At 44.0% G+C, this 576,716-nt stretch overlaps 6 protein-coding genes, 4 long non-coding RNA genes and 4 other non-coding genes across 22 annotated transcripts; 11 read left to right on the plus strand and 3 right to left on the minus strand.

Moving 5' to 3' along the window:
- The first annotated feature begins 34,206 nt into the window (after window positions 1–34,206).
- Window positions 34,207–54,056, plus strand: LOC142741482 (adenine phosphoribosyltransferase-like). 2 transcript variants are annotated; one of them, XM_075850853.1, is made up of 6 exons: window positions 34,208–34,379; window positions 37,398–37,543; window positions 47,362–47,455; window positions 51,005–51,151; window positions 52,874–52,969; window positions 53,482–54,056. In XM_075850853.1, the coding sequence occupies exons 1-6, from the start codon at window positions 34,373–34,375 to the stop codon at window positions 53,637–53,639; spliced, it is 648 nt and encodes a 215-aa protein (XP_075706968.1). In that variant the 5' UTR covers window positions 34,208–34,372; the 3' UTR covers window positions 53,640–54,056. The 2 variants fall into 2 exon arrangements, with proteins under 2 accessions (XP_075706969.1, XP_075706968.1); XM_075850854.1 differs by lacking the exon at window positions 52,874–52,969 and having other exon boundaries at window positions 34,207–34,379.
- A 1,275-nt stretch (window positions 54,057–55,331) lies between these two features.
- Window positions 55,332–96,606, minus strand: RAB34 (RAB34, member RAS oncogene family). 2 transcript variants are annotated; one of them, XM_075850856.1, is made up of 11 exons: window positions 96,452–96,606; window positions 90,871–90,967; window positions 79,299–79,390; window positions 71,905–71,970; window positions 70,950–71,051; window positions 70,400–70,464; window positions 68,951–69,002; window positions 68,762–68,843; window positions 65,109–65,199; window positions 60,731–60,838; window positions 55,332–56,887 (listed from the first exon to the last, which is right to left on the minus strand). In XM_075850856.1, the coding sequence occupies exons 2-11, from the start codon at window positions 90,922–90,924 to the stop codon at window positions 56,820–56,822; spliced, it is 780 nt and encodes a 259-aa protein (XP_075706971.1). In that variant the 5' UTR covers window positions 90,925–90,967; window positions 96,452–96,606; the 3' UTR covers window positions 55,332–56,819. The 2 variants fall into 2 exon arrangements, with proteins under 2 accessions (XP_075706971.1, XP_075706970.1); XM_075850855.1 differs by having other exon boundaries at window positions 71,905–71,973.
- Window positions 96,607–118,416: 21,810 nt separating this feature from the next.
- Window positions 118,417–124,198, plus strand: RPL23A (ribosomal protein L23a). The gene is made up of 5 exons (XM_075854285.1): window positions 118,417–118,523; window positions 120,109–120,289; window positions 122,858–123,034; window positions 123,218–123,287; window positions 124,138–124,198. The coding sequence occupies exons 1-5, from the start codon at window positions 118,499–118,501 to the stop codon at window positions 124,150–124,152; spliced, it is 468 nt and encodes a 155-aa protein (XP_075710400.1). The 5' UTR covers window positions 118,417–118,498; the 3' UTR covers window positions 124,153–124,198.
- Window positions 118,775–118,842, plus strand: LOC142747810 (small nucleolar RNA Z17). The gene has a single exon (XR_012882047.1). It is a non-coding gene; the product is annotated as a small nucleolar RNA Z17 (small nucleolar RNA).
- Window positions 120,932–121,003, plus strand: LOC142747808 (small nucleolar RNA Z17). The gene has a single exon (XR_012882046.1). It is a non-coding gene; the product is annotated as a small nucleolar RNA Z17 (small nucleolar RNA).
- On the plus strand, window positions 123,078–123,143 carry LOC142747801 (small nucleolar RNA SNORD42). Its single transcript, XR_012882040.1, has one exon. It is a non-coding gene; the product is annotated as a small nucleolar RNA SNORD42 (small nucleolar RNA).
- On the plus strand, window positions 123,946–124,010 carry LOC142747800 (small nucleolar RNA SNORD42). Its single transcript, XR_012882039.1, has one exon. It is a non-coding gene; the product is annotated as a small nucleolar RNA SNORD42 (small nucleolar RNA).
- A 2,252-nt stretch (window positions 124,199–126,450) lies between the features above and the next one.
- On the plus strand, window positions 126,451–131,941 carry LOC142743487 (uncharacterized). The gene is made up of 2 exons (XR_012881572.1): window positions 126,451–127,343; window positions 131,152–131,941. It is a non-coding gene; the product is annotated as an uncharacterized LOC142743487 (long non-coding RNA).
- LOC142743488 (uncharacterized) lies at window positions 128,680–166,553 on the minus strand. 2 transcript variants are annotated; one of them, XR_012881574.1, is made up of 5 exons: window positions 166,376–166,553; window positions 163,598–163,741; window positions 158,982–159,101; window positions 148,527–148,640; window positions 128,680–132,647 (listed from the first exon to the last, which is right to left on the minus strand). It is a non-coding gene; the product is annotated as an uncharacterized LOC142743488 (long non-coding RNA). The 2 variants fall into 2 exon arrangements; XR_012881573.1 differs by lacking the exon at window positions 128,680–132,647 and having other exon boundaries at window positions 148,429–148,640.
- On the plus strand, window positions 145,143–147,424 carry LOC142741484 (uncharacterized). Its single transcript, XR_012881161.1, has 2 exons — window positions 145,143–145,279; window positions 146,559–147,424. It is a non-coding gene; the product is annotated as an uncharacterized LOC142741484 (long non-coding RNA).
- Window positions 166,446–400,807, plus strand: NEK8 (NIMA related kinase 8). Of its 6 annotated transcripts, none has more exons than XR_012881570.1 (16): window positions 166,447–166,558; window positions 169,429–169,634; window positions 174,788–175,020; window positions 184,058–184,189; window positions 192,459–192,664; window positions 196,968–197,047; window positions 198,233–198,420; window positions 199,988–200,135; window positions 200,288–200,364; window positions 211,102–211,219; window positions 216,263–216,413; window positions 218,983–219,146; window positions 219,856–220,014; window positions 232,105–232,263; window positions 233,601–233,805; window positions 400,756–400,807. XR_012881570.1 is itself a non-coding variant. In XM_075854281.1 (15 exons), exons 1-14 carry the CDS (start codon window positions 166,512–166,514, stop codon window positions 221,289–221,291), a joined length of 1,962 nt encoding a protein of 653 aa, XP_075710396.1. In that variant the 5' UTR covers window positions 166,446–166,511; the 3' UTR covers window positions 221,292–221,331; window positions 232,105–232,186. The 6 variants fall into 6 exon arrangements, 4 of the variants coding, with proteins under 4 accessions (XP_075710396.1, XP_075710395.1, XP_075710397.1 ...); XR_012881571.1 differs by lacking the exon at window positions 400,756–400,807 and adding an exon at window positions 271,871–272,178; XM_075854281.1 differs by lacking the exons at window positions 233,601–233,805; window positions 400,756–400,807 and adding an exon at window positions 221,239–221,331 and having other exon boundaries at window positions 166,446–166,558; window positions 232,105–232,186.
- On the minus strand, window positions 360,539–423,896 carry LOC142743489 (uncharacterized). Its single transcript, XR_012881575.1, has 3 exons — window positions 423,850–423,896; window positions 422,903–423,040; window positions 360,539–363,280 (listed from the first exon to the last, which is right to left on the minus strand). It is a non-coding gene; the product is annotated as an uncharacterized LOC142743489 (long non-coding RNA).
- Window positions 371,405–410,289, plus strand: TRAF4 (TNF receptor associated factor 4). The gene is made up of 7 exons (XM_075854283.1): window positions 371,405–371,823; window positions 400,756–400,807; window positions 402,603–402,707; window positions 403,692–403,853; window positions 404,858–405,019; window positions 406,714–406,869; window positions 407,018–410,289. Exons 1-7 carry the CDS (start codon window positions 371,681–371,683, stop codon window positions 407,648–407,650), a joined length of 1,413 nt encoding a protein of 470 aa, XP_075710398.1. The 5' UTR covers window positions 371,405–371,680; the 3' UTR covers window positions 407,651–410,289.
- Window positions 423,897–546,963: 123,067 nt separating the features above from the next.
- LOC142741486 (uncharacterized) lies at window positions 546,964–548,698 on the plus strand. Its single transcript, XM_075850857.1, has 2 exons — window positions 546,964–547,826; window positions 547,942–548,698. The coding sequence occupies exons 1-2, from the start codon at window positions 547,726–547,728 to the stop codon at window positions 548,603–548,605; spliced, it is 765 nt and encodes a 254-aa protein (XP_075706972.1). The 5' UTR covers window positions 546,964–547,725; the 3' UTR covers window positions 548,606–548,698.
- Window positions 548,699–576,716: the final 28,018 nt, after the last annotated feature.

The raw sequence follows: 576,716 nt of genomic DNA on the forward strand, positions 1-576,716 counted from the left end.
GATGCTCTGATGCATTACGCCAATATGCAAGACTACAAAATAAGTTATATGACAAACTTTCAGCCATATTCCAGAGAACATGAGCTAAGACAGATCAGGGATTCTCCTTTTAGACTTAGGAGGAAGTATTCCAAGGTATGAATTACTGTGGTGCCAATATATTCTGTAATAACAAGTAAAATGACAAGTAATACAAAAAAACAAAAACATAAGCTATAAGGAGAGAAGTCCCTGCCCAAAAGAGCTTACAATCTAAATCCGATACGCGTTTCACGTCGGCTTCATCATGGGTTGAAGAAGTCGTAATGAAATGTGCATCGGGTCCGTGGTGGAGTATCCTGGACTTGGTCCTCTCTGGTTTTGTTACTCCTGTGGTATTCTGTGTATGTATTCATGTATTTTGGGGGTCTGCCTACTATATAGGGGGTAAATATTGTTACATACACCTGTGCCCTATCTGTGACCAATTTACTATTACGATCTAGGCTGTGTTTTCTCAGTGTTTCCTCATTGATTTATACCTTTGTTCAAAGGCAGTGGTTTCAGACGTAATTCGGGCCGTTTACGCCTCGAATTACGCCTGAAAAAAACGGCACCATTACGCCTCCAAACATCTGCCCATTGCTTGCAATGGGCTTTACGGTGTTCTGTTCCCACGAGACTTAATTTTACGCGTCGCTGTCAAAATACGGCGCGTAAAAAGACGGCCGCGAAAAATAAGTGCAGGACACTTCTTGGGAGATTTCTGGAGCAGTTTTTCATTGACTACATTGAAAAACAGCTCCAATAACAGCCGTAAAATATGCAGCGAAAAAAGCGAGTGGTTACAAAAACGTCTAAAAATCAGGAGCTGTTTTCGCTTTAAAACAGCTCCGTATTTTCAGACGTTTTTTGCTAAGCGTGTGAACATAGCCTTACTCGCTCTTTGCAGACCATCTTGAGTCCTTGACACGGTCTGTATATCCAGGTTACCAACCATATGTTTCTTAGGGTATGTGCATACGATAGCAGGCATTTACGTCTGAAAAGACAGACTGTTTTCAGGAGAAAATAGCTGCCTAGTTTCAGACGTAAATGCTGCTCCTCGCATTTTGCGAGGCTTCTCTGACAGCCGTAAATTTTGAGCTGCTCTTCATTGAGTTCAATAAAGAACGGCTCAAATTACGTCTGAAAGAAGTGTCCTGCACTTCTTTTGACGAGGCTGTATTTTTACACGTCGTCGTTTGACAGCTGTCAAACGACGACGCGTAAATGACAGGTCGTCTGCACAGTACGTCGGCAAACCCATTCAAATGAATGGGCAGATGTTTGCCGACGTATTGCAGCCCTATTTTCAGACTTAAAACGAGGCATAATACGCCTCGCTTACGTCTGAAAATAGGTCGTGTGAACCCAGCCTTACTCTTTCTTTGTAAAGATTGTGGATTTACTCCAATATTTATTTATGTGTTTATTGTATGATTAAATACATTTTTACATTTGATTTTTTGCAATTATTTTGGTCGTGTTGTTTATATAGATTCTGGTTATTAAAATGCGGCAATATGAGGAGAATGATCTGACAAGCTGGATCTTGTCCAGGGTCACCTAAGGCCAGGGCGGGTTTTACTCTTGAGCGACAGTAGCAGTCCACATTCAATTGGACTGCAGCTGTAGCTCAATAGATAAAATTACTCAGTAGCAATACAAAAAGTCTAGGTGTAGCCCTGGCTGAAGACACCATATCACACAGTCAACTTAGACTTAGATGTTGTGTAGTTTGCTGACCATGGACGCCAGCAATGAAAATCATTCAGTAGTCACCATGGCCCAATTGTAGTCACTTGTGCACCTATATACAAATTGGGACCTTCAGACGTGAGATACTAAATGCCCACTGATCTATTATGTTTACTGAAGTAGAGCAGAAGATGCTATTATAAAATTAATATGAATATATTTCTAATTAAGAAAAGTGTTATTTAAGTCTCTAAAGATATGTTCACATGTGGCAGATTTGTAGCAGAAATTTCCGTGACTGAAAACTGCTCCTATTTATGTGAATGGGTTGTTTCTGCAGCATGTGCATAGGTTTCTGCCAGCCCCATTCAGATAAATGGGATAGTAGCAGAAATTTCTGCAACAAATCTGCCACGTGTGAATATATCCTCTGGCAGGAGAGGCGTTTGGCAACATTATTGGAAGTACCCTTTAACAATAATTACTTAATACACACTGGACTTTAGTAAATAAATGTAGTGCCTGTCTACATCTTCTTTGGATGCTCCATTAGGGGCCTCCGTTGCAGATCCGGTAGGGATTATTGGAAACAATAGCGCAGCACGCTGCGCTATTGTTTCCTGTAAAACCTCGGACACTACAGAAAGACGACGGAACTCATTATAGTCAATGGATTCCGTCGCCCTGCCAATTCGTGTTGCAATGGAACCGTTGCGTCCGACATTCCCTTGTTCTGCTCCTGTGACAGAGCAAAACACTAGAATGCCCCCGACACAGATGTGAACAGGGCCCAACTCTTTCTGCAAGTAGCCAAAGAGAAAAATGAAGGTTATTTGCTATTGGGATACTTTAATTAACATTCACTGCTATTTATGACATGGAAAGAGAAATATAGATCAATTTATTATAATTAAATAGTGTTTTTCTTCCTTTAGACACCTAGGCTTGAGACCATAATAGAACACCCTGATGAGAATGAAGCTGATCCAGTATTTCCAGAGAATTCATGGATATCAGTATCAGGTCCACATAAACCCACAAATAAACCTCTATTAGCTGATGTGACAAAAAAAGATTCCATCAAGAAGCCAACGTGGGGCAGAACAGCGATGAATGCTGCAGCTCTTCCTGTTAAAGGGTGAAATCTTAGACCTGGACCGGTATCAAAGCAGGAGAAAAGTGTAACATTAATAAATCTCTTAGGTCTCATATTCTGTGTGCAGAATTAATTGTACATTGGAGATCACTGTACATTGGCGATAAGGGCTGCTACCGTGTCTGTCAGCTGCTCCTTTCCTTCCTTTCCCATGTTCTGTATAGTGTCCAAATACTTCTACACGGAGCTGTAATGATGAAAGACCTCAGTTCTGTACAGTATTAAAGAGGGGACGAGGAGCGGCCAAAAAACGCGCCTACATGCGACTACAAATGCTTGTTAATATTTCAATGTTTTTTACAGGAAAAATGATGTTTATTTGCAAAAACTGTGTGGACAAACAAGCATTTGAAAACCGCGCCTATGTACTAAAACCACGAAGTGTCTTAGATTAGACCTTACATGTTATTCGTACCCTCTAATGCAGTGGTCGGCAAACATTCGTCACTCTAGCTTTCGTTAAAAAAAAAACTACGATTCCCAGCTTTGGCTGGAATAATAAAGCCTTTGGCTGTCAGGGCATGCTGGGAGTTGTAGTTTCACAACAGCTGGAGCACTGAATAGTGTATTGAAACATTCCAAGAGATTGAGAAACTAAGGCTGCCCATACACGTAGGGATTGTGTCCCGTGCTTCCAATAAGGCCGGGTTCACACGAGCATGTTCGGTCCGTAAAATACAGACCGTATGTCAGCCGCATTTCCCGGACCGAACACACTTCAGGGAACCGGGCTCCTAGCATCATAGTTATGTATGACGCTAGGAGTCCCTGTCTCGCTGCGGGAAAACTGTCCCGTACTGTAATTATGTCAAGGGGGCACTCCCTCCGTCTGGAGAAAAAAAGGTTCAATCTGCAGAGGCGACAAGCCTTCTTTACTGTGAGAACTGTGAATCTATGGAATAGTCACCGCAGGAGCTGGCCACAGTAGCTACAGTAGATGGCTTTAAAAAAGGCTTAGATAATTTCATAGAACGAAAAAACATCAGCTCCTATGTCAACGTGTAGAAATTTTTCCCTTCCCCTTTTCCCATTCCTTGGTTGAACTTGATGGACATGTGTCTTTTTTCAACCGTACTATGTAACTATGACATTGCAGGCTATGTGACGCTGCAGCCTGTGATTGGCTGCAGCGGTCACATGGGATGCAATGTCATCCCAGGAGGCCGGACTGGAGTAAGAAGCAGAGAGTTCTGGGTAAGTATAATTTTTTTTTTTGCTGAGTTGCGATTTTTGCTGCCGAATCGCTGCGAATTTGCCACAAAAGTCGCAACATATGGCTTTCTTTTGCATTCAATGGGGAAAACCCACAACAGAAAAGCAACGAAAACGCTGCATACATTGACATGCTACAGATTTAAATTCTGCACTGCAGGTCAATTTATTAATGTTTACGCTGCGGTTTTTTTCTGCTGCGTGGGCATGAGATTTTCTTAATCTCATCCACTTTGATGCTACTGTAAATGCTGCGGAATTTCCGCACAGAATTCTGATGCGGAAATTCTGCAGCGTTTACGCTATGTGGGAACCCGGCCTTCCAGTACACTGGGCCAATATAACCCCCGACATACAGCTCGCATTTTACACAAAGCCTAAAACCTCCCAGCACACAGAATCCTCTCATCCCTCAGCCCACTAAGGTTTGTTCTGGCGCTGTATTTATGTATTGTGCTTTGTTCTGGTGCTGTATATATGTACTGAGCTTTGTTCTGGTGCTGTATATATGTACTGAGCTTTGTTCTGGTGCTGCATTTACGTACCAAGCTTTGTTCTGGTGCTGTATATATGTACTGAGCTTTGTTCTGGTGCTGTATTTATGTACTGATTTTGGTTCTGATGCTGTATTTATGTACTGAGCTTTGTTCTGGTGCTGTATATATGTACCAAGCTTTGTTCTGGTGCTGTATATATGTACTGGGCTTTGTTCTGGTGCTGTATTTATATACTGAGCTTAGTTCTGGTGCTGTATATATGTGCTGAGTGTAGCGTCCACGGCCGCAGACCGCTGTTACTACTCACCCCTCGGCGGCCTCGGCTATGGATCTGTGAGTGCTGCCCGTCATCTCCTTCCTAGGAAATGCCAGCACTCTCTTCCGCTCCTCTTGGCTGTGTCCCGTAGGGTGCGCATGCATGCCCGTGCCCGACCTTAAAGGGCCAGCCCGCGCACATTAATTATATCACAAATTAGCCCTAATCACTCTGGACTATAAAAGGGGCCCTGCCCTTTCACAGCCTGCCTGAGCGTTGTTCATATTCCTCTGTTAGTCTTGCAAATGGTCCCTTATTATCCTGTTTCCGTTGTCCCCGTGCCATGCTACCTGTATCATGTTTCCCGTGTTGTAGTTGTTCCTGTGCCTGCTATAGTATTGGAGACGAGTTCTGCCATCGGCCATGTCTGCTGTGTTACACCACGTCTGATGTCATCTGTCTCATCTGCATTACCTGCCATCAAGATCCCATTTGTGCCTGCCGTTGCTACTGTCTGGACTATCACAGGTACCCTTGTGCTTGGACTATATAGATATTGACTGTCATGTAGGGTTTGTGGACCCACTGGGCCGTACTGCCTTAGCGGTATGGCAGCTGGCCAACAGGGCGCAGGTCACAGTCTATAGTTCGTATAGGGTACCTGTGGCAGCTCGGACAGTAGTAAGACAGACTCGACTGGGACTAGGCAGCAGGTGGACGTCAGGCGTGGAGTAGCAGCACAGGCGTGGAATACAGCACAGCATGACTACAGCACAGCATGGCACTTGACCAGGATAGCACGGGATACAGGATACAGAGAATGACCGAGGCAGAGGAGGCCGAGCCGAACTAATCTGCACCACGCAACGGCTGTGACACTCGGGCCCCCACTGGAGAACCTCTCCAGAGTTCCAGTCCAGGACTGGGGCATGTAGTTGGAGCCAAGGCAGGCCCAGCAACATGGGGTTAACGGCCTTGGATAGGACATAGAATGATAGAGGCTCGGAGTGGAGAGCCCATACTTGGAGCCTCAGCGGCTTGGTCACAGCTATAACTGGGTCTGGCAGAGGTAGTCCATTTACCGATGCAACCATCAATGGCCTCTTAAGAGGGGTAGTGGGTAATTGAAGAAGGTCCACCAGGTCTCTACAAATGAAATTAGCAGCGGATCCAGTCCAGATATGCAGAGACCTGATGCGTTTTCTCACCGGACACTATGGTCACGGTATGGACAATTTAGACGGAAGTCCTTTTTTGCCCAAGGTTGTCTCTCCTACCAACCCTAGGCTTTGGGGCTTTTGGGGACAAAGACGCACAAGATGGCCTCCGAGGCCGCAATAAATACAGAGTCCCGATGTGCGTCTGCGTTGTCTCTCCTGGGTAGATAGCTTACATTGGTCCTTCCTCACATACTCTTTAGAAGGATCGGCATCTGAGGACAGCAGGGGTTGCTGCAAGGTAGAGACCGGACTAGGAAGACCTCCCTCCCGACAGACCTCTTGGAGCCGTTCTCGGAGCCTTCTATCAATCCGGGCGGCCAGAAGGATGAGGTCATCCAGGGTAGACGGCAGATCTCGAGCGACAAGTTTGTCCTTAATTTTAGGGGACAGTGCATGCCAGAATTGAGCCACCAGGGCCTCATTGTTCCACAACAGTTCTCCCGCCAGGGTGCGGAAGTGGATGGCGTACTCGCCCACGGAGATGTCTCCTTGGCGTAGATTCAGTGAGGAAGCCATGGCAGAGGAAACTCGTCCAGGCTCCTCAAACACTGTGCGAAATGTCCGGAGGAACCCCTGGAAGTCATGGGTCTCTGGTCCTTGTCTTTCCCAGATAGGGTTCGCCCATGCAAGGGCCTTGCCAGTGAGTAGACAGATGATGAAAGCGACCCTTGCGCCATCAGACGAAAATGCCCTTGAATACAGGCTGAAGTGGATCTGGCACTGGTTCAAAAATCCACGACAGGTACCTGCGTCTCCATCATAGCAGTCAGGAAGTGGCAAAGAAAAACGAGGATCAACACTGCCAGGAGGTGTAGTCTGAGGATCAGTACTGCCTAGAGGTGTAGTAGGAGGAACGGCAGCTTGTGCCTCGTGCCGACGTGCGAGAATGTTCAAGGCCTGGAGGAGTTGGTCCTGTCGAGACCGGTGGTCAAGCATATCTGCCCGCATCTCTTGTGACGTCGTCATGGTCTTGGATTGACCAGCGGGGTCCATGGCCTGAGCGTACTGTCACGTAGGGTTCGTGGACCCACTGGGCCGTACCACCTTGGCGGCATGGCAGCTGGCCAACAGGGCGCAGGCACAGTCTATAGTTCGTATAGGGTACCTTTGGCAGCTCAGACAGTAGCAAGGCAAGCTCGGCTGGGACTAGGCAGCAGGTAGACGTCAGGCGTGGAGTAGCAGAACAGGCGTAGAATACAGAACAGCACGACAACAGCACACCACGGCACTTGACCAGGATAGCACGGGATACAGGAACAGGGAACACTGGGAACTGGAAAACACTAGGAGACCATTTGGTTAGACAAACTAGGATACAACAAACTACGCTCAGGCAAGGATCAGAAGGGCAGAGGCCTTCGTATAGTCCAGGAAATCATGTGAGTTGATGATGATGATTGTTTTCATATGCACGTGCTGGCCCTTTAAGAGCGGGCACGAGCATGCTCACGCACCCTATGGGACACAGCGGACTGGACAGGAAGTGAGCGCTGGCGTCTCCTAGGAAGGAGATGGGGAACAGCTCTCACAGATCCATGGCTGCGGGCATTGGGAGGTAAGTAAAGCGAACATCCCGCGGCCATGGACGCTACATCCCCCTTTACCACCAAAGTATGGAGAAGGCGCCATCAACATCTGCAGGTGTCTGGAGGAGTTGGAAGCACCCGTACCATCTAGAGATAAATGAGGCGCCCTTACCATCAGGAGGAGGAGTCATTTGTCTCATATGAGGGAGGAGGAGGTCCCCCTTTACCATCAAAATAAGGAGAAGGCTCCCTTAACTTCTGCAGGAGTCTGGAGAAGGAAGAGGTACCAATACCATCTAGAGACAAATGAGGCGCCCTTAACATCAGGAGGAGGAGTCATTTGTCTTATATGGGAGAGGAGGAGGCCCTCCTTTACCATCAAAGTAAGTAGAAGATTCACTTAACATCTGCAGGAGTCTGGAGGAGGAGGCGCCCGTACCATCTAGCGACAAATGAGGCGCCCTTACCATCAGTAGGAGGAGTTTCTTGTCTTATATGGGGGAGGAGGAGGCCCCCCATTACCATCAAAGTAAGGAGAAGGCTCCCTCAACATCTGAAAGAGTCTGGAGGAGCCCGTACCATTTAGAGTTAAATGCGGCACCTCTACCATCAGGAAGAGGAGTCTTTTGTCTCATATGTGGGAGGAGGAGGCCCCCATTTACCATCAAAGTAAGGAGAAGGCTCCCTTGACATCTGTAGGAGTCTGGAGAAGGAGGAGGCGCCCGTACCATCTAGAGACAAATGAGGCGCCCTTACCATCAGAAGGGGTCATTTGTCTCATATGGGGGAGAAGGAGGCCCCCCTTTACCACCCAAATATGGAGAAGGCTCCCTTAACATCTGAAGGAGTCTGGAGGAGTTGGAGGCGCCCGTACCATCTAGAGACAAATAAGGTGCCCTTACCATCAGGAGAAGGAGTCATTTGTTTTATATGGGAGAGGAGGAGGACCCCCATTACCACCAAAGTATGGAGAAGGCTCTCTTAACATCTGCAGGAGTCTGAAGGAGGAGGCGCCCTTACCATAAGGAGGAGGAGTCCGTTTGTCTTATATCGGGTGGAGGAGGCCCCCCCTTACCATCAAAGTAAGGAGAAGGCTCCCTTGACATCTGTAGGAGTCTGGAGAAGGAGGAGGCGCCTGTACCATCTAGAGACAAATGAGGCAGTGAGGGTTGTATGTGGCGCAGTTGCATGTTAGGGGGCTATGTGTGTGTGTACACACTACACACAGTTCTGCTGCACGGCCGCACACACAGCTCTGCTGCGCGGCCGCACTCACAGCGCTGCTACACACCCACATACAGCTCTGCTACATACACACAGACAGCTCTGCTGCACGGCCGCACACACAGCTCAGCTACACACACACAGCACTGCTACACACACACCTCTTCTACACACACAGAGCTCTGCTACACAAACACACAGCTCTGCTACACACACAGTTCTGCTACACACACACAGCTCTGCTAAAAACACATACACACACAGCACTGATACACAAACATACACACATGTTAGATGAAACTAAAATGTGGACACCACAACACTACTCTGGTTTTCTTTATAAATCTTCGCTTAAAGAAGCTCTGTCACCAGATTATAAAATCCCTATCTCCTATTGAATGTGATCGGCGCTGCAATGTAGATAACAGTAAAGTTTAGTTTTTTTTTAAAAACGATCATTTTTGCCCAAGTTATGAGCAATTTTAGATTTATGCAAATGAGCTTTTCAATAGACAACTGGGCGTGTTTTCTCGTTTTACCAACTGGGCATGTATTGTGTTTTTACCAACTGTGCATGTTTACTCGTTTTACCAACTGGGCGTTGTGAATAGAAGTGTATGACGCTAACCAATCAGCGTCATACACTTCTTATCGTTCCCACCCAGCTTCTTCCACTGTACAGACACACAGCATGACGTCACCCACAGGTCCTTCAACATCCCGTCGGACGAGAGAAGATACATCGGCTCCAGGCGTCCGAGAGGGTAATATGCTCGTCCCTAGGGAGTTCACTATGCTTACCTGCACACAGTGATGCTGCTGCAGATTCAACTGTACCCTCTCGGACGCCTGGAGCCGATGTGTCTTCTCTCGTGCGGTGAAGGACCTGTGGGAGGAAGTGACGTCACAGCGTGATCTCGCGAGAACACGCTGTGTGTCTGTGCAGTGGAAGAAGCTGGGTGGGAACGATGAGAAGTGTATGACGCTTATTGGTCAGCGTCATACACTTCTATTCACAATGCCCAGTTGGTAAAACGAGTAAACACGCCCAGTTGGTAAAAACATAATACACGCCCAGTTGGTAAAACGAGAAAACTCGCCCAGTTGTCCATTGAAAATCTAATTTGCATGAATCTAAAATTTCTCATAACTTGGGCAAAAATTATCGTTTTAAAAAAAAACCAACTTTACTGTTATCTACATTGCAGCGTCGATCACATTTAATAGGAGATAGAGATTTTATAATCTGGTGACAGAGCCTCTTTAATCAATAACCGTATAAACAGATGAAATCAGCAACAGTATAAGTTCAACAGTCTATTTATCTTTCAATGGCTCCGCCAGATATCCATCTCTGTCCTTTATGCGTCTCCGGACGCTACAGGGTAATAGCGGCAGGTCTGGCAGGGGTTCTGTAATTGGCTGACGGCTCACCTTGGCAGTATGCGCGGTGTCCAGTTAGTCCACTCTTTGGATCGTTGAGCCAAGGGTGCTTCTCTTGTGTAATGGCCGCAGCCTGGTCACCGTTGCTCCCAGTCTCTCACTCAGGGTACCAGATAGCAGTCTGCTCGATAGGACTCCTGACTGAAAACTGGTCCTATTTATGTGAATGGGTTGTTTCTGCAGCATGTGCATAGGTTTCTGCCAGCCCCATTCAGATAAATGGGATAGTAGCAGAAATTTCTGCAACAAATCTGCCACGTGTGAATATATCCTCTGGCAGGAGAGGCGTTTGGCAATATTATTGGAAGTACCCTTTAACAATAATTACTTAATACACACTGGACTTTAGTAAATAAATGTAGTGCCTGTCTACATCTTCTTTGGATGCTCCATTAGGGGCCTCCGTTGCAGATCCGGTAGGGATTATTGGAAACAATAGCGCAGCACGCTGCGCTATTGTTTCCTGTAAAACCTCGGACACTCTACAGAAAGACGACGGAACTCATTATAGTCAATGGATTCCGTCGCCCTGCCAATTCGTGTTGCAATGGAACCGTTGCGTCCGACATTCCCTTGTTCTGCTCCTGTGACAGAGCAAAACACTAGAATGCCCCCGACACAGATGTGAACAGGGCCCAACTCTTTCTGCAAGTAGCCAAAGAGAAAAATGAAGGTTATTTGCTATTGGGATACTTTAATTAACATTCACTGCTATTTATGACATGGAAAGAGAAATATAGATCAATTTATTATAATTAAATAGTGTTTTTCTTCCTTTAGACACCTAGGCTTGAGACCATAATAGAACACCCTGATGAGAATGAAGATGATCCAGTATTTCCAGAGAATTCATGGATATCAGTATCAGGTCCACATAAACCCACAAATAAACCTCTATTAGCTGATGTGACAAAAAAAGATTCCATCAAGAAGCCAACGTGGGGCAGAACAGCGATGAATGCTGCAGCTCTTCCTGTTAAAGGGTGAAATCTTAGACCTGGACCTGTATCAAAGCAGGAGAAAAGTGTAACATTAATAAATCTCTTAGGTCTCATATTCTGTGTGCAGAATTAATTGTACATTGGAGATCACTGTACATTGGCGATAAGGGCTGCTACCGTGTCTGTCAGCTGCTCCTTTCCTTCCTTTCCCATGTTCTGTATAGTGTCCAAATACTTCTACACGGAGCTGTAATGATGAAAGACCTCCGTTCTGTACAGTATTAAAGAGGGGACGAGGAGCGGCCAAAAAACGCGCCTACATGCGACTACAAATGCTTGTTAATATTTCAATGTTTTTTACAGGAAAAATGATGTTTATTTGCAAAAACTGTGTGGACAAACAAGCATTTGAAAACCGCGCCTATGTACTAAAACCACGAAGTGTCTTAGATTAGACCTTACATGTTATTCGTACCCTCTAATGCAGTGGTCGGCAAACATTCGTCACTCTAGCTTTCGTTAAAAAAAAACTACGATTCCCAGCTTTGGCTGGAATAATAAAGCCTTTGGCTGTCAGGGCATGCTGGGAGTTGTAGTTTCACAACAGCTGGAGCACTGAATAGTGTATTGAAACATTCCAAGAGATTGAGAAACTAAGGCTGCCCATACACGTAGGGATTGTGTCCCGTGCTTCCAATAAGGCCGGGTTCACACGAGCATGTTCGGTCCGTAAAATACAGACCGTATGTCAGCCGCATTTCCCGGACCGAACACACTTCAGGGAGCCGGGCTCCTAGCATCATAGTTATGTATGACGCTAGGAGTCCCTGTCTCGCTGCGGGAAAACTGTCCCGTACTGTAATTATGTCAAGGGGGCACTCCCTCCGTCTGGAGAAAAAAAGGTTCAATCTGCAGAGGCGACAAGCCTTCTTTACTGTGAGAACTGTGAATCTATGGAATAGTCACCGCAGGAGCTGGCCACAGTAGCTACAGTAGATGGCTTTAAAAAAGGCTTAGATAATTTCATAGAACGAAAAAACATCAGCTCCTATGTCAACGTGTAGAAATTTTTCCCTTCCCCTTTTCCCATTCCTTGGTTGAACTTGATGGACATGTGTCTTTTTTCAACCGTACTATGTAACTATGACATTGCAGGCTATGTGACGCTGCAGCCTGTGATTGGCTGCAGCGGTCACATGGGATGCAATGTCATCCCAGGAGGCCGGACTGGAGTAAGAAGCAGAGAGTTCTGGGTAAGTATAATTTTTTTTTTTGCTGAGTTGCGATTTTTGCTGCCGAATCGCTGCGAATTTGCCACAAAAGTCGCAACATATGGCTTTCTTTTGCATTCAATGGGGAAAACCCACAACAGAAAAGCAACGAAAACGCTGCATACATTGACATGCTACAGATTTAAATTCTGCACTGCAGGTCAATTTATTAATGTTTACGCTGCGGTTTTTTTCTGCTGCGTGGGCATGAGATTTTCTTAATCTCATCCACTTTGATGCTACTGTAAATGCTGCGGAATTTCCGCACAGAATTCTGATGCGGAAATTCTGCAGCGTTTACGCTATGTGGGAACCCGGCCTTCCAGTACACTGGGCCAATATAACCCCCCACATACAGCTCGCATTTTACACAAAGCCTAAAACCTCCCAGCACACAGAATCCTCTCATCCCTCAGCCCACTAAGGTTTGTTCTGGCGCTGTATTTATGTATTGTGCTTTGTTCTGGTGCTGTATATATGTACTGAGCTTTGTTCTGGTGCTGTATATATGTACTGAGCTTTGTTCTGGTGCTGCATTTACGTACCAAGCTTTGTTCTGGTGCTGTATATATGTACTGAGCTTTGTTCTGGTGCTGTATTTATGTACTGATTTTGGTTCTGATGCTGTATTTATGTACTGAGCTTTGTTCTGGTGCTGTATATAAGTACCAAGCTTTGTTCTGGTGCTGTATATATGTACTGGGCTTTGTTCTGGTGCTGTATTTATATACTGAGCTTAGTTCTGGTGCTGTATATATGTGCTGAGTGTAGCGTCCACGGCCGCAGACCGCTGTTACTACTCACCCCTCGGCGGCCTCGGCTATGGATCTGTGAGTGCTGCCCGTCATCTCCTTCCTAGGAAATGCCAGCACTCTCTTCCGCTCCTCTTGGCTGTGTCCCGTAGGGTGCGCATGCATGCCCGTGCCCGACCTTAAAGGGCCAGCCCGCGCACATTAATTATATCACAAATTAGCCCTAATCACTCTGGACTATAAAAGGGGCCCTGCCCTTTCACAGCCTGCCTGAGCGTTGTTCATATTCCTCTGTTAGTCTTGCAAATGGTCCCTTATTATCCTGTTTCCGTTGTCCCCGTGCCATGCTACCTGTATCATGTTTCCCGTGTTGTAGTTGTTCCTGTGCCTGCTATAGTATTGGAGACGAGTTCTGCCATCGGCCATGTCTGCTGTGTTACACCACGTCTGGTGTCATCTGTCTCATCTGCATTACCTGCCATCAAGATCCCATTTGTGCCTGCCGTTGCTACTGTCTGGACTATCACAGGTACCCTTGTGCTTGGACTATATAGATATTGACTATCATGTAGGGTTTGTGGACCCACTGGGCCGTACTGCCTTAGCGGTATGGCAGCTGGCCAACAGGGCGCAGGTCACAGTCTATAGTTCGTATAGGGTACCTGTGGCAGCTCGGACAGTAGTAAGACAGGCTCGACTGGGACTAGGCAGCAGGTGGACGTCAGGCGTGGAGTAGCAGCACAGGCGTGGAATACAGCACAGCATGACTACAGCACAGCATGGCACTTGACCAGGATAGCACGGGATACAGGATACAGAGAATGACCGAGGCAGAGGAGGCCGAGCCGAACTAATCTGCACCACGCAACGGCTGTGACACTCGGGCCCCCACTGGAGAACCTCTCCAGAGTTCCAGTCCAGGACTGGGGCATGTAGTTGGAGCCAAGGCAGGCCCAGCAACATGGGGTTAACGGCCTTGGATAGGACATAGAATGATAGAGGCTCGGAGTGGAGAGCCCATACTTGGAGCCTCAGCGGCTTGGTCACAGCTATAACTGGGTCTGGCAGAGGTAGTCCATTTACCGATGCAACCATCAATGGCCTCTTAAGAGGGGTAGTGGGTAATTGAAGAAGGTCCACCAGGTCTCTACAAATGAAATTAGCAGCGGATCCAGTCCAGATACGCAGAGACCTGATGCGTTTTCTCACCGGACACTATGGTCACGGTATGGACAATTTAGACGGAAGTCCTTTTTTGCCCAAGGTTGTCTCTCCTACCAACCCTAGGCTTTGGGGCTTTTGGGGACAAAGACGCACAAGATGGCCTCCGAGGCCGCAATAAATACAGAGTCCCGATGTGCGTCTGCGTTGTCTCTCCTGGGTAGATAGCTTACATTGGTCCTTCCTCACATACTCTTTAGAAGGATCGGCATCTGAGGACAGCAGGGGTTGCTGCAAGGTAGAGACCGGACTAGGAAGACCTCCCTCCCGACAGACCTCTTGGAGCCGTTCTCGGAGCCTTCTATCAATCCGGGCGGCCAGAAGGATGAGGTCATCCAGGGTAGACGGCAGATCTCGAGCGGCAAGTTTGTCCTTAATTTTAGGGGACAGTCCATGCCAGAATTGAGCCACCAGGGCCTCATTGTTCCACAACAGTTCTCCCGCCAGGGTGCGGAAGTGGATGGCGTACTCGCCCACGGAGATGTCTCCTTGGCGTAGATTCAGTGAGGAAGCCATGGCAGAGGAAACTCGTCCAGGCTCCTCAAACACTGTGCAAAATGTCCGGAGGAACCCCTGGAAGTCATGGGTCTCTGGTCCTTGTCTTTCCCAGATAGGGTTCGCCCATGCAAGGGCCTTGCCAGTGAGTAGACAGATGATGAAAGCGACCCTTGCGCCATCAGACGAAAATGCCCTTGAATACAGGCTGAAGTGGATCTGGCACTGGTTCAAAAATCCACGACAGGTACCTGCGTCTCCATCATAGCAGTCAGGAAGTGGCAAAGAAAAACGAGGATCAACACTGCCAGGAGGTGTAGTCTGAGGATCAGTACTGCCTAGAGGTGTAGTAGGAGGAACGGCAGCTTGTGCCTCGTGCCGACGTGCGAGAATGTTCAAGGCCTGGAGGAGTTGGTCCTGTCGAGACCGGTGGTCAAGCATATCTGCCCGCATCTCTTGTGACGTCGTCATGGTCTTGGATCGACCAGCGGGGTCCATGGCCTGAGCGTACTGTCACGTAGGGTTCGTGGACCCACTGGGCCGTACCACCTTGGCGGCATGGCAGCTGGCCAACAGGGCGCAGGCACAGTCTATAGTTCGTATAGGGTACCTTTGGCAGCTCAGACAGTAGCAAGGCAAGCTCGGCTGGGACTAGGCAGCAGGTAGACGTCAGGCGTGGAGTAGCAGAACAGGCGTAGAATACAGAACAGCACGACAACAGCACACCACGGCACTTGACCAGGATAGCACGGGATACAGGAACAGGGAACACTGGGAACTGGAAAACACTAGGAGACCATTTGGTTAGACAAACTAGGATACAACAAACTACGCTCAGGCAAGGATCAGAAGGGCAGAGGCCTTCGTATAGTCCAGGAAATCATGTGAGTTGATGATGATGATTGTTTTCATATGCACGTGCTGGCCCTTTAAGAGCGGGCACGAGCATGCTCACGCACCCTATGGGACACAGCGGACTGGACAGGAAGTGAGCGCTGGCGTCTCCTAGGAAGGAGATGGGGACCAGCTCTCACAGATCCATGGCTGCGGGCATTGGGAGGTAAGTAAAGCGAACATCCCGCGGCCATGGACGCTACATCCCCCTTTACCACCAAAGTATGGAGAAGGCGCCATCAACATCTGCAGGTGTCTGGAGGAGTTGGAAGCACCCGTACCATCTAGAGATAAATGAGGCGCCCTTACCATCAGGAGGAGGAGTCATTTGTCTCATATGAGGGAGGAGGAGGTCCCCCTTTACCATCAAAATAAGGAGAAGGCTCCCTTAACTTCTGCAGGAGTCTGGAGAAGGAAGAGGTACCAATACCATCTAGAGACAAATGAGGCGCCCTTAACATCAGGAGGAGGAGTCATTTGTCTTATATGGGAGAGGAGGAGGCCCTCCTTTACCATCAAAGCAAGTAGAAGATTCACTTAACATCTGCAGGAGTCTGGAGGAGGAGGCGCCCGTACCATCTAGCGACAAATGAGGCGCCCTTACCATCAGTAGGAGGAGTTTCTTGTCTTATATGGGGGAGGAGGAGGCCCCCCATTACCATCAAAGTAAGGAGAAGGCTCCCTCAACATCTGAAAGAGTCTGGAGGAGCCCGTACCATTTAGAGTTAAATGCGGCACCTCTACCATCAGGAAGAGGAGTCTTTTGTCTCATATGTGGGAGGAGGAGGCCCCCATTTACCATCAAAGTAAGGAGAAGGCTCCCTTGACATCTGTAGGAGTCTGGAGAAGGAGGAGGCGCCCGTACCATCTAGAGACAAATGAGGCGCCCTTACCATCAGAAGGGGTCATTTGTCTCATATGGGGGAGAAGGAGGCCCCCCTTTACCACCCAAATATGGAGAAGGCTCCCTTAACATCTGAAGGAGTCTGGAGGAGTTGGAGGCGCCCGTACCATCTAGAGACAAATAAGGTGCCCTTACCATCAGGAGAAGGAGTCATTTGTTTTATATGGGAGAGAAGGAGGACCCCCATTACCACCAAAGTATGGAGAAGGCTCTCTTAACATCTGCAGGAGTCTGAAGGAGGAGGCGCCCTTACCATAAGGAGGAGGAGTCCGTTTGTCTTATATCGGGTGGAGGAGGCCCCCCCTTACCATCAAAGTAAGGAGAAGGCTCCCTTGACATCTGTAGGAGTCTGGAGAAGGAGGAGGCGCCTGTACCATCTAGAGACAAATGAGGCAGTGAGGGTTGTATGTGGCGCAGTTGCATGTTAGGGGGGTATGTGTGTGTGTACACACTACACACAGTTCTGCTGCACGGCCGCACACACAGCTCTGCTGCGCGGCCGCACTCACAGCGCTGCTACACACCCACATACAGCTCTGCTACATACACACAGACAGCTCTGCTGCACGGCCGCACACACAGCTCAGCTACACACACACAGCACTGCTACACACACACCTCTTCTACACACACAGAGCTCTGCTACACAAACACACAGCTCTGCTACACACACAGTTCTGCTACACACACACAGCTCTGCTAAAAACACACACACACAGCACTGATACACAAACATACACACGTTAGATGAAACTAAAATGTGGACACCACAACACTACTCTGGTTTTCTTTATAAATCTTCGCTTAAAGAAGCTCTGTCACCAGATTATAAAATCCCTATCTCCTATTGAATGTGATCGGCGCTGCAATGTAGATAACAGTAAAGTTTAGTTTTTTTTTAAAAACGATCATTTTTGCCCAAGTTATGAGCAATTTTAGATTTATGCAAATGAGCTTTTCAATAGACAACTGGGCGTGTTTTCTCGTTTTACCAACTGGGCATGTATTGTGTTTTTACCAACTGTGCATGTTTACTCGTTTTACCAACTGGGCGTTGTGAATAGAAGTGTATGACGCTAACCAATCAGCGTCATACACTTCTTATCGTTCCCACCCAGCTTCTTCCACTGTACAGACACACAGCATGACGTCACCCACAGGTCCTTCAACATCCCGTCGGACAAGAGAAGATACATCGGCTTCAGGCGTCCGAGAGGGTAATATGCTCGTCCCTAGGGAGTTCACTATGCTTACCTGCACACAGTGATGCTGCTGCAGATTCAACTGTACCCTCTCGGACGCCTGGAGCCGATGTGTCTTCTCTCGTGCGGTGAAGGACCTGTGGGAGGAAGTGACGTCACAGCGTGATCTCGCGAGAACACGCTGTGTGTCTGTGCAGTGGAAGAAGCTGGGTGGGAACGATGAGAAGTGTATGACGCTTATTGGTCAGCGTCATACACTTCTATTCACAATGCCCAGTTGGTAAAACGAGTAAACACGCCCAGTTGGTAAAAACATAATACACGCCCAGTTGGTAAAACGAGAAAACTCGCCCAGTTGTCCATTGAAAATCTAATTTGCATGAATCTAAAATTTCTCATAACTTGGGCAAAAATTATCGTTTTAAAAAAAAAACAACTTTACTGTTATCTACATTGCAGCGTCGATCACATTTAATAGGAGATAGAGATTTTATAATCTGGTGACAGAGCCTCTTTAATCAATAACCGTATAAACAGATGAAATCAGCAACAGTATAAGTTCAACAGTCTATTTATCTTTCAATGGCTCCGCCAGATATCCATCTCTGTCCTTTATGCGTCTCCGGACGCTACAGGGTAATAGCGGCAGGTCTGGCAGGGGTTCTGTAATTGGCTGACGGCTCACCTTGGCAGTATGCGCGGTGTCCAGTTAGTCCACTCTTTGGATCGTTGAGCCAAGGGTGCTTCTCTTGTGTAATGGCCGCAGCCTGGTCACCGTTGCTCCCAGTCTCTCACTCAGGGTACCAGATAGCAGTCTGCTCGATAGGACTCCTGACTGAAAACTGGTCCTATTTATGTGAATGGGTTGTTTCTGCAGCATGTGCATAGGTTTCTGCCAGCCCCATTCAGATAAATGGGATAGTAGCAGAAATTTCTGCAACAAATCTGCCACGTGTGAATATATCCTCTGGCAGGAGAGGCGTTTGGCAATATTATTGGAAGTACCCTTTAACAATAATTACTTAATACACACTGGACTTTAGTAAATAAATGTAGTGCCTGTCTACATCTTCTTTGGATGCTCCATTAGGGGCCTCCGTTGCAGATCCGGTAGGGATTATTGGAAACAATAGCGCAGCACGCTGCGCTATTGTTTCCTGTAAAACCTCGGACACTCTACAGAAAGACGACGGAACTCATTATAGTCAATGGATTCCGTCGCCCTGCCAATTCGTGTTGCAATGGAACCGTTGCGTCCGACATTCCCTTGTTCTGCTCCTGTGACAGAGCAAAACACTAGAATGCCCCCGACACAGATGTGAACAGGGCCCAACTCTTTCTGCAAGTAGCCAAAGAGAAAAATGAAGGTTATTTGCTATTGGGATACTTTAATTAACATTCACTGCTATTTATGACATGGAAAGAGAAATATAGATCAATTTATTATAATTAAATAGTGTTTTTCTTCCTTTAGACACCTAGGCTTGAGACCATAATAGAACACCCTGATGAGAATGAAGATGATCCAGTATTTCCAGAGAATTCATGGATATCAGTATCAGGTCCACATAAACCCACAAATAAACCTCTATTAGCTGATGTGACAAAAAAAGATTCCATCAAGAAGCCAACGTGGGGCAGAACAGCGATGAATGCTGCAGCTCTTCCTGTTAAAGGGTGAAATCTTAGACCTGGACCTGTATCAAAGCAGGAGAAAAGTGTAACATTAATAAATCTCTTAGGTCTCATATTCTGTGTGCAGAATTAATTGTACATTGGAGATCACTGTACATTGGCGATAAGGGCTGCTACCGTGTCTGTCAGCTGCTCCTTTCCTTCCTTTCCCATGTTCTGTATAGTGTCCAAATACTTCTACACGGAGCTGTAATGATGAAAGACCTCCGTTCTGTACAGTATTAAAGAGGGGACGAGGAGCGGCCAAAAAACGCGCCTACATGCGACTACAAATGCTTGTTAATATTTCAATGTTTTTTACAGGAAAAATGATGTTTATTTGCAAAAACTGTGTGGACAAACAAGCATTTGAAAACCGCGCCTATGTACTAAAACCACGAAGTGTCTTAGATTAGACCTTACATGTTATTCGTACCCTCTAATGCAGTGGTCGGCAAACATTCGTCACTCTAGCTTTCGTTAAAAAAAAACTACGATTCCCAGCTTTGGCTGGAATAATAAAGCCTTTGGCTGTCAGGGCATGCTGGGAGTTGTAGTTTCACAACAGCTGGAGCACTGAATAGTGTATTGAAACATTCCAAGAGATTGAGAAACTAAGGCTGCCCATACACGTAGGGATTGTGTCCCGTGCTTCCAATAAGGCCGGGTTCACACGAGCATGTTCGGTCCGTAAAATACAGACCGTATGTCAGCCGCATTTCCCGGACCGAACACACTTCAGGGAGCCGGGCTCCTAGCATCATAGTTATGTATGACGCTAGGAGTCCCTGTCTCGCTGCGGGAAAACTGTCCCGTACTGTAATTATGTCAAGGGGGCACTCCCTCCGTCTGGAGAAAAAAAGGTTCAATCTGCAGAGGCGACAAGCCTTCTTTACTGTGAGAACTGTGAATCTATGGAATAGTCACCGCAGGAGCTGGCCACAGTAGCTACAGTAGATGGCTTTAAAAAAGGCTTAGATAATTTCATAGAACGAAAAAACATCAGCTCCTATGTCAACGTGTAGAAATTTTTCCCTTCCCCTTTTCCCATTCCTTGGTTGAACTTGATGGACATGTGTCTTTTTTCAACCGTACTATGTAACTATGACATTGCAGGCTATGTGACGCTGCAGCCTGTGATTGGCTGCAGCGGTCACATGGGATGCAATGTCATGCCAGGAGGCCGGACTGGAGTAAGAAGCAGAGAGTTCTGGGTAAGTATAATTTTTTTTTTTGCTGAGTTGCGATTTTTGCTGCCGAATCGCTGCGAATTTGCCACAAAAGTCGCAACATATGGCTTTCTTTTGCATTCAATGGGGAAAACCCACAACAGAAAAGCAACGAAAACACTGCATACATTGACATGCTACAGATTTAAATTCTGCACTGCAGGTCAATTTATTAATGTTTACGCTGCGGTTTTTTTCTGCTGCGTGGGCATGAGATTTTCTTAATCTCATCCACTTTGATGCTACTGTAAATGCTGCGGAATTTCCGCACAGAATTCTGATGCGGAAATTCTGCAGCGTTTACGCTATGTGGGAACCCGGCCTTCCAGTACACTGGGCCAATATAACCCCCCACATACAGCTCGCATTTTACACAAAGCCTAAAACCTCCCAGCACACAGAATCCTCTCATCCCTCAGCCCACTAAGGTTTGTTCTGGCGCTGTATTTATGTATTGTGCTTTGTTCTGGTGCTGTATATATGTACTGAGCTTTGTTCTGGTGCTGTATATATGTACTGAGCTTTGTTCTGGTGCTGCATTTACGTACCAAGCTTTGTTCTGGTGCTGTATATATGTACTGAGCTTTGTTCTGGTGCTGTATTTATGTACTGATTTTGGTTCTGATGCTGTATTTATGTACTGAGCTTTGTTCTGGTGCTGTATATATGTACCAAGCTTTGTTCTGGTGCTGTATATATGTACTGGGCTTTGTTCTGGTGCTGTATTTATATACTGAGCTTAGTTCTGGTGCTGTATATATGTGCTGAGTGTAGCGTCCACGGCCGCAGACCGCTGTTACTACTCACCCCTCGGCGGCCTCGGCTATGGATCTGTGAGTGCTGCCCGTCATCTCCTTCCTAGGAAATGCCAGCACTCTCTTCCGCTCCTCTTGGCTGTGTCCCGTAGGGTGCGCATGCATGCCCATGCCCGACCTTAAAGGGCCAGCCCGCGCACATTAATTATATCACAAATTAGCCCTAATCACTCTGGACTATAAAAGGGGCCCTGCCCTTTCACAGCCTGCCTGAGCGTTGTTCATATTCCTCTGTTAGTCTTGCAAATGGTCCCCTATTATCCTGTTTCCGTTGTCCCCGTGCCATGCTACCTGTATCATGTTTCCCGTGTTGTAGTTGTTCCTGTGCCTGCTATAGTATTGGAGACGAGTTCTGCCATCGGCCATGTCTGCTGTGTTACACCACGTCTGGTGTCATCTGTCTCATCTGCATTACCTGCCATCAAGATCCCATTTGTGCCTGCCGTTGCTACTGTCTGGACTATCACAGGTACCCTTGTGCTTGGACTATATAGATATTGACTGTCATGTAGGGTTTGTGGACCCACTGGGCCGTACTGCCTTAGCGGTATGGCAGCTGGCCAACAGGGCGCAGGTCACAGTCTATAGTTCGTATAGGGTACCTGTGGCAGCTCGGACAGTAGTAAGACAGGCTCGACTGGGACTAGGCAGCAGGTGGACGTCAGGCGTGGAGTAGCAGCACAGGCGTGGAATACAGCACAGCATGACTACAGCACAGCATGGCACTTGACCAGGATAGCACGGGATACAGGATACAGAGAATGACCGAGGCAGAGGAGGCCGAGCCGAACTAATCTGCACCACGCAACGGCTGTGACACTCGGGCCCCCACTGGAGAACCTCTCCAGAGTTCCAGTCCAGGACTAGGGCATGTAGTTGGAGCCAAGGCAGGCCCAGCAACATGGGGTTAACGGCCTTGGATAGGACATAGAATGATAGAGGCTCGGAGTGGAGAGCCCATACTTGGAGCCTCAGCGGCTTGGTCACAGCTATAACTGGGTCTGGCAGAGGTAGTCCATTTACCGATGCAACCATCAATGGCCTCTTAAGAGGGGTAGTGGGTAATTGAAGAAGGTCCACCAGGTCTCTACAAATGAAATTAGCAGCGGATCCAGTCCAGATACGCAGAGACCTGATGCGTTTTCTCACCGGACACTATGGTCACGGTATGGACAATTTAGACGGAAGTCCTTTTTTGCCCATGGTTGTCTCTCCTACCAACCCTAGGCTTTGGGGCTTTTGGGGACAAAGACGCACAAGATGGCCTCCGAGGCCGCAATAAATACAGAGTCCCGATGTGCGTCTGCGTTGTCTCTCCTGGGTAGATAGCTTACATTGGTCCTTCCTCACATACTCTTTAGAAGGATCGGCATCTGAGGACAGCAGGGGTTGCTGCAAGGTAGAGACCGGACTAGGAAGACCTCCCTCCCGACAGACCTCTTGGAGCCGTTCTCGGAGCCTTCTATCAATCCGGGCGGCCAGAAGGATGAGGTCATCCAGGGTAGACGGCAGATCTCGAGCGGCAAGTTTGTCCTTAATTTTAGGGGACAGTCCATGCCAGAATTGAGCCACCAGGGCCTCATTGTTCCACAACAGTTCTCCCGCCAGGGTGCGGAAGTGGATGGCGTACTCGCCCACGGAGATGTCTCCTTGGCGTAGATTCAGTGAGGAAGCCATGGCAGAGGAAACTCGTCCAGGCTCCTCAAACACTGTGCGAAATGTCCGGAGGAACCCCTGGAAGTCATGGGTCTCTGGTCCTTGTCTTTCCCAGATAGGGTTCGCCCATGCAAGGGCCTTGCCAGTGAGTAGACAGATGATGAAAGCGACCCTTGCGCCATCAGACGAAAATGCCCTTGAATACAGGCTGAAGTGGATCTGGCACTGGTTCAAAAATCCACGACAGGTACCTGCGTCTCCATCATAGCAGTCAGGAAGTGGCAAAGAAAAACGAGGATCAACACTGCCAGGAGGTGTAGTCTGAGGATCAGTACTGCCTAGAGGTGTAGTAGGAGGAACGGCAGCTTGTGCCTCGTGCCGACGTGCGAGAATGTTCAAGGCCTGGAGGAGTTGGTCCTGTCGAGACCGGTGGTCAAGCATATCTGCCCGCATCTCTTGTGACGTCGTCATGGTCTTGGATCGACCAGCGGGGTCCATGGACTGAGCGTACTGTCACGTAGGGTTCGTGGACCCACTGGGCCGTACCACCTTGGCGGCATGGCAGCTGGCCAACAGGGCGCAGGCACAGTCTATAGTTCGTATAGGGTACCTTTGGCAGCTCAGACAGTAGCAAGGCAAGCTCGGCTGGGACTAGGCAGCAGGTAGACGTCAGGCGTGGAGTAGCAGAACAGGCGTAGAATACAGAACAGCACACCACGGCACTTGACCAGGATAGCACGGGATACAGGAACAGGGAACACTGGGAACTGGAAAACACTAGGAGACCATTTGGTTAGACAAACTAGGATACAACAAACTACGCTCAGGCAAGGATCAGAAGGGCAGAGGCCTTCGTATAGTCCAGGAAATGATGTGAGTTGATGATGATGATTGTTTTCATATGCACGTGCTGGCCCTTTAAGAGCGGGCACGAGCATGCTCACGCACCCTATGGGACACAGCGGACTGGACAGGAAGTGAGCGCTGGCGTCTCCTAGGAAGGAGATGGGGACCAGCTCTCACAGATCCATGGCTGCGGGCATTGGGAGGTAAGTAAAGCGAACATCCCGCGGCCATGGACGCTACATCCCCCTTTACCACCAAAGTATGGAGAAGGCGCCATCAACTTCTGCAGGAGTCTGGAGAAGGAAGAGGTACCAATACCATCTAGAGACAAATGAGGCGCCCTTAACATCAGGAGGAGGAGTCATTTGTCTTATATGGGAGAGGAGGAGGCCCTCCTTTACCATCAAAGTAAGTAGAAGATTCACTTAACATCTGCAGGAGTCTGGAGGAGGAGGCGCCCGTACCATCTAGCGACAAATGAGGCGCCCTTACCATCAGTAGGAGGAGTTTCTTGTCTTATATGGGGGAGGAGGAGGCCCCCCATTACCATCAAAGTAAGGAGAAGGCTCCCTCAACATCTGAAAGAGTCTGGAGGAGCCCGTACCATTTAGAGTTAAATGCGGCACCTCTACCATCAGGAAGAGGAGTCTTTTGTCTCATATGTGGGAGGAGGAGGCCCCCATTTACCATCAAAGTAAGGAGAAGGCTCCCTTGACATCTGTAGGAGTCTGGAGAAGGAGGAGGCGCCCGTACCATCTAGAGACAAATGAGGCGCCCTTACCATCAGAAGGGGTCATTTGTCTCATAAGGGGGAGAAGGAGGCCCCCCTTTACCACCCAAATATGGAGAAGGCTCCCTTAACATCTGAAGGAGTCTGGAGGAGTTGGAGGCGCCCGTACCATCTAGAGACAAATAAGGTGCCCTTACCATCAGGAGAAGGAGTCATTTGTTTTATATGGGAGAGGAGGAGGACCCCCATTACCACCAAAGTATGGAGAAGGCTCTCTTAACATCTGCAGGAGTCTGAAGGAGGAGGCGCCCTTACCATAAGGAGGAGGAGTCCGTTTGTCTTATATCGGGTGGAGGAGGCCCCCCCTTACCATCAAAGTAAGGAGAAGGCTCCCTTGACATCTGTAGGAGTCTGGAGAAGGAGGAGGCGCCTGTACCATCTAGAGACAAATGAGGCAGTGAGGGTTGTATGTGGCGCAGTTGCATGTTATGGGGGTATGTGTGTGTGTACACACTACACACAGTTCTGCTGCACGGCCGCACACACAGCTCTGCTGCGCGGCCGCACACACAGCGCTGCTACACACCCACATACAGCTCTGCTACATACACACAGACAGCTCTGCTGCACGGCCGCACACACAGCTCAGCTACACACACACAGCACTGCTGCACACACACCTCTTCTACACACACAGAGCTCTGCTACACAAACACACAGCTCTGCTACACACACAGTTCTGCTACACACACACAGCTCTGCTAAAAACACATACACACACAGCACTGCTACACAAACATACACACATGTTAGATGAAACTAAAATGTGGACACCACAACACTACTCTGGTTTTCTTTATAAATCTTCGCTTAAAGAAGCTCTGTCACCAGATTATAAAATCCCTATCTCCTATTGAATGTGATCGGCGCTGCAATGTAGATAACAGTAAAGTTTAGTTTTTTTTTAAAAACGATCATTTTTGCCCAAGTTATGAGCAATTTTAGATTTATGCAAATGAGCTTTTCAATAGACAACTGGGCGTGTTTTCTCGTTTTACCAACTGGGCATGTATTGTGTTTTTACCAACTGTGCATGTTTACTCGTTTTACCAACTGGGCGTTGTGAATAGAAGTGTATGACGCTAACCAATCAGCGTCATACACTTCTTATCGTTCCCACCCAGCTTCTTCCACTGTACAGACACACAGCATGACGTCACCCACAGGTCCTTCAACATCCCGTCGGACGAGAGAAGATACATCGGCTCCAGGCGTCCGAGAGGGTAATATGCTCGTCCCTAGGGAGTTCACTATGCTTACCTGCACACAGTGATGCTGCTGCAGATTCAACTGTACCCTCTCGGACGCCTGGAGCCGATGTGTCTTCTCTCGTGCGGTGAAGGACCTGTGGGAGGAAGTGACGTCACAGCGTGATCTCGCGAGAACACGCTGTGTGTCTGTGCAGTGGAAGAAGCTGGGTGGGAACGATGAGAAGTGTATGACGCTTATTGGTCAGCGTCATACACTTCTATTCACAATGCCCAGTTGGTAAAACGAGTAAACACGCCCAGTTGGTAAAAACATAATACACGCCCAGTTGGTAAAACGAGAAAACTCGCCCAGTTGTCCATTGAAAATCTAATTTGCATGAATCTAAAATTTCTCATAACTTGGGCAAAAATTATCGTTTTAAAAAAAAACCAACTTTACTGTTATCTACATTGCAGCGTCGATCACATTTAATAGGAGATAGAGATTTTATAATCTGGTGACAGAGCCTCTTTAATCAATAACCGTATAAACAGATGAAATCAGCAACAGTATAAGTTCAACAGTCTATTTATCTTTCAATGGCTCCGCCAGATATCCATCTCTGTCCTTTATGCGTCTCCGGACGCTACAGGGTAATAGCGGCAGGTCTGGCAGGGGTTCTGTAATTGGCTGACGGCTCACCTTGGCAGTATGCGCGGTGTCCAGTTAGTCCACTCTTTGGATCGTTGAGCCAAGGGTGCTTCTCTTGTGTAATGGCCGCAGCCTGGTCACCGTTGCTCCCAGTCTCTCACTCAGGGTACCAGATAGCAGTCTGCTCGATAGGACTCCTAGGTTCTTCTTTTCCTCACACCAGTCTGGAGCTCCTTATCCTGCTGCTCTCTCTTTCTTGCTGTTTACTTTAACTTCCAATATCTCTTCCCTGAGCTCATATCTCATGCTCCTTCTCTCTCTCTTTCAACATGGCTGCCCCCTCTCCACTTGCTCATCCCCCCTGTTCCGTTTTTAGCTCCCCCACCTTTAACCCCACGTTTTCATGTCCAGTGTAATCTGTCCAGCAACTCACTACAACTGCTCTACCACCATCTAGTGGTCACTAACGATATAACAGGCATTATACAATAATAAGTAACAAACAATGCTTCAACCTCCTACACAAATAGGAGGAAGGGGGGGGGGGGGAGTAGACAGACACCCAAGGCCTGACAAAAGGGTGGAAACAGAACGGGGCTGGGACCCCTGTGAACGACGTTGGGAAGGGGGCTAATCCTCCTATCGTACAAGGGGGATGGGACCACTATGATATCGTGGGTACGGAGAGGGCTGATACCCCTATCACCCAAGTGGGCTGAAACCCCCATAACCGGTCCGGTAAATGTGGGGAGTGGGACCCCTTCCACAGCATGGGGGCTTGAACCCCTCCTACACACACACACACACACACACACACAGACACAGCAAGTGTGCAAGGGAATCGCGGGGGGTGGTCGCGAGGGGGGCCGCGAGGGTAGGGGTCGTGAAAGGGGGCTGCGAGCGGAGGGTCGCGGGGTGGCCGCGAGGTGGGGTCGCAGGGGGTGGCCACGAGAGACACACACACACACCTTACATGCAGTGTGGCCGGTCTTGAAAATGGCGCCGGCTTTCCCCCTACAAACCAGCTTCTATGCTGGGTCGCTCTGGACTGCGCCTGCGCAGTACAGAGTGACATACCAGAGGCAGAGGACACAATGAATGGGAGACGTTCATTATGTCCTATGCACTGTGGCTGCCGTATTTCATCTGTGTATGTGTCGTTAGGAGACACATACACAGATTAAATAAAACATGGCAGCCCCCAGTAAAGTAAGAAAGTGTTAGAAAAAAAACCATTGTGTGTGAAAATGTAAATGAAGCCAATATAATATGTTATTAAATAAAAAAAATAAAAATTCATGACACCTTTCCTTTAACATCTGAAGGAGTCTGGTAGAGTTGGAGGAGCCTGTATCATCTTTAGACAAATGAGGCACTCTTAACATCAGAAGGAGGTCATTTGTCACTTAAGGGGAAGGAAAAGGCCCCCCTTTACCATCAAAGTAAGGAAAAAGCTCCCTTAACATCTGAAGTAGTCTGGAGTAGTTGGAGGCGCTCATACCATCTACAGACAAATGAGGCGCCCTTACCATCAGATGAAGCAGGTTTTTTTTACTTATATGGGGGAGGATGGGGCCCCCCATTACCACCAAAGTAAGGACAAGTCTCCCTTAACATCTGAAGGAGTCTGGAGGAGTTGGAGGCACCCGTACCATCTAGAGACAAATAAGGCACCCTTACCATCAGGAGAAGGAGTCATTTGTTTTATATAGGAGGGGAGGAGGACCCCCATTACCACCAAAGTATGGAGAAGTCTCCCTTAACATCTGATGGAGTCTGGAGGAGTTGGAGGCGCCCATACCATCTAGAGATAAATGAGGCGCACTTACCATCAGGAGGAGGAGTCATTTGTCTCATATGGTGAACAGGAGGTTGCCCTTTACCATCAAAGTAAAGACAAGGCTCCCTTAACATCGGAAGTGGTCTGGAGGAGTTGGAGGCACGCGTAACATCTAGAGACAAATGAGGCGCCCTTACCATCAGGAGGAGGTAATTTGTCACATCTGGGGAAGGAAAGGTCCCCCTTTACGATCAAAATAAGGAGGAGATTCCCTTAATGTCTGAAGGAGTTTGAAAGAGTTGGAGGCGCCCGTACCATCAAAAGACAAATGAGGCGCCCTTACCATCAGGAGGAGTAATTTCTCTCATATGGTGGAGGAGAAGGCCCCTCTTTACAACCAAAGTATAATGAAGGCTACCTTAATATCTGAAGTAGTCTGGAGAAGGAGGAGGTGCCCGTACAATCTACAGACAAATGAGGTGCCATTACCATCAGAAGGAGGAGTCATTTGTCACAAATGGGGGAGGAGAAGGCCCCCCTTTATCATCAAAGTAAGAAGAAGGCTCCCTTAACATCTGCAGGAGTCTGGAGAAGGAGGAAGTACCAAAACCATCTAGAGACAAATAAGGCGACCTTACCATCAGGAGGAGGAGTCATTAGTCTTATATGGGGAAGGAGGGGGCCCCCCTTTACCATCAAAGTAAGTAGAAGGTTCACTTAACATCTGCAGGAGTCTGGAGAAGGAGGAGGCGTCCGTACCATCTAGAGACAAATGAGGCGCCCTTACCATCAGTAGGAGGAGATTTTTGTCTTATATGGGGGAGGAGGAGGCCCCCCATTACCACCATAGTATGGGGAAGTCTCCCTTAACATCTGAAGGAGTCTGGAGGAGTTGGTAATTTTCCTCATATGGGGGAGGATGAGGTCCCTCTTTACTATCAAAGTAAGGAGAAGGCTCCCTTAACTTCTGCAGGAGTCTGGAGAAGGAGGAGGCGCCTGTACCATCTAGAGACAAATGAGGCGCCCTTACCATCAGGAGGAGGATTCATTTGTCTTATATGGGGGAGGGCCCCTTTACTACGAAAGTGTGGCCCTGCATGTCTATTATGGACAATAAAAACATATTAAAAAAAAATAATAATTGCTTTTATGTTGCAAAAATAGAATGTTTAAATCTGGTATCGCTGTAATTCCATATTAAAGTCAACACCTTAAATATAAAGCATGGTGAATGCAAAAATAAAGTTGCAGAATTGTTGTCGTTTTTTCTCTCCCCCCCCCCCCCCCCCCCACTCCCTACCCAAAAAAAGTGTGTGGCGCTATCTACAGGGGAGCTTTGTGTGGAGCTATCTGCAGGGGGTCTGTGTGTGGAGCTATCTACAGGGGGGCTGTGTCTGTCGCTATGTGCAGGGGGCTGTGTGTGGAGCAATCTAAAGGGGGGCTGTGTGTGGAGCTATCTACAGGGAGGCTGTATCTGGAGCTATCTACAGGAGGGCTGTGTCTGGCGCTACGTACAGGGGGGCTGTGTGTGGAGCAATCTACAGGGGGCTCTGGTGGATGATTTTTCCATTGACCGGTAGCAGAGTTACACAACTGGAAAAAAAAAATCCACATCATGTAACTCTGCTACCTGTCAATTGAAAAGTCATCAACCACAGGGTCTCCCTCTTGACTTTCATTGTTCTCAGCCTTTTGCTTTGTCCTGCAGCTGCTGCCATGATGAGCAAATGTTATACCCAAGTTAGGAAAAGTAGCATAAAGAGGACATAACCGGATCCATAATATCTGTGATATCCAGACAGTCTAGAAATCCGCAGTGAGAATGTGCGCTTGTTATTTGCAGAAGGATCTGGCCGTGATTTGATGTGTTTATGCGGGATATTGGGTGTGGTTAGGCTTAAAAATTCCTCTCTTTTCCAAATTCAAAAGTTGGGAGGTATGCTGTTACAGTGTAGTATGTACACAGTGGCGGATTATCATATGGGCGGTTCAGGCGGCCGCCCGTAGCCCACGGCTCCCAGGGCTCCCCGAACTGCACATCATATTTTTAAAAAAACACGTTGTAGCGTGCTAGCGCAACTAATGGGGAGGAGGGGCGAGCTGAGAGGGAATAGGGCCGCACCGTCCGCCCTGCTGCCTCTCTGAGGGGGCGACGGCGCAACTGAAACCAACCGCCGCCACCCCCTCCTGCACTAATTGTGCCTGCGTCTATAGAACACAGGTACAATTACATGCATAAGCGCTGAATGGCCGGGTACGTTCCGTGCCCGACCATTCAGCGCCTTACAATGACACTGATTGGCCGGGCAGAATGAGTTGTCCCGCCAATCTGCGCCTTTCAACATGTTGAAAGGCTCTGATTGGCGGGGGAAGTCATTCTGCCCTGCCAATCAACGATGGTAGCGACGCGATGACGTCATCGCACAGCTTCCATTGTTGAAGGGCACTGCTGATTGACGGGGCATGTTATTCTGCCCTGCCAGTCAGTGCCTTTCAACGGCGCGATGGCGTCGCTCAGCCCCAGCAGACCTGCTCAGAAGAGAGCAGGCCTGCATTGACACAGCACAGCGTGGGAAAGGGATGACGGTGAGTATATAAATTTTGTTGTTTCCAACTAAAAAGCGTGGGTGGCATTATCTATAGGAGGGGGGGCTATATGTGGGACACAATCTACAGGGGAGGCTTTATGTGGGACACAATCTACAGTTGGACTATATGTAGCGTGCTATATGTAGAGCGCCATCTACAGGGGACTATATGTGGGGAACAATCCACAGGGGGAGTATATGAAGGGCACTATATACAGGGTGTGCTATATGTAGAGCGGAATCTACAGGGGGCTATATGTGGGGCACAATCTACAGGGGAGGCTTTATGTGGGGCACAATCTACAGGGGGACTATATGTAGGGTACTATATACAGAGTGCGCTATATGTAGAGCACAATCTACAGGGGGCTATATGTGGGGCACAATCTACAGGGGAGGCTTTATGTGGGGCACAATCTACAGGGGGGACTATATGTAGGGTACTATATACAGGGTGCGCTATATGTAGAGCGCAATCTACAGGGGGCTATATGTGGGGTACAATCTACAGGGGAGGCTTTATGTGGGACACAATCTATAGGGGGACTATATGTAGGGCACTATATACAGGGGGAGCTATATCTAGAGCGCTATCTTCAGGGGGCTATATGTAGAGCGCTATCAACAGGGAGGCTATATGTGGGGCACTATCTACAGGGGGCTCTATGGGGGCACTATCTATGGGAGCACTATCTACAGGGGGCACTATCTACAGGGGGCACTATGTGTGTTACACAGAGTATGGTGCTATTATAATCAGGGACAGTATATGGCGCTATTATAATTAGAGGTGCAGTGTATGGTACTATTATATATAGGGACGTATTGTCGGGCACCATGTTAACTTTATCCTTGTTTATAGATGCAGAAATGTTTGAAGAGTGAGAAGCCCAAGACATTGAGCTGAAAACTACAGAAATGGGTTGTGGCCGGGAGAAGTCATAGAGGTCTGGACCGGATGGAGAAGAAAAGAGAAAAAGAAGAACTAGAATCTGAGACGTCACCGGTGAGTCACTTAATGTAAATGTATATTCTGCCTCTAATCAGTACTGTAGTCACTGTATGATCTGCAGCGAGATGATGGGTGGTATGATATTTTTTTTGGGGGGAAACAGCAACTCCCAGCATATCCTTACCATTGTTCGGGCCATGCTGGGAGCTGTAGCTTTACGCCGTACAAACCTATACAGCAGGGGTTGCACTAAATTGAGCTGTATTTGTGCTGGTGCTGTATATATGTACTGAGCTTGGTTCTGATGCTGTATTTATGTACTGAGCTTGGTTCTGGGGCTATATTTATATACTGAGCTTGGTTCTAGGGCTGTATTTATGTACTGAGCTTGGTTCTGGTGTTGTATGTATCTAGTGAGCTTTGTTCTAGTGCCGTATTTATGTACTGAGGTTGGTTCTGGTGTTGTATTTATGTGCTGAGCTTGGTTCTGGTGGTGTATATATGTAGTGAGCGTTGTTCTAGTACTGTGTATATGTACTGAGCTTGGTTGTGGTACTGTATGTATGTACTAAGCTTGGTTCTGGTACACTGTTTCCGTAAGTTCCATAGAACTGAATGGTAGTTACGGACACAGCGTAGCTCGCATGCTACGCTGCTTCCGTAACTGCCATTCACTACTATGAGTTACGGAAAGTCCATGGCCAGGAAGTGGCCGAGAGGCAGCGATAGCAGAAAGAGGTAGAAAAGGGTTTAGGGGGCCCGGTTCTAGAGATAGATGTGAGTCCCACCTCTGGGAACTGCACCTATCTGACAGGATCCACAGGATATGTCATAAATTTCCCTCACGGGTGTCACGATGCGAGGTGTGGACCCACTGGGCCGTACCGCGTAGCGGGATGGCAGCTGGCCAAACAGGCAAGTATACAGCTCAATTAGTTCAGCGAAGGTACCTGAGGCAATTGTAGGCAGTAGCGAGGCAGGCACGTCCAGGACCAGGCGGCGGGAAGTCGTCAGGTGAGGCGTAGCAGATCAGCGTAAGCTGTAGCACAGCATGGCAAATAGCATAGTACGGTAATAGCACTAGGTAGCATGGAAACAGGATACGGGATAGATTGCAGAGTTACTGCAAAAAATGCGCGCACTGGCCCTTTAAGGCCGTGCACGCGCAGGCGCGCCCGCCGGAGGCACTCAGAATCCGGAAGTGAGTGCCGGCGCCTGACAGGGGGACGACGCTGCAATGAGGTAAGCTGTCCATGGCCACGGCCGTCGAGGTTAACGACCGAACGACGGACCGTGGCCATAGACGTTACAACGGGAAAACTCCTTTAAAGTGTAACTAAACTTCTAAAAAACTTCTGACATGTCATAGTGAAATGTCAGAAGTTTTGATCGGTGGGGGTCCGAGCACTGGGACCCCCATGGATCGCTAAAACAAAGTGGCAGAAATGCTCAGGTGACCGCTGTGTCGCTTCGTTTCTGATCTGCTTTTCTCGGAAAGCCGAGCAAGTGCACCACTCCGAGGAATGCCGATCAGAAACGAAGCGGCGCAGCATTCAATTGTGCGCTTCTGCCGCTTCACTTTACCGATCGGTGGAGGTCTCAGTGCTTGAACCCCCCTCCGATTAAAAGTTCTGACATATCACTATAACATGTTAAAAGTTTAGTAACAATTTAAAGATAGGTGTTATAATTTTTTAAAATTTATTATTATTTTTTTTTCTTTAATAAAACAGTCTATCAGTGCATTTGTTGCTACTTTCTAAATACTTTTTATTAAAAATTATTTTAACTTTTTGAGACACAGCTGCTTTATATCCTGAATACAGAGCTGCTGTATCTAGCGCTAAAACCTGTATCCGTCAGGTCAGTGGCACTGACGGGTACAGTGTCAGTGGGTTGGGGGGGTTGAATTGCGTGTGTTGTGTGTCAACAGCCCAGGGCCCATGGTACGCTTAATCCGCCACTGTATGTACAGCTTTATTGCTTTGCCTTTCTTCTTTTTTCTCCCTATTTAAAATGCAGAACAAGTTCCGTTTACAATATTGTTTTCTGCTCTGTCCTCTCCCAGCATGCTATGGTCAGTCCAAAGACCACTTAGTAGGCGTTCACCATTCACCCTCCTGTCACAAGAATATCGACAGAGTTAGTGTTTCCCTGTTACAGCAGTGGATGAATTTAGCCTGCGATTGAGTTACATAATTGGGAGAGGAACAAGCACCATAACAAGCAGCAGAGTTTGTGTCTGCCCAAACTTCTGATAGTTTAAAATGCCAGGTAAGATAAAAAAAAACCTGTGTTGTGTGCAGAAAGTGTGTGCCCTGCAGTGGCTTCATGTAATCAGTGGCCTTAGACATTGAAATATATGCAACATAAACACAACAGTACCCAGCAGAGCTGCACCCAGCTGTCAAACACCCCCTTGTGTACATATGCTCTCCAAGTGAGGGGTTTACAGGCAGTCGAGAGACACTTGCCATCTGCTGCCTGCTTTTTCCACCACATGATGTGATCACTACAATAATTTATGTTTTGTGTGAATGAAGTCTGTAAACCCCAATGCCAATAGAGACCGACGTGAGTGTTTCCAATTTGTGTACAGTGCTATGGAATATACTGGTGCTATATATATATATATATATATATATATATATATATATATATATATATATATATATATATATATAAAATAATAAATGAATATAAGTGCAGTGTCCCCTGAATGCTTCAATTGTATGGGGAATGCAAGAAATTTATGTGTGTGGTTACATGAAATAATTTGGATAAATTATTCATAAGCTGTTGGAAACTTCATATAGCTGTTACTGCATAGAAGTATTACTAGCTGCTGTGAAAGCAGCAGACACTGGAATCTAACCAGGCCGTATAAGGAAGCAGACACCCCACTTTCATGTGATGGGATGTAGAGGAGCAGTCAGGAACCTCACTTCTCCCAATCACTGATTGAAGCTTTTATGTGAGTTCCCCTCACCGTCCAGCCTCTGTGCCCAGATTCACAGCTGTGGGTCATATAAACATGCTGATAGTTCATGCACTGGAAGAAAAAGGAGACGTCAAGGAGCTGTAGCGTCTTACATTGCTGTATGCCCCCAAGTAGGTATAGGGCGAGGAGACTGACTTTTTGGCTTATTAAGGACCACATGTTGATTTTGCTATTACATCCTCCTCCTTCAGTAACGGATGCTGACCTACAAGTCTAATAGGACTTATAGAAAGGGTTGTCCAAATGGGACAACCCATCTAATGCAGATTCCACTATAAGGGCTTATTCAGACGAACGGGATATACGTCCGTGCAACACGCGTGATTTTCACGCGCGTTGCACGGGCCTATATTAGTCTATGGGGCCGTGCAGACAGTTCCGTGATTTTTACGTAGCGTGAGTCCGCTGCGTAAAACACACGACATGTCCGTTCTTTGTGCGTATTTCGCGCATCATGCACCCATTGAAGTCAATGGGTGCGTGAAAATCACGTGCACCACACGAAAGCACTTCCGTGGGACGCGCGTGATTCGCGCAACAGCAGTGAAAAGTATGAATGAAAACAGAAAAGCACCACGTGCTTTTCTGTTTACAAATATACAGAGTGTCATAATGATGGCGCACCAAATGATGCTGCCACACAGAGCTGTCAAGTGCCTTTTGCGCGCGCAAAACGCACACGCTCGTGTGAATCCGGCCTAAGTCAAACTATATAGATTACTAACCATCTTTTTAATACTAAAATAGGGGCTGGCACTTCAATGGAGCTTAAAGTGTATATATATATATATATATATATACATATATATATATATATATATATATATATATACATACAGAAAAGGATAGGCCAGAGAAGATAGATTTTTAGAATGATCATAAACCATAACAACATAAAATTGTGAATTAAAACATCCCGAAGCAAATCGGCTCCGGAAACCAGCTATTTAGCTAGATGCTGGAACCATCTATGTAACCTTTACCTTCTGCTCTATGCGGGTTGATCTGGTCCACCAGAGTACCAGTAGAGTGAAACCTTCTGGTGGACCTAGGTTCTGACCCCTTAAGAGTTAACTTACAAATACCTATTGGAATTTACTATATGAACAGTATGCGCAATGATTACTACATAGCTTAGGAAGCAGTTAAAAGCGGACTTGAATGTGTTCTGTATATATTGGTGGTAGGCTATTAGGATCATTTCCTCTTGTGGGCGCAAGGTACCCTAGTTCAACACTGGCTCTAAGTCTGCCAGACGAAATGCCCAAACATGATGTGCCATATCTGATGTTCAGGGGTATATTCAATGTCAGATGAGCACAAATACCACCATCGAATGCTTATATAATAGTGGCAAACGGTGAGCAATATATAGCACTATAGGGTAAAAATTTAGAGCAGAGTTTATATGGCAGGGACAGGCTTGTGGATGCCCCTAAAGTGTGGAGGACCCAAAGCAACTGACTCTTTTGCGCATGGTCTAATCCTGCACTGTATGCTAATGAGAAAACCAATCCATAACGAGCAAACGCTCGTTCATCGGCTGATCGTATTGTTTATGCAGCAGAAAATATTATCGCTGTCGGCAGCACATCTTCCTGTGTAAACAGGGAGATGTACTGCCGACATGATAGAAATATATGGGGACGAACGATTGTAGTAACGATCGCTCGCCACCGTACATAACCAAGCATTGTTCCTTATGAAAGGAGCAGATGAGTGACGATCAACGAGCTGATCGGCGCTCGTTTTCATGGCCTGTGTCGGGCCTTGTAATAGGATCTTAACTTATTTTCAATAAAAAAATATTTGATGATATGATAATATACATAGGTCTAAGAGAAAAACTATAAGGGTATGTTCACACGGCGGGGGTCCGTAACGGCTGAAATTACGGGGATGTTTCAGCCTGAAAACATCCCCGTAATTTCAGCCGTACCGGCATGTGCAGGCGCTTGAACGCCGCGTCAATTACGGCCGTAATTAGCGCTGCTATTCATTGGAGTCAATGAATAGCGGCTCCAATTACGGCCAAAGAAGTGACAGGTCACTTCTTCTACGCGGGCGTCTATTTACGCGCCGTCGTTTGACAGCGGCGCGTAAATATACGCCTCGTGTGAACAGACAAACGTCTGCCCATTGCTTTCAATGGGCAGATGTTTGTCAGCGCTATTGAGGCGCTATTTTCGGGCGTAATTCGGGGCAAAAACGCCCGATTTACGTCCGTAAATAGGCCGTGTGAACATACCCTAATAATTTGCAAACTAAAATACATTTTATATTAATTGAAGGTTGCAACTCATCACTTGTCCACTTGGACCTGCACAAAAGTCCAGAGAAGAGAACCCGTGGCTGGTACCTATCATTAATGGCTCCTAATGAAAAAGGTCCAAGCTATGCATGGCTGGACCCATCAAGACTTTACTGCCACAAACTGGTAAGATTTTATACATTTATTTCTCCCATTTAAATTCTATATTATAGTGTCTTTCCCCTGTGACTTCTTATTTTCTTGGATATCCAATAATCTTTTGTTTTTTTCTGGTTCTTAGAGTTATGGTTTTGGCCATAGCATAATGTACAGCTATCACAGGACTCAGCTAAGAAGCATAAGGGTCCAGTCAAGACATATGCCTTAAAGGGGTTGTCTGGTTTAGAAAACTCCTTTTAAAATACCATATCAGGGAACTTTGAGGTAATAAAAGGGTGTCACCCATTTAGGATTTGATTCTATTAGCCAGAGTGGAGAGTGGCTATAAAGAGCATCTTTTCTTCAGGAGATCCAGCACGTCCTTGAATTACATGGATAGCAAGGTGAATTCAATGGGCACATTGTTATGCTTTATTTCCCAGTGGCGGTGTGGCAGGAAAATTGAATACTTGTTGTTGGGTTCCCCAACAGATGGCTGAGGGTCCCAGCAATGACATAACATGGAAACAGGCTCATGAGTTACGCCGCTCCATACTCAGTAGGTGTCAGTTGTCACATACAGACAATATCTGCACCTCATTTAAACACTTAGATGCCACAGTCATCTGGGACCACCTTTAGAAAGAGGAGGAGGGCCCCCTCCGACAGTCTGTTTGCCTTCCGCGACCAGATAGCAGTGTGCCGATAGTTGTTATGGCAACCTAGGAGCCTAATGAAGGCCCCCAGGTCTGCCATGTTCGTGCTCCTATTGAGGGGACGGGACACAAATACATAAAACTGCAATACAATAGTATTGCAGTATATTGTGCAAACGATCCAACGATCGCTTTTTCAAGTCCCCTAGGAGGAAAAGTTAGAAAGTTTACGCTTTTGTTTTTTTTTAATGTACAAAGATGATAAAATATATAAAAAGGACATTCTTTTTCTCAAAAAGTGATATAAAAAAAATTAACATAAGTGGTATTGCTGTGTCCATAAAAGTCTGAACTATTCTAATATAACATTATTTAGCGAGCACAGTGAACACCGAAGGATAAAAAGAAATTCACATAATTTCTGGTTTTTGGTATTCTCGCTTCCCCAAAAAAAATGTAATAAAAAGTGATCAAAAAGTTGCATGTACCCCAAAATGGTACCAATAAAAACTACAGCTCGCCCCACAAAAATAAGCCCTGACTCCGCTTTATTAGCAGAAAAATAAAAAAGTTATGGCTTTCAAAATATGGCAAAATGAAACAAATACTTTCTAACAAATAGATTTTTCTTTGTAAAAGTTGTACATCATGAAAAAAAACTATATAAATTTGTTATCGCCATAATTGTATTGACCCGCAGAGTAAAGTTAACAAGTAATTTTTACTGCAAGTGAACACAGTGAAAAGCAAACCCAAAAAACAATGGTGGAATCGCTGTTTTTTTCCCATCTTACCACACAAACAATTTTTTTTTTCAGTTTCCCAGTACATTATATTGTACATTAAATAGTACCATTAAAAACTACAACTCGTCCAACAAAAAAATAAGTCCTTATGTAGAAGGAAAGATAAAAACATTTTGGCTTTTGGAATGCAACAATGGAAAAACTAAATTACGAAAATTGGCTGTGGTTAATATGATTGCACCTATTATTACTGCAGGAGGTTTAGTGGGTTGCCTCCCAATTTTGTAATGGTACCTTGTATGACTATTTACAATATACAGTCATCAGATTAACTTTGAAAAGGGTTTTTCCGATCTTTAAAAACAGTGTACAGATGGTTACATGCAGTAAGATTAGTCACTTACTAATATGCTGTCTGTAGCTGAAATGCCTCTGTTAGTCAGTTTCACATGCAGTCACATGACCATGCTCCTGGTTTTTATCTCCTGCTTGTGTGATGTTCCATACACTGAACACATGGTTATTTCCCCTCCCTGTAGCATTAAACTACACATAACACATCTCCACTGTTGTTCCCTCTCCCTTGCCCTGTCTCTGGAGGGATTGTGTTTCACATGCTAGGAAGTAGATCATGCAAAGTATAGCTTCAAAGCAGCAGAGCTGTGTCTCAGTAGCAGACAGTGAGTAATTACAGCACTACCTTACAAATTGTATTAGGGGCCAGTAGGCATTATAGGTGATGTCTGTGAGCGGGGAGAGGAATCATGGAAACTGTAGCCCTTTACATGCTAATCATGCCCATAGAAAGCTCAAAACAAAGTTGCTTTAGAGAGATTGGCAAGAAAATAAAAATGAAAAATAACTATTTCTTAAAGGCTATGTAAACCTTTTTAAATTTTTACTTTTTGAGATACAGCTGCTCTGTATTCTCTATACAGAGCAGCCAGATCTAGCACTAAATCCGGTTCCCGTCAGGTCCGCAGGACTGATAGGTTCAGTGAAAGCGGATCCTGCGTGTCTATGAGAAGCAGGATCCACCTGTAATCTATCACATTTAAGTTCATAACTTAGATGTGATAGATTACAGGTGGATCCTACGTGTCAGAGACACGCCGGACCCGCTGACACTGAACACTTTAGGTCTGCGTGACTGATGGATTCAGGTCATAGAGAGCGATACAGCTGCTCTATATAGAGAATACAGAGCAGCTGTATCTCAAAAAGTCCAAATAAGTTTTAATAAAAATGAATTATAAAGTTGCACCAAGTACACTGATTGACCTTTTTATTAAAAAATTTAAAATTGCCTTTCAAATGTACATAGCCTTTAAAGAGGCTCTGTCACCACATTATAAGTGCTCTATATCTCTTATAGTGTGATAGGCACTGTAATGTTGATCACAGCAGTGGTTTTTATTTAGAAAAGGATCAATTTTGATGGCGTTATGACCTATTTGAGATTTATGCTAATGACTTTCTTAATAGACAACTTTGCGTGTTTTTACTTTTTGACCAAGTGGGTGTTGTAAAGAAGTGTATGACGCTGACCAATCAGTGTCATACACTTCTCTCCATTCATGTACTCACACACAGCGTGATCTCGCGAGATCATGCTGTGCTGTCACGTACTCACACATTAACGTTACTGAAGTGTCTTGAGAGTGAATAGACATCGCTTCCAGCCAGGACGCGATGTTTATTCACAATCCCGACACTTCAGTAACGTTTGTGTGGGATTTACAGCGAGATCTCGCAAGATCACGCTTGCTGTCATTAAGTACCTGTCACGAAGGGTCTGTGGACCCACTGGGCCGTACCGCATTGGCGGTAAGGCAGCTGGCCAACAGGGCGCAGGTGGATGTCTATAGTTCGTATAGGTACCTGTGGCAGCTCATACAGCAGCAGGGCAGGCTCGGCTAGAACTAGGTAGCAGGTAGACGTCAGGCGAGGTGAAGCAGATCAGACGTGGAATACAGCACGACACGACTTTGGCACAGCACAGTGCTCGACCAGGATGGTATGGAATGCAAGGAACAGGAACAGGAACTGGAACAGGTACAGGAACAGGAAACACAGTAGGACAAACTAGGAAACATCAACAAGGCTCAGGCATAGAAGTAGGGGGCTGGACCCCTCTTATAGTCCAGGATAATCACGGGTTCAAAGTTCAACGGAAGTCCGCTCGCGTCCACGCACCTCAGCCGGATCCTGTAGGGTGCGCGCGCATGCTCGTACCTGCTCTTAAAGGGGCAGTGCGCACGCACCCCATGGGATCCGGCTGAGGTGAGTGGACGCAAGCGCTGGCGTCTCCTGAGGAGGAGGCTGGGGCCAGCGCTTGCCAACTCGCGGCTGTCAGGGGGAGATAGGAGCTGACGGCCCGCAGCCACGGACATTACAGTCCCACACAAAGGTTACCGAAGTGTCGGGATTGTGAATAAACATCGCGTCCTGGCTGGAAGCGATGTCTACTCACTCTCAAGACACTTCAGTAACGTTAATGTGTGAGTAAGTGACAGCAAGCATGATCTCATGAGATCACGCTGTGTGTGAGTACATGAATGGAGAGAAGTGTATGACTCTGATTGGTCAGCGTCATACACTTCTTTACAACGCCCACTTGGTCAAAAAGTAAAAACACGCCCAGTTGTCTATTAAGAAAGTCATTAGCATAATTCTCAATTAGGTCATAACTCCATCAAAATTGATCTTTTTTCGAAATAAAAACCACTGCTGTGATCAACATTACAGCGCCTGTCACATTATGTAAGAGATAGGGCACTGATAATGTGTTGACAGATCCTCTTTAAAGAGGCTCTGTGACCAGTTTATAAGTGCCCTATCTCCTACCTAATCTAGTCACTGTAATGTAGATAACAACAGTTTGTTTTTTTCAGCCGTAAACACCCCGAAAAACGGCCAAAAATGCGGGGGCTGAATGCCTCCAAACATCTGATTTCAATGGGAAAAATGGCGTTCCGTTTTTTACGCGGCCGTTTTTAAAAAGAAGTGCATGTCACTTTTGAGATGTTTTTGGAACCGTTTTTCATTGACTCAATACAAAAACAGCTCCAAAAACGGCTGTAAAAAATGGCACAAAAAACCCAAGTTTCTTAAAAAACGGCTGAAAATCAAGGGCTGGTTTCGCTTGAAAACAGCTTCATATTTTCAGCTGTTTTTTGTAAAGCGTGTGAACATAGCCTTATCACTATTTTTAGTTTTATGCTAATTTCTTCTAAATGCTTTTTACTTTTTAGCAAGTGGGCATTGTAAAGAGAAGTGTATGACGCTGACCAATCAACCCCACTTGCTCAAAAGTAAAAAAAAAAAACGACCAGTTAGAAGAAATTAGCATCAAACGAAAAATAGTCATAACTCTGTCAAAAATTTGCATTTAAAAAAAAAACAAAAAAAACCTGTTGTTATCTACATTACAGCGACTATTAGATTAGGTAGAAGATAAGGCACTTATAAACTGGTGACAGAGCCTCCTTAACCCCTTCCCGACATTTGCCGTATGGATACGCCATGGAAAGCTAGTGCTTCCCGCATTTTGCCGTATCCATATGACAAATTGAAAGGGTTCCGGTGGCTGCAATGGCAGCCGTAGGCCTAATACTGGCCTCCCGGTCTGACTAGCACGGAAGTCTTCCAGGCCCGGGCCGGAGGCAGAGCCTGAAAGGCTCTTGTAGTGGACGGCAAGATTGCACCAGTTCAGGAGCTGAGCCGGCTTCATCAGCGGTGGATGTCAGCTGTATGTTACAGCTGACATCCACCTGTAATGGCAGGAACCGGAGCTAGCTCCGATTCCTGCCATTAACCCCTTAGATGCAGCGATCGCTTTCGATCGCTGCATCTTAGAGGTTGCTAGCAGGTCAGCAGCCCTGCAATGCAATCAGGGGTGCCAACTGCTGCTATGGCAACAGAAGGCCTAACAATGGCCTCCTGCTCTGCCATTACGGAAGCCGATTAGGCCCCGTCGTTAGGCGAAGCCTTTTCGGCTTGCTGTGAGTGAATCACTGACCGATCTAATACATTGCACTACATAGGTAGTGCAATGTATTAGAAAAAAAAATCAGACAGTTGGACCTTGAAGTCCAAGTAGTGGGATTTGAAAAAAAGTGTAAAAAAAAAAGGTATAAAAAAGTGTAAAATCACCCTTTTCCCTTATCAAGTCCTTTATTATTGAAAAAAAATAAAATAAACCATACATATTTGGTGTCGCCGCGACTGTAACGGCCTAAACTATAAAAATACAATGTTATTTATTCCACGTGGTGAATGGCGTAAAAAAAACCGTAAAAAACTATACCAGAATTTCTGTTTTTTGGTCACTTTGCCCTACAAATATTGGAATAAAAAGTGAACAAAAAGTCGCATGTATCCAAAAATGGTACCTATATAAACTATATCTCTTCTCGCAAAAAAACAAGCCCCGTCGACTAAAAAATGAAAACGTTATGGTTCTCACAACTTGGCGACAGAAAAAATGCATTCTTTTTACAAAAGTCATTTTATTGTGCAAAAAGTTGTAAAACATGAAAAAGTACTATAAATTAGGTATCGCCGGAATCGGACTGACCCGCAGAATAAAGTTAACGTGTTGTTTTTAACGCATGGTGAATGCTGTATAAAAAGAACAAAAAAAACTATGCCAGAATTGCAGTTTTTTGGTCACCTTGCCTCCCAAAAAATAGGATAAAAAGTGATCAAAATGTTGCATGTACCCCAAAATGGTGCCAATAAAAACTGTAGCTCGTCCCGCAAAAAAACAGCCCTCATACCACTACGTCTATAAAAAAATAAAATTAGTTAAGGCTCCAAAAAGCCAGGAAAGAAAAAACTATGCAGTTGTGCAGGCCCGAGGGGAAAATGTCTTCTGTTTCAAGAGGCAAATTATCAAGGCCCTAAAATGAGGGAACCAGGAAGAGGAGGGCCCAAACATATCTGCTGGAAGCGAGGGCACCCGTATTATACCGGGACAAAACTTCCCAGCAAAATTCCCCAAACTGCAAAGGTGCGGAGTGTGGACCAAAAGGGGGATAAAGAAGGACATTTATCAGTGTGACACTAGCCTGTGCAGAAAGGATTCTGTCACAGCGTAACACACATTTATGGATTATTTTACTGGTGCTTTTAACCCAATTATTATACCACCTGACTATGCCCCTGATGTACTCTGCCCAGCTTACATATGCCCCCACATTATAATCAGAAACACCAGCAATACTCAAACAAAACTACTACCAAGCAAATCCACGCTCCAAAAGCCAAATGGTGCTCCCTCCCCTCTGAACCCTACAGCGTGCCCAAACAGCAGTTTACTTCTACATATATGGCATCGCCATACCCGGGAGAACCCTTTTAACAATTTTTGGGGTGTGTCTCTCCAGTGGCATAAGCTGGGCACGACATATCTGCCACTGAAATAGCATATCTACTTTGCACCATCCGCAGCGCAATCATTTATGGAAAAGTCCTGTAGAGTGAAAATGCTCACTACACCCCTTAATAAATGCCTTGAGCTGTGCAGTTTCCAAAATGGGGTCACTTCTCAGGGGTTTCTTTTATTATTTCACATCAGAGCCTCTGCAATTGTGAACCAATACTTTGTAAATCACCAAATTAGGCCGCAATTTTACATGGTACACTTTCACTCCTGAGCCCTGTGAAATGTCCAGGCAAAAGATTAGGGCCACATGTAGGGTTTTTCTAAAACCGGGAAACACAGCATAATAATTAGAGAGCTGTCTTGTTATGGTGGCACCACATATTGACATATCTATGGAAAAAATCCCATTTTCACTCTGCAACATCGAGAGGACACTGATTTCTGCAAAACACCTGCAGGGTTAACATGCTCTCTACACCCCTAGGTGAATACCTTGAGGGGTGCAGTTTCCAAAATGTGGTCACTTCTGAGGGGTTTCCACTGTTTTGTTCCCACAGGGGCTTTGCAAATGCTACATAGCGACCAGAAACCAATCCAGCAAAATCTGCACTCCAAAAGCAAAATGGCGCACCTTCCCTTCTGAGCCCTGCCGTGTGCCCAAATAGCAGTTTATGACCACATATGGGGTATTGCCGTACTCAGGAGAAATTGCTTTACAAATGTTTGGTTCTTTTCTTCTTTTATTTGTTGAGAAAATGTAAAATTTTGAGCTAAAGCTACATCTTATTGAAGAAAAGGGATTGTTTTTATTTTCACTGCCCAATTCAAAATGCTCACTACACCCCTAGATGAATTCCCCAACGGGTGTAGTTTCCTAAATGGAGTCACTTTTTGGACGTTTTCATGGTTTTGTCCCCTCAACAAATGCAAATGTGACATGGCCTCTGCAAACCATTCCTGCTAAATGTGATCTCCAAAAGCCAAATAGCACTCTTTCCCTTCTAAGCCCTGCGGTGTATCCAAACAGCTGTTTATGACCACATGTGGCTATTATTTTACTTGGGAGAAATTGATTTACAAATTTTGTGGTGCTTTTTCCCCTTTAGTGGAAATGAAAAAAAATGTGCTAAACCTACATTTTCTTTGAAAAAATGTAGATTTTCATTTTCACGGTCTAATTTCAATAATTTCTGCAAAAAACCTGTGCAGTCAAAATGCTCACTATACCCCTAGATAATTTCCTCAATGGGTGTAATTTCTAAAATGGGGTCACCTGTGGGGGTTTCCACTGTTTTGTCCCCTCAGGGGCTTTGCAAATGTGACATGGCCTCCGTAAAGCATTCCTGCTAAATTTAAGATACAAAAGTCAAATGGCGCTCTTTCCCTTCTAAGCCCTGCCGTGTGTCCAAACAGCCGTTTATGACCACATGCGGGGTATTGTTTTACCCAGGAGAAATTGCTTTACAAATTTTGTGGTGGTTTTTCTCCTTTAGTCCTTGTGGAAATTAGAAAAAATTAGCTAAACCTACATTTTCTTTGAAAAAATTTTGATTTTAATTTTCACGGCATACTTCCAATAATTTTTGAAAAAAAACCTGTGGGGTTAAAATGCTCACTATACCTCTATATAATTTCCTCAATCGGTGTAGTTTCCAAAATGGGGTCACTTGTGGGGGGTTTCCACTGTTTTGTTCCCTCAGGGGCTTTGCAAATACGACATGGCCTCCGCAAACCATTCCTGCTAAATTTGAGCTCCAAAAGCTAAATGGCGCTCTTTCCATTCTAACCACTTGTGGTGTTTTTTCCCCTTTAGTCCTTGTGGAAATTAAAAATAATTAGCTAAACCTAAATTTTCTTAGAAAAAATGTAGATTTTAATTTTCACGGCCTACTTCCAATAATTTATGCAAAAAACCTGTGGGGTCAAAATGCTCACTATAGCCCTAGATAATTTCCTTGAGGTGTGTAGTTTCCCTTATGGGGTCACTTTTGGGGGATTTCCACTGTTTTGGCACCGCAAGTGCTCTTCAAGCCTGACATGGTGCTTAAAATATATTCTAATAAAAAGAAGGCCCCAAAATCCTTTAGGTGCTCCTTTGCTTCCGAGAGCCTGTTCTTCAGTACATTACCACACTAGGGCCACATGTGGTGTATTTCCTAAATCTGCAGAACCTGCGCAATAAATATTGAGTTGCATTTCTCTGGTAAAACTTTCTGTTACAAAAAAAATTGATTAAAAATTAATTCCTGCAAAAAAAAATGTCTAAAGGGTTAAGAAACTTTCTAAATGCTGTTTTGAATACTTTGAGGGGTGAAGTTTTTAAAATGGGCGACTTAATGGAGGTTTCTAATATATAAGGCCACTTCAAAGCCACTTCACAACTGAACAGGTCCCTGAAAAAATAGCCTTTTGAAATTTTCTTTAAAATGTGAGAAATTTCTAAATTTCTAAGCCTTGTAACGTCCTAGAAAAATAAAAGGATGTTAAAAAAAACTATGCCAAACTAATGTAGACATATGGGGGATGTTAATAAGCAACAATGTTGTGTGGTGTAACTGCCTGTCTTACAAGCAGATACATAAAAAAAAATGCAAACATTTTTGGTGTTTTTCACAATTAAATACTGAATGTATCGAGCACATTTTGCCAGTAACATAAAGTCCAATGTGTCAAGAGAAAACAATCTCAGAATCGCTTGGATAGGTAAAAGCATTCCGAAATTATTACCACATAAAGTGAAACATTTCAGATTTGAAAAATGAGGCTCTTACAGGAAGGTCAAAAGTGGCCAAAGAGGGAAGGGGGTTAATGTAGCATCACCTAGTCTGCATTCAGACACAAACTGTATAGGTACTTTGCTGTGTTTTTGTTTGTTTGTTTTTTTGGAAGCTCAGAATACACCTTTTATATACAAATTTGCATATTTAGTTATCTGCATAACAAGCAAATTTATGGCATATACTGGGATTTTTTTTCTTGCATTGTTTTTTTAATGAATGTAGTGGGGAATGCATCTGTATATTAGTGATTGTAGGCTTCATTCTTTTTATATAGGCCTTGCAGGATTGCATTGAAGATCTTCTGCATCCCTTTCAAAATGACAAGATAGATCTTGTTGCTGGGATTGATGCCATGGGATTCATTCTAGGTAAACCTCAGACTATAAATAGGAAATATATAAATATTGTTTTTATTTTGCCAATATAATTTTAAAAAACTTGACAAGTAATTGCTAATGATAATACTACCGATTGCTAGAACGAGCACAGCTCTCAACTGGGTCTGTCACTCCCATAGAGTTGAATGGCCCCCTTGACCAGGTATGGTTCCCTGGAACCCATGGACTCTAATAATTAGCCTTAAAGGGGTTGTGTGGGAATACATTTTATTTCAATTTTAACTTAATTAGTCATATTTAATAACATTTCTAATATAGTGTCTGCTTACCTGTGCCAGCGTTCCCATGTTCTGATCTGCTGTCAAGTGACCGCACCTAAGGTAAATTTTTCATTTCCTGTGAGGTACCGTGTCTTTGCTCAGCCAGCACTTCTGGATGAGAAAGGCATGGCGCGTCATCAACTACATTTACAGGCAGTGGGCCGGGCGGATGTTTCATGAGCTCTTCAGAGCTCCGCCTCCTCTTGTCCCGCCGCCTGTAGATGTAGTTGATGACGCACAGCAGTCTTTACGCAGCAGGAAGTGCTGGCCGAGCAAAGACACGGAGCGTCATCAATCTTAGTACACGCCCCCTCCTTCTATCTCGTCGTCCACGCCTCCTCAGCCCTCTTCACACTCGTAGTTCCCGCACTGCCTGGCCGTCTTGTCTCTTTCCTAACATGCCCCATCCTCCTTTTATCTTGTCCTCCACGCTCCCTCCTCCTCCTCTATTGTCCTCCTATCGCTAATGGCCCTTTTTTAAAAATCTATAAGGCCCCATTTACACGACAGGGTTTCCCGGCCGTGTGACGGCCGTTCAAAAACGGCCATCACACGGCCACAGTAGGAACAATAGACCCCAAATGGGGCTATTCACATGACTGATTTTTTAACGGCTCGGGAAACCTGGCCGTCAAAAAAAGGGACATGCCCTATTTTTGGCCGTTTACCCAGCCACCCGGCTCCCATAGAAGTCTATGGGGCCGGGTAATACACGGCCATCACCGGAATGTGTCCCGAGTGATGGCCGTGTATTCCGTCGCTTGCGCTCTCTCTCCTCTTCCTCCTCACAGTGCAGAGTGCATGTGAGGAGGAGGAGGGTATTTTTTCTCCCTGTAGGAGTCGGAATCCCCAATCCCCGGCCGGGGATTGGGGATTCCGCTACGGGAGAAGTGGAGTGACTATACTGGAGTGACTACACTGTCCACATATGGACACAGCGACGTAACTCACTTCTGAAGCGGAATCCCCGACCCTGTGGCTGGGGATTCCTCTCCAGGAGAAGTTAGTGACTACACCGTCCATATATGGTCTTTGAAGTCAGTGACTTCTCCTGGAAGGGGGGGGCGGGGGTGCAACCTACAGGGGGCTGTGTGGCATTACCTACAGGGGACTGGGTGGCATTACATACAGGGGGGCTGGGTGGCATTACATACACGGGGCTGGGTGGCATTACATACAGGGGGCTGGGTGGCATTACCTGTAGGGAGCTGGGTGGAATTACCTGCAGGGGGCTGGGTGGCATTATATACAGGGGGCTGGGTGGCATTACATACAGGGGGCTGGGTGGCATTGCATACAGGGGGCTGGGTGGCATTACCTGCAGGTGGCTGGGTGGCATTACATACAGGGGGCTGGGTGGCATTACCTGCCGGGGGCTATTACATACAGGGGGCTGGGTGGCATTACCTGCAGGGGGCTGGGTGGCATTACCTGCAGGGGCTGGGTGGCATTGCATACAGTGGGCTGGGTGGCATTACCTGCAGGAGGCTGGGTGGCATTACCTGCAGGGGGCTGGGTAGCATTAAATACAGGGGGCTGTGTGGCATTACCTGCAGGGGGCTGTGTGGCATTACCTGCAGGGGGCTGGGTGGCATTACATACAGGGGGCTGGGTGGCATTACCTGCCGGGGGTTATTACATACAGGGTGCTGGGTGGCATTACCTGCAGGGGGCTGTGTGTCATTGCTTATAGGGGGCTGTGTGGCATTGCTGACAGGGGGGCTGTGTGGCATTACCTACAGGGGGCTGTGTGGCACTACCTACAAGGGGGGCTGTGTGGCACTACCTACAAGGGGGGCTGTGTGGCACTACCTACAAGAGGGGCTGTGTGGCACTACCTACAAGGGGGGCTGTGGCAGTATCTATAGAAGGTAGTGTGTAGCATTATCTACAGAGGGCAGTGTGTGGCAGAAAATTTACAAATGAAATTCATCAGTTTTTAAAACGGATGCAAAACGGTTAAAAACGGAAACACGGCCCGGAACGGAAACGGATGCAAAACGGCCGAGAAATACTGACCGGACTCGGTCATGTGAAAAGAGCCTAGGTAGTTGATGACACTACAGTTGTATCTCTACACAGTCAGAATTGCTGTCTTAGGCCTCATTCACACGACAGGGTCCGAGTGTCGGCCGATAAAAACGGCCGCTTTGGGCCATTTTGGGCCGTTTTTCCCGGCCGGTTTGCATCCGTTTTGCATCCGTTCCGATTCCGTTCCGGGCCTTGTTGCCGTTTTTAACGGCCGATTTTGACCGGTTTTGCATCCGTTGTTTCCCTGTCCATTTTAAAATCGGATTAATTTCATTTAAATTTGTTGCCACGCACAGCCCTCTGTAGATAATGCCACAGCCCCCTGGTAGGTAATGCCCCCCAGCCCCCTGCAGGTAATGCCACCCAGCGCCCTGCAGGTAATGCCACCCAGCCCCCTGTATGCAATGCCACCCAGCCCTATGCAGGTAATGCCACCCAGCAAATTGCCTCAAAAACGCCACAAACCAAAACGCAGTTGTGTATAGTGCATTTGATATTTTACTATAGACTTTAATGTAACATCTACCTGCACTTAAAACAGCATGAAAAAACGCTGCAAAAACGCCTTTACTATATTACAGATTAACAGCATCATTTAATCTAGGGATTTTGTTCTGCTTTCCTACGGCTGTATTTTTTTAAAGAATCCGCATTTCTAATCACACAGTTTTTTTATTGATAAAGTTTTGATAGAGCTTGTTGAACATGCAAAATCCATATTTTACAGCTATATTACATCTACATATGATCCATATTTTCAATATCACAGACAATATGGATGGCAAAGTTGAAGCAATTTTTTCTTATGAATTATAGGGCATATCTACATAGGTTGAAACTTAAGCAGGAGATTTCGAACTCTGTGTCAGAAAAACAGACCTTTGATTTCTATAAACTTCCTTAGATTACATAAAATTTAATTATCGGTACCTTCATGATCCCAAATGAACAGGAATATTAGCCATTAATTCCTAAACCACACTCAGGAATATTGGGTCTTACCCCCTAATGTGCCTATTTAAAGGTGTGTAATTTCTATAATGCTAGAAAATGAGTATAGGCGGAGGTTGTCTACACTGTGGGCACCAACATTCTTAGAAATCCCCTTCAAAATCCCGAGTTTGCTCCTAAAACTAAGCGCTTTAGTATTTATAGCTTATATGTTGTGGGATATTCTCCATGGTCCCAGATGTGTCAATAATTTCTGTAACCTTTTCTTCCCAAACAGGAGCTGCCATAGCCTCACATTTAGGAAAAGGGTTTTTAGCTATCAGGAAAGCTGGTCACCTATGTGTTAAGACATATAGCCAGTCATATGTTGACTACTCTGCGAAGGAAAAAAACATGGAGATCCGGACTGATGCCATTAAACCAGGTGAGTGATCATCAGGAGAATAAAGGCAGCTGTAAAGGATTTGCCAGACACAGCTTCTGTGTCGACGCCCGTGGGCAATCAGTCTGCACCTGCTCCCATGTCTGTGAGACTGACTCCATCTTCCACCACTCAGGATGGCAGGCTTAGGAGTGGGAGAGCCTATAACAGCCTGGCCAGACGGAGCTAGCTCCCGCCCACTGTCTATTTATACCTGCCTTTCCTGTTCCTCTTTTGCCTGTGATTCTTCTATGCTTGTTTCCTGGCTTGCTGCTGCTGCTTGTACTACTCATCCTCTGCTTGTTATTGACCTTGGCTTTCTGACCACTCTCCTGCTCAGCGTTTTGTACCTCGTTCTCTCCTGGTTTGACTCGGCTCGTTCACTACTCTTGTTAACTCACGGTGTCTCCGAGGGCAGCTGCCCCGTTTCCCTAGCTTCTGTGTACCCTTGTCTGTTTGTCTGTCTTGCACTTACTGAGCATAGGGACCGTCGCCCAGTTGTACCCCGTCGCTTAGGACGGGTCGTTGCAAGTAGGCAGGGACTGAGTGGCAGGTAGATTAGGGCTCACCTGTCTGTCTCCCTACCCTGTCATTACAGCAGCAGTACACATAGCTTGCTGTCACACTGAGATGGTCAGGTCGAGATCTTCTAACATGATATCACTCCATGCAACAACCAGCTTCTAATGAAGGAAAAGAAGAAACTGCATAGGGTGGTTGTGTTTCTAAGGCCACTTTTACACAGCATTATTGTGGTCAGTATTTGGAGTGGAACCTACAGAGGAACTCATTTTTTAATAGAAAGATTTGTACCTGTTCTGTTTTATGGACCCACTCCTGGTTTCGACTTACAAATACTGAAGCAAGATACTGCAAAGGATCCAACTAGTTCTCCAACATATCTACTTGTGAGCACTAGTCTCCTTATTTTGTAGCCTATAGAAACAGCTTTGAAACTAAGCATGAATCTTATAACAGTGACCAATGATCCCTTCTGAAACTTTCTGTTCACATAGACCGCAACGTAACATACTTTGACAGAAGCTGATCCACTTTCAGACTAAGAAGGCAACATTGTTAGGGGAATTAATGGTCCAGTTGGACAATCCCTTTTTTTTATTAGAAGACCCCTAAGAAATTAAGCTGATCACAAGGGGTCGGCTGCTTGGACCCCCGTGATCAGCTGTAATCTATGGGGGAAACCGGCAGTAACTGTTACATTTCCCAGCAGCGCCACTAGAAGGGAAATAAAGCATTACAAGGCCGTGTCCTCCAGAAAGAAAGACGTTCTTAGTAGCTGGTCCAGCTCACTGATGGATGTTTTTGGATGCCTTCTATTAACGAACTCAGAATGCCCTAATCTTGTATTTTCTAGATCAGACAACCTCTTAAAAATCTGTATTTTGAACATCTTAGGCCACTTTCACAGTATTTTGCATCAGTGTTGTTAAGCTAAAATTAGGAATGGGTCCAAAACACAGAAGAGGTGCAAATCTTTCCATTTTATTTTCTCTGTTTAGGTCCACTCCTGGTTTTGGCTTCCAAATACTGATGCAAAATACTCTCATTTGAAAGAGGCCTTAGAAGTATTTTATCTAGTGTGAGTTTAATATAAACTATATGTAACTCTGAATGGTTTTACAGATAATCCTAAATAGTAAAACTTATCTCCGAGACATGAAGTTTAGAAAATAGATGTTTCATGTCCAGGACATGTGTTTCTAGGTGTGAACATCTTGTTAGTGGATCAGTGGATTGAGACAGGAGGAACTATGAGAGCTGCTATTAAACTGGTGGAAGATCAAGGTGGGGTTATTGCAGGTAAGAACCAAAATGTGTAAGGGGCAAGGTTTTTGGGGGTATTTTTCTTGCAGAGGGTAAGGAGCTCGCATTAAACACATTTGTGCTTCAGTGCAAAAGTCCAGAAATATATCTGCTGTATATTTTATTTATTAGATGCTACAATAACCTATAATAGCAGTATAGGCAGGCTACTCAGTGATGGTATATAGAGGAAGGTGGGGGGAGGGAACATACACAAGTAAGGCTATGTTCACACCTGCATTGCGCCATTCCCTTGCTCTGCTCATCAGAGGAGCAGAACAAGGGAATAATGGAAGCAACAGTTCCGTCGGTTTTCCATCCGGTTGTCCGTGGTTTCCAGAGACAATAGCGCAGAATGCTGCGCTATTGTCTTTGGTAATCTTGGTCGGATCTGCGACGGGGGCCTCTAACGGAGCCTCCAATGCAGATGTGAACAAGGCCTTACTGGATTAATCATTGTATTTTATATTTTTAAAGTTTTGGTTGTTTTTTCTTATTGCTTCATATAGGGGTTGCTACAATATGTATTGAGGACAGTGATGGAGGCAAATGGGTGAGAGAAAACTACAAATGTTCTGACTGCGTTCCTGATGACATGAGGAGTCAGTTTAATGGACACTTCTTGGAAAGCTTTCAATACTACCATAGCCAGCAGGACAACTACTGACCTTCTCCTTGATACCTTGTAAAACCTTGTATTTGGGTTTGATCTATTAATTCAGGTGAATGCAGAGTAGAGAAAAAATGTCCACTTAGTAGTTCAATCTCTATTACAATAACTTCTTGTTTGTTATAGGCCTGAGTATCAGTAGTTACTATACCGCAGCGTTATAATGTGTAAACTGCGAAGTTACTGCTCCAGAAATTGTAATCTCGATCCGCATCGCACCGTGTCCTGTCTTAATTTCCAGCTGCTTTTCACAACAGTACAACATTGCAAGTAGGGTAAAGAAATGAGATTGGGCAAGTATTATTCCTTTATTTTATCACTGTTACAGAATTATAAAATGTGTAAAGTTTAATCGGTCTGGAAAATGGATTCTATTCACCTGCCTGATACTGTAATAAAGCAAAGACCTGTCAACCGGGTGTCAGTGTATATTTTGTGCAAACTGTATTTCTTTATCACTGGATAATATTCAAATTTTTCTTCAAATAAACAAATGTGGGTTTTCTTTTATGGGATCTGCAGACAATATAATGTATATGGTGGACTGGCAGACCCTTGGCTGAGAACTGCTATTGGGGGAAGCAAGGATCAAATAGTATAGATTTTTTTCTGGTTCTTTTGCGTATCTTTAAAATGTGGTGCCAAAAGTGTCTGTAAGGCACTTATCTCCACATGAATATAATTCACCCTTTAGACTAGTATTCTTACCACACCTCGGTGTACACCACCCAAAAGTTGAATTTAGCTAAAGAAGGGGAGGGAAAGGGTGCACCAGGGAGAAGCCGGTTATGCCAGTGAAAGATTCTTCTAGGCCAGGATCACACAGAGTTTTTGGCTCTGTTTTTTTTAGCGAGACACAGGAGTGGACACAATAGAAAGGAGAAGCATCAGTCTTTTCTTTATACCTTTCCTTCCTTTTGAATCCACTTTTGGCTTTGGCCCAAAAAAAACTGAGCCAAAAACTCCATCAAAACGGTGTGTGTGATCCTGGCCTTAACCTAAACCAGTCCGCTAGCTTGGTGGAGGCCCATTCTCCAGTTAGATCTCTGACGCAATGCCTAATGAGCAATATACAACTCACTAAATGTTCTTTACACAAGAAGAAAGGCATAGCACTGCACATTGCCCTGTAAGCACTGATTGGACGTTGTCAGTCTGTGTAGGGACACCCCCCAACTAGTGCCACCCAGTTGTCAATTTGTTTATATAATTTCTAGGAGGAATAACAGAGGAGCTGCACAATGTAGCGTTCTAAGAAAAGATGTTCTAAAATTGTTATTTCATGAGAAATACAGGTATTTACTAAAAGTTAGAAGAGGTGAGAGGTACTTTTTAAGGGGGTGCTGTACAGAAAAGTGCCTTCTCTAAAGAAAGCTGCCTTGGCGATCAGCTGTTATTGCAGAGAGAAGCTGTGGCCAGCCATATGTTTCCACTACAGAGGAAATGTATTATTACATGGCGGCCATTCAAATTAATGGCTAACCATATAATATATGAATGTGCCGTGGTCAACCAGAGCAGGCTCAGAGAATGGAGTCTCGGACTCCCTCAATGATGTCCATATGATGATTTTACATTTTTATATACTGTATATATTGCGACAACTGGATGAACCCAAATAACCAGACATAATACAGCAAAGCCAGTTTTTCATACTGAGAATGTAAAATGTTTATTTTAAAGCATAATCCTTTGTTGTTTCCATAAAAATATAATTGTTTTTACAAAAAGACATCTTATTGCAATTGTGCCCAACGATTTCATGTTTCAAAGACATGTTTTGCATTGCTTCTCTCTGTTAAATATCACAAAATATTGGTTTTAATCTACTTAAATGTGTGTATACACACAGGGTAAGGGTAAGTTCACACGGCTTATTTTCGTCTGTTTTCGGGCTGTAAACGGCCGAAAAACAGCCGATAAATCGGAAGCAGAACGCCTACAAACATCTGCCCATTGATTTCAATGGGAAAAACGGCGTTCTGTTCCAACGGGCCGTTTTTTTTTGCAGCCGTTTCGAAAAACGGCCGCATAAAAAAAACGGCCGTGAAAAAGAAGTGCATGTCACTTCTTGAGACGTTTTTGGACCCGTTTTTCATTGACTAGAAAAACAGCTCCAAAAACGCAGTGAAAAACGCGAGTTTGCTTAAAAAACGGCGGAAAATCAGGAGCTGTTTTCCCTTGAAAACAGCTCCGTATTTTCAGACGTTTTTGATTTTGTGTGTGCACATACCCTTAGGCTTCATGAACAACATTACTATGAAAAAGCACTTTTAAATTACAGTTTACTGCTGGCTTCTAACCAGGTTCACCAGTCCCAGAGAGAGCCTTGTTGAAACTGACCTCCAAAAGGAGGAACCATATGTACGACTGGCTATATTGGAATGTAATGTCATTGTTTGGAGGAACTGGGTGGGTGGGTGTGGGAAACCAAATGCAATCCTTTAAATAGGATTTGTCAGCTCTCCTGACATGTTGTTTTTGTTTTATTTTTTTTTAGTAAATACTTCATACAATAACTTACCTAGAATTTACCCAGAACTGTGTTGTGCAGGTCCTCTGTTACTACTCCTGGAAATGTATGAATTGGTAACTATACATTACCATTCCCCTCGTCAATAATGTGTCTCCACACAGTCTGACACTGTGAGCACTGACTGGACAGTATACAACTGTGTAGCGACACACATTATTGACAAGGGGAATGGTATTATTTAGTTGTCAGTATCCAGGAGGAATAAGACCAGCACTCTGAGTTCTAAGACAAAGTACTCCAGAAGTGTTATTTTATGGGGAATGGAAGCATTTACTAAAGCAGGTCTGGTAGGAGAGCAGGTAGGTCCTCTTTTATTCTCCCTTTTATCATAATAATTATCCATAAACTAAGAAAATATGGAAAATTTCAGCATATCATATTTTTTTACAAACTAAATCATCTTAGAAAATGAATAATAGCACTTTGCTCTGCAATGTACAACAGATCATCCTCTGGCAGCATGGAATTAAAATGTACCTGTGATATCCAACAATATTATAAGAGGGGCCCTGAATTACCTCCTAGAACAGAGCAGGGCACCAGGAGTTTACATTTATACGTAGTAATAACTTTCTTCTTCCATGTCTGTGCAACACTTTGGTTCTTTGCAGTGCAATGATTAGGTGAAGTCCAGTTTTTGGTCACTGACAACACTTAGACTTGTTTTTCTTTGTGCTTTGGTACAAGTTTCTGTCATTACTGCTAATTCCTAAAACAAATAGAGAATTGTCAAAAAAAAAAACTAACAGTTTCATCAGAGACATGACATATAATTAATTACTTGTCAGCATCATTTCTTTTCAGAGCTTGGTTAAGTCCTGGTAGACCCGTTATGTGAAGTGGAGGAGGAAAAATGGGGATTGTCGCGCTGCTTACAAAAATCTGAGGTTCTTGGAATTTTTATATAATAATACTTTATTTTGGTGCTGACAGTACGGTTAGTGTGAGCACCAAAATAAAGTATTATTATATAAAAATTCCAAGGATCTCGTATTTCTGCTAGAAGAACCGGCGACAACTCCCCATTTTTCCCCCTCCACATCACGTTTACTTGCCCAACAGCACAACACAAGTTGGTGAGAGTAATTCTTCACCCACCCAGCAAATCTTCAAATCCTGTGTTACCCTATGAAGCTCCATCTCTCGCTTTTATTTCCATGTATTTGGTAAAACCTGGTAGACCCTTTGTTACTTCAGGTCTCCATTTAAAATGAAGTAGTATTTGTCCAAATAGCCATAAATGGGTTTCTAATATATCAACAATTGCGGTTGTGATATAGATCAAAGGTACTCAACTTCTTCCTCATCTCATTTTTAGGACCAAAATGATGTGCTGAGTAATTGCTTAAAATATTTTTATAGGAATTTGGCCTCCATTTATCTCAAAATTCTCCTCATAAACATAGATTTAAATATAACATGCTGGCTGGCTTTCTGCAGCCGCCACTAGAGGAATCTTTAGAGATTACTGTATTGAACTTAATGATAAAACCTTATGTAGTAAGCCAAAATGTTATCTCTTCAATTTAGGTCTGTGCAGGGGATTTAGAGCTTTGTATCAGAATAACAAGGCTCCAACTGGTCCAAAAGTATATTAAAAAAATTACCAGCACCTCATTTTGAAACAGAAAAATGGTATTCAAAAGGTGGACATTTACGTTAATTGTGCCATTTTTCTGGAACCTTAAATATCAGAAATATATTATTTTGGAATCCTGGACATCCCATTGTTCTGGACCCCAAGTGTTGAAGCACATTGTTAAAGGGGTTGTCCCAAGATCAAAATTTATCTTCTATCCACAGGACTCGACTGTTTCTGTCAGCTCCATAGACATTAAATGGAGCGCCATGGCGCATGCTCGTCCTCCGGTCCACTCAAGCTCCCACACACTGTGATTAAGCAGGGAGGAGAAACTGGGGGGTTCGGGATGCCAGTTCTAGTGATCAGTGGGCTCCCCTCTTGTAGATAGGTGTTAGGCTATGTTCACACGGGGTATTTCGCCGAGTTTTTTGACGCGGAAACCGCGTCGCAAAACTCTGCAAAAACGGCCCGAGAACGCCTCCCATTGATTTCAATGGGAGGCGTCGGTGTCTTTTTCCCGCGAGCAGTAAAACTGCCTCGCGGGAAAAAGAAGCGACATTCCCTATCTTTGGGCGCTTCCGCCTCTGACCTCCCATTGACTTCAATGGGAGGCAGGAGAAAGCGTATTTCTCGCTGTTTTATGCCCGCGGCGCTCAATGGCCGCGGGCGAAAAACGGCGCGAAAATCGGCGTGCAGGGAGAGGAATATCTGCCTCAAAGTTCCAAACGGAATTTTGAGGCAGATATTCCTCCCCCAAAATACTCCGTGTGAACATAGCCTTAATCTTTGGACGACTCCATTGTACCATTGATTAAGAATACCAAGTCTTAGTGTTCCTAACATACAAATATGTTCATATGAAAGATATGTAGCTGTTAAAACGCTAAGTAAAATTACAGAACTCTGTAATTACTATGTAATGTTGATCACATCTTTTTTTAGACACATTGGCCTGGAATTTCAGACGTAATTGCTCGTACTCGCGTTTTGCGAGGCGTCAATTACGGACATAATTTGGAGCTGTTCTTCATTGATTTCAATGAAAAACGGCTCCAATTACGTCCCAAGAAGTGTCCTGCACTTCTTTGACGAGGCTGTTATTTTACGCGCCGTCTTTTGACAGCGACGAGTAAAATTACAGCTCGTCGGCACAGTACATCGGAGACCCATTGAAATGAATGGGCAGATTTTTGCCGACGTATTGGAGCCGTGTTTTCAGGCGTAAATCGAGGCATAAAACGCCTCGTTTACGCCTGAAAATAGGTCGTGTGAACCCAGCCTTAGGGTAAATACTCTGCCCATGAAATAGATGATGAAAGTGTTAATGAATAACAGTTTGTGTAATACCTAACTAAAATTTGCTATATCTAGAAGAATATTTGGCTTTCAAAATGAAAATGCTCTACCCGTAATAATAGATTACAGAAAACCTCCTCATTAAAGGTGGCCCGTCATTTTTTAGATACAAACAAAACAAAACACTTTTTAACCCCTTCCCCCTGCTGGCATTCTGGGCCCTAATGTCCAAGCCATTTTTTAGATTTTTCCATTGTCACATTCGAAGAGCTGTAACTTTTTTATTTTTGCGTCGGCATAGCTGTATAAGGTCTTGTTTTTTGCGGGACGACTTGCAGTTTTTATTGGTACCATTTGAGAGTAGATGCGACTTTTTGATCACTTTCTATCACATTTTTTTTAAGTCAGGATTAACAGAAAACAGCAATTTTTCCATTGTTTTTTATTTTATTTTTTACGGCGTTCACAGTGCGGGTTAAATAATGTAACAGCTTTATAGTCGGGGTCGTTACGGACGCGGCGATACCAAATATGTGTAACTTTTTTGCTTTATTGTAGTTTTTTTTAATAGTAAAGCATTTTGTAAGGGGAAAAGCTGGGTTTTTCATATTTTTTTTTTCACTTTTTTTTAAAATTAACTTTATTAAACTTTTTTTACTTTTTTACTAGTCCCACTAGGGGACTTCACTATCCTCCGATCGCTATTATAATACACTGCAATACTTTTGTATTGCAGTGTATTACTGCCTGTCCGTTTAAAACGGACAGGCATCTGCTAGGTCATGCCTGCGGCATGATCTAGCAGGCATTCGCTGCAGGCAGACCTGGGGGTCTTTATTAGACCCCCGGCTGCCATAGAAGACACAGACACTCGGCGATTTTATCGCCGGGTGTCAGTGAGATGAGAGGGAGCTCCCTCCCTCTCTCCAAAACCACTCAGATGCGGTGCTCGCTATTGTGCACCGCATCTGAAGGGTTAAACAGGTGAGATCGATACTAATATCGATCTCACCCGGCAGAGCAGGGACGCCCCCAGCCCTCAGCTGCTTCTGGCAGCTGAGAGCAGGGAGATTTCACGGCTCCCTGCTCTGTTTACTTTATTCTACAGCAGCGACGTAGTTTGGCGGCGCTCTAGAATAAAGCCCACTAATGACCGCCGTAAAAAGCCGTATCGGCGGTCATTAAGGGGTTAAATCACAGCAGATGCTGAGGGAGGAACAGATTGTCATCCATGTAGAATCCAATTACTTAGATGTCAACATTTAGGCGTTATGCACACGGCTGTATGGCAGCACACACAGTTCCTACTGCGCCATACTGCGGAGCCATAAGCACTCTGTATGCCGCCATATTGTGCTCCGTATAAAGTCGTATTGCAAAATGAATTTCCCGTGAAACAACTAAATATGGCATGATTTTTTTCAGTTGGGTTTATAAGGTATCTGACAAAGAATACCCTGTATGAAATCAGAGGCATATCGAGGTACAGTAAGGTCCCATAGACTGCTATGGGCACTGTAATACAGCTCTGTACAAGTCAAGGGTTGTATAGAGCTGTAATCCGGCCTGAAGACACTGATGAAACGTCAACAACTACCCTTAGATAAAGTATAAGCCATGAATCTGCTTTTCAATGTATGATGAGGTGAGCACCAGCTGAATATTTATACTTACTCACTACATCACCTATCCTTCGAGCATTAGTTTTCTCCAACTCAGCTAGTACACTGGACTCAAATGTTAGGGAAGCCACTCGGAAAAAGAATTCCTTCACGTTTTCTCCTGAAAGAACAAAAAATGTCTTTAGATAAATTATAATTTAGCAGATTCTTCAGTAAAAAATTTTTTGAAGTAATGTTAGCAAAATAAGGCGGACGTTACCATCTATGTAATTAAGGATGAGTTCATATGCAGTTTTCCAACTGATTGCAGTGTGCTAGACTCCTTCCCCAAGCCGAGTCCTCATATTAACAACGATGTGTGTTAATGTGTGTGTGTGTGTTGTATGTATGCATGTTTGTGTGTTTGTATGTTACTTGTATGTGAGTGGGCACCCATTCCACAGTTCTGTATAAAGAGATGAATGTACAATTGCCACCACTGTGATTTTCAGCAGGTGTAATTCCTCTGAAGCTGACCAAAGATACAATAATAATTTTCTTGTGCTGCTCCCTTTAGAGCACGGCTTCTCAATTTTTTTTCTACTGGAGTCACAAAACCCAGAACTTATTGATGTCTGGGTCTCACCACTGGTCGTAGTCCATGCCAAAATTTTCTCAAATTACCTAAATTTATCTTAAAATGTGTCTCCTAAATCCAGAACATCACAATAAGCACAAAAAGAATCAGTTATGTTGCTAAACCAAAGATTGGCGCAGTCAGAGAAAGGCCTGTGCAGAATATAATCACTTCTGTCAAAGCTACCTAGCTTCACTTTAACCAAAATCTGGGGGACCCCTTACCAGTGATGCCCGTCCCATGGTTTGAGTAGCACAGCTCCAGAGCAAACTCTAACACAATGCTTCTGAAATTGTCAGTTGCCCCCAGTTGTTGGCGAGGCACGGCTAGGTTGACAGTTTTGAGAGAAGTTATCATATGCTGCACAGGCCTTTTGCTAAGTGGACCAATCTCCGGTTTAGCGACATAACTGCCTGTTTTTTTGTGCTTATTTTAATGTTATTCTGGGTTCAGTAGATAAATGAAAAATACATTTTTAAATGTTGGCATAGACCATGCTCTGACGGGTTTGACTGCAGTAGAAAAAGGTTTAGTAATGATATAGAGGATGATGTATGCCTAATCCTTAGTCAAATTATTAACTTCCTGTGGATGATCATGAGTCACATAATCTTTCCCAATGTAAATTATTAACAATCTGAATGGTAAAATGCACCTTGTGCTAGATTTAGCATTTTGTTTACCACATGAAGTGCAAGTTTTCAGAAATCACATTTCCCAAAAAGATCCTGAATTGGGCTAGGTTCACATGCTGCAGAACTAGCCTGTAAATATTTGCTACAAAATTTGCTGCATGTGTTAAATGTTTGTAGATGGAGCAAGTGAAGACGCAATTGTAGTTTTCATAATGGTTTATTTGTAACATACTATATAACACTTTCTGGCTGGGCAGCTTTCTGAGGCTGAGCACCTCTGCGGGCAATGGTGGTAGCGAACCACTACCCAACGCCTATACAAAGGCGGGAGCTATGACCTCAAAAACTGGGCATGCTGCAAGTCCTTGATGAGTACGGCCAAACCACCATGGATCCTCACCACTAACTTTTGTGGGTACTGGTCTTGTCCTCAATAGATTAACCCATCAAGTTTGGGAGCACCACACAATTCACCTCACGGTATAAAGGTATTATAGCAGCGGGAAAATGCTACTCCTTGGTTATAGGTTAGAGTCCAAGACCTTGTACCGTCTATTTAAATCAGACCCAGGCAGGATATTACACTTACACAAATTAACAGCAGGAACATAATATACATCTGTGCATGAGTAACACAGTAAAATTCTTCTTCAAAAACACCCCTCAACAATACACAATAGTTTGCTCATATGCCCCTCATTTTACCTTTTGGTATTCTCTCAATGGCAAGATTAAGGACCCTGAACCCTCCTCAATAATTAAATCACCTGATTCTCTGTTGATCTGGACACAACAGTAGAGATGGGTGGACTATCCTGCCCCTAGATTCAGTGGCTAACTATTAGGGTATGTTCACACGCAGTGACCAGAAACGTCTGAAAATACGGAGCAGGCGAAATCAGCCTGATTTTCAGACGTTTTTTTAACAACTCGCGTTTTTCACTGCGTTTTTTACGGCCGTTTTTGGAGCTGTTTTTCAATGGAGTCAATGAAAAACGGCTCCAAAAACGTCCCAAGAAGTGTCCTGCACTTCTTTTGGTGAGCCGTCATTTTATGCGCCGTATTTTGACAGAATAAAAACTCGTAGGAACAGAACATCGTAATTCCCATTGAAAGCAATGGGCAGATGTTTGTAGGCGTATTAGGGGCATTTTTTCAGGCATAATTCGAGGCGTAAAACGCCAGACTTACGTCTGAAACCACTGCGTGTGAACGTACCCTCACCCTATGAGGCAGATCTCTGTGGCGTTAGAATAAAATTTTTCTGTTCCGTCAATAGGAGCAGACAAATGGAATTCAAGCTGTGATGGATCCGGCACATCATGGACACCAACGACGCCCGACGGAACCCATTGACTGGTTCTGTTGTGGTGTCGTTTTGACAGAAAGCATAGCATGGCATGCTGCGCTATACTTCCAGTAAAGTATGACAGAATCTGCAACGGAGGCTCCTGCTGGAGCCTCTAACGCAGATGTGAACAGGCCCTTCACCAGTTGCTTTACTCTTCTCAATGTAGCACTGAGCCTCTGCTCGATGCCACCTCCCATCCACTCCTGTTTCTGCTTTCTTCCTCCTTTTCTCAGACTGCCTCCACAACATCCTATTAGACGCTGTTGCAGCCGCTCCCTCTCCTGCCCCACTGCATGGCGGACATACGCCCGCCTCGCAGTGACAAAGATGCTAACTTAGCAGTAATGGTGATGCCCTTGCCGCAGAGGACAGGAAATTTCTAGCTTTGGTCGCTACCCATTGCCACCAATAAATAACATACAAGCTGGGGAAGGTGCACTCACCTACACTTCCTCCTTACATGTTTTGTTTGTTTTGCTGCAGATTTTGCCGCAGAATTCACATTTTGCATTTCAATATGTTAATTCCGCAGCTAGGACATGCTGAGGATTTGAACATCCACAGCACGCAACCAATCTACTATGACTTTTTTACACAGCATATAAATGGGTGTTTGTAAAACCCCATTTACTTGAATTGAACTGTGTTTTGTTGCAAATTTTCAGTGTTAATTCTGCAACAAAAATCCACAACTAATACTCAATGGGACAGATTTACTAAGACTGACAGTCTTAGGGTACGTTCACACGTACAATAAAAAAAACGGCTGAAAATTACGGAGCTGTTTTCAAAGGACAACAGCCTCTGATTTCCGGACGATTTTATTAGCTGAATATGGATTTCAAGCGTTTTTTTGAGGCATTTTTCATAGTATCAATGGAAAAACAGCTCCAAAAATTCCTCAAGAGGTGACATACTCCTTTTTACGCAGCGTCTTTTTATTTGCCGTTTTTTAAAACAGCGGCGTAAAAATATGCCTCGTATCTCCCATTGATTTCAATGGGAAGCTGTTTGAAAGCGTTTTGCTAGTGTTTTTAAAGGCGCATTTCAGGCGTTTATGCTCCAAAATACGCTTGACAACACTGCGTGTGAATATACCCTCAATATGAAGCTTACAAGTGACTTGCGGCTAATTTACAAAAAGGCACATGCCTCTTAGTAAATTTGTTGCATCTTATAATGACCGTGCGTCAGGAAGGCAAATCTACGATCGCTACAAGCTTGCGTAGATTTTCCCTATAATTTATATTCGATTCAGAATTATAGTGAGTGTGTTGGGCCCTGTAGCTCCTTCTTATTAGTGCCCACGCCTTCTGCCTACCCCTGCGTACTTTTGCTAATGTGCCTGTTAACCTAGTAAATGCATCACAAATCCCATTTTTTTCTTGTGCAAATTGCATCTTTTGATACATTTGCGACTTCTCTACGCCAGAAAACTGGCATAGAACATTTGATAAATTCCCCTCAATGTGTGAACCCAGGGTCCAATTACAATCCAACAGGTGATGGATTACAGCAATAATTGTTAATAAAAATTAACAATCCACTGTTTTATCAGACAGAACATTCACCTGATCTGCTTAAAAAGTTTTTCTCTGCCAATCTCCATTATCACTGTAATAAAATGTTGAAAGCAGAGTTCCCCTTTAATAACATACTCTGTGTGTAAATGGTCAGCCCAAACTCACCACACTAATATTGATCTGTTTGGGGGCCAAACTTTAAAGTGTAACCCTGGCCTTATATTGGTCTACATTAAAAATCACATGTATCAATAACGTCTCTATACGATGGTCTTAACATAATACACCTGGCAGTATATACATACCTGTTAATGAGGACATTGACCAGTATTCCGCCTGCATTTCTTTAGCCACCTTCAAGGCGTCTTGTTCCATGAGAGCATACTGAGAGGGTGACTGCAGGGAGGAAAACAAGCATCAAACGTTACATCTCAGTCAGAATCAAAAATATGAACATAAAAGCTATGCTCGTGCTAAGTTGATAATTCTCTTAAGAAACATCCCCACTTTAAACGACTGGTAGAGAATATCTAAAGGCAGATTCCCATATAATATCTACGATTAGTTTTTTTGCACGGGGGGGGGGGGGGGGGGTGGCAGAAACACTTCTATCATCAGCTACCACTGATACTTAGACAGGTTCCTGTCACACAGGTATAATGTAGAAGAATATAGTGCAGCCTCCCTGTCGGTATACTTATGGTTTCTAAGCTTATTTAGGAGAATATAGAGAGAATGATAATACCAGTGTCCCCCAGCATGCAGAAATGGTATGGTCTTCAGCTGGTCATGTAATGCTGTGCTGACGCATCATGGGATTGATAGCAAGGCAGAAAGGAAGAGAAAGCTGGGGAAATCTAAGAATCAAGATGGAGGCTTTTTCAAAGCACAGACAAGGCAGCAGTTCAAAAAGTAAGCACAGAATACATAAAATAAGTGTAGAGTGTGGTATACAGTCCGGTGGGAATGCAGACATGGAAAATTGTGTTTCCGCCGGGGGTCTTCTTTAAATCATCTTTTTATTACTTTGATGGGAAGTTGAATGGCTGGGGAGAGGCTGAATGGTATAACTAACCCAGAAATACCAGAAAAAGATCTGCCCTTACTTTATATCACATATGTCTAGATGAAAGAACCTCCACACGTATTTACATACATAATCTCTATTTTATGTTAAGTAAATCACTATTTCTCTATAATCTCTATTTTATGTTTCTCCTCTAATCTGTATGACCATCTCTGTTTACATCTGCACTATGAATTCACATGATGGACACCAACGGCACCCAACTTTAGTGGGGTCCATTGGGTTTCCGTCATGGTGTCCATAATTTTACCGGAAAAAAATAGTGCAGCATGCTGTGCTGTTTTGACCTGGCATTTTTTATAGAATCTGCGACGGAGGCTCCAAGCCTCCAATGCAGATGTCAACCCAGCCTTAAAGCTGTTGTTTTATACTATAGAATATAAGTATTTCTTAAAATCTTACTACAGAGGTGGAAAGCAGTATATTTAAATATGTTAGTAATTCTAGAACAAGGAGGTTCACATGGTCTCGGGAAAGCTGAATAGTAACATCACACATCAAAATGAGTCAAAATGAGTCATGATGAGAAATTATTTTACTTTAAATGTAAAACCGTGATGCAGGAAATTCAGTATCCTATTGGTTCAAAATTTTTTAAATCTTGGGATTCCTAACGCCTGAATGCAAATCCCTACATTCCGCTAATTCTGATTTTAATTGGTCATCACCACAAATCAAATATCTGGGGATCAAACTGAGTAATAACTGCAAGGATTTATTCTCCATTAACTTCACTCCACTTTTATCTACCTTCCCTGATATGCTTTGTAAACTAGACTTGCCCTATTTGTCTTGGTTCGGTAGGAAAAATCTGGTTATGTCATATGTAGTACCTAAACGCACTTATCTATTGCAGAATCTGCCTATCCCTATACCTAGATCATACTTTCTAAATATGAACAAGCTATTCTCACATTTATTTGGAAGGGGAAGAGAGCTTGTATCTCATGATCTATATTGTCTCACCAAAAACCTCATGGAGGCATTGGGTTACCTGATCCAGAATTGTATTACCATGCTATCCACCTCGCCCGAGTTATAGATTGGATACATGCTCCACGACGCAGGCTATGGGTAGCTTTTGAAAATGATATGTCCAAAGTCCCTCTCTAAACCCTCATTTTGCTTGATAAAACCCATCTTTCCTATGATGCTCGCTTTAACCCTTTAACTGGAGCAACGTTTTCTGTATGGAAAAGATTCCTAAACGGACAAGATATGCAGTCTTTGCCCTCACCGCTGATACAGCTCAGAGACATAATTGGAGCAGCGCCTACAGCTTTACGTGATAGCATCACTGAGACTGATCCCCGATACCCCTAAATCGACTCCTAGATGAAAATGTCTGTCTAGTTGCTCACTCCACTTTATTATCTACCTTGGACATTCCGAACAGCCACATTCCCCTGATAGCGTATGTCAAAACCGCTGTTCTGTCGTGATGCAGGTCCCCCTCCTTTCACAGACCCATCCGTTGGTTTGAAGGCCTGTTGTCTCAGAGCTAAACCCCACTCAAGCCAATTTCTATGCTCTATAAAGGACTGTCCACACCCGACCGCTCTCACCCACCCATACTTTATAAGACTGTGGGAACGTGATCTGGGGAAAAAATTATCTGAAGTTGAGATATTCAGGATCATGATTGCTCCCCATAAAGTGTCTAGATGCATTAAAATTCAGGAGAATGGCTATAAGATAATGTCTCGGTGGTATAAAACACCTGATAAAACTAGTATGTTTTCCTCTACTCATTCTGATATCTGCTGGAGATGTAGGGGGAGAGAGGCACTTTCTTTCATATATATTGCTCCTGCAGCGCGATAGCGTGGTGGTGGGATGAAATTTTTAAACGTTGTAATGACATTTGCAAGAGCTCCATCCCAACATCCCCTGAAATGGCCTTGCTCTCTATTCCCTCCTCCCCTTCCCAGACAACCCCTTCTGCATTATTTAAGCTGTTATTGGTCGCTGCCCGCCTACTTGTCCCTCTCAACTGGCTTTCGGATTCGATTCCCTCTTTAAACCATTGGATAGCTAAAGTAGACCAAATATATAGATTTGAAGAGATGTCCCATTGGGATTCCCGCTCAAGTAAAGCCTTCCTTAAGATCTGGCACCCTTGGAGGGTCTTACGGAAATTAGCTTGAGGGGAGTTGCGGTTAGGGTTATATGCTAATACTCATGATATTCCTGATACTGATTTACTGATTTATTGTTCCATGTCTCTATGGTTGTTTATTATTCGTTTCCTCAATATTATACTGTTAATATCCACTTTATACTCACCTTCCAGAACCGGATGATTGTCGATTATATGTTTAATTCGGGTGCTGGCGTTCTCTTGGGAGTGTCACTGCTCACATGTTTACCTATGTATGCCAGTAGATCTTTTCTACCTTGTACTATGTCACAGAATTTTGATGAAGAAATGTAGTATTTTTTTATGAATATGTTTTTATGTACGATATGTTCCTGATAAGGCTTACTTTTATTTATCCCCTTTCAATTCTTTATTCTTTCTTTTTAATTGGCAAAGTGTTTGATATGAAGTGTAATATTGTTCGCTTTGTCTGTTTTTTCCTTATATGTTCGTAAACAAAAATCTAATAAAAAACTTTATAAGTAATAAAAAAAGTAATAAAAAAAAATCTTGTGATTCCTGAACCTTGATATAAAAAATCCTGAAATGTGTCAGAATTTTCTGAAATTCAGGTCAGGTTTTGATGATTGCCTTAAAATAACATATTCATTTTTCTATATATGTAACTACCATAGGTATTTTACAAATGTGAAACCCTCAGAACATGTCCCAGGGTTCCTTAAGGACTGATTTGAGAAATGCCACACTAAAGATTTGCTGACATTACTTACAGTGAGATCTTTCTTGGACCCAACTAGGAATAACAGCGCAGATGAAGGGTCATTTTCCTTCAGAGCATCTTGAAGCCACTGCCTGTCAGTAAAGTAAAATTTGGTATAAACAATTCCAAAGAAGCAGTCTTATATGTTACATATGTCGCCAGACAGCAGTGACGTACAGACCAGTGAGAATTCACTTACTTAGTATGTTCTAATGATGAAATATCTGTCAGATCAAAAGCTATAACTATGGCTGAAAAAAATAAAATCTGATGTTAGCATATGGTTAAGAAGAAATAATCTTTTGAATATTGGTAATAAATCAATTGGTCATATTTACTAATGCTGTACCGCCTAGTAGTATGTCGTTATTTAATAACAGTGTGGCGTGTACAGTATGCCTTAAGACAGCGCACGTAAATTGAGAATCACAGCGTAGTAACTGCTTGTACTAGGAAAATAGCGGAAAACTTTTGTAAATAACTTGCAAACAGTATAACCCCCCAAAAAAGCCAGAAAACTAGAGTAATTGCATTAATAAATTTGCCCCAATGTCTTCCCACTGTGAACACAATGATTCCCGTACATCCTTCCAGGGAACAATAATGTGGTAATTCTGCTCCTGTGTACTGATAGGACCAATGGGATTTTTAACTACATGAATAGGTTAATCAGAACAAATGCCGTCTATCCCCTCCCACCATGTATTTTTTCTTCTGTGCTGTGGACTGGAACAGACAGTGTTTTTGTGTGTGGCGGTATATGTATTTTATTGGGAGCCCATTCTACTAGGGCAGTTTCCACCTTGGGTAGAATAGAGTTTAATCTCTTTGTATCTGATCTTTCGTGCAGGTTCTTGGAGCTCACATCACATTTTTATATTATTATAGGTTGTTTTTTTGGGATTCAGAGAAGATGGCCGTATGGCAGTCTTTTCTGGCTTTCGTTGTACAAGAAGGCCCTCCATATGGGATTACCTCTTGTTAAATTCCCATAATAGTGCTATGAGTAGAATATATGGAAAGCATTGATTTCTAATGTTCATCTGTTTTCCCTTAGTCCTAAAAGCAACGCACACTACCTAGTTAGTCAGATTATTTTTAATAAACACACAAACATACAAAAGTATAAGTTAGGCCCCTTACACACTGCGTTTTTTCCTTCTGTGGGAGGTATATGTCGGGAGGACCTCCGACGGAAGGCTGTGACGTATTCCACTGTATAGACATACAGTGGGATACGTCACCCGAACTGCCCGGGCACAGCGCTACCTGAAGCGCAGTGCCTGGGGAAGCTCCTGCAATCACACTCCATATAGGGACAGTGAAGTTAGGAGTTTTGCAATGCCAGAGTTCAACGACCATAGTGTCGGAAGCACATGGCTATCTCTATATCCCCTGCGAGCGCAAGAACTTTAAAGCAGCCTACTATTCAATCATTGTTAAAAAAAAAAAGGTATCCTGATTTATACCAGCCCCACGGAGGCCAAAAAGTCACTCTTTTGGTCTCTGTCAGGCTAATGTAGCCCTATGGACACATGTAAACACTTGTATGTTTTCCGAACGTAGACGTTAAAAGTAGGTCTAAACGCGGTGTAAAGGGGCCTTATATAACAAAGCAGTCAGTTAATAAACATAGTGATAAACATACCCTGTGCCCCTCTGTAGTACGTGGAAGCAATACATTTAAACCTTTCTTGTCCGGCTGTATCCCATCTAGTTATAAAAAATAAAATAAAACAATTAAAAAGTGAAAACTATATATGTAGAGAATGAAAATCTACCTTTTTATATATTTTTTGTATACTTTTATAACCCTCACTGCATTCCATAACAGTCATTGGTGCTGTGGGCTGTTGAGGTGAGGACAGTCTGTAACAATATTTTCTGAGGGATGAATATTTGCAGTGAAATCAATTTTCCACCTTGGAAAAAATTCCCATTGCTAAAAATAGTTTACAATATATGCCCAGAGTAGGGGCATGATCGAACATGAGTTATGTATAGAGCTGGCCTAGCATCAGAACTGAAAATGATCTGCTAAGACATTTTCTAACCCAATGACAGTTATTGATACAATTGATAGGAAACCCCTATTTTGGAGAAATACAGAAATTTTACAGTATTTTGCCACAATTTTTCCTCACTTATTAGGATATGGGTCTGATTAAAGTATTCCTCTAACAGGTTACTGTACTTACAGTTGCAAGCTAAAAGGAACTCCCAGCATCTCAAACCTCTCCATCTCAAAGTCCACCCCAATTGTCGCCTTATAGTTTTTATCAAAGGCATCTTTGCAAAACCTTAAAAAAAAAACAAAAAAAAAAAAAACATCAGTAATCTTAAGAACTTTCCCGCAGCGAGGCAGGGATTCCTTGGGTCTTAGATAACTATGACGATAGGGGCCCGGCTCCCTGCAGTGTGTTTGGTCCGGGAAATACTGCCAACATACGGTCCGTATATATCACGGACCCAACACACTCGTGTGAATCCGTCCTTATACAGTCTTCTAAAACGTGCTTGTTTTACATGTAAATGTGATAGAGATATTAGGCTATATATATCACGGAAGCAAATACTGTTATTAAATACATTTTAACTGAATAAGAAAACATGGATATTAATAACAATAAATAAAATAATTACATTTATTATGACTTTACAAAGGGCTGTGAAGTATAGTGGGCACGGAATAAAAAATAAACCAGCTAGTGGGCACGGAATGAAAAATAAACCAGCTACCCATTTTTTTGGGCTATGTTCACACGTAGCGTAATATATGTGATTTTTTTTTTGGTACAGAATTCCCCAAAACAAAAAACTGCAACACTGCACAGTACAATGCAAGTGAATGGGGTTTTAAAATATGAATTTAAAAATTCATTTAAAAATCCGTAGGATGCTCTATATGTGGCGGATTAGCCATAGACTTTGCCGTACAGAAAAATGCCACTGCATGTAGACTTAGCTGTATATGACAATAAGGATTCTGCTCTGCAGGTATAAGCTTTTGTAGGTTGATAACCTTAAAACAATGGTTTACCGATGGACAGTTACTGCTGGAGACCAGTAAAAAACACCACCTAAGACCTTGTTGAAGGATTTCTAGACTTGCTCTAGCTACTTTTGAGGAGCAAAGCATGTGAATCATCTTACCTATTTATCATACACGTTTTGCCCACTGAAAGGTCTCCGACCACAATAACTTTGGAAATCTTAAATCTGCTGGTAAATAAGAGAAATGTAAATACAAAAAAATCTATGTGAATAACGATACATTAAAAAATGAAATGATAAAAATGTGTCATGAGTCAAAGGAGACGGACACAGCACAGGTCAATATAATGGGACTACTCTGGTAATGGCACTATACGTAGTGTTTACAAACAGTGGTAATTAGCATTAGTATAGCGGTCACAGTCTTTAGTTGGTACAAAGCTTGGCAGTTTCAAATGGTGGCACACAGCTTGGTGATTACAGTCTGTTATGGGCACTTAGCTTGGCAGTTGCAATCACCGGTGAGCACTTAAAGGGTAACTAAACGGTCGACAAACTTCTGACATGTCATAGTGACATATCAGAAGTTTTGATTGGTGGGGGTCCAAGAACTGAGACTCCCACCAATCGCTAAAACGAAGCAGAAGAAGCACTCATGTGAGCACTAAGCTGCTTTGTTTCTGTTCAGCTTTTTCCGGAAGTCAATGTAACAGAGTATGGGCTCAATAGAAAGTCTATGAGCCCATACTCTGATACATCGGCTTTCCGGAAAAAGCCAATCAGAAACTAAGAGTCTGAGCGCTCACACAAGCGCTTCTGCTACTTAGTTTTAGCGATTGGTAGGGGTCTCGGTGCTCGGACCCCCACCAATCAAAACTTCTGACGTCATTATGACATGTCAGAAGTTTGTCAAACGTTTATTTACCCTTTAACTTGGCGATCACCGTTTCTGGTCTTTGGTCACAATCGCAGGCAGGAGAAACTACACTCCCTCATCGTTTCTCAGTACAGCAAGATACAAACTGGAAGAGGTCCGTGACTACTTGCAGGATCACTCTCCCCGGTGGACCCAACTCATACAGCAGCGCGCTTAGGGTCAAGACGGTGGAATCGGTCTGGAACTGCTCAGAAGGACACACAGGGTTTACCTTTGCAGCGACGAACACTGGCAGTACCCAATTCTTCTCACAGACCCCCTCAGGCTTTCAGCCACTGTGTCAATACCGTGCGCTTCTAGTCTCGCCCCTGACAGTCTCTCGCTGTACACTCTCCAATATACACTCAACACTTGGAAACGCGCCAAAAACACCTCCAATATAATCTAGCGCCACCCTACTGCATTCACAGACATAACCAGATACCTTGCTAGCCCATCATGCCCTCTTGAAAACAATGTAAACACAACAACATGGGACAGTGTCTGGGAATAAAATCAGGCTTGCAACATTTTGGTATAAAGCATGACACAAGTTTGTGCAGTTAACTTCACTGAGGTATCAAATCTTCACGTTCACTCCTGGCCGGACTTCTCCGAACAATAAATGGGTATACCTGGGTTCCACTGGTTTCTGCCAGTTCTGAGCTAATGGCATGGCTGGACAGCTTCCCATTTCGAAGGGAAGTAAGCATGATTTGTCTTTGATCTGTTGCACTAAGTTTCCTTGGCCGACCACTGCGGCTACAGCCCTCAAAGTTGCCCATTTGTTTGTGCTTCTTCAAAAGAGCTTGAACAGCACAGACCTTTCTGATGCCTTGTGTCTTGTTGCTGTGCCCAGTTTTGTCATGGTGGACTTGTGACGTGAAACTGTCTTCCACGAGCTCACCTTTGTAGCAGAGTTTGGCTGTTCCTCACCCAGTTTTAACAATCCTACACAGCAGTTTCTGTTAGAATTAATGACTGTGTTTCAACCTACATATGAAAATAATAATCACTATCACCTGTTTGGTATAATTGGTTAATCATACACCTGACTGTAATCCTACAAAATCCATGACTTTATGCAAGTGTACCTAGAAGAATTGATGCTATTTTGAAGGCAAAGAGTGGTCACACCAAATATTGATTTGATTTTGATTTCTCTTCTGTTCAATCACTTTGCATTTTGTTAATTGATAACAAAAAACTATTAACACTTCTATTTTTGAAAACACTCTTACTTTGCACCTTTTTTCCCACAACTGCCTAAAACTTTTGCACAGTACTGTATTATATATATATTAATTGTAACTAAATAATTTAAAAAGTGTTTCCCCTTCGATCCTTGTAAATTTGTGTTGTATGTTGTGCAATGTTAAATACTTTTGTGTCAAAAAATACAAACGTATAGTAGGTATGATACCTTTATTGGCTAACCATAAAAATTATAAATGCAAGCTTACAGAGCACAAAGGCCCCTTCTTCAGGCAAGTTTACAAATGAATGACTTAGAAAAAAGCACAACATTTAAGATGTTGCACAAAGACAATTACTACAATATATGCAATATAGTACCTACTATACTTTTGTCTTTTTTGAAACAAAAATGTTTAACATTGCATATTGTTTCTGGCTAACACGGTACTACACTATTTTTTACTGTTGTATGTTGTAAATCCTAACAACCATTTAATCAAAACTATTGAAATACAAAAAGTATTTCCCCATGAGACAAAAGCAATACTAGGAAATGTAGGTCCAACTGCTGAGTGACAACAAAGATTGCCAAAATGACAGCTCCTATAAGGCCTCATGCACACGACCGTAGCCATGTGCACAGCCGTGATTTTCAGGTCGGAATAAGACATGTCCGTTCCTTCTGCTGTCCAGGCTCCTGGACCATGCGCGGACCGTGGAAACCACGGTCGTGAGCATGGGCCCATAGAAATGAATGGGGCCGCAATACACCCGCAGCCGCAAAAGCACGTTCGTGTGCATGGGGCCTAAGGGTTGTCAAACATCTTTTCTTATCACTGTATAACTAAGCAGCTCTAGGCTGTAACGGGAGCCATATTGGTTGTAACCCAGCTTTCTGGAAACAGATATAACTGAGAAACACCACTACATTTTTAGCAATAGCAGAATTTTTTTAAAAGGTTAGAAAATGTACATTTGTGTAATTTACATGACAAAAAGATATACAATGTATGTAACTAAATGAGTACAGTCATATGTCTTATGTTGGCTTTAAAGACCTGTGTAATAATTTGACACTTGTCCTTGATGAGTTTGTATACTACTCTTTAAATACTGAATATACTGCATTTATTATTAGTAGTAACTATGTGGCCACTCTATAGGAACTGCTTGGCATTTAACTGGTTAAGTATACTGCTAGTGACTGGAAGCAAATCCGATCCAAAGGTAGCATCAAGTAGGCTGTAACTATAGTATAGATGATACTATTATGCTCATGCAATAACAAAAAATACTCTGAACGTCAGGAAAAATATATGCAACACGCAGCACGCCCAGAAGGAAGATAATTGGCAGAGTCAGGGTGGAATGGAATGAACTCGGAGGAATGGGAATGTTCTTGTGAGCAGACCATAAACCAAGCCTTGTAACTGACCTCTACAAGGAGGAAAGAAACGTCACACTTATATTAGTTACCACATAAACATCAGCTTCATAGCTTGAGCCCTGAAGAAACAGTATACACATCTACTGAAAGACACTATACAAACTACATAAAGAACATGAGCTGTTCAGCCGACTAAAATAAAACTAAACTAATACCTGGAAATATAAGCTCTGAGTTGTCCTCTTGTGTGAAGTCTATTAATATTGTGTTCAGCCGTTTTAAAATGGTTTTCTGCACGAGTAGTAGATACTGGGTGACAACCACTAACGGCAGCCATTACAGCACCATTAAAGGTTATCACTCAGTTTGGTACAGACTGCACGCAAAGCACTCTGTGTGCCACTGCATGGTGCCTCCATCTGACATCATTATTACTTCAAGGGGGAGAAAAACTGAGTAAGGTTATGTTCACACGTAGAGTCAAAAACGTCTCAAAATACGGAGCTGTTTTCAAGGGAAACCAGCCCCTGATTTTCAGACGTTTTTTGAGCAACTCACGTTTTTCGCGGCCATTTTCACGGCCTTTTCGCAGCGTTTTTTACGGCCGTTTATGGAGCTGTTTTCATTGGAGTCTATGAGAAAATGGCTCCAAAAACGTCCCAAGAAGTGTCCTGCACTTCTTTTGACGAGGCTGTAATTTTACGAGCTGTCTTTTGACAGCGACGCGTAAAATGACAGCTCGTCGGCACAGTACATCGGCAAACCCATTGAAATGAATGGGCAGATGTTTGCCGACGTATTGGAGGCGATTTTTCAGACGTACTTCGAGGCGTAAAACGCCTCCAATACGTCTGAAAATAGGTCGTGTGAACCCAGCCTAATACAGCATGTGTTGGAGCATGGCACAAAGGTTTATTTTGTGCATTCACATTAAAAAAAAAACCTTCCATATGACTCCATATAGAATTACAGGCACATGGAGATACAGTATAAGCCTATGGCTGGCTATGGGCATTGTGTGTATCACTGATCTGTGCAACACAGATCCGTAACACAGCCATGTGCATGAGGCCTAAATTTGTTACCAATCTCTTTGCTCCTTCCCTTCTACTATCTGTGTAAGGCCTGGTATACACATGGTTTTTTGTGGCGTGTGAAAACGTATGTCAAAAGCAGTTGCAGTTTGAAGTATTTTTAGTGACGGTTTTTAAATCATGTCTCTTAGGAATGAGCTTTTTTTTTTCAGGCATTTTTGAAGGTATATTAAAAAGCCTATGAGGAAAAACACCTGAAATAAACATCGTAACTATAGATTTCAAAATTTTGATAAAAACACCACTAACCCCAAAAACGATACTAAAATGTCACAAAGAAAAACATTGGGTGTAGACATACATTTCTCTATTTTGCTATAAACTCCCCACAAATATCTGCCCACAGTGTTCTACTTCCCCCCAAAAAGACATTTAAAAAAAAACACTAAACCCTGTGCATGAAAGCGCCCTAAGGTCAGGTTCCCACGTAATGATAAAAACGCTGGGGAATTTCCGCAACGGAATTCTGTGCAGAAATTCTGCAGCATTTACATTAGCAGCCAAGTAAATGAGATTTAGAAAATCTCATGCAAACGCTGCTGAAAAAAACTCAGAAAAGTTGTGCGGAAAGTGTTCTGAGGTGCAACTTTCAATTCTGCAGAATGTCAACTTATGCTGCAGGTTCTGTGCGGAGATGTTGCATGTTTGGCCTATAGACTTCAATGGGGAGTATAAACTCTGCAACAGATTTGTTTTGTTTCGGTTTTTACAGCATTTACAAAAGTGGAAACTCAGTAAAAACTGCTGAAAATCCGCATGTGCGCGTATACTTTGCTATAATCAATGTTTAACACTAAGGCTGGGTTCACACGTGGCGGAATTTCACTTGAATTCCGCTGCGGACACTCCGCAGCGTTAATCCGCAGCGGAGCCGTTTCTCCATTGACTTCCACTTTAATTTAGAAGTGTTCGTTTAGACGATGCGTAAAATTCCGCTGCGGAGCATAGGCTGCGGAGCGGAATTTGGTGTCCGCAGCATGCTCTGTCTGTTGCGGAGCAGTGGCGGACTGGTTGCGGACTCATGGCGGAATTTCTCCATTGACTTCAATGGAGATTCTAAATTCCGCAATGAAGTCCGCAGCTGTCATGCACATGTTATGTGTGCTGCGGATGCGTCTTGCTTTTTTGCCATGACATTTCTTCATTCTGGCTGGACCTATGTATTTCTAGGTCTACAGCCAGACTGAGGAAGTCAATGGGGCTCCCGGAATTACGGGAGCGTTGCTAGGAGACGTCAGTAAATAGTCACTGTCCAGGGTGCTGAAAGAGTTAAGCGATCGGCAGTAACTGTTTCTGCACCCTGGACAGTGACTACCGATCCCAATATACAGCAACCTGTCAAAAAAATAGAAGTTCATACTTACCGAGAACTCCCTGCTTCTGTCTCCAGTCCGGCTTCCCAGAATGACGTTTCAGTCTTAGTGACGGCTGCAGCCAATCATAGGCTGCAGCGGTCACATGGACTGCCGCGTCATCCAGGGAGGTCGGGCTGGATGCCGAAAGAGGGACGCGTCACCAAGACAACGGCCGGTAAGTATGAAATTTGTTTACCTTCACTAGGGAAAGTGCTGTCCCTTCTCTCTATCCTGCACTGATAATAGAGAGAAGGTAAGCACTTTTACCGCAGTCCGCAGCAGCTAGTCCGCATCAATTTACTGCACATTTTGGGCAGATCCGCAGCCGTAATCCGCAACCCGGATTAGGTGCGGCATTGATGCGGACAGTTGCGGAGGAATTCCGCCACGTGGGGGCATGCCCTAAATCTACAGGTAAAACTGCAGTGGAAAAATCCACAGCGATTCCGCAGCAATATGCGCACTACTTGGTGCAGATTTCTGTCACATATTTACCAGCGTTTTTTTGAGAATCTGCTGCAGATTTTCTGTTGCAGAAAATCTGCAGCGTATCGTGTGTGTGGGAAGATACCCTCAAATATATATTTACATGCTACATTTTTGTGTGTAATCTGATTTGTTTATAACATTTCTAAGCACTTAAAAAGGCATAAAAAACTTTTTACTACCTCTATAAATTATAACTTTTAATGGCAGCTAACTAATAAATAGCAAAACAAAAATGTGTATATTAATGAAATACTATTGAAGGGTGAATTAAAAACACTTCAAGTACTGTGTAGTAGAGTTATTTAAAAACTGGTGACGTGTACCCCCATACATAGTGGATGTGGGGGAGCAGTTTGTTGCTAATGTTTATGGAGTAATTAATGGTGGTGTTAATGGAAGCACTCTAGCTGCCATCATGGGTTGGGGGCATTAGGCTGGGTTCATACGAGCATGTTACGTCCGTAATGGACGGAACGTATTTCGGCCGCAAGTCCCGGACCGAACACACTGCAGGGAGCCGGGCTCCTAGCATCATAGTTATGTACGATGCTAGGAGTCCCTGCCTCGCTGCAGGACAACTGTCCCGTACTGTAATCATGTTTTCAGTACGGGACAGTAGTTCCACGGAGAGGCAGGGACTCCTAGCATCGTACATAACTATGATGCTAGGAGCCCGGCTCCCTGCAGTGTGTTCGGTCCGGGACTTGCGGCCGAAATACGTTCCGTCCATCACGGACGTAACGTGCTCGTGTGAACCCAGCCTTACTTAGGAGCAGGGCTTAAATACAAAAGATAATTTCCACATCTCAGGCTGAACTGCAAGTGTGAATAAAAATAAAGAAAAAGAGATATATCCTACTAGGCTCAAGTCATACAGTACGTTCTTGTACATGCATTAAACAAGTGATATACAATTTTTTTGCCCCCATGTGTAGGCTGTACGGCCTTGATGTCCAGCAGAAGGCAGCTGGAAAGGGTACAGTGCTTTTTAATGAACAGGCAGGGGTACTCGTGTATACTGAGCGCTCTAGAGAACAGAGGAACAGTTATGATTCTCTTCAGAAATTTGGGTTATTCAGCTGAATCAATATATGTTCTATTTAGACTTTGCTTACCCCACAGTCCCAGTTCGCTGCTGCTTGCAGGCGCTGATGACTTTGGAATGAAAGGAGTCTCTGGTGTGAAGACATGCCTCTTTTTTGAAACACTAAAAAAAAAAAAGGAACACACAAGTCAATTAAATTACTATATAAGTATAATAGTATAATATAAGTAAAGATTATTAATTACAGAGCGACATTTACATTTCTCTCCAAGGGTATGTCCATTTATTTATAAGTCATTAAATATGCACAATACTTACCTGCAATTTTCTGCCATTTCTTTAGTGCTGGCTGCTTGGCAGAATGTTTTATTCTACTCCATTAGGGCACACCTATGATCAGTTGCCGCAACTTAGCAATCTAATGGGGTCTGAGGTTGTTTAAAATGCCTTATACTGTAGCTCTACACAGGGAAGTAGCTAGGGGTGGCAGGCGGGGCATGTGACCCGGGCGCAACTAGGAGAGATGGTACGGGGGCACCGGGCCTGGCCAAGATACAATTGAGGAGAGGAACAGTCCCGGATTCAGCAGGGCAGTCCCGGATTCCGGCCGGGGTATGTCCCACTGTCAACTGTATCTGCGTCCTCAGGATGCATGGGGGTAGCTATGGGGGCATTATGCTGTATGGGGGAATTTGTTTGGGCATTATACTGCATTGGAGAATCTGTGTGGGCTTTATACTGTATGGGGGCATCTGTGTGGTCTTTATACTGTATGGGTGAATCTATGGGGGCATTATACTGTATGGTGGCAGCTATTTGGCATTATACTGTATGGTGGCAGCTATTTGGCATTATACTGTGTGGGGGCAGCTATTTGGCATTATACTGTGTGGTAGGCACTATAGGAGCATGATACTGTGTGGGTGCATCTATGGGGGCATTATACTGTATGGTGGCAGCTATTTGGCATTATACTGTATGGTGGCAGCTATTTGGCATTATATTGTGTGGGGGCAGCTATTTGGCATTATACTGTGTGGTAGGCACTATAGTAGCATGATACTGTGTGGGTTGAACCGGTGTGTATGGGCGGGGATTGGGTGGGATTAGAGGTGTGGCTTAAAAGAAAAAACTTCTACACACTCCGCATCGGTTGTCCCTCTGTAGTACTTGGAAGTTGGGAGGTATGGAGGAATCCCCGGCCATCGATGCCGACGCTCTTCCCGGGGATTCCACTCCTGGAGAAGCACCTGACGTGCTATCCATATATGGACAGTGACGTCGGGGGCTCCTCTAGGGAGCCCCAATGGTAATGTCTACAGGAGGGTGTGTGTTGCACTATCTACAAGAGGAGGCTGTTCATTATCTCACCATATAATCTCATAAGCCTCAGTTATACAATCTGTGTTAGTCAGGCACTGACCACTTTCATTTATTTTCTTTACTTTATTGTTATGTTAACTCCCTTATATAACTATATCGCTTGTAAAATGTACAAATTGTTTTATGCTCAAGTTACATTAAAAAAAAGGTGAAAATAAAAAGCAGTTGGAGGTTGGAGTCAGCCATTTACAGATGGGGTATCCAGTGTACAGACTCCAGAATAAAGAAAGAAAGCAGAGTATTTACCATCAACCAATAGACTTTATCACAGTGAGTGGTATGTGTACTGTGCCCCTCTGTGTCTCCCTCAAATAAACACGCTGTTTTAACTGTTAAACTATTTTCTGCGTCCGTCTGGACTATTTCACCCACAACGGCGATACCAAACACCCGATATCACCACAGGTGCCATACTGAATCTTTACCCCGGGTGCTGTAGAACCTAGCTATGCTTCTACATATTCAGATTGGCTGTGGTGCATAAGTAGCAGCCAACCCAACCACAAGCTCACCAGGATGTCAGTGTATGGAGAGATATAGTATGTTTATTCTAGTGAGCATGGAAGGATTATAAATTATAAGCAACTAAACCATTACTAAGAAAAAGATTTTAAGGAAACAAACATACATATTCTGACGGAAATAAACTTCATTGAAGTGCAATCCTGAAGATCTCCTGAGATCACTGGTTTTCAATTTGGTCCCTAAGAGCAGATATGGGGAGCCACAGCTACACGAACAATACATTTTAGGTATACAGTGAAACCTCTACAAAATACCTCCTCTTTTAGAAGACCACGCACCTATCCAGACCAGATTTCCTGTTACAGATTTCATATGCATAATGGCCATCTTCTTTGAGGACCACCCTTCCAGTAGACCATATTTCAATGCAATATTGGATGATTGTCTCTAAGGAGTTTCGCTGTACTTACCTAAAAGTACTGAAAAACATATGACAAACCTTTAGTTTGTTATGTGCTAAGTTAAAATACCTTTATGCCACCTGAAGATCCCTATTTTGCTGCCATATGGTGCTCTGTAATAAAGTGTCCATAATACAGTGTCTGGTGCAGCATACAACAATTTTTTTCTTTCTGTCGGACTCATACAAAATTTCACAGACAAAAATTTCTTTATGTCTCCATATGAAATAGAAGAAATATTGAGGTACAGCTGGGCCCCAGAGAAGTCTACGGGTGCCATATTACAGCTACATGCAACTTGGAGGTTGTAAGGAGCCGCAATGGGAATACAGACTGGGAAGCTGTGGAACTACAACATCCCATCCCTTCTGACTACAGACAGTCCATAGTTGGAAGCCCATTAGCCAGCTAATCGGGGATGGGCATCTGAAGGATCACTGCTTTTTTAAATCGGAAAGACTCACAGTCTGTAAATTCTCTCCATGAGATGTGGGCTGAGATGTTGGTGTTGTCTGAGCTCCAAGCATGAGTTCTGCAGCTGAGATAAGCTGTACTGTAATTTCCTGTCTGGCATCACTTATTAGACAGTTTATTTTCTTGCTCATCCTACTCGAATAGACATGAAAACGTGAAGGCACATGCTCAACATTGGGACCACACAGGGTGAAATCGCTGGAGGTTCAGCAAGGAGAGAGGGTGTCACGTTACACAGCGGTGTGTTGGAAAAGAGACTGGAAATAAAGATCTCACACATAAGTGTATAACTTTCCAACAATACAACTGACGTGTCCTATTTTGTTTTATGCAAACACTTTAGCAAAAGCTACATGTTATCTCTGTTATTATGTGGCATGTATAACACAAATTATCATTCCCGTGCATGGTATGCTCTCCCCGTACAGTGGCAAATGGAGAATTTTTAATGGGTGCTTTCCATGATGGAGAAGGCATGTTCTTCCTCTCCACCATGCACATATTTTACATGAACTACATCACACATCCCAAATTTCACCTGCTGTACTGAAATTGACTTGGTCATTTTGTGCAATATGAATAAAATATTTGGCACTAATTAAAAAAAAAAATATTAGGAATTTTTCAGCCTTTCTTATACATATGTTGCATGGTCAATACATATGGGCTCCATTTTAACAAACATCCAGAAGTGAATTTTTAATACATGTCCTCTAATGTATTCTTGTCCTTATTTTTTTTTTAGTAGTGGAGGAATAATATGGATTTTATAGGCTCTGGTTTTCAGCCAACTGTGCCTGTCCTATCCAAATATTCCACTATGGCCTACTATTTGTCACATACATAGTAAACTACCATTACATCTCTCCAGTTTTTAGATACTTTGCTAAAAAAAATTAGGAAATTGTATTATCATAATTCCGTAATATATTACTGCGTGCTAGCAATCCAAACACAGAACGGTCCTGTAGCAAGATACCTGCTGTAACGTCCGTGGTCGCTGACCACAAACTCCTCCCATCCGGTCGACGCCCTTCTCTCCAGAGATGTCTGTACATGCGGCCGTTCTGTTCCGCAGTGACCACCAGGGTGTGCTCGCGAGCTCAGCCCAGCCTTAAGGAGCCAGAGTGCACACATGTGTGAGATTAAGCTGATTGCTCCCAGATCACCCTGGACTATAAAAAGGGCTCTGCCCCTCCCTGCATTGCCTGAGAGTTGTTGTCGTTACCTAAATTTGTCTCTGCAAATGGTCCCCTAAGTGTCTCCAGTTCCGTTCCTGCTACCTGCAACCTGTATCCCGTGTTATCCTGGTCCAAGTGCCGTATTCAGTTGGAGTCGTGCTGCACTGAGTACTACGCCTGTCCTGCTTCACCACGCCTGGTGCCTGCCTACTACCTAGTCCCATCTGAGCCTGTCTTGCTACCGTCTGAAGCTACCACAGGTACACCTATACGAACTATAGACTTTGACCTGTGTCCTGTTGGCCAGCTGCCATAACGTTAAGGCGGTATGGCCCAGTGGGTGTTAGGGATCTGCCAGGTACTTCATCTAGGTATACTCCTGGGATTAATCAATCCACACCTGAGGCCAGACCTGTTCGACTGACACCATCTCCCACCAACCAGGGTGGCAGGCTCAGGAGTGGGAGAGCCTATCGCGGCCTGGTCTGTCGGAGTTAGCTCCGCCCCCTGTCCTTTATTACCTGCCCTGTTCTCTCCCTCAGTGCTTGTAATTCTTTTGGATTCCTCGCCCCACTGCTGCTTGCTCCAGCCTGCTTCTGCCGTGCTTCTGCCTTTCTGCAGTTCTGCTTGACCTGCCTTGCTTTGCCCCTGGCTTGCTTCTGTCTCCTTGCCCGCTTGGGTGTACTCACTTCGTCCTGGTCCTGACTGTCCGTTCGCCGCTCCGTTTCCTCGTGGCGTTCCGTGGCTACTGCCCCTTCCCTTGCATGTTCCCTGTTTGTTTTCCTGTGCACTTAGACAGCGTAGGGACCGCCGCCCAGTTGTACCTCGTCGCCTAGGGCGGGTCGTTGCAAGTAGGCAGGGACAGGGCGGTGGGTAGATTAGGGCTCACTTTCCCTTCACCTCCCTCCGGCCATTACATAATTACAAGCCCTTACCTAGTCTACCATTTCTCCTACGCTGACGCTATCATGGACCCCCTTGAGACCCTGGCCCAGCAGATGCAGGGCCTCTCCCTACAGGTCCAGGCCCTGGCCCAAAGGGTCAATCAGGGTGACGCTGCTTTAGTAGTACCCCTCACCTCACCTCTAGAACCCGACCTCAAGTTACCTGACCGGTTCTCAGGGGACCGTAAGACGTTTCTCTCCTTCCGGGAGAGTTGCAGACTATATTTCCGCCTAAAGCCCCACTCCTCAGGTTCCGAGAACCAGCGGGTGGGTATCATCATATCCCGACTCCAGGAAGGGCCCCAAGAGTGGGCCTTCTCCTTGGCTCCTGACGCCCCTGAACTTTCCTCTGTTGATCGTTTTTTCTCTGCCCTCGGACTCATTTACGACGAGACTGACAGGACTGCCTTAGCCGAGAGTCAGCTGGTGACCTTACGTCAGGGTAGGAGACCGGTTGAGGAATACTGTTCTGATTTTAGGAAGTGGTGCGTAGCTTCTCAGTGGAACGATCCGGCCCTAAGGTGCCAGTTTAGGTTAGGATTATCTGACGCCCTGAAGGATCTGCTGGTTAGCTACCCCTCGTCTGACTCCCTTGACCAGGTTATGGCCCTAGCAGTACGACTTGACCGACGTCTCAGGGAACGTCAGCTAGAACGCTTCAGTGTGCTCCCCTCTGACTTTTCTGCGATCCCCCCCGAGGTCCCGTCTCCTCGCCCCTCCACGGAGGACTCGGAGGTACCTATGCAACTCGGGGCCTCCATGTCCCCTCGACAACGTAGGGAGTTTCGCAGAATGAATGGTCTCTGCTTCTACTGTGGGGACGACAAGCATCTACTGAACACCTGTCCCAGGCGCAAGAATAAGAAGCCGGAAAACTTCCGCGCCTAAGTGATCATCGGGGAGGTCACTTGGGCGCACAGGTATTTCCCGTTAATGTGAAACGCAATAAAATTTTGCTTCCCTTTCAGGTCTCGTTTGCTGGCCGGGCTGCCACGGGCAGTGCTTTCGTGGATTCAGGGTCATCTGCTAATATCATGTCTGCGGAATTTGCTATGTCTCTAAAGATGCCTTGTATTGATTTACCTTATCCTATCCCTGTAGTAGGAATCGACTCAACTCCCCTTGCTAATGGTTATTTTACTCAGCATACTCCTGTTTTTGAACTCCTTGTGGGCTCCATGCATTTGGAGCAGTGCTCTGTACTGGTGATGCAGGGATTATCGTCTGATCTGGTTTTAGGCCTTCCCTGGTTGCAGTTGCATAATCCCACGTTTGATTGGAATACTGGGGATCTCACCAAATGGGGTAATGAATGTCTTATGTCATGTCTTTCTGTTAACTCTATTTCTCCCCGGGAGGAGGTAAACACGCTTCCTGAGTTTGTTCAGGACTTCGCCGATGTGTTTTCTAAGGAGGCCTCCGAGGTGTTGCCCCCCCATAGAGATTACGATTGCGCTATCGATTTGGTGCCTGGTGCCAAGCTTCCTAAGGGTAGGATATTTAATCTTTCATGTCCTGAACGTGAAGCCATGAGGGTGTATATCCAAGAATGCCTGGCCAAGGGTTTCATTCGCCCCTCGACTTCTCCTGTAGGTGCTGGCTTCTTCTTCGTGGGGAAGAAGGATGGTGGTCTTAGGCCGTGCATTGATTATCGTAACCTGAATAAGGTCACCGTAAGGAACCAGTACCCACTTCCTTTGATTCCGGATCTTTTTAATCAGGTTCAGGGAGCCCAATGGTTTTCTAAGTTCGATCTACGGGGGGCATATAACCTTATCCGCATCAAAGAGGGGGATGAGTGGAAAACTGCGTTCAACACACCCGAGGGTCATTTCGAATACCTGGTCATGCCCTTTGGGTTGTGTAATGCCCCTGCTGTCTTCCAGAATTTTATTAATGAAATCCTGAGAGAGTACCTGGGTAATTTTCTTGTTGTGTACCTTGATGACATACTGGTGTTTTCCAAGGACTGGTCCTCCCACGTGGAGCATGTCAGGAAGGTGCTCCAGGTCCTTCGGGAGAATAATCTGTTTGCTAAGACTGAAAAATGTGTCTTTGGGGTACAGGAGATACCATTTTTAGGGCAAATCCTCACTCCTCATGAATTCCGCATGGACCCTGCCAAGGTTCAGGCTGTGGCGGAATGGGTCCAACCTGCCTCCCTTAAGGCGTTACAGTGTTTTTTAGGGTTCGCCAACTATTACAGGAGATTTATTGCCAACTTCTCGGTCGTCGCTAAGCCTCTTACGGACCTTACCCGCAAGGGTGCTGATGTCCTCCATTGGCCCCCTGAGGCCGTCCAGGCCTTTGAGACCCTCAAGAAGTGCTTTATCTCGGCCCCCGTGCTGATTCAGCCCAACCAAGAGGAGCCATTTATTGTGGAGGTTGACGCTTCCGAGGTGGGAGTGGGGGCCGTCTTGTCCCAGGGTACCAGCTCCCTCACCCATCTCCGCCCCTGTGCTTACTTCTCTAGGAAGTTTTCGCCCACGGAGAGTAACTATGATATTGGCAACCGCGAACTTCTAGCCATTAAATGGGCTTTTGAGGAGTGGCGGCACTTCCTGGAGGGGGCCAGACACCAGGTAACGGTCCTTACGGATCACAAGAATCTGGTTTTCCTAGAATCGGCCCGGAGGCTTAATCCTAGACAAGCTCGGTGGGCACTATTCTTTACCAGATTTAATTTCTTGGTTACCTATAGGGCTGGGTCCAAGAATATTAAGGCTGATGCTCTGTCACGTAGTTTCATGGCCAATCCTCCTTCTGAGAAGGATCCTGCTTGTATTTTACCCCCTGGTATAATCGTCTCTGCCACGGATTCTGATTTAGCTTCTGATATCGCGGCTGATCAGGGTGCAGCTCCCGGGAACGTCCCTGGGGACAAACTGTTTGTTCCCCTGCAATACCGGCTGAGGGTACTCAGGGAAAACCATGACTCCGCTCTATCTGGTCATCCTGGCATCTTGGGCACCAAACACCTCATTACCAGAAACTATTGGTGGCCTGGGTTGCCTAAAGACGTTAGGGCTTACGTCGCCGCTTGTGAGGTTTGCGCTAGGTCCAAAACCCCTAGGTCCCGACCTGCGGGCCTACTACTTTCCTTGCCCATTCCCCAGAGACCTTGGACCCATATCTCCATGGATTTTATCACCGATTTGCCTCCATCTCAGGGCAAGTCGGTGGTGTGGGTGGTAGTCGACCGCTTCAGCAAGATGTGCCACTTTGTGCCCCTTAAGAAGCTACCTAACGCCAAGACGTTAGCTTCTTTGTTTGTGAAACACATCCTGCGTCTCCATGGGGCCCCAGTCAATATCGTTTCTGACAGAGGGGTACAATTTGTTTCCTTATTTTGGAGAGCTTTTTGTAAAAAGTTGGAGATTGATCTGTCCTTCTCCTCCGCCTTCCATCCCGAAACTAATGGCCAAACGGAAAGGACCAACCAATCCCTGGAACAATATTTAAGATGTTTCATCTCTGACTGTCAATTCGATTGGGTCTCATTCCTTCCCCTTGCTGAATTTTCCTTGAATAACCGGGTCAGTAACTCGTCAGGGGTCTCCCCGTTTTTCTGTAATTTCGGGTTTAACCCAAGATTCTCCTCCGTCTCCCCTGGTTGTTCCAATAATCCTGAGGTAGAGGATGTTCATCGGGAACTGTGCACTGTCTGGGCCCAGGTTCAGAAGAACCTAGAGGCGTCCCAGAGCGCACAAAAGATTCAGGCGGATAGTAGACGTTCTGCTAACCCCCGGTTTGTCGTCGGGGATTTGGTCTGGTTGTCGTCCAGGAACTTGCGCCTTAAGGTCCCGTCCAGGAAGTTTGCTCCCCGATTTATTGGACCTTATAAGATCATTGAAGTCCTCAACCCTGTATCCTTCCGTCTGGAGCTCCCCCCATCATTTCGCATACATGACGTCTTCCATGCCTCCCTCCTTAAACGCTGCTCCCCGTCCTGGTCCCCCTCGAGGATACCTCCTGTTCCCGTTCTCACCCCTGAGGGGGTGGAATTCGAGGTGGCCAAGATTATGGACAGTAGGATGGTCCAGGGCTCCCTCCAGTACCTGGTCCATTGGAGAGGATACGGGCCGGAGGAGAGGACTTGGGTACCTGCCCGTGATGTTCACGCTGGGGTATTGATCAGGAGGTTCCACCTTCTCTTCCCCACTAAACCGGGTCCCCTTAGTAAGGGTCCGGTGGCCCCTCATAAAAGGGGGAGTACTGTTAGGGATCTGCCAGGTACTTCATCTAGGTATACTCCTGGGATTAATCAATCCACACCTGAGGCCAGACCTGTTCGACTGACACCATCTCCCACCAACCAGGGTGGCAGGCTCAGGAGTGGGAGAGCCTATCGCGGCCTGGTCTGTCGGAGTTAGCTCCGCCCCCTGTCCTTTATTACCTGCCCTGTTCTCTCCCTCAGTGCTTGTAATTCTTTTGGATTCCTCGCCCCACTGCTGCTTGCTCCAGCCTGCTTCTGCCGTGCTTCTGCCTTGCTGCAGTTCTGCTTGACCTGCCTTGCTTTGCCCCTGGCTTGCTTCTGTCTCCTTGCCCGCTTGGGTGTACTCACTTCGTCCTGGTCCTGACTGTCCGTTCGCCGCTCCGTTTCCTCGTGGCGTTCCGTGGCTACTGCCCCTTCCCTTGCATGTTCCCTGTTTGTTTTCCTGTGCACTTAGACAGCGTAGGGACCGCCGCCCAGTTGTACCTCGTCGCCTAGGGCGGGTCGTTGCAAGTAGGCAGGGACAGGGCGGTGGGTAGATTAGGGCTCACTTTCCCTTCACCTCCCTCCGGCCATTACAGTGGGTCCACGCACCCTTCGTGACACCTTCACCACCTGCGCAGCATGGCATGGCCACTACTCATCTGTAGAAAGAGCTGCTTCATGCAATATCTAGTAAATGGAGTACTATTTTTTATACAGATGACTATGTTTATGTACATTGCAGGCACTAAGATTGATACTATTGAGGAAGAAGACATATAGTACCCCAAGATATTTACATAGCAGGATTGTGTGAGGTTGAAGATCAACACTTACCCTCGGTAAAACAGTCTTTGCCTCCATGCAGGAATCGAAATATGCCACAACGCACACCTATGGCACTTTCACATGGTAGTGTTTTGGTCAGAATTTTACATCAGTATTTATATGCCAAATCCAGGAGTGGAAAAATAATAAGAAAAAGTATAATAGAAAGATTTACATCTCTTCCGTGTTTTGGACTCCTGGTTTTGGCTTACCAGGATAGGTGATGTGTCTGATCTCTCGGACCCCCACCGATCACTAGAATGGTCTAGTGTGTAGGAGTCCCAGCTATCCGACACTTATCACCTATCCAGTGGGCAGGTAATAAATGATTCTTTGAAGACCCCTTTATAGTTGCTTGTAAATTTCAAAGACGGAAAATAATTAAAGGATAAAGCTGGGAATAGACATGAGACAACAGCTATCTTCCCCAACTCTTACCATAAACATGCCTATTTGAGTTGGTTAATCTGACATGTTGGCGAGCATGGCATAAGTGTCCACCAGATATCACGGACACTGCTGTTCTTGGAAGAACAACAGGATTGTGCAGGTTGTTACTAAACCTGACTAATTCCTCTTTCTCCTCTTGCTAGAATTTGAGGGACAGTCCTCCAGTTACCATAGACATGAGATTGTTGTATGATCTGATAGAATTGCCAATTTAAGTGAAGGCAGGAGCCAGCAGGCATCCAATGCAAATCCGGCTATTAGGGTGCTAAGAACCATGTAACAAGTAAGGCCTCATGCACACGAACGTAAAAACGCCCGTAATTACGAGGCGTAATTACAGCCCGTAATTACGGCCCGTAATTACGGGACCATAGACTCCTATTGGCCACGGGTACCTTCCTGTATGCTTACGGGAAGGTGCCCGTGACGTTGAAAAATATAGAACATGTCCTATTTCAGGCCGTAATAACGGCACGGGCAGGCCCATAGAAGTCTATGGGGCTCCCGTAATTACGGGTGGCTACGTGTGTGCACCATAATTACGGGAGCGTTGCTAGGCGACGTCAGGGGATAGTCACTGTCCAGAGTGCTGAAAGAGATAACTGATCGGCAGTAACTCTTTCAGCACCCGGGACAGTGACTACCGCTGGAGTTAATAGTATTAAAAGTTAACTTACCCAGAACTCCCTGCTTCTTCCTCCAGTCCGGCCTCCCGGGATGACGTTTCATCCCATGTGACCGCTGCAGCCAATCACAGGCCAATCACAGGCTGCAGCGGTCACATGGACTGCCGTGTCATCCAGGGAGGTCGGACTGGATGTCAAAAGAGGGACGCGTCACCAAGACAACAGTACGTATGAACTTCTTTTACTTTCAATCGCTGCAGAAACTCTGCCCGAAAGGGCTGCCCCTTCTCTCTTTCCAGCAATGATAGAGAGAAGGGGCTGCCGATTAGTGCAGAGAAAACAGGTCTGTAAATACGAGTGGAATACTGGTGACACCGGACCCGTATTTACGGACACGGGTCCATAAATACTGGTGGAATACGGGTCGAATACGTGTGACAAAGGACCCGTATTTATGCCAGTATTTACGGGAGGAATAAAATACGTTCGTGTGCATGAGGCCTAAGTGTGCTATAACGCCAGTGCTGCAGAAACTGTTGAAGTGGAACATTTATCTGTTAAATTATAATTTAATACAATTTCCTGGAAACAGAATGGAAATATTTAGAATATAAACTAGTAACATCTGTTCTTACCTGGGGGAGCTCTGCCACAATCCGATCTCGACGCACTGGGGGTAAGACGCTCATCCTTAACAACTGTCAAGTCTCCAGACTATGGGAACAAAGCTTCCTATTATAAATAAAAGAAGTAATGTGTTTTATGTTTCTGACAAAGAACAAAACACAACTATTTGTCTCCCAAGTGAACCTCTCTTTTTTTGCATTTTGCATTTCAATTTAAAGAGCAATTACCCATAAAATGCAAAATGTTGTGTTTTCCTTGTTAGCATGTCTTTGTCTGAGAAACCATTCAATGACTCAGTTACTCTTTGTTATTTCCCAGTTTACATTTACATTCCTGCAAACCTGCACATCGATCCCAGACAATTTTAACATTACCTATGAGCAGGGACACAATTTTTATTTTTTTTATTTCTTGTTGTACATAAGTTATATTTACAATAAGAAAGTAATGAGGGAACTAAATCATATCTACAAAACAAGTTAACACAATTAAAAAAGATAACCACCAGTATTGTTTAGAAGATCTGTATATTCCACTATGTTTATCTCAAAGGAAAAAGTGGTAACGTATCCTACAGAAAGAGTTGCATTAAAGTTTTGTAACCTAAAAGGCTTGTCAAATGCACTATTAGGGTGCACCATAAGTAGCATATGGTGACCACTTCTAAGCAGTGCATAGAATCGTTTGGGGCACCTTTCAGCCATTGCAATAACACCCTGCTGAATGACATCATAAAAATCATCTTATAGGAACTAATTATTAAAGGGGTTATTCTGGTAGGAGATTCTCTTTAAAGGGGTATTCCAAACGAAGACATTTATGGCATAGCCGCAAGATATGCCATAAATGTCTGATAGATGTCGATCCCAGCTCTGGGACCTACACCTATATTGAGAACGGGGGTCACTCGCTGGCTGTAGATTACAGGCGGGGGCTAGCGGTGAGGGGGCATGCGCAGCTCTCTCCAATCTGTTCTACGGGAGATATGGAAACAGCTGAGTAGCACCTCCTCGGCTGTTTCCACAACTCCTGTAGAGTAGAAAGGAGAGCGCGGTCCCCTCACTAGTAGCTCCTGCCTGGAATCTAGGGCCTGTGGCTGCACCACTCAGTGAAATGCTTTGAATAAAAAGAAGTGACATGTCACTTCTTGAAGCTTTGTACAAGCTGATTTTTTTCATTGAAGGCTTTCCCATTGACGTTTCCAAAAATGCTCCAAAAATATGCTTTAATATGAAAATACGTCACAATACGTGCTTTCCAAAATTGAAAAACGCTTTTAAAATACGCTAGTAAATGCCTGGATTTCAGAGGATGATTTCTCTTGAAATCAGCCTCGTATTTTTCAGCCTGTAAAATATGCTGTGTGAATTTAGCCTACATGCTGATCTTGAGATCTTCAGATTATAATGGATGGCATATACTCATTACTCCATGTGGACATACATATGTATCAATACTTATCTTGACTCTGATAACTTGCTGCAGCGTTATAACTTATCACTTAAGTATTTGAAAACCATTAAAAAAGTCAAATTGAAGTTTCTTGCCACTGTGTATTTAACACGTTAAAAATTAAAGTTAAAGATTGCTACATCTGTATCCATAAGAAAATAAATAATTCTTCATCTAATTTCCTGAGGTCAACAGTGAAGGATTGGCTTTTAACTCAGTGTGAGTTTGACCAGTGTTCTTCTGGCGAAACTCAAAAGGGTTTTTCCTTTAGTTTGAGGATGCAGATTTGTTTTGAACCCTCAATAAAGACGACTCCATAGACATTTCCTCGATAGTAGTAACATACTTAGATAAATACATATCCCCTTCCCATGAGCACCAGATCTTTATAACAAAGTGTCTCTTATACACCTAAATACAATTAAATACTAATATTGAACCCCAAAGATTTAACCTCATATTTTCTTCCTAAACTATCCCTCTCCTCTTTAGATATTGCTTATAAAACTCTACCATCTAAGGCCCCATGCACACAACCGTAAAATCACCCGTAATTGCGGACTGTATTTACGGTCCATAATTATGGGCCCATTCATTTCTATGGCCGGCGGACACCTTCCCGTATGTCTATGGGAGGGTGTCCGTGACGTAGAAACCGGCCCAAAAAAATAGGACATGTCCTATTTTCTTATTTTAAGGACCGTGCTCCTATACTTTATAATGGGAAAACGGCCCGTAAAAACGGCCAGCTGCCCGCGGCCGTCCTCTGCCGGCCGTGCCCGTAATTACGGGTTGTAATTACGGGCACGGTTGTGTGCATAGGGCCTAAGGAAGAATACATTTAAGATTCCTAACATTCGCACAGTCAAGATCTCAGTTTTGTTTTTTTAATCAATTGCTTTAAGCCTTCAACTACCCAAACTACTGAGGGAGAAGCTTCTATTATATAATGTCTTAAAATATTTATTTTCACTACTGACAGAACCATATGAACAATGTCTGGAATCTTACCCCTCCTACAACCTCTTCAACACGTTGTCCACAGTGAAATAAATAACTTAAATTCAGAAAACCCCCATTTGCCCTAAAAGATTATATACCTTGTTCTAGAATAGGGGCTATCTCATCGGAGCTCTAAGTTTTACCTATAATGTTTACACTTAGAGCATTCCTATTTGTAGTCCCTTATATCGTTTTCTAACGGTAGATTATATCCAATATAAGCATGGTTATATAACATAAAACAGATCTCTCTCCATTTTTCTGACTTACTAACCTTATTAATCGTACGAAAACATTTTAACAGCCTCCTCTCAACCACTTGTAGCAAAGACTTTGCCATTTTTTTCCCATTTCTCTATATTAGTACCTATTTCCCCTACATCCTTACTATCACCAAGAATCTTGTATCCCTGAAATAATGTAATTCTTTTAAAATTGCTAAAATTATCAAAATCTAGTTACCCTTACCTTAGCTAAGGTAAAATGGAGGAGTAGAACTATATAACTTAAAAATATGAGTTTCTGGAAGATCAATATTTTTCTGCAAGCCCATTGGTGAACCAGCCTCCTGACGAAAAATGTCTGTTACAAACGTTAACCCTCATCTTTTCAATAGTCCCAGATCTTAGGCCTATGAGACCTCTTATATTGGGATGCTCATTTACTCATAAATAACTAGACACAGAGAGTGACAAGCCAAACTGTTTTCTTATAACTGAACAAGCTTTTCTCGTATCTCCTAAGATCAACATAGACAATTTGTCTCGTATTATGGTAGACCTAGTTTGTAACAAACCCATTAAAGAAAAAGGCAAAACCAATTCAATCTCTAGTAGTATATTACTCACAATTATCCCATATACAGGCAATTCTTAAAAAAATTGAGTAATACTCACCAAATTATACTTCTTAGAGGGCTTCTAAACATTTAAAAAACTTTTGTCATGTCATAGCGACATGTCAGAAGTTCCTGTTCATTTCCGTTCTGTAAGGTTTCCGTTTTTTTTGGCGGAAACAATAGTGCAGTCGACTACAGTATTGTTTTTGTAATTGGAATTGGAAACAATTTGCAATGGAAGCATTACCATTGAAATCAATGGTAATGCAAACGAAAGCTATGGTTCCATTTGTCTTTCCGTTGATGGGTTCCTCTATCGGAAAGGTCTAGCGGAACCCATCAACGGAAGGGTGGCGCTGATGTGAACACTCCCTAAAGGGATACTGGCCCTCATTCCTGTTTTTTATGTCCTTCATGTTCTCATGAGGTTATCCTGCAAGTGTGTCCAGCTTCCACACAATCATAAAATTGCACACACTTGCATAATTGTACATTTTTTTGTTTTTACACAAGCAATTACTGATATGACAGAGCCATTATAATCTGTTTTTTCTCTAACAGATCCCATAAACTTGTAAGGGGGTCCATCAGGTGTGTGTGAACAGATCCTAAGCCTTTCATGTGTCTAGAAAAACCACAGGCGCAACATTTCCTGCTCAATAAACATCAACCTGTCTTACGTGTAGCTTGGGGCAACTTACATTGAAATATTAAGGAACAAAAACAACACTTGAACACTAGTGTCCTCTTGGCTTAGCGCACATATTTTTTTGTTTGGAAGCAGCATGAAAGAATCAATACGTGTGCGAAGAACAAAAGCCAAGAGAAGCCTGAAAATATTTTCCGAAAGTTAATAAAAAAACATCTTACCTCACTCATAAAACATCTCAGAGAAAGATTTTACATAAAGCCCAGTGTGTGCTAGAGAGCCATTGCTAGATCATCCCATAACAATGCTGCACAAAGCCTGACTGGGGTGAAATCTGCAGAATTGTGGCAGTAACATGAGAGCAGGAAATACCAAGAGATCTGAACCGCATCTAACACAGGCAGAAGTAATATACCCTGGGAGAAGTGAGAATAACCAGGAACATTGTGCAACTAGCACAGGCATGGCAACGGCTTCTAACAACACAAGGGGCATCTCAACAATGACCAGGACAATGTGCAGATAGCAGCTAACTAATCTATACGACATTAATGCACATACAACTCCACATATGTCTTCCTTCCTCACTTGCATTCATCCATACTGACTTTAGATTGTAAGCATTAAAGGGGTTTTCCGAGTTATTAAAAAAAGTGGCAGGGCTAGGAGGCTTGCGGAACAAAATCCTCGATGTTCAAGCGACACCGCTCTGGTCCTCAACGCTGCTGTTTACTGAGATGGCGGCAACCATGACTTGCTTGTATACCCACTTCATCATTGCAGCCAGTCACTGGAATCCGTGGGTATACGGCACAGGTATGAGGCCAGTGATTGGCTGAAGAGATCAGGTGAGTATACGGGTAAGTCATCTCTGCAGCTATGTCACTAAACAGCGGCGGGGTGGACCAGAATCTCTGAGGTGAGTAATGTTTTTTTTTTTTTTAATGCATCTCTCCTATCCCTGTCAGTTTTTTTTTTTAATAATTCAGAAAACCCCTTTAATGGGCAGGATTTTATTTATTTATTTCAGTTACTTATATAGCGCCAACATATTACGCAGCGCTGTACAGAGGTCTTATTTTTTTACTGTCCCCATTGGGGCTCACAATCGTAATTCCCTATCGGCATGTTTTTGGGGTGTGGGAGGAAATTGGAGTACCCGGAGGAAACCCACGCAAACACGGGGAGAACATATGATCTGTAACAAAAAAAAAACTGTGTCTTTGTACAATGTCTTTGGAGTAACATCTCTTAAATGTTGTACTCTTCTTTCAGTCATTCATTTGTAAACTGATAAAGGGGTCCCTGCTCTCCGAAAGCTATAATATAAATATAATTTTTCTGGTTAGCCAATAAAGGTATCACTCCTATAATACTGTTATCCTTCGCGACACAAAGGTATTTAACATCACATAGATTTTTCTGTCTAACACAGTACCACAATATTTTGTGCTGTACATAGTAGATACTATTAGTAGTAGTGGTATTATAACTTGTGGCATATTCTTCATAGCAAAAGTTATATTAACAGGTTTCCCCACAGTATTATCGCAATGTTTCCATGAAGACGGGGCATGTAATCTAGCTCCAGACACCATCTGTTGTGCCAGGCAGTATTAACTAATACATGTTCAGGATGTCAGCTTACCTGGCATATGAAATCTGCACCAGCGGGAACGGTATCACGTTGTTCCCCACTTCACAACAGCCTAGGCAACAATGAGGGAGACAGAAGAGGCGGCCCAGCTGCCTGCAGCTGCTTCTTATTACTGTGACTCAAATAACTCTGCCGCCTGGTTATTATTCCCAGCCCTGATTCCTCCCCTGCTGCTGCTGACTCTTGTGTTCCACCCTGAAGTCTGATGGGGGTGACTAAGCCCCTATGATGTTGCTTATTTAGCCTCAGGAAGTTCTTGTGTGCCCCATGCTGAGAGGAGAATCCAGAGAAGTGTCAAAGATGGAGAATTAGCATTGATTTAAATAACCTCCCCCCTCCAATTACTTACCACTTCATTGGACTTGTTACATCCGTTTTCATATAACATTATGACCCAGGTTAGAAACTGAGGGAAGTCGCCAGCTGCTAAGAAAACCTAAATAAGTATGGTAGTTCCATATAATATTCTGTATACAAAAGTCACGGATGTGATCCAGCCAGAGATTCTGGCTCCCGTTAAGAGTTCATTTTATTATCAGTAAAATTTACCATGTTAAACACTAACTAACTGTCGTCCGACATAAACTTATGTTCCAGGTCTAAATCTGTTTTTTGTTCCCAGGCAGATTGACAATAATCTGGTTTCCCAGGCATAGAGCTTTAGCTTGCAGCTCCTGGGTCCCAATGCAAAATGTGTAACAGGGCCCCTCACCTAAATGTGCCATTTATAATACTGGTGTTTTCTTATGTGGGACAGGGGCCTTTCGGCAAGTGCCCAGGTGCCACTGCTACCTCGGCAGCCCCTATAGCAATGCCCCTGCCCAGACTGTTGCCTTTAGCCTTTTGGATTCATCACACAGACACGACACTTTATATGAGGCATTCAGTCAACCAGACTGACTCTTAAAAATTGTCAGTAGAGTAAAAAGTAAACTAATTTATTATCAGCTTCAGATAGGGCACCACTATGATCACTCAAGAGTCATGGCACCCATCGTTTAACCACTAAAACCCCTTCCTAGTGCCCAACCATTGAATCAGACCTGTAGCCTCCCCAGAAGGGACTGACATATTATTTCAATATATTGTAGGCCCATTTGTCAATAGCTATTGGGGCAGGGACGGCAGAGCATGTATATGTGTTTTTAAGTTTGAGGTTTTCCTAGGCTGGTTTTATGGAGAATGTAGAATCATACAGATATTTGCTAATTGGATATGGTCATAATGATGAGATCATCTGTCCTACATAAAATGTCCTTAATTCAACTACTGTGATCACTATGCCCGTTGCACACGACCGAGTGGCACTCCGGACGATTTTCACGTCATCCGAGTGGCACGCGATAGTTGTCACGGACCTATTTACTTTAGCGGGTGAATCGTGTCTGGGAAAACGGACCCGACTTTCCGTTCCGTGGAAAGATAGGACATGTCCTACCTTTTCACGGATCACTGACGGGACCCGGCCAGCACACACGGTCGTGTGCATGAGACAGTGGAGTGTAAATGATGATTTAAAGGGAAATCCCATTATGCATAACTCTGTATGTAAAGGGCTTTTTACACTGACCAATATGGGCTGTGAAAACGAGCGCCAATCAACGAGAATGCTCATTGATCGGAACTTGTTTGCACCTTTCACAAGGAGCAAAGATTGGTTATGTATGGGGAATAGCGATCGTTACTACAATCGTTTGTCCCCATACATTTCTATCAAGTCGGCAGCACATCTCCTTTTTACACAGGAATATGTGCTGCCAACAAGGATAATATTTATTGCTGCATAAGCGATACGATCAGCCGATGAATGGGCACTTGGTCATTCATCGGCTGATCATTGCCCTGCTTACACAGAGCAATGATTGGGAACAATCGCTCATATGAACGCTCGTTTTCCCGATCATTGGCCCGTGTACAAGGGCCTTTAGAGTGAATATCAGACAGACTTGATAGTAATGCAGACATTAATTTGTTTAAAGCATCAGAAAATGTAAACCCATCATTAGAGAGGATAGGCGTGTGCTGTGGTTCTCTACTTAAAAGTGTACCCCCTGGCAGACATCTTTTCGATAGCAACGCATTCTGGACATAAGGATAGATATGTAATAATTTGCATCAAAAAAGTGTGTGATCGAACAATGACAAACCAGAAGTACATCTGATCCATGAAGAGGACAGCAGAAGAGAATTTACAGCAATTATGAAGTTATTGAAATTCTGTAAATACTAACCATTGTTACTTATTAACAAAGTGAGCCATCCAGCATATCCTAGTGACAGATATGCAAATCATTTTGATCAAGGAAATTGTAAAGGCCCTTTTACACGGGCGAATAATTGGGCAAATGAGCGTTCATAGAATGCTCGCTCCCGATCATTGCCCTGTGTAAACAGGGCAGCGATCAGCCAATGAACGGCTCGTTCATTGGCTGATCCTATCGTTTATGCAGCAGGAAATATTATCGGTGTCAGCAGCACATCTCCCTGTGTAAACAGAGAGATGTGCTGCCGACATGATGGAAATGTATGGGGAGGAACGATCGTAGTAACGATCGCTCGTCCCTATATATTACTGATCATAGCTCCTTGTGAAAGGAGCAAACAAGCACCGCTCAACAAGCTGTCTCGTTGATAGGTGGCCATTCTTACGGCCAAAATTGGCCGTTGTAAAAGGACCCTAAAGGTAACTACTAGCCACAATAAACAACATCTTGGAGTTCAGTGGAGAGGCTGCTTAGTAAGGGTATGTTCACACGGCCATTTTTCGGGCCGTAAACGCCTGAAAAACGGCAGAAAAATCGGAAGCGGAATGCCTCCAAGCATCTGCCCATTGATTTAAATGGGAAAACGACGTTCAATTCCGACGGAGCGTTTTTCGCTGCGTTTTTTTGCGCGTAAAAAAACGGCTGCGAAAAAGAAGTGCATGTCACTTCTTGGGACGTTTTTGGAGCCGTTATCCATAGACTCTATTGAAAAAAGCTCCAAAAACGGCCGTAAAAAACGCTGTGAAAATCGCGAGTAGCACAAAAAACATCTGAAAATCAGGAGCTGTTTTCTCCTGAAAACAGCTTCGTATTTTGAGACGTTTTTGACTCTGCGTGTGAACATACCCTTAGTGAGGTTTATAATAGCCTAGTTTTGCAGTTATTAAATGCTCTTATGTATTGCAAATGTCCTCAGATTATAATCTGGTATCTGATTAGTTTTTGGGGCTATATGTATAGAAACATCAGCTGCCCAATATTGTATGTAACCTGTCTAAAGGCAATGTCTATCTTGGCAACCAAATTTCTTTTAATTGCTCCAATGCAACTAAAATAAAAAAGTAAAAAACTTTGGAATAGGTCGTCATTAAAAGTTTTCCGGCATTTTCTTTCTACAGCTCCTATGCAAACCTATATGGTTCCATGGTAACAGACAGCAAACTCTGGATACTCTGATCCTGGAGTCATACTTCCATCTGTCCTCTACTACATTATAGGTTCACAATAGGTAGTGGACAGATAAAAGGGAGTATTACTGCAGGTGCATGATCAGTTACCATGGAAAGCAGATCATCTTCATGTTATCATTTTCCCTTACCAACCAGAGAGGATATGTGCTCTCATTGTCACATTTAGGAGGGTCTTTTATTTACTACTACAGGGGTGAGAAAATTAAAGGTTACAGATCTGATCACCCCCTGTGCCTAATCCATATCTCCCAACTTTCAAGTATCAGAAAGAGGGACCATCGGTGCGACAGCGTACATTTTTCTTTTAAGCCACGCCTCTAATCCCACCCAATCCCCGCCCATACACACCCAGTTCAGCCCACACAGTATAATGCCAAATAGCTGCCCCCACACAGTATAATACACTCAAGCTGCCACTATACAGTATAATGCCCCCATAGATGCACCCATACAGTATAACACCAACACAGGTGCCCCCATGCAGTATAATGTCCGCACAAATTCCCCCATACAGCATAAAGCCCCATAGCTGCCCCCATTCAGCATAATGCCCCATAGCTGCCCCCATACAGCTTAATGCCTCCATACAGCATAATGTCCCCATAACTGCCCCATACAGTATAATGCCCCCATAGCTGCCCCATACAGTATAATGCCCCATTAGCTGCCCCTAGTGCCAGTGCCCACATATAAAGTGCCAGTGCCCTTGTATAGTGCCACAGTGCTCATGTAGATAGTGCCCATGTAGAAAGGTCCCATGTAGATAGTGCCCTTATATAGTGCCACTGTGTTCATGTTGATAGTGCCACACCCCCCTTGAAGATAGAGCCACCCCCTCTGTAGATAGCGCTACCCGTCTGTAGTTAGCGCGATTGCATAGGCCGGGGATTCTGCTCCTAGAGGAAAGCCCTGATGTCACTGTACATATATGTACAGTGACGTCAATGGCTACTTCTTGAGCGGAATCCCCGTTGCCGAGTCTAGCCGGGGATTCCGCTCCTGGAGGAGCACCTGAGGTCAATGTCCATATATGGCCAGTGACCTCAGGGGTTTCGTCTATGAGCGGAATCCCCTGCCACTGTGCTCGTGCCGTAACTGTAGCCTAATGACTAGTGCAGGGTTCCAGGCTAAAAAAATCACATGGCAAAAAACTTAGCAGCCAAATTACATTTCCGTCGCCATACAGAGCCCTGCAGGGTGCCATGAAATATAGCAGAATACTTGTCCGGTGTAATGTACGTGGCTGCGGGCTGTCAGCTCCTACCTCCCACTGACAGCCACAGCCACGAGTCGGCAAGCGCTGGCCCCAGCCTCCTCCTCAGGAGACGCCAGCACTCGCGTACACTCACCTCTGCCGGATCCCGTAGGGTGCGCGCGCACGCTCGTGCCCGCTCTTAAAGGGGCAGCGCGCGCACCGGACCTCATGGACGAACTTTGGCCCTAGTTCTATGCCTGAGCGTTGTTGTGTTCCCTATAGTTTGTCTATGTGATGGCCTCCTAGTGTGTTTCATGTTCCAGTCCCTGTCCCTGTACGTATACTTGTTTCCAGTTCCTGTTCCTAGCAATCCATACCTTCCTGGTCTAGCACGGAGCTGTGCCAAACTTGTGCTGCGCTACATCCACGTCTGACCTGCTTCACCTCGCCTGACGTCCGCCTGCTACCTAAGTCCCAGCCGAGCCTGCCCTGGTACTGTCTGAGCTGCCACGGGTACCTATAGAACTATAGACATTCACCTGCTCCCTGTTGGCCAGCCACCTTACCGCCAAGGCAGTATGGTCCAGTGGGTCCACAGACACTTTGTGACAGTACGCTCATCCATGGACCCCGCTGGTCGATCCAAGACTATGATGACGTCACAGGAGATGCGAGCAGATATGCTGGACCTCCGGTCTCGACAGGACCAACTCCTCCAGGCGTTGAACATTCTTGCACGTCGGCAGGAGGCACAAGCTGCCGTTCCTCCTACTACACCTCCTGGCAATGTGGATCCTCAGTCTACACCTCTTGGCAGTATTGACCCACGTGTTTCTTTGCCACTTCCTGACCGCTATGATGGAGAAGCAAGTACCTGTTGTGGTTTTTTTTAATCTATGCCAGATCCATTTCAGCTGTATGCTAGGACTTTTTCGTCTGAGGGTGCCAGGGTCGCTTTCAGAATTTCTCTCCTCACCAGCAAGGCTCTTGCATGGGCGAACCCTATCTGGGAGAGACAAGGACCAGAGACCCGTGACTTCTCTGCCTTCCTCCGGACTTTTCGCATGGTGTTTGAGGAGCCTGGATAGGTCTCATCTGCAGCGGCCGCTTTGATTAACCTGCGCCAAGGAGACACCTCCGTGAGTGAGTACGCCATCCACTTCCGCACCCTGGCGGGAGAGCTCTTATGGAACAATGAGGCTCTGGTGGCTGCATTCTGGCATGGACTATCTTCCAGAATTAAAGACGAACTTGCCGCCCAGGATCTGCCGTCTACCCTGGATGACCTCATCCTTCTATCTGCCCGGATTGATATACAGATCTGTGAACACCTCCAAGAGGTTCAATGGGACAGAGCCCTTCCTAGTCTGGTTCCTACTTTGCAGCAACCCCTGCTGTTCCCCGATGTCGATCCTCATAAGAAGTCGGTAATAACGGACCAGTGTAAGTTATCTACTCAAGAGAGACAACGCAGACGCACATCTATCTTTATTGCGGTCTCGATGGTCATCTTGTGCGCCTGTGCCCCCAAAGATCCCAAAACCTAGGGTTGCTTGGAGTGACGACCTTGGGTAAAGATGGACTTCCGTCTAAATTGTACATACCTGTGACCATAGTGTCCGGCAAGAAGACGCATCAGGTCTCTGCGTATCTGGACTCTGGATCCGCTGCTAATTTCATCTGCAGAGATATGGTGGACCTTCTGCAATTGCCTACCACCCCTCTGGAGAGCCCGTTGACAGTTGCTTCAGTAAATGGACTACCTCTGCCAGACCCAGTTATAGCTGTGACCAAGCCACTGAGGCTCCAAGTGGGAGCCCTTCACTCCGAACTTCTGTCGTTCTATGTCCTGCCCTAAGCTGTTAACCCTGTGTTGCTGGACTTGCCCTGGCTCCGACTGCATGCCCCAGTTCTGGACTGGAATTTTGGAGAGGTTCTCCAGTGGGGCCCTGAGTGTCAAGGTCGATGCCTGGTGCGGATTCGTTCGGCTCAGCCTTCTCTGCCTCGGACATTGGCAGGATTGCCGGGTCATTATGCTGCCTTTTCGAGCGTCTTCAGCAAGAGGGAGGCGGAGACATTGCCCCCACATCGGGCGTATGACTGCCCTATTGAACTGATCCCTGGTGCATCCCTTCCCCATGGTAGGGTGTATCCTCTCTCCTTGCCAGAGACTCTGTCCATGTCCTCCTATGTGAAAGAGAACTTAGAAAGGGGCTTCATATGAAAGTCTTCCTCCCCGGGTTATTCTTCGTCAAAAAGAAGGATGGCTCTCTTCGTCCTTGCATCGACTACCGGGGTCTCAACCAGATCACGGTGAAGAATAAGTATCCATTGCCACTGATCTCCGAACTGTTTGATCGCATACGTGGTGCAAATTTTTTTTCTAAATTAGACCTGCATGGGACTTACAACCTAGTCCGGATTCGCCAGGGTGATGAATGGAAGACTGCATTTAACACCCGTGATGGACACTATGAGTATTTAGTAATGCCCTTTGGCCTGTGTAATGCTCCCGCGGTCTTCCAGGAGTTTGTGAATGACATTTCCCAGACCTCTTCTATGTTTGTGTTGTAGTCTACCTTGATGACATCTTGATTTTCTCCCCAGATCCTATGACGCACCAGAGACATGTCCGTCAGGTTCTGCTACGGTTAAGGGACAATCGTCTGTACGCCAAGTTGGAGAAGTGCGTATTTGACAAGGATGCTCTACCCTTCCTGGGCTACATCGTCTCAAATTGTGGTCTCGAGATGGACCCTGAGAAGGTAAAGTCTATCCTGGAGTCTCCACGCCCTCAAGGCTTGAGGGCCATACAGCGTTTTTTGGGATTTGCTAATTTTTACAGGCAGTTTATTCCGAACTTCCCCTCACTGACTTTTCCCATCTCTAACCTTACTAAGAAGGATATGAACGCCAAGGTGTGGACTCCCGAGGCAGAGTCCGCATTCAATAGCCTGAAGAGTGCCTTCACGTCAGCATCTATCCTCCTTCATCCGGATGTGTCTCTGCAGTTCTCGTTAGAGGTGGACGCATCCTCTGTCGGTGCTGGTGCACTGCTGTTCCAGAGAGGTCCCAAGGGCAACTCAAGGGTATTTGGATACTTTTCCAAGCTCTTCTCTTCCACAGAACGCAACTACTCGATTGGGGATCGGGAGTTACTGGCCATAAAATTGGCTCTTGAGGAGTGGATACATCTACTAGAGGGCGCAGCTCATCCGATCTTGATTTCTACAGACCACAAGAATCTGACCTACCCACAGACGGCCCAACGGCTGAACCCTCATCAGGCCAGGTGGTCACTGTTCTTTGCAAGGTTCCAGTTTGAGCTTCATTATCGCCCGGCCGACAAGAATGTGAGGGCCGATGCCTTGTCCAGGTCTTTTGAGACAGAAGACACCATTGAGAGTCAACAGAACATTATCGATCCATCTTGCATTGTCTCGGTCAATCCCCTACAAATTGGGGATATTCCTCCAGGGAGGACTTTTGTGCGCCTGGCTGATCTAGGAAGAATCCTCCGCTGGGGTCACTCCTCTAGACTGGCAGGTCACGCGGGGTTACGTAAGACCCGGGATTTGATTGCTCGTCATTTCTGGTGGCCCACTCTGCCCAAGGATATTGTGGACTTCGTTTCTTCCTGTGCTGTATGTGCAGCCAACAAGGCCACCCACTCCAGACCTGCTGGTCTGCTCCAGCCATTGCCTGTGCCCAATACTCCCTGGCAGGATATAGCGATGGACTTCATCACGGACCTGCCTCTCTCTGCTGGATGCAGTGCTGTCTGGGTGGTGGTGGACCGATTTTCGAAGATGGCCCACTTCGTTCCTCTGACCGGTCTTCCTTCTGCTCCTCAGTTGGCCAAGTTATTTATCCAACACATCTTCCGCCTGCACGGCTTGCCGCAGCATATTGTGTCTGATCGGGGGGGGGGGTTCAGTTCACCTCAAGGTTCTGGAGAGCCCCCTGCGGACTTCTTGGCATGAAGTTGGACTTTTCGTCTGCCTACCATCCTCAGTCTAATGGTCAGGTCGAGAGGATCAACCAGATTTTGGAGAACTACCTACGCCACTTCATCTCCAAGCAGCATGATGACTGGGTGAAGCTGCTCCCGTGGGCGGAGTTCTCCTACAATAATCACACCAGCGAGTCTACTAGGAATACACCGTTCTGCATTGTCTACGGCCAGCACCCACGAATTCCTCACCCGGTGCCTGATACTTCCGAGGTACCTGCAGCTGACTCCACGTTTAGAGACTTTTTGAAGATCTGGCAGCAGACTCGATCCTCCATCCTAATGGCAGTGGACCGCATGAAACAGAAGTCTGACACAAGGAGAAGAGATCCTCCTCGGTTTCTTCCTGACACTAAGGTCTGGCTGTTGTCCAGGAATATCCGACTGAGGGTGCCGTCATGTAAATTTGCCCCCAGGTTCCTCGGACCATTCAAGGTTCTGCAGCAGATCAATCCTGTCGCCTACAAGCTTCGGCTGCCTCCTACCCTCAGGTTTCCCAACTCCTTCCATGTCTCCCTCCTGAAACCTGTGATCCTGAAGCGCTATTCCAAGACTCCCAGCCCTGCGGTTGCCTCCAGCGGCCCCACAGACATCTTCGAGGTCAAGGAGATCTTGGACACGAAGAGAGTGAGAGGAAAGACTTTTTATTTGGTGGATTGGAGGGGGTTTGGTCCTGAAGAGAGGTCCTGGGAGCCAAAGGAGAACCTCAATGCCCCTATTCTTCTGAAGAAGTTTCTCTCTCGCTCTGGACCCAAGAAGAGGGGGCGTAAGAGTGGGGATACTGTAATGTCTGTGGCTGCGGGCTGTCAGCTCCAACCTCCCCCTGACAGCCCCAGCCATGAGACGGAAAGCGCTGGCCCCAGCCTCCTCCTCAGTAGACGCCAGTGCTCGCGTCCACTCACCTCTGCCGGATCCCGTAGGGTGCGCGCGCAGCACGCGCACCGGACCTCATGGACGAACTTTGACCTGTGAGTACCCTGGACTATAAGAGGGGTCCAGCCCCCTAGTTCTATGCCTGAGCGTTGTTGTGTTCCCTATAGTTTGTCTATGTGATGGCCTCCTAGTGTGTTTCATGTTCCAGTCCCTGTCCCTGTACCTATGCTTGTTTCCAGTTCCTGTTCCTAGCAATCCATACCTTCCTGGTCTAGCACGGAGCTGTGCCAAAGTTGTGCTGCGCTACATCCACGTCTGACCTGCTTCACCTCGCCTGACGTCCGCCTGCTACCTAAGTCCCAGCCGAGCCTGCCCTGCTGCTGTCTGAGCTGCCACAGGTACCTATAAAACTATAGACATTCACCTGCTCCCTGTTGGCCAGCTGCCTTACCGCCAAGGCGGTATGGTTCAGTGGGTCCACAGACCCTTCGTGACATCCGGTCAGAAGCAAATTGTACAATGTACGACCAGCTCTACTGGGGGTCTGACATTTTTAAATGTTTACCGAATAGCAAAAACCTTTATGAAATAGGAAAATACAAATCTGAAATTCTATCCTCCAGGCCGTCTCCAGTCATTTTTGGGCCTCCATATATAACTGGCCTCAATGATATTGCGCCCTAAGTGAAGTGTTATTCTAAATCATTATTTCAAGAGACACAGGAAAAGGTTAATTAACATATAGGTTTCTATAAAAATATCAGATTCATTTTCCCGCCTCATGGCAATATGTTATGATGGCACTAGTAATTATATGGCTGGGTATACAAAAAACATTACCTTGCACATATAACAACGTACAACAAGTTTTTACAGGTATTCAGGAGACAGCTCTGAGTAACTATTAGTGCACACCTATAGAACTGGAAGATAATAAAATAATCAGATTAAAAGACAGTTATTTAATCCACACAGAATCATGTCCCTATAGCATTTCCCTCTGCAGTATAATGCCCCCATAGTGCTCCCACACAGTATAATGCATTTATAGTGCCTCAGCACACAGTGTAATGCCCCCATAGTGCTTCCTCACACAGTATCATGCCCCCATAGTGCCTCCCCACACAGTATCATGCCCCCATAATGCCTCCCAACACAGTATCATGCCCCCATAGTGCGTCCCCACACAGTATCATGCCCCTATAGTGCCCCCACACAGTATAATTCCATCATAGTGCCTCAGCACACAGTGTAATGCCCCCATAGTGCTTCCCCACACAGTATCATGCCACCATAGTGCCTCCCCACACAGTATCATGCCCCCAAAGTACCATACCTCCCAACTTTCAAGAATCACAAAGAGGGACAACCGATGCAGCGCACGCAGCGCGTCGCAACAATTTTTTTATTTTAAGCCACGCCTCTAATCCCACCCAATCCCAGCCCATACACACGCGATTCAGCCCACACAGCATCATGCTCCCATAGTGCTCCCACACAGTATAATGCATTTATAGTGCCTCAGCACACAGTGTAATGCCCCCATAGTGCTTCCTCACACAGTATCATGCCCCCATAGTGCCTCCCCACAGTATCATGCCCCCATAATGCCTCCCAACACAGTATCATGCCCCCATAGTGCGTCCCCACACAGTATCATGCCCCTATAGTGCCCCCACACAGTATAATTCCATCATAGTGCCTCAGCACACAGTGTAATGCCCCCATAGTGCTTCCCCACACAGTATCATGCCACCATAGTGCCTCCCCACACAGTATCATGCCCCCAAAGTACCATACCTCCCAACTTTCAAGAATCACAAAGAGGGACAACCGATGCAGCGCACGCAGCGCGTCGCAACAATTTTTTTATTTTAAGCCACGCCTCTAATCCCACCCAATCCCAGCCCATACACACGCGATTCAGCCCACACAGCATCATGCTCCCATAGTGCTCCCACACAGTATAATGCATTTATAGTGCCTCAGCACACAGTGTAATGCCCCCATAGTGCTTCCCCACACAGTATCATGCCGCCATAGTGCCTCCCCACACAGTATCATGCCCCCATAGTACCATACCATAGTCATTAGGCTACAGTTACGGCACGAGCACAGTGGCATCACTAGTGAGTGTCGTCGTAAACTACATATGGCATATGGACCCCATAGAGGGGTCCCTTGCTTGAGTCCCCGCTATATGAGCCAGAACGGAGAGCGGTTCTGGTTGGCTGCCATGTAATACTATGTTTCCCCTGTACCACTGCAGTAGTAATATCTGGCTTGCCTTGGCAAAATCTGCTATTGCGGCTCTAATATGAAAAACGTCCTCCTTTAAGGGGTTAAAGGAGCATTCACTAAAATATAACTGCAACAATAGGAATTAATTGCTATTTCGAGACTTTTTTTATGTGCATTCTTGCACATGCATTTTTTTGTGCCGTATCCTATTTTAGTAACAAGTACTATTCTGACCTGTAGAACAAATGTCCATCCATGGAACTAATGATTTTAGTAACATACACATAATGATAATTGTTAGCAATCTTCTTTTGGGTTCTATTGTTAACAATTATATTCATGGATTAGGCCCCATGTACACGAACGTATTTTTGTGGCCGCAATTCACCCGCAAATCTTCAGGTGAATTGCGGCCCCATTAATTTCAATGGGCCCATGCACACGACCGTGGTTTCCACGGTCCGTGCATTGCCCAGGAGCCTGGACCGCAAAAAGATAGGACGTCTTATTACGGCCGTATAATTTCCTTAGGCTCATAGAATTGAATGCACACGGCCATGTGCATGGCCCGCGATTTGCGGGCGGCACGCGGGTGACACTCCGGCCGTCCGAGCCGCAAATCACGGTGGTGTACACCACTACAGTCGTGTGCATGAGGCCTAAGGCTACCTGTACCAGTTCAGGAGCACATCTCTAAACGCTACCAAGCAGTTATGAATAACATCAGTAGATGGCGATGAAACACTGGATAGATAAGTCTAGATCAGAGGATCTCAACAACCTTTAGTAAAGGTCCATTCACATGGGTCTGCCCAGTGGCGTAGCTATAGGGGTCGCAGCGGTCGCAGTTGCGACCGGGCCCCTAAGCCTGGGGGGCCCACGGGCCCCCGTTGCCATACAGCATGTTTTCTAACTAAATCTTCTGTGCCGTGAAGCCGGCACTTCCGGGTTACGGTCACATGGTACACTTAGTGTACCATGTGACCGTGTTGTCACGTGACACGGCTTCCAGACAGAGCTGAAGAGTCGGTGCGGAGGACTCCAGGTAAGCTGCAGTGTAATGTAATGTATTGTGTTGTAACGTTATGTATTGTAATGTAATGTATGTGATGCCTTGTAATGTATTGTGTTGTATGCGGAGGAGAGGGGGGAGCGTTAAATCACAGCCCCCCTCTCCTCCACCGCAAACTGCACAATACAGTATAATACACATGAGTGTATGAGAGCGGGGCTGCGGCTGTGTAATACAGTCACTGCCCCGCTCCTGAGTCCTGACATGTGCGCGCCGTCAGGATGATGTGATGCGGCCGGCGCTGCACTAATGAGCGTCGGCACTGAAGACAGAACATGGTGGGCGCGCTACAAAACACCCCCATGTTCTGTCCTCAATGCCTGAACCGCCGCTCATTAGTGCAGCGCCGGCCGCACCTCCTCATGCTGACCGCGCGCGCACTTATATCAGGAGCGAGCAATGGCTGTATTACACAGCTGCAGCCCCGCTCTATAACGGCGGAGATCAGAGAAACCGCTCATCTCCGCCGCTATTCTCCGGAATGCTGCGATCACTGCGGACTGCAGCATTCAGGGGAAAATGAGAAGGGGGGATGCCCCTGGATCGCGTCACAGGGAATTCCTGTGACGCGATTAAGGGACATACCATATATGGGCAGACAGCCCAGGGTCTGTTGAAGGACCCCAGGGCTGTCCTACCATATTTCCTGTTGTTAGGGCATACTGAGGTATGTCCTAACAACTGCCTGTGTACTATCCGTACACAGGCTAATGTACTGGCATATAGCTATAGGCCAGTACATTGAAGTTTAAAAATAAAATAAAAACAAAGTAATGTTAAATAAAAAAAATACACATACACCTTTTTTATAATAAACTTTAAAATAAGTCTCAATACATAAAACATACACATAATCGGTATTGGCGCGCCCGTAATAACCTGCACAACAATTTTTTTGCATCATGTATGATGTGTAAAGAAATAAAATAAAAATTGCTTTCTATCACTTAGGCCCCATTCACACGACCGTGCCCGCAATCAGGGCCCGCGATTGCGGGCACGGCCGGTCGCCGACTGCCACCCGCAATTTCGGGCCGTGGTCCCATACAAAGTATGGGAGAACGGCCCGCAAAATGCAAAAGGATGGACATGTTCCATAATTTTCGGAACATTTCTACGGCACGGACACCCATCCGTAGCGCTACGGAAATGTGTCCGCGCTCAATGAAAGTGAATGGAGGTTATTTACGGTCGTGTGCATGGGGCCTAATTGTGAGGCACAAGGTGCGATGAAGAATTTAACCTCCATGTGCCTCACATTAATAGTAATTAACCCCATCATGTACCTTACACATTAACCCATTATGACTGAGAAACATGATGAGGTTAATTACTATTAATGTGAGGCACATTCAAAATTCATCACACCTCACGCCTCACATCAGAAAATGGAAGAACTTTTTATTTTATTACTGTTGGCAAAGTAAACGAAGTATCGGTATCGAAGTCCAAGTTTTGGTATCGTGACATCCCTACACTGTGGGTCGCGTCCCCCTGGGGGTTCGTGAGTCACTCACCGAGGTCCCGGTTCCAATCAATGCTGGAGCAAGGAGCTGACATCTCCTTGATCCAGCATTCCCTGTGCCTTGAGCGGCTCGACGCAGGCAGGCGGGATGTAGCGACATCATCGCGCCTTCCTGCGCTGAGTCACTCATAGTACACACCGGAGGAGGCGAAGGATCCTCCACTCGACGTGGGAACGTGGATAGGTAAGTAATTATGCACATATGGGGGCATTATACTGTATGGGGGGGCTGATATTGTGGGGGGGGCATTATACTGTATGGGGGGCTGATATGGGGAGCATTATACGGTATGGGGCTATTATGGGGGGGCAGTATACGGTATGGGGCTATTATGGGGGGGCAGTATACGTTATGGGGCATTATACTGTGTGGGGGCAGCTATGGGAGCATTAACTGTGTGGGGGCAGCTATGGGAGCATTAACTGTGTGGGGGCATTATACTATGGGGGCTGTTGGGCAGGGGTCTGATGATGATGGTGGTGCTGGGGAGGGGTAGGGGGGCCCAAGCTGAATTCTTGCACCCGGGCCCATGAGCCTTTAGCTACGCCCCTGGGTCTGCCGTCAGATGAAGGTCCAAACTGAACACCGAGAGTAAAACTATATTCACAAGGTTCAGATTTGCCATAGGCAAATCCAACTCATGAATCCAGAACAGAAATCTGAGGTTTATCTGACCCCTGTAGATAGTGCCACACAGTGACCCTGTAGAAAGTGCCAGTACAAATTCACCTGTCCCTGTTTCCACGCTGTTATCCTGCAACGCAGGTCTGGCCACCACTGCAATGGCCTACTGCAGAGAAATGATACAAGCAGCGTGATGACATCATCACTCGCCTGCATCACAGGAAAAGCCCCAAATGGTGAAGTAGAGAACTGATGTCTCCCTTGCACCTACCAACGCTAAGTGAGGCAGTTTAATTGTATCTGTATCTGTGTCCTAGGGCCGTGGACACAATTGAGTGCACAGGTCCGGACAGCTAGCAACGGAGGTACGTATCTACGGTCCACCAATTGAGTTCCCCTGGTCTGGATATTCTCTTCCAAATGTGATTATGTGTGAGTTCAGCGTATGTGCCGTGAAATTCTCCTGTGCATAAGCTGAACGTGTCCATAGACCACTAAAGACCCGCCGGATGCCAAAAGGGTGTCCTTTTGGCATCCACTAAGCAGGTCTATGTTAGTATTGTAAAGGATCTGCCAGGCACAACTTCTGTGTATACTCCCATAGGTAATCAGTCTGCACCTGAGTCTATGTCTCTGAGACTGACTACATCTTCCACCACTCAGGATGGCAGGCTTAGGAGTGGGAGAGCCTATCGCAGCCTGGCCAGACGGAGCTAGCTCCCGCCCTCTGTCTATTTATACCTGCCTTTCCTGTTCCTCCTTTGCTTGTGATTCTTCTCGTGTGGTTTCCTGGCCCAGCTACAGCTTCTAACTATTTGATCCTGCTCCATACTGACCCCGGCTTACTGACTACTCTCCTGCTCTGCGTTTGGTACCTCCTGGTTTGACTCGGCTCGTTCACCACTCTTGTTGCTCACGGTGTTGCCGTGGGCAACTGCCCCTTTCCCTTGATTTGTGTTCCCTTGTCTGTTTGTCTCGTGCACTTACTGAGCATAGGGACCGCCGCCCAGTTGTACCCCGTCGCCTAGGGCGGGTCGTTGCAAGTAGGCAGGGACAGAGTGGCGGGTAGATTAGGGCTCACTTGTCCGTTTCCCTACCCCCGTCATTACAAGTATACCCTTTCTTTTAAGTATACTGTGTGATATATGTTTTTTTTTAACATGGCAGCCTATGCATGATGTATGCTACTGTATGGCACACAGTTGCGTACATTGTGGGTTTGCGTTCTGTGCATACATCGGGAGATTTTCCCGGTGTATGTGCCAAACATTAGGGTATGTGCACACGTAGAGTTTTCAGCCGTTTTTCGGGCCATAAACGTCCCAAAAAATGGCTGAAAAATCGGAAGTAGGATGCCTACAAACATCTGCCCATTAATTTCAATGTGAAATACGGCGTTCTGTTCTGATGGGGATGTTTTTATACGCCTCGTTTTCCAAAAACGGTACGTAAAAAGATGCCCGCGAAAAATAAGTGCATGTCACTTCTTGGGCCGTTTTTGGAGCCGTTTTTCATTGACTCTATAAAAAAAGAGCTCCAAAAACGGCCGTAAAAAAATGCTAGTTGCTAAAAAAAAGTCTGAAAATCAGTAGCTGTTTTCCCTTGAAAACAGCTCCATGTTTTCAGACGTTTTTTGGTTAAGTGTGTGAACATACCCTAAGTACTTAACATGATGTAAATAGAGCCCAACTCACCCGTTATTTCTCCTATAATGATGGTTACTGGTGTATTTGAAAGGGGCCACAGGCAGAGACTGGCAGAAGTCTTTAATGGGGTTTTCAAGCCTTCAAGGGTAAGTTCACACGTAGCGTAAATACTGAAGATTTTTCGCAACATATTTTGTTGTGGAAAATCTGCAGCATAATTCAGTAGCAGCAGAGTGGATGAGATTTGAACAAATCTCATCCAGACGCTGCGTAAATGATAAGTGGGAAAAAAACGCTACGAAATTGCATTTTTTTTTAATACACATCATGTCAATTGTATTTGAGGAATCGCTGTTCTTTTGTTGCAGGTTTTCCCCACTGAATTCAATGGGGAGGTAAAACCCGCAAGAAATAGCAAATGTTGCGAAAAAAATAAAATCTTATACTTACCTAGAATTCCATGCTTCTTCGTCGAGGCAGGCCTCCTGGGAAGACGTTTCATCCCATGTGACCGCTGCAACCAATCTGCAGGATGTCAGAGGGTAAGTATGGGCTATTTTTTTTTTTTTTTTTTCTGTTTTCCGCAGTGGACATTGCGGCTGAAAAACTGCACTACAATTTGGTGCGTTTTTTCAGTCGGAATTCGCTGCGGCCACCAGGGCGGCTACGCTGTGTTCCTTTACACAGCGTATCCACCCTGTGTGAACATACCATTAAAGTACTTTTTCACACATCTTCCTTCTGCCAGGTTTGCGTGGAATTACAGCGGACACATTTGTTTTCTGTCCTTCACCAAACTACAGAAGACAATCAGAGCAGGCTGGGTTGGACCAAGGTCTAAGCCCTTATTCACACGACAGGGTTTCCCGGCCGGGTGACGGCCGTTCATAAATCGTCCGTCACCAGGCTGCATTAGGAACAATAGACCCCTAATGAGGCTATTCACACGACCGATTTTTTGACGGCCCGGGAAACCTGGCTGTCAAAAAATGGGACATTCCCTATTTTCAGCCGTTTACCCGGGTAATACACGGCCATCACCGGAATGTGTCCCGAGTGATGGCCATGCATTCCATTGCTTGCGCTCTCTCTCCTCCTCACAGTGCAGAGTGCATGGGAGGAGGAGGAGGGTCTTTTTTTGCTCCCTGTAGAAGTCGGAATCTCCAATCCCCGGCCAGGGATTGGGGATTCCGCTACAGGAGAAGTGAGTGACTATGCTGCCCATATATGGACACAGCGACGTCACTCACTTCTGAAGCGGAATCCCCGACACCTTTGCCGGGTATTCCGCTACAGGAGAAGTGGGTGACTATGCTGTCCATATATGGACACAGCGACGTCACTCACTTCTGAAGCGGAATCCACGACCCCGTGGCCGGGGATTGCGCTACAGGAGAAGTGAGTGACTACACAGTCCATATATGGACACAGTGATGTCACTCACTTCAGAAGCGGAATACTCGACCCTGTGGCCGGGGATTCCTCTCCAGGAGAAGTCAGTGACTAAACTGTCCATATATGGACATTGAAGTCAGTGACTTCTCCTGGAAGGGGGGGGGGATGGGTGCAACCTACAGGGGGCTGTGTGACATTACCTACAGGGGGCAGGGTGGCATTACCTACAGGGGGCTGGGTGACATTACCTACAGGGGGCAGGGTGGCATTACCTACAGGGGGTAGGGTGGCATTGCCAACAGGGGGCTGGGTGGCATTACCAACAGGGGGCTGGGTGGCATTACCTACAGGGGACTGGGTGACATTACCTACAGGGGGCAGGGTGGCATTACCTACAGGGGGGCAGGGTGGCATTACCTACAGAGGGCAGGGTGGCATTGCCAACAGGGGGCTGGGTGGTATTACCAACAGGGGGCTGTGTGGCATTACCTACAGGGGACTGGGAGACATTACCTACAGGGGGCCGGGTGGCATTACCTACAGGGGCAGGGTGGCATTACCTACAGGTGGCAGGGTGGCATTGCCCACAGGGGGCTGGGTGGAATTACCAACAGGGCGCTGTGTTGCATTACCTACAGGGGGCAGGGTGGCATTGGCAACAGGGGGCTGGGTGGAATTACCAATAGGGGGCTGTGTGGCATTACCTACAGGGGGCTGTGTGGCATTACCTACAGGGGACTTGGTGGCATTACCTACAGGGGACTTGGTGGCATTACATACAGGGAGCTGGGTGGCATTACCTACAAGGGGCAGGGTGGCATTACCTGCAGGGGGCTAGGTGGCATTACCTGCAGGGGGCTGGGTGGCATTACCTGCAGGGGGCTGGGTGGCATTACCAACAGGGGGCTGTGTGGCATTACCTACAGGGGACTGGGTGACATTACCTACAGGGGGAAGGGTGGCATTACCTACAGGGGGCAGGGTGGCATTACCTACAGGGGGCAGGGTGGCATTGCCAACAGGGGGCTGGGTGGAATTACCAACAGGGGGCTGTGTGGCATTACCTACAGGGGGCTGTGTGGCATTTTCTAAAGGGGGCAGGGTGGCATTACCTACAGGGGGCTGGGTGACATTACCTACAGGGGGCAGGGTGGCATTACGTACAGGGGGCAGGATGGCATTACCTAAAGGGGGCAGGGTGGCATTGCCAACAGGGGGCTGGGTGGCATTACTAACAGGGGGCTGTGTGGCATTACCTACAGGGGGCTGTGTGGCATTACCTACAGGGGGCTGTGTGGCATTACCAACAGGGGGCTGGGTGGCATTACCAACAGGGGGCTGGGTGGAATTACCAACAGGGGGCTGTGTGGCATTACCTACAGGGGGCTGTGTGGCATTACCTACAGGGGACTTGGTGGCATTACCTACAAGGGACTTGGTGGCATTACATACAGGGAGCTGGGTGGCATTACCTACAAGGGGCAGGGTGGCATTACCTGCAGGGGGCTGGGTGGCATTACCTGCAGGGGGCTGGGTGGCATTACCAACAGGGGGCTGTGTGGCATTACCTACAGGGGACTGGGTGACATTACCTACAGGGGGAAGGGTGGCATTACCTACAGGGGGCAGGGTGGCATTGCCAACAGGGGGCTGGGCGGAATTACCAACAGGGGGCTGTGTGGCATTACCTACAGGGGGCTGTGTGGCATTTTCTAAAGGGGGCAGGGTGGCATTACCTACAGGGGGCTGGGTGACATTACCTACAGGGGGCAGGGTGGCATTACGTACAGGGGGCAGGATGGCATTACCTAAAGGGGGCAGGGTGGCATTGCCAACAGGGGGCTGGGTGGCATTACTAACAGGGGGCTGTGTGGCATTACCTACAGGGGGCTGTGTGGCATTACCTACAGGGGGCTGTGTGGCATTACCTACAGGGGGCAGGGTGGCATTGGCAACAGGGGGCTGGGTGGAATTACCAACAGGGGCTGTGTGGCATTACCTACAGGGGGCTGTGTGGCATTACCTACAGGGGATTTGGTGGCATTACCTACAGGGGACTTGGTGGCATTACATACAGGGAGCTGGGTGGCATTACCTACAAGGGGCAGGGTGGCATTACCTGCAGGGGGCTGGGTGGCATTACCTGCAGGGGGCTGGGTGGCATTACCAACAGGGGGCTGTGTGGCATTACCTACAGGGGACTGGGTGACATTACCTACAGGGGGAAGGGTGGCATTACCTACAGGAGGCAGGGTGAAATTACCTACAGGGGGCAGGGTGGCATTGCCAACAGGGGGCTGGGTGGAATTACCAACAGGGGGCTGTGTGGCATTACCTACAGGGGGCTGTGTGGCATTTCCTAAAGGGGGCAGGGTGGCATTACCTACAGGGGGCTGGGTGACATTACCTACAGGGGGCAGGGTGGCATTACCTACAGGGGGCAGGATGGCATTACCTAAAGGGGGCAGGGTGGCATTGCCAACAGGGGGCTGGGTGGCATTACCAACAGGGGGCTGTGTGGCATTACCTACAGGGGGCTGTGTGGCATTACCTACAGGGGACTGGGTGACATTACCTACAGGGGGCAGGGTGGCATTACCTACAGGGGGCAGGGTGGCATTACCTACAGGGGGCAGGGTGGCATTACCAACAGGGGGCTGGGTGGCATTACCAACAGGGGGCTGTGTGGCATTACCTACAGGGGGCAGAGTGGCATTACCTACAGGGGACTTGGTGGCATTACATACAGGGAGCTGGGTGGCATTACCTACAAGGGGCAGGGTGGCATTAATTACAGGGGGCAGGGTGGCATTACCTGCAGGGGGCTGGGTGGCAGTGGAAAACAATGGAAAAATTGCTGTTTTCTGTTAATCCTGACTGTGCTAAAATGTGCTAAAAAGTGATCAAAAAGTCGCATCTACTCTAAAATGATACCAATAAAAACTACAAGTCGCCCGCAAAAAAAAAAAAAACCCTCATACAACTGCATCGGCGGAACAATAAAAAAAGTTATGGCTCTTCAAATATGGAGACACAAAGACAAATCATTTTTTTTAAAAAGCGTTTTTTCTGTGTAAAAGTAGTAAAACATACAAAATCTATACAAATTTGGTATCGTTGCAATCGTAACAACCCGTTGAATAAAGTTATTGTGTTATTTATACCACACGGTAAACATAGATTTAGGACGCAAAAAGTGTGGCAAAATTTCAGGTTTTCTTCTACCCCCCCCCCCCCAAAAAAAGTTAATAAAAGTTAATGAATAAATTCTATGTACCCCAAAATGGTGCTATTAAAAAGTACAACTTGTCGCACAAAAAAACAAGACCTTATACAGCTATGTCGACGCAAAAATAAAAAAGTTATAAAAAAGTTATAGCTCTTCGAATGTGACGATGGAAAAACGTAAAAAATGGCTTGGTCATTAGGGCCCAGAATGCTAGCGGGGGGAAGGGGTTAAACTGGAAGATATTTATCAATACTAGTGCAGAGGAAAACATTTTAATGTTGCCTACAGCAACCTATCAGGTCGCTGCTTTCGTTTTCCTAAGCTCCTCTGAAAACTGAGAGAAGGAATCTTAATGGTTGCTATAGACAACTGATCCCCTTGCATTAGTTTTGATAAATGTATCTGCGTGTAATGAAGGACACGCACTACAAAACTCAAGGTAGACGTCGAGCTCGGGATGGCCGCTGTGTGGTCTGCGTCTTGCACCCAGGAGTAAGAGAGCAGGAAGTGGAGTCACAGTGAGGTGATAGAATACAATTTGGAAGAGTAACATTTTATACTGTATAACAATTAAGACTCGGCGAAGTAAAGATAAACAAATTAAACGAACAATACGAGCCACTAGAGACTACATATCCCATGATGCACTGCCGCGATGTGACACGTTCTGTCGCGAGATTTCCCCTTTCAGCCCGTTCTGTCGCGAGATTTTCTCTTTTAGCCCGTGCTAATATTGCCTGAGAAACCCCTCTCCCTTCCTTTTCCCCCAAGATGGCACCGAAAGCGAAGAAGGAAGGTGAGAGCTGCGGGATGTGTTGGCGTGTTTCACGGGGGATGACGTGCTGATACCTGGTTTTCCAGCCTCGTAAAGTGTAGCTATCCCGGGCAGGGGCTACAGTGGGGAGGTATACGGAGGTGCGAGCCTGCATCCGGATTCTATGCGGTTTTCCTGAGTGAGGCCTGGTAGTTGCCGCATGTGCTGGTCCCGGCATCCGAGCCGACGGCCGCTGCTCCGCTCTAGTATCGGGTGTACGGCGGCTGGGTCCCGGTGCACGTGATGTTCTAAGCGATCAAAGTATGATGACTGTGATTCCAGCACTAAGCACTGATGTACCGGCCCGGCCGCTGCCTGCAGCCACATGCGGCCTCCAGAGAGGGGGCGGCGGGGTACTAGTCACCCGTGTGTTACTAGTAGTTCTATTGTATCCCTCCTGTATATGGTTCTGTATACCACTACTATTTATGTATGTCAGCTCCACCAGTGATGCCTATGAGGTGTTCTCTGGCTGCACCCTATAGGACGGGGCATTATGCGCTCATTGAAAGTTTTGCAACTCTTGTGAAGTTCTCCAGCCCCTGTGATGTGACTTCATGTGTCTGCTCTTTTATGACAGATTTTTGTAACCCCCTTTTGAGGTGTCCCGACTACTGTCCACATCTGCCTGCGATTCACTAGGTCTACCCACCCTCCCTAGTTTTACTAGCCTACTCCGTACCCATCCTGAGACCCCCTCAATCTTCTCGCAGGCCTTATCTGAAGCCTGTGCTAGAGGTCTTTTTGAGTGACTGGCATTATTGGATGCAGGAACCTGTACAGGACATAACTAGGCAGAAATGAATCATTGTTGTCCAGCAGGAAACTGGCTTAGGATTTTGAAGCATTTTTAGGTAAAACTCATTCAGATGTCTGCATTGTACCAGTGTTTATCGTTCTATGCGTCTGGTTGTTACATACGGTATGTCACATGATGGCGCTGCATTGTTGATTCCGTTTATAAAGCTGATGTAGAGCCTTGTGTATAACATCTGTTACAGATCCTGATACCAGCGGTGGCCCCCTTGGCTTACAGTGGGGTCGGTCAGTTGGGTTCTGCCAAGTTGGCGCTGCATGCAAAGCTTTTTTCCCTGTCAAATTTAATGGAATCTCACAGGAGCCAACGTGGATGAGAGCAAAGCCTAATATGTCTGTCTGTCTGTGTGAGGCCCAAAGATTATAATCATACCGAGCACTGAGACCCCCACCAATCGCTAGAACGAAGCAGCTGTCTGCCTTTTTCTGGAAATAAATGTATCGATGTACGGACTCAATAGAAAGTCTATGAGCCCGTACTCCGATACATCTGCTTTCCGGAAAAAGCCGAACAGAAACGAAGCGGCTGAGCACTCGCAGGAGCGCTTAAGCTGCTTCATTCTAGCGAAATGGGGGGTCTCCGTGCTCAGACCCCCACCAATCCAAACTTCTGACATGTCAGATGTTTGACAAACGTTTAGCTACACTTTATAAATACTGGGTTCATCTTATTACATTTGTGTTTTCTAAACATTAGATTTAATGTTCATGTTTTTAGACTTACTTAATGTGATGTAATTTTATTGCCCAGCTGTCCCTGCCAAGACTGAAGCAAAGTCTAAGGCTCTTAAAGCCAAGAAGGCTGTATTAAAAGGAGTACACAGTCACAAGAAGAAGAAAATCAGGACCACCCCTACATTCAGGAGGCCGAAGACCCTGAGACTGAGGAGGCAACCCAAGTACCCCAGGAAAAGTGCTCCCACAAGGAACAAGTATGTTGTCTTATTATAAACTGCCTACCAGTGAGGTGTCTGTCCACCCTAAGGGTATGTTTACACCAAGGTTTTTGCAGGCTAAAAATTCTGCCTCAAAATTCCATCTGGAATTTTGGGGCAGATTTTGGTAAGCCGTTTGCGGCATTTTTCCGCCTGCGCCCATTGAGCGCTGTGGGCAAAAACGCAGCGAAAAAGCTTTCTCTACCTCCCATTGTCAATGGGAGATCAGAGGTGTAAACTCCCAAAGACGGGGCATGTCGCTGCTTTTTCGCGCAGGCCGGTTTTACCGCTCGCTGGGAAAAAAAACTCAGCCTCCCATTGTAATCAATCGGAGAAGTTTTTGGTGCGTTTTCCGACGTTTCCATGTCAAAACTCGGTTTGAACAGGGCCTAAGACTAGACACCTCAAATAATACATGGGATGAGATGTATGCAAACAAGTGTAAAGGAGAACAATTTACCACCGCAACCAATCAGCACAGCTCTCGTTTTTATAAGGTACATGGGAAGTTGAAAGCAGCGTGCTGACTGGATGCCTTGGTGGATTGCTCTGTTTTCTTTGCTGCAGTTTTTATAAATCTTCCTCATGGACAAATGGCTCTTATGCAGTCACATGTGCTATAGCATCAGGGATATTGGTGGCACAAATGATGTATTTTATAGCGATCAAAGCCTGAATATCTATGATTGCACTTATTTTTTCTGATGTGCCACTAATGTCTCACTAATATTTTTTAGTCTTTGGGGTGTGATAATTTTCTGAATGTCCTTTAACTTGACTTCATCTTCGCTTTGAAGGTCTGATTCTCAGTACTTCTCCGTCTCTGTCTAAAGCAGTGGTTCCCATACTTTCTGACGCCGGGACCCACTTATAGACGAGACTTTTGTTTGGGACCCTCACTACTGTAATTAGCCCTATTCGTAAAATAAGTCCCTTCAACATGACAAACCATGATAATTGTAGTAAAAACCAGAGCATACCATCAAAAGAACGCGTTCTCCCGCTATTCTGCTTTTCAGCTGTATATTTCCTCTATTCAGCTTTATACGGTAACTGTATTCTGCCTCCATCCTCCCGTATTCTGCTTTTCAGCTCTATTTGTCCTCTATTCTGCCATTCGGCCTCTATCCTCCTGTGTTTTGCCGCTATTCAGCTGTATTGAACCTCTAATTTAGCTTTTTTTATTGTATTCTGCCCCTATACTCCCTCTATTCTGCGATCGATCCTCTGCTACTTTGGAAGTTATTCGTGATACTACAGTCCACACCGTTAATGGTGGTGACGCAGAAGAGGGGGTGAGGTTACATGAAGAGCAAGAGCCAAGTTTATTGGCTCTTGTACACTGGACGGCAGGAGGGACCTGTCATTGGCCAAAGCATGCGCCGGCTTCTTTCATTAGCGCTCATCCAGCGCTTAGTGATTGATGCATAGGTGGGCTCAAGGTATCCTGCTGCTGCTTTTAGTTGCTGACGGTGAGTCATGTGACCCGACCCGTTCATCAGCGGCCATATCTGGACTGTAGCATATCGGTGAGTGGCTCACGACCCCCCTGGAAGTCTTGGGAAACACTGGTCTAAAGGGTGCATGCGCCTGGGGGGGGTTCTTGCATATGCAGTAGGTTACTGCACTGGCCAGATGTTACATTTTTAATGGGATTTTATCTAATTCTATTGTTGCAGTGTATTGAAAAAACATATATTTTTGGGGCACGTTTTGCGATATATAAGCTGTTAGGCTCAATGCACACGATTTGTATTACGTGCGGTTTTGCCGTGCGGATTTGCATGTGGCAATTACGCAGCGTAATACAGTACCAGCATAGTGAATGAGATTCCAGGAAATATCATGTACACGCTGTAGTATTTTTCGGGACAGAAATTGACCTGCGGTGCGTCTTTTAGAATCCGCAGCGTGTAAACTTATTTTGCGTTTCCGCAAGCGAATTGTATTTGCTGTGGAAAATCACATCAAACCCCCCCCCAGCATGAAAAACGGATTGAAAGAAGCACGATTAGGTGTCGTTTTTACCTGCAAATTTCCTGCGTATTGCTGTGGTTTTGGTGCGTATTTTCCGCCGCAAAATACGCAAAGTGTGCATGTAGCCTTAACGCTACATGCACATGTTTGTGAGGCTGACTGTCACCACCACGTCCCCATGTGCATGCACCCTAAATCTTGCAGACATTGGGGTGGCTTACTAGCTCTGGTTGATCCAAGGGGTTACCCTTGAACCTTTCTATGTATCCCTCTTATTTAACGGCTTCCAACATTTCCTATATAATTGTGGACCAGCGATGCTCTTTTCATAGTGATTCTTGGACTATAGAAGTTTGCTGTTCCAACCAGTCGTGAGAATGCTTGATTGTTTGGTCAAATGGCTGTTACAGTAGTTTCTTTGATATGCAGCTCTCCTGAATGCATTATCAATATTTAAAGGGAGCAGACTCTTTAAATTTGGGGTGTTTATCAGGTGTCTTCATGGCAAGTGGGCTTGATAGCACCCATCAAATGCCCCCTTTAATAAGTTTTTTGTTTTATTGATTCGTTTTTCATGTTCTCTTTTAGGCTTGACCATTATGCCATCATCAAGTTCCCTCTGACCACTGAGTCAGCCATGAAGAAGATTGAAGACAATAACACTCTGGTTTTTATTGTTGACGTCAAAGCGAACAAGCACCAGATCAAGCAGGCAGTGAAGAAACTGTACGACATTGATGTGGCCAAAGTGAACACCCTCATTAGGTGAGCAGCGAACGCTATAAACTTGTACAGTCTTCTCATACATATGCACATGATGGAAATTTTATTCTGGCTGATCACGTTGATGTTTTCAAAGGAACCACTGATGCAGAAGTAGATATGTGAAGTCATATATATATCTGACTTTAATAAGACTTCTAATATAAAATTACTGTATTTGTTTAGGCCTGACGGTGAGAAGAAGGCATATGTCCGCCTTGCTCCAGACTATGATGCCCTTGATGTTGCAAACAAGGTAAAATCCCCCTTTGTCCATAAACTACTGCCTCATTCGCACGGCTGTATTTGGGATTCATGTCACATAAATCCTAATACAGAATTCTATAGGCCCATACTGTACTTCCATATGCCTTTTGACTTCAAAAGGGGTAATTCTCACTGAGGGGGGAAAAAGTAGTGGCATGCTTTTATGGGAGACTATAGTGCCTCATTGAGACAGTGTACAATATGGGTTCACAGGGGACAGAACTTGAATTCTCAATTACTCAGGCCCCATGCACACTACCATAGACTTCGTCCATGTTTACGGACCTGTTCATGTCTATGGCCGATGGACACTGTCCCGTATATTTATGGGAAGGCGTCCGTGTCGTAGAAAGCCTCCGTCAAAGATAGGACATGTCCTACCTTCTTGCTTTTTACGGACCGTGCTCCCATACTTTATACTCCGCGGCCGTCTGTGATTACGGGCACAGTTGTCTTAAATGTAGGTTTAAGGGTCCTTCAGCGCCCTCTGATAGCCAGCTATAGCTAGTGGATCCATGCATTACATGGATGCGCCATTGGTTTCTGGCACAGTGTAACAGATCATAATTTGATCAGTCGAGCTTTTCTCATGAAGAGTTTGGCTTAATCTGTCAAGCCATTTTATCTTCTAGGGTTTCTTTAACTATGTGCATATGATGGAAACTTACCCTGTCTGAATACATTGATGTTTTCAAAGGAACCACTGATGCACCGTAGTTCTAGTGAGGAGCGAGTACATTTTACATTGTGGCTCCAACTTTGCTCTAAAAATTCTTATTCTGTGTCGTGTGAAATTTTTGTTTGTGTTCTTAATGATTTTTTTTATTTTTACTTTACAGATTGGCATCATCTAAACGAAACGCCACATCTTCTGTACAGAAATAAATCAAATAAACAAAACTTTCTTTTTCTGTGTTTTGTGAATGGTAATTTACAGTATGTAAAATACAGAAGGCGTGCTCCTGTCGTGACTCAATGACAATTACATGTTCACCATAAACATCTTCATTCTGAAGCAGTCATTTAAAGTCCAGATACAGCTGCTATGCAATGCTGGGGTGATGCTGCTACAGCAAACAAACTGCAATCTCATAGGTGCTGTCTTTCTGGTGTGCGCAGCGTGCTGTATATGTGGTCATGTAGTGATGGGTGTCTGTCTTGCGCTAGGTGCAGTCACAAATGTTTGGATATAATGGCATTTGTCTTCATGTTCCTACATGGTATAACATGCCTTTTTATATATGGCAATTAATAATAAATAAAGCGTGCCCACTTCAATCCATATTTGCTTTTCTCTGGCTGTAAGTGGCATTTGTTTTGCAAAACAAAAAACGAGTGACTGTTCCCTACATCTGAATGGAGTTTGTAACCATTGATGCGCATGCTGCAGAAACCACTCCATAACAACCAAGATAAGTCCTAACCAAGCAGCGCAAGGCATCAGTCTTCTCTACAGCTATGGTGGTGTGGAGCTACACTTTGTCCACCCACAATAACTCGCTGAGAAACAAAATGGGCTAAGGGGGGCTGGTGCACACTGGAAAGTCCAGTGAATGGAGCCGAGTAGGCTCTGAGATATTCTGGTGTTACATTTAGAAAACTGCTGTTGTCGCAGTGTCACCCTGGCTGTATCGCAGTAATGAAAGTGAATGTACAGGGTGGGCCATTTATATGGATACACCTAAATAAAATGGGAATGGTTGGTGATATTAACATCCTGTTTGTGGCACATTAGTACATGGGAGGGGGGAAACTTTTCAAGCTGGGTGTTGACCATGGTGGCCATTTTGAAGTTGGCCATTTTGTATCCAACTTTAGTTTTTTCAATGGGAAGACGGTCATGTGACACATCAAACTTATCGAGAATTTCACAAGAAAAACAATGGTGTGCTTGGTTTTAACGTTACTTTATTCTTTCATGAGTTATTTACAAGTTTCTGACTACTTACAAAATGTGTTCAAAGTGCTGCCCATTGTGTTGGATTGTCAATGCAACCCTCTTCTCCCACTCTTCACACACTGATAGCAACACCGCAGCAGAAATGCTAGCACAGGCTTCCAGTATCTGTAGTTTCAGTTGCTGCACATCTCGTATCTTCACAGCATAGACAATTGCCTTCAGATGACCCCAAAGATAAAAGTCTAAGGGCGTCAGATCGGGAGACCTAGGGGGCCATTCAACTGGCCCACGATGACCAATCCACTTTCCAGGAAACTGTTCATCTAGGAATGCTCGGACCTGACACCCATAATGTGGTGGTGCACCATCTTGCTGGAAAAACTCCGGGAACGTGCCAGCTTCAGTGCATAAAGAGGGAAACACATCATCATGTAGCAATTTCAGATATCCCGTGGCCTTGAGGTTTCCATTGATGAAGAATGGCCCCACTATCTTTGTACCCCATATACCACACCATACCATCAATTTTTGTGTTCCAACAGTCTTGGAGGGATCTATCCAATGTGGGTTAGTGTCAGACCAATAGCGGTGGTTTTGTTTGTTAACTTCACCATTCACATAAAAGTTTGCTTAATCACTGAACAAAATGCTGTGAAGATATGAGATGTGCAGCAACTGAAACTACGGATACTGGAAGCCTGTGCTAGCATTTCTTCTGCGGTGTTGCCATCAGTGTGTGAAGAGTGGGAGAAGAGGGTTGCATTGACAATCCAACACAATGGGCAGCACTTTGAACACATTTTGTAAGTAGTCAGAAACTTGTAAATAACTCATGAAAGAATAAAGTAACGTTAAAACCAAGCACACCATTGTTTTTCTTGTTAAATTCTCAATAAGTTTGATGTGTCACATGACCCTCTTCCCATTGAAAAAACTGAAGTTGGATACAAAATGGCTGAATTCAAAATGGCCGCCATGCTCAACACCCAGCTTGAAAAGTTTCCCTCCTCCCATGTACTAATGTGCCACAAACAGGAAGTTAATATCACCAACCATTCCCCTTTTATTTAGGTGTATCCATATACATGGCCCACCCTGTACATTACCTCCAGCCAGGAATGTGATGTGTATTCAGAATCCTGTCACTTCTGTAGCGTCTGTGATATTTACAGCAAGGCAAGCGTAATCTCGTGAGAGTACGATGTAACATGTAATTTCAAACGAGATTACTCTTGCCTTGCTGTAAACCTCACAGAGACGCTACAGAAGTGTCAGGATTCTGAATAGACATCATGTCCTGGCTGGAGGTAATGTATATTCATTGTCAGGACACTACAGTAATGTAGAGTGTTTATGTGGCTGCACATAGCGATATTGCAATATCGCTATCTGGTGTAAATGAATGGGGAGAAGTGTATGACGCTGATTGGTCACTGATTGGTCAGCGTCATACACTCCTCTGTACAACACCCACTTGGCCAAAAAGTAAAACACGCCCAGTTCATTAAGAAATTCATTAGCATAAAGCTAATATAGGTCAAAACTCTGTCAAAAATTATCTTTTTTAAAAAAAATAAAAACCACTGCTGTAATCTACATTACAGCGCTAATCCCATCGTGTACAATATAGGCCACTTATAATGTGGTGACAGAGCCCCTTTAATATCCAATCGATAGTGACTTTTTTTGGTATTATTAATACTTGCTTTGCTACTGTCAAGCGCTTACCTGTCAACCCGCCATTTGGTGTTTACCTATCGGTGGATAATTTCATGTACAATAAAAATAGTTTGTGATTTTCCTTTAACTCTTAGACATTGGGGGAGATGTCTGAAAACTGAAGGAAAAGAAAAGTAAAGTATTTGACCATGGCAACCAATCAGGCTGCTGCTTTTTCTTTTCCAAACAGCCCCTGAAAAGTTAGTGGTGCAGCAGCTCCACTTTTCCTTTGCACCAGTTTTGATACATCACCCCCATAGATTCTAGAATGCTGATGAGCTGCTTAATAATGTCATTGTGATGCAATGTGTTGCGGCTTCTTAAATAGAAAAGCCAGGGTCATCTTTGCTAAAGATGACATCTCAGGCTGTTCTGGCGATGGAAGAAAATTAGAGAAGATTTAAAAAAAAAAAAAGTCTGCTGGAGGTAAAAATAGCAAATGAGGTTAGGAATACATAGTAGGTTTTTGTATGCCTCATGTTAGTGTTATTTCTTTTTATTTATTTTTTTACCAGGAAGAAATATAACTTGTATGTCATATTATATTCACTATAATTATCAGTGACCACATATGAACAGCCCGCTTTCTGAAGGGGAATGGGCACCTCCTGATCACATTCAATCAATTTGCCTTAAACGTCTACAGTGTAGAGATCCCCTATAAGCTACTGTCATGATTTTAGACAAACTGAGCCAATATTGCTGCAGACACATGCCCTTATTTTCAGTACATAGTTTTTCTAGGCTTACAACTCTGAACCAACAGTTTTCTACAGGGTCAAAGATCCTTCCGCTATTGAATTCCCTAATTCAATATCTGGCCAAAAGTATGTGGACACCTGACCGCCACACCTATATGAGCTTGTTGGACAACCCATTCCAAAATCATGAACGTTAATATGCAGCTATAACAGCCTTCCCTCTTCTGGGAAGACTTTAAAGGCAATGTGTTGCCAGAAAAACATGTTTTGTTTTTTTAATTAAACATTTAGTGTGTAGGTGATTAAACATTGTTCACATTTTTTTTATTTTTTTCATGAGTCAGGAAATATTATAAATTAATTCTAATTTATAATATTTCCCATTGCTGGTCACTAGATGGAGCTATTTCCAAAATTGCAGCATTGTATGTGGTAAAGCAACCACATTGCTTTATGCTGCAAAATTGGGTAAAAAGCCCTCGCTCTAGTGAGCTCTCGGCATCCCCCCCCTTTATCCTGGCTAGTGACGGGATAAACGAGGGGTTTGAACGGTCTAACCTCCTACACTGTGTGTCGCCATTTTTTGAGCTAACACACAGTGTAGTAGGTTTACATACAGTAGTAAACGTACACAAACACGAACATACATATAAATCTCTTACCTGCTCCTGCCGCCACGGCTCCCTCTGGCCCGTCTGCTGCCGCTGGTCCAAGTGCACAAGTCCGGAAGCCGCGACCGGAAGTAGTAATCTTACTGTCCGGGCGCGACTTCCGGTCCACCCGAAAATGGCGCCGGACGGTGCGCATTTCAAATTGGACTGTGTGGGAGCGGCGCATGCGCAGTTCCCACACAGACGGCGTACATTGAAGTGGATGGGACGGGAGCCGTTCGCAGTCCCTATGGGACTGTGGCTGCCGTATTCCATGTCTGTATGTGTCGTTAATCGACACATACAGAAATGGAAAAAAAAATGGCAGCCCCCATAGGGAAGAAAAAGTGTAAAAATAAGAAAAAGTAAAACACAAACACAAATAAATATAAACATTTTTAATAAAGCACTAACATCGTTAACATATAAAAAAAATAATTGTGATGACACTGTTCCTTTAAACAAGATTTTGGAGTTTCTGTGAGAACTTGTGCACATTCAGCCAAAGACACTGATGTGAGAAGGTTTAGCTCACAATTGGTGTTCTAATTCAATGGGGTTGAGGTCAGGGCACTGTGCAGCCATTCAAGATCCTCCACAGCAAACTAGTCACCCCATCTTTAGAGATCTTGATTTGTTTACAGGGACAAAGTCATGCCGGAACAGGAAAGGGCCTTCCCCAAACTGGTTCCACTGTTGGAAGCTATAATTGTGTCAACTAACTTTTTGGGCTATGACATTAACATTACCATTCACTAGAAATAAAGGGCCTAGCCCAATCCCTGAAAAACAGCCCCAGACAGTTATCCCTCCGCCATAAAATTTTACAGTAGGCATTACACATTCTGGCAAGTAAAGTTGTTGAGACTTTTGTTGTAGGAATGTTGTCCAGGTTGGGGGCTGTTTTTTATACTGATGACATATCCACAGAAGAGGTCATTAGTATATGATTGGTGGGGGTCCAAAACCCGGACTCCAAATGAAACCGCTGTTTCGGCTGCCACTGGGCGCGCCGACCACTCTATAGCAGCCGTGCAGCAGTACTGCAGCTCTGCTCCTATTCAAGTAAATAGAAGCAGGGCTGCAGTAACCCAGCATGGCCACTATACATTGGTCGGAGCCTTCTGCTTCTGGCACTGACCCCTTTATAGCTTACAGCGCCCGGAGGCAGTCAGAACAGCTGATCGGTGGGGGTCCAGGTGTCAGGCCCCCACCGACCATATACTAATGACCTATTCTGTGTTTAGGCCAGCTGTATAAAAAACACTCCCCAACCCGGATAATGCCTTTAACTCTCCCCCACTGTGGTCTACCGTTTCGTGGGTGAGCTGTTGTTACTCCTAGAGGCTTCCACTTCACGATAATAGCATTCACAGGTGACCGGCAAAGCTGGCAGATGATAAATGTCACTAAGTGACTTGAGGCAAACATCTTGTGTAATGTGTAATGTCCCTGAACTCTTCAATACTACCAAACATACATATGTGTGTCTAGTGAAATTGCATGACTGTGTGCTTGATTTTATGTACCTGTTTGCATTGGGTGTGGCTGAGTCACTCCAAGCAGGAATGATTCGATAATAGCACAGGGCAGCAAATTGCGGCTACTAAAAAGAAGGCTGATTTTTTTAGTCTGTTTGGCACCATGAGCAAAATACAGGCCACTTAAAAAGACATAATTACTGGTCAGTGGTGTGTAGTATGAGTTTCCTGCCACTGTCCTCAACTCTTATTAGAACTTCTCCCACTTATGAATGGAAAAAATATAATAGAAGTTTTTGCTGTTTATTAAATTTTCTAATATATTGTTCTTTACCGAAAAAACAATACCTATATGGTTGAATATTTACTATCCTTTCGTCTGCATGGTATTTCACTTGTTGAAGCAGCAGTTTGTGCTCCAGAGCTGCTCTTCCTACTTGTACCTAGTGGAGGTTTAAGCCATGAACAGCCATTGTAAGCGCTTAGAAGAACTATTTTGAGTTGCAAAGAAGCTCAATGGGTATACTTAAAAACATTGCTTGCAATACTCCATCTCTTGTCTAATCTAAGTTACGTTCATAACACCTCCTATGCATCAAAGAGAAGTGAAATGTACATTTACCCTGAGGCAGTAATTCCCACATGGCAGCCCACATCTACGCGGGAGAATAGAAATGGAAACTCCTCTTAGGTTTTTATTTTCATATCTGCAACAGTCAGAATGAAAACAGCTATCTGTAGAGCTTGCATATGGAAAGAAATACAATATTTTAATAAAAATATAGTTTTTTTTAGAAGTGTACCCAGAAGCAGTTTTAAAATCGAATAAAAAAATCCATCAGTTTGCATCTAGTTTTTCTGGCACGTCAAAGCTATTTGTCGGAGGTATTTCCTGACATTTGCCTTCGGCGTATGCTACTGTTTGGCATACATCTCCTATTGATTTTCATTGTAAAAAAAAAACCCCATATACCTCACAGTATATAAATTATTTTTTTTTTACTGTATCCCATTGCATAGAAAAGCTTGGTAGACCATGCTTTTCTATAGAGAAAAGATAAAAAGGTATGCCAATGCATACCGGCCCAGAGTATGCCAAAAGGACACTTTTTTGCCATATGCTAGGTGCAAAGGGGGCTCCGGCACATCGGATTATACATGAGGGAATTTCTGAGGGCTTATATGGTTTACGTGCCTGAAAACAAGATGTGAACTGATCCTTACACGTAGCTTACCCAGAAGTAAAGGTTTTAAGGTGGGTGTTTGACTTTAGAAAAAGGATCTGCTTATGTCTTCCCAGTATATTTTTGATTGATCTGTTTTTAATGAATCCACTTACAAATTCCACTTTAAAAAAAAAATTGTTTCATAGCGTCTTATTTCACTTATTTTGTTTTTACAGAGATGATCATTCCAACACCTCCACGACAACCTTTCAATCATTAATACCAGTCATCTTCTGTCCTGCATATCCAGGAAACTTGTAGCTGTAGCTCCATCCCAGTACAGAACCTGCGACAAAATGCCGATCCCCATCTATGACAAGGGCACTCAACTTAGCATCAGCAGAGACACCAAGCAGAACTCTAACAAAGACTGCCATTCACATATCACCTGTAAACCCAAATGCTCCCACTTCCAGTGTATTTATGCCTGCCGCACACCTGAGGGGCATAAGACTATTATCCAAGAGACAATTCAAAGCGTGACCACCATCTGTTCTCCATCTCACTCCCAGCATTGTTATCTAGCTAACAATTATTCGGGTCCAAGTAGTAGTCATCAGAAAAGTAAATGCTCTGGGATCTACGTGTGCCCGTACAGAAGTACCGAAAAAGCCTCAGTACTGGAGTCACCTCCAGAGCCTGCAAAGGAAGCCTACTCTATGTGTAAGAGTATAAAAAGTGATGGCATAGTGGGCAAGGACTTGTCCCCGCAAGGTCATCAAGTGCATCATCAAAAACCCTTTTGTACGTGTGGCAATGGCACTCCTACAGATACAACTTGGATTAAGCAATATTAAATGGCTTGTATTCTGTAAGAAGACATACTAGCCGTCTAATTCCAGTCAGCTTTTCCTAGGCCACAGCATGCTACATCTACCTTCTCAAGGGCATTGATTCCCAATTACATACTTTCTAAGTGAAGAATAAGGTGTAGGACATTTCTGATCTCATTAAACGGTTTGCGCACTTGGTGTGGTATAACAGTTCTTCATGCGGAGTACCTATGGTACCTTTGTGTGTAATCATATAAGTGTTCATCTTGAGAGCTACACATCAGTCCAAGAAGGAAGAAAAAAATAACAAGTCATCTATATGTGTCCTAGTTTCTTTGATACTTGCGTATTTCGGTCAGTATTTTCCGTCAGTATTTGCCAAACCAGAAGTGGAAGATTAACACAGAAAAAGTATATTGGAAAGATTTGCATTTCTTCTGTGTTTTGGATCCACTTTTGGTTTTGGCTTACAAATACTGATGCAAAATACTGCTGTGTGAAAGTGGCCTACTATTGAAAATGTTTGTTTGCTGCGGTCCGTAGGCAGCACAGTAATGGGTTAAGTTTACTTCATCCCTAATTTGATAGATTAACATAATTAGCAATCATGTATAAAACAATTAACTGCGTGCTCCCTATAAAAGCTGGACACAATAATCAACACATGATCCAACCGGAGCATCCATAGTGAGGACTGTTTTGGGAAGAGAAAGAGATCTCTCCTGAAAATTGTTTGGGTAAGGCCACCACTTCAGATCTTGCTGTGTGCTGTAAGAGATCACTATTAACTCCTCTAGATCCTGAACGGAACTGGACCACCTGGGAAGATAGTTGGATTGTGCCTTCTTGCATCGATGGACGAGGTTTGAATTTCTAGGACCTTCATGGCAGCTGGACATCTAAAGAGTAAAAAGACACACGGGCATAGTGTATAGTAAAAAGCAATAGGAGCACTGAACAGTGTCCTAAAATACTCTTATAGCACCAAAAAAGAGCTGTTGCCTAGGTAAGGTGAGCCTAGCAATTGAATGCTCCCAGGAAATAGCCCCCAGGAAGAGGTGAGACAAGGAAATCTTGCATCTGCGCACATAACCTACACTACTACGCATGCACCAACCAGAATCACGGCGCAGGTGCAGACAGAGAACCACCCCCATGAATATGCCAGATCCTGGCGCATGCGCCAACCTGCACAGGGTAGATGCACTTATCCCAGACGGAACAGGAAGTGTCAAGCCACAGGCAACAGGCATGCTCCCAAATATACAGATGGAGCAAACAAAAAAAAACTAATACAAGGACCACTGCAAAAGTAGGACTCCCACAGGGGGGAGAAGGGCATAGTACTCACCTCACAAAAGTCAAAAGACAACACTATATTCTGAGCCACCTCAGAGCTAGTGAAAATGCAGGTTGAGACTGAAGGGGGAGAGCACTCAATGCTTTGGTAATACCAGGAGAAAAATACAGATATCACTACCTCAACAGAGCCATCACATTACTCAAACTAGTATTATGAGCCCCACGTGTACAATATGACCGCAGCAAGGGGCTACAGAGGTTGAAGTTGCATCCTGGCCCTTTTACCTGAGTAAGGATCCTATTATATGGCACAATATGGGCCATGAAAACGAGCATCCATCAATGAGACAGCTCGTTGATCGGCACTCGTTGCTCCTTTCACAAGGAGCAGTGAATACTTATGTATGGGGACGGGTGCGTGGTACTACGATCGCTCGTCCCCATACATTTTCATCATGTCATCAGCACATCTCCCTGTTTACACAGGAAAATGTGTTCTGCCGACAACGATAGTATTTAATGCTGCGTAAACGAGCAGATCAGCCGATAAACTAGCGTTTGTTCGTTCATTGGCTGATCATTGCCCTGTTTACACAGGGCAGTTATCAGGAACGAGCATACATCTGAACGCTTATTTGCCCAATCATTGACCCCTCCAAAAGGGCCTTTAGACCAGTGGCCCCTCTGCCACACAAGAATACACCAGAATTATAAATGACACATGGTAGTTGAGGGCCCTGTGACAAATTTTGCATCAGGGCCAGTTATGCCTCTAGATCACAGTTATAAAGGTCAAGAGCTTCGGTACAAAGGGAAATCTATTTTGCCACTTAAAGAGGCTCTGTCACCAGATTTTGCAACCCCTATCTGCTATTGCAGCAGATCGGCGCTGCAATGTAGATTACAGTAACGTTTTTATTTTTAAAAAACGAGCATTTTTGGCCAAGTTATGACCATTTTTGTAGTTATGCAAATGAGGCTTGCAAAAGTCCAAGTGGGTGTGTTTAAAAGTAAAAGTCCAAGTGGGCGTGTATTATGTGCGTACATCGGGGCGTTTTTAATACTTTTACTAGCTGGGCGTTCTGATGAGAAGTATCATCCACTTCTTTTCAGAACGCCCAGCTTCTGCCAGATCACGCTGTGACGTCACTCACAGGTCCTGCATCGTGTCAGACGAGCGAGGACACATCGGCACCAGAGGCTACAGTTGATTCTGCAGCAACATCAGCGTTTGCAGGTAAGTAGCTACATCTCCTGCTGGAGACAGGGCTTAATAGGAGCACAAAGATGGTGGACCTGGGGGCCTTCATTAGGCCCCCAGGCAGCCATAGCGACCATCGCCCCCCCGCGATTGCATTGCGGGGGGCGCGATGAGCTGTTAGAGGGGGTTGCCCCCTCTTTCTAACGATTGAAATGCTGCGGTCGGTATTGACCGCAGAATTTAACGAGTTAAACGAGCGGGATCGCACTCGAGCGCGATGCCGCTCGTTACTCTGAAGTGTCGACACCGGCATCGTATGGAGCGGGTTCACTCCGTGAGCCCGTTCCATACTTCCCCTACCCGACTTTGGCGTATGGATACGTCAAATGTTGGGAAGGGGATAAAGGAAAGGTGTCATGATTTTACCTCTCAGAAAGGATATGTAGTCTCTGATTGTCACATTTCAGGGGTCTTTATTTTATACTGATGAGACGAGAAAATTAGTATTTGCACATCTTATCACCCTCTGAGCCTAATCAGGACATTTGTAGATAAAGCTTTGCATAAATTACGGTAGACTCAATTAAATTCACGCCATTGTTTTTCATACATGTGGCATACATGGACTTCTATGGGGCAGTGTCTCCTTTTGGCATGCGTCCATAGTTACTACCACCTACGAGAAAGGGGTTGTACTAGCCCCAAAAAGGAAAACAGGTGTTGTCCAAATATTAAATACCTCCTACTAAATGACAGCAACACACACACACACACACACACACACACACACACACACACACACACACACACACACACACACACACACACTAGTTATAAATTCAATGAAAACTTTATTGTTACCTATAAATAGATAAAAATACATGAAAATTTAAACATGAAGTGTTAAACCCAAGGTCTATAATCAGATACAGTACATCTAAAAATTGGGAAGTGCAAATGCTACAATCAATGTAAGCCGCATACATATATTAGGCCTGGAATTAAGTACAAATGCATACAATAAGGCAATCAAATACCTAGATACAGGAAAAGTGGAACATACAGACCAAAGGGTAACACACCCTGACATGTGTTTCGCCCTGCTTCTTCTGGGGGTCTCCATAGCTGCCAACATTTAAAAATGTTTTCCAGGGACACTTTGGTAATCCAGACAAATTGAGGTATGTCCGACCAATGGGCGTGTCCTAACAAGTGACGTGTCCTACCAAGGAGACGTGGCTTTCTCCCATGACTTTTTGCATACAAAAAAAGAATGTTGGAAAAGTGACTATTTAGAATATGCTGCTTAGTGAGATCTAAACGATTAATATAAAATGACAGGTAAGGGTCCCACAACCCACCAAATCTGAGAATGAGGAGGCCACAGCACTGTATAAGAACTGTGGCCACTTTTAGGCTGGGTTCACACACCCTATTTACGGACGTAATTCGGGCGTTTTAGCCTCGAATTACGTCCAAAAATACGGCTCCAAAGCGTCTGCCCATTCATTTGAATGGGGTTACGATGTTCTGTGCCGACGGTCATTTTTTTTACGCGCCGCTTTCAAAAGACGGCGCATAAAAAAGACGGCCGCGTCAAAGAAGTGCATGTCACTTCTTGAGACGTAATTGGAGCCGTTTTCCATTGACTCCATGGAAAAACAGCTCCAATTACGTCCGTAATGGACGCTGCGAAAAACGCCTGCACATGCCATTACGTCTGAAATTCCGGAGCTGTTTTCTCCTGAAAACAGCTCCGTAATTTCAGCCGTAACGGAGGCTGCCGTGGCACTCCCAGCTAACTGCAGCACAGCCTTATTCACTTGCCAGGATCCTCACAAATGAGAAAGTAATAAAAACTGTACGGTATGAAGTTTTTGAATTTCTATAACACATAGGGTAAGGGAATAAGGAAAACATTCCCAAATTGATGAGATTAAAGGGAACGTGTCAGCAGTTTTGATGCCTCAGAACTGCTGACAGAACCATATAATGGAGGGCATTTCAACATACCTTTTTTGCATGACCGACCTTAGTTTCCCAATCAGGTGACAGCTAGTGCCGTCACGCAGAGAAGAGGATCGGGGCTTGCAGAGCGCAACGCAGGAGCACTTGCACATTAAGTTCCCCCTTAGTGGCACTTGCGATCGGCACACCAGGGGAATTAAACATTGTTTTCTTAGTCATGCAACGATTTAACTTTATTCTGTGTCTCAATACGATTACGGCAATACCAAATTTGTATAGTTTTGTTTTATATTTTACTACTTTTACAAAGAAAAAACTAGTTGTTAAAAAAAAAATTGTTTTGTTTCACCACATCCTGAGAACCATAACTATTTTACTTTTTAGTCGATTTTTAAAGAGCTACGGTGACAAAAAAAAGAAGTGATTCTGGTGTTTCAAAATAGTAGATTACAAATGGATCCTGCGTGTCAGAGACCCACTGACACTGAACCCATCAGGTCCGCGTGACTGACGGATTCAGGTCTTAGCGAACGATACAGCTGCTCTGTATAGAGAATATAGAACAGCTGTATCTCGAAAAGCAAAACTAATTTTTAATAAAAACTAATTTTAAAGTTGCACCAATAACACTGATTGACCTTTTTATAAAAAAAATGCCTTTCGAAGGTGTACATAGCCTTTAGGGTATGTTCACACATAGTGTTTTCAGCCGTTTTTCAGGCCGTAAACGTCCCGAAAAACCGGAAGCAGAACACCTACAAACATCTGCCCATTGATTTCAATAGGAAATACGGCGTTCTGTTTCGACGGGGCGTTTTTTTACGGCTCGTTTTCCGAAAACGGCGCGTAAAAAGACGCCCGCGAAAAAGAAGTGCATGTCACTTCTTGAGACGTTTTTGGAGCCGTTTTTCTTTCATGCTATTGAAAAACAGCTCCAAAAACGGCCGTAAAAAACGCAGCGAAAAACGCGAGTTGCTCAAAAAACTTCTGAAAATCAGGAACTGTTTTCCTTTGAAAACAGCTCCATATTTTCAGACGTCTTTGAGTTTGCGTGTGAACATACCCTTAACCCCTTAGTGACCAGCCCATTTTAGGCCCTAATGACCAAGCTATTTTATTCGTTTTTCTATAGTCGCATTCAAAGAGCTATAACTTTTTTATTTTTTCGTCTACATAGCTGTATGAGGACTTGTTTTTTGCGGGATTAGTTGTGCTTTTTAATAGCACCATTTTTGGGTACATATAATTTTTATATTAACTTTTATTAACCTTTTTAGGGGGGATTATAAAAAAAACCTGAAATTCAGCCATTGTTCTATGCGTTTTTAAATTGACGCCATTCACTATGCGACGTAAATAACATGTTACCTTTATTCTATGGGTCGGTACGATTACGGCGATACCACATATGTAGAGGTTTTTTTATGTTTTACGACTTTTGCACAATAAAAACACTTTTTAACTAAAATTATTTGTTTTTGCATCGTCGCTTTCCAAGAGCTGTAATTTTTTTATTTTTCCATCAATGTAGTGATTTTTTGGGCTTGTTTTCTGCGGGACAAGACGTAGTTTTGGATGGTACTGTTTTGGGGTGCATAGGACTTATTGATTCATTTTTATTATGACTTTTTTGGGGGGCAATGGAAAAAAATTGCAATTTCGCCATGGTTTTTTGCGTTTTTTTTTTACGGTGTTCACTTTGCAGTTTAAATTACATATTAACTTTATTAATGGAGTCATTACGGTCGCGGCGATACCACATATGTGTACTTTTTTTTTTTTTTTTTACACTTTTACTAAATAAAACCACTTTTTATGGAAAAAAATGGTTTTATTTATTTTTTTACTGTACTTTTTATTAATAATCTTTATTTCACTTTGATGGCTTATTTTATTAGTCCCACTAGGGGACTTTACTGTGCGATTTTCCGATCGCTGCTATAATGCTCTGGTATACTTCGTATACCAGAGCATTATTGCCTGTCAGTGTAAATCTGACAGGCAATCTGTTAGGACGTGCCTCCGGCGCGTCCTAACAGGCATATGTCATGGGCAGACCTGGCGGCTTTTACCGTATCAGGCCCCCGGCTGCCATGACACCCCATCGGAGACCCGCGATTGCATTCGCGGGCCGCCGATGGGTGACAGAGGGAGCGCACTCCCTCTGTAAACAAAGTTAAATGCCGCGGTCGCTATTGACGGCGGCATTTAACGGGTTAAACGGCCGCGATCGAAGTAAACTTCGATCGCGGGCGTTGGAGCAGGAGCTCAGCTGTCATCAGACAGCAGAGCCCCGGCTCCAGCTTGCACGGGAGACCCGTGCAGGACTTAGACTAGGCTGACGTGAAAAGGCGTCAGCCTAGACTAAAGCCCATTAGTGACCGACGTAAAAAGGCGTATTGGTGGTCACTAAGGGGTTAAGGTATATATATATATATATATATATATATATATATATATATATATATATATATATTTTTTTTTTTTTTAAAGGGAAATCAATCTCATACGTTGTATCCAAATGTAATTGTATACTTTTGCACAGTTGGGATACGAACACACACAGCGTAAACACTGCGGATTTTCCGCAACGGATTAATTGCGGAAAATCTGCAGTGTATTACAGTAGAAGCAGTGTAGGTGAGATTTCAACAAATCTCGTCCCCACACTGCGGAAAAATGCAGCCGAAAAAAACACACTTAAATTATCCTGCGGTGCGGTTTCTTCAACTGCAGCATGTCAACCGAAACTCTTCTGTTGCGGGTTTTCCCATTGAATTAAATGGGGTGCTTAAACCCGCAACAAAGTGGTGTGTGTTGCGACATTTGCGGCGGAATCACAGCGCTGCAAAAATCATTCTGCTGCAAAAATCGCAAGTAAGAAAAAAAATAAAACATTTATACTTGCCCAGAGTTCACTGCTTCTTCTCCAGTCCGGCCTCATGGGATGACATTTCATCACATCTGACTGCTGCAGCCAATCACAGGCTGCAGTGGTCACATGACCTGCAACGTCATCCCAGGAGGCCGAACTGCTACCAGAGAAGAGGGAGAGGGTAAGTATGAAAGTTTTATTTTTATCTTTCCAGTGCTGCTTTATGCAGCAGAAATTCCGCCAGAAAAACGCACCTCATTCGACGCGATGTTCAGTGCGGATATGCTGCGCAGCTTGATGCAGCGTAACCGCCCTGAACACGCCGTGTGTGTTCGTACCCTAAAAAAGAGAAAATGGATCCATCAAACAGAGAGAAACTACACCGTGTTCCAAATTATTATGCACATTGGATTAAAGTGTCATAAACATTTAATTATTAGTTTTTCTATTAAACTCATGGATGGTATTGTGTCTTAGGGCTCTTTGGATCATTGTAATCAATCTCAGACACCTGTGATAATTAGTTTGCCAGGTGTGCCCCATCAAAGGAAAACTACTTAAGAAGGACGTTCCACATTATTAAGCAGGCCACAGGTTTCAAGCAATATGGGAAAGAAAAAGGATCTCTCTGCTGCCGAAAAGCATGAAATAGTGCAATACCTTGGACAAGGTATGAAAACATTGGATATTTCAAGAAAACTTAAGCGTAATCATCGTACTGTGAAAGATTTGTGGCTGATTCAAAGCACAGACGGGTTCGTTCAGATAAAGGCATAATGAAGAAGGTTTCTGCCAGACAAATTAATAGGATTAGGAGAGCAGCTGCTAAAATGCCATTGCAAAGCAGCAAACAGGTATTTGAAGCCGCTGGTGCCTCTGGAGTCCCGCGAAACTCAAGGTGTAGGATCCTCCAGAGGTTTGCAAATGTGCATAAAGCTATTATTCGGCCACCCCTAAACAATGTTCACAAACAGAAACGGTTGCAGTGGTGTAATGATGGGGGTAAGGAAACAGACAAGTGAGCCCTAATCTACCCGCCACTCAGTCCCTGCCTACTTGCAACGACCCGCCCTAGGCGACGGGGTACAACTGGGCGACGGTCCCTACGCTCAATAAGTGCACGACAGACAAACAGACAAGGGTACACAGAAGCAAGGGAAAAGGGGCAGTTGCCCACGGCAACACCGTGAGCAACAAGAGTGGTGAACGAGCCGAGTCAAACCAGGAGTGTACGAGGTACCAAACGCAGAGCAGGAGAGTAGTGAACAAGCCGTGTCAAACCAGGAGTGTACGAGGTACCAAACGCAGAGCAGGAGAGTAGTCAGTAAGCCAGGGTCAATATGAAGCAGGGTCAAATAGTTCAAGAAGCTGCAGCAGGGCCAGGAAACCAAACGAGAAGAATCACAAGCAAGGAGGAACAGGAAAGGCAGGTATAAATAGACAGAGGGCGGGAGATAGCTCCATCTGGCCAGGCTGTGATACGCTCTCCCACTCCTAAGCCTGCCATCCTGAGTGGTGGAAGATGGAGTCAGTCTCACAGACATAGAAGCAGGTGCAGACTGATTAGCTATGGGCGTAGACACAGAAGCTGTGCCTGGCAGATCCTTAACAAGTGGGCTCAGAAATACATGAAGACTAATTTTCAAACCGTGTTGTTTACTGATGAGTGCCGTGCAACCCTGGATGGTCCAGATGGATGGAGTAGTGAATGGTTGGTAAATGGCCAGCATGTCCCAACAAGGCTGCGACGTCAGTAAGGAGGTGGCAGAGTAATGTTTTGGGCTGGAATCATGGGGCGAGAGCTGGTAGGCCCCTTTAGGGTCCCTGACGGTGTGAAAATGACCTCTGCAAAGTACGTCGAGTTTATGACTGACCACTTTCTTCCGTGGTACAAAAAGAAGAACCGTGCCTTCCGTAGCAAAATTATTCATGCATGACAATGCACCATCTCATGCTGCAAAGAATACCTCTGTGTCATTGGCTGCTATGGGCATAAAAGGAGAGAAACTCATGGTGTGGCCCCCATGTTCCCCTGACCTCAACCCTATTGAGAACCTTTGGAGCATCCTTGTAATGAATCGGGGTAGGGAGACGGACAGGTGAGCCCTAATCTACCCGCAACTCAGTCCCTGCCTAATTGCACGGCCCGTCCTAGGTGACGGCGTACAACTGGGTGACGGTCCCTACGCTCAATAAGTGCTAGACAAACAACACAAGACAAGGGCACACAGAAGCAAAGGGGGAAGCTGGGGCAGTTGCCCACGGAAACACCGTGAGCAACAGGAGAGGTGAACGAGCCGAGTCAAACCAGGAGAGTACGTAGTAGCAAAATCAGAGCAGGAGAATAGTCAGTCAAGCCAGGGTCAAAGTAACAGCGGTCAATCAGGTAAATAGCAGGAATCACAGAGCCAGGAAACCAGACAATCACAGGCAAGGAACATGCTGCAAGTGAGGGTATAAATAGACCAAGGGCGGGAGCTATAATCGTCAGGCCAGGCTGTGATAGGTTCTCCCTCTCAGCCAGCCTGAGTGGTAACAGATTGCGTCACTCTAGCAGACCTTGGAGCTGATGAAGGCTGATTAACCCCGGGCGTCGACACAGAACCTGTGTCTGGCAAACACTTTACAGTACCCCCCCTTTTATGAGGGGCCACTGGGCCCTTCCTAGGTGGACCTGGCTTGTTGGGGAACCGAAGATGGAACTTCCTGAGCAATATACCGCGTGAACATCCTGGGCGGGTACCCAAGTCCTCTCCTCAGGCCCATAGCCTCTCCAATGGACCAGGTACTGGAGGGAGCCTTGGACCATCCTGCTGTCCACAATCTTGGCTACCTCGAATTCTACCCCATACGGAGTGAGAACAATGACCGGAGGTTTCCTTGATGTAGCCAAGGACGGGGAGCAGCTTTTCAAGAGGGAGGCATGGAACACGTTGTGTATCTGAAAATACGGGGGTAACTCCAGCCGGAAGGAGACAGGGTTGAGGACTTCAATGATTTTGTACGGCCCTATATACCGGGGAGCAAATTTCTTGGACGGCACTTTAAGGCGCAAATGTTATGGCAGGAAGGAGGTGAAGGGAACAAGTGAGCCCTAATCTACCCACCGCCCTGTCCCTGCCTACTTGCAACGACCCGCCCTAGGCGACGGGGTACAACTTGGCGGCGGTCCCTACGCTGACTAAGTGCAAGGGGATACAAACAGGGAACAAGCAAGGGAAGGGGCAGTAGCCCACGGAACACCGTGAGGAAACGGAGTGGTGAACGAGCCAGTCAGGATCAGGATGTAGTGGAGTATACAAACGCAGAGCACGGAGCAGGAAGCAAGCCAGGGGCAGAGCGAAGCAGGATAAGCGGGAACTGAAGCAAGGCAGAAGCAGGCTGGAGCAAGGCAGCAGTGGGGCCAGGAATCCAAGAAGAATAACAAGCAATGAGGAAGAGAAAACGGCAGGTATAAATGGACAGGGGGCGGAGCTAACTCCGACTGACGAGGCCGCGATAGGCTCTCCCACTCCTGAGCCTGCCGCCCTGATTGGTGGGAGCCGGTGTCAGTCTAAGAGGTCTGGCCTCAGGTGTCGACTGATTAACCCTGGGAGTATCCACAGACGTAGCGCCTGGCAGATCCTTTACAGCAAATTTTTAGAAGACAGCCACACCAGATCCCCGACCACAAACAGGGGGTTAGTTGAACGTCTTTTATCTGCCTGAGTCTTTTGGATGCTCTGGGACGCCTCAAGGTTCTTCTGAACCTGGGCCCAGACTGTGCACAGTTCCTGATGAACTACATTTACCTCGGGATTGTTGGAACCACCAGGTGAAATGGAGGAGAACCGTGGATTAAACCCAAAATTACAGAAGACGGGGGAGACCCCCGACGAGTTACTGACCCGGTTATTAAGGGAAAATTCAGCGAGGGGAATGAAGGAGACCCAATCATCTTGACAGTCAGAGATAAAACACCTTAAATATTGTTCTAGAGACTGATTAGTCATCTCAGTTTGGCCATTAGTTTCAGGATGGAAGACCGAGGAAAAGGACAGATCAATCTCCAGCTTCTTACAGAAAGCTCTCCAAAACAATGAAACAAATTGTACCCCTCTGTCAGAAACAATATTGACCGGAACCCCATGGAGACGCAGGATGTGTTTGACAAACAAGGTAGCCAACGTCTTGGCATTGGGTAGTTTCTTGAGGGGTACAAAGTGGCACATCTTACTGAAGCGGTCTACTACAACCCACACCACCGACTTGCCTTGGGATGGAGGCAGAACGGTGATAAAATCCATGGAGATATGGGTCCAAGGTCTCTGGGGAATGGGCAAAGAACATAGTAAACCCGCAGGTCGGGACCTGGGAGTCTTGGACCTAGCACAAATTTCACAAGCGGTGATGTAGGCCTTAACGTCTTTAAGCAACCCAGGCCACCAATAGGTTCTAGAAATGAGGTGCTTGGTACCCAGGATGCCTGGATGGCCAGATAGTGGGGAGTCATGATCCCTGAGCAACCTTAGCCGGAATTGCAGGGGAACAAACAGCTTGTTCTCAGGAAGGTTCTCGGGAGCAGAACCTTGATCAGCCGCAATTTCGGAGACTAAGTCTGAATCCACAGGGGATGTGATTATACCTGGGGGCAAAATACAAGCGGGATCCTCCACAGGAGGAGGGCTGGCCATGAAGCTACGCGACAGAGTATCAGCTTTAATATTTTTAGACCCAGCCCTATAGGTAACCACAAAGTTGAATCTCGTAAAAAACAACGTCAATCGAGCTTGTCTCGGGTTTAGCCTCTGGGCAGATTCTAGGAAAACCAGATTTTTGTGGTCAGTAAGGACCGTTACCTGATGCCTAGCCCCCTCCAGGAAGTGGCGCCACTCTTCAAATGCCCATTTAATGGCTAAGAGTTTGCGGTTGCCAACGTCATAGTTTCCCTCAGTGGAGGAGAACTTCCTGGAGAAGTAGGCACAGGGACGGAGATGGGTGAGAGACCTAGTACCCTGGGACAAGACAGCACCCACTCCCACCTCGGAGGCGTCGACCTCCACGATGAATGGCTCCATTTGGTTACTCTAACTCTAACAGACCTTGGAGCTGATGAAGGCTGATGAACCCCGTGCGTCGACACAGAACCTGTGTCTGGCAAACCCTTTACAATCCTCAAGCAAAATATCTATGAGGGTGCGAGGCAGTTCACATCAAAACAGAAGCTCTGGGAGGTTATTCTGACATCCTGCAAAGATATTCAAGCAGAAACTGTCCAAATACTCACAAATTCAATGGATGCAAGAATTGTGAAGGTGATATCAGAGAAGGGGTCCTATGTTAACATGTAACTTGGCCTGTTAAGTTTTTTTTGATTGAAAGAGCGTTTGATTTCTGTAAATATGACCTCCTGATGCTGCAAATTCAACAAATTACCATTTTCGTTCTCTTTACAACCTTTAAAATGTTTTGATCTCTGTTGTGCATAATAATTTGAAACAGTGCATTTTGAGTTTTTTACTTCTAAAAAAAAATCTGTTATCATTAGGAGATTTTTTCAATAAAATTTGCATTATACTCCAACGGTTGATGGCTTGAAGATTATACTGACTGTCATTTGCATCGACTATTTAGGAAAATCAGCGAAAAATAACATTTGCATAATAATTTGGAATGCGGTGTATATGTCAACTCAATACCTTATCCATTCCACAGATCTGTAAAAATAAATTCTACAGCTAGCATACAGTTGCATCCCTTTTTGGCAGTATACTTTTGTATAGTTATTATTTTAAGTATATCTTTTTTCAAAGTTATGTCTGAAAAAGATGTGGGGTGAACACATACATGTGGGGTGAACCCATCCTTACTAAATGTTCAGATTACACTGACAATTACAGGATTTAATTACACACATCCAACCTTTATGGACATTTGGACATTTATATTATTACGTACCAGCTGTCATATTTAGCGAACTTAAAACAAAACACAATATATATTTATATAAAATATAAACTTGCAAAAAACACATGTGATTGGTGACACTATAGTCTGTGGTGCCATTGACAGGTCACAATGATGATGATGCTGTCATAGAATGTTACGGTGATTTACCGTTAGTCCACCACAACATCCTGAAAACATCAGAGCAGGTGGCGCTAATATGAAGTCTGAGGAGACAACATACTGAAAGGGCAAATGAGGTAAAATAAATCTAAAGCATTTAGATCTGTTCCGCTCAACAACATAGCTCCGATAACTGAGCTTCATAGAGAAGTGTCTTGTTCAATATAGAGATCATTGCTGGTGGCACTGGTGACTATGGTGACAATTTACCACCGGCAAAGTCAAGAATTATATTAAACGCTAGTAATCTTAATATTACAGTAGTTGTATGAAATTAGAAACAAAAGGGTCTGCTTTTTTTTTCTCCCAGAAAAAAGGCCGCACCTATCCATGGGCTGTGTCTGGTATTGCAGCTCATCCTCATAAGGATGCAGTCACACGTGGCGTTTTGTCTTACCGCAGCGGAAAACTTTACAATGTCTGCCTATTGGAAAAATACTCTGCAAAGAAAGAACTAGAGAAATCTGTCTGGGTTGCGGAATATTTATCTCATAGGATTACATTGTAGTTTTCCGCAGAGTATTATTACGCTCCACAAATATAACGCAAATACGCCCCGTGTGACCGCACCGTTAGAGGTAGGTTGCTGATGGGCTCTAAGGGCAACCACATAGAATTCCAAATAGTTGCACCAGTTACAGTGGGAGCAATTTGACAAATAAAAATATATTCTGACATTGTTCATAACGTAAGGCTACATTCAAACGTGAAAAACGTGCGTGAATCGGGTCCGTGTGTGTTGCGTTATGCATCAGTGTGCTTTGCGAGTGACATGCGTTTTTCACGCACTCGCAATGCACATCATTTGGCTGGGGTACGACTCCCGGCAGGCCCACCGATCAGCTGTTTTGAAGGGGCCGCAGTGCTCGTACAAGCGCTGCTTCCCCTTCATTTGTACTTTTCAGACTGTGAATCGCTGACATACATCAAAGAATATGCCATAAGTGACTGATCGATGCGGATCTCAGCTCTGGAACCCGGCACCTACGTTTAGCCTGGTGAGGCAGTCGCTGTCTGCCGATCCAAGGCTGGGACTAAGTGGAGAGAGGCCCTCTATCAATTATGTTCTATGGGAGTTATGAAAACAGCCGAGCAGCGCTTGTCATAAATATCTGCGTTGGGAATAACCCTTTAACACTAAACCCTCACAAAAAGACCACCTCTTTGAGAAGTCCAGCCCTGATGTAGACCAGTTTTTTCTGTGATGAGTATTCAATTGCCTTATCTCCTATGTATATTGGGCACTATTCTTTAAATAGTTGTCTTAAAGTTTTACTGTATTTGTATAGCTTCTTGAAATCTGATGTGCCATGTTAATCACTTTCTATATTTTTTCTTTATATTTTGCACTTGAAGGAACATTCTTAAAACAGACTTTTTATGACTCTCCATCTGACTTTACTTAATGCCGTTATCCTCCATGACTAAATACTGTGAATTATGTGAAGTCCACCAGAAATCTTGCAGTGCATGCCAAACACAAGCTTTGAATACAACCAAAATGTCTTTCTCTAACAACGAGCAATGCACGCTTGGTGCCGACAGCAAGAAGATGCCGAGCTGTATAAAGACCTGCCAATCTCAAACCAAATGTGACCACCACCAACCTTTACATCTCCACTGCGCTCACTGCAACGGGATCATTCAGGATCTTTCTCGCTTGTCCTGTCAAGATGTTAAGAAGATCAGCTCACACTCACCCGAGTGCTCTTCATATAAAGACGTATCATACAAGCATGAAAAATCTCCTCATAAACACAGCCATAAATGCTACAATGCGCCTCAACACCCAAGCAAGAGTTCTTCTTGTGGCATACAGATAACATCAGCTCATGGGAAACACTGCAACATGCCTACACTGTCTTTAATGATAAATTGCAGCAAATGTAAGAATCTAAGCAAGACTTTCCACAGCAAAGACTCATCTCTGCAGGTACATGACCCAATCTACAAAGAAAGAGTCTTCTGTAAATGCAGCATTCCGGTCAACCCTGCCTACGGAGGTAGACTCATCTGAACATATGCAGATTGACAATCTCTGCAAAGCCAAAAAGTGATCTCTTAACGTAGTAAACTGAAACTCCTGGAACCTATTACCGGTTATCTTTAGTTATGTCCATCTCCGAAATGAACTGTACATCTGAGAAGAGCTAAGTCAGGTCTATGCATGGTGCCAACATGGTGTCCTCTCAGCGTGTATTCCAATAAACATCTTGCATGCCCTCTCTGTGTTCTTAATAAAGGTTTATATAAGTATCCTGACAAACAACAGCAAGATACTAACATTAACGCGGCACACTTAGGCCACTTTCACACATTCTGGTCAGTATATTGCATCAGTATTTGGAAGCCAAAACCAGTAGTAGGACCTACACAGAGAAAGTGTATTGGAAAGATTTGCATCACTTCCGTGTTTTGGACCCACCCTTGGTTTTGGCTTACAGATACGGTTACCAAATGCTGACCAAAGTACTGCCATGTGAAAGAGGCCTGAGGCTATATTCACATGTGGCAGATTTGTTCCAGAAAATTCTGCAACTGAAATAATCTAAACCATTCATCAAAATGAGGTATGTAAAAACACATGCACACGCGTAGAAATAGCCCCAAAAGCATAAAACAGATTTTTTTTCGTTGCAAAAATTTCTGTAAACTTAACTGCCATCTGTGAACATACCCCAAATGTACTCCAGAGGCCAAGGTCACATGGAAAAATGAAAGACAAATCTTGGCATAGCTCTGGACCAAGCAAACACAATTCTTACAGCGTAACTGGGATATTTTAGGTGGTCAGAAGGTATCAGGGTACATGAAAGGTAACACCTCCATTAGAAAACTTTAGGCTACATTCAGACGAGTGTAGCTAACCTTGGACGTGAAAAACTGCAGTTTTTCACATCCGAGGTGCACCCGTGCGGGACGCGTTGTCACGGATCCCCCATAGACTAGTCTATGGAGGGATGCGCGACATGCAGGAAAAGAGGACATCTATTTTTTCACGGATCCTTCACACGCTCCGTTGAAACAACAGTAGTGTGAACGGCCCCATTGCAATACTTGAGTCCGTGTGACGTCCATTGTTTTAACGACCGTTACACCGACGAGATACACGCTCGTTTGAATGAGCCCTGGGATTGCACAATTGGTGTTGGACAAAGCTTACCTCATCCCTTTCCCTGCAGTGACCTCAGCACGTCACAGAGAATGACGAAAACACTCCCTCATAGAAGTCAATGGCCCACATTTATTTAAAGTGGCGTCAAAGTTAACCCCTTCCCGTCGTAAACAACTTTCAGATTTTAATTTTCGTTTTTTCCTCCCCACCTTCCAAAAGCCATATCTTCTTTATTTTTCCGTCGATATAGTATTATGAGGGCTTGATTTTTGCGGGACGAGTTGTAGTTTTTCGTATCATCATTTATTGTGCCATATAATTTACTAGGAAAGAGGAAGAAAATTATTTGTGGGGTAGAAAATGAAAAAAACAGCGATTCCTCCATAGTTTTTACAGAATTTACTGTGCAATTAAAACAACATGTTAACTTTATTCTGCGGGTCAATACGATTACAGCGATACCAAATATTGTTTTTTTTCTATAATTGACTACTTTTACAAGTAAAAAAACGAAGTGTAAAATGCTTTATTTATTTTGTGTCGCCAAATTCTGAGAGCCATAAGTTTTTATTTTTCCGTTGATTAAGTGGTATGGGGGCTTTTTTTTTTGCGGGATAAGCTGTAGTTTTTAATGATACCATTTTGGGGTTCATGCGATGTTTTGATCACTTTTTATTCCATTTTTTTGTGGGAGATGACCACAAAAATAGGGTTTTTGGCGTTTACAATATCTTTTTTTACGGCGTACACCGTGCGGGTTAAATAATGATATACTGTAATAATTCAGACTTTTACGGATGCGGCGATACCAATTATGTTTATTTATAATTTTTTTTACTATGCTCTAGGGGGGAAATCGGAAATGTTTTGTTTTTTTTTAACTTTTATTTTTTTTAACATTAAAAAAACAACAACTTTATTTTACAATTTTTTTATTAGTCCAGTATATCGATTTTTCTGACAGGCTTCTATTAAGCCCTGCCAGAGGCAGCGCTTAGTAGGAACACAAAGATGGCGGACCAGGGGGCCCTCATTAGGCCCTCAGGCAGTCATAGCAACCATCGCCACCCCGTGATTGCATTGCTGGGGGGTGTGATGAGCTGCTAGAGGGGGTCGCCCCCTCTTTCTAACGATTTAACCCGTTAGTGACCGCCAATACGCCTTTTTACGGCGGCCACTAACGGGCTTTATTCTGATGCATATGCCTTTTTACGGCGCTGCATCAGGATAAAGTAAACAGAGCAGAGAGCTGTCAAATCTCCCTGCTCTCAGCTGCCAGAGGCAGCTGAGGGTTGGGGGCGTCCCTGCTCTGCCGTGTGAGATCGATATAAGTATCGATCTCACCCGTTTAACCCCTCAGATGCGGTGCTCAATAGCGTGCGCCGCATCTGAGTGGTTTTGGAGAGAGGGAGGGAGCTCCCTCTCTCTCCCACCGACACCCAGCGATACGATCGCCGAGTGTCTGTGTCTCCAATGGCAGCCGGGGGCCTAATAAAGGCCCTCAGGTCTGCATGGAGCGATTGCCTGCTAGGTCATGCCGGACAGGCAGTAATACACTGCAATACAAAATTATTGCAGTGTATTATAATAGCGATCGGAGAATCGCATATTAAAGTCCCCTAGTGGGACTAGTAAAAAAGTAAAAAAAAGTTTAATAAAGTTACGTAACGACCCAGACTATAAATCTATTACATTACTTAACCCGCACGGTGAACGCCGTAAAAAATTTAATAAAAAACTATGGGAAAATTGCTGTTTTCTGTGAATCCTGACTTAAAAAAAATGTGATAAAAAGTGATCAAAAAGTCGCATTAAGTGACAGCCAGCACGGTTTTACTAAGGACAGAAGTTGTCAAACTAACCTAATCTGTTTTTATGAAGAGGTGAGCAGAAGTCTAGACAGAGGGGCCGCTGTGGATATAGTGTTTTTGGACTTTGCAAAGGCATTTGACACTGTCCCCCATAGACGCTTAATGGGTAAATTAAGGACTATAGGTTTAGAAAATATAGTTTGTAATTGGATTGAGAATTGGCTCAAGGACCGTATCCAGAGAGTTGTGGTCAATGATTCCTACTCTGAATGGTCCCCGGTAATAAGTGGTGTACCCCAGGGTTCAGTGCTGGGACCACTATTATTCAACTTGTTTATTAATGATATAGAAGATGGGATTAATAGCACGATTTCTATTTTTGCAGATGACACCAAGCTATGTAATATAGTTCAGACTATGGAAGATGTTCGTGAATTGCAGGCAGATTTAAACAAACTAAGTGTTTGGGCGTCCACTTGGCAGATGAAGTTTAATGTAGATAAATGTAAAGTTATGCATCTGGGTACCAACAACCTGCATGCATCATATGTCCTAGGGGGAGCTGCACTGGCGGATTCACTTGTTGAGAAGGATCTGGGTGTACTTGTAAATCATAAACTCAATAACAGCATGCAGTGTCAATCAGCTGCTTCAAAGGCCAGCAGGATATTGTCGTGTATTAACAGAGGCATGGACTCGCGGGACAGGGATGTAATATTACCACTTTACAAAGCATTAGTGAGGCCTCATCTAGAATATGCAGTTCAGTTCTGGGCTCCAGTTCATAGAAAGGATGCCCTGGAGTTGGAAAAAATACAAAGAAGAGCAACGAAGCTAATAAGGGGCATGCAGAATATAAGTTATGAGGAAAGATTAAAAGAATTAAACCTATTTAGCCTTGAAAAAAGACGACTAAGGGGGGAAATGATTAACTTATATAAATATATTAATGGCACATACAAAAAATATGGTGAAATCCTGTTCCTTGTAAAACCCCCTCAAAAAACAAGGGGGCACTCCCTCCGTCTGGAGAAAAAAAGGTTCAATCTGCAGAGGCGACAAGCCTTCTTTATCGTGAGAACTGTGAATCTATGGAATAGTCACCGCAGGAGCCGTCACAGCAGGGACAGTAGATGGCTTTAAAAAAGGGTTAGATAATTTCCTAGAACAAAAAAGTATCAGCTCCTATGTGTAGAAATTTTTCCTTCCCTTTTCCCGTCCCTTGGTTGAACTTGATGGACATGTGTCTTTTTTCAGCCGTAGTAACTATGTAACTATGTAACTATGCATCTACTCGAAAATGGTACCAATAAAAACTACAAGTCTTCCCGCAAAAAAAAAGCCCTCATACGACCGCATCAGCGGAACAATAAACAAGTTATGGCTCTTCAAATATGGAGACACAAAAACAAATAATTTTGAAAAAAAAGCGTTTTTACTGTGTAAAAGTAGTAAAACATACAAAAACTATACAAATTTGGTATCGTTGCAACAGCTGAATAAAGTTATTGTGTTATTTATATCACACAGTAAAAGGCGTATATTTAAGACGCGAAAAAGAGTGGCAAAATTTTCAGTTTTTTTTCTATTCCCCCCCCAAAAAAAAGTTAATAAAAGTTAATCAATAAATAATATGTACCTCAAAATGGTGCTATTAAAAAATACAACTTGTCCCGCAAAAAACAAGACCTTATACAGCTATGTCGACGCAAAAATAAAAAGGTTATAGCTCTTGGAATGCGACGATGGAAAAACGTAAAAAATGGCTTGCTCATTAAGGTCTAAAATAGGCTGGTCATTAAGGGGTTAAATGCCGCGTTCGCTACTGACCATGTCATTTAACGGGTTAAACGAGCGGGATCGCGCTTGAGCGCGATCCCGCTCGTTACTGTGAAGTGTCGGCTGTAACATACAGCCGACACCCGCATTCTATGGAGCGGGTTCACTCCGTGAGCCTGTTCCATACCTTCCCTACCCGGCTATCACGTATGGATACGTCAAATGTCGGGAAGGGGTTAAAGCTCGCCTACTTTATTGACATATGGTGTGTCAAATTTATCACAGCATTTGCCACCGTTGATAAATCTGTCACAATAGACATCACTGCCATTAAGGGTATGTTCACACGCTTAACAAAAAACGTCTGAAAATACGGAGCTGGTTTCAAGGAAAAACAGTTGCTGATTTTCAGATGTTTTTTGAGCGTTTTTCGCTGTGTTTTTTACAGCCGTTTTTGGAGCTGTTTTCAATAGAGTCTATGAAAAACGGCTCCAAAAATGTCCCAAGAAGTGTCCTGCACTTCTTTTGACGAGCCATCATTTTACGCACCGTATTTTGACAGCGACACGAAAAATTAAGGCTCGTGGGAACAGAACATCGTAATTCCCATTGAAAGCAATGTGCAGATGTTTGTAGGCGTAAAAGGGGCGTTTTTTCAGGCGTAATTCGAGGCGTAAAACGCCCGAATTACGTCTGAAACCACTGCGTGTGAACATACCCTTACATTCACACTAGCTAAAATGATGCCATTTTCTCCGTCAGGGTCTGTGTGGAGTAGAGATGTGACTTTTTAATTCACATTTAATAAATTTGTTTCCATTCTGACCAAGTACTTAGCCACATCAACTTTTCAATCCACCTTTAAATGTGCATGGGGCAAATGGCACTAAATTCTGATGGTTAATAGATAAGTCACACAGCAAATAAGTAAAATGCGCCCCAAAAAATGGAGGTTTCTTATGTCCTGGTGCCTGCTGTAAAGAAATAAGGCAATACATTCCCTTCAAAGCATGCCCCATAGTTATTACTACTAATAAAACATGCTGTGCTATTTTGTCCATGAAAATCAACGGATTCAGTGTCGGAGCCTCCGATGCAAATGTTAACAGGGCCTAACAGGACTCTAGAATGCTAAGATTTTGGGAGTCTTGTCACTGGTGGTTTTCTTTTTCAAAATATTTAGTGACTCCACAGGGTCAAGGAGTCAAAACTAACTTTTGTTTAACCCTGTGGACCCGTTATGCTTTTTTTGTAAAGAAAAAATTATCACCGGTGACCACAGTATCATCTTGTTGTTGCAGGAGGCAATAGGGACAGCTAAAGCTTCTCTACAGAGTGAGGCCTCATTTACACGAGCGTGTGCGTTTTGCGCGCGCAAAAAACGCTGCGTTTTGCGCGCGCAAAAGGCACTTGGCAGCTCCGTGTGTCATCCGTGTATGATGCGCGGCTGCGTGATTTTCGCGCAGCCGCCATCATAGAGATGAGGCTAGTCGACGCCCGTCACTGTCCAAGGTGCTGAAAGAGCTAACTGATCGGCAGTAACTCTTTCAGCACCCTCGACAGTGAATGCCGATCACAATATACACCAACCTGTGAATAAAAAAAGATGTTCAAACTTACCATGAACTGCCTGCTTCCTCCAGTCCGGTCTCCCGGCCGTTGCCTTGGTGACGCGTCCCTCTCTCGTCATCCGGCCCCACCTCCCAGGATGACGCCGCAGTCCATGAGACCGCTGCAGCCTGTGATTGGCTGCAGCCTGTGCTTGGCCTGTGATTGGCTGCAGCCTGTGCTTGGCCTGTGATTGGCTGCAGCTGTCACTTGGACTTAACTGTCATCCCGGGAGGTCGGACCGGAGTTATCGGTAAGTCAGAACGTCTTTTTTTTTTTACAGGTTCATGGATTTTCGGAGCGGAAGTCACTGTCCATGGTGCTGAACCAGTTTAACGCTTTCAGCACCGTGGACAGAGACTGTCTCCTGACGTCGCGTACCCGAACATTTTTTACCGGTTTCGGTCAAAACGAGTTTTGCCGAACCCGGTGAAGTTCGGTGCGCTCATCTCTAATTTGACACTCCGTTTGGATGTTTGTAACCAGAAAAGCACGTGGTGCTTTTCTGTTTACATTCAGGAGTTTGACAGCTCTTGCGTGATTTTCGCGCATGCAACGCAGGACCGTCAGTGTGGCATGCGTTGTTTTCACGCACCCATTGAAGTCAATGGGTGCGTGTTGCGTGAAAAACGCAAGAATATAGAACATGTCGTGAGTTTTACGCAACGCACTCACACTGCGCAAAATTCACGCATCGTCTAAACAGCCCCATAGACTATTATAGGTGCGTACGACACGCGTGAAAAGCACGCGCGTCGCACGCGCGTATAATACGCTCGTGTAAATGAGGCCTGAGAGTCCATATCTTAACTTCCCGGACCCTCTTGGGTACGACATGGGAGAAGAGGGGATATAGGGGTTAAGTACAATCATACCTGAACTTTTAGGTTTTTTAATAAACTTCATATGGATGCAATGGAAGATAAGCGGGTACTAGACACGTCTGGTGCCGCTTATATTGAAAATGTTTATTATTTGCCATTAGGCTTAATAAAAGTAAAAGTAATTCTGGCTCCATAAAACGTCCTACATGTCATAGAGACACTAGATCGAGGGCTCCTAGGCAGGTTTTCGAGCATAATGTCTAGATTTTGACAGGCTAACCATAGGAAATATGAGACCAAAATGCCCATGACCATCACATTGCCATTGAATGTCAGAAGATTTATCAAATAAATGCTGCACCTTAGACTTACACCTTATTTACTAAAAATTTTTCCATTCCATCTAGGTTTCTGGTACATTTGACGTTAAGAACAGCGTAGTTGGCAGAGCTATTCTTGACGTCAAAAATACCAAAACCCGACAGAAACCGGAAGAACCACATTATACGTCAGTGGGATCCATCAGGATTTGTTGAAATCCATTTGCCATAAACGGAAGCCATAACACTAGTGTAAACAGCCATCTTGGATAAGTAGTGACACACTAGATCAGGGTTCAACCACCTTCGGCACTCCAGCTGTTGGGAAACTACAACTCCCAGAATGCCCTGACAGCCTAAATCTTTATTATTCCAACCAAAGGCTGTCAGGGCATGCTGGAAATTGTAGTTTCACAATAGCCGGAGTGCCGAAGGTTGCGGACCCCTGCTGCACTAGATATCGGTGTCTGATTTTGTGCTTTATATATATATATATATATATATATATATATATATATATATATATATATATATATATATATACCCACAGGAATTTACAGTCAGTTCTTCTGATAACCACTAGATGATGCCCCAGGATCAATGGCCATGTTGCTTCTCCAATATGCATTTGCTGTAGCTCCTTTATTTATCAGCACAAAATATATTTACAGGATGATTTAACCCTTTAGTGACCACCCTAATTTAAACCTCAATGGCGGAGCGATTTTCTCCATTTTTTTATTGTTGTATTTCAAAAGCCATAACTTTTTTAGTTACATAGCCGTGTGAGTTGTATTTTTTAAAGGCACCACTTTGGGGTACATATAATTTATTGATTAAAGGCTATGTAAACCCCTGAAAGTGATTTATATATATATATATATATATATATATATATATATATATATATATATATATATATATATATATAAATGTCAGTTAGTGTGTTTGTTGCAACTTTCTAATTAACTTTTATTGAAAGTTATTTTTACTTTTTGAGATACAGCTGCTCTGTATTCTCTATACAGAGCAGCTGTATTGTTCTCTGAATCCTTCAGGTCTCTGGACCCTTCAGGTCTACGGGACTGACGGGGTCAGTGAAAGCGGGTCCTGCGTGTCTCTGAACCACAGTGTTCTTGGCCTCTGGACAACATTTAGGGTATGTTCACACAGCTTATTTTCGGTCGTTTTTCGGGCCGCAAACGGCTGAAAAATCGGAAGCAGAATGCCTCCAAACATCTGCCCGTTGATTTCAATGGGAAAAACGGTGTTCTGTTCCGACGGGGCGCTTTTTTACACGGCCGTTCTGAAGAACGGCTGCGTAAAAAATCGGCCGCAAAAAAGAAGTGCATGACACTTCTTGAGCTGTTTTTCATTGACTCTATAGAAAAACATCTTCAAAAACGGCCGTAAAAAACGCTGCGAAAAACACGAGTTTGCTTAAAAAACTTCTGAAAATCAGGAGCTGTTTTCCTTTGAGAACAGCTCCGTATGTTCAGACGTTTTTTGCTAAGCGTGTGAACATACCCTTAGGGTATGTTCACAGACAGCAGATTAGTTTTCAGGAATTTTTGTAACTAAAAAAATCTGTTTTATGCTTTTGCGGCTATTTCTACGCATGTGCATGTGTTTTTACATGCCTCATTTAGATCTTAGGGATAGATTTTTTCAGTTGCAGAATTTTCTGCAACAAATCTGCCACATGTGAATATAGCCTCAGGCCTCTTTCACATGGCAGTACTTTGGTCAATATTTGGTAACAGTATTTGTAAGCCAAAACCAGGAGTGGGTCCAAGAGGTGCAAATATATCCAATACACTTTCTCCATGTAGATTCTACTCCTGGTTATGGCTTTCAAATACTGATGCAATATAACTTAGATGTGATCGATTACAGGTGGATCCTGCGTCTCAGGCTGACACTGAAACCCGCAGGTCCGCGGGACTGACGGATTCAGGTCTTAGCGAAAGATACAAGTGCTCTGTACGGTATACAGAGCAGTTGTATCTCAAAAAGTTCAAAGAATTTTTAATAAAAACAAATTAGAAAGTTGCACCAATCACACTAATTGACCTCTTTATCATTATTTTAAAAAATAAATAAATAAATGCCTTTCAAAGGTTTACATATCCTTTGACATATACATTTATTTTGAAAAGTTCTGCAGCCCACATTTTTTCAATACCGTCAAGAAAAGGTATGCAGTCTTATAAACCTGCCAGATGTACATACTGGCCAAGTGCCCCAAATTTACCGGGACAATCCTGGCAAATTTTTGTCGTGGGCATGACCCAGTAACTCTGACCCTGTAATGTAAAACTCCGCCCGCAGTTGCCCCCACTTGCTGAAGTAACATGGTAAGGGCTTATTCAGACGAACGTATAATACGTCCGTGCAACGTGCGCGATTTTCACGCGAGTCGCACGGACCTATGTTAGTCAATGGGGCCGTTCAGACTGTCCGTGATTTTCACGCAGCGTATGTCCGCTGCGTAAAACTCAAGACATGTCCTATATTTGCCCGTTTTTCGCGCATCACGCACCCATTGAAGTCAATGGGTGAGTGAAAACCGCGCATGGCACACGGACGCACTTCCGTGTGCCGCGCGTGATGCGCGCTACAGCAGTCAAAACTATGAATGAAAACAGAAAAGCACCAAGTGCTTTTCTGTTTACAAACATAAAAACAGAGTGTCATAATCATGGCGGCTGCGCGAAAATTATGCAGCCACGCATTATATGATGCTGACACACGGAGCTTTTATGGACCTTTTGCACGCGCAAAACGCTGCGTTTTTTGCGCGTGCAAAACGCACGCACTCATGTGAATCCGGCCTAATGGAAATAAACCTTACATTTTGCCATTCTTTTTTGCGTCTTAAATTTACACCATTTGCTGTGTGGTATAAATAACATAACCTTATTTTGAGGGTCGTTACGATTGTGGCGATATCAAATGTATATAGTTTTTTTTTGTTTTACTCTTTATACACAATAAAAACACTTTTTCTGTCAATGTATTTGTTTTTGTGTCGCCATATTCTAAGAGCCGTAACTTTTTTATTTTTCCACCGACATAGCTGTATGAGAGCTTATTTTTTGCAGGACGACTTGTAGTTTTTATTGATATGTACGCCTTTTTGATCACTTTTTGTTGCATTTTTTGGAAGGCAAGATGGACAGAAAACAGCACTTGTTTTTTTATTACATTTTTTACGCCATTCATTGTGCGGGTTAAATAACAATAGTTTTATAGTTTGGGTCATTATGGATGCGGCAATACCAATTGTGTGTAGCTTTTTTTATTTTACTTTTTTTCATAATAAAGCATTTTGTAAGTGGAAAAAGTGGGTGTTTCTTTTTTTTTTACTTGGGATTTTTCATTTATTTATTATAAACTTTATAAAACTATTTTTTACTTTTTTTTTTAGTACCGCTAGGGGACTTTACTATGCGATCATTTGATTGCTTTTATAGTACACTACAATACTTCTGTATTCCAGTGTATCATGCTTGTGAGTGTAAAACTGACAGGCATCTATTAGACACTACATCTGGCAGGGCCTGATAGGCAAACACTGATGGCAGACCTGGGGGCTTTTGTTAGGCCCCCGTCTGCCATGGAATCCATTCGCAACTCGCAATAGTGTCGGTAGGGTGCTGATGGGGTTACAGTGGGATCCCCCTCCCTCTAAAACCATCATCAACCTTTGACCGCAGCATCTAAGGGGTCAAACAGGCAGGTTTGTCACAGCCCTATGAACAGGCGGCGCTGTGGCAAAAGTACCCTTAATGACCGCCGTGAAAACACATATTGGCGGTCATTAAGGGGTTAAACCTGGCACAAGTCAAGAGTCGCATAAATTAAAAAACTTTATTAAAAAAAAAGTAGTCAGCCTCTCTGCCCTGTGTGCCCTGAATGTATTCTGTACTGTACTCACACAGGCATTAGTGATAGTGGATCAGAACAGCCGGTGTCTGCAGTTTTATTGACAGGATACAGGCTGCTGTAAACTGCTCAAGACAGCACATGAGGAACTACACTGCGAATGTGGATTTCCCAGAAGTGATATTTTCTCATAATTTCATATATATATATATATATATATATATATATATATGTGTAATTCTAGTAATAACATTATATTAATGAATTATTAACTATGTAATGTAATCCCCTAATAAAATCATTAAAGTTGCTCCATACTACGCCATTCCAAGTTCTTGCACTTATATCTGATTATTACCATGACCAAAGTTCATCTTACATATGTCCAGCCACTAGGTGGCAGTAGAATAGTCTTCTTGTGTAGTCTTGATTACCTGTTCTTCTTACATAAATACTCCTGTCAATCTTTAAGGATCAGCTGATCAGGATTGCATTGTAGACAGTTATGTGTGGAATGTTTACAAGTTTCATGGGTACTGGAGCCATGGACACTGCTAGGTAGAAAGATACACAGCGTGACTCATTATTGAAGATGATAAGGAGGTGCCAGGTTTTATGTGGACAAAGTACCTTTGTTATCAGTGCCTTCAAATTAAACCATTCACATGTTTGTCCCTTAGGCATCATTTACATGACCGTGATATACGACCGTGATATACGTCCGTGCGACGCGCGTGCTTTTCACACGGGTCGCACGGACCTATACAAGTCTATGGGCCAGTGCAGACAGTCCGTGAGTTTTGCGCAGCGTGAGTCCGCTGCGTAAAACTCACGACATGTTCTATATTTTCCCATTTTTCGCGCATCACGCACCCATTGAAGTCAATGGGTGCGTGAAAACCACGCAGGTCGCACGGAAGCACTTCCGTGCGAACTGCGTGGTTCGCGCAACAGCTGTCATTCTCTGAATGTAAACAGAAAAGCACCACGTGCTTTTCTGTTTACAACCATCCAAACGGAGTGTCAAAATGATGGCGGCTGCGAGAAAATCTCGCAGCCGCGCATCATACACTGATGACACACGCAGCTGTTAAGTGCCTTTTGCGCACGCAAAACGCCGCGTTTTTTTCTGTGCTTCTTCATCCAGGCCAACCTTCTGGGATGACATTTCATCCTATGTGACTGCTGCAGCCAATCACAGGCTGCAGCGATCACATGGGATGAAACGTCATCCAAGGAGACCGGCCCGCAGGATGTCAGAGGGACGTGTTGCCATGGCTACAGAAGTATGAAACTTTTTTTTTTATGTGTAGTTTTCCGCAGCAGACATTCTGGCCGAAAAACTGCACCACAATTTGGTATGGTTTTTTCTTTGGAATTCCCAGTGGTGCCCAGGGCGAATACGCTGTGTGATTTTACGCAGCGTGTCTGCCCCGTGTGAACATAGCTTTACAAATGGGACTAGGTCTGAACAGGTTTTGAATGAAAACATTTATTAATAATGGCATATTTATTTGCACAATTGAAATATGAGGGGACCGTATGGCTCTCCTAATAAATCTGGTGTATTTAAAATTGTCTCTTTGAATTTCTTGTTTAGACCTGCTATTTCAAACATTTCAGATGCGTTTCTTTTGAAAATACAAGAAAAATACTTAAAGAGGCTCTGTCACCAGATTTTGCAGCCCCTATCTGCTATTGCAGCAGATAGGCGCTGCAATGTAGATTACAGTAACGTTTTTATTTTTAAAAAACGAGCATTTTTGGCCAAGTTATGACCATTTTTGTAGTTATGCAAATGAGGCTTGCAAAAGTCCAAGTGGGCGTGTTTAAAAGTAAAAGTCCAACTGGGCGTGTATTAGGTGCGTACATTGGGGCGTTTTTAATACTTTTACTAGCTGGGCGTTCTGACGAGAAGTATCATCCACTCATTCAAAAATGCTCGTTTTTTAAAAATAAAAACGTTACTGTAATCTACATTGCAGCGCCGATCTGCTGCAATAGCAGATAGGGGCTGCAAAATCTGGTGACAGAGCCTCTTTAAAGAGTGTTTGCTCATTCATCTGCTGATCACTGCCCTGTTTACAAAGGGCAATTATCGGCAAAGAGTGTTCTGTGAACGCTTGTCTGCCTGATAATTGGCCAGTGTAAAAGGGCCTTTAGACTTCGTTCACACTGCGTTCGGTCTTTCTGTTGTACTGCTCCGTCAATAGAGCAGAACAATGAAAATCACAGAAGTGCCAGAACCAGTGCATGACGGTCACCAATGGCGCCGGACAGAAATCATTGACTTTAATGGGTTCAGTCAGATTCCCGTTGTGGTCTCCGTCTTTTCACCAGAAAACATAACCCAGCATGCTACGATATTTTGTCTGCCATTTTTGTCCTGATCTGATCCTATTGGTGCCTCCAATTCAGATGTGAACAACGCCTGAAACACTTTGTAAAAATGCATAAATATTTAAAAACGCATACGTTTCTCCATAAGCATTTAATGGACATATTGGGAAGGTCTGACCAAGTCACTTGTCACTGCGCAGTGGGTTAATTATTGTGTTGCCAACACAAATGTCACAGTAAGGCCTCATTTACACGAGCGTATTATACGCGCGTGCGACGCGCGTGCTTTTCACGCGTGTCGTACGCACCTATAATAGTCTATGGGGCTGTTTAGACGATGCGTGAATTTTGCGCAGCGTGAGTGCGTTGCGTAAAACTCACGACATGTTCTATATTCTTGCGTTTTTCACGCAACACGCACCCATTGACTTCAATGGGTGCGTGAAAACAACGCATGCCACACTGACGGTCCTGCGTTGCATGCGCGAAAATCACGCAAGAGCTGTCAAACTCCTGAATGTAAACAGAAAAGCACCACGTGCTTTTCTGGTTACAAACATCCAAACGGAGTGTCAAATTAGAGATGAGCGCACCGAACTTCACCGGGTTCGGCAAAACTCGTTTTCACCGAAACCGGTAAAAAATGTTCGGGTACGCGACGTCAGGAGACAGTCTCTGTCCACGGTGCTGAAAGCGTTAAACTGGTTCAGCACCATGGACAGTGACTTCCGCTCCGAAAATCCATGAACCTGTAAAAAAAAAAAGACGTTCTGACTTACCGATAACTCCGGTCCGACCTCCCGGGATGACAGTTAAGTCCAAGTGACAGCTGCAGCCAATCACAGGCCAAGCACAGGCTGCAGCCAATCACAGGCTGCAGCGGTCTCATGGACTGCGGCGTCATCCTGGGAGGTGGGGCCGGATGACGAGAGAGGGACGCGTCACCAAGGCAACGGCCGGGACACCGGACTGGAGGAAGCAGGCAGTTCATGGTAAGTTTGAACATCTTTTTTTATTCACAGGTTGGTGTATATTGTGATCGGCATTCACTGTCGAGGGTGCTGAAAGAGTTACTGCCGATCAGTTAGCTCTTTCAGCACCTTGGACAGTGACGGGCGTCGACTAGCCTCATCTCTATGATGGCGGCTGCGCGAAAATCACGCAGCCGCGCATCATACACGGATGACACACGGAGCTGCCAAGTGCCTTTTGCGCGCGCAAAACGCAGCGTTTTTTGCGCGCGCAAAACGCACACGCTCGTGTAAATGAGGCCTAACAGTCATTCGGCCCCATACATTACCGACGAATATTCCTTGTTAATGGAGCTAACGAGCGCCAATCGACGTGCTGTATCGTTGTTCGCCTCTCGTTTTCACGGCAAATATCTGCTCGTCTAAAAGAAGCTTTAGGCTATGTTCACACAGGGCGGATACGCTGCGTAAAAGCACACAGCGTATCCGCCCTGGGCGCAGCAGGGAATTCCAGCCGAAAAACCGCACCAAATTGTGGTGCAGTTTTTTCGGACGGAATGTCCGCTGCGGAAAACGGCACATAAAACTAAAAGTTTCATACTTACGTAGCCATGGCGATGCGTCCCTCTGCCGTCCTGCAGGCCGGCCTCCTGGGATGATGTTTTATCCCATAAGACCACTGTAGCCTGTGACTGGCTGCTGTGGTCACATAGGATGAAGAAAAACAAAATTCTGGGTAAGTATAAGATTCCTTGTGAGTTGTGATTTTTGTAGCAGAATCACAGCTTTTCCGCTGCAAAAATCGCAACATCTGCTATTTGTTGCGGGTTTTGATTTGCTGCTACTGTATTATCTAGCGGATTTTACACAACAAAATCTGTTGCAAAAAATCCACCGTATTTACGCCACGTGTGAGCTTACCCTTAAGCTGCTTTTACATGGTCCGATACTGGCCGGAAAAAATGAATGCTGATCAACTAAATAGCACCTCAATCGGCGTTCGTTAGCTCCATTCACAAAGAGCAAGGATCAATAATGTATGGGACGAAAAATCAATACTACGATCATTCGTCCCCATGCATTTGCATCATGTCGGGAGCAGCACATCTCCTTGTCTACATAGGGAGATGGGCTACCGACAAGCAACCAGTTTTTTTGCCACATAAAAGCGATCAGCCGATGAACAAGCATTTGCTGGTTCATCGGCTGATCGTTGCCGTTTCCAAATGACAAGATCAGGAACAAGCGTTCGTAGCTACGTTCCTTTTTCCAATCATTGACCCGTGTAAAAGGGCCTTCACAATTTGATGTCCTCAGATGACCTGTGCACTGTCCTGTGTTCATTTTAAAAGGAGTTGACATGTGACATGTCCTATTAAATTATAGAATGACACCATTTACTTATCTTATTGTGTTCATACATCCACATATTGTATGTATGAAGAGACTGCCGTTTTCCACAATCTGGGTGGTGTTTTTATAATAACATATTTGGGTTCTGCCAAGCCAAATATTTTGTGCGATATTTCGTTCATGTGAAACAAGCTCCTCGGAGTATTGTGATCTTGGTAAGGTTAACTAAGGCTACAATATAATGATTCATAGGAGTCGGAATTACCCTCCAGTAATACTAATATAAATACCATTATCCTTTGGTAAGAATTGGGCACTATCTACTAGATCCATAAGATGTTCATCAGAGATCATGTGGGAGGTCAGGACAGAGTGGTGATTAATACCTTATTACTGCTTTGATGATGTGATGGAATGAAGGGTGACTACTTAGCTTCTGCCCACCGGCCAGGGCCGGTGGCTCCTGTTTGAAGTGAAGGTCTCCAGCAGGCTAACCGGCTCTGTGTATGGAATCAGGCGTCAAGCAGCGCCTGTTAAAAGTACAAAGGGACACTTTTTGTATTGTGTATAAAACTCAGTGCTGCCCCTCCCCCCTCAGGGCACACACACGTATTGTAAATGTCTGTAAATACCCTGGTGGCAGGAGCTAATTACTAAAAACTAGTCAAGGCAATTAAAAAGTAGCCGCATGTCGTCACACTGTGCAACCGTTCACGGGTAATAAAACTGGTATTTAACTAGTTCAGGAATGAATAGATAAGGATTCAGCATTGTGATCTGGTTTGCTCAACTTACCCCCTCCATGGAAATTCTTGTGGAAATCCTGCCTTTCACAATCACTATTTTATAATGCCTGGTGCCCACAGTCCAGCTTATCCCCAAATCCTATCATCACTTAATTGGCAAAGCCATATAATGAAGAAATAGTCCAGCAATAGTCCTAGTGACGACAGAGTTCAGGATAAGACATGACATCAAGAAACAGGAATGGATTCCATTCGTCTTTCCCCCCGGTATTAGTTTCTGAGAATTGTAGACCCAGTCATTCAGACCACCGAAGCAATCCAATTATTCTTGATAAGCAGTGGCCAAAATATACTCTTAGGCCATTGCAAAGCGATAGGTGCCACTGCTAGTGGGTGATATTGTCATATCTTTGCTTTCTGGTGGTGATCCAGTGACGTCACCCACCAGCTGGGTAAAGGCTTTAGTGCATTGTGATATGGGCCGCCAAGGCATCTGGATACTGGAGGGCAAGAGAGGGGTGCTACTACATATCCTTACATTATAATTCCCTGCCGCTGTCCTATTTTGCTTCAGATCAGAAGTTATGCCCATAAACTTTCTATTTACTATAAGGGTTTCCAAAGTTTTATCTTTTTAGAATTGAACATTTTTACATAAACAGCTATTCAACATCCCGGTGATATTTAAACATCATTTGACAGTTTCTATTTATTTTCAGTTCCTGGGCTTGCAACTGATGATGAATGACAATTCATGAAAATTAGGATGTGTATATTTCTACATAACTTCCCTGCCACTACTTGAGTATATGTATTGTGCATAGAATGGCAATGCAATGGTATTAATCAGGGAGGAGGAGGTCAGATTATAGCATGAGCAAAAGGGCAATGGTCCCCCGAGCCTACGCTATTTTGGGTCTTTCCCCAAAATCATCCCTACAACTGTAAACTTCCTCTCTGACAGGCTTGATCTCATGCTACCAGCTATGGTATTATTTGTGTATGTTGGTGTTATTTTAGCCCTATAGCACTGTTTTTCCCACAGAAGTCAATAAAAGAAAACTGTGGCAGGTAGGACATAATGTTTAAAAAAAAAAAGTTGAGAGGTAGTCCTGAATAGGAAAGGGGGATTTGGGTGCCCAGGAGAGAGTGTAGGAGAATAGGAGACAGAGGTTCCCAGGAGAAAGGGTGGGAGCAAACGGAGAGAATAGGAGAGATAGGTACCCAGGAGTATGGGTGGGAACAAATAGGAAGAATAGGGGAGAGGTGCCCAGAAGAAAGGGTGGGAACAAATGTGAAGAATAGGAGAAAGAGGTGCCCAGAAGAAAGGGTGGGAGCAAACGGGTAAAATAGGAGAGAGAGGTGCCCAGGAGAAAGAGTTGGAACAAATGGGAAGAATAGGAGAGAGAGGTGCCCAGGAGAAAGGGTGGGAACACATGGGAAGACTAGGAGAGAGAGGTGCCCAGGAGAAAGGGTGGGAACACATGGGAAGACTAGGAGAGGTGCCCAGGAGAAAGGGTGGGAGCACATGGGAAGACTAGGAGAGAGGTGTCCAGGAGAAAGGGTGGGAGCACATGGGAAGACTAGGAGAGAGAGGTGCCCAGGAGAAAGGGTGGGAGCACATGGGAAGACTAGGAGAGAGAGGTGCCCAGGAGAAAGGGTGGGAGCACATGGGAAGACTAGGAGAGGTGCCCAGGAGAAAGGGTGGGAGCAAACAGACAGAATAGGAAAGAGGTGCCGTGGAGAAAGGGCAAGGACAAAAGGGGAGACAAGGAGAAAGAGGTGCCCATGAGAAAGTGTGTGAGCAAACAGGGAGAATATGAGAGAAAGGTGCCCAGGATACAGAGTGAGAGCAAAAGGAGAAAATAAGAGAGATAAGTGCCCAAGAGAAAGGGTGGAGCAATCAGGGAGTCATTGCCATGGGGCACATTATAAGGTGGAAAGGGGATCGCAACTTGAAGTGGGGCAACATAGGAGTAGTGAGAGGGTAGTCGCTTAGTGTTCTTCATGTGGGTGAAGCTGATTATCCATCTATCATGCCCCAATCATCCTCTCCCTTACTGCCCATTATCCACATCACATAGTCCATATTGTCCCCATCTTGTCCGTAGGACTTCACGCCTTCAATAGTTCCAAGCTCATCTTCCAAACAGCCTGCACCACTGCTAAACTGACCCAGTCCCATAATGGTTCATTACCAGACAGATTGTCCATTCAGGACTATAAAGAAACAGGGTGACAGTTCCTATGAAAACTGTTATATAGAGGCCACATTGGTTGGCACCCGGCTGTCAAGAAAGAGGAGAAAGCTATTAGCTGGGTGTAGGGGAAGCCTTCTACAGTAGATCATTGCTATGTGGACATACAATACACAGTGTAACACAGCACAATACACAGTACAGGCAGCCTCACGCGTACACTGTCCTCATAGTTCCATCCACATCAGACGGACAATCGCGTTACTATTTTTAGTTTGTCCCCCACAAGCTTCCGTACGGTTATCCGGAAGTGTAACCATGGAGACGGTGGGAAGTTTGTGCCGGGGGGCTTCAAGATGGAGAAATACAAGAAAATCCGGGTGGTCGGCAGAGGAGCCTTCGGGTGAGATTCCTAGGATGCTGAAGGGATTATGATCTATTCCCAGTAATGCGGGCGCACTGCTCATTTACATGTGACAGGGACACGGATTGGCCGCTACTACGTGACGTGTACAGGACCCGTTGTCTGCTGCTCTGCCGCAGAGTGATGAGCTCATGACTTTTTATTTTTTTAATCGGAAGGAGGAGGGGGGTTGTCATGAACGATATTTATCCAGTGTAGAAGTCTCTTTTATGTACACATCGCACTTTATGACCTTTTCACAACCTCCACAAATAGTAGCAGGTCGTTATAATGTGTCATTGACACGACTACACGATTTTATTGTTAGAATGCATCTAAAACAAAAAATGAAGCAAATTTGCAAGAAGTCTTGATTAAAAACTTTTGCTATCGTTTTGTGTCTGCAGCTCCTATGCAGATCTATGCATCTCCATGTTAGCAGAAAAAAACAAACCCTGTGTAGTCTGATCCTGCAGTAATGCATACTTTCATCTGCTCCCCTACAATGTATATTGGCAAAAAGTAGGGGACAAATAAAAGAAAGTATTATTGCAGGTTCAGACTACACAGGGTTTTTTTGTCGTTTGTTACCATGGAGATGCATAGATCTGCATAAGAGCTGTAGACACAAAATTGTAGGGAATTTGTAATCAAGTTCATATGCAGAGTTCCTTCATTTTTAAATTGACATGTATTTGGACAATACATTCTAAACCTCCTCCCCGACGACAGAAATGATGTCATGCTACCAGCCATGGCCGGTAGGAGGGGCCAGCCACACTGAGGGGACGCAATTTTCCAATGACCTCTTCCATCAGTGATGGAGGCACTCATTGGCACAGAAGGCCCGGTCCTCTTCTGCACTCAGCGTCCAGATGCTGTCGCACTCTACATACTGACGGTGGAAGGCGTCAGAATCCAGAGCAATGGTGCCCGGAGCACACTACAAGGACCCAGGGCAGTGGAGAACGTAGGTGTCTGGAGTCACTATCTACAGGGGGCACTGTGTGTGACACTGTCTACAAGGGGCACTGTGTGGCACTATCTACAGGGGGCACTGTGTGTGACACTAAAGCGGGCACTGCATGTGACACTGTCTACAAGAGGCACTGTGTGGCACTAACTACAGGGGGCGCTGTGTGACTGTCTACAGAGGGTAGTGTGTGACACTACAGGGGGCACTGTGTGTGACACTAGCTACAAGGGTCACTGTGTGGCACTATCGATAGGTCACATTGTGTGTGACATTATCTACAGTGAGCACTGCATGTGACACCATCTACATGGGGCACTGTGTGTGACACTATCTACAGGTAGCAGTGTGGCACTATCTACAAGAGGAACTGTGTAGCACTTTCTACAGGGTGCACTCTGACATCTTCTACAGTGGGCACTGTGTGGCATTTTCTTCAGAGACCGCTGTGTGGCATTTTCTACAGGGGACACTGTGTGGCATTTTCTACAGGGGCACAATGTATGACACTATCTACAGGGACACAGTGTGCCACTATCTACACGGGGGGGACTGTGTGACACTATTTACAGGGGCCCTGTATGACACTATTTTCAGGGGGAAGTGTGGCACTATTTACAGGAGGTACAGGGTCATGTTCTTCAGGGAGTACTGTAACTTTTTACAGAGGGCACAGTGTGCCACTTTTTACAGGGGCATTGTGATACACTATCTACAAGGGGCACTGTGTGTAGTACTATTTACAGGGGGTACCGTGTGTCACTTTCTACAGCGGGCCTTGGGTGGCACTATTTACAGGGAGCACTCTGTGACACTGTCTACACGGGTCACAGCGTGTGGCACTCCCTACAGGGGGCACAGTGTGTGTGTGGCTTTATTTGTATGAGGCACAGCGTGTGTCTGCGGGAAGTAGGAACACACCCCTGTCTCAGGTTACCTCTATGTCCTTCCTCCATGCTTTGCACTACAGCTCTGATTGATCAGATTGGCGGTTGTGTATAATAACAAGCACACCAGTAAGTCAGTGCATGGATATTTCATTTATATTCCATTATTACAATGAAAAAAAAAAAACATGTCGAAGATTTTTATTAAGATACATTAACTTTTATTTACCCCAAAATAATGCTGAAATAATACTGCTCATCTGTAAGAAAAAAAAAAGACCCCATACAGCCACATCAACGATAAAAAAAGTTAAGGCTGTCATAATGCAGAGCAAAATAACAATTTATTTGCGTTCTTTGCTAAAATGTGAAAATATGTACTAAAGGGGTTAATAAATAAAGAGTTCCACCATAAATGTTAAGGTTTACCTTAACCAGCGTTGTGATACTTTTCAGGTTCTAGTCTCTGGCTATCAAAGGGCATACATTGGAAGATATCTGCAGTTATGGGAATGTTTTTCCAGTGTTAGGTTATGTTCACACTAAATAAATATTGCGGCGGAATCTGCCTCAAAATTCTGCCTCCCATTCGTTTCCGGTTCTTTTTTCCGCTAGCTGTTTTTTTCAGCTAGCCTGAAAAAGAAGCGTCCTGCTTGATCTTCGGGTGGATTCTGCCTTTTTGGTCAGACATCAATGGGAGGGAGGAATCTTCCTGCAGGAATAGTTCCGCGGCACATATTGCCCAATAGTTGTGCCTTTCGGACACATTACCATTGGTTGGAAATAATCATTTTGAGACCATAGACCTAATCATTTTTGATAATGGCCATCATGGATTTTAAGACCGAATTACTTTAGAATCAGGCCTACCGTGTTGCCAACCACTCTTCTGAAAACGGTAACCTCAATTTTAGTTTGCTGCCATAGGTTTTAAAATATTGGGAAACATTTTTACAGGTACGTCTCCATGATTGAGCGTCAGTATATGATTTGTTCTTGTTTGTCCACAGGATTGTGCACTTGTGCCTGAGAAAAGCAGACCAAAAATTAGTGATCATCAAGCAAATCCCTGTGGAGCAGATGACTAAAGATGAGCGCCTAGCAGCACAAAATGAATGTCAAGTACTAAAACTGTTGAATCATCCAAACATCATTGAATACTACGAGAATTTTCTGGAAGACAAGGCCCTTATGATTGCAATGGAGTATGCTCCAGGTAAGTACTTGTCACTTGCGGCGCTATTTTTACCATCAAAACGACAGACACCACGATGGAACTCTACGGCCCCTCTTGTAAGCAATGTTCCCTCTAAGTCTTGGCAGCTCCTGAGCGGGGCAGTTAGGGAGCAGGGCAAGTCTCCATCACTGGTGGGCGATCTGATGACCAAAAGTAATACCCCAGTAAACGCTAATATAGCGACTAAATAAGAGAATAAGAAAACTTATTTTAAATGAGTTTTAATTACTTTTTAAAATACTATAATATTACAAGTCCAGCAGAAAAATAGACAGTTATAAACACCAATTATAGGCATCAATGGCAATAAATCCTGGACGGACCGCGCACTGTCACCCGCATTTGCTGACCGTGTTCAAATGATAAAATATGGGAGCACGGTCCGTAAATGCAAAAAATAGTACATGTCCTATTACTTGCAGGTCATTTCTAAAGCCCGGACACACATCCGTAAATATTCGGGAAGGTGTCTCTAGCCCATAGAAATGAATGGATCAGTATTTTTATCTGCAATTACAGATCCGTAATTGTGGATAAAAATGACGCTCGTGTGCATGAGGCCTAAAGTAACACTTTTTTATAAGTGATCACATGAGTGGGATAGTAAAGATGAGAAGGGCACAACTCAGGTTGAATTAAAAAACAATTAAAGTAATACAATTGAGATATTCCTGCCTGGGTTTGAACCAGAGACCTTTCACATGTAAGGCTAACATACTAACCACTACACAACAGAAACTGTGATATTTAAAGAGGCTCTGTCACCAGATTTTGCAGCCCCTATCTGCTATTTCAGCAGATCGGCGCTGCAATGTAGATTACAGTAACGTTTTTATTTTTAAAAAACGAGCATTTTTGGCCAAGTTATGACCATTTTTGTAGTTATGCAAATGAGGCTTGCAAAAGTCCAAGTGGGCGTGTTTAAAAGTAAAAGTCCAAGTGGGCGTGTATTATGTGCGTACATCGGGGCGTTTTTAATACTTTTACTAGCTGGGCGTTCTGATGAGAAGTATCATCCACATTACCATTAGCAGGTAAGTCAATTTAGCTACTTACCTGCAAACGCTGATGCTGCCGCAGAAACAACTGTAGCCTCTGGTGCCGATGTGTCCTCGCTCGTCTGACACGATGCAGGACCTGTGAGTGACGTCACAGCGTGATCTGGCAGAAGCTGGGCGTTCTGAAGAGAAGTGGATGATACTTCTCATCAGAACGCCCAGCTAGTAAAAGTAGTAAAAACGCCCCGATGTACGCACATAATACACGCCCACTTGGACTTTTACTTTTAAACACGCCCACTTGGACTTTTGCAAGCCTCATTTGCATAACTACAAAAATGGTCATAACTTGGCCAAAAATGCTCGTTTTTTAAAAATAAAAACGTTACTGTAATCTACATTGCAGCGCCGATCTGCTGCAATAGCAGATAGGGGTTGCAAAATCTGGTGACAGAGCCTCTTTAAAGCTCCTTTACAGTGTTGTATAAACTTTTCAACCAGTACAAGTCAGTGAACACTCAGCCCCATTACATAAAGTAAACTTGCCAAGAAGTGGTAGTTTGGGATCAGTTTTATTACGGCCGGCACTGTCTGTCTCTCCTGAGGTCTGTCTGCTGCGTGGGGGTGGTAACTGGTCAGAGAGAGACTCAAGTCAGACTGGCTGCCGCTGCATGCACTATATACTGGGAGTGACTGTAAGACTCACCAATCCCAGCCCCACTTGTTGCTTTCACATGCTGGTCTGAGCCAAGGTTGTGACGTCAGGACCAGGTAACTCACTGGTCCAGGGACCGACCCAATGATGGTCTGTCACTTGACTGAGGTCACCTCAGTCAGTGACAGTCGCAGACCGTCATACGCTCCGCCTCCTCACTGTCCACAGCGACTCCAAGTCCTCCTCTCTACCGGCTACCCTTCTTGTTTGCACTGCGTCTGCGCATGTAAATTTTGGCGCATGCGCAGTGCAAATCATATGTGGGAAAAGAAGAAATCCCGGACAGTGCTTTTTTCTGCCGGACGGCAGAAAAAAACAATGCGCATGCTTTAAAGTTTAGTGAGCGGGGGGACCGTAGAAGGTGCGCAACCGCGCACCTTATAGGGAACAGTGCTTGTAAGTTAATAGGGTTTGTTGGGCATTGTTGGTGTCCGATATACGACGGATCAGGCAATGCGCCGTGGTTTCCAATCTAAATGCAACTGTAAACATATCCATAAAATGCCTTCAGTATAATAGTATCTCACAGTAATAATGAGTATTGCTGACCAACCTAAAAAGATGAAGGCATTTGTGTGGGGTGCAAAAGTTTCAGTATTGAAGGGTGGGTGAGATGGTTTCCCATTTTTGTTGTATGTCAATATTTCTCAATGTTTTTAAGCCAATCACTACTCAAATACCCCCAAGGCTATGATCATACACTGTGCTGGACCTTTCAAAAGCACTGAATGACAACAGTCTGTGTACCCCCTAGACACATGGCATGTACCCCTTACGCTACACGTACCAAAGGTTCAGAACCAAGGCCGTAGACAACACTCAGTGGTGTGATACAATTTTGTATGACATATGATACATCACAGTAGTTTATAGTTTGTAAGTTATATTTTTCTAATGTGATGAAGGCCTCAAAATGTAGCATTTTTCTCTTTTTTTTGCCTTTCACAAATCAGATTTTAAATCTGTAAGTGCTAGTTCTTGGGATGTATCGATTACTAGTAGTGCCATCTAGTAGCTGGTTTATACCTATTATTAGAATAAGCAGGATTTGCTGACTAAACACAAATGTATATGGTCAGATTTAGGCCCATATGACACAGCGTTTTGTGGCGCTGATTTTGACGCGAAAACTGCGTTGGAATCGTTGCCAAAAATGCCTCAAATCTCCCTCAATTGATTTCAATGGAAGGCAGAGACGTTTTTTTTCTCCCGGGCGTTTTTTGTTCGATCGTGGAGAAAAAGGCATCATACCCTATCATGAAGGGGTTTCATGCGTTTGGAGCGTCTTTTAGCGCAGTTTTTGCATTTGCCTAATTAAGAAAATGATTAAGGCCTAAACAGCATGCGGTAAGCTTATAAACTCCCTCTAGTAGTGGCTGTTGGCACTCTATCTGTGCAAGGGATTTTGAGCTCTGACTGAAATAAAATAAAAATAATATTAAGAAATTAATCAGCTTAATGTTGGACCTAAGAATAACATGGTGATAAAAATGGACATTCACTTGAAGCCTCTAGTTCTAAGTGATGCAGGGGCTGCGGTTGCATCGGGGCCCTGCTGTTTAATCAGGCCCAAATGCCCCTCTGTCACATCATCGGACAGCATGATTACTATAAACGACAAGTGACAGTCTAAGGGCCCTGATCCAGATTCTATATATCCAGGCCTACGAGGTTCCCCCCAAGCCTCTACTTACTTTCAACCCTTTCAGGCGTTACACCTTTTATGCGAGCAGATAGCATTCTGCTTCTTCCAATTTTCTGTGGTTATTGCATTGTAATCTGATAAAAGGACCGAAACCAGTTGCTTATGTAAATTCAGGTCAGAAACCAGAATGACTCATATTGTTGACATAAGGCAGGTCATTGTTTTGGAGGTAGATGTCAGAGTAATGACAGGAATGTGGCGGCTTCTAGTCTTGTAATTACAGCTCGGTATAAATGATGTTCTTGCCACATACACTTGTTACTGTAACCAATAAAAGCCTAAAATTTTACTGACTGGATTATAACTTCAATTTCCACCAATGTTTAATTAAGAAAGTGTATTTAATGGAAACACAATAGGAAAAACTTCCTAGCACTGTAATGATCCTAACTATCTGGCCCACCACATTGCCAGTTGAAGTCATATGTCGTCACTTCACTATTGTAATGGGAGACCCAGGAACCAAGGTGTGGCAAAACTGCTGCTGATTGGAGTCGGCATTCGAGATGAACAAAATAAAATTAGTCGATACAATTGGAATAATTTGTTTCAGCTGATAAATATCCAATATCTATGCCCACTTTATGACAGCAGGAGGCGATGGAGGATCCCGGTGATCGGCGGGACAAGAGTGGTGCCAAATTTTAAACATAAGTATATTAGAAAGATTTTTGCATTGGAACGTTTTGTGCCTATAGAAAGTGATTGATTTTTATGGGTCAGAAAGAAACACCATTTAAGCTGGTCATAGACTTTAAAAACATTTTGGTGAGGTCTGTCTGCGATCTAAAGTGTAAGGGGACAATCCGACTGTACTTCAAGATGTCAGAGGCATGTTGGATTTTTAAACATGCACGATCCTCTCCTCTCCTGACAGAGATGTCTGGAAATGACGTATACTACTCTTCATATGCCAGTTAAGATGCATACTCTTCTAGTCTGTCATATGTATATGTTAAATTATCAACATATTCTACCAAAATGTATCTGACCCTGCCGACAAATATTTTTCTTCAACCCCTGGATAGTACTGACTCGGACAATTTGATATTGAACTAAAACAAAAAGAAAAAGACACGGCGCCACATAGTGCAGACAAGTGGGGTAATGTGGGAGAGCAAGAAGCAATTCGTGCTCACCTTGTAAATGTGAATACTGGCAGGTATTACACTTGTAATATGGAGGCACACTGTGTCACAAGGAAAAAAGCTGCTGCCCAGTCCCATACGCAACGACCATAAGGAGTTGCCGATAATGATTGGGGAAATAAAGGGAAAGGAGGGACCACAATGGCGCTGCTAATGATATAATGAACCAAGGTTCATGTTTAATGAAAGATAAAATTGATATGAAAGTGCTACGCGTTTCATCGCCGGATCGGCATCTTCATCAGGCTTGCCTTTTTTTCCCCAATTTGATATTGAAGGTGAGAGAAGGACCGACGTGGTTATATGTTGTCATATCAAAATGGTGACACTACTTGAAATAAATTAAAAGACTAAAAACAAAAAACTTACTTTGTCCAATCTAAAAATACAAAAAGTGGATAGTCCAAAGTATGTTTAAAGCAGAGATTCCTGACAATGAGGCTATTAATAAGAAATATCAGTATCCCGTCCAGTTTTGTAGGTCAGTGTAGTCATGTTTTTTTTCTGATGGTTTTGAGGTTATGTTTTGGCATATTGAGCATTTATGATTGTTCTTTTTTATGTAGGTGGCACATTAGCTGAATACATCCAGAAGCGCTGTAATTCACTGTTGGATGAAGATACTATTTTACATTTCTTTGTCCAAATCCTCCTTGCGCTGCATCATGTGCACAACAAACTCATCCTTCACCGAGACTTGAAAACACAAAACATCTTACTGGACAAACATCAGATGATTGTAAAGATTGGCGACTTTGGAATCTCAAAAATTCTCAGTAGTAAGAGTAAAGCCTACACCGTGAGTAGACAAAAGACTACTGTGAATCATCCAGTTTATTGTCAAGCAAAGGCAAACCAACAATGTAAATATTCAATAGTATAAGTACTGTAAAATGATAACAATCTGGCCACCAAATAATATAAGGTAGAAAGGTCCTGCAAGTATATGAATGAAGAAAATACTGAAGAACACCCACGCCTTTTATGCTCTGTCTTCTCCCTGCCTCACCAAGAGAATCGCGGTTAACTGGCTGGACCTGTGACAGGAAGATAGTGGACACCCATTGTGCTCCCCAAAATCAGTGCCATAATTTCCTGGCAATCCAGCATCGGGAGTATATTCGTCCAATGCTGTATTACCAGGAATTCACAACCAGCTCAGGTACTCGGCCAGGCTACATCATCTGCATATTTCTAGTGCATAGTGTTTGAAAAGGCAGTTTTTATTAACTTGGCTTTAAAGGGATTTTCGAACCCCTTAAAATAGCCCACAACATCCTCCAAATGGGTAAAATTAGAAACAGTAATATACTATTTGTATTTCTGCGCTGCTTTTACATCTTCAGCGCAACGATGTGTCATATACAACATGTGACTGCAGCAGCCAATCACTGTCAGCAGCGGTGACCTATGGTCCATAGTGACGTGTACATTCTCAGCGCAATGGGGTTTCGTACACAATATGTGACTGCAGCAGCCCATTGCTGGCTACAGTGGTGACGGGCCGTCCATATTGATGTCACTGCTGCAGCCGGCAATTGGCGGCCACAGTCACAATATATGTATCACATGTCATCATGCGATATTGGGAACAGTGCAGGATGAAAACAATAAGGGCTCATTCAGACGAGCGTTGTTAAAACTCGTCAGAGTTGAGTCAGTGAATACCTAACAATTTTGCATCAGTGTACGTCAATGTTTTCTGCGATTGCCTTCAGTTTGTCAGTTTTTTTATGTCCAGGGGGCATCAGTGTGTGCCATCCGTTTTTCACATTAGTGAAAAATGTCCTCAATTGTTCGAACTCGCTGAAAACACCCCCCTTGATGATCACATGACAGCCGAAACGCTATTTTCTATTGCTTATAGCACTGAGCGCATTGTGAGATTTTTCTTGTGCATATTTTTGGCTTCTGACCATGTCTTATATTCAGGACCACACTGCTCTAGCTCCGCTTTCTGGTTTCACTTCTCAAGTTCTCCAGGCAACCATTTGTGAAAAACGTGAAGTAATGGATGGCATCCGTGTGGCGTCAGTTTTTCACACAGACCCATTGACTTTTATGTGCCATTACTGCATGAAAATCAGACAAAGATAGAGCATGTTGCAATTTTCTCATTACGAGTGGATGGTCAGTGATAGAAACTGTTGCCTAAATTGAGTTAAGTATAATAGGTCATTGTTTAGTCTGGGTGCTGTCCGTTCTACACTCGGCAATACCCAGACATGGAAATTGTTAGTCAGAATGAGCCCTAAGTATGTAACTTATTGATATTGTATTCTTTGTAGGCGGTTCACACGTTGCGGACAATTTCATTTTTGTGCTACAATTTTCATGAAAATTTCAGTAAAGAAACACAAACTGACCACAACTTGTGAACACAGAGCTTTAATATATGTAGCTTCTAAAACAAGCTGCTAATATCACCAACACCAGTGGCGTAACTACCGCGGTAGCAGCAGTAGCGGCTGCTACAGGGCCCGGGGCTTGAGGGGGCCCGTGCCGACAGCCGACACGCCCTCCCAAATGCCCGGTGGCGCCGCTAGCAGCCGTTATGGCTGCTACAGGGGTAGCACCGCTACTGTGGGGCCCGCGCCACCGAGCCTTACACAGGCACTCTCATGCCTGTAGGTGTCGCTAGCACCGGAGGGGGCCCCGGTGCTAGCGGCAGCCAAATACATGTATTAGCACTGAATGGCCGGGCATGTTCCGTGCCTGACCATCCAGTGCCTTACAATGACACTGATTGGCTAGCGGCGCGATGACATCATCGCGCCGCTTCTATGCTTGGAAGGTGCTGATTGGCGGGGCAAGTCATTCTGCCCCGCCAATCAGCGTCATTGAAGGACGCTCATTCAGCTCCTGCAGACATGCTCAGAAGAGAGCATGTCTGCATCGCCAGTGAACATCGTGGGAACCGGAGAATGTGAGTATGTCAACTTTATATATTTTTTTCCTCATAAAAATGTGAATGGCATTATCTATAGTGGGGGGGGTCGTCTTTATGTGGGCTATTATATATAGGGGGGTCTATATGTGGGGCAGTAGCTACAGGGGGGTCTATATGTGGGGCAGTAGCTACAGGGGGGTCTATATGTGGGGGTGTGGGCCACTATATACAGGGGGGTCTATATGTGGGCCACTATATACAGGGGGGGGTCTATATGTGGGGCACTAGCTACAGGGGAGGTCTGTATGTGGGGATGTGGGCCACTATCTACAGGGGGGTCTATATGTGGGGCAGTATATGTGAGACACTATACAGGGGTGGGCTATATGTAGAGCACTATCTATAGGGGAGCTATTTTTTAGGGTACTTTCTATAGGGGTGGGCTATGTGTGGGACACTATATACAGGGGTGGGTTACCTGTGGGGCACTAGCAACAGGGTGGCTATATGTAGTGCACAATCTACAGGGGTGGGCTATATGTGGGACAATATCTACAGAGGTGGGCTATACGTGGAGCACTAACTATAGGGGAAGCTATATGTAGGGCAGCACGGTGGCTCAGTGGTTAGCACTATTGCCTTGCAGCTCTGGAGTCCATATGTGGGCACTATCTACAGGGGCTTCTATGTAGGTCACTATCTACAGGGGGCACTATCTACAGGGGGCACGGTGTGTGTGTGTGTGTGTGTGTGTGTGACAGTTATATTTAGAGGTGTTGAGAATTTTAACTTTGTTTATAGGTGCAGAAATGTTTTAAAAGTGAGAAGCTGAAGACATCTAAACGGAAAACTGCAGAAATGGGTCATGGCCGGGAGAAATCCATCATAGATGTCTGGACCGGAGGGAGAAGAAAAGAACTAGAATCTGAGACGTCACCGGTGAGTCACTTAATGTAAATGTTTATTCTGCCTCTAATCAGTATTGTAGTCACTGTATGATCTGCAGCGAGATGATGGGTGGTATGATTTTTTTTTGTGAAACCGCATCTCCCAGCATATCCTTATCATTGTTTCGGCCATGCTGGGAGCTGTAGTTTTACGCCGTACAAACCTATGCGCAGTGGCGTAACTACCGCTATAGCAGCCGTAGCGACTTCTACGGGGCCTGCAGCATGAGGGGGCCCGTGCCACCCGCCGGCACGGCCCCTCCCATGGCCGCAGGCTCCGCTAGCAGCCGCTATGGCTGCTACAGCGCGACGCCACTGAAGGGGTTGTTCCTACAAAAGACATGCATCCCCTAACCACAGGATAGGGGATACATGTGGGATCGCTGGGACGCCCAGCGATGAGGAGAACGGGGGACCGAAAGTCCCCCCTAAGTTCTCCATGACAAACCTCGGACTTCCGTAGTCTGTCTGCAGCTCCATGGAAATGACTTGCGCACCGGTCGTGCTTGTGCGCATGCGTGACCAGCGCTCCTTTCATTTTTATTGAACTGCGCAGACGCCGGAAGTCCGAGGTTAGTCATGGAGAACTTCGGGGGACTTTCGGTCCCCCGTTCTCCTTATCGCTGCCAGCGATCACACATGTATCCCCTATCCTGTGGATAGGGGATGCATGTCTTTTGTAGGACAAACTATAGGCCATTTTTTTTTTTGGGGGGGGTCTGTATGGCAGAGGGGGCTGTATGGCGTTATCTACAGAGGGGGTCTGTATTGCGTAATCTACAGAGGGGGCTGTATGGCGTTATCTACAGAGGGGGTCTGTATGGCGTTATCTACAGAGGGGGCTGTATGGCGTTATCTACAGGGGGCTGTGTATGGTGCTATCTATAGGGGGGCGCTGTGTGGTGGAATCTAGGGAGGCACTATCTACAAGGGGGGGGGGGTTGTGTGATACCCAGCAGAGGGGGGGGGGCCCAGTCAAAAGTTTGCTATGGGGCCCAGTCTTTCCTAGTTACGCCCCTGACCAACACATACTGTATCTTAATGTTTCTGAAGGTTCTCAGATATTTGAGATAAAGTAGTGATCAGAGCAACTCTTTATCTGTCCTTCTATTCCGATCCTGCAATTGCTCATAACAGGGAGCAATAGCATAATCACATATAGCAGCACAGATTATATCGCCACCAGCACATGCATCAATAGTTCCAAATTATCTATCATTTGTAGATTCAATAGCCCTTAAATGAATTAACTTGAACTTGGCTTTTCTTTTGTAGTTTTTTGTTTTTTTTAGGATTTTTTTTTAAGAGACCTCAAAGGTAATTTACTACCAGCTGACCATGGAGGATCACGGGGAACTTCACTTTCAACAACCTTTCTTTTTGCCGGCCTTGCACATTCATGTATAGATGCCCACATTACCACATTTGGAATGAATGTAGATTGGGGCTCCATGCCCAGATTGGAAGGTTAAAAACATTGCATAAAATATCATTATGGTGTCAATTTAGGCATCACATTCTAAATATAGAATTTTTCTTTTTCCACTAAAATTTGCTGAGTCCTCTTTTTGCGCTATATTAATCTGACCATTCATGTGCAGTACTGAAACATAAGCGCCAAGCAGCTGCTCTAAAGTCCAGTTTTACTGCACATTAAAATAATTTTCTGACTAAATACTCTTTTTGAATATATCCAGAACAAACAGATTCTGGTCCCGTCTTTAGTTGATAGGAAATTATGCATTGGTGTTCTACCAACACTGAAAGGATTATGACACCTCACATAGTCTCTCTCTGGACTTCGATCCCATTGATTTCAGTGGATAGCGAAACTGAATAGAATGTTCGAACTATTACATAAAAAACAGCTGCAATTTTATTAAGTTCTTAGCATTTTTTTTATGTTGTTTCTACATCTGTGTCTAGTGATTTTTTCATTAATGTCCTTTTGTGCAGGCGGTTTTTTCCAGCCATTTTTGAAGGTATATTGAAAAGCCTATTAAAGTTTATGGAGAAAATTGGGAGAAAAAACACCCATATCTTCAGCATGTTGTGTTGTATGAGATTAGTGCCACAGTGCCACACCGATCCGCGGGTTAGGTTCAGTATTGCAGTTCACCCTTATTCTCAGACACGGGCCATGAACAATACGGGTGTTATTTCTTCCGCCATATTTTAATCTGATAAAACGTGTCGATCCTTTGATCACTGGGACACAGGCTGCTGCTAGAGGTGTCTGACAGTAAAATAACCATGCACACTTGCCCAACTTCATTTCCTAAGAAACTATCACCTTTTCACTCTTGTTTTTACAACTTTGAAGATACTAATAAAAATATTTCTTAAAAGATTCATTCCCAGATCACTTAACTTGGGGTGTATATTTTAAAGCAGGTAGGACTGATTGTTTGCAAATGTGTATCCAGAATAAATGTTCTTAGTCTTCTTGCTAAAAAAATATCCCCTACACCCCTCCATCAGCCACATTTCCATAGTTTTGGTCCAGAATGTGTAACATGTTTTAGCATGGAGTATGTTAGGAATTTTATAGGGATTTGGAGCACTCCGTGTGGTCATTTATAGAACTATTCATATTCATTTATAGGGCCCATTTTATTAATATTAATATTGTAGATCCTGCTGTGGCGTCTACAACTTCCGTGTTGAGTAGTGGAGGTGAATAGGTTTGTTGGCTCAGCCTGGAATGTAGCGTGAGTGACATGAAATGTATCTCCACCTGCAAGATATACCTAGACATTGTCTTCATATGTCATGTCAGACTGCGGTATACTGTATACCGCTCCTTTACTGGTAACTTGATACGTACCTTCTCCTTGACATCAGTTTCCTTTTATACCATTTAGCTTGTTATTTCTAAACATGCTGCATATTTTTAGTATGATTTGTCTCTCTACAACTCTTAAATATCCATTTCTGGAATTTTTCATGGTTTCACCCAATACTGAAGAAAAGTAATACTGCTGGGATGCATGATTGTCAGTTGCAAACTTAAAGGCTATGTAAACCTTTGCACACACTTTATTTTTATTTTTTAAATAAAACAATGTATCTTGGTAATTTATACAACTTTTTAATTGGTTTTTATTAAAACTATTTTTCACTTTTTCAGATACAGCCTCTATGTAGTATCATGGATACAGGGCAGCTGTATCTTGCGCTTAAAGCCGAATCCGTCAGATCAATGGGACTGACGGCTTCTGAAACCCACAGGGTCCAACTGTTATCGATCTCACCTAAGTTCATGAAGACAGATACTATTTACCAGCAGTGCAGGAGAGCACAGCCTCTGTCGTCTTCTATGCATATTGATACAATGATGCACTGCAATGATTTTGTGAATGTGGTCATAAAAAAATTGTGACAACCTGTGAAGTAATGGTAATCGATTACTTATTTTCTTCAGTGTAGGCTGCTTGGCCATCTGTTTCTTCAGGGGCTGAGGCTGCCCTTCTGTCCCCCATGCTTCGCACTACAGCTCCGCTTGCATGGCCGTTGTGTATAAGCACCAGGAAGTCCATATACTGAGTGCTAATTTCCATTAAAGCTATAAACTGCAAAAGCTAACCCATTAGTAAGAAAAAAGATCAGGTAACATAAAGACGGAATCCCAGAGATCCAGTTTATTATTACCAAATTAATATTTTACTGTCTAAATTTAAAGAATCATCAAAGACGGAACCGATGTCATGATTGACCTCGCTTGATGTAATTTGTGTGGTTTATGTATGGCTGTGTTTCTCCTGCTATTACTGTCATTTGTCATTAATAGGTCACTGTATATAGAGCAAGTCTGCTATATTTATCTGCCCACTATTCTGAATCCGTAGTGTTTTTCGTACCTTGCTCCCGAAGTCAGAAGCTGTCCAAAACTCCACACTGATAAATACAGATGCAGATGCTTCTTTATAAATGTTCACAGTTGTGAGTGGGACACAATTTACAGATTAATATAAAGATTCTTCAGGGCTAGAAAATTCCCCTGCCTGGTGACCTAGTGGTTATAAAATGAAAAATAAAGGAGGTGATTTATTAACTTTCCTATGTTCGTTTTCTGGCGTAGAAAAGTCACAAACGGCACAAAAGACGCAATTTGCAGCAAAAAGTACCTTTCTAAAAAATTGGCAGAGCTTAGTAGAAGTGGAGAGTCACAAATTTAATATAAGTTACACCAGAAGGTGGGAAAAATTACAGCGCAAATCTACACCTGCTCATAGCTAGTGTAGATTTGACTCCCTGGCGCACAGACGGCCAGAGATGCGCCTCTTAATAAATTTGGCACATTTTACTCCAGTGATCTGCCTATTAAAGTATAACTAAACTTTCCAAAAACTTCTGACATGTCATAGTGAGATGTCAGAAGTTTTGATCGGTGGGGGTCCGAGCATACAACAGCCCCATAGACTTTCTATTGAGCCCATACACCACTTGATTGGCTTTCCGAGAAAAGCTGATCAGAAACCAAGCGGCTCAGTGCTCACTCGAGCGCTTCTGTTGCTTCATTTTAGCGATCGGTGGGGGTCTCAGTGCTCGGACCCCCACCGATCAAAACTCATGTCACTATGACATGTCAGAAGTTTTTCGAAAGTTTAGTTACCCTTTTAAGACCTGCGTATGAAATTCCAGTTTTAATAAATCTCCCCCAAAATGTTTTGTGCAAAGACAATTTAGCATAAACATGTGGCCTCTGGTGACGTATAGATCAGTGCGACGTAATGTACATCGATCATGTGACCACTACACCAGAGCTGACGCTATGAGCAGTACTATAAATATTGTATGATCAGGAGCGGATTGGAAAGGTTGTGGTCACATTTGAAAACACTTGTCGTGGTAGTCTGTGCCACATGTACCTGTCTCTTTCCTATTTCGATTTGGGCGGGGGCCTCAAGAGTACTGTTCATCAAAGTCGGTAAAATGACCATGATGCTAAAACTAAGAGTGTATCTCAGGCCTATGCTAAGAGAAGTAGTCTTAAAAATTGTAAGCGTTCACTACCATGAGAACTATAACTAAGCTTCGCTGTAGGGGATTTTTATATACAAATATTTTGGGTACTGCAAATATGGATGTAATGATCTTAGTTTTTAATATTTTTGCTAGAACTACCTTTTCGTGTTTTCCAATCATCTGTTTTTGCCATCAAATACTGAATAATACTATTGGACTGTGGGAGAATAGGGAGAGGCAAAATATTGAGGCACATGACATGAGTGACCCTGCCGTGCTATGGGACAGTCATCTGTGGGATGATTTGGAATGTCAACTACAACCCGATAGTTTCCCCATGTCACTACCGGGAGAGATTGGGATGTATTGATTTTACAACAGTTCCTTCTGTACACAGACACATGGCAGAAGCGGAAGAGCCTTATTACAAAAGCCTATGGCTAGAGCTTCACGGCCATTGCACAATTTTGGGGGAAAAAGTCATGCAAAAATAGCAAGAATTAGAGACTTTTTTTCCCCATAGGAAAACATTGAGGTTGTGCGATCAAAAATCATGCCCTAGCGTAAAGTAATGGTGAGAAGGCTTGGACATTTCTGGTATTCTTATAGCATTAGTTAGGCAGAGCAGGCAGGGGGGGGGGACATGCTTAAACTGGGGGCGGAGCTATGACAACTTTTCCTTAATTTTCATATTACTTTAAATTAGAGTTCTAGTTCTTTAAATAATGGTTTAAATAGCTTCTTGGTATATACCATAATGAATTAGGTTGTGTGGATAGTCAAACTCTACCTGTCAGTTGTATTGACAATTCAGTCCTAGTTAGTCCTTTTTATTACATTAACAAAGCTGCTTATGTCATTATTTCATTTATCGTTCCAATTGAAATATGTTCTGCAATGATAGAACTGTCTATTGTCTAATATTTGAAGATTATACATAGGATCCATTGATACGTCTTCTGTGGTGATAGTGAGAATTTTTATTGTTTTTGTATGGGGAAATAATCCTATTTATTGTGTGTATTTCCCAGGTTGTCGGAACCCCCTGTTATATCTCTCCAGAACTGTGTGAAGGAAAACCCTATAACCAGAAAAGTGACATTTGGGCTCTTGGCTGTGTCCTCTACGAACTTGCCAGCCTTAAGAGGGCATTTGAAGCTGCGGTAAGAATTACATTGACTAATAATGCAGAACCCTTGAATTCCGCCTTCATGAAATTCTCGCAACTAAAAGGATCAATGGCGTATGTATGAGTAGTGAATTGCCATTTCAATAAATTCTATTTATTTCAGCACGGATTCTCCAAATATGGATATTCTCCAGATAGTACATGCTTGATGCCTGGCTTTTAACTTTATTTTTAATACAGTGAAATTCCTTTCACTTGACATCTGATAATAATAATCCATCACAGACACACAACTCAGAAACTCAATATAATGTGGAATTTTTCATGACCAGGAGCAGAAGATTAATCAAAGAGAGGAGAACCATTTAGGAAATTCCTCTGATTAAAAATAAAGTTTTATGTAACCATTTTTGGCATTTTATGTTGGCCTTATAGTTGGGTTTAATAGACAATTCTATGACCATCCAATAGTCCAGAGTGTTTGATAATCTGGCACCTATCCCATTCATGATGGATAAAAGGAATCGTGGTATTAGAGAACAACTTTTATAGCAATATCCTCATTTACATGCATTAGCGGATATGCTCTATTTGCCTGTACTGGGCCAGTAGCTACATTATTCCGAAATCCCAGATCTGCCAGTCCACATAGACTAATATCTTCATTCTAATTTTACTGCCTGACTACATGCTGACATAGACGGCTGCTGGGGGTTAGTGGCCATGTTAATCTTTAAAACGAAGGAACTTGTACTGTAGTGCCGTAAAGCGCACTGGCCCCACACTTTGTATCTGCACAATGACATGAAAATCCACAACTTAAGCCCATTAACTTGAATAGAATAGGCCAAATTGGATTTCTCCATGCTCCATTTGTTCGAGGGATAGGTTCACATCTGCGCCAGGGCTCCGTTCCAACGTAACGTCAGAGCTTTCCGTCGGAATGGAGCCCTGACTGACACAAACGGAAACCATAGGTTTCCGTTTCCATCAACATTGATTTTCAATGGTGACGGATCCGGTGCTAACGGTTTCCGTTTCTCCCAGTTGTGCTGGGGTTTCGTTGTTTTCCCGGAATCAATAGCATAGTTACGCTATTGATTCCTTCAAAACGACGGAACCCCTGCACAACTGAGAGAAACGGAAACCGTTAGTACCGGATCTGTCACCATTGAAATCAATGGTGATGAAAACGGAAATCTTTGCTTTCCGTTTGTGTCAGTCAGGGTCCCAATCCGACGGAAAGCTCCGACAGAACTTCGGAACGCGACCCTGGTGCAGATGTGAACGAAGCCTTAGTCGGCCCCCTATGATCAAGTCATTGAATTTCTTAGAGATATGTCATCACTTTTTATAGTGGGAAACCCCTTTAATCCCTGAAACTGCCAGTTCAGTCAGGTCTGAAAGCTGATCTGTCACTATTTTATTAATTCCTTATCTCCTAACTAATCTAATAGGCGCTATGATGCTGATAACTACAGTGTGATTTAAAAAAAATATATATATATCAAATTATTATTTGCAAAGTTATTAGCATTTTTCTAAATATGCTAATTTGGCTCTAATAGCCAAATAGCAGGTGACTCTTTCTTTTCACTCTGGGTGGTGTAATGTTTTCTATATGACGTTGTCCAATCAGCATACAGCTTCTCCCCCTTCCCTGCCCAGCAAAACAACGTGATTACAGCTTCCATTCCCGATTGTGTATTCAACTGGTGATATCTCAGGTTGTTTCACAGCTAGAACTGCGATCCTGGTGTCATATGAAAGACTAGAATCTCATCTTTCATATGCCACCAGAAGCACTATGTAGTCAACAGCCCGAGATGTGGCTATTTTAAGGGATCCCCTTCCCTCCAGCCTTAGTCTCTAACACTGTGTGAAACAGCTTTGTCACGATCTGTGGGTATGTGGACCCACTGGGCCATACCGCCGTAGCGGTATAGCAGCTGGCCAAACAGGGTAAAAAGTCAATGTCTATTGTTCGGATAAAGGTACCTGTGGCAATTCAGACAGTAGCGATGGTTTAGGCTCGGATAGAAATCGGGCAGCAGGCAGACAACAGGTGCGGAGAAACATCACGGGTGTATTAGGCGACACAACACGACTCCAACTCCGTATAGCACGGTAGCACGGGAAACAGGATACAGGTAGCAGGAACGGGAACATTGGAACTGGAAAACACTCAAGGAACCATTAGCAAGACAGACACGGGTAGATACAAACACGCTCAGGCAATGCAGGGAGGGGCAGAGCCCTTCTTATAGTCCAGGGTGATCTGGCCGCATGTGCAGACATCTCTGGAGAGAAGGGCGTCAGGATGGGAGGAGTTTGTGGTCAGTGACCACGGACGTTACAAGCTTCATGCTGATCGGACAGTCTCAGAGGCTGTGATGTAGCTCCACTTCAGGAGAATCGCTGCTGTTACCTCCCAGTTGTCTAATAAAGGCTCATTTGCATATTTAGAAAAAAAGCTCATCACTTCTAAAATAATAAAAGTTTTGGGACACAATTTTCCCTAGCATTATCAGTTTGACAGCGCCTATTAGATTAGCTAGAAGATAAGGCATTACTAAACTAGTGACAGATCCTCTTTAAACAAAACTTATCTGTTAAAACACTGTTAGTGCCTGTTCACATCAGCGTTGGGTTTCCGTTCAGGGGTTCCGTCGGAGGTTTCCGTCGTGGAACCCCGCAACGGAAAGTGAAACGGAAACCTTAGCTTCCGTTTGCATCACCATTGATATCAATGGTGACGGAAACATTGCTAATGGTTTCCGTTTGTCACCGTTCCGGCAGGTTTCCGTTTTTTTTAACGGAACCAATAGCGCAGTCGACGCTACCAACGGAACCCCTGAACGGAAAGCAAACGCTGATGTGATACGGCCCTAAGTATATCATGATATTGGTATTACAGCATTTTCCTAATGTTAAATGAAAAAGTGGTGTAACACTTTAAATGTACTGGAGAAGATGAAGAAGATTCCAGCTTTTTTTGTTTTCTCATTTCTCATTTGGTTCTTAGGAGGCAACTTCACTACACCAGTTTTGATAAACCCCCTACAAAATGTGTTTTTTTTTAATGTTGGATATTTTAATAAAACAATTGTATAGAAAATTAAGAAACAGCCTGACACCACACTGCGGCTTTGTGGTTTGGTCACAATTCCTGATTTAGATCTATTTGAACTCTCAAACCTTACTCTGATTTATTTTATTTTTTTTGCATCTTACATGAAACTAAAACTACAAGGATTGTGTGATAGTTTCATGTTAATGTAGCCAAACAACCCTGTGGCATAATTGTTTTTAAACACAGGAAATGCCTTACCTGGGAACAGCCACATACCTGATGTCTGAGCCTTTTCCCCCAAATAATTATTTTTTTTTTATTAGAGAAATGGTATCATTTAACTTTTCAGAATGTTTATTTTTGTGTTTTTTGTCATGTCCGACTAATTATGTTTGGCTAATCTAGTAATTGTAATTGCTCCTTCTTAATATATTGTAAAAAACATATTTTTTAAATAAAGAAAAATGTTACATATATATAAAAGAGCTAGGAGAACATAAATACTACTATGCTAAGCCAAGCAATTGCCATGACGTCACCATTAGGGTATGTTCACACGGCAGCGTCCGTAACGGCTGAAATTACGGGGCTGTTTTCAGGAGAAATCAGCTCCGTAATTTCAGCCGTCATGGCATGTTGAGGTGCATATTCGCTGCGTCCATTACGGACGTAAATGGAGCTGTTTTTCCATGGAGTCCATGGAAAACGGCTCCATTTACGTCTGAAGAAGTGACAGGCACTTCTTTGACGCAGGCGTATTTTTTACGCACCGCCTTTTGACAGCGGGGCGTAAAAAAAATTAGCGTGTGCACAGAACATCGTAAGACCCATTCTAATGAATGGGCAGATGTTTGCCAACGCTATCGACCCGCATTTTCGGACGTAAATCGAGGTGTAAAACGCCCGAATTACGTCCGTAAATAAGCCGTGTGAACATACCCTTAGCATGGACACAAGTTAGTAAACCATTTTTGTTGGGATGCAGACTTGTACATGCATATTATAGTGTGCCTGATTATTTTCAACGACAGGTTATTATACTGGACATTTATTATATAAGGCTATCAAATCCATTAAAAAATGCTCATGGTGGGCTCATGGGCCCATCAACAAATTGGTAGTGTCCAGGATGTGGGCTTTTCTAGTCGCTGTTCTACCCAAGTGCTACCTTTTGGATGATCTCCTTTACTTGTGGTTGCTACTAGTCCCTGTTGACAGCCATTGTTCTCCATGAATGAGCTGTTGTTCACATGAAGATTAGTGCCACAATGCACACTAATACAGCCAATCTGTGCATTAGGGTTTCTAAGCAACCTGCCCAGGATCTTTAATTATTTATATATATATATATATATATATATATATATATATACACTGCTCAACATTGAATTTGCAACACCAACAAGGAAAAGCTCTGGAATTGTGGAAATCACAGGATCAAGAGACATGTTAATGATATGTGAATGCAATTTTTTTTTTTTTTTTTTAAAACACTCCTAACAACGCGCAGAAATACACACACTTAGGCCTCATGCACACGAACATATTTTTTTTCCTCCCGTAAATACGGGTCCTTTGTCACACGTATTCGACCCATATTCCACCAGTATTTACGGACCCGTGCCCGTAAATACGGGTCCGGTGTCACCAGTATTCCACCCGTATTTACGAACCCGTGCCCATAAATACGGGTCCGGTGTCACCAGTATTCCACCCGTATTTACGAACCCGTTTTCTCTGCACTAATCGGCAGCCCCTTCTTTCTATCAGTGCTGGAAAGAGAGAAGGGGCAGCCCTTTCGGGCAGAGTTTCCTCAGCAATTGTAAGTAAAAGAAGTTCATACGTACCGTTGTCTTGGTGACGCGTCCCTCTTTTGACATCCAGTCCGACCTCCCTGGATGACACAGCAGTCCATGTGACCGCTGCAGCCTGTGTTTGGCCTGTGATTGGCTGCAGCGGTCACATGGGATGAAACGTCATCCCGGGAGGCCAGACTGGAGGAAGAAGCAGGTAAGTTAACTTTTAATACTATTAACTCCAACGGTAGTCACTGTCCCGGGTGCTGAAAGAGTTACTGCCGATCAGTTAACTCTTTCAGCACCCTGGACAGTGATTATCCCCTGACGTCGCCTAGCAACGCTCCCGTAATTATGGGTGCACACACATAGCCACCCGTAATTACGGGAGCCCCATAGACTTCTATGGGCCTGCCCGTGCCTTTATTACGGCCTGAAATAGGACATGTTCCATATTTTTCAACGGTACGGGCACCTTCCCGTAAGCATAAGGGAAGGTACCCGTGGCCAATAGAAGTGTATGGGCCCGTAATTACGGGCTGTAATTACGGCTCGTAATTACGGGCGTTTTTACGTTCGTGTGCATGAGGCCTTACTGCTATCTTGGAATGCTATCAATGAAGTTACTAATGCTTGTTTGAAAAATGTTATGTCACGCTAAATTCACTTGGGCACGCAAATCATCAAGATTGGCTGCTGGCAGCTCTCTTTGCAATTGCCTACCATTGCCGTCACAGATGTGTTAGATGGGAGACAAGTCTGGAGAGACTGCAGGCCTTGGTAACACATTTAGGCCACGTAGGCTGCTCACAGTAGCACAAGCAACATGCGGCCTGGCATTGTCCTGTTAAAAAAGTGCTTCTGGGACACTTTGGAGGGAATGGCCTTACCACTGGTTCCACGACCAAATCAATGTAACACCGAACTGTTAGTGTACCTGAAATGAAGACTAGAGGGGTCCAGCTACCATACATTATGCCACCCTACACCATAATCCCGGAAGTAGGACCAGTGTGACGTTCCCTTGTGAAGGATTCTTCATGGCGTTGCCCACGTGGTCTCCAGACAAATCTCTGGCTATCATTGTGTCCGAGACAAAAGCAGGACTCATCTCTAAAGAGGATAGAGCTCCATTCCGGCCTCCATTGCCATCTTGATGTTCACCATGATAGCCTTTGAGAGCGGTGGCTTGTGGTCAATGGAACACCTGTAGCTGGACGTCTGGCTCGTAGCCCAATGTCGTGCAAACGCCTTCTGATGGTTTGTGTCAACTCTGATTGCCGTCCTAGGCTTGGGATGTCATATCCAATTTGCAGTACACAATGGATCACTACACTACTTCCAATCGGATGATCCTTCCGTGCAGAGGTTCGCCTCCACGCACCTTTTGCTGTCATTCCCGTTCCTTTTTGTTCTCCCAACCTCTGGGACATGCAACGTTGAACATTACTGACATCTCGGCCTAGTAGTGTAGCGATCTGCCGGAGTGATAAACCAAGGTATCTCAGTTCAAGGATTCTGTCCCACTCAGTTTGCGACAAGTGGTGATAACTGGCACGTAGACAAATAGGAGGCATCTCATAATCATCCCACATCGCTTGATACGATTTTTGAGGTTTCCTGTGGCTAAAAAACGTTGCTTTCAATCTGGTTTTTATGTAACTCCCACATGCCGCAGATTGGAGCTGTGTGCTTGAAAATGTTATCATTTGCAGATCTTAGCGACACTTGCTTCCTCGATTTGCATAACCTTACGGCTTGCCATTCTTGGTGTTGCAATTTCAATGTTGAGGAGTATATGTACAGTGGTGCTTTAAAGTTTGTGAAACCTTCCGAATTTTCAATATTTCTGCATAAATATCTCTCACAGGTGCAATTTAACTTTATAAGAAAATTCTATCAATGAGATAAAAAGTCCCCCACCCCATTTCCCCCAGCTATTTCCAAAACTGCACGTAAAAATGATAGGAAAAATAAATACAAATACTTGCCAAGAAATACAGCCACCAACTTCTTCTTCCTTGTATCTGTGAACGGAAGTGCTGGTGCCATCTATGAACATGCAGTAAGGCCTCATGCACACGAACGTATTTTTTTCCTTCCGTAAATACTGGCGTAAATACGGGTCCTTGGTCACACGTATTCGACCCGTATTGCACCAGTATTTACATACCCGTGCCCATAAATACGGTGCCCGGGCACCTTCCCGTAAGCATACGGTGAGGTACCCGTGGCCAATAGAAGTCTATGGGCCCATAATTACGGGCCGTAATTACGGGCGTTTTTACGTTCGTGTGCATGGGGCCTAAGTGACAATGCTGGATCTACACAAAAGCATTGTTATCCGGAGTGTCACCTGTGTCACCTGTTACTAAGCAACAGGCTGAAGATATTTGGGCTGCTAGTAATCAAAGTATCAAACAGAGCAGTTGAAAATATATTAATTGGGGAGTTTGAGTTTCCTTTTGTACCATTGAATTAACTATTGAGTTGCCGAGGTTTAAAATGGCTGTTTAGTGACTGGTTAGACTACAGTGTTTGACTGGATCATTTAGGGCTTGTCCACACATAACGGAATTGCTGCAGAAAATTTCTGCAGCAATTCCGCGGAAACTAACAGGATTTCCGCCGCGGAAAAAACGCACCATTTCCTGTGTTTATTACTGCAGAAAATGGTGCGGATTTTGCTGCGTTTTTCTCAATATTGGGAGATGGTGATCTCTTTTCTGAAAAATGCAGCAATTCAGTCCACTTTCCGCAGCAGGAATTTACATGCTGCGGTACGAAAAATGCGCACCGCAGGTCAATTTCAGGTCGGAAATTTTACGCAGCGTGTGGATGGGATTTGTTAAATCTCACCCACTTTACTGCTACTGTATTCTGCTGCATATTTTCCGTCCACAATTCCGGACGGAAAATATGCAGCAATTCCGCTACGTATGGACAAGCCCTTTATAATTCATCTTATATAAAATAATGGAAGACACCATCTTTTATATTGTAGTATATCCAAACTGTTGATAGTAGGAAGTTCTAATAGAATTGCTGCAAAAGGTACCCATTCAGGATAGGTCCATTCCAACATCTAGAATATATTTAGAAGTATTGTATAACTAAAATGCCTCTTGGTCTTGGGTTCAAATCCAACCAAGGACCGTTTTTGCTTGGGTTTCCTCCTGGCACTCCAAAAACATACAGATAAGGAATTTAGATTGTGAGCCCCACTGGGGACAGTGAGTGAGGACAACTTCTGTACAGTGCTGTGAAATATGTTGGCGCTATGTAAGTAACAGAAATAAATACATTTTAAGTTCTCAATTTTTAATCCACTGAATTGGACTTGAGTTGGTTGCTTTAGATGCCTCCACCTTTTTTCTTTGTAAATGTTTTCTAATGTGTTTTCTAATGTTTTATAAATTACTCTGTGTGCACAGAATTTGCCTGCTTTGGTGCTGAAGATCATGAGTGGGACATTTGCTCCAATATCAGACCGGTATAGTCCTGAGCTTCGACAACTCATTGTTAGCATGCTCAACTTGGACCCTTCCAAAAGACCACAGCTGAATGAGATCATGGCTCATCCTATCTGTATACCCGCACTTCTCAACCTGTACAGTGACATTGGCTGTGTCAAAATGAGGTTAGTATAGTATACAGCTATTCAGCCGGGCACTTCAAATAATATTACCAGTGAAAACAAAATTTTCATTAGTTCTTTAGCTACAGTCATTTTTGTTGCCTTTCATATCCCTACGTGAGACGCCACTGGAGACATTTCAACTAAAGCACTCATAGAAACATTTTTATGGTATGTTCAGTATGGTCTTGATGAGATGGCATCTTTTCAGACTGAATTTTTTAGAAAACTGTGATAACAGCCGATATGAAAGATTCAAGATATGGCTGGCCACACATTTTCATTCAAATGAATAGTTGTCTTTTTAAGACATGGATGTGCTGGGACTGCCAAAGCGAGAGCAGCTCATTGTTATTGGCTCTCTGCTCTGGTAAAAAGGCTGGTTACACGGGCAAATTTTTACCAATAACAAGCGTCAATAAACAATATGTAGATAACTGGTTTTTATTTTGAAAAACGATCATTTTTGAGCAAGTTACGAGCAATTTTAGATTTATGCTAATTCGTTTCTTAATAGACAACTGGGCGTGTTTTTACTTTTTACCAACTGGGTGTTGTGAAGAGAAGTGTATGACGCTGACCAATCAGTGACCAATCAGTGACCAATCAGTGACCGATCAGCTTCATCCACTTCTCATTGTTCCAGCCCAGCTTCTTTCACTGCAGAATCACACTGTAACAATGGGCTGGAACAATGAGAAGTGTATGACGCTGATTGGTCACTGATTGGTCAGCGTCATACACTCCTCTGTACAACGCCCAGTTGGTAAAAAGTAAAAACACGCCCAGTTGTCTATTAAGAAACTAATTAGCATAAATCTAAAATTGCTCATAAGTTGCTAAAAATGATCGTTTTTCAAAATAAAAACCACTGTTATCTACATTACAGCGCCGATCAGATTATGTAGGAGATAGGGCACTTATAATCTGGTGACAGAGCCTCTTTAAGCACTCCATTACAATGTGATCAATAGGGGTGCTCAATTCCAGCTTCCGTTTTTAACTGAGATGTGGTCATATATATACACAGCAACTTTCTTTTGAAATGAACGGGAGATAAAGAAACAGTCAAGGCTTTGTGTTTGGTGAAGGTCACAATGATCAGACCTGCACAATTTGTCTAATTAAATTGTAGAATATGTTAATGCCTCAGGCTGGGGCTAGACCTAGACTTTTTAACACTCACTAAAAAATAACGGCTGTCCATAGGAATCTCTTCAAAATCGCTCCAGTCAAGACATTTGCTAGTGATTTTTTAAAAATCATTACATGCTGGGATTTCAAAGCTACACGCTTGCCGGGAGCGATTTTGAAGAGATTTTCACTCTACTCAATATATTCCTATGGACAGCGATTTATCACAGCGATATTACAGTGATTTTTTTTAATAGATAGCCCTAGCCTAATGCATTCCTATGAACAGTGATTTATCACAGCGTTTTTTTTGTAGTGAAATAAATACTCTGTGTGTAGCTATAACCTAATGCATTCTAACCGGTTTTTTTGTAGTGAGTGATAAAAAGCCTAGGTGTAGCTCCAGCCTTATAGGGGGTTTTCCGGTTTTATGTTAAAGGGTGACTAAACTTTAAAAAAAACTTCTGACATGTCAGAAGTTTTGATTGGTGGGGACCTGAGCACTGAGACCCCGATCGATCGCTAAAACGAAGCGCTCGGGTAAGCGCTGAGCCGCTTGGTTTCTGATGGTTTTTTCTTGGAAAGCAGAGCAATTGGTGTACAGGCTCAATAGAAAGTCTATGAGCCCGTACACCACTTGCTTGGCTTTCTGAGAAAAGCTGATCAGAAACGGAGCAGCTCAGTGCTCACCCGAGCACTTCTGTTGCTTCATGTTAGCCATCGGTGGGGGTCTCAGTGCTCGGACCCCCCACCGATCAAAAGTTCTAACATGTCACTGTGACATGTCAGAAGTTTTTCAAAAGCTTAGTTAGTCTTTAATAAAGCCTAATCAGTGTATAAATAAAATAAAAACTTTCTAATATATTTTGTGTTTCAATTTCTCATCATTTTTAAGATACTAGTTTGCTGTCAGTGAATGAGAACACTTGTTTATATTCAGAGACTACAAACCTGTACATAGCTAGTCCTGCTCTCAGCTGAGAAGTGGATACAATTGTCTCCAGTCTCGACAATGCTGGTTGAACTAACACATTATCAGCAGCGGCATTATTACCACTGATATTTTGCTACAATGGATAAAGTTCCTCTTACACCGGCCAATTTTTAACTGGTGCAACGAGCGCCGATCAAAGAGACAGCTCGTTGATCGGCGCTCGTTTGCTCCAGTCACAAGGAGCTATGGATGGGGACGAGTGCTCGTTACTCCACACGCTCATCCCCATACATTATCATCATGTGGGCAGCGCGTCTCCTTGTTTACACAGGGAGATGTGCTGCCGACAACGATAATATTTTCATTTTTTAAAATGATATGATCAGTAGATAAACGAGTGTTTACTCGTTCATCTGCTGATTGCTGCCCTGTTTACACAGGACAATTATCCGTAAAGAGCGTGTGCACGATAATTGACCCGTCTAAAAGGGCCTTTAGTCCTGGTTATTTACCTCACAGAGGATTGTCTAGACGATACATTTGCATCCACTTCTCATCTGAGACCAGGACTAGGTATGTACCTGAGTTTGCAGCCTCTGAATGTAAACAACAGTATTTTCTTTCACTGACGGCAAACTTATTACTTGAAAATTGCAACGGAATTGAAGTTGTTTTCCCATAAATGATGTTTATCACCTATTGACAGGATAGGTGATAAATGGTTGACTGGGGGGGGGGGGGGGGTCAGATCGCTGGGACCCTCACCGATCACCAGAACGAACGTCCCTGAGTCACATATGTGAGCTTTATTTATATAGATTTTCGGCATCACGGTGGCTCAGTGGTTGTCACTATTACCTTGGGTTCAAATACAAACAAAGACAACATCTGCATGGAGTTTGTATGATCTCCACAAGTTTGGGTGGGTTTCCTCCAGGTACTCAAGCTTTGGCCCACACTCAAAATCATAGATAAGTCAAAATCTGAGATAAGAAAATGAGATTAGAAACAGTGAGTGATTTGAATGGTGACAACCTCTGTATAGCACTGCAAAATATGTTAGTAAATTAATGCGTACATCGGGGCGTGTTTACTACTTTTACTAGCTGGGCGTTGTGTATAGAAGTGTCATCCACTTCTCTTCACAACGCCCAGCTTCTGGCAGTGCAGCACTGTGACGTCACTCACAGGTCCTGCATCGTGTCGGCACCAGAGGCTACAGATGATTCTGCAGCAGCATCGGCGTTTGCAGGTAAGTCGATGTAGCTACTTACCTGCAAATGCTGATGCTGCTGCAGAATCAAGTGTAGCCTCTGGTGCCGACACGATGCAGGACCTGTGAGTGACGTCACAGATCTGCACTGCCAGAAGCTGGGCGTTGTGAAGAGAAGTGGATGATACTTCTATACACAACGCCCAGCTAGTAAAAGTAGTAAACACGCCCCGATGTACGCACATAATACACGCCCAGTTGTACTTTTACTTTTCAACACGCCCAGTTGTACTTTTGCAAGCCTCATTTGCATAAATACGAAAATGGTCATAACTTGGCCAAAAATGCTCGTTTTTAAAAAATAAAAACGTTACTGTAATCTACATTGCAGCGCCGATCTGCTGCAATAGCAGATAGGGGCTGCAAAATCTGGTGACAGAGCCTCTTTAATTCTTGTACTAAACACTCCGGTGGTTACTGAATTCATTCATCTTCACCTTCTTACACCTCACAGTGATCTGATGTCCTCAATATCCGAAAGAATACGAGTGATCAGAATAATAATTGCCCAATGTAATTGCAAAAATTATGAGCAATAAACAATTAAAATATAGTTGTCCTGAGTGAAAATTGATCTTTCATACATAAAACTAATTTGCACAATATTATAGAGTTGTACCACGTAGATTTGTTACCACTGTTCTTTATTACCATTACTATCAAATAAACAACCGCAATCTTTCCCAGTATGATAATTATACCTGTTATCGGTATTCGCTGATATGAAATTATTGCTACGTATCAATGGGTTTACTGAGATAATTTAGTGCTAGGGATGTAGAGCAGCAGTCGTCTAGTTCTCTCTCTGGATGACACATCCATATCTGTACAAGAAAGTGGAGATCCGGATGTGTCACCTGTTTTTGTGGCCTATGTTACCCAGCACAAACATTCAATTGCTTGAAGGTCAAATAATTATTCATTAGGGAGTCTAAGGAGTTCCCCTTTATTGTTTTTCTCTGTAGAGTGGAGAAGCCTCTGGCAGCAATGCCTGCAGTAACCCGTGGACGGCCAGCTGGCCGGATCCCCAGTGCCAGATCCCACGGTGAGGATTTACTTACCAATGTTATGTTGTAAAAATTATATGTAAATAGGTTTGTAATTTGGTAACAAAAAAGTTCAACTAGACAGCTCTACTGTGGATTTTAGATAGAGAGATCACAATGGTTGAGCGTAAAAGAGTTATCCATGTCACACAAAGTGATGGCATATTGCTAGGATCACTTTGTGATAGGTAATGGTCTGACTGCGGGGCCCCCAGCGATCATGAGATTGAAGGTGCTGTAGGGATGGTTTATCGCTACGTCTCCTCCTCAGTTTTTATCTGCACAGTGACGCTCCCAGCTACCGGCTTTGCAGGAAACTGCAGCGCGGCCCCATTCATTTCAATAGAGCAGTGTTGCAGTTCCTTGCACAGTGGGTGGCCGATGTGCAGTTAAAAACAGTGAAGAAGCCATAGCACTAGAGCAGCACTACGGCACCTGCTATCTCAGGATTGGTGGCGGTCGGTGGCATGTCCTAGCGATATGCCATCACTTTCTGTGATAGGAATAACAATTTAACCATTCTACCCAAAAGCTAATTAATGACATGGCATCTTTCCTTTGTCATCATGTGGTCTAGATAGTATGAATGACCATATTCATAGAGACCAAATTCATCTCCCAACTACATTAACCAGCACTTTATTAGCTAAAAAGCCTAAAAAAGATTTTGCCAAAATGACGTTATAAATTTCTTCAGAAATGATCATTAATTATGTTAAAAATAAATTTTCTAGGTGATGTCCACACATTATAGAGTTTCTATATGAAATGACTCTGGCCACGTGAGGTTACTGGTTCTATGTGCTTTTACAGGGGAGGATTTATTCATATTATACTCCGTCCCAGCACTGGAATAGAACTATCTGGGTTCTCATAATTCAGTCCTATTCCAGCCTGGGCTTGTTTCTTGTCATGTTCTGAATTGATGTCATATTTCCTGGAAGCTACATAGATATCATTTATCCTGCATGCGAACATCCCATCAGCACTTCTGAAATGCTTCTCCATATTGGTCACTAATTTATTTAACCTGACAGGTGCCTATTACGGAGCCAACGGCAGAATTGTGCGGCACATTCCATTATTTCCTATTATCACCAGTTTTTGCCATGACATGTTGTGCTGGAGCAGAATATTCGGAAGTTCAGTTTGAAGTCATGCTTGTATTGATTTGTTATGATCAGGTGGTCGTGTGGGATATTCTGCGGCAAAGCCTGGCATTCCTCCCCCTCTGTCCTCTGTGTACACCTGGGGAAGTGGGATCACCAGTCCTCTCCGGCTGCCAATGCTGAATACAGAGGTGGTCCAGGTGTCAGCAGGTAGAACTCAGAAAGCAGGAGTCACCAAGTCTGGGAGGATTATCATGTGGGAGGTGAGTATCCGTCAACTCTGACCCATGTTACAAAGAAGAGGCTTGGACCTGTCTTGTAGTAATAATGCACTATAGAATACGTAGGAAAGTGGAAAGGGAGATTTAGATGGAAGGATTCATCAGACAGACATGTTTATGTTCCGGAAGTATAAGAATGAGCATTGTTTTATACTAAATGAGTTAAATTACTCCCAGGATTTACAGTAGGGTATAATTTATTTCTTATCTATTGCTCCAATGTATCAAAAATGAAAAAAAGGAAGAAACTATCCTACCGTTTTGTGTACACAGCTCCTATGTCCCTCTTTTTTACCAACCTACAGATGGTTAGATAAAAGAGGGTGCAGATGAAAAGCACTAACACATGACTGCAGTTTAAGGCCCCATGCATACGACCGTGCCAGCAATCACGGCCCGTGATTGCGGGCACGGCCGGTCGCCGACTGACAGCCGCATTTTCGGGCCGTGCTCTCATACAAAGTATGGGAGCACGGCCCGCAAAGTGCAAAAGAACGGACATGTTCCATAATTCCCGGAACATTTCCACGGCACGGACACCCTTCCGTAGTGCTACGGAAAGGTGTCAGCGTTCAATGAAAGTGAATGGCTCTGTTTTTGCGGACCTCAATTGCGGTCCGCAAAAACGGAGGTTCTTTACGGTCGTGTGCATGGGGCCTAAGGCCTTATTCACACAAACGTGTTTCTCATCTGTGTTTGTTTTAACAACGGACAGCACACTGACCCATGCAATTCAATGGGGTTATTCACACATCCGTGTTTTTTTCACAGAACGTGTGTGCGCTGCGAGAAACTGCAAATCCTATTTTGGTCTGTTTTTGCAGACCAGACTCATCCAAGTGTTTGGGTGCGTGAAAAAACAGACATCACACGGACGACATCTATGGGATGTCCGTTTTTCACGCATTAGGCTCTGTTCACATCTGCGTTGGGGTCCCGTTCTGACGTTCCATCGGAGGTTTCCGTCAGAGCGGGACCCTGAGCGGACACAAACTGACACCGACGGAAACCAGAGGTTTCCGTTTCCATCACCATTGATTTGAATGGTGACAGAGCCGGTGCCCGTGTTTTTCGTTTGTGTCGAAGACTACCCACAGGGTTTGTTTTGAGTCTGCACCTATGGACACATACATTTGCATAGGGGCTGTATACACAAATTCATGGGATAATGCGAAAAGTAGGCTTCATCCCTATTTTGGAGTGGTATTGATTATTGAATTCCAGTAAAATCGATCATGTTATCATTAATTCCATGGAGAAGTGTTATTAATTGCAGCACTTGGTTTTTAATAATACAGATTATACAATTAACGCGTCATAGGAATGTTGTGAGTTTCAGTAAAGGAAAAAAAGCATAGACCTCAAGACTCCTCTTCAGCAATAATAACAGGGCAGCGATGTCTCTTATTTATACGCTTTTCTGATCCAGCTTTTTGTCTTTGTATCGTTCTGCCTCTATACAGCCCCACTGTCATGTCTTTTATCTATCGCAGCTTGCATTTTAGTTTTACATACACTTTCTAATCATTTGTCAACTTTTTTATTTTAGGCACCTCCAATCGGTGCTGGAGCTCCTTCTCTTCCTGGCTCCATAGAGCATGCGCAGCCTCAATTCATCTCCCGCTTCCTGGAGGGCCAGTCTGGAGTTACCATAGAGCATGTGTCCTGCGGTGACCTCTTTACTGCGTGTTTGACAGGTGTGAACAAATATATAATGTAAACCTTATGGAGTCCTTTAGATCCATGATTACTAATGGTCTTCATATCATAGACATAGTACAGTGGTTGACATTCAGTCATGATTCTAGAAACCAGAATGATTGCTAATGAGGCTTTCATCTTCCTCCAGACAGGGGTATCATCATGACATTTGGCAGTGGGAGCAATGGTTGTTTAGGACATACCAATTTGAATGATGTCACTCAGGTAAGGTTTATTAACTGTAATGCCTGAACTTTATTATATTGATCATTTAGATAGATAAAATAAAGGTCACTTTGGTGCCATCGCCACGTACTTCTCATCATCCTCCTTAGAAGAGACAGTGGCTTGTAGAAATCTTATAATGTGCCACATAAAAACTCTGTCAGGGGAATACATAGAGGGAGATTTATCAGATCTAGTGCAAGGGAAAATCTAAGCTGGTGCCCAGATCAACCAAAAACATTCCACCTCTCATCTTGCAGACACCTTGGAATATAAAAGCAGCAAACCCAATGGGCAACTTTTTACTTGGCAACAGTTTTGAAAAATTGTCCACAGTGTCCCCTGCTCCATATCGCACTAGTAAAAAAAGAAATAAAGCTAAATTGTAATTCAATTCAGCCGTTGTGTATGGGGACCGCCACCAATTCTATGTTATGTGAGGGACAACAAGCGGTGCTGTCATCCACAGGCTTTTAGTTGGGCATTTGATGGCACAGATAGTACTGCTTCTCTGTCTCTTCCTGTTCTCCAAGACAGCAAGAATAAACATGGCTGCTGAGCTAAAAAATTAAAAGATGAATATAAGTGGATTTTATAAGAAATATGAACAGCCAATTGTTTGTCAAAACCGAACTATTAACCCTTTAATGACCAGGCCTGAAAAGGCCTTAATGACCATCTAATTTTTTCCCTCTCTGACTTTCAGCAGCCATAACTTTTTAATGTTTTCATTGACATGGCTATGCGAAGCCTTGTTTTATGCGGCAGAAATTATTTTTTTTGTTCTGCGCAGTTTGGGGGGTACAAAGCATTTACTGTGTGATTTATTTTTATGGCATAATTTTAGAAATAAATTTTGTCAATTTTTTTTGTTTTTGTTTATTTTTTATGCTGGTCACATTTTACACTAAATAAGCTGTTAAATTGATTCTTCAGGTTATTACGGTCATGTAGATACTTAATATGTGTAGTTTTTTTGTTTTTATGTAATGTATGGGCAATAAAATATATTTTATACTAAATAATGACTTCTGGGGTGGGGGCATTTCTTTATTATTATTTATCTTTGTAAAAAAAAAAAAATTCAATCCCATGAAGGTATAACTTTTGAACATCTTTTTTTTAATGCTTTGAATGTATTAGAATACTCCTGTATGCTACTACATTATACTGTGTCATTATGACACAAGCTACTGTTAGGGCAACACATAGTGTGCCCTGACTGCAGGCATACAGAACAGACCTTTCTAGGTTCCCAGGGCTGACTGCAGAGGGTTCCCCCAGTCTCCAATCGCATCACCGGGTTCGAAGAGGAGAGTCTCCTTTGATCATGCTGCGTTCACGGACCTCGGTGATCAAAGTGTTAAACATCTGGGGTCGTAGTTTCCTCCCATCCCAGCTGTATTCAGCAGGCCTCTCTTAGTACAGGAGCTGTTAGTAATAGCTCCTGGTTAGAGAGTTGAGCGCTCATTGAAGCGTACAGAAGCCTTTTCTACCAAAAGACGTTGCTGTAGACTCCAGACCTGCACCGCCTGCCGTCAAAAGTCAGTGGGCGATCAGAAATGGGTTAAAGGAACACTTTGGGCAAAATGAATATACTGTGTTATGCCTAATGCTTGGTTATGGAGGTTGTGTATGACACAGGAATTCTCTCTTTGGTGTTCTTAGGATCCCTATCTCATGCACCACCCTGTCAAGCCTTAGTAGAATTAAAGGGAAGAAGGAATTTTTTCCTCCATTAGGCAATGTTGGCCAGTTCAGCATCAAACAGTTAATTCTGAGAAAGGTTAAACTTGGTGGATATGTGTTTTTTTGTCAACCTAAGTAAAGGCAGATCTATTTGGCGCTGTATGGTGCCTCCATATGGCACCATATTACAGAGATATTCTCCCCTAGATGCAGTGCTACTAGGTGAGAATCTTACAGAAAAAAAACCCTCTATATGCCTCCATATGATATCGGACACCTATGAAGGTACAATATGGCCCTATAGAAGGCTATAGGCTTTGTATTATGGCTCTGTACAACATGGGGGTTGTAACAGTATACTTAGTCAAAGACTAAGGCCCTGTTCACACTGAGTTTTTTTGGAGGCAGGAAAAATCTGCCTCAGAATTCCATCAGGAATTTTGAGGCAGATTTTAAACTGTGCGCTTTTTTCGCAGGTTTTTTCTGCGTCCCATTGAGTTCACCGGGAGGTCAGAGGCAGAAGCTGCGGCAAGAAAGGACATGCCACTTTGTTTTTCCACGAGTGGCTAAAAACTGCCCGGGGAAAAAAAACTGCTCCGCCTTCCATTGAAATCAATTTGGGGCAATTTCGGCCGCTTTTTGGCACGGGTTCCGACAAGGTTTCTGTGTCAAAATCAGTGCCAATAAACTCTGTGTGAACAGGGCTTAAAAACTGTATTTCTGTGTATGTGCTTGGCAAGCCCCATATTGCTTGTAGAACAGCATATGCTACAGATTGCAAAATAAGGACAGGAATGTGTGCAAAGCCGTTACAACTAAGTCATAAAAAACGTTTCTCTTGGAGCAGATGCACGATGACAGCTTGTGTAGGCGAATGATAACTGCACAATCACATATTGCTACTTTTACATGCAATATTTTACTAAGCTTGCCAATAGATTTTCTTGCTTCATTGCTTTCTGATGAACATTAACTAAAAACTTTAACATTCAGAGTTGATACTCCTGTCATTCTGGTAATGAAATGTTACGGACAGTACATGCCAGTTATGTAGTTACGTTATCCTAAATCACATAGGTTAAGCAGTTAGGAAACTGGGGAATCCTAGGACCTAATCCTTCATTGAGCAAGAGGAAAGGGTGTGGATGAACTGTAGTCAAAAATGATACATCAGTTGAAAAATACAAAGGTTATATTGTTGGTGACTTTTTTTTAACTTGGCTTTTTTCTTGGCGTAAGTAATTTGTCGTCATTGCAGGGTGTGTGGCCGGCATAACAGAGGAATCCAGTATACAGCCATAATAATACTTGAGTGCCCTTACAAAGAACCCCAACCCAGTAGTGAGCTTTCTAAGACGGACTTTCGATAACCATAGTGCTAGAAAATATTGTTTGAAGATCATTGTTTCTGCCTTGTATCATGCAATCCCACTAAAGGCCCTATTAGACCGAGCGATCATTGTGCGAATGTTTTTTGAATCGTTTGAATATAGGAGATATTTGCCACGTGTAATAGCGTGCAATGATCGTAAAAGATCAGCCACATCTACCTGAATGAAAGATTATCGTTCATCGCCGCCACATCCCTTTGTCTAATTGGAAAACTTCCAGTCGCTAGCAGTTCAGAGATGAAGTGTGGGCGAACGAGCAACGATCGCAGTAACGTATGAGCAGTAAAAATCTTAAAAACCATCTTTTGAACGTAAATGACTTGTTAAATCACTCGTAGCTCGTTCATGAAAGAATATGTGGCCGTCTAAAAGGACTCTAAAACCATGCTCATACTTTCCATTTTCCGTTTTTTTCATATTTTTATTTTTTTTAGTAGAAAAAATGACCTTGATGCAAATCTGTGGTCGCATGATAGGTTTAGATACACTACCTCAACACATTCCCTGGATATTATTTATAATTAAATGCAGCATTGTCAGACCTGTAATCTGTTCCCATAAATGTTTGTACCGGCAAAAGAAAGCTTTGCAGTGCTTCATTGTTGTCTAGTATGCAATCTATGATGTTACAGCTTGAGATATTTAGATTTGTAATGTGTATTTTGGTGCTCAAACTCCTTGTGCAAGCTTTAATCTTTTCTTTATGTGGGATGCAGGGCCAGCATTAACAGACATGGGCCAATCAGAGGAGATCCAAGGGATGATGGGCCTAAGAAAGCTGCCTGTAGAGCAGAAGCACTTTCCACTACATTATCTTCCTTTAGTAATCCGCTAGTAAAATAGCCTGGTCTGACCACCTGATGGATGGGCAGAAAAGGCCCTTTTACCTTGGCCGAAGATCAGAGGAAAGGAATGCTCGTTCCCGAGCATCGGCCCATGTAAAAGTGTCCACCGATCAGCTGACAACCGGCTGATCACATTTTTTATGCGGCCTTAAAAAAGATCATCATTGTAGGCAGCACATTTCCTTGTGTAAACACGATGTGCCGGTCGACAATAATTCACCCATTCAGTTCAATGATGGCTCCATGTAAATGGAGTTGAAAGAACCCCCTTCGACGTGCTACATTGTCAATCTGCGCTAGTTTAGATGCATGCAACTGCCAGCTTAAAGGGCCCTTAAAGTCTTTGTACACCTTTGAAATCTATTTTTTTTCTTTTTCTTTATAAAAATGTATATCAGTGTGATTGGTGCAGTTTTCAAAATCCTTTTTTTTTTTTTTAAATAGTTTTTGCTTTTTAAGATACAGCTGCTTTGTATCCTGTATACCGATCAGCTGTATCTAGCACTGGAACCGGTATCTGTCAGGTCCGCGGCAGGCCAAGCTGCTATCGATCACGTCTAAGTTCATAACTTAGATGTGATCTATTACAGGTCGATCCTAACGGGTTCAGGTCTTAGCGCACGATATTAAAAAAAAAATAAATAATTATTTCAAAGGTGTACATAGCTTTGAAGGTCCTTTTACACGGGCCAATAATCGGGCAAACGAACGTTCATGTGACAAGGCAACGATCAGCCAATGAACGAGCAAACGCTCATTCATCCCTGGTCGTATCTTTTATGCAGCATGAAATATTAACATTGTCAGGAGCGCATCTTCCTGTGTAAACAGGGCGATGTGCTGCCGACATGATAGAAATTTATAGGAATGAGCGATTGTAGTAACGTTTCATCGTCCCCATGCATCGCTACTTGTGAAAGGAGCAAATGAGCGCTGATCAATGAGCTGTCTTGTTGATCGGCGCTCGTTTACACGGCCCATATCGGGCCGTGTAAGAGGACCCTTAAGGTCCTATTACATGACCCAACGAGGGCCATGTAAACGAGTTCCGATCAGGAGAGACAGCTTGTTGATCGGCGCTCGTTTGCTCCTTTCACAGGAAGCTATTGTCCGTAATGTATGGGGACAAGCGCTCCACATACATGTCGGCAGCGCATCTCCCTGTTTACACAAAGACATGTGTTGCCAACAATAATAATATTTTAGGCTGCGTAAACGATGAACAGCCATTATTGAAAAGCTCAAGACGTATATATTTAACGGATGCCTGTGAAGGAAGCCATACAGTGGCATACGTCACCGATAGGCTCCCAATTTTAAAAAAAGTATATGATTTGATGTTCCTAGCACCACAATCGCATGTGCCATGGAGACGGACTCATCATGTTTAGTGCTGAAGTCTCTCTGCAATGAACGCTGCCAGACGCTATCCTTTACTCTGAGTGACAGCTCTAGCATTCAATCAGGCAACCACTAGAGCCGTTACTCAGAGCAGAGAGCGACATTTGCGACTGCCGCAACGAGGACAATAAAATGGTGATTTTTTTTGGGGGTCATGCAACGTGCATGACAAACAACATTAGTATCCTTTTGCTTCTCTCCCCACCATTTATATAGTGCTGTAAGCCGTTTTAAGGACTTGCCTTTCTAGACGAAGGAAAGTGCACCGAAACGCGTGTTAGGGTGGACGCCAATCTGTTGCTCTGTCTGTGTACCACATTATGGGTCAGTATGGTTGTTTTGTTTCATGATTGTATCATGAGCTACCTATTTTTATTGTAATACTATCTATACTGTCAAAATACCGCTTATTATTAGCTTTACTATATATATTTTTTATAACATTTATAATTGGTGACTCACCATGTTAATATTTTACACCATACCTATGCTTACTATATAATTTTTATCAGAGCATATGACTAGGCTGTCCTCTTATTAGTGTGTCTGTGGAACTTTTTAAATATAAAAGTTCCAAGTAATAAAATAAAAAAATCGCCCCTTTTCCCTTATGAATATTTTATTATTGAAAAAAAATGAAAACATTTAATAAGCTATACATAATTGAAATGGTGGCGTCTGTAACAGCCTGAACTATAAAAAATATTATGAACACCGTAAAAAAAACAAAACCTAAAGAACAATGTCAGTATTTTAGTTTTTTGATCACCTTGCCTTAAAATATGACTAAAAAGTCGTATGTATCCACAAATGGAACCAATAAAAACTGCAGCTCGTCTTGCAAAAAGTTGTAAAACATAAAAAAACAATATAAATTTAGTAGCGGCGGAAATGTACTAACCTACAGAATAAAGTTAAAGAGACTCCCGTGGAATGTCTATTCACTGTCTAAACACTTCAGTATCGGTAATGTGTTAGTATAAGACAGCACATAGCGCTCTATGCGCTGTCTAAATGAATGGAGAGGTGTGCATGACGCTGATTGGTCAGAGTCATACACACCTCTGTACAACGCCCACTTGGTCTAAAGTAAAACACGCCCACTTGGCCTTTAAGCAACTCATTAGAATAAATCTAAAATCGCTAATAAAGTGGTGAATATCAGATCGTTTTTTTAAATAAAAAGCTCTGCTGTCACCTACATTATAGCACCGATCTCCTTATGTAGGAGATAGGACACTTATAATGTGGTGACAGAGTCTCTTTAACATGTCATTTATAATGCAGTCAATGCTGTATAAAAAAAAAACAATATCAAAATTGCTGTATTTTGGTCACCTTTAGCCTCCCAAAAAATAGGTTAAAAAGTGATCAAAAACTCACATGTACTCCAAAATGGTAACAATAAAAACTACAGCTCATCCCGCAAAAAAACAGCAGTCATACCACTACATCTATGAAAAAATAAAAAAAGTTATGGCCCCCATAAGTCAAGAAAGAAAAAATGTGCAGTTTCAAGAGGCCCTAATATTAGGGAACCAGGAAGTGGAGGGCTCAAACATATCTGCTGGAAGCAAGGGTGCCCGTATTATACCAGGACAACACTTTCCCAGGATATTTCCCCAAACTTCAAAGGTGCAAAGTTTATACCAAAAAGGGGATAAGAAAGGACACCATTTATCAGTGCAACACTGGCCTGTGCAGAAAGGATTGCTTCAAAGTGTAACAAACGTCGTTTTTTTTTGTTTTTTTTTACGCCATTATTATACCATCATGTCCTGATGTACTCCACACAGCTTACATATGCCCCCACATTATAAACTGAAATACCAGTAAACCTCCAAATAAAACTACTACTAAGCAATATCTGCGCTCCAAAAGTCAAATGGTGCTCCCTCCCTTCTGAGCCCTACACTGTGCCCAAACAGCAGTTTAGTTCCACATATATAGCATCGCCACACCTTGGTGTGTGTCTCCTGTGGCACAACCTGGGCACAAATATTTGCCACAGAAATGGCATATTTGGAGAAAAATTTCAATTTTTCTTTGCACCACCCACAGCGCATTCATTTATGGAAAAGACCTGTGTGGTATTTTAGTAGTTTCTAGGAGTTTCTGAAATCGGGGCACTTTTGGGGAGTTTCCACTGTACTGTTACCTTAGGGGCTTTGAAAAGTGAATTAGTACCGAGAAACCAATCCAGAAAAATCTGCCCTCCAAAAGCCAAATGGCGCTCCTATAGAAGTTTATGACCACATGTGGCGTATTTCCGTACTCTGGAGGAGTTGCTATACAAATGTTGGGGGGGGGGGGGGCATTTTCTTCTTTATCCCTTGTGGAAATTATTATTTTTTTAGCTAAAACCACAAAATTTAAATTTTTCATGTCCAAATTTGGGGGGGGGGGGCTTTTTCTTCTTTATTCCTTGTGGAAATTATAATTTTTTTTAATCTAAAACGATAACATTTTATTTTTTCATTTTTATATCCAAATTTTATTAAGATCCATGAAACACCTATGGGGTCATTTCAATACATACATACATACATATAAATGTAGAAATATGCTAATTTTTGCACATTTTCTCTAAGTGTTGGTATTTTTCACAAATAAACGCTGAATCTATCGACCAAATGTTACCTCTGACATAAAGTACAATATGTCACGAGAAAAAAATAATCTCACAATTGCTCGGATAGGTAAAGGCATTCCAAAGTTATTACCACATAAAGTGACACATGTCAGATTTGAAAAACGAGGCTCTGTCAGGAAGGTCAAAAGTAGCTACAGCGAGAAAGAGTTAGGGCTTATTCAGACGAACGTATAATATGTCCGTGCAGCGCGCGTGATTTTCACGCGCCTCGCACGGACCTATGTTAGTCAATGGGGCCGTTCAGACTGTACGTGATTTTCACGCGCCTCGCACGGACCTATGTTAGTCAATGGGGCCGTTCAGACTGTACGTGATTTTCACGCAGTGGACATGTCCTATATTTGCCTGTTTTTCGCGCATTACACACCCATTGAAGTCAATGGGTGCGTGAAAACCACGCACGGCACACAGAAGCACTTCCGTGTGATGCGCGCTACAGTAGTCAAAACTATGAATGAAAACAGAAAAGCACCACGTGCTTTTCTGTTTACTAACATACAAACAGAGTGTCATAATGATGGCGGATGCGCGAAAATCACGCAGCCGCACATCCATGCTGATGCCACACGGAGTTGTTATGGACCTTTTGCGTGCGCAAAACGCACACGCTCGTGTGAATCCGGCCTTAGGCTGTAAAATGGAGTGTCAAGGTAAACTTGTGCTTCTACTGCAGTTTTACCTTTATTGGTGCCAGGGAAATAACTAATTGTTCTTGGCGCTGTAAATTACCAGATCAGGACATGTTTGGCTAACTGATTAGAGTTCGGCTATGTTCTCTGTGTCGGGGGTTTCCGTTCTTCTGCTCAGTCAGACGAACGGCACAAGGGAAAACAAAGCGACTGTACCGTTGCACCACGGATACCATTGGCGGCCGACGGTACTCATTGAGTTTAATGGATTCCGTTGGGGTGTCTGTGGTTTTACAGGAAACAATAGTGCAGCACGCTGCACTATTGTTTCCGGTAATAGCCTAATCTGCGATGGAGATCTCCAATGCAGATGTAAACGAGGCCTTATCCAGATTTAAGATGAAAGTCCTCATTCATATACTGATCAATAAATAAAACAATTTATACTAATAGTAATATTATCTAACAGCAAAACTAAAACCTTCGTACTACTCTCTAAACTTGTTGATATTCTTTATGTGCCTAAATGATTCAGTCATCTTCTTTCTCTTTTTTCCACAAAGCTTCACACTTTAATCTTCTTGGGTATTTCATGGTAAGCTTGTTTCTTAGACGTCATGCTAATTGGTTATCCAAATGTGGACCATTTTATTACTATGGTGAAAAGTTGACGTGTTGCTTGGCACAACCAATCATATTCCAGTTGTCATTTTCTGTTGTATATTGGACCAAAACAAACAGATGCCTGGTTGATAGACGTGTATGGCTCTTTTTACACTTCGTTTCGAGTCTACATGGGAGGTATATGTCAGGAGTATTTCCCAACTTATACCTCCAATGGAGGCCTGTGATACTCTTTTGGCATCCATCGGATGAATGGGGCCTTGTGGATACGTTTGGCATATTCATCGGGCGCTATCCTGGTGCATACGGCGAACATGCACTGCATACAGAGTGATAAGACCCTAACTCCACTTTTTATGCAGTAGTATTTATGAATGAAAACCCATGTTAAATACAATTGCTTGCAAAGAGTTATCAAGAATAATCAGAACATAGTGGAACTTGGCTGCGTACTTTGACTGCCGACACATATGAGTTTGTCTTAAATGCCAGCTGCTTTTTTTAAATTGTTTTTTCTTGCACAAAATTCTAGTCATGGTAAAGAAAATCAACTGCTTTAGCACCACCAAGAAGGTGACAATTGTTAACGAGCAATCTCATACAATGACTTTTAGTTATTGTTTATCTTACCAGTTTACAAACAGTGGATAAACTCTGCAAACTAAGAGCTCATGCCCGTTTTGTACAGAACAGTGAGGGTATGTTCACACGATAGACTAAAAACGTCTGAAAATACGGAGCTGTTTTCAAAGGAAAACAGCGCCTGATTTTCAGACGTTTTTTAAGCCACTCGCGATTTTCACATCGTTTTTTACGCCCATTTTTGGTGCTGATTTCTATAGATTCTATGAAAAACGGCTCCAAAAACGTCCCAAGAAGTGACCTGCACTTCTTTTTCACGGCCGTTTTTTTACACGGCCGTAAAAAAACGGCCCATCGGAACAGAATGCCGTTTTTCCTATTGAAATCAATGGGCAGATGTTTGGAGGCGTTCTGCTTGAAAAATAGGCCGTGTGAGCATACCCTAATAGGTCTTCCATAGAAGGTGCATATTTCCATTCATATATCACCCTACATATAGAGCCTGTATGGCAGCACACAAAGGGCGTACAGCTGCGTACTAAGGAGCCGTATGCCCTCCATGCAGTGCCATGTGCATGAGCCATTACTAATTAATCAGATGTTAAACAAAAAAAAACTATTTTTAACTATATTTGCAATATTTATCAAACATCCTTACAATTATTGCAAATATATTTTCGTTTATGCCCCTTTAATGACCAAGGTTTTCAAAAGAGGCAAATATTAATGTCTATGGCCAGCGTAGATTTAAAATCCAATAAATGAATATAACTTAATCAATGGTGAAACTCTCAGGGGATTGTGCATGAGAAAACGATGGCTATGGATTTATAATAAGAGGGTCTACAGTAGTCCTAATGCAAGTTAAAAGTTGGCTTTTTGATAAGATCCTTATGCTGGACTTCTTCTGCTTTCTCCCACAGCCCAAGATAGTAGAAGCTCTCCTGGGTTATGAGATAGTTCACGTGTCCTGCGGGGCTTCACATGTTCTTGCTGTTTCAAATGAGAAAGATGTGTTTTCCTGGGGCCGTGGAGACAATGGTAAGGCTTGTTCTGACCTCTCTCTACATAAATCTGTGTAAATAGCTTATTTGACAGTCTGACACTGTCATTACATATGGGTCTTGTTCTTAGACAGTTTTACTGTCCTGAGTGCTGAAACTGTAACCTTTGTACAGGTAGAACAAGAATGTCTTGGTTTGGTTCACACAAGGGACCATAAGTTCTTGTCATAGGGGCTAATGATGCTAATTGGTTCTTACGGCAGTCGTGCACCTTACAAGTCACTAGAGTCTTTTCCGACAACAGCTGAGACCTTGCAATGTGTCAGATCTTATATTTGCTAACATTTGGAAAAAAATAATCAGTGCTGCAAAGCTAACTCCGCAAAATCACTCTATGCTGCAGTTTTATTGCTATATGTTCCAGTGTACCACTGGTGTATATACTTCAGTATTGCAACATCCATTTTTTTTTTTTTATTATCAACTCATTCCTAATAATTTTCTTCTCACAGGTTTCTAACTGGCTTTAAAGCGGTTGTGTCATAAAGCCAACCCCTTTCCATATGCCCTATTAGGTTACGGACCCCCTCTCTTTGTGCTCTGGCGGACCCGGCCCAGCCTCGTCATACATGGTCGCCAATTTAGTTGAATGGTGGCCATGTAAGACTTCATGTCCCCTGCAATAACGACTGCTCACCAGGGGCTAAAGAAGCTGGACCTGATCGCCGAACTGCCTTCTGTTAGGAAAGGGGTCGTCAACCCTGTTAATTCGAATTATTACATTTTCTCCAAAAGAATTGACAATTTGTAACGCCGGCGGCGGGCCCCATATCTGCCAGTGGTCCCCTCCACCGGGTCTTGTGCCTCTTTCGGTGCTCTCAGTCTTCTGCGGCTCACGATCACCAGATCACTAGTGAGAGCGCGCTCTGGCCATCTCTTAAAGGGCCATTGCGCGCAAAATTCTAAAAGTTTCTCAATCACCCCTGCTGTTTCCCAGGACTATTTAAGGCACCTGTCCTCTATCTCCTAAGTGCCTGAGCAATGTTGTTGCTAACCCAGTGTTAGTCTGCAAAGGTTCCATAACCTTTTCCTGAAAACTGTGTTAGTGACTATCCAGTGTACGGGTCAAGTCCAGTGTCTGATGACTTTATCTCTCGCCACTATTGGTGGCCTACATTGCCCAAAAATGTTATGGACTGTCTCCTCTTGTACCAAGTGTGCTCAAAATACAATTACTCACTCAAGGCCTGCAGGACTACTCCAGCCATTGCCAGTTCCGAACAGCCCTTGGCAACAAATAGCCATGGACTTCATTACAGATTTTCCTCTCTCTGATGGATGCTCCACTACTTGGGGTGTTGTGGACCATTTTTCCAAGATGGCACATTTTGTTCCTCTGTCTGGTCTTCCTTCAGCACCTCGTCTGGCAAGTCTATTTGTTCAACATGTTTTTCGTATGCACGGTTTGCCCCTCATGTCGTGTCTGATAGGGGTGTGCAATTCACATCCAAATTCTGGACAGCCCTGTGCAAACTTTTAGATGTGAAATTGGACTTTTCGTCTGCATACCACCCGCAATCAAACGGCCAAGTTGAAAGAATTAACCAAGGGCTTTAAAAGTCTCTTCGCCATTTTGTATCTGCTCAACACGAAAACTGGGTATATCTCCTTCCATGCGTCGAATCCTCTTATAATAAGCACACGTTTGAATCTACTGCTACATATCCATTTTTTATTGTTTAAAGCCAACATCCGTGTGTCCTTCCTCCTGTACCTACTACATCTCAAGTGCCTGCATCTAATGTTTCTTTTGGAAGTTTTCTCTAGATCTGGCAGCAAACCAAGTCTACAATCCTGCAGGCGGTGGATCGCATGAAAAAGAATGCTGATAAGAAAAGAAGACCACCTCCTCAGTTCCTTCCCGGAGTTAAGGTGTGGTTATCTTATAAGAATATACGCCAGAAAATTCCCTCCTACAAATTGGGTTTCTCGGTCCCTTTGAAGTCTTGCAACAGATTAATCCGGTATCCTACAAGTTACGTTTAGCTCCTACCCTCAAGATTCCCAATTCCTTCCACATATCTCTCCTGAAACCTGTGATCCTCAACCGGTACAGCAAGTCCTCCAATTCTACTGCCCCCAGGGGTTTAGCTGATGTCTTTGAAGTCAGGGAGGTTCTGGACCACACAGGCTTGGAGGAAAGACTTTTTATCTTGTGGACTGGAAGGGCTTTGCTCCTGAGGAGAGATCTTGGTAGCCTGAAGAGAACACTGATCCCCCAGCTCTCAGTCAGAAGTTCCTCCTGCACTATGGATCTAAGACGAGGGGGCGTAAGAGGGGTGTACTGTAACGCCGGCGGCGGGCCACGCATCTGCCAGCGGTCCCTGTCACCGGGTCTCATGCCTCTCTCGGTGCTCTCAGTCTTCTTCGGCTCACGGCCACCGAAATCCCTAGTGCGCGCGCTCTGGCCCCCTCTTAAAGGAACAGTGTGCGCGAAATTCTAGAAGTTTCCCAATCACCCCTGCTGTTTCCCAGGACTGTTTAAAGAGGCTCTGCCACCAGTTTAATACTTCCCGATCTCCTACTTAATCTAATAGGCTCTGTGTTGTAGATAACTACTGTGTTGTTGTTTTTTCTTTTTTAAACGTTTATTAGTGACAAAGTTATGAGCATTTTAACATTTATGCTAATTTTTAGTAAAAGCCCAACGGGGCGTTTTTTTTTTAGTTTAACCAACTGAGCGTTGTAAAGAAAAGTGTATGACCCTGACCAATCAGCGTCATACACTTCTCTTCATTCATGTCCAGCTTTAGTCACAGCACAGCGTGATCTCACGATTTTCTAAGCAAACCAACTGACCTACCTATGTTTGTATGTTGCATTCGACACCAAGTAAAATACTGCATCCAATCATCATTTCTATTTTTGGAAACCATCCAACAACTTTTTGGTAACCAGAAGACTGAGATTTTAAAAGCTACTAAGCGGATTTGAGGAGTTGATCACATGGGACACAGTGAATTATCCTATTGAATGGCCATGTACAGATTATCCGGTAACCAATCATGTATTTAACTATATTTAATACATTAAATCAATGCCCCCAAATGGTTCTTGTGATCTCTCGAGATAACGCTGTGCTGTGACTAAAGCTGGACATGAATGAAGAGAAGTGTATGATGCTGATTGGTCAGCGTCATACACTTTTCTTTACAATGCCCACTTGGTTAAAGTAAAAAAAACACCCAGTTGGGCTTTTACACAAAATTGCCAGATCATCTTCCCAGGTACTCTACCCCAGAGACTGTTACTGACTGTTGTTTTGGCCAGCTGCTACTTCGCTACGGCGGAGCGGCCTAGTGGGTCCACATACCCCACAGGCGTGACAAAGCCATCTTCCGGTAATCCAGCACAAGCCAGCTTCCGATAATCCAGCACGAATCAGCTTCCAGCTATTCGGCACCAGCCTGACATCCAGGTACCATCGACTGTTCTTTATTTGTTTGGCCAGCTGCTACTCAATTACAGCGGAGTGGCCCAGTAGGTCCACAACAACGGTGGACATTACACAATTTCTCAACAATTCGGATCTCATTCACTATCTGTATATCCTATATGTCTTGTGCATCTCTGATTTTTCAATTGGAAATACTATTCATGTGTGCCAACATTATATGTTTTTGTTGTTTTGGGTATAAATTTATGGGGTCCGGATTTGGTTTTGTTTTAAAAGAAACCTAACTTGTTTCCGAAGCTTGCCTTCTCAACCTAATTTAGTTTTACACCCTGATGACGACCATTGATGATCTCAAGCATTCATTTTTTTTTCGTAGCAAAAAATTACTTAATGGCATCTATTCTTTAGGATTTGTTATGCATTAAAGATGGCATACTACAATGCATCAAATAAATAAAATTGACATTTTGGCAGTCCACAAAATGTAAGCTTTTACTCACAAGAACCATTTGGCGGCATTGATTTAATGTATTAAATATAGTTTATTTCATAATATTTTACTACTGATTGTTTCTGGATAATCTGTACATGGCCATTCAAGAGGATAATTCACTGTGTCCCACGAGAGCAACTCCTCATATCCGCTAAGTAGCTTTTAAAATCTCAGTCTTCTGATTACCAACAAGTTGTTGGATGGTTTCCAAACATAGAAATGATGATTGGATGCAGTGGCGTAACTACCGCCGCAGCGGCTGCTACGGGGCCCGCGGCATGAGGGGGCCCGTGTCGCCCGCCGGCACAGGTCCCCACCATGGCCGGAGGCTCCGCTAGCAGGCGCTATGGCTGCTACAGCACGACGCCACTGAACACTACGGCAGAGCAGGGAGGTATCTCCCCGCTCTGCCATTAAACAAATATCCACAGGATAGGGGATACATGTGTGATCGCTGGCAGGGATAGGGAGGTCTGTATGGCGTTATCTACAGGGGGGGCTGTATGGCGTTATCTACAGGGGGGGCTGTATGGCGTTATCTACAGGGGGGCTGTATGGCGTTATCTACAGGGGGGGCTGTATGGCGTTATCTACAGGGGGCAGTATGGCGTTATCTACAGGGGGGGCTGTATGGCGTTATCTACAGGGGGCTGTATGGCGTTATCTACAGAGGGGGCTGTATGGCGTTATTTACAGGGGGATGTATGGCGCTATCTACAGAGGGGGCTGTATGGAGTTATCTACAGGGGGGCTGTATGGCGTTATCTACAGGGGGGGCTGTAAAAAAGGCACTATCTACAAGGGGGGGTTGTGTGACACCCAGGGGAGGGGGGGCCCCAGTCAAAAGTTTGCTATGGGGCCCAGTCTTTCCTAATTACGCCCCTGATTGGATGCAGTATTTTACTTGGTGTTGAATGCAACATACAAACATAGGTAGGTTAGTTGGTTTCCTTAGAAAATGTCCCTAGTGTGTGTCTGAGGGAAATTGTGAACCAACTAGGGACAAGTACTGATGTAAGTTTATTCTGTATGCAGCGCTGTGGAACATGTACGAAAAAGAAATAGTTAAAATAACAGAATCTTTTGATACATCTTTCTCTCCGTTAAAATTCTTACTTTTCTTCCCGCAGGACGACTTGGCCTTGGGAACCAGGAATCTCACAACTCTCCTCAGCAGGTAGCAATCCCACAGGAATATGAACCGCAAAAAGTCGTGTGTGGCATTGACAGTTCCATGATTCTAACAGTGGGCAATCAGATCTTGTCCTGTGGCAGTAACAGGTAGGTAAACTTTAGGCTGATATTGGTGTAATTTGCCTGAAAATATTTGTCTTTCTATTAGACTCACACAAACAAAAGCTGGCCATAAACCATTACAAATCTTGTTCTGCCAGCTGACCCTTTCCACCATTAACATTTACGTTTGGTTGTGCATGTTATTTCTATGACAAGACGGTATGGACTGTGCCTGAGGGAATCTCCAGGTTGCACTTTACAGAATAGTTTCCAATAGTAACCGTTAACCAGATCACAGGCTAGAATATCAGAAACACAGTATAGATCAGGCAGCATCATAGGTGAACAAAGCAGAAGGCTGAGGCAGGTGCCCCCTGTAGAAAGGGACACACAGTGCCCCCTGTAGATACTGTCACACACAGTGCCCCTTGTATATAATGCCACACAATGCCCCCTGTATATAGTGCCACACAATACCTTCCATAAATAGTGCAACACAGTGCCCCCAGTAACCAGTGCCACACAGTGCCCCTTAGGATACTGTCATATACAATTCCCCCTATAGAAAATGCCACACAGTGCCCCCTGTAGAAAGTGGCACATAGTGCCCCTTGTAGATAGTGCCACACAGTGCTGCCGGTAGATAGTGTCACTCACAGTGCCCCCTCTACAAAGTGACACCGTGCGCCCTGTAAAGTGTCACAAACTGCCCCCTATAAATAGTGCCACACAGTGCCCCCTTTAGATTCTGTCATACACAATTCTCCCTGTAGAAAATGCCATACAGTGCCCCTGTAGAAAGTGCCACATAGTATCCATTGTAGAAAAAAGCAACGGATTGGAGCAGCACTGTGAGCAAATGCCTGACTAGGCTGGTGCAGAGCTTCAAAGATAAAGGAGTGACCTCTCCTTATGTGTTGGATATCCAAAAAAGAGAACGTGAAGCGGCACTCAAATAAAGTGAATTTATTCATCGAACATGGAACCACTTGTAGATAGTACCGCCTGTAGATAGTGTCACACAGAGTGCCCGGTTTAGGAAGTAATACAGAGCCCCCTGTAGATAGTGCCACACAGTACCCCCTGTAAATAGTGCCATACAGTGCCACCTGTAGATAGTGCCACACAAAATGGCCCCCTGTATAAAGTGCCACACAGTGCCCACTGTAGATTCTGTCATACACAATTCCCCCTGTAGAAAATGCCACACAGTGCCCCTGTAGAAATTGCCACATAGTGTCCCTTGTAGATAGTGCCACACAGTGCCGCCTGTAGGTAGTGTCACACAGTGTCCCCTGTAGTATGTGCCACACAGTGCCCCCTGTAGAAAATGCCACACAGTGTCCCCTGTAGAAAGTGCCCCCTGTAAATAGCGCCACACAGGGCCCCCTGTAAAGCGTGCCACAAAGTGCCCACTGTAGATACTGTCACACACAATTCCCACTGTAGAAAATGCCACACAGTGCCCCTGTAGAGAATGCCACATAGTGTCCCTTGTAGATAGTGCCACACAGTCCTGCCTGTAGATAGTGTCACACACCGTGCCCCCTGTAGAAAGTGACACAGTGCCCCTGTAAACCGTGCCACACAGTGCCCCTGTAAATAGTTCCACACAAAGTGTCCCCTGCATAAAGTACCACACAAAGTGTCCCCTGTAGATAGCGGCATATACAATTCCACCTGTAGGAAATGCAACTGTAGGAAATGCCCCTGTAGAAAGTGCCACATAGTGTCCATTGTAGATAGTGACACACAGTGCCGCCTGTAGATGGTGTCACACAGTGTCCCCTGTAGAAAGTGTGTGTCCCCTATGATTAGTGCCACACAGTGCTCCCTGTAAATAGTTCCACACAGTGCCCCTGTAAATAGTGCAACACAGTGCCCCCTGTAAATAGTGCCACACAGTACCTCCAGTAAATAGTGCCACACAGTACCCCCTGTCGACAGTGCCATACACAGTGCCTCCTGTAGTGTCACACACAGTGCCACCTATAGATAGCGCCACACAAAGTGAACCCTGTATAAAGTGCCTCACAGTGCCCCTTGTAGATACTGTCATACACAATTCCCCCTGTAAAATTGCCACACAGTGCCCCCTGCAGAAAGTGCCTTATAGAGTCCCTCATAGATAATGCCATAGCGTGCCGCCTGTAGATGGTATCACACACAGTCCCCCCTGTAGATAGTATAAAACAGTGCCCCCTGTAGATATTGTCACACACAGTGCTTCACAAATGTTGTACGGATGATGTTTGTTCAATGATGGATATCAGGCAGAGGACTGCAAGGTCAGGAAAAACATCTGATACCAAACAACCAAACTTATTGCTCAAGAACCAAACTTGTGTCCTGAGCCAGAATATTTAGGGGAACGCATAAAAACCAATCACATCAATATCTCACATATGCTGACCCTTTAGATCTACTGGAAAATGCATGTGCGTGCTGAGTAATCGAACATCGTCATGAGCTAGGGTAAGAGGAGCCCTGCTGCCTCACAGACCCGACACAGGGACAGGGTCAGGGAGCAGGTACAGGGAGACAGCGGACAAGTTGGACACTGTGACTGGTGGGTTGTTACAATACATTCACATGAAATACTTGATTTTGTCAGATTTAACAAGCTGGGTATAGATCAGATCTCTTCTGTTAATGAGCCCTCTTCAGAGAATCTCGTGGAAGAGGCCTACAACTTCACTCCTGCACAATCGGCACCTCTGAACCAAGAAGCCATCCTGTATTCTGATGTGGGCACTTCCCACTCTGCCGTAGTAACCGGTGAGTAAAATTTACATTGAGGGCTCATTCAGACAAGCGTAATACTTGTCCATGTGCTGTGCGTTTAAATCACTCACAGCACACGGACCCATGCAACTCAATGGGACCATTCACATATGCATTGTTTTTCACGTAGTGTGTGTCCGTTGCGTGAAACTCACTGCATTTCCTATATTGGTGCGTTTAAACATACCTAGTCGCCCATTGAAGTCTGTGGGCGCGTGAAAAACCCACGGAAAGCACACGGACGATATCCGTGTGCTCTCCGTGTTTCACTCATCAAATACATTGAAAAGCAGAGAAATATTTTTTTTTTTTAAATTAAGTGCTTGCACAGACGTGAAAAACACATGCCACACGCAAAGCACACTGATGCCAATACGCAACGCAGACGGACAAGAAATGTAGGAAAAATGCGGCGGTTTTTACGCACACAAATCGTACACGCTCGTCTGAATGTGCCTTAGGAGTGTGTAGGAAAAGTGAGAGTGAACCATGTTTACAATGGGATTTAGCATTTGTATTCGCTCAAATGACCGACACTTGTCTTCTTTTGTGAATGGCAAGGAAAGTTTCTTCAGTGTGTCTTTCTAGAGCTAACATTAGTGTTGACTTACTATTGTATGTGCAAACACACAGAGACATGTGAGATGAGTGGGTGAACTTTGAGAGTATCCCTTTTATTTAACTTTTTTTTCCTGTCTTTCAGCCTTGGGTCAGTGTTACACTTTTGGTAGCAATCAGCATGGACAGCTGGGCACTAACACGTACCGACATAGTAGAGTGCCCTTTCTTGTGAGTACACCACAAGGAATAAAGGTCACAATGGTGGCATGCGGTGATGCCTTCACTGTGGCTGTTTGTACAGGTGAGGCCATTAGTTTATATATTATGTCCATTAAATTTACAGCATACTGATTGCCTTTATTTATGGCACCAGACATGTGAAAAGCCAAATTGTAAACTTGTATAATCAGGCAATGCTTTATAAATATTTAACACATTCTTGTAATGTATTTTCTGAACTTTGCATTTCTTAATGGGGTTTTATAGCACATCGATTTAATATGCCATAAATGTCTGATAAGTGAGAGCTCAGCTGTTTCTCCCCTCCCCCACCTGTCCTAAAAACACATTATCGGAGATATGAAAACGAAATGAATAAGCATGATTGGTTGTTTCTGTATTTCCCAAAGAGTTCAGTGCAAACTAAACACGCATGCACAGGCATACCATTGGTCACATATTTATGGCGTATCCAATTAATATGCCATAAATGGGTTGTCCAGTCATAAGAAATTGATGGCTTTTCTTTAGGATAGGCCATCAACATCTTATCGGTGTTCGTCCAACATCCGGCACCCCCGCCATTTAGCTTTTTTGAAAGGGCCATGACGCTCATTACTGTCACTGCTCGTATTGTGAATCACCAACACACTTGTAGTGGCAGTGCACAGTATTACAGCCTTCTCATATTCACTTGAATGGGAGAAGTCTGTAATACCCTGAACTGCCACTACAAGTGTTTCGGCAATTCACAGTACGAGCAGGTAAGGAATGAAGGGAGTCGGACCCCCACCAATCAGATATTAATGGCCTATCCTGAGGATAGGCCATAATTTTCTTATGACTGATAACCCCTTTAATTGTGGGAAAACTCAATCAAACAATCCCCCCCACCCCCCCCCCGCCTAACCTTCTCTCATTATTTTAGTTATTTTCATTGGTAGGCCATGCTAGTAGTAGTGGACTATAGACCTCTGTATCTCATGTCCATGACACAAATATTCCGATAGCCCTTCTCTTGATATAGTTGTTGATGATGCACCCCAAGCAGAGCACATGACATGGTTTAGCTTGCCATGTACAGTCCTCCCTGCTCGCTTGTCCCTTATGTAGCATTAGCCAACCATTATGCAGCAGGAGCGAAGTGCTTGTTTCGGGAACTGCCGGTCCTGTATGGTGCTTCTCGTAGGCAGAGCTTAGTTAGAGCATACCCATTAGAGCAATAATTAATCGTCTTTCTTTTGAAACCTTGTAGTACGAGAGCAAGTCACAGTATGTGAGTGGAAAATATCCTGTTACATTACAGATTCTATAGGGTTTTCTAGGGTTAGGAAGCAAGCTGACCTTCCCACAGGCTGAAAAAAGCTGCTGACCATGTCTCCAGAAAAGGGCCGAAAAGGTAAATGAATACACTCATTTAGGTATGTCATCACCAATAATGGATGAAGCTGGCTATACACATTAGATCAAAGTCGTCCGAACCTGCTGATTTCAGAAGGATCAGCTACCAATCCAATGTCTATGGGAGCAGCACAACAGTGCAACGATGGCAGATGTCTTGGGAAATAAGTTTTTTAACATGCTTGTTCCTCTTTCCCTATTAAAATAAACATGCACGCTCGGCGTTTAGACTTGGATTCGCACATACCGTCCATTTTTTGCAGCGTTTTTAGCAGATTTTTTTGTGGGTGTTTGTTCTTTGCTAAATGTTTGCGGCCAGATGTTTGCCTTTAGTCAATAGAAAAAGTTCTCAGCGTATATAGTATTTTGGTTTGTAGCATTTCTTTGGTGTTCTTTTTATATCGCTGGCCGGGATTTATCATTACAAGCCAGCAGTGCCTGTGCAGTGAAGCGAGGTGTGCTGACTTCAGCTTGCTCCGGATGCCATCAGAGCTGAATTGTAATGATGAATCCTGGCTTGTGGGACGTCAGTTATACCAGGACTGCATGACCCTTCAGGAGACTGGGACCGCCCACATGACTCTTGTAGGGATAATTTACATGCAGCATGCACTACTTTATAACTTAATTTACACTTTATGCTGCTTGGGACAGTTTTGACAGGGGCATCTTTAGAAACCTTTAGATTATTGCCGGGTATAATGCCAAAGTGGCATTGTAGAGGCAGAAAATGTGGTTACAGCCACCCTTTAAATGCACAAAATTAATGGAGGCAACATGGAAGTGATGAGGGCTTTCATTTCCATGAAACTGTTTACTCGAGAATACCATTGCCAATCGAGGCAGGTTCTGGATTCAACCATAGCTGGACTAGAGGTGGCTGAATAAAATAGTATTATTATGTTATGTAGCTATTTGTGTCCTGAGATCATAAAGTTTGGGTTACAGTTCACAAGAGCAGATACGTCATAGTCCGTCATATGAATGTTTAGACTAGTGCTACACAAACAACAGTTTTTACACCTGCAGTTGTTTACCATTGTAGCAATAGGTTTGGATGGGTAAGCAGCAAACATCAGAGCATCCAGCCCAAAAACAATGTCCTGTCACTACACCAACATCTCAAACCACTGGTGTTGTTGTAGTGCTAATCCTTGGCTTCATCTAGCAAACTCTGTTAATTCGTATTTTTTGTATTGTAGGTTTCAGGAAAAAAGTGGAACACCGAGATTGTAAAACAATTTAAATCTCATGACCTTGAAATCCTATGGAAACATTAGTACGGAGTAGTAGTAGTTTTTCCAAGCTCTGTGGTACTTACAATAAATAAACACAATTATTCCACTTCAGATGCAGACGTATAGAATTGACATTGTGGGTAGGGTGTATCTGATGAGGAACACCACTGTGTACCAACATACTCACATTACTCATTGTGGGAAGCTCTGTACAGAAGAATAACATATTACCTTACCTGCTTGTTGACCATCCTTCCATCAGAAAATCATGGTAGAGTTTACTGTAAATTTGGAATATACTCCTACATCAGTTTATTACAGGGTGTTCTAAACTGAAATATGTTTTCGATGTCTCCAAGAATTTACTATTTGTTTGTATATTTTTGTTACAAAAACTTTTACATGTAGAAACATCCTTTTTATTTTAAAGGGGCTGTCGGGTTTAGAATATGTATTTTTAAATACCCCATTAAAGAATTCTCCCATCTTGCATCCATGACCCTCATCTATTATCCAAAGTTGAGATTGAATATCTTATTCTGGAGGACTAGGCACACCCATGCATTACATAAACAACCTATTAATTTCAAATGGCACGGTGTAATGCTTAATTTCCCCTGTGGTGGCGCTGCAGGGAAATTGAACACTTACTGCTGTGTTTCTCCACAGTTTACAGCTGATCACTAGAGGTCTCAGCAGTGGTCGATGCTATGATCTATGATCAGCTTATTGTTGGGGGAGCCTTCTAACAAAAAGAAATTGTCCAGAGTGGACATACACTTTAAGGTCTAGGTTTAGATGAATATGGACCTAGGGATTGTTAGATTCTTACCAACACTCTATCATGTCCACACTATTATTATTTACCTAATTGTGTTGATCGAGAGCAGTGTTCACCAACCTGTGGCTCTCCAGCTGTTGCAAAACTACAACTCCCAGCTCACCCTAATAGCCGGTGGCTGGACAGCTGGAGAGCCACAGGTTGGGGAACACTGATCTAGAGGATGGGAAACTAAAACCAAGTCTGGAATAGTTGCTAAGTTGTCCTTATAGCCGAAGAAAAGGTTCCTCTCTGACTCTCATGACATTCCTGAGTAGGCTGCTATAAAGAGATCTTATTCACTTTAAAGAAGAAACCATGAACCTACTTTTAGGCATGTGGCACTCATGTATTTATTATAATGCTGATCTGACAACCTAAGGCCATTATCATAAGCAGTTACATAATCTTATTATTTAATTGGAATATTCCCAGGTCAGCCAGGCTCATCAAGGTTGACAATGTCATAGCTATTTTTTTTTTGAAACAAAAGTTTTTTATTGAGAAAATAAGAAAACATCTGATGTACATACATTCCACTTTACCAGAGTATATCGGGACATCCCCCGCTGACAGTCATATATGAAGATCATACTTATAAAAGTCAAGGATGTTCAAAGCATACTTAAATATACATCTTAGGCCCATATAAAGTTGTAACATGAACAGTCAATGATATATAAAGGACTAAGAACATATGTACTCCTTTAGTAATATATTTGTTTTACTCGGATTTTGATACTAAATAAAATAATAAATAAATAAAAAAAAAAAAAAAAAAAAAAAGAAAACAGAAACCATCTAGGTCAAACTAAACAGAATTAACTAAAAACAGAACCAAAAAAATAACACTAAACCTTACTCACAGGATCATACATTTGTAAGGAGAAATGTTTTATGTGTGAAGAGCATCAACAAAGTAACGAGAATCAGTCCATTTATCCCAATGAAGACACTGGGTCCCTAGGGTTCTCTGCTGATAAATCGAACGTTCCATAATACAATTTAAATTGACACATTGAATCACCTCCCTCATCGTAGGAGTGGAGGTCTTCTTCCAATACCTAGCAATTAATATTCTTGCTGAGCACAACACATGAAAGATTACGGTCTTATCATGTGTATGAAAGTCGCCTAATCCCACATTAAGTAATGCCAACTCCGGAGTACATTCTAGCGGAAAATGTAGGACATTGGTTAATAGTTTATCTATTTTCTTCCAAAACGTCCTAAGAGCTGAACAAAACCAAAAAATATGCTTAAGAGTACCAATTTCCTTACAACACCTCCAGCACATATTAGAGGAGTTGGGGTAAATGAGAGATAGGCGGTGAGGTGTCAAATACCACCTGTATAATACCTTCCTAGAGGCTTCTAAATGGTGAGTGGAGTTGGATAGTTGAGAGGCCAGGGAGAAAGTAGCTTCCCAGTCTACACTACCCGTGGGCAATGCAAGATCCGTTTCCCATTTATCAACGAATAGAAGGTTAGATTTGTTCAACACTTCCAAAATGGCCTGATAGGCTTTGGACACCCCTTTTGCTCTTCTATCCGGCTGGTGAAAGTATATTTCGTAAGGTGTTTTAAGGGGAGAAGGAGTATCACTCATTCCCAACAAAAAGTGACGAACTCTAACGTATTTGTAAAATTCTGTAATTGGCAAATGATACTTAGTAGATAGCTCCGCAAAGGTAAGAAGTAGACCTTCACTCCACACGTCTCCCACCCTCTCAATGCCCTCCAATTCCCACATTGACAGGTTCATATCAGGTAACAAGTATGAGAGATTCTTAATGGATAACTCTGCTACCCTTAGTGGAACTAGGCCTCTTTTTACTACCATCATTTTCCATGAAGCAAAAGCAGCCTTGGTAGTTAACATAGTTGGGGTGGGAGTGGACTGTTTAAGTGCCATAGCCCATAGGTATGAATCTAAGGAGCTAACATTTTCCCATTCTTTTTCTATGAGAACCCAATGCAAGGACTGTGTAGGGTGCATCCATTGTCTAACCTGATCTAAAATGCAGGCGTGATAGTACGCTGTAATATGAGGGAAGCCTAAACCGCCTTGAGCGATTGGTAGGTAAAGAACCTGAGCCGCGACTCTGGCCCTTTGTTTTTTCCATACATATTTCACCAGTAAATTTTGTAATTTATGTAAATATGAGGTAGGGATCCAGATGGGCAAATTCCTAAACAGGTAGAGAATTTTAGGTAAAATCATCATTTTCAGTGCTGCAATACGCCCTACCCACGAAACCTCAAATTTAAGGAATTCCTCTAGCTCGCTGGATAACTGGCTCAGTAGCGGGGGGTAGTTAAGAGCATACATCTGAGAGGCTGGGAAAGATAATTTAATCCCTAAATAATTCAGCCCTCGAGTCGACCATTGAAAGGAGTACAAAGATTGCAAATTCTGAACCACCGAATCTGATAAGCCCATGTTCATAATTTGGGACTTATTTTCATTTAGTTTGTAATAAGAGACAGCACTGAACGTGCTTAGACTATTCATAATGTGTGGAAGGGAGGTGCAGGGGTCTGTCAGAATCATAAGAACATCATCAGCGAATAGACCTATTTTGTGTTCTGTTCGCCCTGCTTTTACCCCTCTGATTTCTGTGTTTGATCTTATGACCTCCGCCAAAGGCTCCATCACCAGAGTAAAAATCAGCGGGGAAAGCGGACACCCCTGACGCGTGCCATTAGTGATAAGAAATGGGGAAGATTGATACCCCGAGGCCAACACCGTAGCGGAAGGATGAGTGTATAGAGCCATAATGATGTCTCGAGCTTTCCCCACTATGCCAAATTTGGTAAGAACAGCCTCCAGGTAACCCCAGTGCACCCGATCAAACGCCTTCTCCGCATCCAAAGATAAAAGCAGAGAAGGCGTCCGACTTCTCCCCACCCAGTCGATGAGGTCTACAAACCTTCTCGTCCCATCTACCGAAGATCTCTGCCTAATAAATCCGACCTGATCTTGATGTATCAATTGAGGAAGTATCAAAGCCAATCTCGTGGCTAAGATTTTGGAGTACAACTTTAAATCTGTATTAAGTAGGCTAATGGGACGAAAGTTCTGCGGCCTGTCCACAGTCTTGCCCGGTTTAGGTAATGTTATAACTGTAGCTCGGAGCATTTCTGGAGGCATTTGACCCGTTGTGTGAATATGCGTGAATAAAGATAAAAGCTGGGGGCCTAGAATAGCTCGGAATTTTTTAAAATAGTCATTAGTAAGCCCATCAGGCCCTGGAGATTTTTGGGACTTCAGGGAACTTATAGCATCTCCAATTTCTGTCAGTTGGAAAGGTTGGGATAAGGTTTCCAGCTGGTCTGGCGTGACACACGGTAGCGCTACAGAGTCTAAAAATCCTGTAATGCCCAACGAGGAAGGTTGGGGAACCCCTGGATCCTGTTTTAAATTATAGAGAGAGGAGTAATATTGTGCGATAGAGTTCGCAATATCCTGTGGATTAAATAAAATCTCGTTTTGTTGGTTGTAAAGGAAGGGAATTCTAGATTTACAGTCTTGACGTTTTAGTTGTTGCGCTAAAAGAGTTCCCGCCCTATTACTGTGCCTGTAATACTTGACTTTCAGTCGTCTTAAAGCTTTATCGTATTTGTATAAGTCTAATTGGTGCAATTGTGTATGGAGATGTCCAATCTCTCGGGCTCTTCCTGTATCAAATGTCCCTTTATTTACCTGCGTAAGTCGGATAATATCTTCTAATAATTGAATTCTTTTAGCTTCCCTAATCTTTTTGTCCCTAGCTGCTAAACTAAGGAAGTGCCCTCTCATATAGGCTTTATGGGCACACCAAACCATTGTGGGAGATACCTCCGGGGATACATTAAATTGAAAAAACTCTTCTAGGTTAGTTACATGAGCGTCTTGGTATTTAGGGGAATTTAAGATAAAGTGATTAATCCGCCAGGGGAATGAAGGGGGTTTATTAAAATTTTCAGAGATTGAAATCGAAATAGGGGCGTGATCAGACCACGTAATGGGTCCAATTTGAGAGGAAGAGACCTTGTCAAACAAATACCTATCCACAAATACCATATCGATTCTCGAATATGTGCCATGAGGGTGTGAAAAGAATGTGAAATCCTTCTCATTTAAATGTTGCAAGCGCCAAACATCCACCAGACCCTCCTCTGACATAGTTTTGAATAATTCCGAGGGAGAATGCACCGCTCCCAGTGTTGTAGTGTCTAAAGACGGCCACATAACTTTATTGTAGTCTCCTACTATTATAAGATGCCCTTTTTGAATCTGATGAATCTTTCTAAAAAGTCTATTAAGGAATCGGATCTGATGAGTGTTTGGCGCATATACATTGACAATAGTATACTGTACATTATTCAAATGGCACACTAGAATGATATACCGGCCTCCAGGATCAATATGGATATGATCCTGTACAAATGCAACTGCGTGATTAATTATAATAGCCACACCTCTTTTCTTTGCAACTGCCGGGGCTGTACATATGTGGGGAAAATGCTTGTGCTTTAAACGAAATGTGTCTGCCTGATTTAAGTGTGTCTCTTGTACACATAACACCGATGCCTGCAATTTCTTAGCTTCAGCCCATAACATGGAGCGTTTGAAAGGGCTATTTAACCCTTTCGTGTTCAGGGAGGAAAATTTAAGTACCATATTGACGGTTAAAATGTACTTGCGTAAAGGCCCCTTTCACACGGTGTAACAACCCCATCTGTAATTTCAAACTAGCTATGAGATCTAGTATCTTATGACCTGTGAGTGTGAGTATGAGTAACTGAACCACCGGATCCAACCCGCGGATCCTTAAACAAACAACTAAACATAGCAATCCAGGTCCTATCTGACAAGCAGATAGTACAACCCCAGAAGGGAGGGAAATCTGCATCAACACTAGCAGACATGACCCTACCCTAGGCCATATCAACGAGCTCATCCCCTCAAAACAAAAAGCATAAAGCTTAAAACTCATCCAATACTGGCATAGAATAACTGCCTCCACAGAGGCTACTTATACATGAACAATGCATTCCAGCAGTGTAAGCAATAACAGAGGATTTAAATGGGAACCCCCACTGGAGGTTAAGATAAAGAAGACCGACGATGGCGCACTTCGCGCCATTCCTCCTCAAGGCGGTGAAACTTTGTAGCTGGGTTGACAGCTCGGAGCCGTGGAGAAGATCCCCCTTTTGGTAGTCCCCCAGATTCTAAATTCCACTTGGTGATGAGTGCCGCGGCTTTAGCCGGAGTGTCCGCAACATGCCTTGAATCTTTGTATGAGATAACCAATTTAACAGGAAACCCCCATTTATAGGGTATCTGGCAGTCTCGTAAGACACGTGTTGTGGGGCCAAATTCTTTCCTGCGAAGTAGTGTAGCTGCTGAAAGATCAGCAAATAGCTGTATATTTTTAAATCTCTCAGGTAGAGAGGTTGAGTTTCTCGCTGCCAGGAGAAGCTTATCTTTGAAATGGTAAAAGTGTATCCGGGCAATCACATCTCTTGGTGTCGATGCCGGCAGGGATTTAGGTTTAGGGATACGATGCGCCCTATCCACCAGCAAATCTCCCTGCGGCGTCTCCGGCAACAGGGCCACAAATAGATCCATTAGATATTCCATCAGTTGAGCATTTGTTATATCTTCAGGAATACCCCTAAAGCGCACATTATTTCGACGTGACCTGTCCTCCAAATCCGCAATTTTACACGACAATGCTTCCACTTGTTCTTCCAAACAGATATTAGAGTCCACCAAATCATTATGGGCCACAGAGTATTCTGATAACTTAGTTTCAATGTGAGAGGTTCTATCCCCCAAGGCCATGAAATCTTTTTGTAAATCATGGAATGCATGCTGAATGGACTGCTGTATAGAAGCATGAAAATCGTGCAGCATGAGTTTAAGTGCAGATTCAGTCACTGGTTTATCAGCCCCTGTGCTGTGTAACATCTCAGACGCCATGTTTAGCACATGGTCTGAAGGAGATTTATCAGTACTCACTGTTGGGGAAGATGGCGGCCTGGAGGAGAACAGTCCAGCTTGAGGCCCGGTATGCAGCAATGCAGGGTCCGAAGATCGAGGAAAGCAGGGTGAGGAGACTGCGAGGCCTGCGCCTCTAGCAGCCCCAGAAGATCTGCGGTCAGCTACATGCTCCTCTGACCTCTCTGAAGACGGCGATCCGGCGCCATTTTGGGACCTCGCCGCCGGGAAGAACTCCGTCATCTTTGCAGCGGCCGGTTTCTTGCGAATCCTTCCCATCTTGACAAGGTAAGTATCCTTACGGTGTCCGGTTAACGGTGCTGTTATTTAAAATCACGGATGAGCCCTGTGAGAGCCGATGTTAGCCGATTATAGCCTAGGAGCTAGGGAGCTGGAACAACACACGTCCTACTCCATGCGCTTGCGGCCACGCCCCCATGTCATAGCTATTTTAATCATTTATAATGCTGCCTGCTTTTTTTGAGTTCCTACTCCCCCCCCCCCCCTCTTAATCATATTCATTATTATATACTCTGGTTTGTGAATATAAAGTTTGTAACATAAGTAGTAAATATCCTCAATTTAATACAATGTTGTTTTTAGATCAAGCATTCTGTGCTAATTATAATTTTGTTGTCACACAGCTCCAAATCCACTGTATAAAAATAGATAAATACCAGAAAACAATAATAATCTGTCTGCCTACAGCCACCACTAGGGGGAGCTACATAGTTTTAATTATTTAATTCAATACTGTATACAGTAATATAACGGTATGCTGTAATTTCCTAAGCTGCTTTTAGTGGTGTACCTCTGACCACTATAAAGATACAGCATATTAGGAAATGAATCAGAACAGAATGATGGACCTATTTAGAAAAAAAACAAAATAACGTCATATTCAATGGTGTACAATCACTTTAAGGTCCTTCTCTAATCAATTAGTGAGGTTTTTATACAGCTTATTACAGGGTTCTATACCATATCTGGATACAGTCACCTTTGTACTGAATTTGAACCTGTTGTATTTGTACATCTGCATTGATCTCAGGGTATCCGCAACATGTGCATATACCTTCCCCAGCCTTAAAGTGTACCTCCACTTTTACTGAAAAGCAATTATAGGGCAGGAGTGTGCACTATAATCAGTTTTATAAGCTATCTTGCATCTAGCAGCAGCACAGACCGTCTATAGTCCGTGCTGCCGGCTGCTCATAACTCTGCAGTAAAAGACAGAGAATCCAGCTCTTCTCCATGGCTCCTGTAACCAGAACGGCTGTTAGCGCTTTAGAATACTATAGCGCTGACGGCCGTTCTACATACGGGAGCCATGGAGAAGAGCAGGATTCTCTGTCTCTTAGGCTACCTTCAGACGAGCGTAGCTAACCTTGGGGTAACCTCGGACGTGAAAAATGAACTAGAGTCTATGGAGGGATGCGTGACACGCAGTAAAATAGGACATGTCCTATTTTTTCACTGACCTTTCACACGCTCCATTGAAACAACGGTTTTGTGCACGGCCCCATTGAAATACATGAGTCCGTGTGACGGCCGTTATTTTAACGACCATCACAAAGACGTGATACACTCTCGTCTGAATGAGCCCTTACTGCAGAGTTATGAGCAGCCGGCAGCACGAAGCAAAATCGGTAATATAAGCGATTTTGAAAAACTATTATAGTGCACACTCCTGCCCTATAATCGTTTTTCCGTGAAAGTGGAGGTACACTTTAAGGCTGGGGGCAGGAAAATGCACAGGTTGCTGATACCCTGAGATCCATGCAGAAGTACAACTAGAACATAGACGTGTCTTTTATTTGATGTATTAACGGCATATCCTCATTAAATGGGTTGTCCCACAAATTAGATTTATCACCTATTCACAGGATAGGTGATAAATGTCTGATTGCTGGAAGGGCCCACCGTTGAATGAAGTAGCCAGGCACATGACTGAACACCGCTCCACTCGAACTCGTCCTCACTGCAGTCATGTAGAGAGGGGAAAGGGAGGGCCCTTGGGGCCCCCTATTCTAGTTATAAGTGGGACCTCTAGCGATCAGATATTTATCACCTACCCTGTTTTTCCCTGCACTGCGGCGCTCCCAGTCACTGGCTGTACAGGGTACTTCAGTACAGCTCCATTCACTTTATTGGGGCAGTCAGAGCTCCACCAATCAGAAAGTGATGTCATATCCTTTAAACCTTTAATTTATGACATTTGTATGACAACCTAGCAAAGCTAAACTAGCAAATACAATGACACCCTGTAAATGGTCCTCAAGGGACAACTCCTTAGAAAGTGGATTCTTCTATTTTTTTTTAGAGGAGCCTGAGCTGCAGGAGAGTGTGTCATGTGATCTGTCTCGGCACTGCTGAATGGCTAGAAGGTCTCATGGAGAGGAGTGGCAGATACAGCAAGCTTTTATGAACCCACTGATTGGCATTTTGAGAGGCTGTTTAAATGGCACGATTGTATTCACTAGTTCAGGAATTGTACACATGCCCACATGTACAGGAGAGCTTTTCTGCTGTCAGTATGCCTTTAAGAATATTCTCCGCTGTTATGCGTTTATACGGTGTGATAATTACCTATATAATTAACATACTCCAAATCAGTGTAAGTCCTTTAATAGCAGGCAGAAGATGTGGGATGCATCTTGTATACTAATAATGTCCTCATAGTGTCTACTAACAGAATAACAATATCAGATGCTGTCTCTGCAGATGGCCAAGTCTTCAGCTGGGGAAAGGGAGCCAGAGGACGATTGGGACGCAGAGATGAGGGAATCGGGGGACCCAAAATGGTCCAACTCGAAGAGAGTCACCCTTATATCGTGACATCGGTGGCCTGTTGTCATGGCAACACTCTTTTAGCTGTGAAACGTAAGTATGCCACAAGTGTTTAAGCTTATATCAGTATGCATGGGCTTGGTCCTGCAGGGACATCTCGGCTATGCCAAGCTTCTTGTCAGTGATGATGATTGCAATAAGCCCTGAAAACCATTATATATGTCTCCTTCCTCAAATCCTGTAATCATAATCCGCTGCCATTCTCTGAGTAAGAAGCGACAGTGAATAAAACTGCTGGCAAAAGTCCAAGTGAGGATGTCAAAAACTATGTGAAGAATGGAGGGCTTTTACACTGACATTTCAGATATTTGAGCTCTCGCCTCTGGTAGAAGCGTATACCTTTGGGTATTTTAAACTCTGTGAGAGATCTGTACACTGCTCTTTAACAAGGACCTCTCTTGCTGTGATTGATATTCCCTGTTTGAGCGTTGAAAGGTGCATTGATTCCCACAAGTCATGCCAATTTAACACATATGTCCAAGACCTTATGTTTAAACAGGGTTGTGTTCCCATAGCCGCCCTCTCCAGACCCTGTGTTTTTCATTTGATTTTATTGACCTGTTTCCATGGTTAATTGTGAACATACCAACAGCTCATTGCGTTTTTACAGTTTGTCTATCTTCAGACAACCATTTTTAGGCAGAAACAATACAAACAGTATGCAGTTTATCAATTCACTAGCGACCAACACGAACCGAGGCATGAGGCACATCGTCCCTCTTCTATTCTATTGAGTTCCTAGTTCTGGTTTCACTTCTATGAGAGTTACAGAAACAGCATAGCACAGCGAGCTCAGCTGTTTCTGTAATCCAAGCCACCTCTCTACTGAGTCTCCCTCCGTCTAAATGCAACGGCCACCTTACTGGACAGGGTCGGGGGATCCCCATTCTCAAGATAGGGACTGGCATTTATCAGACATTTATGGCGTATCCACAGGATGTCTAAGATAGCAATAATCCCTTTAAGAGAATTCTCATGACAAGAGATTACATTTTTACAATCCAAACATAGTTTTTTTTTAAATAAAATGTAAATGAAATTTATCATAGTACAAGTGCAATTTTTTATTTTTACAAATAAAATATAAAGTAAATGCATAGCCTTCACTATATTATTATATGGAGGCGATATACTAATACATCTAAGAACGGAATATATGAATAATTTCCTCCTTTTGCTGTGATTTGCAATTGAGACTTTAAATAATCCATCGTGAAAAGAATCATTGCCGGATTGTCACTCCCAGACACGGGGTGGATACAGGGAATCATCTACCTTTCAGTCTTCTTGTTAGTGATATCTGTATACCATTACCTCCTCCACGTACACTGTACTCCTGAAGTAACGGCTTGTTTCTATTACACTTACAGCCGGCATTGAAGATGTTTCTATGTGAGAGAAGAACGTGAAGAGAGATCAGTCCACTTGTCCATGAGCCATAAGTCCTGACAGACCCCAGACAAAAGTATCCGACTCATATTCTCGCAGTACTTTGTATTCTTCCCCTGCCAAATAGCAGTTTGTTACAAGAAGATTCAGCCAAAGCCGATGGCAGCCACAATAAGTTAGATTAAGGTAAAGTAAAAACTGTAAATTTCCATAAAATAACCGGCGGTTAAGAGCTTCATTGCTATGGGTTCTTTAATGTACTGGATAAGCTTTTCTACCAACTTTTACAACACAAGTCATTTCTAATACGTGAGACGGTAAGACTTCCCCGGCTGTGAGATATGTAGATTAATATAATATGTAATATATAACGGCAGTATGTTGATTGAAAATTGTAGCCGTCTGTTAGGCAATAAAATCTTAACACTATCTAGTTATCTTTTGTATCTATCTGTCTATGCTATCTGGCCGAAAGTATGTGGACACTTGACCATCCCACCTATATGAGCTTGTTGGACATCTCATTCCAATACTACAGGCGTTTACATAGAGTTTGCCCCCCCCCCCTCCTTTTGCAGCTATAACACCCTCCACTTTTCTATCAAGGATTTCCAAAAGATTTTGGAGAGTCTGTGGGAATTTTTGCCCATTCAGCCAAAAGAGCATTTGAGAGGTCATCTACTGATGTTGGAGGCAAAAAGCCTGGCTCACAATCACAGTTCCAATTCATCCCAAATGTTTTCAATGGGGTTGAGGTCAGGGCTCTGTGCAGCCACTCAAGTTCTTCCACACCAAACTTGTCACGCCATGTCTTTATGGACCTTGCTTTGTGCACAGGGCACAGTCATGTTGGAACAGGAAAGGGCCTTCACCAAACTGTTGCCACAAAGTTAGACAATTGCATGCTTTTAAAATGTCTTTGTATGCCGTAGCTTTAACATTACCCTTCCCTGGAACCAAGGGGCCTAGGCCAACACCTGAAATACAGCCCCAGGCCATTATTCCCCATCCTCCAAATTTTACAGTTTGCACTATGATACTATGGTAGGGTGCATTCTCCTGGCATCCGCCAAACCCAGCTTCATCCATCAGACTGCCAGATAGTGAAACGCAAATTAGCATTCCAGAGAACACATTTCCACTGCTCCAGAGTCCAGTGGCGGCGTGCCTTACATCTCTCTATCCGAAGCTTGGCATAGTGTATGATGTTCTATCTTAGGCTTGTGTGCCACTGTTTGACCATGGAAACCCATTTCATTAGAGGGGTTGTCCGAGACCAAATGAAAATTGGCTAAAGGTAGGGTATGTGATAAAATACTAATATAATCATCACTCACTTGGTATATCCCCCACCGCTCCAGCAGTTCCGCCAGTTTTTGTTAGCTGTCCTGCAATGATGCCGACTACCAACACGTGACCACTGCATTACCGCTGAGGCTAGTAATTGCCTATAGTGGTCATCACTGCTGGACAGCTAAAGAAAATCGGCGGGGCCGCTGGAAAGGCGGGGCTGGAGTGGCGGAAGATATACCAGATGAGTAGTGTTTCCTTTGTTATTTTATCACATGCCCTGCCTTTATCCAATTTTTTGCAGTCTTAGAACAGCCCTTTCAGCTACCGACGCAAAGTTCTTGTGCTAATTTCAATTCCAAAGACAATTTTCAACTCTGTAGTAAGTGATGGAACAGAGGATAGGCAATTTTTATGCACTATGGGTTTCTGGACTCTGCAACCCTGCTCTGTGAGTTTGCATGGTCTACTACATGTTAAACTATTGTTACTCTTAAGGCCCTTTTACACTGGCCAATTATCGGGCAAACGATCGTTCACAGAACGCTTGTTCCCAATAATTGCCATGTGTAAACGGGGCAACGATCAGCCGATAATCGAGCAAACACTCGTTCATCAGCTGATCGTATCGTTTTAAATACTGAAAATATTATCGTTGTCGGCAGCACATCTCCCCTACACAGGGAGACGTGCTGCCGACATGATAAAAATGTATGGCGACGAGCGATCAGAGTAACGAGGTTGGGCCGTGTAAAAGTACCTTTAGACGTTTCCACTTCACAATAATAGCACTTACAGGTGCTGTAAATGCTATTGTCTATGGAGATTGCATGGCTAAGTGCTTGATTATATGTACCTGTTTGCAATGAGTGCAGCTGAAACACCTGAACTGGATAAGTAGGTCCACATATTTTGGGCCATATAGTGTATCTGTAGCTGTGTACTTGTCTGTCTCCCTACATCTATTTGAAAAATATTTTTGGATTGGGGCTGATATCTATCGAGAGAACTATTGATTGGCACACAGATCTTTTTGCCATATAGTATATTAGGGGACTGTGCATGCCTTTGGTAATATATTTCGTGCCGGACGCCTGCTGCACACTGGCAATAACTTGCATGAGCTAGAGCCACGCGCTCTGTCTGCTAGACTTCTGTGCTGATCTGAAGCTTCGCTCTCTGCTAGGGGCTTAGAGCCTGAGTCCTGAGTGGGAAAGTGTATGTAGGAGATAGCTTCTCACCAGATTTCTGGCAGTTATTGCTGACATGCAGCACGGGTGTTCCTGATAAAGTAAAAAGCCTTCAATGAGTAGCTACTAACACATATTAAAATGCATTGATAGCTGGAGGGGCACTTTTAAGAGTTTATATATTGTGTGATTGATCTCATTGAATAACACATATATAAGACGAGACCATTATAACATGAAGATTAGTAAATGGAGGGAAGATTCTATGTATATGCACCTAACTATTCCCATGTTGGATCTAGATTAAGTGGGGTCATTTTATATAATATCTTGAATTTTATGTTGTACGCTGGGGCAGAGTTAGTTTTTTTTCTTACACGCATAGAGATTAAGAAGTAAAATTAATTTTTATAAATTAATGTTAATGCATTTTCTGCAATACACTTCCACTTCTTAATAATTTTTATAAACTCATATCCTGTCTTGGAATCAACACTATTATTTTATTGTAAATACTTGTATTTATTTTATGAAGAAAATAAATGTTTATATCATGCTTGGTAATTCATTATATATTGCCTTGGTTGACCTTGCTCTTGCTTAGCTTCCTGGGATGCTTCTATGGAGTCCTGGTAGCTCATTCACTTCGTAAAACCATTAGAAAAAAAAATTAAAAATGAACTTAAATTTCAGTGGGAACCAGGTGTCAAGCCATGAAGTGGAAGAAAACTAAAATAAGTCGTCTGTTAGTAATGGTGGGTGCAAAATGTACTCGCATCACAGCTGAGATCTCTGCATCATGAGATGTGTGACTTTTTTTATAGGTTAGTATTATATAATGCATATTTCAGAAAAAAATGTTTCAGATCACACTGCAAATTAGAACCAACAACTAGTATTGTAGACAGTTCATACAGTTATGTGTTACAGAGCTCCCCAGATACTGGACCCTCCAGCCGTTCGACCGGGTTGGCATTAATTAACCAGGGTGCAGAGTCTCTGGGTCAATTAAATTCTTAACCCCATTAGGGGGGAGTTCACACTGAGTTTTTTGACAAGTTTTTTTTACGTGGAAACCGCGCCGCAAAACTCACCAGAAAACGGCCGAAAATGCCTCCCATTGATTTCAATGGGAGGCGGAGGCGTTTTTTTCCCGCAAGCAGAAAAACCGGCTCGCGTGAAAAAGAAAGGACATGCCCTATCTTCAGGCGTTTACGCCTCTGACCTCCCATTGACATCAATGGGAGGCAGAGAAAGCATATTTTTCTGCGTTTTATGTCCACGGCGCTCAATGGGCGCGAAAAATGCAGCGAAAATCGGCGTGCAGGCAGAGGAAAATCTGCCTCCAAATTCCAAACGGAATTTTGAGGCAGATTTTTCTCCTGCAAATAACTCAGTTTGAACCCAGCCTTATAGAGGTATGGACTTTCTTGGTCAGAACCCTAGCCCGCGGCCACGAGTAGTCACTGATTGGTGACAGGTCTGCTGCCAGGAGTGGCGATGATACAGGTAGGAAGGTCAGGATAGCCAAAGGTTAATACCAGAAAACAAGTATAGTCAGGCAGAAGTACCAGGGGTCATTAGAGATGGAATGAGGTCCAGACCAGGCGTAAATTTGAGGGAGCATGGCAGGAGCCTTGGGTGAAAATTCAGGATCAGGAAAAAACAATACAGGAGATGATGCAGTCAGTGACATTAATCAGAGGATCAGGTAAGGTTTAGAGGGCAAGGCACATACATATAGCCTGCCTGTAGTGATGTCATCGGGCTGCTCTGGTTGCGTGACTTTGAGTCGTAAACAGAAAGGTTGCATCTGGGAGCAGGATAGTGGCACTGGAGCGGAGTAACAAAATGTTATGTGTCACAAGGTGACTGCAGGCAAAACTTAAAGCACCATGCTTAAGTGTGGTCAGAGAAATTTGACAGTCATCAATTGAAAGATCTTTTGGCCCTCCTTTAATGGTGCCTCATTACCTCCCATGTTATTTTTCATCTTAAAGAGACACTCCAGCAAATTTTTTTTATTGTGGTCCCCGTTTGCACAGTACACCTGGTAAAAGGTAGGGCAGGCCATCCTCTTACTGGGCGCTTTGTTGCAGAAATATCCCGGCCGCAATTATGTCACATTGAGCGTCTCATAGCAATGTATAGTAAAAGAGACTTCCAAACCACATAGCAGACGCTATAGGAATTGGCCGGTCACAGTGCTGTCACACTACTGTTTAGGGTTGCACGATGCATTGAAATATCAATACTATTTCGATGCCGTGCAACCTCAAATGGTTCAATACCATTATTTCATGTATTTCGATACTAAACTGTGCGGCCTCATGAATTTAGTCAGAGCGGGGCTGTGGTTGTGTAATACAGCCATTGCCCGCTCCTGACAAGTGTGCGCGTGGTCAGCATGATGTGATGCGGCCAGCGCTGCACTAATGAGCGGTGGCGCTGAAGACAGAGAACATGACGGGCGCACAGCAAACCATCCCCATGTTCCCCATCTTCAGGGTCGGTGGCGCCGCTCATTAGTGCAGAGCTGACAACGCGTGCACAATTGTCAGTATTACACAGCCGTAGAACACCTGCACTAACGGCAGAGATTAGAGAAACCTCTGTTCTCTGCCGCTATTCACTTGAATGCTGCGATCAAAGCTGACCACATCATTCAAGGAGAAAATGAGAAGGGGGATGCCCCTTGGATCGCATCATAGGGAATCCCTGTGACACGATCGAGGGACATGCCATATATGGGCAGACAGCCCAGGGTTCATTGAAGGACCCCAGGGCTGTCTGACCATATTTACTGTTGTTAGGGAATACTTAGGTATGTCCAAACAACTGCTTATGCACTATCAGTACACAGGCTAATGTACTGCTATATAGATATATGCCAGTACATTAAAGTTTAAATACAAATAAAGTAAAAAATACACATTTTTTACAAAAAATATTAAAATAAAAGGCTCAATACAAAAAATATATACATATTCGGTATCGTCGTGACCGTAATAACCTGCACAACAAATTTATAGCATAATTTATGATGTGTACGCTGCAAATAAAATAAAAACTACTTTATTTCACTTATTAATGTGAGGCACCAGGTGTTATAAATTGAGTACCTCCATGTGCCTCACATTAAGGCCTTATTTACACGAGCGTATTTAACGTCCGTGATTTTATTCGCGCTTCACGCACCCATTGAAGTTAATGGGTGCGTGAAAATCACGCACGGCACACGGAAGCATTTCCGTGTGTCGCGCGTGATTCGCACTACAGTAGATAAAGAAATGAAGGAAAAAATAAAAGCACTTCCTTCATTTCTTTTTCTAAACATCAAAACCGCGTGTCATAAGGATGGCATATGCGTGAAAATCACGCAGCCACGCACCATTCACTGATGTCACACGGAAGTGCAACACGCGCAAAACGCAGCGTTTTTTTGCCCGCACAAAACGCACACGCTCGTGTGAATCCGGCCTAATAGTCATTAACCCCATTATGACAGTGAGAAACATGATGGGGTTAATTACTATTAATGTGAGGCACATGGAGGTTCAAAATTCATCACATCATGTGCCTCACATCAAAACATGAAAGAACCTTTTTTTTTATTATTATTATTATTATTATTATTATTATTATTATTGGCAAAGTATCGTTTTGGTATCGAGAATCGCAATACTACACAAAGTATCGGTATCGAAGTCCAAATTCTGGTATCGTGACAACCCTAATGCTGTTAGGGTATGTGCACACGACAATGCCAAATACGTCTGAAAATACGGAGCTTTAGAATTTCAGACGTTTTTACAAGTGCACGCGTTTTTCGCGGCGTCTTTTACGGACGTAATTGGAGCTGGTTTTCATTGGAGTCCATGAAAAACGGCTCCAATTATGTCCCAAGAAGTGTCCTGCACTTCTTTGGCGCGGCAGTAATTTTACGAGCTGTCTTTTGACAGCGACGTGTAAAATGACAGCTCGTCTTCACAGAACATCGTAAGACCCATTGCAAGCAATAGGCAGATGTTTGCCGACGTATTGGAGCCGTTATTTCAGGCGTAATTCGAGGCGTAAAACGCCTCCATTACGTCTGAAAAGAGGTCGTGTGCACATACCTTTACTTTGCTTCAGCAGTAACCACCCGAGAAGGATGATAAGGAGCCTACCGTCCAGACAACTTATGCGGGTCAAGAGAGTAGTAAGTGACTGACACTTCTGAAAAGACACTAGACACCATGATCAATAAGTTTAGAACACGTGGTTATCCGTCACGACTACTGACCAAACGCTGACAGGGACACACTCCACAGACAAAATGTACCTAAACCCAGGTCAGATTGCATACCGTTCATCTCTGTACATACAGAACAGAGTGATCAAATAGCCAATGTGATCCGATCGCATTGGCCCATGCTTGGCAACTGCCTAAATCATAGTACTGAATTCACTAAATCTCCTATCGCAGGTCTGCAAATTTGAGAGACAAGCTCGTGAAAGCAGATACTGGCTCTTTTAGAGTTGTATGATTGAAGGAACAGGGGGAGTGGGAAAAGTAGTGTGTTTCATAGATATAAAAAATAAAAAATACTTTATTATTAAATTGTTATTAAAAACAATGTTGGATGTAATTTACGTTGCGCCAAAGTCCCCTAGATTGGCACAATATGACAAATTATGTCTAAATTAAATTGCTCCAATTCTGTAGTAGTATATTGATTTATATAGACGACTGACCTCTCAGTGTTGGTGAGAAAACAGTCAATTGCAAGCAAAAAATTATTATTAAGGTTCCTCCAACGGGCTGTAGATAAAGCCCAGCGATGGGGAAACCCCTACATCAATCTTGCTGCAATGGGTTCCATGTACATGCATATAACTGCATAGATTGCATGCACAAATATCCTGTGTGAGCAGACACGACACAGCAGAGTCGAAACTGCTGCGTGCCAGCAACTACACAGGAGTAGGAAAGGAACAAGCCACAACAAGTGACAGCACTGTTGAATTGCCTAGATAGTGACCTGTGAATGATGTATCAGCAAATACTCTGCCCTGTCAGGCAGTCAATTACTTGCGAATCACAGCTTGTGTGTTATCATGTATGTGTATCTCGGCATAGCAGAGTTGAAACTGCTATGCTGTGACAGCTCTGCAAGGGGGAGTAACAGATCGGCCGTGCTCCCGGACGGGCGGCCACACAGGCAGTGTGCCTGATTCGCAAGTCATTGACTGCCTGACAGGGCAGAGTATTTGCTGATACATCATTCACAGGTCACTATCTAGGCAATTCAACAGTGCTGTCACTTGTTGTGGCTTGTTCCTTTCCTACTCCTGTGTAGTTGCTGGCACGCAGCAGTTTCGACTCTGCTGTGTCGTGTCTGCTCACACAGGATATTTGTGCATGCAATCTATGCAGTTATATGCATGTACATGGAACCCATTGCAGCAAGATTGATGTAGGGGTTTCCCCATCGCTGGGCTTTATCTACAGCCCGTTGGAGGAACCTTAATAATAATTTTTTGCTTGCAATTGACTGTTTTCTCACCAACACTGAGAGGTCAGTCGTCTATATAAATCAATATACTACTACAGAATTGGAGCAATTTAATTTAGACATAATTTGTCATATTGTGCCAATCTAGGGGACTTTGGCGCAAAGTAAATTACATCCAACATTGTTTTTAATAACAATTTAATAATAAAGTATTTTTTATTTTTTAAATCTATGAAACACACTACTTTTCCCACTCCCCCTGTTCCTTCAATCATACATTGACAATCGGTGGTGTACACCTAGTGTGAGTTACTCCGACATATATTATATATAAATTGTACGGGGGTAATACCCATCCAAATATATAACTCTTTTAGAGTTGGCAGACTTACCTGAAACACCCTAAGTTAGGATGTTTCCCATGCCTTAAGACTGATTTCACACTTCACAGATTTGGCGCAGATTTTCAATGTAGATTTTACCCTTTTCAATGCAAAAGGGTGATATCTGCGTCAAAATCTGCGACGTGTGCTCTTTATCTCTTCTGGATGTACTGCTTTTCCACATATATCACCTTGAAGAATCCAGACCGGTGTTCTTGTTTAGCGTTCTGGTCATTTATACTTTTCTACTTTTGGGTAACTTGTAAATGCTTAGTCTTTTCCTTACGTACCTCTCCTATATATGGTCTCTTGATTGGAACCTATACCTGACGTCCATCTGTGCTTCCTCTTCACCACTTGCCAATTGCTTCACAGAAGTGGGCCTCTCAATATACACACATTATGAGTACACCCATTACCTCTACCTTGGGGAGACGTGGATACCTATTGGCACATGGATGTGTGACGCACACCCTTAGTTCCGGCCTTCACATTCTGGTTAGGGTACAGTGACTATCTACAGGATGGCCACTTGTGTTCTTTCCCCTCTCCTTCATTACTTGCCATGTGTGAGGATACCCACATATCTATCTTAGCTCTCTGACAGACATGTCAACTAAACATAGGAGCGTGTTCAGACACACCCCAGATTCGGTTTTAGTGATATTGATGTGATATTCTAGCACTGGACTTCTACCAGCACAAATGGTTTCCATAGTTTATATTGGTTTGTATTATTTGTTTCTACACCTGTATTCCCAGTATACTATATATTCTTTATGCTCCCTTATCATGTGCTGACATGTGCAGTGCATTTTGGTTACCGGCAACTAGATTGATTTCTGCGCATGCGCAATAGCGCGGCAGGGACACCGCTTTTTGCGGTAGCTACTATCTGGACACTAAGAGGTGATTGTTTTTAATTAAGTGTTACACCTGTTATCACCTACATTTTTATTAACCATTGTATGAATACAGATTCATTATTAATAGCACTCTTATTATATGTATATATCTTCCACATATGACTTTGTACACTGTACGCTATCACTCCTGGACTTTTGTATATCTATAATAAATATCGAAATAAATATATCTATGATAAAAAGTGGCAAAATGTGTGCATAGAATTATTCAAGATCTAAACTAGGAAACATAAGGGGATAAATTAGATTAGTATCTCTGGTCTCTGGAGATGTTATTCAAGAAAAAAAATAAATTTTTCTAATCCTTTTCAACTATTTAAACTGGCTGTTTCACCAATACAACCCCTTTATAAAATGAAGGCAGTGCAGCAATCGTCTTATCGCATAGGTCCGGCTTTTCTAGGGGTCGCATCCGGCCATTAATTTAACCCCGAAACACACCAACCCTTTAAAGGGGTTGTCCAAGATTATAAGAATATTAATGCTGTTTTACCACAAACAGCTGCCACGCCTTTCCATTGAAGATAATGGGGCTCAGGTGCAATACAAAACACAACCTGTAGACCGGTGTGGCACTGTTTTTAGAGGAGGGCAGTAATGTTTTTCTAATCCAAGTAATCCTGGATAACCCCTTTAAGTCATATTAAAGTAGTAATTGGTTTTATTTTTTTAAACCCTTAACGACATGCCACGTACATGTATGTGGCAGTAGTGAAGGGGAAAAATAAAGATGGCTCACAGGCTGAGCACGATCCAAACGAAATGGGTGATGGCTATATGTTACAGCCGACACCTCACTGCAACGGGCGGAATCCAAGATCACTTTAATTCTGCATGTTAAACCCCTTAGACCGCGGAATCTAAGCTGTTAGAAGTAGGGGGCAACCCCCTCCAACAGCCCAGCCCCCCCCCGCAACGTGATTGTGGGGTGCTGACCGTTGTCATGGCAGCCTGAGGGCCTAATGAAGGCCCCTGTTCTGCCACCTTTGTACAGAGGCAGGGCTTAATCGGAGCCAGTCAAAATCACTGTATTCATTTAAAGAACTAAACGACAGTTAAACAAAGTTGTTTTTTTTAATGTACCAAAAATATATATATTAAAAATGTAAAAAAAAAAAATCCTGTTTTTTTGCATTTAAAGGGAACCTGTCACCAGCATTTTACCTATTAAACCAGCAATACCAGGGGGTAGTGGGTGAAAAATCATTTCTATATAACCTATAATTGTTTTCTTAGTCGGCTCTGTAGCTTTAGTAGTCAGTTTTTTAGTGTTCCCACACCGTATGCTAATGAGCGTAAAAGAGTCAAATCTTCGTTTGAAAAAGTCAAATCTTCATTTGAAAAGAGTCATATCTTCATTCCTCAAGTCTTTCCGAGTTTACCCCGCCTCCTTACTTTTGATTGACAGCTCCTCGCCTTCCCCCAGCACACACAATCCTGCACTTGTGCATGGATATCCTCTTCTGATGTGTGCGCACAAAGGGACACCAGATTATTACGATAAAAGGCGCGACATGTTTGCAGAGCGTTATTTACATTCGGAGGAGGAGTTTAGGAGAGGGGATAACGGCAATTAACTTTTGATAGCAGCGGCCAGTGAGGGATAAGTAAAGTTCAATAGGTGAAATGCTGGTACAGGTTCCCTTTAAGTAATGTTAAAAAATGAACATAACTGGTTTCGCCGTGTCAGTAAAAGTCCAAACTATTACAATATAATGTTATTTAACCTGCAATGTAAACGCTGTCAGCTGTAAAAAAAAAAAAAAAATGCTTAAAATGTTGTTTGTTGGTCACCTTAGCCCCCCCCCAAAAAAATTGAATAAAAAGTTGAATGTACTCCAAAATGGTACCAATGAAAACTACAGCTCCCCTGCAAAAAATAAGCCCTCACGCCGCACAATCGGGAAAATATAAAAAGTTATGGCTCTCAGAATGTGGCGACACAAAACATTTTTTTTTTAACAAATAGTTTTTACTTTGTAAAAGTGGTAAAACATTAAAAAATATATAAATTTGTTATTGCCGTAATCCTATCAACCCGCAGAATAAAGTTGACATGTCGTTTTAACCGTATGGTGAACACTGTAAAAACTAAACCCAAAAACCAATGACGGAATCACTGTTTTTTGTCATTTCACCCCACAAAGAATTAGTTTTTAGTTTCCAAGTAAATTATAACGTATATTAAATGGTGCCAGGAAAAACTACAACTCGTCCCGCAAAATTCAAGCCCTCATACGGCTAAGTCGACGGAAAAATAAAAAGTTATGGCTTTTGGAAGGCAAGGACGAAAATGCAAAACTGAAAATTAGCTGCGGAGGGAAGGGTTTAATAGATAGCTCTTTATAGATGCACTAAACAGAAAATTCACAAAAAATGCACAAAAAAATTACAAGGGAAGGGAGAAAGAAGGGAAGATTCTGCAAAAACCACAGCCCGCTCTAGTCCTTACGTCATCGTATGGTTTAAAAAAAATGGTTTTCTGACAAGCAAATGACCCTGGCATGTGACCAAAACAATTCTGCTTGCTGGGTTGAGGATGGATGTATTTGGCGATTGGCCTTTCACTGCTAGTCCACACTATTTAACAGTATGTAGGCTCTGCCGTTTTTGCTTCTTTTCCATTCCCAAAGTTACATAAGCTGCCTCCTAGCTAGTTACATCAGTATAAGTGCACATGACATCTCTGGACGAGGCCTGATTCTACCTCCCCCTTAGACAGCAGAGGATGGCGGGAGAGGTAACTCACAGTGCCAGCGTTCCAAGACGCAGCCTAGAGGAACTACGAATAGAAGAAATGTTGAAAGGGCTTTTATTTTATAGAAGGTCATCATAACCGCAGCATTACAAAATTAAATTGTTTGATAATCCCAAGATGAAAGAAGCAAATAATAGAATAAGTAGGTCAGTGAGTTTTGGCAGATGAGCAGAATGCTCAGTTAAAGGATCTGCCCTCTGGGAAAGGGTGGATTCAACACTAACAGAGGGTTAACCCTCTACCTCTTATTGGGGGGATATCTACTTTACTGCGCTTGAACTTTTAATGTGAACGTTCAGTGAGAAAATATATTTACAATGAATTGACTACATTTCCCCGAGGTTTTTATCTACTTGATAATATGTGTAAAGCATTTTGGATATACAATTCATACTAAAAATGTAAACTGTATAGACCATGCAAGGAGATATCGTATGATAAACTTGTAAACTACAATATTCACTATAGATACAATATACAAGCAAACACATAATGGTACATGGTGGGGACTGTACACTAGTCTGATAGACATTTACTGCATATCCCATTTCCAATGGGTCTTTTAAGAAACAAATAAAGATTTAAATTATACAGAACTTTTCCATAACTTGAGTGGGATATCTGCCAAAAGAAAGTATAAGGCTGTGTTCACATCAGCGTCAGGTTCCGTTTGGGGTTTCTGTTCATCCATTCCGTCAGAGGAACAGATGAACGGAAAGCCTAACAGAAACTATAGCTTCAGCTTGCATGGTAACACAAGCGCCACCCAACCTTCCAAACGCACATACTAAAAACGTAATTAATAAATAAAGACCAAGAGACAATGCAGATGGAATAAAATGGCCGCGGTATTTATTAAGGGGTTACATAAATAGAATAAATAAATATTAAACTTGTAATAGATACCAAATATTTTAATAAATATTAAAAACCAATAAATATTATACCAATAATTCATGACCTTGTCCACCCATAAACTGGGCGACTAACCCCCCACTAACAAGATACCGCGACAATAAAAGAGAGGTGGGCGGGGCGATGATGTTCCTCTTCTTCATCCAACTCGGACGGGCAGCAGACCACTCCAAAACCTGGGAATATATATTCAAAATTCCCGCCTTTTTACCAAAGGGAACCAATGAAAACACCATATTTTCCCGCCACATAGGAATTTTCCAGAACCTGTGCGTGCCAAGACCAAGTGGGTGGGGCAGCACTGACCTGAACTTGACCTCATACTGGTAAGTACCAAATAAAAATAGGGGAAAAAGAGGGTTAAACCAAATGACCTTTAATTAATGACCATAAAAGGAACTGAAGGAAAACAGGAGGAAAAAAAAGGGGGGGGAGGGCGCCAGGTTACCATGAGGGGCTACGCTGTAAACAGGCTAATAGCCCCTATTCATTACCTTTGATTTTAATGGTAATGCTTCTGTTGCAGTTGGTTTCCGTTTGTTTCCATTCCGTAAAGTTTCAGTTTTTCGCAAAAACAATAGCCTAGTCGACTAAACTATTGTTTCCGTTAGAAAAACTGAAACTTCATGGAAAGGAAACAAATGGAAACCAACTGCAATGGAAGCATTACCATTGAAATAAATGGTAATGCAAACGGAAGCTATGGTTTCCGTTTGGCTTTCCGTTCATCTGTTCCTCTGACGGAATGGATGAACGGAAACCCCACACGGAGCTCTACGCTGATGTGAACAGGCCCTAAACTGAGGTACATCTAGCAACTTTTGGTAAGATTTGAATCCAAACAACTGAACATATTTATTTCATGGTATTTTATATAGCACCAAATTATTCCGGAGTGCTGTAACATTTTGTCATCACTCACATCAGTCTCTGCCCTTATCTCACCGTCTAATCTCACACACACACACACACACACACACACACACACACACTGAAAACGAGCACTGATCGATGAGACAGCTCGTCTATCGGCGCTACTTTCACAAGGAGCTCTGATCGGTAATGTGTGGGGATGATCTATTAACCCCTTCCCTCTTTAGCCACTTTTGACCTTCCTGACAGAGCCTCATTTTTCAAATCTGACATGTGTCACTTTATGTGGTAATAACTCCGGAATGCTTTCACCTATCCAAGCGATTCTGAGATTGTTTTCTCGTGACACATTGGACTTTATGTTACTGGCAAAATTTGCTCGATATGTTCAGTATTTAATTGTGAAAAACACCAAAAATTAGCGAAAAATTGCAAAAATTAGCATTTTTCTCAATTTAAATGTATCTGCTTGTAAGACAGGCAGTTATACCACACAAAATTGTTGCTAATTAACATCCCCCATATGTCTACTTTAGATTGGCATAGTTTTTTGAACATCCTTTTATTTTTCTATGACCTCACAAGGCTTAGAACTTTAGCAGCAATTTCTCACATTTTCAAGAAAATTTCAAAAGGATATTTTTACAGGGGCCAGTTCAGTTGTGAAGTGGTTTTGAGGGCATTATATATTAGAAACCCCAAAAAAGTCACCCCATTTTAAAAACTTCACCCCTCAAAGTATTAAAAACAGCATTTAGAAAATGTCTTAACCCTTTAAACATTTCACAGGAATTAAAGCAAAGTAGAGGTGAAATTTACAAATTCCATATTTTTCTGCAGAAATACATTTTTAATACAATTTTTTTTATAACACAGAAGGTTTTACCAGAGAAATGCAACTCAATATTTGTTGCCCAGTTTCTGCAGTTTTAGGAAATATCCCACATGTGGCCGTAGCGTGCGACTGGACTGAAGCACCGGCCTCAGAAGCAAAGGAGCACCTAGTGGATTTTGGGGCCTTATTTTTGTTAGAATATATTTTAGGCACCATGTCAGGTTTGAAGGGCTCTTGCGGTGCCAAAACAGTCAAAATCCCCCAAAAGTGACCCCATCTGGGAAACTAGACACCTCAAGGAAATTATCTAGGGGTGTAGTGAGCATTTTGACCGCACAGGTTTTTTACAGAAATTATTGGAAGTAGGCCGTGAAAATTAAAATCAACATTTCTTCAAAGAAAATGTAGGTTTAGCGATTTTTTTTCTCATTTCCACAAGGACTAAAGGAGAAAAAGCACCGCAAAATTTGTAAAGCAATTTCTCCCGAGTAAAACAATACCCCACATGTGGTAATAAACAGCTGTTTGGAGACACGGCGTGACTGAGAAGGGAAAGAGCACTATTTGGCTTTTGGAGTTCACATTTAGCAGGAATGGTTTGCGGAGTCCATGTCACATTTACAAAGCCCCTGAGGTGACAAAACAGTGAAAACCCCAAACAAGTGACCCCATTTTGGAAACTATACCCCTTGAGGAAATTATCTAGGGCTATAGTGAGCATTTTGACCCCACAGGTTTTTTGCAGAAATTTTTGCAAGTAGGCTGTGAAAATGAAAATCTACATTTTTTCAAATAAAATGTAGGTTTAGCTAATTTTTTTTCATTTCCACAAGGACTAAAGGAGAAAAATCACCATAAAATTTGTAAAGAAATTTCTCCCGAGTAAAACAGTACCCCACATGTGGTAATAAACAGCTGTTTGGACACACAGCGAGGCTGAGAAGGGAAAGAGCGCCATTTGGCTTTTGGAACTCAAATTTAGCAGGAATGGTTTGCGGAGGCCATGTCACATTTACAAAGCCCCTGAGGGGATAAAACAGTGGAAACCCCCCACAAGTGACCCCATTTTGGAAACAACACCCATTGAGGAAATTATCTAGGGGTATAGTGAGCGATTTGACACCACAGTTTTTTTGCAGAAATTATTGGAAGTAGGCCCTGAAAATAATAATCTACATTTTTTTCAAAGAAAATGTAGGTTTAGCTAATTTTTTCTCATTTCCACAAGGACTAAAGGAGAAAAAGCACCACAAAATTTGTAAAGCAATTTCTCCCGAGTAAAACAATACCCCACATGTGGTAATAAACGGCTGTTTGGACACACGGCAGGGCTTAGAAGGGAAAGAGCACTATTTGACTTTTTGAGATCACATTTAGCAGGAATGATTTGCGGAGGCCAGGTCACATTTGCAAAGCCCCTGAGGGGACAAAACAATGAAAACGCCCAAAAAGGGACTCCATTTAGGAAACTACACCTCTTGAGGAATGCATCTAGGGGTGTAGTGAGCATTTTGACCCCACAGATGTTTCATAGAATTTATTAGAATTAGGCAGTGAAAATAAAAACAGTCCTTTTTCTTCAATAAGACGTAGCTTTAGCGCAAATTTTTTTATTTTCTCAACAAATAAAGGAAAAAAGAACCCAACATTTGTAAAGCTATTTCTCCCGAGTACGGCAATACCCCATATGTGGTCATAAACTGCTGTTTGGGCAAACCGCAGGGCTCAGATGGGAAGGACCGCCATTTGGAGTGCAGATGTTGCTGGATTGGTTTCTGGGCACCTGTGGGCCCAAAACAGTGGAAACCCCCCAGAAGTGACCCCATTTTGGAAACTACACCCCTCAATGCATTTACCAAGGGGTGTAGTAAGCATTTTAACCCTGCAGGTGTTTTGTAGAAATTAGTGTGCGCTCAATGTTGCAGAGTGAAAATGGGATTTTTTTCCATAGATATGCCAATATGTGGTGCCCGGCTTGTGCCACCATAACAAGACAGCCCTCTAATTATTATGCAGTGTTTCCCGGTTTTAGAAACACCCTACATGTGGCCCTAATCTTTTGTCTGGACATATGACAGGGCTCAGAAGTGAAGAGTACCATGCGGAGTGGAGGCCTAATTTGGCGATTTACAAAGTATTGGTTCACAACTGCAGAGGCTCAGATGTGAAATAATAAAAAGAAACCCCTGATAAGTGACCCCCACTATGGAACTGCACCCCTCAAGGCATTAATTAAGGGGTGTAGTGAGGATTTTCACCCCACAGGTCTTTTCCATAAATGAATGCGCTGCGGATGGTGCAAATTAAAAATTTATATTTTTCCCTAGATATGCCATTCAGTGGCAAATATGTCATGCCCAGCTTATGACGCTGGAGACACACCCCAAAAATTGTTAAAAGGGTTCTCCCGGGTATGACGATGCCATATATGTTGAAGGAAACTGCTGTTTGGGGACGCTGTAGGGTTCAGGGCCGAGGGAGCACCATTTGGCTTTTGGAGAGCGGATTTTGCTTGGTACTATATTTGTTTGAGTATTGCTGGTGTTTTATAATGTGGGGGTACATGTAAGCGGGGCGGAGTATATAAGGGGCATAGTCAGGTGGTATAAAAAAATAAAAATAATCCATAGATGTGTGTTACGCTGTGAAGCAATCCTTTCCGCACAGGCCGGTGTCGCACTGATAAATGGTGTCATTTCTTATCCCCCTTTTGGTCCACACTCCGCGCCTTTGTAGTTTGGGGAATTTTGCTGGGAAAGTATTATCCTGGTATAATACGGGCACCGTCGCTTCCAGCGGATATGTTTGGGCCCTCCCCTTCCTGGTTCCCTAATTTTAGGTCCTTGATAAATCGCCTCTTGAAACAGAAGAAATGTTCCCCTCGGGCACAACTGCATATTTTTTTATTTCCTGACTTATTGGAGCCATAACTAATTTTATTTTTCATAGACGTAGCGGTATGAAGGCTGGTTTGTTGCCGGACGAGCTGTAGATATTATTGGTACCATTTTGGGGTACATGCGACTTTTTGATCACCTTTTATCCTATTTTTTGGGATGCCAGGTAAACAAAAAAACACAATTCTGGCACAGCTTTTTTTAGTTTTTTTTTATACAGCGTTCACCATGCGTTATAAATTACGTTATCTTTATTCTGTGGGTCAGTACGATTCCGGCGATACCTAATTTATTGAACTTTTTTATGTTTTACAACTTTTTGCACAATAAAATTACTTTTGTAAAAATAATGTCTTTTTTCTGTCGCCAAGTTGTGAGAACCATAACGTTTTAATTTTTTTGTCGACGGAGCTGTATGAGGGCTTGTTTTTTGCGGGACGAGCTATAGTTTTTATAGGTACCATTTTTGGATACGTGCGACTTTTTGATCACTTTTTATTGTAATATTTGTAGGGCAAAGTGACCAAAAAACAGAAACTCTGGTAACGTTTTTTACGGGGTTTTTTTACGCTGTTCACCGCGTGAAATAAATAATATAATATTTTGATACCTCCGGTCGTTACGGTCGTGGCGATACCAAATACATATGGTTTATTATTATTTTTCAATAATAAAGGAGTTGATAAGAGTAAAAGGGGGATTGTGTGTTATTTGATTACTTGAAACTTTTATTGTTTTCAAACTTTTATTTTTTGCACTTTTTTTTACACTTTTTTATACTTTTTTTACACTTTTTCTCAAGTCCCACTAGGGGACTTGAAGGTCCAACGGTCAGATTTTTTTTTTTCTAATACATTGCACTACCTATGTAGTGCAATGTATTAGATCTGTCAGTCATTCACTGACAGCAAGCCGTTTAGGCTTCGCCACCCGGCGGGGCCTAAATCGGCTTCCGTAATGGCAGAGCAGGAGACCATTGTGTCTCCTGTTGCCATAACAGCAGTCGCCAGTCCCGATTGCCTGTCAGGGCTGGCGATCTGCTAGTAACCGCTACGATGCAGCAATCGCTTTCGATTGCTGCATCGAAGGGGTTAATGGCAGGGATCGGAGCTAGCTCCGGTTCCTGCCGTTACAGGTGGATGTCAGCTGTACAGTACAGCTGACCTCCACCGCTGATGACGCCGGATCAGCTCCTGACCCGGCGCCATCTTGCCGGCAGCTACGGAAGCCGATCAGGCTCCGCCGCCGGGCGGATCTTGACCGGCTTCGGTGCTAGGCAGACCGGGAGGCCAGTATTAGGCCTCCGGTTGCCATTGCAGCCACCGGAACCCCGGAAATTTCATTGCTGGGGCTCCGATGAGCTGCAAACACCTTAAGTGCAGCGATCGCGTTTGAGCGCTGCACTTAAGGGGTTAATGGCGGGGATCGAAGCTAATTTCGGTCCCCGCCGTTACAGTCGGATGTCAGCTGTAAGATACAGCTGAGATCCGACGATGATGGCACCGACTCAGCTTCTGAGCCGGTGCCAAACGTTTGACGTACATGTACGGCATTTTGCGGGAAGTCAATGCTTTCCATGACGTACATGTACGTCAAATGTCGGGAAGGGGTTAAAGTTTACAATTACTGTTTACACAGGGAGATGTACTGCCGACTAACGACCATTTTTTCGGCCACATAATCGAGCCAACAGCTGATGCTCGTTCATCGGCTGATCGTTGCCCTGTTTACACAGAGCAATGATCGAAGACGAACATTCGTATGAGCCCTCGTTTGTCCGATTATTGGCCTGTGTAAAAGGGCCTTTAGGCTGGGTTCACACGTTGAGGTAAAAATGGTGGCCTGTGTACGATAATGCCGGAAATGTCCATCAGGTCAGCGTTTTGAAGAACTGTAATGTGTGTAGAGGCCTTCATAGGAGAAATTAATTTTTCATTTAAATCATTATAACACTCTCCTGCACATGCATGGAAATCTATAATATACAAAGTCTCTACAAACAGGACAATACCATTAAACATCAGCCTCTCTTTACCGCATGTGTCGTCATCATTGAGAGCAGTGTTTGCTGTAATAGCTGCATCGTAAAGACGTCTGTAAGGCTGGGTTCACACAACCTATTTTCAGGCGTAATGGAGGAGTTTTACGCCTCGAATTACGCCTGAAAACACGGCTCCAATACGTCGGCAAACATCTGCCCATTCATTTCAATGGGTTTGCCGATGTACTGTACCGACAACCTGTTATTTTACGCGTCACTGTCAAAAGACGGCGCGTAAAATAACAGCCTCGTCAAAGAAGTGCAGGACACTTTATGGGACGTAATTGAAGCCATTTTTCATTAAATCCAATAAGAACAGCTCCAAATTACGTCCGTAATGAACGTCCCGCAAAACTCGAGTACGAGCAATTACGTCTGAAATTTAGGAGCTTTCTCAAGAAAACAGCACCGTAATTTCAGATGTAAATGCAGTTATCGTGTGCACATACCCTAAGTCCTTCTGTCTCTGCAAGTATCCTTAACAAGAAGTCTCAAGGATTCTAAATACTTTGTCTGGGTTTTCATCTCCTAATAAAATAATGAGAAATGTTCAGGTCAGCCATGAGCTAATGACACTAGACTGCATGTCTGTGCCATAGTCACATAAATGTCCAAATTACTTTGTTACCCTGTTATCTCCCAGTACCCCATTTCTAACTCTTCACAGAGCAATGAAAAGAGACAATGTAATCGACCTGGAACAATTTTCAATTCCCACAGCTGTGTCTAAGAAGGACACGTGATATCAGCTCACGCTATTACTAAATCCAAATATGCAGGTAGCGGCAGCCGCAATTTATGAGTTCACATTTTATGTATAGAACTTGTGACATATCCGCTACACACTTTTATCAAGGCTATCCTTTGTGAAGCTGCATATACATAGCTGTAAACAGTCAAAACCCTGCAAGTTGGGTGAATAAACTTAATTCCTAAATCTGTCCTGATGATACTTGGATTTGTATTTTTGTAGGGACTTCATTGGACCAACTAGTAGATGATTTTCTGCTTATTCTGAATATCACTCATAATATGCCTAATAAAAGAAACTGTATTATGTGCATCCTGACAAATACTAGCCTTCATATGAGTATTAGTAGATATAAATAAATCAGTCTGACAAGTTTAGGATACATTGAGAATTAGGGCTGTGATACGGCTCCTTTAGAAGTCCATGGGGCCCTACTGTACCTCTGTATTCCTTTCATTTTATATAAAGACATACAGAGTTTATTTTCTGTCAGATTAAAAATCAAAAATAGGGCTCCTTGGATTCGGTATTACAGAGGTATCTATTACTTCTAGGGGAGAATATCTCAGTAATCCAGTCCAGTACAGAAGTACTATACAGTAACACAAGTGCTTACGGCTCCATAGCATATAGCTATAGGGACTATGCGTGCCGACGTACAGGCTCTGTGTGTGTATGAGGCCTAAAGCTATTTTACTACATATGGGTAATAGTGGATACTGAGCAAAGGCTAATGGCATTTACTGAACTGCTCCATTCTTAGTATGGGCATTATAACATGGACTTCCCAGCATGCTTTGTCCCTCTTTACCACCTTGTGTTACAAAGAAGATCCCCCCTTCCCAATATAAAAGCTAGTGCAGGAGCAACCAGATGCCATGTTTTTCATTAACAACTTTAGAAATCACACACTTCCTTTGCTATCTGTCCTAAATTTGCTGTCTCAGTAATGCCTTGCGGCCATTAAATTCCTATATTATTTATATCATATTATTTCAGGAATCAGTAATAATTCAGTAATTGCCACATTGTACTTCTCCCATTTAACAGCAGTCCCATCCATAAAGCTTAATAGTGTCAGTAACAGCAGTATTACCTACCGTCTATGACAATCTATATGGGGTCAATGGGCAGCCACAGTGGTTGGATTGCTGCCCTGAACCCTTACAACTATTCCATATCAAAGTAGCTTTAGTAACCAATATCATTAATGATTAATTTATCAATCATTATTCATCATGAATAGCTATTTACAGGGGAATATTCTTGTTTACTGCACTTATGAGAAATGGTCTTACATTAAGGCTGGGTTCACACGACCTATTTTCAGACGTAAACGAGCCCTAATCTACCCCTGCCTACTTGCAACGACCCGCCCTAGGCGACGGGGTACAACTGGGCGACGGTCCCTACACTCAGTAAGTGCATGACAGACAACCAGACAAGGAAACACAGAACAAAGGGAAACGGGGCAGTTGCCCACGGCAACACCGTGAGCAACAAGAGAAGTAAACGAGCCGAGTCAAAACCAGGAGAATACGAGGTGCCAAACGCAGACAATGAGAGTAGTGAACAAGCCGAGTCAAACCAGGAGTGTACGAGGTACCAAACGCAGAGCAGAAGAGTAGTCCGTAAGCCAGGGTCATATGAAGCAGGGTCAAATAGTACAGAAGCTGCAGCAGGGCCAGGAAACCAACAGAGAAGATTCACAAGCAAGGAGGAACAGGAAAGGCAGGTATAAATAGACAGAGGGCGGGAGCTAGCTCCGTCTGGTCAGACTGTGATAGGCTCTCCCACTCCTAAGCCTGCCATCCTGAGTGGTGGAAGATGCAGTCAGTCTCACAGACATAGAATCATGTGCAGACTGATTACCTATGGGCGTGGATACAGAAGCTGTGCCTGGCAGATCCTTAACAGTACCCCCCCTCTTATGAGGGGCCACCGGACCCTTTCTAGATGGACCTGGTTTATTGGGGAAACGAAGGTGGAACCTCCTGACCAATACCCCAGCGTGAACATCCCGGGCGGGTACCCAAGTCCTCTCCTCAGGCCCGTATCCTCTCCAATGGACCAGGTACTGGAGGGAGCCTTGGACCATCTTGCTGTCCACAATCTTGGCCACCTCGAATTCTACCCCCTCAGGGGTGAGAACTGGGACAGGAGGTTTCCTCGAGGGAGCCAAGGACGGGGAGCAGCGCTTAAGGAGGGAGGCATGAAACACGTCGTGTACTCGAAAAGATGGGGGCAACTCCAGTTGGAAGGAGACAGGATTGAGGACTTCAATGACCTTGTACGGCCCTATAAACCGGGGAGCAAACTTCTTGGACGGGACTTTAAGGCGCAAGTTCTTAGACGATAGCCACACCAGATCCCCGACCATAAACAAGGGGTTAGCAGAACGTCTTCTATCTGCCTGAGTTTTTTGTATGCTCTGGGACGCCTCTAGGTTCTTCTGAACCTGGGCCCAGACTGTGCACAGTTCCCGATGAACGACCTCTACCTCGGGATTGTTGGAACTACCAGGTGAAACGGAGGAGAACCGTGGATTAAACCCAAAATTACAGAAAAAGGGGGAGACCCCTGACGAGTTACTGACCCGGTTATTAAGGAAAAATTCGGCGAGGGGAATGAATGAGACCCAATCATATTGACAGTCAGAGATAAAACACCTTAAATATTGTTCTAGAGACTGATTAGTCCTCTCGGTTTGGCCATTAGTTTCAGGATGGAAGGCAGAGGAGAAGGACAGATCAATCTCCAACTTTTTACAGAAGGCTCTCCAAAACAAAGAAACAAATTGTACCCCTCTGTCAGAAACAATATTGACAGGGACCCCATGGAGACGCAGGATGTGTTTGACAAACAAGGTAGCTAACGTCTTAGCATTGGGTAGTTTTTTGAGGGGCACAAAGTGGCACATCTTACTGAAGCGGTCTACTACAACCCACACCACCGACTAGCCTTGAGATGGAGGCAAATCGGTGATAAAATCCATGGAGATATGCGTCCAAGGTCTCTGGGGAATGGGCAAAGAACGTAGTAAGCCCGCTGGTCGGGACCTGGGAGTCTTGGACCTAGCACAAACCTCACAAGCGGCGACGTAGGCCTTAACGTCTTTAGGCAACCCAGGCCACCAATAGTTTCTGGCAATGAGGTGCTTGGTACCGAGGATGCCTGGATGACCAGATAGTGTGGAGTCATGATTTTCCCTAAGTACCCTTAGCCGGAATTGCAGGGGAACAAACAGCTTGTTCCCAGGAAGGTTCCCGGGAGCTGAACCTTGATCAGCAGCAATTTCAGAGACTAAATCAGAATCAATAGAGGAAATGATTATACCTGGAGGCAAAATACAAGCAGGATCTTCCTCTAATCTGGTAAAAAATAACGCCCATCGAGCTTGTCTCGGGTTTAGCCTCCGGGCCGATTCTAGGAAAACCAGATTCTTGTGGTCGGTAAGGACCGTTACCTGGTGCCTAGCCCCCTCCAGGAAGTGGCGCCACTCTTCAAATGCCCATTTAATGGCTAAGAGTTCGCGGTTGCCAATATCATAGTTACTCTCAGTGGGCGAAAACTTCCTGGAGAAGTAGGCACAGGGACGGAAATGGGTGAGGGACCTGGTACCCTGGGACAAGACATCCCCACTCCCACCTCGGACGCGTCAACCTCCACGATAAATGGCTCCATTTGGTTGGGCTGAACCAACACCGGGGCCGAAATAAAGCACTTTTTAAGGGCCTCAAAAGCCTGGACAGCTTCAGGAGGCCAGTGGAGGAGATCAGCACCCTTGCGAGTGAGGTCCGTAAGAGGCTTAGCGATGACCGAGAAGTTAGCAATAAATCTCCTGTAATAATTAGCGAACCCCAAGAAGCACTGTAACGCCTTCAGGGAGGCAGGTTGGACTCATTCCGCCACAGCCTGGACCTTGGCGGGGTTCATGCGGAATTCATGAGGAGGGATTTTACCCAAAAATGGTATCTCCTGCACCCCAAACACACATTTTTCGGTCTTCGCAAACAGTTTGTTTTCCCGAAGGACCTGGAGCACCTTCCTGACATGCTCAATGTGGGAGGACCAGTCCTTGGAAAACACAAGTATGTCATCAAGGTACACTACAAGAAATACCCCCAGGTAATCTCTTAAAATCTCATTTATGAAATTCTGGAAGACCGCGGGAGCATTACACAACCCAAAGGGCATGACGAGGTATTCGAAATGACCTTCGGGCGTGTTAAACGCAGTCTTCCACTCATCCCCCTCTTTGATGCGGATAAGGTTATACGCCCCCCGTAGATCAAACTTAGAGAACCATTGGGCCCCCTGAACCTGATTAAAGAGATCAGGAATCAAAGGAAGGGGATACTGGTTCCTTACAGTGACCTTATTCAAGTTACAGTAGTCAATGCATGGCCTAAGACCACCATCCTTCTTCCCTACGAAGAAGAAGCCAGCACCTACCGGAGCAGTAGAGGGGCGAATGTAACCCTTGGTCAGGCATTCCTGGATATACTCTCTCATGGCTTCACGTTCGGGACAAGAAAGATTAAATATCCTACCCTTAGGGAGCTTAGCTCCTGGTACCAATTCGATAGCGCAATCGTATTCTCTATGAGGAGGTAACACTTCGGAGGCCTCCTTAGAGAAAACATCAGCGAAGTCCTGAACAAACTCAGGTGGCGTGTTCACCTCCTCAGGGGGAGAAATAGAATTAACAGAAAAACATGACGTCAAGCATTCATTACCCCATTTGGTAAGATCCCCAGTATTCCAGTCAAACGTGGGATTATGCAACTGCAACCAGGGAAGGCCTAAAACCAAATCGGACGATAATCCCTGCATCAACAGTACAGAGCACTGCTCCAAATGCATGGAGCCAACAAGGAGTTCAAAAACAGGGGTATGCTGTGTAAAATAACCATTAGCAAGAGGAGTGGAGTCGATAACCACTACCGGGACAGGTTTAGGCAAATCAATCAAAGGCATAGCTAGAGACATAGCAAATTCCACAGACATGATATTAGCAGATGACCCTGAATCCACGAAGGCACTGCCGGTAGCAGACCTACCACCAAAAGAGACCTGAAAGGGAAGCAAGATTTTATTACGTTTCATATTTACGGGAAATACCTGTGCGCCCAAGTGACCTCCCCGATGATCACTTAGGCGCGGAAGTTTTACGGCTGCTTATTCTTACGCCTAGGACAGGTGTTCATTTGATGCTTGTCATCCCCACAATAGAAGCAGAGACCATTCTTCCTGCGGAACTCTCTACGTTGTTGGGGGGACACGGAGAACCCGAGTTGCATAGGTACCTCCGAGTCTTCCGTGGAAGAACGAAGCAACGGAACCTCGGGAGGCATCATGGGGGAGTCAGAGGAGAAAACACGTAAACGTTTACGTTGTCGTTCCCTGAAATGTCGATCAAGTCGTACTGCTAAAGCCATAACCTGGTCTAGGGAGTCAGAAGAAGGATAGCTAACTAGCAGGTCTTTCAGGGCGTTCGACAGACCCAACCTAATCTGGCACCTTAAGGCAGGGTCATTCCACCGAGAAGCTACGCACCACTTCCTAAAGTCAGAGCAATACTCCTCAACAGGTCTCTTACCCTGACGCAAGGTCACCAGCTGACTCTCGGCAAAGGCAGTCCTGTCAGTCTCGTCATAAATGAGTCCGAGAGCAGAAAAGAAAACATCAACGGAGGAAAGTTCAGGGGCATCAGGAGGCAAGGAGAAGGCACATTCTTGGGGCCTTTCCTGGAGCCGGGACATAATTATACCCACCCGCTGGCTCTCAGAACCAGTGGAGGAGTGGGGCTTTAAACGAAAATAGAGCCTACAACTCTCCCGAAAGGAGAGAAAAGTCTTCTGGAGTTCAAGAGGTGAGGTGATGGGCACTACCATGGTAGCATCAGGCTGGTTGACCCTCTGAGCCAGGGCCTGGACCTGTAGGGAGAGAACCTGCATTTGCTGAATCAGGGTCTCAAGGGGGTCCATAGTGGTGTGAGGGATCAGGGTAGAGTAGGTATATGGGCTTGTGAATATGTAATGACAGGGATGGGGAAACAGACAAGTGAGTCCTAATCTACCCGCCACTCAGTCACTAGGCGACGGGGTACAACTGGGCGACGGTCCCTACACTCAGTAAGTGCACGACAGACAACCAGACAAGGAAACACAGAACAAAGGGAAACGGGGCAGTTGCCCACGGCAACACCGTGAGCAACAAGAGAAGTAAACCAGGAGAGTACAAGGTGCCAAACGCAGAGCAGGAGAGTAGTGAACAAGCCGAGTCAAACCAGGAGTGTACGAGGTACCAAACGCAGAGCAGGAGAGTAGTCAGTAAGCCAGGGTTCATATGAAGCAGGGTCAAATAGTACAGAAGCTGCAGCAGGGCCAGGAAACCAACAGAGAAGATTCACAAGCAAGGAGGAACAGGAAAGGCAGGTATAAATAGACAGAGGGCGGGAGCTAGCTCCGTCTGGCCAGACTGTGATAGGCTCTCCCACTCCTAAGCCTGCCATCCTGAGTGGTGGAAGATGGAGTCAGTCTCACAGACATAGAATCAGGTGCAGACTGATTACCTATGGGAGTTTATACAGAAGCTGTGCCTGGCAGATCCTTAACAGCAGCCCTGAGTGAAGCTAATGGAGAGATTCTGACCAATACTTGCCCCCCTATAGGAAAAACATGACATAAAAAAGTGGTTGTTCAAAAGTGTTTTTTTTTCCTTTTATGTCTGAGGGCTACTATGGGGACTGGTAAGTAAGTGTTCTTTGTGTAGAGCTGAGTAATTCATTGGTCATATATAAATGTTAAAAATTACTTTTTACTCTAAAATTCCTATTTGTCTCTTTTGGAAACCGCTAATGATCTTCAGTTCAGTTTGACTTTTCATTTCCCTTGTGAGATATTTTTATTTTCATAGTTGTGGAACAATTTGTTTTGTCTATGGACCCACATTAGTATCCACCAAACAGGCCGGTTCTAAACTGCGGGGTTGTTCATATTTTAATTCTAAGAAACAGAAACAGGGTCAAAAATAGAATTTGATTCCAACTGTGCTCTAAACAGATAAGCTCCAGTTATTGTGTCTACTTAACGTAAATGTGAATTATGCGACATGGCAGCTGTGACATTCTGGCTTTCACTAGACGTAGAGGAGGTTGCTATATTTGGACTAAGTTACTAGCAAAACTTACCATGACATCCTCCTCGTCTTTGTTCTTGTTCTGTTCCATGTCAAAATCCATAAAGACAAAAACTTGGTTTAGTTTCTTTCTCCATTTTCTCTATCTATAAGTTATGGTGCAGTGTTAGACCTTATTCACATGACAGGGTTTCCGGGCAGTGTGACGGCCGTTCATAAAACGGCCTTCGCATGGCCGCAGTAGGAACAATAGACACCTAATGGAGCTATTCACAAGACCGATTTTTTGACGGGCCGGGAAACCTGGCCGTCAAAAAATGGGACATGCCCTATTTTCGGCCGTTCTCCCGGCCGCCCGGCTCCCATAGAAGTCTATGGGGCCGGGTAATACACGGCCATCACTGGAATGTGTCCGGAGTGACAGCCGTGTCTTCCGTCGCTCGCTCTCTCTCCTCCTCCTCACAGTCCGAAGTGCATGTGAGGAGGAGGAGGAGGGTATTTTTTTGCTCACTGTAGGAGCAGAATCCCCAATCCCCAGCCACAGCTACGGCAACACTGTGGTCGGTGATTGGGGATTCCGCTTCAGAAGTGCCTGACGTCACTGTGTCCATATATGGACAGTGAAGTCAGGGACTTCTCCTGGAGCGGAAACACCGGCCACAGGGTCGGGGATTCCACTTCAAAAGTGCCTGACGTCACCGTGTCTTCTGAAGCGGAATCCCCAATCCCCAGCCACAGTGTTGCCATATATGGACACAGTGACGTCAGGCACTTCTGAAGCGGAATCCCCGACCCTGTGGCCGGTGTTTCCGCTCCAGGAGAAGTCCCTGACTTCACTGTGTTCATATATGGACACAGTGACATCAGGCACTTCTGAAGCAGAAACCCTGACCCTGTGGCCGGTGTTTCCGCTACAGGAGAAGTCCCTGACTTCACTGTGTCCATATATGGACACAGTGACGTCAGGCACTTCTGAAGCGGAATCCCCGACCCTGTGGCCGGAGTCTCCGCTCTAGAAGTCCCTGACTTTACTGTCCATATAAGAAAAAAGATGCATCAGTCTTTTCTTCATACTTCTCCTTTATTTTGGATCCACTTCTGTCTTTGGCTAAAAAAGTGAGCCGAAGACTTCTACAAAAACTGCATCAAAACTACATGGGGACTGCATGGAACCCATTAAAGTCAATTGGTTCCTTCGAGGCGTTATTGGTGTCCATCAGGCGACAAATCAAGCACTTGCACATTTTCCTGACGCAGATGTGAACAGACCCTTAGGCTGTTTGTCTCAGGTACTTGCTGATAACTACTATATGTACTATACTGTACTATAACTGTTGTTTTTATAGCACAGGTTAGACAACGATGCGTATCTTCTATACCTTTTGTCTTCATTTGTTTTCATACAAGAGTCCCGATTGCATGATACATGGGTTAGGTGTAAACATACATTTCTAGGACCAAATGCTTAAATGTCTCTGCTATAGAGAAGAATGTACAGATGTTACATATATATATATATATATATATATATAAAGCCCTTTATACCTCCTAGCGCAAAAGGCACTTAACAGTTCCGTGTGTCATCAGATAGGATGTGCGGCTGCGTGATTTTTGCGCAGCCGTCATCATTATGACCCTCCGTTTGGATGTTTGTAAACAGAAAAGCATGTGGTGCTTTTCTGTTTCCAAACATACTTTTGACTGCTGTTGCGCGAATAACGCGCGTCCCACGGAAGTGCTTCCATGTGGTGCGCGTGATTTTCACGCACCCATTGACTTCAATGGGTGCGTGTTGCGCGAAAAACGCATAAAAATAGGACCTGTCGTGAGTTCTACGCAGCGGGCTCACGCTGCGCAAAAATCACGGACAGTCTGCACTGCCCCATAGACTTGCATAGGTCCGAGCGACACGCGTGAAAAACACGCCGGTGGCACGAACGTATATCGCGTTCGTGTAAATCCGCCCTCACTATGTGTAATAGGCACGCTAGATATAACAGTGTATATGGGAAGTAGAGACTCGAAAACACCTGTAAATTATACAGCTGTATGAATACAGGGGTATGTTCATATTGAGTTTTTTGCAGGCAGAAAATTCTGCCTCAAAATTGCGTCTGGAATTTTGTGGCAGATTTTGATCTGCCTGCATGCCGTTTTTCGCCCACGGCCATTGAGCGCCACGGGAAAAAAATGCCACGAAATACGCTTTCTCTGCCTCCCACATCAATGGGAGGTCAGAGACATAAACGCCCGAAGATAGGGCATGTCGCTTCTCTTTCCCGCGTGACGGTTTTTCCATTTTCGGACGTTTTTTGGCGCGTTTTTTCTGACGCAGTCTCCGCATCAAAAAACGTGTCACAAAACTCTGTGTGAACTGGCCCTAATATTGCACTTGGGCCCTGTTCACACAGCAATTTTTGCAGGCAGAAAATTCTGCCTGGAAAAATCAGCTCCGTTTTTTTTAACGTTTTTTTAAGGCGGTTTTTGACATGTTTTTATATTTTTACCTATTTTTCAACATGCAAAGGAAAAAACCATGAGCGGGTTTTGGCATAAAATGCGTCAAAAAACGCGTCGGGCCTTCGCGGCGTTTTTTCCATCTCCTATTGATTTGTATGGGATTTTTGAGGCGGAAAACACCTCAAGATAGGGCATGTCGCTTCTTTTTCCCGCGAGCAGGAAAAAAACGCCTCCACCTCCCATTGAAAACAAATTTCGGCCGTTTTTTGCTGCGTTTTTTTCCGCTGTTTCCGCAGCAAAAAATGTGTAAAAAAGCTCTGTGTGAACAGGGCCTTAATGTCTTGTGGGTTCCCCTCCATGACAGCTTGTTTGCCAGGAGCACTATACATGTGGACCATCGCCCCCTCCTGAGATTCTAGTCACAAATAGAAAGGATATGAAAGTGACTCTTTTTTTTTTGTAGCAGATTTGTAAAAGGATCCTTGTATGTTCTGTGATTTTTGGCCAAAAACAAAGGAAAAATGTTGTAGCTTAACAAACATTCGATTCAACCACGTGAACACATCTTTAGAGGGGAATTCATCAACCTTTCTATGTAGAAAAGTTGCAAAAGGGCCTAAAAGTCACAATTTGCTTCACTTCTGGCCTTTTAATTCCGCCCTCGGCACTTTTGTGGAAAGGGGGCGTGGCTATACAAAGGGCGGGTCCACAGTGGCCCGACAAATTTATTATGATTTACACAAAAAAAACTGTCTCCTAGTTGGCATAGATTTCACTCTGTGGGGCGTGTAGCAAGGTAGCATAGTGAGCTTGGGCCTCGTACCTTGTGCCCCCCGACCAGACTACCCCTCAACCTACATTTCCTTCTTTGGACATTTCATTAATAAATAAATAACTATAATATAAAAGATGCATTGCTCAGATAAAGCTGGTGGCACTGTATAAGTTATGTTGCAAAAATGGGTTATGGAGTCGGAGTGATTATGAGGCCACAATTGGGCCTGTACTTCACTTTAAGGGGTCTTCCGAGATACGGAAAGAAAAAAAAAGATTGCAAAAGTGATTTCCATATTGTACAAATTGTGACCATTTACTGAATGTGAAACATTTTTTTTTAACCGATTTCACTTACTCTCTCACACCGTTTGTTTACATCCTCACACTGCTATTGTTGAGCAGTTCAAAACATTCTCAGACTACATTTCCCATGAGTCTATGCCAGCTGTGAAGCCATGGTGTAGCTTCTCCGTGTCTTCTGCTCTACATCTTCCGACCTACACACATTGTGTGTGCTGCCCAGCTTTGCGCCCTTACAAACACATTGTGTCCCTCTGCCTGCTGGCAAGCCCCGCCCCCCATGCCAGCCTGAGGTCCTCACACCACCTGTGTCTCCCTATGTCTGCTGACAAGCTCCCCAGCACTGGAGTGCATTGCCCGAGGTCCTCACACATCCTCTGTCTCCCCCTGCATGCTTGGAGGAAGGAGAGATCAACAGTGACCCCACATGTGCGGTCCACGATGCACTAGAAAACCACCCATCAATGGCACGTCACTGCTGACATGCAGTATACTTTGGAAAGACTAGACATGACTTAAAGAGGCTCTGTCACCAGATTTTGCAACCCCTATCTGCTATTGCAGCAGATAGGCGCTGCAATGTAGATTACAGTAACGTTTTTATTTTAAAAAAACGAGCATTTTTGGCCAAGTTATGACCATTTTTGTAGTTATGCAAATGAGGCTTGCAAAAGTCCAAGTGGGTGTGTTTAAAAGTAAAAGTCCAAGTGGGTGTGTATTATGTGCGTACATCGGGGCGTTTTTAAGGGCATGACCACACATGGCGGAATTCCTCCGCAACTGTCCGCATCAATGCCGCACAGAATCTGCGTTGCAGATTCTGCAGCGGATCTGCACAAAATGTGCAGAAAATTGATGCGGACTAGCTGCTGCGGACTGCGGGAAAAGTGCTTCCCTTCTCCCTATTCAGTGCAGGATAGAGAGAAGGGACAGCACTTTCCCTAGTGAAAGTAAAAGAAATTCATACTTACCGCCCGTTGTCTTGATGACGCGTCCCTCCTTCGGCATCCAGCCCGACCTCCCTGGATGACGCGCCAGTCCATGTGACCGCTGCAGCCTGTGCTTGGCCTGTGATTGGCTGCAGCCGTCACTTACACTGAAACGTCATCCTGGGAGGCCGGACTGGAGACAGAAACAGGGAGTTCTCGGTAAGTATGAACTTATATGTTTTTTTACAGATACATGTATATTGAGATCGGTAGTCACTGTCCCGGGTGCAGAAACAGTTACTGCCGATCGCTTAACTCTTTCAGCACCCTGGACAGTGACTATTTACTGACGTCTCCTAGCAACGCTCCCGTCATTACGGGAGCCCCATTGACTTCCTCAGTCTGGCTGTAGACCTAGAAATACATAGGTCCAGCCAGAATGAAGAAATGTCATGTTAAAAAACCAATACGCTCCGCACCACACATAACATGTGCATGACAGCTGCGGACTTCATTGCGGAACTTAGAATCTCCATTGAAGTCAATGGAGAAATTCCGCCATGAGTCCGCAACCAGTCCGCCACTGCTCCGCAACATCCCTTGCATGCTGCGGACACCAAATTCCGCTCCGCAGCCTATGCTCCGCAGCGGAATTGTACGCATCGTGTAAACGAACACTGCTAAATTAAAGTGAAAGTCAATGGAGAAACGGCTCCGCTGCGGATTAACGCTGCGGAGTGTCCGCAGCGGAATTTAAGTGAAATTCCGCTATGTGTGAACCCGCCCTTATACTTTCACTAGCTGGGCGCTCTGATGAGAAGTAACATCCTCTTCTCTTCAGAACGCCCAGCTTGTGACAGTGCAGATCTGTGACGTCACTCACAGGTCCTGCATCGTGACGGCCACATCGGCACCAGAGGCTACAGTTGATTCTGCAGCAGCAACAGCGTTTGCAGGTAAGTCGATCTTACCTGCAAACGCTGATGCTGCTGCAGAATCAACTGTAGCCTCTGCTGCCGATGTGGCCGTCACGATGCAGGACCTGTGAGTGACGTCACAGATCTGCACTGTCAGAAGCTGGGCGTTAGAGAAGAGGATGTTACTTCTCTTCACAGCGCCCAGCTAGTAAAAGTATTAAAAACGCCCCGATGTACGCACCTAATACACGCCCACTTGGACTTTTACTTTTAAACACACCCACTTGGACTTTTGCAAGCCTCATTTGCATAATTACAAAAATGGTCATAACTTGGCCAAAAATGCTCGTTTTTTAAAAATAAAAACGTTACTGTAATCTACATTGCAGCGCCTATCTGCTGCAATAGCAGATAGGGGCTGCAAAATCTGGTGACAGAGCCTCTTTAAACACATAGTATGTGAATGACGCGCCAGCAGAGCAGACACTGAGCGTAACGTAGCAGTTACGTGAGCCGTTGTAGCATCACCCCTAGAAAAGACTTCTTCAGGACTATAACATTGATGGCCTACCCTTAGGATATGCCATTAATGTTATAGCCCTAGAGAACCCCTCTGCTCTAGCTTCTAGCTGTCCCTAGTGGCAGTCTGTAGAATAAAACATTTTTTCTAAATTAGAATCGGATATTTTAAGGATTTAGTTTCTGATCACTGAGATGAATAGTAGGGAGGATAATATACATGTTGAATTCTTTATGGTACTGGCCAATGTCAATATTTCATAGGACAGGACATTGGAGGTTGATAACAATAGCACTTTTAGAGGGCACTGAAAGAAACAAGTTAAGACATGTTCAAGCCACAACTTTCCTGGAGCAAAGAAAAGCACAATGCCTGCCTCTGGGCACGCTGGTTTCACTGAGAGAGAGAGACCGCCAGTTTGCCTCTATGGAGAATGTGTGATATGTAAGAAGACAATAGACGTGTTGTGTACTGATCACCACCCCTACATCTCAGACAGGCACCTAAACAATGCGGAAGTGGAACCTCTCAGAAGACTTCATATTATTTTATACCGAAACATATTCCCGACTATAATTTGACACTACATACAGTATATATATATATATATATATATATATATATATTAGATAGTGCTTTTGTAGGGGTTTTCTTAGCTGGCCGACAGGGTATGGCTCCAGATCCTCTTCTTTTTGGCAATCTTAATGGGTCCTAAAAAAGCAATTTAACAATTCTCTAAAATGCTAGTGTAGGTTCACCTTTCACTCATCAAAGGTTAACCTTCACTTTAAATTAAGCTATTTCACTTGTCTGTTATGTTTTTTTTAAGGAGCAATTTCTACCATTTTCAGCCATATTGGGATTGGCAGACCAGAGCGTCATTACTTATTTCTCACCCATAAGGTTACATTTTTTTAAACCACTGGATAAGCACGAAAATGCCGGGTAATGTAGTTCAATGGAAGTGTATTTATATTGAGTATTGTCCAAATCTCTTGAAATACGCTTGAAGCAATCCACCATGAGAAGTTGGGGTTGTTGCACGTCGTTCCTAAGACACTTATGGGGAGGGAGCTGGATGCAAAGTTGCACACCCCAAGTTTTTTTATTTACTGGTATTATTATTAATAATAGCCAAAATCTTAGAACTCTAAGCAATTTGCTCATCTATTACAAAAAAATGTGCAGTCGATTTTCCCTGTGAGCGACACAGAGACCTGTAATTAGCCAGCAGTGTGAACGCAGAATACTCATTATATCCGCTAGGCTGCTTTTTTTAAATATCTATATAATGCTATGGTGCACTAGCAGGAGACATTAATATTAATCACATCCGTATTTAATAAGAATATATAGGTCAGTCCTGTTAAACAGATGGCCTGAGGGGAATGCGTTGCAGACCTGATTTTGTGCAGACCTGATTATCAGCTGTCTAGGGATTCTTGGTGGATGTTCTTCTTCGACATAGACATAGCACGCTATTTATCTGTAGTTTAACAACACTTGTGTTAAATATATAAACATATATCTCATAGACTGATACCGATGTCAAGCTGGCAATGCTATATCATATACTGTCTGGGGCAAGTATGCGTCACACATAAGGGACCAAACTGGAAGAGATACCTGTGTTACTTAGTGCATTAGCTGAGCAGTCACATTTCTTTTGGTTGTTGTGGTTCGATGATGACTATACATAAGTCAAAACAGTATACATATACAGTATGTAGGGGGAAAATGAACACGCATATGTCAAAACGGCACTGATAAAACAATTTAAAAGTAAGGCCGACCGATATCCCTAATGAGTAGGGACTTCGCCATACACATTAATTGGTCGGCAGGTTCGGAAAACATACATCTAATGTGTATGACCACTGTTGTCTTTTTTTTCTAATAACAAAATTATTTTGTGTCAGATGTTTCATATCAATCTCATATAACCTTCTAATACGTAGAGTGTTGGTTCACCCTTTACACAACATTCAGTTATTGCACTGAGTAAAAGAAAGTTTTTTTGTGATATAATATATTTATCTGTTTATTGTTATCTTCTTGCTTTGCACTCTATAGTAAAGACCTTTCGAAACCTCAGACTACTGACGTCACTCTTTCCTAGTGCCTAGAACTAGAACCTTCATTATTCCTGTACATCTTTTTTTATTGATATATTGGAAAACTTGAGATTAAAAGAGCCTAAAGAACGCCTGTTGCCGATAATTGCCCTGTGTAAACAGGTCAACGATCAGCAGATAAACGAGCAAACATCTCGATCATCTGCTGGTCGTATCATTTTAAAAAAGTCAAATATTATCGTTGTCGGCAGCGCATCTCCCTGTCTAACAGGGAGACGCGCTGCCGACATGATAATAATGTATGGGGACGAGTAATCATAGTAACGACCGCTCGTCCCCATCCACAGCTCTGTGTTACAGGAGCAAACGAGCGCGATCAACAATGTCTCGTTGATCAGCGCTCACTGCACCGGCCGCTTATCGGCCGGTGTAAAAGGGCCTTAAGGCAATGGGCATCAAAGATTACAAAGCTAATTGAACTACTAAGCACTAGGTCACTAAATGTTTTCCATAAACCACCAGGTACTGGATAACTACAACTGACCACAGGATAATGGGTGATGAATAGGGTTGCCACCAGGCCGGTATACCACTGGCTCAGACAGTATTTACACTGGAAGGCCGGTAATTTTTTTTTACCAGCAATAGCAAGTTCCGGTATTGTTGCATAATAAGGCAATGTGTGTGCGCAGTCAGGTTACTTCTTATTTGGGTTAGATACGTATTGTTTTAAAATAGTAAAAGATTATTGTTGTCGGCAGCACATCTCCTTGTGCAAACAGGGAGACGCGCTGCCGACATGATAATAATATATGGGGACAAGCGATCAGAGTAACGACCGATCGTCCCCATCCATAGCTCCGTGTGACAGGAGCAAACGAGCGACGATCAACGATGTCTCGTTGATCGGTGCTCGGCCTTTAGTGGCAAATTACACTTAGTGTGAAGTAACACCCTCAAATCACACCCACGCTTACCCATTTTGGAGTATATTTACATGTGCCGATTTTGTGGTGTTTTTTTGAGCGTGATTTGTGCTAAATATGCCATCACAAAATGCCACAAAACCAGCATGTGTAATTGCAGCCTGAACCTGGCAGGTAATTTCTGGTGGAAAGCGCAGAAATGCTAGTGATGAATGTAGGTCACTAGGAACTAATATTAAGTTTCATTGACCATTCGGTACTAGAAGTAAAGACTCCCTGGGACTGGACGCTGAATATTCCATTGATTTCCTGGGACTGAATGTTAATAGTACATTGTAGGGGGAAACCTTATTTAGTTATAATGGTTTATGAAGTCTAATTACACCCCAGTGCGACTGTAATTTAGAAAGAAAAAAAAGAAAAATTATTTCATATGTAAATGAAAATAGTTTGATGTTGTTTTCTAAAAAAATAACAGTAGTAACTAAAATTTTAACAAAACAATCAAATAAATGAAAAATAAAGGATTTTCTGCCATCCCAAAATTAAATTAAATAAAACACCTAAGATTCATATTAGCCTTTTCAGATTTCTGTCAGGGGATCCGGTATTTTTGACGGCTAGAATAGCAGAAACCTGATGGACCCCATTAAAAGTCAATAGGATCCGCCAAGGTTTGTTGAGATATATTTAATTAAAGATCCAGCATTGATGTCATGTTATGAATGGAAGCCATGATGCTAATGTGAACAGAAACTAACATAAAATATGTGATCTATTTCCCTTTTTGAGAATAAGTTGACAGTAGAAAGGGAGAATAGTAGAACTAACACCAGTGAGCCTAACGAAAAATTAAGAAACACTGATATAATCACTGTTAAATGAAATATGGCCGCAAGAATTGTTCGTAAATCCTGAGGAGTGGGTGACTTACTCAGAAGTCATGACATTTATGACATAATGCTCAATAAACAGGAAGGTGCAGCAGACCGGTGCATTCTTACAATAGCATCTATGAAAGCTGTCTGTTACAGTACATCTTATCCAACCTCCGTGGGAAATGGACTAAATATCGACACCTTGAGAACAGGTAATGGGAGACACAGAATTTTGTCTCTACCTACACTAAATAATCCTCTAAACATTCATGTCTGACTTTACAAAGCAAACAGGACCAAATCAAGCCAAAGAGCAGGATGTATTTAATTAGAAACCGTGACGCGATTGTAAATGTCACTATTATTTACCGTATCAATCTCAAGTTTATTTTCGTCCGCTTGTTCAGTCAGCAACAATCTTGTATTTACTCTGCAAAAGCTAACCATCAAAGATGGCAAAAGGGGGCAAATGTCAAACCAAAGGGACTGTCTGCTTTTCACACTTTTTGTTAGAAGGTTCCCTGGTGAGCAACTGATCACAGGGTGTCCTGCTGCTGGGACCCCAAGTAAACAGCTGTAAACTGTGAGGCAACAAGTGAACAATTTCTCTACAGCGCCACCACAGGGGGAATGAAGCATTACACCATTCTCATTCAAATCAATAGACTGTCCATGTAATTCACTGACATGCTGGGTCCTCCTAAACAAGAGATGCTTTTTGTAGCAGCTCTCAGCTCTGGCTAATAGATGAAGGTCCTGAAAGGGAACCCCCTCTATTGGCTCAGAATCCCCTAATACTGTATAATGGGTTTTCGTAAACCTCTTTCTAAAAGTTATCCGTCATGGGAACAGGTTTTCTGCAGGTTATTTTTGGAATGCTCTTATGGTTACTGAGAGTGTTTCAAATAACTATTCATTTGGGAAATCACTTATGAAATTCTGTAATATATTTTTAAATTTTCTCCTAAGGTGAAACCTTGATGATAGACAGTTTAAAGGAAAACTCCACGGTTGAATGCTCAAGACCTCATCAATTAATTTAATACCTTTTCTTAGCCAGCTCTATGCTGGAGATTCTAAATGATATAAACCGGCCAAACCCTGAAGGACTGACACATCAGAAGACTTTTTAAGGTAGAATTCCCCTTTAAGCTAACAACTATACTGTAATAGCAGACAATCAACCTTAAGCTGTTATTTGTTCGATGCAGGCTAGACAATGACTGCAAATATGGATTTGGTCATTTTTTTTTTTGTCAAGGCTTTCCCTGTGATCAGTTTTAGGTGAGATTATACTTCCTGACCTATAACACGTCATTTGTTGCTATTAAAGGGGTTTTCCGGAGAGGGAAAATTGATGACCTATCCTCAGGATACACCATCAATATCTGATCGGTGGGGGTCCGACTCTCGACATCCCCATCAATTGGCTGTTTTGAAGGGGCCGCAGTGCTTGTGCGAGAGCTGCTTCCTCTTCATTGCAGCCCTCTCCTAATAAAGTGAATGGGAGTAGCCTGTAATACTGTGAACTTCCGCTACAAGTGTCTCAGCGTTTGACAGTTTTAAGCAGCATGAGCAATGAAACGGAAGATGCGTTTGCCCAAGCACCGAGGCCCCTTCAAAACAGCTGATCGATGGGGTGACGGGAGTTAAACCCCACAACGTTTAGATATTGATTGTCTATCCTAAGGATAGACCATCAATTTTCTCTCATCGGAAAATCCCTTTAAAAGCTTCAAGACATGAAGAAATAATTTTCATGATGGTGGATTTTTAAAAATACAGTGTGTTGTTTTAACCCTTTAACCGCAGTAGTGCCCTCTAGAATGTGTTCTTGTATATCAAAGAGACCCTTCTGCTTCTTCCTCCTCTTCTTCATGGTTCAGTAATAATCTTCTTCACAAACAGCTCAGCTTTTTTTTTTAGCAAGCACATATCTGTTTCTAGCCCTCCGGCAATGTCAATGTTATTTTAGCCTGTCTACGTGTCAGCCATTGGCTTCTCTGATTGTTATGTTGATATTTTCTCAAAGTGTAACTCTATCTTATCTGAAATCTCTCGGCTGAACTTGAAGCAGCAAGAAAGTCAAATATGGCTTAAAAGAATTGTTTCTCTGCATCAGGGGTGGGGAACCTTTATTCTGCCAGGGGCCATTTGGATATTTATAACATCGTTGGCGGGCCATACAAAATTATCACCTTAAAAATTAGCCTGCTAAATTTCGTCAAACTTGAATTAACTCACCCCTAATGTGATGGCTGGATCTGCTTCTCTTCGGTGAGGCACGTGATGTTAGCTGGTATTGATGATGTTACTACTGCGTCAGTCAGTCTGGACCTCAGTCGACTCTTTACAATGGTACGTTTTGAAAAGTACTGCTCGCAGCAGTAAGTTGTTCCGACTTACTTAAAGGGGTTTTCCCATCAGGGACATTTATGACATATCCACTTGATATGTCATAAATGTCAGATAGATGCGGGTCCCACCTCTGGGACCCACACTTATCTCTAGAACGGGGCAACCTAAACCCTGTTCTACCTCTCTGTGTTCCGGCTGATTTCCAACCATGAAGAAGAAAACAGCATAGCTCGCTGAGCTACGCTGTTTCCATAACTCCCATAGTAGTGTATGACCGTTACAGAAGCAGCGTATCATGCGAGTTACGCTGTTTCTGTAACTACTGAAACAGAGTAGTTCAGTGAGCTACGCTGTTTTCTTATTCATGGTCGGAAATCACAAGCTTCAGCCACAACACAAAGAGTTAGAATGCGGTTTAGGGGGCCCCGTTCTAGAGATAGATCTGGGGACCTGCACCTATCTGACATATCCTGTGGTTATATCATAAATGTCCTTGATGGGTAAAACCCTTTAAGTCACCTGACCTCACTTCATGTGTTTAGGATAGATCCTATGTCTACACTACAGCTAAATTTCTACATTTAGGCCTCAGCTAAGTTTCTAAATTTTAGGTCAGGAGCAGGAGGAGGGAAGTTGGAGCCAAGTACTATCATTCACTACTAGTGAATGAAGATCCGGCGGTCTGAATGAGGAGGTCAGTGCATGCCTGGCCCGGGAGTGAACCAGTCCAGTCATCTGACCTGACTCAGGTCAGTTGACTGGACTGGTCCACTCCTAGGCTGACACACAGCGGCCTCACTCAGACCACCGCCTTACTTGGCTCCGTCCACTCTCCTCATGCTCCTAAATGGGAATGAGTAGGGCGGACAGAGCCAAGCAGAGAATGACACAACGGCAGTGGCGGTCAGAGTGAGGTTGGTGCGTTCTGTGACGGGGTGGACCAGTCCAGTCACCTGACCTGACATCACTGACGTGAGGTCAGGTGACTGGACCGTGCTAGCCTGTGAGTGGATCAGTCGGGTCACCTGACCTGAGTCACCTGATCTCACGTCACTGACGTGAGGTCAGAGGACTCAGGTCAGGTGACCGGACTGGTCCACTCTCGGGCTGGCACGTTCCAACCTCACTCAGACCGCCACAGCCGCCATACTTGACCGTCCGCCCTCCTACTGCTCCTACATGTGAGTAGGGCAGACGGAGCCAAGTTTCAAATGACGCGGCAGCAGCGCAGTCTGAGTGAGGTCAAGCCTTATACAGCTCGCTAAATGATCTTGCAAGCCTTATACGGCCCGCGGGCCAGACGTTCCCCACCCCTGCTCTTCATGGACAAATACTACTGAATGTTGTATTACATGTGATTTTACCATTGGTGAACTTACAAGAGTTTATTTTGAATATTTAGCAGTGGCCTCTTTCAGATTATGCTGAATTTTAATTTCCTGGGGCTTCCCAATCAGCCCTTCAATTTACTGCAGTCTGATGATGAATTTGAAGAGCAATATCGAAGAGTACCTTCCTAAAGCTCAAAAAAATAAAAACGTCTAATAGGTTATTTGTGAATTAACCCAAAAGTAATACATTCTAGTAGCAAGTGATTAATCCAAAGTCAGCTCCAAAGTGGGTCGTCTTCTGCTGGTCCTTTGGGGCCATTAATGTGTCAGGGCCTGTGCCCCCTGGAGGATCTTCTGATAGTCTGATAGTCTGTTGTGCCAGTCAGATCCTGCTAATGATAATACTATTGTAGGAAATCTCTATTTAAGCAATACACTTATATATTCTGTCCCCGATCGGCTCTGCTTTAAATGGGCACTAACTTTTCAAACAACTTACGCTAACCTATAAGTATAACTGATATAGATCAACTTTGTAATTTACTTACTGTTAAAATTTAGTTGTTATAGCAATGCAAATTCTGTGTAAAGTTACTGCCACTAGGTGTTACCCTTTCTGAAATACGCTGTCCACCCCCTGTGGTCAAGCAAAGTCCATCCCTAGTTAAAGAGGGACCGCAGAAGGTGGGGGGGGGGGGGTGTCTCTTTTCTGCCTGCCAATACAGGTATATGGATAGGGGAGGGGGAGCAGGAGTAGAGTGAAAAAGACATAGACAGATGTGCTGCAGCTTCTGGTAAGTGTTATATCTCACCCCCAGTGCTAGATTCTCAGCTACACTGCTCATTACTGCTGTATGATGTCCTCCATGCTGCTGCAGCTTCTATGATAGATAGAGATAAGAGAGCAGAATTCTCCTCTTTCCTATGTGTGCTGCGTATAGAAGACATGATAGCCGTTATGCTCCGCCTACTAGCGCAGAGAAAACGTAGAATTAGAAATAGAGCCTGCAGAGTGGAAAACTGCAAAAATAATGCAGGCAGGATACAAGTCATATAAAGGCCAGAAATAGTGTTATTCCTCATGTGCACAGATGACAGATTATTCTGAAAAGTCACCTGAAAAGTTAGGTACGCTTTAAGATATAATGCACTTGAAATTTCCTGTTGCTGTTTTTGAACTCTCAGGAAAAGATGATCTAATGCTATTTTTCTGTATTCTTTACTGTAAAGTCTAAATAAAGTTCTTGTTTTGTCTAAATCTGAAAAGATTATATTATTGTGTCTGCAAAAACGTGAAATGTTGTTTAAAAACTATTTTGAAAAGTTGAATAACCTTTAACTAAACACAGACACTTTACTTTACAGAAGCCCTAATAACACTGAACTAAAGGCCAAAACTGAGTACACAAAAATGGAGATTTATTAAGACTGGTGTTTCATACGCCAGTCTTAATATAAAGATAGCCTTTCACCTGTGCATACATGTGCAGCGGAGTGCAGCATGTAATAGGCAGGGCTGTACAAACCCTGTCTCACTGTAAAAAAAAATCCTATCTTTCTGTGTTATTTAGATATCGGTGCCGTAATATTTGGTGCCCGATATTTAAATAACCCCCTGAACTGTCAATAGGGCATGTAATTGGCAAGGAGGTGTGTAACATCGCTGTTATACTGTCCAATCCATTACGGACAGTGTCACAGCAAGATCTGGAGAGGAAAGCGAGATCGTGTGCAGGCGCTCTCACGCGCAGCTCCGTCGCCACCATGGAACATGGCGGCGGGAGTATCTTTGGCAGCGGCATTGGAACTGTGCGCACATTCACTCTCACTCATTCTTCAGACCAGGGGCGTAGCTAAAGGCTCATGGGCCCTGATGCAAAAATTCTTACTGGGCCCCCCCCCCGCGCAAACTTCTCATGGCCGACGGTCCGCAGCTTTCAGCTGCATCGCTGGGTCTCCTAAGTGACCCAACAATGCAGCACTAGCAGCCGGGGCGTCACTAAGGCTGGGTTCACACACCCTATTTACGGACGTAATTCGGGCGTTTCAGCATTGAATTACGTCCGAAAATGCGGCTCAAAAGCGTTGGCAAACATCTGCCCATTCATTTGAATAGGTCTTACGATGTTCTGTGCCGACGGTCATTTTTTTTTACGCGCCGCTGTCAAAAGGCTGCGCGTAAAAAAGACGCCCAAGTCAAAGAAGTGCCTGTCACTTCTTCAGACGTAAATGGAGCCGTTTTCCATGGACTCCATAGAAAAACAGCTCCAATTACGTCCGTAATGGACGCAGCGAAAGACGCCTGCACATGCCATTACTGCTGAAATTACGGTGCTGTTTTCTCCTGAAAACAGCACCGTAATTTCAGCCGTAATGGACGCTGCCGTGTGAACATACCCTCAGGGCTTAAAATGTCAGGGAAATAGCCCCAATACATATGTGTCCGCCCAAAAAAAAGTGTGTATATGAGACAGCATAGCATATCTATAGCACTACGACCCTATAAACTATGGATAGGATTAGATACAGTGGCTCAGCAGACAGTATCACACATGATAGGATTAGATACAGTGGCTCAGAAGGCAGTATCACACATGATAGGATTAGATACAGTGGCCCAGCAGACAGTATCACACATGATAGGATTAGATACAGTGGCTCAGCAGACAGTACCACACATGATAGGATTAGATACAGTGGCTCAGCAGACAGTACCACACATGATAGGATTAGATACAGTGGCTCAGAAGGCAGTATCACACATGATAGGATTAGATACAGTGGCTCAGCAGGGCCCAGCAGACAGTATCACACAAGATACGATTAGATACAGGGCCCAGCAGACAGTATCACTCATGATAGGATTAGATACACAGCTCAGCAGACAGTATCACACATGATTGGATTAGATACACAGCTCAGCAGACAGTATCACACATGATTGGATTAGATACAGGGCTCAGCTCGCTGACATTGCGTCACCAGCGCTGGACCCAGGATAGGTAAGAATAATAATTTTGCTTCTTTATGTGTTACTGATTATTTTTGTGTGTTTGTGTTTTTTTACAGGTTCGGTTGTTGGACTTCGGATTCGAGGACTTCAATGACGGCGTTTTTTTTTATTCTCAATAAAATGGTTAATGAGGGTTGTTTTTTTATTTCAATAAAATATTTTTTCTATGTGCTTGTATCTTTTTAAACTTTATTATCACCGCCTTAGTAATGGCCGCTGGCTGATTGACAACCTCCATTACTAAGGCGAGGCTTAATGTTAGCCGGTGCAGAGGCTACACTAACCCCCATTATTACCCCGGTACCCACCGCCACCAGGAGTACTGGGAAGAGCCGGGTACGAACCAGTACCCGACCATCTGTAGTGACGGGCAGGCACCGGGGTGGCCGCAGGCTGGTAGTATTAGGCTGGGGAAGGCCAAAAACAGTGGCCCTTCCCACCCTTGTAATGCTGCCTGCTGCTGCTGTGTTGTAGCTGGCTGGTTATGAAAATTGGGGGGGACCCCACATCGTTCTTTCCAATTATTATTATTTTTTTTAAATGACGTGGGGTCCCCCCCATTTTTCATAACCAGCCAGATACAATAAAGCAGCAGTAGCCTAGCATCACCAGGGTAGGAAGGGCCACTGTTTTTGGCCTTTCCCCTCCTGATAATACCAGCCTGCGGCCACCCCAGTGGCCGACCATCACTACAGATGGTCAGGTACTGGATCGTACCCGGCTCTTCCCAGCACCCCTGGTGGCGGTGGGTACCGGGGTAATAAAGGGGGTTAGTGTTAGCCTCTGCATCGGCTAACACTAAGCCCCGCCTTAGCAATGGATACTGTCAATCAGCCGGCGGCCATTACTAAGGCGGTAGTAATATAGTTTTAAAAAAAAACATAAAGACATAGAAAAAATATTTTATTGAAATAAAAGAAACCCCCACACAACCCTCATTAACCATTTTATTGATAATAAAAAAAAAGCTGTAATCGAAGTAGTCCTGGAATCCGACGTAGTCCAACGACCGAACCTGTAAGAAAACACATAAAAAATGATTAGTAACACGTGTGTTAGGCTTAGATACAGGGCCCATGTGTGATACTGTCTGTGGGACCCTGTATCTAAGCCTACCACAACGTAGGCTTAGATACAGGGTCCAGCAGACAGTAATCTTATACAGTATAAGATTACTGTGTGCTGGGGCCCTGTATCTAAACCTACAGTGTGGCAGGCTTATATACAGGGCCCATCAGACAGGATCACACATGGGCCATGTATCTAAGCCTACCATGTGATTGGCTTAGATACAGGGCCCAGCAGACAGGATCACGCATGGGCCATGTATCTAAGCCTACCATGTGATTGGCTTAGATACAGGGCCCAGCAGACAGGATCACGCATGGGCCATGTATCTAAGCCTACCATGTGATTGGCTTAGATACAGGGCCCAGCAGACAGGATCACACAATCCGTGATCCTGTCTCATGGGCCCCCTAAGCCTGCTACATCGTAGGCTTAGGGGTTGTACAGTCCCTAAACATTGATGGCCTATCCTCAGGATAGGCCATCAATAGCTGATGTGTCTCTCAGGACCCGCAAATCAGCTGTTTTGAAGGGGCCGCAGCACTCGTACGAGAGCTGCTTCTTCTTCATTTCACTACTCGCCCACACTGTGAATCGCCGACACGGATTCACAGTGTGACTGGAATGAAGTGACAGGAATGAAGGGGAGCAGCTCTCGTACGAGTGCTGCGACCCCTTCAAAACAGCTGATTGGCTGGTCCCGGGAGTCGGACACCGCCAGTCAGGGCTAACCTTACCTTCCTCTTCGGCCGCGGCGGGATTTCTGTCGTCTCGATGCTGTGCGCGGCGCATAGTGCTGTGACGTCATGCGCTGCGCACAGCGCTTGACGTCAGGACCTCCGCTGCGATCCGGAACCAGGAAGGTAAGTAAAGTATGTTACTATAGTAACAGGGGCCCGCGGCCCGAGTTACTATAGTAACTTTTTATTGATGTGGTGCGGGGGGCCGTGGGCCCCCTAGCTTCGGGGCCCGGTCGCAATTGCGACCGCTGCGACCCCTATAGCTACGCCAGTGCTTCAGACAGCTGAAGAGTGAGAGCGTGCGCGCGCATGCTCGCACATCTCTGAGCTGCGCGTGCGCACACACCCTCTCCTCTCTCCAGCTCTTACTGTGACACTGTCCACAGCTGATTGGACAGTGTCACAACGATGTTAAACGCCCCCTTGCCAATTACATGCCCCATTGACAGTTCAGGGGGTTATTTAAATATCGGGCGCCAAATATAACGGCACCGATATCTAAATAATGGAGGAGGATAGGAATTTTTTTATAGCGAGACAGTGTTTGTGCAGCACTGCCTATTACATGCTGCACTCAGCTGCACATGTATGGGCAGGTGAAAGGTTCTCTTTAAAGGGAACCTGTCACCAACATTTCACCTATTGAACTCTATTTACCCCTCGCTGGCCGCTGCTGTCAAAAGTTCATTGCTGTTAACCCCTCTCCTAAACTCCTCCTCCGCAAACATTTTGCACCTTTTATGGTAATAATTCGGTGTCTCTTTATGCGCACACAACAGAAGAGAACATCGATGCGCAAGCGAGGGATTTTGTGTGTGCTGGGCGGAGACGAGGCGCTGTCAATCAAAAGTAAGGAGGCGGGGTTAACTCGGAAAGGCTTGAGGAATGAAGATTTGACTCTTTTATGCTCATTAGCATACTGCACGGGAACACTAAAATACAGAATACTAAATGTACAGAGCCGACTTAGAAGATAATTATAGGTTATATATTATTTTTCACCCACTACACCAGGTATTGCTGGTTTAATAGGTGAAATGCTGGTGACAGTTTGCCTTTAAATTAGGCTCATCTCTGGCTGTCCACACGCATCTCTGGCTGTCCACACGCATCTCTGGCTGTCTGGCATAAATTATAGTAAATTTGATGGCCGTAGTAGACAACGACGCCCCCGCTAAGCACCACCCAGTTTTCAGAAAAGTCCCGCAAATTGCAACTTATGATGCAGAAAACTGGGGTAGCAATTTTAATAAATCCCCCCTTAAATGTCTCCCAAGGTATCAGTCAGGGGACTAAAAAATACCTTGCCGCATGTGTATTTTCCCTGTAAGGGTATGTGCACACGACCTATTTTCAGACGTAATGGAGGCGTTTTACGCCTCGAATTATGCCTGAAAAGACGGCTCCAATACGTCTGCAAACATCTGCCCATTGCCTGCAATGGGTTTTCACCATGTTCTGTGCAGACGAGGTGTAATTTTACGTGTCGCTGTCAAAAGAAGGTGCGTAAAATTACGCCCGCGTCAAAGAAGTGCAGAACACTTCTTGGGACGTATTTGGAGTCGTTTTCCATTGACTCCAATGAAGAACAGCTCCAATTACGTCCGTAAAAGATGCTGCGAAAAACGCGAGTACATGCAAAAACTCCTGAAAACAGCTCTGTCATTTCAGACGTATTTTGCGCTGTCGTGTGCAGTCACAGGCAGCATATTTTAAACAGATTTCTCAATTTCTTGCCTTGCAGAATATTTTTCCCATTGGTTTATATAGTAAAGTTTTCCACAGCATATTTTTACGCTGCGGAAATACAAGGCAAATATGCCGCGTGTGACTGCACCCTAAAAAACCTTTATATGGAACTGACAGATGGTATTCCCAGGTTTAGGTTTTCCCTCATGAATCCTCTACTAAGGCTTGTTTGTACCCATAAGTTATAATTGTAAACATTCACAGTTCTGCCTTAATGCTTTTTAAACAGGGATGCCTTTAAAAATCCAATAATTTTTCTTCACTTAAATATTTTTACACAGCATATTAAAAACCTGTACTGCAGTATATTGTGTTTTTTGCTGGCTCCTACTATGCCCTGCCTTCATTAGGCTCCCAGGCTACCATGACAACCATTGGGACCCTGCTATCATGTTGCGAGGGGGGAAATGGGCTGTGAGAGGGGGCTGCCCCCCACTTTCTAGCCGCTTAGATGTCGCAGTCGCTTTTTAAACAGCCGAGTTATTTCCGATCCCGGCTGCTGCAGTGAAGTGTCGGCTGTAATATCCATCCGACACCCATCTGACAGCAACTAGGTATAGAGCCCACTCCATAATTCCCCTTCCCGGCATAACCCTTACATTAAAAATGCCAGCAATGGGTTAAGGTTACTGTAAACTAAAATTCCTAAGTCTATTTACATGTCAATTTTACCCAGTATTTACCCATTTAGTATGTAATGGTGACATGTATTTTCCCTTTCCAAGTGCATATCTTTACATTTATCAGTGTTAGGCCTCATTTACACGAGCGTAATATACGCGCGTGCGACGCGCGTGCTTTTCACGCGTGTCGTACGCACCTATATTACTCTATGGGGCAGTGCAGACGATGCGTGAATTTTGCGCAGCGCGAGTGCGTTGCGTAAAACTCACGACATGTTCTAAAATTCTGAGTTTTTCGCGCATCACGCACCCATTGAAGTCAATGGGTGCATGAAAACCACGAAGGTCGCACGGAAGCACTTCCGTGCGAACTGCGTGATTCGCGCAAGAGCTGTCAAACTGAATGTAAACAGAAAAGCACCACGTGCTTTTCTGTTTACAAACATCCGAACGGAGTGTCTTACACATGAGCGAACTGACCTTTACCGGGTTCGGCCGAACTCGTTTTGACCGAACCTGGCAGGAGACAGTCACTGTGCAGGGTGCTGAATGAGTTAAACTGTTTCAGCACCCTGGACAGTGACTTCCGATCCCAATATACGTGAACGTGTAAAAAAAAAGTTCTGACTTACCGATAACTCCCGGCTTCTTCCTCCAGTCTGACCTCCCGGGATGACAATTCAGTCCAAGTGACAGCTGCAGCCAATCACAAGCCAAGCACAGGCTGCAGCGGTCACATGGACTGCCGCGTCATCCAGGGAGGTGGGGCCAGATGTCAAGAGAGGTGCGTCACCAAGGACGCGTCACCAAGGCAACGGCCGGGAAGTTCTCGGTAAGTACGAACCTCTTTTTTTTTCAACAGGTTACTCGATATGGTGATCGGAATGCACTGTCGAGGGTGCTGAAAGAGTTACTGCCGATCAGTTAACTCTTTCAGCACCATGGACAGTGACTGACGTCGACTAGCCTCATCTCTATGATGGCGGCTGCGCGAAAATCACGCAGCCGCGCATCATACACGGATGACACACGGAGCTGTCAAGTGCCTTTTGCGCACGCAAAACGCTGCGTTTTTTGCGCGCGCAAAACGCACACGCTCGTGTAAATGAAGCCTAAGGGTATGTTCACATGAAGTGTTTTCAGACGTTTTTCGGACCGTAAACGAAAACCCGAAAACGGTAACCCGAAAACGGCTGAAAAATTGGAAGCAGAACACCTCCAAACATCTGCCCGTTGATTTCAATGGGAAAAACGGCATTCTGTTTTCAAAACGGCCGCATAAAAAAAGTGCGTGTCACTTCAGTCGTTTTTGGAGCCGTTTTTCATAGACTCTATAGAAAAACAGCTCCAAAAACGGGCATTAAAAACGCTGTGAAAAACGCGACTTTGATTAAAAAACATCTGAAAATCAGGAGCTGTTTTCCCTTGAAAACCGCTCCGTATTTTGAGACGTTTTTTATTTTATGTGTGCACATACCCTTAAACCTAATTTGCCACTTCATTGCCCAAGATTCCCACTTCTCCAAATCCATGTAATAGAACTGTCCTCCTTTGTGTTAATTACTTTACCCAATTTAGTATAATCTGCAATAATTGATATTTGGCTGTGCAATTCCTCTACAAGATAATTAATAAATATATTGACCCCTTTTGTACCCCTCTAGTAATGGTGACCAAATCTGAGTATAATAACCATCCTCTGTTTTCTGTCACTAAGCCAGTTTCTTACACACTGGCACACATTCCACATCCCAGCATTCTCATTTTATGTACCAGCCTTTTATGTGACACAGTACTAAATGCTTTGAAAAAATCAAGATATATGACATTCAATGACTCACCACGGTCCAGTCTAGCACTTACCTCCTCATAGAAGATGATAAGATTAGTTAGTGACAGAACCGATTCCTAATAAACCCATGCTGATATGGAGTTATACCTTTATTCTCATTGAGATACTACAGGATAGCAACTCTTAGAAAACCGTCAAACCTTTTACCCACAATAGAGGTTAAACTTACAGGCTTATAGTTTCTAGACTTACTTTTTGACTATTTTTTGAATATTGGCACAACATTTGTTATGCGCCAGTCCGGTGGAACTGACCCTGTCATTATGGAATACTTAAATATCACAAATAATAGTCTGTCTATAACTGTACTTGATTCCCTTAGAACTCGGGGGGTGTATGCCGTCTGGACCCGGGGATTTGTCTATTTATAATTTTTGGAGAGGTAAATTTTACCGGTTTCAGAAACCAATCAACAAAGGTCAGTGTGAACTGTACTTAAAGGGGTTGTTTTAGTTCAGGTTTTTGAAAAAATTACCATATGTATGCTCAGGTACCTTAAAATGAAAGATTTTCATGATTTTTGAAAAATGTTATACTTACCTACCCATTCTTCTCCTTCTTGCTCCCAGTGAGCTGCACTCTACTTTTTGGGCGCAGTCTAAAATACATGGTAGGTCCTAAACAGAATGTAATGTAATAAAATGTGAGACAATCTGCAAACAGGTCCCCCTCTGCGCTGCTATGAATTTAACCCCTTCATGACAAGTATCTTCAGTACTTAGAGCAACCTTTTGCTGTTATGACCTGCTGCAAACATGCTGCAAAGCCAGACACCAGCTTCTGGCAGCGTTCCTGAGGAATCTTAGCCTATTCAATAATATTCTTGGTTTTGCGTACTGCAACCGCCTTCTTCAAATCCCACCAAAGTTTTTCTTTAGGGTTTAATTCAAGTGACTATGACGGCCACTCCAGAATCTTCCAGGACTGCTTCTGAAAACAAGCCTTGGTAGACTTTGAAATATGCTTGAGATGATTGTCCTGTTGAAAGGTCTAATGATGCCTAAACTTTAGCTTCCTCACAGAAGGCATGGCATTTTCTCTTAGAACTTCCTGATACTTGATTAAATCAGTCTTGCCCTCCACACGCTGCAGGTTTCCATTGCCAGAGGAAGCAAAGTAGCCCTAGAGTATCACCGAGCCACTGCTTCACTGTAGGCAAGGTGTTCTTTTCAGCGTATGCTTCATTCGTCTTCCTCCAGACACAGCGCTGATCCATAGGTCCAGAAAATGCCAGTTTTGTATAATCGCTCCACAGAACAGAAACCAAAAACTTCTGTGGCTTATTTATATGGCTTTGAGCATATTGTAGTCTACTTTTAGGTCAGTTGAAGAGTGCGTCTTGGAATTCGGGTATGAAGACCTTCAGCATTTAGTGTGGACCTATCTGTGCAAACTGAAACATCAGTGCTTCTTGTCATCAAATCTTGCAGAAGGTACTTTGCAGTCAGTCACTCAAGGGTTTTTGACCACCTGCCTCCTCAGCAATCTGGTGGTAGCCGGTGATATTTACCTCTTTCTGCCACGTCCAGGTAGTGTAGCCAGGGTTCCTTTAACATTGAACTTGCGATCTATGCTTCCAACTGCATCCCTAGGAACATTCAGTGCCTATGCTATTGTTTTTATCAATTTCATTGTTTGTTCAAGGCAATGATCTCTTCTCTTAAAGGCTATGTACACCTCCGAAAGCGATTTAAAAAAATAAATAAAAATGTCTCCCAGTGTGTTTAGTGCAACTTTCTAATTCGTTTTTTATTGAAAATTCTTTATTACTTTTTGAGATACAGCTGCTTTATATTCTGTCTACAGAGCAGCTGTATTGTGTGCTGAGACCTGAATCCGTCAGGTCAGCGGGACTGACAGATTCAGTGACAGAGGGTCCACACCGGATCCACCTGTAATCGATCACATCAAAGTTATGTACTTAGATGTGATCAGTAACAGTTCGACATGATGGTAATGCATGGGGACAAGCTATCGTAGTAACGATCGTTCGTTCCTTTACATTACTGTTCATAGCTCCTTGTGAAAGAAGCAAATGAGCGCCGATCAACGAGATCGGCTCTCATTGTTACGGCCAAAATTGGCCGGTGTAAGAGGACCTTTAGCCATATTTCTAACATGCGATCAAACGTCACAGTGTTTTATCTCAATCACTCCTGAAAAATTCAGAGATTACTGCAGTCATTAAAAGTAGAATTATGTGTTAAATTTGGAGAAACCACTTGGTATATAAGTTGTGTTGAGCTATTTAAATTGTTCTTGTTTGATGGTTGTAAATTTTGCTAATAAACTGATTTGCAGTGGGGGTTAAATGCAACTTTATGTTTATTTTTCCCTGCAGCGCGGCCCTATAGGAAAAAAGAAGTATTGAGCCGTGCTGCCAAACACAATAAATCATCCTAGCTACTTTGTCACTGAGCAGTGCGGAGCCATCCTCTACAACTCTGTGTAAGTGCAGGGCGGAGGCCAATAGAATGCGCATGCCCAGAGGCCGTGTTCGGCTATTCAGATAGGACCTGGGACGGGATGTTAGAAAGATTAGCATGCATGCATGTCCTGCATCAATCTGCGCCGCAGGAGGATGGCTGCGGTAGCAACCAATTCTAACAATAGACCCCCCATAGACTGTAAGGGATGCTTTATGTGGAAAAGGAAGCATTTCAAATAATACATTGTATTTGTTTACATTATATTTGAGGCGCAATGTACCATCTGAGATGCATTCATTTTGATGAGACGACACATTTAATGGTTTACATATTCTTAAGTCATGTGAAATAACATTGTTACAGGACTAGACCAGAAACCTGTTGATTAATTCAGCAAAAAGGTTGCAGAATCTGTGGTTTATTTAATCTTAGGCTTCGTTCACATCTGCGTGAGCGCTCCGTTCAAGGGTTCCGTCGGAGCTTTCAGTCAGGGGAACCCATGAACGGAACCCTGACTGAAACAAACGGATTGCATCACCATTGATTTTAATAGTGCCTGATCCGGTGCAAATGGTTTCCGTTTGTCGCCGTTGTTTAAAGAGACTCTGTCACCACATTATAAGTGCCCTATCTCCTACATAAGGAGATCGGCGCTGTAATGTAGGTGACAGTAATGCTTTTTATTTAAAAAACCGATCTTTTTTCACAACGTTAGAAGCGATTTTAGTTTATGCTAATGAGCTTTCTTAATGCCCAAGTGGGCGTACTTTTACTTTCGACCAAGTGGGCCTTGTACAGAGGAGTGCATGACGCTGACCAATCGGTATCATGCACTCCTCTCCATTCATTTACACTGCACTAGCGATATAGATATATCGCTATGTGCAGCCTCATACACAAGCCCTAACATTACTAGTGTCCTGATAATGAATACACATGACCATCCAGCCTGGACGTCATGTGTACTCAGAATCCTGACACTTCTGAATCTTTTCTGTGAGATTCCAGCAACGGATACGAAATCTCGCGAGATCACGGAGCTAAACGAGATTTGGTTTCACTTGCCGGAATCTCACAAAAAAAGAGTCAGAAGTGTCAGGATTCTGAGTACACATGACGTCCAGGCTGGATTTCATGTGTATTCATGATCAGGACACTGCAGTAATGTTAGGGCTTGTGTATGAGGCTGCACATAGCGATATATCTATATCGCTGGTGCAGTGTAAATGAATGGAGAGGAGTGCATGATGCCGATTGGTCAGCGTCATGCACGCCTCTGTACAACGCCCACTTGGTCGAAAGTAAAAATACACCCACTTGGGCATTAAGAAAGCTCATTAGCATAAACCAAAATCGCTCCTAACGTTGTGAAAAAAGATTGTTTTTTTAAATAAAAAGCATTACTGTCACCTACATTACAGCGCTCATCTCCTTATGTAGGAGATAGGGCACTTATAATGTGGTGACAGAGTCTCTTTAAGGGTTCTGTCGTTTTGACGGAATCAATAATGTAGTCAAATGAGCTATGCCTTCTGACAAAACCTATGGTTTGCGTTTGTTTCAGTCAGGGTTCCGTTCATGCGTTCCCCTGACGGAAAGCTCCGACGTAAGCCTTGAACGGAGCCCTGACACAGATGTGAACGAAGCCTTATTGTCATATTTGGAATAAATTTGAAAATAAATATTCAAGTTGTATCAAAACAAAGGTATCATGAAGCCATGGCATAAAGTCTGATATCTAACGCTGGGCTTACAGAATGTGATAAAGGTTATAATAAAATGTACAACCTGACATCAATATAAACTAAGTAGGGAATGCCTTAAAGTCCCTAAACCAGATTGTTGTCCTATATTGGCGTCCCATGATCTCTCCAGCCACTAACTAAGCTCTCCCTACAAGTCGTTTCTAGCATCCACTCTAAGGGTCCATTCAGATGTTGTGGTTGAGGTTCAGTTTTTCGATGCAGTTTTAATCACACCTCAACCGCAACGTCTGAATGGACCCTTGTTTGCCAAAATTGCTGGGGCTGTGGTACACATTTCCTATAATCCTGCTGCTATAGAAACAGAAAGAGAAATGGGGACCCAGAGCTGACACAGCCCGCTTTGAATGAGGCATGGTTTGGCACATACCAGGGGCATCGGCATGGCCTCCTTTATGGTCAGTATCAGAATGTCAATTTGAGCTTGGTGTTTACATGAACATCTACAATGAGACCAGGGAAATGTTTTTTTATTCCAGTAAGATAAAGTCCTGTTTCCCTTCCTGCACGCTACTTACACAATGGACTGGGTAGGTTTTTATGATCTTTTAAACATATCAATTATTGTTATAATTCTCGGTAACATTATAGAATCATGTCATCGACATCCTATGTTTACACAGAGGATTGGATCTTAGGGCCCACCGGTTCCGTTGCATGACGGACACCATCGGCACCTGACAAAATGTATTGACTTTAATAGGTTCCGTCAGGTTTCTGTCATGTTGTCCGTGGTTTTACTAGGAACAATAGCGCAGCATGCTGCGCTATTGTTTTTTTTGGGACAGACCTGTGACGAAGACCCCTAACGAAAACTTCAACGCAGATGTGAACAGGCCCTAAGGATTGTTTCCCCTCTCCCTTTTCACCTGACTATAAAATTATCTTGCATATATGAACAGAGCTTTATGTGAATATTTACATTTTGTAAATTTTTTATTTTTTTTTGTAAAATCAAAATGTAAGATAACATCCACAATTCAGCAGGTGTGTCATTACAATGTGTTTGCTGAGTAAGGCCTTATTCACACGGACGTTGGGAAACTCGGACATGAAAAACAGCCATTTTTCACGCCCGCGTTTCACCCGTGTGGGACCCGTTTTCACGGATCCCCATAGACTTGAGTCTATGGAGGGATCCGTGAAAATGGACATGTTCTATTTTTCAACAGACCCTTCACACGGTCCATTGAAACAACAGCCGTGTGAATGGCCCCATTGAAATACATGCGTCCGTGTGACGGCCGTTGTTGTAGCGGCCATCACATGGACGAATTCAACGGTCGTGTGAATAAGCCCTAATGTATACAATGAGCTCGAATGCCCCCCCCCCCCCCCTGTGTACAGGGTGACAACTGTCATCAGAAAGGTGTTGTCCACACTGGAGACAGATGACAGAAGTGTTCTGCTGTTTATTTACAGTGTCCCCAGTATTCACAATGTTTACTGTCCTGGACACATCACAGTTATAGATAATGACTTACCACTCACAAATATCCCAATACACTGATATTAGAAAATCGCACAATTCTGTTTTGTAAAATCTAAAAGTTACAGAAGAATTAAACTGCATTTATATTTATATTTAGTCAAAATAATAAAATTAAAATTGTATATATGCGAATTAAACCATGGCAGTACTTACAGTGCAGTAGTGTTTTTTACTGTGGGCATGTATACAGATATGATCAGCGCCCATGTGGAAATATGACATTGGGGTAATTTTAGATTTCTTTAATCACTCTTAAAGAGGCTCTGTCACCAGTTTATAAGTGCCCTATCTCCTACCTAATCTGATAGTCGCTGTAATGCAGATAACAAATCAGCATCATACACTTCTCTTCATTCATGTCCAGTTGCACTCACAGCACAGCGTGATCTCGCGAGATCATGCTGTGCTGTCACTTACTCCCACATTAACTTTACCATCGCCTCCAGCCAGGAGACGATGTCTTTTCATTCTCCCGACACTCCAGTAAAGTTAATGTGGGAGTAAGTGACAGCACAGCGTGATCTCGCGAGATCACGCTGTGCTGTGAGTACAGCTGGACATGAATGAAGAGAAGTGTATGATGCTGATTTGTTATCTGCATTACAGCGACTATCAGATTAGGTAGGAGATAGATTATAAACTGGTGACAGAGCCTCTTTAAGACTGATTAAAGAAATCTAAAATTTATAATACTTTATAATGTAAGCACGGCTCGCAAATGCAGGTGATAGTCCGTGGCCGTCCATTCCAAAATCTGTGTACACGGCTACGGTCATGTGCACGAGACCTGACTCTGTGGAAGAAATCATAACCTACTTTATCCTGTCATCCAGCCTGGAGAAATGTTCATTTTTGTCATTAGACCCATGTTGGTATTTTGGTGTTAGGAGACAAGGGTCCACAGTGTATGTGAAGTCACAGAACAATAAGACATCTCTGCTCTTCCAAGATAATTCCTGTTTTTGTCCAATAGTGTTTAGAAATATATATATATTTGTCCCTGGTACCCAGTCAATCCCAGTAGAGAGCGTTGGGTTAACAGTCAGCAACCATTAATGTTAATGGTACGGCTACATGCGCTGCCCTCCTCTAAGCTCCCAGGGGTAATGTCTTATGAGTAAAGTTCCATAATTCTGCTTCCATTGGGCTTTACCCGCATGTATAGCTTTGCTACCTTGAGTAAATGCTGTGGTAAAATAACAGCTTGCCATTTTCTTTCCTTGGGGAAAAACATAAATGCTGGAGCATGGGTTTTATATCATTACTTATAATGATCTTTGCTACAATGTTGTTGTCTCTAAGGGCTGATTGAGATTGAAAAGTGTATATGAATGTAGGGTCATATATGATATATATATTTATATATATATTTACAGCATATATACATTACAAAATAATAACTATTGATCATGGCACATTACCACTAAGCCAATGTTTGCAATGATAACTCAGCAGGAATTTCAGTGCTTGTAGGTTGAACATCCATTAGCTGAGGTTATGTAACAATATGTATCTATTGGGATCTATTCACAAAGGCGGTATAATTGTATATGCAGGACAGATAGAAATGGGGAATATTTTTGTGCTTATCAATAAGCTATTACCTGGGACTCTTACAGAACATGCATAGCATGTCCCCAAACTGTATAAGGAGGTCCCTCACCTTGCACATGTGAGGAATTACATACTAAGGACCTGTTCACATCTGCAATTGAGCCTCCCTTAGGAGCCTCTGTCACAGATCCAGCCAAAAATACAGGCGACAATAGTTCTGCATGCTGCGCTATTGTTTCCGGGGGAAAAACACAAACACCATGCCTAAAAACCCGAAGGAACCCAATAAAGTCAAAGGGTTGCGTCAAGCGCTCATAGTGTTCATCATGCAACGGGATCGGTGCTTCCGGTATTTTCATTGTTCTGCTCCTCTGAGGTAGCAGAACAATGGAAACACAGACGCAGGTGTGAACAAGCCCTAAGGTCTTGAAAATGTTTTAATCAAAAGTGAAGTTTGTCTTTCTGCATACCAGCATTCTTGTTGCTGGTGTTTTTGAGGGGGCACATCAAGTTTTCACAATGCAGCCTGGGCCCATGGTAAGGGCTTTAATGAAACATTTGATGTAGCATTAAACTGCAGTAGTCAGCCACTAACAAAATTTACTTGCTGTAATTTTCCTCATTGTACTGAGAGGGACAACCGAAGTGAAAGCGTGTTTTCTTGCAATGCCGCTGTAATGTCCCAGATGTCACTGTAGGGCCCTAAACAATGCCATAAAATCATGTTACTTGCGCTATTTTGTTTTGTTTTTAAATATCCGATAAGGGAATTTTGAGTTAATAGTGGAGGGTCATCTGCTCTAGACCCTCATCTAAAGTGCCTCTTAGAGTTTATTCAGACAAATGATTCTCACGTCCTGGTGCTGGAGTGTAGAATGGACAGCACCCTGACTGAACACTGACCCATTATAGTTAATGGCCCGCTTAAGACGTCAATTGTTTTTTTCACGGACCATCCTTGATGAAAAAGTCGCAGCATGCTCTATCTTTGTCTGTTTTCACGCAGGAATGGCCCATAGAAGTCAATGGGTCTGCATGAAAAACATAGGCCACGAGGACGCCATCCATTCTGTTTTTCATGGGTAGTTACCTCGAGACACTTAAGAAATGAAACGAGGAAATAGAGCCAGGGCAGTGTGGTCCTGAATTAAGAAGTATTTCACAATGCTCTCTATGCTATAAGCAATAGAAAATAGTGTTTCTGTGGTCATGTGACCATCGTGGGGATCTATTCGGTGGGTTGGGACAATTGAGGACATTCTTCAGCTTTTTCCACTGATGTGAAAATGGATGGCACACTGATGCCATCTGAACGGAAAAATAATTACAAACTAAAGGCATTTGTAGAAAAAAACTGATGTAAAATGGTCAATCTTTCACTGACTCAACTCAGATGAGTTCAACTATGCTTGTCTGAAAAGCCCTTATTTTGGAGGTCCTGCATATCCATGCGTTACATGGACAGCCCATTGAGTTCAACAGGAAATGTGTAATTCCTTTATTCCCCTGTGGTGGTGCTGTAGTGAAATTAAATTCTTGCCTGGTTCCCCACAGTTAACAGTGAATTGCTGGGTCCTCTGATCAGCTTATTGTCGGTTTGAGCCTTCTAACAAAAAAAGACTGTCTAAAGTGGAAAACCCCTTTAACGGGGATCTGCTGGACTAAAAATATTGTAGAGTTTATTAAAATAGACACAATTATGTTATGACATGTTGTGAAGTATTATATGTATTAATTTGGTCTGTGAGTACAGATCTAGGGATTGTAGACTACAGAGGCTCCATTGAGGTGGTACTTGAGGCATGAATATATAGAACCCTATGTATGCCTTCTTGTCTTGGGTTGTGCTATATGTAAACAAACACAGGAGCTCCTGACCTGGTGTTGGGAGCAGAATTGTATTACATTGCATACTGTAAGGATGCAGTGTGCTCACTTCAATAAACTTTTAACTATTAGTGCTGGAGAACGCCTTCATTGTGACCAGGGCCGCCATCAGGGGGGTATTAGGGGTACTGATGTGAGGGGCCCGGCCGAACCTAATTGAAAGGGGGACCCGGCAACTGCCGCGACTTGCCTTTGGTAGAAAAAAAAAAGGCCCCTGCAATGGGGCCCGTTTTTTTCACCAAAAGAATGTCGTGAGCTGCGGGCCCCCCCTCTCGTCATGGGGGCCATCAAACACTGCCCGCCCGCACGACTGATCGCACGCACACGCAAACTCCCGCGCGTGCGCACTCGCGAGCGCACAACCGCGACCTCACACGACCGTCCGTGCACCTGCAACCGCCTGGAACCGCGCACCAAATTTTGAGGCAGATTCTGCCCACACTATCTTGCCCCGCCTCCTGTCATGACATTTCATCCCATGTGACCGCTGCAGCGGTCACATAGTCTACAGCGTCATCCCAAGAGGCGGGGCTACTTTCAGAAGAGAGAGATGCGTCACCTAAACTACGGCCGGGGTATGTCTAAACTTTTTTATAAATTTAAAAAAGTGCCTTTTTTTTTTCTCATTTGTGATTTTTGCGGCAGAACCGCAGCATTTCGGCAACAGAGGAGCGGCGATTCCACAGAATAAATTGACATGCTGCGGCTTAAAAAGCCACACTGCAGGTCAATTTTTTTTGAAGCGTGTGGATGAGATTTGTTCAAATCTCATCCACTCTGCTGCCACTGTAATACGCTGCAGATTTTCCACAATAAAATGTGTTGCATAAAATCCACACATGCAAAAGGTCCATAACAGCTCCGTGTGTCAGCAGCGTATGATGCGTGGCTGCGTGATTTTCGCGCAGCCGCCATCATTATGACACTCTGTTTGTATGTTTGTAGCACGTGGTGCTTTTCTGTTTTTATTCATAGTTTATACTGCTGTGGAAGTGCTGGGCGTGATTTTCACGCACCCATTGACTTCAATGGGTGCGTGATGCGCGAACAATGCACAAATATAGGACATGTCGTGACACACGCTGCGTGAAAATCACTGACAGCCTGAACGGCCCCATAGAGTAACATAGGTCCGTGCGAGGCGCGTGAAAATCATGCGCGTTGCACGGATGTATTATACGTTCGTCTGAATAAGACCTAACAATAAGGCCCAGTTCACAGAGTTTTTGGGCCTTGATATTGACTCGGACCATGCGTCAGAATCAGCACCAAAGAACTTCCAAAACTGCCTCCCATTGATTTAATCTGAAATCAATGGGAGCCAGTCGCGGAAAAAAGAAAAAGCAGCACGCGCGGGAGTTTGCGGGTGCGTGCGATCAGTCGTGCGGGCGGGCAGTGTTTGATGGCCCCCATGACGAGAGGGGGGGCCCGCAGCTCACGACATTCTTTTGGTGAAAAAAACGGGCCCCATTGCAGGGGCCTGTTTTTTGTCTACCAAAGGCAAGTCGCGGCAGTTGCCGGGCCCCCCTTTCAATTAGGTTTGGCCGGGCCCCTCACATCAGTACCCCTAATACCCTCCTGATGGCAGCCCTGGGTAGCATGAAATAGTGCTGGACGGAGTACCGTTAACAGGCGGTGCCATGGTAGGGGGGGCCCAGAAAATTTAGCTGTATGGGGCCCTGAAATTCCTGATGGCGGCCCTGATTGTGACAGCGGAAGACCAATCATAATATAGCTGTCATTTTTTTTTAGCCAAGGTTATAAGATAAATGCAGACATTGTATTGGCTGCGAGAGTTGATACCAAGGACCGTGCATTTATTTTCATAAATCTCCCCCTATGAACAACTAGCATTGGGAAAGTAAGCCCAGCGTAATGTAGGCGCAGCCGTAATGAAGCAAGCGCATGACTAGGTGTTTGGGAGTTCTAGGCTATTATGTATTAGGTATTATGTGTTAGGCTATATTTGTAGGGATGGGAGGGTTATGTGAAAGGGGGCATGGGGCAAAATGTATCTATATGTGGTGGGTGGAGAATAAAGTATATAAGTCCATGCGGGGAAGAGGCAGCCCTCTTTCCCGCTGGACAACAGGAGAAATTTTTGTCCTGTTATTATATTTAAAAGACAAATATACAGATTAATATTTCTACTTACCTGATGGAAGCGGCGATGGAGACAACGATGGCCAGGATCCGCGATGCAGCGATGCAGCACGGCGTGGGATGGCTGGATGCGCTGATTGCCGGGGCTCTTCCTCCGGTTCCAGCGGCTGGAGAGGAGAGTGAGGGACGCAGCAGCAGGCGTTCCAGGCCTCAGGAGAGGCCTTCATCTGCAGAGACGCCTCGGTCTGGTCGGCGCCGAGGGAGCCCCTCCAGGGACCCTCCTCCTCCTGCTGGTCCGGAGCTGCACCCTGGCGTCGGTCCACGGAGGTCTGGGAGGAATCACATCAGGCGGGCGAGACCGGAGGTGACAGGAGGGGGGGGGCCGCGGCGGCCATCTTCCTCCCTCCTGTCTTCAACAACAACGCCGGAAGTGGAGGCGGGACCGGATGCGCGCGCAAGACCGGATGCGCGCACAGGACCGGATGTGCGTGCGGGGCCGGATGCGCGCGCAGGTCCGGAAGTGACGGCTTTCTCCGGCGCCGATGCTCCAGGTGCCGGAGGAGCTCAGCGGACAGACATCAGGACACCAGCGCCGACCCGCAGGAAGAGGCGGGCGGCATCTAGATGGGGAGCGAGATCGCCTCCTGCAGGAGCAGGGAGGCGTGCGGCGGCGACAGCGACCGGAGGTACCCGGGCAACTTCTTGGAATGACGCCGGGCCCCATCCGGACGAGGGGGGGCAGCGGTCTGCTATACAGGCAGCGACGACTACAAGAAGATTTTATTTTGACAGCCCTGCAGAAGGACTGGATCGGCAGGGCTGTCGTTCTGAATATGCCACGCCACCAGGGGGTGGCAGGATCGTGGACGGGCCGCATTCCGCGGAGCCTAGAGCAGCAGCGACTGGAAGTGCGGGGAGCTACGGGGAGCGTGGGGTGCAGGAGCACCACTCCCTAGGATCGTCACGACCGACGCCTGGATTATCTGGAGTGATGGACGCGTCCGCTGGGAGGTCACCTCAGGGACGTACGGGTGAGTCTACCACTGATGTGGTGCCGGGGATGTGTGGGGGGGATGTGGGGGGGATATTGTCAATGTCACAGATGCAATTGTTGTTTAGAGGGATGCAGGAGTATTTTATGAGAATTGTGCCAGGCGTAGAGCAGTCGCCAGCGAGGGTATGGGGCGCTGCTAGTGAGGCGTCTGCTAGTGCGGCAGGGAGTGCGGTTGCTAATGAGGCGATTTCTGGTGCAGCTGCGGCAGTGATTGCGGGTGTTAGTGAAGTGGCGCCGGTTGTGGGTGCCGTAGTGGCTGTGGGAAAAGCAGTTGACGAGGCGGCTAGTACAGCTAAGAAGGTGGTGGAGGATGTGCGTTTGGCTGACGCCGCTAAAGGTGAGGTTTATGTGTGTTTTGAGGGCCCGCTGGGGGCACATTTGAAGGTGGAGATTAGGGAAAAGATATGGAAAGATGAATATGTTGAGATTTTTTCTTTGCTGCCGTTAGAGAAGTTTAATTTGGACCGGTGGAAACCGGATGAAAGTAAGAAGGAGGAGGAGGAGCGGCGGCGGTATCGTTTGATTCCACGGACTTTTGCGAATTGGCTGCAGGCCTTCGCTATCTTGGCTAGTGTGGTGGGTGAGAAGGCGCCGGAGAACTGTTCGGCGCTATTCTGTTATATGGATTCGGTAGGGGAGGCGTATCGGGTATACGGTGGTAATGCGTGGTTGCGGTATGACGAACAGTTTCGTCAGCGGAAGTCGGTGCGCCCGTCGTTGCGATGGGATCACAAGGATATCAGTTTATGGATGCGTCTGATGTCTGCGCCAAAACAGGGGCAGCAGCCCTTTCGTGATGCGGCCGGCGGTCAGGGGTCAGCAGCGGGTCGGTCAGGATCCTCAGGAAAGGGGTGTTGCTGGCAGTATAATGAGGGGCATTGCAAGTTCGGCCCAGATTGTAGGTACAAGCACGAGTGCTCCGGTTGCGGAGGCGCCCATGGTTTGTCCAGATGCTTCAAGAAGCATAAGGGCAGGCAGGGAGATGCTGAGCAGAAGAGGGGCGACGCCGGTGAGGGTGGAAAGGATGCTCCCGTTTTTAAGGGGCTATCCAAATAAGAAAGTGGCGGATTTGTTGTGGTTAGGATTTTCAGAAGGTTTTAGGATTCCTTGTACGTCGGTTGGACGTGACGGGGTAGTCCGTAATTTGTCGTCTGCTTTGGCGCGGCCTGATCTGGTTACGGATAAGCTGCTGAAGGAGGTGGCTTTGGGCCGCATGGCGGGGCCGTTTTCCTCCCCGCCTGTTCAGAATTTGCGTGTTTCCCCGTTAGGTTTGGTTCCAAAAAAGGAGGTGAATAAATTCCGCCTTATTCATCACTTGTCTTATCCGGAAGGCGAGTCGGTGAATGACGGCATTGATCCGGCCCTGTGCGCGGTCAGTTACACTAACTTTGATGCGGCGGTTGTTTGGGTTCGGAAATACGGGAAGGGCTCTCTGTTAGCGAAAACGGACATTGAGGCCGCTTTTCGTTTATTGCCGGTGCATCCGGATAGTTTTTGTTTGCTGGGATGTTATTGGCAGGAGGAATATTTTGTGGATTGTTGCCTCCCGATGGGCTGCTCCATTTCATGCGCTTATTTTGAGATGTTTAGCACGTTTTTGGAGTGGGTGGTCCGTCGGGAGGCGCAGGTGCAATCTGCCCTACATTATCTGGATGATTTCCTGTTTATCGGTCCGCCGGGTACCTATGTGTGTGCAGGATTGCTACACACTATGGAGAGAGTGGCAATGGATTTTGGGGTACCTTTGGCGCCTGAGAAAACTGAGGGACCCACGACGGTCATTAAGTTTTTGGGAATCATGATTGATTCAGATAACATGGAGTGTCGCTTGCCTGATGATAAGTTGCTGGAGATGAGAGAGTTGGTGGCGAGTGCGCTGCGCAGGAAGAAGATACAATTGCGGGACTTGCAATCCTTGTTGGGGCATTTGAATTTCGCTTGTAGGATTATGCCCATGGGGCGGGTGTTTTGCAGGCGGTTGGCGAATGCTACCGCAGGGGTGCATTCCCCTCATCATTTCATTAGGTTGTCGGCGGAGTTGAAAGCTGACTTGTTGGTGTGGGGGGAGTTTTTTGCAGACCTATAATGGGCGGTCGGTGCTCATGTATCAGCCGGTGTCTAGTGTGGACTTGGAGCTGTATACTGATGCATCAGGTGCATGTGGATTTGGGGCTTATTTCCAGGGGCAGTGGTGTGCAGGAGTTTGGCCTGATACATGGCATGAATGTGGTTTTGTCCGTAACTTGGCTCTGCTGGAATTGTTCCCGATTGTGGTGGCTGCGGAGTTGTGGGGGGATTGTCTGCGGGACCGGAGAGTGCGTTTCGTATGTGACAATCTAGGTGTCGTTCAGGCTGTTAATGCGCAGACAGCTAATTCTCCGCCAGTCGTGCGACTATTGCGACATTTAGTTTTGAGAGGTCTGATGTTGAATGCGCATTTTGTGGCAGTGCATATTCCTGGGGTGCTGAATTCTGTGGCTGATTCCCTTTCTCGTCAACAGTGGGACAGGTTTCGTCTGCTGGCGCCGGGGGCGGAGTCTCATGGCCTGCCTTGTCCAGAGCATCTGTGGAAGGTGGTGTGACAATGGCGATGTCGCTTGTGGAAAGGTCGGTTAGTGCGGTCACGTGGCAGAGGTACAGTGCGGTGTGGCAAGTATGGGAGACGTTGTTGGAAAATGCGCAGGCAGGTATTGCAGATCGGCAGGCGTGTGTGCTGTATTTTATAGGAAATGCGTACAGTGAGGGGTCGTCTGCAGCAATGGTCGCTCGCAGTTTGTCGGCCTTGGCTTTTTGGTTTAAGAAGAAAGGTGAGGAGGACGTGACTAAGTCCTTTCTGGTGCGGCAGGCAATGAAGGGTTTCAGGAGGGGTTCCGCAGTTAGGGATCTCAGGAAGCCGGTGTCATTTGAGCTGTTGGTAGCGATTTGTGAATTGTTGAGGGAGGTTTGTGTTTCAGCATTTGAAGTGCGGCTATTTACACTGGCCTTTTCTTTGGCTTTCTTGGGGCGTTCCGGATATCGGAGTTGGTGTCGGCCAGTAAGAGTGTGGCAGGGGGTTTATTGTATGCTGATGTGGATTTGGATGGCTCCTGCCTTTCTTGTTTGCTCCGTAGATCTAAGACAGATCAGGAGGGGAGAGGTTTTGTGGTGCGTTTGTATGAGTTACCAGGGTCGCGGGTGTGCCCGGTCCGCTGTTTTCGGGAGTTTGTTGCGGTGAGGCCTGAGGGCCCGGCATCCTTGTTGGTTCATGCAGACGGGCTGTCTCTGTCAAAATTCCAGTTTTCACAGGTGTTCAAAAAATGTATCCTGTTGTCCGGCAGAGGGGGAGCAGGTTTTAGCTCTCATTCCTTTAGAATTGGCGCAGCTACGGAAGCAGCTCGGTGGGGTTTATCCCCGGCGATGGTTAAGAAGATTGGTAGGTGGGAGTCAGACAGATACAGGTTGTATGTGCGGCCTCACTTGCTTTGAGGCGGTGGTGATAAGATGTGCTGGAGGTGGATATGGAGTAGTTACGTTGTTGTTTTGTGTTGTTTTAGGTGCAGGTCCCTGCTTGATTTGGATCATGGGGCACTCCTACGTACACTGGGGAGGTGTGCGTGCTGATGTTCGTCCGGCCGGACGGCAGTTGGGCATGGATCACGCAGAGGTGCAGGTCAGATGGTTGGGCCGGCGGGGCATGCTGGGGTGTAGGCTGTTACCAGAGGTACAATTTTATGCGGGATTGGACAGGGCGCCGGATATCTTAGTGGTGCACCTTGGCGGCAATGATTTGGGCATTCGGTCGTCCAGGGATTTAGTGAGGGATGTGAAGATTGACCTTTTGCGGTTGTGGTCGGCGTTCCCAGGAGTGGTTATTGTATGGTCTGATATTGTGGCTCGCAAGGTGTGGCGGCAGGCACGTTCCATACATAGCTTAAACAAAGCGCGAGCAAAGGTCAACAAGGTAGTTGGCAGGTTTGTGGCACGCAATGGCGGTGTTGTGGTGAGGCATAAGGAGTTGGAGGGTAGAGAGGTAGGTTTCCTCAGGGCGGATGGTGTTCATCTAAACGAGGTGGGTCTGGATATGTGGACCTTGGACATTAAGGAGGGCATGGAGAAAGCCCTGCAGTTGTGGAGGGACAATCATGTGTAAGGGGTCACACATGATTGTCGTGGCGGTAGGAGGAGGGGTCTTTGGAGGCACGGAATGAGAAGGAGAAGCAACAATGGAGATTGTTGCAAGAGAACTCGGGGCGTTTAACCCGGGATAGTATTGGAGGGGCTGGGGAGTGGTTACCCAGCTCATATATATTCCTGATGGGCAGGGTCCCCAGGAAGGGAGAGAGAGGTCTTGGACATGGTTGGTGCCCTCGGGTCAGGTGCAGAACGGCTGTAGGGTAAGGGGTCCAGACCTAATAAGGAAACGATGGAGTTTAATGATTGAAGTGCCTTCAAGGATCCTTTATCTGGAGTTGGGAAATAGAGCAGGATGTTATCATGGAGTTATGATGTGTTTATGGTTATGCTCTTTTTCAGAAAAAAGGTGTGTTTAATAAATGGCTGCTGTGGCCTTTACACCAAAATTCATGTGTGGTCTCTTATTGGGGTTTGGGGTGTAAGGTCGTAGATAGCGGAAGCATCAAACATACCTTAAGTCAAGTAAGCCCAGCGTAATGTAGGCGCAGCCGTAATGAAGCAAGCGCATGACTAGGTGTTTGGGAGTTCTAGGCTATTATGTATTAGGTATTATGTGTTAGGCTATATTTGTAGGGATGGGAGGGTTATGTGAAAGGGGGCATGGGGCAAAATGTATCTATATGTGGTGGGTGGAGAATAAAGTATATAAGTCCATGCGGGGAAGAGGCAGCCCTCTTTCCCGCTGGACAACAGGAGAAATTTTTGTCCCGCCCGCCCTCCCAGTATTTTCTCCTGTTTATGGGAATTTGTCGGTTGGGGTTTTGTTTTGTCACAGTAGCAATGGCGGTAGGAGGAGGGGTCTTTGGAGGCACGGAATGAGAAGGAGAAGCAACAATGGAGATTGTTGCAAGAGAACTCGGGGCGTTTAACCCGGGATAGTATTGGAGGGGCTGGGGAGTGGTTACCCAGCTCATATATATTCCTGATGGGCAGGGTCCCCAGGAAGGGAGAGAGAGGTCTTGGACATGGTTGGTGCCCTCGGGTCAGGTGCAGAACGGCTGTAGGGTAAGGGGTCCAGACCTAATAAGGAAACGATGGAGTTTAATGATTGAAGTGCCTTCAAGGATCCTTTATCTGGAGTTGGGAAATAGAGCAGGATGTTATCATGGAGTTATGATGTGTTTATGGTTATGCTCTTTTTCAGAAAAAAAGGTGTGTTTAATAAATGGCTGCTGTGGCCTTTACACCAAAATTCATGTGTGGTCTCTTATTGGGGTTTGGGGTGTAAGGTCGTAGATAGCGGAAGCATCAAACATACCTTAAGTCATGTTTTGGTATGAAAGGCATGTTATTGACCCCAGTTCAAGAAGACGAAAATTTTCACTTACCAATAAGTTCTTTTATTTGAGGCTTATTAGAGGGTTACAGATTACTAGCTGTGCAAATAACATCCTGTGGGTTTAACACACAAAAGAAAGCGAAAATGTTCATCATCCACACTCATCACCCACCTTCTGTCCAGGTCTATTTATTTCAAAGCCAAGGTACATAAAAGGAACACCCAGCTGAGGGCAACCATCATATAACAAAGGGAAATTATACCATAGATGTGCTAAAGGTTTCATTGTGAAAGCTGACAACATGACGCCAGTGTGTCCAATGAGTACGTTTCAGGAAATGGATCCATCAAAAAAGTTCAAAATTATTTTGCTTCAAAGCTTTATTTACCAACAATTGACCCATAATGCCACCAGGGATCTACAGAGTATAGCCAGGTATCCTGGAGCCTATAAAAAAGCCTACTTGCTCTGATGAGCTTCTTCTGGATTTTACCTAGGGCCGCAAGACTGTTCCTGTAATCTGGCACTACATGTTATTTTTAATGCTGTCTTCTGGTCTTTTATGTCTTTTTATGAACTGCCCAAAAGTTTTCGAGAAGGAATGATGACTAAACATGAGGTCCTCAAAGCTTCGGCAATAATCTAAAGACAGTAAAATACAGAACACGGGCTGATAACCAGCAATTTGTTGCTTTTAGTCTAGAGAGAAAAATACACAAGGTTTAGAGGAAACAAAGCTGGGCCGTGTGAAAATGTTGAGTAGTTTTCATAAGCTTTGCTGTGTGTCAGCTTCTTTGTATGCCCAGGGTCACTTTCTCTTCATAACACCAGCATATCTCCGCTATCCCGTCTAATACCTCTAAATGTAGGAGTTGACTGTGAGATCCCATTCTGGTCTGGGAGAATGGTTCAGGGAGAGGATATTATTCATAGTTACCGGCACTAATGATTGCTGTACGGGAATATACAATCATTGGTCTCAAAACAACAACAACAACAACTTAGGGCTTGATTCCACCAGTGAGATAGTGGTACGTACTTTTTCATAACACTATTTCACACAAAAAAAGAACATACATTCACATTTATAGGGTTTATTTTTTAAGACACATTTCTGGAATAAAGAGCAATTCTGAAACATCTGTTCTTAGAAATCTATATTGTGCCGTTCCTCTGTTACTCCTCCTATAAATGTATGAATAAATTGACAACTGGGTGGTACCAGTTGGGGGAGTGTCCCCCACACAGTCTGAACCTTTTCAATCAGTGCCAGACTATGTAGGGACACACTGATTTGATAAGGGGAATGATAACAACCAAAAGTCAATTTATAAATAAATTTGTAGGAGTAATAACAGAGGAATAATGCAACGTACAGTTCTACTAAAAGATGCTCTAGAATTGTTATTTAACCCCTTAATGACCGGCCTATTTTAGACCTTAATGACCAAGCTATTTTTTACGTTTTTCCATCGTCGCATTCCAAGAGCTATAACTTTTTTATTTTTGCGCCTACATAGCTGTATAAGGTCTTGTTTTTTGCGGGACAAGTTGTATTTTTTAATAGCACCATTTTGAGGTACATATTATTTATTGATTAACTTTTATTAACTTTTTTTGGGGTGGGAATAGAAAAAAATCTGAAATTTCGCTACTCTTTTTAATCACAATTTTCAGGATTCACAGAAAACAGCAATTTTTCCGTCGTTTTTTATTACATTTTTTACGGCGTTCACCGTGCGGGTTAAGTAATGTAATAGCTTTATAGTCGGGGTTGTTACGGACGCGGCGATACCAAATATGTGTAACTTTTTTACTTTATTTTGTTTTTTTAATACTAAAGCAGTTTGTAAGGGGAAAAAGTGGGTTTTTCATTTTTTTTTCACATTTTTTTTTCATTAACTTTATGAAACTTTTTTTTAAACCTTTTTACTAGTCCCACTATGGGACTATAATATGCCGTCATCCGATCGCTATTATAATACACTGCAATACTTTTGTATTGCAGTGTATTACTGCCTTTCCGTTTAACACGGACAGGCATCTGCTAGGTCATGCCTGCGGCATGATCTAGCAGACATTCGCTACAGGCAGACCTGGGGGCCTTTATTAGGCCCCCGGCTGCCGTTGGAGACACAGACACTCGGCGATCTTATCACCGGGTGTCAATGGGATGAGAGGGAGCTCCCTCCCTCTCTCCAAAAACCACTCAGATGCGGGGCACGCTATTGAGCACCGCATCTGAAGGGTTAAACGGGTGAGATCGATACTAATACCGATCTCACCCGGCAGAGCAGGGACGCCCCCAGCCCTCAGCTACATCTGGCAGCTGAGAGCAGGGAGATTTGACAGCTCCCTGCTCTGTTTACTTTATTCTGATGCAGTGCCGTAAAAAGGCATATGCATCAGAATAAAGCCCGTTAGTGGCCGCCGTGAAAAGGCGTATTGGCGGTCACTAACGGGTTAATGAGGAAGACGAGTATGTACTAAAGGAGGCATCTCAGGGGAGCTGACAGGTCCTCTTTAATGCTAAAGAAAATGGCTTCACAATTTTTTGGGGGTTGCTTAAAAAAACACCAACAAACCATTAAAAATCTGCTTTAAAAAAAAATGCAACAAAAGTCACACAAGCAGTTGCCATTTTTATGCAGTTTTTGTTCAAATTGAGATACCCAAAAAAAGGGACAAAAACAAACAAAAAACTGACACACAAAAAGCCTTGTGTGTAGAGAACTTCATATTCTCCTGTTTACAAGCAACAAATATCTGGCTGGTGCATTTTTAGCAAAAAAAAAAGAAAAAAGACAGGAACAAATGCCACAAAACCAGACGTAAAGCGGTGTGTAAATCCAGCCTTAGGCCAGGTTCCCACATTGCGTAAACGCTGCAGAATTTCCGCAAAGGAATTGTGCGCAGAAATTCTGCTGCATTTACAGTAGCAGCCAAGTGGGTGAGAATTCGTAAATCTCTCATGCCCACGCTGCGGAAAAAAGCGCAGCGTAAACGTTAATAAATTGACCTGCGGTGCGGAATTTAATTCCACAGCATGTCAATTTATGCTGCGTTTTTGTTGACTTTCTGTTGTGGGTTTTCCCAATTAAATTCAATGGGGATACAAAACCCGCAACAGAAAGCCATGTGCTGCGACTTTTGTGGCGTAATCACAGCGATTACGCAGCAAAAATCGCAACTCTAAAAATAACAAAAAACATAATTACCCAGAAGGCCCTCTTTCTTCCTGGAGTCCGGCCTCCTGGGATGACATTTCATCCCATGTGAGCGCTGCAGCCAATCACAGGCTGCAGCATCACATGGCCTGCCACGTCATCGTAGGAGGCTGGAGCGGACGTCAAAGGAGGGAGGGGGTAAGTATGAGTGCTTTTTTACGAAGTGGAAATTCCGTCTGAAAAACCGCACCATATTGTGGTGCGATTTTTGGGACAGAAGGTGCTGCAGGTTCCAGGTCGGATACGCTGAGTGATTTTTACACAGCATATCCGACCCGTGGGAACCCGGCTTTAGGCCTTTGAGCCATAGCCATGAGCCTTTGTATTGTGCCTCCATATGGCATTGTAATATGGAGTTGCAGTTCTTCTAGCATGCCATGATTTTTTTCTGATGGATTCAGGCATCCCAGTTTGGCAGTACAGAAGGACCCATAGGATGCTATGGATGCCTTATTATTGTTCCGTACATCTTGGAGACATAATGCGCCAGTGTGTCTGAGCCCAACACTGACTAGTTGACCATAGAATATATTTTTTTTACTTTTTAGGAAATACTACATGAGGCTCCAGCTGTGATGCTCACGGGAAGATAGCATCTGTGATAGGATCTAATATCTGTGAAAGGAAAATAATAATAATAATAATAATTATGATGCCAATTTAAAAATGCAAAAGTTAATAGATTGAAATCTGTGCAAAGAAAAATGGATTTGTTTCCAAGACTGATCCTACACCATGCATCATTGCTTTCATATTACAGACGAAAGTGCCTGGTCCACCAAGGTCCTAGTCAGATACATTATATCTTGTTGAATTTTCTCATTACTTCATACAGACCCATGTGGCATTCAATCTGGGCCACCAGTACAGGTACCTGACATCTCAAAAGTGTTTGGAACAGGGGCGTAACTAGAATTCAAGGAGCCCAATAGCTACATGAGATTGGTCCCCACTATCCAGCAATAGGAAACTGAAACAGCAGCATAAGTAGCAGCGATTACATGTATGGTTAATAGCGCAATTTATATCAGAAAACCCACATAGTAGTGCTAGATAGCAGAAAGACATAAACTTGTTATCCTCCACAAAAAGGAACCATATTCTTGAATCTGAGTGGCTCCCTGTCAACCTCTGGGCCCCATAGCAGTTGCTATGTTGCAAGTGTTGCACGACTCCAACACTCCAAGGCAAAGGAACAATTATAGCATGGGATACATGACATCGGTAGCAGGGCACGGGAACAGGATAACACTAAGGGACCATTTGCTAAGACTAACATGGGTAAACACAACAATGCTCAGGCAATGAGTAAAAGGGCAGAGCCCTTTTTATAGTCCAGGGTGATCATGGGCTAATTACAGATTTTACTCATGTGTGTACTGGCCCTTTAAGGCCGGACGCGAGCGTGCACACGCACCCTACAGGAACCAGTGCAGCGATGCAGGAGGGAGATGCCGCCCAGCACTCACTCGTCCATGGCTGCGGCCATCGGGGGGCAGGTAAGAACGACGGTCCGTGGCTGTGGACATTACAGCCCTGGCACACAAACCCCTCCAGCCTAGCCAACATTGCGCCCTCATATTGTGGAAAAAAACTTGGCCAACCCCTCGCCACTTCCTTAAATGAAAACCACACCATCAACATAAAACACCTGATCACATGGCCAAGGACAGATGTACACTCGCTTTTTCAGTCAGAGCCAAGTGTACACTACTACTATCCAAACACCATTATAACCAGTGTCATTTTCTATGGCATTTTGCTCTGTAGACCTTAAAGGATTTGTAAGAATTTTAAATATGCCATAAATGGATACAAACTTTTCAAACAACTTTTGCTAATCCAGCATGTCCAGGCTGTTATGTGATAGCTGAGGACATTACAAGGAGAAGGTATAAGAGGAGAGAACTACAACTCCCGGCATGTCTAGGCTGTTATTGTGGGATATCGGAGAACATTACAGGGAGGAGGTATAAGAGGAGAGAACTACAACTTCCAGCATGCCCAGGCTGTTATTATGGGATATCAGAGGACATTACAGGGAGGAGGTATAAGAGGAGAGAACTACAACTCCCAGCATGTGCAGGCTGTTATTATGGGATATCAGAAGACATTACAGGGATGAGGTATAAGAGGAGAGAACTACAACTGCCAGCATGTCCAGACTGTTATGTGATATCAGAGGACATTACAGGGAGGAGGTATAAAAGGAGAGAACTACAACTTCCAGCATTTCCCTTGCTCCAGTTCTCACACAATTTCTAACAATCTATATAATAAATACTTACCCTGCCCAGCGTTAATGGCTCCTTTCCCTCCGTCAGGGTCTTCTAGTGGGAAGTGGTGGGCGGTACTTGTAGCAGAGGGTGCGCACGTCACGTCTGCTAGAAGCATAGTTAGACTAAGCGTCGGTGGCAGGGGTTGTAGCAAAACAAAATATTTTTAAAAATAATAATTTTTTACAGTGGATGAGGGGAGTATTGTGGCACCCCTGGACGGTTCTCGCGGCACCCCGGATGGGAACCACTGGTCCACACAGTAGCGGAGGCTTAGGCACAGATGGACTTGCAGGCAGATGACACCCGATGTGGCGCGACAGGTGGCACAACACGACTCCAACACTCCAAAGACCAGGAACAACTATAGCACGGGATACAGGAAGCAGGGCACGGGAACAACTGAAACAGGATAACACTAAGGGACCATTTGCTAAGACTAACATGGGTAAACACAACAACGCTCAGGCAAGGAGTAAAGGGGCAGGTCCCTTCTTATAGTCCAGGGTGATCATGGGTTAATTAAAGATTATTTACATGTGCTCACGCTGGCAGGCCAGGCACAAGCAGGCACGCGCACGGGACACAGCAGAACGGAGCGGAAGTGAGCGCTGGCATCTCCTAGGGAGGATCCATGGCTGTGGCAGTCGGGGGGTGAGTAATCCCGACGGTCAACGTCTGTGGACGCTACACCGCATTTGCGCAGGAACCTTTCCATTCAGTCTATGGCTGCCTCGTCTGGTGGCAATAGTGGGACCCCATTAAATTTACTTCAGTTCCTCCAAGTACCACTGGATTCTAGTGTCCCCTGATTTCTAGTGTCTAGTGTTATATCAAGTTCTTGTTATAAGCAAACAAGTTAATTTAACATTCCTAGAAATCTAGGACAAAATGTACTGAAAAGTTAAATAAAAAATATCAAAACTATTTTTAGGTTTTATACATTTCTCCCATAATTGATAACAGATCTACATAGAAAACTTTGCTAATTATTATGCTAAAGAGCATGTAGACATAGCATTCACACACAGTAAAAACGTCCTACTGTGACTCATATATGGGAACAATTAGTTCTGCTATGGGCTGAGAAATTTGGAAAATCATCCCTTTGTCTCACTGGAATGCATTATTAAACAGAACCCAAGATAGATTGTCTACTATCCAAAACATATTGCTTCAATAAGAACACTGAATGTTTGAGCTTATTGTGCGGCTTTCTGAAACAATACGTTAGATTCACTCAGGATGAATATTTAAGGACACAGAGGTTTGGGAAATGGTGTTTATTGATCTGCAGGCCACAAAAGGCACTCAGGCCAATGTATGGGAAATTGTGGAGAACGTCTAAGTCCTGTAGCTAAATTCCTTTACAGTATCGTACTTGAGTTTTCAGAATTGGTGAGCAACTGAATGAGATGAACCATTCATTACGAGCGTAGTCTTAGACAACTGTGTGCTCCCTATGGTTTTGATCAAACATGTGGGGTCACATGATATATGTTCCCAGGGGCTTCATCTATTTTTACATGAACAAGTTATGTACAGTAAAAATAATGAGATTAATAGTGTTATATTTTAATATACTATATTTTAGATTTATACATTTAGTAACAGGCAAATTATATATTACTGGAGGGAAAATTAATTCTGAAATACATTTGCACCTATTTACAGCCATAAAGCTGGCCAAACATAAGATAGCTAATAGTTGAGCAATTGTTTCTCCATCAACTATGTTCTCCGAGCTCCCCTAGTAAACAGATGAGTCTGGGGCCCAAAGAAGAATCTATAACAGAGCCTCGCCCTACTGTGTGTAATTTATAAAACTGGTGTTTTCTTACTTGGTAGAAGGGCTTTTCAGCCCCCTCCGGCTCCAGGGCCTGAGTGCAACTGCTACCTATGCACCGCCTATAGCTACATCCCTGTCTATTTGGCCTTATTCACACAAACGTGTCCTGTTTTCCCTGACAGAGTACAGTTATGATGCACCCATTAGACTTTGTTCGCATCTGCGCTAGGGCGCCGTTCCGACGTTCCATCTGAGCTTTCCGTGAGAACGGAGCGCTGACAGACACAACTGGAAACCATAGGTTTCCGTTTTCATCACCATTGATTTCAACGTTTGTCACCGTTGTGCAAGGCTTCCATCGTCTTGATGGAATCAATAGCATAGTCGACTACCTATGGTTTCCGTTTGTGTCTGTCATGGTTCCGTTCAGACGGAACGGAGCCCTAGCGCAGATGTGAATGAAGCCTTAGACTGTTGACATTCAGCTGAAATAAGCAGGACCCACAAACAAATCTGAAAGGGGTTGTTTGGGATTTGGAAAAAATGGTTTGCTTTTTTCCAGAAATAGGAAATGGGAATATGGCTGAGCTGCAATACCAGACACAGCCTTTGAATAACAGTGGCGCTGTTTCTTGGGGAAAAAAAGCTGACCTTTTTTTAAATCGTGGAAACCCCTTTAATTGCTAGCTTTATGCCACTCAACATAAAAAAAAATATAACCCCTTCTACCTCTTCATGACCTGCAGAAATAAACACAGCTACCTAGCACAATGGGGCAGATTTATTCTTGTCTTTGTGCCTCGGTTCCTGCGTTCCATGTGCCTATTTTATTGGCACATATTTTGCTTGTCCAATTATTAATGCATGCACCAAAAAGAACATTGATCTGTGATAAGCTCAATACATCGGGTCACATACTATATGGCCGTGGATTTGTTGAGTCGTGAAATGCACCAGATTTATCACTTGCGTGCACCAGTTTTGTGGTGAAAAGAAGGGAAAGGAGTCTTAGATGCGCCAAATTTATCAAACAGCGTGCACATCATTAACCCCTTAACGCTCAGCGACGTACTATTCCGTCGTGCTGACCGCCCCGTTCGCGCTCAGCGACGGAATAGTACATCGCAGGGAAAATACATCGCCATTTTCCACCAGCGCGTGCACGAGCTGTGACAGCTGCTGTTTCCGACAGCAGGCTATCACAACTCAATACGCCAGGACCTGTCGCGATGGTCCCGCCTTCACGATCGCCACTATTGGTCAGTCAGTGAGTAACAGTCCAATAGTGGCGATCGACGTCTAAACTTCCGCACAAACTGACATCACATCCTGCCGCACCCGCCCTGAACGCCTCTGTTGGAGATAGCGAGGCATTCAGAGCGGTTGTGAGAAAGAGAGAGAGAAGAGCAAGTTAAAAAAAAAGTCTAAAAAACAACTTTTTTCGGCATCCCACCTCTCCCATCCACTACCCAGTCCTGTACCCTTCCTCCTTGTGTTCCCCCCACGTTTTTGGTCAGTGATCTCCTATCACTGACCACTTCTTAGTCTTCAGGACCAATTTCTTGGTCCCTGGGGATTATTTTTTTCTTTTTTCTCTTTATAAAACAAAAAAATATCTACAAATTAAAAAAAACCAGTTAATTTAGACAATTTAACTGGTTAGTTTAGCGTTAGGGTTAGTTAGTGTCAGGGAACCGTCAAAAAGCGTTGTTAGGTATAGCGTCAGGGAATTTAGCGTCAGGAATCCGTCACCGTAGTTAGATTTAGCATTAGGGGTCCATCACCGTAGTTAGGTTTAGCGTCAGGGAAGCTCGGAATAATCTAGTTAGGTTTAGTGTCAGGCACCCGTCACCGTAGTTAGGTTTACTTTTAGGGATAAAATGTAATACGGCAGGGCTCAGTCAAATGGACTTTTTCAAGTCCTTCTTCACTGATGACTTTATAGATCTTATTGTCTCCCAGACAAATTTATATGCCCAACAGTATATTACTAAGAACCCCACATCATTTTATGCCCAATCCCACAGGTGGACCCCTGTAGATGCAGCAGAGTTGGGCAAGTTCTGGGGACTTCACTTGAACATGGGGCTTCTGAAAAAGCCGTCCATTAGGACCTACTGGAGCATGGACATCTTATACCACACCCCGATGTACCGTATTGCCATGTCCAGGATGCGTTATGAGGCAATACTTCGCTTCTTACATTATACGGATAATGAGCAGTGCCCACCCCGAGATGACCCCAGTTTTGACCGTTTGTACAAACTGAGACCCCTATTAGACCATCTCAGTGCCCGGTTTGCCCAAGCATACACCCCCGAGAATTGTATTTCTATTGATGAGTCCCTGGTACATTTTAAAGGGAGGCTTCAATTTCCGCCAGTACCTGCCGAGTAAGAGGGCAAGGTATGGCGTAAAGATGTATAAGCTGTGCGAGAGTGCATCAGGGTATACATACAAATTTAGGATATATGAAGGGAAGGACAGCAGTATTCAGCCCCCAGAATGCCCCCCTTACTGGGAATTAATGCAAAAATTGTGTGGGATTTGATGCACCCACTGCTGGACCAGGGTTATCACCTCGACTTGGATCATTTTTATACCAGCGTCCCACTCTTCAAGTGCCTCGCTTCCAGAAGTACTGCGGCATGCGACACTGCTAGAAGAAATCTGAGAGGCCTCCCTAAAACACTGCTTGGGCAAACACTCAGGGGTGAGAGCTGGGCACAATCTAGCAGCAACATATTGTGTGTTAAGCACAAGGACAAGAGAGATATCCTTGTATTGACAACAATACATGCCCACACCAGTTCCCATGTACCAGTAAGAGGTACCAGTACAGAGACCCCCAAACCAGACTGCATCCTGGACTACAATAGATACATGGGAGGGGTTGACTTGTCAGATCAAGTCCTGAAGCCGTACAGCGCCATGCGGAAATCGAGGGTGTGCTATAAGAAGCTGGCCGTGCACATCATACAGATGGCATTGTACAATGCGTACGTGCTACGTTGATGTGCAGGCCAGAGGGGAACTTTCCTGGAATTTCAAGAGGTGGTTATCAAGAACCTAATCTTTAGGGACCAAGAAGAGGTAGCACCCAGTACTTCTGGAAGCGGGGCCACACGCATCGTACCAGGGCAACACTTTCCCGGAGAAGTTCCCCAAACTGGCCAGAAGGGAAAAAGTCAAAAGAGGTGCAGAGTCTGCTCAAAGAAGGGGATAAGGAAGGACACAACATACCAATGCGACATGTGTCCCAAAAAACCAGGGCTCTGTATGAAAGATTGTTTTCGAATTTATCATACATCCCTTAATTTTTAATTTACCCTGATGCACTCCGCACAGCTTATCCCCCTCACCTTTCCCTTCTGAGCCCTGCCGTGTGCCCAGGCAGCTAATAACAGCCACATCTAGAGTATTGCCGTACCCGGGAGAACCACATTACAGCTTATGGGGTGTATATCTCCGGTGGCACATGCTGGGCACAATATATCGGACACTGACATGGCATATATCTATAGAAAATTGCAAATCTCACTCTGCACCATCTGCTGCGCATTATCTTTTACACAGTACCTGTGGGGTCAAAATGCTCACTACACCTCTAGATGAATGTCTTAAGGGGTGTAGTTTTTAAAATGGGGTCACTTCTCGGGGGTTTCAACTGTACTGGTACCTCTGGGGTTTCTGCATACATGACTTAGCACCAGAAAAGCTCCAGTAGGCCAAATGGTGGTCCTTTCCTTCTGAGCCCAGCTGTGTGCCCAGGCAGCTAATAACAGCCACATGTAGGGTATTGCCGTACCCAGGAGAACCCACATTACAGCTTATGGGGTGTATATCTCCGGTGGCACATGCTGGGCACACTATATCGGACACTGACATGGCATATATATATATAAAATTGCAAATCTTACTCACCATCTGCTACGCATTATCTTTTACACAGAACCTGTGGGGTCTAAATGCTCACCACAAATGGGGTATTGCCGCACTAAGGACAAATTTGGCAACAAAATGGGGTATTTGGTTACCTGTGAAAATAAGAAATTTTTATAACAATTGAAATCTTATTGGAAAAAATGTCATTTTTTTAATTTCACAGCCCAATTCAAATAGGTACTGTGGAAAAAACTGTGCGGTCAAAATTATAACAACAACCATAAATGAATTCCTTGAGGGGTGTAGTTTCCAAAATGGGGTCACTTCTGGTGGGTTTCCATTGCTTTGATACCTCTGGGGCAGAGGCGTAGCTAGGTTCTCCAGCACCCGGGGCAAAGATTCAGTTTGGCGCCCCCCCCCAACCTCTTTCCCGACATCTCCTTCCCCCTCGCCGTGTTTGTTTTCTCTACCAATCGACGTGTCATTTCTTTTTGTGTAACGCGAGCATAAAATTATTTGTACATTTCACAAGCAATATGGTTCTATACACAACACCAGAACCAAGCTCGGTACATATATACAGCCCCAGAACAAATACAGCTCAATTTAGTGCAACCCCTGCTGTATAGGTTTGTACGGAGTAAAACTACAGCTCCCAGCATGGCCCGAACAATGGTAAGGATATGCTGGGAGATGCCGTTTCACAAAAAATAAATCCTATCGTAATCACACCACCCATCATCTCGCTGCAGATCATACAGTGACTACAGTACTGATTAGAGGCAGAATAAACATTTACATTAAGTGACTCACCGGTGACGTCTCAGATTCTAGTTCTTTTTCTCCATTTGGTCCAGACCTCTATGATGACTTCTCCCGGTCCATTTCTGCAGTTTGCCACTCACATGTCTTCAGCTTCTCACTTTTCCAACATTTCTGCACCTATAAATAAATATAAAGTTATCATTATACCACACACTACGCCCCTAAATATAATAGTGCCATACACTGCACCTCTAATTATAATAGCACCATACACCGTGTCCCACACACACACTGTGCCCCCTGTAGATAGTGCCTGCCATAAATATGATAAAAAGTTAATAAAATCTATACATTTGCTTCATTTATTTATTCATTAAGTGAAGCCTCACCTTAAAGTGGCTTTGAAGATTATATTGAAGAATTTTCTTGTCAGCAGAACCATGAACGACATGTGACCACTGAGGTTAGTCATTGGCATGCGACCGATCAACGGCTGAAGGGGCTTCCAGGAACGGGGCGGCGGGGAACGGGTGGGGATTTCAGGGGTGGGTACCGGATAGTTTATTATATAGCATTTCCTGCCCTAGGAAAGATTTTTTTTTTATAGACCCGGATAACTCTGTAATTGATGAACAGAAGAGTCCATCAAGCCATCACACGCAAACTGGTCTCAGTATTTGACAATTAGAGGTGGTACTTAACTCACTGCATCACTTTGAGACTAAAAGCTGACAACATTGGCTGTATGGTGAGAAGTACATGGTCTCCACAGTGAAGTACAGCAGTGGTAATGTCCCTATATATGGAGATGTATGGGCGCTAAAGGTGTGGGGTGTAACGTGGCTAACAGGAGCAGGGGACCCACATTGTCACTAGCAGATTTGGCCTAGGGCTAAACTAACCAGGTAGCAGAATCTAAGGGATTGTGCACTCTTCACCCTTAACCCGGCAAGCAGGTATGGTCTTGCCTAGAGGGAATCCCCAGGTCGCTACCACAGGAGTAGTCTCCACTAGCAAAGGCTGGGGCGTAGATGGACAGTAGACACCAGTACCAAGGCAAATCATAATCAGACAGTGCACGGGTCGAAACAGGCAAGTTTGGTCGTAAATGGTAGACAGGCAGAGGTCAGGACTGGTAGCATACAGGAAGACATGGTAAAATATAAAAGCCGGCTTGGTAAAAGAGAAAACAGGAACAAACACCTTTGCAGACTTCAGGAACATAATGGACCGTATTGCTCAGGCAAGAAGAGATAGGGGAATGGTCCTTAAAAAGTCTGGGGAAATTGGGCAGTGGCTGAAGTCAAGGGAATTTAGCGCACACTCGCACACAGAGATTTTTTACATGTTTTTTGAGGCGGAAACCACGTTGGAAAACGCGCCAAAAAATGTGTGAAAATGCCTCCCATTTATTTCAATGGAAGGCAGAGGCCTTTTCTTTAACGTGACCGGTAAAAAACGCACGCGGGAAAAAGAAGCGGCATACCCTATCTTCGGGCGTTTACATCTCTGACCTCCCATTGACACCAATGGGAGGCAGAGAAAGCGTTTTTTAAAAATCAGAAGCAGAACGCCTCCAAACATCTGCCCATTGATTTTAATGGAAAAACGGCGTTCTGTTCCGACGGGGCATTTTTTAAGCGTCTGTTTTGAAAAAGGCCCACGGAAAAAAAAAAAAGCGAAAAAGAAGTGCATGTCACTTGTTGAGACGTTTTTGAAGCCGTTTTTCATTGACTCTATAGAAAAACATCTCCAAAAACGGCCGTGAAAAACGCGAGTTGCTAAAAAAAACGGCTGAAAATCAGGAGCAGTTTTCCCTTGAAAACAGCTTCGTATTTTCAGACGTTTTTTAGTAAGCGTGTGAACATACCCTAAGTAACCCATATACTGTTCTTTCACACACAAGGGCCCTCACCTGTCTGTGTCCGCCCCCGTATTGTACATAATGTTATTTTGTGATTTACCCACATGTTATATTTTACTAGTAATATATGAAGCAAAAAGAAAATGGCAACATCTGGAGTAAGAAAAAGAAACTCAAGCCATTTATATAAAGAAAAAAATAAATATATATATATATATGAATATATATACAGTATATGTATATATGTATATATATATATATATATATATATATATATATATATATATATATATATATATATATATATATACTGTATATCCAAATCCTAATAGAGGGAATGCAGCTGAGATCCATTGAAATCATTGAGAATTGCTTTCATTTATAAGAGACGAAAGCTCAGTGAACCTATATACTGACCTATGAACGGAAGGAATTGCATTGTTGGTTTTACTTAATTCTGTGAGTCACATCAAATCCAGCGCCCTATTAAAAAGCAAAGACAGGTAATCTCTGCAAATATTTGAATTGTCTAATTCCTGTGAGTAAATATGTTATAGGAGCTGCTACATTAAACAAATAATATTAGAGTAATTCTTTAACCCATTAAATCCTTTATTATATACTCTGCACACCTCACCTGCACACAGTTGTTTTAGCCAGTTTGGAGACTCTCAGACAATGGCCCACATTTATCAAAAGTGGCCTCATTTGCCAAAATCTAAATTAAAGAATAACTAAACTTTTAAAAAACTTGTGACGTCAGAAGTTTTGATCGTTGGAGATCCGAGCACTGAGACTCTCAATGATCGCTAAAACAAAGCAGCAGAAGCGCTCGAGTGAACGGTGGGCTGCTTCATTTCTGATCGGCTTTCCGCAGAAAGTCGAGTGAGCAGTGTAGGGGTTGGGATCCATAGACTTTGTATTGAGCCTCCACAAAACTCGTTCAGCTTTCTGAGAAAAGCCGATCAGAAACAAAGCGGCACAGCGCTCAACGAATGCTTTTGCAGCTTCGTTTTAGCGATCGGTGGGAGTCTCACTATGACATGTCAAACGTTTTTAAAATTTTAGTTACCCTTTAAAGCTAAGCTCCGTTTTTGACATAATGTGCGCCAAATTTATGCCTGCAGGTACCCTCTTTGATAAATGTTTTGAAACATATATCACTACCATTAACTTTGACACTGGCTAAAATTACGTCACCTTTTGTATATCATGGACTATGTGGAGTAGAGATGCAACTTCTTAATAAATTTGGCGCAATTTGCACTGTCTGAGAGCCAGAAAAACAAATCTATGTCTGCTATTAGAGCAATTTGCGCCGTCTTAAGGCTTCTGACTTAATAAATGTAATTAAAACTATGCCTCCTTGGAGACCAGGCCCACTTTTCTCGTCACTTTGTAAATTTGGTGAGGGACCATAAAAGTTGCAAATTTGTTGCACGTTGCGATTTGCTACCTTTCTAAACTGCATGATAAATATGGTACAATGGCTCTTTCCATAACAAGTAGGAGTTGGCACACTTTAAAACCAGATATACAGCTTTTATAAGATCTTATGTGCTTGATTTTGCATATTGTATCAGGTTCTTGTTAGATTTGGGTCAACTAAGGATATGTTCACACGGCTTATTTTCAGGTGTTTTTGCAGGGAGTAAATGCCTCGAAAAACGCCTGAAAATACGGAAGCTGAACGCCACCAAACATCTGCCCATTGATTTCAATGGGAAAACCGGCGTTTCGTTCCGATAGGGTGTTTTTTTACGTGGCCATTTGAAAAAACGGCACGTAAAAATAAGCCGTGTAAAAAGAAGTGCATGTCACTTCTTGAGCCGTTTTTGGAGCCGTTTGTCATTTGGTCATTAGAAAAACAGCTCCAAAAACAGCTTGAAAACAGCTCCGTATTTTACAGCCGTTTTTACTTTAGTGTGTGAACATACCCTAAAACTTACAGCTACTGATCCTGCAAAATGTGGGACCTTTTTGATAGGGTTATATGGGTACCCGGGTGTTACAGCTGTTATACAGACCTTGAAATCTGGCCGTATTATAGCAATGCGAAACTGACCAAATTATATGAAAGATAAAGCTATGTGCACATAATGTTTGGCCCCTTATTTGGTGTGTACATCAGGAATGCACCAAACGTACACGTTAAATGTGTCAATAGGGCTACTTTAGCCTGACCAAGGCCAAAAAAGTGGCTGTTAGACGTCGGAATGCTACTTTTTTTTTGAGGATGTAATAGCATATCAGACCGCACGGTTTACACTTTTTTCACATGGGAGTCTCTGGGTTATGAATGCCACTGTATGACATACGTCACAGGTATACGTTTAAGGTCTACGTCAATAGCTTTCAAATAGTGGAGTATAACATCACAAAATCGGCTTTAACCACTTCCTGACCAGGAGCTTTATCCCCCTTCTTGAACAGGCCCATTTTTAAGTTTTAGCCATGTGACAATTTAAAAGCAAATTGTTCTTCTATTATTTTTCCAACCCACGTGTATTTGGTCTTGTTTTTTTCAGAACGTATTGGGCTTACATATTGTGTAAAAAAATAATAGATATATTTTACTTTTTTTTAAAATATGGAAGGAAAAATGGAAAATTAATTTGAAAAAAATGTGAATGTGTGATTTTAGGTGATTTTTTTTTTACATCTGGTGCATGCCACTGGGTAAACACACCTGAATACATATTTGGCAACTTCTACCGACTTCAACTATACCAAATATGTGTGCATTTCTTACACGCTGGGCGCAAGGTGGCGCTTACAAAGAATGGTGCGCAAACTAACTTTTAGAGAAAAAATTTCCAAAGCTGGTTCGCTGACACCATACGACCATTACAGATGTTGTGGCGTTTCCAGTCCACAAAAACTGACGGCCTATCCTCAGGATAAGTCATCAATATCTGATTGGTCAGGGACCAACAGCCACCACCCCCTTTCGATCGGCTGTTTTGAAGGGGGCACAGTGCTTATACGAGCGCTGCTTCCACTTCATTTCCTTTACTGCTCACACTGTGAATCGCGGACACACTTGTAGCGGCGGTTCACAGTATTACAGACGTCTACCATTCAAGTGTATACTGTAATACTGTGAACCGCCACTACAAGTGTGTCCGCAGTGTGAGCAGTAAAGGAAATGAAGGGGAAGCGGCGATGGTACGAGCATCGCGGCCCCTTCAAAACAGCTGATCGACGGGGCTGCGGGGAGACGGGACACCACCAATCAGATATTGATCGCTAAGGCTCTATTTTCACGACAGGCTCCGAGTGTCGGCCGTTTGGCATCCGTTTTGCATCCGTTCCAGGCCGTGTTTCCGTTTTCAACGGCCGATTTTGACCAGTTTTTCATCCGTTTTTTTCCCTGTCCATTTTAAAATCGGATGAATTTCATTTGTACATTTTTAGCCACACACTGCCCTCTGTAGATACTGCCACAGCCCCGCTGTAGGTAGTGCAACACAGCCCCCCCGGTAGGAAGTACAACACAGCCCCCCTTGTAGGTAGTGCCACACAGCCCACCCTGTAGGTAGTGCGACACAGCCCCCCCCCTGTAGGTAATGCCACACAGCCCCCTGTAGGTAATGCCACACAGTCCCCTGTAGGTAATGCCGCACAGCACCCTATAGGTAATGCCACACTGCCCCCTGTAGGTTATGCCACACAGCCCCCTGGTAGGTAACGCCACACAGCCCCCCTGTAGGTAGTTATACACAGCCCCCTTGTACATTGTCACCCCCATAGATGGCATCCCCCCCCACCTTCCTGTAGAGGACGGCTCCAGGAGAAGTCCCTTACTTCACTGTCCATATATGGACAGTGAAGTGAGGTACTTCTCCTGGATCGGTATCCCCGGCCACAGCGGTGGGGATTCGGCTTCAGAAGTTCCTGACGTCACTGTGTCTATATATGGACAGTGAAGGCAGGTACTTCTCCTGGAGCGTAATCCCCGGCCACAGCGCTGGGGATTCCGCTTGAGAAGTCCTTGACATCAACGGTGTCCATATATGGACAGTGAAGTCAGGGACTTTTCCTGGAGCGGGATTCCCAATTCCCGGCCACAGTGTTGCTGTGGCCGGGGATTGGGGATTCTGCTCCTACAGGGAGCAACAAAATACCTCTCCAAAATACTTCGCACTGTGAGGAGGAGAGAGAGTGAGCGACAGAAGACACGGCCGTCACTCGGAACTCATTCAATTGATGGCCGTGTATTACCCGACTCCATAGACTTCTATGTGGGCTGGGAGAATGGCCGAAAATAGGGCATGTCCCAAAAAATCGGTTGTGTGAATAGCCCCATTTGGGGTTTATTGTTCCTACTGCTGCGGCCGTGTGACGGACGTTTTTTGAAAGGCCATCACACGGCCGGGAAACACTTATCCTGAGGATAGGCCATCAATTTTTGTGGACTGGTAAACCCCTTTGACACCCCAAAAATGATTATTTTATGAAAAGCAGACCCCAAGGTATTAATTTAACGACATATCAAAGATTTGAAAATCTGCCATGTAAAATGTCTGCAGCATGCAGATGAGTTTTGTCAAATCTCATCTACTTGCCTTGTACTGTAATCCGTTGCAGACTTTGCCTGCGCAAATCTGCAGGTAAAATTTGCAGTGAATCCGCCACATCTAACGTCACCCTAAGGCCCAATTCACATAGAGTTTTCTGGTGCTGATTTTGACGTGGAAACCGGGTAAGAATCAGCAACAATATACAGCCGAAATTGTTGTTTTTTCCCGGGCGGCTGGGAGGCAGAAAAAGCGTTTTACGCCCACGTTCCTCAATGGCCTCCGGCGAAAAACACGGCAAAAAAGTACAGGCAGGTCAAAATCTGCCTGCAAAATACTCTGTGTACAGGTTGTCCGACCAAAGATTGCTATGTCCCATAGCCTACACCGCATGTAATGAAAGTCAATGTGGTCAATGTTGACTTTTATTACATGCAATGTAGGCTACGGGACATAGTGATCTTTGGCTGGACGACCTATGTCGTGTGTGGCCAAAGTCGCCGTGTAGCAGATAGACAAATTTATTTATAGAGAAAAATGTTATTGAAAAAAAAAGTGTGTGTGTGTTTTTTGTTTTTTTTTTACATTACATTATTCTGCAGTCTGCCAGAGAGGGAGAAGATGCAACTGGTGATTGCTGTGACAGGCTGTCACAGCGATCACCTGACCAGAGACCACTCAAGCTCGGTGATACAGATCTAGGCAGCTGTGTCATGGAGCTCCTTACTGTCGGCATGGATGTGATCGCTGTGACAAGCTGTCACAGCGTTCACATAGCTGAGCGCCTTACCGTTGACGCACAAGCGCTGCTGGGAGGAGCAATGTGATCGCTGTGACACGCTGTCTCAGCGATCACATGACCGGAGACCACGCTGAGTGGTCTCTGGTTAAAGTTCCATGATACAGCTGTCTAGAGACAGCTGTATCACGGAGCTAAAGGCCGCCAGGGAGCGGCAAACCTGCTAACTCTGCAGGACATTTACTATATAGACAGATATTGTAGATAGACAGACAGTGCATCCAAACTAGAGTTTATTATGAATAGACAAAGGTAAAAATAATTTTGGCACGACAGGGACAGGTATATACCTGTGTCGCTGCAGAATTTACATTGTCCATTAACGTTGGACATTATCTGCATTTGTCTATGAGCTCCAAATTAATGAATGCCCTCTCAATGGTGGATCTGAGAGAGGCCGGCCGGCTGGAGAGAGACCATGACACGCAGCGTCAGTGTTCAAACAGTCTCTGCCCACAGGGGGCAGATCCATCTTTATTTATAAGAAAATGAGAGTAGGTGGTAACCTCGTACTTGCAAAGCATGAGCATTCTAAATATGGTAATATCCCAAAACTCCACATATATCTTTAGCCATAAGAAATACAATGTCAGCACGTTTTCTCACGTTGCCTTTGTAACAGCTGAAATGCAAAGCCATAAACTAAACGACTTGAAATAGAATAGCCATCCCCCCATGTAGGCTCTTGTTTCAGCAGGTCTTTGAGCTTTAGTGACAACTCAACTGTCCATTTAAAGCAATATATGTTCACACATATAAAGATAATTAAAATATCTTTGACAATTCCCTTCTTTTGAACATAAAATTGCTTAGCCATGTATTCGAATATTCGTTCGAGATTACGTTCTGGCTAGATCCCCTAGACCAGGGCATTTTTTAATGCCATTCACCGCGAAACGAATACTCAGGATACGTGTCTAGCAATAGGTGCGCGTACAGCGTTACATACTGTACACACCTGAAGATTTAGGGAATTACAGGTTTCACAATTCGGGCAATACCATCTATCTTGGTGGTTTTCTACGGCTTGACAGATGACTTTATCAGGTATGGAAGCATTTAGTGTCACGTACACAGGTGGCTCTGAATGTTTCCTCCCACCTCGGTTCTTAGGGTGGTCTGGACCTCATGCACTTTAATATCCTGTGCTATTTTCTTAACTGCTGATACTTTTGCAATCAAACATGTTACATAATATATCTCTATCTAAGTAGCTGGTTGTAGTCTAGCTAAGGTACATACTCCTGGTCTCCTGGGTGGCAACCACTTATATGCCTCGTACCCACATATATGACATACATGTTGGGTTGAAGCACATCCCTTGACCTGCCTAGGTAGACTCGTGGGTTAACCTTAAACCATACTATCCCCCATCCCCATTTAGTAACGACACATGACACCGAGGTTGGATGTGAAATGGCCACAGCAGCCGTTTATTAATTTCACAGTTTTATAAAAACAATTTAAATCCGAAACATTCGGATAACTAGTTAGGAATCCACCAGAGAATTCCTCCTAATAATTCACATGACCCAACATGGGTCAGAATCATAAATAACAATTAAACGTTAACATTAACCCGAGCAGAGGAAGTCCTTGAAGCCCCTTCAGATGTTCCTTTCAAGAACACACCGAATTAGCCATCTGCAAACCACTAATTACCTCCAGCCGTAAACCAGCTCGGAAGCACCGTTCACCTCTGCAGATGGCTCCAACCACTAGAAGTCCACTTCAAGGGGATAACACCCGATGAAGCCCTCAAGTGATATACCGACCACTAGAAGTCCACTTCAAAGGGATAACACCCGATGAAGCCTTCAAGTGACATACCTTCTACCAGAAGACCACTTCAAAGGGATAACACCCGATGAAGTCTTCAACCATGTACCTTTTTTGGGGGACGCATACCCCCGATGCGACCCCCCCACCATTTTGTACTGACTGGCCTCAAGGACTCCCCCCGCCAGCTGCCATGACAACAGAACCTACTCCGGAAAAAAGAAAAACATGTTAAATAAGCACACAAAATAAAACACAACGCTCATAGCCAGACGTACATAAGACCTAAAGAGTAACAAAACAAGGGTGGGAGGGTGGGAGCTTTGCTTACTGTGTGTTACTCCTCCCGCTGCTTCCGGCTCAATGCCGAGAAACAGCGGGAAGCGCAGTAACGGCCCCCCCGCCCCCCTTAACTCCTCCCCGTCCCTCCTTCAGCTCCTTCAACTTTCCCTGACCTCGTAACATTAACCCTTTCCCTACCAGGACGGTCATGTCGGCTTCCCTTAAGCCTGCAGCTGCGTCCAGCCTCTTCTTGACCTGCCTAGGTAGACTCGTGGGTTAACCTTAAACCATACTATCCCCCATCCCCATTTAGTAACGACACATGACACCGAGGTTGGATGTGAAATGGCCACAGCAGCCGTTTATTAATTTCACAGTTTTATAAAAACAATTTAAATCCGAAACATTCGGATAACTAGTTAGGAATCCACCAGAGAATTCCTCCTAATAATTCACATGACCCAACATGGGTCAGAATCATAAATAACAATTAAACGTTAACATTAACCCGAGCAGAGGAAGTCCTTGAAGCCCCTTCAGATGTTCCTTTCAAGAACACACCGAATTAGCCATCTGCAAACCACTAATTACCTCCAGCCGTAAACCAGCTCGGAAGCACCGTTCACCTCTGCAGATGGCTCCAACCACTAGAAGTCCACTTCAAGGGGATAACACCCGATGAAGACCTCAAGTGATATACCGACCACTAGAAGTCCACTTCAAAGGGATAACACCCGATGAAGCCTTCAAGTGACATACCTTCTACCAGAAGACCACTTCAAAGGGATAACACCCGATGAAGTCTTCAACCATGTACCTTTTTTGGGGGACGCATACCCCCGATGCGACCCCCCCACCATTTTGTACTGACTGGCCTCAAGGACTCCCCCCGCCACCGCGAAACAGGCCTTGACCACCTTAAGCCTGTGAGTTCCTCCACACCACCACCGCCCTTTCTATGCCTTCTGCTATAGCCAAGCTCCAAATATCAATGCCAACCTCGGTCAGATGAACCCCATCACTCCTCCAGAAATTCCCCAATCCTGACTCCAAATCCCTATGCCTCACGCAAATGCCCCCGTTCTTCGCCACAAAACGGGACACCGCCCGGTTAACTTTTATCCGAGCCTTATTGACTCTCTCCACCGATCTAGCTAACCGCCAATGCTTCCTTGGGACTATGTCCGACCACACTACCACCAACTTGGGATAAGATACCCACAAACACAACAAATCATGTTTGATATCCCGCACCAACTCACGAAAAGGGCGGACTCCTAAGTCATTCCCACCCACGTGCAACACTAAAACCTCCGGAACCCTATCAAGCCGCACATATGTCTGGAATTCCGCCAACACCCTGTTCCACGACATACCTCTAAACCCCAGCCAATGCACAACCGCATCCTGTCGCGGAATGCGCAACTGGCGACCATCCGGGCGGACGTCCGCCCTCAAAGCCCCCCAGTGCACGTACGAATGACCCATCAACCACACCAGACAAGGAGGCGAATCTGAAACGGAAAACACAGTTAGGTACCACCATATAACATTTGCAAGCATAAACAACAAAATTACAACATATGGGGGCGGACATAGGACTTAAACCTTTTAGACTCCCAACGACCAATACGCCTCACCCCCTCGTCATCCAACCCCCAGCGCCCTGCTTCCGTTGCTGCGCCAATCCGGAAGGAATGAGATGAATATGAGCCTGCCGCAACCCCAACTGTCGTCAAACATTTTTTAAAAACAGCTCCAAACTGAAACCTGGACAAGAACGACCCGTCCACATGACGTAACAAAGGCAAATCTGGAGACCCCCTGTTTTTTGTAAAACCCCGCATGCACTCTACTGGGCACATGACCGACCCCGGGAGAGCGAACAAAACTATCAGTTTTCCCTTCCCTAATTGGTCAGTTTTTGATCTACGCAACCATACCTCCAATCGATCTGCAAAAAGGCTCACCTCCCCAGATCTCAGCCCCCCTGCCTGTTTAGTACTTGGCGACACCAACTCACCTATTCTAAATGCTCCGAAGAACGCCAACGAGAAAGCCAACCGAAACAAATCCATTTCATCTGAAGAACGACATACCGATGCCAATGAACCGCCCAACAAGCCCAGCAAAGCAAACGACACCGGCCTTCTACTATCCGCCTCCACCCTACCTCTGCGCAACCCCTTCAAAGCCTGCGATACCAGAAATTCCTTCGATACATCCCGCAAGCCCCGCAACTTAAGCCCAAACGCCACCGCGGATATAAACCGGTTCACCTTCGCTACTGAAAACCCCCCCTCCCAGGCATCCCCTAACCAATACAAAAGTGCCACCAACCTGTCTCTATCCGTATTGACATCACCCAACCCTCTTACCCACTCCTCCCACTGCCTCCAACAAGCAGCATAAGCCCTCCACGTCGTGCGCGCCAAAGACCTTTGTAACAGCTGCTCTACGGGACCGATACCAGATCCCATAGATGATCCGGACACGCCAAACCGAGACGTTCCGCTCCCGGGGCCAATTGCCGAAACCGGTCCCACTGCGAGCGAGAAAGAGCATCAGCAACACAATTCCGTACACCCGGGACATGCACCGCCACCACCCACGCGTTCAACGACAAACACACCAACACTAAATGTCGCAACAATTGAACTACCGGAGGAGAGGACGCCGTGATGTTATTAATGGCAAGCACCACCCCCATGTTGTCGCAGTAAAAACGGACCTTCTTATCCCTGAGCCTGTCCCCCCAAATGGTAGCCGCCACCACGATGGGAAACAGCTCGAGCAGGGCCAGATTCCGCGTCAATCCACTGGACACCCAGCTAGCCGGCCATTGACCTGCGCACCACGGACCTCCCCCGTAAGCTCCAAAGCCACCCGCCCCAGCCGCATCCGTGAAAATATTCAGATCACTCGTATCCTGCGCTGGGGCCATCCATAGCGAGCGACCATTGTACTGGCCCAAGAAGTCATCCCAAACCTGAAGATCAGCTCGGTGCTCCTCCTTGAGCCTCACAAAATGATGCGGCGCCCGCACTCCCGCCGTTGCCGCCGCCAACCTTCTACCAAACACCCTCCCCATCGGCATAATCCGGCAGGCGAAATTCAACTTCCCCAGCAGCGACTGAAGCTCCCTCAGCGACATTTTCTTCCTTCTACAAGCCCGTCGCACCTCCAGCCTCAAAGCACCCAACTTATCCGCCGGGAGCCGACACTCCATTGCCACCGAGTCAATTTCGATTCCCAAGAAACAAATCGTCGCTACCGGGCCCTCCGTTTTTTCCGGCGCCAAAGGGATCCCAAAATCCCTCGCCACCTTCTGCAGGGCATGAAGCAAGTTACCGCAAACCGGCGAACCCCCCGGGCCAACGCACAAAAAATCATCTAAGTAATGGATCAACGAATCGACCCCGGATACTCCCCTCGTTACCCACTCCACGAAGCTACTAAACGCCTCGAAGTATGCACAAGAAAGAGAACACCCCATCGGAAGGCACCGATCCACGTAAAAGGCCCCATTCCAAAAACAACCCAACAGCCGTTGGCTTTCTGGATGCACCGGCAACAACCTGAACGCCGCCTCGATGTCAGTTTTTGCTAGCAGCGCCCCCGGACCCGCAGCCCGCACTAACCCCACCGCCTTATCGAATGAGGTATAAACTACGGAACACAACTCGTGATCAATCCCGTCATTTACCGACGAACCTTTGGGATACGATAAATGTTGAATCAAACGAAACTTTCCGGGCTCGCGTTTAGGGACAATACCCAAAGGGGACACAACTAAATCTTTCACCGGCGACTCCACAAATGGCCCCGACATGCGCCCCAACGAAACTTCTTTTAACAACTTTTCCAACACGACTTCCGCATGCAAGTAAGCCGATTTTAAATTTCTCCGCGTAACCGGAACCTCATAAGGAGGCGGAGGAATAACAAAACCAACACTAAACCCTTCATAAAGCAACTTAGCTGCCGCCCTATCCGGATACTCACTTAGATAAGGGGCCATCCTTTCCACCCTCACCGGCGACACCCCCTTGACCAGCCCCGTGCTGGTTCCCGGACCTCTTTTTCCGCAGACATTTTGCCGCCCCGTGTGATGCACCATTACACTCGGAGCACACGTGCTTGAACTTGCACGTGGCCCCAAACTTGCACTGGCCTTCATTGAATTGCCAGCAAAACCCCGCCTTTCCCCCGCCGCTTGGTCCACTCTGACTAGACTGGCCTCCCTGGCCACCGCTCCCGGGAAAGGGCTGCCTAACCGGAGCCGTAACCCGTAACCAGAGAGCAATATCCTTCTGGTCCCACCGAATCGCCGGCCGAACCGCCTTCCGCTGACGGAATTGCTCATCATATCGCAGCCACGCCTGACCCCCATACGCCCTATGAGCCTCCCCAATAGCATCAAAATAACAAAATAACGCCGAACAATTTTCCGGCGCCTTTTCCCCTATCACACTAGCCAATATGGCGAACGCCTGCGACCAATTAACGAACGTCTGCGGGATAAGCCTATACCGCCGCCGTTCCTCCTCGTCCTTTTTACTCTCATCCCGCTTGCTCTTATCCAAATTGAATTTAGCCAGCGGCAAGAGAGAAAAAATTTCAACGTATTCATCTTTCCAGATCCGATCACGCACCTCCTGCTTTAAATGCGCCCCCAACGGACCCTCAAAACAAACATACACCTCCCCCCGAGCACGATCGTCCATGCGCACTCGATCGCCGTCCTTCTGTGCCTCAGTCTGCACCGACACCGCGACCGCCTCTCTAACCGCCACCACAGGACGCGCCTGCAACGATCCCACGTCCCTGGGGCCTTCCCAAACTACCGCAGGGGACACTTCCGTTACAACCGGCGCCGCGGCCCTATCAAGGCGCCCCACCAGCTCCCGTAAGCAACCCACTAACTCTGCCAAACCCGCTCCGTCGCGTCCGCCCGCGCCACTACCGGCCCCCGATGCTATGCTAGCAGCCCCCCCGCCGACACCCGACATAAAAATCGCTGGATAAGACAATAATGGAGTTATACACTCACCGGGCTGCACAGGCGCTGTGTTCCCGTCAGCCGGACCATCCTGACCTCGACGATAGACGTCCAGTTCACCTTCCTCCAGTTCTTCTCTCGCCGACGACTGTCCCTCCCAACGACATCTTCGGAAAGGGGATGAGGACGCGCTGACCGATGGGCCGGCAACCTGCCGCCCGACCGCCGGGACCCAGACTTCCGACCGGACCTGTTGCCTCGACGTCGCTGCAGATCTAGTCGTCCGTCTAGACGATCCTGACGAAGCCTGCCCCCTGGCCGGAACATCACCATGCGGGGCGGCCGTACCTTGCTCTCGACATCTTCCATCTGATGGGGGAGGGGTGACAGGGAGCCCGGCCTGCGACTCCCTGCTTACCGCCGGACCCCGTCGCGGCCTGGGATTCCTGCCAGGACGCAGGGCCTGGGAAGGGGCGGTCCTCCCAGCTGCCTGGCCTGCAGCGTCCGGGATCGGGCTCCCTCTGCGACGCCGTGTCCGCGGGACTACCTCCGGACTAAGGCGCTCTGGAGGTCGGGACCGCCGAGAGGGACGGGTCGACACAGCCTGCATCGCCGTCACCCCTGCCACCGCTCTCTGCCTGCCCAGCGCAGGAGCGGTTGTTGCCGACTCCCCCCCCGCCGCCATAGCCATGCTCGTAGGGGAGGGGGGGGGAGCCTGTCCCTTACAACAGACCCCGAACGCCGTGCCCGACGTGGCGAAACGGCGTCCGGGATCCGCGTTAATGCAGCCACGGTCTCCTCCAGCCATCCGGGACCGTGGTGCACAGCAGCGGCGCGCAGCCGCTCTAAAATCAAGGCCTCTGCCATTACTAAAAAACCGGGCAACGGGGAGCTTTGCTTACTGTGTGTTACTCCTCCCGCTGCTTCCGGCTCAATGCCGAGAAACAGCGGGAAGCGCAGTAACGGCCCCCCCGCCCCCCTTAACTCCTCCCCGTCCCTCCTTCAGCTCCTTCAACTTTCCCTGACCTCGTAACATTAACCCTTTCCCTACCAGGACGGTCATGTCGGCTTCCCTTAAGCCTGCAGCTGCGTCCAGCCTCTTCTGGAGTGATTTAACACTCCTGCAATCCAGGAGAACAAGATCATGTCCCGTCCGGTGGCATTCATCGATGCCACCCCCTTTATTAGTTAGATTACCTCGTATTGCACCCTCTAGACCCTGCGTCATCCATTTTCTAGCTGTCTCTGAGCACTGGGAGCTGCCAGTTGCTCTTATCCCCAGACTGTACATATTCTGTGTCTCTTCCCTCACAGCTGGCGAGGTTTACAGCATCAAACAACATGTCATTTTTATTAACCTGACCCATGTTTACACATCACACACTGTCATTGGGGTAACATCTAATCATGGACGGCGGTATTCCTGGCCTGAGATCTATTTTCCGCAGCGCTTCCCTCTTTGAATATCTTACACGGTGTAAACAGACAGGGGACCAATACCCCCGCTGCTATTACAAGAGGACAACTCCAGGAGAGTAAGGGTTAAGCGCTAGGGAAAAGAGATGGGACCGCAAGGCCAAGCAATAACTTCATCTATCTTCAGATATGGCATCATCTTTGAATAGAGACATATACAACAGTCCAGCAATGTAGTCAATACTGATATCACTTGATGTTTGATAAACGTGTCATTAAACTCTTCTTCTAGCTCATCATTTAGACAATAGGTAAAGTAGAGATGACAGAGAAGATGAAGGTCAGCTGGAGCTTGACGAGACTCATAGTTCATCATCGTGATTGAGGACCTGTCAGCAGTGACCGGCGTGTCCAAGTTCTTTCCTTCCAATGTAACGGATGTGGAAGTTGTGAGCTGGACTTGGTACGGAGCGTCACAGTGCGGCTCTAGTGCTTTACGGTGTCTCTTTACACACGCCCAGTCCCCTGGCTGTATACAATGTCCTCCTTTCGCTTAGGTTCTGGAATGGAATCATAAACATATTTATACATCTGCGTGAGTTGTTTCTTCAGAGCTCCCACATAACGGGTGAGGTCAGAGGGCAATGGGCAGGCGCTCAGTCCAGGGTTTATGAGTTTCAGCCATGACCTTCTGGATTTTTAACTTAAAAGTCCCATTCCACCTTTCTACCTTCCCACTGCTCTTGGGATACAGGGTGTGAAAAGCTGCTCTATACCCAGGACCTGCAGGATGTCTCGGAGTTCCTCTCCAGTAAAGGGAATTCCTCTATCACTTTCTATTGTCTCAGGGACCCCATATCTACATACCACTTCTGAGAGCCATCTTTTACTTTTGCCGTGGCCCACGTTACTGGCCACGCCTCAGGCCACCCAGAGAACAGATCTACACGGACCGGTACATGTTCATACTGTCCCACCTTTGGTAACTGAGTCAATCTGCAGTCGCTGATATGGGTGGGCCGCCTTTACCATATGCCTTTTTGCAACCCGCACAGTTTTGCCTATGTTATGGCAGACACATATCATGCACCTCTGGACAAATCTGGCAACAGCACCTGCTGAAACCCCGGGGGTACCCACCATTTGGTCACCATTGCACTCATTCCTTCTCTTGACACCTGCGTTGGTCCGTGCATTAGTTGGGTTATCATGGGGAAGAGGACTCTGGGTAGGCACATCCTGTTACCCACCTTCCATATTCCATCCTCCCCTTCACTGGCACCTTTTGTCTGCCAATGTCCTTTTTCTCTTATATGGCTTGACTTTGTAGTCTACTTAATATTATCATGTCTATGGGACCAGATACTATGCTGGTCAAGAATACTACGTCCTCCTCTATGAGGGACATGAGAGCCGCAGCTTTCGCAGCCTCGTCTACTAGTCTATTTCCCCTTACTTCGGGGGTAGTTTGCATTTTAGTAAGAGCTTGCACTTTACGTATATTTACCTGCTTTGGCAGTGTCAGAGCCTCAAACAGTTCTCTCACTCTCTCAACATTATGGGTTTACCCGTGGATCCAGCAAAATCTCTGCTCCTCCAGATTAGGCCATAATCATGTGCAATACCAAAAGCATATCTAGAGTCAGTATATATGTTTGCGGTTTTACCTTCAGTCAGTCTACACACCTCAGCGAGTACCTTCACCGCCACCTCCTGTGCTGACACGGAGGATGGGAGTGGTTCTTACTTTACTACCTCTGTTTCGGTAGTGACAGTATATACCCAGTCTTGTAGCCTCCTTCATGGTGGTACCTGGAACCATCTACAAAAGAAACTCAAAAGCTGGATTAGATATTGGATCCTTTGTTACATTCTCTAATGTTTTCATCTCTATTTTCATTAATTCAAGACAATTATGTTGATGATCTGGGTACTGGGGAATCAAATGTGCTGAGAAATCAACTTCCCACCAGGCTGGAAATTCACTGTCTACTATTTCCTGCGACTTATGCCATTCCCTCTCAAGTCCCCCATTGACCATATATCCGTCTCTTCCTCCTTTGTTGAACCCTGCGGAAGCAATGTAGTAGGGTTTAACACTGTACATCAATGTATGGTTAGTTTTATATGGGGCCATGAGACTGGTCTTATACTTAGTAGACATGTGCTTAGTGTGTGCTTGATGAAGAATCTCACTAACAGCACGGGGCACCCTGAGAACTAGAGGCTAATCTTAGCACTGTCTGTTGTCTTGTCTTTGAGTAGAGCAGCTGCTGCTACTACACAGATACAAGACGGAAGGTACAACGTTGTTTTTTTTTTTGTTTTTTTTCCATTCTTAGGGAGAGGGGCTTATTATAAGGACATACACATTTCTTCAGTACCTCGGCCTCCAAATACTGTCTTATCTGGTTATCAATACTTTTCAACTGTGGGAGGCTCGGAGGGCACGGCTTCAACTGAGGTTTGGGGATGTTTGCAAACAATTATAAGTCACAGGGACCACAGACATACGTCCTACATCTGTTTACCCTGCGCCCAGAAGGAGGACAGGACCGCCCTCAATGCCTGAGATGTGAGGTCTTCCTCCTCTCAGTGCAATCCCCATAGAGTGCTGCACACATAAAATGTTGCATATCATCAGTAACTTCAATCTGTCCATCAGACTTATATCCAATGACAACCTGAATTGCTGCAAGGATGTCAGAAACTATAAGATTGACTGGACAGGAATCTGACACCATAAACGTGTCAACAGCTCCTGTGAATGCTGTCATCTTATTTGCATTTTCATTTCATAAAATATATTCCCAACATGTTACTGTGTGTGTGTGTGTGTGTGTGTGTGTGTGTGTGTGTGTGTGTGTGTGTGTGTGTGTGTGTCATGTGCATATGTAATGTATATACCATCATTCAACAGAAAGGATACTCTTATAATTAAATAATAGAGCTTTGCAAAATAGCAAAATATTTGTTTCCTTAATTAGTATATGTCAATTATTAAATAAACCAATCTATTAACACAAATGATGAAACATATCGTGCACTATATGCGTCATCATATGCCAATAGAAACCTTTAATATCAAATAATCATAAACTAAAATGTAATAATGACATATAAAAATCTTTCTTCTTTGAATCACTTCTCATGTGGTGATTTCAAAGACACCATTTCCCTTTAAAAATAGTTCAGCGCACACACCAGTCACTCACAATACCAGCTGTTCCCAGACACTCAGTGCTGAGAATCCAATCTCACACATTATATACCTTTTGTGTGTGACCTTATGTAAAACAAGTATATAACTAGAGTGAATGTGTATAAACTCCTATTCTTGGATTATTCATCTTATGGACTATAATCTTCATTTAGTAATGGGCATCATATTAAATTTAAATATGAGAGTCACCTTTTTTTCATTGTGGTCGACACATAAAACACATATAACGTAACATATAACATATAAACATAAAACATATAATACTCAATCCTGTGATTTCATTAGGCTTTTTTTTCCTTTCTTAATCTTTAAGTTACAGTTCTTATTTTGCACTATATGTGCACTTTCTGTAGACACAGCTAAACTACAGATAACAGAGAATGTAGCATTAACCCCTTACTAGCTAAAACTTATTAGCTACAACGTCAAAATGTCACCATGTGCTCCTGTCAGTCAATGACAAAACCTCTTCACATGGTTTTTTTTTTTTTTTTTTTTTTTTCCCACAATGGATATCTGAGGCATGCTCTTGTAAGTAACACGTTATTCTCTTATCATTAGTTCTATTAGTCTAACACGGTTACTATAGATTAACAATAAATCTTGTTAGACATTCCATGCAATTATTAAAATGACTGTTAAATAAACCAAAAAGGAAAAAGATTTACAGTAAAGTTTAAAATGTCTTGGAAAACTCCTATAACGAGAGGAAATTTCATTAGTGACAATTTAGGACAGATGATATACAGTATATTCCAACAACCAGATCTGGATAGAAATCCATAAGAATCTTCACTTTATCAATCTCACGTCTTCTACAATCCTTGGTCATTACACTTATAATTATCCTATTGGCTTTAACTCTATTTCTAGCCAATTCCTAATCCACGTCTATCTCTCTATCAATAATCCCTGAACATTTCACCCAATGTTTCCTTTTTAGGAAGTGAAGAGTTAATTGATTCCTTTATGAACTCAGATGACGCCTTTCTCTCTATGTATGACTAATAACTGATCGCCTGTCACCCCTGGAAACCTCTTGTTTCTGTAAACCTTTGGTTTATAAAGCTGTACATAGAAGAGTTATATGTTGGCACATTATTTTCTACTGGAATGTCTCTATCTATAGAATTAGACGCTGGTCAATTCTTACTGACAACTGTGCTTCCATGTGTTTTTTTTGTTTTGTTTTTTTTCCCCTATTTTTGGTGCATTCAATCACTTCTATCTGTTCTCTGCAACTCTGTCTATTAATCCAGGGCCCATCATCTCTCAAGAAACCATCCCATCTAGTATAACTGAAAACTACCTGCTTGGACATTCTCGATTTCTACGTTATTTTCTCTAGGTTCTAAACTAAACCTTTTCCCACTTAGTTTCCTAACAATATCTGCTGCTGTTTTTCCACACCCTGTACCTTGGGTGTTATGCCCCAATTCCCGGCTGGCCAGCACTTTACCTTGGGCATACTTTGAATCAGAAGTCCCCATGCCCTCTGCTAGACTTTCGGCTTTCTTAGTCTGTCAATGAGAATTCCCTAGGCACTCTGCTAACTCCTGTGTTTAGTATGTCCGTAGGGCTCCTCAAAGCACTCTGCTAAATCCTGGGCCTATTTCTAGTCTGTCATGGTGGTTTCCCCCTCACGCGCTCTGCTAAATATTCTAGACTGTCATGGAGTTTACCCCCCCACGCGCTCTGCTAAATGTTTTAGACTGTCGTTGGGCAACCACGTCTCTGATCCGGTCTCCTAAACAGCAGCCAAATCACAACTATTGTCAACAAGATGACAATTATTGCAAGTCCCTCGGTGCAGTGTACGTTAACCTACTTTATGTTGTATTTAAAGGGATGGGTGTGATTTATAACTGTCTCACTGTCTCAGGGGCCCATGGATATTCCATAAACTTTCTAGTTACAGAGATGTTACTTAATAATCAGCAACTCATTCAGTTCGGGCATCCGAGGATTAGCCCACATACATACTCTTACTTCCGGCCAGGTGCGCCTCCTATGGGTCACAGTCTGGATACGCGAAAGTCCTAACAATCACTTGGGCGGGGATGGTTACCCGTCACTTCTGCAAGGATCAATTTGCAACCTGATCTTAATACATACTAAACCCAGGGGCCGGAGGGAACACTTCGGACAGGCCGTTTAGTGTTATCTCGGTATTTGGTTGTTTCTGTATGTTTTGGGATCAGAAAACAAACGCTCCCTTATCTCAGCCTCTCACAGATACACTCACAGATTCATTTCTACTCACACACCTATTCCTGTAATTCATACATACAAATACTCATAGACAAATGGTGTTCATGGTTCCCAAATAGTCAAAAGAGACAATACCTGGACGGCAGCTAAAACAAGAGAGAAGTGCACAGTAAGAATAACATTTCTTACTCACCGGTTTTGTGTGCAGTTCTCCGTTATCCCAGCCGTCATCCACCTTCGATTGTCGCCTTCGATCTGTGTTGAGAATCCCGGACGAGCCCCCAAGTAATGTCGCTGCAGAATTTACATTGTCCATTAACGTTGGACATTATCTGCATTTGTCTATGAGCTCCAAATTAATGAATGCCCTCTCAATGGTGGATCTGAGAGAGGCCGGCCGGCTGGAGAGAGACCATGACACGCAGCGTCAGTGTTCAAACAGTCTCTGCCCACAGGGGGCAGATCCATCTTTATTTATAAGAAAATGAGAGTAGGTGGTAACCTCGTACTTGCAAAGCATGAGCATTCTAAATATGGTAATATCCCAAAACTCCACATATATCTTTAGCCATAAGAAATACAATGTCAGCACGTTTTCTCACGTTGCCTTTGTAACAGCTGAAATGCAAAGCCATAAACTAAACGACTTGAAATAGAATAGCCATCCCCCCATGTAGGCTCTTGTTTCAGCAGGTCTTTGAGCTTTAGTGACAACTCAACTGTCCATTTAAAGCAATATATGTTCACACATATAAAGATAATTAAAATATCTTTGACACCTGCTTTTTTTCATTGACAAAGATTAGGATTTACTGCAAATCCTTGTACTGTTCCACTGCTACAAGCGTGTAAATCTTGGTTGTTTAGGACTTTAAGAATGACATGACCCATTTCTGCTTGTGAAAGACACAAAAGAAGAATTCTCCCACTTCCGAGCCCATCCTTCCATCCTTTCTGTTGTCTTATTTAGGCATTAGAGTGGAGTGTTGGCAGAATAGATGTGTACATATGTAGTCCAGGGAGCTGCCTTCTCAGTATGTACCGTACTCTGGAGTCTGGAACTGTGTTAGCAGCAAGGTTGTATACAGAGTTCCTGGTATAAATTGTCCCATGACCTGCCAGTGATTTAACAGGAAAGGGGTTTCATTTAGATGATGTGTTAAATAATACTAAAATAATTTCTTAAAGAGGCTCTGTCACCAGATTTTGCAACCCCTATGTGCTATTGCAGCAGATAGGCGCTGCAATGTAGATAAGAGTAACGTTTTTATTTTTAAAAAACAAGCATTTTTGGCCAAGTTATGACCATTTTTGTATTTATGCAAATGAGGCTTGCAAAAGTACAACTGGGCGTGTTTAAAAGTAAAAGTACAACTGGGCGTGTATTATGTGCGTACATCGGGGCGTTTTTACTACTTTTACTAGCTGGGCGTTCTGACGAGAAGTATCATCCACTTCTCTTCAGAACGCCCAGCTTCTGGCAGATCACGCTGTGACGTCACTTCCCCAGGTCCTGCATCGTGTCAGACGAGTGAGGACACATCGGCACCAGAGGCTACAGTTGATTCTGCAGCAGCATCAGCGTTTGCAGGTAAGTAGCTACATCGACTTACCTGCAAACGCCGATGCTGCTGCAGAATCAGCGGTAGCCTCTGGTGCCGATGTGTCCTCGTTCGTTCGACACGATGCAGGACCTGTGAGTGACGTCACAGCGTGATCTCTCGAGAACACGCTGTCTGCACTGCCAGAAGCTGGGCGTTCTGAAGAGAAGTGGATAATACTTCTCGTCAGAACGCCCAGCTAGTAAAAGAAGTAAAAACGCCCCGATGTACGCACATAATACACGCCCAGTTGTACTTTTACTTTTAAACACGCCTAGTTGTACTTTTGCAAGCCTCATATGCATAAATACAAAAATGGTCGTTTTTTAAAAATAAAAACGTTACTGTAATCTACATTGCAGCGCCGATCTGCTGCAATAGCAGATAGGGGTTGCAAAATCTGGTGACAGAGCCTCTTTAAGCTGGCCCTACACCAATGATATTAGTCGTCTATAGAGATAAGAAAAATTTTCCTCCAATTCTTTTTTTGCCAATTCACCAAACAGCCCACGATTCGCCGGCCATTAGGGTTCATATGGATTTTCAATGTGAGATTCAATTTTGTTGATTGTAGAGTTTTTTGCCGATGATTTTGACACGAATAAAAAAGCGCAGTTCAAAATCTGCCTCAAAATTAATGAAGGAATTTTGAGGCAAATTCTTTCTGCCTGCAAAAAACTGTGTTAATGGGGCTTAGAGGGATTGTACCACCTACATATTTTTATACTAAATAAAACTGTATACTGATACATTCCCTTTTTTCTACTATTTTTGTTGATTGTAGTTTTTTTTTTTTTGTCTTTTTCTTCACGTGATTACGTCATGGATAATTCATTGAAAGAGTTAAAAAAAGGATTGGGTGCCTTTCTTGTGTTAGTGTTAGGCCGAATTCAGACAACCGTAGTATATGTCCGTGTGACGGCCGTTAAAACGACGGCCATTACACGAATGCATGTATTTCAATGGGGCCGTTAAAAATAGAACATTCCTATTTTGTTCCGTTTTCACGGATCCCTCAATAGACATACACTACCGTTCAAAAGTTTAGGGTCAATTAGAAATGTCCTTATTTTTGAAAGGAAAGCACAGTTTTTTTCAATGAAGATAACATTAAATTAATCAGAAATACACTCTATACATTGTTAATGTGCTAAATGACTATTCTAGCTGCAAATGTCTGGTTTTTAATGCAATATCTACATAGGTGTATAGAGGCCCATTTCCAGCAACCATCACTCCAGTGTTCTAATGGTACATTGTGTTTGCTAACTGTGTTAGAAGGCTAATGGATGATTAGAAAACACTTGAAAACCCTTGTGCAATTATGTTAGCACCGCTGTAAACAGTTTTGCTGTTTAGAGGAGCTATAAAACTGACCTTCCTTTGAGCTAGTTGAGAATCTGGAGCATTACATTTGTGGGTTCGATTAAACTCTCAAAATGGCTAGAAAAAGAGAGCTTTCATGTGAAACTCGACAGTCTATTCTTGTTCTTAGAAATGAAGGCTATTCCATGCGAGAAATTGCCAAGAAACTGAAGATTTCCTACAACGGTGTGTACTACTCCCTTCAGAGGACAGCACAAACAGGCTCTAACCTTAGTAGAAAGAGAAGTGGGAGGCCCCGCTGCACAACTGAGCAACAAGACAAGTACATTAGAGTCTCTAGTTTGAGAAATAGACGCCTCACAGGTCCTCAACTGGCAGCTTCATTAAATAGTACCCGCAAAACGCCAGTGTCAACGTCTACAGTAAAGAGGCGACTCCGGGATGCTGGCCTTCAGGGCAGAGTGGCAAAGAAAAAGCCATATCTGAGACTGGCTAATAAAAGGAAAAGATTAATATGGGCAAAAGCACACATACATTGGACAGAGGAAGATTGGAAAAAAGTGTTATGGACAGACGAATCGACGTTTGAGGTGTTTGGATCACACAGAAGAACATTTGTGAGACGCAGAACAACTGAAAAGATGCTGGAAGAGTGCCTGACGCCATCTGTCAAGCATGGTGGAGGAAATGTGATGGTCTGGGGTTGCTTTGGTGCTGGTAAAGCAGGAGATTTGTACAAGGTAAAAGGGATTTTGAATAAGGAAGGCTATCACTCCATTTTGCAATGCCATGCCATACCCTGTGGACAGCGCTTGATTGGAGCCAATTTCATCCTACAACAGGACAATGACCCAAAGCACACCTCCAAATTATGCAAGAACTATTTAGTGAAGAAGCAGGCAGCTGGTATTCTATCTGTAATGGAGTGGCCAGCCAGTCACCAGATCTCAACCCCATAGAGCTGTTGTGGGAGCAGCTTGACCGTGTGCCCATCAAGCCAATCCAACTTGTGGGAGGGGCTTCTGGAAGCATGGGGTGAAATTTCTCCCGATTACCTCAGCAAATTAACAGCTAGAATGCCAAAGGTCTGCAATGCTGTAATTGCTGCAAATGGAGCATTCTGTGACGAAAGCAAAGTTTGAAGGAGAAAATTATTATTTCAAATAAAAATCATTATTTCTAACCTTGTCAATGTCTTGACTATATTTTCTAGTCATTTTGCAACTCCTTTTATAAATATAAGTGTGAGTTTTCATGAAAAACACAAAATTGTCTGGGTGACCCCAAACTTTTGAACGGTAGTGTAAGTCTATAGGGATCCATGAAAATGGGACCTGCACGGGGGCAACATGGACGTGAAAAACTTCCAAGTTGAAAAACTGCCTTTTTTCATGTCCGAGTTTCCCCACAGTTGTGTGAATTCGGCCTTAGGCTATGTTCTACTAGCATATGTTCAGACTGAAAAACACGCAGCTGATTTCAAGAGAAAACAGCCTCTGAGCCCAGGCGTTTTTGGATCTGATTTTGAAGCGTATTTTGAGGTGTATTTTCGAAGCGTTTTTTGAAGTGTCAATAGGAAATGGCAAAATTCAGCTTGTAAAACGCTTTAGGAAGTGTCACTTCATTTTTAAGAGCCGTATTATAACAAGGAGGTTTTTTTTTAAATTTAGTAGAAGAAACATACGCCTCAGGTAAACTACTCAGTGTATTTATCATTGAAATCAATGGGAAGCTGTTTGCAGGCATATGTCAAGTGTATTTCGGAGCGTAATACGACCGTTTTAAGCTCCAAGATATGCCAGAAAATAAGCCGTTTGAACATGCCTTTTTGGTTACTAGAGCACTTTAGACAGGTCATTGATCCAGGGATTTATTCTGACTGACATATTTGGAGTCGGGAAGGAATTTTTTTTCTAAAATTAGGAAAATTGGCTTCTCCCTCATAGAGCTTTTTGCCTTCCTCTGGATCAACATTGCAGGAGAATAGGCTGAACTAGATGGATTTCTGTCTTTTATTCAGCCTTAAATACTATGTTACTATGATTATGGGGGCAGCCATCTTGCCTGAACTCCTGCTTTGCTTTGTTAACAGCAGTTCAGATATTTGCTTTACAGCAGCCACATGGTCAGAAAATTATCTATTGACTTCTATGGGAGAGTGTTGTGGGCATACCCTGGGACTTATGGAGAGGTCACTGTGCGGGGAGAGGGAGGTGATGAGCTAACCCCATCACCTATTAGCAATGATGGGATCCTGCATTATATGTCTCCTGCATTATAATAGAGGTACATAAATTGTAGGGATTTCAGACATAAATTCAATGTAGGAGGAAATTGAGTGTGTTATAATAGAGGTTTTAGGCCCTATACACATGACAGGGTTACCAGGCCGTGTGACAGCCGTTCAAAAAACTCCCGTTCGCTCTCTCCTCCTCCCTACAGTGCAAAGTGCATCCGAGGAGGAGGAGGGTATTTTTTTGCTCCCTGTAGGAGCGGAATCCCCAATCCCCGGTCACAGCTTGGGGATTGAGGATTCCGCTCCAGGAGAAGTCCCTGACTTCACTGTCCATATATGGACACAGTGACGTCAGGGACTTCTGAAGCGGAATCCCCGGCGCTGCGGCCGGTGTTTCCGCTCCAGGAGAAGTCCCTGGCTTCACTGTGTCCATATATGGACATTGAAGTCAGGGACTTCTCCTGGAATGGTGGCGCTATCTACAGAAAGGTAGGGGGGTTGCCATCTATGGGGGGGTGCTGTGTAGAACTACCTACAGGGGGCTGGGTGGCATTACCTATGGGGCTGTGTGGCATTACCTACGGGGGGCTGTGTGGCACTACCTATGGGGGGCTGTGTGGCACTACATACAGGGGGCTGTGTGGCATTACCTACAGGGGCTGTGTGGCATTACCTACAGGGGGCTGTGTGGCCTTACCTACAGGGGTCTGTGTGGCATTACCTAAGGGGTGCTGTGAGGCACTACCTACATGGGGCTGTGTGGAACTACCTACAGGGGGCTGTGTGGCATTACCTACAGGGGGCTGTGTGGCACTACCTACAAGGGGGGGCTGTGTGGCACTAACTACAGGGTGCTGTGGCAGTATCCACAGAGGGCAGTGTGTGGCATTATCTACAGAGGGAAGTGTGTGGCAAAAAATTTACAAATGAAATTCATCCGTTTTTTAAAACGGACAGAGAAAAAAAAGGGCCAAAATCGGCTGTTAAAAACAGAAACACGGCCCGGAACGGAAACGGAACAGATGCAAAACCGTTTTTTATTGGCCGACACTTGGACCCTGTGTTGTGTGAATAGAGCCTTACCTTGCATTGTAATCCTGCCTAGGTCATTTTCTGATGATACAGTCAAATAATAAGTGAATAATAGGTAAATCGTTTCAAGTACGGGACAGATGGAAAAAACTATGGAGGCAGAATCAAACTTACTCAGGGTTTGTTAGTATTCTGTTACCATGGAGATGCATAGCTCTGCATTAGAGCAGTAGACACGAAACGATAGGACATTTTTAATCAAGACTATGCCTTACAGCAATCAAATTGGTAACACCATAAAACAAAATGGTCATTATAACAATAATTACAGAGTAATTTAGATTATATCTTTCTAATAATACATTTTTTAGAAGGTTCCAAAACACTGACCTTATATGCTCTGAACGCAATGCTTAGCCTATGACCATCTTTGGTGTTGAAATATGTATTAATGAATGCATTAGATCTTAATCTTGAGGGCAGAAACTGCATATAAACTGGACACGTTGGCTGATAATCAGAATTTCTGCGTAATCAGATATAAATAACTCAGGGCAATGTCAGTATGCAGGATCACAGGAAGACAACAACATGGATGCCTAAAGGGACAATTATGTTGGTTCTTCTTAGAAGTGAACATTTTTACAAAGGAATGAAGTCTGCAGTCCTTGTCTACTGGGTTGATACTGTTGAACATGACAGGTTTTCTTTAAGGGCAGACCAGGTTGAGGTTAGTGTTTGAAAGTTCTTAATGTCAAAATGACACTGACAATGTCTTTGAAAACCCATTAAGGCTAGGGCAGCACAGCGACTCCCATCATAACCTGTCAGGAGGTCTACACAGAAGTCTTTGTTGCAAAATGGCCTCAAGTGTAAGATAGGGAAACTGCTTGCTACACCTTAACCCCATCATACCAGTCACGAGTCATAGTAGATCATGGATCGCCAGATTGGGATGAGAATGTCTCATGCATTAAATTTTTTATTAGTGAGATGAAAGTATGTGGAAGAGAAATAATGTGTTTGTTCTCTTTTTCAAATGTAGCCATTAATTTTTTTTTTAGCTTTGTTCTCCTGGGGATAGCCATTTTGGAGACACTTTCTGTATTGTCTGTATAGATCAGGGGTAGGCAACCTTTATTGTATGGCGCACCGATAAAAAAAAAAACAATGATGAAGTACTCAGTGTGCCATGCAAACATGAAAGTCATATAAGACAAACTGTTACCACGTATGTAATAAATAAATTAATCAGTTAATTAAACTTAAATTTCAGTATGTTTCTTTGCAAAGATGATCCATCTGTAGTGCATACAAGGCTACTGAACACCAGCTGGAGGGTGCACATAGGACAGACTGCGGCTACTGAACACCAGCTGGGGGGGTGCACATAGGAGGGACTGCGTCTACTGAACACCAGCTGGGGGGGTGCACATAGGAGGGACTGCGGCTACTGAACACCAACTGTGGGGTGCACATAGCAGAGACTGCAGCTACTGAACACTAGCTAGGCGAAACTGCACATGAGAGGCCGTGGCTAAGGAATACCAGCTTAGGGACGATTCACACAGGAGAGAGAGTGACTACTGAACACCAAACTCCAGGGGTTCACATAGGCGAGACCCCTGCTACTGAACACGAGCCTGGGGGGTGCACATAGGAGAGACCACTCTACTGAACACCAGTTTGGGGTGAGGGTGCACATATGAGAGCTGCTAACATTGCCTTTTACAGAGCGGTTACTGAACTCCGTCCTTACGGCGCTGGTCACCAGGAGAGAGTAGCGCTTCGTTATGCACTTGGCGCTGAACACCAGAAGAGTGAGCAGCGCGGCATTGTGTGCTTGCCAAGTGTTCAGCAGCGACAAACACAATGAAGCACTGCTCTCTCTCCTGGTGATCAGCGCCGCAAAGCGAATAATAAAGCACAGCTGTCTCTCCCTGTGTTCAGTGCCACCAAGCACACAACAGCGCTGGTCACCAGGAGAGGGAAGTGTGTCAGCAAACCATGCCCCACGTGCCGGCTTTGGCACCAGTGCCATAGGTTGCTGACCTTTGGTATAGACAGTGTGTGTGTGTGTGTGTGTGTCTTCACTTTAAGTACAGCCGCCTAACCCAGAGACCAGGATGTGACAGTGGAGGAAATGTAGAAAAGTTCCTTATAGCAACCATTCAGATTCCACCTGTAATTTTTAAGAGGCTTTATGGTAAGTAAAAATAGAAACCTGCCCAACTACTATGGACATCTTCTCAACTACCTGTATAGTAGTTTTCATAAAATTCCCTAGATTTAAAGGCATAAATCATACTACTTTCGAAGAGATTCATTTTTTTTTTACCCATACAGAAATTGATCACTTTGAAGTGGACTATGGTCAAAAACCGAGAGATCAGACCTCTTTGGTGCTAGTTTGAGCTGACTCAAAATCAAGTTTTATTTCCCCATTACAGTCTGCCCACTGAGTAGACTACCCTATCCTCAAACCGAAGGATCGGGTTCTTCAGGAAGGCCAACACCAGCAGTATTTGCATAGATAAAAAATCCTGATCTTGATTTGGGTTGGTATGATCAAAGGTTTTAACATTTCCATGTACAAATATCTTCAGGGGTTGACGAAAAGACATGCTTATGGTTTGAGGAGGCGCACAGGCATGATGACTTTGGTGGGGGGTGTAGTCCAGGTCCATAGATGCAGAAATTATATTTGAACAAGCAATGAATTATATTCGCATAATTACTCATTCTGAAATGATAGGAAAATGTCATTAGAGCCACTACAACACACATGATGATCCAAAATCTACAGAGTGGGAAAGAATTGTGTAAATTCCTGTTCACTTCATCTCGAGAATAGTGGCACTTTATAGCTGTCTGTAACACCACAAACAAGGGTAAGGTCATCCTGGTCGTTAAGAACAATGATTTTTAAGATGGCATTTAATTGCTAAAGCATTTTCCAATAAGAATGAATAGAGACTTATGGAATAGGAAATGATGGTTCAGAATGTAGTCATTTTGGTTCCCAAACTCCACTGACTTTTTAAGGGTAGCTCTTTACTAATTAAATGCCATTCTAAAAAGCAAGTATTTCGACCGTTCATAGTATAACACCCATCAGGTAACATCACACAGGACTGCAAATACAGGCATTTTGTAGTTCTAACTGTTTCTATTTAACCTCTATTATTTGCTGTACAGAGCTCACATGCACTAAAAGACCAAATGTCGCAATCTATAAACTATAGCTTTAAATGAGAAGAAAATACAGACACTAAATTGTGACAGCATTGTGTAGCCTTGTTGACATTAACCTGGCATAAATTACAAGTAGAAGAAGAATTATAGCACAGCCGTAGAGTGAATAGCCAGTAGACGGTAGATTTCTTACTAGTCTGGATGTAATTAGTTTTACAGGACATGATGGAACAGGTTCCTGCAAGTTTTAACACTATTAACTCAATGGACTGTAAAAACTACAATGCCAAACCGTTATTATGCAACTTCTGCAACACAATAAATATATATTGGCAATTTATATTCTTCAAATAAATATGTTTATAGCCAACTATTGGAGATTAAAACACATACACAAGTATAATTATTCAGTCTTTTAACTATAATGGATCATGAATTCAGCTGTAGTATAAGCACCAAGTTATATAGAGCCATAATATGAAACCCATTGATATCTATGAGGCAATACTGTACCTTCATATGCCCTGATTTCATAAAAATGCATAGAGAATTTATTTGTGTTGGATTCATGCAGAACCCAATTATGGCATGTGACATCAGAGGCCTAAGTGATAAAATGCCTCCAAGTTTATGGATGAAAACGCCAGCCATATACCGTAATTCATGGTATTAAATACACAAAGACATTTGCAATTTAGTGAGCGAGTCTTATGGTACAAAAATATAGAGTAAGTTTTATATAGAGGCAAATATGTTTAAAATATAGATAATTCTGAGTTAAAAGCAATAGTTTGTAGCCAATTCTGTTGACTATATTGATTCACTCCAGGGCACATCATGTCAGATAATACATTGTTACTTAATGAGAATCTGTGAGATCTTATTCAATTTGGATAGTTACATCCCTCTCAATTACGATAGTTATTGTATGCCCTAATACAGCATGCATAAGTATGTGGGCCCCCAAACATGCCCTGAAACCAAGAGGCCAAATAAGATGCACATTGTACGGCCATTTTCACATCTGCACTCTGCATTCCGTTGTTCTGCTCCGTCAGATGAGCGGAACAACGAAAATACCAGAAGCGCAGGTTCCATTGAACAACAAAGACAACTGGCGACCGATGGAACCCATTGACGGAACCCATTGACCCGTCATGGTGTCCGTGGATTTACCAGCACGATGCGCTATTGTTTCTGGTATTTCTGTCGGAATCTGTGATGGAGGCCCCTAACGGAGCCGCAAACGCAGATTTGAATTAAGCCTAAGGTAGAGGACTGCCGAAGTTCAGGTAAATATTGAAAAAAAAACCTTCACTGTGTAGTAATAAAATATATATAGACAGATATATAAAATACTCTTCACTGCCATTCATCCTCTGTTTAAAATGATGGGGAGCGACATTACATAACTAATTGTGGCACTGCCCTGTGGATGCAACATCACAGTGCCATGCCATGTTTGTATGGCATGGTCTCCTAATGTCATATCACTGCCCAGCATTCTAATCAGAGGAGCGATGGCAGGGGAAGCAAGACTAAAAGTATATTTTAAATATTTTTTTCCTTTCCTACAAAGAGCACAGTCAATCTCAAACAGAAAAAAAGCCTTTAAAAGAACTATAGTCTATAGACTTCCTAAAAGATCTTATGTTAAGTGTTACATGCTGCAGTCATAATAATAATATTAATAATATTGCCTGACTAAATTTGTGCACTCCATGTTAAGGGACACTGGTGGTTGCATCATATTTGTACTAAAATGTGAAATAGATCTAAATACTTTATTTTCTTTTATTAATTCCCTAATCCTAGATTTTCTCTAATTCCATTAGAGGTTGAATTTTCATTCCATCTTAAAACCAGATGTGTCTTGAGACACTGACGGCCGAGACCTTAATAACAACTTGTCTGTGCCGTCCTAATTAAACATTGATAAGGTAGGTCTGCTCAGCCCCGCAGTGGGGGGATAATGGGACACAATATTGTATGGGGCTGCTGGGTTCACAGTGGGATAGAAAATTTAAGTAATTCTTCACCAGTGCACAGAAGACATACTGATGCAGAAGACAGGGGTGGTGCACCAGCAATAAGAAATAATATACTATGTGACAATAAAACAAAAAAATATTAAATGGAAACACTTGTATGGCCACATATCCATTAAGCTTCTATCCTCTCTGAGACTATGACAGACGTTATTTTCTGTCTGGACCTTTGTGTGGAGGCTATTACAGGGCCAGGCGTGCTGATATATTGATGTAGAGCACAGGAAATGTCTGACGAGCAGAAGCTGTACTACTTATTTTAGAAAGGACATAACCCAGGTGCTTACAGCCATCATGATATTCAGCTTGTTCATTCTGTATTGCCCAACGCCTATGGAATTCCCTAGTACTAAAGTCTCTTAAGCTCACACAATTTGTCATTGTAAAGCCTTAACAATTTTCAGAAAAAGAAGCTTTTCAGTGGTAATCATAGGTTACACACCCGCGCTTATATACCTTTACCTACCCAACCTTCCAGACTGCTTATATTTCACTTCCTGAAAAGATTGACAGCTGTTCGCTGCTGTGCCGTGAATCTACAGAATATATATTGTCAGTATATGATGCTCTTCCCCTAATATTTGCCTTATTTGAACACACATAACAGGTTTCTGATCAAACGGCAACTGAGACAAATGCCTGGATAAAAGACATAGATTTGTGCTTATCATTCAGAAAATGTAACATTTTTATCAGTCAATATTCTTTATTGGTAAAGGTCTCATGCCCACAAGCATATGACAACTCAGAGCAACCTCCGAGCTGCGATACGGTATCCATAGAGGACTATGAATCCCTACGGTACTGTACTGTACATACCAGCGAAAATTCCGTCAGTTGTTTTTCCCTGTTTCCTTGGCAACAGACTACTTTTTTACATTAGAGTGAATGCTACCTAGAGACCTGTTTACACTGGTTAATTATCATTAGGATTCGCTAGTTTTTGAGCTAGGGTAATGATAATTGGCCGCGATGAATGAAGTAGAAGAACAATAAATAATTTACCTAATGTTTATCGCTGATTTCATGACATTATCGTTATAGGCAGCACAATTGGTAAATGTAAATACCAGTCACAGCGACATTAATATTTACAATAGTCATTGCTGCCTAGCGCAGTGTCTTACGAGAGCCGTCACTTGGCGACAATGGCGCTCCTTGCTTGCCATGGAGTAAACTCCTCCGCACCACTAGTGAAGGTTATTATGATGGAAACATCTATTAGATCCCCAACCATGACTTTGAAGCCAATTATTGTTCAGTGGTCATTTAAAAAGATTTTTATTTTCAGGACCAGGCCATTTTTGTTTTTTACATTTTTTCATTCCCCCCTCAAAAAAAGGCATTCACCTTATGGGAAAAACAACATGTTACCTTTTTTCTGAGGATCATTTTTTATAAGTTTTATAAGTCTTGTTGGGCAAAGGTGTTAACTGGCAGATGCTAGTCTGCTCCTAACATTCTCATGAGAAGAAACTGACAGAATCACTTGGAGAATAAACCTATACTTTAAATCCGTGGCTATCATTGTCTGTTTGTGCCCCGTGCTCCTAAAAATGTTCTACAACACAAAATGCAAAGCACAATATGATCATATGATCAGGGTCGGACTGGCCCATTAGAGTTCCAAACAGGGTCCAGCAGAAGTAAAACCCTAATGGGAGCCTATTAGATCTTATTGATGATGTGCCCTTTGATAACAATAAAGGTTATAATGAAATTAAAAGTTGACTTGCACAGGTTTTGTTTAGATGGAGGGTGGGCCCAAAAACCAATTCCTCTTGTGGGCCCACGAAACCTCAATCCGATGCTGGATATTGTCTCGTGTGTGAGGGACCTGTCTTGGTCATGCACTACTTGCAGAACATAACATCTTTCTCTAGGTTATGTGGTAGTAAAATATATCCCAATGTGTAATATTACAAAGCTGCGCAATTACACTTGACGATAAGTGTCTAGTTATGTGTCCATTCTTGAAACTGCCTATGATTTCCCTTGTTTTTACATAGGAGGGTCTTGATTTACTCAAGAAGTCGGATGCTGAACATTATATGACTCAGTATGCGCAATCATGATTTTCCAGGGGTATTTTCAGGAATGTGTTTTACAGAATTACTCAACAATACCTACTCATATTAGGTTTTAAGGTCAGCTTGCAGGAAGCGGTAAAAATATGAGTGGAATGTCCAGCAACTGTCATAGCAAATTCTATGAGACATCAAAAAATGTATGTACCGTATATCATTGGGCATATTCATAGTATGCAAAGAACTGGTTAATTCATAAACAACCATTTATAAATATGGCTTCTTTAATGACACATCTTGTGAGTCATTGCGCTACGTTTAGAGGGCTTTTTGTAATTAGGTATTGATAAACCAGAGGCGTAACTTCAAGCACCAGGGCCCCAATGCAAAACCTGTAATGGGGCCCTTCAACTATTACATGTCAATGACAGTGCTGGTGTCCTTAAGGCATTGTTCACATCTATGTTGGAGGCTTCATTCATATTGCATTATTTTTAATGATGGAACCCAAAGGACCCCATAATAAGTCCATGGGATCCGTCGGGCATCCATGGTATGGAACTGGTGGCAGATCTGCGTCTTGTTTCCCATCATAAATGGAAACCATGATGCAGATGTGAGTAGAGCCTCAGATTGTATAGTGCCTCAGATTGTATATACTTTGACAATAAAGACATGGTTCTTTTCTCCTGTTCTCATTCTCACAGCTATAAGCAATGCTTTCAATACAAAAAGGGGGTAAGGGCATATGTACCATTTAGGTAGCCACTGTGGCTGCTGTGGAGCCCAGGGAGAGGGGACCTCATCTTCCTTCTCTATGGGCAGAGTAAACCAGAGGAGCCACCTTACCCCCTTGCACAAACACAAAATCTACCCAAGGGACTTGTCTCTTGTTCTTGAGATGGGGGTGTATGGTAATACAAGCCAATATTAGGAAGGGGGAATTTATTAATATAAACATTAATTTCATATTTTCACATTACATCACATGTATTCTAAGGCTAAAGTTAATCACATCCTTTATACGTGGCTTTGGGTGGCTCCCATGGCCACCCAAAGACCACATATTAGTTTTGTCAAATTTTTGCCGCCAATCGTGGCAAAAAACGCAACAAAACTGAAGGCCCCTGGAATCAATTGTGTCTGCGTTCAAAGGATGTGGATACAATTGACATCACTGGCAAGGGAACCATCGGTTCCCTTGCCCGCCAATCTGACTTTTTTTTAAGCAGGCAGCCTGATGACATTATAGCACCGCTTGCGTAGTTTTGCTGGATGCTGCCTGGTCGGAAGAGACTAACACTAACTGTAGCGGGATGGCGCATCTACAGGGGGCTGTGTAGCGATTTCTACAGGGGGTCTGTGTGGCGCTTTCTACAAAGGGGGGATGTTTTGTGCTATATACAAGGGGTTCTGTGTGGCACTATCTACAGGGGGCTGTGTGTGGCACCATCTACAGGAAGGTGGCACTATTTACAGCGGGCACTGTGTGTGTGGTGCTTTACTTTTGCAGTGTTTGACAAAATTATATTCAGGGGCACAGTATTTGGTACTATTTTATTTAGGGGCACAGTGTATGGTGCTATTATATTTAGGGGCACAGTGTGTGGCACCATGAGAATTTTATCTTTGTTTATAGGTGTGGAAATGTTGGAAAAGTGAGGAGCCGAAGAAATCTGAGTGGCAAATTCTGCAGAAATAGGTCATAGCCAGGAGAAGTCATCGTGTAGTCTGGACCTGATGGACAAGAAAAGAGGGGGAAAAAACGACTAGAATATGAGAAGTCGTCACCTGTGAGTCACTGGATTTATAGAGAATCTGTCAACTCTCCTGATATGCTTATTGTAACGTCTATGGCCACGGTCTTTCGTTCTAACTTACCCCTCGACGACCGCGGCCATGGACGACCTGCTGCTGTGCTGCGTCGTCCCCCTGTGAGGCGCCGGTACTCACTTCCGGGCATCGAGCCTGTCTCCCGGAGGGTGCGTGTGAGCGCTCGTGCCCGCTCTTAAAGGGCCAGCGCGCGCCCCTGGAAATCATCATCATCAACTCCTGAATTCATGGACTATAAGAGGGTCTCCGCCCTTCTTATCCTCACCTGAGCTTTGTTGTTGTTTCCCTTAGTCTTGAAAATGGACTCCTAAGTGTCTTCCAGCTTCCCAGTGTTCCCCGTACCTGTATCCTGTTTCCCGTGCTATCAGTACCATGCTGGTCTACTGCCGTGCTGAACTGTTGTCATGTTTTGCTGCATCTCCACGCCTGTTCTACTACACCATGCCTGACATCTATCTGCTGCCTGGTCCCAGCCGAGCCTGCCTTTCTTCGGTCTACATTGCCTCCGGTTCCCTTTTCTGGACTATAGACTCTGTACCATACATGTTTGGCCCGCTGCCATCCGCTACGTGGTACGGCCCAGTGGGTCCACACCCCGCCACAGTATGCTTAGGCCATGGACTCCGCTGGTCAATTTAAGGGCATGTCACCCACCCAAGCCATGCAGGCGGACCTGCAGGATCTCCGAACAAGACAGGATCAACTTCTTGTGGCAGTGGACTCCATGGCGCAGCAGTAGGGGCGCTAGCTGCTTCCATTCCTGCCTCTATGCAATCTCCTCCAACCGACCCTTCTGCTACATCTCCTGGCGGTTCCAGTTTGGATTCTCGATTCTCGCTGCCATTACCTTCTCGGTTCCATGGAGACGCAAGTATGTGCAGGGGATTTCTGAACCAATGCTATATCCAATTTTCCCTGCACACCCGAGCATTTTCATCGGACGGAACCAACATCGCCTTCATTATGTCTCTACTTGCTGGCAAGGCCCTGGCATGGGCGAACCCAATCTGGGAACGACAGGGACCCGAGGCTCGAGACTTCCAGCGGTTCGTGCGGTTGTTCCGTACTGTTGTTGAGGAGCCAGGACGTGTCTCGTCGGCAGCCACGGCTATCTTCAACCTTCGCCTAGAGGACACCTCCGTGGGCCAATACACCATACAGTTCCGGACCCTGGCAGGAGAGCTGTCCTGGAACAATGAGGCCTTGGTGGCATCCTTCTGGCATGGCCTGTCGCCCATAATCAAGGACAAACTTGCTGCCCGAGACCTACCACCTGCCTTGGATGACCTGATTCTGCTGGCTACTCGGGTAGATATAAGGCTCAGGGAGAGGTCTCATGAGGTGAATCAGGAGAGACGACTTCCTAGATTGGCGCCCAACTTTCAACAACCCCTCTTGCCTTCATCTACTGCTATGCCCGAGGTGCCGATGCAGGTGGATCGCCTAAAATTGTCTGTACAAGAGAAACAGCGCAGGTGCACCTCTGGACTCTGTCTGTATTACGGCCTCGCTGGCCATGTAGTGTGTCTGTGTCCACAGAAACCGAAAAACCCCAACGCCTAGGTTTGGTTGGAGAGACAACCCTGGGCGCTACTGCATTTAATCGTGAACTCTCTTCCAAACTGTTTATTGCCGTGACCATCGTCGCTGGCGAGAGGCTCCATCCGGTTTCTGCCTACCTGGACTCTGCAGCTAATTTCATTTGTCAAGACCTTGTGGATCTTCTCGAGTTGCCCACTGTCCGCCTGGAAAGACCGTTGATCGTTGCCTCGGTAGATGGACTGCCTTTGTCTGACCCGGTTGTTTCCATGACCAAGCCATTGAGACTTCAAGTGGGAGCTCTTCACACTGAGCTCATCTCCCTGTTTGTTCTGCCCAAGGCCGTCAACCCCGTGCTGCTGGGTTTGTCCTGGCTCCGTTTGCACGCCCCAGTCCTGGAATAGAACTCCGGAGAGGTTCTCCAGTGGGGTCCCAAGTGTCTCGACCGCTGTCTGGGTCATATCCATCCACCGCAGCCTTCTCCGCATCAGTCATTGGCAGGGTTGCCTCCTTGTTTCTCTCAGTTCGCTAATGTCTTCGACAAGAACGAAGCAGAGACCTTGCCGCCTCATCATGCATATGATTGTCCGATCGACTTGGTTCCTCATTCATCCCCTCCTCGCGGTACAGAATATCCTCTCTCCCTGCCAGAGACTCAGTCTATGTCGACCTACATTAAGGAGAATCTGGAGAGGGGCTTCATTCGTAAATCCTCATCCCCGGCCGGAGCCGGGTTCTTCTTTGTCAAGAAGAAGGATGGATCCCTCCGTCCCTGCATTGACTACCGAGGCCTCAATCGGATCACGGTGAAGAACAGGTACCTTTTGCCTTTAATTTCGGAACAGTTTGATCGCATACGGGGGGCAAATTTTTTTAAACTGGACTTGCGGGGGGCCTACAACCTGATTCGGATTCATTAGGGTGACGAGTGGAAGACCGCATTTAATACTCGTGATGGGCACTATGAATACCTAGTGATGCCCTTCGGCCTGTGTACTGTAATGCCCCTGTGGTGTTTCAAGAATTTGTCAATGACAATGAATCATCTTTATGCCAAGCTGGAGAAGTGCATGTTTGAAAAAAGATCTCTTCCCTTCCTGGGCTACATCATCTCCAATCAGGGCCTCAAGATGGACCCTGAGAAGGTAAAGGCTGTCCTGGAGTGGCCACGCCCCCAAGGCTTAAGTGCCATACAAAGCTTCCTGGGATTCGCCAACTTCTACCGGCTGTTCATCCCCAACTTCTCGTCATTGACAGCCCCCATCTCTTCCCTCACAAAAAAGGGTACGAATGCCAAAGTGTGAACTCCGTAGGCTGAAACTGCATTTGAGACCTTGAAAAAAGCCTTCATGTCAGCCTCTATTCTTCACCACCCTGATGTGTCTCTACAGTTTTCTTTAGAGGTGGACGCTTCCTCTGTTGGTGCTGGTGCACTTTTGTTCCAGAGAGGTTCCAAAGGCAAGACTGTGGTATGTGGCTACTATTCCAAACTGCTTTCTTCCGCAGAGCGCAACTACTCGATTAGGGATCAGAGAAGAGAGCGAAAGCCACGGCGCCACTTGGTGTGGATCAAAGAAGATGGAGGTGAGGAATAAAAAATATATGCTCACCGTGAGGTTAGGAGAGTTGAATAGAGGGGTCCACGGAATAGCTGCTGCCAGATCCGAGCCGGTTACCGAGGTAACCGCTTGGGTAGGATAAACGCAGGTAGAAATAGTTGGGATCTATGTTGGTGCTGCTGCGTGGTATAGACGGGATATAGATCCAGAAGCCGGTTTTCATAAAATGTTTTTATTGCTAATTGCAACGCGTTTCAACGCCGAACTGGCGTTTTCGTCAGCCAGTTCGGCGTTGAAACGCGTTGCAATTAGCAATAAAAACATTTTATGAAAACCGGCTTCTGGATCTATATTCCGTCTATACCACGCAGCAGCGCCAACATAGATCCCAACTATTTCTACCTGCGTTTATCCTCGATTAGGGATCGGGAGTTACTGGCCATCAAGCTGGCCCTGCAGGAGTGGAGACACCCACTGGAAGGCGCAGTCCACCCTATCCTGGTCTTCACGGACCACAAGAATCTGACCTATTTACAGACGGCTCAACGGTTGAATCCTCGTCAAGCCAGGTGGTCGTTATTCTTTGCTCGATTCCAGTTCGAACTCCTCTACCGACCTGCCGACAAGAATGTGAGGGCCAATGCCTTGTCTAGGTCATTCGAAACAGAGAACACTGTGGAGTCCCCACAGAATAGTATTGATCCTTCCTGCATCTTCTCTGTGAACCCTCTGCAGGTTAGAGTCATTCCTCCAGGAAGAACTTTTGTACGTCTGGCAGACAGAGGACGAATCCTTCGCTGGGGTCACAGCTCCAAGCTGGCAGGTCACGCGGGTACTCGTAAGACCCAAGACCTAATCGCCCGTCAGTTCTGGTGGCCCACGCTGCCCAAAGACGTCATGGACTTCGTCTCCTTATGTACGGTATGCGCAGCAAATAAAGTTGCCCACTCCAGACCAGCTTGTCTGCTCCAACCACTGCCTGTGCCCGATGCCCCCTGGCAGCATGTTGCAATGGACTTTGTCACAGACCTCCCTCTCTGCGGGTTTCAGTGTGATCTGGGTGGTGGTGGATCGATTCCCTAAAATGGCTCATTTTGTTCCCCTGACTGGCCTGCCTTCTGCTGCTCGACTGGCTGACTTTTTCATACAACACATCTTCCGTCTGCACAGCTTGCACACCTCGCACACCCCTAAGGCCGGCCCTGCATGGGGCACATGACTACGATTTACTAATGTCTATGCTTAGCCTCAGTCTTATACAAGGAAAGTCAGAGCCAACGATGACAAGTCAGACAAAGGCTTTCTCATCTATTTGACCTGCCTAAATCCTAGTAAGTCTTTGTCCTAAAGATGCAGGAGAACATGTAGCTGTCTTTAGTGGAGTAAGGAGGTGACACTTCACTTTCTGACATGTATCAAGTGGATTGTTGGGCTAACAATGGAATAAATATTTGACGTCCATCCAAGACTCTAAATCTTGGCACTTGTGTTATAGATATTATACTGTGGAAGGAAGAATGGAAATAATGTCAAAATGCTCTACACAGAAGAAACTTGCATTGTTTATTTGCCAGGCACCAGTTTACATGAGCTCCAGGATCAGCTAATGCAAGCTGTTAACACCATAGCCACTCGCCTGGACATTTCTCCTGTTTCTACTCTGGGAGCTCCACAAGCTGCAGCTCCATCTACCCCTCTGCCTGCTGCATCTCCTACCTCTTTTGGAGCTGGAATTCAGTTACCACTTCCAACCCGCTTTGATGGTGATCCCAAGATCTGCCGAGACTTCCTCAACCAGTGTAAGACCCATTTCAAATTGTTCCCGTCAGACCAGGCAAAAATAGCCTACATCATTTACCTGTTGTCTGGCAAGGCCTTGGCATGGGCAAACCCTCTCTGGGAACGTGAAGGACTGGAGTCTTCGAACTTGCAGCTCTTCTTAGACAACTTCCACACCGTCTTTGAGGAACCAGGCCATAAATCTTCTGCCGCTGCTTCCCTTCTGACCCTTCGTCAAGGAGGTTCGACGGTAGGAGAATACGCCATACAATTTCGGACTCGCGCAGCGGAACTTACTTGGAACAAGTCCCTAGTATCAACTTTCTGGCAAGTATTGGCCAGTAGGATTTAAGATGTGCTGGCAGGCAGTGATCTCCATTCCACTCTGGATGCCCTGATTCTCTTGGCTATCCGCATAGACCTGAGGTTCCGAGAACGCTCTCAAGAAGGCCTCCGAGAGAGAAAGCCCTCTAGATTGGCACATAGTTCTCAGAGACCCCTGCTACTTCCTTCCACTACTACCTCTTAAGAACTAATGCAGTTTGACAGGATCAGACAATCGGACCAAGAGCGGCAGCATAGACGTGCTGCTAACCTATGCATGTACTGTGGAAGAAAGGGTCATTTTGTATGGCAGTGTCCTCGGAAGTCGGGAAACTCCAGCACCTGGGGTGTCACGTAGGGTTCGTGGACCCACTGGGCCATACCGCCTTGGCGGTATGGCAGCTGGCCAACAGGGCACAGGTCACAGTCTATAGTTCGTATAGGGTACCTGTGGCAGCTCGGACAGTAGCAAGGCAGGCTCGGCTGGGACTAGGCAGCAAGTAGACGTCAGGAGTGGAGTAGCAGGACAGGCGTAGAATATAGCACAGCACGGCACTTGACCAGGATAGCACAGAATACAGGAAGCAGGATACAGGTACAGGGAAAACTGGGAACTGTAAAACACTAGGAGACCATTTGCTTAGACATACTAGGATACGACAAACAACGCTCAGACAAGGATCAGAAGGGCAGGGGCGTTGTTATAGTCCAGGAAATCATGTGATTTGATGATGATCGTTTTCATGTGCGCGCGCTGGCCCTTTAAGAGCGGGCATGAGCGTGCATGCGCACCCTACGGGACACAACGGGCCAGAGCGGAAGTGAGCGCTAGCGTCTCCTAGGAAGAAGACGGGGACCAGCGCTCACAGATCCATGGCTGCGGGCATTGGGAGGTAAGTAAACCCGATGGCCCGCAGCCATGGACGCTACATAGGGTTGATAGGAAAGACTACCCTAGAAGAACCTATGCCTTCTGTAAAATTCTCTCCTAAACTCCCGATTACAGTCTCTATCCTCACTGGTGAAGCCTCACATTTTGTCTCGGCCTATCTGGATTCTGGAGCGGCCAGGAACTTCACACACCAGGCCTTAGTAGACCATCTGCACTTGCCCACGAATCCTCTAAAGAAACCTCTAGCGGTGACTTTCTGTGAACTGTCATCCATTGCCAGACCCAATTCTGTTCATCACTGAACCATTGAAGCTACAAGTGGGTGCTCTACAGTCTTCTACATTTTACCCGTGGCTATTAATCCAATTCTGTTGGGACTAACCTGGCTTCACAAGCACAATCCAGTGCTTCATTGGGATTCTGGAGAAATTCTTCAGTGTGGGCCTCGCTGTGACTTCAACTGTCTGCCTGTGGTTCGTGCTGCCCGACCTCCAGTGTCTCAGTCCCTTCCTGGTCTACCTTTGCAGTATGCTTGCTATGCAGACTTGTTCAGCAAGAAGGAGGCTGAGACCCTACCGCCACATCGCCAATACAACTGTCCAGTCTAATTACTTCCTGGAACTTCACCTCCTTTTGGACAGGTATAATCCCTCTCTCGACCTGAAAGGGTATGTTCACACGAGGGCGTCCGTAACGGCTGAAATTACGGGGATGTTTCAGCCTGAAAACATCCCCGTAATTTCAGCCGTAACGGCATGTGCAGGCGCTTGAACGCCGCGTCCATTACGGACGTAATTGGCGCTGCTATTCATTGGAGTCAATGAGTAACGGCTCCAATTACGGCCAAAGAAGTGACAGGTCACTTCTTTGTTGACGTGGGCGTCTATTTACGCGCCGTCATTTGACAGCGGCGCGCAAATTACGCCTCGTGTGAACAGACAAACGTCTGCCCATTGCTTTCAATGGGCAGATGTTTGTCAGCGCTATTGAGGCACTATTTTCGGACATAATTCGGGGCAAAAACGCTTGAATTACGTCCGTAATTAGTGCGTGTGAACATACTCAAACTCAAGCCATGTCGGCATATATCAAGGAGAACCTTGAGTGGGGGTTTATTAGGAAGCCCACTTCTCAAGCCGCAGCCGGATTTTTATTTGTTGATAAACAAGATGGATCCCTCCAGCCTTGCATAGACTATCATGGTTTGAATAAGATCACTTTAAAAAACAAGTACCCCATGTTCACACGCTTAACAAAAAAGTCTGAAAATACGGAGGTGTTTTCAGAGAAAACAGCCTCTGATTTTCAGGCATTTTTGGAGCTTCTTTTGAGGCGTTTTTTGCGGCGTTTTTCATAGTGTTCAATGGAAAATCAGCTCCAAATGACGCCTCAAGAAGTGACATGCTACTTCTTTTTACAGAGCATCTTTTTACGCTCCGTTTTTTAAAAGAGGCGTAAAAAGACACCCCATATGAACTAAATGCTGTTAATCCAAATGATTTCAATGGGCAGATGTTTGTAGGCGTTCAGCTTCCGTTTATTTCAGGCGTTTTTCGAGGCGTAAACGCCCCAAAATACGCCTGAAAACACGGTGTGTGAACATACCCTTAGGCACACGGCAACGCAAAATACGTCTGAAATTACGGAGCTTTTTTCAGTAGAAAACAGCTCCTGAATTTCAGACGTTTTTACAAGTGCACGCGTTTTTCCCGGCGTCCATTACGGACATAATTGGAGCTGTTTTTTAATGGAGTCAATGAAAATTGGCTCCAATTATGTCCCAAGAAGTGTCCTGCACTTCTTTGACGCAGGCGTAATTTTATGCGCCGTCTTTTGACAGCTCGTCTGCACAGAACATCGTAAGATCCATTGCAAGCAATGGGCAGATGTTTGCCGATGTATTGGAGCCGTCTTTTCAGGCATAATTCGAGGCGTAAAACGTAATTACGTCCATTACGTCTGAAAATAGGTCGTGTGCACATACCCTTAGGGTTTTTTCACACGCAGTGACCAGAAACGTCTTAAAATACTGAGCTGTTTTCAGGCGAAAACAGTTCCTGATTTTCAGACTTTTTTTATCAACTCGCGGTTTTCGCTGCGTTTTTTACGGCCGTTTTTGGAGCTGTTTTTCAATGAAAAATGCCTCCAAAAACGTCCCAAGAAGTCGAGCCGTCATTTTACGCACTGTATTTTGACAGCGACGCGTAAAATAAAGGCTCCTGGGAACAGAACATCGTAAAACCCATTGCAGGCAATGGGCAGATGTTTGTAGGCGTATTAGGGGCATTTTTGCAGATGTAATTTGAGGCGTAAAACGCCAGAATTACGTCTGAAAACACTGCGTGTGAACATACCCTTAGAGTCTCTTTGGAAAAGAAGTGCTCCAGTAATAGTGGACGAGATGTCAACCTCCAAGGAGAACTGTGGATGACGTAGAATGGAGGCAGAAGTGAAGGATCTTTTTCGCTCTGTGAATGTAGACTTGGCTTCCGCGGTCCAATTCTTTGCATTCGCCCCGTTCTTGGTGAGGGCAGAGATGGGAGCAGTAAGCTAAGAAAAATTGGAGATGAACAGACGGTAGAAATTCGCAAAGCCCAGAAACCTCTGTATAACACAGAGACCTTGAGGACGACAGCAGTCAAGAACTGACTTTACTTCTTCAGGATCCATTTGAAGTCCATGATCCGAAACAATATAACCCAGGAAGGGTAAGGATTTCTTTTCAAAGGAGCATTTTTCCAATTTGGCAAAAAGTTTGTTCCTCCTTGAGGGTATGTGCACACGATAGCAGGCATTTACGTGTGAAAAGACAGACTGTTTTCAAGAGAAAACAGCTGCCTCGTTTCACACGTAAATGCTCCTCCTCGTAATTTACAAGCCGTCTGTGACGTTCGTAAATCTTGAGCTGCTCTTCATTGAGTTCAATGAAGAACGGCTCAAATTACGTTGCAAAGAAGTGCCCTGCACTTCTTTGCCGAGGCAGTCAATTTACGCGTCGTCGTTTGACAGCTGTCAAACGACGACACGTAAATTACAGGTCGTCTGCACAATACGTCGGCAAACCCATTCAAATAAATGGGCAGATGTTTGCCGACGTATTGTAGCCCTATTTTCAGGCGTAAATTGAGGCATAATACGCCTCGTTTACGCCTGAAAATAGGTCGTGTGAACCCAGCCTAACCGCGATAGGACTGGGCAAACATGCTTCCGGTGTGTTATCAGATCGGGTGAGTAGATCAAGATGTCAACCAGATAAACCACCCCGCAGACATACAATAGATCCCGGAATATGTAATTCACGAATTCCTGGAACACAGCTGGAGCATTACACAACCCGAAGTCCATCAGGAGATACTCATAGTGACCGTCTATGGTGTTGAATGCAATCTTCCACTCCCCACCTTTACGGATACGTATCAAGTTATAAGCCCCACGAAGATCCAGCTTAGGCTGGATTCACACGAGCGTGGAGTTTTTGCGCACGCAAAAACGCGGCGTTTTGCGCGCGCAAAAACGCGGCGCTTTGCGCGCGCAAAAACCACTTGACAGCTCCGTGTGGCAGCAGCATATGATGCGCGGCTGCGTGGTTTTCGCGCAGCCGCCATCATTACGACACTCCATTTGGATGTTTGTAAACAGAAAAGCACGTGGTGCTTTTCTGTTTTCATTCATCCTTTTCACAGCTGTTGCGCGAATCACGCAGTTCGCACGGAAGTGCTTCCATGCGACATGCGTGGTTTTCACGCACCCATTGACTACAATGGGTGTGTGATTCGCGCAAAACGCCGAAAGAACGGACATGTCGTGACTTTTTTTCAGCGGACTCACGCTGAGTAAATATCACGCACATGTCCGCACGGCCCCATAGACTAATATAGGTCCGTGCGACGCGCGTGAAAATCACGCGCGTTGCACGGACGTAATTCCCGTTCGTCTGAATAAAGCCTCAGTGAAAATCTTGGCTCCACTAATACGTTTGAAGAGCTCAGAGATCAGCAGTGAGGGTATGTTCACACGCAAACTCAAAAACTTCTGAAAATACGGAGCTGTTTTCAAGGGAAAACAGCTCCTGTTTTTCAGACGTTTTTTATGCCACTCGCGATTTTCGCAGTGTTTTCGTGGCATTTTTTACTGACGTTTTTGGAGCTGTTTTCTATAGAGTCTATGAAATACGGCTCCAAAAACGTCTCAAGAAGTGACATGCACAGAACGCCGTTTTTCCCATTGCAATCAATGGGTCAGAAGTTTGGAGGCATTCTGCTTCCGATTTTTCTGAAAATAGGCCGTGTAAACATACCCTAATTTTGAGAAGTTTTTTAAGCCACTCGCGATTTTCGCGTTTTTTGAGGCGTTTTTTACAATAGAGTCTGTGAAAACGGCTCCAAAAACGTCCCAAGAAGTCACCTGCACTTCTTTTTTGCGGCAGTTTTTTTACGCGGCCGTTTTTTAAATTGGCCGTGTAAAAAGAAGTGCCCGTCGGAACAGAACGCCATTTTTCCCATTCTGTTTCCGATTTTTCGGGCATTTACGGCCCAAAAACGGATGAAAACACTCTGTGTGAACATACCCTTAATTTTATGTCTGAATGGTGAACATGGTTGCAGTGCTTTTAATGAAGCGCACCTTCCCCTTCTTAAAGAGGTTCTGCAGCAGCTCAGCTGTTTATTATAATGAATGATATACCCACACAATAAACTACTAAGAAAACTAGAAGTCATATAAGAGTTGTGTGACCTGTTTATTGCACATGAAGTACAACAAATATATTTGTATATTATTACAAAAGAGTTTGAGTTCTTAATGCCATTTCTTATTTGATGTGTTCTTTATAATGATCACTGACTAAGTCTTCCCACTTGTGAACAAAATCAGAAGAGAACAATCATTTTCATAGACGCGAGAGCCTACGAAGCGCCAGAATAAGGTGAGTCAGGCTGACTTCTACTGAGGGGGTGACGTACTTTTGGTGTAGATTCCATTCCCCCTTTGTCTGTCACACACTTGTGCCCCCACAACTACTTTACCTTCAATTCAGTCTATTGATGCAAACAGCAAAGAAAACTCCAGAGCATCAAACGTGTTTTATTGCATTGGATGAATTATTACTTTACTTTTCCCTGTACTTAATAGGAAATTTTGTATCACAAAATCTCACAGTTTGTGTATTGGCGGCTTCAGAATCTGCTGTGAAGCTCATTGGATCCCTGGGGTATAATGACTATAAAATATGATACTGAGTTTGAAGCAAATGACTTCAGGGCTTTTATAGAACCAGCCGATGTGTTCAGCACTTTAACAAAAAGTGATTTTGAGACTATTTATGTCAGTCTCCATGTCCGTCACTATGGGTAGTAATTGTATACTGACAATATATTGTAGGAATGTTGTTTAGTAATTGACCCTCAGTTATTTTTACCGCTTATTGTTGGCCCTGTCATTGGGCATATTTAGCATTAGTGTTCCTCTAATTCTTCTGTCACTTGGACAGTGCCCACCATACAAGATGATTGGCTGCATACCGATCCAAATCAATTAGTATTCGTCTTTTAACCCAGTGCCTGACATGGAAGATGAATGTTAATTAGTTTACTTAATTAGCATTTGTTTCCCATACCAAGCACTGTATCTAGGTCTTAACTACAGTATAAAAATACCAGATCAGCACCGGTGGTCACTTAAGTTCCAGAAAAAAATGGGATTCTCAGAAGTCCCCCATCTTTTTCATTTTATAGTTGCAGGTCCGGCTCCTGAGAAGAAAGGGATGTTGCCACCAGTTGATGTTTTTCCCCCTGCAATGAGGGAAATATATTGCATGTGGCTATTCAGTTGGTGTAATATATGGATGGACTGGTATAGGGCGCTCCACTCTAGCTAATAGAAGAGGGTCCTGAGCAGGTGACCCCTCTATGACATTCATATGCCATAATAGGGCATAGGGAAATGGGTTGTCAAGATGAGAAAACCTTTTTAAGTTGTTAAAACGTCTGCTTCTCTAAAATCTGGGTTTCCCAAGTGAATCCTCTCCTGACCCAAATCATGACACAGCAGACAACTTCTATAAGGGTCAAGTGGAGTTGGCCACAGAATTATGAATACATAACATAGTAAACAGCCAAAACCCAAAACCTCATCAATGATATAGGCCCACATGAGGGTATGTTCACACAGGCTGGATACGCTGCATAAAATTACACAAGTATCTGACCCAGAACCCACAGGGAATTCCAGCCGAAAAACCGTACCAAATTGTGGTGCAGATTTTCGGGCGGAATCTCCACTACGGAAAACCGATTTTTTTTAAAAAAGCAAAAAACTATTTTTACCTCCCAGGCATTGCCATAGTCCATCTGTTCTCTGTGCAGCCCAGCCTCCTGTGATGACACTGCAGCCCATGTGAACGCTGGAGCCTGTGACTGGCTGCAGCAGTCACATGGGATGAAACGTCATCCAAGGAGAGCAGGCTGCACGGAGAACAGAGGTCCGCGTCGCTATGACAATGCCCGGGGGTAAATATTGGATATTTTATTAAATGTACTTTTTGCGGCGTAATTGCAACTGTTCCGCCGCAAAAATCGCAACATTTGCTATTTGTTGCGGGTTTTAACTCCCCATTGAATTTATTGTGAAAAACCTGCCACAAAAGTGCAGCATTTCAATTTATGCTGCGGATAAAATAAAATGCACGCAGGTCAATTTATGAGCGTTCGCTCAGCAGATATTTTTCCCCAGCATGTGGATGAGATTTGTTCAAATCACATCCTCTTTGCTGCTGTTATAACACGCTGCAGATTTTCCGCAATTAAATCCGCTGAGGAAAATCCGCACGTAATACAAAGTGTGAATTATGCACCTGTATATACCATGAGCATAATTTCAAAATGCAAAAAAGGGATTGAATTACTTGTGGCTAACATGATGGTAGATGGAAGTTAGACCAGAGGAGACACCTCGACGCGCGTTTCGCAACCTTCGTCAAGAGACCAAACATTACGTGTGAACGTATCCTTACTAAGACTGGCGGATTTTATCCCAGTGAAAGTTCAAAGGGTAATTGGCGAGATTTGCACCAAAAGGAAAAAAATTGTTCAATATATTTGGCCTAAAGTACGACTCCTAGTAGCCCATACCCACGTTTCTCGAGACTTTGAATTTGACAAGTGAGTGGAAACATTGCAAAAAATGTTGCAAACTTCTTGCATGTTCCGATGCAACTTTTAAAAAGTCGCATTTTATGGGTTGGGTCCCTCTGAGGCTTGCACCCAGTATTTTTACATCTTTCTCCAGTGCTGTGAAAACCACATTTGTGTCTGAATTTTATCTGTGAACGCTTTAATAAATGTCAGCCGTAGTCTTCACCATAGATTGTCTCTGTTGAGCAGCGGTCTTGAATGCCGAGCCACTGCGAAGCAATGGGCTTGTGGAACAATTTTCTCCAAACATTCACTCCAAGGGCAAGGACCTACTGCCTCCAGCTGTGACATCTGCAACAAGATTAAAGTACAGAGTCAACACAAAGGGAAAGACCATTCCATCCTATCACGTCACTATTTACTGTGGGGAGGAAGTTTTCTACTCACTACCTAACAAGTTTACAATCATTTTTATTGACGCTTCTCCCTTTTATTGCATTATAATCATTGTGCAGATAACTGCAGAATTGATGCACAAAATAAATCTGAAAATGTAGCGAATGGGGCTTAAACCGGCTCAGGATCATTGTAGGTTCCAGATCCAGTTCACACTACCATTAAAATAGCACAATAGAGTACGTTTGGCTTAAAGTGTCAGTCCTATTATACCCTCTTGCCCGAACTAACATCAGGCATAGAGAGACGCTCTTGCAGTTGTGTTGCCGTAATTAGGATTGGACCAGTGAATGATACTCTCCGGGCGTCGTATAGTTGCCACAGCAACTGTACCGCCCAGCGTGCAGGGGCGTCTCTCCACGACCGATGTGAGGAGAGTATAATTGGACTGACACTTTAATTTGAATAGTAAATCTGCCCTATTGTGTTATACCTAGTAGGGCCCTGAGAGGACGCTGTATCGCATTTTCTGAATTCCTGTGTCCTATACCTCTCATCAGGACCTGCGTTATGATGAACACTGTGTATACATTGCCTGGACTGTTCCTTTAAGGGAGGATACAGACGGACGTTGCGTTTTTGCGCGCGCAAAAACCATTTGACAGCTGCGTGTGTCATCCGTGTATGATGCGTGGCTGCGTGATTTTCGCGCAGCCGCCATCATAGAGATGAGGCTAGTCGACGCCCGTCACTGTCCAAGGTGCTGAAAGAGCTAACTGATCGGCAGTAACTCTTTCAGCACCCTCGACAGTGAATGCCGAACACAATATCGAAAAACCTGTTGAAAAAAAAGAAAAAGTTTGTACTTACCGAGAACTTCCCGGCCGTTGCCTTGGTGACGCGTCCTTGGTGACGCGCCTCTCGACATCGGGCCCCACCTCCCTGGATGACGCGCCAGTCCATGTGACCGCTGCAGCCTGTGCTTGGCCTGTGATTGGCTGGAGCTGTCACTTGGACTGAATTGTCATCCCGGGAGGTCAGACTGGAGGAAGAAGCCGGGAGTTATCGGTAAGTCAGAACTTCGTTTTTTTTTCTACAGGTTCATGTATATTGGGATCGGAAGTCACTGTCCATGGTGCTGAAACAGTTTAACTCTTTCAGCACCATGGACAGTGACTATCTCCTGACGTCGCGTACCGATAATTTTTTTGCCGGTTTCGGCCAAAACGAGTTCGGCCGAACCCGGTGAAGTTCGGTTCGCTTGTCCGGCTTCGCTCATCGCAAAGACACTCCGTTTGGATGATCGGAAACAGAAAAGCACGTGGTGCTTTTCTGTTTACATTCATCCTTTTGACAGCTGGTGCGCTGTTTCAGTCGGTTTGCACGGAATTGCTTCCGTGCAACCTGCGTGGTTTTCACGCACCCATTGACTTCAATGGGTGCGTGATGCGCGAAATACGCAGAGTTATTGAACCTGTCGCGCTTTTTGCGCAGCAGACAAACGCTGCGCAAAAAGCACGGACTGTCTGTACTGCCCCATAGAGTTGTATTGGTCCATGCGTGCCGCGTGAAAACCACGCGGCCCGCACGGACCGAATACACGCTCGTGTGAATCCCCCCTAAGCCACAAACAGGACCTGTCATTCCAAAAGAGCCTTGTGTTATAAGGATCCCATAACACATATTGCTTTTAAAGGGAGTCTGTCACCAGAATGTCCGTATTAAACTAGTAACAGGATATTGTAACCTGTTTCTAACGTTTATTTTCAGTTTCTGCTTACTGCCGCCTTTGTAGAGAAATACGTTTTATTAAGTTTATGCTAATGAGCATTTAGGTGCAATGAGGGCGTTACCATTGCTCCTAAATGCTCTTATGTCGCTCCCCAGTTCAACCCCCCCTCCCTTTTTACATTGATTGACAGGGGCCAGGCAGCGTAATCGGCGCGTTCATGCCTGGCCCCGTACTGATGTAACGCGCGCACGTCCCTGTTCTTCACTCGGAGCATGCGCAGCACGAACGCGCTGATTACGCTGCCTGGCCCCTGTCAATCAATGTAAAAAGGGAAGGAGGGGGGTTGAACTGGGGAGCGGAGTAAGAGAATTTAGATGCAATGGTAACGTCCTAGTTGCACCTAAATGCTCATTGGCATAAACTTAATAAAACGTATTTCTCTACAAAGGAGGCAGTAAGCAGAAACTGAAAATAAACGTTAGCAACAGGTTAGGCCTCATGCACACGGCCGTGCCCGTAATCATGGGCCGCAAAGTATGGGAGCACGGCCCGCAAAAAATGAAAAGTAGGACATGATCTATAATTCACGGCACGGTTCTACGGCATGGACACCCTTCCATAGCAATACGGAAAGGTGTCCGCGGCCAATAGAACTGGGCGGGTCTGTAATTGCGGACCGTATTGCGGTCCGCAATTACGGAGATTTTTTACGGTCATGTGCATGGGCCCCTACAATGTAGTCTCCTCTACAATGCCCTGGTACTAGTTTAACCCTTTAACAGATCTTGTTATTTGGCAGGATCCATTAATAATCTGGTGTTTATGGAGATGGGGTGTCATGGACACCCTCAGGAATCTGCTCTTGGGGGGGGGGGGATAGACCATATTCGCTATATTGGATTATACGCAGTGGTGTAGCTATAGGGGTCGCAGCGGTCGCAGTTGCTCCTAAGCCTGGGGGCCCACAGTCCCCCCTTACCACACTGTCCACTGTGTAGACCCGCCGATTAAACATCCGCCGAGGGGTCTAACAGCGGAGGTTTGCAGGGCTGATCGTCAGCAGGCTCTCCTGTCTCACAGAAAGTGCCGACGAGGGGGGGGGGGGAGGGGCAGAACGAAGTCACTGAAGCTCGTCCAGGTCACGGCCAGGCGAACATCATTGACTCCGCCCATCACTGGCTCCGCCCCCTCCATCTCTTTCTGGGAGTCAGGAGAGCCCGTGCAAGTTCATGAAAGTGCTGGGGGGGGGGGGGGGATAAAAGACTACACGATTTCTGCCTGCTGGGGCCCCGTATCTAAGCCTACTATGTAGTGGACTTAAATACAAGGCCTATGTGTGATACTGTCTGCTGGGCCCTGTATCTAAGCGTAGCACATGAGTGGCTTAGATACAGGGCCTATGTGTGATACTGTCTGCTGAGCCACTGTATCTAATCCCATCATGTGTGATACTGTCTGCTGAGCCACTGTATCTAATCCCATCATGTGTGATGCTGTCTGCTGAGCCACTGTATCTAATCCCATCATGTGTGATACTGTCTGCTGGGCCTTATATCTAATCCTATCATGTGTGATACTGTCTGCTGAGCCACTATATCTAATCCTATCCATAGCTATAGGGTTGTAGTGCTATAGATATGCTGTCTCCTATATATACATATACATACACGCAGGGCCGCCATCAGGGGGGTATTAGGGGTACTGGTGTGAGGGGCCCGGCCAAACCTAATTGAAAGGGGGGCCCGGCAACTGCCGCGACATTCTTTTGTTAGGAAAAAACGGGCCCCTGCAATGGGGCCCGTTTTTTTCACCAAAAGAATGTCGTGAGCTGCTGCTGCTGCGGGCCCCCTCCCCTCGTCATGGGGGGGGGGCGTCAAAAGGTCCGCCCGCGCGCGCAACCAATTGCACACACAAGGAAACTCCCGCGCGTGCGCACTCGCGAGCGCGCACCCACGAACGGCCGCACTCGAGACCGCGCGCGCGCGCACCCGCGAAAGCCCGGAAGCGCGCACCCGCGCGTGCACCCGCGAACGAAGCGCGCGCAGCCGCGGACACACATGGACAAAACTTACCTGGAGCCTGGCTGGAGGTGAAGGACTGGACGTCTGGACCGAAGACCTCGCCTGGAAGACATCGACGGAAGAGGACTGGAGTGGGAGCAGCTCTTCTGACACAGTGAGTAAATTATCTCAAAGTGCTTTTTATGTATGGCCCTGTTCACACAGTATTTTGCAGGCAAAAAAATATCTGCCTCAAAATTCCTTAAAGAATTTTGAGACAGATTTTGACCTGCCCACACAATCTTGCCGCGTTTTTTTGCCGCGTTTTTTGCCCGCGGCGATTGAGGACAGCAGACAAAAAACGCAGCGAAAAATGCATTTTCTGCCACCCATTGATTTCGATGGGAGGTCAGAGGCGGAACCGCGGCAAGAAAGGACGTGCTGCTTTTTTTTTTTTCCGCGACTGGCTCCCATTGATTTCAGATTAAATCAATGGGAGGCGGTTTTGAAAGTTTTTTGGTGCTGATTCTGACGCAGCGTCCGAGTCAATATCAAGGCCCAAAAACTCTGTGAACTGGGCTTTATTGTTAGGGCTTATTCAGACGAACGTGTAATACATCCGTGCAACGCGCGTGATTTTTACGCACCTCGCACGGACCTGTGTTAGTCTATGGGGTCGTGCAGACTGTCCGTGAGTTTCACGTAGCGTGTGTCCGCTGCGTAAAACTCACGACATGTCCGATATTTGTGCGTGGTTGGCGCATCACGCACCCATTGAAGTCAATGTGTGCGTGAAAATCACGCCCAGCACTTCCGCAGCAGTATAAACTATGAATGAAAACAGAAAAGCACCACGTGCTACAAACATCCAAACAGAGTGTCATAATGATGGCGGCTGCGCGAAAATCACGCAGCCACACATCATACGCTGCTGCCACACGGAGCTTTTATGGACCTTTTGCATGCGCAAAATGCCACGTTTTTTGCACGCGCAAAAAGCACACGCTTGTGTGAATCCGGCCTTAGGGTAGGAACACACTAGGCATGAACACTGCCGATTTTATGCAACACATTTTATTGTGGAAAATCCGCAGCGTATCACAGTCGCAGCAGAGTGGATGAGATTTAAACAAATCTCATTCACACGCTGCAAAAAAAATTTACCTGCAGTGTGGCTTTTTGCTTTTTAAGCCGCAGCGTGTCAATGTATTCTGTGGAATCGCTGCTCCTCTGTTGCAGAAATGCTGCGGTTCTGCCGCAAAAATCACAAAATGAGAAAAAAAAAAAGGTACTTTTTTAAATTTATAAAAAGTTTAGACTTGCCCCGGCCGTAGTCCTGGTGACGCGATCCTCTATTCTTAGCGCAGCCCGGCCTCCTGTCATGACGTTTCATCCCATGTGACTGCTGCAGCGGTCACATGGTCTACAGCGTCATCCCAGGAGGCGGGGCTACGTTCAGAAGAGAGAGATGCGTCACCTAAACTACGGCCGGGGTAAGTCTAAACTTTTTTTTCCCTGCAGGATTCTCGCAGCGGACACGCCTCACGAAACCTGCGCCACTATTTGGTGCGGTTTTGCTGGCAGAATTCCCTGCGGCTACCAGGGCGGATAAGCTGTGTAGTTTTACTCAGCATATCCGCCTAGTGTGTCCCTTATGATGTCGCTCCTGGAGCTGCTGCCTGTCTCTAAATAGGCAATTGGTCCAGTAGAATTGGAATTATTTTTTTTTTGTGAACCAGCTTAAAAAAAATACAAAACTTTTGTGTTAGGGCCTGTTCACATCACCGTTCGCTTCCATTCCGGGGTTCCGTCTGAGGTTTCCGTCGGGTGAACCCCGCAACGGAAAGTGAAAGTAACAGCACAGTTTCCGTCACCCTTAGCGCAGTCGACTACGCTATTGATTCCGTCCGAAAACCAGCCGGAATGGTGACGAATGGAAACCATTAGCGATGTTTCCGTCACCATTGAGATCTATGGTGACTGAAACGGAAGCTGTGCTGTCACTTTCACTTTCCGTTGTGGGGTTCACCCGACAGAAACCTCAGACGGAACCCCGGAACGGAAGCGAACGGTGATGTGAACAGGCCCTAACACAAAAGTTTTGTATTTTTTTAAGCTGGTTCACAAAAAAAATAAAATTCCAAATTCTACTGGACCAACTGCCTATTCAGAGACCGGCAGCAGCTCCAGGAGCGACATCATAAGGGACACACTAGGCGGATATGCTGAGTAAAACTACACAACTTATCCGCCCCGGTAGCTGCAGGGAATTCCGACAGCAAAACCGCACCAAATAGTGGCGCAGGTTTCGTGAGGCGTGTCCGCTGCGGGAATCCTGCAGGGAAAAAAAAGTTTAGACTTGCCCCGGCCGTAGTTTAGGTGATGCGTCTCTCTCTTCTGAACGTAGCCCCGCCTCCTGGGATGACGCTGTAGACCATGTGACCGCTGCAGCAGTCACATGGGATGAAACATCATGACAGGAGGCCGGGCTGCGCTAAGAATAGAGGATCGCGTCACCAGGACTACGGCCGGGGTAAGTCTAAACTTTTTTATAAATTTAAAAAAGTACCTTTTTTTTTTCTCATTTATGATTTTTGCGGCAGAACCGCAGCATTTCCGCAACAGAGGAGCAGCGATTCCACAGAATACATGGACACGCTGCGGCTTAAAAAGCCAAAAGTCACACTGCAGGTCCATTTTTTTTTGCAGCGTGTGGATGAGATTTGTTCACATCTCATCCTCTCTGCTGCCACTGTAATACGCTGCGGATTTTCCACAATAAAATGTGTTGCATAAAATCCGCAGTGTTCATGCCTAGTGTGTTCCTACCCTAAGGCCGGATTCACACAAGCGTGTGCTTTTTGCGCGCGCAAAAAAAGTGGCATTTTGCGCATGCAAAAGGTCCATAACAGCTCCGTGTGGCAGCAGCGTATGATGCGTGGCTGCGTGATTTTCGCGCAGTCGCCATCATTATGACACTCTGTTTGTATGTTTGTAGCACGTGGTGCTGTTCTATTTTCATTCATAATTTATACTGCTGCGGAAGTGCTGGGCGTGATTTTTACGTACCCATTGACTTCAATGGGTGCGTGATGCGCCAACCACGCACAAATATCGGACATGTCGTGAGTTTTACACAGCGGACACACGCTGCATGAAAATCACTGACAGTCCGCACGGCCCCATAGAGTAACATAGGTCCGTGCGAGGCGCGTGAAAATCACGCACGTTGCACGGATGTATTACACGTTCGTCTGAATAAGCCCTAACAATAAGGCCCAGTTCACAGAGTTTTTGGGCCTTGATATTGACTCGGACACTGCGTCAGAATCAGCACCAAACAACTTCCAAAACCGCCTCCCATTGATTTAATCTGAAATCAATGGGAGCCAGTCGCGGAAAAAAGAAAAAGCAGCACGTCCTTTCTTGCCGCGGTTCTGCCTCTGACCTCCCATCTAAATCAATGGGAGGCAGAAAATTTATTTTTCGCTCCGTTTTTTGTCTGCTATCCTCAATCGCCGCGGGCAAAAAACGCGGCAAGATAGTGTGGGCAGGTCAAAATCTGCCTCAAAATTCGGTGCGCGGTTCCAGGCGGTCGCGGGTGCGCGGGCGGGCGGTCACGGGTACGTGCAGTCGCTGGTGGACGCATGCGCGGGCGGTCGCGGGTGCGTGCTTGTGGACGCGCGGGAGTTTGCGGATGCACGCGATCGGTCACGCGGGCGGTGTTTGACGGCCCCCATGACGAGAGGGGGGGCCCCGCAGCTCACGACATTCCTTTGGTGAAAAAAACGAGCCCCATTGCAGGGGCCTGTTTTTTTTCTACCAAAGGCAAGTTGCCGGGCCCCCCTTTCAATTAGGTTTGGTCGGGCCCCTCACATCAGTACCCCTAATACCCCCCTGATGGCGGCCCTGGGTAGCATGATATAGTGCTGGACGGAGTACCGTTAACAGGCGGTGCCACGGTAGGGGGGCCCAGAAAATGTAGCTGTATGGGGCCCTGAAATTCCTGATGGCGGCCCTGCATACACGCACACACATTTTTACACATTACCACAAATTGCTCGGAGGAATATTTAGGGACTGTCCCTCCAAAAGAGGGATGTATGGATTACAGCAAGGAAGAGTTGTTGGCAAATGTTTTGTTTTATAAATATTACAAATAAATGATATAATAAACGACTAACTATAGAAGCCGGGATGCTGGGTGTTGTAGTGCCGGCTGCAGCTATTCCCTGTCTGTCAGTGTCAGCTCCTCTGTGTATGTTGTAGACTCGGCTCTGCAGCGCCACCTGTCGGAAGGTGGGCAGTGTGTCCGGCTCAGTCTCCTCCCTGTAGCCGTGCGGAGGAGGGGCGGGCAGGGCTGGATGTACCTTGAGCAGCTGAGCTGGAGCAGACAGAGCAAGTGCTGGGAGACGGCTGGAGGGAGAGCCGTGTCTGGGGAGAACACACGGGTCCTGCCCTTTGCTGCTGATATTTGGATGCCCCGCGCCCTGGTCTTGGAGGTGGCATCTACTTTATAGATGTCCCTAGTCCTGGGGGGAACTGACAAGTGACACGGGCGACCTTGGACGTGCCAGCCGCCTCCCTCCTCCCCTGTGATCGTTGTGCTCTTGCTGTTACAAGATGCCAGGCTATGATTACAAGTTCCTGGAGAAGCTCCGGCGCAAGGTTATATGCCCACTATGTGGCAAAGCAATGAGAGAACCTGTGCAAGTGTCCACCTGTGGGCATCGCTTCTGTGACACCTGCCTGCAAGAGTTCCTCAGGTAAGCAGGAGGGGGAGGGACTACTATTGTGGTGACAACTCTTTAGAGCCCTTTCATTGTGCTTATGCCAGTCTGCCCCTTGTTATGCCCTGCTGCCATGTCATTGCTTGACCTGTGTCACCCATTCTCACAGGCTGTCACTTTCCATACCTGGTATTTGTACAGTGGGCAAATACTGGACCATATACAATTTTACATTTAATACAACCAATAATGAACCCTGGTAATGTGAATTGTTGCATTTATGATACCAATCCAGCCGAACGCAATTTTTTTTTTTTTAATTTATGGAAAATGTACTGATCAAAAAATATTGGATTTATTTTTATGGAAAATTGTCATTTGCATGGGACGGTCGTCAGCAGAGCGCGTGGATATTTGGGATAATGGGAATGGATTTCCCTGCGGGGGTCATTCCCTCCATTACTAATATCCTTCATTGGGCATTGCTCTACTTTTTTGGGTAATAGTTGTATGATAGAAACATTTACTGATAAAACTTTTGTCCAATAAATTACCTGACCAAGGAACCAATCACTTTTATTACCGTAGATGATCAATTCTCTTCCGGATGGTAATCCATTATCTTTATGTCTATGGGCAGATTTCCACCTGCCAGTCCGGTAATGAAATATTCTGTTCCAGTAAACCCTTCCCTGCCCTCGGGAATTATTGTTACGGTTGTAGTTGGAGGCAGGTTGTATGAATGTCAATGCAAAGATGTGAATGGAGCAGCAGGAGGTTCATTGTGTTACATTGTTGCTGGTTGTCAACAAACACAAGACTGGAAAGTGTATGTGTTGTGATGTGAAGCAGGGGAAATGCACATCAATGTGCTGGAAATAGTGAATAATGTACAGAACAAGGGGCTCTTGTGCCCTTCACCTTAATCCTTTGTTCAGATCCCGGCTGCCGCTTACAGTCAGGAGGATTTTCAGTGTCCTCAGCTCTTCTGCTGCTTGTAAAACTGCCAACATCCCTCATCTGTGGTGCCAGAGCTATTCCCCGGGCACACTACAGATGCACCAACATGCTCGCTGTGTGATTTCTCTTATTCACTTTTCGTAATAATCAGTTTTGACTGCAAGCTCTTGTCATGCCATGTGATGTAAACTCTGGTTACATTACGTGCTTTGATATATAAAAGGCAAGCATGGCATGCCAGGGCATAAAGATGGGCACAAATTGATTGCCACCGTATTGCTATAAAGAAGGGTTTAAAAATGTACTCAAACTTTGCAGTGTATAGTGTACCGCCAAGAGCAGATCTTAAGGACCAAGAGTTCGGGGCAGTGTATGTTTACATGCCCATGTCCATATAGGTGGCTATAAGGATATACTCCATTGATCTCTACCCAGTAATGCGTTCTTATAACAGACAATGCAAACACAATTAGTTCTCAGAGAGAACGAAGAGGTCAAGCGCACCTAGCAGCCATTCCAGTCATTTAACCCTATATGTCCAAAGTGGAATACCCTTCAATTTGTATCAACGTAATTACAGAATGATGATCCAAATTTCATTGCAATGAGAACAGCATATCATGAGTTAATTATCCTACTCTTTTATATTTCCTGATCAGTGTTTGTTTGTTTTTTCTCTTCATCATATTATTCATACCTGACCTAAATACCAGCATTGGGTTATAGTTATGTAACTTGTCTTTGGATCAGCGCTCACCTATCAGGAAAGAAAAGTTCCTACAGCTTTGAACGTAGACATGTAGCCGCATGCCACGCGTCATTAGCATTAGAGTCACCTGCTGGTCTGTAAATTTGTCCTAAGATATAGCAATGGTCAGTCTTTGGGGGATGGGTGGGAGACACTCCGTGTATACGCAATTATTCATCAGTGGTTGGATTTACAAGGTGTGGATGTATGGCGTGTGGGATGTATTGATCGTGTAAAGTTTGAGGCATGTTAGGAGTGAGTAATACTACAATCTTCTTCTCTAATGCTTCTCCGGGATCCACCCATATGCCCCCCAGATATACACCTCATGCTTAATGTTCTCAGGGAGGAGGAGAACACTTTCATGCTACTGATATCCGCTCCTGAAGAGTTACCAGTGTGTAATCCTTAAAATTAGCATTTTCACAAAACTTCTAATGACATTAGAAAGTTTGACATCGGTTCTGTTTCCTTTCCTTCTGATGTTCTGAAAAAAAAAATCAATTACATCTTTATATTGTAAATTCTAGTTGTGATGTGGGATCGTGGTGTCGATCAGGGAAAGCGGTGAAATCTGCACGTATTTACGTTTTAGGTTTTGGCATGAATTTCCCCTACTACAGTAAAATAAGTGCTCCATCGATCCTGAGGGAGTTAACCAGGATCGCTGTTTGGCCAACAGTTTTCTTGTCTATGACCAGATAAATAAAGACTGTATTAAAATTCTCAATACCTATAAGTATATGTGAGGACATATCAATAGCCAAGAAAAAATAATACTACAAAGTACATGTGTACCATGCAAAATTCAAATACTTTATTAGAATTGTCATAAAAACAGATTAGCCATCAAGACCTAAAAATAGACATACAATTAAAATACTATAGTGTGGTGGTGAGTAGGGACTACAGAAATTACATACAATTGTCATACAAACAGAATAAGACGTAATGCAGCATAAGTAAGCTACACGGAAAAGCAAATTACATGTACTTGGGTCAATTATGAAACTAGAATACAATTTCATAAACCCCAGGATATAACCAAACATGAGGGCCCTGGACAAAGTACCAACCCGTGTGCTGCATGATGAGCCCAAACACAGTCACCACACTAAGCCCTGACACGCGTTTCGCCGTCAGCTTTTTCAAGGACCCCTGTTATGGATAGATGGATGGAAGCCACTGTTATGCAGACGTGTCAGTCTACATTTAACATATACATTGGTAGCTTTTCATGGTGTATATTTTAAACGTAGGCCAAAAACGTTATGTGAATGTGGCCTTTAAGAGATCTGTCACATATTTCTTCTGTCCCGTCTAAGGGCAGCATAAGGTGCTGTCACTTTTTAGGTAATAAGTAGTTTCTGAGTTTTTAGATCTTATACTTGCGTCCGGGGCTGCAAGCTTGAGTACTTGTATATTCATGTATTCACGCTCTCCCCGCCCTCCAGCCGCTGATTTGACCGTTTTCTCCCTAGGCATAGTAATAGGGGCGGAGGGAGCATGAATATATGAATATACTTGGACTCTAACGTACCTAAACACTTAAAATCAGCGTCTGTCACTTGTTTAGGCCAGGATCACACGCAGCGTTGATGCAGATTTTGTACTTGCTACAGAAACAGAAATTTCTGCAACAAAATCTATAACGTGTACAGGGGGCCTAAGGGACCTTTTACGGGGTCTGATATGGGCAGTGAAAACGAGCGCTGATCAACGAGACAGGTCATTGATCGGCGCTCGTTTGCTCCTATAACAAGGAGTAGTGATCGGTTATGTATGGGGAAGAATGCTCGTTACTACGATCGCGCGTCCCCATACATTTCCATTATGTCGGCAGCACGTCTCCATGTTTTACACCGGGAGATGTGCTGCCAACTAGCAATCTTTTTTTTGGGCTGCGTAAACTTACAGATCAGCCGCTGAACAAACGTTTGCTCGTTCATCGGCTGATTATTAACCTTTTTACACCGGACAATTATCGGGAATTAGCGTTCATAGCTGGAACTGTAATCCGCTGCAAATTTTCATGATGGAAAATCTGCAGCATTTCTGTCCCGTGTGAATCTAGCCTAATTGTGTCTAGAGTAGCCAAAGGGTATAATTACTATTGTGGCAATAAAACGCGATTTGACTGCGCCGTGTGAATATACCCTTGTTTTCCTGAGCATGTAGAATCCCTTTAAGTACTTTACAATAAGGTGGTGTCCTACTTGCAGATAAATAGTTATATAGTAAAGTGTTATTCTACTGAACATAGTGAATAGCAGAGATTCAGTACTTTCTAGTGTCACAGGACTGATGTGAAGTGGTTAGTCTTTGTAGGTGGTTAGACCGCTTTGATCACTTCAAGTGTCCCCTAAAAGGGATCTGCCATGAGGTAGCAAAATTATGCATAGCTGCACTCCAGGTGTACCAAAAGCATTCTGCATACCTGCCCTGTATTTCAATTCATGAACAAACACATGCGCACACACACAAATACATATACAGACAAACACACAAAATCTAATACTAGTTGACTGCAACCCACTTAGTTTGACCATATTCATTTAGAAAACGCTTATAGTGGGAATGTCCCACTATAAAAGCAACATTCTTATACAAATAAAAAAAAATTGGCTGCACGTAAACAGTGACTAGAGTCACATGCTGTACCCAGTGATGTCATGTCAAGTGGTCATGTGACCCCTTCCACTAATGGCTCTAGTGCTGTACTGAGCAGGGGGGTACGGTAAACATTTTAATGTCTTTCAAGAAAAATAACTATATCCTCTTTAAACTGTTCATATTGCATTATACTAATCTGTTTGTAGCATTTTTATTTATTTTTTTACTCAGAAGGACTTAAATGTTGATTGTAGACTTCTAAGTGGATTCCTGTGGTTCTTTTAGAGGAACGATTTTTGGTGAAGGCCAGGGCTGATAGTATTCCCACGTCATTTGGTTGATGAATTTCACTCTGAGCGGATCAGTCCTGTTTATCATCTGCCCTGACTCCTTCCATCCAATAGAAAATTCTCTACTCTCCTATCCTCCACTTTCAACACCAATAATGCAATTACCGATACTAAACAGAAAAAAGTCAAATTCAGGATGCAAGCCCCGGAAAACTCAATCCTACATCAAATAAAGAAGTTGGATCTTTGTTCATCATGCTGTGTTTCGTCTCCTATACCCGAACCTTTATAAAGTATTGTGACTACAGGAAGGTTTTTACCCTAACCACTCGGTAGCCACTAATAACCAATAAAGGTCAGAGCTATTTTCCTAATTATGTAAATTAGGTGGACGCTGTTGTTAGATGAATATAATGGGACGCACTGACTACGAATAACACAGGATTCCTCAAAACTTCAGCGTTGGTCCTTTCAAAGATGCCTCACATTCTTCACTCTGCATGGGATTATTAATGAAGCAGAGTTCAGGGAATATAAATATGTAGTTGCTCCTTTGCCATCCACCACCTCTATATATGATGTAGAATAATCCTTTGGTAAATCTACAGAAGTCTATTTGGGAATGGCATAACGAAGGCCCTGTTTATATCATGTTTTTACCCTATGTTTAGCGCGTATGCTAAGTAAGCTCCCGATGTACACACTAATTGTGTCTATAGGGCTATGTTCGCTTGACTGAGGACAAAAGATCGTCTTTTTGACCTCCGTGGAGTTGCTTTACGTCTGTATACCCTTTTTTTTTTTTTTACGGTATGGAATAGCGTAGTAAACTATATCCTTCCATACTATAGTATCCCACAACGTTAAATATACCGCACTGTAATGTATGCTGCACGTCACAGGCATCTATTAAATGTATACATGAAACGGATGCCATTATCGCCACTTTAAAAAAATAATTGAATTGATGCGCAAATCACGCACCGCACACAGTTGTGCATCCGTATACGGTGCGTGGTTTTCACGCACCCATTGACTTCAATGGGCGCGTAGTTGCGTGAAAACGCACCAATGTAGGAGATGCAGTGAGTTTCACGCAGCATATGTGAACGGCCCCATTGAAATCAATGGGTCCGTGTGCATGATTCCCATGCGCAGCACACGGACGTAGTTCACGCTCGTATGAATGGGCCCTTAAATAGATCTCATAATAGTCTATGGGAGGCAAATGGCGTTTAATGTATACATTGAGATCTTTTTCCAGCATATTCGGTAAACATAGGGCAAAAATGAAATATTTATAAGAATCCTTCTCCTGTAGCATCGAGGGTCTTTCGATATGCAGCGCTGCCACTATACAGATCCTTCTTCAGGGAATAAACACAGACTACAGGCTGTAGTTGGCTTGCAGGAAAGCTGTGGAGATTTTATATTCCCTGCTTTATTATAGGAGTATTTGCTCTGGTAAAAGAAGCCATGCCGATAATAACTCTATATTAAGGATTGTTGTTTAAGCTATTCCATATAATATTTGTGTAGATTCATCAAAGGTCAAGCTGCTCTTCAAAGCTCATTCCCTACTGTACTTGAAGTTCTTGTTATTACCCCTTGTTCTGTTTTAAGTTATGTGAAACCGTTCAACCTGGGCAAATATTTGCACATTTTACCAGCTAGTTCATCCACATGCGCCGTCCTTTGAGTCGAACTGGCTCCTGCCTTCCCTTTACAAATTTAACCCCTACGAATGTCTTCAGAATGATTGTGTATATAAGATGAATATGTTCAAATGAATGTTCTAATAATTACAAGTAGGGATGTCACGATACCAGAATTTGGACTTCGATACCGATACTTCGTGTAGTATTGCGATTCTCTATACCAAAACAATATTTTGCTAACAATAATCTAACAAAAAACCAAGTTCTTCCGTTTTCTGATGTGAGGCACGTGATGTGATGAATTTTGAACCTCCATGTGCCTCACATTAATAGTAATTAACCCCATCATGTTTCTCAGTCATAATGGACAACTTTGGGTTAATGTGCGAGGTACATAATGGGGTTAATTACTATTAATGAGAGGCACATGGAGGTTCAAAATTCAGAACACCTCGTGCCTCACATTAATAAGTGAAAGAAAGCAGATTTTATTTTATAACAGGGTAAACCTCACAAATGACGCTATAAATTTGTTATTACGGTCGCGACGAATATGGGTATATTTTATGTATTGAGACTTATTGTAAAAAATGTGTGTATTTTAATTTTTTTTTAATTTAAGATTGCTTTTATACTTTTTTTAAAAATTTTAAACTTTAATGTACTGGCATATATCTATCTATATGCCAGTACATTAGCTTGTGTACTGATCATACACAGGCAGTTGTTAGGACATAAGTATGTTCTAACAACCGGAAATATGGTCAGACAGCCCTGGGGGCCTTCAATGGACCCTGGACTGTCTGACCATATGTGGTATGTCCCTCGATTGCGTCACAGGGATTCCCTGTGATGTAATCCAAAGGGCATCCCCCTTCTCATTTATCCCTTCAATGCGAATAGCGGCGGAGATCAGAGGCTTCTCTGATTTTCCCTGTTAGAGCGGGGCTGCGGCTGTGTAACACAGTCATTGTCCCGCTCCTGACAATAAGTGCGTGCGGTCAGCTTGAGGTGATGCGGCCGGCGCTGCACTAATGAGCGGCTGCGCCGGCACTGAAAACAGAACATGGGGGGTGTTTTGCAGTGCGCCGCCATGTTCTGTCTTTTTAGTGCCGGCAATCAATAGTGCAGCGCTGGTCGCATCACCGCATGCTGACCGCGCACAGACTTCCCAGGACTCAAGAACGGGGAAATGGCTGTGTTACACATGTATTACACAGCCTCAGCCCCGCTATAACAACATTCGTGTGTTACTATACTAAGCTGTGCGGCCACACAGCTTAGTAACGAAATACATGAATTAACGGTATTGAACAGCTTGAGGGTGCACGGTATCGAAACCGTATCGAAGTTTCGATCTATCGTGCAACCCGAATTACAATATGAACCATGCCTCCTCCCTCATAATTGCAGAATAGTATGACTGATACAGTATATCACACATGGGTAGAGTGTCTGCAGAACATCTCTGAAGATCCTGCTGGATTGTCTGCAGAACATCTCTGAAGATCCTGCTGGATTGTTAAACTTGTACGTTAATGATCCTCTTTTATTTGGTTCCTACTTCTTCCTGTCTAGGGTAAATAAGACAATTCCCAATCTACATTGACAACTAACCATTTACTGTAATTTATCTTCTAGTGCATAGAGCATTAGCTGTGGAAGGAAATGATGCATTAATGTAACTTAGGCATGGCACTCAACAGAGTTTGAACGGCATCGATGTGCAGCTCCGTCGTACGCACTGCCTTGTGAATGAGCCCTAAAACTGACCCTAGTAAAAATGATACCCTGTTTCTCTCAATGGCGGTCAGACTAGGCATTAAGCGCATGCTGTTTTATTATGTGAATGCCATTTTGCTTTTAATGCTATAGGCTCATCTGTTTTTCCACCATTATATTTCTAGTGAAATAGAGCTTTGTAACATGTCCCATAAAAATGTACTGATGCGTCAACCTGGTTGGTAATAAAAGTGTTTAATTGAGGGTAAAAAAAAACAAAATCCCTAATGCTGGGTTCCCACGGGTCGGATATGCTGCATAAAAATCACGCAGCGTATCCGACCTGGAACCCGCAACACCTTCCGTCTGAAAAACCGCACCACAAAATTTCTGCTGTGTAAACAAGCGCTCATACTTGCCCCCTCCTTTTGACTTCCGCTCCGGCCTCCTACAATGATGTTGCAGGACATGCGACGCTGCAGCCTGTGATTGGCTGCAGCGGTCAGATGAGGGCGTTCTGGGTAAGTATGATTTATTTTTATTTTTTCTGGAGTTGCAATTTACGCAACACTTGGCTTTCTGTTGCAGGTTTTTCATCCCCATTGCATTCAAACAACACAACAAAAAAACAACAAAAATGCAGCGTAAATTGACATGCTTCAGAATTTAATTCCGCACCACAGGTAAGTTTATTAATGTTTACGCTGCATTTTTTTCCCGCAACGTGGGCATGAGATTTACTAAACCTCATCCACTTTGCTGCTACTGCAAATGCTGTGGAATTTCCACACGCAATTCAGTTGTGGAAATTCTGCAGCGTTTATGCTACGTGGGAACCCGGCCTAAGGCTGGGTTCACAAACCGCGTACATTTTACACTGTTGAAGTGACCTACAAATCTGCAACAAAATCGGCATGTAACGTCTGCTGCATTTTGTTGTGGATTTTATTAATTGCATTGAATGAAATCTGCTGCGAACATCCAAGGCGTTTCCGCAACAGATGGGGCATGCTGCAGATTTAAACATTGGCAGCATGTCTACAACAAATCTGGATGGAAAATCTGCAGCAATAATTACACTATGTGAACGTAGCCTAAGGCTCTTTGTACATCAGCAGATTTCTACCCGTAAACATGCGATCATCGACGATATAGCACGTTGCTCGACGCTCGGTTATATCCATATACACGAAGCAAACATTGGTTTGTATGGTGACAATGAGGTCATTCGTCCTTATACACTTTGCACAGGTTACACAGGCAGATGTGCTGCCGACATCGATGACCTTTTAATACCACATAAAAGAAGCGATCACCTGACACCGGAGTGTTTGCTGATTTGTCAACTGATCACTGACCGATTTACCTAGATTGTACTATACATTGTTGTGCAGATTCCGCAACGAAAATTCTGCAACGGATACTTTATATGTGAGTTCACCTGAAAAGTTTAATTACATGCATCAAGAATGTTGGGTCATGCCATACATTTTGAAAACCTGCCTCTTTCAAGCCATTATCTTAGGCCACAATCATTTTCTTAAATTTTTTTTAAGTATTTATGGGCTGATTTTTGGTCTTGGGGAGTGTATTTATCTTTAGGCCTTATTCACACGAACGTGTACGTTTTACGCGCGTAAAAAATGCAGCAGTTTTCCTGCATTGCAGTTCCGTGTGACAGCCATGTACGGTGCGTGTCTACGTTTTTTACGCACGTATGTCACGCGTTTTTTCATCCGCAAAATAAACTGAAGGAGGTGGTTTTTCTTTTTCTCATCATTTCTTTACCAACTGTTGCGTAAATCACGCACAGCACATGGAAGTGCGTATGTGATTTTCACACACCCATTGACTCCAATGGGTGCGTGATGTGCAAAAAACGCACAAGTGTAGGACATGCAGTGAGTTTCACGCAGCGGAAACACACTGCGTGGAAAACACTGAATGTTTGAATGGCCCCATTGACTTGCATAGGTCCGTGCGACGTGCGTTATTTTCACGGACGTGAAATACGCTGTGTGAATTAGGCCTTAGTCTGTGGAAGAAATAGAAAATATGCGAGCACTTCCTTGAGAATGAGGAGAGATGGTGTCATTCAAGCACTGCTGTTAAATTTTCATACATGGCTAATTCTGGCATCTATACGGTCCATAAATACAATGATCACTAATTCAGATTGTATTTCTAGAAATTCTTTGTTGTTGATCATTTATTTATGATCATCTTTGGCTGTATATTTAATATTAGGAGTTAGTGAAATGGCTCTTGAGATATTTAATGATGTGTTCTACGTATTGGATAAGCAGAAGGCTGAGGATAAGAGCTGCATAACCATTTATTCCATCCCTCCCCCACCTTTGTCTAGGGCCTGATGAACATCCCCTCTCAATCCCTGACTTCATTAAGTGCCACTTGGCTGACACACAATGGCTGCTGCGCTGTGAGCGACATGGGGAGGAGTTGAATATATACAAGAGAAGGAGGGGGAGGCTTATTTAACAGCTGCTACTCATATTGCTGCCTGTGCACGTGTGCGCTAATACCCCCAGCTCACCCATAGGCTCTTTATACACACTTGTCAGTCTGATTAATGCGTTTCCGGACAGTTGTCTGAGATTGTGCATGGGGTGGGAGTATTCTATTCTGCTGGTTCAGCACAGACACTTCTACTATCTGTTTACGCTTTAGTACAAATCAAGTGGCCAAATGCGGAGGATGCATTTTAGATTTGCGTAAACATCTCTACAGAATATTATTGGTTGCTACCATAAAAAGATAGCAACATTATATGTCTATGTATGTGGTGACGCATCGACAGCCCCCTCATAACTAGACAGATCTGCTGTTTAGGGCTCTGGGAAAGTTGGGTGACAATTCTTAGGCCAGGAACACACACACACACACACACACACACACACACACACACACACACACACACACACACACTTTTAATGCAGTTTTTGAGTGTGTTCACATCGGCGTTCGTTTCCGCTGAGGGGTTCCGTCGAGCTAACCACTCAACGGAAAGGCAAACTGAAACTTCCGTTTTCCTCACCATTGAACTCAATGATGACGGAAACCTAGCTAATGGTTTCCATCTGTCACCGATGTGATAAGGTTTCGTTGTTTCGGACGGGATCAATAACGCAGTTAGGCTTTTCTTTATACCTTTCCTGCTCTTTGGATCCACTTCTGGTTTGGCTAAAAAAAAAAAAAACGAGCCAAAAATGGCATTAAAACGATGTGATCCTGGCCTTATGCGACCTTTAAATAATAATAGTTTAAAATTTAGTTTTAGGTGGAAAATTCGGTAATGAATATCGCACAAGCCAATTGTATTGGGACCTATGTCTACGGTTATTGCTTGACCTGGATAAGCCTGCTTCATTGCCTGTCCACTATGATATGAGCAGTGAAAACCACCAGAGCAAGAGGCTGGTCACATGCAGCTCTGAAAGGGTCTTTTCAATTGCTTATTAGATCTTCTTTAGGGCCCATTCACACAAACGTGAATTTCGTCCGTGTGCTGTGCATTAAAACAAAGCACAGCACACGCTCCCATTGATTCCAATGGGGCTATTCACACGTGTGTTTTCACTCAGCGAGAGTCCGTGGCGTGAAACTCCATGTCCTACATGTACATTGAAGTCAATGGGTGCGTGAAAACCACGCACCGCACATGAATGCACATCCTTTGAAAAAAAAAAAGTGCTTTTCGAGTGCGTGAGAAACTCATTCCACTCGCAAAGCACACTGATGCAATAACGCAATGCACACGGACAGATTTACGTGCGTAAATCTGTCACGCTCTTGTGAATACGGCCTTAGGCCTCATGCACACGACCGTATTTTTTCCCACCCGTAAATACTGGCGTAAATACGGGTCCGGTGTCACACGTATTCTACCCGTTTTGCACCAGTATTTACGGACCCGTGCCCGTAAATATGGTTCCGGTGTCACCTGTATTCCACCCGTATTTACGGGCATGTTTTCGATGCAAAATTGCACTGCACTAATCGGCAGCCCCTTCTCTCTATCAGTGCAGGATAGAGAGAAGGGGCAGCCCTTTCCGAGGTAAAAGTAAAAGAAATTCATACTTACCTGGCCCTTGCCTTGGTGACGCGTCCCTCTCTTGATATCCAGCCCGACATCCCTGGATGACGCGCAGTCCATGTGACCGCTGCAGCCTGTGATTGACCTGTGATTGGCTGCAGCGGTCACATGGGCTGAAACGTCATCCAGGGATGTTGGGCCGGATGTCGAGAGGGACGCGTCACCAAGGCAACGGCCGGGAGACCGGACTGGAGGAAGCAGGAAGTTCTCAGTAAGTATGAACGTCCTTTTTTTTTTTTTTTTTTTTAACAGGTTGTTCTATATTCTGATCGGAATTCACTGTCTAGGGTGCTGAAAGAGTTACTGCCGATCAGTTAACTTTCCCCCCCCCCCTAGACAGTGACTATTTACTGACGTCGCCTAGCAACGCTGCCGTAATGACGGGTGCACACATGTAGCCACCCGTCATTACGGGAGCTCCATAGACTTCTATGGGCTGCCCGTGCCGTTATTACGGCCTGAAATAGGACATGTTCTATCTTTTTCAACGGCACGGGCACCTTCCCGTAAGAAAACGGGAAGGTACCCGTGGCCAATAGAAGTCTATGAGCCCGTTATTACGGGTCATAATTACGACCCGTAATAACGGGAGTTTTTATGGTCGTGTGCATGAGGCCTTAAGTGGAAGTTTTTTCTAGTAAAATTGATGCTTGTGAGTTTTCCTTTCAAAAGGTAAATTGTAGGCTCATTTTTTGTACCGATTATACAATGGGGCAAAATAAATTCCCCATAGGAATTCCCAGATATAAATAAAGTGCATTCTCACCTCAGAGGAACATGCAAAGATATATTTTTTACTGGAATGAAACCTTCTTTAGACAAGGTCAAGGAGCGAGGAACCCCATGTATAGATAACCAGACACATTGTCTTCAAAACAGAGATTCCTAAAATGAATCCATGGCCTTTGGGGAGAACTGCCTAGCCCTGATATATATTAATCCCACATGGCACATCTCTCAAACCCTCCTCCTCTATATTCTGGCTGTGTGCACCAAGCGTGGGGAGCAGGCCCTGTCTTGTGGAAGCCTCAAGTGTTGAATGAAAGCTTGAGGAGCATTGAAGGGACCTGCTCGAACCTGCCCTTATATCTGCAAAGAACTTGACATTGATACACATGGATGCACTTTATGCTTATAAATATCTGCGGAGAAGAAACCACGGCAATGCTGTATATCAGTCTTTCAGCGGAAGACTTTATGGTTCCTTTATTCCCACCTAAGTAGTCCGCCTATGTTTTTCACTATAATCCCATTTTGTGTTAACTCCTTGTTCACAATCTTTGTTGCTTTATTCTAAACAGGGGAGGGTATTTGTGTCTTTGTAAAAGCATCCATTGAAGCCTAGCAATCATGACGTAAGCAATGTCTGCAGGATTTGATGTCTTTGCAGAAGAAAAGCAAGTATTGAAAAGATACTAGCGCGTGTCAGCTGAGATGGTATTTTTTTTTGTCGTAAAAGGTGGCGTCTTACAAAATATAGTGGTCAAATTGTGTAAAGGTGGTCAGATAGGAAAAATGCATGTGAATTAAGGGTTTCAAAATGATGCTATGTATTGGTGGCAGATTGATACATGGGGCCTCTACTGAAACGCTGCATGCATCTGATTTTATTTTCGGAGGCATACGTCCTTCTTCTTTTTTTTTTTTTTTACTGTTAAATTCTGTTCAAATCTTACTGGAAAAATGTGTGCCATGTTCCATCTGTACAGAGATTTTCTCCCCAAGACTACATTGACAATGTGCACACTTGCGTGATTGATGTAGGAGGAGAAATTTTTGCAATAACTGATTTTTTTGCAATTTTTAAATTGTGGGCGCATGACATCCTGATGTGCACCGTTGTACACTCAACTTTTAGAAGTGTTTTTTTTTTTTTTTTTTAAGTCTCAGTCGTACTTTGTCACCCAAAGTGCAAAAAAAGTGCACAAAGGATGCGGTCTATTGCAGCCCTACTCCTAAAGGAGAGAGGCCCCACAACCATTCCCCGATTCTCCAAACCATAGGCCGAGAGGATCGAGGATCAATGATCCCCCCCCCCCCTTGCTGAAGCTAAGGGGGACCCAACAACACTCCAAGGCTTCTACCTGGGCTGCCACCCCAGTGTCCACCGTGGAGCCTGTATCTGCTTGCACCTCCCTTCCGACCGATCGCATCAACCATGTGGTTCTCTGCCCCTCTCCTTGGTGTTCTATCATCCCTCTACGATGGCGACCAACCCACCGGCAGAGATGATTACTAACCTCAGATTAGGACCCTACTACACATGGTATAAGCCAAAGACAGAGGAGCAAGAACCTGGCAAGAAAGTCCCAATCTCACCTTTAGTGATCATGGTATCTCCCCTGCCAGGTATCACCCTTAGAAGTGATATTGCAGCCAAACATCACACTGGATTCTAAAGTGAATGCGATTGTGCGATCTGTGGTGAACCCTGATATGCTAGACGACGGAGCATGTTACAGCGAAAAGCGGAGTCTCTATCTAGTACAGAGCCACACGGGACTCTGTGCGCTGCCATACTGCCTCTGGGGAACACACACAAACTCATTAGGTAAAAGTATTTTTGTTGGACCGGGCATTATGGTCGTTTTATTCCCACCACAGACTGGCTATCTCTTATTGTAGGAGGCAAGTCGGGCTGAGTTCACACCAGGCATTTGTGTGGTATGTATCTGGTGCAGTGTTTATAGCATAGCGTCCGAGCCAGACATTATATGCAATGCAACATTCTGGTTTGTTTTTTTCCCCCTTTTGACAATGGTAGAAGAAGCAAATGTACCTCATGTACTTTTGAGCTAAATTTAAGGCTTTTAGCAACCACACTTAAATACCCCAGCGTAAAAAACAACATATAATGAAGAACAATAGACCCAGGTTAATTGCAGAAAAACATACCCACAGGGTATACTAATAGCTGGTTAGTCCGTTTTGCATAGGTTGCCGTTTCTCGCCATGATTGTGTTCTGCCTAGCAACAGATGGTGTAGCTGTGCTGACATCTGTCTGCTAGGAGTAGGTGTGAGGAAGCCGACCTAGGCTTTGTTACGTAAGCCTATACTTAAACAAAGGACACTATTTTATATCTTTATGAAAACACACACATCTAGCAATTATTACATCATTTGATTTTATAAAATTTCCATGAAATGTCAGCCTATTAAATAATATATAATATGCATATTTAGGCGAACTACGGTCTCCTATTTAATTCAAGTAGAATACATCGCTCAAGTTCATCCTCCCCATCAGGGAAAGATGCAGGACGTGTAAAGTGATCCTCAGTATCATGTTAATTTCACTGAGAGATTTTCAAGGTCTGTGTTCTTGCAATATGTCGCATCCATCTGTGTCTGTGCAGAGGTCAAAGGGGCAGTATCACTGAAACTCACACTAATGGCAGATACACACCATTTGTTTTGGACACAAGCATCACGTTTTGGGCGTTATTTCTCTCTAACAATTCCTTAAAGTGGAAATCCGGTCAATATTATATTATTTCTGAAGTCTGTGATTTCTGGAAGGAAAGGATACAAAAACTCTTTTGGCACTAGTTATATTTCTGTTAGGCCTCATGCACACGAACGTGTTTTTGCGCTCGCATTTCACCCGCAAAAGTGCGGATGAATCCCAGACCCATTCATTTCTAGGGGCCCATACAAGTGACCGTGGTTTACATGGACCGTGTGGGGGCTGCAATTGTGGCCCGCAAAAACTCAGGACAAGTCATTTTAAGGACCGCAATTGCGGTCCGGCACCATTGAAATTAATGCACATCTTTTGTGTGCATGGTCAGTGATTGTGGGTGGCACTCTGCAACCGCCCGTGCCCGTAATCATGAATCGTGTGCACGAGGCCGTACTGGAAATCTAAGCAAAGGATCAATCACATCCATATCCGTGCTTAGAATGATGATTGTGTTTAAAAAAAAACACGAGGCCTTGCAACCAATCCGCATTCAGCTTTCATTTTACTAAACTGCACTGGAGAAATAAAATGTCAACTCTGGTTACTATGGGCAACAGGGGCACTTTCTGTCTGAGACATTTTGAGCAAGTGTAAAGTAATTTTTCATTCTTAAAAGCCTCATTGGAATACCCTTATTGAGATCACAACTAGACAATGGGGGGTGACGTGTCCTTGTCATAAACTGTCTGTGCCCCTAATGGACTTTAGTGAGGGACAAATGGAATCAAACTTGCCGGTTACCACTGCCGCAAGGCATCACTACTGACCAGCGAGTGACGGTCCTGTGTATAGATATACTGTACTAAGGGTGGGACGGCTATTTGAAACTTCCACACAAGACCAAGGAAAGATATTTACTTTAGTAACAAAAGAAACTCTGTTTGATTCAGTTGCACTAAAGTTATGACAAACATTTGTTCTATTAGCCAGTGCATCTGTGATAACAAAGCGGTTGTTATGCTCAATGAAAATCCGTTCCATCACTATATGGGAATGTTGGGAAATCTTAAGCTGAGTTCACATGGAGTTTTTTGCAGGCAGAAAATTCTGCCTCAAAATTCAGTTTGGAATTTTGAGGCAGATTTTCATCTGCCTGCACGCCGTTTGCCGCGTTTTTTTGCGTAGTTTTTCACTCGCGCCCATTGAGTGCCATGGGCAAAAACGCAGCGAAATACGCTTTCTCTGCCTCCCATTGATGTCAATGGGAGGTCAGAGGCGTAAACGCCTGAAGATAGGGCATGTCGCTTTGGGCAGCGAGCGGTTTTTACCGCTCGCGGTAAAAAAAAAACGTGTCCGCTTCCCATTGAAATCAATGGGAGGCATTTTCGACTTTTTGGCGCGTTTTCTGACGCAGTTTCCGTGTCGAAAAACTTATCAAAAAACTCTGTATTAACAGGGCCTTACTCTGAACAAGTTCCTTCTAAGAACCTTCTGCCAAGTAAATAATAATTCAACCAGTTAAAGGGGTGTTCCCAACATCATAATCATGGCCCATTCCATGACTGTTAAAAGGCTGCGATACCTGTAAATCACCGCTAAATGCGTGTCGCAGATTCACAGTGAGTAAGAAGAAATTAAGGGGAAGCAGCGCTGCAGCCCCTTTAAAAAAAAAGCTGATTGGGGGTTAGACCCCGACCTATCAAGTTATTAATAGGCCATAATTTCTTTTATTGGCTGGAAAACCCCTTTAATTGCACATTTTACTGAGCTGAGTGTGCATATAAATGATGGGATTAGGATGTTTCGGTCAGAAATTATCTAATTTGTATGGCTGGTTTTAGTCCGAACATCCACAATTTGTCTAAGGCCAGATTAAGGCACCCTAGTTGCAGCATTTTCTTAATCCAGATTTATTTCAGCAGTCATTAACTATAAAACGCAGTCTGGATTAATCCGGCACCAGTCATTTGTATGAAACACTCGTCTCATGACTTATTTCAAATATAATTTTTTTTCTTATCAGCTAGGTTTAATGGCTCCATTCAGTACCCCAGTCAAGATATCGTCTGCGAACAATAGTATCCTGACTTCTGGATAAAACGCTTTTTCTCCTAATGCAGTTTAACTCCTTTTCAAAGCAAACTACTTCTGTCGTCTGTGACCGCAAATATCCTGGCCAAATCTCCCAGATAGGAGCTGTCAGATGTTGGCAGGTACTGGCAGATTGTATTCTCCTCCACTGCAAGAGAACAGAATCTCCTTATTGTTCTATTGCCCCTAAATAACCCTGACCATGGGAAATACTGTCTGCAGGAAACACGGAGGTGATTGGGAAGGAAATGTGCATGTTTCATCTGCCACACAACAATACAGCGCTTTCTCCAGAGCGAGCGTGCAAAATTATACTACTAATCTTGTATGTGAGGTGTAAAATGTAGTTGCTGACCTTGCTTGGTGCAGGTTATTCTATGCCATGAAGAGGACGGCACATTCTTAAATATAAGGTACTTTCTAGTCTATTGTATTGTTAGGCCTGCTAACACTAGTACCACTCAAACAAATGGCAAAAAATAATAATTAAAAAAACAAAAAACTAAATAAAAAAGGCATTTCAATCAATAGAACGAAAAAACAACTCCAAAACCAGAACATTTACGAAAGCACGGTCATAATTTGTAGTCTGGTTACATAGATTGTACTATTCTTTAAAATAACGGCTTGTCTTGCAGCACACTGATCTTTACGAGAAAACCTCCCTGTGAAGTATGTGGCACTCTCCATTTCAAGAGTTATGTTTAACATGGACTTCATAATAACAATGTTCCTATAGAAAACTGCTGGTTTGTACCGCGGCTAAACTGTCTAAATATATAAACGGCTGTATATAGTACAATGTGAACCGCCAACTGCAAACTCAGCCATTTTATGGGCTGAATTAATAAATCTAGTAACATCACTGAGACTAGAGGCGTACTATGCCTCATGCCCCACTAATCTCAGTGGTTCCCAGAAAGATTATAAGAAAAATGCCTTCTCATTGGATATTGGTTCTGCCCTAGTTCCCTGGATTTTCTATGAATTTCCAGGGATTATTTTCTGTGCAGTCAATGTATCTATGTTCAGCAAAAAGAAATCTGCAATGCCCCACTTGTAATAACTTGCCATTTATGCACATTGGCTTTTTCTGTCCCATTAAAGGGGTATGCCACGATCAGTAAATTTAATGTTATTTTTTTTGTTAAATTAAAAGTTCTACAATTTTCCAATATACTTTCTGTATTCCTCACATTTTCAAGATCTCTGCTTGTTATACAGTAGAAACATTAGTTGTTTAATTCCAGTGGATACAATTCTGTCCATGGTCATGTGATGGACACACAAGTGCTGGGATCATTACAAGACACAGCTCTGATACACACATACTGTAACGAGCTGTGCACCTGTGTGTCCATCACATGACCATGGACAGAATTGTATCCCCTGGAAGTAAACTATGAATGTTCCTACTGTATAACAACAAGCAGAGATCTTGAAAATTGCGAGGAATTAATACAAAGTATATTGGAAAAATGTCTAACTTTTGATTTAAAAAATAAAATAACTGACATTTGCTGAAATCGGACAACCCTTCAACCTTAAAGGAACACTCTAGGCAAAACGAATACACTATACTTAGTGCTCTGCCTGAGGGGCGATTCATGACACAGGGATTCTATCGTTGCGGTTCTCTGAATCCCTGTCTCATTCAAAGTCCCATCAGGCCCTGCACTGGGCGTAACACAGTGTATCGCTCTTACTCAGTATATTGGTTAACATGAATTTATAATCATGGTTTTAGATATTTACAAAAATTTGTGATTTCTTATTGCTACCAGAAGCAGGGGTACCACTGACCACCTGGCACTGTCCCTGGAGACTGGGGACCACTGGTGACTAGGCCCAAAATATGGCTGCCTAAACGTGTGTATTATGTATGTGGTGGTCTAGCTATATGGGGTTCAGAGGTTACAGTTGCCAGTGGCTTTTCACTAGAAAGGGGCAATAGTTCTCTCTGTGGCAGTGAAAGCAGCTGTATTATAAAGGGGCAGTGCAGAGGTGAGAAGGCAGATCATGTTAACTGCTCAAGAATCTAACAGATTTCTCTTACTATACAAATAAATACCTCACATGTATAGAAATGCTACGCAGGGTGACGCCATTGTACATCTTGGTACACGATGAGAGGCCTTTTACAAATACCACTGGGGCCCAGGAGCTTCAAGCTAAATGTCTTGCTGTATATCTTTCTAAGTGAGGCAAAACTGAAATATTAAGATTAGACTTGCAGAACAGATCTAAATTTAATGTTTCCACCCTTATAATTATCGTGTAAATATCATAAGCTTACATAACACCACAACATAATGATAGGCAAATATAAATATCCCAGTTGGGCGGCTTTTGCATTAGAAGAAATTGAACTGCTGCGAGGTATTTCAAAAATAGAACAATAGGTGTCTAATAAAAGGTGAGGTCTGTATAAAAGGGCTATTCATGACAACCACAAACATATATGCAAAAGAATTAGTAGCTTAGGGGGATTCTGGGTATGTAAAGTCATGCATTACACTACATTAAATTTGCAAACAGATAAGGAAGGGGCGGGAAAAAAAAATGGAGTTCTTCTTTAAGCAGTAATTGGAGTCGCTCAGCTAGCTCTATACTTGCAGGGCAGCATCTGAATAAGTTTAGGTGGCAGCCTAGCAACAAGCGCTGCCCGGCTCAAGCTTCAATTTCCTGTGGAGACTGAGAGGTGTCACTCAGCATAGAGAGAGAGAGCAAGCATATTTATACACATGCCGTATGGATCCTCCGCTTTAGGGTCGATTTGAAGGTATTGTTTCGCTAATCTATTTATAATCTTTAAATTGGAGGGGAGGAGGCAAGAGAGAGACACACACACCCCCGCCAGAGGATTAATTTTTACACATTAGCGGAAATATTTAATCTTGAGTTATGTTCACATCACTTTTTTGTCTACATTTGTATACATATTTGTATGTGTGTGTATCATTGTGAACTGGGGTGACGAGGGTTCATAACAAATCCGTTTAATGGATATACTACTACAGCCTATGGACGATGAATACAACTATTAGGCATCCAGTTAACGTATCAGTCGCCCATATACTATAATAGTGTCCGTTTAACGTATACGTCATGAAAGCTATTGAAAAGCCCATGATTGTATACATTTAACGCATACCTGTGACGTATGCTATAGAGTGACATACGTCACCTGCTGGCTCTCGTGTTCAAGAAATGTATACCGCACAGTATACTTTTTCTGCGGGATGGAATAGCGTAATTTACTACAGTATTCCATCCTTAAAAAAAAGTATACTGACACCAGCACCTTCGTCTATCTAATGGACGCGTTTAGCATGTACGTCGGGAGCTTTCCCAATGTACATAATGTATGGCAAAAAAACGTGATGTGCACAGGGTTTTAGACCTTTTTTTATTTACATAGCACTTGTCACACTGCTCTACATATTGCACAATGAACATGCTCCTTTATATTGGTGTGTTTTTTGCCAGCACATTATGGGATGAGGTCATCATTTGGAAGACTTTGGGTTGAAAAGGTCGCTATTATTTCTGGACTCATTAAATGGCTCCTCTGTTTGTCTCTGCGCTCTGGATATTCTCTGCCTCTGACACAAGTAATTGGCGCTCCGTGCTGCTGAGGTTGTTTCTGGCTGAGGTCGTCCCTATGACACCACGATCTGGCTGCTGTGCGATCCTGAGGAAGCTCCGGCTACATATTTGGTCCAAGGTTCTCTTATTTTGTTTTATGTTTATTTTATTTTCTAAAAAGAAACTATAGGTTATGTATTACTTTGTGTATATGTATACCCCCAGAGCTGTGATCAGAAAAAAAGGGGCAAATATAAAATTCAGAATTTGCTTCATATTTATCAACTTATTGTGCTGTTCCCCCACTAAAACACAAACTGCTCTGTCGGTTTTACTTCCAAGATACAAATGTTAGGCTGCCACAATATTGCAACATATAATCAACTCTTTGCACCAGTTGTTTACATGGCAGAGCTGCTGGCACGAAGCCTGTACCGAGACACACCGAGTCCGTATGGCTCTGTATTATGGCACCAGATTACTGGGATGTTCTATTGGAGAATACCTCTCTAATAAGGCTACTATATGGCAAGTTTCGGCAGGGGTGGGACAAGTTCTCATGGTGCCCATAGCAGGAGTTTCAGAATGCACCACCATTGGTCCCTGAATTTCAGATTGATAGCTGTTGGATGGACAATCATTCATTTAAACAAAAGTTAAGCTCTCTTTGGACCCTACAGAATTATAATTTATTCTCCGTTGTATAGAGAAATTGAAAGGCACAGCTTTTCTTTTAAATGTGTAAACTGCGACCTTCAACCTCCTAATGGTGCCCTACTCTATTTTACTTGGTAGATGGCTGAAACACTTGACTTCCCACATAAACTTCTTTCTCTCTCTCTCTCTCTCTCTCTCTCTCTCTCTCTCTCTCTCTCTCTCTCTCTCTCTCTCTCTCTCTCTCTCTCTCTCTCTCTCTCTCTCTCTCTCTCTCTCTCTCTCTCTCTCTCTCTCTCTATTTTTACAATGCATATAGTAGTACATATTTCTATACTGAAATCTTGCTTCATTCACGTTTTCATGCATTGTATGACAGCACTTGATAGGACAGGTGCTTAAGCATTGAATGTCAAGCAATGGTTCCACTGGGGATCCCCCCGTCATGTCACACAGCAGGTGATTGGCAGGAAAAAGATTTGGCCCTTCTTAGCGAAAGTGGAGATTCCAAAGAAGAATTCCCACAGCATTCTTGGGTGTGTATACAAGCAGCTGCCTGGCACAGCCGATGAGGTTGTGTGTTTTTTTGGGGACTCTGAGTGTGTTACATCTGCTGTTTTCATCTCACAGCCTCCTGATGTTAACAATTACTGGGTTGTTTGTCCGTGTATAAAGAATAATAAATGTATATGTTGTTGGAAATTGCACAAAGGCAACACTGTATCACATGTGGCATTAAAGCATTGTTTCGTCATTGTATACGTCTTCAACTGCCAATTTCTATGACCGTTTAGGAGCCCAATAAAGTGTTCCAAAATATTGAAAGCTAAATTGCATCATGTCCTGGTATATATCTCTGCCATGACCGACTGACTAGGACCCAAATTATATTAAACCATGTATCTGTCCCTCCCCCTGGTGAAACTTTTTTTAATCTATAGTGATGGAGCAATACACGTGAAAATATGCCTAGTTCCACTTTGATAGGACATCGTATTGATGTCCTCATTTAAATCTGGTGACCGGTGCCCTTTTGTAATAAACATAAAGGCCTTTTAATATTTAGTACTGCTGCACCTTTCTGCAAACTTGTATTTCTAATCAAAGTTGCAGAAAAATGAGAAACATATAGGATTTACTAAATATTTATACAAAGTTGAATGAAAAAGAAGTTATGAAGTTTAAGTGTCAATGACAAGAATCTCTTTCGGATCTTTCTTTTTGTAATCTACGTTATTTGCCCTTTTGTACTGGGTGCGCTATGTTCGCTGCAATGTTCTGTGTCATAACTAGAAAGGGACATACCCAGGGACAGCCCTATTCCCCTGACAGAAGATAGCAGATCTGAAGGTGTGCACAATACAGTACGGTAATGCTGTGGGTTCTGAATGTTACTCCGTTCTGGCCGCTGCTCGTTTTTATGGCCGGTATTTCTGGTTCTGGTGCTGTCACCGCTGTGGTTTTCTGGTCTCGGCTTCTGATACCTGAGGTGGGTGGAAGAATTCTCAGTGAGGACTGAACTCTGTTCCAGTTCAAGAAGAAAAAAGAATGTTAATGTTTGCTTTAAAGTTACAGTAACCTCTGTGTCCATGTATTTGGCCATTCACATGGTGGTGGCTTTGTGCGATTTTGTTTATTTTCTCTGCAAGGGATAAAGTTAAATATTAGCCTGGTGGGGGTATAATAGACGGCAGGGGAGAGATATTGAGGCTGACCTCCAGCTCTCCGTGCAGATTACGGTCTCTGGCGCTTCTGTATTGTGTAAAGATAGATTGTACATTTTTGTATTTTTAGCTTTTATTTTTGTTGTATATTCGTTTGTATTAATGAGTCACTGTCTAGTTTTACTACATAATTTTACACCACCAGGTATAAATCTATGGCCCGTTACTTGGGCCACTCCAGGCATAAGGGCCATGGCACCCCTTATTAATTTGCCACTGATTAAAACTGAGTACACACGTGCCAAATTTGTTCTTATATAATATGTCGGACTGATGTTGTATTCAATTTTTATTTTCTAAAAGGGGTTATCTGTTTCGGGCACCCACATTATAGATTGTGGGTACACCAGAAACAAACAGATTGTTATGGAGCCTAAAATACAATATTACAGGTCACCTACTGAAATAGGCAATCATTGTATTCAATGAACTATGTGCGATCTCATATATGTTTAATCGAGGGGGACTAACAAATGGAGTGTCTTTCTATTAGCTCAGCACAATCTAATAGAAACCCCTTTCTTACGATTAGCAACAACCTTTGACTAAGTACAATACAAACATTTATGTTCAAAATTGTGACATAATTGTAAAAAAACAAATACCCAAAACACTATGGAAAACATTTTGGTTGTATTAGCAAAGGCTGAGAGTACATAAAATAAGAATGCTATTTACTACACCCAAATTTTAGAATGGAGTATTTTCCAGCAGTGGTATCCACTTGGGGCTTGTGAATTGCGTGATGCAGTCGGGAGGAGAAGCTCTGTACACGTAGCCCATTGTGTAATGCGAACAACAAGTGGTGCAGTGTGGACAGTATTTGCTTATGAAGGGAGAAGTTACAATAAAGAGGAGAGAGTTCAGAACAAAAGTCTTGAGCTGCCAGCTGGCAACATAGAGCATAGCAGCATCTGCGAGTTAGCCCAGATGTGCTCTGTAATTGGGATCATATTGAGTCATTTGTGGCTTGTAAGTAATTTCAGCTATTACAGTTATACGCTCTGCTGCGAGACTCTCCACATGGCGCTGTGTACAACTATGGATGCTAAGATATCTTCCCGATCTGCCGAGGGCCCCGAAAGTTCAGAACATGGCAACTCCATTTCTTGTGGATTTCTCAACGGAACGGAGCAATTTTTTTAATCTAAATAAGATCTTCACGCACACTAATTTTGATTGCTCCAATCATGCCTTCTCAGTCCAGTATGTAGACATCAAGCTTTGGTGGCAAAAACAGTAGATGGCGATCTACCGGTGGACCTTCGATCAGGGATAGTGATAGTGGACATTGGAAAACATGCTTTTTTGGGTCTAGCACACTCCCTGACAGCTAATAAGCACAGCGCAGGGCAGAGAGGAGAAACAACACAGGAATATATGAAGAAAACACTGAAGACATGGTTGTGGAACAAGTTTAATAATAAGTAATGAACTATGGTTGCAATCACTATTACAGCGACATTAAGGAAGCTGAAAAAGGTGTATGCAAAAAATTTGCAGCAGTGTCCTCCGCACCTCACATGTGCCTGTCCCTGTTCCCTCATACCTGCCAACCGTCCCGGATCCGGCGATTTCTCACCGCTGTCCCGCCATCCCGGGCGGTCTGCAAAATGTCCCGCTGGGCGCTGCATCAAAACATCTGATCGCTGCTGACTGCAGCAGTGATCAGGAGAAGGCAGGAGTCTTGTGGCGGTGTTCTCACTGGGATCGATGCCGGCCTGGGAGTAGACCAGTCCAGTCACTTGACCTGTCACCTGACCTTACCGGTCAGGTGACTGGACAGGTCCACTCCCAGGCCGGCATCGACACCTGTGAGAACGCCGCTGCAAGACTCCTGCCTTCTTCTGATGGTGAGTGACGTCAAAGCAGAGCGGAGAGTGGCAGCAGTAGGCTACCTCTACCGCTCTCCGCTCTGGCGGCAATGTGGCACCTACAGGGGGACTGTGTGTGGAGCTATGTACAGGGGGGCTGTATCTGGCGCTATGTACAGGGGGGCTGTATCTGGCGCTATGTACAGGGGGCTGTATCTGGCGCTATGTACAGGGGGCTGTATCTGGCGCTATGTACAGGGGGGCTGTATCTGGCGCTATGTACAGGGGGGCTGTATCTGGCGCTATGTACAGGGGGGCGGTGTGTGGCGCTATGTACAGGGGGGCGGTGTGTGGCGCTATGTACAGGGGGGCGGTGTGTGGCGCTATGTACAGGGGGCTGTGTGTGGCGCTATGTACAGGGGGGGCTGTGTGTGGCGCTATGTACAGGGGGGGCTGTGTGTGGCGCTATGTACAGGGGGGCGGTGTGTGGCGCTATGTACAGGGGGGCTGTGTGTGGCGCTATGTACAGGGGGGCTGTGTGTGGCGCTATGTACAGGGGGGCGGTGTGTGGCGCTATGTACAGGGGGGCTGTGTGTGGCGCTATGTACAGGGGGGCTGTGTGGCGCTATGTACAGGGGGGGCTGTGTGTGGCGCTATGTACAGGGGGGCTGTGTGTGGCGCTATGTACAGGGGGCTGTATCTGACGCTATGTACAGGGGGCTGTGTCTGGAGCTATCTACAGGGGAGCTGTGTGTGGCGCTATCTACAGGGGGGCTGTATCTAAAGCTATCTACAGGGGGGGCTGTGTGTGGCGCTATCCACAGGGGGCCTCTGGGGGATGATTTTTCCATTGACCGGTAGCAGAGTTACACAACTGGAAAAAAATAATCCCCATCATGTAACTCTGCTACCTGTCAATTGAAAAGTCATCAACCACAGGGTCTCCCTCTTGACTTTCATTGTTCTCAGCCTTTTGTTTTGTCCTGCAGCTGCTGCCGTGATGAGCAAATGTTATACCCAGGATAGGAAAAGTAACATAAAGACGACATAAACGGATCGGTAATATCCAGACAGTCTGGAGATCCGCAGTGAGAATTTGCGCGTGTTCTTGCCGTGATTTGATGTGTTTATGCGGGATATTGGGCGTGGTTAGAGGCGTGGCTTAAAATGACCCTCTTTTTCAAATTCAAAAGTTGGGAGGTATGGTTCCCCTGGTAGATCGCCTAACTCAGACTCTACAAAAAGTAGATCCCATGCTTGAAAATGTTTGGCTGTTCCCACCCAATTTGGCTTAACACAAACTCTACGGAGTCATGAGGAATCACACAAAGTTAGTCACCAGCAATGTATTTCTACACAACTTGGAAAATTTGAGAACTGGCGACAGCCCTTGTGATAGCTGTACTGGCAGCCATATTGGATATCCTCCAGCTTTCCCACATACAAATCACTGAATAGAATGATGAAAGTTTTAGGAGTTGCTCCAGTGTAACATAAGGAGTTAATTTGTCTGCACGCTCTTGTGTAAGAATTATTGTGATGTCACATGCTTTAAGCGTATACTACCTCTCAAGTGCGTTGTAGCGCCAGCTCAGGGTTATGCCATGCCAAATTGCTTTTCATGCACTATTTATTTTACTTAACTTCCAATAATATCACTTTCTTATAATTATCTTTAAGTAACTTCTCCACATATACATTTGTGCTTAACATAAATAATTCTATTTTATTACATTATAGAAAATGGCCTAAGGGCCAACTATCTCCTGTAGTTACTGCTGTACGTTCTCTGCCCTCATTAAATAGAACGAGTACACCCAAGCCATGGAGTCCCTGCTTTGATAAAAAAAAGATGAAAACCAAACTCATTTGCTGAAAGGAAACCGGATTATGACTGTGGGTTATTTCAAAGCAGATTTTTTTGGCCACTAAATATTATCTATCCTATAAATATATTCTCTGCCATCTTGTGCACTTCTGGAAAGAGTTCAAAGCGGAGTTGTGGCTCTAGATTCAGATCCGCACACGAAGGGGGAACATTAACCATGTATATGGTGGCCAGTAAGTAACATATGTGGAGTTCTTAAACATATGGAAGACTGATCACGCGATTCTGTACATTGTAAACATAGTTCACTTTGAACATTTCATCATACGGTAAATGCTTCAAAAAGGCAATAAATCACTCCTGCTAGAATGATTCCAAGACACGTGTGTGTGTGTGTGTGTGTGTGTGTGTGTGTATACATATATATGTATATGTGTGTGAAGAAATCCTGCAGCACTCCAATATTTGAATAAAAAAAATGTGATTTATTCAATCAATGAAGGGATGCAACGTTTCTGTCCAGCCTTAGGACCTTTCTCAATCATGCTGGACAGAAACTTTGCATCTCTTCATTGATTGAATAAATCACATTCTTTTTTGCAAATATTGGAGTGCTGCAGGATTTCTTCTTCTTTTTTTATTTTTATATACCACATGGTCCTTGGATTACCAGCTGTGCACCCGTTACTATAGTGGGATTTGCTATAAAGTGCTGCTGCTTTCTATTTGTGTGTGTGTGTGTGTGTGTGTGTGTGTGTGTGTGTGTGTGATATATATATCGATCTATCACATATATCCATACATACATACATACATACATACATACATACATACATACATACATATATGTTATAGTTAGTGTGGGAGGAAATGTATACATACATTGTGTGTGTATGTAGATATATATATATATATATATATGTATGAATTTCCTCCCACACTCCATCCTGCATACTGGGCTGCGGCATGTGTTGGCACTGTATAATTATGTATTTTTTCATTATCTTTCTGTCGCTGTGATTTAAATGTATTTACCAAAAATGTTAACAATCCCTTTATGTACCCTCAGTTTGCACAGTGTGTAGCTCTGCTCACTCTTCCTTTTGAGTCTAACGTCGGAAGTATAGATCAGTGGCATATGTCCCCTATCTGGCCCCATAGTAAAGAAATATACATCGCTGTATAGGTTTTTTTCATTTACTAAATGCCTCTGCAACAAAGTGAAGTCTTCTACCCTCTTCCATACAGAGAATTGGGTATGTAGATGCCTACCGAGCTGGTGTATGCCAAAAGGACACCCTTTTGGCAGACATCGTGTAAATGGGGCCCTATGGTTACGTTTAGAGTATGCGCTCGGAGCTTTTCCGGTGCATTCACTGAAGGCAGTCCTCAAACGTAATGTGAACACAACCTTAAAGGAGTTGTAGAGGATTAGTAAAACATGGCGGCTTTCTTCCAAAAACATAACACTTGTCCACAGGTTATGTGTGGTATTACAGCTCAGCCCCATTCACTTTAAAAAAACAAATGATTTTGAAGGTGTACATAGCCTTTAAGCATAAATAAATCTTATGTATCCTTACTTACATGCATACATAACAACTATGGTCATTTTAACAAATTATAGTCCAGGTTCATAACTGGGCCTTTCTTATTTTATGTAATGTTCTACTGTATATAATGCATTAGTCAGTTTGGTAGATAGAGGCATTGTCCTTGAATGTGTCCTTTTAACTCTCTATTTTTCTCTTTGTTTGCAGTGAAGGTGTGTTTAAGTGCCCAGAAGACCAACTACCACTGGACTACGCAAAGGTAAAAGTGACTCTATGCTTATAATCTGGATAACTGTTTGTGTACTTGAAAAGGAAGTGCACTTTTTTCTCTTCACGCTCCAGTTAGCCTTGCAGTTTAATGTCAGAGCAAAACATAATCGTCGCCATCCTTTCTACCAGTGATCTACAGCATTCAGCTGTCAAATGCATGAATGTTTTTGTCAAAAATATTGATAACAGAACGACGTTTACTTTGGGAGGGGTAGTCTGCAGATTTCCATTTAAGAAAAAAAAGAAAAATTAACAGTAAATATACTTGAGTTGTTTTCGGTAAAGTTACTGATAAAAGCCGTTTCTTAGTTTCTTCTGTGTCTGGGAAAGCAGAGTGACACCCAATATGACCTCCATTGCAGGTCGTACAAGGTTAGCAACCCAGTTTTCCAGAACCGCAAATCTACCTAGTTATACTGCCTAGGGGCAATCATTACTGTTTAGTTTGGCAGTTTTATCTTTCAGGAGTCTGGGAAAGCTGAGTTGTAACACTTGTGGCAGTTTGGTTGTCACCCAGCTTTTCATTAAAATTATGTAACTTCTGTATTACCGCATGTATTTCTATGGGGCTATTCACATAGCTGTTGTTTTAACAGACCGTGTAAAGTGCCCATGAAAAAATAGGACGTCCTATTTTTGTACGTTTTCACGGATTCCTCAATAGACTCAAGTTTGAGGGATATATGAAAACGGGTCTCGCACGGGTGCAAATCGGCAGTGAAAAACTGTTCTTTTTTTTTAAGGCCGTTTTCACACACGTTCGTCTGAATAACGCCTAAGAAATGGATAAATGTATGACGGAAGATAATAACTCAATGACTTCTATTTACTGGTAACTGCTATAAAGGTGATATCTGCACAGCAAGATAAAAGCCATTATTGCTAAACAACATATTACTCTTCTATAATGGGAGTAGAAGTGCTTTCTGTCCCTTGAAGAAGTAGTTTCTCAGAAGGGGAACACACAAATCTTTTTGCATAATAGCAGTCATTTTTATTCTACTTGAGGATCTGTCTACCAAAATAGCCCCTATCAACGCCCGCCAATGGTTCTCTTGCCAAAGAAAACTTCTCCAGAACCACTATGCTGAGCCCGGGAGACTCTTCGTCCCACAACAATGCCCGTCTGTTCCAGGCGCCTTTTTAAATGCAGCCCCATCAGGAGCATAAACCATGCTTTTGTATCTTCCGTCCAAGCTAAACCCAGTACAGACTGTAGATAAAGCAACATCAGTACAGTTTTGAGATGCACTGGAGAAAAGGGCCATTGTAGTGCGTGCATTCGGGGAGAGGCTATGCGTGTATGTACCAGTCCTCAGGCTAAATGGCAGATTTGAATATATTCTCTCAATCCAGCCTACCATTGTCTGTGACGAGGCTGAGAACAAAGCTGCACTCTTTTTTTTTTTCTTTTTTTTCTTTTTTATTTATTTTTTCTTCCTAAATCGAAACCCTTTCTGTCACAAGCGTTCCGTAAGGAAGACGCAATGTCTTAACACAATATAACTTTCTTTCTTTTCTCTCTGTGACATTCCATGACAAATGCCCTGTTGAGTGATTGAGGCACAGCTGAGCTGGCAGCTGTCATATATGTTTTATTACACACGTTCAAGGACAATTGCCAATGGCTTTATTCATGACGGCCACACTTGGCTTATAGCAGGTGCAACCCTGATGAAAATATAGCTTTTGTCTTTATAGAATATATTCACTGGTTAAACTACCCGTCTCTGTTCATTTTGTCTTTATAAGTTGTTTTTTCTCTCAAAATGTCTCTGGATTAGATTTACCCAGATCGAGAGCTGGAAACGCAAGTCCTCAGTCTGTCCATTCGATGTATACATAGCGAGGAGGGGTGCCGTTGGAGCGGGCAAATAAAACAACTCCAGGTGAGGCGATCAGTGACCAGAATAATATTTTGCTCTAAATGTATTTATGCAAATGTTTGCTAGTGACATTGTTACTTATGCTGATTTATCTTCTACATCCTTTTCATAGTTTTGAGATATATATATATATATATATATATATATATATATATATAAAATATAGCAACAGTACCTTTTAAGAACATTTTCTTTAAAAAACATATTTTTCCCTCTGACTAAAAACAAATATGGGTGACAACAAATATGGTCACCACTATGGCTACATTGTCACCCAACTTTCTGGACCCTTGAATCAGGAAGCCGGGTATGTTTGTTTGCATGACTTGGCATAACTGACATTCAAGTATCTGGGGAACCAGGTGTTAACCGCTACTGGAGCAGCCATACTAGTGGTCACCCAGCCGTAACAGAAGCAGCTAAAAAAAAAAAAACTTAATGGAATTTTTTGCAAGATGACCCATAAACTACTAAATATTGATTGGTTCTTTGACAGCTTAATATATTTGACAGATTGCGATAGTTAAAGGGGTTACCCAGTTTAGGCATAACCCTTTCTTGTTATAAGGGTCAGTAAGCTAATCGCAGGGGATCCAGTTTAGTCTGTCACTCCCTGAACATAACATGAAACTTGGAGCAAAACGTTCTACATTTGTTGGCAATTATAACCTTATAAGCCAGAGTTGATAGCTATATTAGCCTATGACAAAGGGCTACAACATGCAGAAGCATACGCCGAGCTCTTAATACCACTGGCGAGTTACAATAGTATCCCCTTTTATGAATTGTACTTGATGGTACAGAAATATACATATTTTATATGGGTTATCCTACAGTACAAGTTTAGTAAACCTCATTCTAACCTGTAGAAAGGGATTTGTTAAGTTCTAGGTGATCAAATTCAACTTTTTCCAAAGAATCAGAATGTCCATATGAAATCGTGGAGAAAGACTGCGGTTGTTTAACTTATATTTTTTTCATCCTTAGACTCATCTCAACATTTGTGCCTTCAATGTGATCCCTTGTCCCAACCGATGCAGCACCAAGTTGATTCGCAAAGATTTGCCAGAACACATGCAGCATGACTGCCCGAAACGCAAAGTTCGCTGTGAATTCTGTGGTAATGACTTCACGGGAGAGGCCTATGAGGTGAGCGTTCATGTGCACTTGCTTAGTACAGTACACAGAATTACATCTAACTCTGCAGCCATGATCTACATTTGCGGACCTTTGCTCTAGAGTCTAGACCTTAAATTTCTTAGCTACACTAGAGTCACTATTTGGAAATTGGTTCAAAATAAGTTTCCAATGATGGCATCTTCATATCCTTTTAGAAATGTCAAATAAGTGGGGGTCTAGTGGCTGGAAACTTTACCTAGGTCTTCTTTTTACATGTGGCCTCATCTTTGCTAAAAAAAAAAGAAGACCGTGGCCCCATTTGGTCAGATCATTAATGGTGGTCCCAACTCCCAGATCCCTACGGATGTTACCTCCTAACATGTGTGATTGACATGTCAGAAGATACTATCATCAGTAGACCTCTTAAATACTGAAGAATGCTTGGACAGAAAATTACCACAGTTTAAATTAAGATTCTTCTAATTAAAAAGAGGATCCTTATCTAATAGGTGACCATAGACATGAGATATTTGTTGGCCACTTTAGCGGAGCCCCCTATAGATAGACATTAGATTGTCTGCGGAGCACAACATCGCATGGATCTGTCTATGGCCAGCTTAAATGCATGCAGTCAATAGATGGACATATGTACTCTTTTCTAGCTGGATGTGTGTAATTGCTGCTTGAGATCTATTTATTGAATTTCAGTTATCTTGATTTTACCTTTACATGTCTTATAATTTTTCTTAAACACAATCTACGTAAGACCATTTTCAAAATCCTCAGAAAAATACCTCCTTGTCATTCTAACCGCATTGCCTGAGCTCCGCATCCAGCCTAATATTTCACATTTTCAGCTAATGACTTACACATTTACAATTTAGAGCGATAATCTTTGATGTATTAGCTGTGTCAAACATTTAAATGCCTCTCCTCATTCTCACGCTGCGTACATCTTACTCATTTGTTTCATCACAGAATATGGAGAAGCTTCTTCTTTGCATTAACCCTTTCTGTTCTCTATGTTGAACTAGGATCACCAGGGCTCCTGTCCCCAAGAAAGCGTGTATTGTGAGAACAAGTGTGGCGCTCGAATGATGAGACGAGTACTGTCACAGCATTCGCTGGCCGAGTGCCCCAAGCGTACTCAGCCATGCTCTTACTGTAGCAAGGAGTTTGTTTTCGACACTATCCAGGTAATGATTGGCACAGTATTTTATTGGGGGGCTGCTTTGTATTTTAAATAGAGGATTTATTACTGTTGTACCCATAGTCCTCAGTAAACATATTAAAGAGAAGATAAACTTACACAAAGCTAGTTCCTAACATAGGTCAATTATGAATGGTCTGTGGTTTGTCGTTTGCTTTTTGGGGTTTGACATATAAATTATATATAAACGTATGTGTGTGTGTGTGTGTATGTATATATATATATCAGTGCATCAGTAAAGAGGAACATAGTGCACACAAAAATGTAGATCATGGATTCTCAGCCTCTTTCTACTAGGATCTCATTAGCCAGAACATGGAGATGCCTGTGCCTCACAAGTAGTTTAAGTTCTTGCCCAAAAAAAGATCTAATTTTCTCTTTCACTTGTCTCATGAACACAGTATAACATTAAAAATAAGCACAAAGAGCATGGACATAACAACCAGAGAAGCAGGCTATGGGGCCTAGCAAGTAAAGGAGCCCACCTCCACTCAGAAGTGAGGGACCGTTAGTGATGACTATGGATGATTCAAAATTGAATGCAGATCACTGTGAAAATAAATTATTCCTACACCGTGACTGTTCTCTGTACTATGACATCATTATTTGTATTTTGCCTATGCTGTGATATCACTGTGCTGTATAAATTATCCCTATGACATCACCGTGTATTATGCCTGTACTGTGACATCAGTGGGTACTATCCCAGTGCTGGCATGGTCCTGAGCTGTAACTTTGCTAAGTGAATTATCTCTGCATTGTGACATCTCTGTGTGCATTATCCCCATGCAGTGACCTCAGCGTGTGCATTAACTCTGTACTGTGATATCACTGTGTTTTATTATTCCAGTAATGTGACCTCACTGTGTGCTTTAGGAAAAGACACATGGATCAGTTTGGAGATCATAATAATCATATGTTTTTTCTGTTCAGAACTTACTAGCTACTGAAGGTGGTCCTAATGTTGTGGTCCTTATTCCAAACTTTGCTATGGGGCCCCATGATTACGTGTTAAACTCCTGGCAAGAACTCCACTGATGTAGGCAAATCAGATATTGGCGCAGCCAGAGAAATGAATGTGCAGCATATCATCCTTTTGCTAAAAATGCCTCGCCGTGCCTCATGAACAACTGTGGGGTGCCTCACCAGTGAAGACGCCTCACAGTTTGAGAATTGATGGTGTACAGTATTCATTTCCTGAAAATACCACAATGTACAAGCTATAGTTACAGTAATCCATTCAATTGCATCCAGAAATGCATGGGTTATACTACGTTTTACCAGTGATAGCTTTATGTCTGAACAAATTATGTATAAGCCAGTTGATGGTAATAATCATTAAGAGGTTCGTTAGATGTTTACAAGCATATTAATGATGTCAGATGTATTCTGCAGATCCGTAAATGCATTTTTATTAGGATCATGATCATCATAAGGTTACATTCATTAAAATCTTAGATACATTGGTCCATATGTCTGCAGTCTTCAAACCACATACATATGACGACTGCCCTGTTGACCATATAATCTAAATGAAATTATATCCACGACAAATAATTGATCTATTTGTATGCACAATAGTCAGACCTAGAGTACAGCGCTCTGGAAACCATGCCTGCATACACTCTGCAGTAATTAAAACTAGTATTGTACTTATTTGGCTGTACTTTATTTTTCCAGAGTCACCAGTTTCAGTGTCCGCGGTACCCTGTCTCCTGTCCCAACCAGTGTAGCATTGGCACAGTTGCCAGAGAAGACTTGAGCGGGCATTTGAAAGACAGCTGTAGTTCCGCTTTAGTACTTTGTCCTTTTAAGGAATCCGGATGCAAACACAGGGTAAGATTTCAATGTAGTGCTCAGTTTGGGGACTCTCTCTATAAGGGGAAATGGAAGGCAATTGATCTTACAGCAATAAATTTCACATTGTAATCTTTTGGGCAGAAATAAGATGCTAATTTTGTTAATTATTTTTTTTTTAAATTAGTGTGCTAAGATTGGTATGAGCAGACATCTAGAAGAAAATATGAGGGCCCACCTCAGTATGATGTCCTCCTTGGTTACCCGACAGAGGCAGGAGATTCTAGAGCTGAGGAAGCAGGTGGAGGAGCTGTCTGTGAGCAGTGAAGGAATACTTATATGGAAGATCAGTGACTATTCTCGCAAACTGCAGGAAGCCAAGGTCCGGGGCAACTATGAGTCATTTAGCCCACCCTTTTATACACACCGATATGGCTTCAAGCTCCAAGTCTCTGCATTCATAAATGGTAACGGCAGTGGTGAAGGCAGCTACCTTTCAGTTTATATAAGAGTACTCCCTGGCGAGTATGACAACCTACTAGAATGGCCTTTCTCATATCGTGTCACATTTTCATTACTTGACCAAAGTGATCCTTCCTTGTCCAAACCCCAGCACATTACAGAAACCTTTAACCCTGACCCAAACTGGAAGAACTTCCAGAAACCAAGTGGCTCTCGAAATTCCCTGGATGAAAGCACCCTTGGATTTGGATATCCTAAGTTTATCTCTCATGAGGACATACGAAAACGCAACTATGTACGTGATAATGCTGTATTTCTTAGAGCATCAGTGGACATTCCCCAGAAAATCATTGCATAATTGAAACATTTGGACATTTACATGAGAAGATTTGTTCTCGCACTAAAATGAGTAGTGTTTTTTTCCCGTTTCAATTCTTAAGTTGTATCACTACCTATGTTGGTCTGGCTTGAAGAAGGAGGATGGTTACAAAAGAGGTACAGATGTTTTGTCCTCCAAGCAAATGTACATTTTATTTTGAGTTCATATGACCAAGTCAACTGTGAAGCCTTGCAGAAATGGTTTTCTAAACCATTCATACTCTTCTGGAGATGATGTTCCAAATTACATTTTAAGTCTGTGACCAAAAGTTCACCTTTTTGTTCTTCTCTTTTGGCAACAATGTAACAGCTGCTGGAAAACGAAGACTAAATGTGTCCCCTGGCATCTTTCAATGGCAACAAAGGGGAAGACCATATTTGCATAGAGGTTGTTCCTTTGCATCTCCCAATACTGGATTTTTCTGTGTGAATATACAGTTCAATAGACTGTTGAACATTGTAGAGAAAAGGGAGAATTGGATCAATAATATCCACGCTGCAAAGTAAAGCCCTTTACGGCTCTAGCGGTGTTTGTGAGGTCCGCGTCTAAGAGCTTGTCACCCAGACACCAAAACCAGAGTCCAGGTGCTAACATAAAGCCAAAGTGTCCAACCAAGGAGAGAGAACTCCGAGGTGTACCCCAGGCAATACAACAGAGACGGGTCTACCTCAGGGGTGTTTGTGGTGCTGGCATGCAAAGAAGCATGTGTAGCTCTTAAATGAATGCTTTGGCAACAAATGGTCTAAGGGTTTAAAAAAAAGACATTGGCCTATAAGTGCGCTGATAACATGCACGTCACATAACAAACAGAGCAGTGTCTTGAGGCCCTTTGTCTCCCAATGTGGCCGCCAGGTTCGGTCCATTTGTATACTGCACAGCAGCATTTTCTACTCAAGTTTTATAGCCTTTGTACTCATTTTGTAATTGACCGTTTGATAATGATATGTACTGGACAGCTTTGGGAATTGATTCTAATGATTTCTTAGCTGGGGTATTCTGTTACTGATTATTGTATGATGAGAATGTTATGTTTGATGTGACGTCTCAAATGCGCAATGCAGCTGTGTATATTTCAGTGAATAAAATCCTATAGTGAATTAACGGTCTGTGACACGCGCACAGGACGGAGTTATCGGCCTCTCCTGCTGTAAACAAGTTACCTTGTACCTAGAATATCACAAGAGTAAGTGACCTTCGAGTAGTGACCTACATTTTGTAGTTGAATTTCTAAAACTCAGAATTTGCAAGAATTATTTTGATTATTAGTCTGATCTTGGAATCATTCGTGTTGACCCATTACCTATACACTGAAGGCTACATTTTTTTACTTCGCTCCTCAACGTCAGACCATTCACTAGGACAGTGTGTCAGCAGACACTAAGCACAATGAGCTGGTTTAGACAGGTTTCAATATTTTCGATTTTGGACATAAAATGTTTTAATTTTTGGCCATTGAAGAAAGAAACAAAATCTATATGATGTAGCAGGGGTGACTGTACATGGCAGCAGAATGCTATGATAGTCAATTGAGTCTTAACTGTGACATATTTGCCCATCATTGCCATCGCAAAAAGTTACTGGTCTGTCCAGAAAACTAAATGCTCAACCCCAAATATTCTGACACATTCCATACACTTATAAGTTATTACAGAAACATTCTCAGGCTTACCATGGATACATCACTTATACGTCTTCGCACTAATGGGATGACATGACACCAATGAGCAGACCATCTGAACAGAGAAATCATATTGCCATTTTGTTGATGTTTAATGCAATTTATCTGGGCTAGTGTATATTAGTCAGTGCCTCGTGTATTATTCAGGATGCTTCAGATTTCCAGTGAATGGCTGCATTTTTCTAAATACTGGTTTTACCCCCCACCCCCACTGGAAAGCTGCTTTTTATTGCACCCTTTAAAGGGGTTGTCCATATTATTGACTTTTTGATTCAGTCATTACAAAACAAAAAGTGTGCTGTTTTTCCTCATCCACCACCTTTCCAGGCATTCGTCACTATATCCATTTTATCATCCTGTTTGTTTTCAATATGATGTGACTGAGTCCCCTTCCTTTGTATGCGAATAGCCAAAAGGGAATGAGAGGAATGGTAAAGGACACTGGGGGACGCAGGATAGAAATATGGGGAAAATGAACCACACTTATAATGTCATGGGTGTTTTTAACCATGTAGAAATGTCATGTGCCAGAAGACCCATAGACTCTCTTTTGTCCAATCTGTTCACTTGGAGGAAAAGTTCTGCGATGCACACCAGCATGTACCTACTAAGTGCCAATAGTTAATAGGATCTGCTGTGTGCTGACAAAATGTGGAAGGGCTGACGGACGAGCCATATCTGAGTGATGGTGCTATGTGGCAATGATCTGTTTATCTCAAAACAATCTGGATCCTGTTAAGAATGACAGATCTTGGAACACTGTGCGATGGCTCTGATAACCGCGTCATCCATGTTACGTAGCGTGTCTGAATTATTTTTTTTGTTGTTAATTATTTATTGTCTAAACAATCTCTGTTGAATGAAGAATTAATGTATTGGATGGGAGGGGCAGCTGATTGCCTTTATACTTTTGTATAATAAATCCTCTCCATAATGAAAATTCTGGTCTCTTTGTGATTTAATATATGAGTTATTATTTGTATTATTAATGATATTATTGTGCTAATGTATTCAGTAGTGCTCTATATGTCACTCTCTGCTAGGGAGAGTGGATTTTCCTATTTAGAATTTATTGACTAAATCTGGCCATACAAAAGGGATTTCATACAGCCGTTTGGTTGGTCCGTTAAGGTTGTCATTCTCAACGACAACCTAAGTTTTATAATGACAAATCGCCAATCGATATGTGGCCTGGTCTGGGCTTCTATTGGTGGGATGCAGATCTGTTGCTTGGCATGACTGAACCCAACAACGATTGAAAAAAACCAACAACGCAGATTGACTTTTCCACAGATACCGATCTTCGGTCTAAATCATCCTTTTTAGCAGACCAAAATCTTAGTGTATGGTCAGCCTAACTTTATAGAAACCCAATTAACTTTGCTATATTGTTTGTTTTTAACTGTGGGAGTATACTAAGTGAAGGAAATCTACAACAACAAAGTAAGAACCTACAAGCTTCACAAAACAATGCATTTACAAAATTACACGTAAATAGGGTTTCTACCGGGAACAATCTTGGTGCTTATGTGAAAATAACCATAACGACACCAAACTATATAAATGTTCGTTCTTGGTTCCTGGATGCCTTGTGTTAATTATACACCACTCTCTGGAAATCCAATGCTACTTTAGTAGCAAAGTTCCAAAAAGGTCTAAGGCCGGGTTCACACAGCATAATTTTGATGTGTATTTTGTTGCGTTTTGCGTGCCAAGTTTAAGCTTACCTTTGACTACAACGGGAAAACGGGTAAGTGCATACGGAGCATTTTTATAAATGTGTAATTAGATTATGCGGCATGTAAAAAAAAACGTTGGTGTCAATTCTTGGCACGTTTTATGCATTGTGTATTCCATTGAATTCAACAATAGGCAAAAAACATAAAAAAGACCTCTAAAAATGCTTTTGTTGATTTGAAAAACAGCTTCAAAACAACGCGTGTGTTTTCAGACCTGTAATAGAACCATTTTTGGAGGCTTTTTTTTCCAGCCTCTAAATTGCGTAGCGTGAAGATAGCCTCCGGCCTAATGCAAAGGACTTGTTTATGGCTCCGTACAAGTTCCGAGTAATATTATACCCATAGAAGTCTATAGGCTTATAGTGTACCTAAGCCGAATGCACCATGGTTGAGCCTGCAAATTTTTTTTTTTAATAGGAGGAGGTGAATAAGCTGTTGCCAGACTCTGGCAGCATCTCCTCTCCGGCGGGAATAGAGGATCAGGCAGGTTGGACAGTTGGGAGGCCCCCATAAACATTAGATCATCGGCGATCCCACTGAAATGGGTTCAGCCGACGTTTTTCTAATGTGTATGGCCACATTAAAAGACAGAACCGTACAAGTGTATTGTAGTGTGTCATTTTTACAGTGAACCTGAGATTTATGCTCATAATAAAGTTGTGGAAATTATTTATCCCTTTTAGGTTATGTTCCATGACATACAACAATTTGGATAATTGGGGTAGCGTCATGGATTTTAGTCCCCCCCCCCCCTCTTCCACTGTTGCCCCTGTGCGGATGGAGAAATAATATAAATATGTGGGGTTTCACACATTTGTTGGTGAGGGAAATTTAATGTTCTGGAGATATCATCCACTTGGTTCTACAATGCAGAAATCATTAATTTAATGGAGCCTATAGAGAGCACATACAAATACTATGTGATCAGCCCATTTTTTATTTTTTTAATGGTGTTTAGCTGTTATGTTTTCTGCCCCTACAATTCTGCTATCTTACTATTATGGCTCTCTTCAAGAAATGTCCTGCACATGGGTTACATTTATTGTTACGGGTCAGTAATCCTCATATCTGTAGTAGTGGCCTTATAAAGAAGCACCAGAAACCCAGCATTGTGTGCACGTCTTCTACAGGAGAAGACTCCATTGTTCCACGGAAGCCGTTAACATAATCATGTGTGTCATGGCAACTTTTCTAAATGCAGACATTCACTTTAATATTGAAGTGAGTGATAATGACTCATTTGGGAAATAACGCATTTCATCAGGAACTCATTATGTTGCTTTGTGTCCGTTCTCTTCAGTCTTATCTATGGAAGATGTGAAGGGGAGGGGGAATATTTGTCTTATTGGGGACTATAATTTAGGTCCGTTATTTCTCTTTTCTATTTACCTGTAAAACAGTTTAATAAAAGGCATAAAAGATACAAAACCAAATGAAACTTTCACTTTACAATGTGCATAATTGGGTAAACCAGTTCCCACTTGAACACATATTATTTCTCTGGGGGGTTAATATGCCCCTTTTGTTGTTGTATCATCTTGATGCAGTATCTTTGAGTGCCCTGGGAGACTACCGCTGTACTTTTTTTTTTTTTTTTTTTTATCTAGGAGGAGTGAGGTCATGAAGGTAGGTGCCCATTTAACTTTTTTGTTTTTGGAAAACCACTTATGTTTGGTATAGTGTTTGGATGGGCAGACCAATCTCTATTTCCTTTATGACTCAGATTGTGAGTCCCAAACTGCAAATTGGGAGTCTCCAGATTTGCCCAGAAACCTGCTTTAGATGACCATAGTACTGCCCGTACTGTGGTTCTATTGAAACTTAGATCACCGTAGAACTGTATGAAGCTGCCCATAATGTGCAGGGGAACTAAAAAGTGCATTCTTGTTTTTACATATGCCCTAACGGTTAGAGTAAGCAAATGGTCTACTCTCTTTCTGAGGCAACATGTACACGACTGTTGCAGTCGATTAGGCCACAAACTACGGATTCTCCTGTCCGTATTTGGGTCTGAAATGCCTCCGAGTAGCTACCGCAACCATTCTGTATATTCGTATATTACAGCTGTGTTGTTTCCGTGTGTCATCCGTATTCTGCGGTCTGCACCCATAGGTAGGTCATGTGATTGGTTGCTGTAGAGCCACACTTTCAAACTAATTTTTTATTATTATGTATTATTATTTTTAGTTAAATTAGGCCCACCCTATCCTCAGGAAAAGTAAATGGAGATTTTGCTTACTTATCACCCGATGCTAGTTTCATGTTCCTACATTACTTGTGTGTTCGGTGAAGGCCCAATGGCCTACAGTAGAATTAGCAAACCCTGAATGTATGGAAATATTTTGATACAATGTAATGGGGCAATGTATAAAAGCGAACATATAACATAACCATATCACAATTGAACACTACTGGATAATACCTTCTGTTACATGGACTTGTGTGATGATAGGCACGTGTGTTTCTTCATTGCATTGCCCTTATATGTTTGGCGTTGTATAGGAAGATATGTTCCATGCAAATGTCTCTCCCCTTGGGAGCATAAGGCTGTGCCATAAATAACTACTCACTGTTAACCCAATGCAAATCTATGACAAGTGAATATGTGCATGACCGAGGCAGGTGTACACTACCATTCAAAAGTTTAGGGTCACTTAGAAATTTCCTTATTTTTGAAAGAAAAGCACAGTTTTTTCCAATGAAGATAACATTAAATTAATCAGAAATACACTCTATACATTGTTAATGTGCTAAATGACTATTCTAGCTGCAAATGTCTGTTTTTTAATGCAATATCTACATAGGTGTATAGAGGCCCATTTCCAGCAACCATCACTCCAGTGTTCTAATGGTACATTCTGTTTGCTAACTGTGTTAGAAAGCTAATGGATGATTAGAAAACACTTGAAAACCCTTGGACAATTATGTTAGCACAGCTGTAAACCGTTTTGCTGTTTAGAGGAGCTATAAAACTGACCTTCCTTTGAGCTAGTTGAGAATCTGGAGCATTACATTTGTGGGTTCGATTAAACTCTCAAAATGGCTAGAAAAAGAGAGCTTTCATGTGAAACTCGACAGTTTATTCTTGTTCTTAGAAATGACGGCTTTTCCATGCGAGAAATTGCCAAGAAACTGAAGATTTCCTACAACGGTGTGTGCTACTCCCTTCAGAGGACAGCACACACAGGCTCTAACCAGAGTAGAAAGAGAAGTGGGAGGCCCTGCTGCACAACTGAGCAACAAGACAAGTACATTAGAGTCTCTAGTTTGAGAAATAGACGCCTCACAGGTCCTCAACTGGCAGCTTCATTAAATAGTACCCACAAAATGCCAGTGTCAACGTCTACAGTGAAGAGGCGACTCTGGGATGCTGGCCTTCAGGGCAGAGTGGAAAAGAAAAAGCCATATCTGAGACTGGCTAATAAAAGGAAAAGATTAATATGGGCAAAAGCACACAGACATTGGACAGAGGAAGATTGGAAAAAAGTGTTATGGACAGACGAATCGAAGTTTGAGGTGTTTGGATCACACAGAAGAACATTTGTGAGATGCAGAACAACTGAAAAGATGCTGGAAGAGTGCCTGACGCCATCTGTCAAGCATGGTAGAGGTAATGTGATGGTCTGGGGTTGCTTTGGTGCTGGTAAAGTGGGATATTTGTACAAGGTAAAAGGGATTTTGAATAAGGAAGGCTATCACTACATTTTGCAACGCCATGCCATACCCTGTGGACAGCGCTTGATAGGAGCCAATTTCATCCTACAACAGGACAATGACCCAAAGCACACCTCCAAATTATGCAAGAACTATTTAGGGAGGAAGCAGGCAGCTGGTATTCTATCTGTAATGGAGTGGCCAGCGCAGTCACCAGATCTCAACCCCACAGAGCTGTTGTGGGAGCAGCTTGACCGTATGGTACGCAAGAAGTGCCCATCAAGCCAATCCAACTTGTGGGAGGGCCTTCTGGAAGCAAGGGGTGAAATTTCTCCCGATTTCCTCAGCAAATTAACAGCTAGAATGCCAAAGGTCTGCAATGCTGTAATTGATGCAAATGGAGCATTCTGTGACGAAAGCAAAGTTTGAAGGAGAAAATTATTATTTCAAATAAAAATCATTATTTCTAACCTTGTCAATGTCTTGACTATATTTTCTAGTCATTTTGCAACTCATTTGATAAATATAAGTGTGAGTTTTCATGGAAAACACAAAATTGTCTGGGTGACCCCAAACTTTTGAACGGTAGTGTATGCTTACTAATTTTATTGCCATCATTGAACTGGGAAGGAATAATGACTTAAATAACAATCTGGTGGCTGAAATAATCTAAATGCATCATCGTCATCTTGATACACTACTGTTGACACAATATCACTAATAAATTATCTTATACCGTTGATTTTAATCAATTGACTTTATTAAAAAATTTTTTTTACCTTTTACGATAGTTTCTATGTATCCTGTATACATACGAGCGGTTTCGTTCTCCCTCAGCCGATTCCTTCAGTTCAGCTGACGGCTCGGCTGAGAGCGAGTCCTGTGTGTCTCTGATATCCTGAACACCTAATATTGATCACATCTAAAAAGTTGATCGAAAGTTGATATTTGGTCGATCCTATGTGTCCGAGACAAACAGGACTCGTTTTCAGCCGAGCCTTTAGATCAACTGAGCTGACCGAATCGGCTGAGAGAGAAAAGCTGTAACGTAAATATATATATTTTTTTATATATATATTTTTTAATAAAGTCAATTCAAAAAGTGCTTAAAAACATTAATTTAATAATATAATTTTTATATTTAAAAAAAACAAAAAAAAAACATTTAAAATGTTTCCATAGCTTTTAAATGGGTTTTTCCATAAGGATAGGTGATAAATATCTGATCAGTGGGGGCCCCATGTGAATGGAGTGGTACCGCGTAGCCTTGGCCACCGCCCAATGAATTTCTATGGGGCAGCCAAGCACCAGCCCACGTCAAAGAAGTGCATGTCACTTCTTTTGCCGTTTTTGGAGCTGTTTTTCATTGACTCCGTAAAATACGCTGCCAAAAACGCGAGTTGTTAAAAAAACGTCTGAAAATCAGGAGCTGTTTTCAGGCGAAAACAGCTCTGTAATTTCAGACGTGTTTTGCTACTGCGTGTGAACATACCCTAAGCGTATGTTCAGATGTTGCAGAATTCAATTAACTGTAAATCTTTGCAGATTTTCGATGCAGAAAACGTTATCTGCATGTAGCCTAAAAAATCAGCTTGTTAACAAATTCGCAACATGACCCTGCTGTTGCGGATTAAAAGTGTGGAAATTGTGTTCATAAAGGAAGCTGTATGATGGATCCTAAAGGTACAAAGGTATTATAGAATCCATCGAGGTTTCCAATGTTTTAAGGGCAAGAATAGCACTGCATGCTGCATACCTCCAAACTTTCAATTATCGCAAAGAGAGACAACCGATACAGTGCACGTAGCACTTTTTTTTTCCTTTTAAAACCACGCCTCTAATCCCACCCAATCCACGCCCATACACACCCGGTTCAACCCACACCGTATCATGCTCCCATAGTGCCTCCCATGCAGTATAATACCCCCATAGCTGCCACCATACGCCCAGGGGCGTAGCTAAAGGCTCATGGGCCCCGGTGCAAGAAATCAGCTTGGGCCTCCCCAACACCACCATCACCAGACCCCTGCGCGCGCCTATGCCCAGCCGCATTTCTCAACAGCCCCCATAGTATAATGCCCCCACACACAGTGTAATGCTCCTATAGCTGCCCCCACACAGTATAATGCCCCATGCAGTATAATGCCCCCATAACTGCCCATGCCATATAATGGCCCACATAGCTGCCCCCGTACAGTATAATGCCCTACATATCAGCTCCCCATACAGTATAATGCCCCAATATCAGCCCCCCATCTTATCAACCCCCCCATACAGTATAATGCCCCCATATGTGCATAATAGAAAAATAACATTACTTACCTATCCCCGTTCCCGCACCGCGTGGAGGATCCTAATCCTCCTCTGGTCTGTGCTATGAGTGACTCAGTTCAGACAGGCGTGATGATGTCACTACATTGCGCCTGCGTGGAGCCGCTTAGGGCACAGTGAATGCTGGAGCAAGGAGACGTCCGCTCCTTGCTCCAGCATTCAACGGAACCGGGACCCCGGTGAGTGACTCACGACCCCCCCCCCCGGGGGACGCGACCCACAGTTTGTAATGTATTGTGCAGTTTGCGGTGGAGAGAGGAGGGGGAGCTGTAATTTAACGGGTCCCCCCCTCTCCACCGCAAACACAGACAGCACAATACAATACATTACAACACAATATAATACAATACATTACATTACAATACAGACTCTGCAGCTCACCTGGAGTCTTCCGCACCAGCTCTTCCACTGCACTGGCTGGAAGACGTGTCACGGTACTAAGTGTACCATGTGACCGTAACCAGGAAGTGCCGGCTTCATGACACAGAAAATTGAATTAACCAGCATGCTGTATGGCAACTGCGACTCCTATAGCTATGCCACTGCATACTCCCATAGCTGCCACAATAAAGCATAATGCCACCATAGATGCATCCATGCAGTATAAAGCCAACACAGATGCCCCCGTGCAGTATAATGCCCACACAATGACCCCATGCAGTCTAATGACACAATTCCCCACACAGCATATTGCCCCATACAGTATAATGCCCCTACAGTATAATGCCCACACAGATGCCTTCATACAGTATAATGACCCATAGCTGCCCCATACAGTATAATGCCCCCATAGCTTCCCTATACAGTATAATGCACCCTTAGCTACCCCCTAGTGCCAGTGCCCACGTATATAGTGCCCATGTAGATACTGCCAAGCCCCCCCTTAAAGATAGTGCCATTCCCCCTGTAGATAGTGCTACCCCCGCCCCTGTAGCCATTGGGACTCTCTCTAGGTACGGAATCTCCAGCCAGAGCATCGGCCACGCTGTAGCCGGGGATTCCGCTCCAGTAAGAGCCCCTGACGTCACTGTCCATATATGGACAGTGGCGTAAGGGGTTCCCTATAGGAGTGGAAACCCCCGGCCAGAGTGTCGGCAATGCTCTGGCCAGGGATTCCACTCTTGGAGGAGCCAATGACATCAATGTCCATATATACTTTAGCATTGGGTTCAACTGTATCTGTGTACTGACGACGCAGATACAGTTGACACCAGGACTCCGGGGACATACCACTAGGTGCCCAGGACAGCAGGAGATTGCCCAAAATTTGGGATGGTTGGGAGATATGCATGCTGCGCTATTCCTTTGTGCCTAAATGCCTGAGGCTCCAAACCGAGCGGCGGTATGAACAAGGAATAATTATTAGTGGGAAAGTCAAAACTGTGAAACAAATTTATAAAGGTGCAAACTGCCTTTAGTCACGAAAGGTTGTGGAAGGAGATCAAAATATATTCTTATTTTTAATGTGGTTGCAACTTGTATCTAAAATACAGCGTAAATACCATACACCGATAAATATACACAACTTTCATATGAAATCCTGAGACGCAGGAACATGAATGTGTCGCTTTGATACTTGTTTCTGTAAACTGCCTCTTGTAATGCCAAATTCTGAGCGTGGCATCCATATACAATGTCACCATTGTTGGCAAACGTATGTACCCCTCCCCCTCTTTCCTGCCTGCCTCCGGCTCACAGTGTAGTTTGCATATGCGATAACAGTAAAATGCTGCTCTGTTTCTTATAAGGGATGAAACAATTTGAGTCTTAATAGAAAATTCCATAAGAATGATACATCTGCCAAACATTTATTTACTAGAGTATAGGTACTATGCAACTGACAAAAAATAACGCCCACATTGCAGCTCCCACAGGGGTTGTCACCTAGCTTTCCTACACTTCTAAATTGCAAAACTAGTTTAACAGTGATCACGTTCCCAAAGCTGCCCGAGCACATAAGACGAATGTCGGCGTTATCCATTGACCATATAATGTGTATGGGGGTCTCCCAGCTGTCCCCCGCTGGCATGTCTTGGTGAAATTGAAGATCAGATATTTATCTTTGCTGTTTATGGCTAATTTGGTGACCACTTTTCTGGGAGCTGTAATGGTGGCCACATAAGTTATAAAACACCTTTCCTAGAATCGGATATGACAGAAGCAGATGAATAGAATTTTGAAAAAATTGACAGACAAGGGTCCGTGTGCTGAGACCCCCACCGATCGCTGATACGAATGGGCAGAAGGGCTCGGATGAGCGCAGTGCCCCTTCAGCTGTAATGGTATAACTTTGGCTCTTCTCGGAAAGACAGAGTTAGCTGAAGACGGGCTAATCTACTTCTATGAGCGCCAGGGGCGTCGCTAGCACCGGGCCTTCAGGACCCAGGGCCTGGATCTTTGGCCCGGTGCCCCGGATCCCTCCTCGACTGGCACACTCGTGTCGCAGTGGTCGCAATTGTGACGGGGCCGCAGCCACCCGCACCACATCTGTAAATGTTACTATAGTAACTGGGACCTATGTAATCAAATACACAGGCCCCTGTTACTATAGTAACGACACCTACTTATCCATCTTCCTTCCCAAGCACAGCGGCAGTCCTGACGTCTTCTCACTTCATGACGTCAGGATGCTGTGCGCCGCGGATGACGTCCCGGCGCTAGATGGTGTTGGGGCATCAGTTGTATCCGGAGCCGAAGAGGAGGTAAGTGTAACGTTATGATCTGCTGGGGTCCTGAATCTAAGCATGCCTTGTGGTAGGCTTAGATACAGGGTCTAACAGACAGTATCCCACATGGACCCTGTATCTAAGCCTTCCACGTTATGCTTAGATATAGGGCCCCAGCAGATTACTGTCTGCTGGGGTCCTGTATCTAAGCATGCCTTGTGATAAGCTTACATACAGGGTCTAACAGACTGTGTCACACATGGACCATCTCTAAGCCTACCACGTGGTATTTTTAGATACATGGCCCATGTCTGATCCTGTCTGATGGGTCCTATATCTAAGCTTACCACATGTGTTACTAATGGTTTTTTTTTTTGTGTTTTTTTTACAGGTTCGGTCGTTGGACTACGTCGGATTCGAAAACTACTTCGATAACAGCTTTTTTTTATTTTCAATAAAATGGTTATTAAGGGTTTTATTTTGTATTTTCACACTGCCTGAGTGTGGTGGCCCAAATATCACTCTGCCCCAAATATACAAAAATATCTGCAACAAAAGCAACGTGTCATATTTTGCTGGCTTATAATAAGTTTCCTGCTAAAATAGAAAAAAAAATAGAGTAACTGTCGTTTATGTCACATGTCATAGTGACAATTCAGAAGTTTTGATTGGTGGGGGTCCGGGTGCTGAGACACCCACCAATCACTGAAACAAAGGGGCAGTAGCAGCTTTTTTTTTTTTCTTCAATAAAATGGTTAATAAGGGTTTTATTTCAATAAAATATTTTATCTATGTCTTTGTATTTTCTTTTAAACTTTATTACTACCGCTTCAATAATAGCTGCTGGCTGATTGACAGCGTCCATTACTAAGGCGGGGCTCAGTGTTAGCCGGTGCAGAGGCTAAGGGTATGTTCATACGGCCTATTTTCGGTTGTTTTTCGGGCCATAAACGCCCGAAAAACGGCTGAAAAATCGGAAGCGGAACGCCTCCAAACATCTGCCCATTGATTTCAATGGGAAAAACTGCATTCTGTTCCAATGGGCTGTTTGTGCAGGATACTTCTTGGGCTGTTTTTGGAGCCGTTTTTCACTGACTCTATTGAAAACCGCTCCAAAAATGCAGCGAAAATCGTGAGTGGCTTAAAAAACGTCTGCAAATCATGAGCTGTTTTCCCTTGAACATACACTAACCGCCATTATTACCCTGGTACCCACCGCCACAGGGGTACTGAGAAGAGCTGGGTACGATCCAGTACCCGACCATCTGTAGTGATGGTTGAGTACTGGGGCGGCCACAGGCTGGTAATATTAGGCTGGGAAAGGCCAGAAACAATGCCCTTTCCCACCCTGGTAATGCTAGGTTGCGGCTGCTATGTTGGGGAATTGGAGAAAACAACATGGGCTCCCCCCCCCTATTTTTCATAACCAGCCAGATACAACATAGCAGCCGCATCCTAGCATTACCAGGGTGGAGAGGACCACTGTTTCTGGCCTTTCCCAGCCTAATAATACCAGCCTGCGTCCACCCTCAGTGCCCAACCATCACTACAGATGGTCGGGTACTGGATCGTAACCGCCTCTTCCCTGCATCCCTGGTGGCGGTGGGTACCGGGGTAGGTTAGTCTCTGCACCGGCTAACACTAATCCCTGTTTTAGTAATGGACGCTGTCAATCAGCCAGCAGCTATTACTGAAGCGGTAGTAATAAAGTTTAAAAGAAAATACAAAGACATAGATAAAATATTTTATTGAAATAAAAGCCTTATTAACCATTTTATTGAAGAAAAAAAAAAAGCTGCTACTGCCCCTTTGTTTCAGTGATTGGTGGGTGTCTCAGCACCCGGACCCCACCAATCAAAACTTCTGAATTGTCACTATGACATGTCAAAAGTTTTAATAAACGACAGTTACTCTATTTTTTTTCTAATTTAGCAGGAACATTTTATTATAAGCCAGCAAAATATGACACGTTGCTTTTGATGCAGATATTTTTGTATATTTGGGGCACAGTGATATTTGGGCCTCCACACTCAGGCAGTGTCTAACACAATAAATAATTTCCTGTGCTGTCCTGTCCTTGGAGGACATGTCATGGGACCCTCATCATCAGGGGCGTAACTAGGAAAGACTGGGCCCCATAGCAAACTTTTGACTGGGGCCCCCCCTCTGCTGGGAATCACACAACCCCCCCCCCTTGTAGATAGTGCCTCCCTATAGATTCCACCACACAGCGCCCCCCTATAGATAGCACCATACACAGCCCCCTGCAGATAACGCCATACAGCCCCCCTGTAGATAACGCCATACAGACCCCCTCTGTAGATAACGCCATACAGCCCCCCCTGTAGATAACGCCATACAGCCCCCCCTGTAGATAACGCCATACAGCCCCCCCTGTAGATAACGCCATACAGAACCCCTCTGTAGATAACGCCATATAGCCCCCCCCCCCAAAAAAAAACGGCCTATAGTTTGTCCTACAAAAGACATGCATCCCCTATCCACAGGATAGGGGATACATGTGTGATCGCTGGCAGCGATAAGGAGAACGGGGGACCGAAAGTCCCCCGAAGTTCTCCATGACTAACCTCGGACTTCCGGCGTCTGCGCAGTTCAATAAAAATGAAAGGAGCGCTAGTCACGCATGCGCACAAGCGCGACCGGCGCTCCATTCATTTCTACGGAGCTGCCGACACAGACCCCGGAAGTCTGAGGTTTGTCATGGAGAACTTAGGGGGGACTTTTGGTCCCCTGTTCTCCTCATCCCTGCCAGCGATCACACATGTATCCCCTATCCTGTGGATAGGGGATACATGTCTTATGTAGGAACAACCCCTTCAGTGGCGTCGCGCTGTAGCAGCTATAGCGGCTGCTAGCGGAGCCTGCGGCCATGGGAGGGGGCCGTGCCGGCGGGTGGCACGGGCCCCCTCATGCTGCAGGCTCTGTAGAAGTCGCTACGGCTGCTATAGCGGTAGTTACGCCACTGCGTATAGGTTTGTACGGCGTAAAACTACAGCTCCCAGCATGGCCTGAACAATGGTAAGGATATGCTGGGAGATGCGGTTTCACAAAAAAAATCCTATCACCATCATCTCGCTGCAGATCATACAGTGACTACATTACTGATTAGAGGCAGAATAAACATTTACATTAAGTGACTCACCGGTGACGTCTCAGATTGTAGTTGTTTTCTTCTCCCTCCGGTTCAGACATCTATGATGGATTTCTCCCGGCCATGACCCATTTCTGCAGTTTTCCGTTCAGATGTCTTCAGCTTCTCACTTTTAAAACATTTCTGCTCCTATAAACAAAGTTAAAATTCTCAACACATCTAAATATAACTGTCACAAACACACAACATGCCCCCTGTAGATAGTGACCTACATAGAAGCCCCTATAGATAGTGCCCACATATGGACTCCAGAGCTGCAAGGCAATAGTGCTAACCACTGAGCCACCGTGCTGCCCTACATATAGCTTCCCCTATAGTTAGTGCTCCACGTATAGCCCACCTCTGTATATAGTGTCTCACATATAGCTCCCCCTGTATATAGTGTCCCACATATAGCCCACCCCTGTAGACTGTGCACTACATATAGCCACCCTGTTGCTAGTGCCCCACAGGTAACCCACCCCTGTATATAGTGTCCCACATATAGACCCCCCTGTATATAGTGCCCCACAGGTAACCCACCCCTGTATATAGTGTCCCACATATAGACCCCCCTGTATATAGTGGCCCACATATAGACCCCCACCTGTATATAGTGGCCCACATATAGAGCCCCCTGTATATAATGGCCCACATATAGAGCCCCCTGTATATAGTGGCCCCCACCCCCACATATAGACCCCCCTGTATATAATGGCCCACATATAGAGCCCCCTGTATATAATGGCCCACACAACCACATATAGACCCCCCTGTAGCTACTACCCCACATATAGACCCCCCTGTAGCTACTGCCCCACATATAGACCCCCCTGTAGCTACTGCCCCACATATAGACCCCCTATATATAATAGCCCACATAAAGATGACCCCCCCCCACTATAGATAATGCCATTCACATTTTTATGAGGGGAAAAAAAAAAACTTGACATACTCACATTCGCCGGTTCCCACGCTGTTCACTGGCGATGCAGACATGCTCTCTTCTGAGCATGTCTGCAGGAGCTGAACGAGCGTCCTCCAATGACGCCGATTGGCGGGGCAGAATGACTTGCCCCGCCAATCAGCACCTTCCAAGCATGGAAGCGGCGCGATGATGTCATCGCGCCGCTAGCCAATCAGTGTCATTGTAAGGCACTGGATGGTCAGGCACGGAACATGCCCGGCCATTCAGTGCTAATACATGTATTTGGCTGCCGCTAGCACTGGGGCCCCCTCCGGTGCTAGCGACACCTACAGGCATGAGAGGGCCTGTGTAAGGCTCGGCGTCGCGGGCCCCACAGTAGCGGCGCTACCGCTGTAGTAGCCATAACGGCTGCTAGCGGCGCCACCGGGCCCCCTCAAGCCCCGGGCCCCGTAGCAGCCGCTACTGCTGCTACCGCGGTAGTTACGCCACTGCTCATCATTCAAGAGAAATAGAGAATGTAGGTCATTACCAGGGCGAGTGCCCTGAGGAAATGAACATTGAGGCAATGAAACCATTCTCATTCTATTAGGTACTCACACACTGGAAGTCCTGTGAAGCAGCACATTTTATATGGTCATTTGGAATTGTGATTTAGATGTATAGGAGATAAAGAATAATTGGTGATGATAATAATAATAATGAAGAGGAACAGCACAAACATTTATTTTGTGCAAAGCAAAAGTAGAAGCCACCAATCTGATCAAATGTGCAAGTGAAAATGGAAAAAGACCAGAAGCTCCACTTTTCCATTGTATTGATTTTCATAAGGTCTTGTGGGGTGTTCCCGGTTTGCAGTGGTTGGTTCCTACCAAAAGTAGGCAATTGGTGAACCGGCAACATGGTCATAGGCGCCCAAGGTTTATTGATGTGAGTGGGCTAACCCATATGGTCTGATCCCACAGAAGAGCTATTGTAGCACAAATTGCGTAAAAAGTTTCTGCTGGATATGATAGAAAGGTGTCGGAACACACAGTGCATCACCGCTTACTGCGTCTGGGACTGCGTAGCTGTCCATGCTGACCCCTGTCCCTTACCGAAAGCACCTACAATCAGAACTGAGACATAAAGCAATGGATGAAGGTGGACTGCTCTGATAAATCACGTTTTCTTTTACATCGCGTGGATGACTGGGTGGGTGTGCAGCACTTACCTGGGGATCAGATGGCACCATTATACACTATGGGAAGAAGGCAAGCCAGCGGAGGCAGTGTGATTTTCTGGGCATTGTTCTGCTGGGAAATCCTGGCATTCATGTGGATGTTACTTTGACACGTACCACTTACCTAAATATTGTTGCAGACCAAGTACATCCCTTCATGGCAACTGTATTCCCTAAGGGCAGTGGCCTCTTTTAGCAGGTATAATGCGCCCTGCCACACTGAAAAAAATTGTTCTGGAATGGTTTAAAGAACATGGTAAAGAGTTAAAGTTTTTGACTTGGCCTCCAAATTCCCCAGATCTCAATCCAACAGAGCATTTGTCAGATGTGCTTGAAACAAGTCTGATCCATGGAGGTCCCCACCTTGCAAGCAGTTTTATTGTGAATTGCCGCAGTTTGCATTGCGATTTTCACATGTGCAGCATTTACTGGTAAAAAATATTTATTTTTAAGTTTCACCTGTAAAAACGTATAACTTCTTATATACTCCCTGCTGCAGCATTTTGGCAGAAAAAAACAGAAAAACACCTCTAACCCCTGTGTGGACAGTGACGTCATATATGGACAGTAACGTCAGGGGATCCCTCTAGGAGAGGACTCTCTGGCCAGAACGTCGGCAATACTCTTGCCGTGGATTCCACTCCAGGAGTAGCCCCTGACTTCACTGTCCATGTATAGATAGTGACACGAGTGGCTTCCCTGGGCTCAGTGCTTAAAGTAGCGCTGTGCCTGGGGAGTCCTCAGAGAGTGGGCTCTGTACCAGTGGCGGATTAAGTAGACCATGGGCCCTGGGCTGTTACCCAAACTTGGGCCACCCTTCTGCACCGCCGCCCTGCTGCGCCGTAACTATTTTTAACACTACCTTTTTGGGCAAGCATTAACAAATGAGTGTTATGATTCCCCTTGTCACAGGGCTGTGTCCCTACATACTGACCGTATCACACTGTGCTGGGACACATCCTCCTGACAAGGGGAATTGTCTATCAGTCCTGGACTGCAGAAAGACTTTTTGTGAAATACAAGGATTTCCTATAATAAACATGTCAGGAGAGGTGACAGATTCTCTATAAATCTAGTGACTCACAGGTGACGACGTCTCAGATTCTAGTCGTTTTTTCCCCCTCTTTTCTTCTCCATCCGGTCCAGAGCTCATGACGACTTCTCCCGGCCATGACTCATTTCAGCAGAATTTGCCACTCAGATGTCTTCGGCTCCTCACTTTTCCAAAATTTCCACACCTAGAAATGAAAACAAAGTTATCAGGGTGCCAAATACTGTGCCCCTAAATATAATAGCACCAAACACTGCGCGCCTGAATATAATAATACCACACACTGTAAAACACCACATACACACAGCCCCCTGTACATAGTGCGACACACAGCCCCATGTACATAGTGACACACACAGCCCCTATAGAGATTACACACCCCCATAGATAGCGCCACACACAGCCCCCTGTAGATATCACACATCCCCCCATAGAGAGTGTTACACACAGCCCCCTATAGATAGTGCCATTCAGCCCCCCTGTAGAGAGCGCTACACAGCCCTCCCCCTCTTGTAAATAGCGCCAAAAAGCCCCCACCATAAAGAGCGCCACACACATACTGCTGTGGATAGTGCTACACAGCCACCCCCCCCATTTTATATAGTGCTACCCAGCCCTCCCCCTTTGTATATAGTGTCACACAGCGCTCTCCCTTTGTATATAGTGTCACACAGCGCACCCCCTTTGTTTATAGGGCCACACAGCACTCCCTCTTGCATATAAGGCCACATAGCGCTCCCCCCTTGTATATAGTGTACTCAGCGCTCCCCCCCTTGTATATAGTGTCACAGAGCACTCCCCCCCCTTTGTATACAGGCCCACACAGCGCTACCCTCCCCCTTCTATATAGGGCCACCCAGCACTCCCCCTTGTATATAGTGTAATGGAGCATTCCCCCCCCCTCCTTGAATATATACACAGCGATAGTCCCCACCTAAAAATATATATAAAGTTTACTTACCTTACCCAGTGGCGGCCGCTCCAGCTGGACGCGTGTGAATCCACAAGACTAGACGCATGCGCAGACCGGCATGATGCAGTACATCATCACACCGGCCTGCGCAGGGAGTCTTCCCAGCGCCTTATAGGCTGCAAGCCGAACATTATAGGCTGCAGCCTAGTATTCATTTGTATCTAAGTCCTGAGGACTCGGATACAAATGAATGTGGCTGCCGCTAGTACCGGGGCCCCCTCCGGTGCTAGCGACGCCACCGGGCATGAGGGGGCCCGTGCGATCATGTGCGTTTTTTTACTGGCTATAGGCCCCCCGGGAGCCTTGGGCCCCGGGCGGCCGCCCGAACCGCCCTAATGATAATCTGCCACTGCTCTGTACTAATGCTGAAGCAGGGAGCTGACAGTTTCTTGCTTCAGCATTGGATTCAACTGTATCTGCGTCCTGAGGACACAGAAACGGTTGACACCACCAGCCGTCCGGGACAATGGGACACCGACCGGAATCCGGGATTGTCCCGCTGAATGCGGGATGGAGGTATGAATTATAAGGGGATATTTAACTAATAACTACAATGCATTATTTCAGCTGGGAACTGCAAGGACCTTGTATTAATTTGCAAATTTAAATTCATGAGTGAGGCCCCATGCACACGAACATAAAAACGTAATTACGGGCCCATAGACTTCTATTGGCCATGGGTACCTCCCCGTATACTTACGGGAAGGTGCCCGGGCCATTGAAAAATATAGAACATGTCCTATTTTAGGCCGTAATTACGGCACCGGCAGGCACATAGAAGTCTATGGGGCTCCCGTAATTACGGGTGACTACGTGTGTGCACCCGTAATTACGGGAGCGTTGCTAGGCGACGTCAGTGGATAGTCACTGTCCAGGGTGCTGAAAGAGTTAACTGATCGGCAGTAACTCTTTCAGCACCAGGGAGTGACTACCGATCACAATATAAATCAACGTGTAAAAAAAATAGAAGTTCATACTTGCCCAGAACTCCCTGCTTCTTCCTCCAGTCCGGCCTCCCGGGATGACGTTTCAGCCCATGTGACCGCTGCAGCCAATCACAGGCTGCAGCGGTCACATGGTCTGCCGCATCACCCAGGGAGGTTGGGCTGGATGTGGAAAGGGGGACGCGTCACCAAGACAATGACCAGGTAAGTATGAATTTCTTTTACTTTTACCTCGGAAAGGGCTGCCCCTTCCCTCTATCCTGCACTGATAGAGAGAAGGGGCTGCCGATTAGTGCAGTGCAATTTTGCAGCGAAAACGTGCCCGTAAATACAGGTGGAATACTGGTGACACCGGACCCGTATTTACTGGCACGGGTCCGTAAATACTGGTGCAATACGGGTCGAAGACGTGTGACCAAGGACCCATATTTACGGGAGCAAAAAAATACGTTCGTGTGCATGAGGCCTTAATGTATCCTCCACAGTTTCTTTTCTATGGTGTACACGATTAACTGCATCTGTAGATTTGCATCATTTGCAATGCTAAGCAGTTGAAAAGGCAAGGAATGCAATTTACAATCAAAGAAGTGGATGCAAAATAGGGAGGACTGTGCAATCACAGTATTTCTATAAGGGCCGATACAGACGGACGTTGCGTTTTTGCGCGCGCAAACAACGCAGCGTTTTGCGCACGCAAAAACCATTTGACAGCTGCGTGTGTCATCCGTGTATGATGCGCGGCTGCTGTCACTGTCCAACGTGCTGAAAGAGCTAACTGATCGGCAGTAACTCTTTCAGCACCCTCGACAGTGAATGCCGAACACAATATACAACAACCTGTTAAAAAAAAAGAAAAAGTTCGTACTTACCGAGAACTTCCCGGCCGTTGCCTTGGTGACGCGTCCTTGGTGACGCGTCCTTGGTGACGCGCCTCTCTTGACATCGGGCCCCACCTCCCTGGATGACGCGGCAGTCCATGTGACCGCTGCAGCCTGTGCTTGGCCTGTGATTGGCTGGAGCTGTCACTTGGACTGAATTGTCATCCCGGGAGGTCAGACTGGAGGAAGAAGCCGGGAGTTATCGGTAAGTCAGAACTTCGTTTTTTTTTACAGGTTCATGTTTATTGGGATCAGTAGTCACTGTCCATGGTGCTGAAACAGTTTAACTCTTTCAGCACCCTGGACAGTGACTATCTCCGGACGTCGCGTACCGGAAATTTTTTTGCCGGGTTCGGCCAAAACGAGTTCGGCCGAACCCGGTGAAGTTCGGTTCGATTGTCCGGGTTCGCTCATCTCAAAGACACTCCATTTGGATGTTTGGAAACAGAAAAGCACCTGGTTACATTCATCCTTTTGACAGCTGGTGCGCTGTTTCAGTCGGTTCGCACGGAAGTGCTTCCGTGCGACCTGCGTGGTTTTCACGCACCCATTGACTTCAATAGGTGCGTGATGCGCGAAATACGCAGAGATATTGAACCTCTCGCGCTTTTTGCGCAGCTGACAAACGCTGCGCAAAAAGCACGGACTGTCTGTACTGCCCCATAGACTTGTATTGGTCTGTGCGTGGCGCGTGAAAACCACGCGGCCCGCACGGACCGAATACACGCTCGTGTGAATCCCCCCTTAAGGGTATGTTCACACGGCTTATTTTCAAATGTTTTTCGTGCCGTGATTTCAATGGGAAAAATGTTTTTCTGTTCTGATGGGCTGTTTTTTTACATGGCCGTTATGAAAAACGGGCGCGTTAAAAAACGCCCGAGGGAAAGAAGTGCATGTCACTTCTTGAGCCGGTTTTGGAGCCGTTTTTCATTGACTCTATAGAAATGCTCCAAAAACGGCCGTAAAAAACTACGCAAAACACGAGTTGCCAAAAAAAGCATGTGAACATAACCTAAGGGCTCAGAGTATGTGCACGCGCTTACTAAAAAAACTTCTTGAAATATGGAGCTGTTTTCAAGTGAAAATAGCTCCTGATTTTCAGACATTTTTATATTGAAACTCGTGTTTTTGGCTGCGTTTTTTACGGATGTTTTTGGAGCTGTTTTTGTATAGAGTCAAAGAAAAACGGCTCAAGAAGTGACATGCACTTCTTTTCCGCGGGTGTTTATTTACGCAGCCGTTTTTAAAAACCGGCCGCGTAAAAATACCCGCCATCGGAACAAGAACACCGTATTTCCCATTGAAATGAATGGGCAGATGTTTGGAGGCGTTCTACTTCCAATCCTTTGTCCGTTTTTCGTCCGTTTACGGCCCAAAAAAACGGCCGAAAATAAGCCGTGTTCACATACCCTCACACACACAACTGTATTATGGGTCTGTCTTGTCACCCAAAGAGGTGCATTGGTCCACTACTGTACCTCCGTACGGTTCCGATTTTTTTTGTAGGATTCTGTATAAGGGCTTGACCATACGTAACTGAATTGCTGCAGAAAATTTCTGCAGCTATTCCGCAGAAAGTAGCAAAAATTCAGCTGCGGAAAAAAACGCATCATTGCCTGTATTTTTTTACTGCAGAAAATGGTGCAGATTTTGCTGCGTTTTTGTCAATGTTAGGAGATGGTGAGATTTCCTCTGAAAAACGCAGCAATTCAGTCCATTTTCCGCAGCAGGAATTGACATGCTGCGGTACGAAACATACGCACCGCAGGTCAATTTCTGGTTGGCAATTTTACGCAGCGTGTGGATGAGATTTGTTAAATCTCACCCACTTTGCTGCTACTGTATTCTGCTGCATATTTTCCGTCCGCAATTCCGGATGGGAAATACGCAGCAATTCAGCTACGTGTGGACAAAGCCTAAATCTGAAAGAAAACAAAATTGTGGCACGCACAACTCTGTATGTGAAAAGGTATTCTCCCCTAGAAACATTATCTCCATACATACAGCCAATGACAGAGCATGTACGGCATAACATGGAGGCCCAGGGGCGTAGCTAGGTGGGGAAGGCGGGGCATGTGCCCCGGGCGCAACTAAGAGGGAAGGTGGGGGGCACGAAGAGCGCACCGTCAATGACAGCGGCCTGCTGCCTCTCTGAGGGGGCAGCGGCACCACTGAAACCAGCCGCCGCCACCCCCTCCTGCACTGTAGGCGATGAACGGCCGGATACGTTCCGTGCCCGGCCATTCAGCGCCTTTCAACAACTCAAGCAGCGAGATTACCTCTTTGCGCCGCTTGCATCGTTGAAAGGCGCTGATTGACAGGGCATAGTGCCCTGCCAATCAGCGACCTTCATAGACGCAAGCGGCGCGATGACAGCATCGTGCCGCTTGCGTCTATGAAAGGCGCTGATTGGCAGGGGAGAATGACTTGCACTGTAAGTCAGCGCCTTTCAACAACGCAAGCGGGGTGAGGATGTTAGAAGAGAGCAGGTCTGCATTGACACCGGATGGCGTGGGAACGGGATTAAGGTATGTAAAGTTTTTTTTTTTTTATCGTAATAACAATGTAAGTGATATTATCTACAGGGGGGGCTCTATCTACAGAGTGCAGGCTCTATCTTCAGGGGGGGCTATATACAGAGGTCGGCTCTATCTACAGGGGGGCAATATATATGTGCAGCACTATATACAGGGGTGGGCTATATCTACAGGGGGGCTATATGCAGGGGTAGGCTATATATGGAGCACTATAGGGGGAGCTATATGTGAGGCACTATATACATGGGTGGGCTACATGTGGAGCACTATTTATAGGGGGAGATATATGTAGGGCACTATCTACAGGGGTGGGCTATATGTGGGGCACTATCTACTTGGGGGTCTACATGTGGGGCACTATCTACAGGGGTGGCTATATGTGGGCACTATCTACAGGGGTGGCTATATGTGGGACACTACAGGTGGCTGTATGTGGGGCACTATCTACAGGGGCTTTATGGGGGTCACTATCTACAGGGGGATCTATATAGAGCACATTCTACATGGGGCTCTATGGGGGGCACTATCTACAGGGGGCACGGTGTGTGTGTGTGTGTGTGTGTGTGTGTGTGTGTGTGTGTGCGCGTGTGGGACACAGTGTATGGTGCTATTATAATCAGGGACAGTGTACAGTGCTATTATAATTAGAGGTATAGTGTATGGTGCTATTATATTTAAGTATATTTAAGTGCCTGGCACCATGATAACTTTATATTTGTTTATAGGTGCAGAAATGTTTGAACAGTGAGAAGCTGAGTTGCAAACTGCAGAAATGGGCTGTGGCCGGGAGAAGTCATCATAGAGGTCTTGACCGGATGGAGAAAAAAAGAGAAAAACAATAACTAGAATCTGGGATTGTGACCGGTGAGTCACTTCTGCCTCTAGTCAGTACTGTACTGTATGATCTGCAGCGAGATGATGGGTAGTGTGATTTTTTTTTTTGTGAAACAGCAACTCCCAGCATATCCTTATCATTGTTTGGGCCATGTTGGGAGATGTATACAATTTAGTGCAAACCTATACTTCAGGGGTTGCACTAAATTGAGCAGTATTCGTGCTGGTGTTGTATTTATATACTGATCTTTTGTTCTGGTGTTGTATATATGTACTGAGCTTGGTTCTGGCACTGTATATATGTATTGAGCTTGGTTCTGGCACTGTATATATGTACTGAGCTTGGTTCTGGTACTGTATATATGTACTGATTTTGTTTCTGGAGCTGTATATATGTACTGAGCTTGGTTCTGGTGTTGTATATATGTACTGAGCTTTGTTCTGGTGCTGTATACATGTAATTAGCTTGGTTCTGGTGTTGTATATATGTAATGAGCTTTGTTCTGGTGCTGTATATAGAACTATATTGCTTGTAAAATGTACAAATGACTTTATGCTAGAGTTACATAAAAAAAATGTGGAAAAAAATTATACTCATTGATTGTTAGGGAAAGCAAACATGGCGATGGGGAAGGAGATGTCGGGAAAGAGGTTTTGGGGGGCGCCAAACTAAATCTTTGCCCCGGGTGCAGGAGAACCTAGCTACGCCTCTGTGGAGGCCATGCAGCTTCTTACTAGGGAGATGTACGGCTTATGTGCACTGCCATTCAGGCTCTGTTGCCTACAACTGGCGTGTGTGGAAATATTTTTGTAGAACTTTCTGAATGAGGTTATTTCTGCACTGCAGCCTGGGCATGGAATTTTATAAACCACATTTAGATGTATTAAACAATCTGGGACATTTCAGCAACAATCCTGCTACTAGTTAAAAAAAAAAAAATAGATACTGTATATATATACACTGTATATATATATATATATACACTGTATATATATACACTACCGTTCAAAAGTTTAGGGTCACTTAGAAATATCCTTATTTTTGAAAGAAAAGCACAGTTTTTTTTCAATGAAGACAACATTAAAATAATCAGAAATACACTCTATACATTGTTAATGTGCTAAATGACTATTCTAGCTGCAAACGTCTTGTTTTTAATGCAATATCTACATAGGTGTATAGAGGCCCATTTCCAGCAACCATCACTCCAGTGTTCTAATGGTACATTGTGTTTGCTAACTGTGTTAGAAGGCTAATGGATGATTAGAAAACACTTGAAAACCCTTGTGCAATTATGTTAGCACCGCTATAAACAGTTTTGCTGTTTATAGGAGCTATAAAACTGACCTTCCTTTGAGCTAGTTGAGAATCTAGAGCATTACATTTGTGGGTTCGATTAAACTCTCAAAATGGCTAGAAAAAGAGAGCTTTCATGTGAAACTCGACAGTCTATTCTTGTTCTTAGAAATGAAGGCTATTCCATGCGAGAAATTGCCAAGAAACTGAAGATTTCCTACAACGGTGTGTACTACTCCCTTCAGAAGACAGCACAAACAGGCTCTAACCAGAGTAGAAAGAGAAGTGGGAGGCCCTGCTGCACAACTGAGCAACAAGACAAGTACATTAGAGTCTCTAGTTTGAGAAATAGACGCCTCACAGGTCCTCAACTGGCAGCTTCATTAAATAGTACCCGCCAGTGTCAACGTCTACAGTGAAGAGGCGACTCCGGGATGCTGGCCTTCAGGGCAGAGTGGAAAAGAAAAAGCCATATCTGAGACTGGCTAATAAAAGGAAAAGATTAATATGGGCAAAAGCAGGAGGAGGCTTGGGCCAGCGCTCGCCGACTCGTGGCTGCGGCTGTCAGGGGGAGATTGGAGCTGACGGTCCGCAGCCACGGACATGACACAGTGAAAATTAAAATCTACATTTTTTTCACATAAAATGTAGTTTTAGCTCAGATTTTTTCATTTTATTAAGGAAAAAAGGATAAAAAATCACCCCAACATTTGTAAAGCCATTTCTCCCGAGTACGGTAATACCCCATATGTGGTGATAAACTGCTTTTTGGACACACGGCAGGTCTCAGAAGGGAAGAAGCGTAATTTGGCTTTTGGAACTCAAGTTTTGCAGGAATGGTTTCTTTGTGCCATGTCGCATTTGCAAAGCCCCTGAGGAACCAAAACAGTGGAAACCCCCCAAAAGTGACTCCACTTGGGAAACTACACCCCTTAAGTAATCTATGTAGGGATATAGTGAGCATATAAAATGCACAAGTCTTTTGCAGAATTTATTGGAAGTAGGGTGTGAAAATTAATATCAAATTTTTTTCCGCTAAAATGTTGCATTTTTTCATATTCACAAGGTATATAGGAAAAAAATAACCCTAACACTTGTAAAGCAATTTCTCCCCAGTACGGCAATAACCTATATGTGGTCATAAATTTCTGTTTGGACACACAGCAGGGCTCAGAAAGGCAGGCGCGCTATTTTTGGCCACCATGTCGCATTTGCAGAGCCCCTGATGTACCAGTACAGGGGGAACCCCTTAAAAGTGACTCCATTTTGGAAACAACACCCCTCACGGCATTCATCTAGTGAGCATTCATCTATGCGGCATTCATCTATGACCCCCACAAGTGTGTCATAGATTTAATTAGAATTAGGCAGTGAAAATGAAAAAAAAAACATTTTATTAAAAAAATATGTAGATTGAGCTCCCAATTTTTTATGTTCACAAAGGGTAATAGGAGAAAAAACACACAATTTGTTACTCAATTTCTTTTGAGTATGGCAATATCCCACACGTGGCCCTAAACTGCTATTTGGGCACATGGCAGGGCTCAGAAGGGAAGGAGCGCCATTTGACTTTTGGAGCATTGATGTTCGGGTACCGTGTCGCATTTGTAAAACTCCTGAGGTACCAGAGTACAGTGGAAAGCCCCGAGAAGTGACCCCATTTTGGAAACTACACCCCTCAAGGCATTTATAATTTCACTGGACATATGACAGAGCTCAGGAGTGAAAAAGTACCTTCCGCATTTGAGGCCTATTTTGGTGATTTTCACAGCATTGGCCCACAATTGCAGGGCTCTGAGGTCAAATAGTAAAACTTCCCTAAAGGCATTTTAAGTGGTGTAATGAATATTTTGACCCCACAACCCGCTCCATCATTGTCACGTACAGTAAAATGATGTTGCGTTAAAGGGTTATTAACATCTTAAAAACTGATGGCATATCGCTAGGTTATGCAATCACTTTATGTTCGGTGGGGGTCTGAGCTCTGGGAACCACACCGATCCTGAGAAAAGGCGATGCGACCCGTATTTTTCTTGCACAGTGGCACCATGGCCACCCACTGTGCAGTGAACTGCATCATGACCCTATGCAGTCGGGAGGCGGGGTGTAAGGAAAATTTAGATGGGGACGCAGCCCCTTTGTTCTCAAGATTGGTGGGTTCCCAGAGCTCAGACCCCCACTGATCATAAAGTGATGGATGAGTGTAGCCAATATAAGTATATTCAATGTTGTTTTCAGTGACCTGTGTTGTAATTTCCCTCTAACCTATTTTATTCCTGGTCTATGGCTCATGCACACAGGCACTGAGCCTGAAGCAATGTTTCTAGTGGATAATACCGCCGTACATAGGACGTGAAATAGAGCATGCCACAATTTTTGTTTCATATGCATGGAATCTGACAGAAAAATCAGGGGCACATGGTGGTACATTATGGCCTATGTGTGCCATATAACAGCTCAGAGCTTGTATGGTGCTGTAATATGTTCATGCATATGAGGCCTTATAAAAGAGTTACATTTATTTATTAAAGAAAATGTGAGGGTCCGAACATAGTCCATTTTCATATAGTTGCTCCTTAAAAAAGCAAAACAAAAACCTTGGAGAAACTTTTAAGGGTGAAAACTACGTATAGACTATGATATTTGAATTTTTGTTCATTTAGATAGCCCCAACATATTCCACAGCACTGTACAGAGATTGTCATTACTCACATCGGTCCCTGTTCCCATTGGGGTTCACAATCAGAATTCCAAATTACTTATCAGAATGTTTTTTGGGAAAAGCATTATTCATGTATGTTTTAACCATTATTTATTAAGCTCTGACTTAGGAGAAGGAATACACTCACATAGGTCCCTAACGCTGGATTCATACGAGCATGTTCGGTCCGTAATGGATGGAACGTATTTCGGCCGCAAGTGCCGGACCGAACACACTGCCGGGCTCCTAGCATCATAGTTATGTACGACGCTAGGAGTCCCTGTGTCTCCGTGGAACTACTGTCCCGTACTGAAAACATGATTACAGTACTGGACAGTTGTCTCTCAGCGAGGCAGGGACTCCTACCGTCGTACATAACTATGATGTTAGGAGCCCGGCTCCCTGCAGTGTGTTCCGTCCGGGACTTGCAGCCGAAATACGTTCCGTCCATTGCGGACCGAAGATGCTCGTGTGAATTCTGCCTTAGGGTATGTTCACACGCACTGTTTCCAAACGTAATTCTGGCGTTTTACACCTCGAATTACACCTGAAAAAAACGGCTCTATTACGCCTACAAACATCTGCCCATTGCTTTCAATGGGTTTTACGATGTTTTGTTCCCACGAGGTGTTATTTTACGCGTCGCTGTCAAAAGACGGCACGTAAAAAGACACCCGCAAAAAAGAAGTGAATGTCACTTCTTGGGATGTTTTTGGAGCCATTTTTAATTGACTCCATTCAAGAACAGCTACAATAACGTCCGTAAAATACGCCGCGAAAAACGCAAGTTGCTACAAGAACGTATGAAAATCAGGAGTTGTTTTCGCCTGAAAATAGCTCCGTATTTTCAGACGTATTTTGCTAAGCCGTGTGAACATACCCTAACAGAACAAATCACTGGTTACTGACCCATTCAAATAAAAGCACCTGTCCATGAATGAGTCTTCTTTAAATATGGCTTCTAGAGAGAATAGCTTAGGCCCCCATAGGGTTGCATTTGCAAATGACTGCATTTTATGTGCTTTAACATGTTAGTAAAATAAAAGCCTGCAGACTGGCAATGAATAAGTTAATAGCATGTACCTCAGCTGGAGTAAATGTGAAGAGTGAAGAGATCAAATTTATAGAGAGAGAACTGTGGTGACGCCATGGGGGAGGGGACCTACGTGTCCCTGAGGGAATCCCATGTTTAACTCGCTCAACTGTCTGCGGGGCGTACAGAATGTTAGACCAAGCTGACAAGTTTATTTTCAAATGAACTAATTGGAACTTGCCTGAGGGATTTCTAGAAACAACATCTCGCTCACAGAAAAAAGTCTGCGGCTATTTCAGTCCCACATAATATGAAACGGATATAAAACGTACAGCACTCATACCCGGACACAGATATACGGTTGTTTTCCTCCTATTCTTTACCCATTACAAGAATGTGCATTGTGGTTAAATATACGTTACAGTAGAGTGAGACTCAGTGCAGGAAATGCTGTAGAAAAACTTTTGAACCAATACAGTCTTGTGTTGTGTTCACATAGCCCTGTGAAGTGTAGAGGAAAAGATTCATTGTGACAATACTACATTATGTAATAACTTTTTTATCTATCACAGAAAAACAGCATATGAGACTTACAGCTTATGTACCCTGTACTGTGTGCACAAGACCCTCTATGGTGGGACATGGTAACACAAGCGCCACCCAACCTTCCAAACGCACATACTAAAAACGTAATTAATAAATAAAGACCAAGAGACAATGCAGATGGAAAAAAATGGCCGCGGTATTTATTAAGGGGTCACATAATAAATTGAATAAATAAATATTAAACTTGTAATAAATACCAAATATTTTAATAAATATTAAAAACCAATAAATATTATACCAATAATTCATTACCTTGTCCACCCATAAACTGGGCGACTAACCCCCCTCTAACAAAATACTGCGACAATAAAAGGGAGGGGGGCGGGGCGATGATGTTCCTCTTCTTCATCCAACTCGGACGGGCAGCAGACCACTCCAAAACCTGGGAATGTATATTCAAAATTCCCGCCTTTTTGCCAAAGGGAACCAATGAAAACACCAGATTTTCCCGCCACATAGGAATTTTCCCGAACCTGTGCGTGCCAAGACCAAGTGGGTGGGGCAGCACTGACCTGAACTTGACCTCATACAGGTAAGTACCAAATAAAAATAGGGGAAAAAGAGGGTTAAACCAAATGACCTTTAATTAAAGAGGCTCTGTCACCAGATTTTGCAACCCCTATCTGCTATTGCAGCAGATAGGCGCTGCAATATAGATTACAGTAACGTTTTTATTTTTAAAAAACGAGCATTTTTGGCCAAGTTATGACCATTTTTGTAGTTATGCAAATGAGGCTTGCAAAAGTCCAAGTGGGTGGGTTTAAAAGTAAAAGTCCAACTGGGCGTGTATTAGGTGCGTACATCGGGGCGTTTTTAATACTTTTACTAGCTGGGCGCTCTGATGAGAAGTATCATCCACTTCTCTTCAGAACGCCCAGCTTCTGGCAGTGCAGATCTGTGACGTCACTCACAGGTCCTGCATCGTGTCAGACGAGCGAGGACACCGGCACCAGAGGCTTCAGTTGATTCTGCAGCAGCATCGGCGTTAGCAGGTAAGTCGATGTAGCTACGTCATCTGTCTGACACGATGCAGGACCTGTGAGTGACGTCACAGCGTGATCTCTCGAGAACACGCTGTGTCTGCACTGCCAGAAGCTGGGCGTTCTGAAGAGAAGTGGATGATACTTCTCATCAGAGCGCCCAGCTAGTAAAAGTATTAAAAACGCCCCGATGTACGCACCTAATACACGCCCACTTGGACTTTTACTTTTCAACACACCCACTTGGACTTTTGCAAGCCTCATTTGCATAACTACAAAAATGGTCACAACTTGGCCAAAAATGCTCGTTTTTTAAAAATAAAAACGTTACTGTAATCTACATTGCAGCGCCTATCTGCTGCAATAGCAGATAGGGGTTGCAAAATCTGGTGACAGAGCCTCTTTAAAGACCATAAAAGGAACTGAAGGAAAACAGGAGGAAAAAAAAGGGGGGGTGCCAGGTTACCATGAGGGGCTACGCTGTAAACAGGCTAATAGCCCCTATTCATGGGAGCTCTACAGCTGAAGGCACTCCGTGTGGTGCCACCGGAAGACATATATTCTCCCCTAAAAGCAATAATTTCAGGGGAAAATACATCCAAAATAGGACATGCAATAGAGAACATGACACATTTTGTCGTGGATTCTCACGGAATCTGCATAAAAAAAAAACTATTGTGTGCTCTTAGATAAAAATCTAAGTGGAGTAAAGTAGAGGCTCATAAATTTCCATGGGTGCTCTACTATGGATAGAGAAAAGTGGAATCATGGAAGTGTTGTCATGGGAGCGCCAGGGAAGATGAGTATATTTTTGTTTGTTTTTTTAAGACACTCGCCACAAGAAAACCCGCACCAAAATCAGTGGATTTGTGGCTGTGGATTTCCCTGTGACTGTCAGCAGATTTTCTGCAGCAAATCCACTATGTGTGGACATACCCTTGATTTGTGCAGTTTAGAGCAAATGTACATGTAGAGTTTGGTATGCTAATGGTGAGTTGTTGTTTTTTAACAGTAGTTGAAAGGTAAAATGTTCCCAGAAGTATTTACTTCTGAAAAACGAAAACATTGGGGCAGATTTATTAATCCAAATGTGCCAGAATTCTAAAACACATGCTGTAAGCCTCCTTTATAAAGTGTTTTAGACACGTTATGCAATTGGGCGAGGCTTAGTGCAAAAGGAGCTTGGCTTAATATGCGCCAACATTTTGGTGCAAAAAAAAAAGTGGTCTGAAGTAAGCCAACCTAGAGGTGGTATAAAGTTAGACAGAATTGTCTAAAGATGCACCAAATTTATCATCCAGCACGAGCCACTGTGATAAATTTGGTAAATCTATTATAATTCAAAATTGAACACAGTATTAGTAAATCTGCCCCCATATCTTATGTATAGCTGTACATAGATTTTCATTTTGGGTCACCAGGGATGGAGAATGCTGTGCTAAAAACAGGGGCACAGTGACTCAAAAACACAGTGCACTACCCCACAGGGTGAATGAGAAATGACTTACATGTAATATCTGGCTCAAGCGTTTCTATTAATGTAATATACATTAATGCACCAGACAAATGCCACACAAATTGGAGATGTGCAAACACCCTCGTGTTTGGCTTCTTATCCACCGCCTGGTTTTGTTTCTGGTTTTGGTTCTAACCGTTTTGTTTTGTTTTGTTTTTTTCTAGAAATTTGGTGGACATTTAAAAACGGACATAATAAATTGAGGCAAAACATAAAATCTCACATATTAAAATCAAAGATGATTACCACAGTGTGAAAAAAATGGAGGCCCACAATCAATTATGCACACAGTATATGAGTTAGGGCGGATTCACACGAACGTGAGCGTTTTGCGTGCGCAAAAAAATGCTGCGTTTTGCGCGCTCAAAAAGGCACTTGACAGCTCCGTGTGTCAGCCCCGTATGATGCGCGGCTGTGTGCTTTTCGCGCAGCCGCCATCATTATGACACTCCGTTTGGATGTTTGTAAACAGAAAAGCATGTGGTGCTTTTCTGTTTACATTCATTCCTTTACTGCTGTTGCGCGAATCACGCGCGTCCCACGGAAGTGCTTCCGTGTGATGCGCGTGATTTTCACGCACCCATTGACTTCAATGGGTGCGTGATGCGCGAAAAACGCTGAAATATAGAACATGTGAGTTTTACGCAGCGGACTCACGCTGCGCAAAACTCAAGGACAGTCTGCACGGCCCCATAGACTTGAATAAGTCCGTGCGACCCGCGTGAAAACCACGCGGGCTGCACGGACACAAATTACGTTTGTGTGAATACCCCCTTATACTGCACTAACACTGTATTTGTTGTCCATCACGTTACATAATTTCATTCACACATTTGTCTCACATTTTTTCTACTTTTTCACTTATATGTATACACAATTATGAAAGATGGGTGAGAACATTCGTATCTCTCATTTCCTTTCTTTCTAAGGGTATGTTCACATGGCTTAGCAAAATACGTCTGAAAATACGGAGCTGTTTTCAGGCGAAAACATCTCCTGATTTTCAGACGTTTCTGTAGCAACTCGCGTATTTCGCGACGTATTTTACAGACGTTATTGGAGCTGTTTTTCAATGGAGTCAATGAAAAACGGCTCCAAAAACGTCCCAAGAAGTGACATGCACTTCTTTTTCACGGGCGTCTTTTTACGCGCAGTATTTTGACAGCGACGCGTAAAATAACACCTTGTGGGAACAGAACACCGTAAAACCCATTGAAAGCATGGGCAGATGTTTGTAGGCGTAATGGAGCCGTTTTTTCAGGCGTAATTCGAGGCATAAAATGCCCAAATGCGTGGGAACATACCCTTATAGAGCCTTTTGGTTCTTTCAGATACTTTACATATACTATATTCTTATTTTTAATTTTTATCATCATTCAGTATTCTTTACACATTTTATATATTTTCATTATTTATTCTGTATTTATTTAGATTCATTTGTGTATATACATATATTATTTATTCTTTACTTTAGTATTCATTTTTATGTTAATTATGTAATGATATTATATTGTAAAAAGGTAGGGAAAGGATAGGGACAGGTTACATCATTCTTTGATATCATTATGCTGGTATATACTTTGTGATATGCTAATGAAACCACCTTTGCTTGTATGTCTGTATACAATTACTAGTAATATATATGAGTTATATAATACACTGTGATATACTTACGAATCAGTTATACATATACATTTACCAATATGACACACAATAATTTTTATGTAATAGTGTCGCTATGGTATTCTTGGCGATGCTGGTCCGATCATGTGACTTTTCAGCCTCCCTCCCTCCCAGGTGACCTGCATGCATGTCTCTATGCTGGTCACGTGTGTCGGAGCGCAGTTCGCGCATGCGCACTTCACAGGATCTCTTTTGAGCCCTGTGGTGCGCCATACACATGATGCGTGGTGCGCCTGCTATTATCCTTTACTTCCTGTAAACCTTTGGCCTGTTCTGGATGAGTGATATCCCATCTACCAGCGGGGACCGATAAAGTTAGTTAGTTGTTATGTACCTGATTGGCGGTTAGTTCACATAAATACCTCTTCCTGACTCTCTAGCACCACCCCCAGATGAAGGCTTTCAGCCGAAACGCGCGTCGGGTGTGAGGCCAGACAGCACTATACACATTCATGGGTAAGATGTTATCATATAGCATAGTCCCCAGTAACGCTCATCTCGCATTCATAGTCCCCAGCATGGCTCCTCTCAGATTCCTGCTCCCCATTAGGGCTCTCCCTTTCATTCCTAGTCCCCAGCATGGCTCCCCCTCTCATTGTTATGCAGTACAGTACACCAACAGGGCTTCCCCTCTCGTTCTTATACAGTACACCAGCATGACTCTACTTCTCCTTAGACCCCATTTAGGCTTCGCTCGCCATATTCCCCCTTACTGCTAACCTTGACATCCCAGTGGCAGTCTACAGACTACCTTGCTTAGCAATTCCACAGGCTGCTTCATGGTGCTGGAAATCTTCCTCCTTCTGCTCTCCCTGCCCCAATCATGCAATGCGATGCTGACTGCTTCTTTCTCCTGATGTGCCAGGCAAGTCTCCTCCTCCTGCTCTCTTTGGTCCGGTGATGTGGCACCCACAACCAGATGATTTAGTGCACATTTCAGTCCTATTTGTGGTCTTTTCAAAGGGGTTCCCACTGAAAAAATTGCACATAGAGGGGCAACTTCCATAGACTTTAATAGTGGGGAAAATTGGCCACAGAAATATTTGGTCTGGACGTTGGGGAGGGGTGTCTTCTCAAAGGGGTGGTCTTTTGGGGAGGTTTAACTGTATCTGTCATTTCATGACATCACATGCTACATATTAACATAGGGGAATTAATAGAATAATTTCTTAAACAGGACCTGTCACCTCTCATGACATGTTTTAGTAACTAATCCCCCGCCCCAACAGTTCTGGAGGATCTTTTCCTAGAACTCTACATCGTGCCCTTCCCCTGATATTCTTCCTAGAAATGTATGAATTAGGCCTTGTTCACACTGCATTTATTTGCCGCGTTTTACACGCCCAAAAATGCGGCATAAACGCATGCTTTAAGCTTACCACTGACATCAATGGAAAAATGCATTTCAGTGCATACGATGTGTTTTTTTTACGCGCGCGTATTTAAAAAACGCGTTGTGTAAAAATCAGGTCAATTCTTGGCGCGTAAAACGTGACAAAAAACACTTCTAAATGCCATAGTCAATGGGAGTCCTAATTATGCGCTCAAAAATGCGTCAAAACGCCTGTACTTTAAAAAGCGATTTGCAAAAAACGCTAGCGTTTTTGACGTGTTTACACAGTTTTTTTTGAGCGCCGTGTGAACAAGCCCTAAATTGACAACTGGGTGTTATATCAGGTCAGGGTGTCTCCCTACACAAACTGACATACACAGACTGACAATGTCCAATTAGTGCTGACAGGGTAAGGACTTATGCACACGACCGTAGTGGTGTGCATGGCCCGTGAGTTGAGGCTCAGACGGCCACGGAGTGTCATCTGCGGGCCACCCGCAAATCACGGGCCGTGCACATGCTTGTGTGCATTCTTTTCAATGAGCCTGGACCGCAAAATACGGCCATAATAAGACATGTACCATCACTTCCGGTTCCGGCGCTGGCGATGCAGGACGCGTGTGACTGAGCTCCCGCTCCCGACTAGCCTGCTCATCTGCAAAAGTCACTTCGGTGGCGAAAAACAGCTCAGTGACACCGGCCCTTCGCACAGGAACGTACCCAGGGGTATATGGAAAGATATCTCCTCCGGAGCGCACACAAGCCAGCCATGGAGGATCGAGCCGTGGGTGTGGACAGGGGAGGTAAGATGGCGGCGTTTCCCGCCACTACTCCCCCGCTGTATTCACAGGATGAGGAACTGCTGCAGCCCCAGCCCATGTCCCCAATTTCAAGCCAGGCAGAGCCCATAGCCTCTTTGCAACCAGTACCTGTGGATTATATAGCACTAGCCCATGAAGTGGCTAAGCGGATAGCCCCTGACCTGCAAAAAGCGCTGGAAAAAACGGTGCAAGCGTCTCTTACCCGCATGCATGCGGATCTGGCACAAGTAACGTCCAGGACTAATGAATTAGAGCAACGGGTAACGCTGCTAGATGATGAAAATGAACGCCTGCAGTCCAAACTTAAAGCGGTGTTGTCTAATACCACGCAGTTGGGAGACAAAGTAGAGGATCTGGAAAATCGCTCCAGGAGGAGCAACCTGTGAATTGTGGGCCTGAAAGAAGCGGTGGTCCCTTCTGAGTTGCAACGTCTATGTGAGAGATCATTGCCAGCAGCATTGGGCCTCCAGCGTCCATGTCTGGTGGAAAGGGCGCACAGGGTGGGGCCAGACCCTAGAAATCTTCCAGCAGCAGACAACAGCAGCAGTTCGTATCGCCCCAGACAAGTCATCTTTAAACTGTTGGATTACAATGACAAGGTGGCACTGATGAAGGCATATCGCAGCAGAACTCGGCCCTTGGAGATAATGGGCATGAAAGTGCTACTTTTCGAGGACTATGATACGGAGGTTGCGAAACGCAGGCGTTCCTTCAGCAAGATTTGTACCGAGCTGTTCCAAGCGAAAGTACGTTTTAATCTGCAATATCCAGCCATCTTGCGGGTGTTTCAAGCCAACGGCCGGACCGCGACATTCAATACAGCAAAAGAGGCGGAAGACGCGCGGGCAGAGCTATGTGGAAGCCGCTCCCCGCACGAGGAGCAGCGCAATCCAGAACACAGCCCACGTCGCAAGCCGAGAGAAGTCGGAAGGAGTCGCTTGGATATGGAGAGGACCTGGGCAGAAGCTTTACTACCCACGCCCGGAAGAGAACGCGGAGGAAGATCCAGGAACAGAGGGGATTCTCCGAAGCCGCAGAGACGGTCACGGGGCCGTACCAGGTCCACGTCTCCTGATTGAAGAGCAAAGTTTTTATAGGACCTTTATGTCTTAGAGAGAGGGTTCTGAGGACGCTGTAAACCACTTGCAGGTTCCGATACGATCTTGAGCAGATAAGTTGCCAGTTATTACAGATACTGCTTGATGATTGCATATGTTTGTTTGTTACTACAGCATTTTAGTCTGTTGTCAAATGTCCTCAGAACAAAATGTATGCATACTGATATAATGCTGTATTCACATTGCAGGGGGTTGGAATCAGAGTTGGGGCCTGTTCTAAGTTATAAGCACGCTCACTGGTGGGATACTCTGAGAGTTCCACAAGGTCGGTTCTCTCCTGAAGGGGTTAATTTGGGTAGCTGTTTGGGGCAACGTTGAAGTGAAGCAGTGTTCAGGTCAACATGGCACGTGGTAATTTGAGCGACAGCTGAAGGGCGTGACCCTTTGATAGAAGACCGAGTATCGGCTGCAAGAAATGGTTGGTTGGCGAAGGGCTGGTGCAGCTTGATCACGATAAGTGATTTGTAATCTCGGCTACGCAGGTCTGGGAGGGAGGGGGGGGAGGGACGTGTTAGTGCACAACAGAAAAAAGTGAAGTTTCCTAAGCCAATGTGTACTAGGGGGGTGACCGCCCTTGGCACAGACGTTTTTTATATTCCTTTTCAACAAGGTCTGTTGGCTTTGAGTTGGAGTTTAGCCTTGTTTGATAGGCCGTGTTCTGGCCATGTTTTCTATGTTTATACATGGCGATTAGGGAAAGATGGATCCGACTCCCCGAACCGATCACGGCTTTTTGACACCTTAGCTCATCTTAGACATAGTCCAATAACATGAAAATAGTCTCATGGAATGTTAAGGGGCTCAGATCCCCACAGAAACGGACCAAACTCTTACGGCATATGAAGAGATTGCATCCAGATGTAGCCCTGTTACAGGAAACTCACCTTACCGAGTTAGAATTTAAATATTTACAAAAATTCTGGGTGGGCCACGTTTTTGGCTCGCCGGCAAGAGATGGCAAGGCGGGAGTTATAATATTGATACATAAAAATTTTGCTTTCACATTGGTGTCCCAGGAACGTGATGATGAGGGGCGTTGGGTCCATCTAGTGGTGGAACATGCAGGGGAAACTATTAGTATCCATAATGTCTATGGGACAAATGCGGCCAGCAAAGGTTTTTTTGACCAATTGGAAGCCCAACTCCAGCAGGATCGCACTAAATTAATGATATTAGGGGGAGACCTTAATACTGTAAGGTCCTCTAGGGAAGATAGAAGTGTAGGGGCTGCTTCACAGAAACAGAGGGATAGGATCTTACCGGATTTTTTAAGACACACTGCCCTGGCAGATGCCTGGAGGAGTTTACATCCTGATGCTAGGGAGTATACTCATTTTTCGCACGTGCATCAATCGTGGTCGCGTATTGATTACTTACTGGTGAACGAAGCTTGTTCCCGCGGATTGCGCGACGCGACGATAGAAGATCTTGTCATCTCTGACCACTCCCTGATTACCATTACTCTGGCTGACACAGTAGCTAAGGGAATGGATTTTATATGGAAGTTTCCCTCATTTCTGGCGACGGACGAAGACTTTTTACAAAAACTAAGGGATGGTGGACGGAATTTGAAGGGGATAATGCGTCACACCGTACGGACCCGTCGTTGTATTGGCGTACAGCAAAAGCGGTAATTTGCGGGAAAATTATACAATTTATGGCCAATCTGAAACGTAAGACCACTGAGGGGTACAAGACGGCAAGCGAGCGATTAAGGTGTGTATATACGGCATTTTTACAACATCCGTCGGCATCTCTGTGGGGAGGAATGGAGTGCAGCCAAGCGACAATTTGATCAATGGTTAGATAAAAGAGAAAGCATCTATCGGTCTCAATTTGATGCTGACCTTATGCGCTTTGGCAACAAAGCGGGCAAATTATTAGCACGCCTGGCGAGGGGGAGGTATTCACCGTCACACATTGTATCCCTTAGAGACGCCGACGGAATCCCTACAGTGGATCCGAAAAAAATTAACACTATTCTGCGTACGTATTATCAAGCCCTTTATTCAGACACGCACATTGTCCCCCAAAAAGGTAGGGAATTCTTGGAGAAGGTAAAGTTACCTGGGCTCACGCAGGAGCAGAACGATCTGCTGAGCGCAGAAATCACGGTGGAGGAACTCACGAGCACAATCAGGACTCTACATAACGGAAAGGCCCCAGGGCCGGATGGGTTCACGGGAGAATTTTATAAGTCACTAAGAGAGGAAGTCAGCCCCACTTTAGTGGAGTATTATAATATTTTACTAAAGACCGGTACTTTCCCAGCGGAGGCCAAAATAGCGCATATAAAGGTGCTGCCCAAGAAGGGGAAAGATCCTCTTGACCCGGGGTCATATCGCCCGATCTCATTGATAGATCAAGACCAGAAGCTACTTACAAAAATCTTAGCTAACCGCTTGGCCGTATATTTGCCAGCATTGGTGGGGAAATCTCAAGTGGGGTTTGTAAAGGGTAGGGCGGCAGTGACTAATCTGCGTAAGGTGTTGACGGTCCTAGAAACAGTAAGGCACGATCCTCAGCCAGGGGCCCGACCGGCACTCTTGGCGCTAGACGCAGAGAAAGCTTTTGATAACATACAATGGGAATGGCTGGGGATGGTGCTGGATAAGATGACGATCCAGGAAGCCTTTCGGATCTTTTTGAAAGGGGTCTATAATAATCCCCAAGCGCGCGTCTACTCCTCAGGGTTTTTGTCGGCTCCCTTCCAATTGCATAAAGGAACCCGGCAAGGATGCCCACTGTCGCCACTTTTATTTAATCTAGCACTGGAACCTATGGCTAGGTTTCTGGAAGAGTCCGCAGTATTTAAACGTATCCAGGTGGGGTCTCGGGCAGTCAAGTTAGCCTTGTTTGCTGACGATGTTATACTGTTTATGTAAAATCCCCAAGAACACTTAATGCCGGTCTTTCATTTTTTGCAGGACTTTGGGCAATGCTCGGGATACAAAACCAATATGGCTAAAAGTGAACTGCTGGAGTTGGGCAAACCGTTACCCGGGGCATTTTGGCAGTCCTTGGGATGCGGAATATCCCCGGTGAAACAATGCATAACTTATCTAGGCATTAAGATAGGGAAGGGGCCTGAAACTCTATATGGTCTGAATTATCCACCACTGTTCAAAACAATACAGGCGGAACTCGCCAGATGGTGCCAGTTACCTCTATCCCTGCTGGGGAGGTGCCACCTAATCAAGATAGTTAGTTTCCCCAGACTGTTATATCCCTTTCAAACGCTCCCGCTCTTGCTGAAACATGGGGATGTCTCCAAACAGAACTCCGCATTCACAAAATTTGTATGGGCAGGAAAGAGGCCTCGTATTGCCCTTACTAAACTCATGATGGGCAAGCAGGAGGGGGGACTGAAGTTTCCCAACATTAGGGGATACAATGTGGTATGTCTTTTTCGTCATGCAGTGGATTGGCTTCATGAAACGAGCCATTATTCCAACTTAGAGCTGGAAGGGGAGTACGCCTCACCCTGGAACTTAAAAGCATTATTGCATTGTAGAGTGGCCTCCCTTCCGTGCCATCTCAAAACCTCCATTGTCCTGAGAGACACAGTCCTGGCCTGGAAAGCGGTTCGTAAATGTTTTGGCTTGTCTCACCTGCTCTCCAAGCACATGCCGCTGTGGGGACACCCGGAGTTCCTGCCGGGAGTAGACAGTAGGAGTAGATTTGCTTCTTGGGGGGAAGCAGGTATTAGTAACGCATGGGATCTTATGCATAAAGAGGAAAGGAGATGGTTAACAGGGTCAGAAATCAGAGCTAAACTCAATCCATTAGAGGGCAATGTTAATGTTAATGCTGATTTTATACAAGTTTTCCAGGTGCGGTCGTTCTGTACCTCTAGGCTCAGAGATTTGAATAAGGAAGCTACCACTCATACTCTGGATGAGATCATAGGCCCAAGGGTTCTTCGGGCGACTATCTCGAGGTTGTATAGTGCACTCGGGGATTATTTTGTCCGCCCACGCCCACGGGCTATGTTCAAAATATGGGAACGATGGACGCAAGATCCGGCAATAGGAGAGACCATATTGGAGGGTTGGGAGACGGTACGGAAGGTAATAGTGAACGAGAGCTGGAGGGAAACCTATTTTAAACTAATACATTCGGCCATATATGGCTTTAATATTTTACCCTCGCAGTCCTTCCCCGATCGCATTACGAGCTGTCCCAAATGCAACACACCCCTGACAAATTTGTGGCACGGAGTATGGAGCTGTGTTCAGACTGAACGATACTGGGAGATGGTGCGCAGATATATTGTGGATCATTGGAAGGTGAAACTTCCAATGACACCTCAAGCGCTGCTGTTCCATCAGGCGAGACCACCAGAGGAAGAGGGGGCTCGAGGAACGAGATCTCCACTCCCCTTGGTGCACACAATTTTGCTGGTGGCCTTGAGGTGCCTTCTGTGTAAATGGCTGGAAGCGGATATACCGGGTCTTGACATGATCGTGACTAGCTTGAAACAATTACTAGCTCTCGAACGGGTGGAGGTAGAAAGAAGGAAAGAAACGGGAACCAAGAAGTTATTTGCTAAATGGCAAATATTTATAGAAACGCAATGCACAGCGACTGAGGTGGTGGAAATTGTTACGCCCTTTAGACACACAGCATGGTATCACACGCAATTTCTGGCAGGCACATTAGGAGGCTTACAAATGGAACCTAGATAATAGAAGGGGAATGGATGGGATGGAGATATTATCTGACGGCCTGGGTCGTGTTCGGGGATAGGGGAAGTCAGGTTGATAGCCTTTTTAGTCGCTGGACAGATGCAAAGAGATATGCCATGAGTAGATGTTATGTTATGTTATTTTATTTTGTGTTAGTTATATTCGCAAGTATGCGAGATTCAAATTGTAACGCAATTTTTCTGTGAAATGTCTGTAAAAAAGTGAAAAAATGTTAATAAAAATGACATGTACCATCTTTTTGCGGTCCAGGCTCCCAGGCATTGCACGGACCATGGAAACCACAATCGTGTGCATGGGCCCATAGGAATGAGACTGCAATTCACTCGCAGATTTGCAGATGAATTGCAGCCGCAAAAACACGTTGCGTGCATGGGGCCTAAGGCCTTATTTACACGAGCATTGTGCATCTCGTCGCAGTTTTTCATGTCCAAGATGCATCCGTGCTCTGCGCTGTGGGACGCGATGTCTCGCATCCCCCATAGATGAGAGTCTATGGAGGGATGTGTGAAGCGTGAAAAATAGGACATGTCCTATTTTCTCACGGACCCTTCACACGGTCCGTTGAAACAACGGCTGTGTGAACGGCCACATTGAATTATAAAGGTCCGTGGGATAGGCGTTGTTTCAACGGCGTCACATGGAAGTTTAACACGCTCGTGTAAATAAGGCCTAAGGCTGGATTCACACGAACGTGGCGTTTTTGCGGACGCAAAAACGCAGCGTTTTGCGCGCGCAAAAACCACTTGACAGCTCCGTGTGTCATCCGTGTATGATGCGTGACTGCGTGATTTTCGCGCAGCCGCCATCATAGAGATGAGGCTAGTCGACGTCAGACACTGTCCAGGGTGCTGAAAGAGTTAACTGATCGGCAGTAACTCTTTCAGCACCCTCGACAGTGAATTCCGATCACAATATCGAGCAACCTGTTAAAAAAAAAAAAGACGTTCGTACTTACCGAGAACTTCCCTCCCGGCCGTTGCCTTGGTGACGCGTCCTTGGTGACGCGCCTCTCTTGACATCCGGCCCCACCTCCCTGGATGACGCGGCAGTCCATGTGACCGCTGCAGCCTGTGCTTGGCCTGTGATTGGCTGGAGCTGTCACTTGGACTGAATTGTCATCCCGGGAGGTCAGACTGGAGGAAGAAGCCGGGAGTTATCGGTAAGTCAGAACTTCTTTTTTTTTTACACGTTCATGTATATTGTGATCAGAAGTCACTGTCCAGGGTGCTGAAAAAGTTTAACTCTTTCAGCACCCTGGACAGTGACTATCTCCTGACGTCGCGTACCGGAATTTTTTTTGCCGGGTTCAGTCAAAACGAGTTCGGCCCAACCCGGCGAAGTTCGGTTCGGTTGTCCGAGTTCGCTCATTTCAAAGACACTCCGTTTGGATGTTTGTAAACAGAAAAGCACGTGGTGCTTTTCTGTTTTCATTCATCCTTTTGACAGCTCTTGCGCGAATCACGCAGTTCGCACGGAAGTGCTTCCGTGCGGCATGCGTGGTTTTCACGCACCCATTGACTTCAATGGGTGCGTGATGCGCGAAAAACGCCGAAAGAACGGACATGTCGTGACTTTTTTTCAGCGGACTCACGCTGAGGAAAAATCACGGACATGTCAGCACGGCCCCATAGACAAATATAGGTCCGTGCAACGCGCGTGCAAATCACGCGCGTTGCACGGACGTTTTTCCCGTTCGTCTGAATAAAGCCTAAGACTGTGTAGGGAAACACTCTTAAACAAGAGGAATGGTAACACCCAGCTGTCAATTTATTCATATATTTCTAGAAGGAATAACAGAGGAACAGCACAATGCAGAGTTCTAATAAAAGATGCACCAGACTTTTTTTTTTTCCATGGGGAATACAAGTATTTACTAAAACAGACATGTCGGGTGAGCTGACAGGTCCTCAGGTAATCCTTCTTCAATTTCTAATTAGACTTTTACCACCATTGTATGACCCACAAAATCTACACCCACTCATCGATATATGAATAGCATTGATTTAAACTGTATGCGGAACACTTGACAAAAATTGGACCTAATTTACTTAAGTAGCTAGAAATTCGTTTACTGATAACCTCATGCTTCTCGGAGGGAATGAATTCCGCTTCATATAATTGGGAGTTTGACCTTAGATAACTAAGATGTGGGAAAATGGTTTAGTATCCAAACATTGTTAATTAATATGCCATGGCTGCTCCTCACTTCACCAATGTACTGCCTTTTCCTCTTGGACATGGGTCATTTACATCCTTCATTGCTTATACATCCTAATTCCCATTTCCCGTTTCTTTGTCATTTCCTTCGCTGCTGTTTATAAAAGATAAGGCAAGAATTTTCTGTAATTGGAAAATAGAGTTGAGCCCCTTATCCTTTATCGCAACTTAAATTTTGCTTCCTCTCTTGTACTTCCGGTTTTCAAAAACATCTGCCATAGGGACATAAGCTGTGATCTCCTTTCCTGATCTCTAGAATGAAGAAGCCCCGGTGTTATTCAAAGCGTCGTGTCTCTTTGGATTTTAGCTTGGAGCTCTAGAGATCTCTAAGATAATTTTGATGGACTTCTCCAGGTGACTCCAGAGTTTGTTGCTCAGACATTTTTGGCCCCTCACTTCTGCAGAACTTCCCCACCCTATAGCAGCACAAATTCAGAACCTAGAACTTATCACTAAATTCATTCAGACCCCAGACTAGACTACTAAAATAATTCAGACCCCCAGACCCCTACCTTAATTCAGACCTCAGGCCAAACTCCAAAATTACTTCAGACCCCAAAATTATGTCAGACAACAGGCCCCAAAATTAATTCAGACCCCAGACGAGATCCCTAAATTACTTCAGATGCAAGACCAGACCTTTAACTTAATTCAGACCCCAGACCAGACCTCTAAATAGCTCCAGAACGCAGACCAAACCCCAAAATTAATTTAGACCCCAGACTGGACTCCAAAACTCATTCAGACCCCAGATCCTTAAATTAATTCAGACTCCAGACTGGACCCCTAAATAAATTCAGACGCTTGACCCCTAAATTAATTCAGATTACTCTAAATTATACCCTCATAAAGTTACGAAATAATACCACTATCCACGAAACAAATATCACCCTTCTGTTACTAAACTAAACCCAGTATACCAAGTCCAATATCACCAATTATACCACTATACAAGGGACAAACAATACCGCCACACCATGACCACATATTACATACGACCACCACCTAGAAACTGATAATACCACCATACTGTTTCTGAATGAAAACCACTTTACGAAGACTAAAATTTCAACCATACAATGACCATATAGTGGTAGTTACCAGTTCTACACAGCCGCTCTGCAGACCGTATAAATGACTACAGTACAGTTAAATCCAGTGACTCACAGGTGATGTCTTCCCAGATTGGAGTTGTTCACTTTCCTTTTTCTTCTTCATTCTACCCAGACCGCCATGACGACTTCTCCCGGCCACGGCAAGTCTCTGCAGAATTTACAGCGCAGATATCTTTGACTCCTTGATTTTCCAGCACCCTCCCCACCTATTCCCAACCCTTTACTCAAAGTCATCATCCATAGTGCCCCTAGATGGTAATAATGCCCATCTTGGTGCCCCACACAGTAATAGTACCCTTTTTTTGTGCTCTACACAGTAATAGTGTCCCCCGAACAGTGATAGTGCCCCCTTTAGCCCCTGCACAGCGAAAGGGCTCCTGTTGGTGCCCCACACAGTAATAGTGTCCACCAAACAATAATAATGCCCCTAAACATTAATAGTGTCCCATAAGGCTAAGAACAGCTCCATACAGTAATAGTGTCCCCCAAACAGTAATAGTGTCCCCTTTAGCCACTGCACAGTGAAAGGGCTCCTCTTAGTGCCCCACACAGTAATCGTGCCCCCAAACAATAATAGTGCCCATAAACAGTAATAGTGCCCTATATGGCTTAGAACAGTAATAGTTCCCCCACAAAGTAGTAATGTCCCCCTTTGTGTGTCTACACAGGAGTAGTCCTCTTTTGTCCTTTTATAGTAGTAAGACCCCCTGTATAATATTAGATGTCTCCATATAGTACTTAGGACATATAGTCCCTCATATAGTAGTCTGGTGCCTCCACATAGTAGTCAGATCTCCCCATATAGTAGTTAGATGCTTCCATATAGTAGTTAGGTTTTCCCATATAGTGTTAAGTGCCCCATCTAGTAGTTAGGTGCTCCCATATAATAGTTAGATCCCCCAGATATTAATTAGGTGCCTTATTATGGTAGTTAGGTGCCCCATATTGTAGTTAAGTGCCCCCATCTAGTAGTTAGGTGCCCCATCTAGTATTTAGGCCTCATTTAGTAGTTAGGCCCCATGTAATAGTTTTCCTCCCTATTAATAGAGTCCCCAAATAGCAGTTAGGTGCCCTCATATAGTAGTTAGGCCCCTCCTCTATGAATAGTGCACCCTTTGTGCCCCTGAAACTTACCTAACCCTGTTACCACCATGAGCTGCTGAGTCTTCTGCCTGCTGGCCAGCGCAGGTGGCTCGATGCAGCTAAGACATTGAGCCGCCTGCCCTCCAACGTCAGTCTGACGTTCTCAACAGCCTGTGGCTTACTAGAGTAAGTGACGAGGAGGGGAGCCAGCGGTTCTCTTCCTCACCATAGTAAGCAGCCCTTACACAGAGTCCTGGTGTTTGTGGGCCCCCTTCCCCCCAGGCGCGATCCCACCCCCCTGTCACCACAATCGTTACTCCCTGTACATTTCTAATCACCCCCTGCAACTAATCAGAGCATTTACTGACTCCACGACTCAGAATTTTACTGGCATCAGGATTGCAAAGATTTTTTTGTCAATTTAGTTTTTATGATTTTGTGAAGAGCTACTGTATGCATGAAGACATAGGCATACGGGGCATGTGTGGATTTCTTGAACTTTTGTTTTTAGGAAGTTTTCTGCATTTTAGGCTCTGCTTGGGTTCGATTTTTAGCCATAAACTTGGATTTTTATGCATTTTTTACGAAACTTTAAGCTTTGATTCAAAAGTGCATGACGGCTCCCATTATTGTAAAGTGCTGGGTGGCATTTTCACAATTTGCCAGGTGTCTTCTTTCACAAAATATATGGGTATGGCAGTATAATTTGATTTATAATTTAGGATATATTTGTGTTTGTCAAATGTGTGAAAATTATCCTGGCAGCAAAAGGGAGTGTAGCCAAACCTGATATTACCTTTACACTATTCTTTTTTGAATGCAAAGGTTAACTATAAATGGACTGCAGAGCCTGGAATAGGGACATGGTACAATTGAGCAAAATACACTAAATGGCCAAAAGTATGTAGACACGCTCACCTTATTATTAAGTTCTGCGGTTTTAGCTACACCCACTGTATACAAAACTGCTACCAGCAGATAAACCCTTCTAACCCAACTATCATGAATAGATAAATTAAATAACTTTATTACGCTTTATTAAGCAAAAAGACTGACCACATATATGTTTTTAAAATTTATATATGTCCTCGGTTTGGAAGGTAATAGTGGACAGTGCCCAAATGATCATGCGTGCGTATTGCCAATATGGCCGGCGGCTGCAGAACGCCAGACCTAATCAGCGGTAAATCAATAGGGACCAGCGGAGACTTTTCTCCATCTCATCCAGATTGCTAGAAAGCCTTTCTTTATTCAGTTTTAGTTTCTTTAATTCTGCACTTACCATCTTCACAAAGGTATCAATATGAGCATATTGGGAAAAAGGGGGGGGGGTGAGTTTAGACTTGGGTCTTAAAGATTAAAAAGGATGCTTTGCATCAATATCCCCCACCTCGTTTTCAAGCAGTAGACTTTCAAGGTCTCTTAAGGTATTATTCTCAATCCTGCCAATGTCATTCGTACCCTGTGCATTGTTTTTAAAATATTTGCCTAGGGCCAATTTGCGGGCAAACAGGTTAATATCCTTAACCCAATTGAACTCGTCAAATTCAGGGATTGGAGTGTAAAATAATCCCCTACGTAGGAGGGACTCATGATGTGGGCTCAATAGAATGGAGGATATGTTGCATATTTGCATTTCATCCCCTCCATTGATGTGAGGTCTAGCCGATGGTGACATTGTTTCAGACCCCAATGTAAATTGGGTGGTCCTAAAAAAGGGAACCCATTGATGGATCCAGTACTGGTGATATTCGTGCTCGTTGGATATCTGATATTCCCTGCATTTAAGTCTGTGCCTATCGGGCGAGCGGTTGATGGTACATTCAAAGTGGTGGATATAAAGGGAGATGCAGATAAGGAATTGGAGCCAGTAACAGATTGGGAAGTCGGATTGATTTGACATGGTGTAACTGATTTAGGGTGTGTCAAAATTCTCTTAGAGGAACTGTATTTATTGTTCCTAATTTTACGCTTTGTACCAATTCTAGAGCTGGTGGACTCGTCGGTACCCGAAATGTCGGATTCCGAAGGGTCGGTAGTGCATACCGTACATCCAGGTGCAGGATATGCACGGGTTTTGTACGTATACGCTTGGCCAGTGTCAAAGTCCCATTTGTCTCTAATATATTTGCGATGTTTTCTTTCTTTAATCTCACCCTGCAATTTTTCGATATTCTTTTGTCATTTATTTTCACAGTTAACAAATTCTGGTAGAGAAACTGAAGGTTCGAATGTCCACAATTTCTTTCTCTAGTTATACACTGATTTTATTAAAGTCTCTTTTTTCAAATTCTAAGATGTAACAAAGCATCCGCAGAGAGTTTGCTGTTAGAAGTTCTTCCCATCCCTTTATGAACTCAGCATCACCACGATATGAATTAGGGGGTAAAATTTATACGCAAACCCCTATATATGATTTGTTGCTCAATATAGATTTGTAAGCTTGCTATCTCCCAACAAGACCTCACATATTTCTGATGGGTTTTCTGTAAATTTCTAAATGCTGTCAAAACATCAAACTGATGCAGTGGAATACTGTCTGTGGAGAAAACATACGCTACCTCTGTGGATAAATTGTCTGGATTGGGTATTTGAGACAGAAAACCATAACAAATATGTATAAAGTTTAATTGAGGTTTCCAAGTGGGAACAGGGTCAAAGCTAGGGTGATTAACCCAGTATTAACTGCACATATGAAAGAAAACGACCCTGATAGTTGGCGGGAATTGGAACTAATATATACAAAACTGCTACCAGCAGATAAACCCTTCTAACCCAACTATAGACGTCAATCTAATGAATAGGGGGCCTGGTCAAAATGACAGGCTGTGATTGGCTTATTGTAGGTCTGCTGTATCTTCTGGACGGCATAATACTGTGGAGTTTCTTCGGCGCGCTATCATTAGCCCCGGAACCCCTGAGGACGCTACCTCGTGTAGCGAAACGTGTCGGGGGGCTTTGACATTTTCCTTTTAAACTAATGTGTACCTCCGCTGGTCCCTATTGATATACTGCCGATTAGGTATGGCGTTCTGCAGCCGCCGGCCATATTGCCAATACGCACGCATGATCATATGGGCATTGTCCACTATTACCTTCCAAACGGAGGACATATATAAATTTTAAAAACACATATGTGGTCAGTCTTTTTGCTTAATAAAGCGTAATAAAGTTATTTCATTTATCTATTCATGATAGTTGGTTAGAAGGGGTTATCTGCTGGTAGCAGTTTTGTATATATTAGTTCCAATTCCCGCCAACTATCAGGGTCGTTTTCTTTCATATGTGCAGCTATACCCACTGCAAACAGTAAGAACATAGCCATGCAATCTCCACAGACAAACATTGGGTTGTACCGAAGAGCTAAGTGACTTTAAGTGTGACATTGTCATTTCACTGAAATCTATGATCTGGTAGTTCTGCCCTCATCAACTGTAAGTACTATTATTGAGAAGTGGAGGCGTCTAGAACTAAAAACAGCTCAACCACAAAGAGGTAGACCACGCAAACTTACAGAGCAGAACCGCGAATGCTGAAGCATGTGGCTAATAAAAAATCACCTATCCTCTGTTGTATCACTTACAATACAGTTACATAATGCCTCAGAAAGTGACATAGGCAGAAGAACTATATGTCAGGAGCTTCATAAAATAGGATTCCATGGTTGCTGCACACAAGCCTAAGGTTACCATGTGCAATGCCAAACGTTGGCTGCAGTGGTAGCACACGTCTCTGGACTCTGGATTAAGTTTTGCTATATGGCAATCTGAAGGATAAATATGGATTTGGTGAGGCCGAGAGAACGTGACCTACCATAATGCATAGTGTGAACTGTAGAGTTTGATGGTGGAGGGAGAATGTCCTGGGGCTGTTTTCCACGAATTGAGATAGGCCCCTTATTTCTAGTGAAGAGTAATGTTAATTCTTCAGCATACCAAGATATTTTGGACAATTTTATGCTTCCAACTTTGTGGTAACTGTTTGGGGAAGGCTCTTTCCTGTCCCAGCATGACTGTGCCCCAGTGCACAAAGCAAAGCCCATAAAGACATGGTTGGGTGAGTTTAGTGTGGAAGAACTCGGAGTGGCTGCACAGTGTCCCGACCTTAACCCCGTCCAACAGTTTTGGGATAAATTGGAGCGCAGATCACAGACATAATTATGGCCATATAGTGTATATCTGCTCAAGTTTCTGCTAGACATTAATCTAGGACTTAAGGAGAGCTAAATGAAAACTAGGTTATAGAATAGGTCCTTCCAATTTCACAGGAACAAAGTTTTTTTAATGCAACTTGTTTGGTCCGGTAACTAAAATCTTAGACGGTATTAGGTGAAATTTACCTGTAAGTTTATTAAAATAATGGGATGGTTCAATATAATTCAATAATGTCCAAAGAATGACCTGATTCAGGGATTTCTCTGTGAATTTAATCACTAGAAACAGTGGCTTTTTTTTTTCTATTTTTAATCGTCATAAATTAATTTTGTTCTTCCAGTTTTTTTTCAATGGAGTGTTGACTTAAAAGGAGTTGCACTAGAATCCAAAATTTTTACCTATCCACAGTATAGATGATAATTGTCCGTGTGGGTCCCACTGCTCGAACCCCCACAGATTGCAAAACCAAATGTCCTGAACACCCTATTCCTCCTCACTACTCGACCGCGCTGAGAAGGACGTTAAATAAAGGCATGCTCCATTCAAAGTCTATGGGAATTACAGAAACAGCCGAGAAAATCAATTGGCTGTTTCCATCATTCTCATAGACATGAAGTTGAGCGCCGGGCGCATGCTCAACAGGTCGCTCTATTCAAGCTTCTCCTCACTGTAGTGGATGCAGAGAGGAGAAACAGGTCATTAGGGACCCCCCATTCACACGATCGATGGCGGTACAAGCGGTGGGGCACTCAGCGATCAGACAATTATCAACTATCCCGTGGATAAGTGACAATATTTTATTCTAGGAATACCCCATTAAGTAACTATCAACAGCAATGCTAGATGTTAAACACTGCCTTTATTTTTGCCATATATACTATAATAAAATTATTAATTTCATGTTTAATTACTATGATTTCAATTATTAACTATAACGCCTGACTCGTAGGTGCTATGCCTTGAAGAAACTACTCATTGTTGGTGTACACAACACGTGTTTACTAATTTCTCTGGTCTTAACAGAGCTAATATTTTAACTATAAGAGATTATTACGAAATTCCTTTAAATGGTACCTTCATTTGGCACACCTCAGGGGTAGGAGTGTCACAATGTTACACCAGTGTTACAAGGGTGGAGAGTGTCACAGATGGGAAGGAGGTAATTATAAAACCGTAGAGTGGATTTAAGCAGAAATAATAGACTAATGGCTGGGTATACTGAGAATAGTGTTAAAATGCTGTACATATAGTAATAAGGTAAATTACTCAGGATTTATACAGAACACATGGAAACACATTTACTAACCAAAAAATGTGTATTAGTCTCCATATCTATGGCCTTTGTATTCTGTGGTACTAAAAATTATCAATTTAAATCTGCTTGATCAGTAGAAAAAAAATACCACTCATGCTTCAAAGTGTTAGTGGTAAATGGGGGGGGGGGGGATGGGGGGGGGGATTTATTCAGCACACTACGCCAGTCTTTTGGCATAGGTGAGTCATAGAACTCTGCTACTTTTGCGTTATTTTATGCTGCCTCCGCCGTGCCTCGCTTAGTTAATAACGGATTGAAGTTAAAGAGCATAATTACTTATTTTAGCTGAAACATTAGGCATAGTGCTGGTAAGTGCCACTTTATTGAGGGTAAGGAGATGTTAGTTTCTCATTACTTATTTATAAGCTTGAGTGAAATACTAAGTACAGTATGTGATTGAAAACTACCCACACGGGCCACAAACAAGTGCCCCGACCTAGTACAGGCCACATACTGAGATAATTGATAACAACATTATAGGTTGGGTTGGTAAATGTGGCTTGTTCTTCTAGAACATAGGTTTTATCTATACAGAACAAAATACAATTCCTCTATTCACCACCAATCACCGAACCTGCAGGCAGAATATTCTGCTACTAGAAGAGGCTTTACATTCATTTTCCTAACTTAAAAGTATCCTAAAAGCTTCCTGCACATATATAGCATGGACGTCTCGGGACTCTGTATGCCGATGCACATGCTCCATGCAAATACAGCTCTGCTTTTGGTGATTATTGATTGATTGTAAATATTTGTAGTGTTCTTGGCCACAAGACAGATTGGTCGACCATCTAACGGTTGATATATATGATATATACCTCAGCTCTATAGCCAGCTTATAGAGGCTCTGTCACCACATTATAAGTGGCCTACATTGTATTTGATGTGATTAAAACAGTGTTTTTTATTTAGAAAAACGATCATTTTTGACGGAGTTACGACCTATATTAGCTTTATGCTAATGACAAGGGCCCTTCCGAGCCATAGGCTGGGGGGACACATGGTCGCACGAGCCCCAAAAATATGTTTTTATAGGTATTTAAGTCTATTATGTAGTATGGTTTTGTGTGGTTGTATTTTCTCCCCCCCCCCCCCTTCCCCTCTTTTTTCCAGATGTAGTGAAATGGTACTTACCTTATTGGACGTCCCCTATGTTAGGTGTACAAGTGGTACGAGCGGGTTCCAGTTGTTTCTATCTCCAGGCAGATGTTTCCTGGTGAACAGCTGATTGGACGAGGTCAGCTGTGCTGTTGGCACGAGCAGGTTCCAGAATATTCTATCTCCAGGCAGTTTTCTCCTAGGTACAGCTGATTGGTTATTGGATTTCCAAAATGGCGGGAATCTGTACTATAAAGGAGTGAGTTTCTTCGTGGCCAAGCAGTCGTCTGGTGCCGTTTGGACCATCGCCCACCCACCCTCCCTTATGTCTGAATTTCCCTCCCGTCACGATGTTTGTTAGAGGGATTTTGTCACCCAGCTAATGCTGGCCGGACTTGGTATTTTATTATAAAAGCTGGATTTTTTTATTGGTTTATTGATTTCAATTTATGGTTATTTATATATTTTAAGTATTATGGATTTTATGTTAACCTTAATAAACATCGTGGCCTTTATTATCCAATGATTCTATTGTCGGTGTTTTCTTTTGATGTGGTTTATTTTGTGGGGTCTGTGCTACTATGAGTTTCTCAATGGACAACTGGGCATGTTTTACTATATGGCCAAGTAGGCGTTGTACAGAGGAGTGTATGATGCTGACCAATCAGTGACCAATCATTGTCATACACTTCTCTCCATTCATTTACACTGCACATAGCGATATAGCTTTATCGCTATGTGCTGCCACATAAACACACTATAACGTTACTGCAGTGTCATGACAATGAATATACATTACCTCCAGCCAGGACGGGATGTGTATTCAGAATCCTGACCACTTCTCTGGGATTTAGAGCACAGCACAGCGAGATCTCGCTGTAAATGGCAGCTTACAGCGTAATCTCGTGAGACTACGCCTGCTATGCTGTAAATCAGAGAGAAGTGCAGAGAAGTGACAGAAGTCTGAATACACATCATGTCCTGGCTGGAGGTAATGTATATTCATTGCAGTAACGTTATAGTGTGTTTATGTGGCAGCACATAGCGATCTAGCTATATCGCTATGTGCTGTATAAATGAATGGAGAGAAGTGTATGACGCTGATTGGTCACTGATTGGTCAGCATCATACACTTCTCTCCACAACGCCCACATGGCCATATAGTAAAACACGCCAAGTTGTCCATTGAGAAACTCATTAGCATAAAGCTAATATAGGTCATAACTCTAAAAAACACTGCTGTAATCTACATTACAGCGCCGATCATATTATGTACAATATAGGCCACTTATAATATGGTGACAGAGCCTCTTTAAGTTCTAAATATAAAGCATTAGATATCCCCGTATTGTCAGAAGTGCACCAAATTTACAGATGGTAGCAAAACATTTTATAAATTACCTTTCATAAATTCGGTGCACGACTGACCTCATGACATTTTTATAGAGAAAAAGTGTCAGTCCAAGTACAGTCTTTATAATCGTGAATTCACACATTGATTATTTGTTGCAGAAGTTAGGTTGTGGAATCTGCACCTGAATTCCACCAAAAAGTACAGAACAATATAAGTGAATGGGTGTTAATAAACCCCGGATTCACACGAGCGTGTGCGTTTTGCGCACGCAAAAAACGCGTCGTTTTGCGTGCGCAAAGGTCACTTAACAGCTCCGTGTGTCAGCCCCGTATGATGCGCGGCTGCGTGATTTTCGCGCAGCCGCCATCATTATGACACTCCGATTGGATGTTTGTAAACAGAAAAGCACGTCGTGCTTTTCTGTTTACATTCATAGTTTGGCAGCTGTTGCGTGAATTACGCTCGTCCCACGGAAGTGCTTCCGTGTGGTGCGCGTGATTTTCACGCACCCATTGACTTCAATGGGTGCGTGATGCGCGAAATACGCACAAAGAACGGACATGTCGTGAGTTTTTCGCAGCGGACTCATGCTGCGTGAAAATCACGCAACTGTCTGCATGGCCCCATAGACTAATATAGGTCTGTGCGACGCGCGTGATTTTCACGGACATATATCCAGTTCGTCTGAATAGGCCCTCAGTGTAAAAAAAAACCCACAGCGGATTCTAAACATGAAAAGCCGCAGCATGCCCTGTCCAGGGGCGTAGCTAGAGAGTGGCAGGCGCCACCCCCTCCTGCACTATAATTGTACCTACGTCTATAGGACACAGGTACAATTAGAACCAATGAATGGCTGGGTACGTTCCGTGCCCGGCCATCAATGGCGGATTATCATATTATCATGGCCGCCCAAAGTACATTGTAGTTTTGTCGCGATTTTTCCGCAAATCGCGGCAAAAACCGTGACGAAACTGCATTGTGTATGTCCTCCAAAAGGACCTTTGGACATAAGGTCACATGACCACATCTCTGAAGTTCTTACTATTGTTTAGAGACCTGCTGGTCACATGACCGCAGGACCTCGAGTTGCAGCAGCAGCAGTCCCCTTATACTTGACTATGTAAGTATAAGGGGATTGATTTGTTTAATGGGTCTGTATTTAGGGGGACTGTATTTAGAGGGTCTGGTGTGGGGTCTGTATTTAGGGGGCCTGGTTTGGGGACTGTATTTAGGAGGTTTGGTGTCTATTAGTTTAAGGGGTCTGTATTTAGGGGTCTGGTCTGGGGTCTGTATCAGTTTAAGGGGTTTAAGGTCTGTATATTTAGGGGTCTGTGTTAGTTTGAGTGGTCTTGGGTTGGTATTTAGGGGGTCTGTTTTAGTTTGAGGTCTGGGGTCGGTATTTAGGGGGTCTGTTTTAGTTTGAGGTCTGGGGTCGGTATTTAGGGGGTCTGTTTTAGTTTGAGGTCTGGGGTCTGTATTAGTTTATAGGGTCTATTTAGGGGGCCTATTCTAGGGTCTGTATTAGCTTAGGGGTCTGTATTTAGGGGTCTGGTCTGGGGTCTCTATTAGAATAGGGGGTCTGGTCTGGGGTCTGTATTACTTAAGGGAGTCAGGTCTTTTGGTCATTATTAGTGTAGGGGGCAGGTCTGGGGTCTGTATTTAGGGGGTCTGTATTAGTTTGAGGTCTGGTGTCTATATTTAGGGGGTCTGGTCTGGGGGTCTGTATTTAGGGGTGTGGTCTGGGGGTCTGTATTAGTTTATGGGGTCTCTATTTAGAGGTCTGTATTAGTTTTGGGGTCTTTATTTGGGGATCTGTATTAGTTTAGGGGGTCTGGTCTGAGGTCTGTATTATGGGAGTCAGGTCTGGGGTGGTTATTAGTGTAGGGGGTTAGGTCTGTATTTAAGGGTCTGTTAGGGGTCTGTATTTAGGGGTCTGGTCTGGGGTCTCTATTAGAATAGGGGGTCTGGTCTGGGGTCTGTATTTCTTAAGGGAGTCAGGTCTTTTGGCCATTATTAGTGTAGGGGTCAGGTCTGGGGTTTCTATTTAGGGGGTCTGTATTAGTTTGAGGTCTGGTGTCTGTATTTAGGGGGTCTGGTCTGGCGGTCTGTATGTAGGGGTGGGGTCTGGGGTCTGTATTAGTTAATGGGGTCTGTATTTAGGGGTCTGTATTAGTTTAGGGGGTCTGGTCTGAAGTCTGTATTAAGGGAGTCAGGTCTGGGGTCATTATTAGTGTAGGGGGTCAGGTCTGGGGTCTATATTTAGGGGTCCGGTCTGAGGTCTCTATTTATTCAGGGTGCTTGTCCTGGGGTCTGTATTTGTTTAGGGGGGTCTGGTCTGGGGACTGCAATAGTTTAGAACATCTGGGTCTGTATGTATTCTATGATCTAGTCTGTGGTCCAAATTTATTAGTCTGGGTAAAAGGGGTAGTCCAGGCACATCGATAGGTCACCAGTATAAAAAACGGTCTGTGCCCGCACCACCCCTTTAATGTATGGTCCTGGGCCTTGGTGTCTAAATTTGTGTGTTTCTATAGGGGCTGGAAATGGCTGCCGAAGTTATGGGCAAAGATGTCTCATCAGGAGAATAACGGTCTGTGTCAGATGGAGAAGAAAAGAAAACGGCTCCCATCAGAGAAGACGTCACTGGATCTATAGGGGATCTCCTCTCCTGACATGTCTGTTGTAGGTAATCCTTGTATTCTACATATCTCTGTGTACCCAGAGCTAATAGACAAATGCGTGTTACCATTCACATTGTCAGGAGGATGTGTCCCTACACAGTGTGATACTGTCAGCGATGGTTGGAGACTGTCAGTATGTAGGGACACAGCCCTTTGACAAGGGGAATCTTAACAACGATTTGTCAATGCTCACTCAAAAAGGTGTTGTTCACTATAGACACGGCAGAGCGGCGCTGGGGAAGGGGGGCCCAAGTTTGTGGAACAGCCCAGGGCCTATGGTCTACTTAATCCGGCCATTCAGCGCCTTTCTACGAGTGAAGCGGCGCGATACTTTGCGCCGCTTGCGTCGTTGAAAGGCGCTGATTGACAGGGAAGCGTTCAACCCCAGGAGACCTGCGCAGAAGAGAGCAGGTCTCCATTGCTGCCGGACGGCGTGGGAACGGGATTAAGGTGAGTTTGAATAGTTTGTTATTTTATCGTAATAAAAAAGTGTGTGGCATTATCTACAGGGGGGGCTTTATGTACAGGGTGGCTTTATCTATGGGGGGCATTATCTACTAGGGGGGGCTTTTTCTACGGTGGGGCTCTATCTACAGGGGGGCTATATACTGGGGTGGGCTATATGTGGAGCACTATATACAGGGGTGGGCTATATCTACAGGGGGGCTATATACAGGGGTGGGCTATCTGTGGAGCACTATATACAGGGGTGGGCTATATCTACAGGGTGGCTATATACAGGGGTGGAGTATCTGTGAAGCACTATATACATGGGTGGGCTATATCTACAGGGGGGCTATATACAGGGGTGGGCTATCTGTGGAGCACTATATACAGGGGTGGGCTATATCTACAGGGGGGCTATATACAGGGTTGGGCTATACATGGAGCACTATATACAGGGGTGGGCTATATCTACAGGGGGCTATATACAGGGGTGGGCCATCTGTGGAGCACTATAGGGGGAGCTATATGTGGGAAACTATACAGGGGTGGACTATATGGGGGCACTATCTACAGGGGTGGACTATATGGGGGCACTATCTACAGGGGGCTCTGTGGGTGGCACTATCTACAGGACTGCTATTATAATTAGAGGTGCAGTGTATGGCGCTATTATATTTTATGGCGTAGTGTGTGTTATAATAAGAACTTTAACTTTGTTTATAGGTGTAGAAATGTTGGAAAAGTGAGAAGCTGAATACATCTGAGCGGCAAACTGCAGAAATGGGCTGTGACTGGGAGAAGTCATCATAGAGGTCTGGACCGGATGGAGAAAAAGAACTAGAATCTGAGACGTCACCGGTGAGTCACTTAATGTAAATGTTTATTCTGCCTCTAATCAGTAATGCAGTCACAGTATGATCTGCAGCGAGATGATGGGTGGTATGATTATGATATGATTTATTTTTTGTGAAACAGCAACTCCCAGCATATCCTTATCATTGTTCGGGCCATGCTGGGAGCTGGAAACAAATTAGTGTGAGTCTATACGTCAGTGGTTGCACTAAATTGAGCTGTATTTATGCTAGTGCTGTATATATATACTGAGCTTGGTTCTGGGACTGTATTTATGTACTGAGCTTGGTTCTGGGACTGTATTTATGTACTGAGCACTATTCTGTTGTTGTGTATAGAACTATATTGCTTGTAAAATGTACAAATGTTTTTATGCTCGAGTTACATAAAAAGAAATGTGGAAAATAAATGACACGTTGATTGGTAGAGAAAACAAACATGGCGAGGGGGAAGGAGATGTCGGGAAAGAGGTTAGGGGGGGGGGGCGCCAAACGGAATCTTTTCCCCGGTGCTGGAGAACCTAGCTACGCCTCTGCCCTGTCTTTCACAGCGGATTTCCGTATGTAACACTAGGTCTGTAGGCCCGTTCAATAGCATTATACTTACGCTGTGTGTGAACGCAACTACTTCACAGACCTTCTCTGAAGACATGGTGTGCCCCGTATATTTTATGTTTTGACACAATGTTCTAATGAAGATTTCTTGGTTTTACGCTAATTATAAATTCACCAAAACTCCTTTTTTTTCTTGTAAGAGCCTCACAGCAATGTTATGTGGCTTCATCATGTAACAGAAATGTGGGAGGTGGGTAGTCATTAATAATAACTGTTATAATGCTAACGGCAGTAATGTGATCATCCTTGGTTAAAAGTCTCCACTTATTCACTAGCTTATTACTGCAAACACTGGATCAATGATTTACTCTCATACTTAAGGGTGACCGGTAAAAGCTTCTATTTGTAAAGGGGGGGGGGGGTCATAGTGCAAAAGCATTCAGAGGCCCAGAATACTTAGATTCTTTATGTAAACAAAAAAACTAATCAGCGATAAGAATTATATCATTTACTCATACTGGAGGCTGCAATTTTATGGGTTGACGCTTTTCTGGACAATGCAGCAAAGCAATTTGCTTGGTGTCAGAAATACCAATGTGACTTGATGCTTATGCTTCAGAAAAAGGAATAATTTTTTTTAATGTATATTTTTTAGGCCTCTTTCACACAGAAGTATTTTGGTCAGTGTTTTGCTTAAGTATTTGTAAGCCAAAACCAGGAGAAAAGTAAAAGGCCTAGTTCACACAGAGTATTTTGCATGCAGAAAAAAATCTGCCTCAAAATCACATTACGTTTTTTGGCGCTGATTCCGATGCAGCTTACAATAATACAGTAGCAGCAAAGTGGATGAGATAGAACATAATAACACAATATTATGGAATTTGCAGTTAAGGATTTCCCTAGTAGTTCTCCATTGTTGAGCATTGAGATCAATAAACAGTATTTCTACATATAGTGATATTTATGTGATTTATTTTTCTTTTTTTTGCTATTAAACGGGTACAAAAACATCATAGAAAACAAATGCCAGCAGGGGATTGGGAAATATTTTTTTCATTTTATGGTAAATTGGTCTATTTATTTTTACCTACTCTGGATCAACTAGGGTCTTGTAGCTTGTAATATGTCATGAAGGGACACGGAAAGGACAGAGTGGAAATGGGGAGAGCACATTCACATATGGTGCACATTATGCGCACCCATTAAAAACAAATGGAATAAATAAACAGTGGGTATTAGTATTGTAAGTTCTCTCGCTGGCATTTCCACATGGTCACTAAGGCCGCTGATTGTTGTTTTTGTCATTAAATCATCAGGAAATATTGGCAAGAGTTACAATGGGTGTGCCCCTCAGGATGCCTTCAGTGACTGAGCCAGAAAACACGTTGAATCAAGGTGACTACACAGATGACAAAAACGCTAAAGATTTCTTAAGACTTTCACATGTTGCAATTCTTTAAAAATGAATACAAATTAAGGTGGTTTTTCTATAAGATGAAGTGTTAAAAATGGAGTGAAACACTGGTGGTGAACATCCATTTAACCCCAATGTAATGCCCCCCTTCATATGCATGAATTAATGGTGACTTGGATGAGAAATCTAAATGGTCAGACATTTAGTCTAAAGGTGTATTAAAAAAAAAAAATGGTGGAATCGGGATAGGATGTATATTAAAACATGACACTCCGTCCCAACTCTGAGCACACATTTGCAAGGTTTGATGGGGCTTGAAAGTAGATTTAAAGGGGTAGTACAGGATTAGAAATACATGGCTACTTTCTTCCAGAAACAGCACCACACCTGTTTATGGGTTGTGTGTGCTATTTTAGCTGAGAGATAATGGCGCTAAGCTGAAATACCCTACACAACCTGTGGACTAGTATGACACCGTTACTGGAAGAAAGCAGCCATGTTATTCTAATTCTGTACAAACTGACCATACACTTGACATAGCTGTTGGCTGAACCTCCCCATAAACATGCACATTTGGCCTAGGATCCTTGTTTCTGCAAACATCTGCCGTCAGGAAACTTTTCAACCAAACAGAGAGAAGATGCAAAAATGCAAAGTATTGGGTATCAAAAATAGAAAACAATCTGTATTGGAATACATTAAATACATACAAATATTTTAAAAAAAATGGTTCAGAAACACACTAAAAAAGGGACAACCTAAGCAGGAGCTCATAAAGGAAAAAGGTCTATATCACAGTATATGATATGAAATTTAGTCTGTATGCTCAAACACACTGCAAAGACTTCTTCTAAATAGACATGTGACACATAAGTCTTATAATGATAATAATAATAACACGTGTAAACATATAGAGTGATCAAATAGCAGCATACTGACCCATGATGGAAATAGATAGTGAGACTACTGAATGGCGTCCACCCCGACGCGCGTTTCTGTGCTCTTACCTTCGTCTGGGGTGGCGCTAGATTGAAACCAAGGGCCTTATAAATGTAGAAGCACAAATAAGGACAAACGAGGCCAGGTGTAAAGATATGTGATATACACTAATCATGCTTACCGCTGTAATTATCGGGCGCATGAACCCCCGCGGAACGTCAGTGAAACCGCGGTGAGAAAACTGCGGTCAGGAAACTGTTGGGATGCCCCACATACATGTTAGATCATTGGCACATGTGGCCAACCATGCTCCCCAACACAATTTATACCACTTCCCATCCCAATTTCAGCCTATATGGATCCATTTCTTTATAGTGTAATAGTGTATAGAAAAAAAGTGTTTCCTCCTTATAAAAATGTGCCAGTACATGTAAGAAAAATTAGATATGATCAATTGATCTGTTGATCTTACTGCCTGTTCCTATCTATCTATCTATCTGTCTGTCTGTCTGTCTGTCTGTCTGTCTGTCTGTCTGTCTGTCTGTCTGTCTGTCTGTCTGTCTGTCTTTCTATGTATCTATCTTTTTTTATTTTTTTTCCCTTGGAATTTATAGTAGGTCACCTTAGAAAAATTCTGGTGTTTGTATTTGGGTTTAATTTTTATTTGACCATTAGCAGGATAAGAGTTTAGCACGGTCAGTAAAGCATTGCGGCCATAAAGATAATGAACAAGGAGGAAGTGACTCATAAGACATTGCTCTTAACATTCTGTGTACCACCTGTATGGTGTTTGCGTACTTTTCAGGAAGCCTCATCGGTAACTTATTAAAATCATTATCATAGATGATACATGACAGTAATTATTGACAATACGATAACCAATAAGTGTTTTATTACTGTATACTTATGGAAACTCTTGTCAATCTGTAGCAGATACACAGGGCTTCCACCTGTTAAAGCAGACTATTTTGTATATACAAGGTTAAAAGATAAGGAAAAAATTGATACAAATATAGCATACATATAATGCAGATTAGAGGTTTAATAAAGACATGTTACATTCAACGTTTTCATCAAATTCTAGACCGGAAGGTTCTTTTTGCAACCTCACATTTGTTAAACAAGGGCCCTTCCCTATATTTTAAGATTAGTGGAGTTTTCACCGTTGGAGCCTTCTCAGTAACAAAAAGGGAAGCTAAAGATAAGAAAAATATATACTGGCGCCAAGTCTAGTTAAAAAATCTGATTAAATCGTTAGAAATTTTTCTAATTTTCCGTTCTTCGATCATGACCAAGTAGAGTGACAAATCCCTTAAGTATGTGGAGAAAATAGTTTTGAAAATCCTTGACCAAAAAATATTGTTAAAGCTCTGTGAATCTCTTTGTTTTTGGTCAGTATTGTACCTACTACAAGTTGCACTGGGTATCCTTATCACATTTTTATCATTGCAGCAACATTAAAGGGGTTGGTCCATCATAGACATCATAGTCCCTGTCAGGACCCCCTCTAGGAGCCACAGCTGAGGGCCACTAACGGACTCAGGCCATACAGCGTTTTACAGTGGCGGCAGCAGGGAAAGTGATCAGGCAATGTCAACTTCCGCTGACAAAATCTGCTTTTTCCTAGGGGTTTTTGGAGCAGGACCTACAGCGTTGAACTAACCTCTCCCATATTTTATTTCTGATAAGCCAACCCTTTTAAAGGAGACCTACCAGAAGAAATGTATAATGTTTATTGTACTTATTACAGTTGCGCCATGAAAGAGATATAATACGAGGTATACAGCAAAATGTGTCAGGTTGTCACAAAAGTACGGTTGTTCAATAAATCAGATAAACAAGACAGTCATTGTATATAGTAGTAGAAGTAAAGTAAAAAAAAAAAAGATGTAAGCAACCAATTTATTGCCTTGGTTTTAAATTATATAAAAGATTAAAATGTTTATATTGGAGATCATGAGAGCAATGATGGTTGCAAAGTGGGATACGAGCTCCTATAGGAGATCCCTGGAGTTGCGAATAAACGAATGGTGTAGTCACACATGGCGTACTTGCCTCGTATTTCCTCAGTGTAAAAAAAACGGTGGAAAACGTTACAATTTAATCCAATTAAAAAAAAAATCTGCAAGGCAAGCAATTTAAAAATCTGTCTCTTAGTTGCAGAATATTTTTCCCATAGAATTACATTATAAAGTTTTTTGCAGCTAATTTTTACGCTGTGAAAATACAAGGCAAGTGCTTCACATTTGACTGCACCCAAGACAGCCTGACTAAACTAAAACAAAAGGAGAGGGGGTGAAGCAATAGGAGGGAAGTGGAAAAACAAAAAAAAAATGTTAAATTTAAAACAGGTAGGATCAGGGAGGGATTTCCTAGGCGAGAAATCAGATTAAAGGGGTTGTCCCAAGATTAAATGTTACCCCCTAACCACAGGATAGGTGTAATATTTAATCTTGGGACAACCCCTTTAACCTGATTCCTCACCTAGGAAATCCCTCCCTGATCCTACCTGTTTTCATTTGTTATTTTTTTTCCCGTTTCCGAGATCCGACTGCTAGGACCCCCACCGATTAGAATGTTATCACCTATCCTGTGGTTAGGTATAACATTTAATATCAAGACACACCTTCAAAGAAGCACTCCCATGAAAATTGCTTTGCCCGTTTGTAATGGCCATTTTGTACATGTATATGCTATTTATTTGCTCACGGAGCGTCTAGTTTTCAAAACACAGACTCCGTTTGGCTCCCCCGTGCGGTCACGTTATCTCTAATCTGGCTGTCCGATTCACACAGCGTCTTATGTGTGGACCGGAAGACAGTTTCTCTATGTAAGTCTTTGAGACTCACATTCTGAGTCTCATAGACTTACATAGAGACTTAGATAGAGAAACCGATTTACACAGCGTCCACACATAAGACTCTGTGTGAATCGGCCAGCCAGATTAGAGCTCACGTGACCGCACGAGGGAGACGAACCGACCTTGAGTTTTGAAAACTAGACGCTCGGTGAGCAAATTAATAGCCTATACATGTACAAGATGCCCATTAACCTTGTAATGGGACCTTTCTTTTTTCAATGAATGATCAATAGTTTGCTTAGCAGCAAGGAAGAAAATAGTGAAGAGGCGAAACTGAATGCCAGTGTGGTCTAAGACCTCATAGTGTAAAAGAGCATCTCAGGGATCTCGATGGTGAGCACAGCCCCTGAAACAAGAAGTGGGTTATTAGGTACATAATGCATTTGCGCAGGTACTAGGTACCATCTCATGAACACCTTGTAGGCCAATTCTAGTAAAATGATGTTATTCAAGCATTTAGAATTCATAATTATGATGATGATAATAATAATAATAATAATAATAATAATAAAATAAGGCTTTCAGTGCACATAGAAAAATTTGTGTTAATATCTAACTTCTATTCTCAGATATGGTCACTTAAAGTTACAGGCCCAAAGCCTGACGCTGCACTACTGAGAAATTCTCTTGATAATATTGACAATACTGACTTCTGTCAGGTACACTGTTGTCATGGATTGTGAATTCAAATCACCATCTACATCAATCTCTACATTCGAGCTTGAATAGTAGAAAATATGTGTCAATATTAATGAGATATTGATGATAATCCATTATGGACGGCACAGTGGCTCAGTGGTTAGCACTATTGCCTTGCCGCACAAAGAACAACATCTTTATGGAGTTTGTATGGGTTTGGTTTCCTTCAGGTATTCTGGTTTCCATCCACACTCCAAACATACTAATAGGTCAATTGGCTTCCTATTAAATTTGCCCGTGTATTTGAGATAGGGAATTTGGATTGTGAACCTCATTAGGGACAAAAACTGATGTGAGTGACAATGTTTGTACAGCGCTGTAGAATATGTTGGCCCTATATAGGCAACAGAAATAAGTCAATCTGAATCTACACAAAAATCCTCCAGGACAGTACTGCTTTGAGAAAAATCAAAACAGGAAATGTCAAAATCTTTCAGTAGTGCAGCCTCAGGCTATTGACCTATAATTTCAAGCAATCATAAATCACTGTCACGATCCGTGGGTATGTGGACCCACTAGGCCGCACCGCCGTAGCGGAGTAGCAGCTGGCCGAACAACAATCCTAGTACAATAGTACCTTAAATAGTCCGGACAGTAATGGAGGCTTGGCACAGATGAATTTGTAGACACCAGACGTGGTGTATATCAGCAGACGTGACCGGTGGCACAACACGACTCCAACAGGTTAAGGTATAGGAACAGATATAGCATGGGATACAGGTAGCAGTGCACGGGAACAGGATAACAGTAAGGGACCATTTGCTAAGACTAACATGGGTAAACACAACAACGCTCAGATAATGAGTAAAAGGGCAGAGCCCTTTTTATAGTCCAGGGTCATCATTTTCATGTCCGCACGCTGGCCCTTTGGGACACAGCAGAACGGAGCGGAAGTGAGCGCTGGCATCTCCTGGGGAGGAGATGCGGGCCAGCGCTCACAGATCCATGGCTGCAGTCGTTGGGGGTGAGTAATACCGATGGTCCACGGCCGTGGACACTACAATCACCATAGAAGTTTAAAGAACAGGTTTTCTATTCCCATGTCCACTAAAGGGTATTTCAGAAAGTTCTTCTGGTTGCTTTTTTTTTTTTTTTTTAACTATTATTGTACATTGTTTAGCCAGAGCTTGTACAGCTTCTGTTAATTATTTATCACATTATTACCTTATGCTGAAATATCACTGCTAACATATAAGGCTACAGGCTCAGTTTGACCCGGGAGGAGGCAGAATCTATTGTTAATGAGGACTTACAGCAGAAATAAGCTTGTTTTGTTGTAATCCCTTCTTAGGAATCAGGCCTCTCACATCAAACCAGTTAAACCAGGGAGTGTAACTAATACAGTGACCCAAGATTTCTTCGCCAAAGGGATTTCTGACGTTAAGAAATATATGAGACACCTTACTCCTGTGAGACGATGTAACAGCCAAACTGACAAGTGGATGACTGCTAAAGATGTACAATACAGAACCATATAACAACCTTGAAAGACATTGCGAAGATATGTGTCTACTATTCTAGCAATGTTTATGAAGAACTGTTCAATGTCATCCACATGTATATATAAAATTATAATATAAGTCTGACATTCTCCATGAAAGTACCTAAATTCTTCACTTACCATTGACAGTTCCAGTTTTGGCACCCGACCTGTTCACATCTGAGAATATTTTTTTCATCTTTTATTGGGTTTCTAGGTCAGATTGTTCTTATTACGTTATTTAGTAAAATGAATACAATAAGTTGTTTCTATTCATGTACCCGTTTCCACCTTATAATATGCAGCATATTACTACAAAGATGAAATGGTGATCTGATGGGGGCTTTGCATGAACTAAACCATCAGACTAAATTTACTCTACAGATAAACTGCAGGACAAGTACTTGAGGGATTATTTTGGATCAAGGATTTGCTATTAACGCTTGGTTAGTCTGCAGCTTAAACATATTTAAGAAATGCTCTGGTCCCCTGCAAGTACATCCTGGCAAAAAAAATAAATCGTATGCATGTAACCTGCAATCCAGCCGGGACCAAACATATTGGTATATGAATTTGCACCACCAGCACTTCAGATTAGACAAGTCACCCTCCAAGTCACCGTCCTTTTGTGAAAAACTCTCCATTGAATAATTACAGTTGAAAAAAATGTAGCTTACAATTGTAATTATTCAATGGAGAGTTTTAATAACATTGTCATTTTTAGGTCCAAATTTGTGTGTTGGTTAATATCTTAATATATCTTTAAAGTGGACGAAACGACACACAGCTCCAAATCCCCTGCATGGTCAGAGGTAAAAGGATACCATTCTGTCTGCCTGCAGTGACCACTAGAGCCACTAGAGGGAGTTTTTACAGCCAAACCCTGTTGTAACAACTGGGATCGGCAAATCGACTTCCAGTACCTTTCAGGCCAAATCTGCCTGGATACTGAGGAACAAAAATGGTGGGAAAATTCCCACCGAAACTAACAATTTTGATCCACAATGAATGTTAATAATCCCATGGGGATCCCTTCTTAATGTCCCGGATCCTTATAAAATATTCCCTGGCGACAGTTATGTTATGGTGGCAATTTGCAACATGTGAACACAGCCTTATGGGTTACATATATCCAGCCATCTCATCCTGATCATATGATATCAATTACAAAATGATAGAGACATTTTAAAGCGTGAATATTTTTGTCTTCTTAATCCAACTACTCCTCTGCATACTTGAACAAGGTGTGGGAGGGTTCCATATGCCCACACATTGGTGCTAAACTGTTTTTGTTAGCCCCACGGGTGGCGTGTTGCGGAGCAGGCAATAATACTGTCTCAACACTTTACATTTATCAAACATTAACCCAATTCACTCAGTCCTGAATATGTCACAAGAATTCTCTGGAATGTAAGTGCACAGTAATGCGCTCTGGTAAGGTCACTTCTGGGCTGAGAGCGCTACTGAATACTAAAGACCACAAATTCTCACTAATTCTTCTATTACAGGTCATTTCTGACAAGGTTTATGATTTAAGACAGGATTGTCCACATTCTTCCTCCTTTTTGTGTCTCCTTGGATCATTAAAGATCTCTAAACAATTTGTTTTCCAGGAAAAAAAAATTTGTAATGTTTATGAACCATAGAACCATTAGCATCTGGCAGACTGGTGAATCTGGTGAATGGCTCCGTTTCTGATAGCAAAATCTTTATTGGCACTTTAGGATTATTAGTCATCCTATTTGCTAAACCTTATTTCAGCCTGGGTCACGTTTATCTCAATTTAGGAGCACACTCATTTGCAAACTAAACACTGTATGAAGGATCCGACCACCAACTTGCCAGACAGAACTGGCAAATCAGGGAGATAGTTTAAATAAAATAAATAAAAAAAATGCACTAGCGCAGCTGCAAAAGTTCGTCCGTAATTGCCTGATTATGCCATACACGCATAGTTTCAGCCAACAACCGGCAGGTAAAATCCAACATGACTGATCACTTTTTGAGCACACGACGGTCGGCCGTCAGTCATCGTGAAAATTTTAAAACAATGATTGGTTGACTAGGTTGAAAACCAGCTTCAGGCCGGGTTCACACGTAGCGTAAACACTGTGGATTTTCTGCAACGTATTTCATTGCAGAAAATCCGCAGCGTATTTACAGTAACAGCAAAATGGATGAGATTTGAATAAATCTCATCCACGCACTGTGTAAAAAAACCCACAGAAAAAACGGTCATTAGTTGACTTGCGGTGCGTTTTTTTAATCCGCAGCATGTCTAATTTATGTTGCGGAATCGCTGCTTTTATGTTGCGATTTTTGTGGCGATAAAGCTGCAGTTCCGCCGCAAAAAAAGCAATTCAGAAAAAAGAAAAGATTATGCTTACCCAGATATCTCTGCTCCTGCGTCCAGGCCGGCCTTCAGTGTTGATGTTTGATCCCATGTGACTGTTGCAGCCAATCACAGGCTGCAGCCGTCACATGGGACGAAACGTCATCCCAGGAGGCCGGGCTGCAGGATGTCAGAGGGACGCGTCACCATGGTTATGGATGGGGTAAGTATGAATGTTTTTTTCTCTAGCGCTGCTATCCAAAGCGGAATTTCCACCCGAAAAAACGCAATGTGATGCGTTTTATTGGATGGGATGTTCTGCGGGTTCTAGGTCGGATACGCTGCGTATCCGACCCGTGTGAACCCGGCCTTATACATTAGATAGCTGTTAGCCAATCTATCGTCTTGACTCTCCGATTAAAACATGCATGTGCCATGACTGAACAGATGTGATATTTGAATAGAATTTGGGAAAACTAATCTAGTGCCATTATCTCCAAGGGTAAGAATAGAGGCCCTGCACTGTCACTGTCTTCTTGAATGCAGTGGTAGAAGGGTGTTACCTGCCAGTGCGCATAGACTTTATTTTATAGGTCCATTAATTTCAGGGTGCTGTACATATAAAAAGGTTTTGAGTACATGACATGAGACAATAAAACAACCAGTACAATAAACATGTGCTTAGTAAATAACAGACTGGTACAGAAGGAGAAAGGACCCTGCCCGTGAGGGCTTACAATCTAAATTAGAGTCAGTAGATGCAAAACAGTCAGGAGCCACTGACAATAATCTATGGCCCCTATTTCTCATGTGATTCGCGCCACTAAAGTTGTGGAAAAAAGTAGCATATTTAGACGTACAGCTGTTTTGCACAAAAATATTTTATTCACTTTTACGACGTGTCCGGCACTATCCAAAAAAAAGAATGCGGCTCTTAATAAATTAGTTGCATCATACTCCTGCAGACTTTGTAAATACGAAACGCCAATTGCCAGCTTATGTGGTAGTCACAGTGCAGTATAATGTAAACCAGATGCTCACGTGAATGTCCAATACACAAGGTAGGCTGCCCAAAGAGTATGCCCCCCTAGATAACAATAACCCTCATACTGATAGCACTTCAAGGTAAAAAAAAAAGAAGATAGTTATTGAGGAAATGCATAAATATAAGAGCCTGTAATTTAGACACATGTTAATTAAATCTTGCAATAAGCTAGTTATACATTTTGCTATCTCTTTATAGGTTATGAGTGAACCCCACAAGTATTGTCCGCTTTGCATGCTTTATCATATCTTTTAAACTCTGAACAATTCCCTTTATATCTTGTTTTTGGAGTTGAAGAACATTAAAGGGGTATTCCCAACTTAGACATTTATTGCATAGCCACAAGATATGTCCTGCAGTGGGTGATCGCGTGGGCACAGCTTCTGTTCCCCGCGTGATCACTATAACGTACATGTATGTGATAATGCGGGAAAAGGACAAAGTTTAATTCTTCAATTCTAACCATGACTTACATTACAAATAAAAAACTAATTTTAAAGGGGTTGTGCCACAATGGACATTCCTCACCTATCCATGGGATAGGTGATAAAAGTTTGATCGGTGGGGGCCCCACCACTGGGACTTCCAACCGATCACTGATTAACGTGTTCTCGAGCTCCCCATTTCTCCTCACTGCACGACTGCAGGGAGGGGTGGTTGAGCATGTATACTGCTGCTCCATTCATTGAATCTGGCTGTTTCCGTCAGCCCCATAGACATTAAATGGAGCAGCAGGATACATGCTCGACTGCCACTCCATTCAAACTATTCCTCGCTGCGGTCGTGCAGTGAAGAGAAACAGGGAGCTCGAGACCCCATTGAGCAGTGATCTGTTGGACCCCTCGTAAATTTACAATAACCAAGAATGGACAACACAGATTAGGGTAAAATGTTAAAAAGTAATTTTTTTTTACATTATTGCTTGAATAGCTATTAGGGCATGCCCACAGGTGGCGGATTTCCTCCGCAACTGTCCGCATCAATGCCGCACAGAATCTGCGTTGCAGATTCTGCGGCGGATCTGCCCAAAATGTGCAGTAAATTGATGCGGACTAGCTGCTGCGGACTGCGGTAAAAGTGCTTCCCTTCTCTCTAGCAGTGCAGGATAGAGAGAAGGGCCAGCACTTTCCCTAGTGAAAGTAAACGAATTTCATACTTACCGGCCGTTGTCTTGGTGACGCGTCCCTCTTTCGGCATCCAGCCCGACCTCCCTGGATGACGCGGCAGTCCATGTGACCGCTGCAGCCTGTGATTGGCTGCAGCCTTCACTTAGACTGAAACGTCATCCTGGGAAGCCAGACTGGAGACAGAAGCAGGGAGTTCTCGGTAAGTATGAACTTCTATTTTTTTGACAGGTTGCTGTATATTGGGATCGGTAGTCACTGTCCAGGGTGCAGAAACAGTTACTGACGATCCCTTAACTCTTTCAGCACCCTGGACAGTGACTATTTACTGACGTCTCCTAGCAACGCTCCCGTAATTACGGGAGCCCCATTGACTTCCTCAGTCTGGCTGTAGACCTAGAAATACATAGGTCCAGCCAGAATGAAGAAATGTCATGTCAAAAAAGCAAGACGCATCCGCAGCACACATAACATGTGCATGACAGCTGCGGACTTCATTGCGGAAATTAGAATCTCCATTGAAGTCAATGGAGAAATTCCGCCATGAGTCCGCAACCAGTCCGCCACAACTCCGCAACATCCATTGCATGCTGCGGACACCAAATTCCGCACCGCAGCCTATGCTCCGCAGCGGAATTTTCAGCCTCGTCTAAACGAACCCTACTAAATAGAAGTGGAAGTCAATGGAGAAACGGCTCCGCTGCGGATTAACGCTGCGGAGTGTCCGCAGCGGAATTCAAGAGCAATTCCGCAACGTGTGGCTTTGCCCTTACAGAGAGGTCATGTATAGCCTAATTTGCTGGTAAAAAAAAAATATATATATATATCTCCTTTGCTGGTTTAATATTTGAGCCGCAGGGATCTACATACTTCTATACCAGGGGTCTCAAACTCGGCCGGGTAAGCGGGCCACATATAGAAAAAATGGGAAGTTGATGGGCCGCATTACTTTCAAATTTGATACAATACAAAATTATTGTTAATCAATTAGTTATTTGAACTACTATAGCACTATATTACTATAATAATAATAATACTACATTACTATAATAATACCGCTAGGTTTAAAATTTGAGAGATTTCTCCACGTGCTTATTGCAACAATCCAGTTTTCCAGATTAAGTGTTGCTAAATGCACTCTGGCGGCTCAGTTAGCAGTGTTTGGCAGAGACTCATGTCAAGATTGGACAGCCACTTTTTAGAAAGTGCCACAGTGCCCTCTGTGGATGCTGCCACAGTGCCCTCTGTAGATGCTGCCACAGAGTCCTCTGTAGATGCTGTCACAGTGCTCTCTGCAGATAATGCCACAGTGCCCTCTGTAGATAATGCCACAGTGCCCTCTGTAGATAATGCCACAGTGCCCTCTGTAGATAATGCCACAGTGCCCTCTGTAGATAATGCAACACACTCCTAGATAATGCCACAGTGTCCTCTGTACATACTGCCACAGTGCCCTCTGTAGATGCTGCCACAGTGCCCTCTGTAGATGCTGGCACAGTGCCCTCTGTAGATGCTGGCACAGTGCCCTCTGTAGATGCTGCCACAATGCCCTCCGTAGATGCTGCCACAGTGCCCTCCGTAGATGCTGCCACAGTGCCCTCTGTAGATGCTGGCACAGTGCCCTCCGTAGATGCTGCCACAGTGCCCTCCGTAGATGCTGCCACAGTGCCCTCCGTAGATGCTGCCACAGTGCCCTCCGCAGATGCTGCCACAGTGCCCTCTGCACATGCTGCCACAGTGCCCTCCGAAGATGCTGCCACAGTGCCCTCCGCAGATGCTGCCACAGTGCCCTCCACAGATGCTGCCACAGTGCCCTCTGCAGATAATGCCACATACACCCCAAGTAGATATCTCCATTGGGGCTCCCTCTATGAGTGGAATCCGCAGCCAGAGCGTTGCCGGGGATTCCTATACTGTTGGAGCCCATGACGTCACTGTCCATACACAGTGAGGTGAGGGGATCCTCCTGGACCGGAATGTGATATCAGGGGCAACCGCAGTGCCGGAGTCCCGGAGCAGAGCACTAGTATAGGCTCTGCGCCGGAACTCTGGGGAAGCCATTAACTTCAGTGTCCATATATAGACAGTGATGTCAGGGGCTTGCCCAGAGATGGAGTCCCGGAGCAGAGCCGCTTCTAGCATTCTGCCTGGGATTCCAGCTCCGCTCCTGACATCACTGTCCATATATGGACATGGATGTCAGGGGCAACCCCAGAGCTGGAGTCCCGGACAGAGCACTAGTAGGCTCTTCCTGGGACTCCAGCTGTGCTCCTGACATCACTGGGACTCCTGCTCTGGGGAAGCCCCTGACATCACGGTCGATGTATGGACAGCGATGTCAGAGGCTTCTCCAGAGTCCCAGAGCAGAGACTATACTAGCGCTCTACCCGGGACTCCAGCTCTGGGGAATCCCCAGACATCGCTGTCCATATGTGGACAGCGATGTCAGAAGATTCCACAGAGTCCCGGAGCAGAGCCTATACTAGCTCTCTGCCCGGGACTCCGCTCTGGGGAAGACCCTGACAACACTGTCCATATGTGGACAGCGATGTCAGGGAATTCCACAGAGTCCCGGAGCAGAGCCTATGCTAGCGCTCAGCCCGGGACTCCGTACTGGTGAAAACCCTGACACACTGTCCATATATGGAGAGCGATGTCGGGGAATTCTACAGAATCCAGGAGCAGAGCCTATACTAGCGCTCTGCCCTGGACTCCGCTCTGGGGAAGACCATGACACACTGCCCATATATAGACAGCGATGTCAGGGAATTCCACAGAGTCCCGGAGCAGAGCCTATACTAGCGCTCTGCCCGAGACTCCGCTCTGGGGAAGACCATGACACACTGCCCATATATGGACAGCGATGTCAGGGAATTCCACAAAGTCCCGGAGCAGAGCCTATACTAGCGCTCTGCACGGGACTCTGGCTCTGGGGAAGCCCCAGATATCGCTGTCCATATGTGGACAGCGATGTCAGGGAATTCCAGAGTCCCGGAGCAGAGTCTATACTAGCGGTTCTGTGTCCCGCGGGCCACAGATGACAGCCCCAGGAGCCGCATGCGGCCCGCGGGCCGCGTTCTTGAGACCCCTGTTCTATACCATGCTATTACTAAGTGCAAATTCCATATAGGCACTATTTTCCTGGGTATTATTGCTTGAATTGCCATTACTCAGAGGTCATGAATGGCTTAATTTGTTTGTAATCGGCATATATATCTTCTCTGCTGTTTTTTTTTTTGTTGAGCCGCAGTGATTTATATACAGTGAAGGAAATAAGTATTTGATCCCTTGCTGATTTTGTAAGTTTGCCCACTGTCAAAGACATGAACAGTCTAGAATTTTTAGGCTAGGTTAATTTTACCAGTGAGAGATAGATTATATAAAAAAAAACAACAGAAAATCACATTGTCAAAATTATATATATTTATTTGCATTGTGCACAGAGAAATAAGTATTTGATCCCTTTGGCAAACAAGACTTAATACTTGGTGGCAAAACCCTTGTTGGCAAGCACAGCAGTCAGACGATTTTTGTAGTTGATGAGGAGGTTTGCACACATGTTAGATGGAATTTTGGCCCACTCCTCTTTGCAGATCATCTGTAAATCATTAAGATTTCGAGGCTGTCGCTTGGCAACTCGGATCTTCAGCTCCCTCCATAAGTTTTCGATGGGATTAAGATCTGGAGACTGGCTAGGCCACTCCATGACCTTAATGTGCTTCTTTTTGAGCCACTCCTTTGTTGCCTTGGCTGTATGTTTCGGGTCATTGTCGTGCTGGAAGACCTAGCCACGAGCCATTTTTAATGTCCTGGTGGAGGGAAGGAGGTTGTCACTCAGGATTTGACGGTACATGGCTCCATCCATTCTCCCATTGATGCGGTGAAGTAGTCCTGTGCCCTTAGCAGAGAAACACCCCCAAAACATAATGTTTCCACCTCCATGCTTGACAGTGGGGACGGTGTTCTGTGGGTCATAGGCAGCATTTCTCTTCCTCCAAACACGGCGAGTTGAGTTAATGCAAAAGAGCTCAATATTAGTCTCATCTGACCACAGCACCTTCTCCCAATCACTCTCAGAATCATCCAGATGTTCATTTGCAAACTTCAGGCGGGCCTGTACATGTGCCTTCTTGAGCAGGGGGACCTTGCGGGCACTTCAGGATTTTAATCCATTACGGCGTAATGTGTTACCAATGGTTTTCTTGGTGACTGTGGTCCTAGCTGCCTTGAGATCATTAACAAGTTCCCCCCGTGTAGTTTTCGGCTGAGCTCTCACCTTCCTCAGGATCAAGGATACCCCACGAGGTGAGATTTTGCATGGAGCCCCAGATCGATGTCGATTGACAGTCATTTTGTATGTCTTCCATTTTCTTACTATTGCACCAACAGTTGTCTCCTTCTCACCCAGCGTCTTACTTATGGTTTTGTAGCCAATTCCAGCCTTGTGAAGGTCTATGATCTTGTCCCTGACATCCTTAGAAAGCTCTTTGGTCTTGCCCATGTTGTAGAGGTTAGAGTCAGACTGATTAATTGAGTCTGTGGACAGGAGTCTTTTATACAGGTAACCATTTAAGACAGCTGTCTTTAATGCAGGCACCAAGTTGATTTGGAGCGTGTAACTGGTCTGGAGGAGGCTGAACTCTTAACGGTTGGTAGGGGATCAAATACTTATTTCTCTGTGCACAATGCAAATAAATATATATAATTTTGACTATGTGATTTTCTTTTTCTTTTTTTTATATATATATATATATATATATATATATATATATATATATATATATATATATATATATATAATCTATCTCTCACTGGTAAAATTAACCTAGCCTAAAAATTCTAGACTGTTCATGTCTTTGACAGTGGGCAAACTTACAAAATCAGCAAGGGATCAAATACTTATTTCCTTCACTGTAACTCCATAGTATATTATTACTGGTGCAAATTCTATACAGGTACTATTCTCTGAATCTATTGCTCAACTAAATATTACTGAGAGGTCATAAATTGGCCTAGTCTGCATGTAGAAAGCATATATATCAACTTGACTGGTTTAATATCAGAGCCGGAGTAATTTATATAATTTGATGATATATTACTATTAGTACCAATTCCACACTGGCACTAATCTTTGATATTTTTTTACCTGAATAGCTATTACTGAAAGGCCATGAATGACTCCGCTTGTCTGCTAAAAGCAGATATACTTTCTCTGCTGGCTTAACACTGGAGCCGTAATGATCTATAGATCCATGTGGTATACCATCACCTGTGTAGATTCTACACCGGCACTACCTTCTGACATTGTTGCTTGAATAGTCATTACTGGGAATTCATATATGGCCTAAGCTTATTTGTAAGACCTTCTATATATTGCATCTACTGAGTTTGGGTGCTATTAATGTCATCTATGCTCTTAAATATTCTGTTCGAATTAATTGTGTAAAAATGTTATCACTATGTAATAGTGAATCTTAGTAATATCGAATCTATGATCTGTAATACGGGGACTAGTCTTATACATAAATTGTATTGTTATTTGATATGCATGATATGTGGATTGTATTTTTTGATAATTTTCTAACTTGATCTGAAGTCTTTTCTGAGTGTTTTTATATGTATTGTTGGGTACTGCCCCTTTATAAATTTACTGATTTTTCTAAAAAAAAAAAAAAAAAAAAGTGTATTTAAACTTATTAGGCATTAGCCTCTTTGGGAAATGGTATTTTCTTTTTCTCATTAAAAAAATATGATTTTTGAAACGTGATTTTTTTCTTGTTACCCCATTGTGTGCTGGATATGTCCTTATTATGTGACTTATATGACTTATTTTTTTCTCTTTCTCTTTTCTTTTTACAGATTCCAGGGGAAACTTGCCAACTGCAGACACTGAAAATGGCTCCAGCCTCCAGGAAGGGACAGGGTCCGACACTGTCACTGGCAGCCAAGTCAAGCCATGAAATGGGCACTGTTGACTGGGGCTGAAGTCCAACAATTAACTACAAATTGGCGGCAACAAGAAGCTGCTAAAGTGCTCAGTGGAGACGTGATTTCTTTTCAGACGGTTGACGGTTTTGGCGGCCATGAGTCCACCGGGAAGTTGGTGGATTGCTTGATCAGTAAGGGTGAATAGGGCAGATTAGGTGAAATGGCTGACAGGGGTCTGGAACAGGTAGGGGACTCTTTCATATATTTATTTTGGGTCTGACCTAAACAGTGTACACCCTTGCATATATGTCATAATTACATAGTTACATAGTTTGTACGGTTGAAAAAAGACACATGTCCATCAAGTTCAACCAAGGGATGGGAAAGGGGAAGTGGGATGGGAAAGGGGAAGTAAAAAATTTCTACACATAGCAGTTAATATTTTTTTGTTCTAGGAAATTATCTAAGCCTTTTTTAAAGCCATCTACTGTCCCTGCTGTGACCAGCTCCTGCGGTGACTATTCCATAGATTCACAGTTCTCACAGTAAAGAAGGCTTGTCGCCTCTGCAGGTTGAACCTTTTTTTCTCCAGACGGAGAAATATATAACCTAGAATATATAACCTAGGTTCTCAATCTGTGTTGTCCGTACCTCAGGGAATACACGCTATATCTCTAGGGAGTAATCGTTCTGTGCTTTTAATATGCAACACAGTGTATGATCATGGCTTTTGGAGTTCTTAAATGTGGTTTATTTGAATAGGGGTGACCTGTCGTAGAAATACTGAGAAACACTCACACACACACAGATCTTAAAATGTGGTCTAATTTGTTGCATAGGCGCTACGAAATTAGGAAGTATGTGCAACATTGTCTGTGTGGAAAAAAAAGTTGTTGATCACTTCAATCAATGTCTGATCAGTGCAGAATATAGAGGTGTTTTTCTAAAGGGACACATGTCATACATGTGACAATTACTTTTATGACATTTAAGGTTTTAGTGAGCATGCCCCAAAATATAGTACTTGCACCAATTGCACCAAATGTACATACATCTGTGCACTGATGTGGCAAATTTTGTGTCATTTTTGCCAACTGTGAACTGTCTGCAGCATGACACTTTTTTTTATAAATATGCCCCAAATGGTTAAAATTAAATGATTTGTTGCTTAGACTCTAGTCATAATATGAAACCTAGTAGATTTCCTGTTGCTGGCCAGATGCATCGACTTTCCCTGTCTGCAGAGGACGTGCCCTACAAGCAGAGAGGAAGTCTATATTTTTTCAGGGTCTCTAAAGTACAATTAGCAGTGGGAGAGAGTGACTGAAAGATATCTCTGAACTCGTGTAATATGCTCAGATCTAGCATGTTTCCCATGTCCTGAGCCTTGAGGAAGCTGTAACGCATTCAACACTGAAAATCCCAGGATGTGGCTCCGGAAAAAATAGATAAATAATCAAACTGTGTAATCCCTATTTCCAGTGAAGGGGAGGGGAGGTGGGGGGGGGGGGTGCCTCATTTCCTGCAAATGTGTTTTTGTAAGGAAAGTGAAATCCATCTTCAAAGACACTAAAAATAACCATTGATTCATTCTACATAAATTTTGGAAAAACATTCAGCCACCATGGAGGAAATAATCGTGTGGTTTATTATGACGTGACAGTCACAAACGTTCAGATGAATCCATGGAAAAATTAATTAACACATAATTATAGGATGTTGGTGATATAATTGCTGAAGGTTCTCCAGCAAGTGTACGGCTATTACTAGGATATGCCATCACTATGCGATCAATGGGGGTGTCAATGCCGGGGCCTCCACCAATCCTGATATTGAAGGGGCAGCATTACTGATTTAGCATCCCCTTATCATAAATTCCCCGTACAGTGGTGTTCTCCGCCACCGGCTGTGCAAGGAACGACGGCACGGTCCTATTTCCATGAAAATCAGTGAAGGGGCCACAGTGCTAAAGCAGTGCTGCGGCCCCTGGCTGTTGGACCACCAACGATCACAAAATGATGGTATTTAATAGTGATAAGACAGCAACTTGTGTGATGAGAATACCCCTTTAACTATTACAATATAAACAGTAATACAATTGCTAGAGAACCTTCAGCAATTATATGACAAAACCTTCTATAATTCTTTGGGTAAAAGTCTATAAAATGAAATCAATGACGGAACTATTTGATGCCGCAACAGAATAGAAGCATTAAAAAAAAATGTAAAAAGAAAATTCCTATAAAGAGGTAATACTAATGAATGCACATGTAGAATAAATGCATTAAACAACCCAAGTACAATAAAAGTAAACATGAGCATTTTATGATCCACACCTGGAACACATTTCAAAAGATTAACCACATACTGAAATACAATATATGGGTCAACTTTCCTCCACCAGTCCATGATACAGACCACTTACTGCTTTTATTACCATTGTTACGGACAAGAATTTTACGCCTGAACCAGGGGAGACATACAAAAGACTCCCATGCTCTGCTACCGTTAAGGAAATTGTTTAATGTAGGGTGGATTATTAAGCTTTTGCTATTATTATTACTATTTTAGACACAAAATTGTAAGGAGAGTGAACTGAGTATCCCCATCTGCAGCCTATGGACTGCCCATGTATCCTTTTGTGAAGAGTTTCCATTCAGTTTAAGAGGACAGCAAAGTTTTACAGAGAGACTACTCAGGTGGTCATCTATTCATACCATGCACATATGTTTTATGTATGGTAACCTGTTATCCTTGTAGGTCATCCAAAACGACAGGTCATGATGCTCTGTACCATCTGAGAGAGTTGCAGTGTGCTGGAAGCCGGTGCAGGCTTGGACATCAGAAGCAGTGGTAGTTGAAAGGCTAAGAGTAGCTTGCTCACTGAGAAGATTGGAAGTGGGCTGGAGACGGGACGGGAGGCCTGTGGAGAACTGAGAAGAAAGGTCGCCTGCCGAAGGATGAGCATGTCTCTGAGTGGGGTGCAGTGCGGCTGCTTTGACTAGCATAGTTTGGAGTGCGTGTCACGGAATGGACGGTGAGATAGCAAAATTACCATTAGTGGTCTGGGCGTGATTAGAGTAAGAACATAGGCTGCATTGCATCATTAGCCCGATTGCCTAGCTCTGAGGAGTATGCTGTGGCTGTGGAAGTAGTCAGCCTGGGTGTGGGAACCAGTTGTTTAGGTAAGTGGTACTATGCTGAAACCTGGAGGAGGCCATAGGTAGGGCATGGTTGGGATCTAGAAATATTCATGTCTTCGTTGTCCTCTTAGATTGCCACAGTGAGGACTGGTAGCCCTGTAGGCCTGAAATGTGACCCTAGAGAGAAGGCTACCTTGTTCCTATGGTGACAGTGTATAGAAGTAGATCTGGTTGTGGTGTGTACTCCCGTAGTGAGATTGCCCATTTGTCTAGAGTAATGCAGAATCCTTGAGACGCAGTGAACTGTGGCCAAGTGTGTAACCCTTGAGAATCAGGGAACTGCAGTCTAAAGTGAAAGATCCCTTACAGCAGGGCTAGAGGAGGGAGATATATTGCTGTCTGATGTTGATGGTGGTTGGGAATCGGAGTGAGACTGGGAATTAATATTGTTTATGTGTGGCCTCTGTGAGATGAACAGAGCCCTGCAAAGTATTCCTTGTTGTTGAGTGTTTCCATTGGTTCGGTATTCTGCAACGTAAAGAGATTGTAACCCGTGTGAACTGTAACCCACAACATTGTGTGCCTCTTTTAAGTCTTATACCATTACACATTTGTACAAACTGTTCAAAACTCATTAGGCCTTAGATAGTTTTCATTGTAAAGGTGAATCACTCCAGTAACCTCCTGTTACAAACTAGTTGATGGGACATTACTGATAACCTGCATGTACTGGACTTTGCAAGTCAAAATTTGGCATTTTAGCCCATAAAAACCAAAAGTGGGAAAGTTTATCAAGTAATCCATTTATCTGCCAGTTTACCATGGGGTTTGAACCTTATAGGCACTGATGTAGATGGACCTCAGTACCTGGGCTCACCAATGGATCTTCTGGTTAGCCAGTACCGCCCTGCCCATTGTATATATTGATATTGTTACTTGTCACTAGGCCCCAGCATATAGAAAATGGAGTGTGTTTTTTGTATTTCATCATGCCGTCTTTAGTGCATTTTTATTACAGGAAAATAAACGCACTATGGCTGTAACATGTGGCTTTACCCCAATGCTGACAATCCATTGATTACAATTGTTTCTGATTAGTTGGGTTTCTCACAGCAAAAATCACACCTAAAAAAAATAATTTAAATTGACAGCTTTACCTCACTATAGAACTAGTGGTGAAGCTCCTTCTTATCTGTTTTTAATTAACCACATAACTTCCGAAACATCCATGTGTCCGAAAATTCTTGTTTCATGGGCTTGTGCCTAACACAAGGACCCCTGATAATGTTGATATCTCTTTTTCATACTTCCTCTTTAAATATCAATTTAAACTTTATTAGATTTTGGGGGCGATGAAATCCTGTTTGAGCAATCACTGGCAGAATTGCCTTTGCTTTAAAATAAATGTGCAAAAGTAAACGGAAAAATAAGAAATCTCTTTTTTCCAAGCTTCTACAAAACGTGATGTCATGACAAACCAGAAGGAGGGTGAGTAATGAGAGCTGAAAATCCCACAGCTGGTAATTTAATAATGTTTGACCTTGTGAATTTAACCTTGTAACCAATACCAACATTTGTTTCATTGGTGTAACCATATGTGTTTCCTATATCAGAGTTTCCCATAATATGGAACTGCTTGAAATATTTATAATGAATAAAGTGTGCATTTAGGTTCTTAATAAAGGTCACCAAAATATATCTCAATGGTGAATGTGTATATTATAAATGGGTGTTTAAGTGGAAATATTTAGAATATTATGTAAAAAATATAATAGCATTTAATATAATTTATCTAAGATCTAATTAAACATTGACCTGAATGTAATGTCACATGAGCATTTATTTCTCTTCTGTAAGAGCGTGTTATTCATGTACAGACCAGTTCACTCCACCAGCTGGAGAGTCACATCCAGTTATTAGTTATACACTATATGGCCAAAAGTATGTGGACACCTGACCATCACACGATTGGGAGCTTGTTAAATATCCCATTCCAAAAAACATGGGTGTTAATATGGACTTGGTCCTCTTTTGCGACTATAACAACTTCCACTCTTTTGGGAAGGCTGTGTGACTGTGGGAATTTGTGCCCATTCTGCAAAAAAATAAAAAAAGGCAAACATTTGTGGAGGCCAGGCACTGCTGTTGGCCGAGAGAGCTTGGCTCGCAATCGTCTTTACAATTCATCCCAAATGTGTTGGATGTGGTTGAGGTCACTACTCTGTGCAGCCTCTTGAGTTCCTCCATAACTCGTCACACCATGCCTTTATGGCTCTTGCTTTGAGCACAGGGGCACAGCAATGCTGGAAAAGGACCTTTCCAAAACTGCAACCACAAAGTTGGAAGCTACAATTGTCTAACATATATCTTTGTATGCTGTTGCATTAACATCACTGAAAAAAAACCACCTAAATCCTGAAAAACAGCCCAATATCATTATCCCTTCTTTCCCACATTTTACAGTAGGCACTATGCAGGTAGCGTTCTCCTGGCATCCGCCAAACCCAAATTTGGCGATCGGACTGCCGGATAACAAAAAGTGATTCATCACTCCTGAGTACGCACACAAGAGTATATGGATATCTGCCTATTGATACATGTATGTGAGGGTTATATGTGGTAAGAGGTAGGTATAGGACGAAATAAAAGGTTTGTGGTGGTATGAATTGCAGAACCAACAGTCAACCAATATTTGAAATAGGTTTTTATTCTAAGGATTATTGGTAACTGGTCACGCTTGCAAAAATATTGTCTTCGGCAGTTTTCAGTCACAATTTTAAATAAAGATAATTCGTGTAGATAGTGGGATGAACATTTAATTCCCCGTGTTAGAAAAGCTTATAGTCTTGGAAAAAAAAATAAAAAAATCAGCATAAACACTACATATGCTTTTTATTCATTCTTGTAGAGGTAAACAATTTTCTTAGAGGAACACACTTTATAGAAGTCATTGCAGAAATCTTATGGCTCATGAACGAAATGTTTCTTGATTTTTGCAGCAAAGATGGACACCACTCATACACGTAGGGGTAAAGCATGTACGCATCTTAAGAGATGTAGGGGTTCTGTCTATACAAGTTTTTAATCTATAGAAAGAAGTTAGAAAAGTTGGGGTAATGACTACACTATCAGAACCTGAGGGGCGAGCCTGGTTATAAGCTTGTTGGAAGACGTATATTTTTAGGTTGTGTGGCTAGGTAGGTTTTGGAGAGTAGGAGACGATAGATGAATCTACCTGCATAACCAACTATGACATGACTTTATGGCTTTGTTCACATAGCTTAGTATAGTACAGTTCTTTCTAGCCATAGCCTGGATAATATAAGTAGAAGAATATAATAAAGGTAATACTTTGGCTAAAAGTAACATATACAAAAACTGCATCAAAACTGTGTAAGCCAGGACTATGTGTATAGAAGAAGAAAAAAAAAAACAGCAACCCTTTGCTGATTCTTTTGCCAGATATTGCTTTCTATAATCGCATCCCTGTGTGTTTACTGGAGGGGGGGGGGGGGGGGGTTCAATAAAGCAACTCTATTTAATTGTAATGTTTAGTACTTTGTAAATCCTAGACATTTATTAAATTACAGGATGATACCGGAGATGCACGATAAGATCTCATCACCGTCTTCTCCTGATCATCTCTAGGCTCCTCTTTTGGCTGAGTTAAATTACACCAAGGTTACTGCTCCCAATGGGAAAATATTGCTAAAGCAATCTGGGTCTTCTGAGGTGAGAGGCCTTGTAATAGTCAGGCTATGTTCTAGTAGCAGCTATTACTTCTGAAGTTTAATTACAATTATATCTTGCCATCCAGAATACCCGGTGTACAGATACTTATATAATATCTGTCACTAAACAGGCCACGTCTACCCAGCTACGTCTGGCCTTTTTTTTCTTTTAAATACAGTCACACACAGATCACATACTATTCATTTTGCAGCCATAGAAAATGCTGCCTGTCAGCCTAATAATGTAATTGCCTGTGAGGTGTGATTATATTTGACAGATCAAATACACAAGTGCCAGATGATCCTTTCTATTAAAGGCCATGATAGACAGATGAGAAGTACCAAATGACAAGATGAAAGGATGCAGAGGAAGGGAAAGGGAGAGGAAAGAGAAGGCGAAGGATGTAAGGAACACGGAGGAGATTACAGGGTGAAATTGCGAGGCACAAAGGGAAGAAAAAAACATGATAAAGACAGTAGGAATTATGCAGCACAATGTTCGACTACACCAGAAGTTGTACGACACAGTCAGGATGACATCACTGGGACGGAGCGACAGCTTGAAGATTACAATTGACATATGATCCCATAATTGTATGACTCCAATTCATTTACATAATATTAGTAGAGTTAGTACTCCAGAAAGTCTTTGTAGTTGGAAGCAAACACATCCTCAAACAGAGATGCTGAAATCTTATAAAGGAAAGGACCTCATTTAAGAAAATGTTTCTTCTCTATAGCAACATAGTCCTTCTTTTATTATTCCAGTGCAGTTCAGAAAATAAAAGCTAGACAGATTTGGTTGCTGCAGATTTTCATTGATATAAAGTTTGAAGCATTTATTATAGCATTTCTTTTACATCCTTTTTTAGTTACTTTTTTTTTTAGTTAGTGCTACTTTTCTACGTGTGTTATTCCTGCCGTTTTTGAAATCCTATAGAAAAAAAACCCTCCTGATAAAATGCCATACCTAGAGTATGCTGTGTTTTGATAAAAACATTAATGGCCCCAAAAATGGCACAAACCAAAATGCTGCGTATGTAGACATTTTTATATATTTTACTAAAGACCTTCAACAAACAACTGACTGCATTTTGGCCATAAAAACGCTAAAAATAACAACACTGTAAGGGTATGTGCACACACACTAATTACGTCCGTAATTGACGGACGTATTTCGGCCGCAAGTCCCGGACCGAACACAGTGCAAGGAGCCGGGCTCCTAGCATCATACTTATGTACGACGCTAGGAGTCCCTGCCTTGCTGCAGGACAACTGTCCCGTAGTATAATCATGTTTACAGTACGGGACAGTTGTCCTGCAGCGAGGCAGGGACTCCTAGCATCGTACATAAGTATGATGCTAGGAGCCCGGCTCCCTGCAATGTGTTCGGTCCGGGACTTGCGGCCGAAATACGTCCGTCAATTACGGACGTAATTAGTGTGTGTGTGCACATACCCTGAAAGTGCCAGAAAAACCACTGCGATGTGTGTGTGACTCGGCATTAGACGGTTTTGATAAATGAGGTACAGTGTATCAGATTTTCAGTATTCCTTCGAAGCCAGATTCACACACAGCATTTAGCAGAATTTCTATTAATTGACTATTTTTTTGTGGCCAAATATTAGTTAAAAGTCTATAGTAAAATATAAATGAATAGCAGAGCATAGTCTTTTGTATTTCTTTTCAGTTTGAATTTAGAGCTGGCCACATCCATTATAAATTTGTAAATGTCTCTCATTGATTTTAATGGGATCTTGCAAGAATTTTGAGATTTTGATAACAGATTGACAAAGGGGAAACATGGGTCAGATGGGCTGTATTTTATCTGGTCTGATCATCTTTTTCCTCCGAGGATAAGCGGCGGCAGATGCGTCTGTCAGCCACTTATCTCCAACTTCCTATTGAAATAATACACTCTGGAAAGCTGAAGATACATGTTTATGAGGGAGTTGGTGGCCATAGTTGTCGACTGAACAGCTATCTGATTAAAGAGTCTGCCAGCACATTTTAGGCTAACAAACGGTTGGCACCGCAGGTTAGCGATACGGTAAAGGAAGATGTACATACCAGTGAGGTGGATCATAGGGCTTGCTTCTGGACAATAAAATAACTTCTATTCTGACGCGTGTCATATGCTAATTAAACTAAAGAGTCCTCCGAATCAGGAAGTGTCCGGCATCTAGAACTGCAACCGCTCCCCTCCTCTCTGTAATTGATTGAGAACTCTGCTTGTATGACCATGAAGACCAGCTAAGCCATCAATCAACTGCAGAGGGGGGGGGGGAGTGGTTGGAGCGCTAAATGCCGGACACTTCCCAGTTCCATGGACTCTTCAACCTAATTAGCATATGGCACGTAGAGGAATACAATTTATTTTTTACCCTAATGCATCCCGCTCACTTGTATGTCCAGCTTCCTTTATCCTATCGCTAACTAGTGGTGCCAGTCGTTTGTTAACCTAAATTGTGCAGACAGACTCCCTTGACTTTTGTCTATAGCAATGGTAATAAAAACAGTAAGTGGTGTGAATCACTGCCTGAAGGAAAGCTGATCCACATATTACATTACAGGATGTGGTTAATCTCCTAAATGTGTTCCTGGATGGGATCATAAAATATTGATGTTTACTTTTAATGTGAGCTGATCAATGTGTTAATATTAATGCACACTTGCATAAATTGTTAGTATTATTATTACTTATAGAACAAAAATGTCTCAAATGTGTCTTTGTAGGCCATAGAAACCAATTCAGGTTGATAGAAAACATGAACTGTGATTGTTTGCTTTGGGCTACCAGGACAAAGGTTTTGAAACCAGAGACCTATTGTGTCATCATGGTAGTTACAAAATGGACCACTCTGGATCTTTCTAGACCTGGGGCTTAGGGAGTTTCTGGAGCAGGGAGAACAGATTAAAAGGACATTCTGCCTGAACGCTACAATCTCATTGACTTTTGTGAAGTGGGATTTTCTGCAGGGGTATTGCGAGGGATGGGAGCTGTAGTCAGTCGCCTAAGGCACCATTCAGAGGGCACATTTTATTTCTACCTTTTCATTTTTTATCAATTAGTGTATCCCTGTATAAACTAGAACACTAGGGATTGGCGGGGATCATCAACCTTGTCGCTGCAGCTATATTTGTATTTTAATTTTTTCCTCCCTGCATTCCAAAAGCCATACATTTTTTATTTTTCCATCAACATAGCCGCATGAGAGCTTGCTTTTTGCTGGCTGAGTTGTAGTTTTTAATGGCACTATTTAATATACCATATAATGTACTGGGAAACTGAAAACCAATTATTTTTGGGGTGGAATTAGACGTACAGTTAAGTCACAGGTTGCCAAGGGACTAACATAATAATTGTCCATTCAACAACGATCATGCTGATCTTCCGGGACCGAGGGGTGAAGGGCGCATTCTACAACCACCGCCATGGGCACAGAGAGAGTTTATCCTGCTCCTGGTTTTCTGAGAAAAGGCCTTGATCTGTCATAATGTGGGCATCTTGGTAGATCAGAAGCAGTTTGGGCTGATTGGAACAGAGGTCTATCTCCGTGTTATATTTTGTATTGGCATATTTATTGCCTAAACCTGGCGATAGACATGGGATTTTGTAGGTGAATCCTGCTGACTTCCACATTGGTTGCCAATCATTTCATGTCTATATGAACATCCCAAATTCTGCCTGATATCTACTGTTAGGGAAACTGGGATTGGACAAGTTGGATTCCTACCTGTTCAATTGTATTGCTATCCCTGAGATAAGTGGCACCAGAGGTGTCTGGTAGCTGCATATCTCTGTTTCTCCAAACTCACTTGCATGACTGGGGAGTTGAGGAAGATGGCCGGCATCTTATTTCAGTATCCAGATTAAATTGGGTGCATAATTAATAGGGCACAGAAGATCTCCTTTATCATCCCATGAATTGACTGCTATATGTATAAATATATGGAGTCAGAGGGAGTTGACAGCAATATGAAAGAAGTATATTAACGTGAAAAAAGGCTCTTCCTTTACACGATTTCTTGGAGATTTATATTAAATAAGTTTGTACTTTTCCCTCATAGAAGTTTTTGCCTAAATTCCAGACAAACTGCATGAAGCCTAACAGATATAATCCACTACTGCCCATTTTATTACATAGTAAATTGAATTGACGTCACTGCAGACCTAGACACACAGGTTACTCTTTATAATTTTACAGCCATTGCAGCGTCCACTTTAATCGGCAATTGTTCTATGTAAGAAGAAAAAACAAAATCTCTGTCTGTGACATCACAGAGCCTGGTGACCCCCACTGATTGTACGCTGACTCTGAAGAGGGCAGGGGTCATAAAAGGTCAGCAATGAAAGGACCATTGATTCAGATTGGAATGTCATTATCTTTCTTCACGGACAGCAAAAAGCAGCAAAAAAGTTTTAATTTCAATAACATTATTGTTATATATCCAGCAATAATAACATATATAGGAGTGCGATTTTTATATAAATATTCTGCAACATGGTGGCACCATAGTATTGTCCAGTACTGGAGACCTGGTAGCGACTTCAGCCGTAGTACTATCTATCTATGTGGCATTTGTATATTTTCACAATGTTTATCTTTGCAGGTGTCTTATTGGGATGTTAATTGGCATAGTCAGAAAGTGGCATTTGTGTCTACATGTGTTCCTATGGTGGGCTGGAATCAGTACAAGCATGCAAATCCCTGTTAAGCCTTGTTCACACGGTGCTACTTTGAAGCAGTTTTTTTTAATGCAATTTCTACAAACCAAAACAGAATTTGATCCAAAAAAGAGTAGTAAAAGTATTTCCTTTATATTTTTCCTCTCTTTAGGATACAGTCCTGGCTTTAGCTAATAAAACATAAAGAAATGAAAAAATTCTGCACTATGTAAACCTAAACTAAGGCCTTATGCACACGGCGGTCCGTAATCACAGCCGCGATTGCGGGCACGGCCGACCCAGGACAGCCGCTCGGATTCTCGGTTCGTGCTCGCATACAAAGTATGGTCGCACGGCCCGTAAAACGCAAAAGATAGGACATGTCCTATCTTTTGCAGCACACTTCTACGGGACGCCTTCCCGTAAATAATCGGGAAAGTGTCTATGAACAATAGAAGTGAATAGGTCCGTAATTACGGTCCACAATTACGGACGATTTTTACGGTCGCGTACATGGGGCCTTAAACGTTATTCACACACGCTTTAGCTGGACTGATGCGGTCCACCACTAATGCATGAAAAATCATGGCAAAATGTATTTTTGTTGATAAAATTCTCAGGAAAAAAAAGAAATGCTGGATGACAAGCACCGTATACAAACTCTGCTTCTGAGCCATGTAGACAGTGCTCGTTTTTACCCACTACTTTTTTAGATCTTTCTGGATTACGTCTTTCTATTTCCTTTTTTAAAGTTTCTGCCTCCTGAGACGCTATAAATGAGGGCATTTTGCTGGCCCATTGGCTCTTTTGAAGCTTTGGTTCTTCATATCAGTAGGTTCCCATAATAAAAGGCAGTACAATACTAAGTAAGTTGTGGGACCACTTCAGTACTTGGGAGATTTCTGTAACTAAGAATCTGTGACATAGTTGGGAAAAAGCCATTGAAAACAGGCCACATACCCATATTATTTTCTGACATGTCAGGCGATTAAAATAAAGTTCCACAATTTTCTTGGTTGCTTTTTTTCCAAGTACCTTTGCAGCAGATACATCAGAATGTAGGATCAGTATGTTAAAGCATAAACTTAATATTATAGGACATTAATTCATAAAAGCCGATGTACTTGATGCAGTCTAATCTTTATTATATACTATTAAAATGAGTAATGCTTAAAAATAACTTTTTTTCTTTTAAAGGCCACATGAATCATATATAAATGGTAATGGCACACTACAAATGGGAAGAGTACCAATCCAGCTAAAGCCGCAGGCAGCAGAATGGTTAGGCACTGCCCTGGGTGGAGTTCATGTTAACCACTGGCTGTTATAAATAAAATAGGTGGAGATAAAGATATTATATATAATTAACCACTGAGTCTACTTAGCAGAAGGGATTAGTCAATAAGTCACCATGCTATCACAGACACTGTCCCTGTAAGGGTATGTGCACACACACTAATTACGTCCGTAATTGACGGACGTATTTCGGCCGCAAGTCCCGGACCGAACTCAGTGCAGGGAGCCGGGCTCCTAGCATCATACATATGTACGATGCTAGGAGCCCCTGCCTCTCCGTGGAACTACTGTCCCGTACTGAAAACATGATTACAGTACGGGACAGTTGTCCTGCAGAGAGGCAGGGACTCCTAGCATCGTATATAACTATGATGCTAGGAGCCCGGCTCCCTGCACTATGTTCGGTCCGGTACTTGCGGCCGAAATACGTCCGTAAATTACGGACGTAATTAGTGTGTGTGCACATACCCTAAGAGAAATGTAGAAGACGAAGTCGGAGTAGGACACACCTTTTGTCAGTGACCCTACTCCCCACTATGGTGCGCGATCTATTTTGAACCATTTGGAGTTATGTTGGGCCTATTGCCATGTGTTATTTCGAGGACAATATACAACTTAACAATGGAGACACCATTCTTAAAACCTAATTCCTAAAAATGGCGCAATATTTTCCTTCAAATGGCACTATACCTACCTTCAAGCGTTATGCTTTTCCTTAGCAACTATGCCACAATGTTACATGTGCCCCTGAAAATCCTAAACACTATCCAAACAAGACAGAAGTAAAATACAGAGACATTTTTCTTTGACCTAGATACAGTAAAAAAAGGGAGTTGGAATCGTGGATCTCAGAGTGCTGTAGGCAGCGTGATAGCGGTGTCTTATATAAACTCCAACATCTCCTGTTCTCTCCTCATATGACACAATTCTCTGGCTGGTTGACAGAAGCAGAATATTTCGAGGATATCCCTGGAGAGGTGTGATGTAATCATTACATAGACTTACTTCAGCTTCAGCAGTCTACCCGGACAATGACAATCTTTTCAAAAATATACATTCTTGGTCCCAAGAGCTTGGATGAGGTCATTATTCATACATAGGATAGCAAAGTAATGAACCGAATTCCATGTCAAGATGTCATCTTATTCAAATACAACTAGTAAGGAGCCAGATGGGTCTAGAACGTGGACTTAGGACACAATGCACAGTGGTTATAGGTTTTCCCCTGGGCAATGGCCAGTGATGGGGGATAATAGAATAACGTTGAATCACGGGGTCTTGTAAGGACAAAACAATACAAAGCATGGCCATCACAGTGTAAGAGTCCTGACACCACAAGGGACAGTGCAATTCTTCATAGTTTGATAAATGCAGCACTTTAGATAGAATGTACCACTTTATATGTAAAGTAATGACGCATTTAAATGCAGCTCACGAAAGCATAAAATCTTATGACTGTGAACTGTTCAGATAGGGGTGGGGAGATTGGCCATACATTAAAGGGTTTTATTGTGAGTCACAAGACTTTTTTTTTTAGCTGCAGGACCGGACTTGATAAATGGAAGATGTACAATTAGAAAAGTATAAACCTATAAGCTTGAAATTTTCAGAATAATAACGCTACTTTGATGTAGGTACGGGTTGAAATAATACATTTTACTTGTGTTATTGAGTAATTTATTTATAATGCTATCTTTATTTACTCTGTTACCGTTATACAATTTTTTTCTGCCCACTGTCCCGTTGCAACAAACCTCAATAAAAACGATTGACATATTAGAATAGTGAGAGAAGTCTCCTGAAGTAGTACATTGTGGCTAGTAGGTCAACCTAGAAATCAATAAAAAAAATAAAACCCTGTTCACACGTGTCAGATTTGACATGGATTTTGGAGTGCGTTTCCACATCAAATCCCATGACAATCCACATTTAACGTATATAAATGGAGTATTCGCAACTCTTTTCACGTACTGTGGATATTTTCCACACTTGCGGCGGGGCAAAAAAATCCGCAAGCATGGTGTCGTCAGATTTCCATATGCAGATTAGCCCTATTGAATGGGGCTAATCTATGTGCGGAACCACAGCACTACAGACTGCACATCTGCAGCAGAAATCAAGATTTTCTGTGGATTTCTGCAGAGGATCCGGCGGTAAATATGTTTTGGATCAACAAGATTTCCTGCAATCTCCTGACACAACTATGAATACATCAGGTATAGAAAACATACTCCATCTCCTACTGGTCCACTCCATTTTTAACTGTGGACTGATTCAGGGGGCACAGCTTAGTTTGCCTAATTTTCCTTGTGATTAATACAGTGAGGAAGATTTCTGCTGCAGAAAGCTACCTCCCAGCCCAAGACTAATCTTTGTGAGCTACACCCCTTTTCTCAAACTTATTGTTTCACATTCACTAGCACTGGAGGAAGAGAAGCAAGAGGAGACAAAATGGACGCATCCTGTGATACAAGACTTATTTTTTTTTTTTAATGGAAGAGTCAATTATATCATTGCAAGTATTTTTTTTGTTTATCTCTTCACATGAGTTTCCTTTTAATGGAAATATTTTAATGACTGAAGATCTATGTTATTTACATTAATATATATGGCCAAATTAAATAATAATCTATTTATGTATGTATTTTAAAATCCTTTCTACAAAACTATGTATATTAGAAACATCCACACAAAATTTCTGAGTCTTACATTGTCTATAGGCAGCCTGCTAAAACTGGTCTTTGTGTGAATTATTACATGATAAAGACAATCAGATGACCAAACTACGATTGTGTGACTCTACAATACAATGATTAATGCTCATTTATGAGTGTTGTGGTATTGGCCTGGATGTTAAGGCCTATCGGATAGATATAAATTTAGGTAAAAACAAAAAAAAAAAAGGCTTCACTTCTTGCATGCAATGCCATAACTGATGGAAAAGGAATATAAATGACCTTTCTTCATGTCGCGGTCTGCCCTCGAGCCTTACACAAAGGGAAATATCATTCTTTCACTGCTCCAGAGACCTCGAGAGCCCAGAATGAAATCTATAACACAGAAACTGAACAGCTGCCTCCACGTCCTTGTCTTTAATTATTGATACCCCCTGACCTTTCACCTTTTCCTTGGACCCACTCAGCTGCAGCCAATTTAAACAGATCAAGCAAATCTAATTGCCACAACTATGTCTAAGTCCCTGGTTATAACTGATAAGGAACATGTAACGCTAAGAGCAGGGTTTTGACTCATTCGGGAAAACACACATTTTAAGGTGATGACCTCCCATGTTGAATGATACCGTATTTATTGAGTGGTACATGACTATAACTGTAGAACACTATAGTCTATAGTCAACATTGAGCTGTGTCAACCTCTACGCAGCTTTTTAATTTTCTAGGACCAAGATATTGATCGCTTTGGTTCATTCTATAAAATGGTACCCTTCATTTAAGAGATAACAGGTAAAACGTAAGCATAAAAAAATCCCATCAAAATACTATATAATACTAATTCGTCTTATACTACAATTAAAACAGAAATATTTAAAGAATTCTTATTTGTGTCCTAGGAGGAGATCAGGCATTTCCACAGCTCAACATAGACCAGATGGGGGAGCAGGGACACATCGCTATGATGACGCTAGAGGAGGGGAGTATAGGCTTTTGTTTTTTAATTCATTCTTCTTCTCTGTAGCTGCAAATCCGGACAAAAATCTGTACAAATCAAAAATTATTTGGTGCAGACTTCCAGATGGCATTCCCTGTGGTGTCTGGGTTGGAATTGCTGCAAAGTTTTCGGTGGCAATTCCAACCAGTGTGAACATACCCATAGACACCCGTATCCTCCACATCATTACTGACCGAGATCAACCTCAATAAATCTTTTTTATTGCCACTGTGGTGAGTGCCTCGTATTTCCTATCTGTCTTCTATCATACCCATAGATTGTGCTACTTATTTTTCTATAAAACCTCAAACAAGTTATTCTGAAATTAAATGATAAGACAGCAGTCTGATATAGTGTATGTTGTCATCTAGATTCTATTATATTGTCATGTAGCTGGTTTTATGGGAGATCTCCTAAAGAGAAAAGGTTGCAGAAAAACAGAAGTTTGTAGTTAGTATTTATTTCTAAAACAATGAATTGGAAGGACACTAGTATTTTTTTCTGTAATACACACAAATAACCTAACCTATTTACAGAGGCATAGCTAGGTTCTCCAGTACCCGGGGCAAAGATTCAGTTTGGCGCCCCCCCCCCGCAACTTTTTTCCCACATCTCCTTCCCCCTCGCTATGATTGTTTTCTCTACCAATCCATGACGTGTCAGTCCTTTTCCACATTTTCTTTTTATGTAACTCGAGCATAAAAACATTTGTACATTTTACAAGCAATATAGTTCTATACACAACACCAGAACCAAGCTCATTACATATATACAGCACCAGAACAAAGCTCATTACATATATACAGCACCAGAACAAAGTTCAGTACATAAATACAGTTCCAGTACCAAGCTCTGTACATATATACAGCACCAGAACAAAGCTCATTACATATATACAGCACCAGAACAAAGCTCAGTACATATATATAGTACCAGAACAAAGCTCAGTACATATATACAACACCAGCACAAATACAGCTCAATTTAGTGCAACCCCTGCCGTATAGGTTTGCACTAAATTGTTTCCAGCTCCCAGCATGACCCGAACAATGGTAAGGATATGCTGGGAGTTGCTGTTTCACAAAAACAAAATCATATCATAATTATACCACCCATCATCTCGATGCAGATCATACAGTGACTAGAGTGCTGATTAGAGGCAGAACAAACATTTACATTAAGTGAGTCACCGGTGACGTCTCAGATCCTAGTTCTTTTTCCCCATTCGGTCCAGACCTCTATGATGACTTCTCCTGGTCACAGCCCATTTCTGCAGTTTGCCGCTCAGATGTCTTCAGCTTCCCACTTTTCAAACATTTCTACACCTATAAACAAAGATAAAATTCTCATTATACCAAACACTACGTCCCTAAATATAATAGCACCATACATACACTGTGTCCCACACACACACACCGTGCCCCCTGTAGATAGTGCCCTACATATATCTCTCCCTATAAATAGTGTTCCACATATAGCCCACCCCTGTATATAGTGCCTCACATATAGCTCTCCCTATAGTGCTCCACAGATAGCCCACCCCTGTATATAGCCCCTCTGTAGATATAGCCCACCCCTGTATATAGTGCTCCATATAAGCCCACCCCAGTATATAGCCCCCGCTGTAGATAGAGCATCCCATAGATAAAGCCCGCCATAGATAAAGCCCCCCCACACACTTTTTTATTAGGATAAAAAACAAAACTATACAAACTCACCTTAATCCCGTACCCGCGCCGTCCGGCGGCAAAGGAGACCTGCTGTCTTCTCATAGGGTTGAACGACGGAAGCAGCGTGATGACGTGATCGCGCCGCTTATGTCTATGAAAGGCACTGATTGGCAGGGCAGAATGACTTTCCCTGTCAATAAGCACCTTTCAACGACGTAAGCAGCGCTAAGTATCACGCCGCTTCACTCGTAGAAAGGCTCTGAATGTCCGGGCACGGAACGTACCCGGCCATTCATTGCTTCTAATTGTACCTGTATCCTATAGATGCAGGTAAAATTATAGTGCAGGAGGGGGTGGTGGCGGCTGGTTTTAGTGGCGCCGCCGACCCCTCAGAGAGGCAGCAGGCCGCAGTCATGGACGGTGCGGCCCTGGCGCCCCCCTCTAAACTGTGCCCGGGGCACATGCCCCGCCTGCCCCCCTAGCTACGCCCCTGCTATCTACATCCATTTTAATTGGCACCCTGGCCAAACATCTCTTATCCAGATTGTTGAAATTGCAGCTATTTGGTATAGAACAACCCCTTGATCAGAGTAATGCTAACTATGTTTCATAATGGAATCCAATGAACATTAAATTTCCAGGATCAAACTCCAAATCTAAGATGTAAAAAATCATATGTCCATCAAGTTTGATAACCTGTGAATGAGAGGATGGCATCCTTCTTCTAGATGTATATGTCAAATCTCCAGTTCAGGGAGGGGACAAGACTCTTTAGTATCACCACCATCTTACCCACTGTTATTGCTGACCCAGTGTTGAGAGACAGAGCACTCCCGAGATGTCATGACTATTACAGTATTTCAATGTTCCATTTCCAATATTTTAGCTCAGGGACTTAGTTTGATTCGTGGAAATAATTAAGTTCCTGTCTATCATTGAACTCAATTTGGTAGACTGAGATTAGTAATGGAGTGAAAGACAATGAAAACTCAAGGAAGATAAATTAACTATTCGTCACTGGGCACCAGGGGCGTAACTAGGAAAGACTGGGCCCCATAGCAAACTTTTGACTGGGGCCCCCCCTCCCCCGGGTGTCACACAACCCCCCCCCCTCCTTGTAGATAGTGCCTTTTTTACAAACCCCCCTTTTGATAACGCCATACAGCCCCCCTGTAGATAACGCCATACAGCCCCCCCTGTAGATAACGTCATACAGCCCCCCCGTACATAACGCCATACAGCCCCCTTTGTAGATATCTGCAGAGGGGGCTGTATGGAGCTATCTACAGAGGGGGCTGTATGGCGTTATCTACGGGGGGGCTGTATGGCGGTATCTACGGGGGGGCTGTATGGCGTTATCTACAGGGGGACTGTATGGCATTCCCTACATGGGGGACTGTATGGTGTTCCCTACAGGGGGGGCTGTATGGCGCTATCTACAGGGGGGCTGTATGGCGCTATCTACAGGGGGGGCTGTATGGCGCTATCTACAGGGGGGACTGTATGGCGCTATCTACAGAGGGGGCTGTATGGCGTTATCTAGAGGGGGGACTGTATGGCGTTATCTACGGGGGGGCTGTATGGCGTTCCCTACAGAGGGGGCTGTCTGGCGTTATCTACAGGGGGGACTGTATGGCGTTACCTACAGGGAGTCTGTATGGCGTTCCCTACAGGGGGGGTCTGTAGGGAACACCATACAGCCCCCCCTGTAGGGAAAGCCATACAGCCCCCCCTGTAGTGAAAGCCATACAGCCCCCCCTGTAGGGAACGCCATACAGCGTCCCCCCCTGTAGGGAATGCCATACAGCGTCCTCCCCCTGTAGGGAGCGCCATACAGCGTCCTCCCCCTGTAGGGAGCGCCATACAGCGTCCTCCCCCTGTAGGGAACGCCATACAGCACCCCCCCTGCAGGGAACGCCATACAGCGTCGTCCCCCCTGTAGGGAACGCCATACAGCGTTCGTCTCCCCTGTAGGGAACGCCATACAGCACCCACCCCTGTAGGGAACGCCATACAGCCACCCCCTGTAATTAACGCCATACAGCCCCCCCCTGTAGGGAACGCCATACAGCGTCCCCCCTCCCAAAAAAATGCGCCATACAGTGTGTCCTAATAAAAGACATGTATCCCCTATCCACAGGATAGGGGATACATGTGTGATCGCTGGCAGCGATCGGGAGAACGGTGGACCGAAAGTCCCCCTAAGTTCTCCATGACTAACCTCTGACTTCCGGCGTCTGCGCAGCTCAATAACAATGAAAGGAGCACTGGTCATGCATGCGCACAAGCGCGACCGGCGCTCCATTCATTTCTCTGGAGCTGCCGACACAGACCCCGGAAGCCCGAGGTTAGTCATGGAAAACTTCAGGGGACTTTCAGTCCCTCGTTCTCCCTATCAGTGACAGCGATCACACATGTATCCCCTATCCTGTGGATAGGGGATACATGTCTTTTGTTTAATGGCAGAGCGGGGAGATACCTCCCTGCTCTGCCGTACTCTTCAGTGGCGTCCCGCTGTAGCAACCATAGCGGCTGCTAGCGGAGCCTCCGGCCATGGTGGGGGCCCGTGCCGGCGGGCGACACGGGTCCCCTCATGCCGCGGGCCCTGTAGCAGCCGCTACTGCTGCTACGGCGGTAGTTACGCCACTGCTGGGCACTAAGCAACTCACTAAGCAACATGTAGTTTCACTTGGCCATCAGAGACAAAATAATGTGCAATAGATAATCAATAAATATGTAATCCTCGGTTTAAAACTACAAGCCCACAAGCGTAGCTGAATGCTGGGCCCTGGCTAATGTAGTCGGAACTTGGGAACGTCTCAGGGATAGTGACACAGAGTAGCACAGTGTAGCAAGAACAGAATAACATGATGAATAACACCATGCATACTTGTCGAGAAGGAGTTGCGCTCCAACACAGGAAAAGTTTGTCAGCAGGCAGGGACAATGAATGACTAAGACCTTTATTCATTTTGCACAGGCTAACCTAAGGTGCTAAGCCTAAGGAATCCACCGTTCTTCACCTTTCAACCCCCCCCCACTCCCCGCAAGGAGATATGGACTTTGCTGGTATGTGTCACGTAGGGTGCGTGGACACACTGGACCATACCGCCTTAACGGTATGGCAGCTGGCCAACAGGACACAGGTCAAAGTCTATAGTTCGTATAGGTGTACCTGTGGTAGCTTCAGACAGTAGCAAGACAGGCTAGGATGGGACTAGGCAGCAGGCAGGCACCAGGCGTGGTGTAGCAGGACAGGCGTGGTATACAGCATAGCACGACTCCAACTCAATACTGCACTTGATCAGGATAGCACGGGATACAGGTTACAGGTAGCAGGAATGGGAAACACTGGGAACTGGAAGACACTTAGGAGACCATTTGCAGAAACAAACTAGGGTAACGACAACAACGCTCAGGCAATACAGGAAGAGGCAGAGCCCTTCTTATAGTCCAGGGGCTCATGGGCTAATTTGGTCTTTTATTCAGGTGCGCGCTCTGAACCTTTAAGAGCGGGCACGAGCTTGCACGCGCACCCTAAGGGACACAGCAGAGCGAAGCGGAAGTGAGCGCTGGCGTCTCCTGAGGAGGAGATGAGGACCAGTGCTCACTGATCCATGGCTGTTGCCGTCAGGAGGTAAGCAGACCTGGCGTCCCGTGGCCATGGGCATTACGGTATGAATCCCTAAGGTAATCCCCAAAAGGGTGTTGGCCTGCAGATGGCTATGAAATGTTTCATGGTCAAACCAATCCGGGTCAGTAACAGGCAGGCAGTACCAGGTCCAGTAATTGGTATTAGTAGACAAGGTCAGGTTCAGTCCAGAGGTCGGTACATGGATAAATCAGATCAGGGGAGTCCAGGCGTAAGCTGGGAAAAACACAGTATTGGGAACATACACCACAAAACTCACCACCAGGCTGATAACCAAGCCAGGAATTCCAGGAGCAGATCCCCTCTAAAGCAGTGGTCCCCAACCCTTTTTGCACCAAGGACCACTTTCATGCTAGACAATTTTTCCACAGACCGGTTGCTGGGAGGGGGGGGGGGCGGTGTTATCACGCGCATTACAAAACACCCTGCATACTGCAATTAAATGGAAATAAAATAAAGATGTTTTTAAGATCAGTTCACATGTTGCATAAATACTGTGGATTTTCCGCAACAGGATTAGTTGCGGAATATCTGCAGCATAATACAGTAGCAGCAAAGTGGATGAGATAGAACAAATCTCATCCACACGTTGCGTAAATAGTGAGCGAAAAAAAACGCTCAGAAATTGACATGCGGTGCAGAGTTTTATTCCGCATCATGTGAATTGTATTTGCGTAAACGCTGCTTATTTGTTGCAGGTTTTCCCTATTGAATTCAATGGGGAGGTAAAACCCACACCAAATTGTTGCGTTTATTGCAGCAGATTTACAGCGATTCCACGCACAAAAATGCAACTCAGAACAAAAATAATCTTATACTTAAAGAGGCTCTGTCACCAGATTTTGCAACCCCTATCTGCTATTGCAGCAGATCGGCGCTGCAATGTAGATTACAGTAACGTTTTTATTTTTAAAAAACGAGCATTTTTGGCCAAGTTATGACCATTTTTGTATTTATGCAAATGAGGCTTGTAAAAGTACAACTGGGCGTGTATTATGTGCGTACATCGGGGCGTTTTTACTACTTTTACTAGCTGGGCGTTCTGATGAGAAGTATCATCCACTTCTCTTCAGAACGCCCAGCTTCTGGCAGATCACGCTGTGACGTCACTTCCCCAGGTCCTGCATCGTGTCATCGAGCGAGGACACATCGTCACCAGAGGCTACAGTTGATTCTGCAGCAGCATCAGCGTTTGCAGGTAAGTAGCTACATCGACTTACCTGCTAACGCCGATGCTGCTGCAGAATCAACTGAAGCCTCTGGTGCCGATGTGTCCTCGCTCGTCTGACACGATGCAGGACCTGTGAGTGATGTCACAGCGTGATCTGGCAGAAGCTGGGCGTTCTGAAGAGAAGTGGATGATACTTCTTGTCAGAGCGTCCAGCTAGTAAAAGTATTAAAAACGCCCCGATGTACGCACATAATACACGCCCACTTGGACTTTTACTTTTAAACACACCCACTTGGACTTTTGCAAGCCTCATTTGCATAACTACAAAAATGGTCATAACTTGGCCAAAAATGCTCGTTTTTTAAAAATAAAAACGTTACTGTAATCTACATTGCAGCGCCTATCTGCTGCAATAGGAGATAGGGGTTGCAAAATCTGGTGACAGAGCCTCTTTAACCAGAAGTCTGTGTTTCTTCCTCCAGGACAGCCTCCTGGGATGATGTTTTATCCCGTGTGTCCGATGCAGCCAATCATAGGCTGTAGCGGCAGTCACATGGGATGAAACGTCATCCCATAAGGTTGGCCTGGATGACATCAGAGGGCTGGACTCCTGGGATGACGTTTCATCCTATGTGACCGCCGCTGCAGCCAAACACAGGCTACAGCAGTCTCCTGGGATGAAACGTCATCCCAGGAGGGCGGTCTGCTAGCAGGCCGGTTAAATGCTGCAGTTTTCCGCAGAGTACATTCAAGGCGAAAAACTGCACCAAATTTTGGTGCGTTTTCACCTAGAATTCCCTGCAGCCACTGGGACGGATACCGGGGCACAGTACCAAATGATCCACAACCGGTATTGGTCTGCGGCCCGTTGGTTGGGGACCACTGCTCTAAAGGACTCCATCTAATGACGCCATGGCTCCGGAAGGGCTGACATGCAACCCAGGAAGCAGAAGGAGCACCACGGTGGGTGATTTCGAACTGCGGCTGAAGAGACACTGGGCAATGTGGAACTGGTACTATATGAAGAAAAGGGCTACATAAGATATTGTAGCCATCCACTGATAATACGTTATACATCATCAATGAAAGGCAATATATGGTATGCCAGCCCACCACGGAAGGAGCAAAGTAGAACAGTAAGGCCCACCAAGAATAGCGATAAATTTCAAGAACAGTTTATTACTGTTGATAATGCATTATGGGTATATTGAAAAGAAAAACAACTTCTATGAAGCTTAAAAGGCTTTTTCCATAATAAGCATATATCACATATGTAGAGGATATGCGCTAAATCGCTGGAGGGCACCACCTTTTACTAGTACTTGAATCTTGAATCCCCATTCCTCCTCACCAGCATAACCGTGGTGAGGAGAAGTTTGTATGAAGTGGGGGATGATCATGTGCGCTATCGCTCAATACCAACTCTATGGGGGTTACGGTGGGCACACAGTGATCTAACAATTATCACCTGTCTTGTGGATATGTGAAAAATGTTTATTGTGAGAAAACCTGCATCTCCGGCAGCCTCATAGAGAGGTTAATGGAGCAGTGGCTGAGCTTGCGCAGTACCATTCCATTCACATAGGGCACTCGGAGACATTGGTTCTCAGGATCTGTGGGGATCCTAGTGGTCGGACCCCCATTGATCAGACATTTATCACCTATGATGTGGATAGGTGATAAAAGATGATTATGGAAAAAACTCTTTAACCCCTTCCCAACGTATGATGTATACTTACATCATAGCCAGGTAGGGGGAGTATAGAGTGGGCTCACGGACTGAGCCCGCTACATACAATGTGGGTGTCGCTGTATAATACAGCCAACACTTCACTGTAACGAGGAGGATCCCTCTCATTTAACCCCTTAGATGTTGTGGTCAAAAGTGACCACAGAATCTAAGCCATTAGAAAACCAGCATCTCCGGAAGCCTCAGAGAGAAGTTAATGGAGCGGTGGCCGAGCATGCGCAGTACCATTCCATTCACATAGGGCACTCGGAGACGCTTGTTATTGGGATTGGTGGGGGTCGGACCCCCACTTATCAGACATTTATAAAAGATGATTATGGAAAAAAAAACTTTAACCCCTTCCCAACATATAACGTATACTTAGATCACAGCCGGGCAGGGGGAGTATACAGCGGGCGGCCCACTCTGAGATTAATAGGAGACTGATAGAATCATGATATACTGCAATACAGTAAAAAAATAAAATAAAAGTATAAAGCAGTAGAAATAAAAAACAAGGAAAAATATTTCTTTTAACACCAGAATCGCTGTTTTCTGGTCACCTTATCTCACACAAAAAATGAAATAAAAAGTGATCAAAAACTCACATGTACCCCAAAATGGTACCATTACAAACTACAGCTCGTCCCGCAAAAAAAAGCTCTCATACCTCTCAATCGACGGAAAAATAAAAAAAGTTATGGCTCTTTGAATGTGGCGACACAAAAGAAATGTAATAATTAATTTTTTCCTTGTAAAAGTAGTCAAATATAACTACAACTCATCCTGCAAAAATCAAACCCTCATAAGTTATGGCTTTTGGAAGGTGGGAGGAAAAAAATGAAATTAAAATACAATAAATGTCTGCAATCATGACAAAAATAAAGGAAAGTGCAAATTAAAGAAGAAAATAAATGTTAGACTTACATGTAGTCAAACCTGTCAAGTGATAAAACACAGTAAATGAACTTTGTGTCTGAATGGCTAATAAAACCTTAACGAAAACGTTTGCCTTAAAACATCTTCTGATATGTCAGATGTCATCTGTGAGGGTCTGTGCCCTGTGACACTAGAACCCATGTGCATTTACGGTCCCATTGCAGTAAATGGGAGATGACCTAAGGGTACTTTTACACAGCCCGATGTGGGCCGTGTAAACGAGCGCCGATCAACTAGACAGCTAGTTTATCGGCGCTCATTTGCTCCTTTTACAAGGATCACTCTTCCCCATACATTTCTATCATGCCGGTGCACGTCTCCCTGTTTACATGACAACGATAATAGTTTGGGCATTTAAAATTATATAATTAGCAGATGAACAAGCATTTGCTCGTGTTTGGCTGATCATTGCCCTGTTTACACAGGGCAATTATTGGGAACAAGCGTTCTGTGAACGCTCGTTTGCCCGATGACTAGCTGGTGTAAAAGGGCCCTATGACAGACTAGGAGATCCAAAGATCTGGGAGTCAGAAGACAAAAGGGCATGACACTCGGAAGAGCGCCACATAGTCGTAAAAGTTGGTAGTGTTACGATGACATCTTCTGACATGTCTCAATTATGTGTATGAAGGTTTTAATGGGAATCTTTTCTTCAATGCCCCATGAACCCATGAATACAAAATAAACAAACATCTAATGAACATTTTATTAAAAAGCTGCAAGATTTGCGAACAATGTCGTTAATGTTAATCAAAGGTGAAGCTTCACTTCCACTCTAAGCATCGTCTTGGTTACTTCTGTTGCAGATATGTGCTTCTAGACCTGTAATTCTTATAGATTTTAGGAATAACTAACATAGTTTTTTCTAAATCTCTTTCAGTGCTGTAAGTGCTAGTTACTACTTAATCCCTTAAAGCTTCCTTGTAGTCTATTGAATAAATTTCCTTTATCTGACCAACTCCCTAACTTGTCCTCTAATTACTCTAATTAGCTCTAAACACAAAAAAAGCAAAATCGGGATGTAGTCTGAATTTTCATTAAATTTCGGATTTTCATGTTATCACTTCTTTTGTGCTGAAACTGTCCATGCATATAATTATTAATAAGTAAGTTGGTGAATGGAAATATATTCAAATGAACTGTTCAATTAGCCTCATACACCAACCAGTCATAACAATAAAACCACTGTCAGGTGAAGTGAATAACATTGATAATCTCATTACAATGGCGCCTGTCATTGGAGATGAGATATATTAAGCAGCTAATAAACTGTCAATTCTAGAAGTTGATGTGTTGGAAGCTGGAAAAATGGGCAATCGTAAGGATTTGAGCAACTTTGACAAGAGCCAAGTTGTCATGGCTAGACGACTGGGGCAGAGCATCCCCAAAACGGGAGGTTGCTTGGTGTTCCCAGTAGGCAGTGGTTAGTACATACTAAATGTGGTCCAAGGAAGGACAACTGGTGAACTGAGGACAGGGTCATGGATGGCCAAGGCTCATTGAAGAGTGTCGGAAATAAAGGCTAGCTTGTCTGGTCTGATCCCACAGAAAAGCTGCTCTAGCAAAGACTGCTGAAAAAGTTAATGCTGGCTGTAATAGAAAGTTGTCAGAACACACAGTGCATCGCAGATTGCTGCATTTGGGGTGGCATAGCTGAAGACTATTCTGAGAATGTCCATGCTGTCCCCTATCCAGAGCCGAAAGTGTCTACAATGGGCATGTGAGCATCAGTACTGGACCATGGAGCAATGGAAGAAGGTAGCCTCGTCTGATGAATTACGTTTTCTTTTACATCATGTTGACGGTCGCGTGCGTTGCTTACATAGGGAAGAGATGGTACCAGGATGCATTATAGGAAGAAAGCAAGCCGGCAAAGGCAGTGTGATGCTCAGGGCAATGTTCTGCTGGGAAACCTTGGGTCCTTCATGTGGATGTTACTTTGACATTTACCACCTACTTGAACATAGCTGCAGACCAAGTACATCCCTTCATGGCAACGATATACCCGAAAGGCAATAACCTCTTTTCGCAGAATACTGTGCCCGATCACACTGCAAAAATAGTTCACGAATGGTCTGAAGAACTTGAAAAATTTCCAGACCTCAATTGATCATCTGTGAGATGTACTGGAAAACAAGTCTAATCCATGAAGGCCCCACCTCGCAATTTAAAGGATCTGCTGCTAACGTCATGAATACCACAGGACACCTTCAGAGGTATCGTGGAGTCAATGACTCAAAAGAGCATGGACTCCACAATATTAAACAGGTGGTTTCAATGTTATTGCACTTTGGTGTATTTCTGTTCTTCACCCTTGTTTTATGTGCCTACGTCTGCTAAAAGATAAAAAAATTATCTATAAACAAGGAGAGAAAAAAACAAAAAACACCCGGCGCACATCGTGCATCATCTCTTGTTTAAAGTGACAAAGGGTCGGGGGTAAGCGATTGTGCTTACCTTGTGGTGTTGTGCTAGGAGCACAACACCCAGAAGTGCCTATATGGTCTCAAAGGACTGCAGCTGGTAAATCCGTGCAGGGGCTGTCAGGGCTCCCTCAGTAGATTGAGATAAATGGAGAAAAAAAAGAGGATAAAATTCTCCAGCGCTGTCCAAATGTTGTGGAATTGAAGGATTCAATCCAAGGCAAGAAGTTCAAATAAGATATATGTTTAACCTCTTAACGCCGAAGGACGGATATATCCGTCCTCAGCAGCTGCTAGTTCGCGCAGGAGGACGGATATATCCGTCCTGTGATGGCGCGGGTACTGAGACTGTACCCACGAGATCAGCGGCAGGAGCAAGGCTGTTCTACACAGCCTGGCTCCTGCTGCAACTGCCGGAATCGAAGCGCGCTCCGATTCCGGCAGTTTAACCCATTAAATGCCGCTGTCAATGTGTTTGACAGAGGGAGGGAGCTCCCTCTGTCACCCCATCGGCGCCCCCGCAAACAAATCGCGGGTCGCCGTCGGGTTTCCATGACAGCCGGGGGTCTAACAAAGACCCCCAGGTCTGTCTTCCGCAACTGCCTGTTAGGCGATGCCAGAGGCATGACCTAACAGGTTGCCTGTCAGTTTTACACTGACAGGCAATAATGCTTTGGTATACTAAGTATACCAAAGCATTATATATGCTATCGGCACATCGCATAGTGAAGTCCCCTGGTGGGACTAAAAAAAAATATGTCAATCAGTTAAATAAACTTTGTGAAAAAATAAATAAATAAATTACAGTGAAAATCAAATAAAACTACTTTTTTTGCCCAAAAAGTGGTTTTATTTAGTAAAAGTGTCAAAACAAATAACACATACACATATATGGTATCCCCGCGATTGTAACAACTTGACCAATAAAATGAACATATGAATTAAACCGCCGGATGAACGGCGTCCAAAAAAACCGCAAAAAACAACGGCAAAATTCGCTCTTTTCTCCCATTCCCACCATAAAAAATTAAATAAAAATTAATCTATAAGTCCTATGTACCCCAAAATAGTACTAATGAAAACTACACATTGGCCTGCAAAAATCAAGCCCACATATGGCCACATTGACGGAAAAATAAAAACGTTACGGCTCTTGGAATGCGGCGATGCAAAAACAAGTAATTTTTTTCTAAAAGGCTTTTTATTGTGCAAACATAGGAAAACATATAAAACCTTTACATATTTGGTATCCCCGTAATCGTGCCGACCCATAGAATAAAGTTAACATGTTATTTACGCTGCATAGTAAACGGCGTAAATTTCTAACGTGAAAATCAATGCTGGAATAGCTGCTTGTTTTCAATACTCTCCTAAAATAAAGTTATTCAAAGTTAATCAATATATTATAAGCATCTAAAAATGGTGCAATTACAAAATACAACTCGTCCCGCAAAAAACAAGCCCTAATACGGCTATGTCGACGGAATAAAAAAAAAGTTATGACTCTTGGAATGCGACCGTGAAAAAACAAAAAATAATCCTTGGTCATTAACGTGCAAAATGGCCCGGTCATTAAGGGGTTAATGGATAAGAATGCTACGCGTTACGAGATCGGACCGATCTCTTCATCAGGCAAAGAAACACATCTAAAAGATCAAAAAAGGTACAAATACAGTTTGCAAAGGTCTTTAGATGTAAGCTCAACCCTAAACTAATTTCAGCATACCTACACCTCCTGACAGCAGCTGGCTCTATAGCTAATGCTTTTTGTGAATTTATTTAAAAAATAAAAAAACAACAGTGCTACAAATATACCCATTGTAACAGCGCCATTCAGAGCCATACACTGTCCAAATATAATATACAATATATACAGTGCAATACTGTTCACGTAATACTCTCATGTACTGCTCAAAAATCAGTGCCATAGAGTGCTGACATAATATTGTTATACAATGCCCACATAACACTGCCTTATAGGAACCATCATAATGCTGTCATTTGCTACTCAAACAGTGTCATACAGGGAACACATAATAATGCAAGTCTCTACATAATACTGCCATACAATGTAAAATAATGCCATCCCGCCATGCTCAGATTATAGCACTGTACAATATTCTGAAGGTGCTGATGGGCATTACATAGACATTAAGTGGAACAATCATTTGTCCAATGCCTCATCAGCCTCAACTCCCATATATAAAAAATGTCATTTTGAATGTGGATGATATGCAGCTACAGACAATATTAGCTGGAGACTCATGGGTTACTATACTGGTCTCTCCAAGATTTAAGAAATCCAGTGTAGTCACCGGCTTACTGCATTACCAAATGTATTGTGATGCTGCCGAGCAAACACATTACATGAATAATACAATAAAATGCAACTAAACGTTCAACAAACTTCTGACATTTCATAGTGACATGTCATAATTTTTGATTGGTTGGGCACTGAGACCCCCACCAATCGCTAAAACGAATCCGCAAAAGTGCTTGTGTGAACTGCTTTGTGTCTGTTTGGCTTTTTCCGGAAATCAATGTAGCAGTGCAGAAAGTCTATGAGCCCGTACTCCGCTACATCGGCTTCCCGGAAAAAGCTGAACAGAAACGAAGCGACTCAGCGCTCACACGAGCACTTCTGCTGCTTCGTTTTAGCGATTGTGGGGGTGTCAGTGCTCGGACCCCAACCAATCAAAAATTCTCACATGTCACTATGACATGTCAGAAGTTTGTTGAACGTTTAGTTACCCTTTAATGATTATTTCCTATAGGAAACTATGGTATTACCAAAAATCTCGTTCAACAAAACTGTAATTGTTAGGCTTCGTTCACATCTGCGTTGGGACTCCTTTTATGGGTTCCGTCTGAGCTTTCCATCAGGGGAACCTATGAACAGAATCGAAACTGAAACAAACGGAAGCCACAGGTTTCCGTTTACATCACCATTGATTTCAATGGTGATGGATCCAGTGCAAATGGTTTCCGTTTATCACCGTTGTGTAAGCTTCAGTCGTTTTGACTGAATCAATACCGTAGTCAACTGCGCTATTCATTCTGTTAAAACTACAGAACCCTTAGACAAAGGAGACAGACGGAAACCATTTGCACCGGATCCGTCACCATTGAAATCAACGGTGATGTTTCAGTTTCGATTCCATTCATGAGTTCCTCTGACGGAGAGCTCAGACGGAACCCATGAACGGAGTCCCAACGCAGATGTGAACGAAGCCTTAGTCTGTAAAACAACATCTTTAGGAGATACAGTTCCAAATTGGCAGGTCACACGGGTGTCCGTAAGACCCGAGACCTGATTGCTCATCACTTCTGGTGGCTCACGCTGCCCAAAGACATCACACACTTTGTCGGTATGCGCAGCAAATAAAGTTGCCCACTCCAAACCGGCGGATCTGCTCCCGGCGCTGCCTGTGCCCGATGCCCCATGGCAACATATTGCTATGGACTTTGCCATGGACCTGCCTCTCTCTGCTGGTTGCAGTACGGTCTGGGTGGTGGTGGACCGATTCTCCCAAATGGCTAATTTCCGCTTCCCGACTGGCACATCTTCCGTCTGCGCGGCTTGCCTCTACATATTGTGTCGGATCAGGGGGTTCAGTTCACCTAAAAGTTCTGGAGAGCCCTGTGCGTACTCCTCGGTGTGAAGTTGGACTTTTACCTCTGCCTACCATGGTCAAGTCGAGAGAATAAACCAGATTATAGAGAACTATCTGCGACACTTTATCTCCAGGCAGCATGATGACTGGGTGCTGTTGCTTCCTTGGGCTGAGTTCTCCTACAACAACCACACTAGTGAGTTCACCGGTAAGAGTCCATTCTTCATTGTCTAAGACCAGCACCCTCGAATACCTCTTCCGGTTTCCACTACGTCCCAGGTACCTGCAGCTGACTCTGTATTCAGGGACTTTCTACAGATCTGGCAGCAGACTCGATCTTCTATTCTGCTGGTGCTCGACCGCATGAAGAGAAAGGCAAACACAAGAAGACGAGAGCCTCCCCAGTTCCTTCCAGGCACTAAGGTCTGGCTGTCCTCTAGGAATATCCGGCTGAGGTTGCCATCGTACAGGTTTTGCAACAAATAAACTCTGTTTCCTGCAAGTTTCGGGTACCTCCTACCCTCAAGATCCCCAACTCCTTCCATGTCTTTCTGCTGAAGCCGGTGATCTTGAACCGCTGCTCCAAGACTTCCACTCCTGCAGTGGCTCCCAGCGGTTCATCAGAGACTTTTGAGGTTAAGGAGATCCTGGACACCAATAGAGTGGGTAGAAGAAACTTTTATTTGGTGGATTGGAAGGGGTTTGGTCCTGAAGAGAGGTCCTGGGAGCCAGAAGAGAACCTCAATGCCCCTACCCTCCTGAAGAAGTTTCTCTCTCATTCTGGCCCCAAGAGGAGGGGGCGTAAGAGGGGGGATACTGTCATGCCCATGGCCACGGGCCGTCAGGCTCACTTACCTCCTGACACCCGCAGCAATGGAACTGTGAGCGCTGGTCCCCATCTCCTCCTCAGGAGACGCCAGGGCTCACTTCCACTTCTCCCGGCTGGGTCCCGTAGGGTGTGCACGCACGCTCGTGCCCGCTCTTAAAGGGCCAGCGTGCGCACCTGAAATTAGAACAAAATCAGCCCATGAGCCCTGGACTATAAGAGGGGCCCAGTCCCTTCCTGCCTTGCCTGAGCCTTGTTGTCGTTACCCTACTCTGTCTAAGCAAATGGTCTCCTAAGTGTTTTCCAGTTCCCAGTGTTTCCCGTTCCTGCTACCTGTAACCTGATTCTCTTGCTATCCTGGTCAAGTACCGTGTTGAGCTGCAGTCGTGCTGTGCTGTATACCACGCCTGTCCTGCTACACCACGCCTGGGGCCTGCCTGCTGCCTAGTCCCAGCCGAGCCTGTCTTGCTACTGTCTGAGCTACCACAGGTACACTATACGAACTATAGACTGTGGCCTGTGTCCTGTTGGCCAGCTGCCATACCGTCTAGGTGGTACGGCCAGGGGCGTAGCTAAAGGCTCATGGGCCCGGGTGCAAGAATTCAGCTTGGGCCCCCCTACCCCTCCCCAGCACCACCATCATCATCAGACCCCTGCGCGCTCCTATGCCCAGATGCCTTGCCCAACAGCCCCCATAGTATAATGCCCCCACACAGTTAATGCTCCCATAGCTGCCCCCACACAGTATAATGCCCCATAACGTATACTGCCCCCCCATAATAGCCCCATACCGTATAATGCTCCCCATATCAGCCCCCATACAGTATAATGCCCCCCCCCCACAATATCAGCCCCCCCATACAGTATAATGCCCCCATATGTGCATAATTACTTACCTATACCCGTTCCCACATTGAGTGGAGGATCCTTCGCCTCCTCCGGTCTGTGCTATGAGTGACTCAGCGAGGCAGGCTTGATGATGTCGCTACATCCCGCCTGCCTGTGTCGAGCCACTCACGGCACAGGGAATGTTGGATCAAGGAGATGTCAGCTCCTTGCTCCAGCATTGATTGGAACCGGGACCTCGGTGAGTGACTCACGAACCCCCAGGGGGACGCGACCCACAGTGTAGGGATGTCACGATACCAAAATTTGGACTTCGATACCGATATTTCGTTTACTTTGCCAACAGTAATAAAAAAAAAAAAAAGTTCTTCCATTTTCTGATGTGAGGCGCGTGGTGTGATGATGAATTTTGAATGTGCCTCACATTAATAGTAATTAACCCCATTATGTTTCTCAGTCATAATGGGTTAATATGTAAGGTACATGATGGAGTTAATTACTATTAATGTGAGGCACATGGAGGTTAAATTCATCATCGCACCTCGTGCCTCACAATTAGGCCCCATGCACACGACCGTAAATAACCTCCATTCACTTTCATTGAGCGCGGACACATTTCCGTAGCGCTACGGATGGGTGTCCGTGCCGTAGAAATGTTCCGAAAATTATGGAACATGTCCGTCCATTTGCATTTTGCGGGCCGTTCTCCCATACTTTGTATGGGAGCACGGCCCGAAAATGCGGGTGGCAGTGGGCGGCCGGCCGTGCCCGCAATCGCGGGCCGTGATTGCGGGCACGGTCGTGTGAATGGGGCATAAGTGATAGAAAGCAATTTTTATTTTATTTTTTTACAGAGCACACATCATAAATGATGCAAAAAAATAGTTGTGCAGGTTATTACGGGCGCGCCAATACCGATTATGTGTATGTTTTATGTATTGAGACTTATTTTAATGTTTATTATAAAAAAGGTGTATGTGTATTTTTTTTATTTAACATTACTTTGTTTTTACTTTATTTTAAAACTTCAATGTACTGGCCTATAGCTATATGACAGTACATTAGCCTGTGTACTGATAGTACACAGGCAGTTGTTAGGACATACCTCAGTATGCCCTAACAACAGGAAATATGGTAGGACAGCCCTGGGGTCCTTCAATAGACCCTGGGCTGTCTGGCCATATATGGGATGTCCCTTAATCGCGTCACAGGAATTCCCTGTGACGCGATCCAGGGGCATCCCCCCTTCTCATTTTCCCCTGAATGCTGCTGTCAGCTTTGATCGCAGCATTCAGGAGAATAGCGGCGGAGATGAGCGGTTTCTCTGATCTCCGCCGTTATAGAGCGGGGCTGCGGCTGTGTAATACAGCCATTGCCCCGCTCCTGACAGGAAGTACGCGCGCGGTCAGCATGAGGAGATGCGGCCGGCGCTGCACTAATGAGCGGCGGTTCAGGCATTGAGGACAGAACATGGGGGTGTTTTGTAGCGCGCCCGCCATGTTCTGTCTTCAGTGCCGACGCTCATTAGTGCAGCGCCGGCCGCATCACATCATCCTGACGGCGCGCACATCTCAGGACTCAGGAGCGGGGCAGTGACTGTATTACACAGCCGCAGCCCCGCTCTCATACACTCGTGTGTACTATACTGTATTGTGTTGTATTGTGCAGTTTGCGGTGGAGGAGGGGGGGGGCTGTGATTTAACGCCCCCCCCCTCTCCACCGCAAACAACACAATACATTACAAGGCATCACAACACATTACATTACATTACAATACATAACGTTACAACACAATACATTACATTACAATATACATTACATTACACTGCAGCTTACCTGGAGTCCTCCGCACCGCCTCTTCTGCTGTCTGGAAGCCGTGTCACGTGACAACACGGTCACATGGTACACTAAGTGTACCATGTGACCGTAACCAGGAAGTGCCGGCTTCACGGACAGAACATTCAGTTAGAAAACATGCTGTATGGCAACGGGGGCCCGTGGGCCCCCCAGGCTTAGGGGCCCGGTCGCAATTGCGACCGCTGCGACCCCTATAGCTACGCCACTGCGTCAGGACCTCCGCTGCCATCCGGAACCAGGAAGGTAAGTAAAGTATGTTACTATAGTAACAGGGGCCCGCGGCCCGAGTTACTATAGTAACTTTTTATTGATGTGGTGCAGGTGGCCGTGGGCCCCCCTGGCTTCGGGGCCCGGTCGCAATTGCGACCGCTGCGACCTCTATAGCTACGCCAGTGGGTACGGCCCAGTGAGTTCACGTACCCAATGTGACAGTTTGTGTTTGGGGTTAAAAACGTTGTTTCCTACTGATATGAAACTGACATATCCATTAAAGAAAACCTTTTATCTCGCCGAGACTGCTGTTTTGCCTCAGTCTGCTGTGGGAGTTTCAGCAGCACGCTGTTGGCTGTGACGTATCTTGTCAGCCACAGTCTTTTGTCCAAGGGTTCCTTTTTGGAGGCATGACTGGTCTGAAAGGGGATAAATTTATGAGCATGCTGAAATCCAGTATAGGTACAATGTAGTATAGGTACAGTCCGTTCACGGCAAGTAAAGAAAGATTGCAGAAACCCCCAGTATTTCCAGAAAAATCCAGAATAACGCAGTGAATACAAGAAGGAGAATGCAGCTGCAGAGTTCTCCCTCTGTATTTGTCTGAAAAAAACCTCAAAATAGGGTTAGGCCTCATGCACACGACCGTAGCCATGTGCACGGCCGTGATTTTCGGGTCGGCCGGAAGCGGACTGTCAGCCGCAAGCCGCCCGCAAATCGCGGGCCATTATTTTCAATGAGCCCGGACCGCAGAAGACGGCTGTAATAAGACATGTCCGTTCTTTCTGCGGTAAGAACTACGGTCGTGTGCATGGCCCCATAGAAATGAATGGGGCCGCAATTCTCCAGTGGATTTTCTGGGGAATTGCGGCTGCAAAACCACGTTCGTGTGCATGGGGCCTTAGATTTTCTGGCTTCACTACATCTGGCTAAGGAAGTATTGTGATTTTTTTATTGGTAAGAAATAGAATATGTATGCTTTAAAGGGGTTGTCCGAGATCAAATGACTATGTGTTAATGCTTGTAATTTATGAATGTAAATACTTTTGTAATATACTTACATTTTCCAAAGTGGCCCCGTTTCCAGATCCTGCCGTGGGGTACTTGACAGGTGACGTCACTCTCTGCACTGGCTTTGGCCGCTGTGTTGATCTTCAATTCTTCTCCGGGTATACTTGTGACGTGCCGTGTATAGGCTGTTCTGGTGTAACGCGCATGCGCGGCCCCTGCTGTTATCTCGAGAACAGCAGGGACCGCGCATTTGTGCGCTACGGGCTGTGCAGAACAGCCCATACACGGCACGTCACAAGTGACGTGTCGTATACCCGGCAAAGAATTGAAGATCAACACAGCGGCCAGAGCCAGTGCAGAGAGTGACGTCACCCGTCAAGTACCCCACGGCAGGATCTGGAAACGGGGCCACTTTGGAAAATGTAAGTATATTACAAATGTATTTACATTTATAATTTACAAGCATTAACACAGTCATTTAATCTCGGACAACCCCTTTAACTTCATGTCGAACTGAAAATTCTGTTTTTGTCCAAGTTATTCACCATCTGAAATCGCTTACATACTAAAGGTGTGCCATGTTTTCTTTGCTGAGATTCATTCCCATTTAGGGCATGTTCATACGTGGCAGAAATTTTCTGCTGTGGATTTTGCTGTAAATTCCTGAATGTGCTGCAAAATTTGCATTGTGAGGGTTCACCCAGACGTGGTGGATTTTGCAGCGGAAAGGCTGAAATCCACAGTGAACATCCGCTGCCTCTCCGCAACAGACTGAGCATACTGCGGAATATAAAAAATCCATACCGCTATTTTCCACTAAGTTTGCACTAAGTAAACTAAAAAGCTAAAAAAAACAAATAAATAAGAGTCTACTGCGGATATCCACTTCAAATCCACCAGGTCTAAATGTGCCCTTTATGAAGAAAATCCAAGGATCAATGGATATTTAGAGCACATTCAGACGTGGCGGAATTGCTGTGGTTTCTATACATTTTTAGACATTGCGAAAAATAACTGTGCGGAATTTAGGCTGTGGTGCAGAATTTTCCCTCCGCAGCATGATCATTATGTTGCGGAGAAGAAGCGTAATTTCTCTGCGGATTTCAGCCTTTGCAATGCAAAAACTGAAATCTATGGCAAGTCCGCTGTGATATCTGCAAGGTCTGAATTACCTGTCAAATATGCAAATGTTGCTGCAGATTCGTTGCGTAATTGTCCCGAATCTGTACCAACATTTGCAGCAGAAAATTTCCGCCACGTCTTAACATGGACTTAGGCTTGATAATATTACTTACCTGAGATCCAGTGATGCAAATTCTTTGTATTTTTTTTTACCTACTTCCTCCAGAATTCTGAAAACCCAGCATCCCGCAACATTCTTTAAATTAATAATGTCTTATCAATGTCTACCATAGGAAATACGTATTCATTCATTAACTCGGGACTCATACACAGGTAAAAAACTAAATTGGAGAACGACTCCTCACGATAAATGTGGAAAATGATACAGAACAATCAAACATGATGATTTATTTTATGTATTTCTGATCTCATCAGTTTTAGAACTATTTTATTATGTTATTGTTATGTCCTATGTGTTAATTTGTTTATACCTTATCTGATACTACCTGATAAGCAAATACTACGCAAACACGTGGGGTAGACCATGCTCTTTTTTAAAAAAAAATTCAGCTAACAAACTGTGGCACAGGACAAGGAGTTTGTGAAAATCTACTTGCAGATCCTTGATTGAAGCTTTACTTATTGAGTTTATGAATTTTCTCTGTGTGCAGGATATCACATGCATTGCTATAGAGAAGGTCTAACTGAAACATTACATTATACCTATAGTTTCCGAACAGAACTGAAACATGAGCACAGATGTACTTGCCTTTCAAACCATCGCTGTCACTTACATGTCGTGGCGATCACATCAAACTGATAATATGATACATGCTATGTACTGAGCTGTAAAATATATTTACACTGAATAATTAATGGGGAATAAATATTTTATCATCCATCCCAGCTTCACATGAGTCTCACTAAAACATAACTGTAATATACTGTGCAACAATAAACCACGTTATAAAACTCAGATATCATAGTCTAAAGAAAACTTATATGTTCATGTCACTGTCCAAGTCATCTACTACCTACAATGATTTCCAACCTTATTACTTTGGAGGAACCCCTGAACAATTTTTCCATTCCCGGGGAACCCCTATGCTTTTCCTACATCAGAGAAGCTTGGTGTGGGGGCAAGTAAAGCATTCTATAATTCTTGCCTAGGACCATATTCTGGTTTAGATGTGTTGACAGTTTTGCCAAGCATCTGAAATCAGTTTGCTATCTCTGCTGTAAAAGTGACAGGACTGGGTGCTGTGTTCTGACGATCCCTGCCCAGGTTGTGAGGAACTTACATACTATACCATGGTGTAATACTGCTTGATCCTAATCTGAGTTTTCCTGAACTGGTACAGTCAACAATGTAGTCACCTTTACTCAGGTCCGGCCTTTGGGTTGTGCAACCTGTGCCATCTCACAGGGCGCATCACTCCAGCAGCTGGAAGGGGCGCTGCACTGGCTCCCTTCCCCTGCTTGTGTTTCTGAAGTGACTCTGCAGCTGCCTTTCCGTCTGGGCGCTCCTTTTCTGCTCTCGGCGTAACTACCACTGTAGCAGCCAAAGCGGCTGCTACGGGGACCGCAGTATGAGGGGGCCCATGCTGCCACCCGGGATGGGCTCCCCCATGCCCGGTGGCACCACTAGGATCCCTACGCAGGCCAGCGTGATGACGTCACTTGATCACGCTGGCCTACGCAAGGATCCCGTCGGTGTGGTAAGGCAGCTCCGTTTGTCATAGGAACGGGGCCTTGGTGAGTATAACGTTTTTGTTTTATTTGTTAAGGGTCACTGTCCACAAGGGAGTGGTGGGGGGGCTGTATGGGACGGTCTACAAGTGGGAGGTGGGGGGCCGTGGGGCGCTATCTACAAGTGGGAGCTGTATGTCACAGTCTACAAGGGGGGGCACTGTCTACATTGGGGAGGTGGGTGCTGTATGGTGCTATCTACAAGGGGGAGGTGGGGGCTGCATGGCGCTATCTACAAGGGGGAGGTACGGAGCTGTATGGCACCATCTACAAGGGGGAGGTGGGTGGTACTGTCTACAATGGAGAGATGGAGGCACTGTCTATAAGGGGGAGGTGGGGGGCTATATGGCACGGTCTATAAGGGGGAGGTGGGGGGCTGTATGGCACTGTTTACAAGGGGTAGGTGGGGGACTGTATGGCACTATCTACAGGGGGCTGTATGGCAATATCTACAAGTGGGGGGCTGTGTGTGGCACCCAAGGTGGGGGGACATTTTACTGTCAGGGGCACTAAGGGGCATTATACTGTGTGGGGGCCACTAAGGGGACATTATACACTGTAGGGAAATATATTGTGTGTGGCAAGTAGGGGGCATTATAGTGTGTGGGCACACTTTGAGGACAAAATACTGTGTCCTTAAAGGGGTTATAATATATGTGTGGGGCAGCTATGGGGGCATTATACTGTGTGCGGGCACTAAAAAGGGCATTATACTGTGTGGGGGCACGAAAAAGGGCATTATACTGTGGGGGCATTATACTTTTTTATGGGGCTTTTTTTTGATAGGGTGGGGCGCCAAAAGAAAATTATGCACGGGGCGCCAAATATCCTAAGACAAATGACCAAATTTCACTTTGTTATGAAGGGTTGAGTGATATAAGAATTTGATATAGTCTCAACAGATTTTCACCACCATGTTTTCTATCCACAAGGAATGACATTCAAGGGAAAAAGCAAGATTTTAAAAGATAGGTTTAAACATTCCCTGCGTTCCTTCATACGACCATAGAGGTAAATGGAAAAAAATTGGTCTGCCTGCAGTCAACACGAGGGGGAGCTTACTGCATACTGATATATACAGCTCTTATTGAACACAATACTAGCTGCAGACCACCAAATACAGAGAGCTCCCCCAAGTGGCAACTGCAGGCAGAAATAATTAAAAAATTTAAGTCTATGGCAGTGTGGCTTCTTCTCCCAAGGGCCACTTTTCCTGCACCTGAGTGGCCCCCTTGAGTATATGTAACTCACACATGCACAAAAGCTTTACATTCGACTGCATGCCTATAAAGCTGGGTTCCCACATGGCGTAAATGCTTCTGAATTTCCGCAACGGAATTCCGTGCAGAAATTCCGCAGCATTTATAGAAGCAAAGTGGATGAGATTTAAAAAATCTCAAGCCCAAGCTGTGGGAAAAAACGCAGCGTAAAAGTTAATTTTCGTTGATTTTCTGTTGCGGGTTTTCCCCATTGAATTCCGCATTGAAAGCCATGTGTTGTGACTTTTGTGGCGCAATCGCAGCAATTCCGCTGCAAAAATCGATACTCTGAAAAAAATAATAATCATACTTATCCAGAACTCTCTCTTTCCTGCAGTCCGGCCTCCTGGGATTACGCTCCAATCACAGGCTGCAGCGCCACATGGCCTGCAACGTCATCCCAGGAAGCCAGACTACGTGCAGAGAAGAGGGAGGGGGTAAGTTTAGATTTTTTTTTCTCCCAGCGCTGCGGTTTTTCGGATGGAATGTACTGCGGGTTCTAGGTTGGATACCCTGCACAGTTTTTACGCAGCGTATCCGACCTGTGGGAACCCGGCCTAAGGCAGGATTGTGTCAAATGACCATGAATATTAAGAAGGGATGACCCTTAAAAACTCTACTGGGTATTTGTGTATAGATTAAGAACCTCACTTTGAATATGAATTTCCTAAACAAGGCACAAGGTAGAACGGCTGCGGCCTATGTTATAAGGGCTCACGCTGAATTTTGTCTGTTGGATAAAAGCGGTCAGTGCGGGAGTGTAGAAACAGATACATGACACTAGGGTCTATGGCACAAAAACACTAAACCCCAAAACATGGGCACTGAATGACTAGGATACTAATCCACTGGATAAATAGAAATTATTTAAAGGAAGGGTGTCGCGAAAAAAAATGTTTTTATATAAATTTGCTTTTAGTGTTTTATTAAATTTTTTTTATTTATTTGTGTGTTTGTGTTTTACGTTTTTTATTTTTTAACTTTTTCTTGTCTATGGGGGCTGCCATTTTTTTTTTCATCTCTGTATGTGTCGATTAACGACACATACAGACATGGAATACGGCACATACAGCCCGATAGTGAATGCGAACGGGACCCATTCCATTCACTATGGTGTACGCCGTCTGTGTGGGAACGGCGCATGCGCTGCTCCCACACAGTCCAAATGGAAGGTCTTCGGCCGAGCGACGTCCGGCGCCATTTTCTTGTGGACCGGAAGCAGCGGCCAGACAGTAAGATTACTACTTCCGGTCACGGCTTCCGGACTTGTGTTCTAATGCAAGCACTTGGAGCGGAGGCAGCAGACGGAGCGGACGGACGGACCGGAGGGAGTGGCGGCGGCAGGAGCAGGTAAGTTATTTCTGTGTATGTACGTGTTTTACTGTGTGATTACTACAGTACGTAAACCTACTACACTGTGTGTTCGCTCAAAAAATGGCGACACACAGTGTAGGAGGTTTGACCGTTCAATCCCCTCCTTTATCCTGGCTAGGGATTCTGTGAGCTCACTAGAGCGAGTGTGTTTTCTCAAATTTTGCAGCATAAAGCAATGTGGTTGCTTTACCAAATGCCAATACTGCAATTTTGGGAAGTGCTCCATCTAGTGACCAGCACTGGGAAATGTTATAAATTAAAATCTAATTTATAATATTTCCTGACTTGTGAAAAAATTAAAAAAATTAGAACAATGTTTAATCATTTATACACGCACTGTTTAACTAAAAAAAAATAAAAATAATTTCTAGCGACACATTACGTTTAGGAGTAGGGCAAATTGCCCTATTTGCCTCAAAAGAATCTGCCCCACTGCGGCTGTAATGTGTCTTCTAAAAGGGTATGTTCACACGGCAGCGTCCGTAACGGCCGAAATTACGGGGCTGTTTTCAGGAGAAAACAGCCCCGTCATTTCAGCCGTAACGGCATGTGCAGGCGCTTGAACGCCGCCTTCATTACGGACGTAACTGGAGCTGGTTTTCCATGGAGTCCATGGAAAACGGCTCCATTTACGTCTGAAGAATTGACAGGCACTTCTTTGACTCGGGCGTCTTTTTTACGCCCCGCTTTTGACAGCGGGGCGTAAAAAAAAATGACCGTGTGCACAGAACATCGTAAGACCCATTCTAATGAATGGGCAGATGTTTGCCAACGCTATCGAGGCGCATTTTCGGACGTAAATCGAGGCATAAAACGCCCAAATTACGTCCGTAAATAAGCCGTGTGAACATACCCTAACACTAAACATATTGAACTTTTGTCATTTTTACATTAAATGTACTTTTGCCTTTCTCAGTTATCTGTATGTCCTTATTTATTTGTGTGTTCAGCTTTAAATACTCCTTTTCTGACGTCTGCTATATGCTGTGACTCCCCGGGGGAAATGAACATTGGGGTGGTGACAGTAAGGGCGGGTTCACACATAGCGGAATTTCACTTAAATTCCGCTGCGGACACTCCGCAGCGTTAATCCGCAGCGGAGCCGTTTCTCCATTGACTTTCACTTTAATTTAGCAGTGTTCGTTTACACGATGCGTACAATTCCGCTGCGGAGCATAGGCTGCGGAGCGGAATTTGGTGTCCGCAGCATGCTCTGTCTGTTGCGGAGCAGTGGCGGACTGGTTGCGGACTCATGGCGGAATTTCTCCATTGACTTTAATGGAGAGTCAAAATTCCGCAATGAAGTCCGCAGATCTTATGTGTGCTGCGGAGCGTATTGTTTTTACTACCATGACATTTCTTCATTCTGGCTGGACCTATGTATTTCTAGGTCTACAGCCAGACTGAGGAAGTCAATGGGGCTCCCGTAATGACGGGAGCGTTGCTAGGAGACGTCTGTAAATAGTCACTGTCCAGGGTGCTGAAAGAGTTACGCGATCAGCAGTAACTGTTTCTGCACCCGGGACAGTGACTACCGATCTCAATATACATGTATCTGTAAAATAAAATATAAGTTCATACTTACCGAGAACTCCCTGCGTCTGTCTCCAGTCCGGCCTCCCAGGATGACGTTTCAGTGTAAGTGACGGCTGCAGCCAATCACAGGCCAAGCACAGGCTGCAGCGGTCACATGGACTGGAGCGTCATCCAGGGAGGTCGGGCCGGATGCCGAAAGAGGGACGCGTCACCAAGACAACGGGCGGTAAGTATGAAATTCTTTGACTTTCACTAGGGAAAGTGCTGTCCCTTCTCTCTATCCTGCACTGAATAGGGAGAAGAGAAGCACTTTTCCTGCAGTCCGCAGCGGCCAGTCCGCATCAATTTTCTGCACATTTTGTGCAGATCCGCTGCAGAATCTGCAACGCAGATTCTGTGCGGCATTGATGCGGACAGTTGCGGAGGAATTCCGCCATGTGTGGTCATGCCCTAATAACAACTCCAGGAACCTCTCATTTATAACTACACATCCGAGCAATGAAAACTGCATTTTATCTGGATGACTGAGCTTTTTTCTTGAAACAGAAGCAAATTGAAAATCCAGTAAAAGTGTAATGAATAAGAGCACAGCAATGATCTTCTTTAAAACATAACATAAGTTGCATCTGATAATGGGAATCTCATGATCCAGCGCTAAACTTCTGGGGTCCCTGCATAGAATAATAAGGCGTAATTCCAGTTGGGGTCTTGAGAATGATATGGAAGTCACTACTTTTGTGAAATTCTTAGCTGCGGTTTATTTTTTTGTGTTGGCTGCTATCTGTGCCATTAGGACAAAGCTCTGTTCAGTGATTTTAACTTAGCTCAATGGGCTTGAAGGAGACTGTGGTAGTCAGAATTCCACCTCCTGGCTCATCATAGGTATAATGGAACACCGGGCACTGTGCCTATCTAGGACGTCAACGTCCCTCTCCAACATCTTAAAGAGACCGGCACATGTCAGCTGGTTGGGATTCTTATTGTTTACCTCATCATAAAAAACCAAGCTTTGTTCTTTTGCTTTCATTTCTTGTAAAACCCAACGTTTACAACATGGTCAAGAATGACAACATGTTTTGGCCTGCCCCTATGGTAGGTATATTATTACTGCAAAGAGAAAGCTCAACAGAAAATTTCCTAGGTTGATTGCCCCGTGCATCGCGGGGTGCCAATGGTTTCTTTGGCAGCTTGGGGGCCTAACAAAGGCCCCCAGGTCTGCCTTTAGTAATTGCCTGTTAGACCATGCCAGAGGCATGGCCTAAGAGGTGCCTGTCAGTTTTACACTGACAGGCAATAATACTATGCAATACAGGAGTATTGCAGTGTATTATAATAGTGATCACATAATCGCACAGTAAAGTCCCCTAGTGGGACTAAAAAAAAAAGTTAAAAAAAAAAGTTAAATAAAGTTTGAAATAAATAAATAAATGTTCCAAGTAAAAAAAAAAAGCACACTTTTTCCCCTTACAAAATACTTTATTATGAAAAAAAAGTAAAAAGTTACTCATATTTGGTATCGCCGCATCCTTAATGAACCCAACTATAAAACGATTACATTATCTAACCTGCATGGTGAACGCTGTAAAAAATAAAATAAAAAAACGACACCAGAATTGCTGTTTATTCTACCTTCAAAAAATGTGATAAAAAGTGATCAAACAGTCACATGTACTCCAAAATGGTACCAATAAAAACTACAAGTCATCTCGCAAAAATAAACCTTCCTACAGCTGCATCGGTCAAAAAATAAAAACTTTATGGCTCTTAAAATATGGCGACACAAAAACAAATAATTTTGAAAAAAAAAGTTTTTACTGTGTAAAAGTAGGAAAACATATATAAATTTGGTATTGCCGCAATCGTAACGACCCATGGAATAAAGTTATTATGTCATTTATACCACACGGTAAACTGTGTAAAATTAAGACGCAAAAAAATGGCGAAATTTCTGTTTTATTTCCAGTACCCCAATAAAAAAGTTCATAAAAAGTTAATCAATAAATTATTTGTACCCAAAAATGGTGCAATTATAAAATACAACTTGTCCCACACAAAAAAAAGTCCCTATACAGCTATGTCGATAAAATAAAAAAGTTATAGATCTTTAAAAGCAACGATGGAAAAACCTAAAAAATTGCTCGGTCGATAAGGTTTCAAATACCTTCGGTATTAAGGGGTTAAAGAGGGAGAATTTTTGTAATCAATTGTATTCCCCATAAAATAACAATCAGTATCACTTTTTTTTTTTAGAACTTTGCATTATGCCATTCCTCTGTTATTCCTCCTGAAGAATTTATGAATCCATTTACTACCGGGCTTTACTATTTACCTTGTCGTTAGGCTTTGTCCCTACATAGTCTGAAAGTGTCTAATCCCCGTTGACAAATTGTCAGGGGTAAAAAAATAAAATAATAATAATTTATGCATGAGCAGCTAAGCTTAAACATCACTCACACTGTTGCTGAAGACCTGGTGTTGCAGAAACATTACACGACAGGATAGAAAATTAGAAGAACAAACCTCATAGGACGTTATCATAACAATATGTGCATGGTACTAAGTTGTTAATGTGACTCATATAATAAATGAAGTTTCCCTTTACTTTGCAGATAATCTAATGAAAGATACAAGTAGCGGAAACAGCCTATGTAGGTTACCTGCTCTCAGCATGAATCATGACTTGTTACTCATCAGCTCTTACGGCACAAGTTATGTGGCAGAGCCCGCACCCTCCGCCCACGTGTAGCTCATATCACCTGCAGCCCCCACACCTTGTTCTGCTGCCCTTTACAGCACACAACTTTCTAGGAAGCTTTCATTGTATATATCAGCACTCCCTCCATACCCTAGGATGTGAAGCATTGGCAATTCACAATAGCTGTAGATTGATAACCCAACAGAAAATATGCAACATTGACAGTGAATGCTTTTATAACACAACCTAAAAGTACATATGGAACTGGAGAAGAAAAAATATACCGCCAAACCCGATAAATATTTTTTCTTTGATAGGGGAGTAGTAGAACATTTAACACAGTGAAAGTAGTATTAGCATAATACAAATTTTGGTAATGTTGTTACAATATAATATAGAAAGCAGTAACAGTTCAACAAATATTACAGAGATTTCCCCATTATATACTATTATGACATATCAGATAGATATGCCATAAATGTGCGATCAGTAGGAGTCTGACTGCAGGGACCACCACCAATTCCCAGGATGGCTGGTTACTCTCTATTAAAGGGGTTTTCCACTTTCTGACAACTGATGACCTATCCATCGGATAGGTCATCAGTATAGGATTGGTGCATGTCCGACACCCGGACCCTGCACTGATCTGCCACTCCAGCTGCCTCCGTATGCATCGGATGTTTGGAACGGGATGCAGTAGTTGGAGCCGGATGCAGATGCGGATGCAGATGCAGATCACTGCATAGCAGCCCTTCAGCAGAACTTCAGCTCTGCTCCTATTTACTTGAATAGGAGCAGAGCTGCAGACTGCAGCTCGTCCGCTATTCTTTGACTGGAGCCATCTTCTTCCGGCAATATCGTCTGGTGCCCGGAGGCAGCCAGAGTGGCAGATCGGTGCGGGGTCCGGGTGTCAGACACTCACCAATAATATACTGATGACCTATCTGGTGGATAGGTCATCAGTTGTCAGAACGTGGCCAACCCCTTTAGAGTGAATGAGAGATATGGAAGGAGATATGCATGGCCTCTTCTTTACCAAGAACAAAGACCCCTGTTCTCAGGATTGGTAAGGGTCCAACTCCGAAGACCACACTTATGTAGTGTGTGGTTAGACAACCCCGTTAACTCAACTCTCACATGCAAGCCATTTAAAGCTACACTGCCGAAAGCATTCACATAACGTAGAAGGCCGCACCACAAAATACCTGACATTTTTTTATTTTATTTCTTGGTTATGTCATAACTGCCAACTGTGGTTCACATTTTACCATTAGGGATGCAATATGTACATCCTGGCAGTGAAAGGGCTCAATACATTTAGAATCTATATCACTTGTGATTCATGGACGGATGTTTACATGTCATGTGGCTGTGTGTTTCCAAACCAGGGTTGTGGTGCATTATTTTAATAATATATTTCTAAGCCATACCATTTCACCAAAGCAGCTTATATACTGTATATCTGTGTACTTAAAAGGAAAAAGTTCTGTTCCTGGAAAACCACATTGAAGGCTATGTAAACCTTTGAGTGCAGTTTTTTTTTTTAAATTAAATGTATGTATTAATGGCTACAAATATATTTCTAATATAAAAATGTTGCTTACTTTTAGAGATGTGGCTTCTATTCATCCACTTTACATAGAAGTTGCATCTCAGCACTTTAAAAGAGAAGATACAAAAATAAATAAATAGATAAAAAAAACAAGCAAACTTTGAACTGCTTAAAGAGGCTCTGTCACCAGATTTTGCAACCCCTATCTGCTATTGCAGCAGATAGGCGCTGCAATGTAGATTACAGTAACGTTTTTATTTTAAAAAAACGAGCATTTTTGGCCAAGTTATGACCATTTTTGTAGTTATGCAAATGAGGCTTGCAAAAGTCCAAGTGGGTGTGTTTAAAAGTCCAAGTGGGCGTGTATTATGTGCGTACATCGGGGCGTTTTTAATACTTTTACTAGCTGGGCGTTCTGATGAGAAGTATCATCCACTTCTCTTCAGAACGCCCAGCTTCTGCCAGATCACGCTGTGACGTCACTCACAGGTCCTGCATCGTGTCAGACGAGCGAGGACACATCGGCACCAGAGGCTACAGTTGATTCTGCAGCAGCATCAGCGTTTGTAGGTAAGTCGATGTAGCTACTTACCTGCTAACGCCGATGCTGCTGCAGAATCAACTGAAGCCCCTGGTGCCGATGTGTCCTCGCTCGTCTGACACGATGCAGGACCTGTGAGTGACGTCACAGCGTGATCTCTCAAGAACACGCTGTGTCTGCACTGCCAGAAGCTGGGCGTTCTGAAGAGAAGTGGATGATACTTCTCGTCAGAGCGCCCAGCTAGTAAAAGTATTAAAAACGCCCCGATGTACGCACATAATACACGCCCACTTGGACTTTTACTTTTAAACACACCCACTTGGACTTTTGCAAGCCTCATTTGCATAACTACAAAAATGGTCATAACTTGGCCAAAAATGCTCGTTTTTTAAAAATAAAAACGTTACTGTAATCTACATTGCAGCGCCTATCTGCTGCAATGGCAGATAGGGGTTGCAAAATCTGGTGACAGAGCCTCTTTAACCCCTTCCCGACATCCGCCGTATATATACGGCGCTGTCGGGAGGTGCTTCCCGCAAAGTGCCGTATATGTACGGCGCAGTGATGGTGCGGGCTCAGAAGCAGAGCCGGCACCATCACCGCGGGGTGACAGCTGTATTATACAGCTGGCACCCTCCTGTAACTGCCAGGACCGGAGCTATTCTCCGATCCGACAGATTAACCCCTCAGATGCTGCGCTCAATAGAGCGCAGCATCTGATAGGTTTTCACCCGATCGGCAACCCACTGATACAATCACTGGGTTGCTGTGGCAATCGGACGCCAGAAAATGGCGTCCGAGTCTGCCTTGTACGGGAGCCGATGAGGACCCGCCTGCGGCGTGTCCTCATAGGCTTGCTGTCAGTGAATAACCACATGTGGGGTATTGTTTTACTCGGGAGAAATTGCTCTACAAATGTTGTGGTGCTTTTTCTACTTTAGTTCTCTTGGAAATGAAAAAAGATTTTCATTTTCATGACCTAGTTCCAAAAATTTGTTCAAAAAAAATGGCCGGTCAAAATGCTTGCTACACCGCTAGATAAATTCCTCGAGGGGTGTAGTTTCCCAAATGGGGTCACTTTTGGGGGGTTTCCACTGTTTTAGTTCCATTAGACCTGTTCAAAGCTGACATGGTGCCTAAAATATATTCTAATAAAAAGGAGGCCCAAAATCCACCAGGTGCTCCTTTGCTTCTGAGGCCGGTGCTTCAGTCCAGTAGCACACTAGGGCCATATGTGGGATATTTCCTAAAACTGCAGAATCTGGGCAATAAATATTGAGTTGCATTTCTTGGGTAAAACATTCTGTGGTACAAAAAAAAATGGATTCAAAATGAATTTCTGGAAAAAAATAATGAACTTTGTAAATTTCACCTCTACTTTGCCTTAATTCCTGCGCAATGTCTAAAGGGTTAAGAAACTTTCTAAATGCTGTTTTGAATACTTTGAGGGGTGCAGTTTTTAAAATGGGGTGACTTATTGGGGGTTTCTAATATATAAGGACCTCAAAGCCACTTCACAACTGAACTGGCCCCTGTAAAAATAGCTTTTTGAAATTTTCTTGAAAATGTGAGAAATTGCTGCTAAAGTTCTTAGCCTTGTAATGTCCTAGAAAAATAAAATGATGATAAAAAAACAATGCCAATCTAAGGCTATGTTCACACGGGGTCTTTTGCCGAGTTTTTTGACGCGGAAACCGCGTCGCAAAACTCGGCAGAAACGGCCCGAGAACGCCTCCCATTGATTTCAATGGGAGGCGTCGGCGTCTTTTTCCCGCGAGCAGTAAAACTGCCTCGCGGGAAAAAGAAGCGACATGCCCTATCTTCGGGCGCTTCCGCCTCCGACCTCCCATTGACTTCAATGGGAGGCAGGAGAAAGCGTGTTTTCTGCCCGCGGCGCTCAATGGCCGCGGGCGAAAAACGGCGCGATCATTGCTATTCACACGGAGTATTTTGGGGGAGGAATATCTGCCTCAAAATTCCGTTTGGAGCTTTGAGGCAGATATTCCTCCCCCAAAATACTCCGTGTGAACATAGCCTAAAGTAGACATATGGGGGATGTTAATTAGCAACATTTTTGTGTGGTATAACTGCCTGTCTTACAAGCAGATACATTTAAATTGAGAAAAATGCTAATTTTTGCAATTTTTCGCTAAATTTTGGTGTTTTTCACAATTAAATACTGAATGTATCGGGCAAATTTTGCCAGTAACATAAAGTCCAATGTGTCACGAGAAAACAATCTCAGAATCGCTTGGATAGGTAAAAGCATTCCGGAGTTATTGCCACATAAAGTGAAACATGTCAGATTTGAAAAATGAGGCTCTGTCAGGAAGGTCAAAAGCGGCCAAAGAGGGAAGGGGTTAATGATCTAATGTTTTTAAGGGCAGACAAGCTGGATTTTAACATGATATTACCTAGTTTTACTAGAAGATAAGTTCTCCTGGAGGTGCCTGGCAGTGACTTATCCCCTCTCCCAATTGAAATAAGCATGCACATTCGGCAAAGTGTGTGTTTCGGGGGTGATAGCTATTGGCCAAATAAGTGCTCGGCTAACAGCTAACTAATGTGTAAGGTCAGTTCTCCATAGAAGCTGTTCTACAAACACCTCCTAAAATTGATTCATGGATGAAAAAAAACACGGCAACACTGCCCTAATACCCTAATGGTATTATTAGCACTTCCTTCTGCAGCATCGGGAGATTCACTGTTTTTGTATTCAAGGGCAGACATGGAAAACAGAGGGCAACCATGTCAGAACAGTTCAAGTATCTCATTATAGAGCACCCCCTTATGTCTCTCTTAGGGTATGTTCACACGGCGGGGGTCCGTAACGGCTGAAATTACGGGGATGTTTCAGCCTGAAAACATCCCCGTAATTTCAGCCGTACCGGCATGTGCAGGCGCTTGAACGCCGCGTCAATTACGGCCGTAATTAGCGCTGCTATTCATTGGAGTCAATGAATAGCGGCTCCAATTACGGCCAAAGAAGTGACAGGTCACTTCTTCTACGCGGGCGTCTATTTACGCGCCGTCATTTGACAGCGGCGCGTAAATATACGCCTCGTGTGAACAGACAAACGTCTGCCCATTGCTTTCAATGGGCAGATGTTTGTCAACGCAATCAAGCCGTAATTTCGGACGTAATTCCAGGCGTAAAACACCCGAATTACGTCCGTAAATAGGCCGTGTGAACATACCCTTAGGCTGGATTCACACTGAGTTATTTGCAGGCGGAAAATCTGCCTCAAAATTCTGTTTGGAAGTTTGAGGCAGATTTTCCTCTGCCTGCACATCGATTTTCGCGGCGTTTCTTGCGGCGTTTTTCGCCCGCGGCCATTGAGCGCCGCGGGCATAAAACGCAGCGAAATATGCTTTCTCTGCCTCCCATGTCAATGGGAGGTCAGGGGCTTAACCGCACGAAGATAGGGCATTTGTACCTTCTTTCTCACGCGAGCCGGTTTTACCGCTCGAGGGAGAAAACTGCCTCCGCCTCCCATTGAAATCAATGGGAGGCATCTGCGCCGAGTTTTGTGGCGTTGTTTTCGCTTAAAAAACTCATAAAAAAACTCAGTGTGAACCCAGCCTTACAATCCACTAGAAATTGTTAGCTATGAAATTCACTAGCTATGTCCCTAATATGCCATTTCATGGAAAGTCGGTAGCCACTTATGTACTGGACCCCTATGCAGAAGCACGAGTTGCACAAATGGTATGTATGCCCATGCCAGTATTCATTTTGAGTTAAGATGAGGAATAAAGAGACGTGTGAAACGGTCCCTACTCTATTTGCTTGCCTATAATGCAATATATACTGAGCATGTTGTTCTCTCCAGATCAGACTTCACCTACAGACAGGGGCGTAGCTAAAGGCTCATGGGCCCCGATGCAAAAATTCTTACTGGGCCCCCCCGCAAACTTCTCATGGCCGACGGTCCGCAGCTTTCAGCTGCATCGCTGGGCCTCCTAAGTGACCCAACAATGCAGCACTAGCAGCCGGGGCGTCACTAAGGCTGGGTTCACACACCCTATTTACGGACGTAATTCGGGCGTTTTAGCATTGAATTACGTCCGAAAATGCGGCTCAAAAGTGTTGGCAAACATCTGCCCATTCATTTGAATGGGTCTTACGATGTTCTGTGCCGACAGTCATTTTTTTTTACGCGCCGCTGTCAAAAGGCGGCGCGTAAAAAAGACGCCCGCGTCAAAGAAGTGCCTGTCACTTCTTCAGACGTAAATTAAGCCGTTTTCCATGGACTCCATAGAAAAACAGCTCCAATTACGTCCGTATTGGATGCAGCGAAAGACGCCGGCACATGACTTTACGGCTAAAATTACGGTGCTGTTTTCTCCTGAAAACAGCACCGTAATTTCAGTCGTAACAGACGCTGCCGTGTGAACATACCCTCAGGGCTTAAAATGTCAGGGGAAATAGCCCCAATACATATGAGTCCGCCCAAAAAAAAGTGTGTATATGAGACAGCATAGCATATCTATAGCACTACGACCCTATAAACTATGGATAAGATTAGATACATTGGCTCAGCAGACAGTACCACACATGCTAGGATTAGATACAGTGGCTCAGCAGACAGTATCACACATGATAGGATTAGATACACAGCTCAGCAGACAGTGTCACACATGCTAGGATTAGATACAGTGGCTCAGCAGACAGTATCACACATGATAGGATTAGATACATGGTTCAGCAGACAGTATCACACATGATAGGATTAGATACAGTGGCTCAGAAGGCAGTATCACACATGATAGGATTAGATACAGTGGCCCAGCAGACAGTATCACACATGATAGGATTAGATGCAGTGGCTCAGCAGACAGTACCACACATGATAGGATTAGATACAGTGGCCCAGCAGACAGTATCACACATGATAGGATTAGATGCATTGGCTCAGCAGACAGGACCACACATGATAGGATTAGATACAGTGGCCCAGCAGACAGTATCACACATGATAGGATTAGATAGTGGCCCAGCAGACAGTATCACACATGATAGGATTAGATACAGTGGCTCAGCAGACAGTATCACACATGATCGGATTAGATACACAGCTCAGCAGACAGTATCACACATGATTGGATTAGATATAGGGCCCATCAGACAGTATCACACATGATACGATTAGATACAGGGCCCAGCAGACAGTATCACACATGATTGGATTAGATACAGGGCTCAGCTCGCTGACATTGCGTCACCAGCGCTGGACCCAGGATAGGTAAGAATAATCATTTTGCTTCTTTATGTGTTACTGATTATTTTTGTGTGTTTGTGTTTTTTTACAGGTTCGGTTGTTGGACTTCGGATTCGAGGACTTCAATGACGGCGTTTTTTTTATTCTCAATAAAATGGTTAATGAGGGTTGTTTTTTTATTTCAATAAAATATTTTTTCTATGTGCTTGTATCTTTTTAAACTTTATTATCACCGCCTTAGTAATGGCCGCTGGCTGATTGACAACCTCCATTACTAAGGCGGGGCTTAATGTTAGCCGGTGCAGAGGCTACACTAACCCCCATTATTACCCCGGTACCCACCGCCACCAGGGGTGCCGGGAAGAGCCGGGTACGAACCAGTACCCGACCATCTGTAGTGACGGGCAGGCACCGGGGTGGCCGCAGGCTGGTAGTATTAGGCTGGGGAAGGCCAAAAACAGTGGCCCTTCCCACCCTGGTAATGCTAGGCTGCTGCTGCGTTGTATCTGGCTGGTTATGAAAATTGGGGGGGACCCCACATCGTTCTTTCCAATTTTATTATTTTTTTTTTTTAACCAGCCAGATACAATAAAGCAGCAGCAGCCTAGCATCACCAGGGTAGGAAGGGCCACTGTTTTTGGCCTTTCCCCTCCTGATAATACCAGCCTGCGGCCACCCCAGTGGCCGACCATCACTACAGATGGTCAAGTACTGGATCATACCCGGCTCTTCCCAGCACCCCTGGTGGCGGTGGGTACCGGGGTAATAATGGGGGTTAGTGTTCGCCTCTGCACCGGCTAACACTAAGCCCCGCCTTAGCAATGGATGCTGTCAATCAGCCGGCGGCCATTACTAAGGCGGTAGTAATATAGTTTAAAAAAATACACAAAGACATAGAAAAAATATTTTATTGAAATAAAAAAAAAACCCACAACCCTCATTAAACATTTTATTGATAATAAAAAAAAAGCTGTCATCGAAGTAGTCCTGGAATCCGACGTAGTCCAACGACCAAACCTGTAAGAAAACACAAGAAAAACGATTAGTAACACGTGTGTTAGGCTTAGATACGGGGCCCATGTGTGATACTGTCTGTGGGACCCTGTATCTGAGCCTATCACAAGGTAGGCTTAGATACAGGGTCCAGCAGACTGTAATCTTATACAGTATAAGGTTACTGTGTGCTGGGGCCCTGTATCTAAACCTACAGTGTGGTAGGCTTATATACAGGGCCCATCAGACAGGATCATACATAGGCCATGTATCTAAGCCTACCATGTGATTGGCTTAGATACAGGGCCCAGCAGACAGGATCACACAATCTGTGATCCTGTCTTATGGGCCCCCTAAGCCTGATACATCGTAGGCTTAGGGGTTGTGCAGTCCCTAAACATTGATGGCCTATCCTCAGGATAGGCCATCAATAGCTGATGTGTCTCTCGGGACCCGCAAATCAGCTGTTTTGAATGGGCAGCAGCACTCGTACGAGAGCTGCTTCCCTTCATTTCACTACTCGCTCACACTGAATCGCCGACACCGATTCACAGTGTGACCGGAATGAAGTGACAGGAATGAAGGGGAGCAGCTCTCGTACGAGTGCTGCGGCCCCTTCAAAACAGCTGATTGGCGGGTCCCAGGAGTCGGACCCCGCCAGTCAGGGCTAACCTTACCTTCCTCTTCGGTCGCGGCGGGAGTTCTGTCGTCTCGATGCTGTGCGCGGGGCATAGCGCTGTGACGTCATGCGCTGCGCACAGCGCTTGATGTCAGGACCTCCGCTGCGATCCGGAACCAGGAAGGTAAGTAAAGTATGTTACTATAGTAACAGGGGCCCGCGGCCCGAGTTACTATAGTAACTTTTTATTGATGTGGTGCGGGGGGCCGTGGGCCCCCCTGGCTTCGGGGCCCGGTCGCAATTGCGAACGCTGCGACCCCTATAGCTACGCCAGTGCCTACAGAGACACGCAGGTAAGAAGCTGCCTGGGATGGAGCAAAACTGACACTATAAACTCTGTGGAATTTCCGTAATGGAATTCTGTGCAGAAATTCCGCAGCATTTACAGTAGCGGGTGAGATTAAGAAAATCTCATGCCCAAGCTGCGGCAAAAAAAAAACCATAGCGTAAATGTTAATAAATTCACTCTGCGATGTGGAATTTAATTCCACGGCATGTCAATTTATGCTGCGTATTTCTTGATTTTCTGTTGCAAAACCTACAACAGAAAGCCATGCAGAGATTCCGCCACAAAAATCGCAACTCTGGAAAAAAAAAAAATCATACTTACCCAGAACTCTCTCCTTCTTCCTGCAGTCCTACCTCCTGGGATGACGTTGAATCCCATGTAATCAATACAGCCAATCACAGGCTGTTGCGTCCACATGGCCTGCAACGTCATCCAGGAAGGCTGGACTACGCGCAGAGAAGAGGGTGGGGTAAGTATGATCGTTTTTTTTCTCCCCAGCGCTCATTCCGCAGCGGAAATACTGTTTGAAAACCGCACATAAATGTGGTGCGATTTTTTTTGGACGAAAGGTGCTGCAGGTTCCAGGTTGGATACGGTGTGCAGTTTTTGCGCAGCGTATCCGACCCGTGAAAACCTGGCCTAAGGCCTTGTTCATACAGAGCAGATTTTGCATGCATTTTTTAAGCTAAAACCAATATTGGATCCAGGAGAGAAGACCTATAAAGCCTTTTATTTATATATTTATTCTATTTAGGTTCTGTTCCTGGTTTTGGCATAATACATGAAAAATTTGCAGCAAATCTGCACTGTGTGAACAAGGCCTTAGAAGTCCTGTACTCACCACAGGCATGCTTCGGTCGAGCAAACACATAGCTCTTGTAAGGCACCATGCACTTGATCGTAGTTTTCATCCGTAATTACTGATCAATATGCGGATCCTTTCATTTAGATTTTGTGTCCGGGCCGTAGAAATGATCCGCAAAATATAGAACCTTTCCTATTTTTGTCCGCAATTGCGGCACGGACTCCCCATAGAAGTCTATGGACGCTTCCATCCAGGCTCATTGAAATGAATGTACACGGCCATGTGCACGGTCCGTGATTTTCAGACGGCCCACAGGTGACACTCGGTGGCCGTCCGAGCCGCAAATCACAGGCCGTGCACACCACTACGGTCTTGTGTATGTGGCCTTACTGTCGTGTGCATGAGGCCTAAAGCCCCATGCACACGACCGTGCCCATAATCACGGTCCGTGATTACAGGACCAGCCGGCCGTGGACAGTCACCCGTATTTGCCGGACACGCTCCCATTATAAAGTATGGGAACATGGTCCGTAAAATAAAAAAATAGGACATGTCCTATTTTTTACGGAAGCTTTCTACGGCCCAGACACCTTACCGTAAATATACATTAAGGTGTCCGTGGGCAATAGAAATGAATGGAACCGTATGTTGATCCGGACCAAAATTACGGTCGTGTGCATGAGGCCTAAGTGGTGTCATGTGCAACATTTCTGTGGATACTTCTCACAGCGTGGATATTTTTGCTAAAAAAAAATTATTCTAAAATGTACACATGACCTCCACTATTTAAGTTTTTTTGATTAAGAAATAGCGCTGCTAGTAAAACATGAAAACGTTAAGCGGCGCCTGGACCTGGAGCAGATTGTTACCTTCATAGAGCTTACTAACACATAGTAAAATGGAGAAAACATGCTCTTCATTTTGACATACAACAGCTGCAAAATCTGGCAACTAACTTTTTTTTTCTAATTTAGATTTGCTGCGAACAGCAATTTAATGGAATGTTTTGATCGCTCACAGGTAAAACAGACTGATTTATACATGTTGAAGGATTCCTGCATAATGTAACAGCTCATGTTCTAACCACAGCGCCGATTTAAGGGAAAGGAAAATGTGTAAGCAGCATTTCTCAAATAAAATATGCATCATTATTATTTGCTCTGCTTATTGACAGTCATCGCGCTGCTTGAGGTAAGGTCCCACTTCTTCATTAACAAACAGCGCCATCTATTGGAAGCAGTAGTAATTGGAAACAGAAAGTTCAATCTTCCTGTGGTTTGTCATGTTTCTGCCTCCAATTATTGCTGCTTACTTGTAATCACATTTAGTTGGCAGCATACTTCATTTTATGTTCTTCTAAAAATGTTGCATAAACAATAAAAAAAAATTACATCTGTTTTAAATGTTTTTTTCCTAAATGTTTATTTTAGGAAAATAAATCCCAGACATGAACGGCTGAAGTCCTAGTGTCACCATATGACATCAGAAGGATGCATCAGCATCTTTGTTAGGACTGTATACTCTTTATTACTGGACAAAACATATCTCCTACATTTGAATGCGATAAACTTCTTAGGACCGTCAGCCATAGTTAAAATTTACAAGTGAGTGGAACCATTGGTCATTGGTGGGTGCAAATCATGGCTGATGTTGATTAAGAAACTTGTAAGCAAGTGCCCCCTCCTGTTAGGCCAGAGCAAGATGATGACTTGAGTGACACGGTGTGACTTTCTTAGACCATGATCACGCGTGGCATAGACGGTGCAAATATTCAGTGTGGGTTCAAACTCACACAATTTTTTTTTAACAAACTACAGTATATATGAATTGAGTTTAGGAACTTGTGGGATGCCCGATTCATCGCTGATTTCTTCCAGATTTGCAGCAAATTTCACTAATTACTAAATCCATGGTACTGCGTGTGCACATGGCCTCATTCTCCCCGTAAAACTTAATGGAAAAGTTGTATTACTATTGCACAACAGTTGCAAGCCTTGGTAACTGACGCATCACAGAAACATTGGGGGAAACATGGCGGCAGTTCCGGAGGTAAAAGTTATGAAACATCTTGGTCTAGCACTACACAGCAGCGAGCAAGAAACTCCTCAACAACTTTGAGGAACACACACCAAGGGTAGAGGACGTTGGAAAGCAGCAGCTTGCTGGACAGCATGCCCTATTATACACATATAAGAAGGTGGGAAGGAACTGCTCTGACTAATGGGGGAAGTTGAGAAGTCTCTACTGTGATTGCTGGAAGAAGGCACTGCTGTGACTACAGAGAAGACAGGATTAAGGCCTCGTTTACACGAACGTATTATACGCGCGTGCTTTGCACGCATGTCGTACGCACCTATATTAGTCAATGGGGCTGTTTAGACGATGCGTGAATTGCGCTCAGCGCGTGTGCGCAGAAAAAAACTCACGACATGTTCTATAATCGTGCGTTTTTCGCGCACTCACGCACCCATTGAAGTCAATGGGTGCGTGAAAACCACGCATGCCGCACGGAAGCACTTCCGTGCGAACTGCGTGATTCGCGCAAGAGCTGTCAAACTCCTGAATGTAAACAGAAAAGCACCACGTGCTTTTCTGTTTACAAACATCCAAACGGAGTGTCAAATTCGAGATGAGCGCACCGAACTTCACCGGGTTCGGCCAAACTCGTTTTGACCGAAACCGGTAAAAAATGTTCGGGTACGCGACGTCAGGAGACAGTCACTGTCCACGGTGCTGAAAGCGTTAAACTGGTTCAGCACCATGGACAGTGACTTCCGCTCCGAAAATCCATGAACCTGTAAAAAAAAAAAGACGTTCTGACTTACCGATAACTCCGGTCCGACCTCCCGGGATGACAGTTCAGTCCAAATGACAGCTGCAGCCAATCACAGGCCAAGCACAGGCTGCAGCCAATCACAGGCTGCAGCGGTCTCATGGACTGCGGCGTCATCCTGGGAGGTGGGGCCGGATGACAAGAGAGGGACGCGTCACCAAGGCAACGGCCGGGAGCCCGGACTGGGGGAAGCAGGAAGTTCTTGGTAAGTATGAAAGTCTTTTTATATTCACAGGTTGGTGTATATTGTGTTCGGCATTCACTGTCGAGGGTGCTGAAAGAGTTACTGCCGATCAGTTAGCTCTTTCAGCACCTTGGACAGTGACGGGCGTCGACTAGCCTCATCTCTATGATGGCGGCTGCGCGAAAATCACGCAGCCGCGCATCATACACGGATGACACACGGAGCAGTCAAATGCCTTTTGCGCGTTTAAAACGCAACAAGGCTGCGTATACGCAGTGCATACGCCATACAAACGTGCGCAAAACGCACACGCTCGTGTAAATGAGGCCTAATACTGAGGAAAGATTTGGACACTGTTCTCCGTGTTCTCACAGAAAACACATGTTGTGATTACTGTTAGAAACAAATCACAGAAAATGGGACCCCAAAAATGTTTTTCCTGCAAAACCGTGATGATTGTTAATAAGATGATTGTTAATGGCCGCATGGTTTTAGTGGAAAAACTGCGGTATAATCAGCTAAATCATGTGGCCAATTAATAAGCTATTTGAAAACCCCGCCTACCGCATGTGGGCACAGTCTTGTCCGCATACGGCATCAGCAAGGAATACACTTAGGGTGCTGTAGTGGCTACCGATATATCTGATAGCACCACTTCAGTATGTTTTTACAAACACGTGTCAGCATTTTTCTCAAAAACAGGAGCATATCCCAGCAGGAGGTATAACGCCTTTGGAGTTGCTATAGGCTTGTGTGAATGAACCCTCATACCTAGTGCACAATGTCATTTGTCTACTTTACATTAAGGCTGGGTTCACACAACCTATTTTCAGACGTAAACGAGGCGTATTATGCCTCGTTTTACGTCTGAAAATAGGGCTACAATACATCGGCAAACATCTGCCCATTCATTTGAATGGGTTTGCCGACGTACTGTGCAGACAGCCTGTCATTTACGCGTCGTCGTTTTGACAGCTGTCAAACGACGACGCGTAAAAATACAGCCTCGTCAAAAGAAGTGCAGGACACTTCTTTGGACGTTTTTGGAGCTGTTTTCTCATAGACTCCAATGAAAACAACTCCAAAAACGGACGTAAAAAACGCTGCGAAAACGGCGCAAAAAACGCGCGAAAAACGCGAGTTGCTCTAAAAACGTCTGAAAGTCAGGGGCTGTTTTCCCTTGAAAACAGCTCTGTATTTTCAGACGTTTTTGGTCACTACGTGTGCACATACCCTGAAAGTTCACCTTTGGTTCTACAGCATTTTTAATTTTACCGTAGTGAAAAGTGTAGCTTCAATGTGGATGTATCCCTAAACCTTACTTCTCTTTAGATTGTTTTTAACCAGAGCATGTGAAGCCATGAGGTTGTATACAGAGAGAATAACATGACTATGTGTCTGAGCTTGGTTGGAGGCTAGCTCACTTAATTACTACTTACAGTGGCGAAGGGGAAAGAAAACGATGCATATATTTAACCCTTTCAGGACCGAGCTCATTTTGGCCTTCAGGACCTGCCCCATTTTTTCAAATCTGACATGTGCCAATTTATGTGGTATTAACTCAGGAATGGTTTTGCCTATCCAAGCGATTCTGAGAGTGTTTTCTCGTGACATATTGTACTTTATGTTAGTGGAAAAATTTGGTCAATAAATTCATTCCTTATTTGTGAAAAACACCAAAATGTAGAGAAAAATTGCAAAAATTATGATGTTTCTAATTTTAAATGTATCTGCTTGTAAAACAGATAGTAATACCACACAAAATAGTTACTATTTCACATATTCCATATGTCTACTTTATATTTGCATAGTTTTTTTGAACATTATTTTATTTTTCTAGGACGTTACAAGGCTTAGAACTTTAGCAGCAATTTCTCAAATTTTCAAGAAAATTTCAAAAGGCGATTATTGCAGGGACCAGTTCAGTTCTGAAGCGGCTTTGAGGGCCTTATGTACTAGATAGACCCCATAAATCACCCCATATTAAAAACTGCACCCCTCAAAGTATTTAAAACAGCTTTCAGAAAGTTTCTTAACTCTTTAGGCGCTTCACAGGAATTAAAGCAAAGTAAAGGGGAAATTGACAAATTTTATTTTTTTTGCTGAAATTCATTTGTAATACATTTTTTTTCTATAACAGAAGGTTTTACCAGAGAAATGTAACTCAATGTTTATTGCCAAGATTCTGCAGTTTTTAGAAATATCCCACATGTGGCTCTAGTGTGATAATGGACTGAAACACCGGCCTCAGAAGCAAAGGAGCACCTAGTGGATTTTGGGGCCTCCTTTTTTTAGAATATATTTTAGGCACCATGTCAGGTTTGAAGAGGTCTTGTAGTGCCGAAACAGTGGAAATCCCCCAAAACTGACACGGTTTTGGAAACTACACACCTCAAGGAATTTATCTAGGGGTACAGTTAGCATCTTGACCCCACAAGTCTTTTGCTATATTTATTGGAGTTTGTGTGTGAAAGTGAAAATCTACTTTTTTTCTGAAAAAATATTAAAAAAAAAAAATATTTGCAAAGAATAAAGAATAAAAAGCACCCCAAAACTTGTAAAGCTACTTCTCCCGATTACGACAATACCCCATATGTGGTACTGAACTGCTGTTTGGACCCACGGCAGAGCTCAGAAGGGAAGGAGTGCCATTTGGATTTTGAAGCGCAGATTTTGCTGGATTGGTTTTCAGCGCCATGTCGCGTTTGCAATGCCCTGGAGGGAGCAAGACAATGGAAACCTCCCAAAAGTGACCCCATTTTGAAGACTACACCCCTCAAGGAATTTTTCTAGGGGTATTGTTAGCATTTTGACCCCACAGTTTTTTTTGCTGAATTAGGCCTCGTTTACACGAGCGTATTATACGCGCGTGCGACGCGCGTGCTTTTCACGCGTGTCGTACGCACCTATAATAGTCTATGGGGCTGTTTAGACGATGCGTGTATTTTGCGCTGCGTGAGTGCGTTGCGTAAAACTCACGACATGTTCTATAATCTTGCGTTTTTCACGCAACACGCACCCATTGACTTCAATGGGTGCGTGAAAACAACGCATGCCACACGGACGGTCCTGCGTTGCATGCGCGAAAAACACGCAAGAGCTGTTATGTCCATTCTAATTAGTCTATAAAGCTACACAAAGCTTCTCCAAACCAGGAAGTGCCTGCCTTTCAAGTGCGAGGGGGCAAGACTAGCCAGTGCCAGGAGAGTTGTCTGGGGATATTTTGGAGTGTTTCACAGCCACATACTACAGCCATGCCGCGCGGGATGGATGTGGAGCGCCTCATTCTTTTTATCCAGGAGCATCCAGCAATATGGGATAACAGATGTGAGGAGTATCACAACAGGACGGTGAAGGAGGACGCATGGGAGTTGGTGGCCAAAAACCTCTTTGGGCAAGAGTGGGAGACAGGCCGAACCCGTGACCGCACTCGGTTGGGTGAGTACCTTGCATTTTCTGTCAATGCCTGTCATGCCTATAGAAAACCTGGGCCCTGTATGTGTATTGCGCACATGAGCACGAGAAACTTTGGTGGAGCAGGTGCTTCGCACGTCCCACCGCATTGCCATTGCAGGGCCCTTCATTTTGTAGTGAGAGGTGATAGTTCTGATGGCGTGTTTTGTTTTTGTTACATACACCAGTCCAAGATATCAAGACACGGTGGCGGAGCTGCCGTGATCAATTCAGGCGAGAGATGGGTGACAAGGGACGCAGCGGAGATGGGGCATCTCGCAAACGGCCCTACATTTATACGAAACAGCTGATGTTCCTGAAGGACATCATGGATATGCGCACGTAAGCATTTATGTCGTTGCATGAGTGTACTGTGTGTTTGTCCAGGTCCTGTCTGTCAACGTGTTGTTGTGGGCATTGTTAGATTTTGTACTCATAATTTTTTGCCTCCTTGTAGAACCACCGACAATTTGGAGGATACAGCAGAGGAGACTGACGTGGGGGAGTCTGTGGCCGAAGCCCCTGCTCCCAATATCCTGCCACCCAGCCCCGAGCCGACACCCCAGGAGCCCGCACCAGGCCAGTCAGAACGGCCGGTTGGCTCTCCAGCCCAGGAGCGGCCCGTGCGAGCCCGCAGTCGGCGTCTTCGTGCCCCACAGCCCTCCACATCTGCCCAGGTGGATACGCGGGTACTCGAGTATTTGAGGCGAGCCGCAGAGGAGGATGGCAATGATGCCTTTGGCCGCAGCATTGTGCCCCTCCTACGCCTGGTGCCGATGGACCTTATGGGCCGTCTGCAGGCGTCGATCGTCACATTGATCGACGCTTGCAGACCGCCACACAATCCCCATCCGTGTTTCACGGCAATCGAGCAGTGGCGAAATACTTACATGCCGCCACCCACGGCCCAGGTGCCTGGCCAATTTCACCCTGTTCCCCATATGGCCCGTCCGCATCCATACATGCGCCCTATGGCTCCCCACTTCGCGGGGCCCACATTCCAGCCACCACATCAGCACCACTATGCTGGCCAGGAACAACCTACCCAGCTCCAGGTCCAGCATAGTGGTGCTGAAATGCAGGCATATGCCTCCCCAGCCCAACTATACCAACACCTCTGAGTGTGTTGGTGCCAATATTTCTGGACGGCACTGTTGTGTGTGGTGCAGGCCTGGCCACGTATATTGTGTGATCCTGTTTTTCGTTTGGATTTCGTTACACCATGTTGGTGTGTTATTTTTTTACCCAAAAATTTGGGATTGGTCCGAATCCCTTAATAAAAAAAAAAAAGTTCATGGTTTTGTTTCGTTTTATTATTCTTTTCGACCACCCAACAGAAGGTTTGGCACACATTTCCTTAGCCTACACTCTCACACACTTCTGGCCTTTTGGACCAATGCATGGACATGTGATATGAGGTTTTAGTTAATCTCTCGTGGTTTGACATGGCTTGAAAGGGATTCCAAAGTTTAGGTCCTGCCATGGGCCCTGAAGCAAAATAAGTACACTTGCAATTGGACTTCCCTAACTGCAGTCCGCACAACAGGATATATGGGCAAAGTAAGTCGGCAACTGTGTAAAGTCCTGCTCAAACCCCGAGAGATATAAGCTCGCAACCCGCGTCAAGGGTCCTCATGTTTTGCGAGTCCCTACCCCAACCCCAACACACAAAAGAAACAAAACAAAAAATGCCCACATCTCAGGTCGGTAGTGAAGCGTCAAAAGAACATTCACCCCTTCACAGGTCATCAGCCCCCCACGGTGCTGGTCCAGATGGGCACTCAAAATATGCCGCCAAAGTATCACGAACTCGAAGGCCGGAGGAGACAGATCGCCCTAGAGGAATCACCGGGACATTGTCAGTGGTGTCTGCGTGTGTTATGATATAGTCAGCATCAAAGTTTGCATCATTAATGCGGCAGAAGTTATGCAGAACTACACCCGCTTGGATAACACGTGTGACATTATGCATGGACAATTGCATTGTTGACAGAAAGACACGCCACCTGTTCGACATAATGCCAAAGGCACATTCGACACATCGCCGAGCTCTGCCCAGGCGGAGATTGAACATGCGCCTACGGTCATCCAAGCCCCTTCTTGCAAAGGGACGCATGACTTGCCTTGTGAGTGCGAACCCCTCATCTGCCACGATTACATACGGGATTGGGGGCCCGCTGGAGCCTGGGAGGATGGAGGGTTCCGGCAACCCCAGTCGCCTATTCACGAGTCGCTTCCCCATTCTTGATGTACGGAATATGCGGGCATCTGCCGAGCTTCCATACGAGCCAATGTCAACAATAGTGAAACAATAATTAGTGTCCGCCAAGGCTAACAATACCATGGAAAAATACTGCTTGTAGTTATAGTATTGCGAGCCACTGCGTGGGGGCTTTCTCACACGAATGTGTTTGCCGTCAAGGGCACCAATGCAATTTGGAAATTCAGTAGCTCTAAGAAATCCCTCTGATATACTTAGCCACTGTTCTGTCGTGGGCTGAGGCATGACCGTGCTCTTTAAACTCTGCCACAACACGACACAGGTGGATGTGACAATGAACGAAATGGTGGTCACTCCCAAAAGAAATTCAAAATGCAACGAATGATAACTATTGCCTGTGGCCAGAAATCTAGAAAATAAAGAGAAAGAAAAAGAAAGGAAGAACACATGTTAGTGGGGGGCTGGTAAAGCAGACAGCGGCATGGACTAAGTTATAGCAGCTTCATACATACCTCAAGGTCACAAGCAGACGTTCCTCGGGCGAAATGCAGCGTCTCATGTTCGTATTCTGGAAGGTGAGACCAGAGCGAGTTTGCTCAAGCAGAAGGTCAAATGTGGCCACAGACATGCGGCAGAAGGCTCGAAATTTGTCGGGATGCCGGCGTAAGTCCTCAAACAGGGTATGGAAATGCCCTTTTATTGTACGTTGGGCCACAAGTGGGTGAACCCAAATGCGACTTCTTCCAGGCGTGTGGTGCTGCAGCATGTGTCGGCGCTGGCCAAACCGACGTGAGATCATCCAGAGAAGAAGCACACGCGCCAGTGCTGGCGAAGCCATAATAGTTGGGTGTCAAAGCGATTCCAATTTGAAGGGAAAAACAAACACTGTGGTTTCTGCAGAGGCGGAAATAACCTTGCAAACAGATTTCTACCAGCAAGCAGGGGTTGGGCCAGCTGGCCTATTTGTAGGCGGCCGTCCCACTAATCCCCTCTGCGTTTTTTACGCGCGATGCAAACGCTTGTCGTGCGCGCGTTTAAAACGCAACAAGGCTGCGTATACGCAGTGCATACGCCATACAAACGCGCGCAAAACGCAGCGTTTTTTGCGCGCGCAAAACGCACACGCTCGTGTAAATGAGGCCTTAGGCAGTGAAAATGAAAATCTACTTTTTTCTGAAAAAACATAGAAATGTTTAATTTTTACAATGAATAAAGGAGAAAAATCACCCCAAATTTTGTAAAGTAATTTGTCCTGATTACAGCAATACGCCATATGTGGTACTAAACTGCTGTTTGGACACACGGCAGGACTCAGAAGGGAAGGAACAATATTTGACTTTTTTAGCTCAAATTTAGCTGGAATGGTTTTCGGGTGTCATGTCGCATTTGCAAAGCCCCTGAGGTACCAAAACAGTGGAAACCTCCTAAAAGTCCCTTTAGGGTACTGGAACGAGTGATCATTAGGTCGCTGGTACAATACACTAATATAATATCATTTTTAACTGCGCGATCCTGTCCATTAGTCCTGGGTGTCAGCTGTAATACACAGCTGACACCTGCAGAATATGGAGCGGGCGCAGTGCATGAGCCCGCTCCATATATAACACCCCGCACCACGACATGCTATTAAGTCGTGGTGCGCGAAGGTGTTAATGCGCAGCGGATGGTGCAAAGTGAAAATTACAATTTTCCACTGATATGCCATTTTAATGCACAATATGTTGTGCCCAGTTTGTGCCACTGAAGACAAATATCTCATACAATGTTGAGCGGGTTCTCCCGGATATAAAATATCATATATGTGGACGTAAGCTGGTGTTTGGGCACGCTGTGGGGCTCAGAAGGAAGGGAACGCCATTTGGCTTTTGGAGCGCAGATTTTGCTTGGTAACTGTCCTGTTTGGGGTTTTGCTGGTATTTCGGTTTATAATGTGGTGGCATATGTAACCTGTGCGGAGTACATCAGGACATAATAAGAGGGTATAATAATTTGGTAAATAAATAATCCGCAGATATGTGGCTGATGTCGCACTGATAAATGGCGCCCGATCTTATCCGCTTTTGGACACTGCACAATTTCTGTCGCTATATTCTGAGAGCCAGAACTTTTTTTATTTTTTCTTCATCGTAGCCGTGCGAGGGTTTATTTGTTGCGGGACAATCTGTAGTTTTCATTGGTACCATTACTTTCTATTAGTGACAAAAAAAACAAAATCTAACAATGTTTTTTGTCTTTTTTTTTTACAGTGTTCACCGTGCGCTATAAATGACATTTTACTTTATTCTGTGGGTCGATACGATTACGGCGATGTCATATGTATATAGTTTTTTTATGTTTTGTGGCGTTTGCGCAAAAAAAATCACTTTTCGATAAAATTATTTATTTTCTGTGTCACCATATTCTGAGAGCCATAACTTTTTTATTTTTCAGTCAAAAAAGCTGTGTAAGGGCTTGTTTTTTGCGGGACGGGTTGTAGTTTTTATTGGTACTATTTTGGGGTACATGCGACTTTTTGATCATTTTTTATTCTATATTTTGGGAGGGTTGATGACCAAAAAATTGTGATTCTGACATTGTTTTATAATTATTTTTTTTGCGGTGTTCACCGTGCGGGAAAAATAATATTATAGTTTTATAGGTTGGGTCGTTACGAACGCGGTGATACCAAATATGTGTACTTTTTTTAACATTTTGATTTTTTTCCTATAATAAAAGACTTATAGGAAAAAAAGCATTTTTTGTTTTTGTAACTTTTATAACTTGTTTTTACACTTTTATAAAATATTTTTATAACTTTTTTTTTTTACTTGTTTTACTTGAAGACCTGCAGCACTGATCGCTGCTATAATACATTACACTACCTAGGTAGTGTAACGTATTATAAACTGTCAGTGTGACGCTGAGAGTCACACTGACAGGAAGCTTATGAGAACCAGCCTCCGGCTGGTTCTCATATGCTGCCGTGCATGGCAGACCCGGAGGCTGTTGTATGGCCTCTGGTTTTGCCTTGTAACCGACTGCAGCACCCGCAATCGGTCCCCGGGAAAGTTTGTTGTAGCAACAAACTTTCCAGTTTGTTATAGTAACAAACTTTACAGTTCGTTGCTACAACAAACTTTCCCTGCGATCACATGACCGGGACCTGAACCAATTAGGTCCCGATCATGTCTCCGGGACCAGAGGCAGGGGATAACAGCGCGATCCGGGTGTCAGCGCTACTCTGAGACACCCGGATCGCGCTTTTAACACCCACCGTGAATTCACGTCAGCGCTGCACAGAGCCCAGCAAGTGCCGACGTGAATTTACTGTGGGCAGTCGGGAAGCGGTTAACTAAAATGTATGCCACCCCACACTAGCTGGTAAATTGCAAAGCATGCACATCTTGGGAGATCTCATGATTAGATACAGGGCCGGCGTTAGGGGAGGGAACTGGGAAATTGCCCAGTGCCCCTTTCCTCTCAGGGCCCCCTGCCGACTATTGCAGCCACTCTCCGGCATGAGGAGGCCCCCGCCGCCCGGCTCATAACATTTATGGGCCAGTCAGTACTAGTGCAGTGTCCCAGATACACTGCAGCAATGTACTGTGATTTCTGACATTGTATGTAAAACTATGTGTTTAAAACTGTTCCTTTAAGGCTGGACTGAGGGGAGGAGTCAAGGCCGATCCCTTGTAGTTTTGAATCCGTTAGTCAGTTAGTGCTGAGAGAGCCAAGTAGCGGTTGGAGTGGGTAGTAGTTCCTGTGTAGGAGAAAACCCTGCAATATCTGAGGAGAAAATCCAGTTTAGAGATCTTGGATCAAACCTGGAGAAAAACAAACACAAGTAATCCAGTTGTGTAATTACCACAGAGAGCGAATCCAGATCATGAGAGAATCAAAGGAGGAAGTTCAGAAGGAATCCTCTGCCTTGTCTCCTCACCTGCCCGCCTGCAGCCATTGCATCTGTACCCTGCCAAACCTGAAGTAAAGGACCGTAAGTTACTATTTACAAGTTATTCAACCGTCTCCCGTGTATTCAATCTGCACCCACATTACCAACAAGGGCTCCCCAAGTACCATCAGACCGGGAGGCTGTACAACAGGGTGTGCCCTAGGGGGAAACTACAACTACTACCATCTATATTCACACTACAGTGCAGACCCCCTCCATTTTCCCTGTAACGGCTCCGCAGGGAGTGCTTGAAGGCCCAGTCACCGTGTCCCTATACCGCCTCGCACTACCCCATCACCACCGTGTCCCTATACCGCCCTCGCACTACCCCATCACCACCGGGCCGTTGCACTAGCTACATTCAATTCTATCTGCGTCCTCAGGAAGCAGATACGATTGAATACTGTAGGCTACAGACTAGGGATGTCACAATACTAGAATTTGGACTTGAATAGCTATACTTTGTGTAGTATTGCGATACTCGATACCAAAACGATACTTTGCCAACAATAATATTTTTAAAAAAAGTTCTTCCATTTTCTGATGTGAGGCACGTGGCGTGATGAATTTTGAATCTCCACCTGCCTCACATTAATAGTAATTAACCCCATGTTCCTATTGGACAACATTTGGTTAATGTGTGAGGTACATGATTGGGTTAATTACTATTAATGTGAGGCACATGGAGGTTCATAATCCATAACACCTCGTGCCTCACATTAATAAGTGAAAGATAGCAGTTTTTATTTTATAACAGAGTAAACATCATAAATGACGCTATAAATTTGTTATTACGGTCGCAACGATACCGAATGTGTATTTTATGTATTGAGACTTATTTTAATGTTTATTGTAAAAAATATCAATGCCTATACTGATCCAGAACAAAGAAAACATCTCAATAAACGTCCGCACATATCATAACATAGAAAAGAATACCTATAAGTATATGTGTAGACACATCAATATCAATATAAAAGTATGTACCATGCAAAATTCTAATACTTTATTAGAAATATCATAAAAACAAGTTGGCCATCAAGACCTAAAATGAACATACAATTTAAATATCCAATAATGTGGTGGTGGGTGTAGCGTCCATGGCCGCGAGCCATCGGATTTACTCACCTCCCGACGCCCGCAGTCATGAATCTGTGAGCACTGGTCCCCATCTACTTATTAGGAGACGCCAGCGCTCACTTTCGCTCCGGTCCGCTGTGTCACGTAGGGCCAGCGCGCGCACATGAAAACAATCATCATCATCAACCCACATGATTTCCTGGCCTATAACAAGGCCCCATCCCTTCTGATCCTTGCCTGAGCGTTGTTAGTTACCCCAAGTCTGTCTTGCAAATGGTCCCTTAGTGTTTCCCGTTCAAGTTGTTACCCGTGCCGTTACCTGTTCCTGTATCCCGTGCTGTGTTCTTGTCCCTGTGCCTACTAGTGTTGGAGTCGTGTCTTACTGCACCTGCTGTCGGTTGCCACGTCCAGTGTAGTTTGCCACATACAGTGTCTTCTGCCACTTCCAGTGTCTTCTGCCACATCTTGTACTGCCCACCACGTCTGGCGCAACCTGCTGCACCGACGTCCATCTGTGCTGAAGCCACAGCCACTGTCTGGACTAGTTCAGGTACCCAAGTGTTACGAACTTCCAATAGACTTTTGCATACACTGAGACCTGGTCAGCTGCCTCTTCGCTACGGCAGAGCGGCCTAGTGGGTCCACATACCCTGTGACCGTGACAGTGGGTAAGGGACCACAGCAATATCACGCAATTATCATACGACCACAATAAGACGTGGTACAGCAAAATCACCCCTTAAAAAAGCTGAAGGCGAAACGCGCATCGGGGCTCTTAATGTGGTGACTTTGTTTGGGTAAAATATGCAGCATACGGGTTGGTACTTGGTCTAGGGCCTTGATGTTGGTTTTTACCTTGTTCTCATGAAATTTTATTTTTGTTTCACAATTGACAATATGTACATCACATTTGTCTTTACGTGTAGTCTATTTTACTGTACCACGACTTATTGTGGTCGTATGATAATTGCGTGATATTGCTGTGGTCCCTTATCCACCACCACATTATTGTATTTTTAAATTGTATGTTCATTTTAGGTCTTGATGGCCAACTTGTTTTTATGATATTTCTAATAAAGTATTTGAATTTTGCACGGTACATACTTTGTACTACTCGTACTACTTGTTCTTGGATATTGATGTGTCTACACATATACAGGTATAGGTATTCTTCTGTTTTATTGTAAAAAAAAAATTTTTAAATTGCACTTTAAAAAAAAAAAAAATTGTAAACTTTAATGCACTGGCATATATCTATATGCGAGTACATTATCCTGTATACTGATAGTACACAGGCAGTTGTTAGGGCATACCTCAGTATACCTTAACAACAGGAAATATGGTCAGAAAGCCCTCGGGTCCTTCAATGCCCCCTGGGCTGTCTGCCCATACATTGCATGTCCCTCGATCGCGTCACAGGGATTCCTGTGACTCGCTAAGCCATACTGTTTTCATAAGTCCTATAGATCTAAATGGAGTTTACGGAAACAGCATAGCTTGCATGCTATGCTGCTTCTGTAACTGCCATTCACTACTATGGGAGTTACCGAAACAGCGTAGCTCAGCGAGCTGCGCTGTTTTCGTAACTCCCGACCATATAACCAGGAAGTGGTCAGGAGTCAGTGAGATCAGACAAAGCTAGAACAGGGTTTAGGGGGCCCCGTTCTAGAGATAGGTGGGATCCGCATCTATCTGACATTTATGACATATCCTGTGGATATGTCATAAATGTCTCTCATGGGAAAACCCGTTTAAGGTCCTCTTACACAGCCCGACGGGCGCCGTGTAAACAAGTGCCGATCAATGAGACAGCTCGTTGATCGGTGCTCGTTTGCTCCTTTCACATGAAGCTATGCATGGGGATGAGCGCTCGTTACTACGATTGCTCATCCCCATACATTTCCATCAAGTCGGAAGCATGTCTCGATAATATTTTAGGCAGCTAAAACGATACAATCAGCCGATTATTGCCCTGTTTACACAGGGCAATGATTGGGAACGAGCGTTCTGAGAAAGCTCGTCTGCTCGATAATTGGCCCATGTAAAAGGGCCTTTATGTCAGCCGAACCCATTGATGTTGGCAGGTCCAGACGACTATCTAAAGTATATTAGTCAATCAGATAACTTTCGTTCATCACATGTGGGGATGATGAATATCAACATGCCCAATACTTTGTTCCCAAGGAAGAGAAGTCTGGCAGCGGCTTATTCCCCTCTCCCCATTGAGAACACATGCACACTCTGCCGAACCGAGGTGCTTGTGTATGGGAAGGTCAGAACGAATAGCTGTCGGACAAACGAGTGTTCAGCTGACAGCTTTCGAAGGTTTATTGCCACTTTAGAGAGAGCTTGATCATACTGTGAAGCCTTCTTCTAGGAAACAGGTACTACAATATACAGCCTACTTCTAATATTAATAATACATCGGAAAATGTTATACTTAGCCTACACATGCAATGATTTACAATACAGATGGGCTGAATGTGATTACATATAGTAGTGAGTTTTGTTTCTGATCTATATCTGTGGTTCTGGAATGTTATGTCCGTTATATAGGGGCTGTCATTATACTCTGTGTGATTAATGATGCATTGCAAGTTTTGCACAAAAATAAAAGCGGACAGATGTCTAAGACTGCTATCCAGAAAGGGTGCAGAGATCTCTGATGCACCCATCACAGTTTTTCTTCCTTCAGGCTTGTGGGGCGCACGGGTGTAATCAGTTGCTCACTGTCCCTGCTGACTATTTATCAAGGTGCAGAAACCACTTTTAGGCTGGGTTCACACGTGGTGGAATTTCACTTGAATTCCACTGCGGACACTCCGCAGCATTAATCCGCAGCGGAGCCGTTTCTCCATTGACTTCCACTTCTATTTAGAAGTGTTTGTTTAGACGATGCGTAAAATTCCGCTGCGGAGCATAGGCTGCGGAGCGGAATTTGGTGTCCGCAGCATGCTCTGTCTGTTGCGGACCAGTGGCGGACTGGTTGCGGACTCATGGCGGAATTCCTCCATTGACTTCAATGGAGATTCTAAATTCTGCAATGAAGTCCGCAGCTGTCATGCACATGTTATGTGTGCTGCGGATGCGTCTTGCTTTTTTGACATGACATTTCTTCATTCTGGCTGGACCTATGTATTTCTAGGTCTACAGCCAGACTGAGGAAGTCAATGGGGCTCCCGTAATTACGGGAGCGTTGCTAGGAGACGTCAGTAAATAGTCACTGTCCAGGGTGCTGAAAGAGTTAAGCGATCGGCAGTAACTGTTTCTGCACCCTGGACAGTGACTACCGATCCCAATATACAGCAACCTGTCAAAAAAATTTAGTTCATACTTACCGAGAACTCCCTGCTTCTGTCTCCAGTCCGGCTTCCCAGGATGACGTTTCAGTCTAAGTGACGGCTGCAGCCAATCACAGGCTGCAGCGGTCACATGGACTGACGCGTCATCCAGGGAGGTCGGGCTGGATGCCGAAAGAGGGACGCGCCACCAAGACAACAGCCAGTAAGTATGAAATTTGTTTACTTTCACTAGGGAAAGTGCTGTTCCTTCTCTCTATCCTGCACTGATAGAGAGAAGGGAAGCACTTTTCCCGCAGTCCGCAGCAGCTAGTCCGCATCAATTTACTGCACATTTTGGGCAGATCCGCCGCAGAATCTGCAACGCAGATTCTGTGCGGAATTGATGCGGACAGTTGCGGAGGAAAACCGCCACGTGGGGCCATGCCCTTAGTGCTTGAAGATGGGATTGGATTCTGTCCTGTGAGATCAGGAAATCTTTGCCTGCATTACTGATCTCACAGGATGGGATCCAATCCTTCCATTTGCACAAGGGCTGGAATCACACATGCTGTTCTTTCAACTTGATACACAGAGAGGAGAATCTAGACTTTCCTTTATACTTCTCCTTCCTTTTTGGATTAACTTTACTCCTGACTTTGGATAATAAAATCTGGATGTGTGATTCCAGCTGAAATATATGGCTCCTGCATTTAGCCGTTCACAGAGCCTCAATTTACCAGTGGTGTGGTCGAGTAACCAGCTGTCGACCTACAAGAACTATGTGTTTCCAGGTCTTCGTTTCATCTCCTCTTATATGTGGATGAATGGGTTTTAAAGGACCCCCGTTCGGCTGATAGGTGGTGATCCAAGAGGTGGAACCCACGACCTATCAGACATTTATGGCATATCTTGAGGAAATGCTCTAAATGTTTGTTGTCTGAACACTCCTAAATCACAATATTTATCACCAGTTACTATTGGATCTGTATTGTTTTTATTCTTGGTCCCAAACCTGCAGTTCATTTATTGGGATTCCAGATATGACACTGTTGCATTTTTTGGGCTGATGGATACTGTTATATTTTGTTGCGAAATTTAAGTAGATTATATATGTCGCATACAATACCACTGAAAGGCATTGTGACTATTTGTGTATACTCTGCTAGGGGCAAACCTTAATTTACCTCTTATTGAATTGCAATATTGGACTTGTATGGAGAAGCCACATTGTATTTTACGCACAGGAATAAACAACACACTCTATTTTAACCCCTTAAGGACGCAGCCACTTTTGGACCACATGACACAGCCTCATTTTTTTTAAATCTGACGTGTGTTATTATATGTGGTAATAACTTGGGAATGCTTTTACCTATCCAAGCGGTTCTGAGATTGTTTTCTCGTGACATATTGTACTTTAAGTTAGTGAAAAAATTTGGTCGATATATTCAATATTTTTGTGTGAAAAACACCAAAATTTAGAGAAAATTTGCAAAACATTAGCATTTTCTAAATTCAAATGTATCTGCTTGTAAGACAGACAGTTATACCACACAAAATAGTTACTAGCTAACATTTTCCATATGTCTACTTTAGATTGGCATCGTTTTTTAAACATCCTTTTATTTTTTTAGGACGTTACAAGGCTTATAAATTTAGCAGCAATTTCTAAAATTTTCAAGAAAATTTCAAAAGCCTATTTTTTTAGGGACCAGTTCAGTTCTGAAGTGGCTTTGAGGGCCTTATATATTAGGAACCCCCACAAATCACCCCATTTTAAAAACTGCACCCCTTAAAGTATTCAAAACAGAATTTAGAAAGTTTCTTAACCCTTTATGCGTTTCACAGGAATTAAAGCAAAGTGTAAGGGAAATTTGCAAATTTCATTTTTTTTTTGCAGAAATTCCATTTTAATCCATTTTTCCTGTAATACTGAAGGTTTTTACCAGAGAAACACAACTGAATATTTATTGCCCTGATTCTGAAGTTTTTAGAAATATCCCACATGTGGCCCTAGTGCGCTACTGGACTGAAACAAAAGCCCCAGAAGCAAAGGAGTACCTAGAGGATTTTTGGGCCTTCCTTTTCTTAAATTATATTTCTGGCACCATGTTAGAAAAGGTCTTGTGGTGCAAAAATAAAGGAAACACCCCAAAAAAGACCCCATTTTGGAAACTACACCGCTTGAGGAATTAATCTAGGGGTGTAGTGAGCATTTTGACCCCACAGGTGTTTCATAGATTTCATTAGAATTGGGCAGTGAAAATGAAAAATTACATTATTTTCCAATAAGATGTAGCTTTACCTCAAAATTTTTATTTTTTTCAACAAATAAAAGAGGAAAAGCACCCCAACATTTGTAAAGCAACTTCTCCAGAGTACGGAAATACCAAACATGTGGTCATAAACTGCTCTTTGGGCAAGTGGCAGGACTCAGAAGGGAAGGCACGCCATTTAGCTTTTGGAGGGCTGATTTTGCTGGATTCATTTCTCTGCACCATGTCGCATTTGTAAAGCTCCTAGGGTACCAGTACAGTGGAAACCCTCCAAAAGTCTCTCCATTTAGGAAACTACACCCCTTGAGGAATTTATCTAGGGGTGTAGTGAGCATTTTGACCCCACAGGTGTTTCATAGATTTCATTAGAATTGGGCAGTGAAAATGAAAAATTACATTATTTTCCAATAAGATGTAGATTTACCTTAAAATTTTTATTTTTTTCAACAAATAAATGAGGAACAGCACCCCAACATTAGTAAAGCAACTTCTCCAGAGTACGGAAATACCAAACATGTGGTCATAAACTGCTCTTTGGGCAAGCGGCAGAACTCGGAAGGGAAGGCACGCCATTTAGCTTTTGGAGTGCTGATTTTGCTGGATTAATTTCTCTGCACCATGTCGCATTTGTAAAGCTCCAAGGGTACCAGTACAGTGGAAACTCCCCAAAAGTGACTCCATTTAGGAAACTACACCCCTTGAGGAATTCATCTAGGGGTGTAGTGAGCATTTTGACCCCACAGGTGTTTCATAAATTTCATTAGAATTGGGCAGTGAAAATGAAAAATTACATTATTTTCCAATAAGATGTAGCTTTACCTCAAGATTTTTAATTTTTTCAACAAATAAATGAGGAAAAGCACCCCAACATTTGCAAAGCAACTTCTCAAGAGTACGGAAATACCAAACATGTGGTCATAAACTGCTCTTTGGGCAAGTGGCAGGACTCAGAAGGGAAGGCACGCCATTTAGCTTTTGGAGTGCTGGATTGATTTCTCTGCACCATGTCGCATTTGTAAACTTACCAGTGCTGTGGAAACCCCCCCAAAGTGACTCCATTTTGGAAACTACACCCCTCAAGGAATTTTTCAAGTGGTATAGTGAGTTGACCCCACAGGTGTTTCATACACTGGGCATACACTGGGCAGTAAAATATAAAAATTTTTGCTTTAGCCCCAAATTCATAATTTTCACAAGGGGTTAAAGGAAAAAAAGCACCCACAGTTTGTTACGCAATTTCTCCTGAATACGGCAATACCCCATTTGTGGAGATAAACTGCTGTTTGAGCACGTGGCGGGGCTCAGAAGGTAAAGAGCACCATGCAACATCTGAGGCCTACTACGATGGCATTTACTGCCCTGTGTCATGAAATCTTAGGCTCTGGGGTGTCAAAACATTAGAAACCCAGAAAAGTGACCGCATATAGGAAACTAAACCCCTCAAAAAATTAATCTAGCCGTATAGTGAGAAGATTTAGATTGTAATGTAACGCCTTTCAAGGTATTCATCTAGGGGTATAGTGAGAATTTTTAAATTGTGAAGTGACAACCCTCTAGGTATTCATCTAGGGGTATAATAAGAAATACTTTAATTTTAGTAAATAAGGACAACCTGGAAAACCCGCAATGGAGGGAGAGTGAATGGCAGGTCCCACTACCAACCTACCCACCATTCCATAAAATCCAGCCCAAAAAATAAATCAAAGGACTCAGCAAAAAAAGATTTGCTGAGACAACCAATCTCATCTGGATTTATTCCTCTCACCCAGATTTGCAACCTGGATGAGACAGAGACTCCCTCTTGTCCTTGGTATAGTGAGAATTTTTAGTTTTGTTTTATGATGAGTGCAAGAGGTAAAAGTTAGGATCTATGTTGGCGCTGCTGCGTGGTGTAGACGGGATAGAGATCCAGAAGCCAGGTAATCGTAAAATGTTTTATTGCTATGCAACGCGTTTCAACGCCGAACTGACGTTTTCGTCAGGCATGGTGAACACAGAAAGAGACATGTATATATACAGAAAAGAAGTAATCTGGTTCGGGCCAGTTCAGACTAGACAATTAGGCAAAAAAAACGCCAAAACCTCGGGCGGGTCAGAGTTCAAAGGGTACAGTCTATTGTAATGACATTTAATAGTATTTAATCAATAAAACGTGAATACACAATAAAAGCAATAAAAGACGAGTTGTCACGATAAAAACTCTTATTTTGTTGTTATATGACAATGTAGAGGGATAGCTGAAAGCATCATGTATGGGAGACGGCAGTATTTTGTTGTTAAAAAATTAACTAATGGCATCGGGAGGGAACAGGTGGTGAAAGAGTAGTAACTGATTTGTTATTTATTTGTTTGTTTAGAACGTAAGGGGTTTGTATGTCTGAAACATAAGTGGTTACGTGTGAAGGTTAGACTTGTTACTTGTTGCCAAGGAGACCACCTATATTACGGTGGCCGACGCGGTCCAAAACAGGATGGAACACACGGTGACCTGCAAAACGCCAGAGGTCGCCGAGCTATGCAGCAGGAACAGTGGGAGATGAACAAAGAACGGATTGCCGAAAAAGAAGAAGGTAAGTATAGATGAAATGCGAGTAATGAAGCTAGACTTAATGTTTTCATTGGCATGACACAATATTCTATGTAGTGGTTTGTTTTTATTTTTATTATTGTTAGTTGATTTGAGGGGTCACTTGGAACAATTAGGATAATTATAGAGGGTGAGGATGGCATCAATGAATTTTGTATAAGTATAATTATTGTTAGTTGATTTGAGGGGTCACTTGGAACAATTAGAATAATTATAGAGGGTGAGGATGGCATCAATGAATTTTGTTGGGGCAATACCTGAATTCTTTAAAATGAAGAAATCAAAAAATGAAGAGGTTGGTTCTAATATCTTGACAGAGACCCTTCCTCTTGAAGTAAATTTAAAAGTAAATCCAAAAGTTATGCACCCATTCATCAAGAAATTAGAACCAACCTTTTCATTTTTTCATTTCTTCATTTTAAAGAATTCAGGTATTGCCCCAACAAAATTCATTGATGCCATCCTCACCCTCTATAATTATTCTAATTGTTCTAAGTGACCCCTCAAATCAACTAACAATAATTATACTTATACAAAATTCATTGATACCATCCTCACCCTCTATAATTATCCTAATTGTTCCAAGTGACCCCTCAAATCAACTAACAATAATAAAAATAAAAATAAAAACAAACCACTACATAGAATATTGTGTCATGCCAATGAAAACATTAAGTCTAGCTTCATTACTCGCATTTCATCTATACTTACCTTCTTCTTTTTCGGCAATCCGTTCTTTGTTCATCTCCCACTGTTCCTGCTGCATAGCTCGGCGACCTCTGGCGTTTTGCGGGTCACCGTGCGTTCCATCCTGTTTTGGACCGCGTCGGCCACCGTAATATAGGTGGTCTCCTTGGCAACAAGTAACAAGTCTAACCTTCACACGTAACCACTTATGTTTCAGACATACAAACCCCTTACGTTCTAAACAAACAAATAAATAACAAAATCAGTTACTACTCTTTCACCACCTGTTCCCTCCCGATGCCATTAGTTAATTTTTTAACAACAAAATACTGCCGTCTCCCATACATGATGCTTTCAGCTATCCCTCTACATTGTCATATAACAACAAAATAAGAGTTTTTATCGTGACAACTCGTCTTTTATTGCTTTTACTGTGTATTCACGTTTTATTGATTAAATACTATTAAATGTCATTACAATAGACTGTACCCTTTGAACTCTGACCCGCCCGAGGTTTTGGCGTTTTTTTGTGCCTAATTGTCCAGTCTGAACTGGCCCGAACCAGATGACTTCTTTTCTGTATATATACATGTCTCTTTCTGTGTTCACCATGCCTGACGAAAACGCCAGTTCGGCGTTGAAACGCGTTGCATAGCAATAAAACATTTTACGATTACCTGGCTTCTGGATCTCTATCCCGTCTACACCACGCAGCAGCGCCAACATAGATCCTAACTTTTTCCACTTGCACTCATCATACCCAAGCGGTTACCTCGGTAACCGGCCCGGATCTGGCAGCAGCTATTTCGTGGACTCCTCCATTCAACTCTTCTAACCCCACGGTGAGCATATATTTATTTATTTCTCACCTCTACCTTCTTTGATCCACACCAAGTGGCGCCGTGGTTTCTTGCCCTTCTCTAGTTTTGTTTTAGGTGTTTTTTTACAAATTTTAAATGGGGCTGGTCAGTAAAAAAATGAATAATTGTTCATGGCCAATATGGGAGACAGAAAAGGTGAATGAAGAATAAATAAATTAAAAATCCAAGGAGGTATGATATATTTTAAAACATTGTTTCATGCACAGGCCGGGATTTGTGGGACACGGCGCACACACAGCATTTTTTTGGGGGCTTCTGTTTTTTTTTTAGTGGGGGGGATTTCTGTTTGAAAATGCTGGCCGGGAATTATCCTGCTGATGGAAGAACCGGATGAACTGCCCTCCCCTTCCTGGTCACCAAATATCAGGGACTTGATGACCTTTTCCTGAAATTTCAGGAACATATCCCCACTGCCAGCATATCTGTAGAGGACAAAGGCGTTGTATGCTGACATCTGTGTAAGATACACAGACAGCTTTTTATACCATACCTTGGTCTTGCGCATGGCGCTGTGTGGTTTTATAACCTGGTCAGACAGGTCAACGCCACCCATATATTTGTTGTACTCCTGTACGCAGAATGGTTTGGGAACTTGGGTGGTGGATCCGCGTACAGGGACAAGGCTGCCTCTGCTGTCGTGAATGCTGGTCAGTATAAGGACGTCCCTTTTATCCTCATATTTCAGAAGGAGCAGATCGTCGCTGCAGACAGCTCTGCGCTCTCCTAATTTTAGGATCTGACCCAGCAAAGTTTTGGGGAGGCCCTTCTGATTTTTGCGGATTGTTCCGCACGCCAAGGTGGATCTGGACGAGAGAACTTTTAACTATGGGATACTATTGTAAAAGTTGTCCAGATAAAGATGATATCCTTTGCCAAGTAAAGGATAGATAAGATCCCATACGATCTTTCCACTAATTCCTGGGAAGGGGGGGGGGGCATTCTGGGGGATCTATTTGGTAGTCTTTTCCCTCATAGACCCTAAAAAGAGTAGGTGTAACCGGTGGCACTTTCACACAACTTATAGAGTTTTATGCCGTACCAGGCTCTTTTATTGGGTAGATACTGCCTGAAGTGCAGTCTACCCTTGAAGCTGACTAGTGATTCATCCACCGAAATATTTTGTTGGGGGGTATAAACTTGGAAAAAAATTTGGGAGTAGTGGGCAATTAATGGTCTTATTTTATATAGCCTATCAAAATTTGGGTCCTGTGGGGGTGGGCACTGACTATTGTCATTGTAATGCAGGAACTTTAGGATGGCTTCGAATCGCTTCCTTGCCATTACTGTGCGGTAAAGGGGGGTATTATATAAAATATCAGGGGACCAATAGTCTATAATACTGGGCTTTTTTATGAGACCAAAACGTAAAAATAAGCCCCAAAACTTCCGCAATTCCACTGGATTTGTGGAGGTCCAATTTTGGCCTCTCACATAAAATGAGTCGGGATTCTGGGTGATAAATTGTTCTGCATAAATGTTGGTCTGCTGGACAATTAAGTCTAAAAGGGCATCTGAAAAAAAAAAGTTTAAAATAATCAATGGGGCTGAAACCCGTAATTTCAATATGAATGCCTGTGGGGGCTGTAAATTCAGGCACCTGGGGGGTATAATTGTCCGCAGCTTCCCAGGTCAGCTCAGGCAGAGCAGGACCTACGGCTCTTCTGCGCCGACTGGGGGGTGCAGACTCAGAGTCACTGGATGCAGAGGAAGATGGAAGCAAGAACTGTGCTTCACCTTCACTCGCACTGTCCGTATCGGAACACAGCATTTGATATGCTTCCTCGGCTGAGAAGACTCTTTTGGCCATACTAACAAATTCTTGCTACCTAACTAACGAACAAATTTTTTTTGTAGTATTTTTTTGTTAATTTTTTTTAAATTCTTTTTTTATCAAAAAATAAACTGCTACTCTCAACTGTGGAATGAGAACAGACCAGCGACCCTGCTGTATTCAATTTGTAAGGGTACCCTACCTACCAGGGGAAAAACTAAATGAGACGTGGCATTGCTACCTAACAGGGAACTCGGGCAGTGGGCAATCTAGGGACACAGCAGGGTGATGGCGACCGGGTACTGCAACAGGTGACAAATCACAGCACGGCAGAAGGACACTGTGGGGGACTCAAATGATATAATATATATATTTTTTTTTTTTCTTAACCAGTGGGCACCAAAGGGAGTGATCACTGGTTAGTGTGCACAAAAGGGGCAGAAAAGGGGCAGATCGCTGGGTTTTTGGGTTCTTTTTACACAATCTAAACTGTATTTTACCTTGCTTTCGACTCTGACAAGCTCTGACAGGAATGAGCTTGTCAGAGACGGAGATGCCGGCAAACCACTGCTCCTGCGCTGTGATTGGCCTGTAAGTACTGACTGGCCAATCACAGCTCGTGCCGGCACGGGACCACTCTGATTGGTCCTGTGCCGCGAGTCCTGCTCGGCAACTGTCTATGACAGTTGCGATCGGGATGCTGTCACCATGTCTGTTGACATGGTGACAGTTTGAAGCTTGGGCGTAACTGTACGCCCGAATGCGTGAAATCACTTTCATTACGGACGTACAGTCACACCCAATCGCGGGAAGGGGTTAAAAGGGAACCTTTCACATTAAACAATCAGTCTCATCTGCAGGTAGCGTGTTATAGAGCAGGAGGAGCTGAGCAGAGTGATATATAGTTTTTGTGAAGAAACACAGAACACCTGTAATTTTATTCATTTAAATCCCTGCTAACTCTGAGTTTGAGTCCAGTGGGCGGTCCTACTCAGTGATTGTCAGCTATTTCTGTATTCACACCCATACATTGAAGGCTGTCAATCACTGAGTGAGACGGCCCACTGGACTCTTTAGCCCACAGTGAGCAGGGATTTAAATCAATAAATCACGGGTTATGCTGAATCTTTTTACACAAAACTATATATCAATCTGCTTCGCTCCCCTCAGATCAGACTCATTGTTTATTGTGACAGGTTCCCTTTAAGGTTTAACGAAAAATATTGAGTCCTTTCTTTGCCACAATACTGAATAAAGAACAAAGAACTAATTAACAGGAATTAGACAAAAGCCTATTTGTAGAGTCTAGAATCGGATCAATGGCGTTTGAGCACATTGTTGCAGTCTCTATGCTGTATCATGCTGCAGTCCAGTGTATGAATAAACATTACATACTCTTCTGTACTTATGGAAATCAGATTATAACAGGAAGGATTCAGGCTCTCTTCTCACACCTTTCTCTCAAAAATCAGCTGTCATGGTGAATAGATTAATAACCAGGCCAACTATCTGAGGTGTTGAGCTGGATGTGACTTCTGTAAACCTTATTAGCCTACATTGTATAATAACAAGAGATGAGTGAATTTCATGACATTAGTTTCGGGTGTGATTTTATCGAACCGGTTGTCAGATTCGATTCGGTGCCAATAAACTTGTTGCAAATTGAAATTGCCCGATTGCCCTGAAAAAGTCATGCCTGACACTCTGAGGTCTTCTAGGACTGTATCCAACCCCTTTCAAGCTCTGTGACGGCAAGGCAACATTAGTAACGTCAAAGTGACAGCAACATATATGGCTAAGGATAAATGGATAAATGGATGGCAGCCGTTAGTAACAAACATCCTGTTTAAAGAGGCTCTGTCACCAGATTCTCAAATCCCTATCTCCTATTGCATGTGATCGGCCCTGAAATGTAGATAACAGTAAGGTGTTTTTTTTTAAAAAAACGTTCATTTTTGGCCAAGTTATGAGCTATTTTATATATATGCAAATGAGCTTTGAAATGGACAACTGGGCGTTTTTTTTTTGTTATGTCCAACTGGGCGTGTATTGTGTTTTTAACTGGGCGTGTTTATGTGTATGACGCTGACCAATCCGTGACCAGTCAGTGTCATAATTTAACAATTTCTATGGTAGCTGGAAAACAGGGCTTCCTTGCCTCTGGCATTTGTTTTTTCAGTCAGTGTCATACACTCCTCTCCATTCATTTACAAGCAGCACAGCTTTCTTACTAGAACTGTCAGGTCCGTATTTCACACCGAATAACCACCTCTGTAAATTGAAAGCTGAAGGCATGCCTGGAGAGAAGTACACCACACAAATGTCTGAGGTACAGCTTCAATGTCAGCCAGGAGGAACTGCACTTTATTCAGAACCAAGAAACACACACAGAGAAGACACATGCCCCTCCCTATAGATGTGGGACTTCCTTAAATTCTATTAGCTCCCCAGCTGTAACTTTTCCTATACATTCTTCTGCACACTCCTCTTTGCATTCCAGGGGGCGGTGTCTTCCATAGGTGTGTCCGACATGAACAAAGAACTTGTTATATATATCAGTATATTACACAAAGAACTGAAATGTATATACATATGTGTGAGGATAATATTTTTCAGACAATATACATAGTAATGATCCCTGACAGTCCCCCCTAAAAATATTATTCTATCCCTGAGTCTTGCCTAGCAACCTACCACTGACCACTCGAACCAGGCGGGTAGGGGTTTTGGATTCCTTCACCAGCTTGAGACGAGCTACTCCTGATGAGTAACCCCCCTTTGTACCTGGACTTCCAAGGTGTCGGAGTGGTCCTAACTGTCCCTATTCTCCTCTGGATACAGGATGGTTGTCTTGATATAATCTACAAACCACTGCTGGTTGTAATATATATATATATTAATCCGGTCTACATTTTTATTAACAGTAATAATTGTCGCACTGTCACTTACTGTCCTAATGGGACTTTACCCCTGCAGATATGACAGGTCATGGGCAGCACAGTGACCTTCACCTCACGCCTCCACACAAAACTCTGCAGATTGTAATTTGCAGTGCCACGGCATATTTACACACATTATAATTATAAACCTCAGACATTATAAACAATAGGGCCTCAGCTAATAACATAATGCTATCACCAATCTCATGCTATCACCCTCAGGTCTCGGGTCGCATCAGTTCATTGCCAGTCCTGTACACCATCGTCTTCTTCTTCTCCTGTCTTCTGCTCTTCACTGACTGTCACCCTCAGGGTAACCCACACAATTGTGGAGTCAGACTACGTTGGTGTCCAGTGGGGGAGTTACTATTACCCCCTCCTGGTCACTTAATTATCAAAACACTTGATCCTGCTGACGGATTCACTCAGGTCTTTGGTCTTTACTTTGCTGATGTCATCAGGAATTGGTTTGGTCCTTGTCATCTGTCCGACACCGTCTCCTTTGGTTTACGTCATCAGGCTGTACATAGCACCTCATGTTGTGAGCCTGGGGTGAGATCCCACGTAGGCGGATTAGTGGAGCTGTACTGTGACTATCAAACCCTCCGCATCTGTACTCTTCCTCTGGCAAGTTACTTGTCTGGGCGGCCGCTTAGAATTGTGACATTGCCGTCAGTTCATGATAAACGCGTTGTACTGGCTCAGGCTGTGCCTGCCACATCTCAGTGATGGAGTTCATCGTGTTAAAAGTCTTTTAGTTCATATTTACTGGCACTTGCTGGGGACCCCCAACTCTTGCAATTGTTAAAATAAATACTAATCTGGTGATAACATCATCCGCATACGCTATAAACGTTGTTCTAAGTACATACAATAATGTCAGGCCCTTAAATAACATCAAACACCTTTATATATATATATATATATATATATATATATATATATATATATATATATATATATATATATATAAGGAAAAACTTCTCTGTTCCAATGGACAGGGCACCTAGAAGATGTGTAACTTATTGGGTACATTTCATTTGCACTTGGTGATACCCTTTCAGCAGGATTTGTACCTTGATCTCAGCTGATTGCCTAGAACATCCCCACTTCACAGAAACATACACAGATTCCACATGTTTATCTGACAAATGTCTCAAACCAATTTTTCTTACTCTAATCTGGTTCGTTCTACCTGGGAAGGCCTCTCAAGATCGGTTCTCTTCGTGGGAGGCGGGTATGATAAGGTTGGCACCGGTCTGCCAGGACTGTTCTGTAGGCAAATCAAACAGCTCTAACAGAATTTAGCAGCGACAGCTGTAAAACCTGGGACATACCAATTAGATCTTACCAAATCGATCCTTGCAGTCTTGGGGCATATGTGAGGTCATACACCATCAATGCAAAAGCCATCAAGAGTGCCTTGGGTGGTACCGGTTTACCTTCCTTTATCCATCCACATTCTGTCAGAATCTGGTTCTCACGCTTTCCGCTCCCAGTTGGACTCTTCCTGTGGAGAACAAGCTTTTTCATTGTATAAACATTAATTGATCTTAATCAAATAATTAATTTGAAGAAAAACATTAACAAATAGCATCTTTACATCAAACGTTCACACTGGTCAGTAACTAAAACTTACAAATTGATTCTTCTTCTTTATATACATATCTATACATACACATATACACTGCACAGAATTCTCTGCTCTAAAATTTCTCTTTCACAGCAAAAATAAAAATAAACAAATAAAAATGTTTTCGAATGGGAATATTCCGCTTCTGTACCTTTTATCTGACGCATGACTCTAATAGTCCAATGCTAAGGCTGGTCCAGAACTTTACATAAAACTTAACCTCAGTATTTAATATTCCCACAACACTTCTTAAATACAATTATTAAACAAACTAACTTTGGGATAACATCTGGAGAACTGCTGATATCTTATTGTACAAACATCAGGTCAATACCTGGGATACCATTGTTCCCCTGTCACTTACACACAACGTCTGCAGTGGGGAAGATACCGGCCATGCTTCAGGCCCCCCTGAGAACAGGTCTACACACACGAGCACATTGTCATACACTTCTACCTCCGGTAGTTGTATGTTCTGCAGTCGCTGGGACTGTTAATCTGGCCGGGCTGCACTTTTCACAGGTACCTTTGCAGTTTCACCTATGTCATGCCGTGCTCACATCATGCCGGCTGCTACAAACCTAGTGGTGGCATTATTGTATCCAGGGACAAGCCAATTTACTGACACCTGGCCGCACATACTCTTGTTGTCAGGTCTGTCTTCTCTCGCTCTCTCAATTGGCTTACCCGATGATCCAATAAAGTTCCTACTACCAATGGGCCCATAATTGTGGGCGATGCCAAAAGTGTACCTAGAGTCATTGTAAATGTCGGCCGTCTTACCTTCTGCCAGGTTACAAGCCTCAGCGAGCACCTCCAGCTCCGCTCCTTGAGATGAACAAGAAGGTGAGAGTGGTTTCTGGGTAATTTACCTGGTGCCTCGTATCCTGTCTTGTACATATTGTATAATAAAATATCTCTTTATTACAAATTTACATTAAAAACTCATGTCACATATAGATAGAACATCTCAAAGGGGTGGCGTCTTCATTCTCTAAAATAAAACCAAATGTTATACACTTCTCCACACTCATCTGATAATCACGAGCACTTTGAGAATCTCACTTTTATCAGGTTCTGCAAATACTTGATTAATACAAAAACAAATAAAAAGAAAACATTCCTATAAACTTTACATCAAATTAACAATGTCCAGACAATTTTTGTTTTGCCTTCTCCCTCATCTAAATCCATAAAGACTCGTGTGAGTGACGTCACCTCTGCCTCCTGTGTAAATTTGCTGGAGGGGGATGGTCTCTTACACAACCATCTACACAAACCTCAAAATGTAGGTTACTCTCATACACATTTAATCTGGATTACTCATTGGGGTCTCTTACACATTTTTAGATCTTCTGAAACCAAATTAATTAACTCAAAACAAACCAAAATTGTACCTGATCAAACCAAAATTGTACCTGATCAGTTCCTTCACCCTTCCCCCCTTTGTGGACTCTGCAAAAGTAATGTAGCAGAGTTCAAAACTACATCTCAACATAACACTAATTTAACCCCCTGTAATGGACAACAGCCTGAAACAAAAATGACTTTTTCCTGACGAAAATACATTTGATCTTTACAATGACATAACTCATGTGTGAAATCAAAAACAAAACAATTGTAGTTAGTTATTCAATAAAACAAAAAAAAAAACAACAAAAAAAATAAAATATTATCTCTGATAACATTAATTACTGCAAACCAATAAACTGTATATATAAATAGGGAACGGTGGGGGCACATACATTTTCAAAACCCCGTGTCTCACAGTATCTAAAGTTTAATACATCTGAATTAACATCAAAACACATGAAATCTGATCACATCAGAACACATAAATATCGTAACTTTTATAAACAACAGCGCATGCGCAAAAGAGAAGAAATTTATTTAGGTCTGTAGACATTACTGATATATATATCTCTCAGCAGTGCATATTGAAATCCTTTGTCTCATCAGCCCTGCAGACTGTACCCAGTCAGCCCCCTCCTCCTCCCAAACACAGCACACTACAGGGGAGAGGGAGGGGGGTCACACACTCATTTCTCACAACTTCTAGTCTCACAATCTTAACACTTTCAATGCCGGCAAAACAACATACGTATCTGCAATCATTTATCACACCATCGTATAGGAATTATCTACGTTCAAAACATCAAACATATAATTTGTAACCGTACAATCTGTCGGCCACCATCTCTATATTATGATGACGTGTTGCTTCATCAGTGAACTAGACTGGAACTTCTGTAAATAGAAAAAAACACTACAAATGACAAAATTAACAAGGTGATTATTTCATACTGATTTGGTTGGGCCGGGCGTGGCCACATCAGGGGCAGGGGGGGGCAGCCTCTCCCATTGGAAACACAGTGCGCAGCTGTGAGGGGGGGGGGTTCCCACCAACAATGAGGACACACTCAACATGAGGTACGGAAGCCATTACCGGGCGTCGGCTGGTCCTGTGTTTTCTAATACATATAACATACAATACCTTTCTTATTCCTAACTTCCATTCACTTCACCAAATCATGAATAGGATCGGGTGATCCTGATGATTTGAATATGGACCGTAAACCATCCATTCTAACAGTCTATATTATACACGTAACTTATATAACAATTTTCGGTCTACAACTCTCTTGTCTGGCCACTATATTACTTACAATTTAATACACGACTTAACAGTTTTATTTTTTTATTTTTTCAGTTTATACACCCCGCATATGCCTTATCACACGACTTATCAGTGTTTTTGTCTCACGTCTTATCACACGTCTTATCAGTGCATCATTGCACCCCGCGTGCCCGCATCTCACGTCTTATCACACATGTACTTATGCCCGCGTGCCTATCCACGACTTATCACACATGTACTTATGCCCGCGTGCCCCTGTATAAGACAGGTTATAATACTATCCACGACTTATCACACATATATATATTGTGTCCGCGTATTTTCTATCTAGTCCCTAATTACCCAGAGGATGGTTAGTCGGGCGCGACTAAGGTCTCACAGGTTTTTTACCTCACAGCGGAAAATATCACCTCTGTTGCCTGAGATAGTCCAGGAAATCAACAAAAGGGTTCTACAGATCGCTACAAGACTGCCCACTAACACAGATAAGACGAAGATTTATAAAATCAATTCGCTTACCGTGTTATTGCGGAGGTGATCAAATTCCTTCAGTGGGCAACTTTGAGTCCTCTGTTTCACCCTGTGATTGTCGACTGTCCGGATTTTGATTTTTCCTCGAGTGAGATCCGGGTTTCGGCACCAAATGTCAGGTCCGTATTTCACACCGAATAACCACCTCTGTAAATTGAAAGCTGAAGGCATGCCTGGAGAGAAGTACACCACACAAATGTCTGAGGTACAGCTTCAATGTCAGCCAGGAGGAACTGCACTTTATTCAGAACCAAGAAACACACACAGAGAAGACACATGCCCCTCCCTATAGATGTGGGACTTCCTTAAATTCTATTAGCTCCCCAGCTGTAACTTTTCCTATACATTCTTCTGCACACTCCTCTTTGCATTCCAGGGGGCGGTGTCTTCCATAGGTTGTCCGACATGAACAAAGAACTTGTTATATATATCAGTATATTACACAAAGAACTGAAATGTATATACATATGTGTGAGGATAATATTTTTCAGACAATATACATAGTAATGATCCCTGACAGAACGATGTGCAGCCAGATACACAAGTGTCCTGATAATGAATACACATGAAATCCAGCCTGGACGTCATGTGTACTCAGAATCCTGACACTTCTAACTCTTTTCTTTGAGATTGCAGCAAGCCACTCGTAATCTCGCGAGATTACGAGGTAAACGAGATTTCGTTTCTATTGCGAGTCAGAAGTGTCAGGATTCTCAATACACATGACGTCCAGGCTGGATGGTCATATTTATTCATTATCAGGACACTAGATTAACGTTAATCAAGTGTCCTGATAAAGACGAGGCCGGACGGCAGCGCGGAGGGCTTAAGGGGAAGCCTCCATGACTGCCATAGGAGGGAGAGGGAGCCAATAGGAGAGGAGATAGTTGGTGGGGGAAAGGAGGAGACGTATAGGGGAGGGGACAGGGGGGAGATATCTGTTCCTCCCGCTGTTTTCGGCATTGAGCCGGAAGCAGCGGGAGGAACAACAGGTAGAAATTTAGCTGAGAGAGAACGTGCTGAGAGAGCTTGCCGTTCACTTACCTCCCACTGCAGTAGTAGTATGCCTTCCCCGGCCGTATTGCTCGAGCAGCTGCAGGCTGCAGCGATGTTCCATGATCCGGGCTGGCTGGAGGAAACAGTTGCAGCGCTAGCCCGGATCCCTCAGGCAGGCCCGTCGAGCTCTGTGTCGGCAGCCGGCACAGAGGCGCCCCCTTCCCCCGCCCTCCTCACAGGCGTTAGCAATATAGAAGCAGGGGGAGAGATAATCCCTGCGGCCCCAGCTCAAATAAAGCAAAGGGCGTCGTCGGGAGCGGTGGCTCAGGCCCGGTCACCCCGCCGCTCCCGGCGGTCCCATCCACCAGAGGGTCTGAGCCCAGATATGGCCCCGCGGACCCGGCGTCGCAGGGGCAGCCTTTCTAAGGACGCTGCAGGCCAGGTTGCTGGGACGGGTGCCTCCTCCCAGGGCCTGCGTCCTGGCAGGAATCCCCAGCCGCGACGGGGCTCGGCGGCTAACAGGGAGTCGCAGGCCGGGCTCCCTATCACACCCCCGCCTTCAGCCGCAGTATGCCGGGTGCAGTCCACGGCCGCCCCGCATGGTGATGTGCCGGCCAGGGGGCAGGCTTCCTCGAGATCATTAGGGAGGACGACAAGATCAACGACGACAAGGCAACAAGTCCGGTCGGAGGTTTTGGTCCTTACGGTCGTGCGGCAGGTGGCCGGCCCCTCGGTCAGAATATCGGGGTCCCCATGTCGGAGATGTCGGTGTGAGCACCAGTCGGCAGCAAGAGAGGATCTAGAAGATGGAGAGCTGGATGAGACGCAGCGTGGTCAGGATTTTCCGGCTGGTGGGAATACAGCGCCTGGGTAGCCCGGTGAGTGTGTAACTCCTACGTTACCGTATCCAGCAATTTTCATGTCGGGTTTTGAGGGTGGGGCAGCGAGCGCGGAGGTTGCGGCTGTAGATAGTGGCGTTGGCTTATCGGATTTGGTGGGTTGTTTGCGCGAGTTAGTCGGGCGCTTAGATAGGGCGGTGTCCCCGGCGGTGGTATGGGAAGGTCATCGTGATGTATTGCCGCGGTCCGTGGGTAGTAATGTTTCGGGGGTGTCAAGAGAAGCAGTAGCAGTGTCGGTTCAAACTGAGGCGCAGAAGGATGGGGATAGAATTAGGCTGGATGATCGTGCTCGGGGCGAGGTTTATGTCTGTTTTGAGGGTCCGTTAGGGGCTCACTTGAAGCAGGAGGTGAGGGACCGGATTTGGAAGGATGAATACGTGGAAATATTTTCTCTTCTGCCGCTTGCAAAGTTCAACTTGGATAAAGGCAAGCGGGATGAGAGTAAAAAAGAAGAAGAACGCCGGCGGTATAGGCTTATTCCGCAGACGTTCGTTAACTGGTCGCAAGCTTTTGCTATTTTGGCGAGCGTGATTGGAGAAAAGGCGCCGGAAAATTGCTCAGCGTTGTTCTGTTATTTCGATGCCATCGGGGAGGCCTATAGGGCGTACAGGGGGCAGGCGTGGTTGCGCAATTTCGCCAGCGGAAAGCGGTACGGCCGGCGATTCGGTGGGATCAAAAAGATATTGCGTTGTGGTTACGGCCCCGATTAAGCAGTCCTTTCCCGGGAGCGTTGGCCAAGGAGGTCAGTCGGGTCAGTCCGGACAGGGTTCCGGTTCAAAACTTGGGTTCTGCTGGCAGTTCAATGATGGCCAGTGTAAGTTCGGGGCCTCATGCAAATTTAAACATGTCTGTTCGGAGTGTAACGGCTCCTCTCATGGGGC

The sequence above is a fragment of the Rhinoderma darwinii genome, chromosome 2, assembly GCF_050947455.1.
Source record: "Rhinoderma darwinii isolate aRhiDar2 chromosome 2, aRhiDar2.hap1, whole genome shotgun sequence".
NCBI lineage: Eukaryota > Metazoa > Chordata > Amphibia > Anura > Rhinodermatidae > Rhinoderma > Rhinoderma darwinii.

Excerpts from the sequence above, each read along its gene's own strand:
- LOC142741482 (XM_075850853.1), top strand. Across the intron at positions 47,456-51,004 it reads TGCCATGGGATTCATTCTAG|GAGCTGCCATAGCCTCACAT; the intron begins GTAAACCTCAGA and ends CTTCCCAAACAG. Across the intron at positions 51,152-52,873 it reads GACTGATGCCATTAAACCAG|GTGTGAACATCTTGTTAGTG; the intron begins GTGAGTGATCAT and ends ATGTGTTTCTAG.
- RAB34 (XM_075850855.1), bottom strand. The coding sequence starts at position 90,924 with ATGAGCGTCTTACCCCCAGTGCGTCGAGATCGGATTGTGGCAGAGCTC. Across the intron at positions 71,974-79,298 it reads CAGCGAACTGGGACTGTGGG|CAGATTTAAGATTTCCAAAG; the intron begins GTAAGCAAAGTC and ends CTTATTTACCAG. Across the intron at positions 56,888-60,730 it reads AAGGATAGGTGATGTAGTGA|GAATTAGCAGTAATGACAGA; the intron begins GTAAGTATAAAT and ends TATTTGTTTTAG.
- RPL23A (XM_075854285.1), top strand. The coding sequence starts at position 118,499 with ATGGCACCGAAAGCGAAGAAGGAAG. Across the intron at positions 120,290-122,857 it reads AGTGCTCCCACAAGGAACAA|GCTTGACCATTATGCCATCA; the intron begins GTATGTTGTCTT and ends GTTCTCTTTTAG. Across the intron at positions 123,035-123,217 it reads AAAGTGAACACCCTCATTAG|GCCTGACGGTGAGAAGAAGG; the intron begins GTGAGCAGCGAA and ends GTATTTGTTTAG.
- NEK8 (XM_075854279.1), top strand. The coding sequence starts at position 166,512 with ATGGAGAAATACAAGAAAATCCGGGTGGTCGGCAGAGGAGCCTTCGG. Across the intron at positions 184,190-192,458 it reads AGAGGGCATTTGAAGCTGCG|AATTTGCCTGCTTTGGTGCT; the intron begins GTAAGAATTACA and ends CTGTGTGCACAG. Across the intron at positions 219,147-219,855 it reads CCACTCTGCCGTAGTAACCG|CCTTGGGTCAGTGTTACACT; the intron begins GTGAGTAAAATT and ends CCTGTCTTTCAG.
- TRAF4 (XM_075854283.1), top strand. The coding sequence starts at position 371,681 with ATGCCAGGCTATGATTACAAGTTCCTGGAGAAGCTCCGGCGCAAGGTT. Across the intron at positions 402,708-403,691 it reads GGCAAATAAAACAACTCCAG|ACTCATCTCAACATTTGTGC; the intron begins GTGAGGCGATCA and ends TTTCATCCTTAG. Across the intron at positions 403,854-404,857 it reads TCACGGGAGAGGCCTATGAG|GATCACCAGGGCTCCTGTCC; the intron begins GTGAGCGTTCAT and ends ATGTTGAACTAG.
- LOC142741486 (XM_075850857.1), top strand. The coding sequence starts at position 547,726 with ATGGGTGACAAGGGACGCAGCGGAGATGGGGCATCTCGCAAACGGCCC. Across the intron at positions 547,827-547,941 it reads GACATCATGGATATGCGCAC|AACCACCGACAATTTGGAGG; the intron begins GTAAGCATTTAT and ends GCCTCCTTGTAG.